General features: G+C 41.0%; 7 protein-coding genes and 1 long non-coding RNA gene across 10 annotated transcripts in view; 5 read left to right on the top strand and 3 right to left on the bottom strand.

Moving 5' to 3' along the window:
• Nucleotides 1-6,157: 6,157 nt before the first annotated feature.
• Nucleotides 6,158-7,437, top strand: LOC125352312 (forkhead box protein D4-like 1). Its single transcript, XM_048347414.1, is given in 2 exon segments — nucleotides 6,158-6,221; nucleotides 6,224-7,437. Coding segments are annotated over 2 exon segments (1,278 nt in total).
• A 28,388-nt stretch (nucleotides 7,438-35,825) lies between these two features.
• Nucleotides 35,826-208,319, top strand: Pgm5 (phosphoglucomutase 5). Its single transcript, XM_048332933.1, has 11 exons — nucleotides 35,826-36,197; nucleotides 53,238-53,400; nucleotides 56,600-56,746; nucleotides 61,835-61,960; nucleotides 63,119-63,309; nucleotides 63,898-64,052; nucleotides 148,169-148,284; nucleotides 163,179-163,314; nucleotides 167,374-167,557; nucleotides 184,813-184,947; nucleotides 206,499-208,319. The coding sequence occupies exons 1-11, from the start codon at nucleotides 35,937-35,939 to the stop codon at nucleotides 206,586-206,588; spliced, it is 1,704 nt and encodes a 567-aa protein (XP_048188890.1). The 5' UTR covers nucleotides 35,826-35,936; the 3' UTR covers nucleotides 206,589-208,319.
• Nucleotides 208,320-209,305: 986 nt separating this feature from the next.
• LOC125340987 (PCNA-associated factor-like) lies at nucleotides 209,306-209,793 on the bottom strand. 2 transcript variants are annotated; one of them, XM_048332965.1, is made up of 2 exons: nucleotides 209,615-209,793; nucleotides 209,306-209,466 (listed from the first exon to the last, which is right to left on the bottom strand). In XM_048332965.1, the coding sequence occupies exons 1-2, from the start codon at nucleotides 209,749-209,751 to the stop codon at nucleotides 209,391-209,393; spliced, it is 213 nt and encodes a 70-aa protein (XP_048188922.1). In that variant the 5' UTR covers nucleotides 209,752-209,793; the 3' UTR covers nucleotides 209,306-209,390. The 2 variants fall into 2 exon arrangements, with proteins under 2 accessions (XP_048188922.1, XP_048188913.1); XM_048332956.1 differs by having other exon boundaries at nucleotides 209,306-209,793.
• A 4,608-nt stretch (nucleotides 209,794-214,401) lies between these two features.
• Nucleotides 214,402-218,473, bottom strand: Tmem252 (transmembrane protein 252). The gene is made up of 2 exons (XM_048332942.1): nucleotides 218,095-218,473; nucleotides 214,402-215,497 (listed from the first exon to the last, which is right to left on the bottom strand). The coding sequence occupies exons 1-2, from the start codon at nucleotides 218,370-218,372 to the stop codon at nucleotides 215,302-215,304; spliced, it is 474 nt and encodes a 157-aa protein (XP_048188899.1). The 5' UTR covers nucleotides 218,373-218,473; the 3' UTR covers nucleotides 214,402-215,301.
• Nucleotides 218,474-317,898: 99,425 nt separating this feature from the next.
• Nucleotides 317,899-568,098, top strand: Pip5k1b (phosphatidylinositol-4-phosphate 5-kinase type 1 beta). Of its 2 annotated transcripts, XM_048332901.1 has the most exons (16): nucleotides 317,899-318,490; nucleotides 395,872-395,944; nucleotides 423,571-423,655; nucleotides 426,394-426,462; nucleotides 464,455-464,585; nucleotides 468,943-469,060; nucleotides 475,351-475,503; nucleotides 476,280-476,579; nucleotides 498,134-498,345; nucleotides 500,965-501,048; nucleotides 501,173-501,221; nucleotides 505,371-505,455; nucleotides 511,931-512,086; nucleotides 515,658-515,802; nucleotides 555,980-556,097; nucleotides 567,368-568,098. In XM_048332901.1, exons 4-16 carry the CDS (start codon nucleotides 426,394-426,396, stop codon nucleotides 567,368-567,370), a joined length of 1,623 nt encoding a protein of 540 aa, XP_048188858.1. In that variant the 5' UTR covers nucleotides 317,899-318,490; nucleotides 395,872-395,944; nucleotides 423,571-423,655; the 3' UTR covers nucleotides 567,371-568,098. The 2 variants fall into 2 exon arrangements, with proteins under 2 accessions (XP_048188858.1, XP_048188848.1); XM_048332891.1 differs by lacking the exon at nucleotides 395,872-395,944.
• Pabir1 (PP2A Aalpha (PPP2R1A) and B55A (PPP2R2A) interacting phosphatase regulator 1) lies at nucleotides 392,219-397,806 on the top strand. The gene has a single exon (XM_048332913.1). The coding sequence runs from the start codon at nucleotides 393,322-393,324 to the stop codon at nucleotides 394,336-394,338; it is 1,017 nt and encodes a 338-aa protein (XP_048188870.1). The 5' UTR covers nucleotides 392,219-393,321; the 3' UTR covers nucleotides 394,339-397,806.
• On the bottom strand, nucleotides 441,913-444,238 carry LOC125340966. The gene is made up of 2 exons (XR_007208846.1): nucleotides 442,950-444,238; nucleotides 441,913-442,450 (listed from the first exon to the last, which is right to left on the bottom strand). It is a non-coding gene; the product is annotated as an uncharacterized LOC125340966 (long non-coding RNA).
• Nucleotides 568,099-575,374: 7,276 nt separating the features above from the next.
• Fxn (frataxin) overlaps nucleotides 575,375-576,716 on the top strand; it is an 11,651-nt gene continuing 10,309 nt past the window's right edge. The window contains exon 1 of the mRNA XM_048332878.1: nucleotides 575,375-575,574. Coding sequence (XP_048188835.1) covers nucleotides 575,407-575,574 — 168 coding nt within the window. The 5' untranslated portion in view covers nucleotides 575,375-575,406. The remainder of the gene's footprint in view (nucleotides 575,575-576,716) is intronic.

Raw genomic sequence — 576,716 nt, 5'->3', positions numbered from 1 at the left:
TCAAATTTAGAAAAAGTTAGGGAGAATTTGATGAAGAGCTTTCACAACCTAATAGTTGATGTCAGAGAAGGTTAGTAAAGGAGCCACATCTATGTGTTTTGAGTGATTGTCCTGTTGGAAGTGGAGGACTCATTGATTAAATTATCTTGTTTTTCACCATTGTATTCTTTGGCATCTACCAGCATGCTTGCTGTTCCTGAACTTCTTTCACTTTTGTAATTAAAAATAACTTCTCTATACTCACCCAATTGCTTCTGAATCCATTCTTCTTTTGCTTATGTTTGAGAAACTGCCCTTAATTGTGTGGCAATGGATTGTTCAATGGAAAGCTAATTTTTTAAAGCCAAATCTAGGCTTTACTTCTAGCTTTGCTGCTTTGAGTATTTACTTTGTCTAAAATTGGATCATTGATAATATCAACCATTGAAGCATTAAATGCACCCCCACCCCCACCCCTGTCATACCTGGTCTTGAACTCAGGGCCTCAAACTCTCAGCTTTCTTGCTCACAGCATTTTTCCACATGATATATGCCTCCCGCCCAGCTTTTTGCTGTCTATTGTGGAGATTAACTCTCTTCAGCTTTTCTGCTGGGGCTGGCTTTGAGCTAAGATCCTCCAGTATCGTCTGCTGAGTAGCTAGGATTCCAGGTGTAAGGCACCCATGCCTGGCTTTCATTCAGTAGGTTTTTAATGCGCCCAGGTACTGGAACGTAGCAGAGCCTACATAAGAGTCTTATTCCTGAAATTTTATAGTTTTTATAATGACACAATAACGTGCTTTGGCAAATAAGTGCCTAGATCGATTTGTTTCTCGTTTGGCCATGAAAAACATACAATGAATTGTCCTGTTGTTGGGGAAGGCATTTGGAATAAAAATCTAAACTCTTTGTATTTGTAATATTCATGAATATTTTTTTTCCTCTTGAATGTAGTAAATCATCTTCAAGTGGTTTTCATTACACATGTTGTATGCATGTGTTTTGATAATGTTGCATATGAGGTCAGCCTTCCCAGAGCCTTTTCCTCCATCCCTGTTTTTTCCTAGGACTCAGCCTGTGTTCTATCCTTTCAATTCTTTCACTCACACTAGGTTTCCCAAAGAGAATGATTTGCCAGGGATCAGAGGCATAGTCTAAGCTCCTTCAGGAAACACAGAAACTTGTCATTGATACCTTCAAAGTCTCATGTGTGTATATGTTAAGTAACCATCATTTCTTACAGAATGCAGTTTCCTTGTAAAAAAAAAATTAAAGTAAACTCTTTGGTCGGAGGGACCTACCTAAATGAGAAATAGGTAGAGTCTCTAAGCAGGCTGATCACAGTAAAGATCAGCTCTAGACTGAATGATGGAAGATAGGAAGTAGATCTTCATCTGAGGGAAATGCAGTCGTTCACACACAGTAGGTCGGGACTGATAATGGGGAGGGTCACTGAAACATTTAGGTGGCACCAGCCTAGTGTGCTGGCAAATGAACTGGGCGCAAGGCAAGGTGACAGAAAGCCAAGCTGGTTGCTTGTAGGGCAGAGTAAGCATCTGAATTATTTTCTTTCTTTCTTTCTTTCTTTTCTTTCTTTCTTTCCTTCTTTCTTTCTTTCTTTCTTTTTCTTTCTTTCTTTCTTTGCCAGTCCTGGGGCTTGGACTTAGGGCCTGAGCACTGTTCCTAGCTTCTTTTTGCTCAAGGCTAGCACTCTACCTCTTGAGCAACAGCACCGCTTCCAGCTTTTCCTGTTTATGTGGTGCTGAGGAATTGAACCTAGGGCTTCCTGCATGCTAGGCAAGCACTCTACTACTAAGCCACATTCCCAGTCCCTTCTCTCTTCTTCCTCTTTAATTTTAAATGTGCCAGTCCTGGGGCTTGAACTCAGGGCCTGGGTGCTGTTTTTACCCTAAAGGCTAGCATTCTACCACTAGAGCCACAGGCTTTTTGGAGTGGTTAATTATAGATAAGACTTTCCTGCCCTAGCTGGGACAGTCCTCTGATGAGATCTGCCTTCTGAGGAACTAGGGTTATGGGTGTGAGCCATTGTTGTCTAGCTAAATTACTCTAATTCACCAGGGAGTGCTGAGGGTTTAAGCTGAGAATTGATTGATGCAAGGGGGATCACTGGTGAGTGAACCAGTTGTTTGTCTCGAAATGGCTAACTGCCATGGGGAGAATATCACTGTGCACACTTCTCATGGGTGTTTCTCTAGTATCTCACTAGCTTCTAGGATTTGCACATTTAAGTTTTTTTTTTTTTTTTGCCAGTCCTGGGGCTTGAATTCAGGGCCTGAGCACTGTCTCTGGCTTCCTTTTTGCTCAAGGCTAGCACTCTCTCACTTGAGCCACAGTGCCACTTCTGGCCATTTCTATATATGTGGTGCTGGGGAATTGAACCCAGGGCTTCATGTATACAAGGCAAATGCTCTTGCCACTAGGCCATATTCCCAGCCCACGTTTAAATTTTTTTTTTTTTTGGCCAGTCCTGGGCCTTGGACTCAGGGCCTGAGCACTGTCCCTGGCTTCTTCCCGCTCAAGGCTAGCACTCTGCCACTTGAGCCACAGCGCCACTTCTGGCCGTTTTTCTGTATATGTGGTGCTGGGGAATCGAACCTAGGGCCTCGTGTATCCGAGGCAGGCACTCTTGCCACTAGGCTATCTCCCCAGCCCCATCACATTTAAATTTTTAATGGGTACTAATGAACTTCCCTTCTAAAGATGGGACCTTTAGCTTCTTTTTCTTTAACCTATTTTTAACTTTTGTGAATCTGCATATCTCTCATTTTGCTGTATGCCATATCACTTTTATTTCTTGAAAAGTACAGTGATCTAGTCATCATTACTTTTCCAAAATGAAGTATTTTCAAGAGATTAGAGCCATAGTTTAACCTGTAATTCCAGGGTAGTTGGGAACTTGTCCTTGAGTTCTTTTTCTCAAAGGGTACTTTGAGCCACAGCTTCTTGCTGTACTTGAGCCACATCCCCACTTCTGGCTATTTGGTGGTTAATTGGCAGTGAGAGGCTCCCTGAACTTTCCTGCCTGGGCTAACTTCAAACTGTGATCCTCAGCATCTTGAGTACCTAGGACTATAGATGTGAGCCAAGTAAATGGTTCTTCCAGAGGCTTTTTCCAGCTGTAAGTGAAAGGAGAAAGATTGGCATGGGTTTGAAGACAGCTGTGTGAAATGTCAGAGTATGAGAAGGAAGGCCTAGTGATGGACTGGCTCAACTTGGTAAAAACGTACAATGCAGGCCTTTGAGGTTTTCTCTCTAATGGCCATCCATACACGAGTTAGCAAAAGTCTTGCAATCGCTCATTTCCTAAACAGACAGGACTTTGCATTATCTCCCCATGCTTGTTGGCTCAGTTTCTTAGACTTCTTCCCTTGTTTTGATGACTCAGTTTGGGGATCTGGCCAGGTACACAAATATTCATCTATTGGAGTTTTTCTGTTGTCACGATTAGGGATGTAGGGAAAAAGTGAAAGTGCCATTTTCATCACATCATATTAAAGGTATATACTTGCCAGCAAGATTTGTGACTCTTGAAGGTGGCCTTAATTATTGGGTGGAGGTTTCTCCATGGGAAGAAAGGATTACTCTTTTCCCACCACAGCTGTTTGGATGAATCCAACCTCTTCAGCCCAAACTTCATCTCCTTGGGGGTGGATTGTCTACCTTATTTGGGATGTTTTTTTTTTTTTTCTGTAAGAGGTTTGATTTTCGCACTGGTTTAAAAAAAATCATTGAGTAGTAAGTAAGGAGAGACAAATTTCATGGGTATTTTGTTCTTTTGAGTTATAATTTAATGCTGCTTTATGTCCTTGCTCACATCATCACAGCTTTGGTCTGTGGGAGCTCTTGTGCTACTATTGACTACATCAGTGTAGAGTTTTTTGTTGTTGTTTTATCCATTTTTGAACATATCCTTACATCCTTTCATTTGTAAATAACCCAAATTCCCATAGACGTTGACTTTAGGAAAACTTTAACAGTTCTGCCTACATCAGATAATGAGCTCCCTGTCTTCTTGAGAAAATATACCTCTCCAACAGAGGTGAAGGTGGAAGGGATGGGAGATAGGGGGTGCCTAAAAGGCTATTGAGGGTTGAGAGAGTTCTCTGGGGAGTACCAGCCTGACTAAGACACTTGTCTCAGCTCTCCTGGAGCTTGGTTTGGAAGATCATACAAATTATCACTGGTAAATTTGGGATTCAAGCACAAATCCATTGGACTGAGCTGCATACAACAAGAGAGACCAAGTGGGTAAAACCTCAGGAGAGAGATCTTAACAAAAAGACTTGCAGGAAGCTGTCTCCAAATTTGATCCTGAAGGTGCTAGCTACATTCAGCTACCTTAAATTCCACAAATATGTGCCCTGGTGGTTGGCTTCTGATGCCTCAGAAAATTGTCATTTTACAAGCACAAGCAGAATGCTCACTGTGTAGCTGAGTGGCGCTACACAACCATCTTTTATGTCACATTTTGCTAGATGTCACCCAAGTAGGTGGGTTTTAAGCTATGACTACATATTATGCCTTCATAATTTACCTTACAATCCCCATTTATATAACAGCTATTGAATTACATTCCACTAAACTGCTCCTTTAGTCCCTGAGATAAGTCTGAAGAAGCCAATAAAAAAAAAAAAAAACTTCAAGGATTTCCACCAAGTCAGTGTTAACTGGGCTGGTATCACTTGCAGTGCAGCAGTGTGGGTTCTGAATGATGACATGTGATTAGCCAATGACAGCAACAGTGCAGCCCTCCCTCTCCATTAAGATTCAAGTTTTATTCTTATCATACAGGTGTTCTATCACAGGTTTCTTTCTGTCAAGGGAAGAGAAGAAAGGGGGAATGCAGTCAAAATACAATGTATATCATACAAAATTAAGAAAAGTGAGGGAAGGGGATTTGGAAGAGAGTCGTGAGAATGTTCAAAGGAGTGACATTGATCAAAACACATTGTACTCATAAACTGCTTTGTTGAATGGCAACCTCTGTACAATATTTAAAGATTGTTCTAAAAACAGGAGTGTTCTTTTTGAAAATATAGACTGAATGACAGAGGAAAAGAATGAGAGAGAAGAGAAAGGGTAGGCATGAACTCAAAAGAGTTCATCCCTTTGTGCTGTATGAGTTTTACGGTGAAACCAAATTAGTTAAGACCATTAAGAAAATGAGAGGATCAGTTATTGCAGTGTGAACACATTAGCTTGTAGCATCTATTGTAGGCATATGTATATGTATATATGCTATATGTGCAGGATAATCGAAGATGTAATTTTTATTAATCACTGCTGAAAGGGACTGGGGAATCCTTTTAGTTCCCTTGACTGACTTCATGCTGAACTTCTACAACTTAGGATGTTTCTATCTTTCCTGAAACCTCGAGGGGCACAGGACTTGAGAGAGTTTGTGGGTGTGGTGTAGGGGCCACAAGCCACATTCCTCTTGGACTGGGATATGTTGTCAGAACAATCCTAGCTATTTGGAGGCTGAGGTAGGAGGATCACAAGTTCCAGGCCAGCCTAGGCAAAGTTAAGAGATGTCTCAAAAATCCCTAAAGCCAAAGTTGAGGTGTGACTCAAGTGGTAGAACACTTGCCTAGTGTGCCCAAAGCAAAGGGTGGATGAGTTCAGGGCACCATTTTGGGAGGCAAGCACTCTTGCCACTAGGCCATATTCCCAGCCCTAGCACCATTTTGGAAGAGAACAACATACCAAAGGAAATGAGTGATCAGCCACCTATGAAACAGGAGACCATGCTTTCACTGTTGCACATTCTTCTGAGAACACCTTCGCCCTTTCCTCCCTAGCCAAGTTCGGACCACGAAGGTGCCCGTTGTCTGTTCCTACCTAGCTTGGGGGCAAGGCGGACCTTCATCATTGGACTGCGTCAGCAGAAGTGGCACCGCTCGGAGGCGGGGGCGGGGGCGGGGGGGGGGAGCAGCGTATAAAGGGGCCGTCCACCCGACAGGGGCTCCTGGAACAGGCTAAGTGCCCTTGCGGGGCGGTGTGGGCAAGGCGGAGAAACAATCGCAAGGGAGGAAACCCCCACGAAGTGTAAAAGGGTAACCAGGACGAACGACCGGGCATCTCGGGGCTTATGTGGAGCAGTCCAGCCCAGCCCAGGTGAGCCAGGTGAGCGGCCGCCGCACCTCCCCTGCCCGGCATGAATTTACCAACGGCCGAGCGCCTTCGCTTCCTGCAGCAACTCAGTCTCCGAAGTTCCGACGGGAGGACGGGGAGATCGACGTCCTGGGAGACGAGGAAGATGCTGAGGACGAAGGGGATGAGTATGATGACGACGACGAAGAGGAAGCGGGGAGCCCCAAGTGCCCAAGGGTAAGAAGGGCACAGCGGGGCGCGGTTTCCCAGGAGCGCACGGATGGAGGCAGCGGCCCAAACGACCCCTCCGAGTTTGGCAGCGAGTTCCGGTCACCGGTCGGGTCTCCCGCGGGCTCGGGGGCCGCCCCGCCGGCGACGAAGCCCCCTTATTCGTACATCGCGCTCATCACCATGGCCATCCTGCAGAGCCCGCACAAGCGCCTGACGCTCAGCGGCATCTGCGCCTTCATCAGCGGCCGCTTCCCCTACTATCGCCACAAGTTCCCCGCCTGGCAGAACAGCATCCGCCACAACCTCTCCCTTAACGACTGCTTCGTCAAGATCCCCCGCGAGCCCGGCCACCCCGGCAAGGGCAACTACTGGAGCCTGGACCCGGCCTCCCAGGACATGTTCGCCAACGGCAGCTTCCTCCGGCGCAGGAAACGCTTCAAGCGCCACCCTCCCGCCCCGGGAGGACACCTGCCCCAGCCCTTCCCTCCGCCCGCCGCCCTGCCTGGCCTCCACCCTGGCCTCATACTTCCATCCCTGGCCTCTGCACAGCCCGCCCCGGGGTCCTACCCCTCCGCCATCCCCGGCGGCCGCCCCGGCGCGCTGCTCCCCCCGCAGCCCCTGCGCTACCTGCTGCTCTCCGGGGCGCCCCAGAAGGCGGAAGGCGCGCATCTGGGGACCCCGGGCGCCCTCCCGGCGGCTTGGCAGTCCTCGCTGGGATCCCTGCCTTGGGAAAAGAGCAAAAGCCGGGCGTCTGGGCCGGGAGGTGGAGCCCCCTCCTTCAGCATCGAGAGCATCCTGCGAGGAGTCCACGGCGGCGGCGGCGGCGGAGGAGGAGGAACCCGGGCCGCGCAGACTCTATCCCTACCTCCCTGGGGCTACTGCCACCTGCTTCCGCGGCCGCCCTGTCCACTGCACCCCCAGGCTGCCGCCCCTTTACTGCACCTGTCCGCCACCGCGGCTCAGACCATTCTGCAGCCGCAGCAGCGCCAAGGCGACGGCTGCGCTCCCGGCAAAGGCTCGCCTCTGGGTGGGCCCCGGGCGACCGTCGCGGCGCTGCTGGGGTGTCCACCTGCAGCCTCTGCCGGCGGACACGGGACCTCGCCCGCCCTTTGAAAACCCCTCCACGCCCGCCCCAGAGCGGACTGGCCCGCACATCTGGAGGTAACCAGGTGGCCACAGAGCCCAGCTCTCCACTAAACTTGGCTATCGACCGCCCGCCGCGGAGCAGCCCCTGGAGTTGTTTGCATTGGAGGCACAAGGGTTAGGAACGATTGCGCTCGGGCTCCCTAAAACGCGAGCCCCACGCAGAGACTAAAACATGGGTGGAGGGGCGGGCATCAAATCTCAACGTCCTCACCTTCCGAGGTGCCCCCCTCCCTTGCATTTTGCCAAGGAATTTCATGAACACGAGTGGGATGGTTTTGCTTTGGCATTAAACTCAAAAGCAAAAGTGTTTCCTCTTTGTCACTTTCCAGGAAATGCGACGATTCCCAAATTGCTTACAACCCTGGACTCCTGACGTCAGTATGTAATAGAAGCTGAATTTTAATTTGAAACATTTATTTCTTATCTGCGTGTCTGACTTGCCCTGTGTCACGAATGTTAAAATCAATCATAGCTGTATAGATTAAATAAAACGCTGAACCATGACACAAACTTAAAAAAGCTCCCATTCACTTTCTAGGAGGAATGCGTTTTAAATCTTACTCTTTCCTGGCATGTAAACATTTCATTTATGTTTCCTGTTCGTTATAAATATTGGGAACAATTATTTCCAGCATGACTTTTAAACAATTGCGAATATTTGAGGTGGAAAATTGCCTTTCAACCCGGAGATCTTATATTTACAAAACATCCGAAAGAAAAGGAACAGGAGGAATTTAATAGAATCCTTTTTTTTTTTCATTTTTAATAAGACATAGTCTCAGCATGTACCCTGGGCTGGCCCCCAAAGGGCGATCCTTTTGCTCCTGTCTCCCCCAGGACTGGGGTTACAGGCGTGCACGACCACACTTGGCTTATTTTTTACGTTTCTAAACTCTTGCTAGTTTTATTCTTAATACGCTAGAAAGATAATGATTGGGAATGCAGGAGAAATAAAAGTGTATGTATCGAAAGCACTATATATTTCAGAACCTTTTTTTTTTTTTTTTGCTTTAAAAATCGTTTCAGAAGGACTGTGCGCCTCAGGACTTTCTCTCCCTCCGCTAAAGGTGAGAGAGAAACAAGGGAAGGAAGGAGACACACAACGCATCATGAAATACTGACGGAAAAGAAAACTTTAAAAGAAAAAGTAGGGATGGGTGTCTTTGCACCAGCTCTGTGCAAAGTGCATTCGGTGATTGCGAGAAAACCAGCCCTCCTTTTATCTCCCCTCAGCTAGAAGTTTCTCATGTCAGAGGGAGAAGTGGAGAGAACTATTTTCACAGCCATTCAACTGGCCCATTTTTAAAGCTCTAACTTCTCTACCTGCTGCCATTACTTGCTACCTGACACCCTCATCCCCGCTTGGCTTCAGCGCTTTTCCGGACAGTCTGGAAAGTTCCACCTCCCCCCACCCCACGCTCGGGAAGGAGAGATGAGCATCCAGTCCCCCTCCCCCTTCTCTCTTGTTGCCTGCGCCCCTTTCTCCCGGTGGGGTTGAGCAAACTCTGCAGGTAGGGGGCAATCCGAGGGTTTTTGAAAGCAACCCCGGAAACCACAGGTCCTGTTTATTTCCCACTTCTCCCCGATCCATCGTGGATCCAACTCCTTCTTGCGCCCCGTGCGCAAACGTCCCCAGGTCGGCCGCTGTTTCGTGTATTCAGCTAACAAAAATCTTTTTCAGAGCCCCTCATGGCCGGCGTCCGAACCCCGAACCGCCACCCACCCGGCACGCCGGATCCGAGCGGCCACCGCCGCGGAGAAGCAGGCCGGCTCATCGCTCTTCATTTTCCCTAAGGAAAAGCACATCGAAGGACCGCTTTCCAAGAAAACCATCTAGTGGCGGGCAAGGGGGCAAGCATGTACATCTTGTTCTGCAGTTAAATGCAGAACAAGTGTATTCGACAGCGCGGACCGTGGGGCCGTCTGCGGTGCCCACTCTGCGCACCGCGGTCGGGTGCGGCCGCCCACGCGCGCCCGCGGCGCCGGGGATGCGCCCCCCGCCCCTCGCCCAGGGGCTCCGCGCGGTGCCAGGCCCGGGGCTGGACGACACCGCGCTGGGAGCCACAGCTCTGGATCCCTGGGACACACTTCCGGGAAGGAACCTGCAGCCCTGGCGCCGCCGCCGGGCTCGCGTGCTATCGACTTCTGCGGTGAAAAACCTCTTGTCGAAGATTCTCGAAAGAGCCAAGGTCGTTTTTCACCTGGAAAGGGAACGAAGCGGTCGACTCCATGCGTCCCGACTGGATCAGAAGGGCAGGAGCATAGGACAAGGAGTGTGTGTGTGTCTGGATGAAAACTGGCCGTGGGGATTCGCTGGTCCACTACTAATTAAGGATGCTGATGGTAATGAACTTAATTAGCACCCTTCATTAATGTGCCCCTGGAGTGCCAGGCCCGATGTTTGTAGTGCAGGGAAATTAAGAGCCAGGTGCCCATGGCTCACGCCTGTCATCCTGGCTACTCAGGAGGCTGACGTCTGAGGATCGCGGTTCAAAGCCCCCTCAGGAGGGAAGTCCGTGAGACTCTCAGACAAAGCTGGAAGTGGCACTGTGACTCAACTGGCAGAGTAAGAGTCTTGAACACAAAGGGGCTCAGGCACAGCGCCCAGGCCCTGAGTTCAAGTCCCCAGACGGGCATCACCCCTCCCCCCCCCCGGAAAAAATGTCGTGTGGGGACTCTCAGCCCCCAGGGGGCCGCACCAGGGGCCAGGTGATGTTTGTGAGTCACAAACTCATCTTGAATGCCCTTCACCTTCCGCTGTCTCGGGCTCCCATCTGGGCCAAGGCCCTATTTCCTACCTTCAGGCCTAGCTCCCCAGCACCCCCGAGCCAGACCCGCTTTTTTCTTCTGGATACCCCAGGTCACCAGGCACAGCATGCTGTCATTGCACCCTGGGAGAGGTGGGCAGGTCAAGGGGGAGGGGTAAAAGGGGGGGAGAGAGACAGAGACAGAGAGAGACAGAGAGTCAGAGAGACAGAGAGATGGAGAGAGAGAGAGAGGAGAGAGAGAGACACACACAGAACCTGTGAGTTCTTTTCAGGGGTGTCTTTTGTTCTTACCTCTCAAAATAGGGGCCCTCAATCCTGCAAATTCTTTCCCCATTGGCTGCTTATTGCACGACTGTGCCAACCAACTGCCCCCACCCCCACCCCCAGTATGCGTTTCTTGAAACTTTGGATTCCCCAAAGTATAAATGGTACTCAGGGAGTTAGGCGACCCCATTTAGGAAGATACCCTCCTTACTCAACAGTAAATTCTCAGCAGCAAAAGGCCCTTGTCCCCAATGTAGCATGGTTGGCCTTTATAAACACTTTTTTGGGGGTCGTGGGACTTAAACTCAAGGCCTGGGCGCTGAGCTCTGTCCCTGAGCTCTTCAGCTCAAGGCTAGCACTCTACCACTTGAGCCTCAGCACCACTTCCAGTTTTCTGGTGGTTAATTGAAGATAAGAGTCTCAGGGACTTTCCTGCCCAGGCTGGCTCAGGATTCTCAGACCTCAACCTCCTGAGTACCTAGGATTACAGGTGAGAAGCGGAGCCTGGCTGTAAATGGGCCTTTTGATCATGCTCAGCATTGCTTTGCAACAGAACTGAGAACATTTCCTTACCCCCCCTCCCCTGTTTTGGAAAATCGGTCGTCTGTCTGGTACTTCCCCTCTGCTTCCCCCCCCCCCCCCATCCCCATTCCCTGATAACCACCATTTTGCCCTCAAAGATCTTGTTTTATTTCCTGACAGTGACCAGAGGGGGAGAGTGGAGAGGGCCCAATGCCCTACTTCAGTTTCCCCAAGTGGAGGAATAAAGGGTCCAGAATATGAGTTGAAGGACAGGAGGAGATGGCAGAGCTGCCCACTGATCGTCCCAGCTGTCAGGCTTGTGTATCCAGTGGCTCAACTTTCTCTGGGTTGTGGCCTTTTGTCATGCTGGCTGTGTGGCATCCATGCCCAGCATTCATGTCGCCTTCCCCACCACAGTCAGTGCAGCCTCTGCTTTTGCTGTCTGTGTCTGCATTCTTCTGGTCAGTTCCCTGAGCCTATTGGAGCTCAGAACCAGAGGGGAATATGAATTGCCTGTTTGTTTGTTTGTTTTTTCCCTTAGGTGATTTTAAAAAAAGTATACAAAACATCCAGCCCACCTGCATTAAGCATGAATGAAATCAAACTATATATAATTATATATATAAAACTATATACATACATACATACATATATACATTCAGATTCCTGGATTTCCCCCAAACAACTAAATCAGCAGCTGCCCCAATCTCTTCTATAAAATGGCATTGTAATGCCATATAGTAGGCCTACCTTCCCAAATACTTTAAGTCACACCCAGGTTACTTTTAGGACTTACTACAATTGTAATGCTCTGTAAATATTTGCCATACTATATTTTCAGGGAATGATAACAAGAAAAATGTATGTACAGCATGTGCAACTGTTTTTCCATGCATGGTTGGTTATATCTGTAGACCTGCAAGCCGCAGATTGGGTGGGCACACTGCATTCATTTCTATCTTCCCTCATCAGGAAGCAGGCTTCTTACTCTGTCCTCTGTGTAGCATCACACACTGTTTTCATCTTCTAAAGTCCTCTCTCTCTCTCTCTCTCTCTCTCTCTCTCTCTCTCTCTCTCTCTCTCTCTCTCATTCTCTCTCTTTCTCCATGCTGCTCAGAAATTTTAGTGGCACCAAGTTTCTCTTGGGACACCTTTGCAAGTCTATGTCTTGCCCTGCTCCTCTGGGCAAGCAAGTCATCTCATTGCCCCAGCACAACCTCCAGTGCCCACTCGACTACATCTCTCTGGGAGAGAAGACCCTATAATTCTTTCCCAGCCCTTTTTCTTTTTTTCTCTTTCTTTGACCCCTTCCTCCCCCTTCTCTCCCCCTCCCTCCTTCCTTCCTTCCTTCTTCCTTCCTTCCTTCCTTTCTTTCTTTCTTTCTTTCTTTCTTTCTTTCTTTCTTTCTTTCTTTCTTTCTTTCTTTCTTTCCTTCTGCCTGCAAGTTAATACTCTCTTGTTCTTTTTTTATTTTAATTACTTTATTGTTGTTTTAGAGGTGATACACAGTGGGGTTACCTTTATATAGGTCAGGAAATAAGTACATTTCCTTCCTTTTGTGTAGTATCATCTGTTCCCTCATTCTTTCCCATTCCCTCCCTCTCATCTCGGCCCTCGAGTTGCGTGGTTCATGCTCATCAATGTCCAGTGGGCTTTGATGCTGCACTTTTCACCCATTTTCCACGGATTCTGTGCCCCCCCCCCACCTTCCCTCAGATGTGCACTTGTATGCACCATATATGAGTAAAGAATATAGAGTCAGGGGCTGGGTATATGGCCTAGTGGTAAAGTGCTTGCCTTGTATACATGAAACCCTGGGTTCAATTCCTCAGCACTACATATATAGAAAAAGCTGAAAGTGGTTCTGTGGCTCAAGTGGTAGAGTGCTAGCCTTGAGCAAAAAGAAGCTTGGGACAGTGCTCAGGCCCTGAGTTCAAGCCCCAAGACTGGGAATAAACAAAACAAAACAAAACAAAAGAGTACAGAGTCATCAGAAGATGAAAAGACCAATTAAGAAAAGCTCCTTTGGTTCCTTGTCTTTGGACCCTACCCTTTTCTTGAGCCATAGATAGCTTATTTACTCCTTCACATATAATCTTTCTACAAGGCACAAAAGCATGTAAAGCTACAATTCTCCCAATTGTGTTTATTTTGTATGATTTCCTGTTATGTCATGGTTGCTTTGCTCCCTATGATGGCTTTGTATTTTCTCATTGTAGTTAAGGGAGAATCTTTCTTCAGGGATGAATCTAGGAGAAGGTTGGCCACAGAGAAATTTGTGCAATAATTGGAAGGTAGAAACAAAGCAGCTGAGATGTCAGCAAGGTTCATACAGATGTCTCTGCCTGTCCACATCATGGACCTAGATCACAGCTGAGACCATTGCACCCTGGGCTCTAGCAGATCTCAGCTCTTCAAGTTTGAGGCTGGCCATGTACAGGTGCAGGTTTGTGGCAGAGGGCATCTTCTTCTAGTGGCTTCCTTTGTCAATGTAAATAACCAGGGAGAGTCTCTAGAATATAGTGGCATTAGCTGGGCATGGTGGCACATATCTGTAATCTTAGCACTTGGAGGTGGAGACAGGAGGACCATGAATTTGAGGCCCAGCTAGGCTACATAGTGAATTCCAGGCCAGCTTGAGCTAAATTGTGAGAGCCTGTCTCTAAACAACCACATAGAATATTGCTGTTTCTTTGGCTTCTAGATGGTGACTTCCACTTAAGCTATGCAGTATTTGAGGTACTTGTACAGGTTCAAGGCACAAACATCCAGGAGGCAGTAGGAGATTTCAAAAGAAGGACTCATGAGAGAGCATCAGACTGAAGTGAGAAGAGGCAGCAATGGTCCCAGGACCCTGAAGTTCATCTAGGAGCTGTGAGCTGTGAAATCATAACTGAAGGAGCATCAACAAAGAATAAATAAGTGGCAAGTGCCTAGATGGCACTAGTGGCTCATACCTTAAAGCCTAGCTACTCAGCAGACTCAGATCTGAGGATCAAAGTTCAAAGCCAGGCTGGGCAGAAAAGTTTGTAAGACTCTTATCTCCAATTAACTACCCAAAAAGCCAGAAGTGGAGGGAGGTGTGGCTTAACTTGTAGAGCTAGCCTTGAGTGGAAAAAAACTAAGGGACAGCACCCTAAGTTCAGGCCTCAGTATTGTCACACAAAATAGACTGCATATAGCTCTAGCAGCTTAAATGGAAGAATCTTAGAACTAGATGGGAAATGGTAGTCACCAAGTCTCACGATTCTGCAGGTTAGAAGCTCAAAACCAGATGTTGGCAGTGCCATGCTCCATCTGGGGAAGACTCTGTTCTCTACCCATTTCTTAGCTTCTGGTGTTAGCTGCAAGCCTTGGCATGCCTTGACTTGGAGACACATCACCCTCAACCCTGCCTCTATTATCATGTAGAATCCTCCCTATGTGCATGTCTGCAGTTCTTCTCTTCTTACTAGAACACCAGTCATAGCAGATTAGGGGAGCATTTAAAATTGTATCTCCATTAACTCTATTTCCTAATATAGTTACATCCTGAGGTTGCTAGGAAGGATATACACAGGGGCAGTATGTGCATGGATGTGAGTGTCACCAATCAATCTCATTCATAAAGGAAATAGCTGCAAGGAAGATCACAGACCATTTTGATTTATGAAGCTGGAGAGGGAGATAGGGTTAAAGGCAGGATTTTTTCCCTCTTATGGGAGAAGCTTAAACATGATACTATGTTGAATAAATGCAAGAGCCCTAGGGATGGAGAAATTAAAGAATCCAGACTGAGATTAAGTTATGGATGGCCTTGGCTCCCAGGAGTCTTGGGCCGGGAGTGCAGGTGGACAGATCAACCATGGATAGAAGTAGAGGGCAGAAGAGATGTGTGCAGCTACAGATGGGGGCAAGGGGCCAAGAAGCTGAGCAGGGTGAAGCGTGACTACACAGCTTTGTGCACATTGAAGGTGTTCCCTGAGTAAATCAAGAGCAGATGTTGGCATCAGCAGCTGGAATAACAGCTTGTGAAATCAGCCGTATACTGTGGGTAGAGGATTAGTCAAGGATTCTGTTCATGGGAACCAAGTAGAGGAGGACAATCTGTTCATGTCAATAGACTGGGCCATGAAGGTACAGTTTCATCCTTATCCTGGAAACTGCCTGAAGGCCTGAAGGAAAGCTTGCATTTCAGTATGCTGGCTCCTGGCTTGGAGGTGGGGGTCTCACACACACAGTCATTTTTCCCTTTATGGGATGGTTCTGGATGGCGGCTGTCTAGAGGACTTATGAAGAAGGGCCCAAATTCAGAAAATTCTCTGGCAGAGTGGTGGAGATGGATGTAGATGCTGTTTCAACGCCAGCATGGAATTGAATTCATGAAGCACAGAGCCCATCATGACTGTTTGGGACCCCTGTGTTCGCCTTCACTTACTCAGGATCATGCACCAGGCATGGCATTAGGTTAGCAACAGTGGTCTCATACGGTTATGTCACCTGGGGACACCTGTTTGGTTTTGTCTCCAATATATTCAAAAGTGGCATCTGTGTTTAGGGAACATGGCTTTACTTTATCCTCTTTTTGTGTCTTTGGTGCTAGCTAAGAAAGCACAAGGGTCCTGAGTTCAAATCCCAGTATTGCCAAATAACAACAATAACCAGCTAAGAAGGCTGGTGGTTTTCCATCATGGCTGCACATGAGAGCCATGGAGAGCTGTAAAGAATATTCTGGTGCTGAGCTCTAATTCAGCCAATTCGAACTTGTTTTCTATGTACTGGGAGTTGCCAGTTTGTCCCTCCAGTTAGAGCATATGTTGCATGGAATTCTTCCTAGTAGGTCCCATGAAGATCTTAATCTCCTTTAGAAATCAAAGAAAAGGAAATTAATTGATAAATTCTGCCTCTATAAGTTCTTTGCCTTTTCTTTATCATGGAACCAGAAATATGGGGCTTTAAGGAAAGTAAAATAATTTAAATATATAAGGTTATTTTAAGATTTTTTTTCTAGGAAAATCTTGACTTTAGTCTTATGACTAATTTCACATGAAAGTGAAATGTACCTTTGCCCAAGTAATAATAATAATAGTAACAATAATAATGATCATTTCTCAAGTAGCTGCTCAATGTAGTTAGTATTGTGGTGGAGATTTTTACCTATATTGCTTAAAATTTTAGACATATCCATATAAAATTGCTATTACCACCTCTGTTTCACACTTGAGGAATGTGAGATCCAGGAGGATTAAGCAAGTTCATGCAAGTATTCATGTTCATATTTGGGCTTTAATACCAAGTGGATGAATTTGAAATTCCTGGTCCTTTTCACTACTTTTTGCAACACAAACCAAAGGCAACTAAGTAAAAATGCCAAGTTGTGCCTCTGCCCTCTGTGTAAAGCAATGCTCATGGCTTCCTACTCACTCACCTGCATCCTCAGGAGCAGCTTAGGCCTCTGACAGGCAACCTAGTGCCAGCGATACCTTTTCTTGGGGCTTTGGGTGTTTGAGGAGACTATCTAGTGGGTGCATTGAGTTTTCAGGCCTCTGGCTTCCTTAGACCCTGTCTAGGCTGAATTCTCTCCTTGCTGGCATACCACAGCCATATTATCTCAGAAAGCAAACATTGTCCTCCACTCGTGTCTTGAGTCTGACCTGACTGGTACTGCCAGGCCCTTTTCATGCAGTAACCAAAAGAACCCAGGGAGACAATCTGAGAGAACAAGCTTCAGGAAAGAGCTTTTAAATGAGGTCTAGGGAAAAACAAACAACAACAAAGGGATGTTTCCTCAGAGTGGATGTGAGGATGCTTTTAAAGGGATGGGGTTGGCCCTGGCACCAGTAGCTGATGTCTGTAATTCCAGCTAGTTAAGAGGCTGAGATCTAAGAATCCTGGTTCGAAGCCAGCCCAGGCAGAAAAGTCCCTATGTGACTTATATCTCCAATTAACCAACCAAAACCTGGAAGTAGGTCTGTGGCTCAAAGTGCTAGCGCACTAGCCTTGAGTAAAAACTTAGGAATAGCACCCAAACCCTGAGTTCAAGTCCTACATAATAAATAGATAGATAAACAAACAAACAAATGGACAGGGTTGTTCACTTGAGGCAAATTCAAAGAAAGTGTGGTTGCACCCTAAAAGCTCATTTTTGAATTTATACAGGACCCAGGGGGACTTAGGGCACAGAGATCATTAGTAGGAAATTGAGAGCAAGCCTTCCAAGCCCCATATATATATATGCTGAGGTCACTAGAATTTAAAGGGCTTAAAGCTGCTATGTTACCCAAAGGCACATATATTTAGAGTTAGAAGATTGTAGAGTCAGTGACAAAACATCATCAAGATGTTTGGGTTGAGTAGGTGAAAGGGAAATTTTGCAATCAGCTACCATCTGAACAAGGTTTCTGATGTTGTGGTATATAGTTGAAAAGCATAGTGTTTATAAAATCCATTTCTAGTCATGTTCTCTGGCTGACTAGGATTGCTACTGCTCATTCGTTTTCAGCTTTTAATATTTTGTGCACTTCTCTGTGGATAATTCTTCTCCAATTTTATTTGTCTTTCTGGGGTTTGGTGTTTGGAAAAAAAGATCAATAATCCAGGTGTGGTAGTACATGCCTATAATTCCAGCACTCAGGAAGCTGAGACAGAGAAATCAAATGTTGGAGGCCAGTTATAGAGTAAGAACGTATGGGCTGTGGGAGTAAGTTGAGTTCCAAACATGGAAGCTGAGTTCTAGATTTCTCCTAGGATTTGGGGTGTCTTTGTGGTTCTGCTCTTCATTCTGGATATGCATGTTTCTCTCCATAAGGTAGTATTCCTGACAGGATACATTGGTGGGGACTTATTACTAAGAGTCGCTGAAAGATGATGTATTCTGAGGGGTGAGTGGACATTGCAAGAAGGAGAAACATCTAAATCAGGCTGGAGATCAGCACAAGGAGGCTTAGATGAGCAACACAGAAAGGGGCCTGGGGCAGGACAGAAACATTAGATGGTTGCAGCTAAGAAGCTCAGCTCAGGATCCTGAAGACCATAGCCAAATTTCAGGATTTCCCTGTTACTATTCAGAAGACAGACAGCCCTCAACTTCTGACGGTTTCACTTAGGACACCCCCTAACTCCCAGCTCTGGGCTTTGAACTCAGGGTCTTAGTACTGTCCCTGATCTTCTTTTGCTCAAAGCTAGCACTCTGTGACTTGAGCCACAGTGGCCACTTCTCGATTTTTTTGAGTGGTTTTTTTTAGATAAGAGTTTCATGGATTTTCCTGTCCAGGCTGACTTTGAACCACAATCCTCAGATTTCAGTCTCCTGAGTAGCTAGAATTTCAGGCATGGGTCACCAGTGCCTGGCTCCACTTAGGATTTTTTGATAGTGTGCAAGTATATCCATTTAACACCTGGTTTGAATACAGTCTTCAATTTACAGTTCATTATAAAACACTTCATTGTAAAATAGGCTTTGGTTAGTTGATTTGGAGGCTATTGTGAATTCTCTAAGACCACAGGCAGAACCTTCCAGATGTACACTGAAGACCAACAGGGAAGGAAAGAAGTGAGAGGATTGATTCTTGAGAGGAAAGCAAGTTAAAGGGGATTTCTTTAGAGGAAGAGAGATACAAGAATCTTTTTTTGCTTGTGGGAAAGAGCTAATCTTGCAATGAAGGCATTATACTTAGAAAAGTATCTCTGAGGGGGATTTGAAATATCTATTTTATAGTTGTCTGAAAGTTAAATGGGAAAACATTTGATAATAGGTGATGTGTAATCCAGTGCCTGGTTTGACATAAACACTTATTGTATGTTCATTTTTTCTAATATTTTACTACTAAAGATTTATGAAGTAGTCATCTCAGAATCTTGGAGCCAACGAACACAGCATTTACATGTAAAATTTTATCTTGGTATCTTATATATCATATATATAAATTTATCATTTTATGGGGGTATAGATTTCTAAGAAATACTGGTTCACATATTTTGAAAGGCTGTTCTGGTCACATGCCCAATGAAGCCTCTTTTTTATCTCCTGTACATGTGGACATTATATGTGTTAATTTAGAGTTATTCCACGAGCCAAAGCCTGTCCTCACCGGGGTTGCTTTTGGATTTATGACTCACATCTGTAAAACAAGTAAGGAGTAAGAACAGGAAATTCTGAGAAGCAGTTTTACTTTTTTAAAATTTTAATTTGAAACCTTCAATCCAAGACTGAGGTAACTTTTCTTGCTTTTTACTAATACTTTCCCAGAGGCTGGATATTCTTAAGCAAGAATACATCACAGATCAAAGAGACACCTTTTCTGGAGTAGTCTATCTTTGTGATTTTTTGGTGAGTACTGCAGGATAAAAGGAAGAGAGAAAGAGAAGCAGAGAAGAGAGAGAACAAGGAGGAGGAAGAGGAAAGAGGAGGAGGAGGAAAAGAGTAGAGGAGAAGGAAGAAGAAGAAGAAGAAGAAGAAGAAGAAGAAGAAGAAGAAGAAGAAGAAGAAGAAGAAGAAGAAGAAGAAGAAGAAGGGGAGACATACAGAAAGACTGTGAGGAAATCAAAGGACAAGTTCTCTTTCTAAAGACACCTGTAATGCAGGGTGCTGGTGGGTCATGCCTGTAATCTTAGCTACTCAGGAGGCTGAGATCTGAGGATCACGGTTCAAAGCCAGCCCAGGCAATAAAGTCTATGAAACTCTTATCTCCAATAAACTACTCAGAAAAAGCTGGAAGTGGTGCTGTGGCTCAAGTGGCAGAGTCCTAGCCTTGGTCACCAAGAGGCTGAGGCCCTGAGTTGAAGCCACAGTACCAGCAAAAATCAAAAACAAAACAACACCTGTGATGTCTGCCACACACACACACACACAAATGGAGCCAAAAGGAATTAGTCACAGTCCTAAAGGAAGAATCTGCACACTGGGTGTCTGATTAACTCCAATGCAGAGTCACAGTTCTAAATGAGCATACTGATTTCATTGTGAAGGCCAGATGTGTGGGGACATCTTCTGAGTAAGTTGAATGCAGTGAGTGCATGTTATGTGGGTGTGTGGTGTCATGCTAGGTCTTAAAAATGATAAGATCAAGTGAAAGGATAAAAATGAATTTATAATATACTGTCATTACATAACTCAGCCACATAAGCACAGAAAACTACCTCTTTATTTATATAGAGATACATACTTATTAAGGGCATTTATCAAGTACATAAAAATGTTACTTATGGAGAAGGGAGGATGATTAGAGGTAAGAGGGAGAAATCAAAACAAAATCAGAGAAGGCCTTTGGACAGATGGATAATGGTATCTCAGGTCTGAGGTATTTTTCTTCTCTTCTTTTCTTTTTTTTTTTTTGTGTGTGCTGAAATTGGGGCTTGAGATCAGGGTCTAGGCACTGTCCCTTAGCTTTTTTGCTCAACGCTGGAGCTCTACCACATGAGCTACTATCCCACTTCTGACTTTTTGGTGGTTCATTGGAGAAAAGAGGCTTTGAACCACGATCCTCAGATCTCAACCTCCCGAAGAGCTAGGATTACAGTCCAGGAGATTTTTATCTCCAATTAACCACCCAAAAGCCAGAAATGAAGCTATAGCTTAAGTGGTAGAGCTCAAGCCTTGAACATAAGAGTTCAGGGACAATGGCTGGGCCCTGGGTTCAAACCTCAGGACTAGCACAAAAATAAATAAATAGATAGACGGATTAAAAAATTAACACTAGCTGTATGGGGTGTGTGTGTTCCGCTTCTAAACATGCATACAATATACCATTTTAACCTGACCCTGTCCATCATATTTCCTTACCCCTCCCATCTCTTTCATAGAGAAATTTCCATAGGTTTCACTGTTCTATATTCTTATGTGTGTATGACATACATCAATCATATTCACCCTCCCTTCTCTCCACTTTCCCTCACCTCACACTGGTACTCACCTCTGTAATGGAGCTTGTTTTCCTTGCCTGTCAATATTTTTTCAAAAGTGTATTGTACCAAGAGTTTTCACCATGGGATTTCATATTGGCATTCATTATGTGTTAATTAGAATAACTTATTGTTCTCTCTTTCCTCATCCTCCTATTGTTCAATAACTTCCAGTGAGATTCTTTCTGATGTTTTCATACATAGACATAAGGTATTTCAATATTCATCCTATGTCATTCTCTCTCTCTTCCAGCCTGTTCTCTCTGTTCCCTATACCCCCCAACCATCCCATATTTACAATTATGCCATATATATATAAACCACACACATATGCATACATAACATATGTATGTATACACTTATGCATATATCTATGCATAGATGCATAGGTCTAGATTCCACAAATGAGCAAAAATGTATTATATTTGGTTTTCTGCACTTAGCTTGTTTCATCTATTTCCATTCATTTTTCTATATTGATTTTATAATCTGCTACATTCCTCCATTCCATTCACTTCTGCTCTAACATTTATTATTTATTTCCATCTGCTTGATTTTGTGGTTGGCTTATTCTTGCTTTTCTGGAAGCTTGAAGTACATTTCTAGGGTATTTATTTGAGAACTCAGTATGTTTAAAAAATTTTTATTTTATTTTTCTAGTCCTGGGGTTTGAACTGAAGGCCTGGGCATTGTCCCTGAGTGTTTCTGCTCAAGGGTAGTGCTTTACCACTTTGAGCAACAGTTACACTTTCAGCTTTTTGATTGCTAATAGGAGCTAAGAGTCTCATAGACTTTTCTGCCCAGACTGGCTTTGAACCCCATCCTCAGATCTCAGCCTCCTGAGGAGCAGCTAGGATTCTAGGCATGAATCACTGTTGCATACCAGTGTGATAGCTATGCTTACAATTTAAAAAATTAGGTAGGCACCCATAGCTATGCATTTTTCTTTTTATCACTACCTTTGCTCTATCACAAAGGTGCTGGTAAGTTGTCCTTTCATTTTCATTAGGCTTTAGGACTTTTGTTTTTTATTTCCTCTCTAATTTCTTCAGTGACCTATTGGTAGTTCAACAATGTGCTTGCTGTTTAGTCTTCATGTGTTTGAATACTTTATTATAGTTCCTTTTTGGTTGGATAGTTTGGTCTCCTATGATTTTTCAGTTGCAGGTTTTCAAATGTTTAGGTATGACTATATTTGTAGTGGCAGGGTTGTGATGAATTTCTTTGTCACTGTCCTTTAAGGTGTGTGTGTAAGTGTGACCCTGCCATCAAAGATTTTGACACTGTGATCAAGACCCTGCATCCCATCCACTGTCCCTGGATTCATCCACTCCAGAAGTGGAAGCATAATGTCTGTTATGATTACTGGTTCATTTTGGCTTCTACACCTTGCCATTGCAATTTCCTTCGTGGAGCTGAGACTGGAAAGGTTGTGCAACCACGCTTGAATGCTCTATCTTTTGTCTCCCTGGGGTTCTGTAAGGTGATTGTTGTGTGCATCCTTTGCAGCTTGCAAAATCTCCCATAGTCTCTTTCTCTATTACCTTTAGAGTAGCTCAGAGGATGAGCTGGTAGAATAGGGCTGGTGTATGAAGTAAGCCTCCTTGCTGCTTCTGGCAAGCTTGTGGGCCATTGGTGGGATTTAGATCCTTGTGTTATCCACAGCAGCTAAGAAGTCATCATTACAATTTTGACACTTCTACATGGCTGGGTGACTGGGAAGTTCTGCCTTCTTCTAAATATCTGTCAGCTAAGAGATGCTAGTGCCTTTGCACTGCCAACTGGACTTGGAGACACAGGATCTGGAGAGCTGAGGGTCACAGTTTTGCTCTGCTAGCCAACATTTATCTTGCTGCAATCCTACTTAGGCTTCCATCTTCAGTCTCTGGACCTAAGTTTTTTTTTTTTTTTTTGCCAGTCCTAGGGCTTGAACTCAGGGCCTGAGTACTGTCCCTGGCTTCTTTTTGCTCAAGGCTAGCACTATGCCACTTGAGCCACAGCGCCACGTCTGGCCATTTTGTATATATGTGGTGCTGGGGAATCGAACCTAGGGCTTCGTGCATACGAAGCAGGCACTCTTGCCACTAGGCCATATCCCCAGCCCCTGGACCTAAGTTTTGTTCTGCCTCATTAACTTATAGAGATAGCAAGAAGACAGTGAGCCACATCAGGTTGTTTCCTGAAGTGTGTGCATATGCCCCACAGACTATGTAGACAACATTTAAAATTTTTTCATTTTATTTATTTATTTTTTTTGCCAGTCCTGGGGCTTGAACTCAGGGCCTGAGCACTGTCCCTGGCTTCTTTTTGCTCAAGGCTAGAACTCTGCCACTTGAGCTACAGCACCACTTATGGCCATTTTCTATATATGTGGTGCTGGGGAATCAAACTCAGGGCTTCATGTATACAAGGCAAGCACTCTTGCCACTAGGCCACATTCCTAGCCCTGTAGACAACATTTGAGAATTTTAATTGTCATAGATTTATTGTTATTATTGCTTAGAACAAGCAACACTGGCTTTCAATATACAGTACTGTAGTGATAAAACTTCCTTTTAAAAGGCATGGTTTTAAGGCTGGGCGCCAGTGGTGTGTGCCTATAATTCCAGCTATTCAGGAGGATTGCAGTTCAAGGCCAGCCCATTCAAGCAAAAAGCTAGGAATCAACCATGATTGCTTGAGCCTCTCCCCTTAGGTTTTACTCAGCCCAGAGGGTGGGTCAGGATTCTCAAAGCAAGCATCCATGGTGAAGTGTGTTTGTACTGAGGACCAAGATTTCCCTTAGATTAACCACGTGGAAGTCAAAAGGATGCTGGGAAGCCTGATGGATTTGCTGCTCTATTGGAGAAACAGTTTGAATTTGTGGATGATCCTTGAGGAGAAAGTGTGTCAGAGGTGTAGGTCTTTTTGACATGAAAATCCTGAAAGCAAGTTAGTTAGGGTTAGGAGAAGCCATTCCTGAAGCCTGGATTTCCTTTGAGTTTTGGGGGGGGTTGGGGAGAAATGCTTTATTTACATACACTGGGTGTAAGGCAGGTTGTTCATTATTAGGAGAAGTCTCAGATAAGTCACTTGGCTCAGATGAGATTCATTTCCTGTTGTTCAGTAGGGCCTGAGATGAACATTCCTTTCTTAGTATAAATTGGAATATGTGTATTTCCTTCCAGTGAGGACAAGTTAATTGCACTGGCTTCCTGTCAGGATCACAGCAGAAAAGAGGGAAGTGTGACAAAGCCAGTCAGTCTCCAGTCTGCTTTTTTGCTGACAAATGTATGGCTCTGGTGCACTTACCAGATCTGGGCTGTAAGTGGTGCTGTTCGACCACTTTTTTTTAATATGACCCTCCATTAGTAATGTGCGTGCATTCAGAGAGAGTAATGGTAGTAGAGTAAAAAATATTTGTTTTTCTCTTTTGATTCATAGAATCACCGTTGTTCTTTACATAAGATTCTCTTCCAACAGAATACATACAGGCAGCATATCTCATTCTGGTTTACAAACCGGAGATTCTGCTCAGATGCAACAAAAGTTAAAATGTTTTTGGATGCTGCGATGGTGCCTGCAGCATGGGGATTGGTCTGTTTGAGCCTGCAAAGGAGTCTGGAGGGTCTGGGCATGCCTAGCAGTGTGGCAGTTGGTGATGTATATGAGTAATGAAGGGAGATGCGAGAGAGGACTCCAAATTTCATATTGTGAGATGATCATTTATATTTCAAAGAAGTAAAGAAAAGGGGGGGGGGCGGGAGCCTGGAATGGTGTAGGTAAAGGAGAAAGTGATTGCCATAAGGGCTAACTAGGAGAGGCCATCATTGGCTGATTGCATGTGTAACTACCATAATTTTTTTGCTTGTTTGAATTCAGGGGCTCATGTTTCCTTGGCTGGTACTCTATGTTTTGAACTGTGCCTCCAACCCATTTTGTTTTTGTTACATTTTGAATAGGGTCCACTTTTCCCGCCCCATGTTGGCCTGGACAACCATCCTCTTGTCTACATTTCATGTGGAGCTAGGATGACAGACACACATCACTCTATCCAGATTTTTATTGGCTGAGAAGGGTTCTCAAGAACTTTTTGTCTAGGCTGACCTCAAACCATAATCCTCCCAAGTTCTGCCTCCCAAGTAGCCAGAATTAAAAGACTGAGCCACTATGAACAGAAGTTGTTTTTAATCTGTGTGTATTTCTTTTATTTTCAGCAGACAGACTTATTTTCTTTTCTCTCATGGCCTCCTTCCTTAAATCACTGGCCCCTGGAGGCCTTTTTATTTTTAACCTTCATTTTTATCCCAGAACACTAAACAACAGCTGAGTTCAGGACTGGCTCCAGCAGTCCAGAAGGGGTAGGCAATAGAAACATTGTTTCTAGAAGGAACTCACTGCTTAGAGATGGTGGGTCACATTTAGTGATGAATCTTGCTACACTGGGTGGCACACACCTGTAATCTCAGCACTCAGGAGGCTGATGCAAGAGGATTGCAAACTGGAAGCCAGTCTGGTTTACATAGCAAAACCCTGCCTCAAGAATAAAACAAAATAAAAATTGCCACCCCTGTGAGTTTTGCAGGGCTTATTTCATAAGGGCCAGAAGCATAGGGCTGATGGTTTTTGACTCTCAAGGAGTATTGAGCTTAGTTAGCAGTTGGTATAATTAATAATCCTCTTTTTCCTACAGTACCATCAACCAAGATTCTGTGGCACTCCTAAGAGATGACACTATCTAACACCCCCTACCAGCATATCTGGGCCATTTTTTTCCTGCTCCAAATGAATGCACAGTAGCTTTGGTCTGGAGTAACCTAGAAGAAAGTTGGTGGACTTATTTTCCTTCTGTCACATATTTGGTGCTATCAATTAGACTTTTATTTATTTTATTTTGTTTTCACCCACTCAACATAAACAGTTTATTTACTTAAGTAAAAAACATTGGGGGGGGGGGCTGGGAATATGGCTTAGTGGTAGAGTACTCGCCTTGTATGCCTGAAACCTGGATTTGATTCCTCAGTACCACATAAACAGAAAATGCTGGAAGTGGCATTGTGGCTCAAGTGGTAGAGTGCTAGCCTCGAGCAAAAAGGAAGCCAGAGACAGTGCTCAGGCCCTGAGTCCAAACTCCAGGACTGGCAAAAACAAACAAACAAACAAACAAAAAACCCAAAACATTTTAGGGCTGGAATATAGCTTGGCATTAGAATGCCTAGCATGCAAGAAGCCTTGAGTTTGATTCTTCAGCACCACATAAACAGAAAAAGCCAGAAGTGGTGCTGTGGCTCAAGGGGTAGAGTGCTAGCCTTGAGCAAAAAGAAGACAGGGACAGTGCTCAGGCCCTGAATCCAAGCCCCAGGACTGGCAAAAAAAAAAAATTATTGGTACTGTAAAGGTGATGCCCAGAGGTGTTGCAGTTATATAAGTCAGATAAAGAGCACGTTTCTTTTTGGACAATGTCTCCCCTTCCCTTGCTCCCTCCCAGTTTCTCCCACTGGTCCCCACCCAGAAGTTGTAAAGTTCATTTTCAACATAGTGCCTAGTGAGTATCACTGCTGTGTTGTTCACCCTTTGTCCCACCATTTCTGTGCCCTCCTTTATCCTCTCCCACACAGATAAACCCACACACAAAAGGTTCAGAAGACAAAAACAGCAACAGAGGGGGAAAATGCTCCTATTTCTTCATTTTGATAAATATCATTTTATATGATCATATGCGGATAGCTAGATGACCCTCAATGGATGAATGCATGAAGAAAATGTGGTATATGCACACAATGGAATTCTATGCTTCCATCATAAAGAATGGTACTGTGCCATTCATAAGGAAGTAGAAAGACTTGGAAAAATTATATTAAGCAAAGTAAGCCACACCCAAAGAAACATGGATTGCATGGTTTCCTTATTTGTCATAACTAGAAAGTGCCTATAAATCTATAAGTAAACACTCTGGATGATAAAAGACAAAAAATGCACTTGGACATGGTAAACTATACAGGTTTCTAGACTTCCACTCAATGAGACCAAAGGAAGATATTCTTAGGAGAGGATCACAAAGGCTCAATGAGACTTTTAAATCAGGAAACTCAGCAAGAGAAATCAGATTTTTATAGAAGAGTGATGGAGGATATCAAGCTGGTTAGGGGAATGATATGGAAATGTCTTGCTAAATTAGGAGCTAATGGAATGTGGCTCTCTCTCCTGGCTGGCCCCATTCCTTAGCAAGCAAGCTATATATTGCATATAGAAACTGAGCAATAGGGTTCAGATGGTTGTGATTAAGAACCAGGTGTAGGCTTTTTCCAGTTAAACTGAAGGAGAAGTTCTAATAGGAAAAGTCTTCTACATCTGTGTCTTCTGTTTCTGGAAACTCTTCCTTAAAAACTGAAATTTCAGCAGAAAGAGTTGCTTGTAAAGGGCATTGTGCAACAGAAAGTCCTTCAGGAGGAATGGGAATGACAGAGAATGAGGTGGTTAGCTCAAGTATGTCAACACTTTATTTAAGGTCTGTTGACTTTAGACTCACAAGCCAAGACAAACAAATATACTTATTTTGGATGAAAATGTTGACATCCTTTGTTATGGTAAATAGCCGAGCCCTAAGTCTTAGGAAGCCCATTGATGACTGATTTTTTTTTTTAACTGGTTGTGTAATTCATAGATCCAACTTATTAGGCCAATATTTGTCTCAGGAACAAATGTTGCGTACCACATTGAGCCAATCACCAGGCAGCACCTCAGCGAGGCCTGACCTCTGTTCTTCCTCCATTATGCCAGTGTTGATGGTTGAGTGTAAACTTTTGTAGAATCTCCTAATGAGATCTGATAAAATATGCAGGCAGCTCTTTACAGCCATTAAACAAATATATTTAGCTTATTGTTTCTGAGTTCACATGAAGGTTTATTTATTGCCTCTGGTACTTCTATGTCAGAGAGCCAGATGTTCTATTTAGGCTTTGTATATTGATTTTGGATCTGGTAATTTTACTGAATTAGTCCATCAGTGCTAATAAAATGTTTGATAAAGTCTTTCTTGACTTTCTTTTCTTGTACTTAGTAAGGCTCTGTCACAGCAGGGACTAATTTTGCTTTTTCCTTTCTCATATGCATGCCTATTGTGTCTTTATTTGCCTAATTGCTCTGATGTCTGGTACAATGCTGGGTAGCAATCTCAAGTACCAGAATTCTTGTCTTATTCCAGTATTAGAGGAAAAACTCAACTTTTTACCACCGAATATCATGTGAGATACAAGTTTTTCATACATGCTCTTTATTTTGTTGAGGTACATTCCCTTAATACCTAATGTGTTGAAAGTTTATTTTTTAATCACAGAGGGATGTTGAATTTTGCCAAATGCTTTTTATATACATGTCAAGGTGATTGTATTGTTTTTATTTTTCATTTTGTTAATGTGATGTATCAAATTGATTCCTATGTGTTGCATTGATTTCTATATGTTATATTCTTATATGAATGCAATCTGTGTGTTTCAGGGATAAATCCTATTGATCATGGTAAATGGTGCTTTTATTGTTCTTGTTGAATCTTGTGTTGAGAAGTTTTACCTTTATGGATTTCTTTTTCTAGTCCTGGGGCCCGAACTCTGGGCCTACACACTGTCCCTGAGCTCTTTTTGCTCAAGGCTAGCACTCTACCACTTAAAACACAGCACCACTTCCTGCTTTTTTCAGTAGTTTATTAGATATATGAATCTCATGGATTTTCCTGCCTGGGCTGGCTTCAAACCATGATCCTCAGATCTCAGCTTCTTGAGTAGCTAGGATTACAGGCACGAGCCACCACTGGCCCATAATTTTCATTTCTCCTGGTGTTCTTGTTTGCCTTTTGTGTCAGGGTATGCTGATTTTACAAGATACCTTCCTTTCCTCTTCAGTTTTTAGAAGTTTGAGAATGATCTGCATTGCATCTTTAAATATTTGGTAGAATTTAGGCATGAAACTATTAGGTCCTTGCTTTTTTATGGCTCATTAGAGAGATGAGTGTCTTGAGGTTTGGATTTCTTTGGCCGGCTTTGCCGGCTTTGAACTTTGTCAGATCTCAGCCTCCTCAGTAGAATTAGAGGTGTGAAACACTGGTGCCTCGTCTTTAGACTGGGATACTCTGACTGACAAAAGGCATGCTACTGGTAAATATGATGATATAACACATTAAAACTGAACATCTTATAAAAAAACGTGTGCCTGCACACCTCAATAGTAAGTATTATTATAACTGTGGCAGCCCCCTTGTGCCTCTTCCTGGGCCGTATTTCTTCTACCCCTTTAAGAACAACACGATCTGAATACTGAATGTTCTTTGTATCCATGCAACCATGACAACCATGATCTTGATACACTGCTCCTGATTTATGCCCATACCACATATGTGTGCATGAGAATCTGCACGGACTATTCCCTTGTGTGTGTTTCTAAATTTTACATAAGTGCTATCATCTGTTGTCACTTTAAAATCAGTAAGGCATTTTCCTTTCTTTTCCAGGAAAAAAAAAGAAAGGAAATAGGGCCAAAGAATAATGATGATGTATTAGCTAAGGTTCTTTTGATGGAAAACAAACAAAGTCATTCTGGCTAGCTTAAACCAAGGAAGGATTTAATAAGGAATACTGAAGTATCTTCAGTTATCACATAATGGGGAGAGGAAGTCCAGCGGCATCTCCAGGGATATGAGAAACAGGTAGTTGGAGATTCAACCCTTTCTGCCAGTATCATGAATATGACTGGCCCCCAGTGGCCCCCAGCCTCTACATGTCTGAGTTCCAATGTTCAAATTCCAGAGATGGTGAGAAAATCCAATTGAGCCAGGCATTCTTCTCTAGGTCACTGTCTCTGTATATGGTCAGGAATGTAGGATTATGTATTAAGAGCTCTTCAGAGCCTATCCTGGTGAACTGAGGGCATTTGGAGAGGAGAGAAAATTGTAAACTGAGCACCTAAAGATGTGACCACTATATGGGAAGGCAGAAAAATTCAAGGCAAGAAGGAAAACATTGTGTTTACGATTTCTTCTAAGAAAGGACCGTGGGAATAAAGCAGTGTCTATTTGGGAATTTCTTATCAACATTTCCATTTTTTGGGCTTTAGAATTCTGAATTCTGAGAAAACTCTGGAGACATCAGGAGAAAGATTCCTTGTTTACTGTTATGATTTCTACTTTTTGAGAATCAGAGCTTAATAAACATAGTACAGCCCTTACTGGTTTGAAGAAAACCCGTATTGAATGACAAGGATTTAAGATTTTCCAAGAATTCTCAGAAATTCAATGTCCACAGTCCCAAATCTCAAGGTTAATATCTGTCAGAAATCAAAGGGAGCTGGGCACTGGTGGCTCATACCTGTAATCCTACCTACTCAGGAAGCTGAGATCTGAGTATTATAGTTCAAAGACAGCCTGGCCAGGAAAGTACATAAGACTCTTACCTCCAATTAACCACCTGAAAACTGGAAATGGCATTGTGGTGCAAACTGAGAGCAATAGCCTTGAGCAAAAGAGCTCAAGGACATCATCCAGGCCCTGAGTTCAAGCCCCATGATTGAAATAACATATATATAAGATGTGTATACAATATTATAATATAATACATTAATATTATACAATATGTATAACATGTATATAATATTATATTATACTAATATCATATACTATGGATAATATAACATATAATTATAATATAATAATGTATATACTGTTATGTTATATATAATAGAATTATATATACTTTATATAACATCATATATTGTTAATATATGTATTCTAATATGTGTATTATATAATATAGTTCATATATTTATTATATGTAAAATATAATACTTATGTGTATTATTCTATAATACAAACATTAAGCATATATTACAAATATACATTATATAATGTATTTATGCATTATAATAGTATGAACATATATTGTATATTATAATATATAATATATGACATATATTATATATGGTTAATATGTATTATATGGTTTATATAATTTATATGTGGTTAATATATGTATTATATGGCTTATATAATACATATATAATATGTGCATTGTTATCTATAATATGTAATATATAATATAAAAGTATATGTGTGATACATGATATATGTTATATACATACGATGTATATGCATATATGAGACATATCATATGTGATATGTATCACATTCATATATATATAAATATATATCTGTCACCAGAAGGTGTCTGGACAAATTAAAAAAACAACAAACCAGAGCTTCCTTGGAAGCTGGCCCTGATGTATTTTTCCACTTGCCTTTCTGCCTCCTGCCCTGCACTTTTGGCATTTCTTCTGCTCTTAAAGTCAGTGAGTCAACAGCATGTTTTTGACATTGCCGGTGTGCCCAGAAGTAGACTGTGACTCAACGGGCCATAGCTACTGTAGTCCAAACAGATGTGATTTCCCTGCTAGTACGGGAGAGGGTAGGAAGTACAGAATACAATGCATGATATTGGTGTAGTCCTAAAATCACTGAAGGGATGTTTTGTTGTGGTCATTGCTGATGGTGGTGATGGTCTTTTCTGGTGCTACATACAAGTTCTTACAGTCATGATACAAATTAATCTTTTGATGTCTCACAACTGAAAAAAACAGAAATCATAGAAGGAGATACTTTATCACACTTCCATGCTTATGGACTTGGGGGGAGAGATAGACAGCAGTCAAATGTTTCTGCATTACTTTCCGTGATTTTCTTTTGGGAAATGCTGGCCTCACTGAGCTAGCTCATATATTCTCTGTATCAAGATAGTTGCCAACAGTTTGTGGAGAAGTGAGGTGGTCCCCAGGGCAAGGAAGGATATGTCAGTTACTCCTGTTTCTTGTCAAGAACTCTTAGAGTAGTACCTTTCCCTAGAGGCCCCTAGGAGGCCAACAGGCACATATGGGGCAGCAATATAACTCTCCTTCCTTCATTGTGACCTGTGGCTGCAGAGATGCTCAGAGCTGGGCATACAGGAGCGAGTAACCCCTGAGAACTAGAGTCACAGATTTATTGTGGCGCTAGCCTACTGAGGGCTTAGAGGTGATGTCAACAACCACAGTGCTAGTCTGGTCGTCTTTCCTTAAGCAATGCAGACAGGTAAGCTTAGGTTGAGAAATACTAAGTTTAGAGGTGTGATGCTGGTGTTGTCTCTTTACAGCCTCTCAGAAGGAGTCCCATGACAATGTGCATTGACGGGTTCTAAGAGTGGACAGGGTATCTGGAGGTAAAAAGCTATTCGGCATTGATGCTCTGGCCTTGAATAATTTTAGAAGACACCACTGTTCTAGAGAAAGGCCTTTGGGAACCCTGATGAAATCCAGCCTTCTCATTTTACCAGCTACTGTCTCTGAGGAAGGCCTTTCTTATCTGAGTCCTTCTCAGCTTTCTTTCTCCATCACTGTGACAAATTCATTAGAATCAACCCATTAAAATTTGGATGCAGAGCTGGGAGCCAGTGACTCACACCTGTCATCCTAGCTACTTAGGAGGTTGAGATCTGTGGATCTCAGTTTGAAGCCAGGCTGGGCAGGAAAATCGATGAGATTCTTATTTCCAATTAACCGCAAAAACAAAAACAAAAACAAAAACAGAAGTAGAGCTGTGCCTCAAATGTAGAGCACTAGCCTTGAGCACAAAAGTTCAAGGACAGTGACCAGACCCATAGTTCAAGTCCTAAGCCTGGCAAAAAAAAAAAAAAAAAAAATGGAGGAAGCTTTGAAGAGATATTTTTAGCTGACAACCCTTTTTGTTTTGTACCTTTTGAGCTTCCATACTAAAAACAAAACAAAACTCTGGTAGAGAAACTCACCTAACTTTTGTAGAATATCCCAACTAGGGATATTCTACTGCAGTGGTCTACAAAGATATAAACTTAACTTTTGCCTTATGGTAGGCAATATTGATAATAATGATATATATACATATATGTATATATATATATGTATATAAAGTAGAAGGCTACAAATGGAGAGCTAACATTATTGCCCTGTCTCCAATGGAAGGGGAGAATGGAGGGGATGGTGAGAGAGGGAGGCACAGGAAGTTGAGAGAGATGGGCCTAGAGCAAAGCTCTGAGGGAGAAGGTTGCATCTCTGGTCTTCCTGGGGTAGAGAACTCACCACATCCATTCTTCTCATGAGATGCACACTGTCACTCTTTCTAAATGAAATGACATTAGAAAGTGATTTACAAAACCCTGCACTATAGAGATGTGCTTATGTTCCCTGAAGAACCAAGATCCTATTTGGAGCTAAACAAAGATGCTGATAGAGCAGTATAAAGTTAGAAACTTTCAAGGGGTAGACTCTAGGAGACTGGCTTGAGGGGAGAGGAAAACAAATCCCCCCCAAAGTATTCTTTATAAACATTATGAATTAATAAATTATGATGGAATATATTTTCAGTGTAGCAGTACAATGTTATGATATATACATGCAATGTGGAATGATTAACTCAAGCTAACCTATCTATTATCTGAAACAGTCCCCCCTCTCTGTAGCAAGGACATTTAGATTCATTATCATAGCAATTTTGAAAGGTTATTCTTAACTATAGTTTGTAAATGTTGTGCAATATATCTCAGAAAATGTAACAGAAATACTGTACTCTTTATCTCATGTCTCTTTACTACTCCATCATACTCCTCCCCAAAGGAAAACACCCCCACTTTACTGTTTAAGACCACAGCTAAGATGTCCTGGTCGATCTCAGTTTCTTGTTTCAAGGTTCTCCCCCTCCTCCCCAGACTTCAGTGCTATTAATAAAAAGAGAGGTGGCTGATTGTAAATGTCCTGCTTGCTGGCTCTAAGTCCTTGGCCTTACAACCAAAGGAGGATACTCTTAGCAGAGGAACACAAAGGCTCAATAGCTATGTGCATATAATTATATAAAATGATATTTATTGAAATGAACTCCAAGAAATAGAAACAAGCTTTTTGTGATTTTTTATTTGATTGTTTTTCCCTTATGTCACTGTTTTCGTTTTTTAAAAAAATTTATTTATTAATTGAACACAAATTTTTTGACAAGGTGTTGTGCAAAAAGGATACAGTTACATAGTAGGTCACTGTTTTCGTTTTTGATATCTCTCATCTTGCATGTAAATTTTTCTGTTTGGAGGAGGATAATAGAGGGAGCACAGGAATAGAGGGAAAAAGGGTGAACAAATGCAGCAGTGATACTAGATACTACATTGAAAATGAACTATACAACTTGTGGGTGGGAATGGGAGGGAAAAAAACTGAGAGAGAGCAAGGGAAGAGGTGACATTGTCCAAAAAGAAATGCACTCATTACCTGACTTATGTAACTCTAACCCTTCTGTACATCACCTTCACAATAACAATAAAAAAATCTGTGAAATGAGACTAGTATGCATGTCATTCCTATTTCTTCCCATGGTTTTAACCTCTAAAGAAAATCCAGATGCAAAATCTGTACCATGAGTGTGAGTTACTGCTCATAGTCATCTTACTATGAAAAAATGCTTTATAACCCTGAAGCAAGCCCTCTGTGTTTCCAGGAAATAGATATTTGGAGAGGAGAAGAGAGAGGAAAGCAGCAAATTTTTGAACAATAGCTTTCATGGACACAAAGCTGTCTTAGAACTAATAGGAGATAGAGGCAAAAAAAAAAAAAAGTGATTTCTTAACCAGGAGCTGATGACTCATGCCAATCTATAATCCTGGCCATTCCGGAAGCTGAGATCTGAGGATCAGTTTGAAGCCAGAAATGGAGCTATGGTTTAAGTGGTAGAGTGCTAGCCTTGAGCTAAAAAGCTCAAGGACAGCACCTAGGCCCTGAGTTCATGCCCCAGGACAAGTATACACACACACACACACACACACACACACACACACGAAAATGGTTTCTTGTATCTATGAAGTTCTATGGAGACTTTCTTGGAGTTAGACTTCAAGTGGGTATTATGGAGAGAAAATTCCCAGTTTCCTGAGAAATGATACAATGTTCACAGAAGGATCTAGCACAGTGTCAGCCTAGTTAGTACCTGGTACCTAGTTTTTGTTTTACCATAGCTTTGTTCACTCCTTGTAAGCTACTAAAGGGCTTTTGGCCACGTCTTATTTATTGAAAGTGATTGATCGGGGGTAGAATTTAACTAGGAGGACAGAAGACTGCTTCTTAAGCAGGGCTGGATGAGGAGGGTGAGCAGGGCTGGAATGAGAAAAACTGGGTCTGCTGCAACCACTCAACAAATAAGAAAAAAAATTGTATTTTTTTACCCTTGCTAATGAAGGGTGCTTCTATGAAAGAGGCTGGGCTGCCTGATTAGGTTCCAGGATGGAAGGGCCTGACAGTGTGTGATTCCCTGCAACAAATGGCAGTGGTGGGTGTGCATATACACTCTCATGACACACACACACATACACACACACACACACACACACACACACACAGAGCTTCCAATTTCACCTCTGGCAGAAGATAACAATTCTCCGCTCGCCTTTCCAGGGTTATTTTTGGCTAGGGCTGTTAGCTGGTGGCAACAGGATTCAACTCCCTCCCAACCTCCCTGTCCTTGTGTCCAGAGAGAAACTTGTGTGTGTCCACTGCTTGCTGGCAGGGCTGTGGCTGGGCTGTGGGAGAGATCCCCCGGACTCTGCTCAAACCAAGCTGTTTTCTTGCCAAGGGAGTGCCTAGGGGTGAGAAGCTATCAGGGGAAGGCAGGGGGTCTGGTGCAGGAGAGGTGTGGCAGGGTCATGGTAGGCTGGCCCTCGAACCAGACGTTAGGGACAGCCCAAAAGTAAGAGCAGCCAGAAGGAAAGAAACGAAAGCCAGCTCGGGCAGGCGATCGGGCTGAAGGGGAGAAGGTGGGACCCAGCTGCTGGGCGGCCCGGCCTAGGGACGCGCTAGGAGAGGAGGGGGTGGGTGGGTGGGGTGGGAGGGCGGCTGGGGAGGGGGCGGGCGCGAGGCGGAGTCCGGAGCTCCTGGCCAGGCCGGTAGGGGCCCGGGACGCGCTGCAGATTGCTTGCCAGTGGCTCTGGGAGCCGACGGCAGGACCCGATCCCGTGGCTGGGAAGCGCTATGGAGGGGAGCCCCATTCCAGTGCTGACCGTGCCCACTGCGCCCTACGAGGACCAGCGGCCGGCGGGCGGCGGGGGGCTGCGGCGGCCCACGGGCCTCTTCGAGGGCCAGCGAAACTACCTGCCCAACTTCATCCAGAGCGTGCTGTCGTCCATCGACCTGCGCGACCGCCAAGGCTGCACCATGGTGGTGGGCAGCGACGGCAGGTACTTCAGCAGGACGGCCACCGAGATCGTGGTGCAGATGGCTGCGGCCAACGGGGTGAGTGACTCGGACGCCCCTCGATGGATGGCACGGGGGTAGTCTCACTGCTTTCGGGGTCCCTTTTGGGAGTCCCCACTAGCCCCGGATGCTCCCTCATGCTTTTCCCCCAGCCCGGATCACGCAACCACTTGCATCCCGCCCAGTGCCCTGGGACATCAGCTATGTCACTACCCCCCCCCCCCCCACCCAAGCTTGAAAAGTCCCATCCCGCTCTGAGCCCCCAAGGCTCCCTGAACTCTTCCTCTCTCCGCACCTGCTCACTTTTCCTTCCCATGGTCTCTTCTTGCTCCCTTTTTATTCCTTGTAGGGCTGGGTTTTAAACATGGTCCCAGTCCTGTTCAATACCCATCCACCCTACCTACACTTATTTGGAATTTCCCAACATAGCTTCTCATGTGCCTTGCCTCTTTTCCAATTATCCAATCGTAGCTCTGTCAATTTTAACAGAATTGCACACACACACACACACACACACACACACACACACACGCCCGTCTGCCCGCCCGCACGCACGCGAGTGCCCAATCATGAGCTATTTGGCAAGAACAGAGCCTGGAGGATTTTTGATTCTTTAGCCCAGAGGTCTTTTAATGGTGACTTTGGGGCAGGGATGGAGAGGATCAATTTGATAGGTCACAGCCCAGGGAGGGAGGTATGTCTCTAAATGGCATGAAATGAAGTTTGCTGTGGCTTGCTCAAAGCAATTACCAACTTCCCATCTGGCATGTGGCAAGTAAGTCATGCCTCTGCCTCTTTCCAGTTTGCATCCTCTTTCTTCTTTCTCCCACGACCTTTGCCACCGGAAGACTCCAATGTTGTTTTTCTCCTTCTGCACCGTCCACCTTTTGGCAGATATCCCCCCACCCACTACCATTTCCTTCTACTTTAAATCTCACATAGCAAGGACCCCTTTCAAGCTAGAGGAGCCTCTGACTTATATAGGGGAAATACTGTACTAAAATGGAACTGTTGGTGGAATTAGGATTTTTGACTTCAGCCAAGAATGATGCTACTGACTCGAACTTGTGTCTTATCTCTTGCTCTTTACCTGGGGTTGGTCAATGTTTAGCTAGTCAAGAGGTTGATAAATTTCTCCAAGCTATTTCTGTGGAATGATGGAGAATAATGAATCTTGGGAGAACTATGATGCTGTTCAGATTCACTTCTGGGCTAGTTTCCTCTCAGCCCCCTCCCTCCCAGAGAGCTAGAGAAACATAGCCTGAGAAGTATTTGTTATAGATCAGGAGAATTTCTTTTCTTTCTTTCTTTTTTTTTTTGGAGGCATAGTTATTTATTTGCATAGCCAAATTATTATTGCACCTTTTTTACTTTTCGGTCTATTTTACCAGTAAGATTCTTTTAACTTCTTACTCTAATAGATCTCAGATAATCCTCCCTTCCCTCCCCTCTTGTGTGTGCCACGACAGAGGCTTGAACTCGGAACCTCTTATTTTCATGTGGCTTTTTTGCTCAGGGCTGGTGTCCTAACACTTGAGCCACATTTCCAGTTCTGACTATTTGCTGGTTATTTGGAGATGAGTCTAAAGGATTTGTCTCCCTGGCTGGCTTAGAGCCTCAATTCTCTGATCTCAGTCTTCTGGGAATCTAGAATCAAAGATGTGATCCACCACTGCCTTGGCTGAATTTGTTTCTTAATTTGAAAGGTGGAGTTTATTTTAGGAGTTAGTTAGCATGTATCAATTAATAATGCTTAAAATACTCAAATTTAACGTTGTAATTCTAATAAAAGACAGAATTCCAAAATTAAAATTGACATGTCAGGATTTGTGATGCTGAATTGATTGCAGAGTTAGAGTGGTTACTATATTCTCCATTACTTTCTCCCTTGGGTTCAGCCTCTAGCACATGTGTTTTCAGAATCAAACTCAGTGCCTTGCTACTTGCTAGGAAAATATTCTCCCACTGAGCTAAATCCTCAACCCTTGTGTGTTCAACTTTTTATCATGTGCACATTCGGTTCTTGACTAACCTTTAACTCACTGTTTTAAACATTCCCTAAAGATCATTTATTGAGTAGATTATTTTAGTAGAAGATTCAGAATGATGACTTTCCAATTCTCTTATTCCATCTCCTGGACTTTTCTTATAAGCCAGCTATTTTCATATAACCCAGGTATTTTCCTTTTCTTATAGAAAGGCAGAATGTTTATTTTTCTCTCTCTCTCTGTTTTTTTTTTGGGGGGGGGGACTTGCTCAAGGATAGCGCTCTACCAATTTGAGCCACACCTCCACGTCTGGTTTTGTGGTGGTTAATTGGAGATAAGAGTCTCTTGAACTTTCCTGCTTGGGGTGGCTTTGAACTGAAGTACTCAGATCTCAGCCTCCTGAGTAGTTAGGATATAGCTGTGAGCCACTAGTGCCTGGCTTGCTTTCTCTTTTTAAATTATCATTTTTTTGAAGTAAGGATTTGGTAGAATTTTTGTTTCACTTTTTGGACTGCCACTATGGTTTTTATATGTTCAATTTCAGTGCATTCATGAATGAATGAGGATATATTATTTACCTTCTTTTTTAAAATGCCATCTAGGATCACACTTAACCCTTTATGAATGTTGATCAAGCGCTCCACCACTGAGCTACCCTCAATCCTGATTTTTATAGTTCCTATGTTGATACATGAACTTATCTAAAAACAATCCCCCCAAATATTTTAACTTTTCTTTAGAGGTACAAAATTTACACCATATTATATAGAATGAACAAAACATGGCTGTTAGGTATAAAATGTAAATTGTATTTAAATAAATTAGAAGCTAGTCAAGTGTGTAACTAATTGCAATTTGAACCCAATTATATTTCAGTCTGCTTCAGATCCTCTACAGTGGTTTGGCTCCTCTATGTACCAATTCATTCTAATTTCTAAGAGTGTAAGAACCAAATGTAATCTATTTGCTATAAAATTAGCTTTGCCTTTTTTCTAGGCAATATACAGCTTAAGGAGCAATCTCTTGGTTTCTCTTCTATTCCAGTCTTCTATGTCAGTCATAGACTACCTTTAATATCAGCAGATGACAGTGTTCTGTTTTGTCTTGGGGTTTCTGGCTTTTTCTACAGTCTTCTTTCTCTTGACATGACACTATAATGTTATTGTCCAGTAGCATCTTCACTGTACAAGGCTCTAGCCAAATGTGGGTTTTGAATAGCTGAAATTTTGGTAGTGTGATTGAAGAACTAGATTTTGCATTTTGTTTAATTTTAGCTATGTAAAATAAAAATCAAAGTCACGAATGGTTAGTAGCTATTCTATTGGAATGTACATCTCTATAACTTAATGTTTCAAATCGCACACAAATCTGTTTGTGTGCTTTAATAAATGGAGGTGGACAGTTATACCCCCAAACAATAATATGTTAAATAAATGTAAATCAACAAGTACTTCAAATAAATTTTTGGCAAATCCAGCCCAGATTTCTTTCTTTCTTTTTCTTTTTTGGTCTGCCAAAGGACTTTAACTCAGGGCCTGTGCACTGTCTCTGAGCTCTTTGTGCTCAAGAATAGTGCTTTGATACTTTGAGCCACAGTTCTACATCCATGTTTTTAATTGGAGATTAGAATCAGAATCTCTTGGGAACTCTTCTGCCTAGGCTGGCTTCGAACTGGATCCTCAGCCTCCTATAGCTTGGATTACATGTGTGAGCCACTAGCACTTGACTAAATCAGATTTCTTTCTTTAAAATACATATTTTATTTATTTTTTGCTTATGTGGTACTAAGGAATCGAACCCAGGACCTCATGCATGGTAGGCAAGCACTCTACTACTAAGCCATATTCCCATCCCCAAATCAGATTTCTTTAAGTAACACCTTTGGAGGTATTAGGATCGGTGGAAAGAGCTTTTTATCGGCTTGGTAGTCTGTATTTGTTGCTCTGTGATACAATTTGAGGGCAGATGCCTTAGCCTCTTGACATACATTTGATTCTCTATCAGTTGGATATGAAAGCATCACTGAGTTTTTCTTGATTCAAATAAAGCACTGTATGTGAAGCATATTGTAAATGTGTGTAGTAGAAAGGACACAATACTTGACATAAGCTTATCATTGGGGGAAGGATTTAATTTAGTTTACAGTCTCAGAGGTTTCAGATCATGGTTGGTTGATGCAATTGCTGTGGGCCTGCCATGAGGCAGAGCATCATGGCATCAGGAGTGTGTGCCTATCAAAGTTCCTCACCTCGTGGTTACCAGAAAAGAAAAAAGAGGAGAGAAGGAGGAGAAGAGAGCGAGTGAGAGAGAGAGAGAGACAGCCAGCAAAAGAGAGAGAGAGAGAGAGAGAGAGAGAGAGAAAGGGAGTGCACTCAGGGGCAAGGTATATATTTCCAGAACATTCTCACAAATAGGGTCTACTTTCCCATAATACCAGGATGTTATGAACCCATCAAGGGATTAATCTTTGATCAAGTCAGAGATCTCAGGATCCAATTACTTCCCCAAAGTCTGTCAGCTGACAATCAAACCTCTACACCTGAGCCCTGGGGGGAATATCTCATATTCAAACCTTGATAAGCATCCTCAAATATAAAGGAATGTTGTTATAATCAACTAGTATGTCTCAGATAATTATAATTTGATTGTCTGTATTGAACATAAGTTGTAGAGGGACCCTTGGCAAACAACTGATAGTTCTATTCCAAGTTTTAGCCAAGAGAAAATCCATTTGCTAGTGAGCTGTGCATTGAACTGCCCACATCATGATCAACATAGTTAACCATAGCAGTAACTTGTCTTCATCAGTAAAGCCTTTTAAAGGTAAAAGCTGAGGAGGGCTGGGTTAGCTGGGAATTGGGGTGTTTGGTTTGTCATACAGACAGATAGATGCTTGCCCAGGTTGTATTTGATTTCAAATGGCCATGAATATACTCAGTTTGGCATTTGCTAGAACTATCTGGGGGGAAAATCTTGCTGTGGCTCCAAAGACAAAGAACTCAAGCTTGGAAGTTGAAACAAAGTAGGCTCTGGTGGTGGATGGTAGGATGGGCTGAGGGCAAGGATGCAGCAAGAGAGGGACACAGATGCGTTAACATCCATTGGATGCATCTGGAAACCTGGGATTATGTGGTTCAAGAGTCTGTCTTTATTTTATTTTTTACTTTTGGGCTGAATTTTATGTAATCACTTAGCAGTGAAAAAGTATTTTTGAATTAGATGGTGGTAACAACATTCATTTAGATTTTGTACTGGTCCTAAACAATAACTAAATTAAAACTAGCATCTATGTAAATGAGAACATCGGAAAAAATTAGCTTATACTACTGATTCATTTTTCTATGGGCAATATGCAATACTTTGTTCAAAATATTTTGTAATTTAGTTACAGTACTTCTAGACTATTGCTGCAAATTGCTGTGTTGAGCTTGACAAATATATTGCTTAGCAATTTACAGCTTAGTTTCACAAAGAAGGCAGAATTATGATGAAATGTCTAACTTTGGAGCTTGCTTGACCTTAAAAACTAAAACTATTAATTTGCATACTTTTCATTCTAGGGACAATGTTTTTTTAAAACAGAAAAGTAGTTTTTCATTACATTATTATAATTTTTTGAATATTTTTGTTTTCTTTATGTAGTTGTACAAAGGAATTTCCATTCAACAGAGCAGTTTATGAAAATAGTGCCTCTTGATCAATGTCACCTCTTTTAAGATTCTCACCCATCCTCCCATCTCATCCCTTCCCTCACTTTTCTTAATTTTTAGGTTGTTTATTGATTTTTTTGTCATTTAACAAAGCAATTTATGTATACAGTGAATCTTGATCTGTGTCATCCCTTCAAGAGTTTGTCTTTAGAAAGAGAATAGAACGGAGTGGTGGTTACTCTGTATTTTTACTGTTATTTACTACATAGGAAGTGACAGAATGCCATCTTACAATCCAGACATTAGGGAGAGTAGGTTTAATAATACAGAAGAAAAATCTAAGGAGTCTTCCATACTTTACTTGGCTTCTTTTTCTGAATCCGCAACCTTGAGTTGTGGAACTAGGAAATCTATTATGTAAGCATAGCAAATTTTAGGGAGCCCTGGGCTCCATCCATCTTCCTGTTTGTGTCAGTACATTCTTGACACTTTTAATCTCATCTTCATTCACTCATTTTACGGGGAAGTAGAAGAAGTGGGAGAGGTTTTCTGAACAGCTGGGCCCTCCCAGTTGCTAGGATGGTTATTTTAAGCTTTGGTTAATGTGTCCAGAGACCCAGATGGCATTTTAAACTAAGCTGCTTTATTAAATCTTGTGATAAAACATAATGATGTTTATTGAAAAGGCAGACACACATCAGCAACATTATGTGTGAAATTTGCCATAAGATTTTTTTTCCCTATAAAACATCTGTTCTCTTTGGGGCCCTTTGTGAACTCTGGGAGTTTGCTAGTTTCTGTACTCATTGCACAGAAACTGTGCTTTGAGCAATGGGAGTAAGAACACACTTTACTAGAATATGTATTGGAACCACCAATCTCAACTCTCATTTTTGGGTCCTGAATACACTTTTTTTTTAAAGGCAACAGTAATGTGAAGATATGCATTGTAATAAAATTTCAACAAGGTTACAAGGTGGGTGGGAAAATGGGTCTAATTTGCCCTAGGATTTTAAAATTGAAAGTGGAAAGCTAAAGCTTCAATTTCACTCCTTAGCCCACAGTCTTGAGAGCTAATTTGAAAACCTGTTTACTGCTTATGCTTATACAGACAAAGAAGAATTTTAGATCCTTTGGCCTGATTTGACTCTTAGTTATGAATAAGAGGTAGCAATATCTTTCATCCTTTACATTTTTAGTGGCATCAACTATTAAAAAAGAAAAAGAAAGAAAAGAAGGAAAAGAAAGAAAATTTCGTGAACATTCAACTCTCAAGTAGTTTTTTCTTTCCTTCATGGACATTTTAGGCAAATGCAACATTAAATGATTGCCTTTTATTCTTTCTCTGTAACAGGAACCTGTTTTTTAGCTAGGAGTATGTAGGGTATTTGCATTTAACGCTCTCCAAAGGGAAATCAGAGTTGATTCTATTAGATGAAAGATCTCAGAAAATACAGGGAGGTAAGTTTTACAAATGGCTTGTATCTACAACAAAAAGCTCTTCTGATTCAAGATGAAAACCAGTTTATACAAATGTTAGCAACAAACACATGAAAATGTGATCAGACACATCAATAATCAGATACATATAAGAAGTGAATTGATTTATACTTTTACTTTTTGAAAAGTTAGTACACTTTTGGAAAACAATCACGTTTGTTTTACATTGTTGGTTAAATAGACACAGATTTTACTTTTTTGGTTAGACAGGTTGACAGCATATATCCAAATTAATAGAGGAACAACCCAGAAATTCTTTAATCTTACAAACTATCCTGTCTGTTGTCTTGCATAAACATATAAAACTGTATATAATAACAATATTCATTGAAGCATTTTGCTAAGGGAAAACCCATAAGCAATTTATAATGTTCAGTAATGAAGAATAATGAAGAACAGGTATGTCATTTATGACACAACCACAATGGACACCATTAAAATTACAAACAAAGGAGATACATCCATACGTGGTTTGAAAATGATGTGAATGATCACTTCTAGCTGGAGAAAGCCCTTAGGGGAAGATGGCATGTAGCATCATCTCACGTTTGTTTATAAAAGGCAGAACCAGAACACAGGGATGAAAGAACATGCTCCAGTCCACAGTGTATGTATCTATATGTGCATGCGTGCATGCATGTGCGTGTGCATGTATGTGTGTGTGTATATGTGTGTGTGTGGTGTGGTGTGGTGGGAGGTGAATCCTTATTCTTTCTACTTTATATACTTGTCGTCATTAACACAGTCACACATGTGTATATATCACGTCCAAAACTAAATACATGAATTAAAAAATAATGAATGTAGTCTGGTATAGTAATGCACACCTGTGGTCCCTCCTACCTACTCAGGGAGTTGAGGCAGGAGGATCACTTGAGCCCATATGTTCTTTCTGTCTCTGTCTCTGTCTCTGTCTCTCTCTTTCTCTTGTTTTACTATACTAGAGCTTGTGCTTGCAAGGTATGTACTCTACCACTTGAGCCACACCTCCAGCCCCTCTTTTGCATTACTGGTTTTAGAAGCAGTGAGTTGCTTTATGCCTAGGCAGACTTGGGCTGACATCCTTTTATCTGTGCTTTGTCATGTTACTAGCATGGTAGGCATGTGCCACTGCACCTCAAAAGTGGTTGAGATGGAATCTCATGAACTACTTATTTCCCTGGGATGGCATTAAGCTGCATCCCATCTGTATTTCCCAAGTAACTCTGATTACAGGCTCAAGTCACTTTGTCCAACCAGGCCATGGGTTCTTGAGCCTAGCCTGAGCATCACAGGACTCCTGACTTGAAAAAGGAAAAGGAACAAGAGATGTCCTGCACTTGAATCCCAGTACTGCTTCTTGCATAAGATTTAATTATTTATAAAAATAGGGAAAATATGGAACTGGCTCAAGTGGTAGAGAATCAGCCTTGAACTAGAAAACTAAGCAAGTGCATAGGGCCCTGAGTTCATGTCCCTTTGATGGCACACACACACACACACACACACACACACACACTCAAAATGAAAACAAGTAGGGGAATATAGTAATCCCTTCCCCACACCTTCCAGGATTTGGGGAAGGATTAAACACAGTGGTGAATGATTAAGAACTACTTTTATTCATATGACACAATTGTTGCACAGATAATTTGCTTTTGCTAGAATAAAGTCATGTGTATTATTATTTTAGACTTTGTAGTTTTTCTCCCCAGAAGGCGCCTGCTGACATAGTGATCCCAGTTGCTTGGGTATAGTTCCCTCTTGACTCCTGGCTTTTCTCCGTGCTGCTGGGGAGGCTGAGTGGCGGCTGCTGGAGGCACTATTGTCCTCATGCACACATGCACATCCACTCTGCTAGGGTCCTTGAGGTGCCAGCAGCTGCACCCATTAACTCTATCCAAAGGATGTTTCTGGTCTGGTCTGGGCATGGTATTCATTAACGGAGAAGCTGAGTCCATGTCATGCTTTTCTGTCTTCAGCTTTTCTGAGGCTCCCCCCACACCACTGCTTGTCACACTGCCCCCTTTCCTGAATCCAAATAGTTCTTAATCTGCTCATTTCATAAGGATTTTCAAACCTAATGGACTGGGCCATGTGAGGGAACAGACCCCGCGGAGGCTGCAAGAATCCAGGCTAATCTGCTAAGCAGGCCGAAAATGCACAGCTGCAGGAGCTCCCTGCTCCTAAGTATCTTCCCAGTGTTTGTCAGGGGCCTGCTCCTGCAGCCTGGCCCAGATGAATGGTTAGGAGGCATAGTGTGTGTGTGTGTGTGTGTGTGTGTGTGTGTGTGTGTGTGTGTGTGTGCAGTCTCTCAAATGTGAAGTGACAGATGTAAATGTGGAAGACCCAGCTTGGCTGTCATAAATAACTGTAAACTGTTTAATCTTGCTGAGTTGTAAATCTAGGCTTGCTAGAGGTCTTCAGTTGACTAGAACCTTAAAATAAGAGGTGGGGGCACTGGACACGAGGAGTGCTTTTATTTCTCAGCCACACTGAAGCTTGTCTCAATGGATCCATTTAGAAATCCATGCATTTTAATTCACTATGACAATTATTCAGAGAAAAAATAGAGCTGTGAAAGATTGAAAGCATTTTATATGCCTATATATATATAAACTTATCTATTTGTATTATATTTATTTATGATTTATAAAGCTATGTATGTGTGTATGTACACACATTCTACATATGGACACATTAAAGATACTGAATATGTTTTGAAGGATATATATATATGTCCCCTAAATGTATATGATATTTATAAAATAGATGTTTCATATATATATATATATATATATATTTTTTTTTTTGGCCAGTCCTGGGCCTTGGACTCAGGGCCTGAGCACTGTCCCTGGCTTCTTTTTGCTCAAGACTAGCACTCTGCCTCTTGAGCCCCAGTGCCACTTCTGGCCATTTTCTGTATATGTGGTGTTGGGGAATTGAACCCAGGGCTCCAAAATCTTTTGTGTGTGTGTACATTATATATATATATATATGTGTGTATATATATAGGTATATATATGTATAATTTCCATCTACTTATGAAAGTGGCATAGAATCCAACTCTCCTCCCTTATGCCATACCAAGCTCTATCTTCTTTCCTGGGTATATTTAAGAAGAGAATAGAACAGTCCAAATATCAGAAATGTTAGAAATCTGCATATAACAGAGTGCCTAAATGCTACCTAGTGATCTATGTTTCTATGATGAAAAGTAGAATTTGTCCCAAGTTGGATACGGCAAGACAAGAATATAGTATATGTAAGTCAGAATATTCTAGCTCAGTGACACTGATAAATTAGTAGCCCAGCCTGGTATATGTAAGTGAACGGATCAAGTCTGAGACATAGATGACAATAAACGAAGATTCAGGACATGACAAGGATGCAAACACAAGCCTGTCTCTTCCTTCAATGGACAGGTTTGGTGGCTAAAGAAGAAAGACACTATTCTGTTGAATAGCACCTCCTTTGTATAAAAAGTATTCAAAAAAAGAGGAAAAGACACTGTAATTTACACAAGCATGTCACAGCTTATTTGCTATTTCATCACTGGCAAATTATATCCAGTTTAATATATACCACAGTGTGGATTTCATTCACATACACTTGTCAGTTTTGCATATAAATACTGGAAACAAAGTAACATTTTTTTGAGAAGCTCAAGTATACATTTAATATGAGTTCCAGAAGAACTTCAAAGAGCGAGCAGAGGAAAAAAAATAAAACGATAGTGTCAGAAAATTATTAATGAAGCAATATCCATATTCTTAGATGAAAGGTACATTCTGATTATTTTTCATGTACAAATAAATTCATTGCTAAATACGTGGGAGCAAAAGTTTTGAATATTTAGTATCAAGGAGAAATTTTAGATGTTAACAGAAAAATGAAGGCAGATCTGTGTGGAAAGGATAAAAATATCAAACTTCTTGGACAGCAATAGAAACTAGAAGGCAAGGTAGTGATATTTTCAAGATGCTAACTTACAATTAACTAAGTTGTACCATTCAAAGGTAAGCATACACTAAGGGCATTTGTCAGGCTATATGTATAGACTACAACATGGTGGAAACATAAGCCCAGAGTTGATGACATAAGCTATAAGAAGCAAAAGTGAGCAAAGAAAGTAATACAGTCTGATAAATTTAATTAACTTGGAAAATAGTATGAGTTTACCAAAGTAACATTTTTATGATGGTCAGTGATAGTACATTCAAAAAATGGAAGATTACACAATCATTAAAACTATGTTATAGAAGAATATTTAGTGACATAGAATGTAATTAATAAAGGAGCTAGACATATTAAGTGAACAATGTAGGCTATACAACAGTCCCTTTAGTAAAAAATACGAGTATATAAATTAAATAGATATAGAGACCAAGACACAGAAGCAGGGACTTCATATAGAAATGTTAATGGCAGTCACTTGGTGATAGGATTGCAGATTGTACTTTCTTCTTGCTTCTGTGTCCTTCACAAATGTTCCAAAGAGAACATATCTATGTGTAGGTCCAAAAAGAAAAATATATGTGTGTATGTATATGTGTATGTGTTTGATTAAAAAGTTTCAAGTTAGTCAAGTAGTGACAACAAATTCATTGAGATGATTGGGCACTGAACCTTGGAACCTGGAGCTTGACTATGTTACTTTCCCCATATGTAGTCTTTGACATTACTAAGACAACAAAACCAAGATGCAGGGGGATTTGAGATGGCTCCCAGAATCACATAGTCAGGAGGTAATGAAGTTAGTTGTTTTTTTTTTTTTGCCATTCCTGGGGCTTGAACTCGGGGCCTGAGCACTGTCCCTGGCTTCCTTTTGCTGAAGGCTAGCACTCTACCACATGAGCCAAAGCGCCATTTCCAGCTTTTTTCTGTTTATGTGGTACTGAAGAATCAAACCCAGGGCTTCATGCATGCTAGGCAAGCACTTTACCACGAGGCCACATTCCCAGCCCGGTGAAGTTAGTTTTTATATCCTTCTCCACTGGATACCACCAGCTTGGCTCATGGACTTGAACTCAATCTTCTTTTCTTCTGAGTTTGGGTTTGGGTTTTGTGTATCGTTCTAAGGATGGAAGCCAGAGCCTCAAGCATGCTAGGCAAGCATCATACCATTGAGCTATGCCACCAGCTCAGCTCTACCTTCTTGACCTAAGTGGATGCAATGGACACTGCAATTCTTCTCTTGTGTATAATGGGGGAAATAATCTCATAAAACAAATGGAGTCCTTCCTTGTTTTCTCAGTCAGGCCATGCACCTTGAGATAAAGATCCCAGAGTATTTTCCAAGCACTGAATGATCTAATTCCAATTATCACCCCATTTTGCAGCTAATGAAAATTAGATTTCTTGATCTCAGTGAAATCGTCAAGAGTTGGATGGATTGAGAAAGAGAACTTGGGCCAGATTTGCAAGTGCCTGTGTGTTCTCTGCCCTTGTGCGGATATTAGAACTGGCATGTGCAATCCATGTTGGTTTGGTTCAAATGTATTCTCATCCCTCCTTCCAGGCCCCAAGAGTGGGTAAAGACTTCCAGGGGTCCAGGAAGCTGAGGATGAATGCTGTTGTTTCCATCTGGTCTCCATGTAAGAGCTGCACATAGCCGCACAATTATCCATGTGCAAATGGAGAAGTCCCTTGATGTTTGGATAACCACATCCATGCCTTGCCTTGGGTCTGTTATTTCTCCAAATTCCATGGAGCCATCTTCTGTTTACTGGCGGCGCTTCTCCTCTGACAGTTGGGGCTGACAAAGTGAAGCCTTGAAATTCGTAGCAGCTTGGCCTTGTGGTGCCTCTGTGTGTGTGTGTGTGTGTGTGTGTGTGTGTGTGTGTGTGTGTGTGTGTTACAGAGTACAGGAAACAGGCCTCTTTGTGTATCTTACTCTCCTGCACTTCATAGATGGATGTGGTGGTATCTGTGTGGTCCTGTAGAACTCTCTCTGTGAACCATCAAGGAAGTTTCTGTGTATTGCTCTCTCCACTTTCCCCCATTCACTTTTGGATGGGATCCCATTACAGGGCCTCCATTCCATTAAGGAGATAGGGCCCAGTGAAAAGAGGCATTGAGAACTGTCATGTTTACTTTTCCTTTCTTTTAAAAAAATGACTGATTTGAAGCTAAATGGGACTGGTGAATGGGGAGTCTTATTTAAGAGTGTTTGCACAGGAAGCCAATCCAGCTTTCATTAGCTTTTCCTTCCTTAGCATGGAAATTCTGTATCTACTGTGAGATCCTAGCCTGAGGGTTTAAAGCTGCATCTTTGCCCTCTAGGACTTTAATCTGGGTGAATTAGAAAATGAGCCCATCCCCAATTTAGAAGAATAGTTGTTAACATTTTAGAAAAAAAAAAGAAAGAAAAGGAGCCATTAGAAATCAATCTGTTTAAAAATTAGCTCTCTGTGGTACTGGGTAGAAAGGAACAGGAGTGCTGGAAGTCTAGGTCTTCCCAGGACACTGGTCCTTCACTGTGGGAATGACTTGCTAGTGCCCCCAGCATCTGCCATGTCCCCTTGTGGGTAGAGGAAACAATCATGGAAGCAGGGGAGGTTAAAGAGCTGACATGTATATGTGTGTGCATGTGCATGTATGCGTGTGTGTGTGTGTGTGTGTGTGTGTGCTTGGCTTCAGGTAAGAACATGCAAGGATTGTGACTACTTGCAGCAGATGGCACTTGCACCCTGCTCCCTACTTCTTTGTCCCTTTTTCCAAACTTTTTTTTTGGCCAGTCCTGGGCCTTGGACTCAGGGCCTGAGCACTGTCCCTGGCTTCTTCCCGCTCAAGGCTAGCACTCTGCCACTTGAGCCACAGCGCCGCTTCTGGCCGTTTTCTGTATATGTGGTGCTGGGGAATCGAACCTAGGGCCTCGTGTATCCGAGGCAGGCACTCTTGCCACTAGGCTATATCCCCAGCCCCCCTTTTTCCAAACTTTTATATCGCCATTGAGTAGGAGGGGCGATTTCATGCTGTGTCTACCTGTCTGTGGTCTAGGCAACCACGGGCCTCACCTCCCTTGTGTGACAGGGTCTGCGTGTAGATCCTGGCATCTGCTATGTGGGTAGGAGACAATGAACTAGGGTTCATTTTTCCTCCTTTTCCATGTGGGAACAGAAGGAAATATCCTTTAGTGGCAACCGAGTTTCCCCAGGTAATAGAGTCTCTTCTGCAGGGCAAGGTGATTAAACCCAGGGCCTCATGAATGCTGGGCGAATGCTCTACCAGTCCCTTTCCCCTTAAATTTAAGTTCTTAAAGATAGTTTCTTTAAGAATCCTTATGAAAAATGGAGATGGAAAATTATTAATACTTTTCAGATTCTTGACTTTACCAACATTATCTGAGGATGATTGTTATGTAGCATACACGGCTATGTTATCAGGGTTCCCTCTGTTGCCTGTTTCATGGTAGACACTCAATAGATGAGTTCAGTGGCAGCATACATTAAAAATGTTATTGCTATTATAAAGGTGATGTACAGAGGGGTTACGATTTCATAAGTCAGATTTCTTTTTGGACGATGTCACCTTCACTCGCTCTCTCCCAGTTTTTCCCTCCAGTCCCCACTCACAAGTTGTAGAGTTCATTTTCAATGTAGTGTCTAGTGAGTACCACTACTGACTTTGTTTACCCTTTGTCCCTCCAGGCAGCATACATTTTAACAAGACTGTATGAGAGAGCATGTAGTATGGCCCTGTATAACGGTCCAAGTGTAGCCATTGTCCTTTGTTTCTCCCTTTTTGGTAAGTGGCACTGTGGTTATCAAGTTATTAGAGGTGGAAAGCTGAGAGTCACTTGACTCCTTTCCTCACTGCTCCTGTCCTTGTTATTGAGTGCTGTGTAAGAGGTTGCCACAAAGCATAGTGACTTAAAACAGCAACATCCTTTTATTATCTCTCACAGAGAATAATAATAAGGAAGTCAGGGACTTGCAGATGTTATATTTTAATAGGGATGTCAAGGGGGTTATTGAAGCAGAAACCAAAGGACCACAGGATCAGGTATGTGACTACTTGGATAAAAGGACAGAAAATGCAAAGGCCCTGAGGCATGGCCATGTTTGGTGTGTTTGTGGAACAGAAAGCCAGCCTGTTTTAGGGCAGAGAGCAGATCAGGTGAATAGGAATGGGGTCTTGTAGACCATGATGATAACTTTGGTTTTATTCTGTGTTGGTAAGGGACAAAGAAAGCCACTAGAATGTGTTGGTAATATTACATGATTTACTTTTCTTTTTTTTTTTGGCCAGTCCTGGGCCTTGGACTCAGGGCCTGAGCGCTGTCCCTGGCTTCTTCCCGCTCAAGGCTAGCACTCTGTCACTTGAGCCACAGCGCCGCTTCTGGCCGTTTTCTGTATATGTGGTGCTGGGGAATCGAACCTAGGGCCTCGTGTATCCGAGGCAGGCACTCTTGCCACTAGGCTATATCCCCAGCCCCCATGATTTACTTTTCAATAGGATCATTTGGGCAGCTTGCCCTATGATTTTATTTTATTTTTGCCTGTTCTTGGGGCTTGAACTCTGGGTCTGGGTGCTGCCCCCGAGCTTCTTCTGCTCAAGGCTAGTCCTCTACCATTTGAGCCATGTCTAGCTTTTTTGATTAGTTTATTGGAGATAAGAGTTTCATGGACTTTGCTGCATAGGTTGGTTTTAAACTCTGACCTTCAGATTTCTTCTTCCTGAGTAGCTGGGATTACAGGTGTTAGGCACTGGTACCCAGTGATTTTTTAAAAAATGTAAATGATACTAAGTTACTTTTACTACTAAAAACTCTTGAATAGATTCCCATTGTACTTAGAATACAATGCAAGCTTCTTAGCTACTATTATTATTAAATGAATTCTATTCTCGATTACAGTGTAATTTCTCCAATGTCCTCAACACCTGCTATGGCATAGTGACACAAAAATAGAGAACTCCTGCCCAGGAAAGTGGTTTTCTGAGGAGCATTGTTCAAATATGCCTGCTGCTGATGCTGACGATGCTGCTTCAATCAGGCAACATCAGTTGAGAGTTAAATCTGAGGCAGAGGAAGTGGAAGAGTCCTGGAAGTGCTCCTTTCCCTTTTCCTTGTGATTTCCAAACAAAAATCTTAGATCATTAAAAGTGGATTTTCATCCCATTGAAGATCAATGAGCCATATCCTATTTGTAGGTTAATAAGGGATTCTTAGAGTTTACAATAACTAGCTATATTATTGTTATTATTATTTTTTTGTGCCAGTCCTGGGTCTTGAAATCAGGGTGTGGGCACTGCTCAAAGCTAGTGCTCTACCTCTTACACCATAGCTCCACTTTGGGCTTGTTGGTGGTTAATAGAAGATAACAGTTTCACAGACTTTTCTGCAGTGCTAACTTTGAACCATGATCCTCAGATTTTAGCCTCTTGAGTAGCTACGATTCTAGTTGTGAGCCATTGCCAGTCTGCTTATTGGTAATTAGTTGGAGGTAAGAGTCAATGGCAATTCTTAGATGTCAGCCTCTTGAATACCTAGGATTACAAGCATGAGCTACCAGTGCCTGGCACTGTATTATTATTAAGTGGATGTGGGTGACCTAAAAGTCTTGGAGATTTTGGATAGAACAGAAAATGCCAGAGCTCCCTCTTCACCTGACTTTTCCAACCTTTCCCATTCCTTTGCTCCAGTGATTGCATGTTAACAGAGCCGGAGGTACTTTTCTATTGACATGTCTTCAGTTCCATGCAATGTGGATTGACCATTCTTCCTTTTTTTTTTTTTGCCAGTCCTGGGGCTTGAACTCAGGGCCTGAGCACTGTCCCTAGCTTCTTTTTGCTCAAGGCTAGCACTCTGCCACTTGAGCCACAGTGCCACTTCTGGTTGTTTTCTATATATGTGGTGCTGGGGAATCGAACCCAGGGCTTCCTGTATATGAGGTGAGCACTCTTGCCACTAGGCCATATTCCCAGCCCTTGACCATTATTCTTTCTGGATGGTTCAGATTGGACGACTGATAATTGGACAGAATGGCATCTTATCCACACCTGCGGTTTCCTGTATTATTAGGAAGATCAAGGCGGCTGGTGGAATCATCCTGACTGCCAGCCATTGTCCTGGAGGACCAGGGGGAGAGTTTGGAGTGAAGTTCAATGTTGCCAATGGAGGTATGTGGCTCAGAAGAATATTCCTTAATCCTTAATTCTATTTTATATTATCATAATTTACATAATGATCCTCTGATGATAGACCAATAAGGTGGAGAGGAAGTGGCTAACACACAATCTAGTGAGGGATCCAAGGTAAGGCAATAAGGATGCAATAAGGCAATAAGGGCCCTTTTGTTGACCTCTGATCTCCTGCACTTCAGAGTTCAGTGAAATGATTGAATAGTTGGTGTTTGTCTAATGGAAGGACTGTACATTTAAATGTGGAATATATCCTGAAGGTCATTTAGACCTTTCACTCATTCTACAGATGAACAATTTGCAGCCTTAGTAGGCTGAGTTATTGCTAAAAGTCATATAGTTGCTCAGAGAGAGACAAATGATTTGTGTGCCTGTGTGCATGCCAGTTCTGGGATTTGAACTCAGGAACTAGGCAATGTCCCGAGTTTTTGTGCTCAAGGCTAGTGCTTTACCACGTGAGCCACAGCTCCACTTCTAGCATTTTTTGCTGGTTAATTGGAGATAAGATTTTCATGATCTTTTCTGCCTGGACTGGCTTTGAATTGTGATCCTTAAATCTCAGCTTCCTCAGTAGCTAGGATTATGGATGTGAGTCACCAGCACCTAGCCTAGGTAAATGATTGTTAGCCTGTATCATTGAGTTTTGCTTCCTTATAATGCAGACTTTCTCTCGCTGAAATTCATAAGTATTTTAGTGATAGAATATTTTCCATCCTTTAAAAAGAAGATCTTGCCATTTTTCAATTTGCCACAGCATGGTTGAAAGTATGCTAAGGTGAAGCAAGTCAGAAACCAAGAAAAATCCAACATCATTTCATTTGTATATGGAGACTAAAATGTCAGATATATAAAGATAGAGAATGAAACAATGGTTATAAGAAATGGGAAGAAAGTAGACTATGTTTACAAAGTAACAGATGTATGAGATGAACCGGATAGAAACTTAATGTATATGTATCTGATATGGTACTATTAATATGAGAACTATAGTTAATAAAATTGCATTGTACTTGGGATTTTTTGATAAAGAAATAGATTTTAGCTGCTTGTGACAAAATAGGTGATTGTAGATAAATTCATCTGTGTCATTATATCTATGTGTATCACATACAATCATGTTGGAAACCTCAAATGTACTTTATTTATAAAACAATAACACACAAAAAAAGACACCATGCAAGTGCCCCATCTTTGAGGGCTGGCTAAAAACAGTGTTGCTTCACAAATCAAACTCACCTGGGACCTGTATCTAGCCTTGCTAGACATTGAGGATTTCAGAAAAACAACAACAACAATAACAGCAAAAGCAACAACAACAACACAATTTTCAGGTATTGCATACACTGAAAGCAGTAGAAATTGAAAAGGATCCCCAAATGGAAATTTGTAGAGGAGTATATAAGTTGTATAAATTGTCTACCTTAAAGGACACATTTCAAGTATGCATTTGAAATTAAAACCAGATTTCTCATCTTAAAAATATATGTATATATCAGGCTGGGCATCAATGGCTTATGCCTATAATCCTGGTTACCAAGAAGGCTGAGATCTGAGGATCTAATTTGAAGCCAACCTGGACAGGAAAGTCCGAGACTCTTTATCTCCAATTAACTACCAAAAAAGTTGTGGTTCAAGTGGTGGAGCACTATCCTTGAGCAAAAAAGCTTAGGGATAGCACTCAGGTCCTGAGTTCAAGCCCCAGTATTAGTGCATGTGTGCATGTGTGTATGTGAGCACGCATGTGTGCTCACATACACAGAGTCATCTTTGTGATATTGGGTGAGGCATAAAGGGAGAAAAGTGTTATTTGTGTTAGACCATTGTTGAGGTTTTCACTTTTCACACGTAAAGATCAACCAGTTGGATTATTGGCTATCTTCTCTCCCATCTACTGGAATGGGGCCATCGCCATTCCTTTTTATGAGCAGTTAATGGTGCTGCCCTCCAAGGCTCCATTGTCTGAGAGAAATACAATGTGAATCACATATATAATTAAACCACATTAAGAATGTAAAAAGGAGACAAGTAAGATTAATAATATATTTTACTTAATGTTCCATGTCAGCGTATTATTTCAATGTTATTACAATAAATATTATTCACATAATCTCTTCAAAATTTGCTGTTCATTGTACTATTGCAGCACATTGCATTTTGACTAGCTCAAATCAAGTGCTTAACAGCTAAATGGGGCTGGTGGTTATTGTATTGGATGAGAATTATGTAGTTCCAAGGATGGGGATATAAAATGAATCAATAGTGGGCAAATACAGCCATAATAACCAATATGCATATATGAAAATGGAACCAGGTAACTTGAGGGGATGGGTGGGGTTGGGACAGTTGGGGGAGGAGAATGATGGAGTAACATTGATCAAGATTCAGTGTACTCAAATGAACATGTCTAATTGAAATCCCTTTCTACAACTACCTAAAGACAATAAGCAAAAAGAAACAATTTCTGTTTAGTAGGAAGTTTCAATATCATTGGTAAGGAAGATATAAATCACCTCTCTCTGTCTGCCTTTTATTCTTGATCTTTTAGTTTGCCTGATTTCTACCCTTCTTGCAAAAAATATCCGAATTGGCTTACACGAAGATGTACACATTAAAAAGAGGAAAAAACCAAGAACCACATTGGATTTTACAATGAAATTATCAAGTGATAATGGATCCATTATATTTAGTTAAATTGCATTGAAAATCTTTGACAGTAACTAAAGATTGCCTACAAATTGGGGGAAAATCATTAATTTACCTACATTCTAGGCAGCAGAGTCAGGAGTAGAAATCCTATTTTCTTTCTCTAGGTACATTTGGGAAGCTGTGGTTTAAATCTGGAATCCCTCACTTCTGCCAACTGCATATCCTGAATAAAGCTAATTACGTAACTGGGTTCCCTAGCAGGTGTGAAACTATTTTTACAGCAGATGTATGATTGCTTAAAACAAACAAGCATGTGGGTTACGAGTTTACCCAGAACAGGTGAGGCTGACCAAACTTCCTCCATAGTTGAAATGAATGTAGAAATACTCAGGCTAATTGAGTTGTCAGTCATTGTTCATTGTTGGGAGAACAAATGAATCTTTCTCCTTCCTGGTGGAGGAAGAAAGTAATCTTTCTCTCAGTGAAATTCTTGAGATTTAAAAGAAATGTATTTGGGATGTTCACACTGTAGGCCCTGCCCCAGATGTTGTTTCGGATAAAATCTACCAGATCAGCAAAACCATTGAAGAATACGCTATATGTCCTGATCTTCGGATTGACCTTTCTCGACTAGGAAGACAAGAATTTGACTTGGAGAACAAGTTCAAGCCATTCAGAGGTAATCAATGACATACATTTTGCAGAAGTCAGAAAAAGCTTCACGGATGGGGCTGCCTCCCAAGGGGGTCTGCATACGTGGAGTCCAAGTATGCACAGGGGCTGGGGTGGTGGTGGTGGAAGTTCTCCTGGTGGGAGATCAGTGATCCCAGCAGGGAAGTGAACTCATGAAAGACAGTTACCAATATGAAGGGTGACGCTGGATAAATAGGTAGAAATCATATATGGTTAAGAGAGCAATGAGAGCAGCAAGGAATCAGAATTGAACATTCCAAGCTGGGAGCCAGTAGCACATGCATGTGTAATTCTAGCTACTCAGGAGGCTGATAGCTTAGGATTGTGGTTCAAAGCCAACCTGGTCAGGAAAGTCTGTGAGACTCTTATTCAATGAACCACCAGAAAACCGGAAGTGGCGCTGTGGTTCAAAGTGATAGAGTGCTGATCTTGAGCAAAAGAGCTCAGGAATAGCACCCAGGCCCCAAGTTCAAGCCCCACGACTGACAAAATAAATAAATAAAAAATAACAACATTTCAAGAAACACTTAATAAATTCTGCATCATTTTCAACATAGGAAATGTTCCATGATTGACTCCATTACAGCATTCTTGGGACAGACTGAATTCCCAAAATTTGTTTTTGAATGTCTAAGTAATCAAGCTAGAATGATTTAGTGAATAGGTAAACTGACCGGCCAGGGTGGTTATTAACTTTCTCTTAGGAGGTAGATGTTTCTTTTCCGAGGTTAGAATCACACATTTTGGTTTCATTTTATGCAAGTGCCATGTTAGGAGATTTTACAAAGGAATTTAGTTACTAACAAATGTATTTAGGCAAGTTGTTCAAGAACTAAAGAAACAACCTAGGATGGTGGTACCCATATACAATCTCAACAGTCAAGAAGCTGAGGCAAGAGAATCCTGAATTCCAGGTCAGCCTGGGCTTCGTAGTAAGAACCTGTCTCCAGCAAGCAAATAAGTAAGCAAGCATACAAACAAACAAGCACAAATGAATTAGACAAGTATGATCTGGTAACCTAACAGAGTGACTAAAACTTCTGAAACCTTAAGAATGTAGTCAAGAATTCAGCGTTAGGCTGGGAATACGGCCTAGTGGTAGAGTGCTTGCCTCGCATACATGAAACCTTGGGTTGGATTCCTCAGCACCACATATATAGAAAAAGGCAGAAGTAGCGCTGTGGCTCAAGTGGTAGAGTGCTAGCCTTGAGCAAAAAGAAGCCAAGGACAGTGCTCAGGCTCTGAGTCCAAGCCCCAGCACTGGCAAAAAAAAAAAAAAAAAAAAAAAAAGAATTCAATGTCTATCCTACCAAATTAAGGAAAAGTGAAGACAGGGGTAGGTTGGGAGGGATGGATGAGAAGGTTGATCAAGACACATTATATTTATAAACTGTTTTGTTGATGGCAGCTCTTTTGTGCAACAACTCTAATAAAATAAATTATAATAATAAAATAAAAATGCAAACATTAAAAAAGAATATTAATTCTGAACCATGTAAGATCAATACCATGTATGCACATCATTTCCTTCCCCTCTAGTTTTACCTGTTGCTATTCCTATAAGACATGTAGGAAGTCATAGAACTCAAATGTTCCATTTTGTTACTGTCTCTAAAAGACTGATTACTCTTTGTATTAAGAGGGTAACATTATTTATGAGTAATTTAACTTTTCTAAAAAATATATAAAAAATGTCTGGTTTATGCTGGATGCTGGTGGCTCACACCTCTAATTCTAGCTATTAAGGAGGCTGAGATTTGGGGATCACAGTTTGAAGCCAGCCCTGGCAGAAAAGTCCATGAGACTTATTTCTAATTAACCTGTAAAAAGCCAGAACTGTAGGCATGCCTTAAGTGGTAGAACACCAGCCTTGAGCACACCTAGACCATAATATATTTTAGAGAGTGAGAAATATCTTAAAATGGACCATGTGTGGGCCATAATGCTAGGCAATGCATACAAAAATCTTAGTCAAATGTTTGCTCAGCTAGTAAAGAGACATTTATCAAAAGCCATGTGATACTCAGGAAAGTAACCGCACCCAGTTTTATTAACTAGTTGGGAACATGCACATACATATATGTACATTTACACAGACTGGTTAGACAACAGAAGGCAAGGGATATGTTATATTAGACCAAATAACTTCAATATGCTTGACTACATATGTTTGGAAGGCCTGGGCTATAAGATGACTGGGGAAACATAGCACATTACCATCAGGAAGATGTTATCTTTATTCCTTTTCGATATCATTGGAATTTGTATAGTTGTCCAAGAGTCCTAAATCTTTGGTGAGATCAGGTTCCAGCTGTTTGCTTTAGTCACATGGCAAAGTTGGATGACTTCTCCTAAAAAGCTGTTGATAACCAGGAGGTGGGTGGAAGGGTTCTCTGGCTCTCAAGAAGAATTTGGAGATAATCGCTCGAGATAATTTATGTGCTGTGTTCTCCCTGGTTTGAGTGTTGAGCAAGGCTTGAGTTAATTAGAAACAAAGCAGCCCTTGGCACTTCACCTTACAGTGTCAACAGCATGAACTGTCAGATATAAACATTTAATTTCCTTGGACTGCTGTCTTCGACATTTTTGTTTGGCATCGTGCGCTATCTGTTGTAAATGCCACGTGTTTTTGTATGCAAGTAATTCAAGAATTAAAGATATTGAATTGAAATTGCCATCAATATTATCCCATGGTAGAAAAAATTGGGGCTAAAAATACTTATTTTATAGATTAGCTTTTATGCACAACATAAACTTCACCTAGTACAAAATTGACCATTTTAGGCATATAGCTCATGAAGATACATTTTAACTTATTTTCTGGATTAATAGCTTCGTCATTTCAAGATAATGAATGATAATTAAAAACAGACTATGCTTCTTATAAAGGAATGACATTACCTTTGAGTGGCCATATATGCATTGAATTATGGGTAAGGACAAAGATTTTGATGTGTGTATTTGACCAAATAAAGGGAAAATTTGACATCACATCTTAAAATGCCATTAATTATATATTATATGTGGATTTCCTGAAAATATTAAGATTATGTTGTGTGTATACCCTTTCAGGGCTGTAAACAAACCCAGGACCTTGTACATGGTTAAAGAGGTGATTAGAAATATCTCCAGTATAAGTTTAAGTACTTGAGGACTCCACAGTAATATTTACTTGATAAATTTGAAAAGCAGTATATATAAATTTTAAAACTTTACTGTGAACTTCAAAAGCAAAGCTCCTGGACAAACTTTTACTACCTTAAAGAGTGTTGTCTTTTTTTTAATTATATAAGGAGGGTTTGTAGTGACATTTCATTCATGTATACAATATATTCCAATCAATCTCCAATTTCCCTTCCCCTCCCACTTCCTAAAACAATTTCAACAGGTTGTTTTTTTTTTAAATAATTACTTATTTATTGTCAAAGTGATGTACAGAGGGGTTACATATGTAAGGCAGTGGGTACATTTCTTGTACAATTTGTTACCTCCTCCCTCATTCCCTCCCTTCCCCACGAGCTGTTCAGTTGGTTTACACCAAATGGTTTTGTAAGTATTGCTTTTGGAGTCATTTGTCTTTTTATCCTTTATCTCTCGATTTTGATGTTCTCTTTCCCTTCCCTAGTTCTAATACCAGTATATACAGTATCCAGGGTACTCAGATGAGATACAGTGATAGCATGGGTACAACCACAGGAAGGGGATACAAGAGGTTCATCAACAAAAAAAACTTACTGTTTCACATGGCATGTTGAAAGTAATCACAAAAGTGATATAACACTTGTTTCCATAACATGGAGTTCATTTCACTTAGCATCATCTTATGCATTCATAAGGGTATAGCCATTGGGCTCTTGTGATCCTCTGCTGTGACAACCTAAACCTGTGCTAATTATTCCCTATGAGGGAAACCATGGAGTCCATGTTTCTTTGGGTCTGGCTCACTTCACTTAGTATAATTTTTTCAAAGTCCTTCCATTTCCTTGAGAATAGGGCAATGTCATTCTTTCTGGTAGAGGCATAACATTCCATTATTTTCAATAGGTTTTATTGTTCTATTTTCATATATGAAATAAACTTTACTTTGACCATATTTATCCTCATATACCTTCCTGGAGAAAATATTTTCTAACATTAATTATGTACTCATTGACAAGTTGGAATAATGTGATCTATTCTGGGTCTTTCATACATCAAATAATGGGACAGACTTTTTATTTTTGGTCATTGAGTATTGACAGACACTAGTAAGTGTTTGCATTTAATGAGGATTTTCAGGTATTTGGCGAATACCTGGAACTTGGTTATTAGATTAGTTACCAAAGAGATTTCAGACATGTTTCAGGAAAATAACCTTAATCTCGAATTCTGCACTTGGATTTGATGGGCACATGGCATTTGGAAAAGTAAGTCATTACTGTGGTCACACTTTTTTTCCTTTTGGGTGTTGGTTGAGGGGCTTGAATTCAGGGCTTGGATGCTGTCTGTGACCTCTTTTGCTCAAGGCTAGAGCTCTACCACTTTAAGCCACAGTTTCATTTCCAGTTTCTTGGTGGAACTGGAGATAGGAATCTCAAAGACTTTCCTGCCTGTGCTGGCTTTGAACTGCAATCCTCAGATTTCAGCCTCCTGAGTACCTAGGATGATAGGTGTGAGCCACGGGTTCTGGGCTTGAAGTCACACTTTTATTTTATACCAGCCAAGTCATTCTTTGCCCGACTCCTACAGGAAAGGCTACACCACGATGATGGTTAGCTGATATGAAAGAGGTGGCAAAAAGAAGTTGGGGCAGGGTTGACATTGAACATTTTTCTATTAAATTATTCTTAAGGTTAATGTTTTCTTTTGCAAATAATTTATAATGATATTAGTGGTAACCACTGATCATGTGAAAAGCACATCATGTGTCCATCGTGCTTTGATTTGTGTCTACAAATAGACATTTAACTTCCCAGGTGAGGTGTGGGATTGTGATGGCATTGTGGTTGAATTAAGTGCTATTAGGCTATCTTACACATTCAAGTCTCTTTCCTGGGTGGGGTCATTGATGTCTCGCTTGTTTTCCTGTTGTCAGTGGAGATTGTGGACCCTGTGGATATATATCTCAATCTGCTTCGGACCATTTTTGACTTTAATGCCATTAAGAGTTTGTTGACTGGGCCCAGCCAGCTGAAGATCCGCATTGATGCGATGCATGGAGGTAAGCTCACGGTTTTCACAGATGGGGTGGTAGAAAAGGGAAGGAGACTTGCATGTGCAGTTCGTGAACTTAGGAGGAAGGTGGGATTCAGAGATGTGCACACAACTTACATATGCTCAGCTACTTGGAAGGCTCTGAAAACTTCAGGGTTCTTAATGTCTTTGTTTTTGGTGTAAATGAAAAAAGTTGATCAAATGAATTTGAGGCTCTGTGAGAGTACAGAGTGGATTACGACAGTAGTTAATTAGTTATTAATTAATTAATTCAGTGCCACTCCTGGGACTTGAACTCAGTGACTGAGCACTGTCCCTGAGTGTATTCCACCACTCAAGCCACAGTTCCACTTCTAGCTTGTTGGTATTTAGTTGGAGATAGGAATCTCATGGACTTTCCTGCTGAAGCTGGCTTTGAACCTTGATCCTCAAATATAATCCTCCTGAGTTTCTAGGCTTACAGATGTGAGCCACAGGCATTTGGTTTAAAACTGTATTTATTTTTAACCTCAGTACATGTCATAATTTAAATAGTCAAATAGTTCAAGGCTAGCACTCTACCACGGGAGCCACAGCACCACTTCTGGCATTTTGATGGTTAGTTGGAGATAGACTCTCACTGGCTTTCCTGTTTGGGCTGGCTTTGAACTGCAATCCTCAGATCTCAGCCTCTTGAGTAGCTACACTATGCTTAATTTTTTGTTTTTTTCAATGAGGGTGTTCTTTATTCAGTTTTCACAGTATTCAGCTTTTATCCAGCAGTTTGCAGTACTTAGCAGTGTTCAAATCATCACATAAAGAATATTGCTAGAGCCCTTCAGAAATGTATATATTCTGCTAAAGCACTTAATATGTGAAAAGCAGCAGATTATAATTAATTGTCTTAGAATTGATCTTTTTGAGGCTACATTTTAGAAAACTTTGCAGAGGAAATTTTCATCTAATGAAATTGATCGATATAGCTTTATATGCCTAATGTAGTGGCACAAAGTAGATGATCAGAAAACTGATGTTCTTTTCTGTCTCTTAAAAAAAACACCTTACAGTTTTTGTTTAAAATCTAGGCTATTAAATCACTTTTATTGTTTTAATCAGAATGAAAGACTCAATAAAAGGATTCTGTAAATATTACATATCATTGTGCATCTTTTTTTTTTTTTTAAAGTTATGGGCCCTTATGTGAGAAAAGTTCTTTGTGATGAGCTGGGAGCCCCAGCCAATTCTGCAATAAACTGTGTCCCTCTAGAAGATTTTGGGGGGCAGCATCCTGACCCAAATCTGACATATGCAACCACTCTGCTGGAAGCCATGAAAGGAGGAGAATATGGGTTTGGAGCTGCATTTGATGCTGATGGGGTAAGTAGGAAAGTGGCAAAGTTTTCTGCATGCTGATCCTTTTACCATGGAAGGATCTGATCACTGGAACTCAGAGAATTAATGAACACATCTGGAGCTGATGGACACAGGGTCAGGTAGGCCCTGAAGGCCTCTGCATCTGCTTTCCTATTGAATGAGTAAATAATGCAATCGAATAGCCACTTCTTTCATTGTTTCAGACTAACATATGTTATAAAGAAGTGATTTATTTTTTTAAAAAAAAAACAATGTCCATGCAATAAATCCTTATTAATGGCTGGTTTTGTTGAAAGTGCCATGTGCTGTTTCACCAGGCACTGCTGAGCTCCACTCCATGGAGAAAGCATTATGTGTTTAGGCTATGAAATAGGCATCCACATTTTCACTGGTGGAACCCATTCCCAGTAGTGCTGAGAGTCTAACCCTGTGATATTCAGGGGTTTATAAGGTTTCTCATGCTTTCTTTGACCCCGTTCACATAATTTCAAATTATTTACATGGCAATAAAATGGCTTGTGATGGAGATGGGAATGGGCTGCTAGAAGCAGATGCTTCTGGCTGATCATTTTTATACATTCCTTCCTACAGGACCGCTACATGATCCTAGGCCAAAATGGCTTCTTTGTGAGTCCTTCTGACTCCCTGGCCATCATTGCTGCCAATCTCTCTTGCATTCCGTATTTCCGCCAGATGGGGGTTCGAGGGTTTGGGAGAAGTATGCCCACCAGCACAGCCCTGGACAGGTAAGCAAGAATGTGACTGTAAATACTTTATGGTAGACCTCTGGTGCCCATGAACCCTTTGCTGGGAATGTGTTGAAAGTGTGGGGACTTAGACACATGCTATGGCCAAGTGGGTATTCATGCAAGAGTCAGGTGGAAAAAGATGGATTTTTGTGCTTTGATTTCAGTGCTTTGCTTTTCTTACCTGTAAAATGGGAATACTGACAGTGTCAACCTATGTGGATCCTTATGAAGAAGTGTAGTTATAGCGACTCATGTAAAACTTGTATCAGGATTCCTGGTCCATAGTAAATACTTCATAAATGCTTAGACATAGAATTTACCAAACCCAAAAGTATGTACAGTATGAGTGAGTAGAGTTGGAGGTCAGATTATTACATTGTGCACAAAAGCTTCTATCCTTATTAGCTGATTGCTTTATAGATTTGTTGTGAGCATGAAATAAGATTTCATGGAAAGCTGTCAACAGGAGTTCATGATGTAGAAGTTCAGGGTTAGCTTTCTTTCTTCTTATCCAAGCCATCCCTGCCATTATTTACTTCATCCTATGAAATAGTGAAAATAGTACATATATTCTAAAACAATAGGTATTACTAATAAATATCATTAAAAGAGTATAGGTATGTATAGGAAGTTAGCAAACCTAGACAAATGAGAACCTGTAAATATCCTGTCCTCCAAATAACCTATGTTAATAGGCAAATTCAATTGTATTATTGGATCTTTCAATATGTATATAATATACTTATATGTTCCAACATATTATAAACATAATATACTTTATAATCCCCAAGAGATCATATTGTTTATAAGCTGCTTGATGAGTAAATCTTTATGTCATGCCATATGCAAATTTTATGAGTAACCTGAAAATGCCTTTCATGGTTGGCTTTCCGATCCAAGGCCACACATGGCATCTGGCATTGTCATTTCAGCCTCTCTTTGTCTAGCACATCTTTCCATTTTACCTCCTGACAATGATTTTTGAAGAGACCTGCCCTGAAGAATCTCACTTTCATGTTTGTGTGGTAATTTTCTTCTAGTGTTATTCATTTGACCATTCCTTGAAGTAAAATTTATAGACAGCGAAATCCATGAACTTGAGCATTCAACTCAATGTAAACTATTATATTGTTAAGGTCATTTATATGTTATATAAATACACATATTATATAAGTAACATTATTTATATATTATATAAATTGCTATCTAGGCACTGCAGGGTGGGCCTCCCGTTCCAAAATCTCTCCCCCAGCTCTACACATAAGTGGGAGGTGGCTTCCAGCCAGGCTCCTGTGGGTCACTGCCCACCTCAGCCTCCCTTTCCCAAGCTCTAGGCCTCTGCCGGTCATGGCGTGCCCATCACAAAGACAGAGCGGCCCTCTTCCCGCCACCAGGTGATAGTCCCTGTGGCAACCCTGAATCCTAAGGGCTGTAGCAGTCCTGCTTTCCCCCAACTAGACTGTGAAGTTCCTCAAGTGAATCTGCTAAAGCTCTCTTAGAAGGACCATATGTGTTAAACGACTAACCTTCCAAAAGCCTGGAAATAAGCCAACTCTTGGAATTTATTTCTGTGGCCTTGGTGTTAGGGTGGCCTGTTGCTTCTTGTTCCCTTGTCGACTTTTTCCAGTTCTCCACTTCCAGCCCCACCTTGTGGCTGTGGTGATAGGCTAGCTGGAATAAATAGGATGATTGAAACTAGTGACAATGACTGCTTTGGTGTCTTGCCAATTTTATTTATTTATTTTATGAACAATTACTTATTTATTGTTTAAGTGATGTACAGAGGGGTTACAGTATCATAAGTAAGGCAGTGAATTTGTTATCTTCTCCCTCATTTCCCCCTTCCCCTCCCCCTTTCCCTCTCCCCCCATGAGTTGTTCAGTTGGTTTACACCAAGTGGTTTTGTAAGTATTGCTTTTGAAGCTATTTGTCTTTTTATCCTTTGTCTCTTGATTTTGATATTCCTTTTCCCTTCCCTAGTTCTAATACCAGTATATACAGTATCCAGGGTACTCAGATGAGATACAGTGATAACTCGGAGACAGTTGTAATTATTTTCAACATGTCATGTGAAACCATAGCTTTTTACTTTGGTTGATGATCCTCTTGTATCCCCTTCTTTCTTTCTCATTTTAAATGGAGCAATGATTGCTGAACTTCTCAACTCACTGGGTTCTATGAATCCTGTAACATGATCTTTGTTGACTGTGAACATTCGTTTGAACTTTTTTTATTTTTGTCAAACATGGTCTTAAATTCGGGGCCTAGACCCAGAGCTTTTCTGCTCAGGGCTAGTGCTCTACCACTTTGAGCTGCAGCTCGGTTTTCTGTGATTAATTGGAGATGGGAGTCACATGGACTTTCCTGCTCGGGTTGGCGACCATCACCTCTCAGCCACCTGAGTAGCTAGGATTACAGCTGTGAGCCACCAGCACCAGGCTGAACTATGGGGTTTTTTGTTGTTGTTGTTTATTTCCCTTCCTCCTCCCCAGTTCTCCCCCTCCTGCCCGAGTTGTACAGTTGGTTTACAGCACATTGTCTTGTAAGTATTACTGTTGCATTGGTTCATCCTTTACCCTTTGTCTCTCCATTTTGTTGTTCTTCCTTTCCCAAGTTCTAGTATATATGTACACAATACTCAGGGTATCAAAATTAGTTACAATGACATCAGGGTAAAACCATAGGGAATAAAGACAAAAGAAAAAGGCATAATTTCTCATAGTATGTTGAAAATAACAACACTGATAAATCACTTTTTTGTATAGCTTGGAGTTCATATTGCTTAGCATCATCTTATGTGTTTATATGTACATAGCTATTGAGCTATTATGATCTTCTGCTAGGACTATCCTAGATATGTACGAATTATTACCAATGAGGGAAACCATATAGTTTATGTTTCTTTGGGTCTGGCCCACTTCACTGAGTATGATTTTGAACTATGGTTTTTGTTGCACACTACACTGTTCATCCTAGTTCTTTCCAATTTCATGAACTCTCTGTCCTTACTACATACCTTGGAAGTTTTGTTTAAAACCTTCCATTCCTGCCAGGCACTTGTGGCCTATACCTTTAATCCTAGCTGCTCTGGAGGCTAAGGTCTGAGGATCATGGTTAGGAACCAGCTTGGGCAGAAAAGTCCATGCATGAGAGCTTATCTCTAGGCAACCAACAAAAATCTACAAGAGGAGTTGTGGCTCTGTTGCAAGCAAAAAAGTCAAGGGAGACGACAAGGTCCTGAGTTCAAGCCCAGTTTAAACAACAACAACAAAAAAAAGAGAGCGGAGACTGGAGCACTTGCCTCACAAGCATAAAGGCCCTGGGTTCAATCCCTATCATTGAAAAAAATTAGGATAGGTAAATACATAGAGTTAGTTCTGGCCTAAGATAATGAAAGCTTTAGGGAGATAGGAAGTGAATATTAATGGGTACAAGGAAGAGTGAAAGGTGGGGGAGTCTTTCTAAGGTAATGAAAATGTCTTAAAATCAAAGTAATGGTTGCACAACCCTTCTGTAAAAAAATATTAACTTGTATTTTAAATAAATAAATTGTATGTGTAGTATGTATTGTGCTTGATGTGACAGTATTAATTTATTCTGTTTTTGAGACATTGACATAGTGTCTTGTCTGAGCTAAGGATCTAAGGCACAAGTGACCACAGGCTCCCCCCCAAATTGTTATCTATATATTATAATATAAATGTAAATTATATAATATATAATATATATCCATGTAACCACTGCCCAGATAAAGGTATAGAAAGTGCTATCCCCAATTTCCTGTGCCTCTTCTAGTCTTCATCAGTAACCACTGTCATAATTTCTGTCAGCATATGTTCACCTGTCTAAAGATCAGATAAACAGCATCATGTACTGTTACTTCTTTTATTTCTGCCTTTTTCATTTAATACTTTATGTTTTTAATACTCTGTACTACTGGGGTTTGAAGTCAGAGCCTTTATCTTCCCAGGCAAGTGCTCTTGAACTATGACTCCAGCTGTTTTTGCTTTGGTTCAGTTCTTTTTTGAATAGGGTCTTGCATTTATACCCTGTCTTATCTCAGTTGTAATCCTCTTATTCATATTTTGTACGTAGGTGGGATGACATCACGTTCCCAGCCTTTTATTGTTTGGAATGGGATCTTGCAAACTTTTTGTCAGAGTTGGTCTCAATCTGCAATCCTCTCAGTCTCTGTTTCCCAAGTAGGTAGAAGTATGAGCGTGAGCCACCATGCCTACCAAGTACATACTTTTGATTTATCAATACCCATTGCACGTCAGTAGTTTATATCTTCTTGTATATAAGATATTAACATATGAGTACATCACCATTTAGTTTTCCAATCTCCTATTGATGGACATTTGGGCTCTTTCCAGCTATTAAGTATCATGAACAATGCTGTATTAGTATCATTATGCAAGTTATTTGTTGAACACCTTTTTAGAAACTCATTCCAGGGTAAATATTGAGGGAGTAAAATGCTAGTCATATGACATCTATATGTTCTGTTTTACAACAAACTGCACAACTACTTTCCATTTTACACCTTAGTTTGCAATGTGTGTGAGTTCCAGTTGCTTCACATTTTCAGCAGCATTTGGTGGGGCTAAATTCGTACATTAAACCATCCCAGAGAGTGAAAAGTTTGACTGTCATGGCTTAAGTTTGCATTAGCTCAATAACTATGACTTTGAGGTCTTTTTATATTGACCTTTGTATAATTTTTATCATATATCTGTGTGAAATTTATTTGCCCGTTTTTAAATTTGTCCCTTTGCTTTTTGTTATGGATTTGTAAAGATTTTTATGGGTTTTTTTGGATTTCATATTTTGTTATAGATGTAGTATCACAAAAATTTCCCCTGCCTGTTTCCTTGCCTTTTATTTTTCTTATTAGCATATTTTGGTGGCTCTATGTTTTAAGTCCCCAGGAAGTGAGCCAGATAGAATGCTGAATAGTTTGCAGGTTATTTAATATCATAGAATTGTGTCTAATTATAATACTTTCCAGGAAGTACAATTGGATGCAGAGGGTCCCTGAGAAAACAGATGAGATGATTTCCCAACTCTCCTTTGGGGCAGCCAGCAACTTTCCAAACTATCACCAGGAGAGGCTGGTTTCATTCTGACAACAAAAACCATTTGTTCTCTTTTCTTGTGGAAATCTCCCAGTAGTTCTGGATTTCACTTCATTCCCACCCCCCAACTCCACCCCTTTCCTTTCCCATTAAATCTCTGTTTCTCCCTCAGAAACCAGAGGCCTTGCTTAGAAATTTCACAAAGGCCCTGTTCTGATATGTAAGTGACCATTTAAAAGGATTATTCATGCTTGCTGGTTGAGATTCAGAATTCCGTGGGGCTCTGACGTGGGGATTTGTTTGGGGTATTTGATCTGCATTGTGGCTCCCAAGTGGATTCTCATGATGGACATTTCTTTCATACTCCAGTTTCAAAATGAAGATCTTCTCGGTGTTTTCCCAAATACCTTATATTTAAAAAAATAATTCAATGAAATCATAGGATTGTGTTCATAAATGCCAGGCTCAGAAGAATAACAATGGAGTAGTTGAAGCACCTTGATGAACCCACTTACCTAAACTCCTGGGATTCCAGAATGAAGAGGGGAGGTTCTCCTTTGAGACTTATGAAGTACTTAGACAAAAGTTTATTGTTCCCAGATCATTGTTATTCCTTGCGGGAAGACTTTCAGTGTTTTTCATTTCTATGCTCACAGTGCCACTAAAACAAGGATTCTATTTACCCTGGAATAATAAAGATTTAGCCTTGAAACCATTCTTTTGGGGGCTCTGTCATTCTGAGTATGTCTGATTTATGGTTGCAGATGAGTTGGGCTGCTGAAAACATTTTGATCCAGATGATTTGAAAGAAGTAATGCACATTCAAAGCATATTTGGAGCCCAAGGCCCATCCCCACCTCACTTGGAGGTATCACATGACACTGTGTCATCATTCTTCAGTAATATTTATGAAGCTCCCATTTGTGCTTGGGTCTATGCCAAGGCTGTGTAGAACAAGGCCAACATCCACAGGTAGCCTGGCTCACTTAGAATATTCATTTTTTTCAAGCAAGGCCAGATTCCTAGGAGCCAACTCTGAGGAAGATGTTTTGACTATAAAGAAGATCCTGGGAGGGATGGGAATGTGGCTTAGTGGTAGAGTGCTTGCCTTGCATGCATGAAGCCCTGGGTTCGATTCCTCAGTACAACATAAACAGAAAAAGCCAGAAGTAGCACTGTGGCTCAAGTGGTAGAGTGCTAGCCTTGAACAAAAGCAGCTCAGGGACAATGCTCAGGCCCTGAGTCCTGGAAGGCTCTCACCCATAAACATGCTGATGAAGGAATGAATGTCACTCCACCCTCTCTTTTCTCTTGGTGCTACCCCAAAGTTCACCATTTATTCCCCCCCCAAATTTTTATTAAGCACTTCCTGTGTTCTAGACATAGTCCCCTACCCTGGTAGAACTTACACTTCAGTAGGAAAAGACAAAGAATAACAAGAATGCAGGGTTGGAGGCATGGCTCAGGTGGTAGAACACTAGCCAATGAGTGGGAGCAAGCATCACACAGGAAGTTTGAGTACTAGTCTTGGACAAAAATAAAAAGAAACAACAAGTATATAAGCTAAATCTAGTTTCCACATACAAGAGAAAATATACGTCTGGTGGTATGCAAGTGTATATATATGTTATAACTGAAATATGGTAGTTTCAAGGGAGATCTCAAAGAGTGTAATTCCTTAGAAGGCCAAGACAGAGTTCAAGAAAATAAACACCAGGAAGTGGGTACTTGAAAGGGGTAAGGTGCGTCAAGGGGAAAAGGACAGATGAATGAAGAGGAGAAGAGAGGAGAATTATAGTCAAGAATTCAATGTATATCCTACAAAATTAAGGAGAGTGAGGGAAGTGGGCTGACTAGGGGAGGGATGGGTGAGAATGTTGGAAGGACTGACATCAATCAAGATGTATTGTATTCATAAACTGCTTTGTTAAATAGCAACAGCTTTGTACAATGACTTAAAGATAATTTTTTTATTTTTATTGTCAAACTGATGTACAGAGAGGTTACAGTTTCATACGTTAGGCATTAGATACATTTCTTGTACTGTTTGTTACCTCCTCCCTCATTCCCCCCTCCACCCTCCCCCTTTCCCTTTCCCCCCATGAGTTGTTCAGTTCATTTACACCAAACAGTTTTGCAAGTATTGCTTTTGTAGTCATTTGTCTTTTTTACCCTGTGTCTTTCGATTTTGGTATTCCCTTTCAGTTTCCTAGTTCTAATACCAGTATACACGGTTTCCAATGTACTCAGATAAGATACAGAGATAGTGTAGGTACACCACAGGAAGGGGATACAAGAAGATCATCAATAATAGAAGCTATGGTTACACATAGCACGTTGAAAGTAGTTACAACAGGGATATAACAATTATTTCCATAACATGGAGTTCATTTCACTTAGTATCATCTTATGTGTTCATAAGGGTATAGTTATTGGGCTCTTGTGATCCTCTGCTGTGACTTGCCTAAACCTGTGCTAATTATTCCCTATGAGGAAGACCATAGAGTCTATGTTTCTTTAGGTCTGGCTCACTTCACTTAGTATAATTTTTTCCAAGTCCTTCCATTTCCTTACGAATGGGGCAATGTCATTCTTTCTGATAGAGGCATAAAATTCCATTGTGTATATGTACCACATTTTCCTGATCCATTCCTCTACTGAGGGACATCTGGGTTGGTTCCATATTTTAGCTATGACAAATTGTACTGCGATGAACATTGTTGTGCTGGTGGCTTTAGTGTGTTCTTATTTGTAGTCTTTTGGGTAGATGCCCAAAAGTGGGGATGCTGGGAACCCTACTTCATTGTTGGTGGTAATGTAAACTGGTTCAGCCACTCTGGCAAGTGGTATAGAGATTCCCCAGAAGGCTAAACATAGAGCTCCCCTATGACTTAAAGATAATTTAAAAAATAAGAAAAAACATAGTAAAAGAGTGAAGAAAGAATAACTAATATAGGAAAAACATAGAGCAATGCCCATTGTAATACTGACAAGGAAGAGAAGAACTTAGCGTAGCCATAAATGGCAGGGCTGGAGCATGTTGCTTGGATAAGGCTGCCAGGGAAGGACTCTCTCAGGAGGTCAGGGGTCATCAGAATCATGCAGCTGGACTGGCCCTGATGCTGGGGATGGAAATGACCCATAGAACACATGTGAAAATACTTATCCCTGCTCCTGTAGTCTATAGCTCTTGGTTGCCAATCCCCAATTGAAAATATGTAGTCTATAGCTTTTTCTTGAATGTTCTCAGTTGGTTGTTGGGATTCAAACAATGTGAAGCTAGCAAGCATGCAAGTATCTACCTGATGGATGATGACCAAGGTTGCTACCACATTCTTTGCATCCATGCTGTTGCATCTCCTGTCAGCATGGTACATGTGGTAATTGGAGACATAGTGATGGGAGTTAGTCTCTACTCCCTCAGCTTGCATACTTGTTTCTGCAGCAAAATGATGAAACTATTTTGAAGGATTAGGGAACCTCAGCCCTATGAAGTCTGGAGTTGTGGCAGACAGGTTATCAGAGGGGAATTGAACTTGTTAGGGAGGGAGAAATACTTCAGCATCTTGTGTTTCCCACACATCAATGTTTGCTGATGTCGCCTGTTGACCAAACCCATTGCAAATCAGAAGGCAACTTGTGGAATTCCATTCTGTGGAGGAACCCTGGGCATTGAGTGAAATGTGGAGCCCCTCAGGGCAACCAGCACAATAGCTAGTCCTTTAGGATCTTCCCAGTTGTTCATCTGCTTATCTCGGCCTGTCCGCTTTCTCTAGACAGTTGAATTGATACTATTTATGAGTCTTATCATAATTGGTCCAATCATTACTTAAAAAGCCCATAAAAATAAGTGTATTTGTCTTTCCCTTGATTGACTTATCTAATATAGACCACTACAAATATATATTTCTTGAGTACCTTTTCTTTGTGTACATTGTTATTTTGTGTATACTTTCTTTGGTACTGGTACTGAGGCTTGAACTCTGTTGGGGATTCATCTTGGCCTTAAGGGGGGAAGGGCGAGGAGAGCACTCCCGAGACACCGCCCTTCCCCCAGCCCTGGGGCAGTGTGGAAGTGAGCCACACCTATCTCCTTCTGGGTCCGGAACCAGAAGGGGTAGCTTTGAGACCATCCCCCACCTTGCGCCAGCGAGCACACAGGGCGGTACTATGGGAAGTGACGTTAGCCCATGAGGGAGGTCCTTGGGAGCTGCTCTTGGATGGACAAGCTCGCCAGCCTATCGCCAGCTCATGCTCAATCCTCCTCATCACTACTATATTACTGTGAGCCCCTCCCAAATAAACCGGATTGCTCTCCGAAGCGTCTCCGAGATCTGTCTGCGCCTGGCTTCCTTGGTGGGTAAGGAGGGAGGAATAGGGGATCTAGTTCGGCCATGTGCACCTTAGGCTAGCCCGTGTCCCTCACTCCACCTTGGCCACCTGCTGGTCAGGTGCCCAGGAGAGAGGGTGAAAAGGGGAGCACTGATAAGAGAGTAAGCTTAGCATCCCGGCACCAGGGGAGGTAAATCTAGCCCAGCAGAACTCAAGGTGTCCTCACTTGTTTTGCTTCTTTGCTCAAGGCTGGCATTCTACTTCTTGAATCATGTCTTCATTCTGTTCATTGGAGTTAAGAGTCTCATGGAATTTTCTACACAGGTGGCCTTCAAATGTCTTTCCTCAGATCTTAGCCTATTGAGTAGTTAGGATCATAAGCATGAGCCACAAGTGTCTATTTTGCATATATTTTTAACTATTGTGATGAGTGCTGTCTAATTTGTGTTTGATTTCTTACTTTTTCCTCATTAAAGTCTGTGCTTTAGGATGCTCTCAGTTTTTCCTCATCCATGGACAACCAGATGGCTTCCCATTTTCCTTAACAATTCCAATTGCATAGGCTAGGCTCTCTGTGGATTGGTGGAGAATTGCTTTAAGATGTGTATCAGGAGCTGAATGGCTTGGAGGTGCTGATAGTGGTATTCCAACTGTTATGGGGTTCAAGGGAGGGGATTCTCCGTCCAACCAGGAGTCCACCACTCAGAGACAGTCTCAAGCAAAAAGATGAAAAAAGATGGATTTATTGGGGAAGTCAGGAAACAAGCCAGAGAGGGAAGAAAGAACAAAAACGATACCAACAAACCAATTCAGCTCCAATGGAGAGCTGACTTGGGATGCCATGGGGATGAGAGATGAGCCAGGGGATGAGAGATGAGCTAGGAGACAGGACACAGGACATGAACATGGAGACATGTGGCATGGTGTAATGGTACCTGAGTTGGCCTGACCCTAAATGGGGTCAGGTCAGGGGGCTGGGTCACAGGAAACTCCCAGTCCCAAGCACTTGACTGACAGGTTCAGTAACCTATAGGTCATGTGCCCACCCCTGTCTCTTGGGATTCAGGAACACCCATTACCTGGGGATGGGACTTTTCTTCCTGCCAGGCACATCCATCAAGACAAGATGCTAGATAGTACAACTTGCCATGTGGCCAATGATGGCACTGGCCAGATCTAACTTTCATATTACACTGACTTTCATCAGTTTCAATAAAATATAGGTAGCATGCTTTCCCCAGTGTCCTTTCCAATTGCTTCTGAGTTTCTACATCTTCAAATCTAAGCCAACATTTTATAATGTCTAGTTTTCCAATATTTCCAGTGTAAAATAGAGTAATATGCCATTGTTATTTTAAATTTTCATTTTTCATGCTAATGGGCTTAAGATATATATTCTAGATAAAAGACCCTTGTCACATCTAGGCACTTTTAATTTTCATCTTTTTTATTTAGGTAAAAATTTGCCTCTTGGTTCCATGTCCAAATTGGTGTCACCAGATAGACACACTTTAGACAGTCCAAATTCAAATGTGTGAATAGCAATGTTTCTAATTTTCCCTCTTCTTCTTGAGTTTACTAACACAATGAGTCATTTATCACTGTTATTATAATCCTTTGAATCATCCTAGATCTACTTCTCCTCCTCTTTAATGTCCCATGAGTCACTGAATTTTATTAGAAAAACCCTTTTATTATTTCTGAATTATTCTTTCCATTCCTGTGTTGACTTTGCCGTTTCTGGGATTCATACTCTGTTGCTTGGATGATGGCCATAGTCAGTGAATTGGTCTTCCTCTCTTCTTCATACTATAGCCTGGATTCTCTCAAGACAGTTGTTCAAAATTAGAAAGACATATTCTCTACCATTTGCTTAAAGTGGGTCAAGGGCCTTGAATGCCTGCAGAAGGAAAAGTCATCTCCTGGTTGTAGGAGCAACTTCTCCTGCTTATACTGTCTCCCTGCTCTCCAGGCATGTGCTGCTTGTTTCTCAATTTCCATGGCCCCTCACACTTCCCGGCCTCACACATGATTCTCTCATTGAAATGTGCTCCCTTTGCCCCACCCCCAACCCACCCTACTCTTCCTTCTCTTTTAAGGCTTGAGTTAAGCTTTGCTTTCTTGGTGAGTCCTTTGTCTTGGTCTTCACTCCACCATAAAGCAGCACATGGAACTCACTCTTCATGAATTCCCTTGGCATGGCATAAAAATACTGGGCATTAAAACACTTCCTTGTCCATTCCACATATCTTGATTTTAGCCAGTACTTGGCCCTGGCATGGTCTTCATAAACACTTACTAAATGAAGGAATGAAATTTCTTCCCTTGTGGATTTCTTTTTAATTTTGGAAAAATAATACGTAGTGCCCCACAGATTTAGTCACGTGATTCTGAAAGTGAACTACTATGAGAGAGCAACTTTTTTTGTTTTTTACTTTTCTGTGCAAAGATAAATTGGGTGATGTTACCCTTTGACCATGAAGAAAAGAAAGAAAGAAAGAAGGCAAGGGGAGAGGGAGGGTGGGAGTAAAGGAAGAAAGTGAGAAAGGGAGAAAACAAAAAGAAAATTGAGTCATGTACTTTTCCATCTAAGATTAAAAACATGATGAATATTTAGTTATTTATTTAGCCAGTCCTGGGGTTTGAACCCAGGGCTTGGGCACTGTTCCTGAGCTTCTTTTGCTCAAGGCTAGCACTTTAACACTTGAGCCACAGCACTACTGCTGCCCTTTACTACTTATATGGCACTGAGGAATTTGACCCAGTGCAGGCTAGGGAAGCACGCTACTCCTAAGCCACATTACCAACGCTGAATTTTTATTTTTGTACATTATAATTTGATGAAGATGATAAGAGTAATCTATTTAAAAATAAAGCGAAGCCTCTCTTTTGAGTTTCCCTTTGTGACTGGGGTCAGGAATTGCCTCTCACTCTGAAGGGCTAGTCCTCTGTGTGGAAGCTTGCACACACTAGATCAGCAATAAACGTTGGTCAAGGTCAGAAGAAAGGAATGGCCTCTAGAACCACCATCCAGTTTCTGTTTTATTCTTTATAAGCAAAATATAAATATTCAGACTATAAACATTACCGTTTCAACTCAAATTGTCTTCTCATTTTGACCCTGAATGTATCACTACTGTCTTCCTAAAGCTCTGGGAGAAACAGTTCCTGGCTTTAACCTAAGACTTTCAGGAAAAATGTTGACTGGAGTTCATGGTAAACCTTGAATCCTACACTCTTGATTCTGGATCTGCTGGAAGTTATGAGCTCAGCAGCAGCAGTTGACCCAAAAAGCATTGATCAGGTTTCAACAGCATTGCTCAGCTACATTCTCAAAAAGTAGGTTAAGCAGATTCCCATCTCTTCTCTCCAAGAGTTTTAAATCAGAGACAGACAACACCAATGAAACATAAAAGATAGGGCTGCAGCACAATGGATTCCCTTAGGAGCTAACATGTCAGCAGTTGGGTGTAAGATGTCTGTGCCTAGAAAAAGAAAGATACACCTTGTCGGCCCATCTATTGCTGTATACAGGTAAGGATGGGTTCCAGGCCTGGAGATTCTTCATCTCATTTCTGATCAGGTTTCTGCCTGAGGATGAAGTTTGTCAGTTGGAATTCAGGCACGTTTAGACTCTGAGAGTGTAACAGAGGCTTGTATTCCAGCACAGAGCTGCTGGATTCAGGGCTGTGTTTGAGAATTTAATGATCTTTACCAACACTCAGATTGCATCAGTCAGTTGATTGTATCACTTACTGTTTTGTGCAGCACAGGAGAAAACTAGCTGAAATGGGGCCTCGATAATGAAGCAATATGGTGGCCCACATAGTAAAGTAGAGATAGCTCTGGGTGAATGTTGATCTAGCAGCTTAAATTGTACTAACATTTGACTGGGATTTTTCCTTCACCTGCTCAGCTTTAGAAGGAGTCTCCTCTTCAGGGTCCTTGCTGTGGCCCTCTAGGCTGGAATTGAACACCTGCAGGACTTCTAATCCTTATCACCTGCATCACTCTATGAGGGCGGGAGATAATTCCCCCCCAAACAATTAAAAACATCACATGGACTCTTGATATTTGTATGGTCTCTATGGTGAAAGCACATATGACCTCTTGCTGGGACCATAGGGGAGGATTAGGCAGATGGTCTTAAGTGGCCCCTCTTTCTCATCAGGCAGAGCCAGAAGGAAGTCATGCCTCCTCAAAGTGAATAGTGGATAATGGGTGCATTTGTTTCCCAAAGCAAGATCTTTCTCTTTTTCCAGTGGAAACCATAACAGCATGATGGGATGTGATGAAAAAGAGGTGTAAGTACCTGAGGGCACTGGGAAACTGAGGACACATTTCTTACATCTTCATTCTGATACTCAGATCACAGTGGCACTGCTTGTCTATGACTTTACATACACAAACACCAAGACCATGGAGTTCTCTTTCTTCCTCTCCTTTTTTTGGTTGGTCTTGGGGCTTGAACTTAGGGCCTAGGTGCTGTCCCTACTAAGTTCTTTCACTCAAGACTAGTGCTTTATCATTTTGAGACACAGAGCTACTTCTGCTTTTCTGGTGCTTAATTGGAGCTGAGTCTCATGTGTTTTCTTGTCTGGGCTGGCTTTGAAGTGTGATCCTCAGATCTCAGCTTCCTGAGTAGTTAGAATTACAGGCATGAGCCACTGGCACCTCGCTCCTTCTCCTTTTACATCTCTCTCCCTCTCAGTCTCCCTCTTTTATTCCTTCTCTTATCCTCCTCCTTTTCTCCTCCCTGCCCCCACCCTGCTTCCTCTGATCTCTGCTTCTTTCTAGCTACTTCCCATGCTTTCAAAATTTCATCCCCTTCTGTGTGCCAGGCACATTGCTTAGCTCTATATATTCCTACAGGAGCTCATCTTCCCTTTTTTTGTCCCTTCTTCCTCTAGTACACATCACCACCAACAAAACATGTTGGTATTCTTTGTGAAAAGTTCAGAGAGGTCTATCAGTCTGAACCCCAAGGGCTGGCATGGGGGGTGCTTACACTCTATAGATCAGAAACAAAGCTCTGCCATTGACTTATTCTTTGGGTGTGGGAGAAAGAAAGACAGGGAGAACATGGGAGAAAGGAAGACAGAGAGAGAGAGAGAGACAGAGAGAGAACACAGTTTGAGAGAGGCAAGCTATTCCATTAGCTTGTGCACCAAATGCAATGTGGCCTTGCGGGCCTTACCTTGGCCTCTGCCTTCAGACTATTCACAGTGCTGCATGGCTCCCTAGGCTAATTTCTCAGGGTCATCTCTCCTAAATGAGGGTAATGATATCCCTCCTTTTAATTAATAAGGATTAGATGGGGATATATGCAGTCAGTGATTAATGTTGACAATACATGCTCAGTGAAGTTCAGTGGCGACTACCTGATAAAATTGTAGGAAAGACAGACTGATGCACTTGCAGGCGAGTCTCCAGTTCTCTCACCTTAAGGAGTAGACTTAGGCAGTGTCTGGTCTTAGATCTGGAATCCTCCCTGGAGAAAACAGTGGTGGGGTGGTGATACTCTGCTTGTGCTCACTCACACCTTCCGGCATGCAAAGCATTTGAAGGTGAAACTTGATGGAGAATCTCGCAGTGTTTCCGATTCCCTTGTAAGTAGTAATGACTGTAAGTTTTATGTAGCTCTTCTTTGTATGAACTTTGGTTCAGGAACAGATCTAGCCTTTTGATCTGTGCCTTTTAGGTAACAGCCTATAAAGTTGCTACCAAGGACAAAATTTTGTGAGCTCTATTTCTTCAGAAAAATAATCTAGTTTCTTTTTTTTTTCTTTGAAAACATGTATATGTCTAAATGTATACTGACCAAGAGCCATTAAACCTTCACTAAGGAACATGTCCTACCTTCTACTCATTGCAACGATAGGGTTTTGAATTTGCACTGCATACATATTTCCATGAAAACATATTATGTGATTCATGTGAATAGCGTAAGCATGTGTCCAGTTGCTAATCTAGTTTAGTAGTCCGGCCAAAAGCTACAAAAGTAAAATAAGAGGAACTTCATAATGATTGAGTTGCTTTGTGATAAACTTGTTGCTGAGGAGATTTGTGAAAATGGCTTTCTTTGTTAATCTTTCTTTGTTAATCATAGCTCAGATTTCTCCTTCCCTGGGCAGTGGCCTTTGTGCTTAGGGTTTAGCAGGAACAACACACACATCATCTGTTTTTCAGGCAAGGATGAAAAAGAAGGGCAAAGGAATACACTGTCTTATGTAGGTTTACAGGCATGGACTGTCGGCACAGGCACATTTGCTTATGTCCTAGTGGCCAGAACTTCTTAATATGGCTGTAGCAAGCTGCAAGGGAAGCTGAGGGGTAGAAATCTTTGTTCTGAATGGCCACAGGCATGGCTAAGGCTCTGGAAATGTCTCACAAAGGAAGTTGGGGAGAGTGGCAATTGAAGAACAAAATTCAATGTCTGCCATAGCTGTAGATAATGTCCTTAACATTCTGTGTATAGTAGTATAGACATGTCCATATCAAATGTCTGAATTTTGATAAAATTATATTTCTTTATATAAAAGACATTAAAGCCAGGTACCCTTGGCTCATACCTGTAATTCTAGTTACTCAGGAGGCTGAGGATAGCAATCTGAGGATAGCAATTTGAAGCCAGCCCGGGCAAAAATTTGAGAGACTTTGTCTGCAATGAACCAACATAAAACTGGAAGCAAAGGTGTGGTACAAGTGGTAGAATGCCAGCTTTGAGTGAAAAAGCCACATAAAAGCTTAAGACCCTGAGATCAAGCCTCATTACTAACACACACACACACACACACACACACACACATATATATATATACACACACACACACACATTTTACCCTTGAGAACAGAGACAGCATCTTCTTTTTTTTATATATTTTTGTCTGAGTATAGTGCTTAAGCCATCACAGTTGAGCAGTGGGATAAGCCAGGGGTGTGTTAGGTTAGGGAGACAGAAAATATTCCGGAGCAAATAATCATATAAATGACAAAGTACTGCAGTATGGTGGTAAAGAACCTGGACTTTTGGTTCACTGGCCTAAGTTCAAGTTCAGGACTCGCCCTTTCCAGCTGTAAGGTATAAGAGAGCCACCGTTACCAGCCATGATGCAGAGCCACCATCATCTTGTTTTTCTTTGACTATCTTCTCATTTGTCAAATATTAAATCAAGGACTTAATCTCATACAAGATGGATGAATTTGTAAACGTAAAGTGAAGGCTGAGGGTATAGCTCAGAGATAGAGAGCTTACCTACCAGGTACAGGGCCTTGGGTTTGATCCCAAATACCACAACAAAACCAACAAAACCAAAGAAATGGAAAATGATCTACAAAGAATAAACACTCAGTGAGGACTACTGTTTTTGTTGCCTGTTTTCAGCCTCCTTTAGGAATATAGTCTTACTGGGTTGTTTATGGAAGAAAATCCCATCTCTAAATTATGACATTGCCGACAAACAGAAGTGAACCTTATGCATGTTACACTTCATGATGTCTGCATGGAGTGACATGGAATTTGACTTCTAGTCTAGTTGTCATGCATATTATCTGCTAATATTTCCCAACTTCTTCCTACTGTGTGTTTCCTCCTTCCTAAAAGAGGAATGGTGGAAGGGTTGAGCAATGTGCCTGGTTTCTCTAATTGATGAAATCACCACACTGACTGGAATTTCTAGCTCTTCTGAGGGTTTATCCCGTGCACTTCTTGCCTCCCCTAATGAAGGTGCTAAGTATCTTTAAGCCATTCGTGCACAGCTGGTTCTGGCAGCCACATTTCCAGGACTATATTTCTCCTAATTGGCTGCAGGGACTATTAAAACATTTTTTAATTTTTTTCCTTTTATTGAACTATGTGCCATATTCCATTTTAAAAAGAACTCAGTATTCCAGTGCACACTGATCCGCTTGGGGACAGCTTGCCTTACAAATAGAATAGGGAGGTTTCCCTTAACCTATCCAGTTGCACAGTGGCCCTGCTCTTATGTGTGGCTTGAAGAGATTGAAGCAGCCAATGTATTCTTTGGGGAGTGATTCAAATTTTGACAGGAAACATCTGCTTTAATCTGCTCCAACATCAACAAGATGGATGTGGTAGGAAATCTGTTGTGACTGTGTGGGTTCCATTTCTCAAGCCAGGGCTTGGCCTAAGATTGGAGCTGTTTGGACAGGCAGCACAATGTGGTCCCATTTGTCAAAATGTGGACAGAGCGAGCTTCACTATTTGAGAATATCCTGTGGTGAATTTTCTACTTAAAGGGAACTGTTTGCTTTCTGAATCTGTCTAGAGGTCTTCATTTCTTTCTCCTTCCCTGACTTTCTATTATGAGCATACACTTTTAAACTTTAATTTTATTATCCTCTGTCAAGAGTAAGAAAGGCTTCCTCTGGTGGTGACTTTCAATGGAGAAAGATTTTCCCAAATGTAAACACACAGGGACATACTCTCAAACACAGGCACATAACTTTAGAGACTGGCAGGTGTTATCTACCTGATCTTATCCTGTTAAGAATCACGGATCTGGGAGTAGTTAAAGATGTCCCTTTAGGGAAATCTACCTCATGTTTCATTATGTAAAAAAGTAAAGTTGATGTCAAAGACTTAAATTTTGTTCCAGAGGAGTTCAAAGAATTCTAAATATCCTTATATCAGTGCATGGGTGATACCAATCATTTAAAGAAGTAATTGTTTTGCTTATCAAATAAGAAATGTAGATTCACAGTTAGCACTCAAATCACCTTCTGACCTTTCCTCTCATTTTTGAAATGTTGGTACCCATCATAAACCCATTATGAACAACTAATAAAGTGACATGGGAGATAGTGTTCTAAACAAAAATCACAGCCATCGATAAACTAAAGGTCTCTTTTCGTTCATTCTGCTCTGTGTCAGACTTTTGTTTAACCAAAAGAATTTGGGAAGACTATGTATTATGTTACTAGCCCCACTAGTTGGGAAAAATTCAGTTCTTTGTCCTTGACCCTGGCCACTGAGTTCAAATGAATGGCAATGAAGGGATCTGCTACTAGTTACTTTCTCTCTTTTTCCTGCTTCCCACCTAGTGACTGGGATGCACATGTGTGCCAGATGTTGGCTTCATTGTGTGGACAAGCTCATTTCCTTTCTCTTTGCCAACATCCTCTTTCCTGGTCACGTGGTCATCTGTCCCCACTGTTCTGGGTCAGACACTGTGCATAGTGTGAAGGGAAGATCCATAAGGAAGTGATAGCATGCTCTGCCTAGCAAATTTTATCAAGCAGGAAGAGACAGAGACACATAAGCCAAGTCATGGCTAAGTTAACACTGATGACACAAAGTGTTGAGGAGTCATCTTTTCTGAGATCAGAGGATGCTGGGAGGAGAAGGCCTCAGAGAGGAGAAGATATTTGAAGAGTATGTCAGTAAACTACATGGTTTGTAGAATAGGACTTTGGTGAACTCAAGAGATAGTCTAGGAGTAGACCTTAGATGGCAGCATAAGTGGTTGAGATTCATCAGGAAACTGATGAGCACAATCATGGAGGAGTCATGAGTGAATGAACGGTGGGTAATAGTGCTCAAAGAGTAGCCAGGCACTGGATAAAGGAGAGCCATTATTTTCTGTTTGGGGGCCTCTCTGGATTTTCGGCATTCCCTGCAATGTCTGTCTGGTTTGTCTGCTTACTCGATGATCATTCAAAGTCTACTTTTTTCAAGATCCAGTTACTCTTGATCCAGTTAAAGATGGAAGACCTGAGCCAGATCCGGGTTTGAAGTTTTAGAGCCAAGGGCTGAGTGCTTGCCCATCACCCTCAGGGAGAGGAATGAGGGACAGTGTGCTGGGAAAGCCAGAAACCAAAGGCTGGCAGGCCCTCCAACACAGCCCACAGGAAATGGCTATAAAGGGGGGTTGGAGGCTTGACTCAGTTGGTAAAGCGTTAGCCAATGAGTGAAAGCAGCAGATACCAAGTGTAAGTCCCAGTCTTGAACAAAGAAAGAAAGAAAGAAAGAAAGAAAGAAAGAAAGAAAGAAAGAAAGAAAGAAAGAAAGAAAGAAAGAAAGAAAGAAAGAAAGAAAGAAAGGAAATGGCTAGCAAGGAAATTCAAATAATAGGGGCAGGGAGCTTAGGGCCTGAGGGCCATAGAAAGCCATTTGGTATATGACTAGACATGCTTTTCATTGGTTGTCTGAGGCTGGCTATCTGCCTGTATTGATAATTTTGTATAGCCTGAGGATGATGTTATAAGTATTCATATGGACTTTGGCAGAAAATACCTCTGATGGATTAGGGACTAGGGGTACCTGACCACAGCAAGGGGATTCAGAACACAGCCTGGAAGCAAAAGGAATGCTCTGAGCCATAGGAGTCCAGACAGCCAAAATTGTGGTCTTGATCATGGGTAAGGCATTTGTGGTTCAGGACGCAATCCCAGACAATTCTCTTCATTTCTGCTGGTTTGGGATTTATTGCTTCATGCTAACTGCTGTAGAGTATTGTTTATACTTGTAGTAATTGTAACATGCCTTTATACTATTTTATATATTTGTATAGTATATAATATGTATATATATTTGTATAATATTTATCATACTTTTTGCCTTCTTTTTTATTTTATTATTGTGCTTGAACTCATGGATAGGGCTTTGTCCTTGAGCTTTTTTGCTCAAGGTTATGGCTCTACCACTTGAATCACAGCTCCACCTCTGGCTTTTTGGTGGTTAATCAGAGATAGGAGTCTCATGGATTTTCTTGCTTAGACTGGCTTCAAACTGCAATCTTCAGATCTCAGCCTCCTGAGTAGCTAGGATTATAGGTGTGAGCCATTAGTGCCTGACTTCCTGACATCTTGATAAGTTTGTTAAGGCAGGGAAGTCATAATATATTGTGGCTTAACGTTATATATTGCTTTAAATGGTATCTAGACAGAAAATCCATAAATATATAGATACCTTGTCTTCTTGAGTTAAACTAAATTGATGGAACCCATTTTGTTTCAGAATAGAAATTGTGTTTCCTAGAGCCTGGAAACGGTTGCACAAGAAATCAATGTTGTTGTTAAAACTTTAAAATATCTGCTCAGTTCCAACATGGACTTGTGAATATTGAAAAATATCCAAATTCTAAATGAGTATAACTGCTATCAGAGCTGAAATAAATTAGCAATGTAGGGGAATTTTTAAGATCCAAGGCATTTCTTCCCCAAATTTTCTATCTGATTATTGGTTAGTAAATGACTTCCTGCCATCCACAAAAAAGTGATATTATGGAAGAAAATTTATTATTAGTGAAGTACTCTGAGTACAAGAGCGTTCATCTTAATAATATGGGTGGTTCTGTTGGGATTCCTTCCTCACTACTTGACAAGAGCTGGAGTTTCCATACCCACGCTCCTTTACCCCTTAGGAATCCTGAGGCATGTGCCTTGCCTGGATCTCAGGGGGCTTATATGGGACGAAGTTTCAATCACTCATGGTGGTAACTCACTTGAGAGCCCAACCTTTATTAGTTTTCTTCCCTTCTTCGTTTTTCTTCTGTGCTCTCCTGTGTTCTCTTCACTGATTTCCTTTCTGAAAAATAAATAAACAAATAAAAAAGCTATGTGCAGTTGAGTCTCTGAAAGTGTGTTTATTTTCTTTCTTCCCATTTGGTTTTGACATATTTTAAAGCCCCAACAATGTTCTCTCGATGTGCAGTTCCAATTACTTGTGCCTTATTTATCCAAATTAAGTAATGAGAAAATGAAGGCCTATAGACCAGCTTTGCAACAATCACAATAATAGAATTTAGGATGTACCCAGCTCTGGGGCTTTATCTTGGGCTCCTTTGAGCATGCAATCCCAAAGGAGTGTTTCTACCTTTGATGATTATGTATAATTTTATGAACGTAAAGTCTATGGGATTCTCTTGAAGAATAACATTTGATAAAGCTAATAAAATGTACATCTGTAGCTGGGTGCTGGTGGCTCACACCTGTAATACTAGCTACTTAGGAGGCTGAGATCTGAGGATCGTGGATCGAAGCCAGCATAGGCAGAAAAGTCTGTGAGATTCTTATCTCTGATTACCTCTCAAAAAACTGGAAGTGGGGGGCGGGGTTGGGAATATAGCCTAGTGGCAAGAGAGCTTGCCTTGTATACATGAAGCTCTGGGTTTGATTCCCCAGAACCACATATACAGAAAATGGCCAGAAGTGGCGCTGTGGCTTAAGTGGCAGAGTGCTAGCCTTGAACAAAGAGAAGCCAGGGACAGTGCCCAGGCCCTGAGTTCAAGCCCCACAGTTGACAAAAAAAACCCAACAGTACATCTGTCCCCAAGGGAATTTTATCTTAAAAATGCTATTTCCAGCCAGCCACTGGTGGTTCATGTCTATAATCCTAGCTCCTCAGGAGGCTGAGATCTGAGGATTGTGGTTCAAAGCTAGCCTAGGCAGAAAAGTCTGTGAGACTCTCATCTCCAACCAGTTACCAAAAAAAAAAAAAAAAAGCTGGAAATAGAGCTGTGGCTCAAGTAGTAGAGTGCCAACCTTGAGTGAAAGAGCTAAAGGACAGCACCCAGGCCCTGAGTTCAAGTTCCTGTGCCAGCACAAATTAGAAAAAACAAAAAGGAAAAAAAGATTTAAAAAGACTATTTTTTTTCTTCAGCACTTAATGCTGACTGATGGCTCTTTTTCTTCTCTACTGGTGTTTACCAGGTTGGCTGGAAAGTCAGGATTAAATAGAGGTGTGAAGATGGGCAAGCCCAGTTCCTATGAGTGGCCATCCTACCACTCAGCCATACTCCACATAAAAGCACAGCAACCCGCCTCCCCTGGCATCAGACACAGGCCTGCTCATCTCTAGCCCTGTCATCAGATCAGCACAGCTGCATGCGATCGTCACAGCTTTTCAGTTTTGCTCAGCAGCATAATGACTCACAAAGCAGGTATACTCATCAGAATCCAGTGATACCTGCTGATAGGCCTCTACCAGAGGCTCCTTCCTCCATAGTGGATTATTCTTTCAGCTTTTGTGTTAATCCTGCTGAAAAGCACATATGATAAGACTCAAGGAAGCTCTTCACTTCTCTCTAGATCTCTACCAAACTCTGAGACTTAGGGAAAGAAGCAGAGAATCAGAAAGGGAAAAGGGGACTGTGATCCTGTGGGCTCAGGTAGATTTGTGAAGTACATGTGCCATTTTTCCAGTAGGGGAAAATGTTAGCCCATTATCCTGGATGATCCATTTCACGCAAAACTGAGTTACACAGGCTCTCATTTCTATCATTTGGGGACAATCACCCAAATATGGGATTTGTAGCTACAAAATTATATAGAGAAGTGAAATGGATGTTGGAAAATAGAACGTTGCATGCTAACAAAGCAGGAAGACTCTAGAAAGCATGTTCATGCTCCTAAATTTGGAGCCAAGCCCTGCTTTCCAAACCTATTTACTATTCCTTAGGCCTTACCCCTTTTCCTGACTGTTATGAAAGGTCATTCTTTGGTGTGGCCAGCCAAATCTCCTGGGATGCCTTGGTGTATGCCTGACCTTCAAGAGAGCATTCTTAGCTACTGCCTCAGTTGAACCATGTCTTTCTCCTGCCACTGGTTTCTCAAATGACTGTAATTTAACTTTCTGTGTTAAAGAAATCTCCGATGTAACTGTTCGTTCTTGCCTAATTTTATTTGAGACACACAATTGCCAGAGAAGAGGGAACTTAATTCTCCCTTTAATCTCTCCTTTTCATGCTGTTTTTGTCCTGACAAGAGCCAGAGTTGTTATCTTCCTTCCTTCCTTCCTTCCTTCCTTCCTTCCTTCCTTCCTTCCTTCCTTCCTTCCTTCCTTCCTTCCTTCCTTCCCCTCCCTCCCTCCCTCCCTCCCTCCCTCTCTCCCTCCTCTCTCTCTCTCTCTCTCTCTCTCTCTCTCTCTCTCTCTCTCTCTCTCTCTCTCTCTCGTTGCTCATGAAGCTTGAATTCAAGGCCTGGGTGCTGTCTGTGAGTTTTTGCTTAAGACTAGTACTCTACCACTTTGAGCCATAATTCCACTTCTGATTTTCTAGTGGTTACTTGGAGATGAGTCTCATAGACTCTTTACATAGGATGGCTTTAAACCTTGGTCCTCAGATCTCAGCCTCCTGAGTAGGTAGGATTACAGGTGTGAGCCACCAGTGCCCAGCCAGAGTTGTTTTTCAAGTAGTCACCTGGGGCTTTTCTCAATTTTCTTGCTCCCACCTGGGTGTGTGATGCCATCTTGAGTTTGCTAAGTTGGACCATAGGCTCGAAACCTTCTTTGAACTGCCAAGCCCACACGTCCCATGTCACTGGGAAGATGAACTGCAATGCACTTTGATTTGTCACTGTGGATGAGAAGAGAGTCCCCTGGGGTCCCTGTGGCCTCCCACCCTACTTCAACTTAGACAAAGGTACCTTTAGACTCAGATCCTGACTCTGCCCTGTGCTCAGCATTACAGACAAGTGGTATTATTTATAGCTCACAGACCTTTCAGCTCACATCCTGCAGAGCCGAGGGTGTGAGAGAGAAGAGCTTTGGAAATCAGACCCTGTCACAGATCACCTGTCCCAAACTGAAAAGGGGATGGAAGAAAGGGCTCTTTGTGTTCAAAAGAGAAGACAACTCAGGCTCTATAGCATCCAGGGAAACCTTCTAATTCTCACCTAGCTCTGCAAACTGTTTAGATGTTTTCCTGCTTTTAGCTGGCCTGAACTGTGAGGCAGTGTAGGGGAGAACCATGTTGCCTGCCACAGTGGCCATTAGGGGCACTTCACTTAATCCTGTCTGAGCCCAAAGGAGCCAGTTATCGGTGTCTGTACTGGATTGTGAGACAATCAGCAGCTCTTGTTGGGGCTCTCTCCTTATTAATTTCCCTCAGGTTCCTTCTAGCCTGGCTGCTAGTCCCTTCTGACTCTGTCTGGCCTGTATTCTGCCCTGCCACCAGCCTCTTGCTTTGAGAGTCAGAGGAGAGAAGAAGGAGGTGTTGGGAGATAAAATGATACCATGAGGTATCATTTGATAGCTTATGTGACCTTGTAGTAGATTGAAAGGGGAGAATTTAGTAAGGGTTAGATGGCCTGCTTTATGATTGTAACTTATACTCAATACTTTACCAAGGTCTCCTCCCCTGCCCCTGTCTATATATTGAAATAAAGCAATGCCTTAGGATTTTGACACATTCATTTGGTTAAATCTAACATGCAATTGTAGCTTCCTATTGCTGGTTAATTTGGGAATGAGATATAGTCACTGACATATCTATTTGATTACATCAACAAAAGATAGCCAGATGTCAGTGGCTCATGCCTGTAATCCTAGTTGCCCAGGAGGCTGAGATCTGAGGATCAAGATTCAAAGCCAGCCCTGGCAGAAAAGTCCTGGTGAGACTCTCATATGCAATTAACCACTAGAAAATGGGAAGTGGTGCTGTTGCTGAAAGTGATACAGTGATAGCCTTGAGCAGAAGAGCACAGGGATAGTGTCCAGGTCCAGCCCCATGACTGAAAAAAGAAAAGAAGAAAAAAGAGGAAGCGGAGGAGAAGGAGGAGGAGGAGAAGGAAGAGGAGGAGGAGGAGGAGGAAGAAAAAGGGGGGAAGGAGGGGGAGGGGGAGGAGGAGGAGAAGAAGGAAAGTAGTTGGTAAGGTGTCTTAAGGGGTGGCTGTTTTTTAGTTTGGAATCTCCAAGATTGATGGCACTAGTCAAAGGAATATATATCACAGGACATTTAAACAAAGGTAGTTATTTTTAAATAAATTTTATTGACAAGGTGATGTACAGAGGGGGTACAGTTACATAAAAAGGTAGTGAGTACATTTCTTGTCATATTTGTTACACCCTTCCTCATTTTTCTTTCCCTTCCCTAGTTCAGGTAAGCATATATACAATATCCAGTGTACCAAAATCATATACAGTAACTACGTGGGGCATGCCAAAGGAAATTCACCTACTACATTAAATGTAACGACAACAATAAAATTCTCCTGTTTCTCTCTCTTGGAGTTCATTTTGCTTAGCCTCACCTTATACAATCATATGCACATAGCTATTGAGCTACTGCGATCTTCTGTTAGTTCTATCCTAGACCTTTTTATGTTTGTTTGGCAATTGTTTGGTTTTAGATACACAATGCAAACTCGCTGACCCAAACATGTGGAAATACCATCTGAAAAGAAGTTTGCCACCCTGCAGACCTGGTCTCCTCTGTTTCTACACCGAACCCCCCCAGCAATCATATATCAAGGAGACCATGTGCCTCTGTTCTCTGTGTTCCAGGCTTGTCTCGCTCAACATTATTTGTTCAAGATCTGACCATTTCCCTGTGAATACCATTATTTTATCATTTCTAATAATGTTATCGTTTCTACCACATTTTTTGGATCCATACATCTGTAGTGGGGCATCTGGATTATTTCCATATTTTTGCTATTGTGAATTGTGCAGTGATAAACATGGATGTGCAGATGTCTTTATGGTATCCTGGGACCTGTTGTTAAACAAAAGTAGTTTTAAGGACTAGGAACCAGTCTCTGCTCTCCCTCCTCCAACTATCTAGAAGAGAAGGGGCTTCCTACATGGGAAGAGCTGGTGGAGAGGGAGGTTTGATTTCCTGGGTTCAGAGTGGGTGTTGCTTCAGATGAAGCTAAGGCATTTTGCAGCTGTGGAAGAAGCCGTACTTGAGGGAAGCAAGGGAAACGAGGAGGACTGGGGAGGACCTCCTAGCATCTCAATCATCCCAAAGACTTGGCACTGCTTAAAAGCAGTTCACAAAGCTGGTATCTATTGCAGATGATTCTCTCAGTCTGACAGCTCAGTCAGACCCTGCCTTACCCTCTACATATTCTCAGAGCTCAATAGAACATTTTCATGGTAGAAATGAGAGAATTTTCTTATCCAAGGGAGGATTCATGTCTCTTTAGTAATGAATGCACTTTTTCCCTCTTGTAAGAAATTGACCAGGGTTTAGCACTGCTGGGAAGTTCATCTCCCCTCCTTTTTACAGAGAATTATTAGCTGCAAGACTGTAACCTGAAATCAGATTCCAATCAGACTTACAGGTTCCATACTGAATGGTTATAGCTGCTTTTGATCTATAGACACTCACTTCAGGTTGCTTGCAAAGCATATGGAAAGTGCCTTGACTTCAGTGTTTGGAGCTGTCATTGTTTGTAGACCAAATCTAAGCCACACTTCCAGCCCCATTCTGGGGCTCTTAAAGCTTTTAGAATTGGTACTCACCATGCCAAACCTCTGAGGTATGGTAGATCCCAAATACAGAGTCAGAGCAGCCTTGTAGTCTGTGATGATGTGGGCTAGAGAAATAGAATTAAGTCATAGTTGAATTTTTTTTTTCTAAGAACCAATGAACAAAGCTGACCCCTGTAACTTCATGCAGCAGGCCACATGGTTCACATTATCTGGAGGAATAAAAACATTGTTCCACTAACCTTGAGCCCGTTGATTCCCAGTGCTCACCAGATCCATGTGGACACTTAAGATGTGTGGTGGTGACTTTGGGCCAAATGAGGAAGTAGAAAGGTATTTTGTAAGTTGTCATGTACTGTTCACATTGTTGCTGTAATAACTTTGTTGAAAATTGGAAGCATAAAGTAATTGAGAAAAGCTTATTACTATCTATTAATTTGGTATACGTTTCTGTGGTCAAATATAGGGCTTTAGAGACTAGAATGATCTCAAGGCTTATGCTAGAAACCATAATTCTCAGGCAGTCAGAAAAAGACAGAACACAGAAACTCTAGACTTGAAGAATCAAAGCCTTTGGCTCTAATGCTTTCATATATCAGTTGGAGACTTCATCACTCTATTCCTTGCTCATAAAATAAAGATGTTAGCACAGGAGTAGTTTCATATGGTGATTGTGAAAAGTAAAATAAAAGTGCATGCACAGTGAACTGTTATGGAAGTATATGGCATGACGATGATTATAGAAATTTTGAAAGGTAATGCTGACTTGGGATTCATGCTCCCCCCACAGATGGTTCCTTGTGGAAGGCAAAGCTGATCAAAGACTGGTAAATGAATAATGCGATGAATGTGTGTGCACATGTGTCCTTGTTGACATATATAGTGTGATGAACAGGAAATTATCTGTTGCTTCCACTTCGGATTGCTTCATTCTTTAATATACCGAGCCATTTCCTGCCTTACTCTGCTCTGCTCTGTTTCTTTCAGAGTTCCAGTCCCTTGTCCCTGCCTATGGTCAGCTTCCTTCCCACTCTAAAGGGTATTTCTCTAGTCCTGGATATCATGACTGGGTTTTGATACTTTGATCTCACTTTCTTCTGCTTGATTTCTTTACTCTTCCATATGGTGGGCAAATTAATTTCTGTTTGTAATGCTTAGAGTTGACTCCATTTTCCTACCTGGACTCTGACTGATAGGAGATGTGCACTTCATAGATGGATATGAGATTAGGACATGATACCATCAATTTATAGTGTAGAAAGTATAGAATCTGAATTCATACCAGTAATAAAGACACATCTAAAACAAAGTAAGATTCAAAATGTTTTTTAAGGAAAAAAATATAACTCAATATAAGAGAAACTATTAATTCTGAGTACAAGAGAAATAAAAGATATTCTTGAAAAGGAAGCTCTGATACTTTGTAGAAGTTAGTAATTCCATAGTCATGGGTTTTATAAGATGGCTTGAACTATTTGATTTAAAGAATTCTGGCAAAATCTGAAATTATGATTTTTAGATGGCCCTTCCTACGCAAACCTGACTTTTTTCTTTCTTTCTTTTTCTCTCTCTCTCTTTCTTTCTGTCCATCCTTCCTTCTTTTCCTTCTTTCCTTACTTTGTTCTTTCCTCATTCCTTCCTTCCTTCCCTTCTTTCTTTCTTTCTTTCTTTCTTTCTTCTCTTTCTTTCTTTCTTTCTTTCTTTCTTTCTTTCTTTCTTTCTTTCTTTCTTTCTCTTTCCTTCCTTCTTTCCTTCCTTCCTTTCTTCCCTCCCTCCCTCCCTTCCTCCCTCCCTTCCTCCCTTCCTTCCTCTCCTTCCCTCCTCCCCTCCCCTCCCCTCCCCTCCCCTCCCCTCCCCTCCCCTCCCCTCCCTTCCCCTCTCCTCCCCTCCCCTCCCCTCCCCTCCTCTCCTCTCCTCTCCTCTCTCTCTCCCTTCCTTTCTTCTTTTTTTGGCGCCAGTCCTGGGGCTTGAACTCAGGACTTGGGCCTTATCTCTGAGCTTCTTTTGCTCAAGGCTAGCACTCTCCCACGTGGAGCCACAGCACTAGTTCTTGCTTTTTTGGTACTTTAGTGGAGACAAGAGTATCACAGACTTTCCTGACTGGGGTGGGTTTGAACTATGATCTTCAGTTCTTATCCTCCTTAGGATTATAACCATGAGTCACCAATGCCTGCCTCAAACCTGTTGTTTTTTTTTAAACCTGTGTTTTAAAGTTGAAAATTGATCTCTCTCTTTTCTCTGAGATTAATATAATCATAAGATTAAATCAATTCCTACTAAAGTAACTTTGGTATAATCCTCTAGCTATGAATTTACCACTCATTAAAAAGAAGAAGAGGTCTGGGAATGTGGCTTAGTGGTAGAGTACTTGCCTAGCATGCATGAAGTCCTGGGTTGGATTCCTCAGCACTACATAAACAGAAAAAGCTGGAAGTGGGCACTGTGGCTCAAGAGGTAGAGTGCTAGCCTTGAGTAAAAAGAAGCCAGAACAATGCTCAGGCCCTGAGTTCAAGCCCCAGGACTGGCAAAAAAATAAAATAAAATAAAATAAAATAAAAACAAGAAGGTTCTTATTCAAAATAAGTAATTAAATAATGACTTCTAATCGGAAATCCTTTTGAGAATTTGTCTAAAAACCTTTATATGGTTTCATCTCCTATACAAACAATAAGACAAGTTAAGGAACAAGGTAGAACTAAGAAAAACAGAGGTAAGAAAAACAGTTTGAGTAAGGCAGGACAGAAAACTCTTGGTGACGTGGTGACGGGGTAGAAGCATGTAAGCAGCTGGACTGTTTTCAAAAGAAGGAAAGCCAGGTGTTACATGGTTGGTGCTGTGGGAATGGAATAACCCACTAAGTAACAGGGAGGTCCTGGAACGGAGATTCCAAGGGGCTATCCCGGTAATGGAGAGATGGGTAGAACTGGGCTTTCTCTCTCTCTCTCTCTCTCTCTCTCTCTCTCTCTCTCTCTCTCTCTCTCTCTCTCTCTCACACACACACACACACACACACACACACACACACACACACACACACACACATTCTCCTTAGTGTTCATAGGAGAAAAGAATCAAGAAAGCATCTGGAAGATTCTTGCTGAATTTGGATTAAACCATGTCCTAAATGTTGTGCTATTTTGGAGTTAAGATGTTAAATGGCAGAAATACCTTTAAATGATCATTAGCTAGGACTTGGATATTTTGAGTAAATGATTCTCTTTTTCTCCTCCTTTTCCTCCTCTTTCTCCTCCTTCTCCTTCTCCTCTTCTCCTCTTCCTCCATCTCTTCTTTCTTTTTTTTGTCTCACTTGCATGAGGAAAATCATCTTGAAGCAATCATGTTCATTGGCTAAACAAATATGATAATGCAACATTAATTCTTATTAATTAATAACAACAAAAAGTTTTGACTTTCACAGTAAATAAATCCAGGACAAAAAAATGACAAGCAATGAACAAATGGCTTTTAATAACTGAGATCATAGTGAATTTGTATTGAAAATAAACTAGGTTTCAATGTTGTTTTGATTTTCAGTTTTAGATAGAAATGACTTCTAGCTTTTGGATATGTTTATTGTGATTTTTGTGGTGGTTATTATTAAGTATATTTTAAACCTCTGTAATGCTACTCTAGCTCTGTATTTTTAAATTAAATTTACCATTAAAACAAATACAAGTGTTTAATTCAATTTAAATAACTGTTCAGCAACTATTTTTATTCTCTGGAGTATAAGTAAAGAAAAAAATTGAGGTATGATATCTTTCTTGGATTTAAGGTTTTTGGATTTTGGACAAGTCAGATCCTCCTGAATCCTAATTCCTCATGTATTGAAAAAGACATGATCATTGTACCTACTTCCTAGGATGGTTGTAAAAATCTAATAAGAAAATACATTAAAGAAAAGTCATCATAACCTTCAACCTCCTTACATACATATGTAATTGTGTTTAGCTCTAAATGATCTTCCTTTATATGTAAGGAAGGATCATAGGAACTAAATGCATTTGTTTCCTATTTTACACATATAATTTTAAGGTTATGCTGTAATTTATTAGCTCTTCTTTTAATGATGGACATTTAAATGGCTTGCAGTTGTTTCCTATTATAATACTACAAGGATAAACATCTTGGTTGGCTCATTCTCTCTCTTTCTCTCCCTCTTTCTCTTCTATGAGACTAATTTCACAAGTGAGATAAAATGAATGAACATATTTTTGGTGTAAAGTGTCTTTTAAGTTTGCCACTTCATTCAAATGCCCCTCTCTTTAGTAATGTGTCTGAAATATTGTTGAATGTCCTAGAATATCAGTGTCCTTCTGAAGGCAGCCAGAAAGATTTGGAATTGATGCTTGGTAGCCACATTTCCTTCTTTAGGCTAGATCAGAACCACACAGCTGTGAAGCTTTGATCAGGATTACAAGTTTCCCAAGGCAAGAATGCTCCCTAATTCTCCTTGCACCCTAGGGTGGCCTGGCTGGTCACAAGAGCTCTAGGAGGCATGGCTCAATGGCAATCTATTGAGTAGACAGCTCATTGGTGATAGGCTTCTTACAGTCACCTGACTTGTCAAGTCATTTGTTCAGTGAAGTTATTAAAGATGCCATGCACTGGTGCTGGAAACTGGAGACAGAGGCAAATGTGACCCAGGTGGCTTTAAGGATAAACCTTAGTTGTAATGTGATTGCAGGAAGGCCCTGCTCTACTCAGATATTCTTATCATCCACCCACTAATAACTGTCATTCTGAAATACAGATCTTATTACAGAGATGGAGAGGACAGAAGGAGCCACTGTTGTGTTGTTTGATAATCGTATCCTGTGTCAAAGGACCCCAAGTTCTGTGTGAGAGTTGGGTGTGTGTGTGTGTGTGTGTGTGTGTGTGTGTGTGTGTGTGTGTGTGAGACAACGGAGATCCTTGACTGGTGGAGTGAGCGAAGATTTCCAAATCTCTGGAGCAGAAAATCCCTGTTTGACCCATTGAGCATCATAAGGCCACCTGCTGTGGGCATGGAGGCTGAAGAGGGAGGCAGGAAGGGAGGAGAGTCTAGCCAATTCAAGAATGCTCTGAGTTCTGAACTTTTGACTTATGTCTGAACAAAGATTTCTAAACATTATGTTTCCTTACTTGCTGATTGTTGGAAAATTCGATAAAGGGAGCAGAAATTGGACGAATAATTCTGAAAAAGGGTGTGGAAAGTTTTCCAGAACCTCACATTTTGGATTGTTTTACAACCAGCTCCTTGGTAATCTGTGGTGTCATTTACTAAAGGCTGGCTGAAAACCCATCTCAGTTCTACCATAAAGCCGCCTGCCTGTAGCGCTGGCTTAGTCTGAACTCTGAGGACAGAGATTGTCAAGAAGGGCAACTCTAGACTTTTAATAAATATTTTCCTGTGGAAACTCTCAACTTTGCCAAGTTTCTCAGGCTCTGCTTTCTTTCATGATGAACACTGAACTGTGACTCACGGTTCTTTTTGTGAGTTAAGATGCTGTGGCTTTCCTTTTAATTGATTAATTAATTAAATTAATTAATTACTGAGACTAGGGCTTGAACTCAGGGCCTTGCATTCGCAGCCTTTTCATTCAAGGCTGGCACTCTACCACTTGAGCCACAGCTCCACTTCCATCTTTTTTGGTGTTTAATTAGAGAGTAGAGTCTCATGGACTTTTCTTGCCTGGGCTGGCTTCAAACCCTAATCCTTATATCTCAGCCTCCTGAGTAGCTAGAATTACAGATGTGATCCACCAGTAATCCAGCTACGTGCCTAGCTGGCTTTCTTTTTAAAATTTCCCTTCTAGACCTCTCCAAATTTGCTGAAAAAATATGTGTTGAGCTACAGTCATCTATCAGGATTAAGAAAAATGTGCTTGAATTTTCAAACAGATGGAATTCAGTGTGGAAATATTTATTATAGTATTTGAATTTGATTAGGAAAACATAATCGTCCCAAGACTGTCACTTAATCACCCCTGGGACTTTTTCTGTTTAGATGAATATTAATGATCATAACATCTTAAATGTCAACTGGGAAATAGATCTATGATAGTAGCATTGCATGCAATGTTCATAACAATTTTAGATGTGCATATGTGGATAGTAGTTTGGGAGGTAGTTTTGTTATCTCTACTTTTTTATGGATAAGCAAAATGTTTCCAACTTTTTTATTTTAGCTTCCCTTTCAAAAGCACCTGTGTATCTTTGTTTCTTTGCCTCTGTTGACTGGCTTTCAAGCAGACAAATAATGTCTGTTTTCCCTGAGCCAAGAACACATATTGAGTTTCATCTGTGAGCTAATAGCCTGTCAGGAATATGAAAATATAGATCTGGGGTTTGTGATTCTGTACGGAATCAGGATTTCTACAAGTGCCTGTTGGAGGGAACTTTGCCTCTCATGTCTTCATGTAAGTTCTTGGTGCTAATTCAGAGCAGCTGCAGTAGTCCGAGTTGTCCTGGAAACTACAATCTCTGTCTTCACATTTGGCAATTTCCTATGTACCTACAGAGAACTATTGTTTTGTGCAGATCTGGGGTGTTTCTTTAAATCCTGTCGCCCACACACATCCTTTGCACAATAGCCTTACATAGACTTGAAGCTAGGAGATGACGTGGACAGTGAAGTCCTGGCATGTCAGCTCTAGGCCTCACTAGCTGGCTGAGCTTGGGCAAATCGCTTAACCTTTCAGTCTTAGTTTTCTTCACTTGTAAAGTGAAGATGTAAACAGGCTTGCTTTCCATTCTCTCAGTGGTCCAAATTAGGGAGGTGGAATGCTACTCAGATTTTCTCTAGGAAAAGTACCAAATGATAAAGGATTATATACCAATCTTGTTGTAAATATTATATATGAAGTAATGCCCCCAAAACATTTAGAACAGTCCTTAGCACATGATAAGCTTTTATTTATTTACAACTGTATTTATATTTATTTATTATTGGATGTACTCATGCTTTCTAGGTATTCATTCACACTGCAGAGTTATACATGAACCTACAATAAGCCTTTAGTAGGCTTCAAAGCTATTATTACTGCAGAGATCTCGAGAAAATATTGATCCTATGTCTTTGACATGAGGACAGAACTCAAATTTTGCCGAAGAAGTGTCTACTGTGAAACTGTTACATTTTCGTCTGCTTTTCCAGAGCAGTAAATGTTATCAAATGTTTTAAACAATCAAGCAACTAATCAACCACCACCAACAATAAGATTTTTTCAAAAATAGGAGAGTGGTAATTTTATTCATTATGAATGCACAGTTCATCAAACACAAACTTATATCAAAGAGTCCATCCAAATTTTACATGCATATTGAGAAGCGTTTATCACTCATATTCTTCAAAAGGTAAAACCTCATCACCTGACAATGATTTTGATACAGTGTTCTTGGAATATAAATGAAGCAAGTATATTTTGGAATGAGACATACTATCTGTGGTAAAAATTTTCCTCCTGTGCAGGTTTCTATTAGTTCCTACCAACTGTACTATCTTGGACTGAAGCATGCATTCCCTTTGTCTCAATAGGTCTTCATCCTGGAGTTGAACAGCTATCATTGTAGGGAAAGCATTCTTAGTGATAATAGAATATAATTTTCTTTTCTTTTTTGTCAGTTCTGGGGCTTGAACTCAGGGTCTTGGAGCTATCTCTGAGCCTCCTTTTGCGCAAGGCTAGCACTCTACCACTTGAGCCACAGCACCATTCAGGATTTTGAGTGGTTTATTGACGGTAAGAGTCTCACAGGGGCTTTCCTGCCCAGGCTGGCTCCAAACTACGATCTCAGCCTTTTGAGAAGCTAGATTTACAGGCATGAGCCACTGGCACCTGTCAACAATTTTTTTTTTTAATCCTTTCTTCCACACTCATCCTTTGAAAAGCCATATATGGATGGGAAGCTCACATTCTCTGTTCACAGGGAAGAATGCCTGAGACCTCTAGCAAGACTCAATGTTTATGTTGCTAGAAAGGAGGATGAATAGTGTCTGGCTGTTTGAGATTGGCAATTGTTTGCTCTATTTTCTTAGCACCTTAGGGCTTAACCTGATTTTAAAACATTAGGGCTCAAAAAAGAAATTATATTGAGAAAATTAAGCCAGACTCAGAAAGATAAAGGGCATGTGTTTTCTCTCATAGGTGGACCTTAGGTCTAAAAGGAAGGAAGGTGTAGGTGGGTGGCAGGGAGAATGGTAGAAAGATGATTCTGGCCAAGATGCCCTGCACACACAAAGGGAAATGTTAAACTGTAATCCCCTAGGGCAACTGTTTAAAGAAACCAATACATAAAAAGAAAAAGTTTCTGGGTGTCTTCTGATATGCCATTGAAACTTAGAAACAGTCTGAAAATAAACATATATTGTTGAAAGATCTCTCAAAAAGTAATGCTTTGAGCAAGGCATAGCTTCTTTGTCTTCTCTGTAGTTTTGAACTTTAACCATGGGATATTTGTCACCCTACTGAGGGGTGAGTTTTTCAGCTCAGCTAGAGTAGCTGTTTTATTTTGTTTCTCAGGTTTTGTTTTGTTTTATTCTCTGTCCTGGGGCTTGAACTCTGGACCTGAGCACTGCCCCTGAGCTCTTTTTGCTCAAGGCTAGTATTCTACTACTTGAACCACAGTGCCACTTCTGCCGTTTTCTGTGATTGGTTGGAGATAAGAGTCTCATGGACTTTCCTGCCCAGGCTGGCTTTGAATGGTGATCCTCAGCAGATCTCAGCCTCCTGAGTAGCTAGGATTACAAGTGTGAGCCACCAGTGCCTGTCTCATTTTTACACTTACAATGGATGAACAGCAGCTATGGCCTTGGGGCCTAAACATCTCTGTGTCTTCTGAGATATTACAGGAATGCCATTCCATACTTTCCCTTTCCAGAATACTCATTCTATTAAAATGGAGTTAAAGTTAGATTTATCATCACTTATCTATTAACATACAATATATAATGCACATAAATAACTCAGAGAAAAATTGGATGAGCATTTATTTAAACACTTGTACTTTGCTTCATTGACCTTTAAATTTTCTTTTTTTTTCTTCTTCATTTAATCCTGATTTTTTTTTTTCCAGGCTCATGACTGTTAAATTGGTTCACCAAATTTTCTGGAACCAAATTTCCTTGTGTATTGTTTCTAATGTGGAATCTTGCAGTCATTTTTCCCTAGATATAAAAATGACTTGAACATTCCCATTTGAGGGGAAATGTCAGATTTCTTTTCTTGGTAACGGTCTCTTTGTGTATGTTAGTTCTCCTTGGCTTATCTTTCATAATCAGAAGCAAAGTCCAACAGTAAATCTGAAAACCTTTAGATAATTTTTTTCTAATTAAAGATCCTTTTTCCTACTTAATTCTTTCTTTGGACCTATGTTGTCCTTTGAAATGAGAACAATCATCATAGAATGTATCGATTATTTAAATTTTCTCAGTAATGAGTCTTCAACATCCAGGTTGCTCACACTTGTAATCTTAGGTTTGGGGGAGGCAGAGAGGATCATTGTTCTAGGCCAGCCTAGGCAAAAAGTTAGCAAGACTCAATCTTAACCAGTAAAAAAAAGTTGGATGTGGTTGTACACACCTATCATCTCACCAGCTATGAGAGAGGGGTAATAGGAAGGGCACAGTCCATCCAGGTCAGCCAAAGTGTAAATGTGAGACTCTATTCTAAAAGTAAGGAAAGCAGCAAGAGCTAAGTGTGTGACTCAAGTGGGAAAGGACCTGTCTAGCAACCACAGGGCCCTGAGTTCAAACCCTAGTACCGCCACCACCATTATCACCACCAACAACAAAGTTCTTTTTTCTTTTCTTTCAAATTTTTATTATCAAACTGATGTGCAGAGAGGTTACAGTTTCATACGTTAGGCATTGGATACATTACTTGTACTGTTTGTTACCTTGTCCCTCATACCCCCATCCCCCCTCCCCCTTTCCCTTTCCCCCCCTGAGGTGTTCAGTTCACTTACACCAAACAGTTTTGCAAGTATTGCTTTTGTAGTTGTTTATCTTTTTTTACCCTGTGTCTCTCAATTTTGGTATTCCCTTTCAATTTCCTAGTTCTAATACCAGTATACACGGTTTCCAATATACTCAGATAAGATTACAGAGATAGTGTAGGTACAACCACAGAAGGTGATACAAGAACATCATCAATAGTAGAAGCTACAGATACACATGGGATGTTGAAAGTAGTTACAACTGTGATATAACAATTGTCTCCATAACATGGAGTTCATTTCACTTAGCATCATCTTATGTGTTCATAAGGGTATAGCTATTGGGCTCCTGTGATCCTCTGCTGTGACTTGCCTAAACCTGTGCTAATTATTCCCAATAAGGGAGACCATAGAGTCCATGTTTCTTTGGGTCTGGCTCACTTCACTTAGTATAATTTTTTCTAAGCAACAGAAAATTGAGCCTCTCATCTTCCCTCCTTCTAGATGTGGACTAATTGTCCCAAAAAAAAAAAAAAAGGTGAGCCCCAAACCCAGGGATCTTTGCTGTTTACCTAGATTCTTCCACATGTTCATGTTAGGCAGGTGCCATGGGAGACAATAGAGGTGCCTTTCCAATTAGATTTAAATTTTTCCCTGGCAACATAAGGCAAGCAGATTTCTGAAGATCCTGACTTCACTTGAAAGGAAAAAGAGCTAAGTGTGTGACTCAAGTGGGAGAGGACCTGTCTAGCAACCACAGGGCCCTGAGTTCAAACCCTAGTACCGCCACCACCATTATCACCACCACCAACAAAGTTCTTATCAATCAATCAGTTTAGCATATCACTTTCTTTCAAAGATAGTTTTTTTTTCTTCTTATTGGTACTAGGGTTTGAACCCAGGGACTTGTGCTTACCAGCACAAGCACTCTACTGCTGAACCAGGCCTCTAGGCCTCCCCCTTTGAGATCAGGTCTTTCTTCCCAGGGATGACAGGTGTGAACAGCTACACATAGCATCTTTGATTGAGATCATGTCTGGCCCAGCAGAAAAGTCTGTGAGACTCCCACCTCTAATTACCTACCAAAAATCTCGAAGTGGAACTTTAGCTAAAGTGGTAGAGTACTAGCCTTGAGCAGAAAAAGCTCAGGGAAAGTGCGAACAGAGCTGCTAAATTTTACATCCAGTTCTCCAAACATACTAAAGAGGACCCAATTCACCATGGCATTGCTTAAAGCTCCTTGCTACTCTCCTCTTCAGTTTCATTGCTATTAGTACCCACCCAGCCCTGGTTCTCCATTTCCTCCCCTTTTTATTTTTGCTTCTCAGATACAGTTTTTCAAGTCTTATTTCTGTGTTCCCATTCTTCTGGTTCTGTATCCCAGAAACCTAGGACTTAGGGCTTTGTCTTGATTCCTTAGAGGATAAGAGAAGGGGAGAAGCTGAGCAAAGAAAATACCATCTGTTCTGGAGAGCTTCAGGGCTGTAGCGTGAGGCTTGGATACTCAAATAATAATACATTTTGTTTCTGTCACACAAGTATTTTTTTTTACAAAGAACACAAGGATTTAATATAGCTATTAAAGTTCTTGCTTAGCTTACATTAAACTTTCCAAGAGGCCACCTGCCTACAGTTGTCAAATCTACTGAAGAGAGAGAGAGAGAGAGAGAGAGAGAGAGAGAGAGAGAGAGAGAGAGTGTGTGTGTTCAGAGCAACCTCACATAATAAATTTAGAGCCTTCTAGAATGATAACAACTAGAGAAGTAAAATACTTAAGAATCTGAGTATGAGAATCAAGGGTGGTGGCTCATATCTGTAATCCCAGCTACATGGCAAATAGAGGCAGTAGGATTGTGGTCTGAGGCTGGCCAGGGAAAAAAGCATGAGACTCTGCTGTGCACTGATGGCTCCACCTGTAATCAAATCCTAGCAACTCAGGAGGCTGTGATCTGAGGATCATGATTTGAAGCCAGCTTAAGGAAGGAAAGCCCACAACACTTTCATCTCCAATTAACTATGCCCCCCCCGCCAAAAAACAAACAAACCACCTCATCTAACAAAACAAAACCTGAGAGTGGAGCTTTGGATCAAGTGGCAGAGCAATAGACTTGAGGAAAAAAAAAAAAAAGCTAAGGGATAGCACATATGTAGGCCCTGAATTCAAGCCCTAGTCCCAGTGCGCGCGCGCGCACACACACACACACACACACACACACACACGTACACACACACACACTATGAGATTCTATCTGAAAACCAAACCAAAAAGGGCTGGTGTGTGTCGCTCATGTGATAATTTAAGTACGAATCTTGCTGGCTAATGCTGATAATTCTAGCTATTCAGGAGGCAGAGATCTGAGGATCACAGTTCAAAGCCAGCCTGGGCAGGAAAGTCTGTGATACTCATCTCCAATTAACCACCAGAAAACCAGAAGTGGAGCTGATAGCTCCAGCTCTAGTGGTAGAGCACTAGACTTGAGCTGAAGAGCTCAGGGACAGCACCCAGGCCCAGAGTTCAAGCCCCACGGCAGACCAAAATAAAATAAAATAAAGTATGAGTCTTAGTTTGAATTCCAATACTTCCCACTCCCAAGTTTGAGTCTTTTACTCCCAAGAGAGATGGTGGATTTACCTGGACCTTATGCTTTGATTGGTCAGAATTTCTATGTAGGAGCAACTAAAGAGGACAGCTAACTAGAAGGGGATTGCAAGGGTGGGATGGGGGATGGAAGTGAGTTTGATAGAGAGAATGTACTTTTACACATCAGAGAACAAGCTCTGTGGGGATCATTGTGGTGCCAGAGCCTTCCCTGATCCATACTCCCACTTTCATGTGTGAGACCTTTCTTGCATGCACTTTGCCTCAGGGAACTTGGGTTGTCTTCTTGTCTTGGGAAGTTCTTCTAATGGTATTACTTCTTGTACCTAAGTCCCTCTTTTTATACATAACCACTATAGTGGCTTCCAGACATTGTAACTGCATGCACATGTGCACGTGCACTCAGGCACACGGGGAGTTTTTGTTTGTTCTCAAAATACAAAAAGTGAGGTCATTCTCACTCTTTGATCTGCGATTTGTTTTTTCCCTCACTTTATAGTTTATTGCAAAGACCCATGTCAGAACACTTAAGTGTATAGTCTCCTTTGCACAAGGTGCAGCTTGTACTAATAATAACTCCTTCGTTGTCACACAAGCAAGTTCCTTCCAGTTTTTTTTTTTCCTTCTGCAATCAATATTGCAGTGCTGGGTGCTGGTGGCTCATATGTGTAATCTGAGCTACTCAGAAGGCTGAGATCCAAGGATGGCAGTTCGAAGCCAGCCTAGGCAGGAAAGCCTGTGAGACTCTGATCTCCAATTAACCAGCAAAAAATCTAGAAATGGAGCTGTGGACTCAAGTGGTAGTATACCAGCCTTGAGAGAAAAAGATAAGGGAAAGTGCATGGGCCATGAGTTAAAGCCCCAGAACCAGTACAACAAAACAATATTGTAGTGAATACTGGGCTATGTTTCATTTTTACATACTGCTGATGTGATTTCTATATTATTGGTTTCTAAAATTGTAAATTATAAATCAGAAATTGTGCTTTTGACATTTTCATTGCGCAGACACATTCCTGGGGGAGAGGGAGACCACCTTAGTCCCACTGGTAAGGGTTCTATTGTGATGCCGCTGTTGCCACACTGTGCTTAGGGCAAATTTCTTTTTGCCTCTCTGGAATATAAAGAAATTGGAACTAGATGTGAATTCTGAGCTCCAGGGTTCTTGTAGATTTTATGTGTACAAATGTTGCCCCATTTCAGAGAATTATTTAGGCCTGTACCAAGTTAACACTAAAATCTCTTTGAAAGATTGCTGGGAGCAAAGCTAATTTAAGCTCTTTCTGATTTAACTTTGATTAGTAAACAAATCCATTAACCATCCCAGAAGGCTCTTTTGAGACATTCAAGCTGTGAATTTTTCTTCTTTCAGAGTTTTTTTTTTTAAGCTGAGAGCCACTGTGGAGCAAAATTCCATGTTTAGGGCAGATTGTGTTTATTTTGTCCAATTCAAATCAGTTTGATGGCTGTGTGTTTATACGTGTGCTTAAATGTTCCCCAGAACTTGGGCAGGACACATTTGACCAGTTGGCCAATGAATAGACTTGGTTTTTTTAATCAAGTTCCAAGTCAGATATAGACCTCATATGATAGCAATCTTTTCATTTACGGGCCATGCTTTGCTCACTGAACCTTGTAAAAAATCAAGTACATAAATAAAACAAAGAGCTTGGGAAAGACATTCGTTTGGTTTATTTCAACGTTTTTTTTTTTTCACTTATGGAGGAAATAAGACAAGGGGAATTTATGCTGACTGTATCTGACAGGGCAAGCTGCACTCAGCTGGGAGTGTTCTCTGTAAGATATAGTAGTCCTTCCTCATCCATGGGGCATACTATCCAAAACCGTGAGTGCAGTTTGATACCATGGATAGCACTGAACCCTGTATACTGCGATATACATTGTGATATATAGAGGTAGATACAAAAATCTATACATGAATATATAGAGATGCATATAGAGAGATCTATAGATCTATATAGTAGACAGATACATGACCTATAGCTATATCAATATAGATATAGATCTATGTAAGTAGACAGATATATTTCTCTATATAGAATAAATATGGATACTTATATATAGAATATAGAATAAATATATAGAGATCTATATAGGTCAATCTTTATATAGATATCTATAGATCTTTCTATATAGACATAGATCTATAAATCTATGTAAATATAGAGATTTATAGATCTATATTTATATAGAGATCTATCTTCCTATATACCTAGATCTCTCTATATTTATATATCTGTCAGTATATTTATATAGAGATCTATATACCTATGTAGGTAGATACATAGATATAGATCTAGGTATGTATATATGATGAAGTTTAATTTGTAAAATAGGCACAGTGAAAGATTAATAACAATACCCAAGAAATAGAGTAATTATAATTATAACCACTGAATATGACTACTCTTTGGGGACATTAGTAAATAAACAAGGGTAACTGCACTGAGATACTGCAGTAGTCAGTCAGATGATGGAATGACTAAGTGGTCAGCCAGAGACTGACAGGCAGGTGTGCAAGCAGCATGGATATCAGTGGGATGCAGAGGAACATCGTGAGGCTCCATGCCACTACTCAGAATGCCAAGCAGTTTAAAAGTAATGAGGTATGTCCTGAGCTTTCTGCCCAATATTTTTGGACTGTGAAATTGTGGATTATGAAACTGTGGTAAAGAGGACACTATTCTTCTGCAGCTCTTAAGTGATCCCCAAGGAAACAATGGTTGGTGGAACAAGACAAATATCAAAGCACAGGTCTGAAATCGGTTCAAACCCATATTAGTATGCTGTGGACTTTTGTGCAGATGAGGCACATGTTTTTACCTATTACATAAAATAATACTCATAAGTATTTTTAGTGTATCTTGTTAGATAAAGGTTGTGACATCTGGTGTGAGAATTTTGATCTTTTTGGCATGGGGGATCCTAACTAGGATGAGTGAACCTCATAAGTAAATTATTATTATTACTTATCATTAAGATACCAAAGAGTGATAGTAATATAATTATTCAATTGGAATGAATTGAAAATAATCTTTGCTAGGTGTGGCAACACATGCCTATTATTTCAGAACTTGGAAGGTAAAGGCAGAATGGATTATGAGTTCAAGGCCAATCTAAGCTATGAGCTAGACCTCATCTCAAGAAACAAAGAAAGAAAAAGTGTCTCTAGCCCAACATCATTCTTAATCATTTGCGTCCTCTGGATGGGGCAGGTGGTGGGTGGTGGAGAAAGTGGTAGCTATTCTGCTATTGAGTTCTCTCTGCCTCTGGACCATTGCCCATTGTTTCCTCTCTTTGCTCTGCTCTTCTCATGGCTGGCTCCATGTTGGCTTTCAGGTCAGCTTCTTAGTCCTTAACCACCCTACTAAAGAGAGAGCCTTGTTTGTTCTGTTGTTTAAACATTTTAAATGACATGTAATCAAGGCTGATGGTCAAGTTTATTAAGTGCTAGAATTCAGGGCTAGAATTCAGGTCCAGGTTTATCTTACTCCAAGGCAGAGTTTTTTGCACTTACCATGCACTTGGCTCTAGTTCCATGCCAGTTCAGATGGGAAGCTTTACTAGTGGGGGCAATAGCTTTCATGGGCTAAGTGCAAGAGCTAAGTATAAACTTGTCCATAGTAGTAGTGAATGTCTTCACTAAAAGCCAAAAATCTCCCTATTTTGCAAAGCTAACTTATGATTTCCCGTGACTGATAGTGATGAAGCACCAGTTTGTATAGGCAAGTGTTTGTAGAGTATGCCTTGCCTTGAAATTAAAATCAGATGACACATGACACAAACCCATCGGTGACTTGCAAATTAAAAATTCGTGGCAATGCAGGTTATGTGGAATTTGCCACTCTTGCACTGATTTTTCTTTTCTTTATTTCTCTTGCATTCTTCTTAAAGGAAGAGGTTCTATTGAAAGACTTGGTAGTAGAGAAAAGGAATGTTGGTCATTTCCATGAAATGGAAGTTAAAAAGAAAGAAATTCAGGTTGGGGTATGAGGCTTAAGTGGTAGAGCACTTGCCTAGCAATCCAAGGGCATTGAGCACAATACCCAGTATGAAAGAGGGAGGGACAGAGGAAGAGAGGGAAGGAGAAAGAGAGAAAGAGAGAGAGAGAATTTATAGCAATGCCACTGATGAGAAATGGTATGCAAGTTGATGAGGATCTCTTTCTGAATGGTGTTGCTATATTTTACATGTGCAACTTCACCATGGAGTTTCTAAAAATCAGTGGGTTTGTTACATATAAGGGGTCTCAGGTTTCCCAGATACCTCAAGGATAAGGTTCAAATTTTTCAGATATATATATGCACACATATACACACACATACCACATACACAACACACACAATATGTACATTGAAACTATTATATAAAAATACTAAGTATGTCACTGTACAGTAAAGATAGCAAGCTGATGATGCTCTGAAATTTTACTTTTGAATTGTTTGGATAACATTGAAAAATTAGGAAATTTTATCTAAAAATTGGCATGATATTGAAAAATTGCAATTCTGACACTACTGATAGTTTTGTCACAATTTAGCAATAATTGCCCAAATCCTTGAATCATACTGAAGTGTAGACAGGGATCATTATTAAAAAAACTCTTCATAAGTAAATTTAATGACATAGATGAAATGTGTCAATTCCTTGAGAAATACAAATGTAACACTCATCCAAGATGAGACTGGTAATTTCAATGGTTGATACAAATTGACTCCATGGATTTACGTTTTCCCCAAACAGAAAATTATAAGTACAGATACATATTCTAATAAGTTATACTTAAATATACACATTCTCTTCCAGAAAATGAAACAGAACACTTCCCAAGACATTTTTATGAGGTCAACATTACTTAACACTAAGCCAGACACAGGTAGTACAAAAAGAGAAATATAGTCCAGTATCCTCGATAAACACAGATTTAAAAGTGCTCCAGGCTACATCTTAAGATCCTGACCTGCAGTCCTGGCATGCCAGTATTTCTTACTCAATAAAATATTTTTTTTAAATTTTTCTTAAATAAGTGCTCCACAGAATATTAACATAATGAATTCAGCAATACATACAAATAAATATCAATGTGTTTATCCTGGGCATGTGAGGTTGTTTTAATATTTAAAAAAATTTAGTCCATGTGGTCAACTTTATTAGCAGCTTGAAAAGAAAAGTCACCTGATTGTATCAATGGAGACCCAAAGTCACTTCATGAGAATTCAACATCTGGTTAAAATAGGAGTAGAAGATAACTTCTTTAACCTATAAAATTGGGACACTTACTAAAAGACCTTTAAGCTCAAATCATAATCTTGTAAGACTCACTTTCCCTTTAAGATCAGTCATAAGACACAGCTGTCCATGCTACCACTACTCTTATCCATTGTGTTGGAAGTGATTTCCAGTGCAATAAAGCAAGGGGAAAAAAACCTGAAAGACATACAAAGTAGGAATAGAAATAAAGTGTTTGTCCTAAGCACAGGTGACATGCTTGTCTACCTGGAAAACCTCAAGTGACCTAACAAAATCCCCAGGGATTAATAAAGGAAGGTCAAAGTCTGTATGCAACAACAAAATGGTTCTTATGTACTATTGATAGTCAGCTGGAACCTGAAATCAAAAGAGCAATTTTACTTATAATTCCTCAAAAAAATAAATATTTGGCTGTAAATTTAATAAACTACACACAGAGTTCTGAAAACTACAAAATATTGGTGAAAAAAAATCAAAGAATACTTAGATGTAAAGACATATAATGTCCATGGATTAGGAGACTCAAAATAATGATATTCTTATTCATCTTCAAAGTAACAATTATAATTTCCAATCAAAATCTCCAGAACATTTTGGTAAATATAGAAAAGTGATTATAAAAATTATATTGAATAGCAAAGGAATTAGAGTGGACAAAAACATTTTGAGAAACTAGAGGGCTTAGGTGTAGCTAGTGGAGCTCAGCACCACTAAAAGATCTTAAAAAAACACTCTTAACAAAGCTAGAGGAATAATATTTTCTGATTAGCAAAAAGCAATGTGGTATTAGTAAAGGGATAGACACATAAATAAATGAGACTGAACAGAGAGTACAGAAATAGACTTAAAAGATAGGGTCAATTGAATTTTGACAACCGTGCTGAAGCAATTCTTAGGAGAAAGTCAACATAGTAAGAGATGGAACAGTTAATCAGATTAACAATGCAGAAGATTCAAACAGATACCTCACCAAAGAGGCCCTCAGGATGCCAAATAAGCACATGAGAATATGTGCAACATTATTACCTGAGAGATAAAAATGAAAATGTCTACATGACAATTAGAATGGCTAACATAAAAGTTGTTAGTACCAAGTACTGATGAGTATACACACCATCCTGGGCCCTCACCCAGTATTGATGGGATGGCAGATGGGATGTAAGATTACTATGGAAAAGTTTGTCGATTGCTCATCAAGTCGAGCAGATGCTTACCATATGACCCCATAATCCCTTTCCTATGTGTATACCCTAGGGACTTAAAAATCTTACATTTACACAAAGCTTTGCACAAGTATTTATAATGGCCCTATTCATAAGAGCCCCCCAAACCAGAAACAGCTCCAAGCTATTTAACAGGTGAATGAGTCAGTGAACTGCTATAAATCCATATAATGGAATACCCTGCCACAAAAACCCTGACCTGTTTATATATGTATATATAAATTAGATGTATCTCAGGGGATTTTGCTCAGTGAAAAGAAGCTGATTCAAATGATGTATGTATCTACACATGTGCCAAACATTTATAAAGCAGAACATAGCTAAAAGTCTATTGCACTGTTGGTTCACTCAGAAACTTCAAATGCATTGAAAGGCTTTCTTCCTAAACAATTACATACTGTCTGGGTTGTGCACAACTAACCTGGGACACTATCAGCAATGGACCACGTTGACACCAGAATTCTTTTTAAAATTTCCTAACATTTTGGAGAATCAAAATAAGTAAACAACAAGTAACCTACAGCAAGAGACAAGCAGCTATCTCAAAGCAAGAGCAGTAGAGAGTCTGAAAGTTTGCTATGTTGCCAAGTCAAACAGAAAACACAAATATTTGTATAGCTTTGTAACAAAAGAGCAATATGGGTTTTGGCAGAAAGACCTCTTAATGGCACTTGTGGCTTTAAAATAACTGAGGCTTGCTCCCATTATGTGGAAATTGCATACAGATGTATTGTGTGTCAGAGGCCTTGTGCTGTCCCAGGAAGACAAAACTAAAGATAAAATTCATACTGACAAAAGGACGATCTGTCTACTTGTGCAGATGTGGCAGAGCCCAATGGCTTCTTGGCATTGGATCTTGAGAGGATGGCGTACTCCACTTAGAAGTCATTTGAATCACTTTGCAGTTGTGGACTTGTGACTATTCTTATTTCTAGCTGCGCAGATAGTATCTTAGTTTTGGGGATGATGTGTTTGGGAATCAAAAAAAGAAATGCTGGGTCATTTGGGATGACTCGCATGGTGACACTGTGAGGACTAGAGGTTCCAATATTGCCTCAATTCCACTGATCCAAATCCAAGGTCATCCATCTTCTCTACTTCTGAAAAGAGAGGTATTTTAACCTCAACATCCCTTGTCATTTGATTGGATCAAGGGCTTGTACATTTATGGTTCTTGGGTAAGGAAGCAGGGATCAAGTTGGGTTCTTGAGGTGCAAGTAACAAGACCAATTTTAGGTTATTTAAAGGGAATACAATGGCAAGAAAAGGAGTAACTCTCACCATCAGTGGGAAAGCTAGTTAAAAAAATACTAGATACCAAAATGGTGGGAATCATGTCTAGGCAATATCTTAGAAAGCTGCCATCCAGCCCAAGGAGGAAGCTTCATACATTGCCCCATTTTAATGTCACTGGATGGAGCGGGTCACATGTACACACAGGAGGGGCCACTTGTGTGCCATGTAGTGGGCAAGGGAGAGGTTCTACAAAAGGCAACCAAATGTCTATTTCCTTAGGCTGAAGCTATAGAAACTACAATTCCCAGATCACTATGTTGATTGATATTTTACATTAACAGTCCTGTGGGAGTATCAGGATAGGTGTGTGGGGAGGCATTGGGGGCTAGTTCTAGGCGTTCTGGGGAGAGTGTTGGTGTTTTGCCAGAAAGAGAAATGCCCTCAGATCTAGACCTGAACCTGGACTCTGCAGGGCTTTGTGGTTAGCTGGCATGAGGACCATAGGGGAAGTCAATTACATTGCCTGGTCTGCTGAGATTAGACAGGCTAGATCAGCTGTCCCTCAAGACTGGATCCTTATGGTTTAGATACATGGGGAGTGGCTCCCCCAAGGGTGCATGTGCTAGAAACTTGGTCCACAATATGTGGGTGTTGAGCTGGTAGAAACCTGAAGAGGTCTGTGTGTGTGTGTGGGGGGGTGTTGTCTCAGGGAAGTTGATTAAGTCATGAGCTCATTATCTTCAAAATAGAGTAAGATAGGTCTTGTGGGAATGGAAGAATTACTCTAAGACAGGGTGTCATTATAGAGAGACTGACACTTGCAAATATTTCTTCTCCATCTTGTGCCTGCGCCCCACAATCATGATGCCATCTATCATCAGCCTTCACCAGAGCCAAACAGAGCTGGCGCCATGCCTCGAACCTTCCAGACTCTCAGTTAAATAAACCTATTCCCTCCCTCCCTCCCTCCCTCCTTCCCTCCCTCTCTCCTTTCCTCCCTTCCTCCCTCCTTCCCTCCCTCCCTCCCTGTTCTTTCCTTTTCTTTTGTTGCTTGTGAGGCTTAAACTCAGGGTCTGGGCCCTGTCCCCAAGTTCCTTTTATTTTTGCCATTCCAGAGGCTTGAACTGAGGGCCTGGGCCTCTTGGTGCTCAAGGCACTACCACTTGAACCACAGAGCCATTTCTGGCTTTTTTTGAGTTTACTGGAGATAAGAGTCCCATGTGGACTTTTCTTCCCAGGCTGGCTTTGAACCACAATTCTTAGGTCTGAGTCTCCTGAGTAGCTAGGATTATAGCACCTGGCCCTATCTTCTTTATAATGTACTCAGCCTCAGACATTTTGTTATAGCAACAGAAAATGGATGAAGACAATGTATTTTTTAATTTAATTTTATTGTTAAGGTGATGTAAAGAGGGGTTACAGTTACATACATAAGGTAGCGAGTATGTTTCTTGTCAAACATGTTACCTCCCCCCTCATTTTTCTCCAACCTTACCTCCTCCCCAATCCTCCGACAATCTATTATTTTGTTATCAATTTTAAGAGAAATATATTTTGATGCCAAAGCCATGACTGCATTTCTTAACTTGATGTAGATCATCATTAAACTATTTTCTTTTTCATTGTCAGTGCTTTTTGACAATGGGTTCAGTAGGTGGAGAAGTCTTTGTAAAAAATGATGATGTTAGAGCCCTACACCAGAGATATTGCTCCTATCATTCTGAATAGAACCCAAGAATCAGCATTTTAAGCAAGATCATCAGCTATTTCTTATGTGGGGGATAAAGACTGAAGACTTACACACCATCTTTTTGCTTCCCAGTTTCTGAAAGGGAAGCCTCTAAGGTGGAAAAAGTGTTTAAAAATTGAACAACTGGATACACATTTCCAGCTTTCCTCTCGCTCCCTAGAGCATGTCAGCGCACTAGAAATTTGGTGACACCTCAATAGTGGGAGGCTCCACTGCACTCTTGTTGGGACAACAAGCCAATGGCCCTGCATTCTCTCCTAACACCTGCTTGCTCTTTCTGCTCGCAACACAGCCATATAGTAGAGGTAAGGGTAGAGTCTGTCATGAGTAAAAGAGAACTTCCCTTATCGTTCCAAGTGCTCAAGGATCTGAAATGGAGCAATCGAGGGCGAAGACCTGTGTTTGACTCAGAGGTGCCTGATTTAGTAAATGTTTGCTTTTAGTAAACATCATGCCTGAAATTGCAGATAGTTGGGAGACAAACGTTAGAGCATCATATAGTTGAGGGCAGTCTGAGCATATGAGACTCCATCTCAAAACAGCTGAGCATGGTGGCATGCACCTGTGATCTGAGCTGGTTCCAGACCAGATCTGGCAGTAAAATCCTTGAGACTCTATCTCAATGGATGAAGCTGGGTATAGTGGCCCACGCCAGTCATTCTAGTTAGAATGGAAGCCTAAAATAGTATTGCCATATAGGCTTGGGCAGGAAATGAGCCCCTATCTCTGAGTGCAAACTGAGTGCAAAAGAGAGCTGGGGGGCATGATTAAGTAGTAGAGCACCTGCCTAGCAAGCAAGCATAGGATCCTGAGTTCAAATCCAAGTACTTTTAAAAAAACAACACAAAGTGAACCTCCAAGTTGAACTTTCACATTAAACACATGCCATCTGAAGAATTCCATGGGAGGAAGTGTTGTATATTATTTTTTTGAGCACTGTTATTCATCATATCTGGTTTGTCTTGGGACAAGAAGTGATTTTTGTTTGTTTGCTTTCATGCCAGCCCTGGAGCTTGAACTCAGGGACTGGCCATTGTTGTCCCTGGGCTTTTTATTTTTAATGTTTTTTATTGCTATTATAAAAGTGATGAGTTACAATTACATAAGTCAAATAGTTGTACAAAGGAGGTGCCATTTAACAAAGTAGTTTATGAATATACAATGAATCTCAAACAATGTCATCCCTTCAACATCCTCACTTGAGCCACTTAAGCCACACTTCATTTCTGGCTTTTTTTGCTGGTTAATTTGAGATACTTTTATACTCCAAATTTTACCGACTTTTTTGCCCCAAGTAGCTTCAAACTATGATCCTCAGATCTCAGCCTCCTGGGTAGCTAGGCTTAGAAGCATGAGTCACTTGCACCCAACTCGGAAGTGCTCGGAAGAACTATCCAGCTGCATATTGACTTGGTTCTTGCATACACAGTCCAGGGATGAAGGAACCTGTGTACTATGCAAAAAGTACCCTGGTCATTTTCTGTCCACTAGCTTGTGAATGCCTCATTAAAATGCAGAATGGAGACTCAATTGTTGCTTGGCTTCTGGAGGCAGGATAGAAAATTTCCTTGGTCCAGTATGCACTTTAAATAAACTCAGGTCCCTGACCAAATGAAACTCAGTTATCACCAGGGTAAAGATCATTCAAATAACAACATAACTTATACTTACTTTCATCCAAGAAACCCATTTGTGTATTAAATAAAAAATAAAGAATAATTAAAATAACATTTCTAGAAGGACATCACAATGTTTTGAAATAATTATGGTGATTATATGATTTACAATAGTATGTACAAAACATTCTCCTATTCATTCTCATTAATAGATTCCTTCTCCTTATGGATTCCAACCATAAGACAGAGATTGGACAGAGATTGGGTCACAGTTAAGGTCCTTTAGAGGTCAGAGTACTTCATAATGGGCTTGTCCTCTATTCCATTACAGTGTCCATGCCTTGGCGCTGAGTGTGCTACTTTTGTCTGTGTATATCGAGCTGTTTCTGTGTGTTTGTGAGTCTGTAAATCTTTTTCTATTAATGTATATGTGTTTATGTGTCTGTATGTATCTTTGTGTTTGTATGTGTATTTGTGTATCTATATGTATATCTGTGTTTGTGTGTTCTCTGTATGTGTATATGTATAGTATATATGTGTACATCTATATATGTGTATGCCTCTCTGTGTATATGTGTCTTTTTATGTATATATGTGTGTCTGGTGTATTTATGTCTCTATGCATATTTGTACCTATGCCTTTGTGCCTTCATGTGTGTCTGGTGTAACTGGGTATATGTTTGTGTCTGTGTGTATCTCTCTGGGTATGTGTCTGTGTGTATGTATATGTATGTATGTGCATGTATTTGTGTCTTTGTTTTGTGTCTATATTTATATATGTATATGTGTGTCTTTGCCTATGTGTGTGTGTCTCTGTGTGAGTATATGTGTGGTATTATGTGTGTCATATATATGCATGTGTCTATATGCCTCTATGTGTAAATGTATCATTGTGTCTCTCTATGTATGTGTCTATGTGTGTCTGTGTTTATTTGTATGTATATATTTGTGCATTTGTATGTGTCTGTGTACTTCTGTGTATATGTGTGTGTATGTGTGTGCATCTCGTTGTGTGTGGGTGTGGGGTTAACTGAGTGTATATACGAGTGTGTGTGTATCTCTTTGTGTGTGTATCTCTGTCTGTGTGTGTGTGTGTTCAATGAAGAAATAGGCAAGGATGGGAGGGGTGATTTTATGAAGGATTAAGCCTAAAAATGTTTATTCTTGCTTTATTTTCCCTATTCCAACCCATGGGGAGCTGTGTATATTTTCTGGCTTCATGAAATGTTGATGTTGGAGGGAGGCACCAGTGTTTACTGTGCAGTGTTAGGAGGGAACGACCAGTCAGCATGCACTCTGTTCCACTTGGGCCTGCAGCTTGCTTGCCAGTGCACTGAGTTTTCTGTCTTCTCTGTGGAGCCATCTCTGCCTCTCCTGATCAACATTCTTCCCTTCCTTTGCTCATAAATTAGAAGGGAGGATGCCATTGTAATCCTTGCCCAAATAAGGGGGAGAACAGCCCAGCTGTGAGCGAGCTCTGCCCTCTTGTCAGGACTGTATATATACAGTGGAGGCCTTTTAAGGAAACGTGGTGTGTGCAGGGAAATCATCCCTGGCCAGTCTGTCCATTAACTTTGCTACTGCAGACTTGGTGGCTGCAAGCTCTGTGTGACTCTGCAGCATAAATCACAGGGCTCTCTGGCACCAGCCTCAGGGAGGACAATCCCAGAGCCAGCCTTGTGGCCGAATGCAGTGGGCATCTTAATTCCCACTCAGAGCCCATGGCACAACTCAGATTTCCAATTTTCAGTGTGACTGTCACAAGTGTCACATCCCAACTGGCCTTCACACTCCCCTCTCTGTTGAGATATTCCAGTGGCTTCATTGAAAGGACCCCAGCCTCCTTAATGGCTTCCTTCATTCTTCAGACCAGTCATGCCATTCATTTGTCCCTGCCCAGTGAGCTCTCCCCAGTCAGAGAGAAAGCTTGCCTGCCTACCTGCTTGCTTTCTTGTTTTGTCTTGTCTTTTCTTTCCTCTCCCTCCCTCCCTCCCTCTCTCCCTCCCTGCCTTCCCTCCCTCCCTCCCTTCCTCCCTCCCTCCCTCCCTCCCTTCCCTCCCTTTTTCTTTCCTTTTTTCTCTGGCTTCCAGATCTTGTATGACTTTTTTTTTAACCTCTTGTAAACATTGTGAGATTTAATATACTCTACTAAAAACAGGGAGCTAGCCAGGTGCTAGTGCTAGCCTTGAGTGAAAGAGCTCAGAGACAGCACCCAGGCCCTGAATTCAAGTCCCAGGACTGACAAAATAACACCTCCGCCCCCCCCCCTACCCCACAAAAGAAAACCCAGGAAGACAATGTAACCTTCAAAATGTACCAGGCACATAGCAAGCATATAACAAGTGTTAGCAGTTGATATTATTATTATTGTTACAATGAGAAAAAAAAACTGTAGTTTTCAGTGTTTGGAAGGAACGTTTGCAGCAACTGTGTAGTTCTCATGCACACGTTTTAGAAACAGATTTTATTTAAAGGCAGAACACATCTAGAAATAGCCTTAGAGTCCCCGAAGAATGTCTTGGCATGATTCAGTGTTCAGAAAGTAGAATCAGGCAGGACAAGGCCCAAATCTCCACCCGGCCACTTAGCAGTTTATGAAATTGAACAAACGACTTAATCTCCTGGTACCTTTCGTACATAATCTGTCCTCTGGTGATAATACTCATTTAAATTAAGGCATTTGGGTTGCCAGGGGTAGACAAATCAAATTACAGCAAGGACAAAGAAATATTTTATTGCAAACCTATAGGGATTTCCCTGCAATAAACCATGGGTGATTTCACAGGATGGGGAAGATGGAAGAGAAAGAGTGGCTTGGGGAAGGGGTGTTTCTGCTCAGAGGCAGCTAGCTTGTCTTCCCTGGCTGCTTCTAATCCTAGACATATATGCCATCATAAACAAAAGTCCTACGGGCCAAGCCCCAAGTGGCAGAAATCTGACAGTGTGTCCTTGCATGTGTACCCAGTCTAGCCAGGAAGAGGTACTATGGTCATGATGCTATCCCAGAGAAACCAGGTAGCAAAACCATCTGGGCCCAGGGATTGTTTTCAAAGGCACTTAGGGAAGTCTCAGTGTGGCTTCCTTTAAGACCTCTGTACTTTGCATGACAAGCACTATTCCCACACAGAAGCCTCCATACAGCACCCAAGACCTCCACCCCCTCCCCCACCCCCATTAACACCATTAACTATAAGGTCTCAGAGGACACCTTGTCTTTTCTTCCCAGTTAAGTCAAGGCTTCTCATGTGCTTCCTGCTCTAGGTATAGTCCATTTCCATCATTAGCACCCCTTGCTACCTGCTGTGATTCTCAAAACAAGTGGGGCACTGTAGCTAGGAATCTGCCCATCAACAGTGTTCTCATTCTCTTCCTCTTGGCCCACTGGAATTCAGTCAAGAGACTGTATTGAATATTGTAAAGTAGATAGACCTCAAGAATGACTATGGAGCTGGGTACCAGTGTCTCATACCTCTAATCCTAGTTACTCAGGAGGCTGAGATCCAAGGATCTAGTTTAAAGCCAGCCCAGGGAGAGGAGTTCATGAAACTCTTAGCTCCAATTAACCACCAAAAAACTGGATATGGAGCTGTGGCTCACATGATAGCCAGCTTTGAGAAAAAAAGCCAAGTAAACATGCACAACTCTGTGAATTCAAGCCCCACTACCAGCACACACACACACACACACACACACACACACACACACACACACACACACACTGTCTTTGAGGTCAGACTGTGTGCTAGGAGTGGACATTGAAAGGAGGACATGGTCCTATTTCAGAAGCTGCTGGGGATGCCCAGGATCAGATCATGTGGAAGAAGCCAGGGCAGGGACGCTCTATGGTGCTGTGCTGTGGGAAAGCCAGAGGGGCCATCTCTACTGACCATGCTACCCTGGGGAACCATATGAGAGACTTGCCCATTCTGGGTGTCTTGGTTCAGTGAAACTACTAGAACTCAGTACAGGGCTATAGACAACACAAATGTCTTCCTTACCCTCAAAACTGGGACTCCAAGATGAAGGTGCTGCCAGATTGAGTTGTGTGGTGAAGCCCTGCTTCCTGGCCCACAGGTTGCTTCTTTCCTTTGTCCTCACATGACAGAGGAGATGGGGCACCTTTCAGCCCCTGCTATAAGGACACTGCTCCCATCTATGGGGGTTCAGCTCATGACCTAATCACCTCCCCCATCACCTAATCCTTCATCATACTGGGGATTAGGATTTAACAAAATGGACACTAGGAAGACACAGACCTTTGGTCTCTAGTCCTGGGTGCTGCGGGAGCCTCCTAGAAGCTGAGTGTTTATGGGACAATGAAGGGAGGGGGATCACCATACGTGGAAGGAAGCATGATTGCCTTGAAGTGACAGCCACCAAGTATGGATGTCCAGAATATGGCCCACCTTGGAGTGGAGAACCTTTGGAATCAATGAAACGGAAAGTTGGGGAGTGATTTTCTGAAGAGCTTAAGGCCCTTTCCTTCTATGCTAAACTCTGCAGTATCTGTCTTTTGTTGAGGTTCCCAAGGTGAGACTCTTTTCAGCTTCCCAGTGGCCCCTTCCCAGGAAGTCAAGATGTCCAGTCAACATGGCTGGGAAGGAGTGGGGGTGGGGAGGTCAGGGTTTGAGCTACATAGTCACTTCTCAAATATAGCCAACTCATCAGCCTCATTTCCTTGAAGACTGCCACTCCATTTTCCCATTAATTTGAGAGAATTAATATTGTTAAAATGGCCATACTGTGGAAAGAAATACATAGAAATACATAGAAATAGCAATGACATTATTCACAGAGCTAAAAAAGAAAATAATTCTGAAATTTGTGTGAAAGCACAAATGATGGCAACTAGATGAGGAAATCCCAAGCAAAAAAGGCAAAGCTTGGAAGCATCACAATACTTTATTACAATACATTATTTAAAGAAATACTACAAAGCTATAGTAACAAAAACAATATGGCATTGACATCAAAATAGAAACATAGATGGAATAGAGAATCAAGGCTGTGTGGCGAAGGGTTTGCCAGCTAAGAAATACTAACTCTTTCTTCTATGCTGCACAATTTCCTTCAAGTATTCTGAGAGAAGTCAACCAAGGGGCAAAACGAGTTCTTCTCACAACATTGGGCTCTTGAGACCCATTTCTTAGATACAGAAACTGAGGCTAGGAGAGGGTAAATGGCTGGCCTGGGAGGGTCACAGGATTCATAGTCACAAGCTGAATTTGGAACCCAGTCTGTCAGATTTCAAAGCCAGTGGAGTGTTTAAGGTATTGGTGTGGAAGGTAAGGTAGGGGAGGACAATTACTTGACTCACATTTATGGAAGGTGCCAAGGTGAGGAGTCCAGCTTGCAAGAGTTTTATAAGCACAGTCCATATTCTCATAGTGATAGACTCTCATAGTAGCATCAAGGTCAATGTTATTGACCTTGAAATAACAACTAGTGGTTTTCTTTCTTCTTAATGATTATTATTTTCAAGTCATTGTACAAAGGAGTTGTTATTTGACAAAGCAGTTTGTGGATACAAATGCATCTTGATCAATACAGGATTATAAATTAAGCTTTAGCACAAATATGTTTTTATAGGGCAGAGTAGAACACTATCTACTGAGGATTCATTACTCTCTGTGGGCTCAGGCAGCCTTTGAGAGTTTTGGAACATATTTTCTGGATAAGAGCAGTTTGTATAGAGTTCCCTAACTTGGGGTTTTATAACTTTCCTAGAAGTGACTATGCAGAAATAAAAAAAATTGAAATGCTACCTTTGTAAGTATAACTATCTGGGCTTTAACAAGGCTCTTCTATCTCATGATCTTCCTATAGGGAGGACTAGGAAGTTTTATTTTATTTACTTATTTTTCTAAATTTTTTTTGCCAGTCTTGAGGCTTGAACTCAGGGCTTGGGCACTGTCCCTGGCTTCTTTTGCTCAAGGCTAGCACTCTACCACTTGAGCCACAGCACCACTTCTGGCTTTTTCTATGTATGTGGTGCTGAGGAAGTAAACCCAGGGCTTCATGTATATGAGTCAAGCACTCTACCACTAGGCCATATTTCTAGCCCACTTTTTTAGGTCAAAATCATCAGTTGGGCTGTAGCTTCTATGATGGTTGTGGGGTTGTTGGGAGCTAGCCCTCAGGAGGTGAGGCTTAAGGAGAGGAAGTTAGGTCATTGGAGGGGCTGTGGCCTTGAAAGGAATATTGGGACACCAGCCTGCTCTCTTCCTCTCTCCCTCTCTCTCTTTTCCTCCTCCTTCCTCCCCCCTCTCTCCTCCTGACTTCCAGAGATAAACAGGCCCCCTGCTTTGCATGCTCCCACCAGGAGGTACTGACTTTCCAGCTGCCCAACCAACCACCAGCCACAGCCTGAAACTAGGGACTAAAGTTTACTTTATAGGTTGACTTCTACTAAATGATTCCAGTCTCCATATCTTGTGGTGTCTCGTTTCAAACATAGTGGACTCTAGAGTCAGAAAACTTTGGGTGAAAATCCAGCTTTGATGTTACCCACCAACCCTTGGGCACCCTTACTTGCCTTTCTGGTGTCTCATTCTCCTTGTGTGTGAAATAGACTTCTCTCAAAGCTATGAGAAATGAGAGCTAATAAAGCACCTACCATCATGCCTTGCACATAGTAGATGCTCAGTTAATGGCAGCTTGTGAGGTTTCCACTTGGGGTGATGAAAAGTTCTAGAATTTGCTGGGTGCCAGTGGCTTGTGCTTATCATCCTAGCTCTTCAGGAGGCTAAGATCTGAGGACCACAGTTCAAAGCCAGCCCAAGCAGGATAGTCTATGACACTCATATCCAATCAACTACCAAAAGCTGGAAGTGGAGCTGTGGCTCAAATGGTAGAGTATTAGCTTTTAAACAAATGCTCAGGGACAGAGCCCAAGCCTTGAGTTCAAGCCTGAAGAGCAAAATAAAAACAGGTTGAAAGGAAAAAATTTCTATAAAATCAATTCTATTTTCCCCTTTCCTACATGCCCTTTTTATATTTTTTTTTATATTGTTATTATAAAGATGACATACAGAGGGGTTACAGTAATGTAAGTCAGATAATGAGTACATTTCTTTTTGGACAGTGTCATTCCTTCCTTCTCTCTTCCCAGTTTTTCCCTCCCATCCCCACCACAATTTATATAGTTCATTTTCAACATTGTATCTAGTGAGTATCACTGCTGCATTTGTTCACCCAGAAATTTAATTTTTAATTGGCTCCTTGGGTGATAATTATTGCCTAGGAAGGGTAGGAAGAATCAAATCCTTCTGAGAAATCTGATGATTAAGCCCTACCAGCTCCCCCCATTTGAGAACATTTTCCAGCTTAATGAAGGACAAGCAAAACCATGATCAATCTTGCATCTGAGCTAGGCTTTCCAGGCCACCATCTGGGACACCTTGCATGCGATCTTACTGTACATTCAACAAACATTTGCATCATATGAAGTCAATTTGCCACTTTTATTTGGATTTAATATGCACGTTTGGTTTCACAGGGAAAAGAAACCCAGCTGTCATATTTCATCCCACTAGAAAGTCTGTTACAAAGGATTGCTCATTTCTTGGAGTTTTATTTTGAGCTTTTGGAAAAACCCGATCGATACATCAATGTAGGGTTGGTGCACCAGGAATGCACACATCTGGATGTGGTACTGCAGTTGGGCATTATTGATTACATTGGGCATTGGCAGAAGAAATTGGAGCTAGGATTCTGGGAAGCAGTGTTTAGAAATTAGTTTGTAGGCTCTTCTGAAAATAAGTGTATGCTATGCAGAATGGTGTGGGGACAGTAGAGAACAGGAAGTGGCATTGACCAAGAGAATCTGACGAGCTGACAAGCCTTTAAGCCCTGCTGCCCTCCTTGCTCTAACACATGCACCTAGCCCCTGCACCCAAGCCCACAAACCCCACAACCTTTAGACCTTTCTCCATGACACTTTCAGTCCCTTGCCTTGAGCCTTTGAAATTCATGAACCTACAAATACAAAGTGACCCAAAACAAACATAAGTGCTAAGATAAAGAAAACTGCAACTCCTACATGATTAATTGCCTAATTGAACAAGTGTAAAACGCAATGTATAAATTTAGGAGTTAAACAACTATTGTAACACATGAGAGTACTTTGCAGGCTATATCTTCTCACTTTGAAAGGATTCTCAAGTGTGCATGAGTGAAGAGAGATCCTTGCCAATCATTAATTCAATAAGTGATGTGGAGTCTTCTCATTTCAAAAGTAAAATTATAAAAATACTTTCAAGATGCTTTTGGAATGAAAAGTGGAGAAATTTTTAATGTGAATGTATTTTAATCTGTTTGGCATGACATGGGTCAGGAAAACGTCACACCCACATTTGCACACACACACACCAACACATATATGGTTCACCAATATCCAGTACTATTGTGAAAGGCTTGGAGAAAGATGAACTGTTCCATTCAAAGTTGTGTCTTCAACAATTTCAAAGGGAGCAAAGGCTTTTAGATGTAACCTCTGGTCATGTATCCACCTTGGGAGGGTGGAGTCTACTTTCTGCTGCACCAACTATGTCCTGAAGAGACTTGATAGCACTTAATTTCTTCTCTCCCCAAATAAAGGTGAGGCCAATGGAAAGCTACTCTATGTAGTTGCACTGATGGGCACTGTGTAAGGGCACTACATGCCCAGAAATCCACAGTCATATTGAGCACACCCCATGGTTGAAGAGTATTGACTGTGATACTGTTTTAGAGGACAGCACTAATGTGTTCCATTCTGAGGAACTCAGCCTGCTCCAACACATTGAGATAGGTAGAAATTACATGGTCTTACAAAAAGACCATGTTAGTTCATTTTCCATCACTGTTACAAACACCAGAGATGATTTGAAAGGAGAGAAAGACTTCTTTTGACTCACAGTTTGGGTGGTTTCAGCTCGTGGTCTCTTGGCTCTGTTGCTGTGGGCCTGTGGCAGCACAGTACATCATGGTGACAGTGCCTAGTAGAGGAATCCTATTTACCTCATTGTGGTCTAGAAGCAAAACAGAAAGGAAGGACCCAAGTTGGAATATCCTCTTCAATAACATATTCTCATGATCCAACATCCTTCTGCTAGATCTCACCTCCTAAAGACTTTACCACTTCTCAATGGGTCCATGAGCTGGAGACCAAACCATAGTAAAAGAATCCTTCAGCATAAAAGCCCTGATTGGGCTATAGCCACAGAGAGTTGTCCTCTTCTCCCCTCCCCACCTCCCCTCACCCTGTTCAGTTCCATTCTCTGTAAGGGATGGGTATGCTGTAAATGTAAAGGGATCTGTCCACTCACCTACATAGCTCTGCCCTGCAACTGTTCACAAAGCCAAACACCACTATATCCTTTCATTTGCTTTATTACTACCTTTTGCCCTACTCCCATCAGTGAACAGCCAGTTCTTCAAAGGAATGCTCCCTGCCCTTGCCTTGCTCTGGTTTCTCCTAAGCCCTCAACTTCTACATGGAATGAACCCATCCAATTAAAAACTATCCCGCTCAGAGAAGCAGGGTGGACAGTGGAGTAGCCTTCTTAGTTCATCGAGAGCATCTGATTTTTCAATTAGACTCAGGAACTGTATGTTCTCAACAACCTGTTTTGGTCTCTGTTCCTCAGAGATGACTAGGCCCCCTGAGAGAGGAAGATCTGTCTCAGCCGCAGCCAGCATGGTCACCCTGAGTACAAACAGCTGTTTCCCCCATCTTCTTCCTCTCCCCTTGCCTCCTGAAGGCTTTAGCCCAAAGGCCAGGCTGCTAAGGGGAAGAAAGTACAGATCACTCAGACAAAGAACCTTGCTGTCAGCCACATGCACTGGTCCTGCTCTGGATAGCTTGGCCAGGTTAAGCTCAGGGTGGCTCCTAAGGCTGCCATGCTCTGCTAAGGTCATAGTGCTTTGTAAATCAGCCTTCTGAAAAGGGGCATCTCTGGTTTCTGGAATTCTCTTCCAAATTTGTTCTAAAGCCTCTTTAGAAAGGCTCTTGCCTATAGGATTTCTGATGTGAATCCAAAGCATTTAACATGCTTCTTTTCTCTTGTGCCTCAAATATATTCAGTAGAAGTAAGTTTCTTTGAACTATATCCTTGCTAAAGTCACATAGAAGTTATATTGCTCTATTGGCTTTAACCAATATTTTCTAGTATGTGCCAAATGAAACTGTCTCCCCTCAAGATGTTTCATTGTAATGTGAGAAATGTGCGTTATACCTTCTGAGAAGTTTTACACTACAGTGAACACTTGGTTCTAAGAAGTCTTGCATATCACCATGCACTCCTGCCTTTCACATTAAACTGTAATCAATTTACATATCTGGCAAATTAATAGATATGTACTATAATACTTACCAACTTTTTGGTATTAATTCCATTTGGAAAGTCATCTACCATCACTTAATTTTACCATATGTTTGCAATTGTGCCATGCACTTCTTGGTATTTTAAAGACCTAGTTTAGGAGTTTTAAGTAATTTTGACACCCATATAGGAGTAGTTCATGTACCCCATGATCTTTACATGAAGTGACAGTTGTAATGACATCTGTCATTACATCTATATATGTAATATAATTACATATTATGTATATGTAATGTATGTATACTATATACATATTATGCACATGTATATAATATAATATGTATATAATATATGAATATATGCTATGTATACAATACTTGTAATATATGTGTATATAATAGATACATCTTACATATGTAATATATGTGTATATTACATATTTTCACATACTCTATGACAGGCAGAACCCTTGCCCTGAAGGGCTTCCTAGATTGAAGAGGTAGTCAGCTTTCCTGGTATCTAATGGTTTTGCTCTATTTGGATATGTAAAATGAATAGCATCATTAATTCTGAGCTTTACATGCCAGTGGCCCACCACCTAGCACCTACAGCTCTGTTAGCTGCCCTTGGTGTCTGCTCAACTGTAAGTGACTCTTGGAGCTCTTCCAACAGCAGAATCAGTTACTCCACAAATCTTCCAAGGTCCATCTGTCTTTACTGCTCTTTGCCTTTCTGTAATCACTTAGCTCTTTGCAGCCTCTGGCTTTCTCAGACTTCCATAGTCCTTAGTTCCCCACAATCTCTGCTCTATACTCTGGAATTCTTCAGCTACCCTCAAGCTACTGGCTAGTTAGGCTGGGACTAGCATCCACAGAGGTTGTTGTTTACTTGTTCTACCAGCTCTTCCTGTTGTACCTGTGGTAAAAGACTCCAAGTAAGACAATTAAACCACACAGAGGAAGCTTTATCCAGACCCAGGCCTTATGCCAGGGGACAATACACAGGAGATCTCCCAGACTATCCGAGGTGATTGAAAGGAGGGCTTCTTTTAGAGCCAATCACATATGCACGCCTTTTCTGTGCACCTCAAACTTTCTGCTTAGTCCTACAGTCTGCACAGGTGTACTGGCTTGCTTGTTCTGATAGTTACGGATGGGGAAGGAGATCTTTCTAAGACATGATTGAGGACATGGCAGGATGGGTAGAGGGCATTCAGGGTGGCAGTGGGTGGGGTCATTTGAGAATTACCTGCGATGGTGGCTGAAGTAACATCCTCCCAGAATCTCACAGGGCTTCTGGAGTAGTCATAACTGAAACAGAGCTTCCCTACCCAGAGGCTGTTTAACTGAAGTTCCCAGTAGCAGCTTCTATGCAGGCAATGACAGCTGTGACTGTTTCTGTACTGGAACAAAGTCTCTCTTTTTGGGGTGTTAGTGGCTGGAGCAAATCTCCCTGACAGCTGTGAGGCATTTAAAGCAGCTGTGGCTTAACTGATAAGACTTCCCTGAATCCCAGAAAAAGTGGCTAGTCAATTGATAGCTCCATAGCATGAAAGTGGCTAGACCAAAATGATTACCACTCTAAGAGAAGAGACTATGTTTCTTATAGTTGCATTGGACTCAGGCACCTCAAAGGCAATAGGTTGTTGATCAGACCTCTGTCCTAGGCTGACTTGATGGTTTGCCAGATATTGATCCTAACCCAGTTACTCCTGAAGTCTGAAGGGGGGAAGGTCTGATAGTTGTCAATCAGGTAGCCCAATTCCTGGCTCCTGACAGCTACAGTCATTTAAAGGGGAAAAAAGCCTAAAGAGTATTGCCCCAATAATCTAACATAAAATTAAGATTCCATCCCCCTTCAAAACATTATCTTAAGTTCTTTGGTATGTGTGTGGTGGTGGAGGGCTGGCTATGGGGCTTGAACTCCACCAGGGCAGTATTCCTGAGCTTTTATGCTCAAGACTAGCACTCCACCACATGAGCCACAGCTATGCTTCTGGATTTTGTGGTAGCTAGTTAGAGGCTTTGTCACCCTGGCTGCCTTCGAACTACAATCCTCAGATCCCAGCCTCCTGAGTAGCTAGGATTGTAGTCATGAGCCACCAGCACCTGGCTGTCATAAGTTCTTAAGCCAAATACCTTTAGGAAGGGTTAGGGTTAGGAAGGGGGAGGAGGACAGAGCAAATCAGAGAGGGAGGCGGGAGGCAAGGAGGAGTGACAGAGATGGAGGTAGAGATTCAGAGAGAGGCAGGCTGTAGTTCTTTCATTATACATATTTTTCTCTTGGATTTTTTTTTGTCTCTCTCCTAAAGCCAAGTATTTTTTTTCCTTTCAAGTGAAGTCAGGATCTTCAGAAATCTGCTTGCCTTATGTTGCCAGGGAAAAATTTAAATCTAATTGGAAAGGCACCTCTATTGTCTCCCATGGCACCTGCCTAACATGAACATGTGGAAGAATCTAGGTAAACAGCAAAGATCCCTGGGTTTGGGGCTCACCTTTTTTTTTTTTTTTTTTTGACAATTAGTCCACATCTAGAAGGAGGGAAGATGAGAGGCTCAATTTTCTGTTGCTTAGAAAAAATTATACTAAGTGAAGTGAGCCATACCCAAAGAAACATGGACTCTATGGTCTCCCTCATAGGGAATAATTAGTACAGGTTTAGGCAAGTCACAGCAGAGGATCACAAGAGCCTAATAGCTATACCCTTATGATCACATAAGATGGTGCTAAGTGAAATGAACTCCATGTTATGGAAACGAGTGATATATCACTGTTGTAATTACTTTCAACATGCCATGTGAAGCCGTAGCTTCTATTGTTGATGATCCTCTTGTATCCCCTCCCTGTGGTTGTACTTGCACTATCACTGTATCTTATCTGAATACATTGGAAATTGTATATACTGGTATTAGAACTAGGAAAGTGAAAGGGAATACCAAAATCAAGAGACACAGGATAAAAATACAAACGAGGGGACTTCTGGGAAGACATGGAGGAGCAGCAAAGCCCTAGCTGAGCTCCCTCCGACATCGCAGTTTTCTCAAGTCATAGAAACTTTTACTCCTAGAAAGACAGCCAGAGTAACTTCTAACAGTACAGGGATTCTGGCCAGGAAGGAAAAATCGACTTTGCTCATCTGAAAACACAGATTTGAGCTCCGGGCGGCATCCCGCCTCCACGCCAGTGCCGGCACTGGCATAGGGCCCGGCACAGCGACCTGTACTCCGTGCGGCTAAAACACACAGCATAGACCAGGGAGAAATCCTCCAGACGGTGGCTGAGCATGGATGGGCTGAAATTGCAGAGAAAGCGTGAGTACACCCACGAAAGATATTCTCGCTCGTGCCCACAGAGCAGCTTCTGGAAGGTAGCCCTTCCCCTACCGCCAGAGCAAAGCACCATCTTTGCCACTGGCATAGGGTCAGACCAGACTGGAACTAAAGCGGGCCTGGGGAAAGCGAGGACAAAGGAGCCATCTTTGAAAAGGGCAAGAGGGACCGACCAGTGAGAGCCAGCCCCGCCCAGGAGAACGCCCCCTGCCCAAGTGGGAGGCTCGTCCTGGGCTGCGGCTTAGCCAGAGGTGCCCCGCCCTGCCCCCCGGAATTTCTAAATTTAAAGCGAAAGCAGCGAGCAGCTCCCGGCGGCACAGAAACACCAGACTGGGGAATAAATAGCTCCTGAGACAGATAAACGGTCCCATCACAGAGGAAGCCCAATTCCCAGCCCGAAACGGAGCTGCTTTCTATAGCCACCTCCACCAAGGAGGCCGGGCCGCCCAGGAGGCAGAAGCCTCACCCAGGCAAGCAACTCTCAGCCGGGTAAAACAGGCCAGAGGCGCCCCGCCCTGCTGAGTCCACAGCCTATTCAAAGCCAGGCTTTAAAGGCCGCGGCCCCACAGCAGAGGGGCCACGGTTCCCGAAACTGCTCATGTCCCCATCTACAGAGGACGCCCAAGGCCTACCTGCAAGCTGTGCGAACCACAGAGACCCAGGATTGGACCAACAGGGGAGAAGGGTCAGAACAGATCCACCCCCTGCGCACTGAAAGCAAGTCAAACCAGCCAAGCAGCAAAATAGACTGCAGACCATTGCAAGGAAACCAGAGACTGGGGAAAGACCACCCAAACAAGGAGGGCTCCATTTTTTTTCTTTTCAAACATTTTTAAACTTAAAAAATATATATTTTTTAATTTTTTCACTTCTGAAACGTCGTTGGTTTTTTTGTTTTCCATTTTTATCTGTTTGTTTTATCAAGTTTTTTTTTTGGTTGTTTGTTTTTCTGTTTTTTTTTTTTTCCTTTTTATTTTTTATTTTATTTTTTAAAATAATTTTTCTCTGTTTTGTGCATCTGTCTTCCAGTATTTTTTCTTTCTCTCATTGCGTTCTTTCTTTAAAAATTACTTTCCTATGAATAACACCTCCACTCTTTTCTGCTAACTCTCCATTGTCTATCATTCTAACCTTGTTCTTTCTACTGATTCTACTCTTCTCCACATTTCCACGTCACTGAAACTAAACCAAAATCATCCCCCCCCCCAGTACATATTACTCTATTCTCTTTACTACATCTAACTTTCCCTCCTGACTTACTGCCAGGACCTCCAGGTTCCATTGACTCCTGGTTATTGGATAGAGGGTATCCCTGCTTAATCCGAGTGAATCAAAGGGGTTCATAGAGAAAGCCAGTCCTAAAAGAACTTAATATAAGAACAAGAATTTCTCATAGGGTTGTAACAGTAAATAAGTAACTAATGAATACAGGGTCCAGGATCGGTTGTTATATTGAAATTGTATTCTTTAGGAACACCAAATCTAATTTTATAGACAGGTATACAAGGTATCTGTATATAATTGTGAACTTATAAGATTTACACAACAGTGCTTGGTAAGGTCTGCTTTGGGTCTTAAACGGTGCTCACAGGTGCTTGCAGACTGGCATTCCCAATCCAAATGGGCAGAAGAAACACAAGAAAGATGGCAAACAATGGAGTCTTTTCTCCCACTCGAAACAAGCAGGGAACAGAGCAGTCAATCAAAGACATAGAAGAGAACCCTCAAAATGCTCTACAAAGTCTACTGATAAACATGTTAAATGAAAAGTTTGAATCAATACAGCAATCCTTTCATAAAGAAATAGATGATTTCATGGCCTCAACAAATAGAAAGATAAATGAAATTCAAGAGTCAAATGAAAAGATAGCTACCCAGGTAAAAGATTTGAGAGACAGCACCCAAAACCAAATTAATGAAGTAAAGAAATCCATGCAAGACCTAAGAGATGACATGGAAATCATCAGAAAGACCAGTCAGAAGGAAAAGAGATTCGAAATCAAGTAGCTAGCCTACAGTCCCGACTAACTGAAGCAGAGGATTGAACATCAGGAGCTGAAGATTCCCTAGAATCTATGGAGAAAGATAAAAAATCAATACAAATCCAGTCCAATCAACAAAACACATCATTACAGTAGATTCAAGACACGATCAGGAAGTCCAATTTAAGGATAATAGGTATTGAGGAAAACTTGGAGAAAGAAGTTAATGGGATAGGCAACCTATTTAACAGAATATTAGCTGAGAACTTCCCAAATATCCAGAAGGATAGGCCTATACAGATACAAGAATCATTTAGAACCCCAAACCGACCAGACCAGAATAGGACACCCCATCAACACATTGTGATCAAAACAGGATCAGTAGAGCAAAGGAAAGAATCCTTAAAGCTGTTAGGGAGAAGAAAACAATCACATATAAAGGAAAAGCAATCAGAATTACCCCAGACTTCTCAGCAGAGACCATGAAAGCCTGGAATGAGGCATACCAAACACTAAATAAAAATAACTACCAACCAAGAATACTGTACCCAGCCAAACTCTCATTCATAGCCAAAGGTCAAATAAAAGTCTTCCACAATAAGGAAAAACTGAATCAATGTATCTCCACCAAACGAGCTTTACAGAAAATCCTCAAAGATGTACTATACAGGGAAAATAATCAAAATCCCAATATGCCAGGCTTCACTCTACTCCTCCCCATCCACGTGGGGAGGGGTCCTGGGCTTATCTATCTCTTCCGTGTGGGATCCATACTCACTCTCTCACGTCCCCCGGGCCGGTAGGGTTTAGACGTGGGAGCGGGGCCCCGGGTGAGCCTTGTTCGCGTGTGGTCATGAGAACCCCTTGCCCGCCAGCCCAAGGAAGACACGGGCGCGTGGGGTCTCAGAGACGGTCTCTGGGATGATTCTAATTTTATTCAAATGAGGAGGCATAGATATACCCTGAAGGCGGGCACAGGAGAGGGACAACAGATTGGCCATGAGTCTGTCCATCAAGAGATGTCAGGGGACTTCCCTTGTGGGTGGAGGCCCAACCCCCCAAGGATTGGGTTTCTGGGGTTCCCCCTGGCATTGCACACGTGCTTACCCCAGGGGCTGGGGGCTTCTCTTCCTGTTAAAGGTGGAAGGGGAGGGGACAGGCCAAGCCAGCTGTGGCCTCTTAAGGGCACAGCTGACCCCAATACCAATACAGACAGAGAAATGAACCCTAAATAGTAAACATCAGATCAAGAAATGGGAAGACACAGCTTTTAACAAGATAGTGATAATGAAAGGAACAAACGATCATCTCTCAATCCTAACTCTCAACATTAATGGACTTAATTCTCCAATCAAACGACATAGGCTCATAAGTTGGATCAAAAATCAAGATCCATCTTTCTGCTGCCTCTAAGAGACACATCTATCCAGCAAAAGTAAACATCTTCTGAAAGTGAAAGGCTGGAATCAAATCTATCAAGCAAATGGCCCCCATAAGCAGGCTGGAGTTGCAATCCTAGTATCAGACAAAATTGACTTCAAATTAAAAAAGGTAAGAAGAGACAAAGAAGGTTACTACATACTAGTAAAGGGATCTCTCCTACAGGAAGATATAACCGTTCTAAATACACACCAAATGCAGGAGCACCCAACTTAATCAAACAAACACTACTGACTCTAATAACACTCATAGACCCAAACACATTGATAGTTGGGGACTTTAACACTCCACTATCACCTCTGGACAGATCAACATGCCAAAAGCTGAACAAAGAAACCACAGATCTTAATAATTGCATAGACCAACTAGACTTAACTGACATCTACAGAATATTCCACCCAGCAACAACAGAATACACATTCTTCTCTGCAGCACATGGAACATTCTCCAAAATAGATCACATCTTAGGGCACAAAGAAAATCTGTACAAATTCAGAAGTATCAAAACCATTCCCTACATTCTCTCAGACCACAATGGAATAAAATTAGAACTCAACTCAAACAGCCACCACAGAAAATCCTACAATTCATGGAGGCTAAACAACACACTGCTGACCCATCAGAGGGTGATTGAAGAAATTAAAACGGAAATTCAAGTGTTTATGGAATTCAACCAAGATGAGGACACAAAGTACCAGCTCCTTTGGGACACAGCAAAGGCAGTACTCAGAGGAAAATTTATATCTCTGAGTGCATACACCAACAAACTGGAGAAACAGCAACTCAATAATTTAAGGAAGCACCTTAATTTCCTTGAAAGAGAACAACAAGCCAAACCCTAAGTCAATAGACGGAAGCAAATAATTAAAATCAAATCAGAATTAAATCAATTAGAGATGAAAAAAACCATCGAAAGAATCAACAAAACAAAGAGTTGGTTCTTTGAAAAAAATCAACAAGTTAGACAGACCGCTGGCAAACCTGACTAAAAAACGAAGGTAACACACGCAAATAAACAAGATAATAGATGAAACAGGAAATATCACCACAGAAATAACCGAAATTCAGAAAATAATAAGGGACTATTTTGCAAACCTTTATGCCAACAAATTCGAGAACTTGGAAGAAATGGATGATTTCCTAGAAAAAATTCATATCCCCAAACTCAACCATGAAGATTTAAACCTTCTAAACAGACCCATATCCAGTATTGAAATAGAAATGGCAATAAATGATCTCCCATCCAAGAAAAGCCCAGGTCCAGACAGATTCACTGCAGAATTCTACAAGGCCTTCAAAATAGAACTCACACCAATATTTCTCAAACTCTTCAATGAAATTGAAAGAGAACGTTCACTACCAGACTCATTCTATGAAGCCAGTATAACCCTCATCCCAAAATCAGGCAGGGGCTCATCGTGGAAAGAGAAATATAGACTGATTTCCCTGATGAACATAGACACAAAAATTCTCAACAAAATTCTGGCCAATTGACTTCAACAGGTCATCAAAAAAATCATACACCACAATCAAACTGGATTCATCTCAGGGATGCAAAGTTGGTTTAATATATGCAAGTCAATTAATGTAATCCACCACATCAACCGGAGCAAGGTAAAGAACCACATGGTTTTATCTCTGGATGCAGAAAAAGCATTCTATAAAATCCAGAACCTATTTATGCTAAAAGCCCTGGAGAAACTGGGATTCCAGGGAACATTCCTGAATATAATCAAGGCAGTTTATAACAAACCAACAGCATGCATAACTCTAAATGGTGAAAAACTAAAGCCATTCCATTTAAAATCAGGAACAATGCAGGGATGTCCACTCTCTCCCCTGCTCTTCAACATAGTACTAGAATTCCTAGCCAGAGCAATTAGGCAAGAAGAAAATATAAAGGGGATCCAAATAGGAAAAGATGAAGTTAAACTTTCTCTCTTTGCAGATGACATGATCCTATACCTAAAGAACCCCATAGACTCTACTCCCAAGCTACTAGAGCTGATCCAAAACTTTGGCAAAGTTGCAGGGTATAAAATAAACCCTCAAAAATCAATGGCCTTTCTCTATGCTAACGACCCGAAGACCGAGGCTGAAATCAGGAAAGCAACTCCTTTTGCAATAGCCCCCAAAAACATAAAATACCTAGGAATAACCTTAACCAAAGAAATGAAAGACCTCTTTTATGAGAACTTTAAAAGCTTGAAAAACGAAATTAAGTCAGAACTAAGGAAATGGAAAAACCTCCCATGATCCTGGATTGGGAGGATTAATATAATCAAAATGGCAATATTGCCAAAGGCTATTTACAAATTCAATGAAATACCCATTAATATCCCAACACTATTTTTTAATGAAATAAAGGAAGCAATCCAGAAATTCATATGGAACAATAAAAGACCTAGAATAGCAAAAACAATCCTAAGCAGAAAGAATAGTGCTGGAGGAATTACAATACCCAACTTCAAGCTGTATTATAAAGCTATAGTCATAAAAACAGCTTGGTATTGGCACCGGAACAGGCCTGAAGACCAATGGAACAGAATTGAAGACCCAGAAATGAACCCACAGAACTACGCCTACTTAATCTCTGATAAAGGAGCTAAAACAATAGTTTGGAAGAAAGATAGCCTCTTTAACAAATGGTGCTGGCAAAACTGGTTCAACACATGCAACAAACTAAAACTAGATCCTTATCTATCACCCTGGACCAAAATCAACTCCAAATGGGTCAGAGACCTCAAAATCAAATCAGACACCCTGAAAACACTAAAGGAAGGAGTAGGAGAAACACTTGGGCTCCTTGGCGCAGGATGGAACTTCCTTAACAAAGACCCAGAAAGGCTACAAATCAAAGAAAGGTTGGACAAATGAGACTGCATCAAACTGCAGAGCTTCTGCATGGCAAAGGACATAGCTCGCAAGATAAAAAACAGAAAGCCCACAGGCTGTGAGGAGATCTTTACCAGCCATTCAACTGACAAAGGTCTCATATCTAAAATATATGCAGAACTAAAAAACATTACCTTTCTCCAAAACAAAACCGCAAAGAACCAATAGCCCCCTCATCAAGTGGGCTAAAGACTTACAAAGAGTCTTCTCTGATGAGGAAATGAGAATGGCCAAGAGACATATGAAAAAGTGCTGTACATCACTGGCCATAAAAGAATTGCAAATCAAAACAACATTGAGATTCCACCTCACCCCAGTAAGAAGGTCATATATCAAGAAAACTAACAATAACAATTGTTGGAGGGGATGTGGCCAAAAGGGAACCCTACTTCATTGTTGGTGGGAATGTAAACTGGTTCAGCCACTCTGGCAAGCAGTATGGAGATTCCTCAGAAGGCTAAATATAGAGCTCCCCTATGACCCAGCAACTCCACTTTTGGGTATCTATCCAAAAAAACCACAAACAAAATCACAGTAAAGTCACCAGCACAACAATGTTCATTGCAGCGCAATTTGTCATAGCTAGAATCTGGAACCAACCCAGATGCCCCTCAGTAGACGAATGGATCAGGAAAATGTGGTACATATACACAATGGAATTTTATGCCTCTATCAGAAAGAATGACATTGCCCCATTTGTAAGGAAATGGAAGGACTTGGAAAAAATTATACTAAGTGAAGTGAGCCAGACCCAAAGAAATATGGACTCTATGGTCTCCCTTATTGGGAATAATTAGCACAGGTTTAGGCAAGTCACAGCAGAGGATCACAGGAGCCCAATAGCTATACCCTTATGATCACATAAGATGATGTTAAGTGAAATGAACTCCATGTTATGGAAACGATTGTTATATCACTGTAGTAACTACTTTCAACATCCCATGTGTATCTGTAGCTTCTACTATTGATGATGTTCTTGTATCACCTTCCTGTGGTTGTATCTACACTATCTCTGTCTCTTATCTGAGTATATTGGAAACCGTGTATACTGGTATTAGAACTAGGAAATTGAAAGGGAATACCAAAATCGAGAGACACAGGGTAAAAAAAGACAAACAACTACAATTGCAATACTTGCAAAACTGTTGGGTGTAAATGAACTGAACAACTCATGGGGGGGGGGAAGGGGAAGGGGGGAGGGGGTAAAGAGGGACGATGTAACAAACAGTACAAGAAATGTATCCAATGCCTAATGTATGAAACTGTAACCTCTCTGTACATCAGTTTGATAATAAAAATTTGAAAAAAGAATACAAATGAATACAAAAGCAAAAAAACAAAACAACAACAAAAACAATTAGTCCACATCTAGAAGGAGGGAAAATGAGAGGTTCAATTTTCTGTTGCTTATTTTTAAATATTCTTCAGGTGGGAAATTCCATTCCCTCTTGGCTAAATGAAAGATCTAAAAGAATGTTTTCATTTTCATTATGTACTATTCCATTTGATCCTTACAGCCTTCCAAGCAAAGAAATTGTTTTTTTAATATGTGATGATAGAAGGTTAGCCCAAGCTGAGATGACTCAGGCCCCGTGACCAGGCAACACTCCGCTAAAGTTTATATGTGATTGAATAACTTCTCTGGTCATCTTATTATGATAGTCTTATGATTTATGCTTATTTTACTCTAAAGTGTAAGTTGTTCCATCAACAAACTTGTTTTAAACATAAACTTTAGGACTTCTATTAAAGGAGATAGGAGTGTAGCTTAGTGGTAGAGCTCTTGCTTAGCATAAGTGAGGCTTTGCATTCATATCCCAGCTCTGAAAAAGAAAGAAAAGATACAATTGCTATTACAAAATCAGGTTTAAAATGAGGGAGGAGGTTAACAAGTTTGATAAGAAATGTATGCCCTGCCTTACAAATGAAACTATAACCCCTCTGTACATCACTTTGACAATAAAGAAACAAAGAAATAAATTTAAGTTAAAAAAATCAGGTTTAGCCCGACTCTGTCTCATTCATATTTATGAGCTGGGCAGATGTTCTATAAAAGGCTTTTCAAGTTCAAGTTTATGTAAGCCTTCTACCAGAACACAGCCTAGCCAACAATGCAGACATCAAAGAAGGGATCTGGGAGTGAACTCATCAGTGTGAAAATATTGAAGAACAAATTTGAAGGTTGTTTTGCTAAATCAATGTCTGTGAGACATTATCCAGAGTATCAGGATGCTTTTAAGGTCCATTTTAGTCGTTTGTGTCCTAAGACTATGTAAACATACTAATTCAAATATGTATTCAGTCATAAATACTACGCAGGACCTTTTCTTTTTTCTTTTAATTAAACATGTGTGTGTGTGCATGCATGTGAGCGTGTGCACTTGCACCAGTACTGGGACTCGAACTCAGGGCCTGGGGGCTCTAACTTAATTCTTTTTGTTCATGGCTGCCACAGCTTCACTTCTGGCTTTTTGCTGGTTAATAAGAGTCTCATGGACTTTCCTGCCCAGGCTGGCTTCAAAACACAATCCTCAAATCTCTGCCTCCTGAGTAGCTAGGATTACAAGTGTGAGCCATGGATGTCTAGATTAAATAAACTTTAAAAAAATGGCTTAAGGCAAGGGTTGGCTGTGTAGCTCAGGGTGGCCTCAAATGTTCAATCCTCCTGTATCAGCCTCCCGAGTCCTAGAAATTCAGGTATGCACCACAATGCCCAGCTTTTAATACACTCTAAAGAGTGTGGACAAATGGGACTGCATCAAACTGCAGAGCTTCTGCACGGCAAAGGACATAGCTCGCAAGATAGACAGAAAGCCCACAGATTGGGAGAAGATCTTTACTGGCCATTCAATGGACAAAGGCCTCCTATCTAAAATATATGCAGAACTAAAAAAATTAAATGCCTCCAAAACAAAACTGCAAAGAACCAACAGCCTCCTCAACAAGTAGGCTAAAGACTTAAAAAGAGACTTCTCTGATGAGGAAATGAGAATGGCCAAGAGACATATGAAAAAGTGTTCTACATCACTGGCCATAAAAGAAATGCAAATCAAAACAACATTGAGATTCCACCTCACCCCAGTAAGAATGTCCTTTATCAAGAAAACTAACAATAATAAATGTTGGAGGGGATGTGGCCAAAAGGGAACCCTACTTCATTGTTGGTGGGAATGTAAATTGGTTCAGCCACTCTGGCAAGCGGTATGGAGATTCCTCAGAAGGCTAAATATAGAACTCCCCTATGACCCAGTAGCCCCACTTTTGGGCATCTACCCAAAAGACCACAAACGAGAACACACTAAAGCCACCAGCACAACAATGTTCATCGCAGCGCAATTTGTCATAGCTAGAATCTGGAACTAACCCAGATGCCCCTCAGTAGACGAATGGATCAGGAAAATGTGGTACATATACACAATGGAATTTTATGCCTCTATCAGAAAGAATGACATTGTCCCATTTGTAAGGAAATGGAAGGGCTTGGAAAAAATTATACTAAGTGAAGTGAGCCAGACCCAAAGAAACATAGTTTCCGTCATAGGGAATAATTAGCACAGGTTTAGGCTAGTCACAGCAGATGATCACAAGAGCCTAATAGCTATGCTCCTATGAATGCATAAGATAATGCTAAAGTGAAATGAACTCCATGTTATGGAAACGAGTGATATATCACTGTTGCAATTATTTTCAACATGCCATGTGAAACCGTAACTTCTGTTGTTGATGATCCTCTTGTATCTCCTTCCTGTGGTTGTACCTGCACTAACACTGTATCTTATCTGAGTACCCTGGATACTGTATATACTGGTATTAGAACTAAGAAAGTGAAAGGGAATACCAAAGTCGAGAGACAAAGGATAAAAAGACAAACGACCACAAAAGCAATACTTGCAAAATTTTTTGGTGTAAACCAACTGAACAACTCATTGTGGGAGTGGGAAAGGGGGAGGGAGAGGGGGGAGGGAGGGAGGAGGTAACAGTACAAGAAATGTACTCAATGCCTAACATATGAAACTGTAACCTCTCTGTACATCACTTTGACAATAAATTTTAAAAAAAGAAAAAATCATTGCAACCTGTTTGCAGAGGCAAAAACTAAAAACAAAAGAAATAGTCCTCAGTGGGAAAGTTAATGAATACATTAAGTAAATAGCTTTCTAATAAAAAAGTGTGTCTGTGTATATATATGTATGTATACATGTGCAAGATGTATATGTATATTTATATGTTATGCAAGAAAGGCTCAGCTCATAAACTGAAGGAATTTTCACTAAATGTATGCAACCATAAACTGCCACTAGGATCACTGAACAGAAACCCTCAAACTCCCTTGGTCTCGATTCTGATCACTGCTCCTTCTCCTACCACCCCAGGATTAACCAACATCTGCACTTCTACCCACAATGACTTGTTTGTCCATTTAGAACTGTATCAAAATGGACTCATATAGAATCTACTTCTCTCTGTCTGGTTTCTTTCACTCATTGTATGTTCATGACACTCACTACCATTCTTCCATTCAGTGGAAGTGTGTTCATTTATGTTGTTTTATGGTAAGCCATTGTGGGAGTTTTTCACATCGAGTATTACAGTGGGTATCTATATACATCCCTTTAATTGTCCCTAAGCATTTTATATCTGCACAAGCATGTGTACACCACTATTTTCTGCCAGGATTGTAGCTAGGTGTCAGTATCTTATTGTGAGTTGAGTATGCAGTTGCCTCATCTTTAGTAATGCTGAGCATCTTTTCATATGCTAATTGTCATTTGGATTTCACTTTTATGAAGTGCCTATGGTTTTAAATTATCTGCCTTTTACAGGTTTAGGCAAGTCACAGCAGAGGATCACAAGAGCCCAATAGCTATACCCTTATGATCACATAAGATGATGCTAAGTGAAATGAACTCCATGTTATGGAAATGATTGTTACATCACTGTGGTAACTACTTTCAACGTGTTATGTGTAACTGTAGCTTCTATTATTGATGATCTTCTTGTATCCCCTTCCTGTGGTTGTACCTACACTATCTCTGTCTCTTATCTGAGTATATTGGAAACCGTGTATACTGGTATTAGAACTAGGAAATTGAAAGGGAATACCAAAATCGAGAGACACAGGGTAAAAAAAGACAAACAACTACAATTGCAATACTTGCAAAACTGTTGGGTGTAAATGAACTGAACAACTCATGGGGGGGGAAGGGGAAGGGGGGAGGGGGTAAAGAGGGACGATGTAACAAACAGTACAAGAAATGTATCCAATGCCTAACGTATGAAACTGTAACCTCTCTGTACATCAGTTTGATAATAAAAATTTTAAAAAAAGAAATAATAAAGGATGTACATGACTGATAATTAATTTATTGCCAAGGTGATGTACAGAGGGGTTACAGTTTCATACATAGGGCAGTGAGTACATTTCTTATCAAACTTGGAACCTCCTCCCTCATTTTTCTCCCTCCTTCCTTTTTAAAAACAATTGATACATAAAATGCCTAAGACCTTTGTAGGATATATGGGTTAGGAATATACTTCTGTCTGTGAAGATGAGGACTTTTAAAAAAGGCACTGAGAATTCAGTGCATAGAAAATGGCCCTATGGCCCTTCTTGGCTTTTAAGAAACAGGGATTTTGAAGACAGAGTGAAGGAAGAAGAACTTGGATCTTGTCCTAGTCAAATTCTCCACCACTTTATGATTTAGAACTGTAGGCTTTATGAACTTGATGTGATCAGTCAATGTATATTCGTTTATTTACTTTCAAGTTAAACAAGTTATTAATATGAATATGATTTTATTTGAATGATATGTTGCTCTGTACTATTAAGTATTTAGATAACAACCACAGGAATATACTGCAAGATGGGGGTACAGAGATGGATAAACCAGGAGGCTTCAGGAGGCTGAGGTCTGAGGATCATGGTTTGAAGCCAGCATGGGCAGGAAAGAGACTCTTTAACCATCAGAAAACTGAAAGTGGAGTTGTGACTCAAAGTGGTAGAATAATAGTGTTGAGTGAAAATCTCACTGAGTGAGATTTCAGGGTACTATTAGAGTGCTTTTGTATCTGCCATTCTGTTTGATGACAAAGTTAGCGAAACCATGAGACTGGTAATGAAAATGGAAGTATCCTTTCTTCTGTTCCAGTATTTGACCCTCATTTAGTCATTGCCCTAATACTTTTTTTCTGGCACCAGTACTAATCTTGAATTCAGGGAGTGGGCTTATTCTCCCTTAGCTTTTAATCGCATGGCTAACACTCTACCACTTGAGCCACAGTGTCACTTCTGACTTTCTGGTTGTCAATTGGAGATATGTCTCACAGACTTTCTTGATTGGGCTGGCTTTGAATATCCTTCAGCCTCCTGAATAGCTAGGATCACAGGTATGAGCCACCAGTACCCAGCTTGTCATATTTCTCTAAGATCTCACCCTAGTAACTCCACCAATTAATACCTGGATTCATTTTCTTTTCAAAACTGACAGATATAAGTAGCTGTGGAGAAATAGCTCAATTATATTGTTATGGTAGCCACCTGGAAAAACAACCAAGGAGTAGATGTGCTTTGTCCCCAACTACCCAACAGCACTCATTAAAAAAAAAAAATCCGTTGAAATCATGCAGCATGTCCTGAGAGCAGGTCTGACTAGGTCTGTAGTAGAGAAATAGCACACAGTTAATAATAGGAAGCTTACAGTGGCAGAGAGGACTGAGTGCAGCAATGAGACAGAGTTGTATTCATGAAGATAGTATAGCTGCCAGATGCAGGTGGCTCATGCTTGTAATCCTAGCTATTCAGGAGGCTGAGGTCTGAGGATCATGGTTTGAAGCCAGCGTGGGCAGGAAAGAGACTCTTATCTTTAACCATCAGAAAACTGAAAGTGGAGTTGTGATTCAAAGTGGTAGAATAATAGTGTTGAGTAAAAAAAAAAAAAAAAAAACCTCTGGGATAGTGCCCAGGCCCTGAGTTCAAGCCCCATAGCCAACAAGAAAATGAAAGATAGTATAGCTGTTACTAGAGAGACAGCCTTCAAATGGATCACCACTCAAACACTACAAAGGTTCTTTCTCAGTCACCAAAACTTCAGAGCAGGTTCTTCTGATTGTCAGTTAACTCTGCTCCAAATAATGGTTCCAAAGTCTAGTTCTTTCCATCTTGTTGGTCAGCCATCTTGAACACTGGCTTCTAAGACCATCAGGCATATACATACATACATACATACATACATACATACATACATACACACACATACACACACATACATACACACACATACACATATTAGAAAGGAGGGAACATGGAGGAAATGAAGTTATAATAGTCAGATGTGAACAAAGAGTTTGACTGGTTAAAACTCAGTCACATGGCCACAGCTGAGGACTCTAGTTGTGTCTAAGCAGGTAAGATTGAGTGCTGACCATCCACAAGTCTTTGCCACAAATATTTCTGTCATTTGAATGCTTTTTTTTTTGTTCCTTCCAAAGGCCACAGCAGAAACTCAAATTCTCTACAGTGTGATAGAATGATAAGGTGGGACCTTTAAATATGACTAGCCATAAGAGTACTTTCTTGGTTAGAGGAAATATTAAAGATGTTTCATGGAGAGAGATATTAAAGCAAGCATTCATTAACAATCAAGTCATGTAAAAGTAATCCATGTTGGGCACACAGTTCTTCAAATCAGCTTCTTGGGTTCTAGATCTATGGAGCTCATAGATACTACATTTATAAATTGTTCATGGTTATTCTACATTTTTAAATTTTATTGTAAAGGTGATGTACAAAGAGGTTACAGTTACATAAGTCAGGTAATGAACACATTTCTTTTGAACAGTGCTACCCCTCCCTCATTTTCTCCCACTTTTTCCTCTCCCAACTTCCCTCCCCACTAAGTTGTAAAGGTCATTTCCAACACAGTGTTTAGTGAGTATCACTGTTGAATTGTTTCACCCTCTGTACCACTATTTCTGTGACTCCCCTTCGTATCCCCAAATCAGATAAACTTATATACAAGTCAAAGGGTACAGAAACCAGAAATAGTGACAACAGGGAATAAACCAAAGGGAAAAGAAGAGAGAAAAAAAGGAATAACTGCAAGCTGTACAATATAAAAACCTCTTGTTTCCATTTCTTGGAGTTCATTTTGTAGTAACTTTTTTTTTTTTTTTTTTGCCAGTCCTAGGCCTTGGACTCAGGGTCTGAGCACTGTCCCTAGCTTCTTTTTTTGCTCAAGGCTAGCACTCTGCCACTTGAGCCATAGTGCCACTCTGGCTGTTTTTTATATATGTGGTGCTGGGGAATCAAACCCAGGGCTTCATGTATACAAGGCAAGCACTCTACCACTGGGCCATATTCCCAGCCCCTTGGAGTTCATTTTGATAGTCATGTGCACATAGCTATTGAGCCATTATGATCCTCTCCTAAGAATATCCTCCTTTGTTCTAACTGTGCAAATGCTTAGAGTATTGTTTAATCAATCGTTTCCAAGTGTGATTATCTGCCTTTTACTGTCCACTGGATTAACTTACAGATTTATAGACATACTCTAATTATTAAAAATGAGGGAAACCATGCAGCTTAAGTTTTTTTTAGGGTCTGGCTTACTTTGCTTAATATATTTTTCCAGGTTTTTCCATTTCCTTATGAATGGTACAATATCATTATCTCAGATGGATAAGTAGAATTCCATTGTATGTATGTATGTATGTATGTATGTATGTATGTATGTATGTATGTATACATACATACATACATATATATCACATTTTCTTGATCCGTTTGTACACTGAAGGGCATCTGAGTTGACTCCATATCTTAGTTATGGTAAATAATGCTGCAATGAACATGGTTGTGCTGGTGTCTATAGTGTGAGTTGGTTTGTGATTATTTGGGAAAATACCCAGAAGTAGGATTGCTGGGTTATAGGGGAGCTCTGTGTTATCTTTTGAGGAACCTCCATCCTGATTTCCAGAGTGGTAGGACAAGTTTACATTCCCAACAGCAGTGTAGTAGTGGTCCCTTTTGGCCACATCCCCTCCAGCATCTGTTATTGTTTTCTTAATTATGGCCATTTTATCTGGGGTGAGGTAGAATATCAATGTTGCTTTGATTTGCATTTCTTTTATGGCCAGAGATGTTGAACATTTCTTCATGTGTCTATTGGCCATTCTTATATTTTCTTCAGAGAAGTCACTCTTTTTAGGTTTTTAGCCCACTTATTAATTGGGTTGTTGTCTCTTTGAGCATTTGTTTTGTGGAGGTATAATTTTTTGAGCTATAAGTATATTTTAGATATGAGGCCCTTGTCTGATGAACAGCTCGTAAAGATCTTCTCTCATTCTGTGGGCTTTCTGTTTATCTTGTTAGCTATGTTATTTGCCATGCAGAAACTCTTTAGTTTGATGCAATCCCATTTTATCCAACCTTTATTTGATCTGTTTTGTTTCTAGATCTTTACTTAGGAAGTTTCAGTCAAGGAGTCCTAGTGTTTCTGCTATCCCTTCCTGTAATATTGTCAGGGTATCTGGTCTTATATTAAGGTCTTTGATCCATTTGGAATTGATTCTGGTGCAGGGTGATATATAAAAATCTAACTTCAGTTTTCTGCAGGAGTATTCTACATTTCTAGAAGGTTCTTATCATCAAGGTGGGATGATGGTCCCATAAACAAGTTTATTGTGGTTTGTACAGATTAGTTAAAATATGAACATTTTCTAATTACTTTGTATACTAGAGACCAATATTTTTCAGGATGCTGTTATTTTACTATTGTAAAGACTTTCCTTTATTATTACAGCTATAATGCTAATACTTACCTGTGTAAGTTGTCCATGTTGCAGAAAACAGAGGCTCTACCTACCACAGATTGCCTTATATTATACAGTTAAACTGTGTCTTTTGTTTCTTATATTGCAAGCCATTTTGTTTTTCATTGTACAGAGACATATTGTCTCTTTAAGATGCTGCTGAAATTGTAGAGAATGTAGCCAAAACATAATAAACAATGACAGTTAAAAAAAAAAAAAAAGATGTTTCCTGGACCCTATGGTTGGTTTGCGTTTTCATCTTCCAGTTCTCTTCTAGACTCCAGAACTGAAGAAACAACTTCCTGTTTTTATAAATTACCCATTCTCTGGGATTCTATTATAGCCTGAGGAAATGGATGAAGACAGACTTTAGGATGGCAAGTAATTGAGGACAGATTTGATGGAGATTGGGAAGAGTGGGTTAGTTGGGGTTAGGGAATAGCACAAAGAACAACTGAGCCTTATAGAACATGAACAAAAAGTGCGAGTATATTGGAAAACAGAGACTTAGGATCTCTGAGCACTAGGAGGAATGAGGGAGAAATTGTTGCACATTTTCTTCCTTGGCCTTCATCCTCTGTCCTTTGCTAGGAAGTGAGTCCTCCTGTTTGTCTGGCACAGAATGCCAGTCATCAGGGAGGCTGGTTCTAACCCTCAGCAGGAGAAGCTTTGTATAGAACTCTGCTGTTAGAAGATTTTAGAGAGTTTAGCAGCTTCCTGCCAAAGGCTCGTCCAACTCCTCTGGTATCTGCTAAATGCTATGTTTGGAAGGAATCCCAAATGGAGAAGAAGGAGGCAGGAGGGGAATTCCTCTCTGACCCTAGGACACCATCTACTCTTACTAAGGATCCTGCAATTTAATTATCCACATTGTTAACTCGCCTAGTTGCAACTGTGGCTCATACTTGTCCAAGTATCCGGTCCTTTAATACACAAGTCCAGCCACAGCCTGGCGACCTCCTGCTGGTAATTAACTGGGAAGGGTGGGAACTGGGGAAATCCTTTCCCCTCCCTTCAGTGCTGCCAACTTGGCTTTGAACCTCTGAGTATCTTGGCCAGAGAATGTGTGTTCCCCAGTACCTCAGTCTCCCTCTGCCCCTCCCTCTGCTCCCTCCTCACGTTGTGTTCTCTTTGATAATCACATACATTCACTTTGTGAAATGAATTTTGACCTAAACTGATTTTTTAATATGTGCTGTACTTCAAAGGCTTCCAGCTGATTTATTCCTCTTTCCTTAAGCTCTGGCCATAAAATAAATGGCTCTGAAAATTCATCTCTGTACTAAAATCTTGAAGAGGGTTTCTTTTCTTATTCCTACCAGGATGTAAATGATTGTTTATCTTTCTTATACCATTGAAAAGGGGAGAGAATGGAACTTTTGAGGTAACTCCAATAATTTAAAAAGTGCTTTTTTCCTCAAAGCAATCTTGAAAGAGACTCGTTGCACAGATTTTTTTTTTTTCAGTCCTGGGCACATTCATGATAATTTGGGGTATATAGGAAGGGAAACATTCAGTTTCCTGGGGCAAAGGTATTTCCAGATTTTTCTTTACCTTCTAGCAAGCCAGAAGCTACTTAAATGAACCATTTATTCTATCATGTCCTTTACTCTGAATTTGTCTTTCTTCTTCTACGCCAAAATCATCACTGATTGTCTTTCTGACTACCCTCTGTCCTCATGATTTTATTTAGTTGCTCATACCTGGGAAGATAGCACTCTTGAGGCAGAAAGGTAAATGGGACATGAGCAAGAAATTAAGCAGGTTGGGTCCCAATTCTACCTTTGCCTCTTGTTTCTGTAGGCCCTTGAACAAATACATGACAGCTTTGATCCTCTGAGCCTGATTTCTGACAACATTGTTTGGTTTGGGTTGCTTGTGAATTTTATCTAAATGGAGCAATACAGCTTACATACCTTTATTTTTATGGCTTTTTGTTTTTGTCTGAGACTGGGACTCAAACTCAGTACCTGATGCTTTCACTCATTAACTAGCACTTTACCAACTGAGCCATGCCTCCAACTCCTATTATTGACTTCTTTAACTCAATACATTTGTGAGATTCATTCCTGTTCTTGCTTGAAAGAGTTTATTCAGTCAAGTTAATAAGTCCCAAATCATTTGTCTGTTCTGGTTTTGGACATTTATTTGTGTTGTTTCCATGATAAGAAATGGAGATGATCATTCTTTTTTTTTTCAAATTTTTATTATCAAACTGATGTACAGAGAGGTTACAGTTTCATAAGTTAGGCATTGGATACATTTCTTGTACTGTTTGTTACCTTGTCCCTCATGCCCCCCTCCCGAGATGATCATTCTTATAAAATCTCATATTCAGATTGTTCAGCAGCATCACATGCTGGGGTTCTCAGAAAATGTGGAGAGGCATTTGCTTAATTTCTTTCCACCTTCAAGGTCAAAGTTGTATTGAAGATCAACCCTGTGCTAGCCAGCTTTCTATTACTGTCACAAAATACTTGAGATAAAGCAACTTTTTAAAAGAGGAAAGTTTTATATTGGTTCTAGAAGTTTCATTTTATGTTAAGTTGGCCATATTGCCTCTGGGCTTCTCATAGTATGGCCCACTGGTAGACACCCCTGGTGAAGAAAGCTGCCCACATTGGGGCAGACAGAAAGGAGAGAGAGAGAGAGAGAGAGAGACAGACAGACAGACAGACAGACAGACAGAGAGACTATAATCCCTTTGAGGGCATGATCCCCAATGACATAAAACCTCCCACCAGGCTCCACCATTTAAAGATGGCCATCATCTTTTAGTAGCCCCAAGCATGTTTTTTTTTTTTAAACATTAAAAGTTTAATGTGTGTTCTCAATGAAAGCAGAAGACTGAAAACTTCTCCTTGGATGTTGTAAGATATTAGAAGTCATTTCAGAGTTTGGACATTATCCAATATAGAGTAAGGAATAAGCCAGATGCCAGCTTTGTGGTATACAGATCTAATACAAAGAAACTAAGAATTGGGCCAAGAAAGATTTTGTATCTGGTCCTCTGGGTAACATTTCAGATCCAAACTACAGCAGAGAACAAGAGGAAGATCAGAGAGAAGAGAAGTTGAACTGTAGTGCATCTGTAACAGTGCCTCAGCTCATGTGGAGCTAGGGCTGAACTTGCCCTATGGAGCTGTGCAAAGCAAGGAAGGAGCTCTTTGAACATGCACACTGATAAGTCACTGGATATATATTGACAGAGATGGAAACACGACTTTAAGGGAGACATCTCATGTTGGCAGAGTAGAGGCTATATCTAAGAACTGTCAATCATTCACATTTTTTGGTGCTGGTAGAATAGGTATTGCAGCCTCAGACTCTCTAAAGTATGTATTTCTGAGGTAGGAGGATGAATATGAATACTAAACTATAGTGTCTACTGCATGTAATTTCTAAGAATTGAATTACTGCTTCATTAGTGATAGGCATGTTCATTTTTTGTAGATTTTTTTTTTTTTTTTTTGTCCAGTCCTGGGCCTTGGACTCAGGGCCTGAGCACTGTTCCTGGCTTCTTTTTGTTCAAGGCCAGCACTCTGCCACTTGAGCCACAGCGCCACTTCTGGCCATTTTCTGTATATGTAGTGCTGGGGAATTGAACCGAGGGCTTCATGTATATGAGTCGAGCACTCGTGCCACAAGGCCATATCCCCAGCCCCTGTAGATATTTTTAAGCACTGTTCTAAAATGTTGTTACCCAAATACCACTTCAATTTAGATTCTTATATCCCAAACTGAGCTCTTATTAAAAAGATAAAGAAGACTTTATAGGAGAAGAACACTTGTGAGAATATTTTATATATCTTTATATATATGTAAGAATATATATGTATAAATATATATGTATATGTATACATAAGTATATGAACATATATGCATAAATTATATAAAATTATATATAAAATTATATTTATGTTTATAAATTTGCGTATAAATATATACTTATATGTATTAATTATATATCTAATTTTTCTGAATACTGGAGAAACGCCAACTTGGCTATTTGTCGTTCTCTAACTTATAGTTGGACTTCTTGAAAATACTGCTCAAATTTTTCTGAGATCTAGTTATGGAATTAGCAGATGCTAATGTGCTGAGAGAAGAACAGAAATGAGGTATGTGAGTTGACTGTTGCTTCAAATTTTATTTTTTCAGAGTGGCCAAATCCATGAAGGTCCCTGTGTATGAGACCCCAGCTGGATGGAGATTCTTCTCAAATCTGATGGACTCGGGGCGATGCTCTCTGTGCGGAGAGGAGAGTTTTGGCACTGGTAGGTTTTGTTGGATTGTTGCTATTAGCAAAAGTGAGTGCAGCAATGTGAGCCCCAGTCTGGAGATGTGTGAACCTTCTGTGAATCAAGGGCCAGAGGAAGAGACAGAAGCAAGTACTAAAACCAAACTAAAACAAAACCACCTCAGATCCCTCTGACACATTCATCTCTTTGGACAATCTTTTACATTTTTTCTTTCTTAAAATTTTTTTCTATTATGGAAAATTTTTGAAGTACATACAAAATCAGGTGCTGGTGGCTCATGCTTGTAATCCTAGCTACTCAGGAGGCTGAGATCTGAGGATTGTTATTGAAACCCAGCATGGGCAGGAAAATTTGTCAGACTCAAAGGACTCTGATTGTGTTCATCCTCATTAAACCCCTTTCTTAGCTGTCTTCTACACTCTCACCCACTTCTGAGTCTGTTTTACTCTATTGTTGTTCATTTTAATATACATACTAATTGTACCAACTAGATAGTTCACCAATAATTCTTACCTTTCTTCTTCTGTTTAAAGTACCTTCATCTATGCCCTGTCCTCTGGCTGCCTTCACTGTTTTCTTTTTCTTTTGGTTTATCAAATGTAACACTTTTTTATGTGTGTGTAAGAATTTTTTTTAAAGCTCTTAAATGTGATTTCATATCTACTTGTACAGTAGTCTCCTCTTTCTCTGGTGTTCTGCCAAAGATGAGACTGTTTTATGGTATCCTGCTTCTTTGTGGAGCAGCAGATTGTCACTTTTATCACCTTCTGATGTCAGACTTCTGAGGAGTAGAAGAAAACATTGTAGACTTCCTTTTCTCATCTCTCCAATGGCAAACTTCCTCTGGCAGATTTCTATTCTAAACAGAGAACAGAAATGGGGAATTGCAAAGGTAATTCTTAACAGTTTTCCTATTCTCACTCTTTTACTCCATCTACCCAAACAGTGTTTTCCTTATAGTGTAATTGGTCAGTGTGTCCCTCAAATCTCTTCTACAGTTTTTCTTATTTATTTATTTATTTATTTATTTAGCTAGTCCCAGGGCTTGAACTCAGGGCCTGGGCACTGTCTCTGAGCTTCTTTGTGCTCAAGGCTAGCATTGTACCATTTGAGCCACAGCATCACTTCTGGCTTTTTTTCTGAGTAGTTTATTGGAGATAAGAGGCTTACAGACTTTCTTGCCCAAGGTGGCTTCAAATTGCAGTCCTCAGATCTCAGCCTCCTGACTAGCTATGATTAGGGTTGTGAGCCACTTGTGCCTGACTAATTTTTTATTTTTATGTTTGCACTGTTATAGATGGGACCAGGGCCTTGCATATACTCAGCAAGTGCTCCACCTCATACTTTCAGCCCCAGTCTTTGACTCTCTTTCAATCTCATTTATCCACTGTGTTATACTTCCCCAGAGCATTGAATAGCTTTGAGTTTTTTAAAAAAATATTTTATTTTATGATTTATTTAATGACTTTTTTTTTTTTTTTTTGGCCAGTCCTGGGGCTTGGACTCAGGGCCTGAGCACTGTCCCTGGCTTCTTTTTGCTCAAGGCTAGCACTCTGCCACTTGAGCCACAGCGCCACTTCTGGCCATTTTCTGTATATGTGGTGCTGGGGAATCGAACCCAGGGCCTCATGTATATGAGGCAGGCACTCTTGCCACTAGGCCATATCCCCAGCCCTGTTTGTTTGTTTTTAATGTGGTGCCAAAGAATTGAACCCAGGGCATCATACATACTAGGGAAAGCACTCTACCACTAAGCCACAATACTAGTCCTCTAGTTTTGAGTTTTAACTTCGCTGCTCTCCTTTATAATTTGATTATCATTTGCATAGAAACTATTAGTAGGTTTTAAAGTTAGCTTGCAACTCCCTTAGCTCATTCTGTTACTAAGTATATTTTATAGTTTGTAAAAGTATACAGTTGTATATGGCTAGAAGATAAAATCTTTGACTATATTTCTGCATAAATAGAGAGACTTGGATGTACATGTAGACATAGAAAATATGTGGAATCTATGACTAAAATAAACGTGTTTTTTCTACTACTGAATATCTTTTATTTTGTATTATCTTATTAATACTTGTGAGTATTCAAATTTTAATGGAAATTAGTATTTTACTTTATTTGCTTTTTAATATTCACAAAATATCATATTTATGTAGATTTTTTTCTATTCATGTTTAACTTTGAGTCTTATTAGAAATGACTTCAGGATTTCTTAGGCATCCTGTGGAATTCAGCAACATATTTTTCTCTTTTGTTTTATAAATATATTTCAAATATTTTGTTATACTTATATAACAAAAGAGGAATATACTTCTCTTTTGTTATATAAATACACACATATATTTTTCTCTTTCCGTATATAAATTTAATGAAGTGTTACTGATTTTCAATGTTGAGTCATTCCAGATTTCCTAAGAATAAATTCTGTCTGGTCATACCAAAATGATTGTTGTAAATCCATTTTGAATGAGATAGACAGAATGACAGTGTTCGAGGCCAGATTGAAGTTTATGAAGGAATTTCTTTCTGAGATATTTCCTTCTCTCACCCAAATTACTGTGAGGAGCCCGGGAGGTTTAGCATGCTTCTTAGTTTCCATGGACAGAAAGAGACCAGAGCAAGCTCTCTTAAGGACTACTGCCTGAACTCAGAATGTGTTGAGAGCAGCTCTGAGTGTGACATCATGGAGACAAGAGAGAGGTAGGCCCTGCAGATGGCAGTGAATGAGCAGGACATTTGGTGTAAGTAACCATTTGTTCAGGTCTTCTTGAGTCATGGTTTGCCAAATATGGATTGCAACTCATCTCTTGAGAGATCAGAGCATACTGAGCTTAGCAAAGATATTATTTGGAGTGTGTGTGTGTGTGTGTGTGTGTGTGTGTGTGTGTGTGTGTGTGTGCAGTCATTCTCTTGGCAAAATGTATTTATTGTAGATCATGGTCAGAAATTCTGAAAAACATGTCTATAGCAAGATTCATCAAATTGTTCCCATAAAAAGCAAGATGGCCAGATGCTGGTGACTCATGCCTGTAATCCTAGCTATTCAGGAGGATTTAAGATCTGAGAATTGTGATTTGAAGGCAGCCTGGACAAGAAAGTCCCTGATACTCTGATCTCCAATTAACTGCCCAAAAATCTAGAAATGGAGTTGTAGCTCAAGTGGTAGAACACCAGACTTGAGCAAGAAAACTAAAAGACAACACCCAGGCCCTGAGTTCAAGCCCTGGACCAACACCATAATTAAATAAACATATAAGTGAGTAAATGCCAAGATGGTGAATATTTTCCTTTTTTTTTTGGCCAGTCCTGGGGTTTGGACTCAGGGCCTGAGCACTGTCCCTGGCTTCTTTTTTTGCTCAAGGCTAGCACTCTGCCACTTGAGCCTTTTTTTTCTGTATATGTGGTGCTTGGGGAGTTGAACCCAGGGCTTCATGTATGGGAGGCAAGCACTCTTGCCACTAGGCCATATCCCCAACCCCAAGATGGTGAATATTTTAAGATTGATTAGCTGCAGGATCACATAGAATCTGTTAAAATGGGATTGTGAATATGATTGTAGAATGCAGTTCATTATATTCATGTGTAAAATTAGAATAACACCACCTATTAAAACTATAAAAAGAAAAGGAGGAAGGAAAAAAGAGGTAAGAAAGAGCAATAAAAGGATGAATATGATCAGAGTACATTGTGTATGGATGGGTAGATATATCACAATGAAGGCCTTTTGTAGTATACCCTCATAACAATGTGTAAAAAATTATTCAGCACTAGCACTGTAGAACAAAAGCAGCCAGAGATGATACACAAACATGGAGCCTGGCTGTGTTCCAAGAAAATGTTCATCACAAAATCGGCACCAGTCCAGATGGGGCCCAAGGGCTGCATTTGCTCCTGTATGGACAGGGTGGGATGAGGGAGAAGGTCTCAGGAAAGCCACGCTGGTGGGGAGGCCAGCTTGCAGGCCCTTTTCAACAGCTCTGTTTTCAGACAGTGATATTGACTGCATGAAGGCTGGACTGTCAAGGATTTTTTAAGTTTTTCACATTTGTAGTTGCTTATCATTTTTCTTTCAAGGAGCACTAGAGGTTTTTCAATGTAGAGGGCTTAAAAAGTATTGCCTTCTCTGCCAATTGGCATGTGCCTTAAGCCTAGTTTGATGGATGAGTGCTCAGAGCCCAAGGAATCGTTGAAGGAATCTCCCAGGGTGTCTGAGTCTGGAACATGACTCATGTGCAGTCAATCACAGCAGAACTGAAAGGCAAGTCTGCACTATAGTATATGCTGCTTTCCATTGCGGGTCAGCCTTTCTGATTCTCTCCATCTCAAGTTCTCTGCAGTAACTGACCAAGAGTCTGTAGGAATTGGCTCACTCAGTCTCTAAGACAGAAATGGCTTCTTCTATTCTTATGTCTGATCGTGGAGAGGCACTGAGCTAGCTGTCAGAAACTTGTTGACAGTACAGATCTCTGCCAGGCGTGGTAACACTAACTACTTAGGAGGTGGAGATCATGAGATTGGTGGTTGAGGCCAGCCCAGGCATAAAATGAATTCATGAGTTGTCATCTTAACTCAATGGCTGGGTACAGTGGTACACATCTCTTATCCCCAACCACACAGGGAAACATAAGAGGAGGAATGCAGCTCAGGTTTCTTGGCGAATAAAGTAAGACTCTACTTGAAAATAACCAGTGTGGAAAAGGGGCTGAAGTTGTGGATCAAGTGGTAGAACTCCTGCCTAGCAGGCATGAGGCCCTGAGTTCAGGCTCCAGTACCACAAAATAAATTAATAGAAAGAAGTAAAAGTTCATAGGGTTGGAAATGTGGCTTAGCAGTAGGATGCTTGCCTAGCATTTATAAGGCCCTGGGTTTGATTCCTCAGCACCACAAATACAGAAAAACTTGGAAGTGGCGCTGTGGCTCAAGTGGTAGAGGGCTAGCCTTGTGCAGAAAGAAGCTAGGGACAGTGCTCAGGTCCTGAGTCCAAGCCTCAGGACTGGCAAAAAAAAAAAAAAAGAAAAAAAAATTTAAGTACCTATTTTCTGTCCCAATCCAACTTTGAATCTCTGTCTGCATGGAACCTAAGCATCTGCATCTTAAATGTGTTGCCTCAACTAATTCTAATGTGCAGCCAGGAGCAAAAAGAGAAAAAATCATTGCTCAAGTCATCAGGATTGGTAGCACGTGTGTGCCTGATATACCCCATTCAGTTTTCCCCAGGCAATGCAGAGGCACAGGAATGTTGGGGGGCTGGGACTTGATGATCCACATCAAGGCCCATGCCTACAAGTCAGGAACCAGCCATCTAGCCTCGCTGACAGTTCTAACTTGTGAAAGTCAGATGATCCTAGGACCTGCATATCTTAAGGATGTGCTTTTTCAGAATCCGATGAGCTAGTTACAGGAGAAGAAATGGATAGAAAGATCCTAGTAAGAAGCGTCTAAAATGCATGCGCATATCTCCATTGGGGCTTTTTCTGGTGTCCTCAAGGCGTGGCAATTGTGTACTAATTAGGAATTCATACAGTAGTGCCAAGAAAATTTGGAAGTGTAGATCTGCTTTAGGCTCAAGGATGTCAAGATATCACCCAGAGCAAGGCCTTGAACCACCAAGACATGCCCTAAGTGGAAATCGTCCCTGCTGACATCTTGAGCTTTGAGAATCTGCCAAGATAACTGGCTGCTGGTAGCATCCACATTCTGGAATGCTCTAGGCCCTGGACAGCAGGAAACCAGTATTTATTTCTCTATCAAGGAATTAAGATCATTTAAATAGCCAAAGAATCTTTTGTGCTCATAGCAGGTATTCATGCTATTCCTGGGAGGGGCCTTGGAGAACAGCTTTATAGGGAGAAAGCAGAACATTTTGTAAATACTCAAGAGTTAAATGCTGGCATGCTGGCTTCCTGAGAGTTGTAATTTTAAAGGAATCTTGGCTGGTCCCCATACACAGAGGATCTACTAAAATATTCAAATTAAGATTAAAACCAAAATACAGTCTTTTATTTCTTTTGCATTTGTTGAAAATGTTCCCTTATTTTCCATCCCTGACATCAGTTTTCTAAGAAGTCATGCCAGCTTTGCAGTATATGATTTGTCCTAGTCCCTTTACTGAGAACATGGAAGAATTGTTCTTTTTGTGAATGCCTGGAAGATTTCCAAGCTTGATCATCATCTTCATTTAGCACCCATTGCATTTATATATTTTATATGATAATATCAACACTCATAATTATGTTAAGTAAACATTTTTTTATTCTTCCCAAAGAAGTACTCTGTTGAGTTTCACATTTAAATGAGCATCTAGTATACAACAGTGCATTCCCAAGCCTTATATGCATCCATCTCTTTCTGAAGACTCTGAATTATACCCAGTTCTTAGCACAAACTATTTGTATTTGCCACACCAAATTTTTCCATTGTGAAATCTTGACTATAGTCAGTGGCAGTTTTTACACCTTAGTTGTTTTTTGTTTGTTTGGTTGGTTGGTTTTAGCACAACAGAAAGAAGAATAGAGTATGTGTGTTTCATGTCATAGGAAGCCCTGAGTTCTCTGCATGTTTTTTAGGTCTGCTTGTTGTGCAGGTATTGTAAATGCTCTGAGGACAGGAGCCATGCCAACCTCATTCAGATTTATTTATTTAACATATAGTAGGCTCTGAGAAAATGTTTATACATGGATAGGAATAAAAGGAAGGGTGATGATTTGAATAGAAATGTGGAAAGATAGGAAAGAAGGAAGGGAGGGAGGGAGGGAGGGAGGGAGGGAGGGAGGGAGAGAGGAAGGACAAAGAAGGTAGGAAGGAAAAGAGAGGAGGGGAGGGGAGGAGAGGAATGATTTCCATTTTTGTGTTTTTCCCTTGAATTTTTATAAGTTAAATTTTTATTTTCCTTTGTTGGAGTTGTTTCTGAAGATCTGATCATTGAAGAACCTTAATAGAAGCTAAATTAAATAAATGTGTAGACCTTGCAAAAGGGTGTGAAGGGACATTATGAATGATGATAAAATCAAAAGTATGAAAACTTTTAAATGCGTATGAAACTGTAACCCATCTGTACATCACTTTAACAATAAAGAAATGAAAATAACTTAAAAATAAAGTTGTATTTTCAATCATCCCATAATTATCAGCACAGATTAAGAGCCGATGATGTGTTTCTAGGAAGCTCTTCGCTCCTGAATCCAATGTCATAAAGAGGTTTTAAAGCATGTATAATATGTGACATTAACTTGGTCATTTCCCATGTCTGGAGCTGTTGACATTAACTTGGAAATATCGGTGTCTGACAATGGCTAGAGTCCAGATTTAGCATTTTTTTTAATATGTACTAAATCCTTATGTCTTTAGGACAGTCATTGTGGGTTCTGTTATCTTATGGCTGATGGTACTGATTTCGCCAGTTACTTTGTGAAGGATTTTTTATTTCCCTAAGGAGAAATAGTTCTTCATTTGTGGTTTACATGTGAGCTATGTGCACCTTAACTCAAGATGAGGTTCCTAGCAGTAATATGGTACAAAGACTGAATGGTTTAATTGTGTCTTCTGTGTTTTGAATTTTTTATGAGCATATGTTAATTGTACAGAGAGTTTAGACACAGATTCTATGTTTCTCAAAGCCAATTAAAGGAAGACTTGAGTCTATTCCCTGTCTAGCTGGTCATTAGCTTGCTACTTGGGTGTTTTCACTTCTGCCCAGGCTGTAGGAAGGAGCAAGAGTCTGACATAGCTGTCAGTTTCTGATGATGGATGTCTTTCCACCATTTCTTTCCTTCTTTGTGGTCTTTGCCTGTGAATTTGGCTGGGTTGCAGAAGTGGGGTGAGGCGGCTGTGGTGAGAGCATTATCAGACTATTCAGTTTGTGCAGCTGTTGGAAGCAGGCTGTGTGCATGCATGCAGTTCAGTCTAAGGTGGGAAAAGCACAGAGGTTTTATGCCGCCCTCCCCCCGCCCCCAAGAGCCTCCTGGTAATGTTAGAAAGCTGAAACTCCCTTCTGGAGCTTCTGCAAGAAGCTAGACTAGCAAGAGTATCCCCATCACACAGACTCCTTTTCTTGTGTTTTTCATGGCCCTGGTTCCATTGGCCTTTCTGTTAGGTAATCTCCCAAGTCAATCAAAAGTGGCAAGAAGGCCAGGTATGGGTGGCTCATGTCTGTAATACCAGCTACTCAGAAAGCTGAAATCAGAGGGTCACAGCTCAAAGCCAGCTTGGGCAGGGAAGTCCATGAGATTCTTATCTCCAATTAACCATCAGAAAAATGGGTCTGTGGCGTAAAGTGGTAGAGTGCTGGCCTTGACCAAAAATGCTCAGGAATAGCACCCAGACCCTGAGTTTGAGCCCTACAACCAACAAAGAAAAAGTGGCAAGAGGTGGCAGAGTTTCATGAGCAAAAGCAAAAGAATGGGGCTTCCAGCACTGTGTCCACAACTAACCAGAGCTTTCTAGAAGCCCTGGAGGTTTGTGGCCATTGACCGCAGATCGAAGACTTCCAAAGAGGCAAGCACATTCTCCTAAGGAACCTGGAAAAAGAAGCCTTGTCTTTGGAATTTAGATGTCCATAAAATTATCCATCCTTTGAAGATGACTTGCCTTCAATGAGGACAGGGTATAATGACTATAGCCCCAAACCCACTGAAGAGATTTCTGGTTTGCCACATGATAGAGCACACTTCTTAGTGAATTCTGGCACTCCTTTCTCATGAGAAAAAAACATATATACATGCATGCACGTGTATAAAGGAAAAGGGTAGGATGCATGAGTCTGAGGTCCCACTTCCTGTGCAGTTGTGAATCTGGAGGGAAGTGGTCTATTGGCTGGCCTTGAACTTGCTCAAGCGTTCCCTCCTCTTACATGGGTGATTGACTGCTGAGGGTGTGTGTTAATAAAATAGTGCTGTTTTGAACTAATAAATCCATCTCTTGAGCAGATGAAAAGTGGACAGGGAGAATTTCACTGTAGTTTAATGAAAATCATTTATAAGGCTGACATGAGAGGAAAAATAAAGGGGACTTTTGCAGATCCACAGCAATGTCAAGGGTGAACAGGAAGAATGCGAATTCATCCCCTAGCCTTCCCCCCTTTGATCTTCGGAAGCATAGTCCCAGCTCTCATGAGGTGGGACACTGGGTCTGCCTCCCTCCTGAGATCTCTGCCATTACTGGACTTCTCCAGGAGCAGTGAAGACCACAAGTTTTTGGAGCCAGTCTTCCAAGGTTCAAATCCTCTTTTTATTACTCAGCAGCCATGTGACTTCTTACAAATGGCTGACTTTGCTCTCTTATCTGTAAAAAGGGACTTCAGAATTGTAGATGTTGGATAACAGGTGTCTGAAGTAATCGAGCCCCATGCCAGGGGCTTCACTGCTGATCTTCTTAGAAGGAACTTAGCTTGCCTGTAATTCCTCTCTAGGAATAAGCATAGAGATGCATATGCCACCTGTCATTTCTGGATCCAAGAAGTCCATGTGCTAAGGCAGGTGCCAAATGGGCATGCCTCTTAAAAATGAGCAGGAACCTCATTGAGCAGGTGGCCTTTCCTATTGGATGGCCGATGTCTTTCTTCATCTGGAATTTAGAGGATTCTTGGGTTGTGAAGCTTTTTCTGCTAAAATAGGGAAAGTCACAGCCTAACTAGGATGAGTTGATCACTGCACAAGGACATGGGGGTGGGTCTAGGGGGCACAGAGGAGGGGGTAGGGGACAGAGAGAGAGAGAGAGGAGAGAGAGAGAGAAAAACGAAAGAGACACTGAAGCGGAACCTAGGGAGGATTACCTACAGGAGCAAAGAAAGTGGCATCTGTTTAACTGGAGACTAGGGGCCACTATCTGATAACCTCAAATTAGAGCAACATAAAGAAGAAAGTTAATTCACTCCCAATAATATGAGGCTATTTGAAGTACTTTCTTCTCAAGCAGCAGCCCTCAGCCCTGGCTGCTCCCTGAAAAATCACCCAAAGAGCTTTTAGGAAAAGATTGCCTGTCTTGGTTTTATTGGACAGGGTATTGATGTGTGTGTGTATGTGTGTGTGTGTGTGTGTGTGTGTGTGCGCGCGTGTGCGCGCCTGCGTGTATGTGTTGGAGGTGAGTATTAAAGTTCTGTGAGCGATCCTGTAGTGCCAGCCAGGTTTGGGAATTGCTAGCCATGTTACAGTGTAGAGTCGACAACAGGTGCAAGATGACTTAGGCCTTCTTAATTTGCACCTTGAGAGTTCCCTGACCTGAGTTTCCGCTGTGATGACTTGATTAGGCAGCAGCATGTGTGATGTCTGGTTGACTCATCCACACTGGAATTTCTATTTGAAGAAACAAATTCCTTTGAGATGATTGGGTGTTCTCTTTATTTTTCCCTTCAATTACCCTCTTCGGTGAGGCAATATACTTACTGATGGTATACCTACCTCAAGGACCACGATTTTCAAGCTTAAGAAAATTTAATTGGAGTAGCGAGGGAATCTTTTGATATTTGTGATAGATCCCACTTGCTGTGTCAGTTCTTGTTGGAGTGATGGCAGGGGATAGCTAAGGGTCTCCCTGCTTTCTGACTTAAGTAAATAGCTGAGTGTCCCAGTGAAGATGGCTGCTGCTCACCACTGCTCCATGGGGTGGGCTTTGTGCTGTGCTGGCCTGGATGGTGAAAGGTGTGTGGTACTTAGAGGCTTTAGGAATGAAGGATCTATGTTCCTTGCCACAGCCTGAATGAGTAGTCGGGGAAAGCAAGCGTCCCAAAGTCATGGCGGTGTTAATTCCGATTACGTGCATGTCATTAACTCTGACAAGGTTAGACGCTGCTGGGGTCCAGCACTAGAGCATTCTGAAAGGTAACTTTTTAAATGTGAGAATTTTAATGGCACACGACTGATAAGTTTAAAAACTTTTTTCCTCACATAAAAATAATAACCTGTTTATTGTAGAAATACTGTAAAGCAAAAAGAATGAAAGTGCCTGCAATTCTACCACTTCTGAGATGACTACCTACTGCTGATGGCTTGCTCTATGCCTTTATGCCACACATATGCACACACTTCCTACAAAAGCACACTGGACTTTTTTTTTTTGCATTTATCTCTTTTTGACTTTTTTATTGTTATTATAGAGGTGATGTACAGAGGGGTTGCAGTTCTATAGGTCAGGTAATGAGTACATTCCTTTTTGGACCAGGTAATGATATTCTCTTTTGATATACTGATTTTTCCCAATTATTAAAATGGGATGACCATGATAATTTATTGCAAAAGATTCTCTATTCAGTACTTTGTCTATGGAAGAACTGATACTTTTCTTTTCTTCAGTGTTTCCTTCTTAAGTACATCTATTAGTGTCCTTATGAATATAGATTAAGAAATAGAATTGCTGGATTCAAAGATGAGGATTTTTAAAAGGCTATTGATCATTATTGTCAAATTTCAGTAGCCAAATATATTCTTTTACACTGGTACTTTATCAGTACTAGATAGTCTCCTTTCTCCAACCCAACCTTGCTCATTTGACTGTCCCTAAATGGTGCCCCACTTTATGGGCTTTTCTTTTGACCACAATGAGACTAAATGATTGTTCGAATGTTTGCTGACCATTGATATTTTCTCCTGAAAAGTGCTTTTTTTGAGATGGAGAGGTAATTCAGTGGTAGAGTTCTTGCCTAGCATGTGTAAGATGCTGGGCTTGTTACCCAGCAAGGCGGGGGGGCGGGGGGGCTTGTTTGTGCCCAGTTGTCTTTTGGTGGTTCCTCTTTTTGCTTATTGACTTACAAAAACATAGGCTATTTGCTATATATATTATATATGCATACATATATATGATAGCTACATGTATACATGTATGTATGTATGTATGTATTTAGACAGTGTAAACATCGCCTACCCATTTTGACTCTGTTTATAGAGGACATCATTTGGTATCTTTGAGTTTTCTTCATTCCTTATTTAGTGTACTGACATGGATATGTCAAGTTTATGTCCCTTAAGGATATGAAAAGGACCTCCCAATACCCCTCCTGCACACACTGTGGTCTTCACATGGAAACATCTGTGTAATTGTAGTCTCATTAATTAATGTCTATCTCTGCCCCCAACAATGATAAAGAACACAGTTAATTTTTACTTGATTATTGGCCTCTTATGAATCTTGGCAAACGTTTAGCTTGCAGGCAAAGATATCCAGGCCAGCTCACAAGTTACTATGCAGTTGGCTACGATTGATTGAGGTGTTTTATTTTCTTTTAATCCACCTAAAAGAACTCTGTGTCTCTCTACCAGTAAATTATGACATCTTATCTTACAAACTTAATAGCATCTAATGGTTCTCTCTCTAGGTAATGTGATCCAGCTGGAGATGTTTTTGAACAAAAGGGTATTTTTCTCTGGCCAGTAAGTAAAAGTGATTTTTCTCAGCTATAAAAGGACAAAAGGTTTTGAAACGATCACACTGGGCAGGGTTTCCTAGACTTGTTGTTTTGGCAGTTGGCCATATTTCTAAGACTGAGTCTTCCAAATTTCTTCCTTTTTTGTATCAGTGTGAAGAATTCACTGGCTGAGAGCAGAGTCACTTTGGGGTGTGATGATTAGTGTCCAGTGTCGTCTTAGCCTAGATATAAGCATAATGTGACAATGCCATCAGCAGACCACAGGTCACTGTGTTAAGAACTAACAATGAGATTCTTTATCTTTCTGACTTAAGTAACTTCACTGTTCTCCCAGGGTTGTATATTTTCTCTTTTAAGAACAAAAAACATGTAAGCATTTAAAACCATAACTATAAGAATGGTGCATGGGCTATGGCTCCAGGGAGAAGCCATCAAAGATGTTCAAAGGTTTTCAAGGTAAACCGTTTAGCAGCTCTGTGACATGGGTCTCTTTTGCTGATTTTCTATATATGTTCACAGTCCTGGAAGCCAAGAGTATTTTTGTCTATTTTCCTTGCTCATATCCCAGTCCTATTTCTTAAGACATTACTATTGCTAGGGTCATACTGTGTGTGTGTGTGTGTGTGTGTGTGTGTGTGTACGTGTGTGTTACAGAATACTTTGTATTGAGGGATCAACATGAAAATTGACTCAAGAGCCTGCCTTGCGGGGGGGGGGGGGGGGGCAGAGAAACAGGGTATCACTGGCCTTCAACTAAAGGTCTTCTTGCCTCAGCTTCCTGAGTAGCTGGGATTACAGGTGTAGGTCGCCAGGCCCTTTTACAAAGAAGCTGAGGCACAGAGAAGTTAAGAACATTGGAGTAGCAGAAGATGATTGAAATCCTAATTCTTAAGCCTTCTTTAAGCTTTTCTCATACAAGAAATGATCCTTTGCATACAAGGCTTTATCCATTTCAGAGGAAGCGTGCAACTGGCCACAAAAAAGAGATGCTTAAGTGGTCCTACATCGTGTTTCTAGATTCACTTCCCACTGGAAGCTTCTTGTTTAGACTTTACTCTTGAATTGTGTATAGGACACAATAAGACATACCCCTCTTTCACATGTGGCTTTCAGGCTCCTTCCTGCCTCAGGGACTTTGCATTTGCTGACTCCGGGCTTGGAACTCTCCATTCCCAGACCTTGGAATGGCCAACTCCTCCTCAAGTGTCATCTTAGATGTCTTTATCTCAATGGGCCTGACCCTAATGACCTGAGTTCATCTCCTAGGGCTACCTCAACACAAGCTGAGGGCCTTAATACAAGAGAAATGTATTCTCTCATAGTTCTAAAGGCTAGAAATTCAAAGCCAAGATGTTAGTAGGGCTGTATTTCCTCAGAAGGCTCCAGGGAAAGTCCTTACTTAGCACTTCAGTGTCTGGTGGCTCTGTGCATTCCTTGGCTGATTGCAATAGAGCTCCCATCTCTGCCTCTCTACCTGTGAAGCATGTACTCCCATTTCTCAGTGTTTTCCTGAGAAGAACCTTTATTTTCTGGGCACTGGTTGCTCATGCCTGTAGTTTTAGCTACTCAGGAGGCTGAGATCTGAGGATCAGAGTTTGGAGTCAGCCCAGGCAAGGAAGTTCTTGAGACTCTTTTCTCCAATTAATCACAAAAAGCTGGAAGTAGAGCTGTGACTCAAGAGGTAGAGTGCTAGCTCTGAGTACAGAAAGCTCAAGGACAATGACCAGGCCCAGAGTTCAAGCCTCAGAACTGAAAAATATTGAAAATTAAAATAAATAAATAAATAAATAAATAAATAAATAAATAAATAAATAAAAGAACTCTTGTTATTGGGTTTAGGGTTCACCAAGATAATCTAGGATGATTTCATTTCATGGATTTCTAATCTAGTTATACCTACAAAAACAAAGACTTTCTCCCCAAAAGAATGCATCTTTTGGGGGGTCACCATTCAACTTTAGACAAAGCAGTATTTGTTGCTCTTCCCCCTCCCCCCATCAGCATCCATTTCAATTTCTTTAAAGTACTGTCCCCTAATTACTGCATCTTTAGTCATTTGTCTACTTTTCTTTTGCTTATTTCTCTCTAGTTAAGTTCAGATTATTGAATAAGGAGCATCTTATTACTACTATATTACTAGGATATAGAGCAATGCTCAGTACATTGATGGGGTCACCAAGTATTTATTGAATAAACGGATGAATGAATGATACCATTGTGCTGATGTGATGCCAACTTGGTTCTTCAATGCCTTCAACAATCTCTAGCATTTTATTATACTTTTGTTAACATTTTATGTTATTTGGATTTCACTTGCCTAGTTTTGAAAAAAAAAAAACAAATATATATGGGGCATGTATTTTACACAGCCACAGATGTATCCAATCATTTTGATGTAACCTTCAGTGATTAACTGGCCTTACTAGTTTATTTGCTTTTGCTTTATCCTCTCACTATTCTTACCTCCTCCACATCTCCTTCCCCTTCTAAGTCCCTTCAAGGTACTCCCCAGAAAAAAAACCTACAACAGAATCTTTCTTTCTCCCCATAGGCTCTGATCACCTCCGAGAGAAAGATGGCCTCTGGGCCGTTTTGGTTTGGCTATCCATTATTGCTGCCCGGAAGCAGAGTGTGGAGGAAATTGTCCGAGATCACTGGGCCAAATATGGCCGTCACTATTACTGCAGGTGAGAAGGGGAAGGGCCTTTCCGTATGTACCCTGGGCAACTATGTTTTCTATAACTGATGCTTCCTATAGCTGTTTGGCTACAACTTTAAGAAAGAGGCATCTCTCCAAAATATCTGAGGAACCAAAAGACTAGAACTGGGTCGCCTCAACAGGTGGGTCAATGGCTACAAAACCAGAAAACACCTTGTGCCTCCCCTGATTACCTCTCTGTGATCTTTCCCCCATTGCTGATAAGGTGGGTGGCCCTAGCAAGAGAGTATTTGAACCACAGAGCTTTGAGAATCCTTTGGTAGCCATATTGTCTCTGAGAGTCATGCAGTCAAAGAAGAGACATTTCTCCTGTGTGTATCAAGGAAGGGGACCTGACCCAGAAGCTGCACAAGGTTGTGGTGCTCTTTGTAATTCTCTCCTTACCCTTGACTTCCCTTCACAATGATGGTCAGAATGATGTCCATCTTAAGATGCCTAAGTTGGCACCCCTGAAAGGGACTACATGTCTGAAGTGCGCCATAAAAACAAAAACAGAAAAGGGAAAAATTGGCTAGGAAGAAGGCAGATGAAAAGACAGTGGGTGGAGGCTTAAGATAGGTAGGTGGTCTCATGTCTTTTCTGTTGTTAAAGTAAAAGGACATAAGAATGTTCTAGAGGCATGGTTGCTTGCTAGGTTTGGGACCCCACATTTAACAGGTATGTGTACCTACTATTAAGCCATAGTTTCAGAAAATATGTGAACTGTGGAGAAAGAGGGTTTGAGGGTAGTCTCAGACACTATATGTATTTTAAACAAGGATGTTGTTTTGCATTGCCTATGAATCATTAAATGTTTTGGGTGCTCAGTTGTATTTCTGGAGCTTAAGGGGCAGAAAGAGAGCTTTAGACTTTTCCCTTATAAGGTGATTGTTTCTTCTCTTAGGAAGCCATTTACTTAGATAAATATCAGAGGATGAAGACTGTGATAGTGCTTATTAAACTCAAAGAGATTGTAATGTTCTGGGAAATGACAACACCATAATATTCTTGGTCCCTGTTTGGTTGAGAAGGCTGAGAATGTGGCTTTCAAGCTACCCCAAATTATTCACTGAATCATGAAATAGGGATTCTCAAAGCAGGTATAAACTTGTCTTACTCATCAGTACTTCTATCAAGTGCCCTAACCCCTTAATTCTTGTGTTTTGTTTATTTGCATAGCAAGGGTAAATCAGTACCTGGAATTTTTCTTTTCTTTTCTTTTTTTTTTTTTTTTTTTTTTTTGGCCAGTCCTGGGCCTTAGACTCAGGGCCTGAGCACTGTCCCTGGCTTCTTTTTGCTCAAGGCTAGCACTCTGCCACTTGAGCCACAGTGCCACTTCTGGCCGTTTTCTGTATATGTGGTGCTGGGGAATCGAACCCAGGGCCTCATGTATACAAGGCAAGCACTCTTGCCACTAGGCCATATCCCCAGCCCCCAGTACATGGAATTTTTCTATTAAGCCTTTCCAAAATAATTCAACCTAATAAAACATATTGTTATTGCCAACCTCTGGCTAAATGTGATGGCTTTGAGTCAGAGATGCCTTCTGCATAATTTGTGGAATAATTATCTAGATTCCTGCCAGTGTTTTGAAGAAATGGTGTTATGAGAGGCATATTTATAATATAGTTTTTTTGTGGCCAAGAGCTTATGGTGTTAATCACCTTTCTCATAACAAATACCATATTAGAGAATAGTATGCAGAGCAGGTTTAATTTCGTGTAGGACCTTAAATTATGTCCAAAAAGATCACTGAGATAAAGAAAAAGGGAGGATGGAATAGGTAGAATGAAAGATAAACACTTCCTTCAATCTCAGCAGATGGCAAGTGGGAGGTGTTTTTGAAATAAATGATGACCAGCCTGACAAATTTCTTTGCAGGGAGGAAATCATAAAACAATTTCAGTTTAACTAATACACTCTCTAAAGTTGTATCTGAGAAAATTACCAGATAGTTTTCCTTGTCTGAAGAGGCCCCAGAAGCAATTTTCCACTTGAAATGGTGTTGTTGTTGGTGGTGGTGGTGGTTGTGGTGGCAGCTAGAGGGGGACATGTTAGGGTGAGGAAGAAGGTGGCTCTGGAACCTGCTTGTATATGAATGTGACATTGAAATAGCTGGTCTGAGCATGATCTCAGCCAGAGACAGAATGTGATCTATTATCCATTAATGGATTTTCTCAGTTTTGAATCTCTTTCAGTGCCTTGCTCTCTCCTGATTATCCTATCCCATCCTCTTGCTCCTGTTTTGGTTTTTGTAATTTTTTTGAGTCAGGTTCTTGTTAGATGGCCCAGGCTAGATTTGAACTCATAAGCCTCCTGCTCCAGCCTCCCAAGGGCCAGCATTCTAAGTCTATATCACTAGGCCAAGCTCTTGGTTGGGTTTTAACTTCCTCAGGAGAATATAGTGTTAGAGCACATGCACTGACAGTGTTCTAAGGTATCTCCACTTGTTTCTGGAGCTGGAGAAGAAACACTTTACATAGAAGGAAGAGAATAAAAAGGGATATAGACACAGACTCACCACTAGACAGACATAAGGGCATTCTCAGTCCTACATTTTGGCCCTGATATTTACTGGATATATTAAAAGCTCTTGGGTAAAGTATGGTAACAACAACTATTGGGATCTTCCTTCTTTTTCTTTTCTCTGAGAATTTATGTCTTTTCTCTGTACTACAAGAATCCCAAATGTGAGATTCCTCCACAGCCCCTGGCCACAGATGCCCCTAATTGAGCTTCTTTTGTAGATTGGACCTCCTGCATTATAGTGAAGACTATCTGATGTTAGGAGAGACTGTCCAGTTTCCAGAATAGAAGTAACTAATAGATTTTAACCTCCGATGCCTTGAACTGAGCCAACTGCTTGGTCTTATCGTATTTTAAATCCCACAACAACAAATGAGGAAGGAAGGAATGATATTTAGTCTTTATCTCCCTTCTAGTCATTGCCCAGCCCCACTGTTCTGTTTGATGCCAATGATGACGTTTCTTCCAACTTCTCAAGATAATTTGCAGCTCATTTTTCTCCTTCTCTCTTTGCCTCCCTGTCTCCTTACCTCTCATGCACCCTCTATTCTAGTCTACTAACCTAGATAGCCCTTACCATATTCCAGAAGTAGCAAGAATAAGAGCTGAGATCTGTGTCCTCCTGGCTCACATTCTGATGGGTAGAAGCAGATAATTAAACAAGTAAAACAAGACAAATATTAACAGGAATAGATAAACCCCATATTTATGCATATATATACATATATGTGTGTATATACACATACCTACCTACCTACCTACATATATACATACATACATATATACATATGGGATGAGTGATGGATAGGAATGGATACTAGGGGCCTGAGAATATGGCCTAGTGGCAAGAGTGCTTGCCTCGTATACATGAAGCCCTGGGTTTGATTCCTCAGCACCACATACATAGAAAAGGCCAGAAGTGACGCTGTGGCTCAAGTGGCAGAGTGCTAGCCTTGAGCAAAAAGAAGCCAGGGACAGTGCTCAGGCCCAGAGTCTAAGCTCCAGGACTGGCAAAAAAAAAAAAAAAAGAAAGAAAAGAAAAAGGAATGGATACTCAGGAAGATACTTCCTCGAGGTAATGTAGGTTTGAAGATTGGAAGATGATCCTTCTCAGGGAATGTTCCAGATATAGAGGAGTAGAGGGACAGCTGAGGTACAGGGAACCAAGTGCAAGGAGCAAAGCCAGGGACAGGAAAGGGCGAAGTGGCACTAAGAATTGAAGAGAAGGCATGGTGGCTGGAGCAAATGAATAAGGATGAGAACTAGAACAATGATAGGTCAAGTGGGGTGGACTGTGGTAAGAAAAGGAGTTGACATGATTTGGTTTTTCAAGATTACTTTGTCAGGTAGGGACTGGATTGTAAGGATATTTTGGAAGAGAGAAAACTAGGTAGGGCTCCATTTCTGTGCCTTCATTTCTTGAAATCAGAACTAATGTCTAGATGACCTTGAGGGGCCCATTTAGTTTCTGGTTCTCTGATTGGATTTTTGTTCTTCCTGTGTCCTGCCTTCCTTTATCTAGGTTTGACTATGAGGGACTGGAGCCCAAGGCGACGTATTACATTATGAGGGACCTGGAGGCTCTGGTCACAGACAAGTCCTTCGTAGGCCAGCAGTTTGCAGTGGGGAGCCACATCTACAGTGTGGCAAAGACAGACAGCTTTGAATACGTGGACCCTGTGGATGGCACCGTGACCAAGAAACAGGTACTTGCAACAGGTTACCTGGAAGAGCTGGTGGTTAAAATATCCCTCCCCCCACTGGAGATCTTTTGGGATTCAGAGTCCTTCATTTTGCACAGGATAATTTTGCAGCTGGGAAAGAGGAAGTCCTGGATGATGTCACCTCCATAGTTAGTGCCAGGCTAGATTAGAACCTAAGACACTTTGTCTGGTATTGTTTCTCCTGAGTAATTGATAGACAGATACCTCAAAGGCATAGGCCCAACATTTCCTTCTCAAATATCTGCAGCCTTCAGGTGCAAAGTTGGTGGCCATTTGGGGTGACAGATTCAGAGAGAAAAAGATTCCTGTCCTTGGGGCCCTCAGGTACAAGTGGAGTATCATTGTCACTGAGATTCGCAGGAATTTGGACAGGTGGCTTTGCTACTGGAGAGAAAAAACAGCTGGGTAATTTGTCCAGAAAACCCAAATGGAAAATGTGTGATTAAGAATAATTTTCGTAGGTTAAGAAACAAAATATCCATGATTTTTATTATGTTCTCATTTTTGTGAATGGTGGAATATGATCCCTTGCCCTTTCAGCTTTGTTTATTATTGATTATGGCAATACTGGACCCATCCAGGAGCACAATGTAGATGTAAATTATTTACAGTTTAAATCATGCAATCCGAGTTAGTTTCAGTGATGTTCACTTCCTAAATTGTTATGTTTTTATATATTCTTTAGAAGTAAAGACAGTAAAATTTGTTTGGAAACTTCAGGTCTGGGAAGGAGAAGTCATATAACCACTACTGACTCTTTTTGTTTGTTTGTTGCCAGTCCTGGGGCTTGAACTCAGGGCCTGGATGCTGTCCCTGAGCCTCTTTGTGGTTAGAGCTCTACCACTTGAACCACAATGCCACTTCCTGATTTTTCTGAGTGGTTTATTGGAGATAAGAGTCTCACAGACTTCTCTGCCTGGGCTGGCTTTTAACTGTGATCCTCAGATCTCAGCCTCCTGATTAGCTAGGTAGGATTACAGGTGGGAGCCACTGGCATCTAGCTGGCCATTGCTATTTGTTGTTGTTGTTGTTGTTGTTGTTGTTTGTCAGTCCTGGGGCTTGGGACTCAGAGCACTGAGCACTGTCCCTGAGCTTCTCTTTGCTCAAGGCTAGCACTCTACTACTTGAGCTACAGCGCCACGTCTAGCTTTTTCTGCTTATGTGGTGCTGAGAAATCGAACCCAGGGCTTCATGCATGATAGGCAAGCACTCTACCACTAAGCCACATTTCCAGCCCTATTTTTTTGTTTTTTTAATCTGCCTCACATTGCCTGCATCTTCTTTGTCTTAGGAACCCCTATCATGCAGATACCCCAATTTCCAATGCCTCTTGATACCCTATCTGGTCTACTTATGGATCATGCATCTCCATCATAATATCAGTGTTTTATTCTAGAAGCCCTTGTATGGCCCAATGAGCTGATTATAGATCCAGTGTGGAAAGGAAAGGGGAACAGAGAAAGCAATGTTCACAAGACTCAGAAGCAAAGCATACCACTTTCTAGCTGTGACTTGAGGAAATCTGCCTCAATTCCTCCTCTTCTCTTCTTTTGTCTGAGACTTGAACTTGGTATCTCATATTTTTGCTCATTGGCTGGCACTCTACCACCTAAGCCATGCCTCCAACCCTTGCTTCATTTCTTAGAGCCTTAGTTTCTTCCTCACCTGTGGAATTCCCATCCCACGGAACATTCTTGGAAATGGATAGGAATAATCTATACAAAACCCTCATCTCTCCTTTTCATTTTTTTTAAAAAATGGGCTGAACATAATTCATTTTTGTAGTTGTAGTTTGTTTCTTATTTTTCACTCCAGAATAGCTGCTTATAGACAGGACTGAACGTTCCCTGCAATAGCAGCAATGAATCAGTCTTGGGAGATGGGAAGTCAGGAGCTTAGCTGGCCTCGCCAAACCCTTTTGCCTTGGAAAAGTATTTTCCAGTTTTGTACCACATTCCCATTTCCATTTTATACAGGGATCACTTTTCCTAGATCCAAGGCTCACTTTGTTTTTTGTTACCTTAGAATCCAAGAGACATGAAATGTGTGTTTTCTAAAGAATCCTTAGGAGAGCTTTGTTTGCAGAGGAGGAAAGGTTTGGAAACCATCCTGGAGAGATTGGTTTAGTCAGGGGTAAGTTCTGGACTTTATCTGGTTATCAGAAGCTTGTCTGTTGAGCTAATTTGCTTTGCCATTTAAGGCAGTATTTCTCTGCATCTAGATACTTTTTTTCTTGGATACTCTCCAGCCATTCATATCGGCTTAATTCCTCAGCTGAATCTCAAGTTATGACATCAGTTTATCCCATTTCCCTCTCTACTCTGTAATCACAGATATTGGTTTCCATTTTAACTCCAGAATTTATTGATTCCCTTCTCCTTTCTATAATGTTCTATTTGATCTCAAATGTAGCTATAAATAGATAAGCATTACCAGGATCTGCTGGCTGTTAGCTCTGAATTATACTGGAACATCTTTGCTGGGCTGGATTTGGGGGAGTGAGGGTGATAAGGGAGTAGTTAACACTCATGGCATATCCACTGTCAACAATCACAGATTATTCTTTTGCTGCCATTGGTCCTGTTGGGCCCTCTGCAGGGGGAGGGGGATGGCTGCATAACTGCACTGTGCATGTCAGTACGTGACAGCATTTGATCCCCAGAGCAGTTGAGCTTAGGGCTTACTTTGGGCAGTATTGTGCAAAAGAAGCACATGTTTCCAACAATAGACCCTGAGAAGACATACTTGCATTTCAACCAACTATTATTATTTCCTAAAGTGATCATAAAATACCTTGATGTAGCCAGGTACCAATGGTTTATGCCGATAATCCAAGTTACTCAAAAGGCTGAGATCTGAGGAGCACAGTTTGAAGCTAGCCATGGCAGGAAAGTCTGTGAGATACTTATCTCCAGTTAAGCAGCAAAAATAAGCTGGAAGTAGATCTGTGGCTCTAGTGCTAGAGTGCTAGCCTTGAGCTTAAAAGCTAGAAGGGATAATACCCAGGTCTTGAGTTCAAGCCCCAGTACTGGCATAAACACAAAAGAAAGTTGGTGTACTCACTGCATACTTATTGAGAGCCTACCAAATGTGTGATTTTTGTTTGTTTCATCTTGTAGATTTTCAGCATGAACATATAACAAACAGCTTTATTTATTGTTTGTATGCATATACTGTACAGTCTATGCATTTGATTTCTTTGTTTATAAAGCAATATAAACAGAATGACTGAAAGGGTAACTCTGTCATGCATTGAACTTAACAGTGGACATGTTAAATTGAAATTCCTTCGTATAACTATTTGAAGGTTATTTTTTTTTGTCAGTCCTGGGGCTTGTACTCAGGGCCTGGGCACTCCCTGAGCTTTTGTATTCAAGGCTAGTTCTACCACTTTGAGTCCCAATTCCATCGAGTTTTGGGGTGGTTAATTGGAGATAAGAGTCTTACAGACTTAACTGCTCAGGTTAGCTTTGAACTACAAGCCTCAGATCTCAAACTCCTGAGTAGCTAAGATTACAAACTTAAGCCACCAGAGCCCAGCCAAAGGTAATTTTTTAAAAAGTAGTGGGTAAAAAAAATGCAGCAGTGATACTCACTAGACACTATGTTGAAAATGAACTATATAACCTGTGTGGTGTTGGGAGGGAAAAACTGAGAGAAAATGAGTTGACACTGTTCAAAAAGAAATGTATGCATTACCTGGCTTATGTAACTGCAACCCCTCTATATATCACCTTTACAGTAACAATTTCTTAAAGACCAAAAAAAATGAAATTAGTATAATCGTTTCAAAACCAATGTTTGGTCATATTTATTACCTCCAAATGGGGTCTTGTATCTGCCTCCCACCCACCCTTCTACTTCTTAGACCCTACAAACCATGGAAGCAGTTTTCTTTTCTCTGTCTGTTGATTTGCCTATTCTGGACATTTTACATAAATGAAAGCCCTCGGTGTCTGACTTCTCTTAGTGTAATGCCCACAGGGATGTCCACATTGTACTGAATGTCAGCATTGCACTCCTTTTATTGCTGAGTCATATTCCATGCATGTACAAGACTCCAGCTTGTTTATCCTTTTATCAGTTGATGGGCATTTGCATTACTCCCACTTCTGATTGTGATGACCAGTGCTGCCTGTGGAATTTGTGGCATAGGTTTTCAGGTCTCTTGGGAGTGAAATTGCTCAGCCCAAACCCAGCTACATATTTAAACCTTAGAGTCACTGCCATAGAGCTTGTCAAGGCAGTTGTATCACTGGACCTTTCTCCCAATAATGTATGGTGGTTCTAATTTCTCTAAACCTTTACTAACTCTTGTGATTCAATCTTTAAAAAAAAACACCTTAGAGTACTATTACTTTAATATTACTTTCTGGGTGCTGGTGGCTCATGCCTGTAATCTTAGCTACTCAGGAGACTGAGAGCTGAAGATCATGAGTCAAAGCTAGCCCAGGTAGGAAAGTCTGTATCTCCAGTTAACCATGCAAAGCCAGAAATGGAGCTGTAGTTCAAAATGGTAGAGTGATAGCCTTGAGCACAAAAGCTCAGGGACAGTGTCCAGGCCCTGAGTTCAAAAACACTTGTTTTATCTGAAATGTGTTTATTTATAAATACTTTGTTTTATTTTTAATTAAAATAGAATGAGATGTGATCTTCATAGGGAAGAATAGAAGTATGCATCTTTGCTAGCAAAACCCAAAGAAAGCACAATGCAAAGTCTATATTTGCTGGGGGACATAGATCATTATGGTACTCCCCACTATCCTACTGCCTTAGAATGAGACACATATAGATATGAAGGTTAGCTTTGTCACTGTCTGGATTTGTGACTTTGTACATGTCACTTAATGTCTCTGAGCCTCAACCAGAGGGGTGCGGGTGTTGGTGGAAATTACCAAGTTGGGTAATAGAGAAGCTTTGAGGAGAAAGCTCTATAAAACCCAGGTACAGTGGCTGATATTAATCTATATTGAAGACATGTTAGCTCTTTGCTCTATCTGCATCCTTGACCTGTTAGGATAAGAGAAGGGCAAGTCTCTCCTCTCCTCTTCACCACTCTCTTTCCCTCCCCTTCTAATCCTCCCCTTCTCTGTCTCCTCCCCCCCCTTTTTCTCCCCTTTCTCCTCTTCCCTCTCTCCTTTCTCCTTTTTCCTTTCTCTTTTCTCCTGTCCAGTCTGCTCCCCAACACATTATCAGGTAAACGTTCTTGAAAATAATCTTTGGTATGTCCTAGCATTAAAAAATTCCCCATTTCTTCTGTTTATTCCATTCTTAAAATATTTTGTAATGATATTTGAGGTTCTGACAGATGATCCTAAGGTTGTGTGAGATTCTGAGTTATCTCTCGTTTGGTTTAAACTTACTATGGGAAGAAGTAAATAATAAGCCTGATTTTCAAAAGTTTATAAACAAATGTTTGCTATTCCTATTTTATATAGAAATTATCTCTAAGCATAGTGTTCTATTCCAGAACACCTAAGCACAGTTTTGAAGTCAGACATCTTGGATGTATCCCAGGTGTCAGTTATTCACACCTATAATCCTAGCTACTCAGGAGGCTGAGACCTGGAGGATGAGGACTCCAAGCTCACCTAGTAGAAAAGTTCAAAAGACTTTCATCCCCAAAATAAAAATAACCAGCAAAAAGTAGGGCTTGAAGCATGGCTCAAGTAAGTAGTAGCAGAGTACCAGCATAGCAAGTGTTAAGTCCCTCAGTTTAAATCCTAGCACTGCTTTCTCTCCTCCTTTGAGGGTTATCTTAAGGCAAGTTATTGTATCTTCCTGTGATGCCCTAATTTGAGGCAATAAACATAATAAATGGCTACCTCAGCTGGGCACTTGGTGGCTCTTGCCTATAATCCTAGCTAGTCAGGGGGCTGTGATCTGAGGATTTTGGTTCTAAGCTAGCCCAAGCAGGAAAATTCACAAGACTCATCTCCAGTTAAACAGAAAACCATAAGTTGCACTAAAGCTCAAAGTGATTGCTAGCCTTGAGCAAAAAGAGCTCCAGGACAATGCCCGGACCCTGAGTTCAAGTGCCATGACAGACAAAAAAAAAAAAAAAAGGCCTCATGTAGCCATTTGGGGAAATTAAATTATACATGCAAATTCCTGGCAAGTAATAATAAACAGTTAACTGAAATTGGTTATGTTGAAAGAACATCCTTGGAAGGGCTGGGAATAAAGCTGAGTGGCAGACTGCTTAGCCTTGCAATTTGCCAGGCTTTGAGTTTGTTCCTCAGTCCTGCAAGCAAACCAAACCAAAACAGAAAAGAGCATCTTAGGGAAATAAAACTATTGGCATTTGGATGAGTCACAGGTGATAAGAAAAGCAAGGGGAAAAATTCATACAACTTTGTAGAGTGTCATGAAAAGACAGGAGAAAGCCTCTGTCTTCTGACTCATCTGTAGCTCAAGTCAAACTCCAATTTCTCTGTCTCCACTGAGCCATCTCTCCCCCCACACGCACTGACACATACATTCTGAAACAGAAGGAGAAATATCTTATAAGGCAGTGGAGTCTCCCTTTTGTCCTTAATTTGAGGTCAGAACGAGGAAACAGGTCATGGAAACAAAGTTGTTTCTCCATGTATCTCTGGATATAAAGTAGAAATGCTTCTCTAATGAAAATGAAGTGAAAATTCAGTTCTGTGGTAAGTCCCTGTACAGCCCCACTGCTGTGGACAGGTCCAGCAAGGTCTGTCCTGCCTGAGAGATCCTGTGAGGGTTATTCAGGGTACAAGAAGGAACCCTAGTGGAACCTACCCTGGACACAAATTTCCAGGGCCCTCTTCTGTCACTCTGTGGCTGGCCAGGGTTTATGGTGACCCTCTCCAAGTGTCTGGCACTTCTGTGATCTTAAGTGTTAAGAGAAGCACTGAGATGTGCTTCTGTTAAATGGTCCAGGGAGATTGTCAGATTTAGAAAGAGCACTTTAATGATGTTTGTTCTACTGCAAGTTCTTCTGGGTCCCTTTGAAGCCATAGAACTGTTATTCTTAGGTAAGATCTAACCACATGGCTGATAGATGCTGGTTTCTTTAGATATGAGTGACACAAATAAACCAATAGCTAATTGAAAGTCAGGGAGCAGTGACTTGCTTACTGCTGTAACTGCTGGCCGGGTAAAATCATTCCAGAGTTTTCCTTGTAACAGGAGGGAAAAGATAAGGGCAAATGCAGCCCTTCCCTGGGATCTGAGGGTAACCCACTCTTTCTTCAAAGGTGAATTTGTTGTCTTGTGTTTCCTTTGTACCAGGCGTCCTCTCTTTCCTCCTCCGTTAATTTCCCAAGGAACACTATCTATAGCAAGGTAGTCTTTTCATATAATCACTTCCCATCTCCTACTTATAGCCTAAGTCCTGGAGTCTCCACTCAATGTCTACACTAATGAGATTCCCCCAGCTCTAACAGAAGTAATTATCCAATCCTGCTACTGTGACAGAAATGAAGTAACCCTGAGAGATGGCATACTGGCAAGTGGCAGTATGCCATGTACAAATTTGCTTTGAAAATGAGAAGCTTTGATCCTGCAGGGATGAACATTTAGGCAACCAAGTCTTTTATGAAATTTTGAACTTCCTTATTTCTATAGCATACTCAAAAGTTATGTAACCCTACCCATGTTGAAGTTTTGCAAGATAAGAGTTCTATGATGGAGCTGTCTTTCTGGTTAACTTAGAAATCCTCATTCTCTTGCTTCTAGTTCATTGGTTTTCTGTTATCACATATTGCTTGCTCCTGGAAAATGTTGATTGCCTTAAAAAATGTCTATGGGAAAATCCTAAAATGTACAGTAAGATTTTTGAGCCTTCTCTTGTCCCAGCTATGGTCTGTGACATAGTCAGGGCATGCTATGGATGTGTTAATGTCTCTGCATGATTAGGAGGGTGACCAACTAGTCAACACAATAGAGGAGGAAACTCAGCTGCCTCTGGTCAAGTGTGCCTGCACCCACAGTATGCAGCATGAACAGGGATCCACCATCATTGTGGCCAACCCAATGGGGGAATGAGAACATACACAACCCACTTCCATGAGTCTACAGTTGATAGTGGAAATCTGTATGAGGACTAGCTTGAAAGCTCTTTCCTTTGCAAGCAACCTTCTCATCATGTAAAGTGGAGTTTGCTAAGGTGTGTGTTTTAAAGAGCTTGTAAAGGAGCCATTTCATCTCAGTTTCTCCAGAGTTTTATATATATTTTTTTATCTCAAAAGAGCTGGTTGGCTGTGTTTGTTTGTTTGGGTTGAATTCTCAACTGAGATGAGAATTCTTCCCAAGAGCAGGGCAGCTCATTATGGTTGAGTCATCACTGTACGGCACTGGGATATATGTAGTTCAAGTCCAAGCTAGTGTGGATTCTGTTCTTCCTGAGCAGCACTGCTTCATCGTTCTTGTAAAGATACCACCATATGGACTAGCCACTGCCTTGTTCCACTGCTTTTGAACTTATGCTCACAGTTAATTCTATGACTTAAACCAAGAAAAATGGGCAATCCGACATAATTTTTGGTGTGTGGAGAGATAGGTCTATTCCATCCAAATCCCTTGCTTTATGGGCTACATGCCTTCATCTACAAAATATGGTTCAGATGTTGTAGGGCAATATTTTCACCTTGACACTTTCCAGATAAATCGTTCGGATTTCCTGTGGGAGATAATATCCGAGTCAGGTTCATGGCATCTCTCTTTTCCAAGGCTATCCTGTCTCCAGGCTCACATGCTTGGTGTGGCCCAACAGAGTGGATATCTAGCATGTTGTACCAGATTTCAGGGCCATATGCTGTTTGTTCCTCTGGAATTCATCGTGCCTCGGTATTTGCCTCGGACAGATGTTGCCAAATAGCTGTTGGTAATGTATAGTTCCTCTTTCCTGCCTGGCTGCAACATGTCCTAGTGTCTCCAAAGTAACATCTGGCAGCTCTGCATGTATTTAGCAACTTGCACATTTCTCTGCATTGATTTATATAAGGGCTTAAAAAAAAACCCGAAACAACAAAAATCCCAACATTCATTTATCAAACATTTATCAGATACTTACTCTCTGTGAGGCACAGAGCCAGTGTGGGAGACCCTGCAAAACATATGCAGTATTGTTCAAACATCCCACACGAGAAACAGTATGTGCACGCTGGCAGAACCACATGCATTGACAGCCGATCCCAAAACTGGAGTCAGGAGACCTAGACTGAAGTCTTAAAAGGCCTGTGTTCAAGAACTCTTTTACATTGAGCAAGTTTTTAAAACTTGCTTTCTTTTCCACAAAATGAGAAGATGGCACCTGGGTACTGTGGCTCACACCTTTCATCCTAGATACTTCAGGATGGAGGATTGTAGTTACAGGCTAGGCTAGCCCAGGCCAAAAGTTAGTAGGACCTTCAACTGAACAAAATACTTGGTTATGATATGCCATGCCTGTCCCCCTGGCAACATGGAAAACATAACTAGGAAGATCATAGCTCAGTTCAGCCTGCAAATAAATTTAAGACTTTTATTTGAAAAGTAACTCAAAAGCAAAAAGGGCTAGGGAATGGCTCACATAGTAAAGTGCCTGCCTAGCAAAGAGGAGGCTCTACATCCACACCCCATGGATGGCACTCGAAGGGTCTTCTTTTAGAATGCCAAGGGTGTCATTGCTAACTTGGAAGATTTTCTTTACAAAACAAAGCAGTTATTGGCGGATACAGAACATATAAATGGCAAGAGAGTTCTGCAGCCATCAGGGATTTTTAGGATGGTGTGACCACATTCTTGAAGTTCATCTTAATTCTGCCTAACTTAAAAAATGTATGTACAGTTGCATCACAGATTATCAGTATGGAGATTTTACTTGTGCAAAATCTGAGAGTTTGGAAAATAGAGTGAATATCACTCTCATGAAAAGTCCAGCACCAGAAGAACTATGTGGTACTTTTTGTTGTTATGGTTTTGTGTTTTTGCCAGTCCTGGGGTGTCAACTCAGGGCCTGAGCACTGTCCTTGGCTTCTTTTTGCTCAAGACTAACACTCTACCTCTTAAGCCACAGAACCACTTCCAGCTTTTTTTTTCGGTTTATGTGGTGCTGAGGAATCGAGCCCAGGGCTTCATGCATGCAAGGCAAGCACTCTGTCGCTAAGCCACATTCCCAGCCCCACCACAGTGTTTTGTTTTGTTTTGTTTTGTTTTAATAGAAATAGATCTTCTTTCCAATACTCTGTACATGTATGTAAGCCAGGCTGCATTTGTCTTTTATCTGGATTTTAGCAAACTAAAGCTCTGAAAGTGAGTTAGTGACTCTTAAATGACTGGGCATATCTCAACTGCCCTTAGATGAAGAAAGCTTGCCATATCCTCTATCTGACCTCAAAGTTAACTTTATCTTCTAATGGCAAACCTTGAACTTGTAATTGTTGAGTCTGTGTGGACATTCCAACTACTGTAGCTGCCACAGCTACAGAGGTATCGTGAATTCCTTCATGGTTGTGCTGAGAATTCTGTGTGACATGCACAAAAGATTCAGCTAATAATCATTAGTGTCAGGTGTTATGGTCAATTCTGCTGCTGGCCAGGCCCCGGGCAGAAGTTCTCAGGACTCAGTAGCTGGCTCTTATAGCTCTTCTAACATCCTGGCAGATAATCAAGTTTGCATGAAAATTTAGCAGGTCTTACCTTCTTTAAGGTGGGCATAGTATAGTGCAGGTTCTTGAAAAATAAGGCAGATGACCCAGATAAGAGAGGTGGCCACAGTGGTTCCTAGGTTGACTTCAGTCTTAGAATCACCTGTTGCGCTTGGAGGATTTCCAATGCCCTAACGACTTTCAAGAAAGATGTTGAGGGAAGGGAAAGGGAATATAAAAATCAAGAGAAAACAGATAGAAAGACAAACAACTCCAAAAGCAATACTTACAAAACCATTTTGTGTAAACCAACTGCACAACTCATGGAGGGAGAGGGAAAGGGGGAGGGAGAGGGGGGAAATGAGGAAGGAGGTAACAAATTGTACAGGAAATGTACCCACTGCCATACATATGAAACTGTAACCCCGCTATACATCACTTTGACAATAAATAAATAATTACTCAGAAAAAAAGGAAGATGTTGATCAGTAGAGGGTGCAGTCAGGGAAAGAGAAAGCAAGAGAGACAATTGTTCTGAGCAAAACTATATGCACATCTGAAAGACCATGGGGAAACTTGTTGGTGTAATTAACACACACACACACACACACACACACACAAACACATACAAATTGCTGGGCTCTGGTGGCTCATACCTGTAATCCTAGCTACTTGGGAGGCTGAGATCTGAGGACCATGGTTCAAAGCCAGCCTGAGCAGGAAAGTCCATGAGACTCTTATCTCCAATTAACCACCAGAAAACCAGAAGTAGAGCCATGACTCAAAGTGCTGTAGCACTAGCCTGGACCAAAAGAGCTCAGATACAGCACCCAGGCCATGAGTTCAAGTACCACTACTGACACAATAAAAAAGTAAATAAATAAAAGGATGAATGACAAGAAAGCAATACAGGCTTTGTTGGGGGTGGACATAGACACAAACAGGAGCCAGGAGAGGTAAAGAAGACTATAGATGAGGTAGTCTGTGGTAGTTTGTTTGCAATTCGAACAGTGAAATCTATTGAAATTATCTTGAGAAGGTGGGAAGGTATAAGGGAAAGTGATAGAGGAGGTGAGGGGATCAGGTTATACATGGACAGAAATGTTGCAATGAACATCCCTAGTAAAAATCATGTAAACTGATAATAATAATTCTAATGCTCAAATGATTTCCCATTAAAAGTGTATCTCAATATCTGAGTGAGAGCCTACCATCCCCATTGTTTAAAGCCAGCTAATTTTCTTTGTTTTTCTTCTTTACTTCTCCTTCCTTCCTCCCTTCTTTCTGGTTTGAACTCAGGGCCGGTGCTGTCTTATATCTTTTTCGCTCAAGGCTGGTGCTTTAACCACTTGAGCCACAGTTCCTCTTCCCACTATTTGCTGGTTTATTGAAAATAAGAATCTCACAGACTTTCCTGCTCAGACTAATTTCAAATCACAATCCTCAGGTCCTGGGTATCTAGGATTACAGGCATGAGCCATTGGCATCCAGCTGTCCTCCAGCTAATTTTCAAAGTGAAGCAAAGTTTGCCATTTGTCCAAGATCATGCAGCTGAAAGTAAGAAGTCACACTGGTTTGACTATCATTGCTTTTAGTGCAAACTGATTTGTTTGAGGACATTTTGAGAAAAGAAGGATGAGTAGATCCAGTGATGATACCATAATGCCAGATTATTTCTATATTTATTTTAATTTTTGGCAATACTAGGGTTGAACTTCAAGTTTCTTTACCTTTTGGGCAGGCTCTTCTCCTCTCATGCCCTGTTTGTTTGTTGTTGTTGTTGTTTTGTTTGTTTTGCTGTTCCTGGGGCTTGAACTCTGGGCCTGGGCACTATCCCTGAGCCTCTTTTGCTCACTGCTGGTGCTCTACCACTTGAGCCACAGAGCTACTTCTGCCTTTTTTGAGTAGTTCATTGGAGATAAGAGTCTCACAGACTTTCCTTCTTGGGCTAGCTTCAAACCACGATCCTTAGCTCTCAGCCTCCCAAGTAGTTAGGAAAACAGGCTTGAGCAATGGCGCCCAGTAAGCCTTTCTATTTTTAAATAGGGTCTTCTGTTTATGTCTGGGCTGGTTTGGTCACAATCCTTCTAGTTAGGCTTCCAGCATAGCTGATACAACAGGCATGTGTCATTGTGCCCCAGCCTTTTATTGGTTGAGATATGGTCTTGCATGTTTTTTTTTGGCCAGGACTGGCCTTCCAACTGTGATTCTTCTGATATATGCCTCTGAAGTAGTTAAGATTGTAGACACAATTCAGTAGATTCTGTCATGTTTATTACTTGGATCTTCCATAAATACTCTTCAAGGTTTGAACATGAACCCCAGTTTACCATGAATAATGTGAATGTGTTCTCATTTGGCCTGCGGGTGCTCACTAAAGGCTCAGGGAGGCCTTTGGGGACTCTTTTCTGGGGCCTCCAGTGCTGCTCATTCTGATATGGAAGAAGCTAGACATTCATTCATTCATGTTTATGTTGGGTCTCCTGGGTCCAACATTGACCTGTGCTAAACTGGAGATGAACAAGTTAGGTAAGGCTCTTCCCAACCATAACTTACCAGCTAAAGAAGGCTGAAAAACACACCCAGCAACTTAAGGTTAAGATTGTGATGGAAACTTGTTTTATTGATTTACTCTGGGTCTTGTCTTTTCAAGGGATTTGAGGCAGAAAAGAAACCAAACATAATGAAGTTGTTAGAATATAAATAAGACACAGAAATCAAGACTAGGGAAATACATAAATTAGAAAGAGTCAAGAACAGAAGAAGAAAGATCCATAGTTATGCAAGTCATAAGGATCCACTTGAACTGAATCTCAAGTTTGGCATTGAGTATCCTGGCAGCCCATATTGAAAAGGGAAATATGGTTAGTTATAAAGTACTTATTGTCAGAAAGGAAAAAAAGACCAGTTCCCCAGGGAAACAAAGGCTTTCCTAATATTTGGCTCTTGACAAATGTCTCATGTGGAGCTTCCTTCCTATGGTCTCTCACAGTATTCCTATACTGGTTACACAAGTAGATTATAGAAGACAGGGCTATAAAAAGTACTCAATAAAAGTGAGAACATAAAACCAAAAAAGCAGAGGCTGGGAATGTGGCTTAGTGGTAGAGTGCTTACCTAGTGTGCACGAGGCCAGGGGTTTGATTCCTCAGTACCACATAAACAGAAAAACATAGAAGTGGTCAAGTGGTGGAGTGCTAGCCTTGAGCAAAAGAAGCCCAGGGACAGGGCCCAGCCCTTGAGTTCAAGCCCCAGGACTGGCAAAAAAAAAAAAAAAAAAAAAAAAAACAACAACCATAAGGCAACCATAAGGCAATTTACTAAGTCCATGTCTCTCAGGGGAAGATGGTCCACTTGATTGTTAATCCAGTATAATCCAGTTGAATCTATGGCTAGGAGATGGAACCCCTGGAAAACTGAGGGATAGGACTTCCTGATAACATGCTTCATGAACTTATTTCTCTCTGAGTTTTTTGATGTGTTGACAATCATGTCTGGCATAGGGGTGAAAAGTAAACAGTTTGTGGTATAGATAATTAGTGGTTTCCATCAGAGGTCATCTGGGTAGTGAATATTTTAGGTCTGTGGACCAGATTATCTACCATAACTAACTGTTGTAGTGCAAAGGCAGTTGTGGCCAATGCATATGGGAAGAGGCATGATTGTGTCCCAGTAAGACTTGATTTATGAAAGATTTATAGGTTAGATTTCACCTTCAGGTATTACATTGCCCACTCCTGGTATAACCTAAGAAAGAAAAAGAAAGTGTATTTCTAGTTTGTTTTTTTTTAGCTTACAATATTTTATTTTCAGTATTTTATGTAAGCTATTTTTTAAGAACATTGCATTTATTCTTCCCTTTTGTATCTTTATATGAACAGTAAAACAGCAAATTCTTTGAAGAATAACAAAAATTCTAATTTGGTTTTTGTTGGAGTTAAGGAATGGTTAGAATTTGGCAGTGCATTGCAAACCCCTGTACTAACCTAAGAAATAAAAAACAAAGTATATTTCTGGTTTGTTTTTTGTTGGAAAGGAGTGGTGACTTCGGCCTCGTTGTTTAATGGATAATAGATGATGATTCACACTAGAAAGAGCAAGGCTTGTTCTTGTATTGCAAATTCATCAGGCTCTGTGAAGGAGTATGCAGATCTCAAAGCAGTCCAATGCAATTATTCATCAATGGAGCACTGAGTTGCAATGGGTCTGAAAAGCCTTGCATTCCAGGTGGAGAATGGCACTTGTGATGTTCCTTACCTGGGTCCATCTCCCAAACAACATGGAACTCCACTGAGATCTTGTGGTTGGTGTCCTGGGAAAGAGAGAAGAGGTAGAATGATCTCCAGTGGTCTGGAGTGTCTGGTCCACCCTGCTGTCATCTTGTCAAGTGTAAAATCGATCCTACCTACCAGATGTTGATTGCAACCATCTTCTATGAGTGTAGGAAGTAATATAACTAAAAAGATGAGATCTCCATGGGATCTCACTGTAAAAAGGCTTAGTTATGAGCAGATGACTCCTGGTGATGGTTTGTTACAACCTAAATTCTTAAGTACCTCCCATTGGGCATAAACAAGTCTAAGAGGTCAATTGTGGAATAGAAACTGAGTGTGGAATATTATCAGAAGAGGTGACCTCAAGTTATTTGTCATATGCAACAGCAGGTGTGTAAGACATCAGTCTTAGGATTGCTTTAACCAATGATTATGACAGAAGAAATGTAGGCTTAACTAAATGCACCTTCCAAAGAGTTTGTGAAACAAACAAACAACTACCACCACCACCAACAACAACAAAAACATTGCTGTAGTTGGGCTCCAGTGGCTCACACCTGTAATTCTAGCTACTCTGGAGGCTGAGATCTGAGGATATCAGGCAGGTAAATCCTAGGAATGCTGATCTCCAATTAACCAATAAAAAAGCCAGAAGTGGAGAGGTGGCTTTGAGTGAGAGGGTGAGGCCCTGAATTCAAGCCACAGTTCTAGTACCTAACCCACCTCCCCAAAAGTAAAACCATTACTGAGAATTTTTGAGGCTATTGTCAGTGTGAACATAATTTGGTACATGTTACTCTTTGAATCCTAGATAAGTCATTCGTTTTCTCCATTTCGGGATTTTGTTGACTATTCTTCTCTCCAGCAGCAAAAGATAGTTAAGAAATTGGCTTCTGATTATCATAAACTGCTCTAGGCTTATGGAGGACAAATTCTGTATCTTCATATACTTAGGACTTAGCCCAATTCCTAACCCATAGGGGCCACTTATAGTGGTCAATGAATCCCAAATTCTCTTATCCTCTTCACAAAGCATTAGAATAACTGGCTGCCAGTTAAGGAAATGGCTTTTATTTGTTTTGGTTGAACCACTCTAAAAGAAACTATAGCATTTAGTTTGGGAATTGGGACAGAAGACTATTCACAGAGAATCACAGTGCTCCCCCCCCCCGTACCCCCAGGGATCACCAGGTGGGGTGGGGGTAAGCAACTGGTAGTCTGACTTATGCAGTAGATATGATACAGTTGTAATAATGGATTATTAACAAGCAAGATTTGAAGCCAGAGGGGGCTCAAGGACAGATTGCTTAGGGAAAAGATCTGATATCAATGCCACCTGAGACTTGTACCAGACATCTACCTGGTGTTTTATTCTTTACTCTTCCTTCCCCTGGTCCCTGATAGCATTCTTATGGACAAGAATTACTTTATTACTCAGGAGACAAGATTTTCTTCACCAGAAGTCTCAATATGATCTTATGGTAATGAATTTTAAATACCTCTTGTCACGGAGGAGAACAAATATAGATAGGATAGACATTTGGAGTCAACAACAAATGAATCTTGGGCAGCAGTAGTAGTTGTGGCCCTAGCTCTGCTCCTATCCCACCCTGTAGCAAGGACTGGCAGGTGAGAAGGAAGGAGAGCTCGATGGGCTGTTATTAGTGACCCCCAGAGCCCAGCTGAGGATCCAGCCTTAAGCATTTTGTTACGGAGCTCTACTGTTACCAGAAGAGTATGGGAATGGGATGGGGGTGGGCAAAAAATGAGCTTCAAGTAAAATCTAGCATTATGTCAAAGCATCCTTAACCTTAAAGTGGGTAAGTTTTTGGCATAGTGGTGCATATCACCCAAGCATGCCGATCTCAGCATTTGAAGGCAGAAGCAGGAAGAGTGTGAGTTCAAGGTCAGCTTGGGGTTAAGATCCCATCTCAAGAATCAAAGAAAAATAAAACAGAGCAATTTTTATCTACTACTCCATAAATTGCTTATTCCCATTGCATCCAGCAAACTTATACATGATGAACTTTGGCTCTGGGAATACTTGCTAAATGTCTTCCTATTCTTGTTGCATCTACTTCTTTCTGATGCTCATGGTACCAAGACCAAGAAAATCTGAGCATCTGTTCCTTGTTTTGCTCCTGACCTCCCACCAACAGCCACAGAGCAGCCAAAATGGAATAAAGACACATAACATATCCAAGGAGCTTTTAGGTTTACCACACTGCCTGACTTAGGTGAGCAACTAGGTCTGATTAGAAACTGTCATCACCTTGTTGAGTTTTAGATCATGCAACAATTCTGATGTCCACTGAAGGTATTATTCATTTGTTATTCATTATGATTCATTTGTTCATTTTGGACTCAGGGTTTAAGGATCATTTTCTCTGATGCATCAAGACTCATCTTTCGGCTCAGTTCCTCCAGCGGTGTGCGGGCCACCATCAGACTCTATGCAGAGAGCTACGAAAGGGACCCGAGTGGCCATGACCAGGAACCTCAGGTATAGAAGTAATGGGTGTCTTACTGTCCCTAGAAAATGGACACCACTCTCCATTTTCTTATATCTGGAAAGATAATATTGAGAGTGCTGACTGAAGGCAAATTGAGTGTGACTGAACAAAGTTAAGTCTCTCTTTGTGGTATTTAAAACAGAAACCTACCGTTCCCTTATCCTCTCTAGTGACATCACACTTCCCAAACCACTTGCGCTGTCCTACAGTGTAACCAGGGTGATGTTACAAAAAGGCATTGTGCACAGATGGATTAAGAAAGTTCCAGGTTAAAGCAGAAATGGGCAGAGCATGTAGTACCTTTCCATCCTTGGCCCTTCCTCTAACCATCACAGGCTTTGTATATTGAGGATGAGGGATAATCGGCCAGAATAATTTGCTAGTGAGTGCATTTTGCCCAAGATAGTACTAAATCCTGCCATAACGAGAATGGGGCTTACTCTCTCTTTCTGAATAAAAGTCTGTTCTATGTCTCGTGTTGGGAAAGGAGAAGCCCAGGGGTGCAAGTGAGTTGGAATATTTCTGGCCTTTCTAGCTCTGACTCACTCTGACTTGAGTCTATTTTTTCCTCAGCATTCTTTTCCCTATTTGCCCAGGGTAACCAGTTATGATACTTGCCTTTAACAAAAAATTACCATTCTCCTTGGACTAAGCCTAGAACCATTAGACCTGGGTAAAAACAATTCTACACATAAATGTGACTGTCTCTAAGGTGGTCCATAAAGCAAAGTAGTAGTTTTTATAAAGCTTACTTTGAAGCCAAAAATCTCCCTGGGCCTGCGTTTAGAAGGCTATGTGGATAAAGAAAGCACAAACACTGCTCTTCTAGTCCCCACTACAGCATATTTTCCACCCCATTAATTGAGTTTGCCAGTTTGAATGGCTTAGGGAATCCCTTTCTTAAAGTTGTTCTTCTGTCTACTGATATTCTCCCTCTCTAACCATGAGGAAAAGTGTTTTATTTTGTCTCAGACCTAATTAGGTAGGCCTGAGTTTTTAGCACATGATCTAGCTTTAAAAATTATATTAAAATAGAACTCCTTACTAAAATAGCATATATCATTGACTCACTAACTTAGGCCCTCTTGCACCAATATACTGAGGTTAGGATACAGAGTAAAAATTATAAAAGAAATCTAAACCCCCAAAGGAAGAGAAGAAGGCTCAGCAGGCCACCTGTGCTCATCACTGCCTAGCCTACCTAGGCCCTTACAGCCAGGCATTTTGAGGCATTTCTTTTTTTGGTCTGTCATGGGGCTTTAACTCAGAACCTGGGCACTGTCCCTGAGCACTTTCACTCAAGGTTAGTGCTCTACCACTTTGAGCCACAGCTCCACTTCTAGTTTTCTGGTGGTTAATTGGAGATAACAGTCTCTCAGACTTTCCTACCTGGGCTGGTTTCAAATTGTTATCTTCAGATCTCAGCCTCCTGAGTAACTTGTATTACAGGCATCAGCCTCCTGCACCCGGCTCATTTTGAGGCTTTTTATTTTGAGGAAGGTGTTTGTTTCCAGTGCCACTTGCCTATCTTCTTAGGGTTGCAGGAGGAAAGGGTATTGGTTAATTGTTAATAAAGATCAAAGATAAGACACACTCCAAAAGTAGTGTATGTGGTACCTGCTACTGTTGATTCAGTGCCTAGCAAGCCAAGACTTGCTTGTGCTGCTTTCACAGCTGCAGAGAGAACCCTGTCTACCTTTTCAGCTTGTTCTTATTTGCATCCTGGAAAGCCATGTACACTCAGTTATCCATTAAAGTAAGTTATCTGCAGAGATTCCATCGGTAATCTTCATCTACTTCAGTAGGTTATTCTTAATGTTTTACCCACCTTAATCCAGTAGTCATCAGCATCCAATTTCCCAAGAGGACAGAAAGTTTCCCAGCTGGCTTATTGATATGGAGCTATTTCCCTTAACACATTGATCATTTCTTTTTGAGACATTTAAAACAAATATGAATAGTATGTTTTCAATATTTACACTGACAGTCTCCTGGAAATATTCATTACTATCCCAGTGGTTCATCTAGGGATATAGTAAATACATATGTGAATCTCTACCCCCTACATTACATAGGTGAATCTCTACCCCCTACATGTAGTTTTTCAGTGATTCGGCCATTTGTTATAAGGTGATGTCAAGTTCATTTCTTTCTACCCCTACATTGTGGATTTCCTGTGATTAAGCTACTTGTTTTAAGATGTCAAGTTCATTTCTTACCTACATAAACCTTTTTTAAAACTTTGTGCTGGTACGGGGGCTTGAACCCAAAACCTTGTGCTCACACGTGGGTTGCTTGCTCACAGGTGGTATTCTACCACTTGAACCATGCTTCCAGCCCAGCTTTTTTGCTAGTTAAAGGTGGAGTCTCACGGAATTTTCTGCCCCAGACTTTGATCCCCAAGGAGGATCAAGCCTTTTGTGAATAGCTGGATTATAGGTATGATCCACCAGTGCCCAGCTTATATTAAAAACCTTTTTCAAATTCATATTTACTTATGAGTTGGTGATAAGTAGAGGAAGGACATGGGAAGGCCTAGAGGAGATAACGGGTTTGTGTTGCCTACTGTCTGTGTGCCTGATCTATCAGTAAGGAAAGCAACTAAAGGTTGATGGCTGGAAAGTTACACAGTTTTTAAAATGTGAGATTAATATTACTGACAGCCAGTAGGCCTTCAATTAGCTCTCAAATCAGCTGGTAATAATTTGAAAAAAAGGTTGAGCCAAAATGGCTTTAATTCACAGGTAACCAAAATGATCCAATTGTTTCCCTCTTCTAGTCTTTCCCAACTTATTAGCAAGGCTGCTAAATTAACCTTGAATTTGCCTTCTTCCCTTGTTCTTCACAACTCATGGGTGGAGTAGCTAATGAACAATAGAAGATCCAAAAGGAAAAGTTTGGTTAAGGGCTAGGATAATTACAGCCTGATAATCAGCTTGGGACTAATCAACTGTTGGCTTGGGTACTCCTGTCATAGGATATAACTACACCCAATCTGCCCCAGTCCTTGGGAGAGACTCATTTCCTTCAACATTCCTCAAAGCGAATGAATTTCTGTTTTTCTGATAAACTGCTCCTAGAAGACTTTGAGGACATACCTAAGTCCTTCTGGATTTGATTCACCTATCAAATCAAAGGCCATCTTGTCATTTTGTCACTACCTGCTCTTAGGAATTTATAATGCAGAAATAGAGAGTACTGAGCTATTTTTGGTTTATGTAGAGATAACATAAATCCAGATACTTTGGAAAGTGAAGAAGGGCACCATGAATATTTATGTTGAGACTGTCCCCAATAAGTCAGGACATATGGCTTCTGTAGAACTGTAGGTCTCTTTAAAGACAGGATTCTGAGAGAGACCCACCCAGGTGTTCAACGCTCTTTAGATGAAAGGCTCTCCACCAGGCTGCACATCCAAACTACCTAAAAAGTTGGGTAGAAATATCAAGGCTTGGGATCACTACCTGCGATTCTAGTTATATTTTTCTGAGATGGAATAGTTCCCATTGCATGAAACTGTCTCACACTTCGTAGTAATTACCTACTTCTAAGCAGTGAATAAATGAACATTGGCAATACCATCAGGAGTCCTCCTGTCAGGGAGGTGTTGAGTAAAATAGGTTGCCATTTTTAAAATAGCTATAATTGTAAAACTCTATTCTAGTGACTTTACAAGTATCTGTTACATGCATCATCCCATTGCCTCTGGAGCAGGATTAGAAACCTACAGTCCTGACTCAGTGGAACTATTGAGACCCATGGAAAAGATCATTTCTAGATTGGAGAGTCAAACTATGCCTTTCTGTTATCCATACTAATGGTCAAGGTCCACAGGAGAGAATTTTCTTCTTCCCTACACCTGAGTGCATGGTATATTGGCAGACTAGTTTTTTGTTTTTTTTATTAGATTTGTCTTGTCATACAAGCCAATTCTTTTGATTCTTTGGGAGTCAACAATTCAGTTCAATTCCATTCAGTCTAGTTCAGTTCAGTTCTGATTATAAAGGACGCAGCTTGGAAACGGCCAAATGGAAAAGATGCACAGGCCAAGATATAGGGAAGGAGTGTGATGGAGTGTGGCACTCAGTGCCCCTCCAGACTAAATGTTCTCTTAGCACTATGACATGTTCCACATCAGTGGATCACAGAAGCAAGTTCTCCAAACCCTATTGTTTAGGAAGTTATGGAGCCAGGGATGATGAATGAAATCATGGTTCTTGGTTGTCAAACTCACCCTTCTCCAGTCCCTTCTCTCCTCCCCTGAAGCCAGGACTTGGGGCTCAATGTTCCAACTCTCTACCTGGGTAGTACCTCTAGCAACCAGCCTCTAGCCTGAAGCCTCCACCAAGAGTCACTTATTTATTATTACATCAGCTATGTTTGGAATGTGAATGGCAAAGACAAGCAAACAAACAAAAAAAAACAGCACTCTGGACCAGGAACTTGGAACAAAGCCCAAATATATTTTTAAATCATTCTCTGCCTGTAAAAGTGGGCAAATGATGAGTTTTCTGTCCCCAATTTGAGCTAGCAATCAATAGCTTTTATGGAACTTTTTTGTTTTTAGTGGTACAGGGGCTTGAGCACAGAGTCTTGTGCTTGCTAGGCAAGCTTTCTACTGCTTGAGCCACTCCTCTAGTTCTGTCAATAAATAGATTTTTAAAACATTTAAAAAATAATGTTCTAAATCCATATTGGTTATTTTTTCAGAGTTTGATAAAAAAAACTGATTCAGATAAAAAAACACGAGAGAATAGAATTAGAACTTGAAATAATGTATGTGATATGAAAGAGTTGTAAGTATAATAGAGTTCATAAATGAAACATAGGTGAACATTCACTTAGCCCCTTCCATTTTCGTGGCAAGATGAAAATGCATACATGTTATTACTTATGCATTTATAAACTTATAAATGTATACATATAAGTATGTCTTTGTATGAGAAATAGAGCTTGATTTTGTAGTCATACTAGTTTGACACACACACACACACACACACACACACACACACACACACACACGTTATTTTGGTATATAGAAAGAAACCCTGCACAGAGTTTTCATATCAGTCATACATGCAAGGAAAACCAGGAGGAAATACTTCACTTTCTTTTTCTCCCTAGAAATGCACATGGATTGTTGCAATATGAAACTGTGAGGGCAGGAGGGAGTGATAGGGAGAGAGTTTAGAAAAGAAACACTTGGTGAAAGACTTAGCTGTAAACTATATGGCCAAGTTAAAGAGCTGGCTCATTCTGTTTGGAAGAGAGGCATGACCTGGTGGTCTTCAGGAATTCAAAAATAATAAGAGGCAGAGAAAGATTACCAGCTGTTCTCCATAGCTAATGAATATGTAATTTGAGGAAATAAGCTCAAGCTGAACTGGAAAGGATTCAGATTGACTGTGAGGACAGTCTCTCAATTGGTGACTGTTCCTGCCCTGGTAAGGAGAGTTGGCTTGTGTTTTTCTAGAAGTTTCTATGATCACATATAAATTAAAATAATTTTTGGGGCTGGGGATATAGCCTAGTGGCAAGAGTGCCTGCCTCGGATACACGAGGCCCTAGGTTCGATTCCCCAGAACCACATATACAGAAAACGGCCAGAAGCGGCGCTGTGGCTCAAGTGGCAGAGTGCTAGCCTTGAGCGGGAAGAAGCCAGGGACAGTGCTCAGGCCCTGAGTCCAAGGCCCAGGACTGGCCAAAAAAAAAAAAAAAAAAAAAATTTTAAATATGGGAAGAAGAAGAAAGGACTGGACAGAGTAATATCTCAAAATACCTCTCAGCCTTAAAATATTGGTTCTTGATTATAATTTTTAAAAAAGAAGAAAAGAAGAAACAAGTTCCAGTCAGGTGGGTTAGATTTCCCTCTAGCGGTATAAAAAGGAATTTAAGACAGCTGTGTTTTTTCAAAGCAGTCACTGGGAACAGAATTCAACTTGGGAAAGAAGCAAACATATACATGTTTTCTATATTTCTACTTATTTAGGTGAAGAATCAGTGGAAAGGAAAAATACCCAGAGCCACAGTCCTTCTTTTCCCCACTTAGATATTGGGGTATGGATCCCCTCTCCCCATCAGTCATCCTGCCAGTAGCATGCTTTGCTTTCCCTGGAGCAGAGAACACTTGCTGAGATGGTGGTCCACTAATGACATGTGAAAAGCTCCCCAGTGTTGGTAACTTGACAGAAGTTTCCTGGGACTGGTGTCAGTGGCAGACCAGGGCTGTTTAGGATTTTGAAGGTAACTAGCCTTTTCCCCTGTCAGACACTGGGGTCAGACCCACTTCAAGAGCCCAAGTATGTGGCAGCCCTGTCCACCCACATTGCGCACTGTCTAGGGTATATAGGAAAATGGACAACAGCTACTACAAACCACCCATGTTGATCCCCACAATGCAGCCATCCCAAATGTCCCTTTATGGCCCTACATGTGAAAGGATCTCTTATTTTAAATCCTATAGCAATATTCTGGCAGTGCCAACTTATCCTACAAACCTATTGGCGTTAAGAACAGAGCCCTGGCTGGGAATATGGCCTAGTGGTAAAGTGTTCGCCTTGTATACATGAAGCCCTGGGTTCGATTCCCCAGCACCACATATATAGAAAAAGCTGGAAATGGCGCTGTGGCTCAAGTGGCAGAGTGCTAGCCTTGAGCAAAAAGAAGCCAGGGACAGTGCTCAGGCCCTGAGTCCCAAGCCCCAGGACTGGCAAAAACAAAATAAACAAACAAAACAGAACAGAGCCCTGAAGAGCTAACAGTTGTATCTCAATTCTGGCTTTAGGTTATGGTTTATAAATCCTGAATCTGGAAAAGACATTCTATTCCCTCTTCCTACTTCTCCATATGTAATTCAAATTAAAAACAAAACAAAAGTAGCTTTAAAGTAAATATGAGGGGAGGCAAATGGAAGGATGACACTCATCCAAGATGCATTATATTCTTGTTGAATTGAAACCCCTTTGGACAACCCCTAAAAATTAAATTAAAAAAAGGAAATCCAATAAAACCTGGATTGTTTTCCATATAATGCAATTCCTATTGTCTAAAATATTAAGTAACAAGTTCTTACCAAAAATAATACTTTTTTTCTGGAGGCTTGGCTTTGCTGTCTGAAACATATGCTTATCTAGCTATTGGTTAACCCAGGGCTGTTCATGTCTGCACATTCCTGAGTCTTGCTGGGTCTTGTTTACTCAGCCTGAAAAGAGAGCATGAATGAATTTGCATTGGTCACACAAGGACTGATCATAACTCCTCTTGCCAGATGAATGGGTTTGACAAGCTGTGCCCAGCACAGTCCAGCTCTTCCAACATCCTCTTTGTTCCAGCCCAGATACCACAGCACAATCAAGTTTCCGTGCCTTTCAGCAGAAAGCTGCTCCCATCTCATGAACTAATGGTGATTCAGGCTTTCTTTAAAGCAGTGCCTTTCTTTGGTGGATAGTAAATCATTGATGGTGCTCATAAACAAGAGGGTGTCTTAGCCAATGAATACTGACAGTGAACCTGGCCACTGGCTGTGACCCTCAGAAGAAAATCTAGGACTAGCCTCGGCCATCAAGGAGCATCTGGAGGAGGCTTTTGCCTGGGTTCCTACCACAGTCGAGCTTAATCCCCGTGGGAAATGCAGCCTCTGGCTGTCAAGGGGAGAAACTTGGCCATCTGGGCTCTCCTGTCAACTTAGGCTGATTTCCAAGTTTGGTGCCTTAGTCCCAGACTGAGAACATGTGTGAGATGCAGGTTGAGGAGTTCTTCCTCCCTTGTTTTTGCCTCCCAGGAATGCTTGGAGGGGCAACGAACTCTGAGAGGACAGCATTTCAATATCAGAATGCTTAGGGCTTGGCTGGGGGGTGGGGAATGTGGCTCAAGTGGTAGAGTGCCAGCTTTGAGCAAAAGATAAGAGACAGTGAGAAGGAGGAAAAGGAGGAGGAAAAGGAAGAGAAGGAGAAGAGGAGTAGTAGAAGAAAAAAGATGTGTAGGCCTTGAGCAAGAGGAAAAGCAAAAGCAATTTGAGACTTATGAAACTCTGGTTTTATGTTCTTTTAGAAGGGGTCTCATTTCTGAGCATGTCTGTTGGTGCCAATCATCCTGTGAGGCATTGTTTGGTTGGCTGACTAGTCAGGAGACCACTGCCATTGAAAAGATAGCTTGTTACAGTTCCCAAGAGAAGGGGATACAACACACCCCCAATAGACCGTATAAGGAGGCATTGGGGCAGCCAGAAGATACAGGAGAAAGGGGGAAGGTTGGGCCTTTATTGTGGTTCCAAGGCAGGACAAACAGGTGTAGGATTCAGTACTTTGAATCATTTCAGCAGGCTCCGAAGCACAGGGACTGTCCTAATTGTCTGGTACCAGGCCTTAGGAAAAGGAGGACAGAAAGTTGTGGTTCAAAGAGTAGAAACAGGTGGAGGTTGGTTTGCACACACATAGCACACTGCTGTGAGATGGTTGCTGACAATCAGCTAACCTTATAGGCCCCAAGTGTCAGCAAGGCCTCAAGATATAACAGCATCAAAATAAACACACATGCCTAATGCAGAGAGGAAAATCGAAAATGACTCATTATGAAGTTTCAAGAGGAAAATATTTGGGGGCACTTGTCGGGGTCTCTAGCCCCCCACGCTCCCCCGACCCACGGGAGAGACGGGAAGGCACACACCAGCCGGACGAGCCAAGAAAGGAAAGGGTTGGCAGGCCGCCCACACCCATCCCTCCCTCACCGGAAGACAATCAGACGGCCTGGGAGACAAGTCAGCACAAGATCTCGTTTATTGGGGAAGTACGTGCCACTAATATAAGGCACAGGAGCCAATCAGGTCTAAGATTGGCAGGAAGGGGAGAGATGAGCTGTCCATCAAAGGTGGAAGAGCTGGGGCATCACAGCCCACAGAACCGCCTCCGGATTATAACCAAAGACACTTGTAGCAGCTGCGCGTTGTTGTTAGGTGCCGCCATCTTAGCCACACGTGGCCCCAAGACTGAGAAACAGGCGGGGCCAGCTAGTTGACTTCCAGGTGTGCCCCACATCTCCCCCTTTTTGTTTTACTGGGGGGAGAGATTGACACTCAAGAGGAAGTCCTATTACTGCGCAGGACAGCTGTCCTTGATGGAGCTCCTCAGCACCCACCAGCAGGTCGTGTCCTCGGCATTCTCGGGGCCTCCATTTCTGCGCCACGCGCTCCCGTTGGGGCCCCACAGCCGGTTGACAAGCAGCTGCGCATTGTCCTCCGCCAACACCTGCAGCGCCATTCTGCGCCATGCGCTCCCTTGCAGGTGCGCCGGTCCCCAGTGGCGCCACCACTCGCCGCTTGCCTGCTGCCAGCGCATGGGAGGCCGCGTCCCACACTAGGCTGCTCTTGTTTCAGGGGCGGATATCCTTGAGGCGCGTGAACTCCCTTGCGCTTGCTCCCGGGCCCGGCCGGCCCCCTTTCCTCTTGCCCTTCTGGCTGCTGCTTTTCCTCTTGGTGGCCTCCTCCTGATTCTTCTCCCGCATCTCGTTCCTCCGGCCAGCTCCGGTGGGCTCTGCACCACTCCTCCAGGCAGCCAGTTCAGCTTTCCACTCTGCTCCTCTAGTCCATCTGGTTCCACTCCACTCCGCTTCACACCTCTGCTCTCTCCTCCTCCTGCTCTTCTCTTCTTCCTTAAATAGCCTTCTTTGTTCATTTTCCTGTCGTCTAAAGCTTAGTGTGAGATTGTCCCATCTTTTCGGGGATACCCTTACCTCAGAAATCGCTTGGCTTGGCTCGATGAATTTTACTTTTAGTGTGAGATTGACCCATCTTTTTGGGGATACCCTTACCTCGGGTCGTCTAAAGCTTAAACCTACACTTCCTCATGCCCCACGTTGGGTGCCTGTTGTCGGGGTCTCTAGCCCCCCCGCACTGCCCCGACCCACGGAAGAGACGGGGAGAGGCACACCCCAGCCGGACGAGCCAAGCAAGGAAAGGGGAAGGGTCGGCAGGCCGCCCGCACCCAGCCCTCCCTCACTGGAGGACAATCAGACGGCCTGAGAGACAAGTCAACACAAGATCTCGTTTATTGGAGAAGTATGTGCCACTAATATAAGGCACAGGAGCCAATCAGGTCTAAGATCGGCAGGAAGGGGAGGGATGAGCTGTCCATCAAGGGAGGAAGAGCCAGGGCATCACAACCCACAGAACTGCCTCCGGGTTATAACCAAAGACACTTGTAGCAGCTGCGTGTTGTTGTTAGGCACCGCTATCTTAGCCACACGTGGCCCCAAGACTGAGAAACAGGAGGGACCAGCTAGTTGACTTCCAGGTGTGCCCCACAGGCACTCTAATAAAATAATTCTTTTTTTCCTCATGTACTGCCAATGTGTTTTTGGCTTCTGAGCTAAAGTTGGACTCTGAAATCAGATACCTTTTGTTTTGTGCCCTATTTCTGCTATTTTTCAGTTCTGTGAAACTGGAAATTTTAGGTTGTCTAAATTTCCATTATTCTATCAATATGGGGATAAAATACCTTTTGTTTTATACAGTTATTGTAATGATTAAGTCAGATTATTGATTAGTCACATAGTTTTATCCAATGCCCGACTCACAATAAGACTCAATAAATGTTAGTTGTCATTAATATTATTATTTCTGCCGTGTGTTTGTGTGTGCCTTTTGTGAGTGTGTCTGTGTGTGTATAGAAGCGCCAGTCCTGGGGCTTGAACTCAGGACCTGGCACTGTCCAGCTTTTGTGCTCAAGACTGTTTTACCACTTGAGTCATAGCTCCACTTTCAGTTTCTTGGTGCTTAATTGGAGATAAAAGCCTCACGGACTTTTCTGGCCTGTGCTGGCTTCGATCCTCAGATGTTAGCCTCCTAAGTAGCTAGGACTACAAGTGTGAGCCACCAGCTCCAGGCTGTCTTTTTTTTTTTTTTAAGATCCAACATTGAGATCTTATTTTTTATTAATAACAATATTGACCAGTTTCCATTCCAATGAGGATAAACAAATATCAGACTATTCAGCAACTTGTTTTGGGGTGGAGTTAACCAGGCTTACACATGCACACACACACACACACACACACACACACACACACACACACACACCCCTGTTCCATTAACATCACAGTGGAAGTATGGAGAGACTTCTCAACAGGACTGACAATGGAGAAAAGTGTCTTCCAAGAGAGCTGCCCGGATGCATTCTTGATATACCATATGGTCCAGAGGTTCAAAATGAACTTGAGATCCTCTACCTGTCTCTGTCTTCTGCCTTTCTCTGCTCATCCTCCCACTCTTCTGGACCTTTCCATCCCTATGATGCATGGAACAAATTCATTCTTTTAAAAACTTTTATTGTTATTATAAAGGTGTTATTATAAAGATTACAGTGACTTTAAATCAGATAAAGACTACCTTTCTCTTTGGACAAATGTCACCCCTTCCTCACTCTCACACAGTTTTTCCTTTCCATCCCCACCCACAAGTTGTGTATTCATATTCAACATAGTGTCCAATATCATTGCTGCATTTGTTCACCCTTTGTTCTCTGTCTTCTTGACTTGGAGGAGGATGTACCAAGTTGAACTCATTTAATGATCCCATTGTATCTAGGACCAAGTGCTATTTGTAGACTGTTCGAAGCTCATTTGCCAAAGAATAATCATTTAAACACTAGAGTTGGTATGAGACAAAGGATAGGTTGGTTGAACAAAAGTTTCTAAAGTTTCCATTGGGGTGGCCACAAAGTACATGTTTATTGGCTTTCAAGTATTGAAAATGAAAACTTGGTTCTTGGAGAAATCAGCAAACTTTTTTTTTTCTGAGCTCCAGTCAGTAGCTTTGATAGCTGTATTAGCTAGCTAGAGTTGCTGTAAAAAAAAAAAACATGTAGGTTAAACAACTAAAACGTATTTCATGGTTCTAGATAGAAGTCAGAGATCAAGTTATCAAAAGGCTAGTTTCGTTCTAAAGAGCCATGAGGACTTTGTTACATATTTTTGAACATGACAATTTTTATTATCTTCAGAGACATACATAAAAGTGAGTTTAGCCACACAGTAGGTTTTGTAAAATGACATGTGCATCAGTGTGTGCTCATGTATACTTATTTATGTGTGAATTTCCAAAAGTCTCTGGAAACCTCCAAGTTGGTCTTCTGAGATTGACTTTCCTAGCTTCTGATTACAACCAAGCATGAGAGGAAAATGTCTGTCAATATGTTCGCACTCATAAAGTTATATTCTTTATCATATATTCAGATCCATCCATCCTTCCTTCCTTCTCTCCTTCCTTCCTTCCTTCCTTCCTTCCTTCCTTTATTCCTTCCTTTCATTCATTCTTTCTTTCTGTTTTTGGTCACCAGACTTGAACTCTGGGCCTAGGTGTTGTCCCTGAGCTCTTCAGCTCAAGACTAGTAGCACTTTACCCCTTGAGCCACAGAACCACCTCTGGTTTTCTGGTAGTTAATTATCTGGAGATAAGTGTTTCTTGCCTGGGCTGGCTTTGAACCGCAATCCTCAGATCTCGGCGTTCTGAGTAGCTAGGTGTGAGCCACCGGCACCCGGCCAGGTATTCAACTTATTATTGGAGAGTTTCTTCTTTTTCCTACTTAAGTTTCCTGCTTACGTTTCCTACTTAGGTTTCTGTAAAAATGGAGCCGGGTGCTCACACCTCTAATCCTAGCTACTCAGGAGTCTGAGATCTAAGGTCATGGTTCAAAGCCAGCCCAGGCAAGAAAATCCATAAGATTCGTTCCTCCAATTACTCTTATCCATGAGTCTTTTATCTCTAATGAAAAGCCAGAAGTGGCACTGTGACTCAGGTGGTAGAGTGCTAGCCTTGAACAAAAGGAGCTCAGAGACATCGTCCAGGCCCTGAGTTCAAGCCACAGGACTGCAGAGAGAGAAAGAGAGAGACAGAGACAGAGACAGACAGAGAGACAGAGACAGAGACAGAGAGACAGAGAGAGAATGCCAGAAGGAAAGGTATAGAGTAAAAAGAGAGAGAGAGAGAGAGAAGTAGGGGAGCATCCTGGTAAACATGGCAGCATATGGGCAGCAACCATGAGTCATGTCAGCAGGTACCCACACCAGTGTATGTGCATTTGTGAACCAGGCTTCCAGAGGTGGGTAAGAGGGCACTGTTACATTTCAGATGCTTTAACAGTGACCCTTGGATTCACATACTAAGGAAGCTCCATATCCCTTAGGACTAAACAAGTCTATTTTTGCTATGTATCCCTTATTTGCTTTTAATTACATCATAAGGAATGACATGTGACAACATAGTGTTCCCAAAATGCTGAGCTGATGATGTAGGATGTTTCATACTGTCATTGACTATGGGGCACTTCTCTCTTTGTGGATCATTCTGCTGATTCCAACTGTTGTTGGCATGGTACATCTCATACTAACATCATTCAGAATTTATAGTTATGGTGAGTTCACCTTCCTCTTTTTTGTTGTTGTTTTTATTTTGTGCTGGTCCTGGGGTTTGAACTCAGTGCCTGGGTACTCTTCCTGAGCCTTTCTGCTCAAATCTGGTGCTCTACCACTTGAAGCACACTTCCATGTCTGGCTTTTTGCTGGTTAATTGGTGAAAAGAGTCTCACAGACTTTCCTGCCTGAAGTGGCTTTGAACCACAATCTTAGCCTCCCGAATATCTAGGTTTGCAGGCATGAGCCACAGGCATCCAGCTCTCATTTTCCTCTTACTGGATAGAATTACTAAAAAGTTATCAAGCAGGAATGTTTTACACTGTCTGTGGCCCTACTTGGAGCTCTGGCTGTGCAAAATGCAGTTCTTAGATGGGAGCATGGGCGTCAGCTGCTTCTTTGAAATGGATAAGCTCATCCTGGATCAACTGAATCAGGTTTTGCACTTTAACACACTCTGCAGGTGCCTGGTGTGCACATTAAAGTTACAGAAGTCTTTCATAAATGAACTCTGGGGTCCTTACTTCCGCCTCTGCTTAGCAGGATTGACTCTCTTTTCAGACCAGGCAAACCCTTTAAGGTGAAACCAACTAGGAAGCAGGTATAGGGGAGGTATAGGGGTATCTGACCTCAGTTATTCCCTTTCAGGCCTGAAAAATTGTTAAGAAATTTACAAATATATATGTCTCTCTCTCCCTCTCTTTCTTTCTCTCTTTTTTTCTCTCTCTCTCTCTACACACACACACACACACACACACACACACACACACACACACACGGAAAATAGAGAGAAAGAATAGAGGAAAAATACAGAAAAATATATAGAAAAATACCTAGAAAATCACAAAAAATGTTTCGACGAGCCTTTGAAGATCTATCTCAGCTTCTCAGGTCAGTTAGCAAAAAGGGAAACAAGAAAATCATTTTTATTTGGGGTGGGGGCAGTGGGGGAGGGTTTGTCTCCATGGAAACCCATCTTAGTATTCAATTCTTCAATCCTAGACTGTTTTCTTCACAGTTATTTCAGTTGCCCCGAGAGCTTCAAAATAAGCCCTGGATGACATAAAGGAAGTCACTAACTTGATTTCTTCCAAGACATGAAACCTTGCTAAATTTGTGGATAGACTAGTCTGGCACAATTTTAATTATACTAGGTTACATCAGTTGTTCACCCCCATTTAAAGGTGATATGGCAACTGTCTTAAAGGGAAAGAAAAAGTTCCTGTGACAAAATAGCCTTCATAAAATGTAATTGTCATTAAAGCTTGCTGATGTCTTTATATGGCAAAGAGTAAACTCTGTTAGAGGCTCATGTCTACATCCATCAGTACCTGCTATGAATGCCTGTCCCATTGAACTGCCTCTTTTCTGAGGCTCAGGTGGCTCTCAGCACCAGTTCTTCTTTATATGATGCTTCTATGGTTCAACTCTGCTCCGTGGGAAAGTCCCTTGTTACTGCTTGAGAACCAGATCTAAGTGCCAACTGCTATGCCATTGGTTCACTTGGTGCCAGCATTTTCTTTTCAACTGAAGGTGTTTTCTTTGGCTGGGTATAGGGACCCAGCCACACAAATAGAAACAAGGCTGGTTTTTATAAGACTGGGAGTGTTTTATTGATACAAAGAGATGTTGCCTTTGACTTAAGTGGTCTGAGGTGGGTTTCATTCAAACTACCAAGGTCACACTGACATTCTTAACCTCTCTTTTATCTTATCTTCTGTCAGAAAAGAAAATACAAATTTCCTTTTATGGGCAAAGGAGCTGAGGCCACAGGGGTTGTTGTCTATCTACCAAAGGCCAACCTGTGGCAGTAGAATGCCAGTCCTCCCCCACTTCCACTGCTGAGATAGCAAACTGTGTTCCCCATACAAGAGTGCTCATCAGTATATGTCATTGCTTGCTTATTATATATGGGACAAGGTGACTCCTAAGGGGCTTGGGGGCCGTCAAACTGAAATTGGAGTTTTTAGACCCCCAAACCAAACCCCAGGAGTTGTATATATCAAGTCTGGCCATACAACCCTATAAAGAGACATAGCGAAAGGCACGAGGAAGGAGATTTATTATGTGGCAGCCATAGGAAGGTAACGCTAAAATACATTTTCTTGGTATGGTCATGGAGTTACATGCTTAAATAGTCCGAACACGGGGGCGGGGGGGAGGGGGCAAAACATATGCATAAAGAGGTTCACCCACTGGTTGGGCTTGGTTAATCATTAATTTAGATCTTCCCATTGGGAAGGTTTCCAGAGAAGTTGTTATCCCTGCCATGACTGGTGGGGGGGTGGGGGAGGTCTGGGTGTGAGAACCTCTTTTCTGTCCAAGTAGTTTGCTTACTCTCTGTTAATCATCAGAGTTGTTTTTCTGAGAAGTTCCTGCTTTGGCCAGGTGGCTTGGCCCTTGTTAAGTACATTTTAGGTACATCCCTTTTCTGCTGTGTTTTATTGAAGGCAACCTATTAGAAGCTTCTTGAACTTTTGTTATAGCCTGTTTATTAAGCCATATCCTTTTGCGGATTGTGAATCTGAGTTCAGCCGATGGGAACAAAGGGGTGGGGCCTGCTGGGTCAGGGGTAAAAAGGGGGTAGCCTGCCTATTCTGTGTGTTTGCTTGCCAGATTTTTGGATCATGGCACATCCTTCTGCAGAACTAAATTTTGCCTTGTGGAGTTCCTTTCAAGTCGCTAACCTTATTCCTAGTGTGACACCCCAACATCCTATTTTAACAATGTCCTGAGGAGGCTCTATTATTCCTTAGGGGTCATTTCAACCCCCATAAAGATGTTATTGATCAATGATAAGTCCTGCTGTCCTTTCCAGATTCCAGCAAAATGGCTACAGAGAGAATGACTTAGAACAGAGACACTTACAAAATGGAGCTTTTCTCTTGCTTTCAGTTAATTCATGGGCCCAGCCAAAAAAAAACCCAACTAACCAAACAAACAAAACACCTCTCTTTAAATATCTTATTCTTGTATACAAGGCGAGCACTCTTGCCACTAGGCCATATTCCCAGCCCCCTTATTCTTAATATCGTTCAGTCCTGTAGGTACTCATGCAATTCACTGATATATTACATATGAGAAAACTTTGGTCCTGAGAATTTCACTTATTATTTCCAAATAGTGTATTGCAGCCTAGAATCCAGAGCACCTGGTCTTAATTAGGATACTATGCTATGTGCCATGGAAATACTACAGAGATGCTCTCTTAACTATGAAAAATAAATTGAAGCTACTCACAGTATCTATCTTCAGCTTGGTATTAAATAAAACCCAACCCATCCTCCAAAAATATTCTTAGATGTAATCCTGATGCCTTGCAGGAAGTCAGATCTCCTATTCAAACCACCTGCTCTCTTTTGTTTTCAAATCCTTCCTGCTTAGGAAACCAAATCCTCTGAAAGTCAAGAAATAACACAATATGACTTGTAACTGGTTACAGCAAGGAGGTTGGGGGAAAAGGGGAAAGTTGTACAAGGGACTGCCAATTCCAGAGCAATATCACCCTGCTCAGGTTGGAATGAAAGAACAAAGAGTACTTGGCTTCCATCATCTGTCCAGGGAAGGTCCCTGCCTTAGTAATTCTCAAGGTGGACGGAGAAAAGAACTCAGACCCTTAAGATTCCATCCAGTAGTTTTCCCTGCTGACATGGGCCTGGAGCCTAGGTATCTCTGCTCTAAAGCTTCCCTCTTTGAGTGGCTTTGCAGATTATTGTTGGGTTCAGCAGGGAGAGACAGTCTGGCTTACAGAGTTGTTCCTGAGTCATTTCCGTATAGACAGTGTATTTGCCTGACATGGAACAGAGTTTGGTAGGGTCTCAGTTTCTTTCCTCCTCAAAAGAGAAGGTCCTCATCCAGCATGCCAGCTCTACCCAGTGGTCCTGAAACTGCTCATAGGAAAGATTTCTGTATTAGAAAAAGAGAAAAATTAAAATAGAATACCCTAGAGTTTTTGGATATGTAATTAGGTAAAAAGTCCATACTCCTTATTATTAAAATCACTTCATGTCTTCTGCCACCCTGTACCACTAACATACACATCATCTACCACATTGCTCCAAGGGACAGCTGTTCATGGAGATGCCAGGCAGACTGCAAAGCATGGTCCCCATGGAAAACTCTAGGGTTCAGAAGTCCAAAAGACAGACTGATAACTCACTAACCTGAATAAGGCAGTAGAGTGTAGGACAATTGAATATTGTGGGTTTGAACTGGAGTGTTTTCTAATGCATTAATGTGATATAGATACTTTTAATTTTATTAAAAATAGAAAATCATAATGTATCCTCAATAGCTATTAGACTGCCCGTTTGGCTGCTAGGAGTTATCCTTGTAGGTTGCAATAGAGATGTTCAAGTATTAGCTCAGTTTGGCCAGTAGTTTGTACAAGAATAGCGAATGCTTGTGCCTGTGTGCCATGGACAGTTCTGTTTCCTATTCATTTGCTCATTTAGTCCTCACCTGCTGTAGTAAGTGCCCTTTATTCCATGTAAGGAAAATGAATGTATAAAGAGGTTTATGTGACTTTACCCAGATTGCATGGCTCACCAGGGACAGAGCCAGGCTTTCATCCAGGGTGTTGAGCATTCAAGTCCACACAGTCTGGTCTATTCTGCCTGTCTTCAGCTAAGGACCACAGGTTTACAGGACTGGCTCCCAGACCTGGGTATGCAACAGGATCATGACGGTGAAAGGCAGTTCCTTGCTGGGTTTGCAGGAATATGGATTTTTCATCGCCATGGCTACAGACCACACTAGGATCATCAGCTGATTCTAAGCTGGTCCTCAGGTAGCAGAAATAATTGATCAATTTATGGGAAACCTGTGGGTGCTTTTACTTCACCTGGAAGAGCAAGACTTCCTGGATCAATAAGCAGCAAGCCTAGCTGATCACATTATTGTTCTAACCATAGCCACCCAGATTTTCAAAAGAGACAGGACTACTAATCTACATTTTGGCTTCAGAAATCTTTTAGGGAGCAAAGAGAGAAAGTGGAGGCAGAGTCCAGAGTCCTCAGAATAACAGATTGGAGAGACAGTCATCCCAACTGGCTTTTTCCCCCTTCCTTCTGGTTTCAATTCTGCAGTGGTTTCTGCTAACCAGTTTGTAAGGGTGGGGGGATAGATTCATTTTTCATTCAACTAGGGAGCATATTCTGCATGAAGGAATCCTTTGAAGTGATAATACTTGATGGAGAAAAAAATGTGAAGACATGATAAAGATGTTTAGGAAACATGTTGATCTGAAACAATTAGGGTTCCTCATCCTTGTGCAGTGTTCTTAGCTGCAGAAGGATGAGGTGGAAGACCCAGAAAGAAGAGAGGAAAAAGGAGCTGGCGATCGAGGAAACATTTCTGTGAGATTTAAGGTGGGAATTCTCACCAATTAGTTTGTATTTACTCACTAGAATGCTGAAAGAGCACAGAGGTTTTGTCCAATGACTCTCCACTGGGCCCACATAGGCTAGCCAGTGAGCATGGATGTGCCCTCATGACACTTCTCCATGATACTTCCATGCTCAGTGATTTCCTAGTACTTCCATGTGTGGAGCCAAATGAAGTTCACATTTGAACAAGTAGGAAAATGGCCTTCTGACCTCTATATTTTAACTTTGGATTTATAGTCTCAATGCCCTCCCTCACCTCCTAAAACCCAAAACCAGAGAGGGCAGTGAAAAGGAGCCAATGTTGTTTCTATCAGGTGAGACACAGAAGTCCCAAAATGCTGCCTTATTTTCCTTCCATTCACCTCTTTGGGTGAAACACAAGTGTTTCCCCCTCACAAGAGAGTATGAAGGTCTACTTTCTATGTTGGCAAGATAGATTGATTTTTCTAAGTTTCTTTGTTTTGCGTTGTGGTCAGTTGTAGGGCTTGAACTCTGGGCCTGGGAGCTATCCTTGAACTCTTCAGCTCAAGGCTAGCACTCTACCACTTGAGCCACAGCACTACTTGTGATGTTTCAAAGTTTTGTATTCTAATTCTCATTTATTTAGAGGCACTTTTCACTGTTAGTTTTGGTCCATTTTGGATCAAGACAGACTGATAACATGAAAAGGGGGATTAAAATAGGCTGGGTATGGTGACAGATGCCTGTAAACTCAGCTACTCAGAAGAGAGATGTAAGAGGATCAAGGTCTGGAGGCTGGCCTGAGCAAAAACATGAGACTCTGGAAAACAAATTAAAATTAAAAGGACTAGGGTATGATTCAAGTTATTTTATTTTTTTTTATTTATTTATTTATTTTTTTTTGGCCAGTCCTGGGCCTTGGACTCAGGGCCTGAGCACTGTCCCTGGCTTCTTCCCGCTCAAGGCTAGCACTCTGCCACTTGAGCCACAGCGCCGCTTCTGGCCGTTTTCTGTATATGTGGTGCTGGGGAACCGAACCTAGGGCCTCATGTATCCGAGGCAGGCACTCTTGCCACTAGGCTATATCCCCAGCCTGATTCAAGTTATTTTAATAAAGAGAAGTTACTTCATAGCTATTTGTTATTGAGACTACATAGTTGAAGTATATGAAATAGCCACAAATATATTAAGTTACTAGTCTTACTTCTAGGTTAGTCTTTGTAAAGTACAGCTCTAATGGTATTGTTAGCTTTCAGCTTGATGAACTTTAATAACTGCCCTTTCTTAATGAATTAAATCTGGGCACCTTATTCTACCATTTAGAACCTTAAAAATCAGTCTGTCTTGCATATCTTTGAGGATTTATGTCCATACACCTCATTCAGGGCATCCTGAACCCTGACTGTCTTGTATCCTATACATTACCTTGTGCTTTTGCTGTCTAACTTAGAACACAGTCACTCTCATCATGCTTGCTCCTGTTGAGAATATTTTAAGCCTAACCTTCCGAAAGTACAAGCTTTATTTTTCTAAATATGGGATTTTTGTTTGCTCCTTTGCTCCTGTATTGCCAGCCATCTTCCCTATCAGGCTCTCTGTGTTAGCATCTTCTTGAAATGGACTGACTTCATTTTCATGTCAATCTACTTATTTGTTATAGAGTTTACCTCAGTGATCTAATATGGTGAATGATGCCATCTGGAAAATATAAATACACCATAAAAACAAATTCAATAAAAACATAAGGTGACATTTTCTAGTTGGGTACTTCTTCCTAAGGCCTGAAGTATCTTGGTTAAAGTATTAAAGATTGTCAGCAAATTAAGTGTCTGTTGACATCAGAAGGATTGAAGGAGAAGGGGGAGTAGACCGACTTCCTCACTCTTTTATGAAGTGATACTAAATCCGTGCACCAATTAAATCATCCTTAGTGATATGTGCTCCACATGAGCACACTTGACCTAGGATTCACAGCTACAAGGCAACAAATGATTCTCATTCACGTCACATCTCTAGCCCATGTAAGGATCTATTCTTTGGGCCTTTAAACCACCATCCTTGCATAGGAACACTGAGGGCCCTCCACAGCCATAGTATTGTAAGACAGGAAGAAATATCAGTGATTTGTACAGCACTAACAGTGGCGCCACTTTCTCCAAACATCAGGATGATTGGTTCTTCAGATCCAGATTTTTAGGATGAAGAATGAGCAGTTTCCCTCAAATTGCATGTAGGACTGGAGTTTTGCTGATCATCTTTATTCACATTCATGAAATGCTTTCATGTCCTAGTAGGCCTAGTCACTGTGTGTGTGTGTGTGTGTCTGTCTGTGTCTGTGTGTGTCTGTGTGTGTATTTGCAATACTGAAGATTGAATCTAGGGCTTTCTGCATGAAAGTTAAGCACTCTACCACATGGGACATGCCTTCAGTCCTTTCATATTTTTAAATTGTTTTTGAGATAGGGGCTCTCTAACTTGGTTCAAGCTGTCCACAAATTTATAGTCCTCTTGTCTCAGACTCTGGAGTAGCTGAGATTACAAGCATACCCACCATACCCACTTCGGTTCCCTATCTTGGTAAAGTTCTTTTGAAAATCAATTAGTAAAACTTCATTGAGCACCATCTGACCTACTTCTTTGCCCTGCCCACTCTACTCTCCTTTGAAGGAGTGAGAAAGGGTAAACTGTCCTATTCTCCTGGCTGCCTATAAACTCTGCAAACTGGAATTTGAATCTAGCCCTCTTCTGCCTGTGATTCAAGTTGTTCATAAATGTTCTTCTTCCTTTCTTAGGCAGTGCTGAGCCCTCTCATAGCCATTGCACTGAAAATATCCCAAATTCATGAGAGAACCGGTCGCAGGGGACCCACTGTCATCACCTGAACTGAGAAGAAAAGATCTCCCACCAGCCACCAGCGCCTGAGAGTGCTCAGCAGGAGATGCCTCCCCAGGCCTTCTTGCTACCTGTTGTGCCTCTTATGCCTTGGAAAAACAAAAGTTCTTTTGCTGTTGGGGGTAAAGGGTGGGTGGAAAAACAGAAAAAAAAAAAAAAAGGTCTGTTTTATTTTTGTTTGTTCAGTTCCTCTAAATGCCTCCTCCTTTAGTTTTCTTTGAATCTACACTCTCATTGGATATCTATGTGTATTTTATCACACTGAGGGGGTCTTCCTTTTGGAGAAAAAAAAGTAAACGAGCTAGGCAGCTGTCAATCACAGTCTTTGTGTGACAATGCATTGTGAGCACAGGTTCCACATGAAACACACACACACACACACACACACACACACACACACACACACACACACACACACATGGAAGAGGGCCAGCTTTCTGTTCTAAGTCAAGTCTAATATTGGACAAGGTTTTAGATCTCATGGCCTGCCTCATTGCCAGCAGCCACCCATGACCAACATCCCCCAATCTACCTTCACTCTCATCTTCTAAAGGTTTCTACTAATCACAATGGCATACTTCCAATGAGACATATCAAAGGATGTTTCTCTCTCATACAGTATAGGTGGTATTACTTTACCTCCTAAAGCTACCTTTGTCCCTTCAAATATAGCCATTTACTGTGTAGCTAGGGAGGAGACTGTGGAAGAGACTAAATGAATGCTTACATAGGTAGCAGTGGGGAGGGGGGGGGGTTCCATGATTACATCTCACACAGGTTTGTATAAATTCTTCTTGAGAAGACAAAAACACATGTGTGCACTAGTTCTGACATCTCCACTGAGGCCTATTTGCATGCTCTTGTTTGGATATAGTTCTCATCTTACTTGCAATGCCTAAAGAGGAAGAGTTGAAATGCTGTGAAAGTAGGAAGTCAAGTGGTGCCAGAAGGAATTATAAGAGAGAATAGATGGATTGAGTGGGAAGGAAATATTATGGAAGAGTATGGCCTGATGAGAAGAGGCAGAGGGCTATATTGGCTTTCTTTGCCTAGGGAAAAAAAAGGATCTTTCAGCTCCAGTAAGCTCCTCTGTGCTCCTCTGTACTGGGGCAAAAACTAGATCATGTGATGTGTTTGCATATGTTTTGCTTCCTTGGGAACAGCACGCTCACCATGTCATCTGTGGAGATGACCTACTGCACTTTGACTGTTAAGCAATGCCTTATTGCTGTAGTCAAGGTGAACACAAGCAAGGCAACATTCCCAGCAAGGTATTTGTTTCTATTTTCTGTCTGTGCTCTGTCAAGAACGTGTTAGGACATTTTAGCAGCAATAAAAAAAAGAAACTCTTGTTTTTGCCTTATTCAAGAATTGTGGGTTTCAGCTCATTTCATTTTGTTTCACCACTTGATTGACTTTCATTAGTGGCCAATTGTACTGAAAAATCTGCCTTTCAGAATACTTTCAAGGACTGTTATTCATTATGATGACCTGGGAAATGTATCGAATACATGGAAACAAGAAAGGTGAATTGCTCAGAATTGCCTTTGGGGGTCAGCAAAATTTAAAGTGGCATCTAGTCTTTATTGTAAAACAGTCTTTATTTCATAATAATAGGAAGCTGGCCTTGAATTGAGATTATAAAGGGGATGTATTCAGTGAAATAAAATTTGCTTTATAGCTTGCTTCTGGTGATCTCTCAAGTAAAAGATGCTGATATTCATCCATCCATTCATTAATGGTGGAGTGTGATGGCTAAAATAATCTGACACTTTTTTTGTGAAGTAGTCATTTATTTCAAACAAATTTCACAAAACCTTTCTTGCTAAAACATGGATAGTTTACAGTCTATCAGTAAACAAAAAGTATGATGAGGAAGCAAGAATTTATTAGCAATATTATACCCACTTCTCTTCAGTTATATCCTCAGTACCACATAAACAAATTTTTTAAATAAAAAATCTACTCTTAATGTAGTCTATATAATCTCTTTTGTGGACTCTATGCTAGTTTTTTGTTGTTGTTGTTGTTTTGTTTTGTTTTGTTTTTTGGCCAGTCCTGGGGCTTGGACTCAGGGACTGAGCACTGTCCCTGGCTTCTTTTTTTTGCTCAAGGCTAGCACTCTGCCACTTGAGCCACAGCACCACTTCGGGCCATTTTCTGTATATGTGGTGCTGGGGAATCGAACCCAGGGCCTCATGTATATGAGGCAGGCACTCTTGCCACTAGGCCATATCCCCAGCCCCTCTATGCTAGTTTTTTTAAATCTTTTCACTGACATTTTAGAAGTGTTCATTATCATTCATTTAAACTTAAGACCAAAATGTCTTGAACATTTTTTAAAGAGATACCCATCATTTTTTCAACATTATGTCTTTAGCCTCTTTCTGAAAAATGATTTCATCTAAATTTAAATAGTACTGAATTCTTTGATGTGTAAAAGTCTGTTTTCTTTTAAAGCAAATACAATGAATAGAAATATGGCCCAATTCCAATAACTAATTGTTCACAAAAATGGCATCAGTACAAAGATTTAAACCTCAAAATAGCAAATTAGTAATTAGATGATAAAATCTGATTTTTGATGAAAACAGAAGCTTAATACTAGTCAAAGAAAACATATTGCATTAAATTGAATACTGAGCTGAAATTATTTTACTAATTCTTCAATTCACAAATACTTACTTTTGAACAATTGTTAGCCTCACTTTTTAAATTAAATGCCTATATAAGAAAGCCATTTGGACAAACATCTTCACAAACTTCTAGGATACCAGATTAAACACCAGACATTATTCAAAGATGAATAATACAGTTCTATTCGTTTTCATCATCTGAGTGATCAGGTTGCAAAGGACATGTTCTTTTCTTTGTTTTTCCTAAGCCACTGGGTCCTGCTTCTTCAGGAATCTGATTTTCTTTTTCAGAACCTTTAGGAGACAGCCTGAAGAACTCTCCAATTCCTTTTTGCCACTTGGGAGTTGGGCGTACACAAACTGGATTCCCTCCTGCATACTTGTTTTCAGCTTTCCTGGATGAAGGAGATGGATTGTTGATGGCAGAGGTGGAGGAGCCAAGCACCTTCCTGGGGGCGCAGGAAGTCACCACTTTTCTGTAGGTGCTTGGGGCACTGTCTGCTTTAGTCCGCACCATGTCCTAACAAAAGGAGACAAAGCCCTAGTTCCGGGTGATTGAGTGGCCATGGATCCCCTGACACATTTTTAGGCTTATCAGCTCTACATAGGTATTTTTTTTCTCAAGTTGCTGAATATTTAACCACCTGTAACTTTTAAGTCCAAATGTAAATTAGTTCAAACCTGATTTCTTTTTTAAAATCTGGAGTCATGTGCATCAGTAGCTCAAATATATATATATATATATATATATATTCAGCTACTCGTTCATTCATGCATTCATTCATTCACCAAACATAAGTTGAGAAACTAATTCAGGAAGACTTCTGTTTTAAGGACAGAAGGAAGATGGATAAAATCTTATTTCATGCTTTTTTGAACTTAAAATCTTAGAACAAGAATCTGTGAGAAGCATTCAAAATAATCATGGAGACACAATGCACAGGCATTGAGTTGCTTTGAAAATACAGACAAGGAAAATCAACTCAGAGGTTATGGAACACTAGGAGTGAGAGTTTTTCTGAAGAGTAAGGTTTTGGAGGCTTAAAAAAAAAACAATTTATATAATTCTGGTAGAGGTGAATGGAGCAAAAACCAGCAAGACTAGTCACTGGCAGCAAAGACCTGTGGAGAGGAGGCTGGCTTCGTGTCTCCTGAGAGGTTGGCTTAGATGGTTGGAATTGAAGTGGACTGGGTTATGAACTCATGTGGAGACAATATGCACAGCCACTTGCTTACAGAAGTTTTTCTCAGCTATGTTGTCAAAGAGAAGGCCCTCCTGTGCTTCTAGGATCCCATTGCTGAGGTATTGCTGCTTGCTACCAGTAAAATCCAAGCTTCTTTTGCTGAATTCAGCATGGATATCTTTATTCTCAGAAGAGGTAAAAGCTTGGAAGTCACTCTCCCCCATAGAAAATTCCTTATGTTCTTAAAGGGGGAGCCCCAACCACCAGCTGTTAAGAATAAATGGCTTGGACCTGATGGCTCATGACTGTAATCCTAGCTACTCAGGAGGCTGAGCGCTAGAGGAGGATAGTTTGAAGACCAGGCAGAAATGTGTGTGAGATTCAAGTCTCCAAAATAATCAGTAAATAAAGCTGAGCTGGAGGTGTGGATTAAGTGGGAGAGTACTGGTAGAGCAAAATGTGAGGCCTCGAATTCAAACCTCAGCACTGGTGGGGTAGGAGGAATTAAATGGTTTCAAAGGTCCAAGAATAGTGTAAGGAGAGAGTGTTCATTGTCAGGGGAACTTGTGATCTTCGAACACTGAGAAGCTACCTCACTATATGTGCCTCCAGAAAATGGCAAACTACAATATGTATAATCAAGTACCTCTCCACCAGAGTAGAACCCAGCACTCACCCAGGGTGTTTGGGAATTGGGTGTATATGTTGCCAGGGAGTCATTAGGACAAAGGGAACAAGGATTCATTTAGGTGGCAGTCAATCCCCTCAAACAAAACATTGTTTTTGCCTTACCCAGAATTCTTGAGTTTATTGGCTTCTCCCCTAAAATGGGCTGTCATTAAAGTGTGGTCATTTCTCAAATTCCTCTGATCCAAAGTGCAGCATACATCCATGATAGCTGTAGGACAAAGAGTGTTGCATGGGGGCTAGGAATATGGCCTAGTGGCAAGAGTGCTTGCCTCCTACACATGAAGCTCTCGGTTCGATTCCCCAGCACCACATATAAGGAAAACGGCCAGAAGGGGCGCTGTGACTCAGGTGGCAGAGTGCTAGCCTTGAGCGGGAAGAAGCCAGGGATGGTGCTCAGGCCCTGAGTCCAAGGCCCAGTACTGGCCAAAAAAAAAAAAAAGAGTGTTGCATGGAATTTCAGGATCACAGACTTGGATATGACATGAATGCTTCCTGAACAGGAAATCTCAGATTGAGGCACAGTCCCAGGTTGGCACCTTGGGCTAAGAGAGGATGCTCTGTGTCACGACAAGGACAATGGTATGGTGATGTCTAATTGGCCACCTATGGGAACTGTGAGATTTTTGACAGCCAGAGCCAGTAATTATAAGGCATGTTAGGGGAGAGATTTAAAATGCTGTTATAGGAGCTGGTAAGGACATAGCAGGATGCCTCCATCCCACTCCTGAATCTTGTCCTGGGTACTCTCAGGTCAGGTGGACAGTGAAAGATCAAGTACATGCATTGAGTAACTTCCATTCCTGGCAAACTATGCATGCACCTTGAGAAATGATGTAACTACTGGTAGATTAGAGTTTAGGCCTTCAACAGCTACACACAGTAATGAGATTATCCAAGGCAGCAAAGCTTAGCAGAATGTCTGTTCCACTCCAACCAGCTGGAATCCTTACCCATAGAAATAACTCAGGCAGTTGACAACTCACTGGTATGTGAGTCAGCCTGGATGGTCATGGAACTTTCTAGAATATAATGAAGATATGGATTGCAAAGTTGTGATTTTATCATCGTTCTCTATCCTTTAGCATGTGCCCTGCAATGTAGGTGAGCTGAAGCAATGTCTCATCAAAAGAAATATACTTAAGTGAAATTTTCAAAGATACATAGGGATGTCAGAGAAATCACTCATGAGTTCTTGCATGGAGAAGGGAAAAAAAGAACTCAACATACATTTGCAAAAGAGGCTGCGTAGTCTGTTCTATTTCTGACCTTGACATTCTCGTCCTCTTGGTGCCATGGTGACTATTTAAAGTAGCTGCTGAAAGGGACATTATGAGATTATAATACTGGAGAGCCATTGACTCTGAAAACTTCCTTACCCCAGTGCATCAGAGCCTGCCATTCTTAAGTGAGAGGAATAATGAGCAATCTCAGTAATAGAGACTTCTCTCTTTCCGTTATCTCAGCATCAATGGAATTATGTTTTCCAATTCGTCACCATGTGTTGACAAGGCAGGTGAGGTGCTATATATGCCTCCTCTAAGTGAATTTTCCAAGGGACGACCAATGGACTACTATCCAACATATGACTATATTGTCTGACTTGTCCAGTGGGTTTTAATAAATGGACCTATCAAATGTAGGATTTGTTTAGGGTCATACCCAAAGTATAAATGACTCCATTCATGGCATATGTTAGACAAAATTATCAAGTGCCTATTAGCATTTTTTCGAACAAGAAGCACCTAGGGTTGTTTACTTTCTCCCCTGAATTGTTCAATGGTGTTTGATGATGTTTGGATATGCAGAAAGATTAACACTGTTAGTGTCATATGATGATAACTTAACTTATGGTCTAATGTGGATTCTTTTCAGTGCAAAAATGTAATGACAAAAGGAAAGTTTGAATACAAAATTTATTGCCATGAAGAGATTTAACAGTTTCTCATGCGAGCCCAAATGAACATTTATTTTTCCTGACTCCCAGTAGCTAAAAACATTATCTATTATACATGCATACTGTGTGAGAGCACAGTAATATTGCTATTAAATGCTTATACTCATGGGAAAGCCCTCAGAGGAGAGAAAGAGATGACAAGATAATAAATGATCACCTTCCTATTGGACAACTATGCCCTCATGGTTGAAGATTAAAAAACCACAGATTCCCAAATCTATGCTTTATGGACCCATGTATTTGTCAGGATACATTTAATCTGTGCACACAGCAATGGTGGGAAGGAGAAGGCCATAGAGATCTGATTCCCATCTTGACAACCCTTTGAGTTGCAACGTTGCACCCTTCCCTCCCGGTCTAAAGCCTCACTATGGCTGTCACCAATCAGGGCACACCCTTCATCCTCCAGTAATGACCAAATGCAGGAAAGCTACATTAGGACGTGAGGTGGAACACTTTTCAGGTTCACTTGCGGTTTAAACATAAGGCTCAGTAACCCTAACATTTCTTCGGCCGCCTCTCCAAGGGCTTAAAGTTACTGCAGCAATCCAGATTGCCATGTTGGGGCAGGGCCCATTTCCTGAAAGAGGAGGGAAATCCAGACTGCTTTCTAGAAGGAAAGAAGGAAGACAGAACTGGGAATATGGCCTAGTCGTAGAGTGCTTGCCTTGCATACATGAAGCCCTGGGTTCAATTCCTCAGCACCTCATATATAGAAAAAGCCAGAAGTGGCGCTGTGGCTCAAGTGGCAGAGTGCTAGCCTTGAGCAGAAAGAAGCCAGGGACAGTGCTCTGGCCCTGAGTCCAAGCCCCAGGACTAGCAAAAAAAAAAAAAAAAAAAAAAAAGGAAGACAGGAATGAAAATAATAATAATATTAGAATTAAAAGAGGCTATCCTAGCACCAAAATTTGAAGTAAGTCCTCTCATGTTCATTGATACACCTTTCTTTGTTTTCCTAGATGTCACTGTGGATTATTGGGAAGGCTTCTTAAAGTCCCAAAGCCTCATTTTCCTGAATCTATAAAATGGAAGAGTCAGAGCACTTATTTTTTTAAGGATAGAACAAGGGCTCAGGAACAGACATGAGAAGGCAACACCACTGAGTCTGTAAGAGGGATGGCATGGCTGTCAAGTCACTAACCTAATATGAACACCTCACTGATGGGGTGGAGGGGGTAAGGGAAGTTTGAAGAGAAGACTGTCCTCATCCAAGTTCAAAAGCATCAGTCTTTCTAACACACTCCATCTGACTTGTCCTGTTATATTTAAAATACCATAAATCTGACGAGGGGGCATTGGGTTTTAAAACAATGATTCCATGTCTAGAAGTAAATTTTGTATCTTGAGATCTAAGGAATATGCCTAATGATAAAGGTCATTAAAGTTTTCATTTTCCAAAATCCTGAAGATTTACAAGCGAATTAAGAGAAATATATATAAGCATTTTTAGAATACATATGTGTGTATATATGTACATATATATATATATATATATACAGATTGCATCATGGATACCATCTGTGGCTTGTAAAATTCTCCCCCACCTCCTGAGTTCTGTGCATTATGAATTAAGTACTCATTCAGTTTGGGTTTATAAGGATTTTTTTTATCATATCTGCTTGCATGAGACCTTCCTTCTGAAATGACTCATGTACTATTGTGTATTCAAATCATTCTGAAAACAAATGCTTCAGTCACTTGCATAAAACAAAAAGCACACATCATTAAAATAAAAGGCGACAAAAATAACATTCATGGGTTCCAAGTCACAATGGGAATCACTGTGTCATTCTGGTGATGTCATCCACTTGGATAATGGAGTTGCCAGTCTCTGAGCACACCTCCCTTCAGATTCCTAGGTAATGTGCATAAGGGCGGTGGCTGTTCCAGCAAGCAGCAAGTGTTCCTCCTGGTTGGAGCTGAGGTAATGAGAAACAGACATCCAGTCTCTTGGTGAGCAGGTTCATACTTACACCAATGTGGTCCCCAGGCTTTCCTAGGGTGACTCCTCTGAAATATCTGTTTGGGGCTAACCACACTTTAGCAGGGCCCCACAACTGTCCTTGCATAGCTAAGCACATCCTTAAAATCCCATGGTACAGAGTATGAGGAGCTTTCATGCAGGATCCCCTAGCACTGCTTTCCTTCCCAGTCCCTGGGCAGCTTTCCTTTCACAGGGTGTGTCCTGAGCTCTGGTAAGCAGTGAGCAGTGCCTGCCTTCAACACCAGGCTGGGCCTCTCAGCATCTTCTGATGTCTGCTATAGATTCATGGTAGGGTGGTGGGGCCTCAGGGTGAGCATTATTTTCGGCCCCAAGTTCGAGTCCTGTCTCTGTGTACAGTGGTGGAGGAACATCCAAGGCCTGTCCCTCTGCAACATGAATCTGTTTCTCAGCATCCAAGCTCTCGTCATAAGCTGGAGGGTAAAAGTCTGGCCTGTGGGACAAAAACACCAAATGCATACATGTGTTATTTAGGCATTTATGCCAGAGAGGCATATGTCTGCTTCTCAGCTCACACTGCGTGAAGTTAAACTGCTAGGAAACATTGATCTTTGAAACAGATGTACTTCTTCCCTGGCATGATCAGTTTCTTAGAAAAAAAAAAAAAAGCAAGCGTACTCCTCCTAAAGAATCCTCTATCTACCACAGCATGTATTCCTCTCATCCTAGTCCCCCAGTCCCACCCCCCAAGCTGGTGCTCCAGGCTGTATCTTCCCTTCCTCCACTCCTGGAAATGGCCATTCTTTAGGAAATCTGTATTTGCCATGAAGTCATTAAGGAACTTGGGGGCTTTGACTGTGTTTGACAATGGAACCTCTGCCTGGTACTCAGTCCATTCTCATCCTTGTTTCCCCTTCACAGACATCATCTTCTACTCCACTGCACTCGGCATTGCAGATCTTCACAGCCAGTACAATCACGAATGGAACCCAGCTACTTGCAGGTCTCTGAACCACATCAAGATAACACCATTTTTTTCCTGACTTGGCTACTACTTTTTTTTATCCCACCAGCCAGTTTCCAAGACAGCACCCAAATGCATTTCCTGTCTCAAAAGTGTTTGACTTGGTGCACATTTCAGCTGCAGCCTCACTGGGCTGAAGGCCTGTGATTAAAGGAACCATTCGTGACGAGGGCTGGTGGATTTGTTGATCATCTTACCCAGTGTTGCTAATTGCTAAATCCTCTGGCTTCTTCATCATGAATGGGGTTAGGGGTGAGGAAGAGGTGAGAAAGACAGACAGGGTGAACTTAATTAAGATATGTATTTATAGAGTGAGTCCATCTAGTGCCTACAGGGAGTGTTTATGGTGTGTAACCACAACAAAATAGAGACTGCCACTTGTAGCCACAGCTCCATTCCAAATGTTACCAGCCTCAGAGCCAAATAGCTGAAGGTGCTGTCTACTGTACAGCATAAATCTCAGCTTTCACCTGGAATAGCCAAGGCTGAGTCATGGGAAATATATGGCACTGAGAATGGAAAGGTGAGCTGTTGGAGCCACTTGAGAGACTCTAGAATGACTGATGCCGTCAGCCCAAATTCCATGTACTGCTCCCAATCCTTCATACTGCTGTTCATGTTCCCTGGGGAATCCTATCCTGAATTCCACCACAGGAGAAACATTTGCTTTGAACTCTCTACCTAGATCCCCATTTCCACTGCACAGACTTTGAGAAATGTAACTTCCTTGTTTGACTGGCTGGCCATTATACATAGACTGAGCATCTCAGAATATAGCAGGAAGAAGTAGTAAAATAACACTGGTATGATATCTCCAATTTCCCTCCCAATCTTCCAGCAAAGAGTGTGTGATATTATGCACATGTTACTCTAATCAGAAATTCTAACTCACATGCACATACACACATAAATACATACCACCACCACCATTATCATTGTTATCGACTCTCTGGTAGCATCTTCTACATTCACTCCAGGTATTTTAATTTCTAGTCAAACCCAAAGGCCTTGTTAGTTTTGTTAGACTGGTTGTTGTAATTAGTATCTTAGTAATTAGCATAGTAAATGTCACCAATGTACCACCATGAGTAAGATTACTTATATTCAGACACAATAGCTAAAACATCTTAGGTACTCTCTACTCTTTCATGAAGAGGGCAATGAATTTATGGATTCACAACTTGTATTTTGAGAATGCTGTCTGGGATTTTAATTCATAAATTGTCCTGAACCTGGACATGAACTAGGAAGTTTATTTTTAGTTATTGATAATTACCTTACCTAAGCTTCCTTTTTTTCTTGTGAGATATGTGTACATATATATGACATAAAATTCACTATTATAAGTATATAGTTCAAGTTCAACCATCACAAGAAGTTATCCATCTTCCAAAATGAATACTCTGTACTCACTAAACAATAACTCTTTATTTTCTCCTCCCAGGCCTCTATCTTCTTCTCTCTATGAATTTGACTACTTTAGCTAGACCAGAATCATACAATTGTCCTTTGTGACTGGCTAGTCTCGCTTAGCAAAGTGTTTCCAAGGTTCATTCATATTCTACTATGTGCCAAGATTTCATTCCTTTCTAACACTGGAGAATATTCTAGTACATACGGCATTTTGTTTATCCATCATCAGTGGACCTCTTATTGTCTTGCTTTGAATGAATCTCTCATGCAGGGTGATATCAAAACACTTTAAAGGTAGGCTTCTTAGTCATACGGTTTGTAGGACTGGTATAATATCTGCTTGTTCATTTGTTGTGGGCTGACTTTAGTCTGGGACTTCACTTTCCCACAAGTTTTAAACATCACCTGTCTATAACAGCTCCACCCCTCCATGACACAACTAAAGAACTTAGACACTGACCTCTTGAGTTGGCTTACGCAGGTTTTTACTAGGCACTGTGGTCGTGGCAGTGTTTCTAGAAGAAAAATCCCCTTATCCCATAATTTCACACAAAGATAGCACTGTTCTTCCTAATGACCAACTCCAGAGTGATGGTCCTTTCCATGCCTTCCCATCTCAGCCTCTCACATTACTGCTGGCTCTCTGCACTTACCTGTCCACTGTGTCCACGGGCAGGTCTCTCTGAGCAAGGTACTGTCTGAGCACGTGGCTGAACATCCCTTTGTTGTTACTTGCTTGGCGGTAGGTGCTCCAGAAAAGCCCACTCAGAAGGATCACAAACCCTAGAGGCAGAAGCAAGTAGGCCATGATCAGGTTCCGCTGACAGTCAAGTATGGAGTCTGCCGAGATGAAAATAGCCCCCAGGCAGATCATCAGGAACCCTGAAGACAAGGCCAGCACACCGAGAATTAGGCCAGCTCTGTTCTGCATCCCTGCTCCTCAAAACCTTGCACCCTGACCCTGCCACTCCTCTGCTTCCAGGCTTGTTTAAGCAGAGTGTGCTCATTAGCCGGCTTGCACAGCCTTATAAGCCTGCCTGGGGACCAAATGGCCTTTGGACAGTTAAATGAAGCAGGCACAGGGAAGCTATTCATTAACCATTGGAAGTTACTGTAACATCATTTCAGGGGGAGCCTAGAAATCATAACATTGCATCTTGCAAGAAGTGGGGAGTGCAAGTAGCTGCTTTGTTCCTTGCCAATGGGTGGGATCCTCAGCTTCCCCCAAGCACAGGAGCAGAGGAGTCTCTAGAGGTCTTGTCTCATAGCCTTCACCTTGGGCAATTCTCCACTGAAAGCTAGAAAACTTAGCAAGCCTCTGTGAACTAGCTCCATTGTGGCTTGGCAAGGAATGTTTTCCTGATTTCCTTCTCTCTCTCTTTATTAAATTGTGTGTGTGTGTGTGTGTGTGTGTGTGAGAGAGAGAGAGAGAGAGAGAGAGAGAGAGAGAGAGAGAGAGAGAGAGAGAGAGAGAGAGAGAGAGAGATATTCCAGTTTGGGGGCTTGAATTCAGGCCTTAGTCACTGAGCCTTAGCTTTTTTTCACTCAAGGTTGAGTCTCTACCACTTGAATCCCAGCTCTACTTTCAGTTTTTTAGGAGTTAATTGGAGATAAGAGTGTCATGGACTTTCCTGCCTTGAGCTAGTTTCAAACTGTGATCCTCAGATCTAAGCCTCCTGAGTAGCTAGGATCACAGGCATAATCTACCAGTGCCCAGCTGAAATAGTCATTTCTTGAAGGCTCCCAGAATCTTTGTCTTGCCTTCTGAAGAATCACTAATACTCTGATAACAGAAAAAGTCCAAGAGAAAAATCCATGGTGAAAACCCCTTCATTCCTCCTGTTGAAAAGATGAGTTTCACAGGAAGAGGGAGCTGGGAAAAGTACTAGGAGGAGAGGGGAGCAAACAGTGGGAATTGGAAAGGGGATTCTTGGAGATGGGTATAAAAGAGAAGGTATGATGGCTTCTGCTCTGATTCTGGTTTTGAATCTTGCAAACCCATAGTCATTTCTGGCTAACCCTTAGATGTTTTTAGAATACTGTTTTCTGTGACTTTCAGTTCTGTACATACGTTAGTCTCTTTCGATGCTTCAAAAATGTTCAAGAATTAGCCAGTGAATGTTGCATATATGCTTGTATTCCTAGCTACTCAGGAAGATTGTAGTTCAAAGCCAGCCCCAGCAGAAAAGTCTGGAAGATTTTATTTCCAAAATCACCTGCAAAAATCTGAACTGGAAGCATGGTTCAAGTGGGAGAGCATCATCTAAGCAAGCAAATGTAATCAAGTAAGAGGTTTTAAGCTCTAATTCTAATATTCCCCCCCCCAAAAAAAATCAAGAATCACTAAAACAATGACTTCTAGTTTAAAAAAATTGTTACTTGGAATTTTCTTATTATTTATGGTATGCGTTCTCTTTTCTTAACAGTCATTAACAGTTTAAAAAAAAGGGAAAAAATTAAAATGAGGTGTGAAATATCACACATTGAGAGGAAACCCCTGCACTTAGACATTTGGAAAAGGTAGGAGAAACCCAAAAGAAAAAAATAATTTTAATGACAGAAGAAAACAGCCAGATCTCTGTAGCTAGGGAAAATTTTGAAAAATCCAGTAGAACAAACATCAAAAAGATGCCTTGAGGGTCGGTTTCAGAAACCTTTAGTCCTTCAACCTAGCTTTCTGTCTTTACACTCTCTTCTGATCTGACTTCTGTCCCAGGCTGGCTCTTCTGCTCTTCCCTTTCTTGCTTCTATTCAGCACTGATCATGGATCAGGTACAAGTGGGAAATGGCAGAGAGAGCAGATGGCTCTTTAAGTTCACACGAACAGCATGGCACGGATAGGAGGTGCCCTGGGAGGTATGCAACCACCCTCTAGGGAGAGCTGTTCTGAGAGCCAATGGAAGCCAAGCCTACCCCCTACCCCACCCTATTCCTATCCCTTCCACTGAAGAAACAATGCCTTACATTTTGGGGGGCAAAGGTTCGTAGTCAGGCTTGAACTTGGGGCCTGGGCACTGTCCCTGAGCTCTTTTGCTCAAGGCTAGCACTAACTCTACCACTTTGAGCCACAGAGCCACTTCCAGTTTTCTCATGGTTAATTAGAAATAAGAGTCTCAGATTTTCCTGCCAGGGCTGACTTTGAATCTCAATCCTCAGATCTGTCTCCTGAGTAGCTATGATTACAGGCATGAGCCACTGGCGCCAGGCCACTACCTTACTTTTAATTCAGTCTATTACTTCTTAGAAATTCACAAATTAACAAAAAATAATGCTTGACTCAGTAACAGGAAGTAACGTGTTATTTGTCAGCCAAATGTCTGAGCACATGACTCTTTCAACACTTCTTTGAGTAGGACAGATTCACAAACGCTGTTTTGAACATTATGTGCAGCCAAGTTCCAGGCACTATTGGCCTTCCTGTTCATGCCAGAGCCCCCTGAAACTCACCTACCCCCCCCCAAACTCTTCAGTTCTAGGGTCTTGGAACTTACCACAGCCCTCCACCCTCCACTGGGTGGGAGGGCCTGTGCCTTTCTCTTGGAAACAAGACAAGTCAATTTCTCTGTATAGAGAAGTCCATGAGGACTTTGGTAGGCAGCTAATGGGGTGGGGTGAGGGGAAGGGGACATGAGGCCAAGCGCTGTGGCAGAACTGCTCGGTTCCAGAGCTGAGCTGAGGCTTTGTGGAAGGTGAGAGAGGTGAACATGTGCGTAACAGAAGGTGCCACGAGGTTTGATCTCATGGTGGTGATTACTGAGTGATTTCTGGATTAGCCTTTCACACTTGAGGGTTCATTGAACACTGGTCACTTCCTCCTCCTCCTCTTCTTTTTTTTTTTTTCCTTTGGTTTTGTTTTTGAATCTTTTCTTTTACCTTCTCCTTCCCTTTCTCTATCAAGAATACTGAAATTAAGGGATTTTTTTAAAGTTGATCAAGGACAAACAGATCCTCAGAAAAGGTACAGCATGGTAAGGTTAAGCCCATGCTGGGTGACATGAAGACAGAATGATGTTTATTAGCCATGGCAGTTCCTTCCTCAATCTAAGAGATTGTCACAGAAGGTCTTCTGGAATGATCCTGGCCGTTTCTCTTGCCTAGCCTCCTGGCCTCCCATCTGGGTTGTTTGTGGCATTTCACAAATACCTCAACTTGCTCATGATGGGGCACTTGGAGATATTTACTTTATGGGAACTCTTGTCTCCTTCATCTTTCTCTGTACCAATTTTCTCTTAGACAGTGAAGTCATGGGAGCCTTCCTTGACTTGAATAAAGCTTGTAATACACATCATAGATGCAATCATTTGGTTTTTGTTTCTTTCTTGTCTGTTGTGAGGCTTGAACCTGGGGCTTGGGCACTGTCCCTGAGCAATTTTGTTCAAGGCTAGTGCTCTACCACTTGGAGCTACCACTCCTTCTGGTTTTTGAGATCAGACTCTCATGGGGACTTTTCTGCCCAGGCTGGCTTTGAACCACAATCTTCAAACAGCCTCTAGAGATAGGATTAGAGGCATGAGCCATCGATGCCTAGCTAGCTGCAATTTTATTTCTTTAAAATTATACTTGATTGTTTGAAAGATGACTGCTGCCATTTGAAATATTCCAGGATGTTTGGATCTGTTTTGCAATCTAAATAAGGACTCTGAATTTCAGAAGAGGTCTGCATGTGTAGTGGAAGCTTGTGTCTTTACTAGGGATCTAACTTTGCCATTCATTTCTCAGGATGATCCTAGCAAATCAGATCTCATAGTGAATCAGATCCCAATAATGGATGTACTTTATGATGACTTATTGTCTCTCTAACAGTCAGAACACACACTCATAGATGTGACTTAGTAACATGTGAAATATTACAATCTTCTGATACACCTCTACTGCCATTCAGTATTTATTTATCTTTTCTGTCCCAGGCCCAATGCCATGTCTATAGATGGAATCAGCAAAACCACTGTCACTGAGTAATAGAGCTCTTGCTTACTTTAATGTTTCATGCCTCTAACAGGTTATTCCCCAACAAACCCACAGGGGCTGTCAATAATCCCCTTGGTCTTGGTCTCCTTTGAAGTTGAACATTTAAAGGAGGTTTCTCCAGTTACTGCTTTAATTAATATGGTTAAATATTATAGTGTGGTTGACCCCTGCCTCCCTAGCTTTACTTTTATGACGTACTTCTGTCTTGTGCCAACCATCCTGCTGATCAAGGCAAGCTAGAGAGGTAGAGAGCAGAGAAAATGATGTGTTACACTTTAATAAAAAGCTATCACACATTCTCCCAGAGAACTAGCTTGAGACAGACTATGGAGATTCATATACTAAATTTCCATCAAATCCTCGAAGACCAAATCATATCTATATTCTCTCTTCTATACCAAGCAGTACAGTAAACCAGAAAGACAGACTCCTGCTTGTGTGGCCCTTCCACTTTGGCCTTCATTCCTTGTGTTAGACTTTGCCAGAAAACCACTCAAATATCCAGGCACAAAGAACAAAGGTTTATTGCCAGCAAAGCGACTGACAAGACCCTTTCTCATAAGAGAGAAGAAGTCCTGGTTGTTGTCTTAGGTGACTTATATAACATTCTGGTGGGTAGGAGGGGCTAGGAGGTGGAGACCCTGGTGTGGATGTGTGGACCAGGGGCTTCATCATGGTGTGCTAGAATTTATGGCTGCTGCCCAAGTGGCAGATTAGGGGTCTTGTAGCTGCATAGACTTGAAGGGCACTAAGGGGATCTTGTTGCCTTGTATGGTTTTGTTTTTTTTTTTTGGATTCAGGGCCTGAGCACTGTCCCTGGCTTCTTCCCGCTCAAGGCTAGCACTCTGCCACTTGAGCCACAGCGCCGCTTCTGGCCGTTTTCTGTATATGTGGTGCTGGGGAATCGAACCTAGGGCCTCGTGTATCCGAGGCAGGCACTCTTGCCACTAGGCTATATCCCCAGCCCCGCCTTGTATGGTTTTTAACTGCCCCCAAAGGAGTGCCATCTCAAGGTGAAGGGGCGTGGAGACGGATTAGTTACTGCCTTTACCAAATGGGCCTAGTGTTGCTTAGGAGAAGAGCATGCTAAGCCATCTGAGAGGAGGCTATTGGGCTAACACCTTGCCTCCCTCTTTCCAGTTGAATATTTTTTAGTGTTCCTATTTCTTGACATGCATCATTCATAAAAGCAATATCCTACCCATCCCATCAAAGTTTAGTTTGAACTCTTGCCCACACTTTGCCCGGGCAGGGGCGGGGGGCGGAGGGCACACAGCAGGTTTGCTGAGGAGTGTGAGTTTTACAAATGTGATAAAGATGGAAGAACTGGGCATGAGGGAAGCTAACCCATAATGGGGCTGAGGGGCTCTAGAGCTGGAGGTGTTAGCAGTAGTCCTTTGTGCCCTTATATCAGCCAGTCCAGGCAGTACAATCCATGAGACTCTTATCTCCAGTCAAACCACCAAAAAGCAGGAAACAGAGGTGTGGCTCAAGTGGTAGAGTGCCAGCCTTGAGAGATAAAGCTAAGAGACAGGGACCAGGCCATGAGTTTGAGCCTCTGTACTAGCCCAAAAAACAAAACAAACAAACAAAAACCTCACCCCCAAAACAAATAAACAAAAGAAAAAAGGCAAAGCTTCCTATGCTTCCTGATCAGCCCGGTTAGGCCTTTGGTAGAGGAGCAAGTTCCTTTCATCAGCAGACATCCAGACATCCTTACATCATCATTCTTGTCACTACTGAGTGTGAATCGTCAGGTACCACACACCACTGCTGTGGTTGATTTTGCAGAACTAAACAAGAATATTCAAGATCTCAGATAGGAAGCCTGGGCTAAGGTATCTATATCAGGAATCTATATGTTCTCCCTGGCCCCCTATGAAGTGACCATTAGCCATAAGGATTTATTGAATGCCAGTTAGTACCAGGTTCTAATGGTGTTCTGTTTAAACCTCAAAGACTGATCTCACTTGTAGCTAAGAATTGAGGCTCAAGGTATAGTTAGCTGACAAAACATGGGAGAGACAATCAGATTTGTAAAGCCAATCACGTAAGAAAATTCTCTGCTTATACTTGCAAAACTGTTTGGTGTAAGTGAACTGAACACCTCATGGGGGGAAAGGGAAAGGGGGAGGGTATGAGGGACAAGGTAACAAACAGTACAAGAAATGTATCAAATTCCTAACATATAAAACTGTAACCTCTCTGTAAATCAGTTTGATAATAAAAATTTGAAAAAAAAAAAGAAAATTCTCTGCTTGAAAATCTTTCATCGTTCTAGTGATGTGAAAAGTCTCAATACATATTCTTATTTTATTTCACTTCTTTGTTTAATTTCCATTCCATTTTTTATAGTGTCTGTACATTCTGGATGTGTGAACTTATGGCCTCACACTCTCTCTTAGCTTTCTTATTCAAAGCTGGCATGCTATCACTTGAGTCACACCTCCATTTTCAGCTTTTTGCTGGTTAATTAAAGATAAGAGTCACATAGAGTTTCCTGCCTAGGCTGGCTTCAAACTTTTATCCTTAGATCTCAGCAACCTGAATAGCTAGGATTACACACCTGAGCCACCAGCACTTGACTATATTTTGGCTTTAATGTATTTTCTACACTTGTGAAACATTTATTTTTTTTTTATCTTTCTTTCTCTCCACGAAGAATGCCATTCTCAGACTTTGGAAGGCAAGAGAACCAAGCTAGAATTTCATAACATTGTTTTGGCACTTGTATATATTTTTGTAGTTATTTCCTACTTATGGAAAGTGATAATGATTTTCCATTTATAGTAGGGACAAGAAGTTGCCTTTGAAAATAAACTTAAGTTTTTTTAAAAAGGAACACTAAAATAAGTTCGAAAGAAATAAATTGTACCTAATAAGAAAGGTGGTATTGGGCTGTGACAAATCTACAAACTTGTATAACATGGCCAACCAGGGCCTTAGTTCTCTGGGATAGGACAGAACCTACCTCACAAGGTGGCTGTGTCATTTAAAGTGTCCATCTGTGTTTGGGTGGAAGGCAGTATTCAATAGACCTTTGACTACTAGATGGTGACATTGTGCAAATGCATGAATTTCAGAAGATTTCTTAATTCTTGGGAGCTTCCTGTGGAAAGGTAGGCTGGGAAAGCAAAGACAATCAAGACAGCTAACTTTTGAACATAAATTTACTGGTGAAAGCTATACCTACTCTCATACAGGGCTATAAAATTCCAGCACTTGGGGAATTTTTTTTTTACTGTGATCTATGGTTATTAACATGCACTTCTTATTTTTAATATTGAAACTGTGTTTATTTCCCTTACAAAGAACATAAGGACTTTGAAGTGCCTTAATTTTTTTGTTTATTGTCAAAGTTTGATACAGAGGGGTTACAGATTCATATGAAAGGCAGTGAGTACATTTCTCATTCTACTTGTTACCTCCTCCCTTATTCCCCCATCCCCTTCTCTCTTCCCCTTGCCCCCCAAGAATTGTGCAGTTGGTTTACACCAAATGGTTTCTAAGTGTTGCTTTTTGAATAGTTTGTCTTTTTGTTCTTTATCTCTCGATTTTGATATTCCCTCTCCCTTCCCCAGTTCTATTACCTGTATCAGACAATATCCAGGGTACTCAGATGTAGTTCAGTGGTAGCGAGGGTGCAGCCACAAGAAGAGACTACAAGAGAAACAAAACTAGACAAACCACTCAGTCAAACAAACAGACAAGGAAAAAGAGAAAAAAAGTAGTACAAGTTCACATAGCATGTTGAGAATAATTGTTTCCGTAACGTGGAGTTCATTTCACTTGGCCTCTTCTTATGTTGTCATATGGGTGTAGTTATTGGGGTATTTTGCTCTTCTATCATGACTAGCCTATTCCTGTACTAGCTATTCCTTATGAGGGACACCATAGGGTTTATGTTTCTTTGGGTCTGGGTCACTTCATTTAGTATGATTTTTTCCAAGTGCTTCCATTTCCTTATGAATGGGGCAGTGTAATTCCTTTTGATGGAGGCATAGAATTCCACTGTGTATATGTACCACATTTTCCTGATCCACTCGTCTACTGAGGACATCTAGGTTAGTTCCATGTTTTAGCAATGACAAGTTGTGCTGCGATGAACATAGTTGTGCTGGTGTCTTTAGTGTGGTCTTGCTTGTAGTCTTTTGGGTAGATGGCCAAAAGTGGGCTGCTGGGTCATAGGGGAGCTCTATGTTTAGCCTTTTTAGGAACCTCCACACTGCTTTCCAGAGGGGTTGAACAAGTTTGCATTCCCACCGACAATGTAGCAGAGTTCCCTTTTGGCCACATCCTCTCCATTAGATTTCCTGATAATATTAGATTTCCTGATAATAGACATTCTTACTGGGGTGAGGTGGGATCTCAATGTTGTTTTGATTTGCATTTCTTTTATGGCCAGTGATATAGAGCACTTTTTCATGTGACTCTTGGCCATTCTCATTTCCTCTTTAGAGAAGTCTCTTTTTAGGTCTTTAGCCCATTTGTTGAGAGGGCTGTTGGTTCTTTGATTGTTTTGGAGGAATTTAACTTTTTGAGTTCTGTCTATATTTTAGATATCAGGCCTTTGTCCATTGTATGGCTGGTGAAGATCTTTTCCCAATCTTGGGCTTTCTATTTATCTTGGAAGTTATATCCTTTGCCCTGCAGAAGATCTGCAGTTTGATGCAGTCCCACTTGTCCAGCCTTTCTTTGATTTGTTGGATTTCTGGGCCTTTGAGAGGAAGTTTCTTCTAATGCCAAAGAGTCCTAGAGTTTCTCCTATTTCTTCTTGCAGAGTTTTCAGGGTGTCTGATTTTATTTCCAGGTCTTTGATCCATTTGGAGTTGATTTTGGTGCAGGGTGATAGATAGGAGTCTAGTTTTAGTTTGTTACAGGTGTTGACTCAGTTTTGCCAGCACCATTTGTTGAAGAGGCTGTCTTTGTTCCAAACTATATTTTAGCTTCTTTGTCAAAGATTAGGTAGCCGTAGGTCTGTGGGTTCATTTCTGGGTCTTCAGTTCTGTTCCAGTGGTCCTCAAGCCTTCTGTTCTTGTGCCATTACCAAGCTGTTTTTTATTACTATAGCTTTGTAGTACAATTTAAAGTTTTGCATTGATATTCCTCCTGCACTGGTCTTTCTACTTAGGATTGTTTTTGCTATTCAGGGTTTTTATTGTTCCATATGAATTTCTGAATTGCTTCCTCTATTTAATTGAAGAATGATGTTGGGATATTGATAGGTATTGCATTGAATTTGTAGATAGCTTTTGGTAATATTGCCATTTTCATGATGTTAATCCCAATCCGGGAGCATGGGAGATTTATCCATTTCCTTAGTTCTGCCTTAATTTCCTTTTTTAGGTTTTTAAAGTTCTTATCATAGAGTTCTTTCACTTCTTTGGTTAAGGTTATTCCTAGGTATTTTATGTTATTTGAGGCTATTGCAAAAGGTATTGCTTTTCTGATTTCAGCCTTGCTCTTCAGGTTGTTAGCCTATATAAAAGCCACTGATTTTTGAGGATTTATTTTATATCCTGCTACTTTGCCAAAGTTTTGAATCAGCTCTAGTAGCTTGGGAGTAGAGTCTATGGGGTTATTTAGGTATAGGGTCATGTAATCTGTGAAGAGAGAAAGTTTAACTTCATCTTTTCCTATTTGGATCCCTTTTATGTTTTCTTTTGCCTAATTGCTTTGGATAGGAATTCTAGTACTATGTTGAAGAGGAGAGGAGAGAGTGAACATACCTGTCTTGCTCCTGATTTTAAAGGGAATGGCTTTAGCGTTTCACCATTTAGAATTATGCTTGCTGTTGGTTTGTCATAGACTGCCTTTATTATATTCAGGAATGTTCCCTGGAATCCCAGTTTTTCCAGGGCTTTTTTTTTTATCATAATTGGGTGCTGGATTTTATCAAATGCCTTTTCTACACCTTGTGACATAACCATGTGATTCTTTATCTTGCTCTGGTTGATGTGGTGGATTACATTAATTGACTTACGTATATTGAACCAACTTTGCATCCCTGGGATGAATCCAGTTTGATCATGGTGTATGATTTTTTTTGATGACTTGTTGACGTCGGTTGGCCAGAATTTTGTTGAACTTTGCATCGATGTTCATCAAGGAGAAGGATCTATAGTTCTCTTTCCTTGAGGTGTCCCTATCTGCTTTTGGGATTAGCGTTATGCTAGCATCGTAGAATATGTTTGGTAGTGATCTTTTACTCTCTGTTTCATTGAAGAGCTTGAGGAGTGTTGGTGTAAGATCTATTTTGAGAGCCTTGTAGAATTCCGCTGTGAATCCATCTGGACCTGGGCTTTTCTTAGAAGGTAAATCACTTATTGCAGTTTCAATTTCATTGCTGGATATGGATCTGTTCAGTAGATTTACATCCTCTTGGTTAAGTTTGGGCATATCAATTTTTGTTAATAATTTGTCCATTTCTTCCAGGTTCTCAAATTTGTTGGCATATAGGTTTGCAAAATAGTCCCTTATTATATTCTGGATCTTTGTTGTTTCTGTGGTGATGTTACCTGTTTCGTCTCTGATCTTATTTACTTGGGTGTGCTGTCTATGAAGTGCCTTAATGTTTAATACACTTCCCCAGCCATCCTCTCTGGCTAGCACCTCCAGGAAATGGAGAGCAGTAGTTGAATTGTGGAGATTACATTTATATAACCAAACACAACACTGAATTTTAAAAAGCCCAGGAACTATTAAATCATAAATTTTACTCACAGGCGTATAATTACTGTGAGGTATAACTTTGATGGCATCTTCCCATTTACCCAAAATATCTAGAAATACAAGGTAAAACCAATGTATGGAGGTGACCCATAAAAGTGCATGCAAAGCACATTATGGTGTTGTATGGAGTTTCAACAGGTAGTGTCTTTAAACAACCCACCTTTTAATTTCAGAGGGAAGTATCTAACAATGAGGGGTCAACTCACCTGTTCTCCCAAGTAGTAGCTATTTGGCTATCAGAGCATCAATTAAGGGCTGGAAGTGTAGCTCAGTGGTAGAGAATGTGCTTAGCATACAAGAGGCCCTGAGTCCAATGGCCATCACTGTGTGAATGTGCTTGTGAACACAAGTGCATGCACATGTGTGTGTAAAACTTAAGGATAGAAAATAAAGGAATATAATCGTTCATATTTCACAAAGTATAAGAACTCCAGCTGGGTGCTGGTGCCTCATGCTTGTAATACTCCTCACTACTCAAGAGGCTGAAATCTGAGGATCGAGGTTCAAAGCCAGCCGAGGCAGGAAAGTCTGTGAAACTCTTATCTCCAATTAATCACCAAAAAAACCTGGAAGTGGTGCTGTAGCTCAAGTGGTAGAGTGCAAAAAGAGCTCAGGTCCTGAATTCAATTCCCAGAACCACCATCACCACCACCACCACCAACAACAACAAAGAACTCCAAAAAAAGTACTAAAACCAATATAAAAAGACAAGTCAATATTTTGTTTGTTTTTTTTTTATATTAGACAACAACAGGAAATAGTAGAACACTGATTCTCTAGCAGCCAAGATGTAGGATGTGACAATAAAGAGAATTCCTCCTGGAAAGTTAGGTAACTCCTTTGTGGTCCAGGAAGATATCCTAGATGGTTACAGGATAGGAAGGGTAAGGCACAGCTGCGATTGGCATTGGCAAGGCTGTCGGAAAGGTTCCAATGCTGGGTGCTCCTTGGCCATAGTGATGGTTCTTACCCCTTGTTGGTCTCCCACCTTCTCTTGGATGAGCCTGCCTTTGTCTTGTGACACCTCCAGGCCTCAATAAATTCAGAGTTCTACATACGCAAGGAATCCTGCCTTCTCCACGGCCCAGCATTCCACTGTGACATGGTCAATGAGGATGGTGACAGTTTTCTCATGGTGACAGTTCGGGCAAGGTTTCCACCCTTAGGCACCTAGGCAAGAATCAGAGGCCAATACTGCCTAGAGAGTACCTTGATCAATCCAGGACTAAGGTGTAGCTAAGTGCCTGGTTTAATCCTCAGCATGTGAAGTCCAAAAGAAAAGAACTGGCATAGAAATTAGAGATAGTCAAGTATCAGGACTTGGGGAACACAGAACTCACAAGGATCAGGAAAGGAAATGAGATTAGGCTAGTTCTGATGGCCACCAATTGCCAAGTGCATGAGTATATGAGGTTCTCTTTCAGGTAATGTTCAACTGTATTTAATAGCATTTTGTGTGTGTATGTGTGTGTGTGGGAACTTGTGTGTGTGGGAACTTGTGTGTGTATATACTAGTATTGGGGCTTGAACTCAAGACATTTTGCTCTCACTTGGTTTATTTGGTCATTGCTAATGCTCTACTACTTGAGCCACACCTCCACTTCCTGCTCTTTGCTGGCTAATTAAAGATAAGTCTCTAAGCCTCTCATATATCTTCTTTTCACTCAGGCCCACTAGAGGGCTCACTTCCTCCCCCTGAATTGACTGCCTCTTAGGACGACTGAAAATAGTTTCGGGACAAGCTAGATAGAGGGACATTTTGCTGGACATTCTCTCCAGATTCCCTGGGAGGAGCTGATGAAGATTAAACAGGAGGAAAGGCCTGTGAATTTATTAAGGTGCAAAAGGGGAAAGCCACAGCCTGGAGTGGGTGTGTGGGAGGCACAAGAGTGCAATTAACCACTGAACCTAATTGGAAAATACACACAGATACACACACACACACACACACACACACACACACACTTTTTCTACAGGGGAAAGGAGAGTGGAAAATGTGACCAGAACACAGACCCTTTGGAATTTGATTGAGTTCAAGAGAAATACCTCATTTTGTTAAAAACAAAACAAAAACAAAACAGAAAACACCCCAACCCATCCGGGTATGATTATCTTGCTGAGGATGGAAAGGAATCATGATCCTTTGCAGGCTGGGCTTGTTGCAGATAAGGATAATTCTACAGAGAGCATTTCTACTGGCCTGTGGTGAGAGGAACAATGGCTCTTTTAGTTTCCTAGATCAGACTGCTCTGCATGCTAACAGCAGGACATACCTGAGGGTATCATTCTCTAGGCCCCCACTTCCCACATTACCCTCAGGGATTTGGGACGATCTCATTAGGGTCTGACTATGGGCTGTCAGGAAGTGCAGCCAGCACTTACTTGTACTGGGGTTCAGCAGCCCACAAACATGGGTTCACCCCACCAGCACTTCCTGGTCCAGGTGTTCAAAAACTGAGGGTGTAATCTCACTCAGGGTCACCTTGAGCCAGGGGAACTGAGAATGCTAAAAGGGCTAGGTGGTGCTGCTGGATGCAGTGTCTCCTGCTTCACTGAGGACTAGTTACACTGACAGTTCTGGAAGAATGTGACAGTCCCTGCGGGAATTGACTCTATTTATAACAGTTTCTCTGGGAAAGTGTTCTGAGTGACAATCAATTCGAGATAGATTGCAGAAGGAGTCCTAGTAATTGTTTCTTCACATGTAGGAATTATACTGAGGCTTAAGGAAGATACATCTAGTATAAATAGCATAGAACAAGGAAAAAGCAGGTGTCCCCTCTTGCATTTTTAGGAGGAGTTTTGAAAGTGAAGTTTTTCTACAAGAAATAAAGTTTATTTCAACAAGCCTTTTTTCTTTTTACTGAGAATTTGCTGTGTAGTGTAGACATGTCAGCTAGGCCCCACATCCTCCTGAGTTGATGTAAGAAAAAAAAATCTAACCTCATTTTTAGTTTTCTTTCTGACAACTACAAGTGCCACGGGACCCTCCCCTTCTGCCCACATCCGGCAAGCTTATGAGCCCAGCTGCCCTTTTTCTCTTTCATACTGGCTGGAAGTTCAAACCAGCCACAAAGGGGAACCTTCATCTCAGCCCCTACCCACTCACCACCATGAAACCCCAGAGCCGTGAGTTAGTCACTGTTAGTCTCTGTGACATAAGACCTAAGGAATAACAACCTAAAAAGAGAAAAGTCTCATTTTGGTTCATTGTTTTAGAAGTTGCAGTCCTTACACTCTTGGCCCCTTCAGGCCTGTGGCAAGAATGAACAACAGAGTGGGATCCTGTGGTAGAACAAAGCTGCTTGTGCCATGACAGTAGTAAGTGAAAAGAAGGAAAGAGAGGAAAAGAGGGGGAGAAGGACAAGAAGACATAAAGGAGGGTAGGGGTCCCAATAGCCCCCTCAATGACCTATTCCCCCTACCCTCACCCCAATGACATCAAGTGTTTCACCAGATTCAACCTCCTAAAGGTTCCACCATCTCCTAATAGTACTACCAAGTTCTTAGCATATTGCTTTTGGGGGTGACATTTCACACCAAACCATAACTGCTTCTCTCTTTCCTTCATAGCCTTAAATCATTCTTGGGCCTTCTTGGGAGTCCATCATCCATGTGATGTCAGTGTGACATCATGAGGCTTAACCTCCAAACCAAATTTTGGGTGTGAGTCGGTTTCCGCTCCATGGGTCTATAGGTAAAAGATTCCCTATTTTGCAAATGAAGAGACCAAGGTTCAGTAAAAGCAAGTTGCCTGCCGAAGGTCACAGAGCCCGCTAGCACCTTAACCACACAGTACTCCTCTAACTCAGATTAAATGCATACTGTCCTTTGGAAATCAATGAAGGCAGCTACATTGAGATTTATGCCTTCTGCTAATAGGTACCATGCATTGCATTCCTACCCTGTCCAGGTCCTTCTGTAACATTAACTTGTTAACTTCTTACCAACTCTATCATTTAGATGCCTTTATTATTCCATTTATATGAATGAGGCAACTGAGAAGAAAACAAAAAGAAAAGTCAAATTACTTATTCAGGATTGTCCTCCTGATAAATTGACAATTCTGGGATCTAAACAGAGGCACAAGACTGTGATGCCTCTTATGTGGTATACAAAACAAGAAGCTGAGCCTTGTGTTGGTGGTTTATGCCTGTAATCCTAGCTACTCAGGAGGCTGGTATCTGAGACTTGCAGTTGGAAGCCAGGCTGGGCAGGAAGTTCCATGACACTCTTATCTCCAGTTAGCCACCAAAAAGCCAAAAGTAGAGCTGTGGGTCAGTGGTAGAGGGTTAGCCTTGAGCAAAAATGTTCAGGGTCAGTGACCAAGACCTGACCCAGACTCTGAATTCATGCCCTAGGAGATACACACACACACACACACACACACACACACACACACAGAGAGAGAGAGATAATTAACTGAGCATATAAGGGTTGCATTCTTACAGCTGTCTAATTGGACAGCTGTTGTTGTTTAAACCCCTATACTAAAGACATATCCACCTTAATTTTCTCATTTTAGTCATATATATTCCCTTAGAATTTTTCAGGAAGAAAGTGTGATGTTTTGTTATCTTTGACATCTCTTTCCCTCTCTCAACAATATTGCTTTTTAGACAGCAGGTGTCACTGAGTTAAAATAAGTCTTAACAATTTCACCTTCAACCTAGATACTGCACTACTCATCATTACAAATAGGCCAAGGCTCTCCAGCAATTGCCATGGAAACCCTCTGGATTCCTTGTTCCCTATCTTGTGCCATCTGTCTTGCCTAAAGGTACAACGAGGAAAATAACGATCTGTAATTTCTTATAGGAAAACATCTCAAGTTGGCAAAAACAGAACATGATTTTTAACCATCTACTTTCCCGTCTAGGCTTTCCACAAACTTCTAGGCAGTTAATAAATAAAATTGAGCAAAATTTTTCGTAGCTCTTTTACCATACATGGTCTCTGGCTCCAGAAACACAATTCTATAAATAGAAAGTTCAGATTAAAGAACAGCAATCAAAATTATGAAATCAGCACAAGTATTTTTCTAACAGTTGGAAGAAAAGTTAAAAGTAGTCTCTAATTGACATTTATATGCCAGAGGAAAAAGCCTTGCTACTTTCAAATTTGATCCTGACTTTGTTTCTCTCAAAAAGCTTTGAACAAATAGTTAGAATTTGCCCATGCACGAAGTTAGCTTAATAATGGCTTCCATGCAGAGCTGTCAAAAGTGAAAAGAGCCCAAGAAGAATTTAGAGTAAAGCTCTATGGTCATTCCTTTGAGGAAATAGATCAAAGCCAGAGGGAAAGCATTGAGCTGGAAGGCACTCCATCTGGCACTGTGGTTTTTGGTCTGTACGCTGTGGAGCCCTAGGTTGTCTCTGATTTCCCTGTGGTAAGGTGTAAGGAAGATTGAACTCCTGCACACACTAACCCAGCTCCCACAGAGCACCCCTGAATTAATTTGATTTTCAGCTGGAGATGCTCGTAAAATTGATTGTAACAAAGGAATCCACGATTTAAAACTCATTTGAGAGGACTCTGATTTAATTCAGACCCCTGACTTTATAAATAGAGCCACAGAACACCAGAAGCTAAGTGGTTCACTGTGGTCTGAGACACTTGGGTGTAGCCTGGACTAGAAAGTTCCCAGCTGCCCAGATTGTCACTCTCTCAGCAGGTTCTGTATACTAGCAGAAAGCAAATGTGCACACACAAAGGCTACTTGGAGACAGGATTCTGAACAACTTCTTCCCTCTCCAAAAGAAACTGCATTCTCCTATCCTTCCTTCTTTCCCTTTATTTTCAATAGTGTTTTTATTTGTTTGCTTCCTTTTCCTTTTTCCTTCTCCCTCTCATCTATCTACCATTTAGCATCTACCTATTTAGCAACACTGAGGGTTGGGCCTTGCACTTTCTAGGCAGGTGCTGTACCACTTGAGCCATGCCCCACCCCCAGTCTGCTGGTTTTATTTTCATCTGGCCAATGAGATTTGCTGTCTAGCATGGCTTTCCAACAACTATCCATTTGCTCCAGTGTAGATAACTAGATCAATATTTATTTCCTAAAGCCCATGATGCATTGTCTTGGGAAGAATAAAGCAAGCAGAAGGTTACCAGGGAGGTTCTGGGTTTTTCTATCTCTAAATAACTGTGGAACATGTGACTGACTTCAAAGGAAACATGGAAATATCATGAGCATATCTCTTTGACAGGAGTTAAATAACTAACATGACTCAAGTATTTGTAAGAATTTTCTCTCAAGGTCTTCTGGGAAACAATAGGGGTAGTGATAGTTGCGGTAGTAACATGAAAATGAAGAAGAAAAACCTGTGCTTGAATGACAGTCAGTGGCTCACAGCACTGAACTGGAAAGGACTACGGTGACCATTCCTCTATCAAGAAAATCCATGGTTTCCAGAGCATTTACCAAGTACTGGCAAATGGTGTTAAATTCTTCCAGCAATGTCTTTCAATCTCCATAAAAATTCTAGCTATGGTTACAATCCCCACTATACAGACTCAGAAACAGAGGTTCAGGAAGGTTAAATCAAGGCCTAACTCTAGTATAACTACCCAAAGTATCGCTTACTTTATTTGCTTTGAAAAATTGCTGCATGCTGCAGCAGCTCTAGGTTAAATAAATCCCAGTCTCCTAGAGCTGATAAATAAGAAAACAAGGGATCACATCCAGGATTGTTTTTGCCCAAAGCCCATGCTCTAATCACTGTATGACACATGCCTCAGAAATCATATGTATGCCCAGACACTGGGAGCCTTGTATTAATAATCATGAGGTAACAAGGGGGCAAGCTGTTAAGTATTGCACATGACTAAACCCAAGGTAAGTACCCATTTAAAGAGACTTTTCGTGCCTACCTGCCTGCCTGCCTGCCTCCCTTCCTCCCTCCCTCCCTCCCTCCCTCCCTTCCTCCCTTCCTCCCTCCCTTCCTTCCTTCCTTCCTTCCTTCCTTCCTTCCTTCCTTCCTTCCTTCCTTCCTTTCTTCTTCCTTCCTTCCTTTCCTCTCTCTCTTCCTTCCTACCTAATATTCAGGGTACAATTTTAACTTTAGAAAAGTTGCACCAAGACAAATGACTTCCCAATATATATGGTTTGGGCTTACTACATTTGCTGTCCCTTCCTACCTGGTTCCTTCTGTTTCTTCCTCTTTCCTTCAGGCCCCACTCGAGACTGTCTGGATTCTTGGCATGGCACCAGTGCTCTGTGTTTTAACCATGCCATTCTGATGCTCACTCAAGTCTGAGAAGCCCTGCTCCATGGAAGACCACTGCGGGGAAACTCCTTTAAGCACCAGCTATTTTTCTCAGAAAGGAGAGGAGCTGAGCAAAGGTGGGAAGTGTAACTTGTTTTTTCAAGGGTAGTGCATGATAGGAAAGAAGCACTGTTGGATTTTGCAACATCCCTGATTCACAATGAGTGCTGTAAGCTAAGGTAAATTGTAGGACTAAGTGTTCCAATTAAAGATTCAAATGCAGCTTCCCAAAAGACTGCCAACTTCATTTCTGGAACTGCTGAAGTCTACTGCTCGTGGTCCTGCCAGAAAAGTTACAGAAATACAAATACATCATGATGAAAAAGCTTGGTGATTGTGTAAGTGAGTGTGTTCACTGAAGTGGCTGGTGATCCTTTCCAGAGCTGAGGACTTGAACTGAATCTCCCCTTCTCTAGAAAGCAGTTTAACAAGGTTGTCAAACACTGAGGTAAATGATGAAGTCATCGACTATTATCATCTGCCTTCACAATTACAAAATCACATATTCTGCCTTAAATAAATGATTCAGGGTTTTATAACTTGTGAAGTGAATAATCCCTGTGTGTGTGTGTGTTATCCCAAGTCTCATCATAGGTTGCCATAGTTACCAATGATTATTTATTTCTGTACCTCCTCAATTTGAGCCATCATAAAAGAGTCTGAGGGTGGTTGTGTATATAAAGCAGGAATCGTTTTCTGAAGAAAGGATCTGGAAGATATTTTAAGTGTGGATTAACCTCCTTGGAGTAACCCTTGCAGGGAGGTTATTTTTTCCCATCAACATGACAATCAAGTCACATGATAATGAACAGGTTCCCAAAGCCTAGATGATACTACATTTACTTCAGGCTCATGTCAATTTAAAGAAACAGGAAGAATAGGACAGAAGGAGTCATCTGGAGATTTTAGAAATCAAATTCAACCTATATTGAGGATTTGCATATGTGGAGGAAGGGAAAATGTTAAAATACTAATTTATGATACTTAAAGATTTAAATATTTGACCCTATTGTGTTTGTCCTAAACCATCAAAGAGTTCCTTCTCACAACCTTTCAGACAGCAAATGAAGGGCAAGTGAAGGACGGGGCCTTGCCTTATCTGCTCTGAGATTTTTACTCCCTCTAGATAGGGTTTTTTAAACTATCCATACTCAGTAATAGCCTTGTAGTTGTTTTTAACACTATTTCTTACTTCCAGTAGTCCTGATCATCATGTATTTGTAAATCCTCCAACTTCTTTCTCACACTACTACCCTATATGACTCTCCTGGGTTGTATGTTCGTGTCTGTCAACTGTGTTCTCCACTCCTGTCATCTAAGATCTAGCATACAAAGCAAGACCTGCTGATAGATGATCAAGGAGAATTTAGCAGTGTAGGTCTTGTTCTTTTTTAAAAATATATAATTTTATTGTCATTATTAAGGAGTTGTACAGAGGGGTTACCATTTCATAAGTCAAGCAATGAGTGTATTTCTTTTTTTGGACAATACCACCCCTTCACTTTCCCCCAGTTAGTATAAATTTTATTTAAACAACAAAACAACAACTAATGGCCTGGGATTTGAACGTGGAGTCCCCAAAACCTCAATTTAGGTTGGGTATGTCTACTTATTTGACCTTGAGTTTGTTGTCTTTAGCTGTAAGATAAATTAGAAATACCCCCGACCACCCAATTAATTTTTTCATACTATATCCAAAGCTGCAAATCAAGTTGGAGAAAATTTAATGAGTAGGAGTTCACAAGGGAAACCAGTAGTTTTGAAACACTGTGTACTAGAAATTTTGCTGAGTATATCTCTATGAACGGTCTTATATGATATTTATAATAATTTCTCCATTTATTTCCAAGCTATCTAGTATCAGAGGAGGTATATAATTTCCCAGGATTACAGTTGAAAAATGTCAAGTCTGTCATTTGAACTACTTGGGATTTGGGTCAAAGAATCTGATTCTGTGTTTTTATCTGCTAACAGATTAGGATTTCTACAAGTCACCACCAGCTATGCTTTGGGTATGGCTCATCCTCTGAAAGTTTATGTATCAGAAGCTTGGGCCCCATGGTGCTGGGAAGCAGTGAATCTTTAAGAGGTGAGGCCTAATGGGAGTTGAGTAGGTCAATGGGTCTGGGAAGCCATTGATACTGGCCTCAAGAAGTGATTCTGGTCCCTCTCCTTTCTCTTGATTTCTCCCTTGCTCTGTGATACCACCAGTCACTTTGTGATGAAACCAGAGGATCTTTCCAGGTGCCAGTATCATGTCATTTGGAACTCCCAGCCACTAGAATCATATGCTTATTTTCTTTATAAGGCACTCAGCACCAGGTATCATGTTACAGCTATGCTAAATGGATAAAGCAACCATCTGGGGTTGCTTGTGAATTTACACCTAGCCACACTGAGGAAATCAGACCAAGCATTTTCAGTGACAAAGTTAACACCAAAGAGACAAGTAATATGTTTCAGGACTCATTTTCTGGTAGTCAAACTAGGAAGGAAATGATTTTTTTTAAGTAAAGCTATTCTAGGATTTCACAAAAAATTCAAGAATTCACAGTGGGTAGTAAAGAAGCTATGTAGCCAGAAGCTATGTCCTCTGAGGAAAAGGCAATGTGTTTAAATGCTGCTTTTTTTTTTTATAGCTGCAAGTCGCTGTTTAATGTGCTACAAATACTTGATGTTGTGTGATTCCTGTTGAGTCATATGCAGAGCCATTTGTGGCCTGAAAGCCTTAACAGCTTCTTCGTCTTCTTTCTTCTTCTCTTGAGATCTGCAGAAGAATGTATCAAGTTCCTACATTTACCAGCAGAAGGCTCCATCAAGGAACAACAGGGGCTAATGCCTTCCTTGATGGAGGAAGGCCAGACAGAGGGCAGAGCCTAATGGAGGAAGGCCAGCCAATCAAATTCACCAACCCTTTCCTTGTACCCACCCTCTGCCAGGAGGCAGTGGTGGAAATGTGCAGTTGATTAACCAAGAGAAGTGTCCTATGCTACTAAGTCAACCAGTCAGTGATCAATACCCACAGGACAGAAATTTCATGGGTAAAATGCCTGTGTCTAGTGACTCCTAGGCATTCCATATCTATGAAATTATTGCTGTTTGAGGAAATTTGAAGGATGATAGCCATTTCTCCTGACAGCAGTTGGGCTCTGTAGCAAACAGAGGAAGGAGACTTGGGGTCATTTTCCATCGCTGTCATTGGGATGGATTCCCTGTCCCATCTCCCATCAATTTACTAGAGGCCCTCTGAATTAAGCTGCCACAAAGCACCAAGTAAACACATTGAATGAATCAGTGTTAATTTTTTATTCTTCGAGCTCTTGCATTTGACACACGCAGGAGGAAGAAGCCATGGGCTTGGAAATGTTCTCTTCCCATTGCACCTCTACAGACACAATCCACCTGTCTGGTTCTCTCATAAACAAAAATGGTGAAATGGCTTTCTTTTGTTTTTGTCCTGTTTCTGTCATTCATTTATTCCCTGACATGGTGGCCGCTTGGATATAGGAGAGTACAAAATGACAAGGGCAGACTTAGTTCACAGGAAGTACAAAACTGGCTGGGAAAAAATATAGATAAGTAAATAATTAATAGTATTGCTGAGTTTATGTGGTAGGGAAGATTATCTGGGAGAAAAATAGTTCTGAGAAAATTAAAGAAGTGGCCCTCCTAGGAACCCAGTTTGCTCACATCTAGAAAGGAGAAGTCATATTCTGTCACGGAGGATTCAGACAGTGAGAGGACTTTATCCATTACAGATTCCTTAGCAAATTGCTTTTGGAAAGTCTAGCCACAAAGAATTCTGGATACACTACAGTTTAAGAAGAAGTTACTCACCTTAAATCTTAAACTGATCACATATTTTATTTCATTTAAGTGACGTTAATAGTTTGATACCAATATGCAATGCTCTGTAGCTATGTTTGGATATAACCAAGCTGATACTTTTATAGTCTGAGTTAAAACTATGGTTGGGCTAGAGCATTAGCTGCTATGTAGCCAAGTTTCTTGCCCTTCTATTCTTTCCTTATACGTCCTTTCTTCTAGCGAGAGTGTCTATTTGCCCTTCTCAACTCACTTGTAAATCATGTCCTCTGGAGTCATGAGGGAGCTGGATTCCTGCCTCACTGGAGGCCAGGGTCTAATTCTTATCAACTGCATTGAATACTAGAATTGTTGTAGGGATGGTGGTTAGAAAAGGCAAAAAAAAAAAGTTATAGGAAAGGAAATGTATAGGTAAGTGTTCTCAAGGCTGTCTTGAAAATTGGAAACAGCCAAGTCTAAAGAAGTAAGCTAGAATTGTAAGGGTCTCAAGAAGCCGCAAAAGCCACCAGCAACCACTCTGAAAGTCCTGCCTTGAAATCTGTCCTTGTCCAAAGGCAACTGAAGCTCTTCCTCCTGCCTCATCTCTCAGAACTTCCTTTGCTTCAATGGACTCAGAGAATAGCAGGCAGGCATTCTGGAGACTGTGGTGATACATGTTGGCTACGTGGTAGATTCATCCGGAAACTTTTGCAAGGTATTGATGCACAGCCCTATTACCAGATGTTCTTTACTATCTGGTCTGGAGAATATTTATATATTTCTAATATGCTTCCTGTATGACTCAAGTACACAGCTAAGCTTGAGAATCCTTCTTCTAGGCCATCAACACTATTAATTTACTTCTCAAACTGTTCTTTAGAAGGAAGAGATGGTCATAGAAGAGGTAATATAAAGGTGACTTGATAGAATTTAGACTTTAGAATCGATTTTCTTTGACCAGCATGTTAAAACAGACTATGAAAGAAATAAGCAAACAGAAAAAAGCAAAGAAAATCTAATTTCTTTGACCAGTATGTTGAAACAAACTATAAAAGAAATAGCAAACAAAAAAACCCAAAATTTTAAAACACCAACCAACCACCCAGCCAATCTTTCAACCAGCCAGCCAGCCCTGATGTTGAATGCCTTTTCAGGAGACATGCTATTCAGAAAACTTTTGTAGCTGTTGTTTATTAGCAATAGTTCAGGATGTCTGGATGTTGCATAGGAATAAGGATACCAACTTGAAAAGAACTCAGCAAGGCAAAGTTTACTTTTGCAGAAGGGTCTACCATCATCCAAAAATCTGGCAAGCAATCACACAGAGCAGGCAGATTGCTCCCTTTTTATCCCTAACCCAGCAGGCCCCTCCCCTCTGCTGCCACTGGCTGAGCTCAGGTTCACAGTCTGCAAAAAGATGTGGCTTAAGAGGATGTAACAAAAATTCCAGGAGCTTCTAATAGGATGTCTTAGTACAGCTGGAAAAGGATGTTCCAAAAATGCAATGAACAAGGGCCAAACTGCTTGGCTAAAGCAGGAAGTTTTCAGAAAAAAAAATTCTCACAAGATTAACAGAAAGGAAGCAAACTATTTTGACAGAAAAGAGTGGCTAAGGGGATAATCAGAAATCTACCAGCAATTATGACACCCTCCGTCTCTGAATTCCCAAACTTCAGTCACAAAGTCAGAGACTTTGTCTACATTGAGCCTCCATCTCCTGTTTCTAACAGCTACTCAGGAAGAGGAATTCTCACAGGATGGGACAGTTTCAAGTGTGATAGCTGTACTATGGTGCCAGGGAATGACAGATAAGGAGAAGCGAAGCTTGGAGCCCACTCCTAGGAAGTGTCCCATTGGACAATTGAGTTAGTGCCTTGAATAAGGTCTGGCAAAGACTCTAAAAGCATCTCTGTTGCTGTAGCCCTCACCTAGCAGGTTGTCCACAATGAGAAAATGTTCCTCAAGGTTAGGGGCCTTCACCCTGGTGACTTCACCACCTGCAGAAATAGAAAGTGAAGATGAACTCAAATGCTTGCTGTTTCTGAACATGTAGATGTTTTCTTTCTAGAAAGCTACCAATATCTTCTTATCAAACTTTCCACATGAAGAATAGTCAATTCCCTATGAGACCATTGCCCAGAATAAATGCTGTATCCCCCAAATTCATATGTTGAAGTGCCATTTGCAAGTGTGGTGGCATTTGGAGGAGATGAGATCAGCAGGGCAGAACCACTATGCATGGGATTCATGTCTTACTAAAGATGGCAGCAGCATTACCTTCTCCCATCTAGTGAAGAAGGACACAGCTGGAAGACCTTGTCTGAGAACCAGAAAGCTGGCCCTCCTCAGACACCAGGTCTGTTACTATCTTGAACTTGGACTTCCCAGATTTCACAACTAGGAAAATTAGATTTCTGTTGTTTATAAGCTACCTGATATTTTGCTATATAGCCAAAGGGACTAAGACACCTGTTGTTTTCTACCACAGATGTTTATTCTCATATTTCTTAGGAACAAGACATTTCCTTATACATTGAAGTTATTCTCACTGTATAGCCACACTGCTCGTTTCCCAAAGACAGGGCAAAACTCACCACAGAGCTCACTGGATGGACAGTGGATGGGGTTCAGTTTTTTTTTTAAACATTTACACTATAAAATTTGAAATGTTCTTAGTGATAGCACATTACCACTAGTGGTTAGAGTTCAGAAGTAATAATAGTGTGGATTAGCTGTAAATTCCCAAACCGTCCAAGCCAGTCCAAGTTTGTGGTCAAGACTTCTATTTCTGCTTCCTTCACAGGCTGTGAGAAGGGTCAGATCAGTTTTGCTCTTAATCCTTTAAATAAATGTGCACCTGTCCACAAAGGAAAAGACATAGGAAACATACAGGCCTTCCAGAGTCAAACAGGGTAGAGAGAATGTTCTGGAACATCAGGTATTGTAGCATCTCACCCTGCCAAAGCCCATTTAATCTGTGCCTTCAACAAGTGAAAACAGCTGAGCATCAGGAAATACTATTCTTGTTTCCTTCTGTGTTTCCATGGTTCTAAAACACCAAGGATTTGGTGCCAAAGTCTGTATACCAGGATCCTATTGATTTCTATACAATGTCTATGCAATCTTCTAGATGACACGACAATGGATCATCACCCACCATCCCTCAGAATCTCTTATCATCCCTCAGATCCATATTCCTATTGTGATACCATCTACATTGGAGATACTTTAGCAGGGAATGAAGAAATGAAAGTAGTGCCTGACATCAGTGATTCCTCAGGATCAAGCTGAGACTACAGATGTCTCCTGACATGGCTCCCTTGTTTGGTCTTTCCCCTTCTCCATCTGCCTCCCACCTACTCGGCAGTGCCTCCTGGAAGATTTCCTTAGTAGCTCATGTGCACTGAATGCTCTTTCAAAGTCTGCTTCTGAGAAGACCCATCAAAGGATGACTACTGTCTCTGAGCGAGATATGATTAGTCATGCACCCATGTAAGAAGCCACATGTACAAGTTAATCAATAAAATACAATAGGTCCTAAAATGCTGATACACTTTATAAATCCCTAGTTAAATACATGATATAGCTATCAGGGATGGTCTACTTAATATGAGTCATTTAATAATAAGATTTTATTTGTTATGTTCTTTGGTTGGGTTTTTTTTCATTTTTGCTGTGCTCAGGATGAAACATGGAGCTTCCTACATACCAGGCAAGTGTTCTGCCACTGAGCTACATCCCCATCCCTGAGACCAGTTTGATAAATGATTGTAAAGGTTTGAGCAGGATACAGAGCAATCAAGAGAAATTATGCACTATTCTAAAGCTAGTAAGTGTATACTAAGGCCCACTGAACATGTAATAGGTTTATATGAACACTCAAGGATTTATGAATCAGGCATCTCCAGATCACAGATGTTCTAAGCTCGACTTTGGGGACAAGAGAGAAAACTTTAATAAGCAAGACAAGGAAAATATGTATATGGGAAAACCATTAGTTAAAAGTGAGTTGAAAAACAAAGTGAGTTGAGTTGGGCACTGGTGGCTTATATCTATAATCCTAACTACTCAGAAGCTGAGACCTGAGGATCGAGGCTCAAAGCCAGCCCAGGCAGGAGAGTTCATGAGACTCTTATCTCCAATTAATCACCAAAAATCTGGAAGTGGCATTGTGGATCAAAATGGTAGAGCACTAGCCTTGAGCAAAAGAGCCCAGAGACAATGCCCAGGCCCCTAGTTCAAGCCCCATGACTGACAATAATAATAATAATAATAATAATATAAAAAGTGAGTTGATAGATTCTGGTTATTTAAGCATTGAGTTTTAAAATTTTTATTCTTTATTTTTTATCTTTAAGTAGTTGTACAAAGGAGTTACTATTTAACAAAGTTATTTGTAAATTCAATATATCTTGATTAATACCACCCATTTCAACAGTCTCACCTATCCCTCTCACCTCTTCCTCCACTTTTTAATTTTGTAAGATTATATGTTGGATTCTTGACTGCATCCTCTCCCTTGTCTTCTCTTCATTTGTCCACTCCCTTCCCCTTGCTGATTACATTGTTTGATTTCAATCTGCTTATGTTGGAATCCAAGGCACCAGAGTCATTTCAGTCTAATGGCTTCCCAGCAAATGATTTTAGCAGTGCTCTTTCCTGTAAACTGCACATGGAATACACAGGCACGGAAGGGCATGTATGAGTTGGGAAAGGAGATTATGTACTCCGCAAAGAGAAGAGCTGTGATGTTCAGCTGGAGTCTATTTAATTGTTGCATAAGGCAGAATGCTAATGAGCTATGGCGCCTTCATTACTGATTCCTTGGCGGGTTGGAAAGCAGGCTGGGCTCTGGAGTGGTGTGAGGCAGGCAGCAAGCTATTGAAGGAGAGGGTGAAAGCAAATAGAAATGGGAACCCAGAAAGCCTTGCAGGCTGCAGGCAATTTGCATCCAGTCTTTCAGCTGTGTAGGAAAAAGCAGAACCACACTGATATCTCTGCAGCTTCTCAGCGCTTTATGGCTCTTACTTAAAGATGGAAGTGGAGCCAGATTTTTAGAAGGAAAAATCTAGGTTTTTGTGAAAGTAGCTACTGTCAGTCATTGTACTCTAAGAAGGCAGGGAAGCCAGGGGTACACTGGTCATACAAGGTATGTAGAAGGCTGAAAATGAGAGAACTGTGGTCCAAAAGCAGCCTCAGGCAGAAAAGTCTGTAACTCCAGCTCAGTAAAGGGAAGCTGAATGATGTGGCATGCACCTGTAATCCCAGAAACGATGGGAAATTTAAAGTAGGTGAATCACAGTCCAGATGTGCACTGAAGGATGGAAAGTGAGGCCCAACTTTAAAAGGTAACAAGCAAACAGCAGAGATGGGGGTGTGGTTCCAGCAGCAGAGCATCAGCCCAGCAGTTACAAGTTCAAATCTCAGTACTGCCTAAAAGTAAAAGAAAGCAGGAAGAACATAATGCCGTTTTAAAAAGTTTACCTTGCCAGATATGGTGATACATGCCTATAATCCTATTCAGGAAGCTGAGGCAGAAGGATCATAATTTTGAATCTTAGGTTACATTAGAAAACAGTTTCTCAAAAAATAAACTTATTTTAAACTTCCTACTTAAATAGTGACAGTTAATGTTTGCAGAACACTAGGAGCTAACTGTTGTGAAAACAACCTCACATGGCCTTGTTTGTTCCTGCCCATGACCCTGCAACGTCAGAACTGTGACCATTCTCCTTTCTCAGGCAGGAGAATGAGTATGGGGAAGTTGATCGAGGTGTCTGCCTGGCTGTGAGGCTGTGAACTGGAGCCAGGTCAAGCCAGACTTTGATACCTGTCTTCTCTCTAGAGAAACCTAAGAAGCATTTCCCTGTGTTTCAGAAGAGCCCCATCCCAACCCTAAATCATTATGAGGCCAGAGGAAGAGAGACAGAACTGGGGTTTCACAGTGTGCAATGCATTGAAAGATGTACTGACAGAAACATGGCCCTGCACAGCAGCAAGACCAAGTGGATCCTATCATTTGGCTTAGAAGGAGGGATGCATACTGTTTAGACAAAAATGACTTAACCCTGGCTAAAATGTACCTAGTTTATTTGAACTTAATACCAGAGAGTTAGGCACTAGGGATCAGTTATGAAGATCCACATACCACTCTAACGGTTTTGTCTACTTATAATTTACTGGGGAACCACACAGGCAAAAACAGCTAGAGTTACCCAGGGGCTGTAACAACTCAAGATGGCTGTGGTCATGTCAAGCTAAATCAGCTGACTTTGTCACAGCCAATTTGCAATCTCAGAATGGTATAGGCCTCCTGCTCTCCACAAGAGGGCAAATTCACAGGTCAACATCCAGCCCACTGTGAGAGACTGGATGGAACACATCATGGTCACTAGAGGGAGGCAGTGAGGCGCTTATGCTTCATTCTGTGAAATTCAAATTTGTATTTGTTTATAATGTCATCATTTCAAAGATGCTTCCACGTAAAAGCCAGGCTTTAGACTGTGCCTCTTCAAACCCAAGAGGCACACGCCAGCTCAGCATTTCCACATCATCAGGGCCCCTCTGACATCCACTCACTTCCTAGGAAAAGCATTTTCTTTTGCTGAATCTGTTCATAAATCTTTTCCAGGATGTATTAAATCTATGGAAGTTTGCCATGTTTCAAAAATGTAGGCTGCTCACAAACAATGCTAGGTATTGAATTCTCATCATTTTTTTTTTTTTTTTTAAGGAGCTGCAATGTAGGCAGAATGCACAAAGGTCACAGGAGGGGTCAAGTTTGGCTGCAAGTAGCCTATGCATTCCCAGGATGAGTCATCTCTGGTCTGCAAATGTTGTATCATCTAGTAGCACCACCTAATGACAGCTTGGAAGACTGCAGTGTGCTTCAGCTAAGTTCACTGCAAAGAACTGATAGTGTTTACAACGGGGGAATAAATAGCAGCCCTTTAGAATAATAATGAGAACTGTATTTATTGATGTAGATGTATAGTCACAGTTTATTGTTAAGATAGGTTGAAAACAGAATTAGCCCATTTCTGGCATACATACTTATATACATATAACATAATATTTACATATATATTTATTTATACACACATATCCTATGTGTATATCAAAAAGATTATCTCTAAAGGTGGTCATTCTTTTTTTTTGGGGGGGGGGCAGTCCTGGGCCTTGGACTCCGGGCCTGAGCACTGTCCCTGGCTTCTTCCCGCTCAAGGCTAGCACTCCGCCACTTGAGCCACAGCGCCGCTTCTGGCCGTTTTCTGTATATGTGGTGCTGGGGAATCGAACCTAGGGCCTCGTGTATCTGAGGCAGGCACTCTTGCCACTAGGCTATATCCCCAGCCCCCAAGGTGGTCATTCTTTCACATTTCTTCCTTTTCTATACATCGGTATCTCACATTTTCCACCTAAACATGGATTACATATGTCACATTTTTAAAGTTTACTGAAAGTTGAACCTTCGAATTTCAAGGTATGTTTAGGAGGAAGAGGAAGAGGAGGAGGAGGAGGAGGAAGAAGAAGAAGAGGAAGAAGAAGAAGAAGAAGAAGAAGAAGAAGAAGAAGAAGAAGAAGAAGAAGAAGAAGAAGAAGAAGAAGAAGAAGAAGAAGAAAGACTGCATAGTAAGAAGTTCAGAAACGTTGGCTTCCCTCTACATAATATATGCAGTCGTTCTTGGGCTTTGCGGGGGTTCTGTTCTAAGACGATCGCCCCCATAACAAAACTGTGAATGTCCAAGTTCCTTATATAAAATGGCATGATATTTGTGATAACCTACACACATCCTCTTGTATAATATAAGTCATCTGTAGGGTTTTTTTTTTCTGTCCTGGGTTTGAACTTGGGGCTTGTTAGGCTGGTGCTCTGCTCTGAGCCATGCTTCTAGCCCTACTTTCAATGCTATTTTTACACTAAGCTCTTGCTTCTCATTAAGGCTTGCATCTGCACTGTGATCCACCTATTTTGGGACTTTCTATCATGGCAAGAATCATAGATACACACCCTTCTAGGCAGATGGAATCTCTGGGACTCTTCTGCCTGGGATGGCCTCAAACCACAATCTTCTTATTCTCCACCTCTCAAGTAGCTAAGATTATGGGTGTGATCCACTGGTGCCCAGTTTGGCATATCCATTGCTGTATCATAAACCTCTCTATGACCTGACTTTGGAGTCTCTATCATCCTATCTACAACAGTCAGCTGGAAGATCCACAGGGCTGGGAGACCTAAGAGGACCTCATTCATACCTGACACCTCTGGTGGCAGCTGGGCTTCTTCTGCTTCTTTGAGTGACTGAGCTTTTTCACAGCCTGATGGGTGGTCTTAGGTGGTTTATGTATCCATTTTTCTCATCCTCCATGGACAGCCACTAAGATCACTTCGAATGGCCTATTACAACGAATCCAGTCCTGTATACCCTCTACATAGCTCCTTGTGAAGAGAATTTCTGGATCACACAACATACACATCTTTGACTAAAGACAGAGCATTACAGGCAAAGACTAGGCCCTGGAATTTATACATTGTCACTTTGCAATATTCTATTTTTAACATACTTTATTGTTATAGATGTGATATACAGAGAGATTACAACTGCATGAGTAAGGTAATGAGCACATTTCCTTTTGTATAGTGTCTTCCCTTCCCTCCCTCTCTCTTTGTCCCTCCCTCCCATCTACATCCACAAATTGTATAGTTTGCTTTCATCAGTGTCCTGTAATCAATATTCTATTGATCACAGCACATCGCAGGCCCAGATTCAAAGATGGAGAAATAGATGTCACCTCTTGGTATCAGGGGTGGCAGAGTCCCATGGCAAGTGGAATGTGGACATGAAGAGCCTTGATGTACCAGCCATCATTACTGCCATCTGCCACACAACCACAGAATTAACTAGCTTGTGAGATAATGCTCTGAATGGCCTTTCTGTATCATGGTTTACAGTTTGACAAAGGAATAAATTCCTCTGAGGCAAACATTGCGACCTTTAGAATGTAGAAGTCTGGTGCCGGTGGCTCACACCTATAATCCTAACTGCTCAGGAGGCTGATAGCTGAGGATCAAGGTTCAAAGCCAGCTCAGGAAGGAAAGTCCATGAGACTCTTATCTCCAATTAATCACAGAAAAAGCCAGAAGCAGCACTGTGGCTCAAGGGGTAGACTGCTCCGTTTGATCAAAAGGAGCTCAGAGACAGAACCCTGGCCCTGAGTTCAAGTCCCAGGACTGGCACACATATACCAACATAATTTATCAATAAAGTTAAGGGAAAATGTGTCTATTTTTACCTATATTTTTGAAAACTATACTTGTGTGTTCAACATTGTGCTTATGAGAATTTTTCATTTGAAATCCCACTATATAAGTATTTCCCTAGTTTGTGTACTCACATGGGTAGGCATTATCCAATCCACAGTGGGCCTCAATAGATGGGAAAATGCCAGGGAAAGGCTCTGTGCCTGTGCTGAGATTGCCTAGGGTATCAAGGCTGGATCTCCAGCCTTCAGACCCACACTGCAACTTAAATCAAGAGCCACTTCCAATTCCATTCTTAAGTCTTCAGCTTCAAACCCAATTTACATTCTAGCACATATAATTCTTGGCTTCATGAATCCATTCTTCTTAATATATAGAAAAGCTGTATAGACACACAAAGGAGAGAAATTACGCACACATTTACTATTGATAGTTTCTTTCCCTGAAGAATCCTGACTACAAGACCTTTGAAGAATTAATCATAATCATCCCTTCAAGCAGGAAAATCAATTTTCTGTTGGACCCTGTCATCTTAGGAATCCAAGAGCAATTTTATGAGAGACTGGGTATAAAAGGTATAGATTTTGGTAAATGCATACAAATATGCAATGGGTGACTGATGTGTGAGACCAACATAAGAGAATTCTAGAAAAGTAGGCTATTAAAAGGAGAGCAGGTGTTCACTAAGGAACCATGAGTTATAGGCTATGGTAGACAGGTTTCTGATATGAGAGAACAGAATTTGAATGGGGAGATAGGCCACAAAGGGAGATACTTAATGATTTTTTTTCTTTTCTTTCTTCTTTCTCTTTCTTCTCTCTCTCTCTCTCTCTCTCTCTCTCTCTCTCTCTCTCTCTCTCTCTCTCTCTCTCTCTCTCTCTTTGTAGTATCCAAGTTTAGTCACAGGACATTACACAGTACCTGTTTAGCTTGCTTGGCTGGTGCTCTACCAAAGCCAAGCTTCTAGTTTGGCTTTTTTGCTGATTATTTTGGGGGACTAGATGCACTTTCTTTTAACCCAAGCTGGCTTTAAACCTTGATCCTCAAGATTTCAACCTCCTGAGTAGCTGGGATTACAGACGTCAAACACTTGGGAGCTTTGAACACATGCCTTTCACCTAGGGACTACAGAAACGGACTGTGGTATTCATTCACTGGAAGAGCATTGAGCAAACACACCCACACTGGCTTTTTGCTAGTCAAATGGAGGTAAGTGTCACATGTACCTTCCTGCCAGGAGTGGCTTTGAACTGTGATCCTCAGTTCTCTGACCTCCTGAGTTGCTAGGCACTAGCCATAATCACTTAGCTCCCAAATGAGTTGTTCTATGGAAAATGTAACCAATTTGAAAGAAGAAGCTGGAAGAGCAGTTATGGCCTGCAAATGTACCTGAAACCACTACCCAGGAAACATCTCCCTCCTCCTCACATTTGAACTCTGAGTACAGAAATTAATCAACAGTTCCATGGCCTGGAGTCTGAAGCTGTCAGATTCTCTTAGCTGTATTGAGGTTCTAATAAAAGTAGACCACCGAGGCTTTCTATGGCCAGAAAAAAAAAGAAAGAACGGAAAGGAAAGAAAGAAAAGAAAAGAGTCCTTTGAAAATGAGACCCAGCCAACTTCACCTGCTCACAGCTGGATATCAGGAGTAGCTCTGACTGGGGAGAGGAGCAAATCATGTTGGAGAAAGTAAAGTCAAATCAATTATCAGAACCCCACAATGATATGTAATAGACAGTGTGGGGGGTGAGCGCTGAGACAAAGTAGAAGGAAGAAACAAAATGCCACAGGAGGCAGAACTGGGGCTGATTCTCTCCTTTCTTGAAAAGACTCTGCTGCTCCTTGTTAGGGGTCAGCGCACAGCAGTCGCGCCTCTGTGAAGCTGGAGGTGAGGAAAGAAGGAATTCTCTCTGATGATCATTTCTGACTCATCCAAAGGGCTGCATGTGTCCACGAAGACAAGAAACACACAGACAAGAGACACACAGACAAGACTTTCTGCCTACTTTCCCTGCTGTTGAATTCTGATTTAATAACTACTGAAAATGTCCAGACATAGAAAATGGAACAGGGGAACATGAGCACAGTCAAGGTCATCTTATTCTAGCCACATGACCTAGAAGGAGAAGTGGGTCTCTTTCAAAGTATACAAGATCCATGAAAATTCTCTATGACAACATATCCCCATTTCATTCAAGCCTTTGTGATCCACTTTTTAAAATATTATAAAATGTTTTTGTCTATTTGAGCATATTATCTAGGGAAAGAATGTGCTTGGAACACTAAGGATTGGTCTTTTGCAAGGTATTTCATGAGTTTGCATTTTGATAATTGTGCATGGGTGCAATCATGTGTATGATACAAATCATGTACCTGATCAGTGACAGAAATACAAACACCTACAGAGGTAGAAGGACTTCCTTATGGCCACAAAACCTGCTTCAGGCTGATGTGAGAATGCTTGGCTTTGTGTCTTTATGGACTTAGATATTTATTAATGTATTAACTTTCTTTTTGTTGATGGTGGTCATAGGGCTTGAACTTGTGGCCTGGGCACTGTCTCTGAGCTCTTTTGCTCAAAGGTAGCACTCACCTACTTTGAACCATAGAGCCACTTCTGGTTTTCTGGTAGTTATTGGAGATAAGGCTCTCATGGACTTTCTTTTCTGGGCTGACTTTGAACCTTGATTCTCAAATCTTAGCCTCTTAGGTAGCTAATATTACAAGCATGAGCCACCAGTGCCTGGGTTTTGCTAACTTTCAAATAGTAACAACTATTTACCTAAGAAATGAGACATGTGCATATATTAAACAGTCAAATATTACTACATGGCTTATTGCAGAAAAAATGAACCCACAGATCTATAGCCACCTAATCTTTGATAAGGGAGCCAAAAACACAGGATGGAAGAAAGATAGCCTTTTCAACAAATGATGCTGGCAAAATTGGCTATACACATGCAGAAAACTGAAGTTATATCTTTTTATATAACCCTTCACCCAAATTAGTTCCAAATGAATCAAAGACCTCAAATAAGACCAGATAACCCTGAAAATATTACAGGAAGGGATAGGGGAAACACTTAGGGCTCCTTGGCACAGGTCAAAACTTCCTAAGAAAAGATCCAGAAACAAAACAACTCAGAGAAAGGCTGGATAAATGGGATTGCATGGCAAAGCACATAGCTAGCAAGATAAATAGAAACCTCCCAAAACAAATTCTTCAAGCAACAACTCGAGTAAGTGAGCTAAAGATTTAAATAGAGACTTCTCCAAAGAAGAAATAAGAATGACCAATAAATTCAAGAAGAAATGTTCAACATCTCTGGTCATAAAAGAAATGCAAATCAAAGCAACACTGAGATTCCACCTTACACCAGTTAGAATGACCATTATCAAGAAAACTAATAATAACAGATGCTGGTAGGATATGATGAAAAAGGAACACTACTACACTGTTGTGGGTACGTAAACTTGTTCAACCACTCTGGAAAGTAGTATGGAAGTTCCTTGAAAGACTAAACATAGAGCTTCCCTATGACTGACCCATAAATCTGGACATTTGCCTATATGACCACAAACAATGCCACAGTAAAATTACCAGCCCAACCATGTTCAATGCAGCATTATTTACCATAGCTAAGATATGGAATCAACCCAGAAGCCCCTTGGTAAATGAATGGACCAAGAAAATGTAGTATATATACACAACTGAATTCTATGCTTCCTTCAGAAGTAATGACATTGCCCCATTCATAAGGAAATGGAAAGACTTGGAAAAAATTATATTAAGCAAAATAAGCCAGACACAAAGAAACATAGGCTGCATGTTTTCCCTCATTTGTACTAACTAGAATATGTATGGGATATTCTTAGTAGAAGATCACAATGGCTCATAAGTGATGTACATACGATCATATAAAATGATGCTTGTAGAAATGAACTCCAAGTAATGGAAGCAAGAGGGTTTAAAAAAATTGTACTGGGCTGGGAATATGGCCTAGTGGCAAGAGTGCTTGCCTACTACACATGAAGCTCCCGGTTCGATTCCCTAGCACAGCACCACATATATGGAAAACGGCCAGAAGGGGTGCTGTGGCTCAGGTGGCAGAGTGCTAGCCTTGAGCGGGAAGAACCAGGGACAGTGCTTAGGCCCTGAGTCCAAGGCCCAGGACTGGCCAAAAAAATAAAAGAAAAGAAAAGGAAAAAAAAGTTTAAAAAAATTGTACTGTTTTCAGTTATTTATTTTCTCTTTCTTTCTTTTCCTCCTTTGGTTTATTCCCTATTGTCACTGTTTTTTTTATTTATGTACCCTTTGTCACACACACACACACACACACACACACACACACACACACACACGTCTGATTTGGGGAAGGGAAAGGGAATCCCAGAAATTGTGGGACAAAAGGTGAACTAATCCAACAGTGATACTCACTAGACACTATGTTGGAAATGAATTTTAGAACTTGATGGGGAAGAGTCGGGGAGAGGGAAAGTAGGAGGAAATGAGGGAGGGGGATAACACTGTTCAAAAAGAAATATACTCATTACCTTACTTATGTAACTGTAACCCTTTGTAAGAACCTTTACAATAACTTTTTTAACCCAGTGGTCTCAAGTCCTGAATTCAGCCCTAGGAGCACTCACTTCCTTCAGTTCAAATGATAACTTGTGTCCTCTGACATGAGTCTCTACCATTTAAAATAATCTTTATACTAGAATTCTGGTTTTTTCAATTTTAGGCATAATACATAAGTTTTTCTAATTTTTAAAATGAAGATTTAGCGCTCCCCAGACCTTGGTCTTTCTTGTCCTTTTCATTTGACAATTAAAATTTTTTTCTGATTAATCAAATAACCAGCAAATAGATGGTTATATTACAAATATTTTTTCTGCTAAGTTAAGCAACACATTAGATAGGAGTTAGTAATTGCCATGTATATGTGAATACACACACACACACACACACACATTCGTGTCCACAAAGTACCATTACTTCTCCAATTCCTCTAATAGAACAAGTCACCCTTCTATACAATATTCTCTACACACATTAGGTTTCCTGTATGCTTAATAGTCTTTCTGATTGAATCTCCCAGGAGCACCATGCTCCTGCTGCCCCAACCTGTCCAGCTGTTCACCTGGCTCTGGCCAGGCATCACACTGGGTGAATCTTTCATAAAAGTCTTCTCGTAGGATGATTCTCCTGCTTGCTAAACCCTAAGTTTTTGTCTTGGAATTACTTAATTTGTTTCAGTGGAATACTGCCTGAAAAGGGGTGCATAAGATGGAAACTTTTGTTAAAATGGTTACATTTTTACTCTCATAATCAACAGGTTTTTTTTGGGGGGGGGAAGAATAATATATCTGATGCATGTAGGCCTGTCCTTTTGAGTTACATTATAGTGACAACCCTAAAACCTCTTGAATGCTTCCCATTTGTCCATGAGTTATTGGCTCTTCTTGTCATCATCATTCAGTGACCCTGGTTCTGGAGATCCTAAGTCGATACGGGCTTCTTGCTCAGTGCAACAGGAGAAAGGAACATAGGAGGTGACATGGAACAGGCCACTGTTGATTGGAAACAGGAAGTAAAATCTAGAAAGCAGGAGGACAATTTGAATCTAGAGTATGGTAGATGGCTTTGCCTCACATGTTGCTACAATCACGGAAGGAAGGGAAAGAGAGCTCTGACTTGGACTTGGACTTCATTTAGAAAGACATGCAATTACCAAGACGCAGAGTGACAAGCAGGGACAGAGACAGCGAGGTTGGGTAGTCCTCATGCAAATTTCAATTGGTGAGCTTAGTCAAGTTGCAAAGTATTCTGTGCCGTGGTTTCCTCATTTGCAAAACAGGGACACTAAAATTTAGCCTTCAAGATTATTATGTGAGTTAAATGCATTTAATTTACCTACAAGTACAAATAAAACTCTATTTATAATACACATACAACAGTTAATACAGTTAATGTCATGTAAGAGAAAGCTGTTAATCACAATTTATTATTTTTGGCTAGCTCTCAAGGACTTTCTAATATTTATGACCAATATGCCATTTTAGAAGTTCTGTTAGTGAATCAAAAGTTCTATTTTATAGAGAGATGATTTTAAATGTAGCCTGACTTTTTAGAAGATAAAAATAGACAAACTTCCATATTTGTTTCTTCACTCAGTGTTGTGCAAGTTTTCTTAGCATATATGTCCTGAAACTACTGCTATGGTATAAAAGTAAGGTATGTATGTATGTGTATGTACTGATATACTATCAATAGAGAATATACATATATACACATACATAAATACATGTATATTCACATACATTCATACATATAATATATACACGCTTTTGGGGGGGGGGGGTGTCTGTCTGTCTGTTTTGAGCCATAAGAGATGTGAACCCCATTCCTCAAGCCGTTTATGGCATCATGGTGCTCCCCCTGGTGGCTCATTTTTTAATGGCTTCTCTGGGCCTGGAGAGCAAACTGTTCAAGGAACTACCTTCTACTAGGTATTATATAAATACATATTAGTAGGTAGCATTATATATATATATACATATATGTATATATACACACATACATATACATATATACATATACATGTATACACATATACATATGCATTACATAATTCCAACATGTATATGCATGCATTCTATATATAATACACATGTGTATGTTATATATGTATATACATATAGACGTGTATATACAATACTAATAAACATGTATTATATAATATATAAAAATGCAAAGCAGACATGAAAAATGTTAATAATTGATGAATGTAGGTAAAAGTACATGCAATTTTCTGGGATATAGATATTACATTAAGTACATTTAGGGGAATTGTATATAATACAAGTTATATATTCAAAATGAAAAGAAAAAAAGCACATCTCTGTAATCCATGCATAAACAGAGGAGATTCTGAACACTGAAGAGCTACCCAGTACTTATTTTTTAAGGTCAAATATTTTAATATTCTCTTTCTTAGCCACCAAATCCCATCTTGATGAAATGTCAAACTAGGAAGCGAGGGAAACGTATCATTTCCTGCCCTGTCAGGCTCTTAGGAATGTACAGTAGTCTTTGCTGTAAATTGAAAACATGTAATGCTTAGAGAGAAATTCCCTTTCTTCTAAATCCAGGTACCAAAATTGAAAGCTCCCATTGCCCAAAGAGCAGCTGGGCCAAGAATTGCTGCCTGCAGATGCCCTGGTCACATGGCAGTGGGCAACCTTGGTGTCCAACCAGGCCACAAGCACAACAGCTGCTCCTGCTGGAGGACCAGGAGCTCTATAGATGCTCCTTTCCATCAGCACCAACCAGATAAGGTCAAGGTATCAGACCCACTCCCAGTGGCCTTAATCTTCTTTACAACTTCCTAAATAACTAGTCACCGAAACAGTCAACCAACCTCTTGCTTCAACATTAGTGGCTAAAGATAGTCAGTGAGCAAGTCCTTTTTGGAAAGTTTAAACAATTTGAACATCTAGAACAAATACTAGAACAAATTGTACATACTATTTCTAGAGGCATCTAGTCCATTTTTTATGTTAAATCAAGCCAGGTCCAGTGGTACATACCTGTAGTTCCAAATACTAGGGGAAGCTGATGAAGGGAAGATCACTTGGTCATCAGATTTTGCCCGCTTGGTCATCAGATTTTTCCCGTTTGGAGCTACATGTTTGAAAATGACAACAGAGCAAATATATGGGGGCCACAGAGTAAGAATACTCATAATTCAGATGGTGTGCTTATGTGCACATAGATGATATGGATAGAAAATATCAGGGATATCCTGGAGTAGGACCTTTATGCATTTTGTTAATGCTTGTTTGTCTGCTTCTCATTTGAGCACTGGCGTTTGAACTCAAGACTTTGTGCTCACTAGGAGGTGCTCTACCACTCAGGTTCCTTCTTATTCAAGGATTCTCCTTCCTTCCTTCTCTTTCATTGACTTCCTTCCTTGCCTGTCTGCCTGACTGCCTTTCTTTCTTCCTTCCTTCTTTCCTCTCTCCCTCCCTCCTTCCCCTCTCTTTCTCTTCCTTCCTTCCTCCCTCCCTTCCTTCCTTCCTTCCTTTCTTTTTCTCTTTCTTTCTTTCTTCTTCTTTGAGCACTGTCCCTGGCTTTTTTTATTTTTTGCTCAAGGCCAGAACTCTGCCACTTGAGCCACAGTGCCACTTCTGGCTTTTTCTATATATGTGGTGCTGAGGAATCGAACCCAGGGCTTCATGTATATAAGGCGAGCACTTTACCACTAGGCCATATTCCCAGCCCATTTCTTATTTCTTTCTCCTTTCTTCTTTCATTCCTTTTCTCTCTCTTTCTGACCTCCAAGGGCATGTTCTGTTTTTAATATTTAAAACATTTCTTTCCGAATTATTGTTTGTTTTTTTTTTCAAAAGAGAGAGAGAAGTCACAGACATTGGAATTAAACCCAATTGTCTGAACACTGGACGGCTCAGATCAACCCACTCCTTCCTGTCCACAACAGCAGTCAACTACTTAGTGCCAGTCTGTGTTTTTCTTCTCCGGGCTAAATGTCCCCATTTCCCCTTGCCGCTTCTCTGCTGGCAGGGCTCCAGGCCTCCATGACATCCTGCTGCTCTGCACTGAACTTGAGCTCATCAGAGTTCTGAGAAGAACTGGTTGGGAAGCCCAGGTGGCAGCTGGTCATCTGGTGAGCATTAGCATGTCCATGGATCATGGTGTTCAGACAGCGATGAGGCCAACCTATTTGCACTATCAGGTGCTCTATTGTAGAGCTGCAGCTGGGCTGGACAAAAGCAGGCCTGCAGGAGATCCATTCTCTTCTCATCAGAATCCCACTGCCAGCCCTCACTGCACCTGGCAGCCACAGATGACTTCTCCATGCATGCCCTGGACCAAGGCAGCATGAGTGTCATGTGATTTCCTAGTCAGATGTCTTTGGAATAAAACCAGCTATGTCATAGCTGGAAGCCCCTAGCTCTCATTTATCACTAGTCTTGATTGTTGTGCCTTAATGTGGCATCATTTGCTCTTACGCAGTTATTAATAATCTCCCTCTTTACTCTTAAAAATGTTTCATTTAGATGATAGGAGATACAGTGACCTGATTGTACCCAATAATACCCAATAATAGTATCTCCTTCACATCAAGTGTCCTTAACATTAAAAAAAAAAAAAAGGAATTTACCCCTAGCTTTGGCAAATTCAAAAGCACTTCCAATCATAACATCATGATAGTTGGCCCTACATACACCTAACAGGAGGTTGAAACCAGGTCTAATTTTAACACACTGCTATTTGATAAACAAACAATAAATGATGGAATTTGATCTTGATTCCATGACTTGATGGGCAGAGAAAAGTAGATCTGCCTAGCAAATGTGCTAACTCAGTGGGGCTCTGATTAGGAAACAACCAACGAATAGAGTTCCATCAGCTAAGGCATCCCACAATTACAATAAATTGCTCTTTCCTAGGTTAGAACTCTGGACCCTGCCTGCCTTGCATTGCTTCCTTGTCAATCAAGGCTAAAACCGACCAACCTCATCAGCCCCTGCAGCTCAGGAGAAAACTAAACTTTGCTCTGAATCTGAGAGGGAACAAATGCCCTTCCTATTGCTATCCTTCATTTCATGGAGTCCCAGGGCATTTGTTTGGGCAGCAAAATCAGAGTACATTTTTGTATGATTCCCTTTTGATATGCATATCACCACACTCCTTCCTGCGTGAGGTGGACTGAATGTTCCAGGGGCCGTTACTATGCTGGCATAGCAACAAATACACATTATCTGTGAGCAGAGGCCTTTCTGACTCAAAGCTCTTCCCTCATTTTATTTAGCTTTCCCTTTGGTCTCACTCAAACCCCTAGGAATGGACTGACCTTCACCTCGAACTGTGCTGGGTCACTCGGCATGATCTGGGCAGGACACTGATCTTGATAAAGTGAAAAGGACCCTGGCTCTGCAAATGAGGGGTAGGGGCAGGGACTCCAAGAAAAATAGCTTTCCATTCTGATCATATTTCTTAATCGTCTCAGCACGGATTGAAATCTACCATATCTGTTATTCACAGTCATTAGGAGTATCTAATGATACTGGTTAAAGGTCTTTTCAGAAAGGAAACCAAGAGTTACACACTGGGATGCTTGTGGGGGCCATGCAGGAGACATTCCTGTGTGATTTGTGACAGGTGTGACACATCGGAGAGTGGTAGTGACTGTGACATGGGAAGTGTTTGTCTATCTGAAGACATTCAACTCACAGAAAGTGATGGAGGTGGTGAGACAACATTGCCAAATGTCAGACAAATCTGTGGGCTGATTTGACCCACAAAATAGATTCTTTTTTTTTTTTTTTTGGCCAGTCCTGGGCCTTGGACTCAGGGCCTGAGCACTGTCCCTGGCTTCTTCCCGCTCAAGGCTAGCACTCTGCCACTTGAGCCACAGCGCCGCTTCTGGCCGTTTTCTGTATATGTGGTGCTGGGGAATCGAACCTAGGGCCTCGTGTATCCGAGGCAGGCACTCTTGCCACTAGGCTATATCCCCAGCCCACAAAATAGATTCTTAAACCTCTTAGAAATAAAGGTAGTATGACACAGCAGAACAAAAGAAAACAGACTTTGTGGTCAAATTGGCCTGTGTTTAAGTGACTATGTGATCTCAAAGAAGGTATTGAATCTCTTTAAAGCTTTTCTTTTCCATCTATAATAAAGAGTATAATAAGCTGGGCACTAGTGCCTGTAATCCTAGCTACTCAGGAAGATGAGGTCTGAGGATCATGGTTCAAAGCAAGCAAAGTCCATGAGACTCTTATCTCCAATTAACCACCAGAAAACTGGAGGTGATATGTGGCTCAAAGTGATAGAGTGCTAGTCTTGAGCAAAAAAAAACAACAAAAAAAACAGGTTATAATTCTTACCTCCATGTTGATACAATGAGACTCTATCATCAATCATATTAATTAGGCAGTGGCAAGTCCTTTACATAAATAGCTTACTTACGTTATCCTGGAGTCCACAGCAGCATTTTTCTCCCAGCTTATTCTATACCAAGGTATTGAGGTATGTAAGTGTATGCCAAAATTAGAAAGGAATGTTAGGACACATAAAACTACGGTTGTCGGGGAAGTATGCCAAGATTCTTCACCACACTGGCTTTGTATCTATGTGAAGCTACCCTGAGATCTAACCCAGCCCCACACCCACCAAGCCCAGCAGTGGATAGTCATTACAATATCTAGAAACAAGGAGATCCACAGTCAAGAGCTTTCCTGAAGTTCACAGGCAACTGGTGCATGAAGCAGGATGTCTTATCTCTTCCTTCAAGATGGCGGCCACTTCTAGATGCAGCCAGGTCCATCCTAAAGCAAGGCAGCCCACTCCCAAAACCAGGATGGCCACCAAAGATTTGCTTTAAAAATTAAAGCAAAACTCTTATGTTTTAGTGAAAGAAACAACAGCAAGAAAAAAATACCTTTTTTTTTCTGAGTTTGGACCATCCTCCCATAAAATGTTTCCCTTTATGGTTTCTTTCATGTGGTTCAAAATATCAGGCAGTTTTACATCTTGCTTTGGGCTCAGTCTGGTTCTGGTTGTATATTTTCTCTGTGCCTGATGCTGAGATGTCATAAAAGAAACAAATAACACACAGCAGGAATCTGTATCAACTTGGGTTATCAGACTCAGCAAGTGAAATCTGAATTGTAAATTTAAAAAAATGAGTGTGTCTTTCAGTATAAGTAATTCCCCGTTTAAATGGACAGTGTCTGAAATTTATGGGACGTATTTCTACTGACAAATTATCTGTTGTCTATCTGAATAGCTTGTGTATTTGACAACACTAATTCCAACTCACGAGGTCAAAGCCATTCACTTGTTAGTGGACTTACAAGAGAATGTGGAGAGAGCACAGTCACGTATCTGGGTGCTGTGAAGTGGAGTGGAGATGTGCTCATGGCATCTGATTTCTGATCTGTCAGTGCTATGCCTTGAGCACTCCCCAGGGATGCAGGAACAGCTGTCAGATCTCCGTGGTCAGATCAGCAGCTGCTGAGGGCCACTGCCGAGGAGAAGGCAGAAGAAAAGCTTTACCTCCCTGTGCTTCCAGAGGCCTCTGAAGCCCTTAGTGTGAAACACAGTACAGTGGTATCATCAAAGAGGATCATCAAACAAGGCATAGGAATCATTTATCTAGAACATCAGAATTGTGTATGTAAATATTATTCACAAAGGGAAGTTATATGGGAAACAATTTCCTGTTACTTTACACATGAGAAGACCGAAACTCAAAAGAGTTTGCTTTTTTTAATGAGATGGAAAGAGTGTGTCTATGTAGTGTGTCCTTGTGTGTGCGATGTGCTTACACATGTGCATATCTGTGTACTTGTGTGTTGTTATATACATGTGTGAGCTTGTGTGTACATATGTGTGAGGCAAAAATACATAAAATACTAATACATTTCCACTACACCTATCCCATCCCCAAATGAGTTCCCTTTTTAATTTTTTGAGTTACATACATTTGTAATATGAAGGGGTCTCATTGTGATATTTCCATGTACAGACACAAGGTAAGAGTATTTTGAATAAATTCAACCCCTTCACCATATTTCTATTCCCACACCCTCTTTCCTCCCTCTTTTTCAGACAGTATATGATGAGCTTCATTATTCCATACTCATATATAAGTATAACATTCTTTGCTCTACCTCAGCCCTCAGTATCCCTCCTTTTTCCTCCACCCTCCTGCTGAGACCCTACTTTTAGGATCATATTCCATTATCACTGCTTTGATCATCTTAATTTTAGCTCTATATGCCATAGAAGAGTGAGAACATGTAATATTTTACTGTTTAAGTTGATCTTATCTCACTCAGCATGATAATGTCCAGATCCATCCATTAAACAAATAACATAATTTCATTCTTATTTATGGCTGAGTAATATTCCATGGGGCATGTGTGTCTGTGTGTATGTTGGTGTGCCACCATGCCAGCTCAGAAGAGCCTCAACTTCAGAAGGCCAAGTGTGCTCTCATTTTCTCTCTTGGAACCTCAAGACCACCATAAGAACTAGACTGACCTAGATTGCTGAAGGATGAAAATGCTTGAGGGGAATTTAGGGAGCATAGCCATTATCAGAGGCAGAACCACCTAGTGGATGCACAGCTGTGCTCAGATACCTGGGAAAGTCGGGCTACATTATTGAGCTAAATGAACTAGGTTTTATAGGCCACTAATTTTGGCGTTATTTGTTAGGTAGCAATAACTAACTGATATGTCTGTCAACTTCCACATCCTTCTATTAGATCCCTTTCTTGTCAGTTCTTAGGACTAAAAACAAAAGAAAACTCTAACCAACACTTTCCAAGTACTCTCCTATTCTTTTAACAGATGCAATCACACCATACATCTTTTGAAATTCACTCTATTTTGCTTTGTGACTGACTTTGAGCATCTTTCTTAAATAGTTAATTTGGCACAATAAGGAAGAACGATTTCCCAAATGCCACTTGTGAGCCTCTGCCCTAAACAGGCTCCATCACATTACAGCTCTTGGCCAAAAGCCATTCTCAGGTTGTCCTCCAATCTGCTCACCAGAAGTACCTGAACCTCTGTCTAGTGGGTGGCTGGACAGCACAGTGGTTTTCCACACTTGGATGATCATGAGAGGGACAGAGCTATGCCTCACAGGTGTTTGAGAACAATAACCTTCCCAGACACTGTCTACCTTACTGAAGAAAGAAGACAACACTTACATCAGAATGTTCTTTTGCCAAATGATTAAGACATGTGAGTAGAAAAGACAAAAAAATAGATATTTCCCATAATAATCTTACTCTCTAACCTTAAATAGAGTAATTGAAGCTCTAAGTCTTCCTTTTCCTGGTTATTTTATTTCCACATCAAACAACTTTAACAGAGACAGGATTTCCTTGACAAATGGGCAAGAGGAGAGTACAAAGCTTGCTTAATAATCCCAGTCTTTGTAATAATGGAAACATATTAAATTTAACCTCCAATGAATCAATAACCCATTCAATAAATGAGCAAGGGCACCAAGTAAATATTTCTTAGAAGATGTTCAATAGCCAATAAATTCATGAAGAAATGTTGAACATCCCTGGCCAAAAGGAAATGCAGATCTAAGCAACATTAAGATTCCCTCTAACTCCAGTTGAAATGGTCCTTACCAAAAATACTTCCGTTATTACAAAGATGAGATATAAACAACAAGTACTGGGAAGAATGCAGGAAAAGGTAATTCTACTATGCTATTGATGGGAATGTAGATTACAGCAACCACTACAAAGATTCCTAAAACAATAAAAAAAATAGAATTACTCGATGGTCAGTGATACCACTCCTGGGAATTTATCTGAAAGATTGGAAAAGAGGGGATAAACCTTTGTTCATTCAGCACTGTTCATAAAAGTGAAGTTATGGAAACATCCCAGATGCCCAACAACAAATGAATGGATCAAATAATGTGATAGCTAGATCTAAATATAGAATTATGTGTGTGTTTGTGCATGTATATATACATACATGCATACAATAGAGTTGTAATCAGCCATCAGAAAAAAAATGAAATTATGTCATTTTCAGGGAAATAGATGGATTTGGGGGAAAAAATCACATCAAGTAAAGGAAGCCAGGCTCAGAAAGATAATGGGTGCATGTTTTCTTTCATATGTGGATCTCAAATCCAAAATACAATCTCCCAGGTAAACAGACACACAGGCTTATATATGCACACATATGCAATTGATTGCATATACATATGCAATCAAACTGACTATAAAGTAGAGCGTGTATAGGAGTGAAACACCATAGTGTAAACTCTTTGAACAACTAATAAACAGTTTTAGGAATATATTGGGAAGCTGAAGTGTGTTTTGAATGGAGGAGGGGTTAGTCAGAGAAGGATGGATGAATGGAAAAGGGAACTGTGAACAAACACAGTCACAAATCTGGATATATCTATATAAACAAGGAGTGGGGGAACTTCATGTAACTGATGGGAAAGAGGTGGGTTACAGGGTGCGAAAGAATGATGAACAGGCTGACTCTCATCATAAATCATACATCAAACATAAATGACATGTGAACCTATAACTCCTTTGTACAACCATTTGAAGATTAAAAAATAAATAAACATTTTTAAAAGAAGCTTATTCATACCTGAAACAAAGAGTTCAATAAATATCTCTTATCCAGGAAATGGAAGCAAGATTTTTTCTTTATTGTTTTTGTTTTCTTTTCCTTTTGTTTGTTCATTTACCAGTCTGGGAGGTTAAGGGAAGGCACAGAAATGGTGGAACAAGGGGTGAACAAATGCAGCAGTGGTACTTACTAGATACTATGTTGAAAATGAACTATACAATTTGTAAGTAGAAATGGAGGGAAAGCCTGAGAGAGTAAGGAATGGGGTGCCATTGTCCAAAAAGAAATGTACTCACTCTGACCTATGAAACTGTAAGCCCTCAGTCCATTACCTTTATAATTTAAATTTAAAATATCTCTCAAATGCAGATCTGTAATGATATATGGGTCAAAGTGTAGGTGCTTACTTCTTTTCCTTTCCAAGCCCAAAGGCCTATGTGGACATAAAGAAAGGGTGAACATAAAGGATTGTGGAGTTTCCTGTCAATCACTTTGCTTTTCATGCCTGTGCTACGTTTTATTTTCAAGTGTTCTAGAATGGTCCGAGGGGGCATAACATAGAGATTCAGAGCTGGCCAAGCCACTGCTTTCAGGTCCAGAACTGGCCAATTGTGATGCTAAGTAGTTCTCAACTTTGATCCTCATCTGTGAAGAACAGATGTACCTCCTCGATAAGGGAGCTATGCTCAGAGTGAGAGCATCCAACATGTGCTTTTTTTTTTTTTAAGAGAAGGAAAACTTACCCTGAATTCAAATAGACTCTGGTTATAGATTTAGCTTCTTCTGCTCTCTGGATCACCCATACAATTTAAACAGATCAAACAAAGGTGAAGTAGATTATAGGATCCATTGTGCTTGGTGTGGACCGTCCACAGGTCAGGCTAAGTGATAAGGGATCTGCAGGTGCCGTGTGTACCTGAGATCCTGTCACTCCAGCTTGCCAGATGCAAAATGAGGCTATGTGTGTGAGAAACAGTCATTTGTTTACTGAGAAACACTGGTCTGGTTTTGGTTTTTGTTCTGGAGGGATTTGCTGCCAGCTGGTGGGCTTTGAAAATGTTTTCCCTATAGGAGGCAGATTCAGAAGTCTGGCCTTCTAAGATTCTTTTGGAAGCTGAAACTAATTAAAGGATTTATTTACCACCACCACCACCCTTAGCTAAGACACAGCAAGTGAAAGGGTCTGGTATTCATTTATGAAGGTGTAATTACATCAGGAAACTTCTTGTGTGCTAGGTTCTGTATCCTTCTCGAGACAACCACACCTGCCCGGTAGGTATTTGAAAGAACAGTATTAATGCCTTACCTAAGGGTGACCAGGTTCACCCACCTCTACCTGAGGACAGCAGAGCTTTGCTCCACCATTGCCTATGGACTCACCTCAGAGGAGACACTTGATTTGTTCCTGTTTCGATGAGATGTGTAAAGATGTGAGAAAGAGAAGAAAGAAAACAAGAAACTAACGATTTGAGTGTAAGGCAAACTTTTGCGGATTTGGGGTAGCGCAGAAGTTGAGAAAGATGCACTAGGTAAGAGCACTTCCTGAATGCTTGCAAAATACTTGAAGATGTGCAATGTTGCAACATGGGACAAAGCCAAGATAAACACTCACTGGTTTTTGAATGGTGAAATCCAGCATTTGTCTTCCCTCTGAGCTCAGTACACCCATGGGTGGGCTGGATGTTTTATTTACAATATTACATTACTCCTCACTACCCTTTCTTAGGTGAAGGGTGTGGACATTTGGGAGATTTTATTTATTGAATATTTACTACAGATTTACAAGTGAGGAAGCTGGCACTGCAAGAAGCCCAATGATTTGGGAAGCAAATGCAAGTACAGCTCACACCTGCAGGTTACGGAGGCAGAGGGACGCAGGTCTACTGTGACATTGACCAATGGTGTGACTTAAGTGAACTAGTTTATTTTTCTAGGATACCATGTTGTCATCTTTAAAGGAAGGTGGAAATAGTTAATAAACTACCCTCCTTGTGGAGACCCAGTAAAAATTTTGGCACATCCCCTAGCATGCAAGACATTCTGAACCAAGCTTTGCTATCTTCACCCTCAAAGGCTATACAGAGCTAGGGGGTGACAGAGTCATGACGCTAATCGTAGTTGTTTCATTTCACTCCATTTTCAACATCTATATACAGTGAAAATAAGTGGAAATGAAAAGGGTGGACAAACAGAACATGAGACCTGAAAGAGGACAGACCAAGGCCCCTGTCCCTGGAACTTAAGTCATGTAAGGCTTCTGCCTCCATCCCCAGGGCTACAAGGAAATCTGTTTATTTAGCTGGAAAGTATTTTTTAGTCAAGAGAAGGGACTGTAAGGCTTCCAGAATTCCTAGCTGTAATGGTGAGGAGAAAGCACAGTGTACATACTACCTTGTTATACACCCACTCCCATGCTCTGTCCCCAAAGACTATCTTTCCTCACTTCCTGTCCCTGCTTACTGCCTATCCCTCATCCTCTCCCCTTCTACTTCCTGACATTGGCCTGTTCTTCAGGATCAATTCAAACCCTACCACCTGCCTGTGAATTCTGGTCTGTCTTTTCTCTGGATACTAAATTATTTCTTAGTTTAAACATCTAACCAGTCTTTTCAATTCATATGGACTCATCTCCCCCCAAACAGATATATTGCCTTTGTCTACTCAGCCCTAGGCTTGATAATGTTATCAACACAGAGGGCTCTAAATAGATAAGGGGTCTGTAGGCATTTTGTCTGAGAATTTGATTTTGTAAAATTTCTACCTAGTTATGAAGACCAAACTGAGAACTTGGCACAAAATAAGACTTGGTCTCTACTCTTTCATCTTGAAAGAGAACAAATATTACCATATTTTCAGCCAGGAGGCAGAATGGCTGAAGTTAACAACAGGGTCTAGATTTGCTTCCTCCCTTGCTTTTCGTCACAGTAAAATAGCAGGGTGTGCTTCATGAAGTTCTTGTCAGCTTTAAATGAAGTCATATGAGTAAGCCTCACTGCAGAGCCTGGCATATACTAAGAGCTCAAAGCTATCCATAGGCAAGTTAAGAAGTGAGAAAAGTGGTGTTCAGATGCAAAGAGGGGCCACAAACATGTCAGACATAAGAGGCTCATCTGGATGTTCGTGTTCCAGCTACCGCTGAGCTGCTGTGAAATCATTTGAAGATATTTTATGTGGACTAACTACATGGTTCTCAGTAGAACTAGGTTTTTCTGTCCTGTCTCTTTCTATGCAGTTGGGAAGGGGAAAGAATAAGGACTGGTGAGATGAAAAGAAGCCTGGTTCTAGGCCTGAAGTTACCAAGATAACCAGAAGTCCAGGCCCTCAACTTACACTGTCCTACCTGAATCACAGAGAAAAGTAAATTAGAGACACATGAAGTGACAGAGCTCTGGGCAGAGAGCCTGGAGGAGTTTTACTGTTGCAGATTCTGTTATGAGAGTGGATAGTCAGGACACTGAGTTATGGTGGGACTGTGTTTCAATCTTTCTAACATAGGCCCCAGGGCAACACAGATGTAGTTTGCTATGATTGAAGAAAACAAGCAGCAGATTTGGTGTCAGAACTGTTTGCCTGAAAGCACCTTATAAGACTGTAGATAGGCTCAGGGGGCCATTGAGGCCTATTGTGGCATGGGGATAGGGAGAGCCAGGGTTCAGGAAGAGACTTGGGTCCACATTAATGGATTCTGTCCAAAGAGCACCAGGAGTCCTTTGGACAGGAATTAACTTGATTTCCAGAAGTTGCTGCTGTTATGCCTAGATTTCCAGTTCCCCAAAGACCACCAAGGAGCTGATTCCATGCAAACACATGAGAGTCTTTATTGCAAGCTTGAGCCTGGACTCTCAATCGTCACCAACGCAGCAGATCTGGATTGAGAGCCCCGACCCTCAGATAGGCAGGGTTTTTATTGTGATTACAACAGGGCAGGGTATTTCCAACTTGGCAGATACTTGACTGGATGGCATTTAGCAAGCAAGTCTTGTCTTGTTTCTATTGGCTATCTACCCTTTCAGTTATCTATTTTGGCTTTGATAATGGGAACTGGCCTTGGTATCAGGAACTGACAGCAGGTAGTCTTGTAGTACTGATGCAGGGTTTAATGCAGGGGGGAGAGCAAGTCACAAATGGGTTTACAGAAGCAGAATTCTGCAGTCAGGCTGACCTAGTACCAACTTTATTTTAACAATTGCCACCATGTTTTCCCATTACCACTAAGCAAGCTTGAGCAGGCTAAAACAATCCAGTACTCAATCATAAGTAAACCAACCCAACAGTTACCATGGCATTTCTACTACTATTATGGTTATTTCTATATTCTATGACTATGATCAATTTTTACTGTCGGTTACCATGGTTGCTACCTAGGTACAGAGGGGAACAAGGGCTCCCTATATTTGTAAATGTCAGACTACAAAAAACTACTCTTATGGGTGGGGGTGCAGCCCTCTAGCATGGAGTCATCACCAGGGTTTAGAAGCTGTTATAATTTTAACACTAAAACTTATATTCAGTCACTGAAGTTCTCAGGTTAGCCCTTACACTGCTCCTACCAGAGCTAGTCAGAACACTAGGATTCAACTCCATTGGACCTTGCATTTAAAAGACGAATATAACAAATGAGAGTCCCCTTCAAAAACTTCAACAAAATCTTCACTGGGCACCAGTGGCTCCTGCCTGTAATCCTAACTACTCAGGAGGCTAAGATCTGATGGTTTGAATCCAGCCCTGGAAGAAAAAAAATCTGTGAGATTCATATCTCCAATTAACCAGCAGAATGCAGGTAGTGGAGGTGTGACTCAAGTGGCAGAACACTAACCTTGAGTGAAAAAGCTAAGGGACAGAACCCAGTCCCTGAGTTCAAGCCCTTTACCAGTGGGCGCACACACACAAATCTTCAAAAGCTTTAAAACTTCAATAACAAACAATTAACTTGTGGCTAATGGGGCTGAAGGGAGGGGTTGGTTGGTCCTATAAGTATGTACCATGGCACCCGAGAAGTTACAGCACAAAGTTGCACTTGGATGAATGATGGATGCCTTTGAATGGGATCATTCTCCTGGCCTGAGGATAAATGAGAACCACCTGCCATTACAGAAGCAGCAGAGCTGCATGTTGTAATACATAGAGGAAGCTTTGCTGGCTGAAGAGATTGAGCTGAACCCCTCTTAGGAAGAGGATAAAGCAGGTGTTCTAATAACAATTAGGAGTCTGTGAACATCTGCAGTACATGTCTCCTGTACCAGGAACCATAGTGAAGGCCCCAATGTTGTAGAATCTCAGTATCTTTGTCTCATTCCCAGAAGTAGGTACCGTGACCTTTCTTTCACAGTGGAAGTGCTTAAGGCATTGAAAGGTCCAGTGGCTGCCTGGAGTCACATGACCAGCAAGTTTTGCTCAGGGCCTGGAGGCAGGGTGGCCTGATTCCAATTTCTCCATTCTTTCAACTGAGCTGTCACTATGCCACAGCCTAGCATGGACTCCAACACTCACACAGCACCTGCTGAGAGCAGGGCAATGTATAAATCTCCTGAGATGCCCTCAGATGCCCAAAGCCAACTGTGTTTGCAGTATAGTTCCAGAAAAAGCGATGAACTAATTTATGTGGTTACTAATTGGGTTAGAATAAGGGCCATCTCCCAAAGAAAATAATAATCCTACCGAGGGTAGCTACCACATTTACTTTCCTGGCCAGAGTACTCTATTCAAAGGCCTACACTGAGCCAGCCCTAGGCAAACTTGAAGACTAAAGGAATAATTTGTTGTCAGGAAACAAATAGGATCTGAATGCTGAAGGTCCCAAGGAATGATTCTAGTCCCACCCCAGACTAGCTCAGTGCCCTTGGCAATTTAACTTACCTTGTTTGGTGACTGGAATCCATCAGTTTCCTCATCTGCAGAAAATGAATGTTTTTACATTTGATATATTTTCTTGTCTACTTTATGAGGCTCAGTGGAGATTAAATGAAGTAATTTCATAAATATGCTGTAAAACAACATAGGGAATTTCTTTGAAGGATCTTTATCCCTTTTTAGGGATAGAGGAAATTGGGGGTAGAGGCAGACAACCTTGAAGGATGAGTACGTGGTGGTGATAAAGGAAGCTCTGGAGTCATCTGGGTTCTTGGAGGCTACAACTTGTCAATCCTTACTTCATAATAGATCATAATCAGAAAGCCTAAGGGTGGGGGTGGCACTGAAAGGTAAGAGACTTATTCTCCTCAGCTCTGACTCTAAAGGTTTCCTTATTCAATGAAAAACAGCCTTGCCAGTGACCTACCAGGGAGACCTCATCTTCCTTCTCTTTTTGGCATGCCTAAGCAGTGCCATTTCTTGAGGAAAAGGCCATGGCATGCTATTCAAGATCTAGCATATGGGTTGGAGGGTTCTATAATTGTGACAAAATTTTTAAATTTATCTTCAGCAGAAAACAGAGACATGATAATGATAAGGTCAGTACCAGATGACTTTACACAGTATGCCAGCCTTTTGTCCCTGTGATAAATACCTGAGAGAAACAGTTTTTAAAGGAAGGAAGGAGGTACTGTGGTTCCTGGTTTCAGAGGTTTCAGTCCACATTTGGGGCCCATGCATAATGAAGTACGTCTCATGGTAGTCAGAAGACAAAGCAAGAGATAGAAAGGAGCCAGGGACAAGATGTAGCCCCAGGATACCCTCTTAATAACCTACACTTTCCAGGTAAGCTCCACCTCCTACAGTTTTCAGTGCTTCTCCAAATGGCACTACCAGCTAGGGACCTAGCCTTCAGCTCATAAACCTACAGAGGACATTTCACATTCAAACAATAGTATAGGGTTATTGTAATTTTTAAAATAAGGGATTCCTTTAGGGAACTTATGCCAATATCTGGAAAATAAGTAGAGGGCACTGTTAATATTATTAATATACACGATTACTAATAGTGATAGAGTTCCTGGGGTTTTCTTCTACACTCTCATCCCCCAAATGTACTTGCTTTTTGTTTCATAGAAAGGGATCTGAAAACTTTGGGAAAGGTTTGGGAAATCAATGAACCAAAATTATATATATATATATATACATATATATATATATATATGTATATATGTACATATTCTCTCTGGACCCAGGTTCTCCACTAATAATTTCCACTACAGAAAAAATTAGGGTTGAGGTAATCTGCTTCATGGATTTGATTCCTCAGCACCACATATGTAGAAAATGCCAGAAGTGGTGCTGTGGCTCCAGTGGTAGAGTACTAGCCTTGAGCAAAAAGAAGCCAGGGACAGTACTCAGGCCCTGAGTTCAAGCCCCAGGACTGACAAAAAAAGCAAAAAAAATGTTTTTTAAGTCCCCTGAAGTTCCTTCAGACAGCCCCTAACAGACAGACAGATGTCAATGTTTCAGTCCCCTCTGATGGTAGAGTCGCTGGAGTGTACAAAAAGGGAAGCATGCTCACCTAGGCACACTTCCTGACAGCCTGTACTCCCATGCCAAATTTCCCTAAGGGTCATTAAAAATAATCAATGCTCACTACTTTTAAAATGTGTTGGGCAGACAATTTTGTCTCCAGGAAGCTGGCCCAGTCCAAAGGAAAGCAGTTCTGGTTACCTTCGTGTTGTGTGTGGTAGTTCTATGAAATAAGCAAACTTCTCAGAAAAAGGCCTTTGGGGTAAAATTGAAATCAGATATTGCCTTTCTTTCTTTTTTTTTTTTAATCAGTCATGGAGATTAAACTCCATGCAGTCTCAGGGCACGGGCCTGGGCACGGTCCTGGAGCTTTTTCACTTAAGGCTAGTGCTGTACCACTTTGAGCACAGCTCCACTTCTGGTTTTCTGGTGGTTAACTGGAGATTAAGAGTCTCTCAGGCTTTCCTGCCTGGGCTGGCTTTAAATCATGATTCTCTGATCTCAGCCTCCTGAGTAGCTAGTATTACAGGCATGAGCCACCCACACCTGGCTCCAGTTTTTGTTTTTCTGCCCCATAAGAGAGTTGTTTTCAGGCATCCAATATAAGTTTGGGAAAAATCTACATTTGTGCCTGAGCATTGTGGAAAGATACCTGTCCTGTTTATATAGATGAACCTTAAATAAATGTGTCCTTTTCTGAGAGATATTTCTTATTTCATTTCTCTTAGTGTTCTTCCTTTTCCATTTCAAGATTATTTCCATTTGTTTCAGTGATAATTCAAGAGGAGGAAACCTCTAACTTAACGAACAGACCATGTTGTAAGCTTCAAGCCATAAAACAAAGATTTTTTTTTATCTTATGTGGCAGGACACCTGCCTCCCTTTTCAGACTGGTTATATCTGAATTAATTTGTCTGGCAGTATCTTTTCTTATAGGCACGTAGACCTGCAGGGCAGGAAAGAAAATCATAGCAGGCGGATAATCAAGCTAATAACATACCCTTCATTCCACATACTTAGCATTTGTTTATGGTAAGAACAATTAAAATCTGCTTTCAGTAGTTTTGAAATGTACATTATTGCATGTCATAATCACCATGGTATGCAACTGATGACCAGATAAAATCTTCAGTCCTGTAATTACCAGGATAGTGAGTACCACACACAGACCAACTAAATTCCTCTAACCTCAGTTTCCTTCTTTCTACTGTTCATTCCTGATTGAAAAGATTAAAAATATATATATACAATATAACCAGAAGGTTGCAAACAAATGATAGTAAGATTTAACTTTGGTGAAATTTGAGAGAGGCAAATGAATGACTTCCCTGTTCTCCCTCAAACTCTAAATCTGTTGAAAGTTCAACAGAGCCACAGATATGAAAAATCAAGTTATCATCTTCATTAAGGATAAGTTATCTTGGAGAGTGTGACTAAACGTAATAATCAAATAGTTATAGTAATTATCCGCTATCCACCCTCCACTTGTGGGACTTAGAACTACCTAGAAATAATAAGCAGACACAGGTGCACAGAATGGTTACCTTGCTCTGATCTGGAGGATGAGCGAAGATCCAATTCCCTGTGCTTAGAAGTGTGGGTGTGGGTGTGGGTGAGCGATTTGAGTCAGGAACATTTGCTTGCTAGGCTGGTGTGATACCCACAAGCTATGTCTTTAGCCCTACTTTTAATGGTTACTTTTGGAGTAGGGTCTTCCTTCCTTCTCAGACATATGCCTGAATGGTGACATGCTTACTTTCAGCTTCCTGTTGTTGGTGGGATCACAGGCACACACCATTGGATCTGGCTTCCCTTTGTGGAGATGGAGTTCCACAAACATTTGTGCCTTTGAACCTTGATCCTCCCAGTCTCAACCTCACATGAAACCTGGGATGACAGTTGTACATCACCGAGGCCAGCTGTATGTTGAGAAAGGGCTCACCTAAATGTTTCTGCCTAGGCAGGCCCCAAGTCAGGATGCTCTCATTCTTAGCCAGCAGCCCCGGCCCACCTCCATTCCATTTTCTTGGAGATGACCCATCTCTCCATCAATGGCTTCCCAAGCTTCCTTTACCATGTGTGGCACCTGCCAGTCCTATCTAACAGCTACTCAGAGATCCTCTAGGGCCCCCCTCCCCAACACAAACAGGACCTAATTTAGGCTCAATATCAGCCAACAGATTAATGGATATTCAAACTGAGAGATGGAAGTGCAAAGGCAGATAGCCCTAAAGCACAAACAAGGGTGTCAGGTTAACTGAGCTGGAGAGGAGGAGGGGTGCACAAGCAGACTAAGTGATAAGTCAGGATTTCAAGAGCATCTCCTTTCCTCACAATGAAAGAACATGTCTTCCTCTCCTTCATTTTGTCTTCTAAAGACATATGAGGACAGTTCAAGTAAGTAAAAAAAATGACTCTGAGCTCCATAAGACACCCACCAGGTATTTTAAGACTATCATCTTTTCATTTCAGAAAGAAAAGAAAAACAAATATCTCCTTAAAGTAGTTGTCTTCAGAACATGGTGTAAATGTCTCCCTGCAACATAGCTGGCATCACAGGAGAGAACCAGAATAGCAAGCAATGTTCTAACAGCTCTTCCCAGTGGTGAGATTCAATACACACAAACGGGTCTAAATTTATATCTGCTGTGAAATGAACCATGACATAGTGGCATACTGCCATGAGGTACATCTGAGCCAATTAGAGAGAAGAAAGGACATACTGTCACTCTCTTGACTTTTCTCACTTCAACATCAACATCATGCCTTTACCCCTCCCCCCCCCAAATCTCTCTGGATTCACTTTTATTTTCTATTTTGGAATTCTACCGTGAAGAAGATTGTGAAACCAGATGGAGAACAACATAGAGAATTTAGAAAAAAAAAAAACAACAACACCACAACACAGTATAATGCAGGTTTTCCCAGTGATCTTGCCTCTATATCTTTAAATTAGTTCTGTTTATCTCAGTTAAAGAGATTTGTTGAAGGTTATACAGGGAAATCAAATGAAATTTTTTTTTCAAAAGTTGTGAAACCAGAGAAGTTCATAAAAGACCAACAAAATATAGAGTACCAACAGCAGCTTTCAGCCTCTATCCAAAATTCTAAGGATCTAAGTGACAGTAGGCCTGGCTGCTAGTTGATTTCCTTCTTCCATATCATTCTTTTCTCTGTTTGTTTTGCCAGGTGGCTTTGTCTTGATGTTCCTTGGTGCCTTTTGGCTTCTACCTCCTCTGTCAACTTCTAATTCTTCCTTTGAAGACTCTCACTCAGATTCTGAATGAGAAAGAACATGACCAGCATAATAAGTCTCACTAGCAGTAGAACACACTCAAGGGAAGAATAATCAGGATAGTCGATGGCCTAGTGACAGCTTAGTCCATCAGCTGAGGTGTGTTGGGATGGAGAGGTGTTAGAAGGACAATGCCTGAAACTCACATAGCCCACAGACTTATCAGATATTCCAGTTCATAACACAGGTCATTTATATAGGCCCAAGTCCAGTGTCAAGCCATGATGCCAAAAGGCAGTCCCTACTCTTCTACCGCTTTCCAGAATCTACGTCTTTACATCATATGTTTATTCCTGGGTACCGGTTGCAAGTAAACACCTACAGGGTCTGCAGAAAGTAGAGACAGGAGTTATCAAAAGATCAAGGCCAGTTTAAGCTACACAGAGAATTGAGGCCAGCCTGGGCTATATGGTGAGGCTGTCCCAGGGGGAAAAAGAAGTCTTCAATTCAAAGTTACTTAGCTACCCCCTTTCCATTGCATACTCCCTCTGAAGTAAATCCATTCCAGTGGGTCCACTGGGAAGAAAAGGACACAAGCTGAACTTCTTTAATAAAAAGACCACTATCCTTATGCCGAGGTATAGAGGTAGCAATAGATATGAGCTGTTGCTTCTTTTCCTCCGCCCCTCCTCTTTCTTTTTCTTCTTTCTCCTCCTCTTCCTTCTCCTTCTCCTCCTCCTTCCTGCCTCAACAGCCCAGAGGTTAAGTTGCTTATAAATAATTGATACCATTAGCACATGGCTCCTCTCTCTGAGCCCTGGGTAGATGCCACCAATTGATACTGCTCATTAAAAGTAAAAGGGGAAACCCAGTGATTGTCCACATTACTTTTGTGCACATCCTGTCTAAAAGTCACCATCACACCACTTTGTTTCTAGTAAAACCTCAAGCTAGGTAAACATTCCTGTGTGAAACGTGAAACAGGGGCCAGTGGTCAGACCAGTGGCCATTAGCAAAGGGAATGGATCCTATGACACCCTTAGTGGGCTCTGTCACAGGAAAACATCTAGCCGAAGCCCAGGTTTGATGGCTCCTAACATTAACACAACTCTTGCAGTTCTCTTCAAGATGAAGGATACAAGTTAATAAGCACAAAAGACTGGCTACAAGGCCACGGAAAGGAAGTATGGTAATGAGTGGCTAGAATGCTTATGTCTCTATCTCTGTTTGGATTCACTACTCAATGTTCCAATCTCACGTTCTCTCTTCCCTGAAGGGCAGAGTTTAGATTATATCTACAGGATGGATTTTGTAGCTTTTCAAGGCTAGTGACAAATGTGGTGGCAATTTATTTTTGGCTAAATGGTACTAAAACCTAATAGATAACATGTCTTAAAGTTTCCTCTTCCTGGTGTTATTGCTGTAATTCCTTACTAGGCAATGCAGCTTGCTGGTGGGCTTTTCCCAGCAAGGATGGAAAAGTGTTCTGTCACTGAGGGTGTAACTGATTGTGATCATAAAACCTACTGCTGTGATTTCTTCCTAGGAACAGCCTACTGCCCAGCCCTTTACTGGTGGAGAGATCTCCTTATTTATGGGCAATTGTTCTGCACAGATACCACTAGGAGTCTGTTTGGCAGCTGCTCCAGAAACTTGTGCTGCGTCTTCACTTTTATATCAGTGCACATGCTGTAGGAGAAAAGCAGACCAAAGGACTATGGCATATCCTGCATGCAGTCAATCAAGACCAGGCTAATTAGGTTTACCAGGTGCTTGGATACGAAAGAACTGCATATTCCATAAATACATGGATAAACATTCCTGTCCAGGAGAACCAAAGAATTGCTGTAGAAGGCTGCAAAAGAAGTCTTTAGAAAAGGCTTCAGTTCTCTGGCTTACACTGTTTCTCTTTTAGGAAACACAATGAAACTTCAATACAATTGAAATGCTTGGACCACGTGTATTATTAATGAGTTTCACAAAGTATAGTGGTGAAGTGCCAGACTTTGAAGTCAGGCCCCACTGTACCACGCGAACCCCACTTTACCACGTGAACCTGAGATAAGCAGGCCCTGTGAACAAACACAGGACAAGCTTATTAGGGCCCAGACAGTCGAGAACTCTAATGACTGGGAATGCTTAACTCTAACTGCCCCTAGAATGCCTCGAGCCCTGAGCCAATCAGATTTGTACCCGTAATCTTGCTTGCTTAAACACCTGATTGCTGTAACTTTGTCTTTTGCCTTTATAAGCTCTGTGTAATCGCAGCTGGGGGCTGCCTCCTAACCTCCGCTGTGTCGGTGGATAGGACAAGGCCCGGGCCGCGGCCCCGCTTGAATAAATCTTGCCTTGCTATTGCATTTCGGAATGTCTGAGTCTCGGTGGTCTTCTTGGTGGTGGTCTCGCGACTTGGCACAACAGTGGCATTCCTGGAAAAAAAAAAAGAAAATCTGAAAATACACATGCCCAACATTAGATAAAACCAAATATAGAAGCACTAGCACATTTGAGAAACTACTCAAGAAGCATTTGCTGTGAGGGATAAAATGATTGTTATTCATATTCTATGTTCAGGCCATCCCTCAACTATACTAACCTCCATGAGTATACATCAGAGATTTACAAATAAAATGTTCTTCATTTATTAAAGCTATCGTCTATGTTTGGCTATAAGAAGCCATTGGATTGGGCTGGGAATATGACCTAGTGGCAAGAGCGCTTGCCTCCTACACATGAAGCTCTCAGTTCGATTCCCCAGTACCACATATATGGAAAACAGCCAGAAGCGGCGCTGTGGCTCAAGTGGCAGAGTGCTAGCCTTGAGCGGGAAGAAGCCAGGGACAGTGCTCAGGCCCTGAGTTCAAGGCCCAGGACTGGCCAAAAAAAAAAAAAAAAAGAAGCCATTGGATTAATGGTGGCTATGAATGTGGCTCACATGTAGGCATTCCTGCTCTTCAGCAGTTTTTTTTTTTACAGCTCCTAAAGGTAACCAGTGTCTGTGCCTCAATGCTATGACTTCACAACTCCTTTGTCTTTGAAGACAATTACCCAGCCTATCCTCTATGTCTTGCATGGACATTCCTCAAGATCCACCCTTAGTCCTGCCCACCTCCTCTTTTTTTTTTAAACCTTTATGTGTCAATGATTTTTCACATTCAGTGTCCAAATCAGAATTCTTTTTTCCTCTTGGCATTTGAACTGATTCTATGGAGTACCATCTTAGCACACTAGCACTGCCACCTCAATTGTGTCCAAACAGGAAGCAATTTCCCAACCTCTCTGACTTGGTCTCAGCTTCCCACACCTCTGTGGATGTCTGTCACCTGCCAATCAGGAGCCATACTTGACTCCTCCCCCCTCATTAATCCCACTTCCTGTCATGACAGCAGTTACTAAATCATGTTGGTGCTACTAACGTATCTTACATTATCTGTTACTCACTTGCCAATGTGAGAATCTCATTACTACTTATCTAGTTTAATTAACAACTTCCTCTTCTTCTTGCTTCTCATTGAGGGCCAATTTTTAAAAGACAAGTCAATTATGTCACTGCCATGTCCAAAACAGCTCCTTACAACATGTAGGGTAGAGCCAAAGGCACTCAGCATGGCCTACAAAGGCTTTTATCTCCTCTCTCTTATGTACCTAGTTGGCAAAATCAAGTCCTACCAGAACTTTGAAAAGAACCTAATTCCTTCATCTTCTGGAATGATAGGTGCCTAGCCTGGAGGCGTCATCATCCCTGAGATGTTTTTTCTCATCCTCCCATATCGGCTGTGGTGCCTTTTCTGTGTCCTTTTGTTCCTGCCAAAATATATGGTACTTCTTGTTACAGGGTAAGAAGACAGAGAAGACAGATTTTGAGAGGCCAAATCAGGAATCTTTATTAGAAGGCCAGCTACCACAGCCAGACTCGTCACAAAGACCTGCAGCACTGCAAATACACTTAACACTGTCAGAAAACTGATCCATGAGAACAGGAGGGGAAAAAAGAGCAGAAAAACAGTACCAACTGTTATGCCAAGTCGCAAGGAGACCACCATGAAGACCACCGAGACTCAGACGTTCCAAAATGCAAAAGCAAGGCAAGGCTTTATTCAAGAGGACCGCAGCCCGGGCCTCGTCCTACCCACCGACACAGTGGAGGTTAGGCGGAAGCCCCGAGCTGCGGTTGCACAGGGCTTATAAAGGCAAAAAACAAAGTTACAGCAATCAGGTGTTTAAGCAAGCAAGATTAGGATACGGGTACAAATCTGATTGGCTCAGGGCTCGAGGCACTAGGCTCTCGGCATTCTGGGGGCAGTTAAGAGTTAAGCATTCCCAGGCGGTTAGAATTCTTCACCAGCTGGGCCCTAATAAGCTTGCCCTGGGTTTGCTCATAGTTTAAACAGACAACAAAACGGGGGCTACCTGAAAATGGGTTTACTTTAACTCTTCATTCCCCCCTTCACCAACAAACCAGATCAGCTCCAATGGAGAGCTGAAGTGGGATGCCATGTTAATTAGGAGGAGCACCAGGAGACAAGACACAAGCAGACAAGAGACAGGTGGCATGGAAAACCTGAACCAGATCTGGTTCAGGCCTAAATAGGGTCAGGTCAGGGGGCAGAATCACAGGGAGCTTGAGACTTCACAACCCAAGGCTGGCAGGTCTAGTAGTCTGTTGTCCAAGTCCCTAGCCCTGACACTAGGAATTCAGGCATGCCCACCACCTGTAAGGTGTGACTTCCCTACCTCCACCATGAAGACAAGATGACACAGGTTAAACCCCATATCCTATCATTTACTACATGGCCAAGATGATGCAGGTTAGATTCAGCATCCCTACTTCAATCTATGTTCCCCACAGTTAATACTAAACCCTTCAATGGACTTTTCTCTCATCAGAAGTAGACACTATGCTTCATTCTTCTTTGTTTTCCCTGTATCTTGCCATTCATTGTCTATTGGATAGGTAAATTTTGTAGAAAAAAAATCATGTAGTAAATGGATGATTAGATTTAGTGACTATACATTTCTAGAAACTATGCTATACAAGTGACTGGGCAGATTTCTCTTTTGCATAATTCAGGCTATTACTTTCCATTCCTTCAAGACCAAGTTTCTTACCGCTGGCTGCGGCTTTAGGAGGCGGTGCTAATAGGCTCGCCTCTTCTCCAGCCCTAGGACCAAGTGGCTGTTAAGCCACGTCTACCCTCTCCGGGTCCAGAACCGGGAAGGCTGGCTCTAACCAGCCCCGCCTCCCGCCTCGGACTGCCTGCGCACCAAGATGACGGCGGGTGAGGAACCCAGGGGCGGTCCTATAGGAAGTGATGACCACCCATAGAGGAAGTCCCGTGACGTCACTGTGAAAGACAGCCTTATCAGCCTATCGCCATGTCTAGCTAGCCACTCCAAATCCCTCCCCTTCCTTTGCCATTACTGCTATATAAACCCCACCCTGAAAATACAGCCTTTGGATTTCGCGCGATGATTCCCCGAAGTGCCTGGGGCAGAGCCAAAGTCAAGGGAGCAACCCACTTTTTAAGATTTTGAGGTCCAAGCTCCAAAAATACCGGATTGGACTTTTCGGACACTCAGGCCAAAAGGGCCTGGAAGACTTTAAAACATGCTGCACCCTCGGTGGAGACTGCTGGCCTTTTTAGCCTGGCTGCTAGGGAGAGGGGCAGATTTCCCGCTGCCCAGGGGGAGAGCCTTGGATGGGCTCGCACGTGGGTCCGGGACAGGACCGCCCTCCCCCCACCCCCCGGGTTCCACGCTGGAAGCTGTGGTCCTGAGACACGCAGCAGACAGCAGCAGCAGCAGCAGCAGCAGTAGCAGCGCGTGGAGTGCATCACATCCAAGCCGCTGGCACAGAGCAGGTGCTCCAGGGTCCGTGTGTCCAAGCCACGGGCGGGAGGCCTGGCAAAGGGGCCCCAGCGGTACACGGGCTGGCTGTGGGCCAGCGGCGCTTGCCACTTTTGGGCTGGCTTGCCTTTGCTCCCCCCTCCCCCCACTTCTGAGGCCTGGGAAATTTGCTGGACTTGCCTACCTAATATCTGTTGTTGGCTAATCTGCTTTAAAGGAGACAAAAAAGCCTTTAGGTTTTTGTTGTTGATGTTTGATAAGTTTGGGGATTCACTTAAATTCGGATTGTTGTTGGCTAAGTTTTTGGTGGACAAAGGAAAGGTTTTGGCTGGTGGGCACCTCCCGCCCTTGCCCCAGGTGGTGGGCGTGCCACATTCCTGGAGGCTGGGCAGGGCTGTGAGACTCCAGCCCCCTGTCTGCAGTCTGCAACTGTGACCTTGATTGCTTAAATCTTGTTTGCTAAAGAAGTTCTTTTGTTTTTTAACTGACCACGTGGTTCTAAAATATGGGCAAAATAATATCATTTTGCCACTGGAATTCCAGTAGACTTACATGGCCAATTCAGAAAGAGAAAATTTTTTCTAAGCGCGCCCAAAGCTTGTGCACAACTGTGTCTGTATGTGTCTGTCTGTCTGTCTATCTGTAAAATATATAAAAAACTAGCATCATGGTTTAAAAATCACTTGCCTTTTTAACCATTTTAACTTGCTTAAGCTTTATGTTAAACGGGTCTTTGTGAACAGCCTGGAGGCAATCCTGACAATTCTTTGGTATAGACTAAGATTTTGCTTTTCCATTTTTCTCTCCTGTGTTCTCATAAACTCTTTAAGATCAAGGTATCAGAGTCATTTTATACAAATGTGACTATTAACCTAAATTTTCCTGACCCAAAATTAACATTTTGCTTCATGGGATACAGGTCAACATGTGTGCTAGCTGCATGTACTGTGGCAGCCTGTGACTACAGGAAGCTTCCACAGTCTGCTCCCAAACTGCCTGGTTTCACTACTAATGATTCCTTATTCTCTCTCTTGCATCAGAAACTGCTCGGGGAATCTAGGAGTCACTGGTGGTGTTCCTGTGAAGACTTTGACAGACCCAGAGTGCTCCTGCCCTGGATTAGAGTTGGGCTTATAACAGTCCTATCATAACAGAGTTACTCCAGGTTAAAAACATCAGAGTTATGTTTGGTGGCCACAGGGTTGCCTTGTGGTAGCATTGGTCTTCCCTCTCCATGTCTCAGAAACTGTCGTGGCTGCCGCAGGGAGCAGACTTGGTTGGCCTTTTGTCTGTGTGGATTTTGTGACTAGAAAAATCCTTTTAAAGTTGTCACCCTGCTTAAACCAGTAGGGCATCAGCCTACAAAAGCCAGAGGACTCAGAGTAAGCAACCAGGAAATACTGGGAGATTTCAAATGTCTTTAACCAGTCTGTGTAGAATTTTTCAGGCAACCCAGCAGGAGGTGTGACAATATATCCAGAGGATTCTGAGAGATGCCACTACAGCCTTGCCCAAATCCAACCCATCTCTCCTGCCTGCCTCCATCACACATGGTTAATGAAGCCTGCTGACCCAGGATGAAAGACACAGCCACTGCTAAGGCTGAGACCTTTACATTGTCCTGACCCTTTGCCCTCTTGATTATTATTCATTTGTGCTCTCTTCCACCTGCCGGTAAAGTTCAATAATACAATTTGATTTGATGGCACATGGATCGCATTAAGTCTGCTGTTCTCTAAGTGTTATGACAGAACTCTGACAAGTAGTTGTTGGTCAATTCTCGACAAGTTGCAGGTAAAGCTCTATTCCTATTGCTCTCCTTGTTGCTTTAATTGGAAACAAAAAGGGCTTTTATGGCTAGAACTCCTCGGATTGCAGTTCCAAGCCAGCCCGGGCAGAAAATCTCTCTAAAACTCCATCTGGAAGCTTGGCTCAAGAGAACCAGCCAAATGCTGAAAGCAACACCATGGCTCAGGTGGTAGAGCACTAGCCTCGAGCAGAAGTGCTCAGGGACAGTGCCCTGGCCCTGAGCTCAAACCCCGTGAATGCCAATGGGGGCATGCCATCCCAACAACAAGCACCTGGACCCCTGGGACTCAGCCAGTCCAGGGAACAGGGATCATGGAGAGAAGTAAGAGGAGAATGATGTCACATCCTAAACCGAGTCACCTTGTCTCGCCCTTTCAAAATTAATCAGAGCTGGGAGATCAGGAGGAATAGTTGTTTACCCACCCAATGCCCATACCTGTCCATTTTCCTTTTCCTGTCATTTGTATATATGTACATATATTTATTTTAGCCTCTGAACAGCTAATCCAAACTGGTCCACTATCCCTAAACACTTCCTTCAGCTATCCCTCCTTCCTTGTAATTGGCCACAATTGGGTTTATGTTCCAAATGGAGCTTTTCTGGCTTATGCCCAGGGTATGTTCTCCTATGTCATTCATGTTAACTAGCCCTGTGAACTTGTCAGCCTTTTGCCTGACCTCTTCAAAAGTCTCTTTTAACAGGATAACATCCCTCACTGAGGTTGCCACCTGGGAACTTGCAGTTCAAGGCCATCATCTTTCTACACTGCTGTGCCCAGCATAGATCTGGACCCTAAAGACCCCAGCCGCAGGGACTCCTTGACGTGCCCAAGCTGCAGGAGGTAGCCAGAGGAGACCATGACACCCTCTGGCCCTGATAACCATTCTCGTGGAAATGATGAGGTCTTTTACCAACCAAACTGGACAGTACCAGGCCAAATGACGAATCAGGGACCCCTGACTACTTTGCCCCCTTTCAGCAGGAAGTAGTTCCAGAAGACACAACCTCTGCCCATATTCCCAGCCTGGTGCCCTCCTCTGTTATTAATTAAAACAAAAGGGGGGGAGCAGCTCCCATGACTAGTTAAGGACAGTTATATTTACATAAATTTACACTAAATATTTTAAATCTCCCCAAAGCAACGTGGGAAGGGGCTTTGCATGTGCCCTCACGATTGGGGAACCACGCCCAATTTGGATACGAGCATTCGCTCTGGAGAAATGTCTTCTCCTTGTTCTCTCTAGGAAAAAACAAAGACCATGGTAGATTTCTTCCTGCTCTTCCATGGAAATATGGGAGGCCTGCCTGCATGCATCAGCGGTGGACCAGTGCCAGCCCTGCTTGCTTCCTGGACTCTGCCTTGGCGTCTCCCGTGACACAATGTTTTGCTGTGGCGATATTGCCTGCAGCTTTGCAGAAGAACTGGAATGGAGTATTACACTGTCATTTCCCTTTTATCTCTCCTTTGCTGCTAAACTTAGGGGTTCCCATTGGAGGGAAATAGGAGTTGAGGATTTTGACACCTTGCCTCAATGTTTATGATAAAATGTTTACAAAATAGGAGTTGAGGGTTTTGACACCTTACTTCAATGTTTATGATAAAATGTTACTAACCACATGCGTTAAGTTACCTGCACCTTGGCTGCTGTGGACCTCCAGAGTTGCCAGAGCCTGAACCTGCTTCTACCTCACCGCCAGAGAAGGGGAATGCTGCCTATGTTACCTTGAGTGGCGCAGAAAAGAACTAAGAACTCCAATTTTCTCCGGACTGAGCCAAATGGGTGGCCCCTTCACTTACTCCCCCTTGTGGGATGGCCCCACATTTGCCTTATGTCTACATATGCCTTATGTTTACATTGCCTCCTGCTATTTAAAAAACAGAAGGGGGAGATGTGGGGCACTGGCTGCGGCTTTAGGAGGTGGTCCTAATAGGCTCGCCTCTTCTCCAGCCCTGGGACCGCGTGGCTGTTAGCCACGCCTACCCTCTCTGGGTCCAGAACCTGGAAGGCTGGCTCTAACCAGCCCCGCCTCCCGCCTCAGACCACGTGTGTGCCAAGATGATGGCGGGGAGGAACCCAGGGGCAGTCCTATGGGAAGTGATGACTGCCCATAGAGGAAGTCCCATGACGTCACAGTGAAGGACAGCCTTATCAGCCTATTGCCATGTCTAGCTAGCCACTCCAAATCCCTCCCCTTCCTGCCACCAATACTGCTATATAAACCCCACCCTGAAAATACAGCCTTTGGATTTTGCGCAATGATTCCCCAAAGCGCCTGTGTCCTGAGTCCTGATTTGAATGTAAGGGGGCTGGGTTGGCGTTTTTCGCGACTTACACACGTCCCCGGTTTTTCTCACCCACTGGGGCATGCTCCCACCCTTCCCCCGCAGGTCGGGAGACGCGTGCGGGCCGAGAGCCCTACAAAAGATTTTAAAGTGCAATGTGTATGTCTAGGATATGAAATTGCTTATAGCACTTCTTATATACTCTTCATAACTACAGTCCAGTTTAGAGACATAAGTACCAAGTAATTACACTGAGATAATTGTTATGACTATAAAATGGGGAATATGGAAAGTCAGAGGAAAGAACATCTTACTTCCAAAAGAAGGAAATAAGAAAATGGTATATTTGTGTTAAAAGATTTGATTGGTTTTTGTGAGCAGGACAAATGAAGAGTCCATTAAAGAGCAATGAGCAGTCCCCAGAGTTGGATTATATCCCACGATCAGAATGAGGGAGAAAGAAAGCTCAGCTAAGACAAATTCCTGAAGGATAAGATGAATCATATCAATAAATTTGAACTTTACCTTGTAGCAGATAAGAAATTGGGAATCCTGAATGATTGTGAACAGGTGTAATCCAACCAGCGCTATTAAGAAAACTTTTGGGTGACTGCATGAAAGATTTTAGGGAGGAAAAGACATAAGCAAAAGGATGCAGGAAGAACTGTAAGGAAACTATCAGAGATCCCAGACAGAGGCTATGGAGGCAGTTTATTCTAGTGGTTATGACGTAGACTGCATTCAAATTCTAGCCATGGTGGCTTCTAACCTAGACAAGTGCCCTCATCTGAAAATAGGATTTATAATAAAATGACTGAGATAAACTAGGCCAAATTAAAGGAAAATTTAAACAGAGTATCATGTATAAAAGTAAAAATGTTCAGGGGCTGGGAATGTGGCTTAGCGGTAGAGTGCTTGCCTAGAATGCATGAAGCCCTGGGTTCAATTCCTCAGTACCACATATATAGAAAAAGCCAGAAATGGCATTGTGGCTCAAGTGGTAGAGTGCTAGCCTTGAACAAAAAGAAGCCAGGGACAGTGCTCAAGCCCTGAGTTCAAGCCCAGGACTGGAAAAAAAAAAAAAGAAAAGTCTTCATTCTGTGAGGGCTTGAACTCACTATGAGAATGCTTGATGGAGGAGGCATATCCAAAAGATACTTGCTAAGTGCCATTGAAAGAATTTCAGAAGGAGCAGGATAGCCTGTGGGTATAAAGATGATGGGAAGTCAAGCATGGTCTCCAGCTTTCGAGCTAGATCAAGTGAGTGAGTATAGCACTTTTCATAGATGAAAGGGCAGACATCATTTTTTGGAAGATCAAAGGCAGTTAGTTTGATTTCTAGAGGTTCAGTCTGAATTGCTTTCAGTACCTGCAAGCGGACTTATTCAGTTGCCTGAGGATACAGATCTATGATGCCAGGAAGAGATTTTCAGGCTAAAGATGGAGAATTGGGTCCCATCTGCACCCAGGTAGGGATGGAAGCTGAGAAAGGAGACAGCACAGCCTGAGAAGATAGCTGAGGACACAACTCTCAGGAACATTGGCAATAAGGTAATAACAAGAGAGAAAGGCCCTGGAGAAGGAGGCAGAGCAAGACAAAATAGAGGAATAAGAAGAAAGTCACAGTACAATAAATTAAGGGATGGATAAGAACACCTGTTGCTTAGCAATGGCACAAACAATAGGTATCTGATAATGTACTGTACAGACCACTGTCCCCAGATTTCAAATTTTATGAAAATACTGACCTGTCTCTAGCCTGTTTTGTTAAGTCCAGTCCAAATCATTCAGGCTACAAATGTGTTCTAATTTACATGGATAGTTTCTCTCCCAAAGCCAAAGCAAATCTATGCTATTGTAAGTACAATACTTTAATTTTCCATTTCAGCAATCAGGCTGTTGGTAATTCAATTCTTTAACAAACATTCATTACTTGTTAAACTATTGTTGGTTAAGTCACCTTTACAAAGTTTTCAGCAAAGCAATTATACAAGTGCTGGGGAAAGAGCTGTGAGGTTTTTCAGGTTGCTTTTTGAGTAGTTTGGGAATTTAGAACCAAGTATCCTGTATAATTAATGTGATCCAAGATATAGAGTGTTGTACATGAAAAAATTGTTAGTAGGTGGCCATTGCTCACATACACACAAACACACACACACCACACACACACGCACACACATGCACACACACACATACAAATCAATGAGGTCATAGAATTCTCCTAATTGGACATTGCTAGCAAACAGTAGGCAGAATTGGAAATTCTCTCTACACAGAAAGCTGCCTCGGTAGAATTTCAAGAAATCCAATTTCTTGCAATCTAAATTTTTAAAAAGAAATTTCAGTTCAATGCTGAACACACAGAGTGAACCTGTGTGTGTGCTTTTGACTGTCATATATTTATCCTGTATGTATTGAACCATTACCTTCATGAAGCACTGTGCTGATTACAGGGCAAGCAATGGCATTGAAGAAAAATACCCTAGGTCTTCATGGAACTCACAAGGATGCAGGGACAACTCTGAAAATGAAAGGGGGAAAATTAACAAAAGAATCACAAGGACTCAATAGCTATGTGCATTTGATCTTATAAAATGATGCTTACCTTTATGAATTCCAAGAAATGGAAACAAAGTTTTCTTATTTACTTTTTGTAGTTGTTTTTCACCTTTTGTCACTGTTTTTTGCTTTCTGTACATTTTGTCTTGTATGTAACTTTATCTGATTTGGGGAGGGGGAAGAAGATGCACACAAAGAGTGGGACAACGGGTGAATTAGTTCAGCAATGATGTTCACTAGACACTATGTTGGAAATGAACTATACAACTTGTGGGGGGAGGGGCTCCAGAAGGGAAAAACCTGGGAGGAAATGAGGGAAGGGGTGACACTTCAAAAAGAAATGTACTGGGGCTGGGGGTATAGCCTAGCGGCAAGAGTGCCTGCCTCGGATACACGAGGCCCTAGGTTCGATTCCCCAGCACCACATATACAGAAAACGGCCAGAAGCGGCGCTGTGGCTCAAGTGGCAGAGTGCTAGCCTTGAGCGGGAAGAAGCCAGGGACAGTGCTCAGGCCCTGAGTCCAAGGCCCAGGACTGGCCAAAAAAAGAAAAAAGAAATGTACTCATTACTGTAAGGATCACCAAAATGGAAACCTGCCACATAGTTCAGGCAGAGTAGAGTTTATTGGAGGGAGAGCAAACTGCCAACCCCCACAAGATAGAGGTCGGGGAGACAGAGGGGAAGGAAGAAGAGGGAAAGAGGGAAAGGAAAGAGGAAGAAAAGGGATTAAGAGAGAAAAGGAAAGAGCAAGAGAGAGTAAGAGAGAAAAGGAAAGAGGGCAAAACGGAAAAAGTATGGGGACTTGCGTTGGGCCGGATTATTTAGGGAAAGGTGGGAAGTATGGCCAGGTGGATTAGATGTGACCTCAGAGAAGGGGAGGTAAATGCCTCCAGGTGTGCCAGTTACCTAGGTAACACAGGTACTGGGCACAGACTTAAACAGAGGCATCTGCGTAGAGCCCTTCCAGGGTGGATCTTACAATTACCTGACTTATGTAACTGTAACCCCTCTGTATATCACCTTTACAATAAAAAAAATGAACAAAAATGGTTCGGTTTATAATAGGTGCTGTGATGGGAACTAGGATTATTGCAGGAGGTTAAGGCAAAATCTTTCCTAGGAGGTGATAATTGACCTGAGCTATAAAGAGAAGGAGGATTTAGCCAAGAGTCAGTGGAGGGAAGGATTCCAGAAAACTTTAATGTTTTACAGCAGAGGGTTTCCAGTGAGGGTAAAGGCGATGTGACCTAATGTTTCGGCTTTTCCAATGGATTGGATTGAGATGGGAATAGAAGTCTACTACTAGGGGACGTTTATAGGAGTCCAGGCCAAAGCCAAGGCGGAGTAGGTGACTATGGGGATAAAGGGAAAGTAGTCATCAAAGTCCATACCTGGAGATCGAATTGACAGGACTTGTTGGTAGAATTGGTGTGGAAGCCTATGGGAAAGGGAGAATCAAAAGGTGGAGAGTGACTCCAAGATTCTCTTTTGATTAATTAGCTGGCTGGTGATGCCACTTATAGGAATGCAATGTGTCAGGCTGGTTTGGGGAGGTGGGGAGAGCACTGTGCTCATACTGTGTGCAACATGTTGTGAGACCTCCAATGGTGGAAGTTGAAAAGGGAGCTGGAATGAGCTTGGAGTTCTAAGGGCAAGTAAATCTCGAAATGAATGTTATGACCTGTGCTTTCTAGGGGAAAAATGTTTCCCTAAAGAACTTTTTATTTTCAAATATTTTCTTATGTGTGCCATTTATGGAAGCACTTTGCCTTTAAAAATGAACATTTCCCCTCAAGGTGTTACAGCCACAGGTTACCGCTTGGTTATGCTGGCAATAGCTATAAGAAGAAGATGAGGGCTGGGAATGTGGCCTAGTGGTAGAGTGCTTGCCTAGCATGCATGAAGCCCTGGGTTCAATTCCTCAGCACCACATGAACAGAAAAAGCCAGAAGTGGAACTGTGGCTCAAGAGGTAGAGTGCTAGCATTGAGAAAAAGAAGCTAGGGACAGTGCTCAGGCCCTGAGTTTAAGCCCCAGGACTGGAAAAAAAAAAAGAATAAGATGAACAAGTCCACTGCCAGAAAGAAAATGAGAACAATATGGAATGTTCACAGGAGAACAAGACATTTATGTTTTCCAACACATCATCTTAAGTCAACTTTCCCAGTGTGCACCTAGAATGGGGAAAGGGAAAAGGACAGCTTCCTCCTTATTTCCTTCCTTCTATCTTTCCTTCCTCCCCTTCCCCCTCTTCCTTCTCTCCTCCCTTCCTTCCTTCCTTCCTTCCTTCCTTCCTTCCTTCCTTCCTTCCTTCCTTCCTTCCTTCCTTCCTTCCTTCCTTCCTTCCCTGTTTTGGCAGTTATGAGGTTTGTACTCAGGGTTTGGCACTTGCTAGTCAAGCAAGCCATGGCCCAGCCCTTTTGATATATCTGTCTGTCTGTCTGTCTGTCCATCCATCCATCCATCCATCCATCTATCTAGAGTTATATATAACTCTCTATATAGCTATATATAGTTTTATATATGACTCTGTATACAGAGATGATAGATAGAAATAGATACAAATGTAGATATAGATATATTGTGCCAGATCTGGAGCTTGAACTCAAGCCAGGCCATGAACACTGTCCCTGAGCTTTTCTCTCTCCCTCCCTCCCTCCCTCCCTCTCTCTCTCTCTCTCTCTCTCTCTCTCTCTCTCTCTCTCTCTCTCTGCCTCAGGATTAGCATTCTGCTACTTGAGCCACAGCTCCACTTCCAGCTTTTTGGTAGCTGATTGGAGGTGAGTCTTGCAGATTTTCCTTTCTGAGATGGCTTCAAACCATGATCCTCATATCTCAACTTTCTGAATATCTAGAACTACAGTAGTGAGCCACAGTCTCCCCTTATGCCTCCAGCCAGCCTGGATGACCATGTTCCTGTTTACACTTCCCACGAAACTGGGATGACAGGCTCATCCTATCTTTTGTTGGTTGAGGTATAGTTTTGTGAACTTTTTGCTCAGGCTGGCCTTGAGCCTCTCATCATCCTGATCTCTACTTCCTGAGTAGCTGGGATTCCAGTTGTGAGCCACTAGGCCTGGTCCCTAGAGTCAATATTTCTAATAAACTCTCAGGTGATACTGAAGCTACTGATAAAAAGACCAATTCTCCTGTGAGCTATGGCCACTCAGAGCATAATTCTCATTCTCTATGCTAATACAGTGCTTGTACCTCACCTTCTGGGGCAGTGGGTGGATTGGCTAGGAAAGAAGGAATTCAGAGGAAGGAAGAAAACCTCACCCTGATATCTGTATTTGAGCTCTTTTCTTCATATCCAGCCCTCAAACAGGCAAAAGAACTGGACACTGGTGGCTCATGCCTATAATCCTAGCTACTAAGGAGGGTGTGATCTGAGGATCACAGTTCAAAGCCAGCCAAATCAGGAAAGTCCATGAGAATCTTATCTCATTAAGCATCAAAAAAGACAGAAGTAGAGTTGTGGCTCAAGTGGCAGGATGCTACCTTTGATTACAAAAGGAAGGGAGGGAGAGAGGGAGGGAGAGACAGAGAGAGACAGAGAGATAGGAAGGAAGGAAGGAAGGAAGGAAGGAAGGAAGGAAGGAAGGAAGGAAGGAAGGAAGGAAGGAAGGAAGGAAGGAAGAAAGAGAGAAAAGAAAAAGGGAGGAAAGAATGAAGAAAGAAAGAAAGACAGACAGACAGAAAGAAAGAAAGAAAGAAAGAAAGAAAGAAAGAAAGAAAGAAAGAAAGGGAGAAAGACAGACAGAAAGAAAGAAAGAAAGAAAGAGAAAGACAGAAAGAAAGACAGAAAGAAAGACAGAAAGAAAGAAAGAAAGAAAGAAAGAAAGAAAGAAAGAAAGAAGAAGAAAGAAAGGGAAGAAAGAGAAAGAGAAGAGTGAGAGAAAAGAAGGAATGAAGAAAGAAAGGAAGAAAGGGAAAGAAAGGAAGGAAAAGGAAGGAAGGAAGGAAGGGAAAGAAAGAGAGAGAAGAGTGAGAGAAAGGAAGGAAGGAAGGAAAGAATGAAGAAAGGAAGGAAGGAAGGGAAGAAAGAAAGGAAAAGAAAGGAAGGGAAAGAAAGAGAGAGAGAAGAGTAAGAGAGAGAAGGAAGGAGGGGAGGAAAGAAGGAAGAAAGAAAGGAAGGAAGGGAAAGAAAGGAAGGAAAAGGAAGGAAGGAAGGAAGGAGAGAAATAGAGAAAGGAATGAAGGAAGGAAAGAATGAAGAAAGAAAGGAAGGAAGGGAAGGAAGGAAGGAAGAAAGAAAGGAGAGAAGAAAGAGAGAAAGGAAGGAAGGAAGGAAGGAAGAAAGAAAGAAGAAGAAAGAAAGAAAGAAAGAAAGAGAAAAAGAAAGAAGAAGAAGAAGAAGAAGAAGGAAGAAGAAAGAAGGAAGGAAGGAAGAAGAAAAAGAGAGGAAGGAAGAAGGAAGAATGGAAGGGAGGAGAGAGGGAGGGAAGAAGGAAGGAAAAATGATCTTTGAAACTGAACTCAAAAAAAAATTAAACAAAACTCCGGTATCTGCAAATCAAATGCCTTCTGTAACTTTAAATGTTTGTTTGAATGTTTCCACATGGGCCAGGGCCTGGTGAATGCCACCACCCACACCCTACACTGCCCCATTGAGCCACAGAAGCATCCCTGGCATGAGAAAGAGCAGGGATTTTTCCTGTATATTCTGCTATTGGTGAGCAGGTGCTTATCCAGCCTAAAGAGCACTGAGGGCATAGAGTCGTCCTTTGTACTCTGAGAACATTTTGTACTTTATAATGGGGAGATTCTTACTGCTGTTGCTGGTTTTAATGGCATATGGGAGAGGTTCAGAAGAAAGCTTACGAATTCTCCCTGGGGAACTGATGTTTGGATCATGAAGGCAGAGCCTCCATCAACCAAAGAAGAGAAACTCATTCAAAAGTAATGTTGATGGACCATATAGGTCCTAGCAGTCTCAACAAGAGATTGATAAAAATCACTGGATTTTTAACGAATGTAATTATGGCTTTCTGCTACTTAGTGACAAATACTGTAGTCTTCAGCATATAGCCTAACAGTAGGTGGTAGCTGGCTGGCAGAATGAACAAACTTGGCATTAATTGAAGGCAAGATGGTGTAGCAGAAGGCAGCTGGAGTTGAAAGACAGGTCTGGCCACATTGCATTCCGGGACCCTCTGCTTTTGCATCTGTAATGCAGGAGCAAGGATGCTTCTCTGGGAACTTGAAGCCTCTCTGGAAGGTTGGAATGAAGATTAGAGATAATGCATCGAAGCATCTGCATACTAATTAGCATTGATAACTTGCTTGCTATTTTTATCATCATCATTTCAGGCTCCTTACTTGGTTCCTTTGGCTCTTATCCACCCCCCAAATCACCCAATTGGGGTTTCAGCAATAACCCCTCAGGTTGTCAGCTGGCTGGGTGAGTTTATTCACCTCTACCCATATCTGCCCTCTCTTCAGCTCATCCTAAAAAACCTGTCCTCATCCCTCAGAACCTTCACTTCTCTGCCACTTAGCTAAATGAGCCAGGACTAGTCTTTCCTTCTGGAACCCTTTTTTCTTAGTTCCTTCTTTCTGTGTCTTCTCAGATCTCCAGTGCGGGAAGTATTTGTGAGGCAATAGGAAATCAGAGCTGAGTATTTGAATCTTGAATGAGAAACAAGGAAGTGAACCCACTGCAGCCTCACTCTCGCCCATTTTCTCAGGATGCTGCTGGTGACCTTTGTTTACCTACGATTTTAGGGTTAAGTGACTCTGCCTGGAGAGTAGTGTGCCTTGGTACTTTTCCAGAACCTTCCTGGTAATGCCATGTGTCAGAGCCCAGAATGACAGGGACTTCTGGGAAGGACAATTATTCCCTGGTTCTTAAGACAGGGAAAGGAGTATAAAATTCTGTAAGCATATACTTGGTTAATCTGGGATATATCACTTGTTTTTGGTTTTGGCCACCTCACTGGCTCATTGTAAACAATGAGTATGAAGCTTTAAGAACCCAAGAAATGCATGTGTAGTTTCTTTTTTTAGAAAAGGAAATATGAGAAATCTCTTACATTGGACCATGAACCTTATGAAAGGCACCAAAAGCAAGCAATCCAGGAAAGGGTCTATGAGATTGCCATGTAAGCAGAGAGCCAACTTCCTTCTCTAAGCCTCCCTGGAGATCTACAAAAGTGGCTCTATTTTTGTTATCCTTGCGGAGAAGGATTTGCAATTCATCCAGTAAACAATTATTTTAAGTAGGAAGTATCCAATGCAGGCAAAGTATGTGGCTGTAAGTGTTCTGATTATTTAACAGAGATCTCAAGCCCTTTCCATCACTGGATAAAAAACATTAGTGATCAGACATTTCTCCTATAGACAAGAGACTAAACCCTTTTCTGAGGAATGGTCCAACTAGTTGAGTCCAGGATGAATGGCCCTAGCCATGAGAGTCCCTCTGGGTTTACCCAGGTGATCCCAGACCCACACTTGACAAGTGCTACCCTTTTCCTCAGAGACTACTTAATATTCCAGCTATCTAATTCACCCACAAGCACACAACCAAAATTTTCAGACAATCTAAGACAGTCTCCAGTGATCAACACAAACAAATAAAAACAGAACCAGAAATGAAACAGACCATATAGGGAAAAGAAAACATCAGTATCTTCCAAATGAACCCTGATTAATTTCCAGAGACGGGGCTGAGGATATGGCCTAGTGGCAAGAGTGCTTGCCTCCTACACATGAAGCCCTGGGTTCGATTCCCCAGCACCATGTATACAGAAAATGGCCAGAAGTGGCGCTGTGCTAGCCTTGAGCAAAAAGAAGCCAGGAACAGTGCTCAGGCCCTGAGTCCAACGCCCAGGACTGGCCAAAAAAAAAAAAAAAAAAAAATTCCAGAGAGATATAACCTCTATGATAGGTCAGACTATGATACTGTAACTGAAGGAAATGGCAAGAACAAAAACAACAGAAAATCTCTGTATGAAAGCAAAAATGAAACATATTTCAAAAGATAAGGAAAAAGATAAAGCTGAGAAAAAAAAAACTCTTCCAGTTAGGTGGAATGAATGGACAAAGAGAAAAAGATAGGAAGTAGAGAAGCCATCTAGAAAATTTAATACTCAATAAAAATTTGCAAATGAGAAGTGAGAAAAAAATGGGGAGAGGATAAAGTGATTGCTGAACTAATTCAGTAAAAATGTTCACAACTGAAAGAAATGAGCTGCCAGATTCAAAAGACTCACAGCATAACAAGAGAACAAGATAGACTCACATTAATGCACATATTTGTGCATATGTCCATTTACATATAGAAACAGAAAGTTTATGTATAACGAAACATGCCTGTGCATGTACACAATGGATTAATAGACAGAGCTCAAAGAAGCTGCCACCTGGATAAGGTGCAGACACCATGTTGCTCCCTCTCCCGTGGGAAATATGGCCCCACTAATAAACCTCCTTATGAACATTAAAAAAATAGATAAAGCTCAGGAAGAGAGATAGAAAGGAAGAAAGAGTGATTTTAAAGGCACAGAGAAGATAGGTTAGTCAGAGAATAGATTAAGATTTCTCAACAGTAGTGCAGGGATGTAAAAATGCTTTGAAGCTGTATATCCAAAACTCTGAAGAGGGGCTGGGGATATAGCCTAGTGGCAAGAGTGCCTGCCTCGGATACACGAGGCCCTAGGTTCGATTCCCCAGCACCACATATACAGAAAACGGCCAGAAGCGGCGCTGTGGCTCAAGTGGCAGAGTGCTAGCCTTGAGCAAAAAGAAGCCAGGGACAGTGCTCAGGCCCTGAGTCCAAGGCCCAGGACTGGCCAAAAAAAAAAAAAAAAAAACCAAAAAAAAACAAAACTCTGAAGAGAAGAAAAAAAAAAGAGTCCTGTCTAGAATTCTATACTTAGTTAAACTACCACTTGTGAATGAGAGTAGAATAAAAATGTTTTCTGGAATGTATATTCTCAATAAATGAATTTCCCATGTGTACCCCACCAGAAGAGGGAGCATACCAAGAACATAGATGCAAGAGGTCTATGAGAACAAATAGAGGAAAACATGTCCCAGGGGTATGGCAAAGGACAGCTCAAGGGGTCAGAGCCAAGATCATATCAGAAGAGCTATCATTGTGATATTTAATTCTCTTCAGTTAGCTACCTTATCCCTACAGACAAAGCACACACATGAAATGATGCTTTCCATCATTATCACTAGGTAAAATGTATGAGATACAAATCTGCATCCAGCAGATGATGACAACGCTACATGTTATAGGGGACACAGAGAAGCTAGAAGTCTCAAGCACTACTGAGAGGAGGCTAAATTGGCACAATTGCTTCAGCATGTCATTAGGTACTATGTAGGTTACTTGAATCACATGCACTGTGACCAGCAAATTCACTCCTAGCTAGACTGGGGAGAGCTCTTACACATGTGCATAAATAAATATACACATGAGTGGTAGAGAGGAACATTAGCCACCAGCTACAGTTAGGTATTATTTGGTGAAGAAGAAAGGGGGGGGTGGGAGAATCACCAACAAGAGAAGGGATAAGTTGTAGTTTATTCATACACTGGCATACTGTCTAGCATGTATGAACAAACTACAATCCAAGGTCAAATCCAGCCCAATGCCTATTGTATAAATAAAGATTTATTGAAACCCAGCTGCCTTATTAATTATCCTATGTTTTAGAATTCTAGACAGGAATCCTTTTAGCCACTTTCATGTTGAAATGGTATGGTTGAATAGTTGCAGCAGAGATTCTATGATCCCAAAAGCCTAAAATAATTATTATTGGCTCTTTATAAGAAAAGCTTGCTGACTCCTACTACACATACACACACTAACAATTTAAAAACAAAAAGAACCATAGACATATATATTGTATCAGTCATGCTTCCACCAGAGAAAGAGCCAGGTGGAGATATATATTAAGTGGTTTAATGCAAAGAATTGGCTTATGTGGTCTGGGGAAAGGGCTGACAAGGCATGTCTCAAATCCACAAGTCAGATTGTAGGGAAGAGCTAGGCAGTCGCTCAATGTACTGTTTGCAGGTAGAATTTCTTTTCCAGGGAAGCTTTGACTCGGCCTTTCAACAACTTTCCTGATGCCTTTCACATGATTGGATCCTCTCTGTAGTTTATGTAGGACAATCTCTCTTACTTAAAACCAATTGATTATGGACTGTAATCACATCTGCAGAAGATCTTCATAACAACCCTGAGATTAGTACGCTTTTTTTCCCCGCCAGTCCTGGGCCTTGAACTCAGGTCCTGAGCACTGTCCCTGGCTTCTTTTTTGCTCAAGGCTAGCACTCTACTACTTGAGCCACAGTGCCACTTTTGGCCACTTTCTATATATGTGGTGCTGAGGAATTGAACCCAAGGCTTCATGCATAGGAGGCAAGCACTCTTGCCTCTAGGCTATATTCCCAGCCCCCAGAGATTAATGCTTCACTGAATAACATAGCCATAGCCTAGCCAACTTTACACATCAGCCATTGTATAAAGATAAATATCATAAATATAGTACTGAATGATACAAAATTGCAAAAATATACATGAGCTATGGTTACTGTGCATATGCCTCTATGTGGGTCTGTGTGTGTGTGTGTGTGTGTGTATGTGTGTGTGTATTCAAAACCAGCAATTCAAAGTGTCATCATATTAAAGAATACAGAGATATATCAACCCATCTAGAGGAATGATGACATTACTTTGTTACTGATAGCCACTGGGAATGAAGGAAGGGAACAAAATTGGCAGCAGCATAATGTAACTGTATTTATTAGTTTGTTTTTTTCTTTGTAAAAAGGCAAGAGATTCTGAAGCAAGTGAAGTGTTCATTTTAAAGAGAATCTTAGCATTCTCAGCATGGAAAACAATTCAGATTTGGTTTGGTTTAGTATCTATTGCATTATTGTTAACACTTTTGTGTATTTTATCATAATAATTCCCACATTGCATAAAGCCTAAAAAGAAGTGTTTAAGTTTGGACAGTCAACTTTGCATCAGAACCACACTGGACAGGTGCAGACAATAGAACTCTCCCTTTTGTTCTAAATGCTAAACATCCCTTTGGTGGCTGCTTTGGAGTTTCTCTCATGGATCAGTGTTTTGGAAAAGGAGCTGCAGGTCATGGATGCTGAGCCTGGAAAATCACTGCATTCATCAAGCTCCAGCCTATGCTCAGGAGAGAGCTAGAAGTGGGTGTGGATGTGAGTCATTCTTACTCTAGCTCTGACCTTGGCTGACCTCCACAGGCTCCAGGTCTGGAGCTGAACTGAGCTGCTGACTGAAGGAGCTAGAGATAAAGAGGCAGGTGGCTGGTCACATGGCCTGTGGCCAGTGATGGAATGAGACTTGTCAGACCCCCGAGAGCTCTCTCTAGCTAGGTCCTGCATTTATGGTTGGCTGTGCCATGGGACTCGATGCCAAGAGTTCTCCCTGAAGAATGTCAAATCACTTCTGATTTAAAAAGTGGGCACATACAGATCCAGAGATGGCGATCTGCCTGCAGAAATAGAGCAGTTGGCATTTTGTATGGCATGTCAATGTATGGTTTTGTGACAACTTTAAGCCCTTTTACTATTTAAACTGTACCTTATCTTTAGAAAAGATAAAACCTATGCAAAAGTAGGTTAAGAAAACAAAAATTACCCAAGAAGCCCATTGCTGACAGTAATTGGTGATTGTTTTCTAAGATTTTCTTTCCTATGTCATACTATTTACTCTAGTTAGTTCATCTCTTCAGCAATGGTTGGCCAAGTGCCCGACTTTACTATAGCTGCTAGAGATATAAAAACATATGAAACTGTTAAAGGTCTCTGCCCTAAAAGAGCTAACAAGGGAAGGGGGAGAGGAAAGCCAGGTGAGTAGCAGAAGTGGTAGTTTTGATCAAGAGGTATTCTATACCTAAATAGGTATGTTAAAATGAAACCCCCTGGTACAATTAATTGATGCTAATAAGAAAATTTTAAAGAGCTAACAAGGAGAAAAGATAAGTCAGTCATTGGAAAGGAAACATACATGTACAAGGTGAAGTTAAATAATGAATAGTGCAATGGAGAATATAACACCTAACACTAATAAATAAAGACATAACGTCCTATTCTAAACTCTTTATCGTACATGTGTGAAGACATGTGTGTGTTAGGGGAAGCTTATTTCTGTATGCCTTTCTCGTAGCCATGGTCAAGGAAGACTTCTGGTATGAGTCAATGTAGGAGTCAAGGTTTCTATAAAGCAATGAAGACAGCCATGGAAAGGCTAGTTAAGAGCCTTCCCAGCACAGTTAGCAGCAAGTTTAAATGTCCCCGGCATTAAACAGGTCAACATGTTAATGAATCAAAAAGAAAAACCACAAGTTGTTGGAATTTTATGGTGCAAATGCTGGAGTAGTCCACAATGAAACTGAAGAGATATGGTTCATGGTCTGTCCATGTAGAGCCTTAAAGGCCACAGTACAGAGTTTAACTTTTATTCTAAGACAGTTAAAAGCCTTTAGAAGATTTTTTTGAGCTAAGTTTAACTAAGTAGCCTACACTGGCCTTGAACTTGTGATCTTCTTGGCCTTTGCCTCCCAAGGGCTGGAGTGCAGATATACCTCATGCCCTGGCATCTACCTTTGGGAGACAAGATCTGATATCTGTTACTTTAAGTATTCTGATAGAAAATGTTTAGCAGAAGGATTTTAAGAAGGGAAGAACTCAAGCCAGGAGAAATAAAGCCATCTATAGAAGAAGTCAGAGACCTTTGGGCCAGAGGAAAGGCAAAGCAGGTGAAGAGAGCAGAAAGCTCTGCTTTCATTGAAGTAAACATTGCATACACACACACACACACACACACACACACACACACACACACACACACACATTGCTTAATCTTATAAACTAAATAGGAGTTCAAAATTCTAACACTGACTTTAAACATACATCATCCATAGCTGAGCACTGGTGGCTCATGCCAATAATCCAAGCTACTCAGGAAGCTGAGCTCTGGGGATCATGGTTCGAAGCCAGGCTGGAAAGTCTATGAGACTCTTTTCCCCAGTTAACCACCATAAAGCCTAAAGTGGAGCTGTGGCTCAAGTAATAGAGTGCCATCCTTGAGGAAAATATTAAGGGACAGAGCCCAAGCGAGTTCAAGCCCTAGTACTGGCACAACAACACAGACATGCGTGTGAACACGCGCGCACACACACAAAAATACATCATCCATAATTCAGGATACTATCTTGGAACTGAAGTAGAGAACACCCTGGAAAGATAGAAGACTGGCCCAAGACAGACATCTTTGGGGCCTCTCAGGAACATCAGAAAGCAGCAGAACCTGACAGATTCTCCAGCTGTTTCAGTCTCTCCCTTTCCCACCCCTTCCTTCACAGTTGTGTTGCTATATGAGCAAAGGGCTGAAGCTGCCATTAACAGATATCCTTGTGCTTAACATGCCAATGTCTTACACTCAGAATCTGTGCTTTGTAGGTCTTCCTTACTAAAATTCTGCACACCATGCAAAACTGAAAGGAGCTGTGCATGAGTTTCTACCAGCAGCAGCTCCATTTCTCACTGCCCAGCAGCCACTGGCCAGCGCTCTTCCTCGCCAAAGAACTGGCTCTCTGAACTCTAAAGGGTGATGAGACCAAATATGGCTCTCTTCCGTTCTGGCCAGATCACCCATCTCTGGTTGGCAACTACATTTACCCCTTAGCGCACACAGAAAAGCTGCCCCACTTTCCTAATCGGAAACACTTTAGATTTTGCTGGTGTCATTTAACATTTATGCCTGACTCTATCATGTAACATATTTCCCATAGAACAGTACTTATAAGATTCAACACATATGAACTTAAAACAGCTCAGTAAAGCAGGATCATTGATATCCCTGCTTCACAAAGTAATAAACTGAGGCACACAAATATTGTTTACTGAAAGTCATAAAGCTAGAGTAGAAGCAGGGTTTGAATCCAGACAGATGCGTCTAACCATTATGCTATTAGTAACGGACAGTGGTAGTTTATGCCTGAAATCCTGGCAACTCAGGAGGCTGAGGTCTGAAAATCTTGATTCATAGCCAGCTTAGGCAGGCAAGTTGGTGACTCTTATCTCCAAATTAACCCCCTGCCACCCCAATCCAGAAGTGGAGCAGTGGCTCAAGCAGTAGAGGACCATCCTTGAGTAAAAAAGCTAAGGGACAGCATCCAGGCCCTGAGTTCAAGCCTCAATACTGGCACACAGAAACAAAATGCATTAGAAAGACATTTGTAGTTGCACTTTCTCTAAGAGTTGTTAATTGGTTGGTTTTAAGACTAAAATTTATTTATCACACTGTTAGTGAGCTCAGTACGCAATGTCGAAGACGAGGGGAGTCACCATGCTAAGCCCTTACTAGACACACTTCTTTCTGCCAGATGTTAAGGATTTGAAAAATGTTTATCCCAACCCAGGTGAATTTCATCCAGAAGCTCCATCTGGTAAGAGGTACACAACCATGTGCTAAGAGCTTCAGTACTGATCCTTTAGAGATGTTGCAGAACAATTAGGTAGTCACTAACCACCATTTCAATTAAAATTAATCAAATTTAATAAAATTAACAGCTCAACCTCTCAGTAGCATTAGCCACAATTTAGGTGCAAACTACCAGATTGCATGAATGACAGAATAGTGTCTTCACAAGTTCTGTTGGTCAATGGTTTAAAGGGTTTAGATATACAAAGAAGAGACATTCCTTCATCTAGCCATGAAGGTGAGGAGGAATGTTAGGAAAGTTTTCTTACACTAAGTAATATTTAAGCTAGGAGCTAATAAAAAACAAAAAGAGTGTCTTAATTCTTGCTCCTCTCCTGTGAAGTGGTCTATATCTCTGATTAGTGAATGATGAAATGGACTCATAGGAGTCAAGCTGCCTGAAGAAAGATGGGAGAGGGGCCTATTTGATCCTAAATCTGTCTGCTGAGCTGTGCTGGAAATACTCACACTGGAATTATGGGAGACTCAAATAAAGATATCTCTTTTGGAAGAAATAGGTGCAACTTCCAAAATATGGATTGGACACAACTTCCAAAATATGGATTGGACACTCTGTGTTGTATTTCCAAGCACAGTTAATCACTAATATAATATGGACAATTTACCCCAAAAAGTGTATGGGGGAGGAAGGGTTCTTAACACATGGACACAAGGACATAGGCCTGAGAAAGGCACAAGTGAATGGATTATTTTTTGTTGTTACTGATTTTAAAATTTATTTTTTAAATTATCTTTAAGTAGTAGTACAAAGGAGTTTCCATATTAATAAAGCAGTTTATGAATACAATGAATCTTGATCAATGCCACCCTTCAATATTCTCACCCTCCCCTCCATGACCCACCCCTTCCCTTACTTTTCTTAGTGTTGTGGTATATACAAGGAACTCCACTACATCCTCCCTCCTATTCCCCATCCCCACCAACACATCTTCCTCTCTACCCTTGGCCCCCTCCCCCACTTGGAAGTACCCATTTCTTGGTGTTGATTTTGTTGTTGTTGTTGTTGTTTTTATTGTCAAAGTGATGTACAGAGGGGTTACAGTTTCCTACGTAAGGCAGTGAATACATTTCTTATCAAATTAATTACCTCCTCCTTCATTTTTCTCCTTCCTTCCCCTCTCCACAATTCCCTCCCCCCCATGAGTTGTACAGTTAGATTACAGCATATAGTTTTGTAAGTATTGCTGTTGCATTGGTCCACCTTTTACCTTTTGTTTCTGTGTTGTCTTTCTAAAAGATTATACTGTTTGAGCTCTCCAAAGGGTCTCTTATACTTTAGATAATTCATTTGTAACCACTTGCATTGTGACCACTGCAAACCAATGCCTTTACTTTTAGATTTGTAGGCACCTTCTACATACCACAAATGAGAGAAAGCATGCAGCCTTTGTTTCTCTGGATCTGGCTTGCTTCACTTAATATAACTTTTTCCTAGTCTTTATATTTCCTTATGATCGGTACAATATCATTCGTTCTAATAGTTACGTGGAATTCCATTCCAATGTGTGTGCATGTGTATGTGTGTGACATTTTATTGATCCATTCATCAGTTGAGGGGCACATCTGGATTAATTCCATTTCTTGACTATGATAAATAGTGCTGTAACGAACACAATTAGGTTGATGGCTTTACTGTAACCTTCTTTGTGCTCTATTGGATAAATGTCCAGGAGTGGGATTGCTGGGTCATAGGGTAGTTGTGTTTAGGAACCTCCATACTGCTTTCCAGAGTGTTTGAACAATCTTATACTTCTACCAACAGTGTATTAGAGTTCCCTTTTTGCTGCACCTTCCCAGCATTTGTTGTTTGTTTTCTTGATGATGGCCATTCTAGCTGGAGTAAAGTGAAATCACAGTGTTGTTTCAATATGAATTTCCTTTATGGCCCAAGATGTTGAGTGTTTTTGGCCATTTTTACTTGTTCTTCTGAGAAGTCTCTCTTTAAGTGATTAGCCTCTTTATTAATTGGGTTGTTGCTTCTTTAAGAGTTTATTTGAATGGATTCTAAGTGCTATCCCAATCCTAAAAGTTGGCAGTGGTGTAATCCCATGATGACTCTTTGGATGGCTAAGAATTAAAGGTTTATGCTTGTGGAGGAGAGAGTGGTCTCGGAAGATTTTCAAGTTGTATGGATAGAAGCTTTTGCATTACTGGCAGAAGGAAAAATTTTTATGAAGAATTTAGGTAGGGAGGTTCAAGATCAATGCTAAAATGACCAGGAATTCCTAAGTTAGGGGGGAGTATTAAGGTAAAATGACTCTAGCCCAAGGCTGGTGGCTTATGTCTATAATCCTAGCTACTCAGGAGGCTGAGATCTGAAAACTGTAGTTTGAAAGCCAGCCTGGGCAGGAAAATTTGTAAGATTCTCATCTCCAGTTAACCACCAGAAGCCAGAAGAGGGGCTGTGGCTCACGTGGTAGAACATTATCCTTAAGCAAAAATCTTCAGGGACAGTACACAGGCCCTGAGTTCAAACCCCAGGACTGGCAAAAAAAAAAAAAAAAAAAAGATTCAGTCTCCTCTGCAGGCATGGATTTTGAATGTAAATGTTGAACAATATGTGTGAATGTATCCATAAGCAGATATGTCTATAAGAATTTGGTGGCAGGACAAAGACCACACTGAGTCCCTTCCTCTCCAGGAGTATCAGATGTCATAGGAAAGTTTCTCTCTTTCTAGCAGGAAACATTCTTCAGGAACACACAAGAGATTTCCAGAATTAGGCTTTATTTTCAGAGTACATGCCAGTTTTTCACCTTTCTCTCGCACTTCTCTCTAAGTCCTCAAGTGGATCCTAGTGCTAACCAATGCAGAATTAGCTGCTAGAACTTTAAATCAATGTGTTACTGGGTATCTCGCCGCAATGGGAAAATAATCAAACTAATATAGAAGTCTGCACGGATGTGTAAACAGGTGGCTATGACCACCAGTACTAGCTGTGCATTTGCATAGTTTGGTTCACTGTTCACATACTATTTTGCCTACTCTTGTCTTACACGTGATGTTACATACATTTTTATATAAGAAGAGTTTAAAAAGGGTTCCTTTCTTCAGTGATAGTTAATAGCATCGTTTCCAACTGTGGCTAGTGGACTTATTTCCTCTAAGTATTAAAAAGTATGAATGCAATAACTAGTTGTGTATAATTTTTGCTACATTTTAGAGCATATTCCCCTAAATGGGATGACTAAAGCTTGTTTTGATAATTGTATACTTCTTATTGCTTGTTCTATAGAAAAAATTACACCAATATTCATCTAGTGGATATGTTTCCCAAAGCTCCATCAACAATGAGTTTTAAATTATTACTTTGCTTTTAGTAATTAAAGACATTTGAAGCCAAGAAGAATCTCAGTGCTGTTAGCTTTGGGACCTTACTTAGCCTAACTGCCTCAGTTAATTCATCATAAAGGGTATAATAGGCTCACTTATCAAGGTTGAGGACCAAATGAGATCATAAAGGCAAATCGCATAGCACAGGGCATGGAATATAGTACACAGGAAGTTCAAGTCTTACTCTTTCACTCTTAAAAACTATGCTGAAGTACATTAGTTATTTCATTTTGTGACTTTTTTCCCCCTCTATTGCTGCTTTTTTCAGGTGATTGTAACTAAAATACCTCAGTATGTTTTAAAGTCTCTGCCCTTTCTACTCTCTTCATCTCTCAGAGAATGGCTCAGTCTCAAACTAGACTTTACCATCTTCTCATCATCACCTGATCCAAGAATGTTGTCATGACAACCAGACTTCAAGTACCATGCTAAGTGGACACAGCAGAGCAGCTCCATAAGCAGATTTCTAGAATCACCATCTCTCTAAGTAGAAAGGAAACCCTAGACTGTCTGGCCAAGTTTTTAGTGGGCATTTAATAGTTCTTGATTAGCAGAAGTGGTCTCTTCTTAAAACATATTAAATTGACACCTATTGAGTAAATACTATAAAGAATTTAGGGTGAGGTAAGAATCTGGTCTTTTATTTTTGGCACCTGGGAAACATAATCAGCACTCTCCCATTACAATCATTTCTAAGAAAAATTTGAAAGCATTTTGTGAAACATTTCATGAAGTTCTTAACCTCATAATTTAAAAAGAGTGGGCAGCAGTTTTCTGGGGGCACTCAGTATTTTACTTAGTTCGGCTTCCTCAATGTAGTTTATCGCTGTGAAACAGCTAAAGTCTATATTCCTCTTAGGAATCGATAATATCTAAAACTCATACACTAAGAAGCATTAAAGTTATGAAAGTAAAAAAATTCAAAAAATTAAAACCAAGGGTTAGGAAGCAAAAAGAGGGCAAAGATAAGAAAAACAATAAAACTGCTAAATATTTCTCTTTTAGAAAGAAATTTTTTTTGGGGGGGGGGGCCAGTCCTGGGCCTTGGACTCAGGGCCTAAGCACTGTCCCTGGCTTCTTCCCGCTCAAGGCTAGCACTCTGCCACTTGAGCCACAGCGCCGCTTCTGGCCGTTTTCTGTATATGTGGTGCTGGGGAATCGAACCTAGGGCCTCGGGTATACCGAGGCAGGCACTCTTGCCACTAGGCTATATCCCCAGCCCCTAGAAAGATATTTTTTAAATGATAGTGAAGTTAAGGAAGGTGTAGCTAGATTGTTCAGTGTAAGACAGGAACCACCAGCAGAAGAGAAAAGGCACAGAAGCTCCTAAAAATTGCCCTCTCTGACGGTGAGAGCTAGGGCTAGACTGTGGGTAGAAAGGAAAGTCTTGCTTTCAATTTTAGGATAGTTTTGACATATGTATCTTGCTTTTTTTTTGCTCAAAAAGTACTTTCTTTGTTTTTTTTAAAATTTTTATTTTTAGGGACTGGGGATATAGCCTAGTGGCAAGAGTGCCTGCCTCGGATACACGAGGCCCTAGGTTCGATTCCCCAGCACCACATATACAGAAAACGGCCAGAAGCAGCGCTATGGCTCAAGAGGCAGAGTGCTAGCCTTGAGCAGGAAGAAGCCAGGGACAGTGCTCAGGCCCTGAGTCCAAGGCCCAGGACTGGCCAAAAAAAAAAAAAATTATTTTCAAACTGATGTACAGAGAGGTTACAGTTTCATACATTAGGCATTGGATACATTTCTTGTACTGTTTGTTACCTCCTCCCTCATTCCCCCCTCCCCCCTCCCCCTTTCCTTTTCCCCCCATGAGTTGTTCAGTTCATTTACACCAAACAGTTTTTGTAAGTATTGCTTTTGTAGTCGTTTGTCTTTTTACCCTGTCTCTCTCGATTTTGGTACTCCCTTTCAGTTTCCTAGTTCTAATACCAGTATACACGGTTTCCAATGTACTCAGATAAGGTACAGAGATAGTGCAGGTACAATCACAGGAAGGGGAAACAAGAAGATCATCAATAATAGAAGCTACGGTTACACATAGCACATTGAAAGTAGTTATAACAGTGATATAACAATTGTTTCCATAACATGGAGTTCTTTTCACCTAGCATCATCTTATGTGTTCATAAGGGTATAAGGAGAGCCTGGAATGAGGTATACCAAACCCTAAATAAAAATAACTACCAACCAAGAATACTGTACCCAGCTAAACTCTCATTCATAGCCGAAGGTCAAATAAAAGTCTTCCACAGTAAGGAAAAACTGAATCAATATATCTCCACCAAACCAGCTTTACAGAAAATCCTCAAAGATGTACCATACAGGGAAAATAATCAAGATCACAATACAGACCGAGAAATGAGCCCTAAATAGAAAACCAAAATATTAGATCAAGAATTGGGAAGACACAGGTTTTAACAAAATAGCTATAATGAAAGGAACAAATGATCATCTCTCAATCTTAATTCTCAACATTAATGGACTTAATTCTCCAATCAAATGACATAGGCTCATAAGTTGGATCAAAAATCAAGATCCATCTTTCTGCTGCCTCCAAGAGACTCATCTATCCAGCAAAAGTAAACATCTTCTAAAAGTGAAAGGCAGAATCAAATCTACCAAGCAAATGGCCCCCATAAGCAGGCTGGAGTTGCAATCCTAGTATCAGACAAAATTGACTTCAAATTAAAAAAGGTAAGAAGAGACAAAGAAGGTTACTACATACTAATAAAGGGATCTCTCCTACAGGAAGATATAACCATCCTAAATATCTACACACCAAATACAGGAGCACCCAACTTAATCAAACAAACACTACTGACTCTAAAAACACTCATAGGCCCAAACACATTGATAGTTGGGGACTTTAACACTCCACTGTCACCTCTGGACAGATCAACATGCCAAAAACTGAACAAAGAAATCTCAAAAAGTACTTTCTTAGGTGGGCACTGGTGGCTCACACCACCCTAGATACTTAGGAGATTGAGATCTGAGGATCCCAGTTCCAAGCCAGCCTGGTCAAGGAAGTCCGTGAAACTCTCATCTCCAATTAACTACCCCCAAAAAATCCATAAGTGGAGCTGTGGCTTGAGAGGTACAGAGCTAGTGTTGACCATAAGAGCTCAGGAACAGTGCCCAGGCCCTGAGTTCAAGCCCAGGGACTGGCACACAAAAAAGTGCTTTCTTGGCTATAATTTACATACTATTCAAGTCATCCATTTAAAGTAGACAACTCAATGATCTGTAGAACAATCACAAAGTTTCACAATCCATCAGTCATAGCCGCTCTTCTTTCAATCCCACAGGCCTCAGCAGTTATTCCCAGTGTCTCCCCAAACTTCCTGTCCCCAGATCTCCATAGCAACATTCTGTCACTGTAGATTTGCTTACTGTAGTCATTTCATGAAACATAGACTAAAACAAGATGTGGCTTTTGTGTCCGAATTCTCAGTTATCATGTCTCTAAGATTCTTCTTTATTGAGGCACTAATCAATATTTCATTTCTTTTTATTGCCAATAAAATTCCACTGTGTGGAGATATATTTTGTTTATTCACTTGTCAGTTAATGGATATGTGGCTTGTTTTTACTTTTTAGCAGTTACAAACAATATGCTATGAACATACACTTTTCCTGTGGATGTATGTTCTCATTTCTCTTGGAAAGAATAGAGACAGACAGATAGATATAGATGATATGGATATATGTGTGTGTGCGCGCGTGCGTGCATACACACACACACACACACACACACACACACACCACAGGCAGCATTGCTTCATCATGTACTAACTCTGCATTTATCTTTTATATTTGCACTAACAGTGGATCATGATTCCAATTTCTCTCCCTCCTCAACCAGCAATTGTTAGGACCTATCTTTCTGGTTGTGCCATTCTAGAAGGTGTAAAGTTAGGTGTCAGCATGGGTTTGATTTACATTTCCTTAATGACCAGTAATATTCAACCAATATCTTTTCATGAACTTATTTGACCATTTGTGTGTCTTCTTGGAAAAAATGTCTATTTAGATTCTTTGCCCTATGCACATCATTTTGGTCTTAAAACTTGAGTGAAATGTTCTAAAGTGCAGAAAGCAAAGGCCAAGGGTTAGACAGGGTCACATCTCTGGGTTAAAAAAAAACAAAACACATTTCTTGTTAGTATTTATGGTTTTTTCTAAGATTAAAAAAATATACAGAACTTATCCAGACACTGGTGGCTCATGCCTGTAATCCTAGCTACTCAGGAGGCTGAGATCTGAGGATACTGATTCAAAGCCAGCAGCCTAGGCAGGGAAGCCGTGAGATTCTTATCTCCAATTAACCACCAGAAAACTGGAAGTGGCACAGTGGCTCATGTGATAGAGCACTAGCTTTGAGCTGAAGAGCTCAGGGACAGCACCCAGGCCTAGAGTTCAACCACCGCAATCAAAATAAACAAACAAACAAATAAATAAAACAAAAACATACAGAACTTAGTGTCATTTTCAGATGTAAAATTCCCATTTCTTTACTTTTTTATTGATTTGGCAAATGAGTCTACTTTTGCTTTTGGGGTGTGTGTGTGTGTGTGTGTGTGTGTGTGTGTGTGTGTGTGTGTGTGTGTGTGTTCCTGAGTGGTTGAACTTATGACCTGGGCACTGTTTCTGAGCTTTTGTGTTCAAAGCTATGTTCTACCACCTGAGCCAGCTCTATTTCTGGCTTTTTTGGTAGTTAATTGGTGATGAGTCTCATGGGCTTTGTTGCCTGGGCTGGCTTTAAACCAGGATCATTTTATCTCAGCCTCCTGAGTAGTTAGGATTATCGTCAGTCCTCTGATCTCAGCCTCCTTAGTAACTAAATTTACAGTTGTGAGCCACTGGCACCCAGCTCTTTGTTATTTTTTAAAGTAACTGCTCTAGTATACGCCCAGGCTAGGCCAGACCATGATCTGCCTACTTATACTTCCCACATAGCTAGGATGACAGTTGCATGCCACTGCATCCAGCTATTGATTGAGATGGGGCACTGCATTTATGCCCAGCCTAGACTGGAAGCCCAAACCACATATATACTGTGCTAAATCCAACATAAAAATCTAACCTACAAGCATAGACTATCCCTAATATCAAAGACTCCTTCACATGCCTTCAAGCATAGCTATGCAAGAAGAAGCCTAAGATGAGTTGTTCCATCTTTAATTCAGTTCTAGGACAGATAGAGCCCTCATAATGCCCAGCTTCTCCTCTCCTCTGCAGGCACAGTGCTGAGACCTGGCTTTCCAGATTTCTTGCAGGTACATGAGGTTTTAAGACTAAGTTCTGGCCAGTGGCGTGTAGGTAGGTAGATATGATACCTGTCATTTCCACACCTGACATCTTAATTCTTCCACTCTTACAGTTCAGCAGAGATTTGGGAGGCCACTTACTGCAGATAATGATGCCACAGATGGAAGGAACAGGATTCTTGAATGATTCATGAACTCAATCCCACCAGTGTGTCTTTGCATGGTGACATATCCAAAAACTAAGCCTTTATTATACCAATGCACTGAGATTCCTCTGCTTTATTAGCGATTTTTTTCTATCTTTCACCCCAGCCAAATATTTCCGATTGCTGTGGCAGCTTGATGATAAAGTCTTTCAAGGGATGTCAGAACAAGAAGCTCCATTTTGCTAGAAAAGCATTAAAATTCAAACATTACCAAGAGGAGAGGCTTGCTAGAGGCTTGCTAGATCTCTTTCTCTATAATTCTAAGGCAGAACAATTCTTCTTTTTCCTTTTTTTTAAAGAAATAAAAGCTAATAACAATATCCTCTTTCAGTGCCTCCCCAGTGGCTTGGGAAATCCTAGCAGACTAAAGCTAATAGTCACTTCTGTTCCACAAATACCTGTTGGGTTATCAACACCACAGGTACCAACTCCCTTCTGCAAGCAAAGGTGAGGAAGTGAAGTTTGGGTCCTGGATGCTACCCCCTCCAAATGGTGTAGGATGGAGAGTAGCTCACTGGACCCACCTGGACACTTCCTGAAATGGCAACAAGATGGCAGCCCTGTGCCTTGGGTGGACAACAACTGCTCCACTTAGAAAGCTCCAGTGTCTTCCTTTTCTATTTCCCATTACACTCCATATATTCTAGACCATGCAGCTATGTCATTTCCTAACCAATACTATGTAACAATTGTAAATAGCACTTACACTATATTCATTATTACAAGTGATCTGGAGACTATTTTAAATATATGGAAGGGATTTGATCCTCAGCACTGAAAAAACAGAAGAAAAAAAAGTATATGGGAGAATTGCCTAAGTTATATGCAAATATCATACCATTTCTATAAGGGACTTGAATATCTGCAGATTTTTGGTGTTAGTAGGAGGCCCCAGAATCTGTTTCCACAGATACAAAGGAACAAATGTATTTCCTGGTATATTTATTCCCAACCTGTTATCTTTTTATTTTGATCAGTTTGATGGAAAATGTGTTGACCATTGTTGAGAATTTAAAAAGTATATTTCAGCGAAGCAGAAAAGGTATAATTTCATATTTCAGAATAAAGAAGATTCTGGCATGAGAAACCAAAGCTTAATTGTAACTAGCTTGGTGCACATTCTGTTGGTCCTCTCTTGCTCCAGGGATAAAATGACAGCCTTAGATCTATATCCTGGCTCCACAGCTGACTTTTGTGACTTGAGGAAAATTGTTTGACCGTGCTGCTCCTCAGGGTATAAGAGCTGTAATAGATTTTTCAAGGTGTCTAGAGGAACACAGCAGACACCATTCTGACTCTTTCCATTTTAAGCTTTCAAATCAGTGTTTCCAACCAAAGGTGGCTGCTTTCTCCCTTATCAAGACCTTAAAACTCAAGTTCAGTCTGAGTATAGAAAGTTTTAAAAGTGTCATGTGTTTTTAGAATGCCTTTTGAAATGCAACTTGTTTCTCTGTCCTAGCCTAGAAAGCCTGGATTTTCCCCCTTATTGCTCTCCTCCATTTGGATATTCTTTCATTTCTTGTTCCTTCTCAGATTTAACCATTCATAATTTGATTCATGTTGTTTTGGGTAACTTTTGGTAAAGTGAAAATTCATCCAGAAAAGATATATGCACGAGTTCATTTGTAGCAAAGGAAAATGTTGAAAGAAAAAAGAAGTCATTGAACTTAATAGAATATAGATGGTATAGGCAAGTAAAAATTATTCAGAACATACTCTTTCTGTAAGAATAGCAAGTTTAAAACATAAATTTTACTTCTCCTACCCTAACATGAGCAATTTTAATTTTAAATATTCTCTTTCAGCAATTATTCATGCAGAGATTTTTCCACAATTGTAATCTTAGTGCATATAAATTTTGTATTTTTAAGAAATGTTTTTTATCTTTATTGATTATTTGATCTGTGAAAGGGAAAGGGAATCATGGAAAATGCAGGACAAAGGATAAACTAATGCAACATTGATGCTTGGCACTATGTGGGATAAAATTTGTATTTTGATATCAGTTTGCTAGTTCTTCCCCAAATTTCTTTAGTGAGCTATTAGGTATTTGGGAGAACCATTTGGATTAAACTTGTGAGCTTGCTGACACTGACCTCTAGCTTTGTATTGTTCCTGGCTGAAGAATTACACATCCATGAATTTTGAAGGTCAGGATAACACTGGCCTCTGGACAAGGAAGCATGAGTTAAACAGAGCTTGCAGCTTGGGGGGAGTGGTAAGAAAAAACTACTGAGGTATTGTGAATTATAGAGACATGCCATTTTTAGAGGGGTTTGAATCTTTAATGTTCAACCCCTTCAAGCTTCACCATTGAGTGTATTAGTAGAAGAGTGTTAAGAATCTTAAAAAGCTCCTGAGGGACCTTTCAGATTGTGCTTCCCACCCTCATGATGCATATCCAGACCAAGAAGGACTCCAGATTTCACTGTTACAGGGACAGTGCTAAAGTGAGTAGACAATTCTTATTATTCCTCATTCAAAGCTCTTTCCAATTCTGAGAGAAAGGAGAAACTAGGGGATGAATATGATTAAGAAAGGGAAAGGGCAGCAAATAAAGAAGGAAAGAAAAGAAAGATAGCAAAGAAAGGAAGGAAGTAGGGAGAGGAGACAGAGAGGGAGAGGGAGAGAAGGAGGAAGAAAAGAAGGAAGGAAGGACAAGTAGTAAAGGGAGGGAAGAGAAGGAAGAGAAATGGGCATGAAGTTTCAAGATTTTACTAACTTTAAAAGCAAATTTGAGATTAAATGACACCAGGTCCCTAGGGTAAGCTAGCTCTCCGAAATTAAAGAATCAACCTATGTAAGGGGCAAACATTTAAGGTGTGCATGTGAGAGAGAGAGAGAGAGAGAGAGAGAGAGACAGACAGACAGACAGACAGACAGACAGACACACAGAGAGTATATGTGTGTTCTGGTTGCTAGTCATGGGCCTTGAACTCAGGGCCTGAGTGCTGTCCCTGAGGCTTCCTTTGGGGGATGGGTATCAAGACTAATGTTCTACCACTTGAGCCACAGCTCCATTTCTGACTTTTTGGGTGGTTAACTGCAGGTAAGAGTTTCACATACTTTCTGTTTGGGCTGACTTCAAACCTCAATCCTCAGATCTCAGCTTCCTGAGTAGTAAGATTACGGGCATGAGTCACCAGCATCTGGCTACACTTAAGCTTTTCTATCTGCTTAAAATGGCCATTTCTAGAAGGTGATGTGCCAGAGAAGAATGTAGGCTTTCCTTTCTACTGTTTGATGTAAATGGATACAATGTGAGCCTTTGATCTGGATTCTTAGTTTAGTTGGAGAATACATGACAGATGAACAGGTGGGATGAAATTGTCAAAGCTTACTATCATTCCTCAAATTCCCTCTGGTAACCCTGTTCTGAATACTTATTGCATTTGTTAGTCCCTTGAACCAGCTCTAGGGAAAATGAAAAACGTGCAACTTAGAGAAATTCAACCTCCCTTATTTCATAGAAATGAGGTCCAGAGATTTGTAACCAAACTAAAGTCCCATAGTGAAGAAGAGCATATCTGTTTTGAAGTAACCAAGTCCTCACGTTTGAGAATCTGTCATAACATGCCATGAGACTGGAGAAAGAGGTGGGCAGACTCAAGATTGCACAATGTGCCAATTGTTGGATGAAAGTATTTCAGCCAGGCTGATTTATCTCAAGCAAATCTCAAAGATATTGGGCATATTTCTGGGACCAATAGAAACAGGTCTGGTTGAAAACTCCCTATAACATGGATTTTTTTTTTTTGGTTTGTTTATTTGTTTGCGGGCCCTGGGGCTTGAAATCAGGGCCTAGGTGCTGTCCCTGAGCTTCTTTTGCTCAATGCTAGCACTCTTAACACTTGAGCCACATCTCTACTTGCAGAGTTTTTGGTAATTTATTGGAGAGTTTCACAGACTTTCCTGCCTGGGCTGGCTTTGAACCTCAATTCTCAGATCTCAGCCTCCTGAGTAATTAGAATTACAGATGTGTGCCACCAGTGCCCAGCTACAGTAATGGTTTCGATTGCAGTATTGGAGGAAGTTATATGGGAGGAAACTGATCAGGATTAGTCAAGGACAACCACGGCAGTTTCAAAGCAAAATGGCAAGGTGGCAGGTAGGTCAAGATGTATTCCTATAGTATTGGTTAACGAATGTAGTGCAATAAAGCACATTAAAAACTAGTGAATGATACAGTCTCCATAAAGGCCTGTTTCCATCCAGGCCTTCTATTCTTGTTACATACATACTGCCCCTCAAAAGAAAAAAAACAAGTCTATTTCCCCTCCTCTTTCCATCCTTTCCACCAATCTTTCCCAATCCTATCCATACCTTGATGCTCCATAGTTCCATTTTCACATATGGAAATTAAATACAATGACAGTACTTGCCTACTTCCCCACCTCCTTTCCCCGCTAGTCTTGAATTGAGTAGGCCTCATGACTTGCCTTGACCCATAGAAAAAATACAACTTTCTCCAGCTCCCAAACTCGGCCCTTAAGAGAAATGGCCGTTTGCCATCCCTTTCTCTTAGAAGCTAGATGTCTCAGATAGACACCTACCTTGCTATTAAGATGCACAATCTAGGTACATAGAAAGGCTATTGTGTGAGTGATGCCTTCTAGCATCTTCCAGCTCTGCCTAGCTGCCAGCTGCATGCAACTCACTTGGTGCTTATCTGAGCTTAGTTGACCCACAAAGCTAGAAGAAATAGTAATGTCTGGTGTTTAAGGACTACTAAGTTTGGGAGTGGTTTGTTACACAGATGTCAATAATTGAAGCAATGACTTATAACAGCAAGCATTTTTCTTTTTCCTTCCTTCCTTCCTTCCTTCCTTCCTTCCTTCCTTCCTTCCTTCCTTCCTTTCTTTTTTGTCTGTCATGAGGTTTGAACTCAGGGCCTGTGCTAAGCTGTTTCACTTAAGAAAAATGTACTACCACTTTGAGCCACAGCTCTACTTCTTGTTTTCTGGTGTTTAGTTGAAGATAGGAGTCTCACAGACTTTCCTGCCCCTGCTGGCTTTGAACCTTAATTCTCAGATCTCAGCCTCCTGAGTAATTCAGATTATAGGCATGAGCCACCAGTGCCTGGCTAACAGTGAGCATGTATGATTTGTCATGAGCCTATGGGTCAGGTGCATTGTCTATTGATCTGGACCAAGCCTGCCTGGATTGTTTTACTGGAACTATAGAGTTTCTACATGCAATTGAGGGCCAAGGAGGGCCTCAGCTGTGGCGCCTTACCTTCGTTCCATTGGGCCTTTTACCCTGCAGCAAGCTTGATGTCCTGGTGAAATGGAATTATAAGAGTAGGTGTATAAATGCGCAACATTTTTTTCTTCAAGATTTCAATCATGTCAAGTCTGTTATTATTCCATTGGCCAGACTAAATTACATGATTGAACCTAGAGTGAGAAGCCTACAAAGCTAGAGGGGAGAGTGGTGGATAAAGAGGAGTTAATAATTGTAGATCATCAGAATGATCAAATCTGCTACAAGCAACCCATTCAGGTCTCTTATATTAAGAATAGAATTAAATACCAACATTAAGATCAGCAGAAAAAATTACATTTGAAATGAAGATAGGTGAATATTCTCTAATTTTTAAATGGATTTCTTGATTTTTCTGGCTAAGTCACTATTACTAATGCCATTAATGCTGTTGTTTTATTTCCAGTAGAGGATGACTTTCCCAAATTCCCACTTATAGAGTCAGGGGAAAAAATTAGTAGGAAATTTGGGTGTCAAACTACATGATTCCTCATTCTCCTATGCAATGCACACTGATGAGGCAATCTCAAAGTTTTGTAGAGTTTCTTCGAACCCTGTTTCATAGAGTTTGCTCTCTAAATAAACAGTGGATAGTCAGCTTTGTGACTTCCCTCTGTAAAGCTGTTGCTTGCTTCCATGTCAAACCCAACTTCTGAGGAGAAAAGAGGGCTGTGTGGAGGTTCACATGTATATGGCATTCACAGGTAACTTGTGCAAACACTTCTGATCCACTGTGATTTCATTTAGGATGGACTTTGCCTATTTTTCTGGAACTGACTTTGCACTTTTACTTATAATGCCTCTCTGGGAAGCAAATTCATGTTCAATTCCTTGGATTTCAGAGCAGAAATCTGAGGAACAAGGGAAGGGAGACTGGAATTGCCCCTTCCCAGATCCCAGCTAGGCTGTTAAAATGGTGAAATGCTGCCCCCTATACAGTGATTCATACCAGTCAGCCTGATGGTTCTCTGATCTCTTCTTGTCTGCTACCACCCCCTCTATCGGCCCCATCTTGAACTTTGATAACCCAGTGTTTCTGTATTTTTTCTTGTTGATCAGGAACTGTGTTCTGGTCTTCAGTTCATGGAATGTCTCTAAGCCTTAGTTTTCTTATCTGTAAAGTCAGCAAGCTGGAGCTGATGTAAGATCCTACCTACTCTGAGGTCTGAAGAGCCTAGGATGCAAGGATAAAATCACATTCCAGAGGGTTCTAAGAAAATGATCCCCTAAATCCCAGCTTCACCTGGAAAACTAATCAAAGAATAATAGCTACTTGTTTTGTTAATTTTACTTCAATAAAGCTTCATATCAAAAAAAGGATATTTTCTTTATTAGGAAACTACTGTAATACATTCCAGGTAGATTATTAAACCAGTAAACACTCACTGGGGATGGAGGGGGCAGGAGAGATGGACATGGGAGTTACCAAGAGATTTCAAATCTTTGAAAAGGAAACTCAAGGGAGAGCATCTTAATTCATTTTGCTCCAACCAGTCAGGGTTATGTGACAAGGATCAAGAAATGCTGATCTTCCCGGGGCAGAATGTAGCACAGTTTTAACATCTGTCTTGATATGTTGTTGTGTTAAAGAAGGAAAAGGTGGAAGGAAATAATGGGGCTGAAAATACGACTGGTTTCGATGGGGCTGGGAGGCATCTGTCACTTTTCAGTTCCTATTAAGTGAATTTAGCTTTAAGATCCCAGGCTGAATCCCCCCACTCCAGCCTCAAGAACCCCTTAGATCTGGCCCCTACCCTCTTTGCAGGTGGACTGAGCCTAGGTGGGATTACAAGAGTCCCCAGCCCACTCAGCACTAACAATGGAATATTCATTCCCCCATTAGAACACTTTTTTCTCCTAATTTTTAAAGTTGTTATAATAAAGATGATGCGCAGTTACCTAAGTCAAGTAAAGAGTATATTTCCTTCTGAACACTGTGGCCCCTTAGACGCCGGGACCCCCCCTCCTCAGCGTCTTCCTACCTGTTCAATGGTTCTTTAGTTTCTGGGCATAACTGGTGCTCTTAAGAGAGCTGCCCATCGCCCCACAATTCTAATCAATCCCTTCCTGGGGGAGGGGGGGACCCACGCAGGTGTTTAAGTGCTGACTTTGCGTGGCCAAGAAGCGTTTGGTGGGCAGACCATCCGGCGCAGCCAGGTTCAGTGGCCTGGGGAAGAAGGGACACCCTGTCCCAAACACAAACCTGTTTAGCCGGGCTTCACGACTCTTAAGAATCGCCCAAGAAGCATCGCCCTTGGCGAGTCCTGTGAATCCCAGGAGGAATCGGCCGGATCTAGGGGTTCCTCTGGCCCAGGATCTCCATCCTGGGCACACCGTAGCGGGACTGGGCGCCCGGTCCCCACGCACCGCCTCAGACCAGCCAGCCCCGACTGCGGCGGACACTCGTGCCGCCACCGCTGCTGCAAACCGGTCTGGTTTCCCTGCAGGGCGAGCGGGGATGGAGCGAAGGGGTGGAGAGAAGCGGGGGGGGGGGGGGGGGCGGGGGGGTGCCTGGGCGGCCGGCGGGCGGGGCCTGCAGCCTCCCTGAGCCGCGGCGGCCGCTGTGCAGCCGCCTCGCTCGCTGGCTCGCTGGCTCATTCCCTCCGGGAGCCAGGCTCTGAGTCCGAGCGCACACTGTGCTGGGAGAGGGAAGGAGAAGACCCGCGCCCCGAGCTCGGGGAAGGCGGAGCCAGGGGCCGCGCCGACCGCCAAGTCTGCATCTGGAGGAGGAAGCAGCGTCTCGTAGCTGCTGGGCTTCGGTGGCCGGAGGACTGGCAGGGAAAGGAAGGGGAAAGCGGGGACACAGACACACAGACACACACACGCACGCACACACACACTCACACACACCCCGCGGCCGCGGCGCGCGCGCATTGCACACTCGCAGCCGCGCGCCCCCGCCGAGGCGCGTCCAGGGTGAGTTTGGCCGAGCCAGGGCTCGGCTCTCCCACCCCCGGCTCCGCTTCTCCTCCCCACCCCACCACTCCCCTCCCCCGACACCTGCCCGCCGCCTCCCGGCGCGGCCCCCGGCCCCGCCCCTCGCGGCCGAAGCTCGCCCCGTGTCCCGGAGAAGCCACAACATCCCGACAACTTACAGGCTGTGGCGCAACTGGTCTCGACCGCCGAGGCTCCTGGAGGCTGCCTGGGTGAGGTAAGTTTCCTGAGCGCCTCTGGTCCCCCACCTCCCACCACCACCCCTAGACCCTTTAAGACGCTAGCGCTGGGGAGGAGGGCTGGGTCTTTCCGTAAGACCTGACCTGCCTCTCTCTCGGTCTCTCTCTGCGTCTCTCTGTCTGTCTCTGTCTCTGTCTCTCTGTCATTGTCTCTCTGTCTCTCTCTGTCTCTCTCTGTCTCTGTCTCTGTCTCTCTCTGTCTCTCTCTGTCTCTCTGTCTCTCTCTGTCTCTGTCTCTCTCTGTCCCTGTCTCTCTCTCTCTCTCTCTCTCTCTCTCTCTCTCTCTCTCTCTCTCTCTCTCTCTCTCTCTCTCTCTCTCTCTCTCTCTCTCTGCCACTTTGCCAGTCCGCGTTGTGCTGGGGGTGACATGGAGGGGGCGCCCGTGGCCGCCACCGAAGCGGGATCTTCGTTCCTTGGGGCCACAGCTGCGCGCACCTCGCGGTCACCCCACTGGCTCTCCGCTCCGATCCCTCGGGCCGCAGCGATCACTCCGGGTCACTTAACTAGGACCCCCCCCCCCCCTTCAAGGGAAACCCACAGAGTTTCGCACGGAAAGAGATTCTCCATCCCCACCCCCACTCCGCCCCCCTATTCCCCAATCTCGCCTGGCCATTAAATAGCGGCGAACTTGGTAGGTGCCTCTGGCATCTCCGTGGGGGCTTGCAAATCGGGGTTCTGGTCCTTTCTGGAACTGGTGCCGGATAGAACAGGTGCGGTGTGGTTCCTGCCTAAATGCAGGGGTGGAGCTGTGCAGGTCCCTGCTCTTTCCTAGCGGGTCAGCGTGATGATTTAACAACTGGGGCTGAGTGGGGGTGGGGGTGCGGGCAATCGGAAGGAAGAAAGGCCGGGTTTGGTTTGGTGCTGGTGCCTGGAGATTCCAGAATGGAAGGCAACAAATGTCTGCTTATCTCTCATCTATGCAGATGAGCGTGTTGTCATTTCTTATCCTTTCCACCACCACCCCCCCCCCCCCCCCAGTTTGCTTGTCTCTGGTGCTCAGCGTGGTTGGATGGAAACCTGATCCAGAGAAGTTGTTTGGGTAGGCTGATGAATATTTTTTTTCCATCTAATCTATTGAAATCGGGGCTGCGATCAAGGAAATGCTAGAGACACGGATGCTTTTTCAAGGGAGCATGTGGCAAACCCCAACTAACTCCCCTCTAGCCATTAAAGATTAAAACATCAAAGTCCTGATGACTTTGTCAGCCCCGTAGATCTAAAACAAATGACCCTTTAAGGGACAAGGCAATTAAGAATGTGTTCCCTTCCTGAAAGGAAGTGGTCCCCCACATCAGTACTCCTGAGCTTCCGCTCGGAGAACCCCTTCAGTCCCTCTGAAGAAGCCTATTCATCCCGAGACTTCGCTCTTGTTCAGTGGAGAGGCTGAAGTGGATTGCAGTTGTCTGAGTGAAGAAAAAGTCAAAGCATTGGTTTCATTAGGACTCCAGTGTGATGGAGTAAATAGTGTTCAAGGAAGCTTTTGTTAGAGCCTCCCCAGCTGAAAGGAGACCCTGAGAAAACAAACACACACAAACCATTCCCAGCCAAGTCCGCCTAGGCGGGAGGTTGAGTCACAAGTGTCATGCATGATCTCGGAGCTAAGGGCAATGGCGGGTTTTGTTCAGCAGTGGAGACTGTGTGCACTGATGAGAAAGGTGATGAGTCTGGGCATGATGAGGGATGATGCCTTACTTGGGGTGGAAAATTGAAGAGAGCTGAACGATGAAAACCACACTCCATTTTTGCCCCAAAATTAAGACTAGGAGGATTTGGTAATAACACCTTACATTTGCATCCATGCCTTGCAGTATTTAAATGCTTTGCAGTATTCTCCTTGAATTCCAGCCATTTTTTTTTGAGAGAGGCAGGATGGAGATGATGAGCATATATTTAAAGAAGGGATGGGAGGCTCACAAATTCAGAGGTTTATTTATTAAAGTAGCAAGTGGTTGGTATGAAGAGTTACCGAAGGTTTGTTGTCACAATGTTAGTCCTGTGCTTGCATTAATCCCCACCCCCTCTGGTTACAGTGTTCCTACATTCATTGTGTTCTGTATAGTCCCATTATGAATTAATGGTCACATTTGACAGATGAGGAAACTGAGACTTAGACAAATGATAGGCGATTTCCATGTTGGCACATGTAATTTGCTGGAGTTTCCAACAGTAAACTTATTTGCTGATGGCCAGTTCATTGCTTTGTATTTGCTGCCCATGTCCTACTTCTAGCAATGAGGACAGATGAATCCTGTTGTGTACCAGAGATGGCTCAGCATATTGTTTGGTGACCCAAGTTCGAGTTCTAGCACACATGTGACAGATTACATCACCTCCGGGTCCAAAGTTGCTCTCATATAAAACAAACAGTCCATATGAAATTATGTTTTGGTTCCAGCTTTCACCTCTATAAATCCTTACCAATGCGTTTCTAATATAATGGTACCATTTCCATTAGGGAAAGGAAAACTTTCTACGCACTATCGACTAAAGGATTTAACTGATTATCCAGTCTACCCTGTATTTGCTTTATTTACCATTTCACCTCATACCAGGGAAAGAAAATTGCAAATGTACTTTAGGTTAGCACCCATATTACTTAGTGTTTCTATTTTACTTGAAAATAATCTGCAAGGCTGAAGTATTCTCAGACTCATGTTCATTGACTAACAGTAAACTCACACCTTATTTTTTCTTTAGTTTTGTAGTCTGCATATAGTAAACATTCTCCGAATAGCTATTGAATTCATGAAGAATGAAATCACTCATAAGCAGAACATATGCTGCAAAACGTAGACAAGCATTTCACCATGTAAATTCCCAGCACATGAGAATTTGCCTATAAGAGGTATGCCCTGTAAAGCCAGTAGGTACAGGAGGCTGTCATTCCCGTTCAGGAGTCCACCTTACAAAAAAAAAAAAAGAGTTTTTCTGTCTGTAGACAATAGACTCATGTCATCCAAGTGGTGTGCTCCTTTTTGCTTCTCTTACTTGCTAGTAACACATATGTTCCCCCAAAGGGATCACATCCTAGCTAGAGCATGATCCTAGAAATTGATTTATCTACTTGATGGAATCGTGTATCTTGAGAAAGAGAAAACAGCCCACTTCTTTTTAAACAGATATGGAGTAAAAATTTCAGTAGATGCTAATACAGGCTCTTGCTTTGCAGAGAGGGGATTCAATACATAAGTCAACCAAGTTTCTAGTTCCTTTAAGAACACTCTTTTTCTTTCTACCTCTGCTTCCTAGTTACAAAAAGGTAGTATGTTTTAATGTTGGAAGCGTAATGACAGGGATATAATAGATCTTAAATATTGCTAACTAGTCCCGCCATTTGTATTAGGGGTTGGTTGACATATGTTTCCTTCTGATAAAGAATTCAAAAGTGCATATTAACTTATTTAGAGATATATTTCTTTATAGGGCAGAAAACGAAGATTTAGGGAGGTGAACTACCTGCTTATAGTCATGAGGATGATGTAATGAGCCAGAACTAATGTGGCTAATTAAGGAGATTAATATTTAAGGTTTTACCAGGGTTTATGATAAAGGTGAGTTTTTCATTTTAAAAAATCATAGTGGTTACATAAAACTTTGTTTCCTAGTAATTCTTTGAGTACAAGTACCTTCTTTTAAAGAATATAGTACTTAGATTTTCCTTTCCAAGTAAATACCATTATGGAGAAAATGTTTCTCCATTCTTACCTATTCACTATGATTCTATTAGCTTATATACATCAACTAATTCATCATTAATACTTTTTTACAAGTAGAGCTTGGAGACAGAGACTTGTTTCAATAGAAACACAAAGCATTCTGGTTTCTAAGTTTCTCTTCCTGGTAAATAAAGCCAGAAACTAAAGGTGGTCTTGTCATCCAGCCAGTAGCGTCATTCATATGTATACATTTAAATTTATATTTGCATTTTGCTTGTAGTTCTGTGAAGTAGTGATTCAGAACAACATTTAATATCCTTGGAAAATGTGTGTGTGTGTGTGTGTGTGTGTGTGTTTAAATATGGCTATAGCCTTCATTAGAGTTACTCTGCAAAACATCTAGTTCTAAATGTATTTGTGTCCAAAACATTTTTTCTTTGTATCAAATACATTGACTGGAGTTGGAAAGAGTCCTTTATTTCTTTAGAGGCTGCCCAGTTAGAACTGTACATTATGTAACTCAGATGTTCGTTTGTGATCTTATCTATGGAGCAGGAGATATTTCTTCTAAATGGCAGAGAAAATGGTAGGAAAAAAATATGTAGCATTGTTTTATTTAGTTTAATAAATCAACTTTAATCTTACTTTATTGATGAAATTTGGGGAACACTATTATAAATAATTGGCTGACATTGATGAAGAGGTTAGTCAACAAAATCCTTTCAAAAGTTAAAAAAAAATAGGCCAGGAAAAATAGCCTTGATTTTTTTTTTATTTGGTGTGATTTATTCTCTGTTTTATCTTCTTGGGCATAACTTCATGAAAACTGTAAAAAAAAAAAAAAAAAGGTGATGATCTTCATAAAAGCACACAGATTCTACCCAAATTAGATTATCAGTTGAGACATGGTTGCTTCTTCATCAGGCTGGCAGGGGCTTGATATTGTCACTAAGTTAAACTCACTATGGAATGCAAAGCTGCATGAACTGTACATTGTCTCCGAAGCAAGAATTGTTTAGGGGACCCATTCACGATGCACATGCAGTATGTTTGGGTAGCTTACATAATGGGTGAACAGCATGTTCTTGAGACTCATTTTCTTTAATATTTTTAGGAAATCAATTGTGATTAAAAAGAAATATAAAACACTAAGTGTTTAGTATTGCTCCTACTCTAAAAATGGATGTGCTTGTGTTTCTGAAGAGGGTCAGGTAGAGATTCTGATTGCAGGTGCTGGGAGCCCATAGAATATAATTACCTTGACTTGGAACTAAAGCTGAGAGACAAAACCGTCAAAAGTTCATCCATTTTGTAAGGGGGAAAGGTAATAGTTAAGCTTTCTGCATTTAGTAATGCTGAGAAAGGTATTTGGGGAGGAGGATAAAGTTATAACTAGACATAAAAATTGTTCCTTGGATGGGCGCTAGTGGCTCATGCCTATAATCTCAGCTACCCAAGAGGCTGAGATCTAAGGATCGTGGTTCAAAGCCAGGCCAAGCAGGACAGTCCAAAAGACTCATATCTCTAATTAACCACCAGAAAACCAGAAGTGGTGCTATGGCTCAAAGTGGTAGAGCATTAGACTTGAAAAGCTCAAGGATAGCACTCAGGCCTTGAGTTCAAACCCCATGACTCACAGGAAAAAGAAATGTTGTTTGGCTTCTTAGACAGATAGAAGAAAGGCAGTGGGTCAAACATGTCACACATGATTTCTAAACATTAACTCATACCTTTATTCTTTCTTTTTAAAATTAAGACCATTATTATGATGGCCACATACTTGGTCCTAATATTTGGTAATAAAGCAGGGAAGCAAAACTAGTGGCAACAATGGAAAAGGAACACCATGACTTCTTTGAGGTAGAAACATATCACAGGTGTTTAGCAAATGTATGTGAGGTGAAAAGATTAGGTATTATATTTTATTTGTACTTTTATCCTTGGCACTTCGCATTCTACCTGGTAAATAGTGAGGACTTCTTAAATGTGTACAGTGCAGTTTATGCATTCAGGTAGATGCTACTCTTCAAACTCGTGGGATATTTCCTAATTATTTTATTGATTCTAGAATTTTCTGAATCATTTTAGAAATGTTATGCAGTATGATAGAACTCTAAATTCAGAAGTTTACAGTGATTCTTTTTTATTACTATAAGCAAATTTATTCAATAAATTCTAACCTTAATGACTGATTGATTGGTTGGTTGGTTAATTGATATAGGATCTTGTCTAAGGGCTTGATGGCCTGGAACTCGGTGGAGCCCAGGCTGAGTTCAAACTCTCAATCCTACCTTAGGCTCTGACCTACAGAGATTGTAGGTGTGCACCAGAGGGCCCAGTTCTAACTTTTCTAAAAAAGAACGTGCTTAGAATATTTAATTACGTCTCTTCTTTAGCAGAAAGAGTAGTCTAAATGCAAATTTGTGTTCTATTTTTTAATGGTACTGGCTTGAACTCAGGGCCTCAGGTTTTCTCTTGGCTTGCTTAACTTTTTCACTCATGGCTAGTGTTCTACTACTTAAGTCATGCCTCCACTTGCAGCTTTTTGCTGCTTACTTGGAGATCAGAGTCTTGTGAATTTGTTTACACTGGCTTGTTCCAAATCTCAACCTCCTATCAGCTAGGATTATAGGCATGAGCCACCAGCACCTGGTGAGAGGTCTTGGTCATGGTCATTTCTAATGCTGATTTTCTAGTGCTCCATAGTTGGTGCTTAATAAATGTTTAAGTAAATGAGTGAGTAAGTCCTATCAAGATGAAATGGGTTACTACTGAGATGGCTTACTTCATTCAGCTATGAGGACCATTAAATCTTAGCAATGGAAGCTACCTTAGAATGATGTAGTAAACATTTCTTTAGGTGAACACATTCTGACATGATTATGAATGAAGTCCTATCTCTATTTAAAGAGAAATTTCTTCCATTAACTTAAAACAAAAAAAGCAGAGGGGCTGAAGATAGAGCTCTTTAGTAAAGAACTTACCTAGCGTTTGTGAGGCCCTAGATTTGCTCCCATGTGCCATGCACATACATGTGTGCACACACATGCACACACACAGAGTGAAAGAAATAGAAAGGAACAGATGAGTAGAACTTGTTTAGAATACACTAAAACATTACAAAATTGTTAAAAATGGGCTCCAAAAGTGCCTATCTTATTATAAACAAATATAATTTTGAATTAAGATTTTTGTTCCTGGCACTGGTGGCTCACACCTATATTCCAAGTGACTCAGTAGTTTGAGTTCTGAGAAGTATTGAAGTTAGCCCCATCAGAAAGGTGCATGAGTTCATATCTCCAGTTAACTAGTAAAAAGCCAGAAATGGAGGTGTGGCTCAAGTGGTAGTATGCCAACCTTGAGTGAAAAGCTAAGGGAGAACACCCTGACCCTGAGTTCAAGGCCAGTATTGGTACAAATAAAAGATACTTTATGGTGAAATATAAGGTAAATCCTCTGATACTTCATATAAAGGATCTCAATCTCAGCTGGGTTTTCTTAAGCATTAGATACGTCAATACTTCAGTACCACAAAAGAAGTCTGGGCACTTATTCACATCTCAGAGCAGCAGAATCAGAGACAGTGAGATAAGTAACAGCACTCTGAGTGGGGACAGGCCTCTAGATGTTCTGATGTACATTCAGTATTAGCTATCAGTAAACCTGTGTCTTGAAATAAAAACCTTCAGGAATGTTGGAAAGTCATCTGTCTGTCCCATCACAACTACCAAGGGAAAAAGTAAAGAACAAAACAAAACACATCCTCCCTCAGCTTGTAAATCAGAAAAGAACAAATTCTTGAAAATAGATCAGGTGTCTAGTACTTCAGGTAGTGGACAAAAAAAATTTTGGTCGTCACTGACCCTGCAGAGTGATTGACAGTCCTTGGGATGGTACATAGTTAGCTCATGGTATGTGGGCAATGGGGGTTAAGGCACCAGCCTATGACTTAAATCAATAGATAACGGTGGAGGCAAGACTCTGAGAGCAAGCAGTTGTGTCTAGGGAAGAAAACAATGCTTTGACGATGTCTCAGAATATTTTAAGTCATCTCAGTTCTCTAGATATTGCTGAATGTTTAACTCAGAAAGTGACAGGTGCTGCAGGGTATTCGCAAATAAAAAGTAAGTATAAGGTGGTCCTGGCTATCCAAGAGGCTGACTTTACTGAGAACCTGCTCTCTTTCCAGGCTCTTCCCCACATGCCTAAAAGATGGTCCACAGCATCCTTGCTGATAGAGCAGGACATAGAAACCTCATCAGTTAGCCCCTTGCTTGTGAGCACAACCAATAAGAGATGAAGGCTAAGTTAACTTCCCTTGCTTTTCTGACTTTAAAATCGTCATTCTTTCTCCATGCTTCATATTATAGCCCCTCAAAGTGGAGCTTGGAATATGAGTTTTCAGAAGGAGAATCATAAGTGAATCTAAAAATTATATATCCAACCTGCATCTCCCTTTGAATTCTAGATTGCATTGGTGTTGCACTTAGATTTCTCCAAAGGCTCCTCCAATTCCCACATGTCTAGCCTTAGGATCCTGACCTCTTTTATCCATGCTTGATGCCATTTAGGATTCTAGCTTTGTGGACTAGTCACCAACTAGCAGAGCTTGGAAGTCTTCCTTTCCTTCATCCTTTCTGCCTACCACATTTAATCCATCACCAATTTCTATTGGTATTACTCCCTGAATATTTCACCCATTCAGTGGTTTTATTCTATCTGTAGATTCCTAGCCCAGTTTCAGTAACCAGAGTCTCATTGGTCTCTGTGGCCTTTCTCTAATCATTGGGCATGCCACAACTCTTTTCTTTTGTCAGTTGTGGGACTTGAACTCAGGGCCTGGGTGCTGTCTATGAGCCTCTCTGTGCTCAGGGCTAGTGCTCTACGACTTGAGCGGCAGCGCTACTTCTGGTTTTTGAGTGGTTAATTGGAGATAAGAGTTTCATGGGGACTTTTCTGCCCAGGCTGGCTTTGAACTGCGATCTTCACATCTCAGCCTCTTCTTATCTCCTTTACTACTAAAAAAAAAAAAAAAAGCTAGAAGTAGAGCTGTGGCTCAAGTGTTAGAGTTCTAGCCTTGAGGAAAGGAGCTCAGGGACAGTGCTCGGGCTCAGAACTCAGTACCCTGAGTTCAAGCCCAGGATCATCAAAAACAACAACAACAACAAAGTACAGCTAGTTTCTTCTGACAGACACATGCATGGACATTTATGTGGCCTCAAATATAACATTCATACATATATATGTAATATTAGCCTTTGTTCAAAATATTAAGGCTAATAAGATTTATATCCTTGAGAAAAAGTAGTTGTAGAAGGATTTAGCTGGAGCTTAAAGCATTCTCTTCCATGATCTAGCTATCTTTAAGATTGAGATAGGATTGTAGCATCTTGTATAACTGGTGAATATAAACTAGTGTGAGCTAAGCTTGCTTTTTTATTATCTTTTCAAATGACTTTGTCAGTCAATCATACTTAAATAGTAAATAAAAGAAATACCACTCTGTCTTAGCTTAGGCTGCTGTAGCAAAGTACTATAGGCTGGGAAGTTTATTAACAAGAGAAATTCATCTCTCAGTCTGGGGGCCAGAAGGCTCACACCAGGGTGGCAGCATAGTTAGGTTCTGTGAGGGCCCTCTTCTGAGTGACAGACTTCTAGCTTTTTATTATATCCTCATATGACAGAAAGAGGGAGAGAGAACCTTCTAGTCCTGTTTCCTCAGGTCCCCATTTCCACTCACGGAAACTCCAGGCTCAGGACTTAATCACCTCTGAAAGGCCTCATCACCTAATACCATCACATTGAGGGTTAGGATTGCAATAGATGTTTACGGGGACATGAAGAAATGTGTTCTGTGTTGAAACCCAGAACATATAGAGATGTAGAGGTATCTCTCTCTCTCTCTCTCTCTCTCTCTATATATATATATATATATATATATGTATACATATGTATGTGATCAGTGTTTTCATGACACCTTAACTAAGCTACACAGTACTTAATTAAGCTACATGAAAAGTACACTGCTATTTGTTGTTATGTTCCCTGTCACCTGCAACCTCTACCAAACTCTAGCCACCATCTCCCTGACGGATTTGACTCCCTGTTAGAGGGCTCTGAGACCTACAGTTTTCAGAGCATGAGTCTAATTCATGGTTCTCACTGCTGCTGCCTGTGGCCCTCACTCTCCATCTAGTGCTTGATTGCCACATCCAGTGTCTTTGCATTCCTGTGGATTGGTTGAGATGATTGACTCACTCCCAAAGGAGCTGCCAGGTTTAAGTTCTGTCAAGAAGGCATAGTGATCATGACATGGAAAGTAGGCACCCAATTGAACTTTGATTGAACTTGGACTTGAAAGAGAGTGGCTTGGGAGCCCACCTTATCTGTCACAGAGGATTGACACGCTTCCATAAAGAACCATAGTGTGCAGCTAAATTTCCTATTCATTTGTTTAAGTAAGAACCTAAGTACCCTAAGAAGAAGAAACAAAAGCCTTCCTTAAGAATACATCAAGAACAACCTGGAGGGCTGGGGATATAGCCTAGCGGCAAGAGTGCCTGCCTCGGATACACGAGGCCCTAGGTTCGATTCCCCAGCACCACATATACAGAAAACGGCCAGAAGCGGCGCTGTGGCTCAAGTGGCAGAGTGCTAGCCTTGAGCGGGAAGAAGCCAGGGACAGTGCTCAGGCCCTGAGTCCAAGGCCCAGGACTGGCCAAAAAAAAAAAAAGAACAACCTGGAAATATATGTATATCTATACCTATATGTGTATCTCTCTATCTATATATTCTTTTTATTTTTGCTTGAACTTCAGTGGCCAGATAATGAGAAATGGAAATGGATCAATAATCATGGAACTCTTGGATACCTCAGACAGGCTTTTTATTTCTGGAATAAATTTCCTACTTGTAGAGAATCTGTTAGTCTCTCTAAGAGATAACACTAGGACCAATTTTTTAATTAACTAATTCACTGTCAACGTAATGTACAGAAGGGTTACAGTTTCATACGTAAGGCAGTGAGTACATTTCTTATCAAATGTGTTACCTCCTTCTTGGTTTTTCTCCCACTTCCCCCATCCCCAGTTCCCTCCCTACCCTCTCCTGAGTTGTACAGTTGGTTTACAACATGTTGTCTTATAAGTATAGCTGTTGCATTGTAGGACCAATTTTTTAATAGAAAATGTTTTCTCAATGTTGTCCTGGCCTTTTACATTGTTCCTTTCTCTTTTCTGGTTTTTAGAGGGAGTGATGGTGCCGGGATTTAGACTCAGGGCCCCACACTTGCTAGGCAGACACTCTACCACTTGAGCTTCTGTTTCCTAAAGGGGGTTGGTCATTAAGAGAAGACCTTTGCAAAGCTGAAAAAAAAAAAAAAACACACACTTCTTTCTCCTTTACTTAGTTGATGGGTCAGTAAATACTGTCTTTTTTACATTCTCTTTTTAGGCTGCTGAGATTCCTAAAGTGTTACCTTTTATGAAATGTAATATGTTTATTAATCTTATCATCTAAAGCAAGATGTCATGGGTATTTTCATTTCACTTAATTGCTGTGGTTAAAAGTGATAGGTATTTTGGTGACAGTTTTCAGTTACAATGTTTTAAATATTTAGAGATATAGATTACCAAATGCTTTTTAAACTCTTGCCCTTGGAGAAATTGCATAGAAAATTTCCCCAATTGTCCTAATTTCCATCTTCCTTTGGCATACTTGCAATAAAACAAATAAGATGAATAATGAAAAATTAACCTGTTTGAAAGAAGTGAGGCGAACAAAATTATTCCTGGGCTTCTGATTCATTATATTGAAGTGGGGGGAACAATCAAGTCATTGCTTTGGCGAGCTATTTGTAAATGCTACCCTTTGGTTGTTATGCCCAAGATGCATAGGTATGACAGAGTAGTGAAGATGGATGAAGAGGAGAGCTAGAGGGAGGTCCTTTGAGAGAGAAAAATGATTACTTTTGTTTGTGCTTATTTACAGAAAGCAAAATGGAAAGGCAAGTTGCAAGATCGCATAGAGTTGGGCTTCACTATTTAGTTTAGCAGTTCCTCAGAAACTCCCTCTCCTATGTGGCGGTTTGTAGTGTAAACATGATGCATCATTTCCTTTTGTGCAGACTTGACTAGACGGGGAATAGTCATTTCCACATATGTCAAGGGACTTCTGGAAGCATTTAGAACTGAGTGTTAAGTAGCTTGCACATGTGCCTTTCATCAACACTCCCGCCCATTGCATCTGTATTTATTTCTTCATTTGTCTGCCTCCTTCACCGAAACATAAACTTCTACTGGGCCTTGTGCACTAGCAGATTCCCTGTGCTTCAGTGTCCAGCACAAATGCTGTTTACAATGAACATGTACTGAGTGGGTGAGATCATTTCATTCTTAAGCTATAACTTTTCTGTAATTTTCTAGCCCCTAAATTTTTCTACCTTTAAAACTGTCAATAAGCAGGATGCCAGTGGCTCATGCCTATAATTCGAGCTTCTCAGGAGGCTCAAATCTGAGGATAATGGTTCAAGTCCCCAGCAGGAAAGTTCATGAGACCCTCATCCCCAATTAACCACCAAAAAGCCAGATGTGAAGCTATGGTATAAATGTATAGTGCTAGCCTTGGGCAAAAAAAAAAAAAAAAAAAAAACTCAGGGACAGCGTCCCTGCCTTGAGTTCAAGCCCCAGTATGGCACCAAAAATAAATAAAAATAATCTGTCAACAGTCTATAGTCTATCACCTAGTCTGCTTAAAGTCCCTGTTCCAATAAATAGCCTTATTTGTTACCAAATCTTCACTTTTATTCCATTTCATGCTTTTTTTTTTTGGCCTGCAGCATTTGCAACACTTTCATAACATTGGGTCTCACTCTTCCTTAGGGGTCCATCTGCTGTTGGGTCCCATCTCTTAGCTCTGTTAAAAAAAATCTACCCTCATTGCTGCTTAGTTATCATTAAAAAAAAAAAAACAGTCTATTGCCCCTCCCAAATTCAAACTTTTTTTTTTTTTTTTGGCCAGTCCTGGGCCTTGTACTCAGGGCCTGAGCACTGTCCCTGGCTTCTACCCGCTCAAGGCTAGCACTCCGCCACTTGAGCCACAGCGCCGCTTCTGGCCGTTTTCTGTATATGTGGTGCTGGGGAACCGAACCTAGGGCCTCGTGTATCCGAGGCAGGCACTCTTGCCACTAGGCTATATCCCCAGCCCCCAAATTCAAACTTTTAATCAAAGTTACACTCACTGAAACTTTGGAAGTTTTAGAAATGTCTTCACTTTGCTCATCCTCATGACTAGGCAGCTATCAATTTCAAAAAAAGACTTATCTTCTCCTCTGTTTTCACCTCTCATTTCTACAGTAATTCCTATTACTCAGATTATTATAGCAGCTTTCCAAATGGTTTCTATACCTTCTCTGTACCCCTTTGGTAACTATAATTCCTGTCCTTAGAGATTTAATTTTGTCATTACCATCTCCCAGATTTTTAGATGATTGGCTATGCATCTCTTCGGTCCACCAGACTATCCATAGTCTGACCTTGGGTAAGTCTGGCCCTGGGTGGCTCATTGTTCATCATCATGGTTATCATTGCTGTAAATATTATACTATATCTACCATTTTTGAACTCATACTCTGTACCATGCACAACATATACTTCATGGAATTATAAATTTTAGTGTTTTGTGATCTTGCAGAAGGAAGGAGATAGGTCTGGAGAAATGTGGGGAGGCCCACAATAAATATCTTGTCAGCTGAGTGAAATCTTCAGACTTTCATTCTGTAACTAATGAGGCAGAAACTAGGAAAGTCACAGACAAGTGATGCATTTCAGATTTTATTTTAGCTCAGCTACATGAGGTAAGGTTTGGGAGGTGAATTAGAATAGAAGAGGAAGGAAACAGACAGGGCAGTCAATTACAGGATGAAGACATAAAAGGAAGTAGTAAGAACAGGCAGATGAGCAGATTTTAGAGTTTGGAATGGGGGTGTTAGATGTGAATATTGAGGAAAACATAGGAGTAGGAGAAGATAATTATCTGGCTTCTGGCTTGAGGTTGGAGAGTGATTCTCAAGTGATAGAGAGGTGGTGATAGCAGAGGCAGGAGTTCTGATTATGAGTCCTATTTTGGATATGGATTTGAGATGCCTGTGAGATATCTAGGTAGTAGGATGTGGCTGCAAAGAGAGTGGTTCATACAGGTGCTGATGGCTCATGCCTGTAATCCTAGCTAGTCAAGAGGCTGAGATCTGAGGATCACGGTTCATAGTCAGCCTGGGCAGGAAAGTCTGTGAGACTCTTATTTCCAGTAAACCATCAGAAAAGTCAGAAGTGGAGCTGTGGTAGAGTGCCAGCCTTAAGCAAAATTAAGCTCAAGGACATCACCCAGGCCCTGAGTTCAAGCCCCAGGACCAACACATAAAATAATAGAGAGAGAGGAGGATGTCGAGGAGGATGTTACGCTCATATACTTCCAGTCCTGGAAATGGATGGAGTTGAGAAATCTACAGGACCTCTAGGTAGATTCTACAAGGAAATTCTTGCCAGTGAAAGCCATACAATTAAACAAGAGAGGAACTTTGCCTGATCTCAATTGCACTTTAGTTTCCCCATACATTGGCCCAGTCTCTTTTTTTCCTTACCAAATCTTCTTCTGTGATCTTCCCAGTCAGAGAAATGCTACCAGATATTCCATTGTCCTATAGAGCTTTTCTGTCCTCTGACCCCCCACACCTACTTGTCCACAGCTACTTTTCTCAAGTACACATTTTCTCTCACATTCTTGGGATGGTTAAAGCTTTCGCATGAGGCTTCCTTGTCATTTGTTCCCGGCTTATCTCTGCAAGCAGACTCCAGTTCTGACGGCAGGACCTACTTCTTTCCCGCTCTATGGTCCCACCCAATTTAATAGCTGTGTTGCTGCTGTGGCTGCTGCTACATTTTATTTTTATTTTTCTACCCCTTTAAGAAAATGAAGAAGAAAGTGAATAATTCATAGTTCTATCCTGTTTATATCAGTTGATGGACCTTGAAGTAAATTGAAACCATCCACATCAAATATGTTTGTAGCTAAAAGTTGTATTTTTCACTTAAAAAGAAGGAAGAAAGAAAGAAAAAAAAAAAAGGGAGAAAGGGAGAGAGGGAGGGAGGGAGGGAGGGAGGGAGGGAGGGAAAAAGGAAGGAAGGAAGGGAAGAAGGAAGGAAGGAGGAGGAGAAAAGAAATGGAAGAGGTCCAAAACAAATGTAGAATCTGTGTCAGTTGTTATCCTTGTTATTTGAAACTCCAGAGGAGAATGTCCTTTGTCAGTGCCCTCCCCCCCCTCCCCCCACCCCCCCCCCGCCATAGCTCCTTACAAGTAGTTTTTCTCCTGGCTTCATTGGGTGAAACTTGCTGTGTTTTTAAGCAACATTTTGCATACATTTGCTTGTATGAGTTGGATTTGGATGCTGTCAGCAGTCTGGCTGCAGGAGCAGAGATGGTGACTCTCACTGCCCCTCTACTGACACTCTGGTCACCTCTGCTCAAGTGACTTGACCCTTTTGTGTCTTTCACTTCATCTGTACAATGATGAACTCTACACTGGCTCCTGGCCTAGATCAAAGACATGTTGTGAGGCCAAATGGAATGATGGCCTTTGAGGTCCTTAGAACAAAAGTATCACACACATTAGAGAATGGATTTTATAGGAATTACAAAAAAGAGGTCATGCTCAGGGCAACCATCATTATAAAGCCCATGGGTCAGCAGATCTGAACCAAAGGGACCCCATAAAAAAGAAAATGTTCTTCTTTCCATCACCAGAGGCTAAAGGTAACAATACGATATTTGACTAAAGTCTAATGAGAGTTTCAGGATTTAAATACACTTTTGACATGGATGACAAAATCAGTATGCTTTTATCTTTTAAAAAAACAAAATGAGATGAATTGTAGATGTAGAAGTTTACTGAAGAAAGCAAAACTCCTATTTATTTGTTAAAGAATGTTAGAAGAAAGTAAATAATTAGTATTATAGGGTCCAAAGCAGTAAGAGATGCTCCAAATAAATGAAATAAGTTAGGGTCCAAAGCAGGAAGGGATGCTCCAAATAAATGAAATAAGTTAATTGCTTATCCTATTTGGGTTTTCTGATCTGTGGCTATCAGTTTATCAAATCTTGAAGAATACTTAATGCCAGGCCTTGTCTACAAAGACAATCCCCATTCCATTCTAGTGCTAGAATATGCAAATCTAGAAGTCATCTAGAAAGTCTTTTTAACACCTGTGGAATTAAGGTTGTTTGGGTTTAATTGAACATTCCTTGAATGCCAATGAACTAATTCCAGTTCATAGAAGATACATTTGTAGTCCTTTAAGAGAAGGTAAATGGCAGGAGAATATGCTAAGTTACTGACATAAATAGGTCATACCTAATAAAAAACAAGGGAAACTAGTAGAGTACAACAATATTGGATAGGGATCATTGGATCTGCAGGCATGCTATTGAATGTATTTAAAAACCAAAATCTCAGTTATTTACTTGGCTTGTCAATGAGCATCCCAGCATGATCACAACCCTATTCGGCTGTTTCTTGGTTATCTGCCCTTAGAGTCAGTGTGGAATAAGCATGGTATACCTTCAAGCTATACTGGAAATTTACTCAAACAAGTGAAAGTGTACCTGATAGAAGGTGGCATGTGGAAGCAGAGGTGAGAGGGTGATGTAACTGTTAAAAAGCCAATGGAATTCCAGAGTTGTGCTGTCTTCCTTTCCTGCTGGCGGAACTGAGGAGTTCCAGTTGCTCCACTTCTTCATTTATACTTGATATGGTCAGTCTTTTTCATGTTACACATTCTAATAGGTCTACCTTGGTAGTTTGTGTGGTTTTAAATTGCATTTCTTGAGAGGATAGTCATGTTCAGCACTTTCATTTTTTTTCTAATCCTTGTATATTCTTTGGTGAAGTATTCCACTCCTATATTAATTCTGTAGTAAGTTTAAGGTTTGTTTTTTTTAGGATGCACTGAACTTTATTACATAAACAATCCTCTGTAAAGAAAGACAATTTTACTGCAAAACAAAATTGGGAAAATACAAATGAAAACACGAGTACTTAAAATTAAAAAATTGATTTGAACAGAAGACTTAAGACAATAATATGTTCCACTTTGGGAGGAAGTCAGGGCACTATAAGGAAGGTCCCGAATGCAAGCCCTAGAGATATAAGCATATTTTCAAGAGATATGAAGGTTACCACCAAGAGACCCAAAGCAGAAAATCTAAAGAATGGTTGCCTTGTAAGAATGAAATTGGCAGGAATAAAGTATGAAAAAGATGATTTGTGTGTTCTCATGAAGTCTTCTATGGGACTGAATTGCATTCTACTAGATTTCCTTGGTGAAAATATATAATGGCGATTGGCTACTAGAACATAAAGATAAAATTAACATGAGATAACAAAAATAGAAGGCAGAAACTGAAAATCATGAAATAAATACTAGAGACCTATTATATGATTAAGGAGCTATGTGAAGGAAGGAAGGAAGGAAGGAAGGAAGGAAGGAAGGAAGGAAGGAAGGAAGGAAGGAAGGAAGGAAGGAAGAAAGGAAGGAAGGAAGGAAGGAAGGAAGGAAGGAAGGAAGGAAGGAAGGAAGGAAGGAAAGAAGGAAGGGAGGAACGAAGGAAGGAAAGAAGGGAGGGAGGGAGGTCCAGAAATGACAGTGCTGATTAGTACCCAACATTTATTTGTTTACTATAATCCCAGTGCTTTCTGTTTTACCATATTCACAGGAGCTCCTGAAATAAATACTATTATCACTAGCTTATAGATGAGGAAAACAAGAGCCAGGGATATGTATGTTATTCAAGGCTTTCAAGTAACATTTCAAATCCAGGTGTTCTAGCTCTGGAGCCATCTCTCTAAAGGAGACCACTTTATATGTCTCATGGCAAGAAGATAACTATAACATTCTAAGTGGATATTCCTTGATCCTAGGATTTCTTGATTTGTTCTCTGAAGCCATCACCTAAAGAAGTACTTAGACTTGATTCATTTGTTGTTTGAATACTAGGATTATTCCTTTCTGGTTTGAAAAGACAGACAAACTAAGGGTGTCATTTAATGTAAGATTCTAAGGAGCTTGGTACAGTGGTGAGGACAAATGAAGGTCACGATGGTGGTATAAGGGTTGTGTTAGAGAGGAAGCCAGGGAAGTTCCTTCTGAAAAGATGCCACAGAAAAATTGTCATAGTCCTTTAGATTGCTGATAGAAAATTGACTGGCTTTAACAGCAATCATTTGTTTTTCATCATCTGAATGCTAGGAAATCCAAGATTAAGATGCTGATAGATCCAGTGTCTGGTGAAGGCCCACTTCCTGTTTTACAGATGGCCAGTTCTCATTGTGTCCTTGCATGGCAGAGTGGAGAGAGAGAGAGGAAGCAAGCTCTCCCTCGTGTTTCTTTTATATAATGGCAATAATCTTGTCTAACAGAACCCTATCTTTATGGCCTAATTACCCTCCAAAGATTCTTCCTCCTAATCATTTTTACACCTAGGGGTAAGGATTCCAACATAAATGTCGGTGTATAACATAGACCTAAACAGGGTGCAGTGAAAAGTGCAGATACAGAGAAAAGCATTGCAGGCAGAAAGAAGAGTAAATGTAATGTCTTCAGGCACAGAGGACTTTTGTATACCTATTAAAGAGGACAGAGGACTGTTTGCCCATTTGAGACATTACAGAGAAACTATTAGGTCCAAAGTTGAGAGAGGAGAAATGAGGACCAGTGCAAGAAAAGCTTGATAAACCAGACTTTGGATTTTATTTTTGATGTGGTGAGAAGCTATTAAAGGGTCTAGTAAAGAGGAAAGATATCCATAAAAAACCTTCACTCCTAGATCTCATAAAGAGGAAGTATGTTGAGAAGAGTCTTGAGCATTTTGCTAATCAGTGAAGATTTGAATGAATGAACAAATCTCTAGGGAAGTCTGGTCTTTTGTGAGCAAGTGGAAATGTCTACATTTATTGTTCAAATATACACCTTCCCTGAGGGTGGCTTATTAGGTGAAATTGTAGTTAGATTGTAGCTAATAGAGATGGCAATACATGGCACCATTACTGTTTCCTACATTTAATGATGTTAATCTATTCAATCTCCATTAAAAATTGTATTTCTTACCTACACAGTAATGATTGCAAGGATATGTTAGGATGCTGGTGTGTGGGGAAGTGCATAAGAGAGTTAAGGAATTTTGAAGAGAGGTTTAACTTAAATTAAAATATTGGGGTAAATAGAAATACTAGATATCTAAACATGTCCATGTTATTATAACAATTTCCTTATAAGAGCTTCTTTGATTCATATATTGGAAGTATACATTTAAAAGCTAATTAAAGTCAGTTGAAGAAGAGTAAATCCTAAATTTCTGTTAACTAAGACAAAATATACCTAGTTGATTTCCAGGATATAGTATATATTAAAAATCTCATCTAATCTACTTATCCAAATATAAAAGGATCATAATTTCCTTGTTCAGATATATTAAAACTTATATTAGAAGGAATGACACTAAGGTTTCTAAAAAAGTGCAGCAGGGAAAATATCATCCATACACACATGTGAAGGTTGATATTCAGATTACATAAGTACATATAACTATGTAATAACTAATCTTTATTTGAATACATGGCCCAAGGTTAAGAACAGTCAATTTTATACATAAAAATAACCAAAGTAAGCACATGATTAAGGAATGCAACTGAAGTAACAGAGATTAAAAAATTAATTAAAGTGATAAGTTGCGAGGATGGCACGGCTTTAGAGAGTTGCCTATCTGAACATAATAGTTGACTTTCAAATTAGTATAGTTCTGGGTCTAATGATACAAAGCTACAAATAACTCTACTACTTAACATTTGGAGAAATGATCATACTATCTAATATGCTCAGAGCGACAGTATATTATTTGCAGACAAAATACTTTTTAGAAAAACTACATAAGTGAAGAAATTATAAAACATTTGGAAAAAGATATAATTTAGTACAATTAGAGAAATAAGAAAGCAGGGGATATTTACATAAATTTGAATTGATTGGGTTTACCGTCCTATTGTGCATTGGGTTGCATGTGACTGAAATGTGAAGGTAAGAAGATATAATTCATATAAAGGAAGAATTTTATAAGCTGCAGAAAATAATACACAAGTCAACAGCTAGAAACTGGCTTACCACACAGGAGAGGATAGGTCCATAGAGAAAATGCCCTTCAAGACTTATTGGAAGTAACATTGATTCCTCAAAAGTGAGTTGTGTCAGCAGATGAAATTTATTTTGGGATTCAAAAACTACTTAAAGAAAATTTCAGATCTATTATCACAGCCCCATATTCGATGACAACATTTTCCTACACACACAAAGAGAAATATCTCTCAGTTCTTAATAGAGAAAGTACTTCAGTATTATATACAACTTAATTCCACAAAAGCAGAATTTTTTTTCAGTAAGCCACAATAATGGAGTTTGATTGTGGTCTATGTTGGGAAATCAAACCTTTGAGTTTGTCACAGCAGGTTGTATTGGAATGGGACAATAAATTCCAAAGAATCTCTTAGGTCCCGAAATGGGTGGGGTAGCCTTTACTGTGTATGCTAAGTATAGATATACATCCACTGAGAAGGAAATAAGAAAAGGATTCCTAGATTTCAAGGCTGTTTTACATTTAGAAATTTGAACATGATGGTCCTATCTCTCCTCTTTTCACAAGAAAAGATTACCCCAAGATGGAGCCTGACAGGATACTTGAAGTCACAGTTGAATATGCCCAGCCTTACTGATCCTTAAATCATTAACAAGCAAACAAATATCACTTCCTTAGTTACCCCAGTCAAAGAAAGCCACCTTTAGCACAAGACTGTGTATCTCTTTCAACGTATGTGATAATTTGGTTTCAAGGGTCGTATGCCTTGGTTGAGTACTATTTTAAGATCTTACAGGCTATTTTGCAACACATGTGGTCTAAAATATGTCCTATTTCAACTGAACATTCATTTATGAATCTCTGTGGTATCAATACAATTTATGATATTGCTGATGTCTAGATAAGATATAGATGTTTTGTGGGGAAACTGGGAAGAATCAAAGTTGATATTGTGTTGTTACAACTGGGCAGGTCTAAGATGATCAATTTCATTGTCTTCCTAGCAAAGAATAAGGTTAATATTGCCCACTTGATTGAATTACTGAGAGGATTAATAATGATAAATAGGGCTGGATGTGGTGATACATGTCTATAACCCCAGCTGCTGAGGAGGTAGACGCAGAAGAACTTGGCCAAAAAAGTGGGGAGACTCTCTCTCTCTCTCTCTCTCTCTCTCTCTCTCTCTCTCTCTCTCAAAAGCAAAATAAAAAACAAAAAGGTTGAGGACATAGCTCAAGGGATACCCTGTTTGTACAATGTACTACTGGAGGCCCAAGATCTGATCCTTCACATTGTGGGGAAAAAACAAAAAAACACAAGCAAACAAAAAAGTAGTAAGTAAATGCTATTTCCTTGCCCTTTTGCTATGCAATGTTTCTTGTTGGGTGTCTGCAGCAGAGGGAAGGGCAGGGACAAAAAGCAATGGCAAAAACAAACTGGAGGTCTTTGCCCTCAAGAAGTTTACAGTGTTAATCGAAATGAACTCCAAGATATGGAAACAAGGGGTTTGGGGGGTTGTTTGATCTTCTTTTTGTTTTTAATATACTGTGTGAAGTTATTTCTTCTTACTTTCTTCTTTTTCCCTTTGGTTTATCCTCTGTTGTCACTGTTTTTTATTTTGGTACCTGTGTCTTGTATATGTGTTTATCTGATCTGGGGAAGGGAAGGGAAATAACAAAATAGTGAGACAAAGGACAGAGAGCAAACAAATGCAACAGTGATACTCACAAGATACTATGTTGGAAATGAATTTTACAACTTGTTGGGGGGGAGCTGGCAGGGGGAGGGAAAGTGAGAGAGAAAGAGGGAGGGGTTAACAATTTCGACAAGAAATATACTCATCACCTTACTTATGTAACTGTAATCTCTCTGTACATCACCCTTATAATAAAGTTTTAAAAAAATATCTACTGGACTTCCTGGGGCTTTGAATAACCTTCTATCAATTAACTGAAGTGGGATTTTGAAATATTTTATGTAAGGCCATTATTATCTTGCAAATATTGTCATAGAACACTGACTGTGCAACTTAAAACAAAAAATAAAACAAAGAAAAAAGAGGCTTACAGTGAGGGTCTCGTAAGCACAAATAATTAGGGAAAGCTAATACAATGAAAAGAAAGGTGGCTAAAGCACTCTGTATAGCTGGAGTTCAGGTCAAAAGCCATAATGTGTGATTTTTCTGTCTACTTTTGTACAGGACAATCACATGACATGAAATTACCCACAAGAGAGACTCAGGATTTAGAAAGCAATGAAATGTTAGAATTGCACCCTAAAAATAGTTTGTTTTTTTTTTCAACTGTACTTCAGGAAGTATGGTATAGTGAGCAATATGCAGCCTCTTTATTTCCTTTGTTTTTTTGGTCATGGAGCTTGAATTCAGGGCCTGGGCATGGTCCCTAAGCTCTTTTTACTCAAGGCTAACATGCTATCACATTGAGGTACAGTGCTACTGCTGGCATTTTGAATGGTTAGTTGGAGATAAAAGTCTCATTGGGACTTTTCTGAGTGGGCTGGCTTTGAACCAAAATCCTCAGATCTCAGTCTCCTGAGTAGCTAGAATTGCAGGCATAGGCCATGGGCACCCAGTTGTTACAACCCTTTTTTATAATCTGGAAGGCATAGGACTCCTGGAAAGAAATTTCAGCTTTCAGTTACTTCCTGCTTCCTTGAAATCCTGTACTGCCACCTTCACACCCTCCCCGGGGCTCCTGTGGGTCACTCTCCAGGTAATCTTGCCAGAAATCCTTCCCATGCCACTGAATAGTAGCTAGAGATCGTGTTTTCCTTGTATGTTTCTAATGGAACTTGCATTTGTAGTTATTTGTAGGCATATCATACCCACCATTGGATCAGAAATTCCTTAAAGAAGCCAGGTGCTGGTGGTTCAAGCCTAACTGGGAAAGGAAGGAAGGAAGGAAGGAAGGAAGGAAGGAAGGAAGGAAGGAAGGAAGGAAGGAAGGAAGGAAGGAAGGAAGGAAGGAAGGAAGGAAGGAAGGAAGGAAGGAAGGAGAAGATAGAAAGGAAGGAAAGAGGAAAGAAGGGAAAAAGAGAGGGCGGACAGAAAGAAGGTAGAAAGAAAGGAAGGAAGAAATGAGGAAAGGAAGGAAGCAGAGAGAAAGAAAGAAAGAGATGGACAGAGGGAGGAGAGAGAAAGAAGAGAAAAGGAAGGAAGGAAGGAAGGAAGGAGGAAGGAAGGAAGGAAGAAATATAGAGGGAGGGAAGGGAAGGGAGGGAAGGAGGGAGGGAGGAAGTTAAGGAAGGAAGGAAGGAAGGAAGGAAGGAAGGAAGGAAGGAAGGAAGGGAGGGAGGAAGAGAAAAGGAGAGAGGGAAGCAGGGAGGGAGGGAAAGAGAAAGAAAGAAGAAAAAAAGAAAGAAATTCCTCCAAGGAAGAAGTTCTTGTTGGATTAGTAATCAAATGTCAAAAAGAATTCCCCCTGAAAAGAAGTCTCCCAAGTCTGGCTGATTGTCACTCTAGTTATGTTGTTCAGATTACCTGAAGCTATTATGTAGATGGTCTCTGATTTACAAGTAGTTCACTTTACATTTTTCTACTAATTTACTGTGGTTTTAAAGCATGCTAATACAGCCTTTCTGTTCTACACTTTCAGTACCTTATCTAGCATACTGTTCAAAGTACTCAATCTTTTGTTATAAATAAGCTTTATGTTAGACAATTTATAGGACAATGTAAATGTTCCAAGCACCTGCTAGGCTAAGCAAGAAGTTTGGTAGGTTAGGTATATTTATTAAATGTGTATAAAATCTCAGGCTATAGCCCCACTGTAAGTTGAGTAACATCTCTATTTAGGATTTGGCATATTTAGAATTCTAAGTAAATTCATTCTCTTACTCTCTCTCTCTCTCTCTCTCTCTCTCTCTCTCTCTCTCTCTCACTGTCCGTGTGTGTGTGTGTGTGTGTGTGTGTGTGTGTGTGTGTGTGTGCACGAGTGTCTGTACTGGGACTTGAACTCAGGGCATGGGTGCTGTCCGTTAGTTCTTTTACTCAACACTCACTCTACCCTTTAAGTCATAGCTCCACTTCTGGCTTTTTGGTAGTTCATTAGAGATAAGAGTCTCACAGACTTTCCTGCCTGCCCTATCTTTGAACTCTGACCCTCAGATATCAGCTTCTTGAGCAGGTAGGACTGCAAACATGAGCCACTGCCACCCAACCTTACTGTTTCTAATTTATGCTCTGCTAGGATCTGGTATTAACCATGGCTCCCATATTTCTTTGAAGATTCAAAACTGACCTCATTTGGCACTTAAGAAAGGAGATCAAAAGAAAAGGCTATTGGTCTCAATTCTGGTAGCTAAGCCAGACAGAGTCCAGCATACAGAAGCTGGTGGGACCTACAAGAAAATCAATTAACATGTCTAACAGATGTAGGGGGGTGCACTGTTTTTTCTGGACAAGGCTCTTGAGGAGAGCTCAGAACTGAGTAGCACCTGGCATGAGATAGCTGGCAAGAACACAGTGAAGTAGAAAGTTCTGCCTGCCCCCTAGGCAATGCTGAGTAATTTTTGTTTGAGTTAAATGGGCACTAAAACTGATTACTGGCTTTGTAAAAAAAAAAAAAAAAGGGGGGGGGGGACAGGCTTTTTAAAAAGTTCTTTCATCTTGATGGTGTGGTGATGATGATGATGATGATGATGATGATGATGATGATGATGATGACTATGACAACTACGAAGATCAAAAGGCCTTGTGCCTCTTTTTACTCTTGGCACTTGAGAGAAACATGGCACCTTTGCCTCACCATAGAAGAGAAGGTTCTTTAACTTATGCATGGGCTGCAAGCATTGTAAATGCTCATGCAGTTGTATAACTGAGTTGGTGGTAACCTATTTTTAGAAATCCTCTAGGGAGCAGACCATCTAGCCACAAAATTGCTGGTGGGAAATGAGAAGCAGATTGCTGGAGGACCAAGCTGCATGTGGGATGTGGGCATGCGTGTAGCCCCGGGCACTGGCCACTCCTTCTGCATGTTGCAGTTACCCCAGGACATGGCACAGAGCCTGGATCTGTGTTCCAAATGATACAGATCCACGTGTTTCATTTTGCTCTATTCATTTTGTGTCGGTCTGGGTATTCTAATTTTTTACTGGTTATTTAGATAAAATTTGTCTTTTCAAAAAACTAATGCTTTGTTTCATCGATTGTGTGTGTGTGTGTGTGTGTGTGTGTGTGTGTGTGTGTGAATTTCTTTAGTCTCTGTTTCATTTATTTGTGCTCTGATCTGTACTTGTATGAATTAGGGGTTTGGTTTATTCTTACATTTTCTTTTAATTTTGAGACATAGTCATACTATTTTACTTAGACTTCCTGGAAGTCCTGTCTTGACCTCCTTTGTGCTGAGGTCACAGGTGTATGCTACTACACCTGGTTTATTAGTGTTTTTCTAGTTCCTTGAGATGCATTGTTAGGTTTGTTTATTTGAAATGTCTCTAATTGTTTGTTGTTGTTGTAGAAACATATTGCTAAGTTCTTAACAGAAACTTTATACTGCTTTTGTGGTATCCCTTGCATTTTTCTCTGTACACTTACATGTGCATTGAGTACTGTGCTTTCTAATAATATGTATGTATGTGTGTGTGTGTGAGAGAGAGAGGGGGGGGGTGGGGCATTGGGCTTGAACTCAGGGCCTGGATATTTCCCCTGAGCTTTTGTGCTCAAAGCTAGTGCTTTACTGCTTGAACAACAGCTCCACTTTGGGCTTTTTTTTTTGTAGCTTATTGGAGACAAGAGTCTCAAGGACTTTCTTTCTGGGCTGGCTACAAACTATGATTCTCAGTTCTCAGCCTTCTAAGTAGCTAGGATTATAGGCATAAACCATTTGTGCTGTCAACCTAAAGAAAAATTTAAAGTGCTGCCCTGAGTCTTTTTGTCTATACTATATCCATATGGTGTCGTTTAGACTTTTGCTGGAATGATTGAGTAAAAATATTCTCAGGTTGTACACAGACCAAGAGTTTTTATTTTAATTTCCCTCTGAAATAGTCACTTAAAAACCCTAGACTTTGTAAGGGGTAACTATTGTTAATTTTATATTTTTCTGAATTTCAAAAGGTATACCGAGGGGTTACAACTTAGCATGCCCATTTAAGTGTAAGAGATAATATTTAACTAGTAAGTACTTATTGGGAGGTAGTGGAATAGGTAGAGGTAATTATGAATTTGAATTTGGGGCTCAAATTCTGGCTCTGCAACTTCCAGTTGACCACAGGAAAGTCACTCAACTGTCCTATTTATCCCTTAATGTTTTCAGCTACAAAATAGGATTGTATGTACTTACCTCACCCAATTAAACCTTGAATGACAAGTTCAAATATTTGCTCAGCTTTGTTAGAAAACGTGGTGGATCAAAGCACAAGGTATATGGAGGTCCACTCAATTAAAGACACTTCCAGTGTAGGTGCAAAGAAGTGCTCAGGTGACCCACTCACAGGGCAAGAGACAAAGTACGTAAGACAGTTCTTTGTAGTTAATTGTTTGTTTTTTAGTTCAAAGAAGGGAAAGCCCACTTCCCTATGTGGGAGATACACAGAGTTTGTGAAGCAAGAGAAAACAACAGGAAAGAAAAGATGTCTTAGCTGGGAGGGAAGGACAAGAACAAAGGCTCAAAGCTACATCCAGCATATCTCTGCAACAAGTGGTAGCAGGTGGATGAGTCTAGAATATATAAAATCTTCCTGCTTTTTCACTACACCTTTTCTGTTCATTAATGTAATGATCAATTCTTGCTCCTTTGGCTTCACATGGCCCTCATACTCTCATGGATGAAGATAGCTATGAGAAAAAAAGAGAGGTAATAGGATCAATAAAAAAGGATGAACTATCTATAAATCCACTGTTAGGGCCAGGCACTGGTGGCTCATGCCTACAAATCCAAACTACTCAGGATGCTGAGATCTAAAGATCCTGGCTTGAAGCCAGCGCAGTTAGAAAAGTTCATGAAACTCTTATCTCTAACAAACTACTCAGAAAAAGCCAGAAGTGGCACTGTGGCAAGTGATACTGCACTAGCCTTGAGCAAAAGAAGCTCAGGAACAGAAACTAGACTCTAAGTTCAAGCCCGAGGACCATCACAAAAAAGAGAAACAAAACTCCACTGATGGTTGGAAGGGCCATTCTGCAGAGCATTTGGTGAGGTTAAAAGAAAAAAAATCAGCCCATCTGTTTGATTGTTGTGGGAATCTTCTGCCAACCAGACAGATGGAGGTGGAGGCTGATACCTTGTTAATACAAACTGCAAAACTGGAAAAGGCAATAGGAGGTGACCGTCTTGGTTTTTGCTGGCTAGGGAGAAAAATCCCTCTAATACCACTTGGTCTATTTTTGTCAACTGGAACACAACACAGGAAGTTATATCAGAGTTAACACCAGCCATTAAGGAAGAATTACTTTTAGTGTGGGAAATGGAAGACAGTGATCATGATCTCTTGGAAATTTTTAGCAACATTTTTCACGTTTAGAAGATGTGTTAGCCAGCTTTCTGTTGCTGTGACAAAATGCTTGAGTAAATCTGGTTTGAACAAGGAAAGACTTATTAGGGCTTACAGTTTTAGAAGAGTTTGCCATGGTCAGTTGTCCTGTTGTCTTTGGACTTGTGCTGATAAGTTAGTACATTGTGATGGTAGTGCATGGTGGAGGAGGCTGCATTTCTCATGGTAGCTAGGAAGCTAATGAGGGAATGAGGAAGATGTTGGAATCCCTTTAGGGGTACTTTTCCAGTGACCTAACTTCCTTCTGTGAGGTCCAGTCTCCTAATAACCTTACTTCCTCTTGTGAGGCCCCTCCTGTAAGATCTGTACCACTATAGATTTTAACACAGGGCCTTTGGAAGACACTCCCATTCCAAACTACAGAGAACTGTTGGACGTAGCAATATAGAGAATTGTTTTGTAATACAGTTTCTTTACATTTTTATTGTAATGGTGATGTACAGAGAGGTTATGGTTACTTACATAAGTCAGGTATTGAGTATATTTCTTTTTGAACAGTGTTATCCCCTCCCTCATTATCTCACAGTTTTTAACCTCCCAACCCCCTTTGCTCCCAAGTTGTATAGTTCATTTCCAACACAGTATCACTGCTGAATGAGTTCATCCTTTGTCCCAACATTTGTGTGTTTCTCCTTCCCCTCCCTAAATCAGATAAACTTACAAGACAAAAGATACAGAAATCAAATATAATTTTATTATTATTAAGTTATGTACACAGGGGTTACCACTTCATAATTCAGGTAATGACTACATTTCTTCTTTGTCACCCCTTCCTTGGCTTTCCTCCTGTTCTCCCTCCCTCTCATTCCTGTCCACAAGTTGCAGAGCTCATTTTCCACACAGTGTTTCCATTCAGTATATACTGAATACAATGAAGAATAGTTGATATTTCATATCCAGTGGCACAGATGTTTCAATTATTGAGCTGATTTGATTATTGGCTAAAGTCTACACTTGATTCAGGTTTACTGTTGTTTCCAAGACCCACCACACATTTTCTTTGTCCCCTTGTGTGACAAATGTCCCTTGATTTTGATGACTTAGGTAGTTTTGAGAAATACTCCTGGCTGTTTTGTAGAAATCCAGTCTGGTTTTTTTTTTCCCCCCTCATCATTAGAGTAGAATAATATGCTTCTGGGAGGTCAAATATCCTGATCACGTCATGTCATGTGCAAAACCATCATTAGGACTTAACCTATCCATGCTGAGCTAGATTGTCTGGCTGAAGTGATGTTCATCTGGCTTCTCCACCATAGAGTTACATTTCTTCTTTCCTTCCCTTTCACACTGCAGGTTTTGGAGGGAAGTCACTGTGCAGCATGCACCTGCACACACAGGAAAGAAGTGGGAAGTTATATCCTTTCTCACTCAGGGTAGAGTATCTGTAAATATGTGGGGTTCTGCATAGGAGGTTTTCTCTCTTTCCCCAGTTACTTCCCTCTTTCCCCAGTATGTCATTACAAATTTACTTTACACTGGATTATGATCTAATGTTCCTTCATTTTTTCTTACTAAAAGTATTCCCGTGTTGGGAAATTATTCTGCTTCCTTTCTGAGTTGGTTTCCACATTCCTTGACAAGCCCTGTGGTTAAGGGAGTTTGTTCTGTACCTTATTACTTTCTACTACTATAGAGGATCTTGGCTCCTTTAGTGTATTTCCTCTCTCTCAGATCCCTTGGGATTTGTCATTATCGAGAAAATCCTCTGGTCCCAAAATACGTTACTAGAGCTTTGAGAGAGAATGTTTTAAAAAGAGTGGATGAAAATCCAGAGATCCTAGAGCTTTAAAGGAATATGTGACCCAGAAGAGTTTCTGAAAAAGGAAATTTGATTATACAAATATAATGAAACTTCCTAAGAGATGGGGAGATAAAACCTAAAAGAGTTTGTGTGGCTTCAGAGGACACAAGATGATTAATTCGGATGTTTAAAAGTCATGTGCAGAAAATGAAGAAAGGACTTAATATCAGACTGAGTATTTCTAAAAATACCATCATCAGAAGTTGCTAAAGCGGTTTCATAACTCTTCTAAATGAAATCATATGGTTTGTCCATATAGCAGTTAACTTAGAATGGAAGCTCTTTCCATTTCTCTGCCATCAATTTTTTAATTATTCAGATTTTAATTTCATTTAATTTTTATTATCTTTAAGTAGTTGTACAAAGAAGTTGCCATTCACCAAAGCACTTTATGAATATGACGCATCTTGATCGGTCACCCCTTTCAACATGCTCACCCATCCCTTCCAGCCCTTGTTTTTCTTAATTTTCTAGGATATGCATTGAATTCTTGACTGCATACTCCCCATATCTTCTCTTCATTCATCTACCAAATTCCCCCATCACCCAACCCCACCCCCTTCAACTACCCATTACCTAGTATTTATTTTGTTGAACTATTGTTTTGCCTTTCTAAGCAATTACACTGTTTGAGTTCTCCCCTAAATCTACCATATTTCAAGGAATACATCTGGCATACCCCCCAAGGTATTTACTTATATGATTATGAACCAATTCTAGCTTCCACTTATGAGAGAAAACATGCAACATTTGACTCTCTAGGCCTAAAGTTCTATTTAACTCTCCTTTTGTAAACTTGTTTAGGCCCTGGGAGTACATTGACTGACAGAGCTGCTGACTTTTGTGTTTTCATGAAGTGTATAGCTACATCCATTCAGGAAAATGGGTGAGAACTAAATATCTTTTTTTTTTCTTATTTATTGTCAAAGTGATGTACAGAGAAGTTACAGTTTCATACGTTAGGCCTTGGGTACATTTCTTGTACTGTTTGTTACCTCCTCCCTCATTCTCCTCTCCCACCTCCCCCTTTCCCTCTCCCCGCCATGAGTTGTTCAGTTGGTTTACACCAAATGGTTTTGCAAGTATTGCTTTTGGAGTCATTTATCTTTTTATCCTTTGTCTCTCGATTTTGATATTCCCTTTCACTTCCTTAGTTCTAATACCAGTATATACAGTATTCAGTGTACTCAGATAAGATACAGTGATAGTGCAGGTACAACCATAAGAAGGGGATACAAGAGGATCATCAACAATAGAAGCTATGGTTTCACATGGCATGTTGAAAGTAATTGCAACAGTGATATAACAGTCGTTTCCATAACATGGAGTTCATTTCACTTAGCATCATCTTATGCATTCAGCTAATGCATAGCTATTAGGCTGTTGTGATCTTCTGCTGTGACTAGCTTAAATCTGTGCTAATTATTCCATATGAGGGAGACCATAGAGTCCATGTTATTTTGGGTCTGGCTCATTTCACTTAGTATAATTTTTTCCAAGTCCTTCCATTTCCTTCTGAATGGGGCAATGTCATTCTTTCTGATAGAGGCATAAAATTCCATTGTGTATATGCACCACATTTTCCTGATCCATTCATCTACTGAGGGGCATCTGGGTTGGTTCCATATTTTAGCTATGACATACTGTGCTGCGATGAACATTGTTGTGCTGGTGGCTTTAGTGTGTTCTCGTTTGTGGTCTTTTGGGTAGATGCCCAAAAGTGGGGCTGCTGGATCATAGGTGAGCTCTATGTTTAGCCTTCTGAGGAATCTCCATACCGTTTTCCAGAGTGGCTGAACCAGTTTACATTCCCACCAACAATGAAGTAGGGTTCCCTTTTGGCCTCTTCCCCTCCAACATTTATTATTTTTGGGAGGGGGGCAGTCCTGGGGCTTGAACTCAGGGCCTGAGCACTGTCCCTGGCTTCTTTTTGCTCAAAGCTAGCACTCTGCCACTTGAGCCACAGCGCCACTTCTGGCCGTTTTCTGTATATGTGGTGCTGGGGAATCGAACCCAGGGCCTCATGTATACGAGGCAAGCACTCTTGCCACTAGGCCATATCCCCAGCCCCCCAACATTTATTATTGATAGTTTTCTTGATAAAGGACATTCTTACTGGAGTGAGGTGGAATCTCAATGTTGTTTTGATTTGCATTTCTTTTATGGACAGTGATGGTAGAGCACTTTTTCATATATCTCTTGGCCATTCTCATTTCCTCATCAGAGAAGTCTCTTTTTAAGTCTTTAGCCCACTTGTTTAGGGGACTATTGGTTCTTTGCAGTTTTGTTTTGGAGGAATTTAATTTTTTTAGAAAACTAAATATCTTTTTCCCCTTGTATATCTGGTGGTAATTCATACAATAGAGAAAAGCAAAGCAGGAGCATGAAGAGTTCTGAGGTTGGTCAATAGATAGTTATTTCTAGAAGGTGGTGAGGAAAGCCACAGGGATAAAGTGATATTTGAAAAGAGACCAGATGGCAACCAGCAAGAGACCTTGAGGAAAAACTTTTTGGGAAAGGGGGAACAGAAAAGGCAAAGGTCTGAACTGGAAGTGAGTTTGGTATATGTCAGAAAGCAAGTTAATCAGTGAGACTGGATTAAAGTCATCAGGACAAAGAGATTGGGCAGATGGGGCAACCAGATGACTGGGCAGGGAGCTACTCAATGAAAGAGCATATGAAAAGTATCCTTAGACCTTTGTACTGTCTTGAGTCGGTGGAGCCTTGGGCTTTTTTGATGAATATATAGGAGCTATTGAAGACTTCTGAGCAGAGGAATAAGAGAGCTTGATTTTACATCTGAGCTGGACTACTTTGGACATTATGGATGGTAAACTAAAGGTAGAAGCAAGGAGCCCAGTAATCAGGTCTTTGAATGTATTCATGTACTTTAGCCTTACTCTGTTAGTTTAAATCTGTTTGCTTGTATATTTCCCATAGTAATAATTAGGTGGATACCACTTGCTATCAGCATATTTTGGTAATTTTATTTTACAGTTTGTTATAATGTTTAGTCACTGAAAAATGTTTGTGTGTTCATTTCCTCCTGCTTCTGTAAAAAAAATAACTGTTTAAAACAAAGTTGGTACCTTCAAAGGGCACAGATTTATTATCTTATACTTCTGGAAGTCAGAAGTTCTAACACAGTGGAGTCGGCTGGGATGTGTTCCTTCCTGAGGTGGAGGATCTGTTTCCTTGCTTTGCCCACCAACTGGAAGTCTCCCTCATTCCTTGACTCATGGCCCCTCCCCTGATTTAAAGCCTAGAGCATTTTCATGTCTACACCCCCACCTCCATTTCAGCCCTTCTCAACCTTAGACTCTCCTTGTTTTCATTTAAGGCAGACTCTAGATCACAGGCTAGCCTGAGAATCCAGGATACTCTCCCTTCTCAAGAGTCTTCATCTCATCACATCCTACATTCAAAGGAGCCATTTAAAGATGTATTTGTGGGACTAGGATGTGGATATCTATTGGAGATCATTTTTTGGTTTACCACAGTTAGTAGTTTGTAGTTCATTTAATGGTTCCCAGTGGTGCATACTTACATTGCCTCTAGTTTGGGTGGGGGATGATATTACACCTCCTATATTTGTATACTTTGATTTTCTTCTTTAGACATATTCCTTAAGATAAGTGTTCAGCTATGGGGTTCCTGGGAAAAAAAAAGGTTATGAACATTTGCTCTCCAAATATATAGCTAGGCTATCAATAGACATGTGAGTGTGTCCTTTTCCCTATATCCTTACCAGCCTGGGTTTTTGTTACTTAAAGTTGTCTGTTTCCACAATATGGTAGAAAGTGATATTTCAAATTTAATTCCCTTGTTGTCTAGGTTGAGCTTTGTGCATTGAGGTGTATGTGTTTGGGGATCTCTTGTAGTTTGAGAGTAGTGTTTTTGTTTTGCTTGTTGCTTGTAGCTGTAACTAGAGGTATGGAAGCAGAAGTAGACTACTGCTAATGTAGGAGAAGAGTAAGGCTGGTGGTGTTAATAGACAATCTATGCAGAACAAAACTAATTATTTTCAGTCCTCCATCCACGAGATGATCTTGAAAATGGAAAAGGAGTTATTAAGAAGGATTATTAATCTTCTAAATGGAAAAGGCATTATTAAGAAGATAGCAAAAGAGTATCTATGGGGCCTACAAGATAAAATCTTGTGGTGTTTAACAGTCAGTTAGAAGATACTATCTCTGAGTGGCAACCATGATTACAGAGTAAATCTTGGAGAGTGGATGAAATTCCAGAAGACCTTAGACATGTGGATATTGTTGTGTCTGGTTCTTGAAGAGGCCCATTTCTAAAAGTAGGAATGCACAAAAATGCTCCCATGAGAAAATTCTGAGAATGCTATCACATAAATGAGTTGTGAGACTGTGGGAGAGACTGCCTTCATTGTAAGGTTGCAGGATACATTTAACAAGAGCTATGACCAGTTCATCATATTCTGATTGTTTTCTGATTGGGGTTTTTTGATTGGGAAAACATTATAGATATTGGAGAATGTGGCAAAAAAAATCTTGCAGGCTGCTATACAAGCATGAGGAGAAATGTCGGTTAGTAACAGAATAATTAAATGAAATCACCTCTAGTTGTATTCATATGCCATAGCACAGGTAATGACTGAGTGCCAATTGGCCTGCAAAGAAGTCCCAGTGGCAGGTAATCAGGCTTTTCCTTGGCCCTAACTTAAGCAAGAACCCTAAGGACTTGGCTAAACCAAACAAACCAAACAAAACCATATGTATTGGTTCAATGAGTTAGCTAAAGTCCATTATAAAATATCTACCAGCTATGAAAATAAGCTAAACCAAATAGACATAATGAAAATTTTTAAAGTGATATCATTGTATTTAAATTTAAACAGCAGTTGATGGTCCTCCTTTTTTGGTATTCTTCAACTTCTCCATCTAAAATTAAATGTAGCAGTAGATAGAATAGAAAAAGCTGTTATTTTAAGGTTAATTTAGGTATGGTGAGAGAGTGCTGGGTCTACTATATATGGTTGATGTGAAAGTGTGCCATTATATAAAAGTGCTGGACTGGAAGGGAAAGAACAGGGTGCCATTCTTGGGACTGCCATGAGCCAGTTGCAATCTTGGGAAAGCAGTTGGTGCCACATTTGTGAAGGGTGTACCAGTCCTGGGGCTTGAACTCCAGGCCCGGGGCTGTCCCTGTTCTTCTTTTGCTGAAGGCTAGTGCTCTACCACTTGAGACACAGCTCTGATTTGACTTTTTTTGGTGGTTAATTGGAGATAAGAGTTTCATGGACTTTCTTACCTGGGCTGACTTTGAACTGCAATCATCAGATCTCAACCTCCTGAATAGCTAGGAGTACAGGTGTGAGACACCAGAGTCCAGCTTTGGTGCCACCTTTCTAGATCTGAGTTTTCTCATCTAAAAGTCGGGGGTGATAAAGGGTGTGGTGCAATTAATCGATGTGCTCCATTGTTGCTCTCCTGTCAAGGAACATAAATTCATTTTCATGTTCTTTAGGGATTCTGGTCAAATTTTTTGAACTAAATAGACCCTTATAAATATTTACAAATTACAAAGGTTCTTTCAGGATTTCACTAAGAAGAGATTATGTTTTTTGTGTTTTTGGTTTTCCTTTCTGTCTGCAAATCCCCTTAGATTTCTCTCTTTTAGGATTTTATCAGGCCATCCTTATTTTCAGCCTTCCTAAGGGTTAATAAGTACTGCAGTTAAGCCTTTTATGACTGAAGGAAGATCAGCATCTTTTTATGTTTAGGGAACTTGTCTGTCCCATTAGGGTTTCTGGATAAAACTTTCCTGTACCAAGCCAGAGACTCTCCTTTAGCTTGTCCACTCTCTATCTGGATGAATCCAGCGCAATTCTGAATCACTAACTATGCTGATTATAATTGTCCCCACCGTGAACATTCACTTTTGACATTTTCAATTATTTATTTATTTACTATTTATGCCAGTCCTGGGGCTTGAACTCAGGGCCTGGTTGCTGTCTCTATGTTTTTTTTTGGTGGTGGTGGTGGGGGTGGTGGAGTTTGCTCAAAGCTAGCACTCTACCACTTGGGCCACAGTTCTACTTCTGGCTTTTTGATGGTTGGAATACGAGTCTCTGGTGGTAGCTAAAGTCATATTTTACTTTTCTCATTGTATCTTCATGCTATCATTTCTAAAGGAGATAAAATAATATGCCAATGGTCCTATTTTACTCTTAGCCTAGCCTTTCCTTACTTGAAGCAGTCATCACACATGGGCAAGTGTTATTATTTTTGCTGTCATGAAACACAATGCTTACATATCTTCAAACAATCTAGCATTTTATTGTGGTGGTGGTAGGATTTTTTGGTTTTACTTTCTTCTTATTTGTTTAGGTTCAGTTCTAGGAGTTGACTATCTCAGATTATGGAGTACATAGTTTTGATTCTTGATTCATTTAGGGTATCTTTGTTTTGATTGACAGAGTAAACATGAGAGATTGCTACAGCATGCCATGTGCTTTCTTTAAAAGCTTAACATACTTAAGAATTCAGCCTATGTATTTAAACATCTATATCTCAGCCTCCTTCTCCAGGAAGGAAATATTCTGGCAGGGGAATATTTCTCCACCTGGGTTACTGCAGTGCTTTCCAGTCCAATTCTCCTCCTACATGTCTGCTCTGGCTTCTTCTATCAGGAATTCTTCCCAGCATCAGCATTTGCACCCTTGCCAGGCACATTCTGAGGCTCCCTGCCACGGTGCCTCTGCATGCTCTAGGCTTTGCCCTAAATCCACATGACAATGTGCAACTACCTTCAGGTTCTCACTGTAAGTTTATTATTGTTCTTGCCACTTAATCCTGAGATTGACGCGGAGAGTGACGTTAGCCTGAGCGGTCTCTACCACCCACAATGCTACCTTGGAGTCAAGTATTGTGCTTCTGGTTAGCACCTTGGGCTAGCAGTGAGCTACCCCTTTCTGGCTGTGGGGGTGGAGCCTTTGCTCATCTGAAAAGTGGTTCTTTCTTTTTTTAAGTTTTTATTATCTTTAAGTAATAAAGAGATACCATATAACAAAGCAGTTTATGAATACAGTGCATCTTGATCAGTATCACCTCTTCAACATTCTCACTCCCCTTCCCTCCACCCCTTCTCTTACTCTTCTTAATTTTGTGTCATATACAATGAATTCTTGACTGTACTCTCCCCCACCCCCCGCCCCGCCCTATCTATCCTCTCCTCTTGCCCTGTCCTTACTTTAGAAAATTAAGGTCAAAGCCCAACAAAATCAACACCTAAAAAAGGTTCCTTGATATCACCACCTATGGCCACTTCTTTACTGCCTTGTTCTTAGGAGTCTTTCCTAACCTCTACCAACAAAACAAAAGGCTGCTCTTTCTGTCAGGTTCAATGTTGGATTGCTTGTAACCAATCCTTGTAAGCAGTAAAAATATAATAATAATAATAATAATAATAATAATAAGCCTTTTGCTATGACAACTTTTAGAAAGAGTTTTCCCTGTGAAAAAAACATGAACTGACTAAATGTTAGGTCGTTCTAATGCAGGTGACATGGTGGAGTGAAAATTCAGTGCCACTAACATTGTAGTTACCCACACATACAAAAGATAAATGGCTTCTGCACTGTGTAAAGACAGAGATGCTCCTCACTGAGGGCTCTGGACGCAGGCTGGTCTCCAGTACAGGAGAGGAAACTTTGTACCCAGGTCTTCCATCCAGTATCTCTGGTGGGTGAAGTCACCAGAGCTCCTTTAGCAACCAAGTTGTTTGCACGTCATAAAGCTCTGATAGGGCTTGAGGCAAATATTTACTCAGTGAGAAGTACAGGTGTGCAGTGTGAAGCTCATTTCTTCCTTATGGAGTATTTCCTCATGAAGCTCCTTAGGCCCTGACTTCAGGACACCCTGAAAGCCGGTGAGCAGAGGATACCAGAAACATCAGAGGTGCTGAGCTTACCATGGGGTAGCTACTTGTCCAGGAGTTGCAAGATTACAGGATGACAACTGAGCCAGAAACAACATTTTGCCTATGAAATTTATGTACGTCAGTGGAAGTTGTTACCTAAGGCCATTTCTAAGGGCTCTGTTAGCTTTTAAAATCACACACACACACACACACACACACACGCACTTTTCTTCTCCTTTGTTTTGCCTTGGCAGTACTGAAGTTTGAATTTAGGACTCCCACTTCATAGGCAGCCACTTTACATTTACCCATGGTCCCCCAGCTCTTTTATGCTTTGGTTATTTTTTAGGTAGGCTTTTGTGTTTTTGACTGGGGAAATCTCAGACTGCCATCTTTCTATCTTCTCTGGATTCCTAAGTAGCTAGGATCACAGATCATGAGTCTGTGCCACTACACTCAGCTTATTGATTGAGATTGGCTGTCACTAACTTTTTGCCCAGACTGGGCTTGAATCACAGTCCTCTTCATCCCAACCTCTCAAATAGCTGGGATTATGGGCATGAGCCACTGTGCCCCATTTTATTTGGTATTACTAAATGTCATTTTACCTGCATTTACTTGTATTTACTCAGGAAGTACTGATTTGTAAAGAAACAAATATATTCTGTTTTATTCTATAACACAGATAAAATAATTGTTCATGTTTTGGAGAATTTCCTTTTCTTTTTTTTTCTGTGCAGATATGCTGGGAGTGAGCAAAATGGCTTGTTTATACATTTCAAATTCTACATTATATATGCATTTCCATTAAATGATTTTCTTGCTTAACTTAACATTGAATATTGCTGTTGTCTGAATGATACTTGGAGTTTCTAATCACAAATCAGATTCCTATGATTATTTCTGTAATTTCTCTGATTCCCCACTTTGGGGACAGCATTTGTAGCCCCTATAGTGTGACTACTGTTGACTCATGAAAATGCTGTAAGTACAACCAGCCAGCATAAGCCCTTCTAGAGGATATCCACAGGGAGCACACTGGACCATCTTGTTGTTTACTGCACAGATGGAGGCTGCCCCCTCACCCAAAGGTCAAGACAAAGGATAATGGATGACCCTAGAAAATGGCATTGGAATGGGACCTGGTACTGTCTTAGATGCCCTCCTGAAAAACGTTCATTTCTTTATGCACAACCAAATGAGGTAGGGAATACTTCAGGCAAAGGGAGGCAGGAAGGAGACCAAGTACCGCGGCTTTTCTCTCTGTGTTCTGTTCCTACCTCCATCTCACCTCTTACTACTCTTGACATTGCTCTTTTCCTCTGCCTTATACCACCCTCCTCCTTAGATTTCTCTTTTCTCCTGTGCATCTGCTGCACTGTGGTCATGCTGTTCAGAGAGCTCTTCTTTCATGTATTATCTGGAAGATTTGGGTGGTGATTGTTGGTACAGGGAGTAGCAGAGTCAGTAATGATTGCCCAGCTCATGTGGGATTTATGTCTTCCAACTTAATTTATCTATGAGTTTTAAGGTTGGGAGATGATCTGAACTGAGGCTAGAAGAGCAAGTAAGGTATATTGGTAAATATTTAAAAAGCAGGTCCCATTATTTTCTGTTTACTTGCATGTGGTTTAACTACTTTTAGGGATAGGGGAGGGTGGGCATGGTTGGTCTTTAAACACCAGGACTTTAAGCACCCATAATAAGGGAAATTACATTTAATGGGAAGTTTTACTACATGACTAGGTTCACATAAAGTCACTTGCAGGTCTGAAATTCTGTGGTTTATGGCATTGCTTCTATGGAAATGCACTCCAAGACCCAGACATCTGAGTTCTAGATCTCAACTCCTTTAGGAATTGGGATCATTTGTATAACCATCTTGAAATATGCAGATAAGTATATGTAATTGGCTTTGTGTATAGATGGTGGTGATATAAAGAGGTTATTGTATGCTGGATACTATCTGTCCTTAGGGTCTTCTCATATTCACTTGTTCTCTGCCTCACAGTGGTTCTTTGAGGTAGGCCTTATTATCTCTGATTTACAGATGAGAATGCCAAGTCATCATTGGCACAAGACTCAGACCCAACCAGTCCCCAGTCTTGCGACCTTTTGTCTTTGTTGTTCTCTGATACCTTCCAGCCCCACACTAGTGAGCATTTTCTCTTTTGTTCCTGTCCTTCAGTGTTCTTCCACAAGAGAGGTAAAATTGGCATCTTTTAAAAATATCTGTTTTAAAGCAACATTGTGTCCTTCAAAAGACTCAGAACATTGATTCCCTTTGATGGCATCAAATCCCACTAAGCATCTTTGCTGCTTCTCAGTGGTGGGGGTGTGGCAGTGGGTGTGGTCTCAGTGGCTTCTGGGAAAGTCTTGTAAACAAAGTAATCTTATAGTTCACAATTTCAGGATTCAAATAAGCATACTAAAAATGGTCTGTGGAGAAGAGTCAGTGGTAATAGATAACTGGTCTCTCTTTATTAGCATAATTAATGACAGTATTCACACAAATCTAACTTCAGACATGAGCCAAAGTGTTCATTTGCTCATCCAGCTCATTGTCCATTGGACTTTTAATGCACCTTCCTAGGTACTAGTTTCTAGGCTGAACCCAGAGGTCATAAAAGTCAATGAAACACAGTCTTTGATTCCACAGAGCTCAGAACCTAGTGACAATAGGCCCAGAAACCTGGGGATATTCTGCTTTGCATTTTTTAAAATAACTCAAATGTCAAAATGGCTTTTAAAAAATGCTTCAGTTTAGAGCATACATGTGGGGAGAGATACCTTTCTCAGCATGTAGGGTTGGTAAGCCATGTTTCCAGTAGCCTAAACATTCATCCAATGGATATTAAGTGACTGAAACTAACTGGCCTATGATGTCATGGAAATGCTTGACCTTTGCACCTTTAATTTGAGTGAAGTGGCAGTTTATGGAAGGCGAGTTCCATTTTATATTTTATAGCCCAGCACTTTAAGATTTCCTTTCATGATATAAGACAAAGGAGGAATGAGTGGATGGAATGAAAGGACTCCCCTCCCCCTAAAAGCCTGTGATGAATCTTTCTTGGATTTCCTGCTGGAAGCTTTGGCTTTCTGAGCTAGGCCTCAGAAGGTAGTACCAGAACTGTTTTCTAACAGGGTGGTATCTAAGGGGAAGATTTGTAAGGCTGAGCGTTGAGAACTCTGCCAGAGGCTGTTCCAAGAGCAATAATACTTTACTTTGTATGTTTCTGGTGGTGGGGATCCCTTCCTGAACTTTTATCTTCCTGGAATAGGAGGACTATGAACCACTGGTCTGGGCAGGAAGTCAATTGTCACAGTTGCCGACAAGTCTGCCTGGTGTGGCAAAGACAAGATGATGGGGGCTTGGCATATGGCTTAGTGGTAGAGTGCTTGCCTAGCATGTATGAAGCCCTGAGTTTGATTCCTCAGCACCACATAAACAGAAAAAAGCCAAAAGTGGCGCCATGGCTCAAGTGGTAGAGTGCTAGCCTTGAGCAAAAAGAAGCCAGGGACAGTGCTCAGGTCCTGAGTTCAAGCTCTGGGACTGGCAAAAAAAGAAAGATGAGTTGATGGGGCTAGGTGAACCCAGAGACTGTGATAATCTTAGTGTTCAGACTAGTTGTGATGGATCTCAGCTTCAGAAAGTTCATTTTCCATGAGATGTGCTACCACAAAAGTTCTAAGGCTAATCTGCCTTAAACAGAGAGATAGTTCATGAGATGACAAAGAAAAACAAAAAAAAAATTGTAAAGTATGCAATCTCTTTCATTAAAATTTATTCAATGGGAAATATTTCCTGTTTCTGGATACAAACGTATCACATAGTTTGCATTCCTCTTTCATAATAATAAGAGGTTTTTTAAATTATGAAACAAAGTCCTGTTTCAATTTATTAGACTCTATATCTTATAGTAAAGCTTTCACCTTTACTGGTGTTTGTAGCTTCCCCCGCTCCTTCTTGGAGGATCTGTTGCAACAAGGGGCTGTGGCCAGATGTTTTGTCTCTTGATTGCCCCATGTTTTGTTTTGTTGTTTTTGTTTTTGGCCAGTCCCCAGGACTGAATTCTGGGGCTGGATGCTGACACGGAACTTTTGTGTTCAAGGCTAGCACTCTACCACTTTGAGCCACAGCTTTACTTCCAGCATTTTGTAGTTAATTAGAGATAATAGTCACAGACTTTCCTATCTGAGCTGGCTTTGAACCATGATCCTCAGATCTCAGCCTTCTGAGTAGCCAGGATTACAGGTATGATCCTGGCTTGCTCCATGGTTTTTACTTCAAAGGAAAACAAAAAAAATGACCATATAGATAACTTTGACATGACATGCAGTGTGATAGGGGACATAATGTCTACAGTGGAGTCTTTCTTTCTGGAACTCTTTCTCTTATGGAGACAGGGTCTTGCTAGCCTCGACTAGACTTGAACTTGCAATCCTACCTTCACCTCCCAAGTGCTGGGATGACAGGTGTGCATCACTGTACCTAGCTTGCATGAAATCTGTAGGTGTTTCAGAGATGGATAGCCCTTCACCTTGACTCTGGAGACTTCTTACCCTGGTTTCCCTGATGTGGCTGTGTATTCTCTTCAGCCTCAATTCATACTCTTCGGTCAGTCTGTAAAAACCCTTTGATCTAACTTTACCCTTATCTGGCATCCATCATTCTCCAGGTGGCCATTTTGCTGGGTTGAGTCTCATACAGCCCATGCATAACACTCAAGGTGCACAGCCATGGGAAGCACGTACTCTGCACCCCTACTCTGCAGGGGCACAAGCTGAGACGAGCATACCCGTGGTTCCCATGGCTTGTCCATCAGCATCCAGCCAGCTGCTTCGTGTGTCTCAGGCAGAAGCCATAAGCATGGCCATTGCACTGCCTGTACTGGAAGTCTCTTGCTTTCAGGTGGTCCTTTGGAAGGCCCTCATTAGGACACATGTTGGAGACAGAAACTCCCACCTGTTTCCTTAGCCCTTTAGTCAAGGACCAGTCTGAAGACTTGCTTAGAACTCTCTCCCTCCCTTTACCCACAACAGCCTGACCCACTGGCACCTTTACTGACTGAGGGGCTATGACCAGTATAATGATTTGGAGCCAGGACCTTTGAAGTACTGCATGGAGGCTGACACTTGCTTCTTAAAGCTTCACAAAACCCACCGCATACAGCAGACTCCCAGGCCTCTTGCCCATTTTTTCCCAACCTCTTCCTGTCCTGACCTCCTTCTGACTCCACTGCCTGGGCTGTGGATGCATCTTTCACCTTAGCCACCCCGCTTCCCACCCTCATCTTATCTTTGCATCCCTTTTCCTTCTATCCCTTCAAGATTCTCAACTGTAGCCTCCTAGGAAAGATGACTTTCAATGCCTCAATAATCTCCCACTTATATTATTCTGTGAATGTATTCTCTTTATTTCCTCTACAGACCACCAATTTTCCAATAAACCTAACAGACAGTTGAGTATCTTGCTCTTTCACCAGATCTCAAGAATGAAAATTCCATGTCTGTCTTATTCATTATATACCTAATCAGCAGTCAATAAACATTTGGATAAAATATGCATCTAAGTTCACCATATTTAAGCCACGCTTTCCCAAACACACTTCTTCTTTTATATACATTCTTGGCATCTGGAGTCTTGGCTTCCAAGATACACAGATAGTCTAGAAGTGCTGATAGAATACAAGGCTGAATTTTTGTCATCGTTGTAGTTGTTGATGTTGAATATTGTCTTCTCCCTCCTCTCCTGCTCTCTCTGTCTTTCCTACACATCAATCTCATTCTCTACTATCAAGAACTTTGTTAATGTTCAGTTACTTAACAATAGTAATGATCATAATAATAATAGAAGAAGAAGGAGGAGGAGGAAGAGGAGGAGGAGGAGGAGAAGGAGAAGGAGAAGGAGAAGGAGAAGAAGGAGAAGGAGAAGAAGAAGGAGGAGGAGGAGGAGGAAGGAGGAGGAGGAAGAGGAGGAGGAGGAGGAGGAGGAGGTGGAGGAGGAGGAGGAGGAGGAGGAGGAGGAGGAGGAGGAGGAGAAGAAGAAGAAGAAGAAACAACAACAACATGGTTGCAAAGCAGGGCAGAACTCTTTACACACAAAAGAGACTTGTCAGGCATCTACTTGGTGGACTCAAAGCTCAGCCACTCTGTGTCTCTCCCTGACTCTCCCCTGCCATGCTTATGTCTGCCTCTCCTCTGGCCTTGCAGCAAAGCTGGGATCTGGCTCTCAATTCCACATCGTCCTGGAGTGACATCACTCAGCCTGATGGTGGGATAAAGAATTCATTTTCAGGCCAGCATCAACCTGGTATGGTCAATGTAAGAGAGTTTCCTTTTAAGATTTGACTTGATGAAAATGTGCTAGCTGGGGACTAAGTTCACCATCTGTCAGGCCTCTGCTTCTCTAACCCTTTCCTGCCCTAGGCCATTGTAGTTAAGGGTTCATGGACACTTGTGTATAGGGAAATATTTCTCTTCAGGGAGAAGTAGAGGCTAGATTCTGAAGAAAAGTGCTGTACTTGAATTTGGTTCGGCTACATCTCATTATTTCCAGGCCTCCTCCAACAGACTGCCCTAAATGACTGCAGTCAGACTTCTATTCAATCTACCTTTCCCTCCTTGGAGGCCCCTAAGACAGTCCAGACTCCCTGAGACTACACTGTGGGTGGACTTAACTCCCAAAGGGCAGCTTATCTCTTCTGCACACATTCTTCTGGGGTGTCCTATCTTGCTGTTATCACGTCAAAACGGAAACTGCAGCTGTTGAACATTTGTGGCTTAACTGCTATCTATTGATTATCAAATAAAGTACCACCCATTTCTCAGGTTAGTTCTACTAGCATGTTATTTTGTGGTAGGTGACATTATTTACACAGATAGTAATGCCTTGCATTTGAAATGTGCCTCCGAACCACACAAAGCCTACATTTTATTATGCTGTAAGGAAGCAACTCATTTTGAGAGAGTGTGAGGCAAAATGTTTATCCTCTGTATTGTTTTACTGTAAATTTTGGCATAATGTGTTTGAAGGCTTTGTTGTTTTGTTCTGTTTCTGTTTTACATCCAGGATTCATTTCTTTAGTTACAAAACTTAAAGTGACCAGACACTGATGGCTCATGCCTATAATCTTAGCTACTCAGGAGGCTGAGCCAGTCTGGACAGGAAAGTCCATGAGACTCTTTTAACCACCAAAAAGCTGGAAGTGGAGTTGTGGCTCATGTGGTATAGTGCCAACCTTTCAAGGAAAAAAGCCAAGAGATAGCACCTAGATCCTGAATTCAACCCCTAGTATTCACACACACACACACACACACACACACACACACACACACACACACACACACACAGATGCATGCACAGAATAAAGGTGAATTTTAAAACTATGCAGTCTATTCTTCTATAAGCTTTCTTGTGAAGATCCAAAAATAGAATTGTAGAGAACAGATTCTATCTGTTCCAGATTACATAAGATAAATCGTGATATCTGGATTTGGGTTAGGAATCATGAATTTGAACCAGAATATAGTTTAACATTTAACGTTGGGAAAAGGAATTATTTGTCTAGCCCAGAGTTTCCTTAGCAGAGAGAGTTTTTTTCATTCATGAATGAAAAATATGTCATTCAGTCAATCATTCCTAGAGGAAATCCACAGAACATAAAATTAACTGTTTACACTGTAAACAGAAGCAAGCATCACCTCTGTTTAGTGCTAGAAGCCATGCTTTAATGGCTGAAATGTAACCCTATAGTCATTTAGCAGTGTCTCCTCCCACAGCCCTGAAGAACCACTCATTGTTTAACCATTGAACTATTCTGCATTGAACTCTACTGGACTTTGCACACACAGGGGACCACACAATTCTTATCTAGTAATGTTCTCCAGGTTTCCCCACACTGCAGCACATATTAGCACTTCATTTCCCTTTTATGGCTGAAACCCCAGTATTTTTAGTGTTAAAACATTTGGGGAGGGTTATGGTGACTCTACTGTCCACTCACTCCTTGCTATACTAAACCCAGTCCTCTCACAGCCCGTGTGGATTTTAGTCCATAACCAAATACAAATGCTAAAGGAACATGTGCAATTAGTGCTGTAATTTGTCGCAAATTACTTAAAAGTCAGGAGGAAAAAAGCCTGCAAGCAGTTCTGCACAAAGGTTTACAGCTCTTGCTTTGTATAATAGGCACCTCCTAGGGAACAAGAAATGTCCACTGAATAACGTAAAGAAAACGATGGCTTAACAAAATTATTCTCAAGACCTTTATGAGTTCATGCAGATGCGAATTTCCCCAGCAGTCCTTGAAACACATGTAGACTTGCGGTCTCCTACAGCAATCCCCAGGCAGAGGTTGGGATCCACTGGTTAAAGATCTTTTCTCTGGCCTTTTTGTGGCATAGTATAATGAAAAGTTTCAGAGATGGCAGAACTAACTTCAAATCCTACATCCACCACTTGTTAGCCCTTTGTCCTGGGTACTTATTTTCCCTGTAAGTCTCCTTAGTAATGTCTATTTGTGATCCCCCAGACATTTCCATAGACTAATTTCTGGAATCTGTAAATGGTACCTTGATTAGAAAAAGGGTCTCCTTCCATGTGCTTTGAGATGAGAAGATTATCCTGGATTCACCAGGTGGGCCCTCGATGTCGTTATAAATATCTAGGGAAGAGAGAGACAGGGTGATTCCAGAGACACATGAGGTGCTGTGAAGACAGAGACTATGACCTCCAGCCAGGGAGCTCTCAGGCTGGCAGCAATCAGAAACTAGAAGGGGCAAGGGAAAAAGTTCTCCCTTAGTGCCTACATCAAGAAAATTAGACCGGGGGCTGGGGATATAGCCTAGTGGCAAGAGTGCCTGCCTCGGATACACGAGGCCCTAGGTTCGATTCCCCAGCACCACATATACAGAAAACGGCCAGAAGCGGCGCTGTGGCTCAAGTGGCAGAGTATGCTAGCCTTGAGCAAAAAGAAGCCAGGGACAGTGCTCAGGCCCTGAGTCCAAGGCCCAGGACTGGCCAAAAAAAAAGAAAGAAAATTAGACCGTTACACAACTTTTGGGCTTCAAGCCTCCAGGACTATATACTTTTGTAGGATTTGTTTGTTTTGTTTTGTTTTGTGTCCTGGGGCTTGAACTCCAGGCCTGAACATTGTCTCTAAGTTTTTGTGCTCAAGGTTAACACTCTCCCACTTTAAGTCACAGCACCATTTCCAGCTTTTTGGTGCTTAATTGGTGCTAAGAGTCTTTCCTGCCCTGGCTGTTTTTGAACTACAATCCTTAGATCTCAGCTTCCTGATTAGCTAGGATTACGGGCATGAGCCACTGGTGCCCAGCCACTTTTGTAGTGTAAACCTACCAAATGTGTTGTGATTTGTTACAGAAGTCTCAAGAAATGAATCTGGACATGTTAAAAGTTATTTTCCTCTCCCATACCCCATTTTAAAAATTCAAATGTGATGTTTCTCAAGCTTTGAGAATGATGATTTAAGGATATCACCTCCATACCAAGCTTTCTAGATCTTGGCACCAAACAGTGATGTTTGGATCAGAGAATTCTTTGTTCTGGAGTTATTCTTATGAGATTTTTGTGTTATTTCTATCCACTAGAGTCAGTAACACCTTCCCCCCAATTGTAAGGGGATGATTCCTCCAAATGTCAGATATCATCAGTGTTGGGGTTGGGGGGGGGACTTTCTATTGAGAATCAGTGACCTAGAGTACCATTCCTGGATTTGATCCTAGCTCCATCATTAAGTAGCTATGTGGGCCTGGTGGGTTAGGCAACCTCTCAGTCTCAGTTATATTGCTTATAAACTGGTAATAAATGCTGCATGATAAGTATGTAAACAGTTTCAAATGAAGTCACGTGGCAAGGCCTCACTTACAGCAGTGCCTGATGCCTGGTGTTTAATAAATGGAAATAATTAGTTCATGATCTGCTACACTAATTTGTCACACTGGGTTGTTGTTTTTTTTGTAGTATCTGATATAGAATTAATGGGCCTTTAAAATCTTTCCCAAAAGTAATTTCTGGTATGAAGATCAACACATGTTTTGAAATTAAATATATCTCCTCCACTGTGCCTTGCCCTGCATTCCCACCCTGTAGTTTCTTGTTGCTTGGCCTACTGCTTGAGGAATCACAACCTGAGCTGTATGTCCAGACTGCCTGTCAGTCATGTGACTCACTGAAGTCTTTATATAATGCCTTGGATAAACTGTAATAACAAGAAAAACCCCTTCCATCTGCCAGTGATATTTCTATTATTCCATAATTACAGCTTTCTCCTCAGTGATGGGAGCTGTTGAATTTACTAAGGAATGTGTCAGTGTCTCCATTCAAATTTGTGAAATATTTAGCAGCATTTAGCACTTTCTGGTGAAATGTTAGGAAGTGTTATGAATAGATACCATCATCTACTTTTATAAGGAGGAGGGTTGCACACCAACTGTGATGCAGGCATGTGTCTCTAATCATTAGAGACATAGTCAGTGAAAAAAAAAATTCCGAGGCCCAGTGACCTTGCACTTTAGCACACAATAATAAGAACATGCACAATAAATTTGTACATGGTATATTACATTGTATTGGGATAAAACTATAGAGAAACAATCTAGACTAAGGGAGGGCACTGGGAATGCTAGAGGGGTGGTATTAAATAGAAGGGGAAACTTGACATGGGTGGAACCCCGTCTGCTATCCATGGTGCCTCTGCTTATGACTTCAGGTTGGAATGGGTGAGTCTTTTAAAGGTGGTAAGCCTTCTGTCTTCTCCACACCATTCTGCCTGGCAGTGTCTTTCAGAGTTAAGCCATGTAGCTTTGGTTTATGCTAGCTGCCATGGAAATTCTTCAGAGCAGTGGTTTAGGGATCATTGTGGGCAATCTTCAGTCAGGGAAGGAATATGCCTAGCACGTAAATATGAAGTTTTGCGTCAGACCTCATTATTTTTTACCTGGATGTCCACTTACAAAGTGAATGATGTTGGAGAAGTCTTTAGCCTCTCTAAGCCCTAAGATCCTTACAAACATTGTGTAAGGATTAGAGGAAATAGCACATTGAAAGCAAGTAGACGAGTCAAAGGCATTGTAAACCCTCAGAACATGGCAGGTTTTTTTTTATTTTTTTAGTAACATAAAAGAATATTTCTTAGGTAGCATTTGATTATGCATAGGAATTATAATCCCTTTGGGGTTTTTTCTTCTTCTTTATTGTCAAAGTGAAGTACAGAGGGGTTACAGTTTCATATGTAAGGCAAGTACATTTCTTATCCAATTTATTACCTCCTCCCTCATCCCCCTCCTCCCTGGCTCTCCCCTCCCCCTCTACTCCCGCCCCATCAGTTGTACAGTTGGTTTACACCAATTGGTTGTGTAAGTATCGCTATTGCAATGGTTTGTCTTTTTATCCTTTGTCTCTCGAATTGTAATCCCTTTTTGAAGAATTCCTGTAGTTTTAAGTTTCAAATATACAGATGTTTCTTACATAAACTTTCCCTATCAAAGAGAGCCTATGAACTAACTACTTATAGGCTTGTGCCTCAGACACACTTTGAGTATCCCAAGTACTCTGAAATGATAGAATATAAGCAGTGAATAATCTGGGTAACAAAAACCCAGCACTCGACAGGTGCTAGTATCTTATGTCAATCCTAGCTACTGAGGAAGCTGTGATCTGAGGATCACTGTTCAAAGCCAGCCCAGGCAGAAATGTCTTTGAGACTGTTCTATCCATTTATCCAGCAAAAAGCTAGAAGTGAAGGAGTAGCTCAGGTGGGAGAGTACCAGCCTTGAGTGAAAAACAAAACAAGTGAGAGTGAATAGGCCCTGAATTCAAGCCCCAGTACTGTTGCAACAACAACAAAAAGTCTGCTATTTAAAATTGTAATCAGTTCTAGTGAATGCTTCCATAGACTGACTTTTCCAGGTGTCATATAGCTCTTCATTTTGCAGCTAAAAACTTATGTGGCCACTTTTCTAGTGATTCTGGACTACAGTGAGTTTCCCAGTTATATTGAATTAATTAATTAACTAGTTAATTAATGCATTAATTAATTTATTAAACTAGTTAATTAATTAATGCGTTCCTCAGTGACCCATAGGCTTCACTGGCAATGATGAAAGCTGAACTCCCCTACTTGGAATGTATTGCTGTATTACAAGAAAAGGTTGGAAGCTCAGAGAAGTGTGAACTACGTGACATTGTGACTATACAAAAGGTTCTTCTTACAATGTTTGCTTTTAGGGCTGGTGACGTAGTTTAATGCTACAATGCTTGCTTTCATGTATGAGACCCTGCCTTGATCACCTTGCATAAATAAATGAAAATAAATATTTAAGTTTATGTTATGTGAGTTTCTAGCAGTACCAGGGCTCAATCCTACTAAAAATAACCACTGATTGCATGGACAGATGTCTTTCCTGCATTTGTGTAGTTGTTATCACATTCAGATATGTTCAGATATGTATACTGATAAGCACCCATGTCTTTCCTAAACATGGAGCATTAAATGAGGCAGCTAGACTCGGTGTGGGAGCCTGGGGTAAAGGTGGTATGTGCAGGCTTCAAGGTGGCTGGAGCCACCTGAGGATGAGTTTCAGGATGACCGCCATAGGATCCACAGGTCCTTAATGGAACAACTGATCTTTGTGTCCTGAGTCTTAAAAAGCAAAGCTGATGTTATCCTGCTTGACCTCAGGGAGGCTTAAGGTCACCTGAAAAAAAAAAATACTCTTTTTCTGTGAACTACTGGGTGGCCTCTAAAGACTAGGCTGGCTGCATGAGCTGCAGTATAGACATTGCTTTGACAGCTTTGATCGGTCATGTGACACTGATTCTAGGGATATTAGCCTTATGGACTCACTTCTGTTATGCCCAAAGAATGACATGGATACATTGTCTTCCTGAAAAGACCAAATTCCACAGATTGTTAAAGGGCCTTTGGCCATGTAATAGTTGACAAAAATACTTTTGAAGAGTCCTAACAGACCAGCATGTCTCCTTTCATTGTGTAATATTAGTTCCAGAAACTGGCTGTTGATGCATGTCATTACCAGTGCCAAAGAAAGGGACAGCTAGAATTAGAAATACAACATTTAAAAAAAAATTTGTATTCTCATTTTGTCAGCTTGACACATCGGTTGATGGGGAAAAAATAGACATCTAAAAATGTATAGTGGCTGCTCTGCAGCCTGTATACTCACTCTGTTTACAGTCTTGCGTTCACAACGCCATCTGTGAATTAAAAGTCATATGATAAACCAGGAAAATACTGAGAGCAGTCATTTTAATATCTTTTTGCCCAACTCATCTCTGCACTACAACAGATTCAAAATAAGCAGAAAATTTACAGCCCTTCTTTTTTGAACTTGATCAGAATCTGTCCACCTGTTCTGCCCATAATTTGTTCTTCACACCAAACAAATACCTTATGTTTGTGCTTATGTGTTCATTTTCCAGAATATCAGCTTAAAATACAGGTATACACCTGTTTAGTACTTTAGAACAATACTATCTAATAAAAAAATGAAATCACATATTTAATTTTAAATTTCACTTTTTTATATTTAGAAGCTAATAGTAATGAAATGTTTTAACATACTAAAATATTGTAATTCACCAGTTAATATAAGATAACCAATGAGATTCTTAAATAACTTTATTGAGGCCAAATTTCCCCAATCCACTGTCTTTCAGCACATGTCAATTTAGATACTGTTTTTTCATCAGATATTCTTGATCTGTATTTACAGTTTAAAAATTTTACAGTTGAAAGTCAGATTCATATTCCCAGATAGTGACCATGTACTTAAAATTTTTTCAGGAAGAGGAAAAAGAATTATCATTTAAATTTTTTAAATCAGGGTATGATATATAGAGTGGTTACAGTTTCATACATAAGGCAGTGAGTACATTTCTTATCAAACTTCTTACCTCCTCCATCATTTTTCCTCCACTTTCCCCCCTCGCCAGCCCCCTCCCCTCAAGTTGTACAGTTGGTTTACAGAATAAAGAGTTTTGTAAGTATTGCTGTTGCATTGGTTTGCCTTTTGCCCCTTGTCGCTCAATTTTGATGTTCCTCTTCCCTTCTCTACTTCCCATAAACGTATACACAATACCCAGGATACCAAAATCAGTTACAGTGACATCAGGGGTAAAACCATGGGAAGAAACACAAAAGAAAATGGCATAATTTCACATGGTATGTTGAACATAACAACAATGATAAACTACTTATTTCCATAACTTGAGTTCATTTTGCTTAACATCATCTTATGTGTTCATATGTACATAGCTATTGAGATATTGTGATCTTCTGCTAGGACTATCCTAGATGTGTACTAATTATTACCAATGAGGGAAACAATAGAGTCAATGTTTCCTTGGGTCTGGCTCATTTCACTTCCATCAGAAATAATGACATTGCAAATGGAAAGGCTTGGAAAATATCATTTAACTTTTAAAAATAAAATTAATTAAAAAATTTCCCATGTCATTTGCACATGCCAGTTGCCTGATAGCTACACACAGCTAGTAGTTGTCGTATTCAAAAATACATCTGTAGAATTTTTTACTTGCTCTATATTATTCTAACACTATATTAGATTTTTAGGTTATTCTAAGATTATGCTAGTGTTCTAATGCTAGAATATTGCTCTGTATTATTCACATATTTGACACTGAAAGGGGCTTAAGAGGAAGAGCTTGGTACTACTAGCCAACATAACAATTCAAAGACAAGAAACTTGAAAGACATAGCTTTGCTAAGTCCAGATCAAATTTTTCCTGATTAAAGATAGCTTGGGGTTCCTTTATTAAGACAAACTTTGAATATGTGAACTTGATCCTCCTTTCTGAAAGAGTGGGTGGTTGCAGGGTGGCTATTCTAGAACCATGTTATATTCCTCCCCTCCTTTGTGAATTCTTCAAGATGATGTTCTGTCCATTTGGGTAACCTATGGAAATGTGTGAATACCAAAGTCTGAGAATGACTGTGTGACTTAGTATTTAGCTGAAATTTAAAGATTGATGTTCAGCTTAGTTACTAGAAAGCACTTAAGTATGTTTGGAGCAACTAGGTATGTGAATTTACCATCCAACTACAAACTTTATGAACTCCAGATATAGTTACAGAATTCCAGTTTCAGATAAGATGAGATACACATACTTCACCCCAACCCTACTCCTGAATGCAGCTATGAAACCTAGTTGGAGTACATGCGACAGCTCTTCAAGGACTGCAAAAGCAAATAAAGGCAGGGAAACTCAGAAAGAAATTCACTGTTTGAATTGCCACAGAGCTAGCAAAAGAGATGGTTACTTCATTGTGACCTGAAGTAGAAGGCTCTAAGACTGAACTGACATCGGAACAACCAACAGGAAAAAGGGTTCAGATATTGTCTGAATCTAACACCTGTGAAACAAAAATAGCAGCATTTTCAATAATGCTAAAAGTAGATTCCAAGACTCATAATGTTGTATCCCAAATGTCTTGCATACCACTCAGAATTACTCAGCATGTGAAGAACCAGGAAGATTTCTAGTATGCATGGGGAAAAAGGAAGCCAACAGAAGCAACACTGAGGTGGCACAGATGTTGAGATTGTCAACAGACTTTAAAGCAGGTATTATAACAATGCTTAATGAGTAAAGGCAAATACTTTTGAAACAGATGGAAAATAGAAATCTTCAGCAAATGAATAGGAGAGATAGAAAGAAACCAAATTAAAGTCTTTGAATTAAAACAGTGAATAAATAACTCCAAATTTTAAACTCACTAAATAGACTCAATTCCAGAAGTGGATGACCAAAGAGATCAGCAAATGTGAAGATAAGATGAACAGGAATTGTACAATCCAAACAATAAAGGGAATAAAGATTGGGGGGGGGAGGAAATTTAAAAAACCAGTGGAATTATAGCAAGAGGTCTCATGATCCTGGCATCAGAATTCCAGAAGGAGAAGGAGTAACACTGCAACAATACTTGAATAAGTAATAATATAAAATCAACATAGAAAAAATGATAGAATAATATTATGCTTTATATTTATTATAAATGAATATTCAGTAACAAATATTTAAGTAAATGAATATTTCTTAATAAATAATTGGTACTAAATACCATTTAATTTTGTTATTTTAATATTTCAATGATACAAAATAAATAATATAAATCAATTGCCTAAAGCCCCTAACAGAAGAAATCTGCACACAAATATGACATCACATTGTTAAACATAAAGAAAAAAGTAAATTTTTGAAACCAGAGGAAAATAAAAAAATAAAGTCTTGTGGAGGAACCATGGCTTGATAGCTGGGGATAGATTATTCATTGTGGAGACTAGAAGTAATAGCACAGAGTTTTAAAGAGAAAGTTATTATCAATCCAGCAAAAAATATTCCTCAAGAATTCTCAGATTTTCTCAGATGAGGAAAATAAGGAAATTCATTCCAGTAGACTTGACCTTAGAAACTTGCTGGAGATAATGCCAGAGGGACATTAGAGCCCCTGAAGTGAGAATGGAAAAGTAGAACCTGTGGCTATCTGCTGAGTACTACACGCTTCAGTTCTTTCAATTACATGTAACAGAAAACAATAAAATACTGTCTGATGAGGCTTTCATTGTAAATATAATGTGTGGTAGCTGGAATGGGAGCATATCTGTTATGTTTCATTCCAAATTGCAATGGTAGTAGGTAAAAAGGAAGTACAATATGAGTATTATAATCTCTAGAGAAACTACTAGAAAAACTATTGAAAGAACATGTATTAAAACGCAATAGGTAACATGCAATACTGAAAATTCATAAGCAACTCAAAACATGGCAAATCAATATCAAAAGCTACTGGTTCATCAGGACTAAAAAGGCTATTGCTAACCATACATTCCCAGCCTAGAGCAGATGAACAGACATTCTCAGTGTAAAAACCAAAGCAAACAGCAACAACAAAGACAAAAAAATGATTAGCTCAATAAAAAGCCAAGAAGGTGGACAGTAAAAAGTGGGATCTACATAATCTCAGCACCCCGTGGCATTTTTTTTCTTAGTGGCTGAGCTTTGTAGGAAGGAGAATTCATACTCACCATTCTAGAGTTGTTGACCTATCTGTTAATATCTATAAACCATCCTTGAGCCATCAGAAAACTGAAGAGCTCAGCTCACTCTATTGGGCTCTCCTTGTTAACTGCAGCTTAACATTAGTGAAGAGACCTGTAGAATGTCATCTGAGTACAAAAAGCCATGTATGTCTATTTTACTTAAATCTTTGCCCTTAAGATTATATTAGCATAATGCCTAGTTTATAGGCGGATCTTAGCCAGGCTCTACTGGCAGGAGGTTTAAAGACATCTTGACATTCCTTCAGGGAATATTCACATGTTTTGAAACTTACAGAAATAATGTTTCTCCTCTCAGGTAAAGTATGCCTGTATTTCTTTGTTATTCCTGCTATGCAGTGGCTTACTTAACACAATACAAACTGATTGCCTTAGCTAGCACTTGTAGTTCACGCTTGTAATCCTAGCAACTCAGAGTCTAGGATCTGAGGATCACATATGAAGCCAGCCCTGGTAGGAAAGGCTGTGAGACTCCCATCTCCAGTTAACCAGCAAAAGACCAGAAGTGTGGGGCTGGGAATATGGCCTAGTGGCAAGAGTGCTTGCCTCGTATACATGAAGCCCTGGGTTCCATTCCCCAGCACCACATATATAGAAAATGGCCAGAAGTGGTGCTATAGCTCAAGTAGCACAGTGCTAACCTTGTGCAAAAAAAGCCAGGAACAGTGCTCAGGCCGAGTCCAAGCTCCAAGACTGGCCAAAAATAAATAAATAAACAAACAAACAAATAAATACATACATACATACCAGAAGTGAAGATGCGGCTCAAAGTGGTAGAGCACTAGCCTTAAGCAAAAAAGCTCAAAGACAGTATCCAAGCCCTGAGTTCAAGTCCTAGGACCAGCCCCCTAAAATAGATTGCCTTGTAGTTTGGAGGAGAGCAGTCCTAAATTGGTCCCAGTGGTGTAAAATTAAGATAGCCATAAGGTTGCCTTCCTTTTAGGAGGCTCTAGGGAAAAATTTGTCATCTTGCCTTTTCTATATTCTATAGTCACCTAGAGTCCTTGGCTCCTGGCCCCCTTCAATCTTCAAAGCCAGCAGTAGGTAGGTGAATCTTACCAGCCTGCATCACTTGGACATGGGCTCTCTTATCTCCCTTTGCCATTTAAAGGATCTGTGTAATTACATTGAGCTTACTGGATAATATATAATAATTATCTTAAGATCTATTGAATAGCAATATTAATATGACCTACAATCTTAATTCTATCACTGCTTTGAAATATAGCACCATAGGTTCAAATGATAAGGATGTGGGCATCTTTGGGGGACTGTTGTTCTGTCTTATTGCCATGCCACTGAGTTTTCAAAGGTTTAACTCATTTCAGAACCAGTCATTTTTATTGTCCCTCTGTTCTCTTTTACCACTCTCAGTTAATACAGAGCAAGAATCAGCTAAAGAAATCAGTTCTAGAATAATTATTTTTTGATGTGTGGTTTGGGGTGTGTGTGCATGTGTATGTTTGACAAAGAAAGAGAGAGAGACAGAGAGACAGAGAGAGACCAGAGAGAGACAGAGAGAGTAGTGTCCTGGAGCTTGAGGGCCTGGGCACTGTTCCTGGGGTTTATTTTACTCAAGGCTAGTGCTCTACCACTTGAGCCACGGCTCCACTTCTGTCTTTCTGGCTGGCTTTGAACTGAAATCCTCAGATCTCAGCTTCCTGAATAGCTAGGATTAAAGGTGTGAGCCACCGGTGCCCAGCTACAAATTCTTTTTAAAGAACACTGACTAATCTCTACATTTTTTTTAAAGTTGATGACATATAGAAGATCCTTTTATCCAGGACCATGTTCCTATCCACAGAAAGAAACAGAAATGAATTGCTTCAGCTCATTTTTTCAACTTCTAATCAAAAATATTTTAAATGTTTGCCAAAGTTCAGTGTACAATTTTTTTTCTTCCTGTGGAGCAGGTGGCTGAAAGTTGTGGAATGTTGTTTTTCTGAATATAGAATCATGACGTTCTCGTGAACATGCTCATTAAAATAGGGGGGGAAAGGACCATATTCATTTGCATTTCAGTCCACTCCTTTTAGTAGATTTTTTTTATATCTAGTTTTCACTATACTTATTTACATTTCTGGTGGAAATGTCACATCCATTTGCAGATTAATTATGCCATTATCAGGGTATAAAGGGAAATATTCAAACTGCACAGGAAGACGGTGTTAAAGAGATGAAGCAGATACTTTCTGCATGTGCTTATGCCGGTGACAAAACTTGTATCGATTCGGCTTTCTCTTATGAGGTGGTTTGGAAAGTAATAGATGGACAAAGAGTGCTCAGTGTTGAAGCTCTATTTCATATTTCTTTTCATCCCTGTCTAAACCATTGTGTGTCTAAACACCTATAATCCTAGAAACTCAGAGTGTGAATATGTACTTGGTGCCATGTCCTTTGAAAGGCAATGAGGAAAATTCCTTAGTGTCATATCCATCATTTACAGTACGAATGGGACCTCTGGAGTCAAAATTGTAAATCCTTGCATAGTGACACTTGCCAATACCATGACAGTTCTGCAGCCAGTAAGGAATGAGTAACAGAGACTCACAATTCTCATGCTAGGTGTGAGTGAGTACATGGGACAATAGGAACACAGAAGAAAAGTGAAATATTGGGGCATCTGAAGAGGTTCATTAATGGAAACCCTACCAAAACTCACTCTTGAAGGCTGAAGAGCCGATAGGAAAAGGTCACCAGGAGAAGCACTGCCCAGGCTGCTCTTGAATTTGAATTTTTTTCTTGGCCGAATCAATAGACTGTGCAAAGAAACAGAGGTGTGCACAGGCAGGATCTGCAACTATAGTCATCCCTTGTTATCCACAGGGTAGATTCCAGTCTGTGAAAATCTATTACATAAAAAGATACAGTATTTCATATAAATTATTTGTGTTCTCATGTTTATTTTAATTATCTCTAGATTATTCTAATACAATATAAATTCTTGTGAATAGTTCTTATGCACCAATGTTTAAGAAGTAATAACAAGGTCTGGGCCCTGGTAGCTCACACCTGTAATCCTAACTACTCAGGAGACTGAGATATGAGGATCATGGCTCAAAGCCAGCCCAGGCAGGAAGGTCCATAAGACTCTTATCTCCAATCAACCAATAGAAAATCAGAAGTGGCGCTGTGGTTCAAAGTGGTAGAGTACTAGCCTTGAGCAAACAAGCTCAGGGGCAGCTCCCAGACCCTGAGTTCAAGCCTTATGACCAACCAAAGAGATGGGTGGGGGGGGGGGGAGGGAGGGAGGGAGAGAGAGAGAGAGAGAGAGAGAGAGAGAGAGAGAGAGAGAGAGAGAGATAAGTGAAAAATTTTGTACATATTGAGTATAAGTACATTTTTTTCTGATTTGTTTTTCGGGAGTAAAGTCTTTCTGTGTAGTAAGGCTTGCCTCAAAATTTACTATGTAGTTAGTCCAGGTTGGCCTTGAACTCCTATCTTTCTGCCTCAGTTTCTAAGTATTGGGATTATAGCACACCCCAAGTTTCTGTATTTCTGGACCATGGTTGGTTGAATACATGGCATGTGTGAGTCATACAGCAATGTGATAAGGTAAGTCATTTAACTTTTCTGTGCCTTGATTTCTCATTTAATAAAACAAAGAAAACAACACTAGCTACCTCTTGGAGTCTTAAACAAACTATCATCAGTATAATGAATATAAAAGCACTTAACAGTACTTGATATTCATAATAAATCATAAGATTACATGAGGTCAAAAACTAGACAAAATTTCTATAAATCATGCTAGAGAGAGTTGATGTAATACTATTAGCTGAGAAAATCCCATATATTTAAAGATACACACATATATCCTTTACATATATATATTCACACACATATTTAAAATATATCTTTATATATCCTTAAAATGCATACATATATACTTTAATTATATATGTATATATAATTTGTAGCTTATAAACTTTTCTTTTGGTCGTGGGGCTTGAACTCTGAGCCTGGGCACTGTCCCTGAGTTCCTCAGCTCAAGGCTAGCACTCTTACCACTTGAGCCACAGTGCCATTTCCTGTTTTAGGGTGGTTAATTGGAGATAAGAGTCTCGTGGACTTTTCTGCCCAGACTGACTCTGAACCTTGATCCTTAGATCTCAGTCTCCTGAGGAGCTAATCACTTGCTTGATTCTATGACTATCTTCTTGGTTAAGCTTATCTACTTGATTCTGTCTTCCTAATAACTCTTTGTGGATGAATTCACACTAGAGTTACATAAGAAATTGCATTTGGAATTACACTGGAAATTATGTTTCTAAGTTTCTCTCCTATTGTTTGAATTAACACTTAAACTGGATTTGGACTGTTTAATGAATGAGTTAGGACTCTTAAGATTTAGAAACTGATATGTTCATATAATCATAAGTATTCTGTCATCAAGGTCCTGTACTAATATGGGTCTTTACAATTTGGTTATCTTTCTTTTGGCTTTAGGAATATCAACACTTACATTTCCACAGATTTTAGAGTACTGTTTAAGGCTATGTTACCTTATACATTTATCAGGTATCATACATTAGATACATTTGGCAATAATTTGTCAAAACATAAAGTACTAGTGGTAGAATAAATAAAGAATTTAGTTCATAATTGATAAAGGAAATATTTTCAGGTCCTCATCTTTATTCTATGATCTCTTAGTTGGGTCTCTCTGAGCCATCAATAGCAATATAGTGAGAAGAAAAATTTATCATATGCTTGAAATTGTAACTACTTTGAATTTTTTTTTTTTTTTTTTTTGCCAGTCCTGGGCCTTGGACTCAGGGCCTGAGCACTGTCCCTGGCTTCTTTTTGCTCAAGGCTAGCATACTCTGCCACTTGAGTCACAGCGCCACTTCTGGCCATTTTCTGTATATGTGGTGCTGGGGAATCGAACTGAGAGCTTCATGTGTAGGAGGCAAGCACTCTTGCCACTAGGCTATATCCCCAGCCCACTACTTTGAATTTTTAATGATGGTTATTTTTTTTAATTCTGAAGCATTTTAAACATTTGATGTGTTCACTTTTTGATGTGTGAAGTTGGAATTTCAATAACTGGAGAAGGCTATGTTAATTCACTGCCATTTGGAACATGTATTCTGAATATTTGTTTTTAAGCTTTCCAACAAGCAAGCTTTGATGGCATGTTACAATCAATGCTCATTATCTTGAATTCACACGCAGGTCATTTGTTCTTGAATGTGTGAGTGAGTGTGTGTGTGTGTGTGTGTGTTTTAAAGTGAGCATTTGCCATGGTTTTTATCCAAAGGAAATCAGTCACAATTGTTTGTAATGGACTGAAAAAGGAAAGCTCTGAGAAAAAAACTGCACTCTATTTTTTAATACTTGTGCCATTACAGCTGTTGGCATTGTGATGAAACATAGCTCATCCCTAGCACCGTTGTGATATTCTTTTCCATGGAGCAGTTGAAGATAAGAGTCTTTTATAATAACATATTTTTAAAATGCTGACACTGTACTTATTTAGTATACTCTGTGCTCTAGAAAACCATTATATAATGATGCCTGATACATATTTTTATTAGCACCACATGAAGAAATGGTTGTCTTCCCTTGTCTGGGTTAGAATAAATTTAAAGCAAAACTCCAAGCAGGAAAACCAGAGCTATTTAAAAGTACAAGGGATGTTATTGCTTTTTGTTTTTAAATTATCCATCAAAATAAGACTTGAGTTTTAAGGAAAAATATAATTTATTCTGGCTGTTCTATATACAGATATAATATCACATAAAATGATTTACTAACATTGGAGAAGACTGAAACACCTAATCAGTGATTATTGAAAAGCACAAATTGCCAGGTTCTGGTAGCTCATGCCTGTAATCCTTGCTACTCAGCAGGCTAAAATTTGAGGATGACAGTTCAAAGCCAGCCTGGGCAAGGAAAGCCAATGAAACAATTATCTCCAATTAACTACCAAAAGAAGCTGAAAGTAGCGGTGTGGGTCAAAATGATAAGAACACTAGACTTGAAAACTTCAGGGACAGTACCCAGGCCCTGAGTTCAAGCCCCATGACCACCACCACCAACAACAAAATACTGAGACTACTTTGAATGGCCATCAATAGATAATCAGAGTATGAAGCTCTTTCCTCTAATAAATACCTCATAGATACATAGAATGATGTTATACAGAAAAAGATGGTAGAATGTGGTAGGTGATAAATGTGTATACTGTCGCCTCATTTATAGATAAAAAGAGTATATACCTAGACTTGTGGGTAACTAACATTAACAGGGGTATCGCTGGGAAATTAACTGCAAGACATCTTATATAGATATGTGAGGTGGTTAGTCTTGGTTGTCCTCTTGATTGGATTGAGAAGCACCTAGGAGATTAATAAAGAACATCTCTAAGTATATGTGTAAGACTGTTTGCAAAGATGATTAACAAAGGAAAGGATACTTGTCCTGAATGGGGATAGCCACCCCATAGGATGGGGGTCCTCGTAGAATAAAAATGGAAAAAGGGAAAAGCTTATAGCTTCTTTTCTATCTCTGCTTCCTGACCACCATGATATGAGTTCCTTTACATCTACCCCAGTATGATGGACTGAAATTGCTAAAGCCATGAGCCAAAATCTTTTTTAAGTTGTTCTGTTCCAGTATTTTGTCAAAGTAATAAAACATTTGACTAATATAGCACACAAACAAAAAGTTCACTTAAATGTATCTGTCAAGGACTTAACACTTAATAATCTGTCCTATAATTAGAGGAACATACTGAGATATTAAATAATATTCAGTGTAGCATTGTTGAGATCTCTGGGACCATTTTTCCCCCTATCTCCCAGGGAAAATGCCTGAACCCCAAATTATGAAAGACCACTTGGCTTTGTCTCCTGCCTGCAGAAGGCAAAACGTGCTCTTGTGGATCGCGTTTAGCCGAGAAGAGAGTTGCCGAAAACCTCCCCCCCCATCATCCCCTCTCACGTGTCAGAGGTTGGCGCAGAAAGGAAGGCTCCGGGGAGACAGTCTGAGGATTGAACGAGTCTCACGCGCCCAGGGGGCGGGCAGAAGAATTTATTACGGTGACAAAGGCGGAAGGGGAGGGACTTGGGGTGACTAGCTAATTGGCTGAACTGGGCTGCCCATCAGGTGATGTCATGGAACTTCCTCTATGGGCGGAGACTATAGCCCCCCCAAGAGCTGGGTCTCTGTAAAAGTCTCCGCCATGATGGCACACACGTGTTTGCCCCCCAGGGGCGGGGACTTCTCTTCCGGTTGAAACCGGAAGATGGGAGTGGCTGGCTTTTTACACTGCCCCAGAGCTGGGAGAAGGGCAGCATGAATCCCCAACATAGCATTGTTCAAATACTTTAAAAATTAACCTGTCTGCTTTTTCCCCTGTTGTTGGTGAATACAAGTTAAGAAATACATAGCATAATCATACATAACATCCCTCTTCACATTGAGGATATAGTTCTTTCCCATGTATTAATATGGAAAAGGTATTCAAAACAGATAATATGGAAAGGGTAAGGTAATAAACATTATATGTACATAGGTTGCATTATGAGAAAATAACTTCAAAGGAGATTTCAGTCTGTGGTCAGCTTGCTCCATTGCTGTAGGCCTATGTTGAGGCAGAACATTGTTAGGGTAGCAAAGAAGCTTGCTTTGTGGCAGCCAGGAAGTAGAGAGAGAGAGGAAGTAGCCAGGGGCAAGAGCATGGTGACTGGGATCCACTTCCTCTGAGTCCCTCCCAAAATTCCACCACTAGCTGGGTCCATGATTTTAACAGATGAACGTGTGGAGACATATCATATTCCAACTGTAACATACATAGATAGGCGTATGAAGAGATAAAAATTCCAAAATGTTTACATGACAGTATTAAAGATAATTATTTCTAGGAGGTGAGATTATAAGTCATTCTTACCATTTCCTTTTACACATCTATATGTTTAAATTTTGTACAATTAACAAATAGTTCTTTTATTTTAAAAAAGAAAAATTAAGCACATTAGGTATCAAAAAAGGAGAAATGGCAGAAATATATTGCGAGCTAGTTATATGAAAGCTTATGGAGATAGATGGCATATGTAGCATTTCCAGGAAGATTTACTTTATCAAAGTGATCCACAGGAGAGAGTGCCTAAACCAGTAATCATGGAAGAAATGATAACTGGGCAAAAAGTTCTCTCTGAATTAAAGTGTAAGCCCCAGAGGGCCTCAGTAGATTCTTCCAACATCCAAGAATATGGGTATTAGTAAGACAGACCTTGTAATTTATTGAATGGAGCAATAAGGAAGTATTATAAACTAGAACCATCCCTCATAAGCCTGATAAATGATGATATTACTATTTCACCTTTTCTAAATATCGAACAGAAGACAGACTTCCTACATCGTTTTTTCATTTCTTTATTGTCAAAGTGACGTACAGAGGGGTTACAGTTTCATATCTAAGGCAGTGAGTATATTTCTTATCCAATTTGTTACCTCCTCCCTCATTTTTCATCCATCTCTCCCTCCCTATTCCCCCGCCATGAATTGTACAGTTGGTTTACACCATATAGTGTTGTAAGTATTGCTGTTGCATTGGTTTGTCTTTTTATCCTTTGTCTCTTGATTTTGGTATTCCCGTTCCCTTCTCTAGTTCCAATACATGTATATATAGTATCCAGGGTACTAAAATCAGTTACAGTGATATCAGGGGTAAAACCACAGGAATTTTTAAGATCCTAATATGATCTTCATATCAATATTTCATAAAGACAGTATGTTTGGATATGCACCTATGTATGTATAAATATTGAATTATGAACATTTCAATAACATGCAATCAAATAGAATTTAGCAGTGCATTAAGTAAATACTAGGGTCAAGTTCATGACAGGAATGTAAGCTCGGTTCATAGTGAAGAAGCTTGTCTGAATGTTAGATGAAAAAAAAAGAAGAGAAAAATCTACATAGTCACTTTCAAAGGTATCCCAGAATGCTTTGCTGAAACTCAGCACCCATAGGACATCAATCATAGTGTGTTTACCTGTGTATACTATTCAAAACACAGTGGATTGTATTTTTAAAGGTGAATATTATTGCATATAAATATGTCAATAAAATCAACTTTAAATCATATAAATAAGATCACTTTATGGTAACAGAAAAAAATCTATACACATTGCTAATTTTAAAAATATGTGTTGAAGTTAGGCACTGGTGGGCTCATGCCTATAATCTGCCCAGGAGGAGATCTGAGAATCACAATTTGAAGCTAACTCAGGCACCAAAGTCCATGAGATTCTATCGCCAATTAACCACCAAAGAAAAGATAATCATTCTTTCACAGTTGAGCTTTGACTCAAATTGTAGAGCACTAGCCTTGAGCAAAAACTCAAGGACATCACTCAGACCCTCAGTTCAAACCTCAGGATTGGTGCACATGTGCATGCATGCACGTAGGCATACATGCACACACATGCACACATACAAATATATATATATGTTGAAACTTGGCAAAATAAAGATAAATAGGTTACTTTTGCTATTTAAGTTTTAAATATATAGTATTGCATCACTAAATGTACAACTTGTTCATGTTCATCCCTATTTCCCCATGTTTTGAAATTGAAATTTTCTTTTAAAAATTAAAATAAGCCAGGTATGTTGGCTAATGCCTAGAGTCCTAACTTTCAAGAAGCTGAGTCAGGACGATCAAGAATCAGAGTCCAATCTGAACTAACTATATAGTTAGACTCTGTCTCAAGCAACAGCAACAACAACAGACACCAGATGCCAGTGGCTCATGCCTGTAATCCTAGCTACTCAGGAGACTGAGATCTGAGGATCTCAGTTCAAAGCCAGCCCAGGCAGAAAACTGTAAGACTTTATCTCCAATAAACTACTCAGAAAATGCTAGAAGTGATGCAGCAACTCAAGTGATAGAGCATTAACCTCGAGCACAAAGAGGCTCAGGGACAGCACCCAGGTCCTGAGGTCAAGCCCCAGGACCAGCAAAAACAAAAACAGACCAAAAAAATAGGGGGGAAAAACCTGATTATAGAGCTTATTTTTTTCAGGAACTAAACATGGTCCTCATCTTTCTCAATACATTCTTGCTCTGGATTCTTCATGTGCAATAAGCCTTTTAGGCCTGGAAAATATTTCTGATCTTTGATATATCATTAAGATGAATTGAATCTTTAGAGTTTACATTTTCCAAAAGCAAATTATATGTGAAAAAATGAAACAGATTTTCAAAGCTACTGAGCTGTGTTTTTTTCTAGGCTATATATTTTATGTCTAGTGATCAGGTCTGCTAAAAACAATGGTATTCATTGTGTTTTCCTTTCCCTTTCACTAAACTCCAGTGGAAATTTCTACAATTACTTGACCTTCAATCAATCATGGCATTCTCTCTCTCTCCTTCCCTCTCCCTGCCCCCCCCCCATATTTTTTCTGATAAAGGTTAATGCAGTGACTTTGAAGCCCCTTGAAGACAGACTTTGGTTCTATCTGCATTAGTTCTTGGCTTTCTTCTTTTGCGCTAATTTTCATGACTGCTTTGGGACATACAGTAGTAATTACTTAAGTTTTTGCCCTCATTAGTATCTGTAAGTTCATAAAAGGATGTCGACCTCTTAGCCTTCATTCTGATAAGAGGAATAATTGTCTTTGTTGCATCAACTTCACCAACATTTTAGTAAGGTAATCTGGAGCACCAAGGGAATGGCAGGTATGAGGAATCCAGGCGTGTTTGAGAGAGTCAGTAGCAAGTGGGGACTAAGTCAGACTCTCATCTCAGATTCCTCTACCATTTAACTACTTATGTCACCTCTGGCGACTGAATTAACTCCTCTGCCACCCATTCTCCTCATCTTCAAAGTGAAGACAAGAATTGTAGCAATAGGGTAGACATTAAAGTAAGTGTTCACAAAATATTTAGGATACCAAGCATATAAGCTTTCATTTAAAACCCTGTTTTGAATTATTGCTGTCCTTCTGGGCATAACAGTACAATGAATGGGGCATACAGCTTTGACTATGCCTGACAAGCTCAACTATGTCTTTCTAATTAAAAAAGGAAGAGTGGGAAATGATTTGTCTCAATGTTAGGTATAAACATATCATTGTATAGTTATATTAAGCATGGCTTCATTGTTTAGGAGAAGTATTTTAACTGTAAGGACTGAAGAGTTCTACTGTCTTGGCCATTTAGTTTTCAAAAGGAAAGTGAATAAAAAAATCTGTAGCACTTTCTAATAAGTGGAAAATTCAGATGCCTCAATTCTACAGGCAAGAAAAATTGGTTTCTTGCTATCAAATTGAGCAACACAGAAAAAGTCATGTAGGTAGTTATACTCAGTTTATATAAATTAGTAGGAGACAGGAGGACCCGGAGCATGCACACACACACACACACACACACACACACACACACACACTTTTCTTTTTGTTGCATTTTCTTGTCATGTTGAGCACAAAAGTATAGCCAGGGGGGGAAAGGAACGTAATCCATGAGGTGCCCTCTTTATAATCAGCCTCACTGTTTTAAAGCATGTCAGAAATTAAGTAACTCCTGACTATACAGTGTCATCCTCTAAAGCCAAAATACTCTGCCTAAAGCATATTGAAGCTTCAAACTTATTTGAAACATAGAGCCTGTCCCTCAAACCATACCTTTAGGTGTCTGATACCTGGAGACAAAGACATGCCTTGAGGAATAGTAGCTACTGAGATTGAGTCATTTTCCAGTTTCTTCCTTTTTACTCTTTTTAGCAGAGAGAGAAAGAGACTGAGCTAAACTTGTCCAGTCACAGTCAAATGTGTGTCCCTGTACAGTATATTGCATGCCCCAGAAAGCCATTGACATGACAGCAGTAATTCAAAGCAGGGTCTCAAATGAATAAATAAGAATAAGCCTGTGGGATTAGTCCCAATTGAAAAGTTCAGCACTACCAGAGAAGATGGCTGCTGCTGCTGGGGCTTACCAAATGTCTGGCTGCAGGGACTGTACCCACTGACCCAGCTGCATTCTTAGTGATCCATGGCCTCTCCGCCCCATGGCATCCAACTCTTCCCAGACACACAGACTAGGAGAACAGAGAGTTTAGAAATGTGATCTCAATCCCTGATTTTCCATTTCAGAAACTCTCTACCTGATTGTTATATATGAGATTTTCAATTCATACTGTATAGGCCACAGAAAATGGATGGCCCTAAAATTACTAGGTGAAGACAAAGAATCAAACCGAAATTCAGAATGCAAAGGAAACTCCTTGGGTAATACATATTAAATAAATAAAAAGGAGGGTAGGATCATGGCATCTGATGCGCCAGTAGAGACAGACCTGTGTGTAGGCCTATTATTGTCTGCAAGCCTATAATGAACACCCTATTATTTGAACCTTACAACAAAGAGGCTGTATCCTTATTTCATAAATGAGAAGAATGAAGCCTAAAGAGGTTGACAGCCTTGCCCAAGGTCACAGCACTGGGATTGGTTACTATTTTCGTTGATATAGTCCTGCTATGCACTAATTTGTTAAGAACGTGTGTGTTCCAAATACTATGGCTTAGTAAGCTTTCTATTCATGTAATATAATACTGGAATGGTTTTATTCAGGCTCACAATTTTGGAGGTTTTAGTCTGTGGTCAGTTGGGCCTGTGGCTTTGGAGCCTGAGACAAGGCAGCACACCATGGTGTGTGTAGAAGAAGCACACCCACTTTCGGAAATGAAAGGGAGACAAGAAGAAATTGGTGTCCCACAGCCTCCATCTTCTAAGGATTCATCACCTCCCTGTAGTAACACTGGCTGGGAGCCAAACCCATGGGCTTGGGAAACCTCTCAGATCAAAACTCTTAACACCCACCCTGCTGGAAGGGCAAAATAGTTATATACCTAACTAGATTTTCAGCCTTTGTATGTTTTAGAGTGAACTTTATATATATCTTTTTTCTTTTTTAACTGAAGGGCTAGTCTTATAAGAGAAAGATCTCAGATACAGGCAGAGAGAAGCAAACAGCTACAGAGAGTGCCACCCACTGTAATCTTAGATCATGGCCTAAGAGGAGGAGCTCAATGCCAAAGAGAAGGCACTGATACTTTATGTTTGAAATCAGGGAGGAGCAAGGACAGATACTCTGTTTTCCATTCAAAAGATTTAAAAGAACAGAGACAGGGGATTGGATGGCTGATTTAATATGCTAATATCCCCTGATACTCTCCCTAAATAACTGAGCAGAGTAACCACAATGTCCATTTCTTTGTTCATGCAAACCTTGCCAATAGTCTGTCTTCCCTTCTACCTTCTTATGACTTCCATGTGAAGGACACAGTTCTATACAACTAGGAGATGGCTTTTAGTGGTTGTCAAAAACTCATGTTGAGAAGTGTCATTAGCTTGGAAAACTTCTATCTTGTTTTTGTAATTCTTGGAGTTGCTTTAATATTTGAAGGATTGAGTCACATGAAAGCAGAAACCATGTGGAAGCACATGTAATGGCATACAGCAGGCAGAAACCATGTGGAAGCACATGTAATGGTATACAGCAGGTAGAAACCACGTGGAAGCACATGTAATGGCATACAGCAGGCAGAAACCATGTGGAAGCACATATAATGGTATACAGCAGGTAGAAACCACGTGGAAGCACATGTAATGGTATACAGCAGGCAGAAACCATGTGGAAGCACATGTACACAGCAAATGATAACTTTCTGAGATCATCTACCCACTCCTTCCAGAATCATGTCCTTACACACAACTCTCACTTATCATATATATATATATATATAACTATATATATAGTCTGACTATGCACACACATATATAGTCTTAACATATATATATCGTCTGAACAAACAGCCCTTGCTGAGTTCTTTAGATATTAGCTTAATTTTGTTCCATGTAACGAATCGTGTTGGGAGGATATCATGAGAAGGAAACTGGAGCCAACTTTGGTTGAACAGAATACAGGAAGATTGCAATTGTGCAGTTAAAAGGCAGTGAGAACTGGGTTTGGAGGTTCCTGTCTGTAATTCCAACACTGAAGCTGAGGCAGGAGTATGGGAAGTTCAAAGCTGATTTAGGATACATGTCTAGACCTTGTCTTAAAAAAAAAAAACTCAGGGGAAAAAGGAAAAGGGAAGATAATGAAATGGGCTTCTTTCCTCCTCATCCCTTGTTAGAGATAGTGAGCTTTGAGGCACTGTGGGTACAGGGCCAAGGCTAGCTAGTGGCTCTCTTGGTGTCTGCAGAGTGGAAATTTGTAATCTGCAAGTCTTCACCATTACCTGACCCTTCCTTCACCCTCACTTCATCCCACTCTCTACCCATGCTTAGGACCCCAGGAAGAGGCATAGCTTCCCTGTTTATCTTCTTTTCTCCTTCCTGCTTGTCAAAAGACAGCGTGTTCCTCTTGTTCTTCCACTGTAACCACTGTGTCAGAGAGATGTTGGTGGCACAGCATCAGTTTTGAGTTAGGCTGGTGGTTAGTGTTGCACAAAAAATGTCTTCCTCGCAATTGAGGTACATCTTATCCTATTAGGTCCTCTACTTATATTCCCAATTCTCTGCTACTTTTTATTACATTGGTAACATTTTCAGGTTTAACTTGAGGTGCATAGTATATATAAACTTCGTCTTTAACTGGATATGTTGTTACAGATGTGTACACTTTGTAACTGGCATACATAGGATACTGAAGGTGTTTCTGTGCCTCAGTAACACTAAGCAACCACTGTTTTGACTTCTCTTTTTTTTTTTTTTTTTTTTTGGCCAGTCCTGGGCCTTGAACTCAGGGCCTGAGCACTGTCCCTGGCTTCTTTTTGCTCAAGGCTAGCACTCTGCCACTTGAGCCACAGCGCCACCTCTGGCCATTTTCTATATATGTGGTGCTGGGGAATCGAACCCAGGGCTTCACGTATATGAGTCAAGCACTCTTGCCACTAGACCATATTCCCAGTCCCTTGACTTCTATCTCTATAGACATTTTGTTACTCTTGAACATCATTAAAATAGTCAGAGAGTAAGTACTCCTTAGTGTTTGATTTCTTCCATCCATTATTATATTGTAACTAAAATACATAGTTAAGAACTTCATCATATAATTTGCTTCTCCATTTAGTTGTTCATGAGAATTTGTTTTCTATTTGCAGCTGTCCACATAGTAATGTGGGAACATTCTTGTATGTGTCTTTGAGTAGATATAAATCCTTTTTTCTATTGCACATCCGGGGATTGGGCTGCTTATTTGTAAGCTATGTACATATCTTCTTTTATTAGCTATTGCTAAATATTTTTTCTTGTACCAGTTAACACTCCTAAGTTTCTTTACTTTCAGAGTAGTTTTCTTTTGCAATATTTTCATTCTATTTTAGTGATGCCAGTTAATGTGAGATGCTGAGCTACTTACCACCCATTTCAGTAAACACACACACACACACACACACACACACACACACACACACACACACACGCTTGTTCTACACAGTAACTTAGTATAGATCCAGAGGTGGAAACTGGTATCCTGTGCTTGGAGGATTAATAGTGAAAAATCACTCATAGAAATAAAAAAGAAACAAGAAGTTTACTGACTAGATGCCTGGTTTAATAGTAGAGGAGTGAGCATTGATCTCTACTGAGTACATGTGGTATTTAATTCATAGCGTGGAGTCAGAGGGTGACTTGACTGAAGGAAGGTCCCTTGGCTTCTACCTCTAGCATAATTCATTTGCAACAGGCTGAACTGCATTTCATGGGCACTATTTTCTCTAATTTCTCCTGGATTCCTTTGAGAGGTAGCAGTAACTCAGTATGTTAAACACTGATTAGAATACCTAGCCCTGGCCCATTTTAATTCTAGCAAGTGTATTTTGGCATATGTCTGAAAGAGTGGAAACTTAGGGCTTCAGTTTCTTTGTTCACATAATAATTTATTCAAGTAATCTATCTATGTGGGTTGAAGAGGGCTATATAACTAATAGTTTTCCTGATGTAAGAAATGTAAAAGAATTGTCAAAGTAAAGAGTGTGTGATGCCTACCTAAAAAAAACTTGTTAGGCTGTATTTTCAAATAATAGGGTTTTGTTCTCTTTTAGATAAAGCTACATTAGTTAGTTGGATAGTTCATTCATTCACACAATGATCCAACAAACACTAATACTAAGTAGCAGGCTTAGCCAGTAGGCCTAAACTAGACATACAGCCCAAAATAAAGTGAAGATTTTGCTATTAGGTAACATGCCTTCCATAAAGGGGTTAAGAGGCAAGAAGAGATAATGGTTGATTGATTAACTAATTGACAAATGAAAAGACTGTCTTTCGGTGTAAGAAAATAGAAACAACGAAAAGACAATAAGAATGTAGGTTTGGCGTTGGGAATTGCCTAGCTTGTTATAAGGGAAGGCCAGAGAGAGCTTTGGTCAATGACACTTGTGCAAGAACTGGAAAGGACTGAGCAGTGTGAAAATCCACAGAACACAGTAATACACTGGACAGTGTCTGGTGGGCTGAAGGACAGTAAAGAGGCCTCTGAATTTGGAAGGGAGGTCGTTAAGGGGATACAGCTGAAGGTAGGTGACAGAGAGGGCAGGAACTCACAGAGAGAACTGTGCGGGCTCTAGACCATTGTAATGATGACCATAATTATTTCTCTGAGTGGGAATCTACCAAAAGATTTTGAACAGACAAGTGATTATTCTTTTTGTTAAAGGACTGTCTTAATTATTAGGTGTCAAATTGATTTTAGGAACAAGGGTACAAAGGAGAAACTCCCAGAGATCTCTAAGTGATGCTTTCAGGCAAAATTGAATGGTACAAATGTCTTGGACTTAATCACCAACACTGTGTTTTATTAGTAACTAATAACTGTGTTTGTCAGACAAGAATGAACAATTGTTAGCATATTTGAGCCATGTAATGATTTAATAATATGAAAAACAATATGCTATGGATACTACAAGTTCTATATTTAATACTCTGATATTTTTTCTGGACACTTTTCTATTTGCTGCTTTTATTTAATAATGAGCCATTCTTTGAGGACACATTTGAACTTTAGCTGTTTGCACCTCTTCTCTCTTTATCCTTGGCACATGAAGGTTCTGCTGTTGCCTTGCTATCTCCTAAATGCACCTCCCTTTTCTGCTTCTTTCAACTTTGGCTTTAGACCCTCCCTTGAACTCAAAGAGTTCGATGTCAAATTCTGCAGTAAGCCCTGAGAGAATGCAGCCAACAGCATGTATGTTTTTGAAGTGAGACCTTGATTTAGGTTGGTTTTAAATTCTTGTTGTCCCACATTCTGGCAGTAGAGCCTTTTGCAACTTTGGACCTCAGTTGTTCTTCTTTAGCAATATTAATATGTAAATATTTTGTTATTATAACATAATTTATAAAATAAGCATCTAGTTTATAAGATTGCAATGAATGATAAATGAGACTGCTATGTTTAAAAAGCATGGTAGTAAGTAGGCACTTAAAAAGGTGTGTTGTTTGCACCTCCTGTTATCTCACTCCATCATTGGTATATCTGGCCTATCCTATAGCATAGTCCTCATTGTCATTCCCTTTGTCGAAACCTCCAATAGCTCCCAATCTCCTCACACATTAAATATAACTACTTCTTCCTGGCACTTGGATCTCTGTTCTTCGACTCTAGCTTTCCCCCCTTTACTTATTCTTCCCCATGTACTTCATGTTTTAGCCAAATTTCCTCTTTTATAATCATCTGCCACTTTTATATAAAATGTCATCTCTATTAAAATCCTATCTTTCCTTCCAATCCTGTGTCAAATGCCTTCACAAAGCCACTAGAAATCTGGGAAGTTTCTCCCAGTCCTGAAATGTCTATGTACTTAGAGGAGGTAGCATCCACTGACAGGCTCTGGAGGGAAATGACTCGTCTTGTCATTTTCTGTCATCCTGTGGATGTTATTTAATCTCTGTACCTGTTTCTCCTGCTATATTGGACAATAACACTACTCATCTCATAGGGATGCTTGTGCCCTGAGATGTTGCATATGAAACAATTTCAATATTATCTGGCACTTAGAGATCAGTGAAATCAGTTTTTGTAATTGTAGGCATGAATGTTTAACATGTTATCATCAGTGCTCAAATTTTATAAAGACTTCAAATAAAAGCTGTTTGAGATATGGTATAAAGATATGTGAACTAGACAACAAAAGACTTGGGTTCTCCTATTCTCATTATTAACCAAGTGATATGATACTGAACATGTCACTTATCTTTTCTGGATCTTTCTTCAGCTACAAAATGGTGGCAGGGGTTGAAGAGTAACCACTTCGGACTCTGTTCAAGTAGCCACGTGGCTATCTAATAGCCATGTCTAGCTCAGCCATATCAAAATAGAACTTAATTTCTACTTTTCTATATATGCTCCTTTCCCCTCTGAGTATCATCTACCCAGTTTCAAGAAAACATTGAGTCCTCTTTGAATCACCTATTTTTTCACCATTACAATTTGATCTATCTGCAAATCCTATTGATTCTACCTCCAAAATATGTCCTGTACCCACCCAATTCTCCCCAAACCACTGCCACAACCCTAACCTAATACTCTTTTGTTTGTACTATACAGTAGGCTCCTGATCTGTTTATCGGCCTCCTTTGCCCTCTTTTACAAAGCCAAAGTCATACTTAAAACATAGACCAAGCTGGCATGGTGTTGTTTATCATTAGTACTAGCTACTTAAGAATCTAAGAGAAAACAATCACTTGAGCCATGGAGTTTCAGACAAGATGGAACAACATATTTAGGTGCTATCTCAAAAAAATGATAATAGGGGCTGGGGATATGGCCTAGTGGAAAGAGCGCTTGCCTCTTATACATGAGGCCCTGGGTTCGATTCCCCAGCACCACATATACAGAAGATGGCCAGAAGTGGCACTGTGGCTCAAGTGGCAGGGTGCTAGCCTTGAGCAAAAAGAAGCCAGGGACAGTGCTCAGGCCCTGAGTCCAAGGCCCAGGACTGGCCAAAAAAAAAAAAAAATGATAATAATATAAAGGACAAACCAGATAATATCATCCCTCTGCTTAGAATTGCTCTGTGGCTTTTTATCATAGTAAGACCTAGACTCCTTAACCTTCTCCCCTGTTCCTGTTGCCTACCTTCCCCCCCCCCCCCGCCTTTTCTTTTCTTTCCCTGCTCATTCCTCAAACTCAAAGCTGCCTTGGATCTTAACAGTACTATTCTCTCAGCTTGGAATATTCAGTTATTCAGTCTTCAGGGGTCCATATGATTTGCTATTTTTTTTTTTTTTTTTGCCAGTCCTGGGCCTTGGACTCAGGGCCTGAGCATTGTCCCTGGCTTCCTTTGGCTCAAGGCTAGCACTCTGTCACTTGAGCCACAGCACCTCTTCTGGCCTTTTGTATATATGTGATGCTGAGGAATTGAACCCAGTGCTTCATGTATACAAGGCAAGCATTCTTGCCACTAGGCCATATTCCCAACCCATGACTTGCTTTTAAACATTTGCACCTCAATTCTAATTGGTCTTTGAGCACCTCAATTCTAATTGGTCTTTGATTTGGTGCTCTATCACATCATACTATTTTATTTTTTCCTAAGGCCTGTCACTATTAGGAAATGGCCTACTGGCTTGTCAAGTCCCTTTCTGGTCTCCCCCACCGCCCCCCCACCCCAGCAGCCAGTAGAAATTAAATGTCCTCATAATAGGACCCATTTCCTAGCAAAGTGCCTGGCATACCGTAGGTACTGGGGGAAGGGGAGAATCCACCATGACTGGCAGAAATGAATATAAGCTCTAGTTAATCATGTCCATTTTAATTACACGAATCCAGAACAGTATGTTGCTTTTTTTTAAAATATGAAGACCTATTGGTTTTCCTTTTATGTAATCATTCCTACTGAATGAATACTATTATTCACATATGCTTGTACTAGAAATATAAACTGTTAAAAATAGTAATACAATCACAAGGGTTTTTTTTTTCTCCTGTAACTTCCTAAATAGTTCCCCGATATACTGTTTTATCTCTTCTTTCTACCTCAGTGTAAATAACATCCACGCTAGCCTTTTCGCAGTGGTTTCTCATCTCCCAGTGGGTTCTCATCTCCAAATAGCCTAATTCTCCAGATTGCAGCCAGTAAGCATTCCAGTTGCTACCATCCCCACGCTTTCAAATCTTTGACTTTTATTGTTCTCCAACACCAGAACCCACTGTGGTCCATCACCTCCCAGGGCCCTCCCTCCTCCCCCAGCCCTCACTCCCCACCGGGCCACACCTCCTCTCCTGGTGCCCTGGCTTCCCGCGCTCCGTGAGGCTCAACGGAGCCACAGGTTGTCACTTTGGATCTCGGGAGCTGGTCCCTTCCTCCAGGAGGCCCTCTCTGGCCTGGCCACGCCCCACTCCCCGTCACACGTCCCACATCACCCAGAACCTCTCCTTCCGGGCTCATGTTTGTTGTGTAAATATAAATTCCTAAACGGAAGAACCTTATTGACGCGCGTCCACGCAGGCTCACGCTCCATAGCCACTAGCGGAAGGAACGCTCCAACCAGCGGCCCAACTACTGCTCTCAGCCCTTCCATCACCACCACCAGAAGCAGTAGCAGCAACAGCACCATCACCTACGGCGGCGGCGCCGCTGTGACGTATTAAGTCGGCGCCTCGAGGGCGAGCGTCTCAGGACGCCTGCGCGTATGTGGTGCGCATGCGCAGGTTGGGGGGGGGTGGTGAGCCCCGCTGACAGATTCTCGAAGGCGGTGGCGGCGGTGGCTTCGCTGTACTGCGGGGTATGGGAGTCCCCGAGGCCTGACCGAGCACCGCCCCCCGCCCCCCTGCCCCCCGACATGGCTCAGGAGAAGATGGAGTTGGACCTGGAGCTGCCTCCGGGTCCAGGCGGGAGTCCGGCGGAGGGCGGCGGCGGCGGCGGCGGCGGAGGGGGCCTCCGGAGGTCTAACAGCGCCCCCCTCATCCACGGCCTCAGTGACACCTCGCCGGTGTTCCAGGCCGAGGCGCCCAGCGCCAGGCGGAACAGCACCACGTTCCCGGGCCGCCACGGCCTGCTGCTCCCGGCCTCCCCTGTCCGCATGCACAGCAGCCGCCTGCACCAGATCAAACAGGAGGAGGGCATGGACCTGATCAACCGGGAGACTGTCCATGAACGCGAGGTCCAGACCGCAATGCAGATAAGCCACTCCTGGGAGGAAAGTTTCAGCCTGAGTGACAACGACGTGGAGAAATCCGCCTCTCCCAAGCGCATCGATTTCATTCCGGTATCACCAGCACCGTCACCCACCCGGGGTATCGGGAAGCAGTGTTTTTCACCATCCTTGCAAAGTTTTGTGAGTAGCAACGGATTGCCTCCAAGCCCCATTCCGAGCCCTACAACCCGATTTACCACCCGGAGAAGCCAGAGTCCCATCAATTGTATCAGACCAAGTGTTCTTGGACCATTGAAAAGAAAATGTGAAATGGAAACTGAGTATCAGCCAAAGAGATTTTTCCAGGGCATCACCAACATGCTTTCTTCTGACGTTGCACAGCTGTCAGATCCTGGTGTGTGTGTGTCTTCGGATACCCTGGATGGAAACAGCAGCAGTGCGGGATCTTCTTGTAACTCACCAGCGAAAGTCAGCACTACCACCGACTCTCCTGTGTCACCTGCCCAAGCCGTCTCTCCCTTTATTCCAGTAGATGAACTTTCGTCTAAGTGATGTACCCATCTGGAAACCTTTGGGGGACGGGGCAGGGGAGAGACAGAAATCAAGTCGGAGCAAGCACTGAACTTTGTCAATTAAACTGAGAATATTTCCTATTTGACCCTTTCCCTCCCCACCCCATCTCCTTTTTTAATTTCTTGAAATGTTATTCTAGAGAACTTCTCTGTCAGGTTTCCTGCCAATACCCTTGAATTCAGTGTAGTAATATTTTCAGACTTTTTCCCAATAAGTGTGTTGAAGCATACATTTTTCGCTGCTAATATGTCTAAATACATATGTTATCCCCTGATTTTTTTAAATAATTGAGAGCTCTATTTATTTATGGGATTATTAAGTTCTGATGAAAATATAAATGTTGAATTAATCAGCATAGTAAACCGATGTCTTAAAATTCCATACTTCATGGCCATACTAATTTTTAAAATGTTTTCAGTGATTGCTAATTTCCATTTGATGAAGCACAGTAACTTACCTACTTAACTTTTTAAAAAGTTGTTAGTCATACCAGTATGACTATGGTTGTTTAGTTTACTCAAGAGTCTTTGGAAATTAAGTTCCCAGATACCAGAGTGGATGGGAAGAGGAATGATAAAAGAACAAATTATGAAAGTTTGCAGCATGTCTTAAAATTATATAAACATGAAAAAATGTTTTAAGAAAAACATTTTCTAATGAAATTTTAGCAACAATTTTAAGTTATATAAATAGTATACAGAAAGTGAAATGTTTCTTTTTAAATATGTTAACCAAAAAGTGCATTCTCTTGGGCATAATCCTACCGGTATTGGGACAGTTCCTTGCAGTCTTAGTTTACTGCATATAAGCTAAGACAAGACTCTTTGTACCAATTTAAATTTTAAAAGGTTTTAAAATGCAGATACATTGGGAAGCCCTGTTGAAGTTCAGTGCAGAACCACTTTCTCAATTATTGATATACTTTATAATATCCATTCATGTCTCAGTTCTGAAAAATGTTGCCTGTGGGGAGCCAGAGCAGTTTTTGATTGAGTTTGCTCTGCCCATCTGCCACCTTCCTGGTTTTCCTTTGCTCAGGAAGGAAGCAGCTGTCTCCTTGCCAACAGTTCCTTCCCATCTCTCACCAAACTAGGGTATCATCAATTAGACAAAGGTACAGTGTGGTTTGGTACAATGAGATGGCTCAGAACAGGACTGTGAATAGTTAAACTTCTGGTTAAAGCTACAGTATAGCAGGAGTTGACCATATTGGAACCAGTGATTTGCAAGAGAATATCGGGAGAATCACATAGGTAAATAATTATTTAAGTTGGGTTTTTGTTAAAGGTAGAATTGTGGAATGCTACTTGCCTTTTGCAGTTAAGACTAAGCATGGCAAATGGTTTTTATATTATACTTATACCTCATCCATCTTCCTTAACTAGATAGAAAATGGCAAACAAATGGGATAGGATAACTAGAAAGACTTTAAAGAGCAAGACAAAGAAAATCCTTACTTCCTTTTTTGAAGTTATTGTCTACAGACTTAACAGTTATGTGGAACTTTTACAGCTATGAGAATAAATGGAACCGGTTAACCCTTGACAGTACGGTTGCCTCAAAGTTCAGTGACATGACATAAAGGGTAAGATTTAACATTTTCTCTTCTGGGCAGTAGTGTTCATGTGCTTCAGTCCTGACCATGCTCCTCAACTCATGTATTTCCTGTTGGGTACTTTGACCTGATTCCAGAACTTTTACATCAACATCTTCAAAACAAAATTCATTATCTCTGCACTTGAACTTGTTCTTGCCATACCTAAGTTAATGTTGTTATTATTGTCTAATTTCCTGAAATAGATACCAGGGATGCATCGTTCCCTTTCCCTTTCCCTATCTGTCACGTCCTAACCACCTGCCAACTACTTTTGAAATGAGTTTCAGATCTCCCACTTTTTATGTTTCTAGTCACCAATTTAGCTTAGGTTCTTGATTAAGTGATCTCCCTGCCTGGCTTTTGCCTACCTTTTGATCTAGTCTTTACACTGGCTCTAGAGTGTGAATAAACACAAATTTGATTTCTTTAGTCACTTTCATAGGTGATAATTTTCATATGATTTCTATTTCCCACAGTTTAGGGAATCATTTCCTTAGCCTAGTCTCTGAAGTCCTTTAAGATCTGGCTGTAGCTAAAAAGGCTTTAGTCCTCTTTTCATCTATGTTCTGATATCTATATTTCCTTCTTGCTTATCAAACAAAAGAATTGAAATTCTTTAAATATGCCATGTACTTTTATTTGGCTATGGTTTTGATAAGTTGTTCCCTTTCCCTTAAAAAATGACATTCCTATATCCTTTTCAATCAGGCAAATGCTTTTTTTGTGTGGATACTGGGGCTTGAACTCAGGGCTTTGAGCTCTCGCTTGGCTTTTTCATTCCAAAGCAAATTTTTTTCTTTTTAATCTTTTAATACATGTGGATTTAACTACAAAAGCAATGTATATTAACTGAATATGAAATATTTTAAAATGTACAAAGTTTTTTAAAGTTTGCCTTTTACTGTGTAAAACTCATGTTCCCTTCGGTAACTTCTGTTAACAGTTTAACATATGTTACACAAGATATGTTAGCTCTACATTCCATGTACATGTATATATAAATGCAGTAAAACAACTGACAGTCTTATCTTTCTCCCCGTATCTAGTCACTCACCAAGTCTTATTTATTTGTCTTCCAGAATCTATCTGCTTGCTTTCATCCTTGCCACCTCTTCTCCCTGACTATAATTTCCTTCTCAGACTTCCGACTCCCATTTGTGTTCATTATACTCTAGTCTAAGATCACTAGAGTTGTTTTTTTGCTTTTGTTTTTTTAAGTAAGTTTGCTTTTTTTCTGAGCATACCAAAAATGTCTTCATTCTGGCCTAGGAGGCTTTGAGGACTATGGCACTCTGCCACTTCCTCCACCCTCACTGTTAGCTTTTTTCCTCTTTAAATGCATCATGTTTCTTCCTTTAGGTCTTCTTTTCCTTGAAGGTATGAAACCTGTATCTCTGTAAGCTTATTCTTTTATATACATGATAAGTTTTAAATTAGCTATGTCTGTAAGAGTTTATTCTGTGGTATTATAATTTCAATCTTTACCTCTTAGCTCATGTAAAAATTATCTTTTAAAAAGCATTTTAAGGTGTAAATTTTGCTAATTTATAAAATGTGCAAAAGCCTAAGGTAATTAACAACATTTAGTTAAAGTGCAGTTTGTCATATATAATAAAGTTTTGTGGTATAATTTCTTCTATTATGTTTGTTTAAAAACAGTGAAATGGAAGAAGTAATTAATGATTACCAGAGGTTACAGATACCAAAACCATTAAGAATACTTTAAAGATTGATTGTAATGAAGAATACCCTGTATTAGGTTACTTTCCAGTGATCTGCAAGAGAACACTTGAAATACTTGGTAGAAAAAGCCAAGAATTAGGAAGAAAAATAAAACTAAGATTTATTTTTTTGTGGTTGTGTTCCTAGATTGATAAAAAAAAAAAAACAAAACAGTTTAAAGAGTGAAGAGATGGAAGCAGACAATGAGGCAAGGAAAATGATATCATCTAATATATATATATATATATATATATATATATATATATATATATGAGTTGGCTTTGGGAAAAAACATTAGAAAAGTATTTTTGTTGTTGTTTCTTTTGTTTCCTTCTAAAACCAAGAGAATGAAAGGGTTGAGCAAAGACATGTGCAAATGTTGAATTGATTTTGTTTTGCAGGAGTTTAAGGGCATAGAGGAAGATACCCAGAAGTGGAACTTATATCTGAAGGGTTCTGTTTTCCAGCTATTGAGGAATCTAAGATATTTGAGGGTAGAGATGGAATGAATATAAAAGCTTGAATGAAATAATGATTTTGTGTTGCTATGAAAATCTAAGGATTGATAAATAGAAGATTTACCAGGCTACATTGAACGGTGCCTTATATTTGGATATAAGCACAAAGGTAATCAGCTCACTAGGTTTGGGAACTAGTTAAATGAGTAAAGTCTGAAGGGTTGTGCTGAAATAGCATGAATGATTGTCCAAGGCAGTGAGGATGGTCAGAGAGGTGAGCAGAGGGTGGTAGACTAGCCCCATTCTTCAAGGTCTAAATGCACACCGAAGTACTGAAAGAATCTAATCTCACTAGTATTTTGCTCATATTTTTCATGGCTTGATTTTGTTTAGCTAGAAAAGTGGTAAAGTCTCAAGTTTCACTTAATTCATAGGAATTTGTGTCTTGTTACTCACAACAAGCAAATACCTTTATGTAAATAGTCAAGTACTTGCTGTGCATCAGGCAAGGATCTAGGCTAACCAGACATGTTTATTTATTTTTGTCACTATCATCTGAGGTAACATGGAAACTGGAAAAGTAAGTTTGCCCAGGATTCCAGAACTGGGAGATAAGCAGCAAATTGTAGTGGTTAAGACCACAGACTGCAGAACCAGGTGCTTGTGGTGACGAAATGGGTCACACTGTACATCGTACACTTAAAGCAGCACTGGACAGTTTCTTTCATCAGCTGTCACTGTGGTGATGGTGGTAATTGTCATTTAGATTGCACTTGTTAATTTTTTTTTATTTTTGTGGATAATGAAACTCATACTTTCACATTCAATAACAGGAAATACTCTGTCCTTCTAAACATATATTCTTTCATCAGGTGCGTGGGGTACTTTGTATTTGTTTCATTAGCTGATTGGTTTTGTGGGGTTTTGTTAATTATCTTTTTTTTTCTTTTTTGAGATACCCACGCTGACCTAGAACTCCCTTTGAAGCCCAGGCTGGACTTGAATTCATAATTCTGCCTTGGGTACCAGTTTTAGAATTATAGGCATTTATCTGTTCTCACCTAGGGTGTTCTTTATTTTTTAAACAATTTTGTTCTTTTAAAAATGGTACTTTTATTATCTTTAAATCATTGTACAAAGGACTTACCATTCAACAAATCCATTTATAAGTATCATGCATCTTGATTGATGTCACCCCTTTCATCATTTGGTGTGTGATTTTTTGATCCATTGCTGACTGCTTCTTGCTTCGAGATTTTAGAAACATGAACAATTTCTTCATCCTACTTCCTTGTGAAATAAGGCTTTGCCTACTTGTCAGCCTAGATATACAGAGAATTACAACTCCATCAAAATCATGTTTGCCCTCATGGGAAGAGAGAAATGGTCATGAGCTTTTGCCAATAGCAATCAGCAATTATTGTCAAAGCGTTAGGGAGGCTGAGGCAGGAGAATTTGAGTTTGAATCTAGCCTGAGCTATAGAGAGTTCCAGGCCAATCTTAGTGTCTCAAAAAAGAAAAAAGAAGGGCTGGGGATATAGCCTAGTGGCAATAGTGCCTGCCTCGGATACATGAGGCCCTAGGTTCGATTCCCCAGCACCACATATACAGAAAACGGCCAGAAGCGGCGCTGTGGCTCAAGTGGCAGAGTGCTAGCCTTGAGCGGAAAGAAGCCAGGGACAGTGCTCAGGCCCTGAGTCCAAGGCCCAGGACTGGCCAAAAAAAAAAAAAAAAAAAAAAAGAAAAAAGTCACCAAAAAAGTCCCACAAACCATACACAAAAAGAAAATACCAATACTACCTAACTATAATTTAATTGAAAAATCTCTCCCTCTCTGTCTCTCTGTTTCTGTCACTGTCTCTGTCTGTCTCTCTCTCACACATACACACACACATACACATACACATACACATACACATACACATGTATGTATACATTCATTTGATATTCATGACTACCCGAAGAGGTAGATGCTATGTATTTATTTAACAGATGAGAAAACAAGTGTACTTTTTCAAGCCCCTACTACCTTTTTTCAGTCTCTTGAATTTGGGACCTTTTATTTTTTCTTGACAATTATTTTTCCTTATTTGAGATAATACCTGTTTTCCAGCTACTTTCTTGTAAATTTTGTTAGTGCTACCATTTCTATATTTTATACTTTTCCTACCTTTAAGTAGCTGCACAAATGATACACCATTCAACAAATCAGTATTTGTATGCTATGTTAGGCAAATAACATCAAATATTTTGGTACTGTACTTGAATATGCACCCAAATGCATAAGTCACCCATACACACACGGATACAAACTTACCTCTTTGACCTTTTTCCATGAACTTAGGATCTTATATTGCTTTCTTTCCCTTTGCGATCACACACACACACACATACACACACACACACACACACACACACACACACATCTACCTGCCTTGTATGTGTATGGCAGTACTTGGGCTTCAACTCAGAACCTTACACACACACCCAGCTTTTTTTGCCCACAGCTGGCACTCAACCACTGTATCCATGCTGTTAGAGGTTTTCTCCATTTATCTCTCAGTTTTCTTAAATAGGTTGGTTGAGTTTTGCAAACATATGAGATATATGTATACATACGCACACACAAGTAACAGATACTATTGACCTTTATATAAAGTGCTTTGATTTTGCACTAACTTCAAATTTCAAGTGGAAAGTGATATGTGCTGCTTCTCCTCAGGATCACTTTGTGCCTGATTTTTCATTTCTCCTTTTGGAATTTCCAGAATACATACTGGAGGAGATGTGGAAATCACTCATTAACACATTGTAAGGCAGCACTACTAAAACTAAAAAAGAGAACCTACTGCTTTCCCTTATCTGAAAAATTCAGTTCTGTGGCAAGCCAGGATTATTTTGATTCTTTTCCAACTGCCTACAATGATCCCCAAGCCAACCTAACCTCTAAGGCTTGGCTAGCAAGACACTTCTCAAAGAAGACAATTGAGAAAGATCTTTTGTGCCTAGTAAGGCAAAGTGGTTGTTTGAAAGTGGTTGTTTGAGGTAATCATGCCGGCAATCCTTTCCTTTTACTTTGAGGACAAAGAAAGATTTCACTGTTTCCAGGCCAGGAGGATTACCGGAACTCTTATGTGACAAGTTGCTATTCAGTGCTGGTATCTTTTGGAAAAAAAAAATATGAGCTGTTAGAGAGGGAGTGGGAGTAAGAGGATGATGAAAAGATTGGGTATTTATTTTGGCATTTTGACTGTCCTCAGACTAACATTGTGAGCTTCCTGATGAGCAGTGGCCCTGCAGGTACTGTCTTGGACCTTCATTTGCTCTCTGCCTCACTTCACTTTGGATTGAGAGTTGAAGCAGGACATGTCTAAGAACTATGTGCATCTTAATGTTCTCTTCATTGAATCTTCTGGGGAAAAAAATCTAATAATGAAGGTGATAATAATTGTCAGGATACTTTGAGTCAAAAACTCCAGTTCTAAGAATTCTATCTTACCAGTTTGTACCGTATTGTTGCATTAAAATTCCATACCTATTTATATAGATTTTCTCACAGCCTCATTTACTACATTACTTACTACAGATATTTCTGAAGTACAAATCTGAATGTGGAACTTTAATGACTACCACTTAACTAAGATTAAATCAAATTATGCATTTTGAGTGAAAAAGATCTCCACACCTCTACAGATCCCCTTAATTCCAGGACTATAGCCACATTAAATTTCTATGATTCATGTTCCATGATGTCCATGGTTTCAGACAGATTTATATCTTTACAATACTTACAAGCATGCTTCCTCCCTTTTCCTTCTACCTTCCCTACTAACCTCTTTACTAATCTAACCCTGTTAAAACTTAGCTCAAAGGTACACTATGCTGCTGGTCCTCTGCTTTCTCCAAATATTTTCTCTTGTATCCTTTTGTACCCAGGGCTTCCCTCTGTTAAAAACCATTAATAAGCTGGCTTTTATTTGTATAATTTCTTGTCTCTGCTTCATGTAAGAATAAGGATTTTTACTTCTGCCTTTAGCTTATTATACTGATCCAAATTTATATTAAGTAGATGAACTAAAGGATGGATGGCACACACTGTTTTCATTTTGTTTTGGGCTTTTGATTTTGAAATATTCATGATGAGATTTTATTTCTTCCAATGACAGTGAGAGTAAATTGATTTAACAAACATTTATTGAGCATTTACTCTGGTGCACACTGTTTTGTTTTGTTTGTGAGAAAGGAATGCAGTAAGATTCTTAGTGGAACAAGTCCAGTCACCTGGCTGAGCTCATTAGGAGTTTGCTAAGAGACTAGAAATTCATTCATTAGGCAATTTTGATTTGAAAATCTATTATTTGTCTCCTGCTGGCTAGTCTATTAGGATACATTAGTATACAAAACAAAGACTCCTGGACTGTAACAAAAAAATTGTCTATATTCTAACAGGGTGGATGATGTGTGTGTGTGTGTGTGTGTGTACATGTGCATGCCCGTGGTGAGAAAGAAAGGATCCCAAATCAGAGGGGTTTTAGGGAAATAATCAGATGGGAAGTGTGGCAAACACATCTTAGGACTCTGTGTGCCATTGAAAGACATTGGCTTTGATTATGAGTTGGAAAGCCATTTCAAAGCCTGACTACATGAGTGACATGATTTGTCTTAAGTTTTAAAAGGAACACCCTTGCTGGCTTGGTAGAGACCGGAAAAACAGGAGGCTCTTCAACAATCCAGGTAGGTGGTAACAGTCATTTGAACTAGAATGGTTACAGTGGGGGTGGGAGAAATGGTCAAATTCTAGTTGAATTCTGAAGGGACAGTTGTCCATTTTTCCTGGCAGATTTAAGGTGAACATGAGAAACAAGTTAAAGAGAATTCCAAGGTTTTGTGTCTGAGCAACAGGAAGGATTGGAGGTGACCTTAACTGAGAAATAGTATTCTATGGATAAGGTAGGATTTGGGGTGGGGGGGGGGAGTGCTGGAAGGCCCTAGTAGCCAAGTTTTAAGAATATTAAGTAAGCAACCTTACTAGATGTTCAAAGTGGCTATCAAATAAGCAGATACCTAAGTTCATGAAAGCACTGCAAGGCCAATACACGGTTGTAGATTGTGGATCTACACCTACTTGTAGGGGCTGAGATCCCTAAGAGGTTAGTATCCACAGAGAAGAGAATACTAAGCATTGGGAGCACTCTGACATTAAAAAGTCAGAAAAAGAGGCAGAAGAAGCTACCAGAAATGTAGGAAATCAAAGAAAAGTATGGAGTAGCAATGAGAGGATGAAATGATCTAGTGGGTCAGATGAGTCTGATCTGACAAATGAGAGACAGACTGGTCACAGAACATGGCAATTGGTAGCATGGGAGTTTCCCTTTATGGGAGTCATGGCAATGGGGTGGAGGAATGGGGTGTGGGGGAGCGGTATTCCAAGAAGATAGAATGAACAGAATCGAAGACAGCCAAATGGAATGAGACATGGACATCTTCCAGATTGGGGAGGTTAAAGAGCAGCTAAAGGAAAAAAGCACTTCATGCCTCTTTTTGCTGGGCTGGGAAATTGGTATTAAGCGTTTCACAATGCATATTCCTTTATATATGATTATTGTTTGGGAAGAAAGTCAAACATCAATGATAGTTCTCCCTTTTGGCATTTTGTAAGGAACAACAACAAAAATCTTGTAAGTAAATATTTTTACTTGAAATGTGAGTAAGCTGTTCAATATAATGACTTATTGATTGGCTTTCTTCATACATTTGTCTAGTTCTTTTAATTCCCTTGTCACCTATTTTTCTTCATGAGTTTTTCCCCCCACTTATAAATTGAAAACTTTGTTCCACACCCATGACACAATTATTTCTGTAAATTTGGCCCAGTTTCTTTACCTAGAGACATTTTCTTCTTTAGGAAATGCTGTGAATTTTTTAAAAAAAAGTTGTTCATTGTGCTCTCAGATCTTATTTGGAGGGATTTTTTTCCTTACTCCTTTTCAAAATAATTGCTGAAAAGGGAAAAGAGAGAACCAGTAATGACAGGAAGGAAAGGTTTTTTTTTTCCTTTTTTTAATTACTAGGAATTTAATCATAAGATATTATCAGATTCCTTCTTTGGGGGTTGGTCCATCTTTTCTGATCCTTTACAGAAGAGGATTCAGGGACATCCAAACCACTTTGATACCCAGAGGGAGGCCAGATGTTTTGAAATCACTGATCTCTCCTGAAGCTTTATTTCTGTCTTGCAGACTTCAATCAAATACTGCCCACTCTTTAAAGCATTCACTGATTCTTCTGGCTCTAGGTATTATTAGTGGTTTTCCTCAGAATCACTGTACTGCCTATCACCTGTACCCTTTACTATGTGTATAAGTGACTCTGTGTGTATGTGTGTGTGTGTGTGTGTGTGTGTGTGTGTGTGTGTGTGTGTGTGTTTATTCGTTAAAGGAGCTCAGCCTCTACAGACTGGTAGAACTGCATTCCACACCTACCCCTTTCCTACTTCCCAGCTTTGTGATTTTAGGCAAATTAATCTTTATGTGCCTCTTATTGCTCACCTCTTATAAGAGTAAAAGGAGTAAGAATTAGAAGGGAGAATAAAAAATTGAAAGAATCAAATTTAGAAAAGTAGAAGCTTAAGTGAATGGACTCGAAGAATATAAGATTATGTATCTGTGTGTACGTGTGTGTTGTGTATGTAGGTATATATATCCCCTATCTTTACAACCAACTTCCTAAAGGACAAGGACTGGTTTATTCTGCATTTTCTTCTACCAATTCTTATCCATAGAAATAACTTGGTACATATTTATGAATGATGATCAATGGTGCTGATTCTTATGGCTCTGTTAATACTGGATTCCTGTGTGTCAGTGCATTGCTTCTACCCCATTGTTGTCTGTAAGTGTGGGATGTTTGCTTATGGCTCTGCCATGTGTATATCTTGGTGTTTTGTGTGTTGGAAGTGTATTCGCTTTAGGAAACCTTCCAGATTAAAACCCATTATTCAAGTCTAGGGAAATGATATTTCTGATAGTATATTCTTCCTTTTAATTTTCCTATCATGAAAATTATCAGGTTTCCCCTTCAATCATATTTTCATAGATCATAATTTAGAGGTGTGCTTTCATTTTAAAATAGCTTGTAACATTCATATACTTAGAAAAAAATTAAATGACATTTACTTTTAAGGAAACTTTCATAAATTTTGTGTTTTAGTACTGTGAACAAACTAGGAGGATGAACTAAATAGGCTGAAAAAATTATACTTCCTGAAGATTAGATTAAAAAGATAAAGGTTCCTTTTAAAATCTTTAGTAAATTCTGAAAAGCAAACTGAATTACACTTCATTGATTATACTTTAATTATATATTATTTTAGGCTTTTTCTATGATTTAATATGCTTATGTTGTATGCCAGTGGTTCAGGCCTGTAATCCTAGATATTTGAGAGACTGGGATTGTGGTTCAAGGCTGGCCTGGCCAGGAAAAAGTTCCTGAGACTCCTTCTCAATGGATGATCCATGTCTATTACTTTACCTGCCAGAAAGCCTAACAAATATGGATTCTACCCATATGTGTAGCTAGGCAGGAAGTGAGACCTTTTCTCAAAAATAATAAGCAAACTGGGTACTGGTGGTTCACATCTGTAATCCTAGCTACTCAGGAGGCTGAGATCTGAGGATCGCAATTTGAAGCCATTATTGGCAGGTAAGTCAGTAGGACTCTTACCTCCAGTTAACCAGCAAAAAGCAAGAAGTAGAGCTATGATTCAAGTGGTAAAGCACTAGCCTTGAGCAAAAACTCTGACCATAGTGCACTTTCTCTCTCTCATACACAAACATGTAATAAGAAGAAGAAGAAGAAATCAGGCTGGAGGCATGGCTCAGTGGTAAGACTTCCTGTCAAACAAGTGTGAGGTCCAGGATTTAAATCCTAGTACCTCAAAAAAAAATGCTCATGTGACTTTTTTAAAATATAAAAATAGCATCATGTTAGTGGTCAGCTGATTAGGTAGGGTCTTTTTGTTCTCCCTAGATAGAAATGAAAGAGGTCTTGTATTGTTGCCAGTCATGGGCTCTATAATACCTGAGGCCTTGGGGCTGGATGGATAGGGTTATGATTTAAGACCTAAGCAACTTGACAAAAAGCTAGATCATATTGCTTAAGGATTTCAAAGCCAGAGACTTATGGCTATGGGTACTCCTACTGGAAGCTTATTGCTCTGGGCTTTAATCACTAGGGACCCTGGCACTTAGCAGCTTCCAGCAGCAGTGAGCCTAAGCAGCAGTTGTTAGTCTTACAGCTCCTCAGCAGGCCTCAGATGTTGGGACTCTGACCCTTATGGCTTGACAGCTCCCTGGAACTCCTCCAGCAATCAGGGTCTGATGTTTCTTGCCTCTGCCCTATCACTTCTAGCTGTAGAGAGCAGTAGTGGCTGCTACCTTCTCTTACTGCTAATGTTCCACTGTGTTCCCTCTATCTCCTCTTCATGTTACCAGCTCAGCCTACACTCCTAATGATAAAGACCAACCGTAGGTAAGAAAAGGTTGCTCAAGAGAAGGCCTGATATTGCCACACCTGGGGCAGCAGGGAAGGGTGTCCACAAGTTGATTTGAAAAGCTGGTTTATATATTCAGGAAAGGATAGGGCAGAAGGGGTTGTGGCCAGGGTCTTTGTACCAGCTGTAACACAGCCCTTTATGCAAATGAAGGATTGTGTTTGCAGCAATCACAGCCCTTTTCTGGGCCACCAAGGGAGGTGCTCCCCACTGAAAATGGCTGCTAGAGTTCGCCAAGACTTGTGATGGCAAAATATGCATGCAAATTGTTTGAAACAGTAGTTGAAAGAGTGCCTTAGAGAACTGGAGGAGCTGTGCTTCCGTGGCAAGCAGCTGTGGCTGCTGTATAGCTTCTTCAGGGTGTCCACGGAATGTTCAAACACATGCTGCTGACCCTGGCTGGCTGACATACCAAGACAGCTGCCAGACAACCGGGAGCATCTACCAACTGTCAGTTGATCCTGGCTTGCAGTATCTTTCTTTATTTAAAGGAAATATAAACATTGCCATAAAGGCCTATTATTAACATTAATATTGCTCGAACAGTATTTTAACAGGGGTATTGTTGTTTTTCCAATTATGATGTTCTAATGTACATCCAAACTAACTTTTAAAGGCCACAAACTTTTTTTTTTTTTTTGGCCAGTCCTGGGCCTTGGACTCAGGGCCTGAGCACTGTCCCTGGCTTCTTCCCGCTCAAGGCTAGCACTCTGCCACTTGAGCCACAGCGCCGCTTCTGGTTAAAGGCCACAAACTTTTTTTTGGATTTGCCAGTGTGGAAAAAGTGACATGTTAATTTTGATTCAATTTAATTTGCTCCTAAAATATTCCTTTCCATTTCAGTTTTGAGTGATTTATTTCATAGTAGTGTTTGGAGATCTTGCTGACTAAAGACATATGTCATTCTCTCTGACAATAATGTGTATTTTAGTTTCTTGAGTCTAAGACAGGCTTTTCTGAAGTTTATACAATCTAGAGAGTTTTGACGATGGGATCAGGAAAATGACATTCTTCAATCAGAATGATCTGGGGTAAGTGAGGCTACCAGGAAGTCGACTGTTACTACTTTGTGCCATTTCAATAGAGAAAGCTGGAACATAGGGGACAGGAGCCTAGGATGAGAAGTGAGAGGCCAGGATTATATCTCTATACCACAGGCTTTAGGTCACTACCATTTCCATACTTCATAGCTATGGCAAGCTTCTAGATAATATTGAAGATATCAAATATTGCCTTCAGTTTTCTCTTGAGATATTGAAAGAAAAATATGTTGACATTAAAACTAGTATGTTTTTTCATACACTAAAAAAATGACATTATAAGCCTCTTTCTGACATCATGGTGGTTAGTTTTAAGGTTGTAGATAGGTCACCATATTCAAAAGGCTTAGTTGAAGGAGTAAAGAATGACATCATCATTCACTTTTTGAAACAAATGCTCAGTGTTTGTGTTCTGCATACCTGGTACTGTACTTGGGCTGGGGTTTTGAAGAATGAGCAAGTTTTTCATTTGTCTTGGTGGAACACCCACATATACATTAAAAACAACTCATGCAATGTATAATACATGTATTTCCACAGGAACCCATAGGAAGAAAATACAAAGATATTTATAGAGGAAGAAACTCAGGTTTTAAGTGAACTCCAGTTTTCAAGGAGAATAAAGGAGACACAAGTTTCATGTACTGTGTGTGAAGAACAAAGTTTGTTTTAGGAGACTCTAGAAAACAAAAGTCTTTATTCTAAAAGTAAGAATTACTTAGGTTACATTTTTGTGGGGTTTTTTCAATTTTCAAAAGAACTCGATTGTGTATTCTTTGTTAGGAAATTATTAAAGCATTTGGTCCTGAAGATTAGATGAGATGGATGTGACTTAATAGGATGTTCTTGTCATTACTGCATCAATGGCATAGTGTTTTCCAAATCAGACTTAATTGCTTAGACATATGACTGCAGATTCACAAATAAATCATAAAACAATTGACAAAGAATATGTAGTTCTAGTAACCTGCTAAAATTTTGTGCTCTTATTAAGACTTCAAACTCTGGCTTTAAAAAAGAAGCATTGTGGGGCTGGGGATATGGCCTAGTGGCAAGAGTGCTTGCCTCATATACATGAGGCCCTGGGTTCAATTCCCTAGTACCACATATACAGAAAATGGCCAGAAGTGTCGCTGTGGCTCAAGTGGCAGAGTGCTAGCCTTGAGCAAAAAGAAGCCAGGGACAGTTCTCAGGCCCTGAGTCCAAGCCCAGGACTGGCCAAAAAAAAAAAGAAGCATTGTGGCTGGAAATGTGGCCTAGTGGTAGAGTGCTTGCCTAGCATGTATGAAGCCCTAGGTTCAATTCCTCAGCACCACATACACAGAAACAGCTGGAAGTGGCACTGCGGCTCAAGTGGTAGAGTGCTAGCTAGCCTTGAACAAAAAGAAGCCAGGGGGGCTGGGGATATAGCCTAGGGGCAAGAGTGCCTGCCTCGGATACACAAGGCCCTAGGTTCGATTCCCCAGCACCACATATACAGAAAATGGCCAGAAGCGGCGCTGTGGCTCAAGTGGCAGAGTGCTAGCCTTGAGCGGGAAGAAGCCAGGGACAGTGCTCAGGCCCTGAGTCCAAGGCCCAGGACTGGCCAAAAAAAAAAAAAAAAGAAGAAGCCAGGGACAGTGCTCAGCCCCTGAGTCCAAGCCCCAGGACTGGAAAAAAAAAAAAAGCATTGTGCCCATCTGTGCACAAATTGGAAAAGCCCAGGTCCACACATCTTGAGATTTCAAACAAAGTAGATTTAGTGTAGAAAAGACACAGAAGTTTAGATTACTAAATAGATGTATTTGTTATGAGAGCCATAGAAATCTTATTTCAATATTTGTTTTAAAATAAATGAATTTTCATCCATGATAGTTTTATTTTTAATTCCCTGTGGAATTCCACATCATAATTTATTAGAGACCATATTTGAATTAACCTTCTTTTAAGTATAATAATTCCTTTATTAGTTTTGAGCTTATTTTGCTAGAAAGAATTTGTTTTTAAAGTTTAGAAGGCCTATAACTAAGGAGGTTTGGAGATTGATAATTAAGGTGAATGTCCAATATGGTTATAAAAATTGTTTATTAGGTAAACCTTTCCTGAGCAGCTACAATGAGCCAGACATAGAGCTTAACAGCCTTTGTCTAATAGACATGTTAAGCCCTTTACTTTGTAGAATTTAAATTATAGCAAATGGAAATAGCACCAAGAAATGAAAATAATTAAACCTGCCAATTATAATAAATGTTAGGAAGGAAATAAAGAAGGGGGTGAGAACTTGGACATGGAGAAGCACCTGAATTGGTACCTGATTTGGTAAGGTTGGCAAGGCTGAAGCAGAAGGAGAGGAAGAACAGCATTAGGTGCAGTTGCAGAAGAAGGCAAGCCATCACCATAGAAGTCCTGATGGTAAGGAGTTTGGATTTGATTCTAAACCAGCAGGAAGGCATTCAAGGTTCCACATAATATACTAACCTGAATGGATTCCTTCCTAGAATTACATACCTGAACAGATTCTCTTCTTCAGATTGCCATATGGGGAATGGAAGCAGGAGCAATATCCAATTGAGAAGTTTGGGCACAACAAAGGAAACAATCAACAAAGTGAGAGGGCAGAATGAGAAAACACTATTGATCCATCATATATCTTATAAAGGATTCATGTGAAAATATATAAGGAAATCCTCCAACTCTATATCAAAAGAAAAAAATAGCACAAATATTTCTCCAAAGAAATGTACAAAAGCTAGCCTTTCTCACATCTATTCCTCAGAGGAACTTCATGAAAATAGTGATGTTGAAACAGGTGGAAATAGAGACTTGAGGGCAGCAACTGCTCAATTTGGGCTAACAAGGGAAGAAAAGCCTCACACATATGAGGTGGGAGCCTACATGTATTTTCTTACATGGGCCCTTAAACCACTAGTGTTTGAAGTTAGTTCACTAGCATCTAGCACAGGGCCCATACATGCTCAATGTTTGTTAACTGAATGAATTATGTAGTATCCCACTGTCTGGCTATAGGAACAAATGAGGGTCAACCTGGACTATAGTTTCTCTAGATCCCACCAGCTAGTCCCTTCTTACTAATTTAACAGTAGAGCCATTCCACACAACAACACAGAAGGTATCTGTGACAACAGGGCTATATTATGGCATTAGTTTGTACAGTGCCCGAAGTGTCTCACTGAAGGATGGGGGAGGGGCTAGAGCTGATTCCAAATAACTACAGCTTCTGAGTTCTGCACTGCTGGTGGCAAAAGGAGACTTTTTTCTTTGTAATATGAAATCTGCCCAGAGGAGATAACTCTTATTTTTTTCTACAGAGATATGTACTTTGCCAACTCAGAGAAGGTGCTTGAAAAACTTACTTAAAGATGTCTTAGGCTTCTTGAGGTTATATATGAAAATGATATAGATGGGTTCTCCCCACATACCAATTCCAAATTCTCCATGACTATTGTAAGTTCTTGGGAGCTAAAGGAGTAACTTTTCTAAGTGGTAGGTCCATTGCTGCCTTGTACTTGGAATTTCTTACAGGTCATGTATGACCTAGTTATCCCAGGCCTCTTTCCACCAGCCCCTGCTCCTGCCATAGGTATTATAAAGTGTTGCTTTGTCATCAGACCCCTCTGCCTGCCTTCTAACAAAAAGATACTGCACAGGGTGACAAGGCTGTAGTCCTAGAAGGTCTGGTGAAAAGTCCCAGGAAGATCTCCACAAGGAAACAAGCCTGGGCATGAGAGTACTTGGAATTCCAGGGGGACTTAAGCAGTATTAACACTTGGAAAAGTGCACATATATTTTTTGTTTTGGAATAATAATCTCATAGATACCCCCACCACCACCCCTTGCAGGGTTTCATGATGGAAAGCAGCATGTTCCCAAGTCAAGCTGGATCACAGGGTGAAAAGTCTTCACCAGTTAGAATGGCTGCTACCCAGGGTCTGATTTTGCTCTGTGACTAATGCTGTGTTGAATGTGGATGGAATGAATGACGTAGGTTCACCCCCAGGGCATACTCAGCCAGTTTCAGCTTCATGTGCCAGTCTGAAGTCAGTATGTAAGCATAGCACAGAACATTAGACTAAGAAGCCCCAGCCAGTGAGCTAGTGATGGGCATCTCTGGATGAGGAGCTTGTGGCTAGCCCCTAGATCCTTGATAACATTCTGGGCTTATCCAGTGTTTCTAGAATAGACATGAGTTGCCCTTATAATCAGAGTTTATTATTGTTGTTGTTTTGTGTGTGTGTATGTGTGTGTGCACATGCGCACTGAGGCTTGAAGGGTTTTCGCTAATTGGAGATGAAAGTCTCTTGGATTTGTCTCTCCAGGCTGGCTTTGAGCCTCAATCCTCAGATCTCAGCCTCCTGAGAATGTAGGGTTAGTGGTGGGAGCCACTGGCACCAGGCTATAACCATATTTTAAAACTGTTCTTCCAAAAGAATTCATGTGAAGAAATTGGGAACTTAACACAAAAAAGACAAAAAAAAGGGGGGTGGGAGGAAGGGAAGAGAAAAAGAGGAAAGGGATGGAGGGAGTCTTGTGGAAGTATTTGGGATATTAAATTGATATCTTAGTTTTTCATCTCATTATATCACTTTGCAAGTAAAATATTCATCCATTTACCATTATAGGATAGAAAAGGAAGGAAAAGACAATGTCTATTTATTTCTAAGCATCTCTTTTCAGTTCTTAAACATTAAGAACTAAAAATATAACCTGCTTCCTGTATTTGCAGATAGCTTTTCTAACAGGAACAACAACAGAAATACACCTGCTCAAATACTCATTCATTAAATATTTGACGTTGGTTGACTTTGGTGCCAGGCATTATGATAAATAAACAAATCAACAAGCACCTAAAGATAGTAATTGCTGTCTTGTGGGTGACAGAGTAGTAGAAAAGAAAGAATTTTAATGATTATAGCATCATCAGTAAACTCCTGATAGAAATAGGTAGGCCCAGAGCAGCTCAGGAGCACAGAAGAGACAACTTAGGCCTCTTAGGGGCAGGAATGGCTTCATCAAAGGAAGTAATGACTGAGCTCAATCTTGAACAACAAGGAACCATTAGCCTGAGAAAGAAAATGTAGTATTGTTAAGACTGGAGGGTTCACAAAGGCAGAGATGGAGAGCCTGATGCATTCTGGGAACTGCAAGTCATTCCATATAGTAGCAACTATGCTAGGGCTGGGCAGCAAGGAGTGAGTTTAAAAAGCTGGGTCATTAGAGGTCATCTAAAGATTCTGAGATCTGCACTGAAGCAGTGAGAAGCCATTCTAGGATTTCAAAGGAGAATGGAATGGACAGATTTGCATTACAGAGAAATTCTCTTAGCAATGTCTGCCCCAGTGAGGCAGACTAATTAGGAAGCTGAGTCAATAATCTATGCAAGGGATGATGAGCTCTCAATTAGGATAGTGGCAGGAAAAATGAAGGGAGGAAAAAAATAGAGTTAAAGAACATTAAAAAGATTGATTGGGAAGAATTTGAAGGACGAGCACCCCTATCCAGAGGTGTTAAGAGGGAGCTTGGCTGGCCTCTGGTTTGGGCAACTGGGTGGTTAATGGTAATTTTCTCTGAATGGTGTGACATATGCCAAGCTGTCCTTGGAGAACATTGAATTTATCTTGCCTGTAAGACATATAAGATCCTTGAAAGCTACTAGGAATATAAATCTTATGCTCAGGAAAAAGATCCAACTTTATGGGTTATTTGGAGTCATCCTAAGTAGATTGTAGTTGAACCATTGGTCATAAGAAACATTTTCAGAGGAAGTGAGAAGAAAATGAATGCAGGTACCCTGAAAATCATGAATATTTCAGAGGCAGCCAAAGAAGAGAGAGGCTGCCATAGAGATGAGAAAAAGCAGCCTGAGGGATAGAGGGAAAGCCAAGCATAAGGAAGGGTCTTCTGCTGGGAACAGGTGGCTCACTCCTGTAATCCTTGGCTACTCAGGACCCTGAGATCTGAGGATCGTGGTTTGAAACCAGCCTGGAACTCCGTGAGACTCTTATCTCCTAATAATTACAAAAAACAAAACAAAAAAAAACAAAAAAAAAAACCACCCAACGGGAAATAGAGCTGTAGCTTAAAGTGGTAGAGCTCTAATTATGACCCAGAAAAGCTCACAAACAGTGCCTACACCCTGAGTTCAAGCCCCAAGACTGACAGACAAAATGGGGTGGGTGGAGAGGGGCTTCCTCATACCCTTTCAAGTTCACCCTCTGTGGAAGAAAGAGCGTGTGACAAGTGACAGAAATGCCCTAGCCAAATGAGCTGGCCTCTTCAACACATCTCCCTGGACTTATACATTATTGCTATAATGTTTGAGGATACCAGTTTGTTGTTTAAGTTGGTGCCTCCCCCTCAAAAAAATGAGGAAGGAGGATTTTAGGGATAGTCAGATGACAGTGTTGGTCATGACAAGTATCCCCTGGAAAAGGAAACTGGGTGGAGAAAGTCTGCTCATTCATCAGCTCCACAGAGATCTGAGAGTTGATTGGGCACAGGTTTTTGTCTGTGACAACACACAACACTTGGGTAATGAGTGCATATAAATTTGTGGGCGGACATGGCAGGGAAACAAAGGAACCATCATCCCTCGGGACAGGAAACAGAGGTTACATAGAGGATACTTAGAGAAATAAGTGAAATCTTAAAATAGGCAGAGCTAGCAGAATGGTCAAGATCACCACTCTGAAACTGGATACTGCCTTTCTATCTAGACTCTTCATGTGTCTCCTATGGGCACAATGTTGACCACTCTGTTCCCTCTTTGGGCTCTGCAACTAAGTAATGAAGCTAATAACCGGGGGCGGGGGAGGGGGTTTGAAGAATTCAGTGAGTTAATCCATGTTTAACTTACAAGAGGGTGGGGTGCATGCGTGTTCTTAGCTGTTGTTGTTATTAATAGGACTGAGAGCAACCAGAGTCTGGAATCACCTGAAAACCTAATTCTTAGTGTTGTGTTAACTGAGGGCCGGAAAGCTTGGCATGAAGCCTCGCATTCCTTCAGGAAGTGCTCAGAAGAGAGAGGCTTTGGCGATTGGCAAATTGGGTCATGGAGAGGCTGTTGCAAGGACAGCAAACATTGAGAGCATGGGCAAGAGGCCATCTGGAACCTGTGTGGTGTATGCAGGAGGGAGTCCTCTTGAGACTTGAGGGGAAGCATGTGAATCCGGGGAGCCATGGGCACAAAGGCTCTTTGCCTCAAGTGAGGTTAAGAGTGGCAGAGGGAACAACTAGGCAGAAAGCAAGCACCAGGGACTTTGAGTGCTGGCATCAGTTCTGAAAGCAGAGCAGTATCAGGATACATCTCCTTCTCTGTGCTTCTCCAAGTGAGAATGTCTGAAAATAATAAAGCTGAATGTCTGAAGTGCGTGCTACATGCTGGGACACAGAAGTGCTATGACTTCCCTGGAAGAGGCACTGTTCTGTCCCCTGCTATCAGATGACAATGTGGAGGTGCAGAGACGGAGAAGGCCATCCTGCTGATGGATGGCGGCCTCCACATAAAAGCTGGCATTGTAGCTCCAGAGCTTGATTCCATCCACCATGCTGTTATTACCAGTCCTGCTAGGACATGGTTGGCAGGGGCATGGGGGTGTGGGGAGGAGATGACAGTGGAGGTTGGGACCATGCCTTTGCTGGTGGATTTACGATTGCTCATAATGTGTTCCTTTTTGTTTTGTTTTGGGTGGGTTTTTTTGTTGTTGTTGTTTTGTTTTTGTTTTTGCCAATCCTGGGGCTTGGACTCAGGGCCTGAGCACTGTGCCTGGCTTCTTTTTGCTCAAGGCTAGCACTCTGCCACTTGAGCCACAGCGCCACTTCTGGCCTTTTTGTATGTATGTGGTGTTGAGGAATCGAACCCAGGGCTTCATGTATATGAGTCAAGCACTCTTGCCACTAGGCCATATTCCCAGCCCAAGAGTGTGTTCCTGTTTTAATAACACTGTAAGAATTAGACTCCTTGTAAAGTGCTCCTATGAATGGTAGATGTATTGTGAAGGCACAGGGCTCTCTCCCAATTTCTAGTCAGAGGAACATTATCAAGCTGTAGAATTATATGCCCATCTGTCTGTCTATCAACACAGGGCTTTCTCTTGGTATCTTATCTGAGTATATACTATCAACGCTTTTCTTTGCGCGGGGGTGGGGGGTTGAGGAGGGCTGGGGACAGGGATGCTGGGGAGAATAGGGGTTGCTTATGGGGCTTGAACTCAGGGCTTGGGTGCTGGACACTGTTCCTGAGGTCCTTTGCTCAAGGCCAGCACTCTACCACTTTGACACACAATGCCACTTGTGTTTTTCTGGTGGTTAATTAGAGATAAGAGTCTCACAGACTTTCCTGCCCAGGCTGGTGTTGAACCTTGATTCTCAGATCTCAACCTCCTGAGGAGCTAGGAGTACAGGCGTGAGCCATCAGTGCCTGGCAGTACTTTTATTTTTTTAAGTGACTTTAGCCCGCTGTACCTCGACCTGACCTGATAGACGCAACACCAATACCACTTGACATACACGTTCCTCAGTTTCTTTGTGATGAACGCTCTGCAAAAATACAAGTAAGTCCAGTGCCCCTCCCCACCCTTATCCTTTGGGGTGGATGACGAAGGTTGCCACTAGGTAGAGAGATTACTTCTCTCAGACATCTCATGAACTTCAGTAGTTAGTATGCTTGAAACTCTAGTATTGACCTAACCCTATACTTCTCGCACCCAGTCTGTGTCCAGATTCTGTGTCTCCATTGTTACCACTGCTTCTTTCCCATCATCAGACTGACTTTGGGCTTTTAGGTTTGACCCCATACCACTACTGCAGGGTCTTCTAGATGCATTCTGTAATCCAGTTTTCCATTGCATCTTGCCTACCCTGTAGCAATCCTATGTTTTTAAATTGGACTGGCTTCAGCCTGGCACTGGAGGCTCATACCTATAATCCTAGCTCCTCAGGAGGCTGAGATTTGAGGATTACAGTTTGAAGCCAACCCTAAGCAAGAAAGTCCATGAAACTCTTATCTCCAATTAACCACCAAAAAAAGCCAGAAGTGGTGCTGTGGCTCAAGTGGTAGAATGCTAACCTTGAGCTAAATAGCTTAGAGACTGTTTCCAAGCCCTGAGTTCAAGCCCCAGGATGCATGCGTGTGTGTGTGCATGCACACACACACACACACACACACACACACAATTAGGCTGGCTTTATGCTCAAAGGCTTTCTTTTTTCTCTATGTATATCTCTTTTTACTTTGTTTTAAAACTATGAACATAAATTGGTAATTTTTAATAAAGAAAAATATTGACAAAAAAAACTAACTCTGAGATGTCTCTGTGCTGCATGATTTGATAAGCCTATGTGCCTGTACAGTTGCCAGCCTTTGCATTAAGTCATCCCAGCTACTCAGGAGGCTGAGATCTGAGGATCACATTTCGAAGCCAGCCTGAGCAGAAAAGTCTGTGTGAGACTCTTTTCTCCAAATAACCACTCAAAAACCAGAAGAAGAGCTGTGGCTCAAAGTGGTAGAGTGCTAGCCTTGAGCAATAGAGCTCATGGTGTATGCTCAAAGGCTTTTTACAGGTGTTCTGTAACTTGTATCTGTGGCTGTCTCCCAAGGCTGTCCCGCCTGATTATTACTTTTCCACTTGATTGACCACCCCATTAGGTCAGGATAATCTTCTCCTCTAACTGGACATTCTCCTGCCCCTTCCCTTCTTCTGACAACCCCTGTCTTCAGAACTCTGACATCTCAACCACCCTCAAGATCATTCACCTCCCTTGTCACCTCCCTTGATTCCCTTCTTTTCAGTCTGTATTTTCCAGTTCTATCCTTGGCTCATTGAAAGCAGCTCCCTTCCCAACACATCTTAAACATGCACACAGCCAAGCACATGTCAAATGCTTGAGGAATTTAATATGGGGCGATTAATAGCTGATGGATGATCTCTTGGCCTTGGATATTTTTTTTTGCTTTTGAATTTTTATTGCAGTTTTTAGAATAGTTCATATAACCCGTCTGACTGTGATGACTGAATACTTGTTAGAAGCAAAGCCAAGTAAAAGCATTAACTACTAATCCTATTAAAGGCCTTCCCATTATTGCTTGTGCTTGTGTTTTAGCTTCTAATTTGTGTGCCTTGACAACAGGGCGTATGTTATTTATTGTTGTAGATCCCAAAGCACCTCATATAAAAGAGTTCTGTACTATAGGAGCTAATGAATACCCTTCTGCTTGAGGTATATGTCTTATGTGATCATTTTAATATGATTTTCCCTCTAGTTTTATATTTTTATTCATGCCTTATTTGAAATCACTCTTATTGCTGTTGCTAATTAATCTTAAATTTTTGCCCAGGAAGGCATTTAACTGTGCAGGAAGCTATTTAATTTTTTTTTCTTGATTGAACAACATTTTTCTTTTGTCCCTAGCAGAATCTTCCATCCGCTCTAACAGACTCTTCTACATTCTTTCAGACTTCCACACAGCAAAGCAGCCCCCGACCCCTGGTTCATTTAGAGTTCTTTAGGGGTAATCTGCCAGCTGTCCTTTGAGGCCTCTGGGAGGTTTATGTTGCTTTGGTTTTCTCAGCAAGAGATGAAACGGTCCCACACAAACTGCAGAGTGCTGCAGGAGCAAAGCCCAGTAGGTTTGATCGGTTATTGCTGAAATGATTTTTCTACCAGTTATACTGGCTTAATTGCATGTAGCTTATAAAATTACGATAATAATTGAATGTTTCCTGAGGCAAATACTCCTGAGGGGTGGGAAGGAGGAATGTAGCTTGGAAATAAAATGTGACATAAGGAATAAAACATGAGAAGGTAAGCCAGGCAGGAAAAATACAGTATGTGAAATCTACCTGAATCCAGATGTCCAGTTGCACTGGGGAAGAGAAAGTAATTTAACAGTTATGTGTAGGGGAGACATCTGATAACTGAGAATCTTTGTGACTAGCCCAGTGGTGTCTGGGAAGATGCTTTTCCTTAAATGTTAGACCTTCTTGAGTCCCTTTCCTACATGCCAGCATCCGTTGAAGTTATATTTACCATCCTGACCTTTCCCCTACAATCTCTGACACTGCTACCAAACATACACAAACACCTCAGGTTTTTGCATATTCAGGAGGAAAATTAAGTCAAGAGAAAATCAGGCAATAATGGTACTTTCAGGAAAGGCTGAGCAGCCGGCCCTCATGGCTGTTTTCATCAGCATCTTTCTTCTGTCCAATGTTTGCCAAGGAAGCTGGGTTTGAAAAGGCTTATGAATTCTTTTAGCATAACCTTTGTTGGGAAAATGAACGACAAGTGGTTCATTTATGCTGAGCCTTTTGTCATCAGCATTTATAGCTATTCTGTTCATTCCCTTTGTGAAAAGCCATTCTGAGGGCTGATGAATGTACTTTATGAGAGAATATAAGAGCTCTGCATTTGTTTTGATTGGGCTCCACTTGGATTCATAGCGAGCAGGTGCCATCATTTGGAATTGGTTTTGGCAGTGGTTTGGTTACATAAATACTAGATGAATGGACAGAAACTTTATTTAAATTGTTTTAATCAGTACAAATAGGAGAGCTTTACATGGCATATAAGACTTTCCATAGTTTTATTTTTATAGCTTCTAAACATACAAATGTGTAACACACCATATGTCTGAACATATGTATGTATAAATGGCCTCCACTATGCAAATACATAATATGCAGATTATCTGTATTTCTTTGAGAGTTTAGGCAGATATTTTTTGTAAAAGAAAATCTGAGACTATGGTTTCCTAATGTACCTGAATTATTTCCTAGTCGGAAAAAAAATCTTAATACTGGAAACTATGTCAAGGGTTATTTTCAGTTTGATGTAATTTTTGTGGTTTATACTTAAAACAGAAAATGACCTAACACATGTTAAAATCTCAGGGTTTTTTTTCTTCTTTTGTTACTGTTATTGGTTGTCAGAGCTCATTGAAGAATACTGTCCTTCCTTTTTTTGTTGTTTGAAGTACTAGGATTTGAACTCAAAGCCTCATGCTTGCTAGGCAAGCACTCTACTACTTGAACCAAGCATTCAGTCTTTTTTGCTGTTATTTTTCAAACAATGTCCCACGAGTTTGCCTAGGCCAGCCTGGACTATAATACTTGTACTTATGCTTTCTGTGATGACAGGCATATACCACCACACCTTACCATACCACTGATGGAGACAGGTTTTGCCAACTTTTTGCCTAAGCTGGCCTTGAACCACAGTCCTTCTGAGTTATATACTGTCTGAGTAGCTGAGATTACAGGCATGAATGACCACACCCCACTCCATACCTCTGCTTAAGCACACTCAGAGGAAAATGCTAATACTTCCTACCTTCCCAGTAAGACTGTAGAAATCTATAGAATGCTGTTAAGGGTATATTCTTCAAGGTAACAGAATTGGAATACTAAATGACACAAAGAGTCAAAAAATTGATTGTCTGGCATGTATTATTGTTAGCTGAGCTGCTGTCTCAACACTCAGCATATGACACCAGAAGTTGGCTCTGTTTGGTGTCATCTAAAAAATAGGTTCTAACAAGGAATCTTGTGTGAGATTACTTATCAACATACTCCTAAGGAGACCTGAGCCATATGCTTATGCCCTTACATGGCCATTGGAATGTCTGCATTCCACATTCTTACCAGAGACTGTAACTGTCAGCGCTCCCTTGTGCAATCCTTATCAAAAGACTGGTGAGGAGAAATGGCATTCCGAGGACTGCCTGAAAGATAATGCAGTCAGTGCCTCATTGAGAGACTTGAAATTTTATTCGTGGTTTATGTCAGGTCATCAGATAACTGCCAAATGGGGTCTCCAGACACTAGCTTCATCTCAGTTTCATTGCTGGGGAAGACAAATGAAAATGACACCTCTATCATGGCATTTTCAAATTGCATGTTAAAAGACTCACAGCGTTTCCATATTAAGAAAACCAAGTCAGGCACCCATGTGGCTCCACACCTGTTATCCTGTTGTCTCAGCAGGCCAAGAGCTGAGGATCACAATTCCAAGCTATCCCATCCCAGGAAAAGAAGACCATGATCTTCTTATCTCCAATTAACTACCAAAAAGTCTGAAATGGAGCTTTAGCTCAAGTGTTAGTGCTCTAACCTTGAGCAAAAATGTTCAGAGACAGCACTCAGGCCCTGAGTTCAAACTCTAGAATAGTGGAGATGAAAAAGATAGGTTGAAACCCTAACTTGTAGTTCCAGCACATGCGCTTTTATATGGCAATGTTTTTTGCAGATGTAATCAAGTTAACATGAGGTCATAAGGGTGGGCTCAAACCCACTATAAGTAGTATCTTTGAAATAAGAAGAAGATGGCATGTGTAGACAGACACACACACGGGAATGCAATGACGGAGGCCAAGATGGAAATGATAGAGTCCTAAGCTAAGGAAAGCTAAGGATGAATGGCCACCACTAGAAGCCACTAGAGAGAGGAAGAAAGGATCCTACCCAGACCTCAGAGGGAACATGGCACTGCTGACACCTTAATTTGGGACTTGTTGCTTCCAGAACTGTGAGAAAATACTGTGTTGTTTTAAGCCATGTACTTCGTGCTACTTTGTAAGAGCAATCAGAGGAAACTAATAAAAGCTGCAGAGGAACAGAAAGAAGTGCAAGGTCAAACTCCTGTGCAGGAAGGAGTCACATAGTCTGGGCTGCCTCTGTGGGGGAAGAACACTGCTCTGTCATTTGGCCATTGGAAGTGATTGCCTCAAGGAGTCTATGGCTTCCTGCGGAGGCAGACCCAGAAGTAACAGTCAACCGGAATTCTGTGATAGCCACACAGCCCCGTGCGAGGCAGTTTTCTCTCCCAGGACAATCTGAATGGTGTATGAGTGTGTGGCTGCTCCAGTAGGCCAAAAGAGATCTCTGAATAGTGGAGGTTGTGTATAATCATTCTATTTATTAACTCGTTTTTATAGCAGACAGAGCAAATTTAGTCATTGTATTTTTTAAATACAAAGGAATATTGCTGGGGTATATAGCTCCGTTGTAGATGTGTTTTGTTAGTATTAACATATTCGTACTAGAATGAATGGGCTTGATTGCTGTCACAAAACATATGCAATGATTTTAGAATAGAAAGATAACAAGAAAAACATAATATCTTAGTCATAAAGATATGAACTTTTTACTCCATTATCAAATGACATAGTTGTAGATAATGGGGAAAAATTAACACTATTTTATAATATAAGAAACACAAGTAGAATAAAATAATAATCTTAAGATGGTAATGTAACTTAATGGTAGAATACTGGGCTGGCATGTCACAGGTCCTGGGTTCCATCTCCAGTACCAAGGAAAGAAAGAAGCTGACACTTGAAGCTGGACTTTTGTGGTGCCTGTCTATAATCCCACCACTTGGGAAGCTTAGGCAGGAGAATCACATGTTGAAGACCTATCTGGGCTATGGGGGAAAAAAAAAGTGTCTCAAAACAAAACAGTGTGCATAAGCAAGCACACAGGAGAGTTTCAAAAACTATACAACAAACTGTAGACACTGATTCTCTCTGGGAGGAACTAGGGTAGGAGCTGGCCCATTTTACTTTATACCTCTCTAGGTTTTTAAAAAGTTCATTACAGGCATGATGGCTCACGCCTGCAATACTAGCTATTCAGGAAGGAGCCAGCCTGGGTAGGAAAGACTTTTTTCCTAATTAACTACCAAAAAGTCAGAAGTGCTGCTGTGGCTCAAGTGGTAAAACACCACCTTTGAGCAGAAAAGGCTAAGGTACAGTGCCAGGCCCTGAGTTCAAGCACCAGTACCAACACACACACACACACACACACACACACACACACACACACACACACTGATTACTAGCAGGACATTGTAATACATGCCGATAATCATAACTACTGCGGAGACTGAGGCAGGAGGATTTGGAGTTTGGGATCAGCCTAGGCAACGTTGTGGGTCCTTGCCACAAAATAAAATAAAAAGATTTCAAGATGTAGGTTAGTAGAACACCAGCCTGATGTGTGTGAAACCCTGGCTTCAGTCTCCAATGCCACCAAAAAAAAATGTGAAAAGCTGATTACAACAGATTCTTTTCTATATAAAACATAGCCAAAGAGATTTATCGCACAATTCTCTTAAGTTGTGTCATTTAAGCAACTGAAGAAAAACATAGTCAACAGGGACAATACTGAAAATCTGTCTACATTTGAAGAAAGGTCTCTTCTCTGAAAACACACAGAAACAGTGTGCCTCCAGACTTTCAGTCCAACAATACCTGTGGTTCATTTGAGCAACTATTTTGCTCGTATCTTCTGGACACTGAGCATCTAGCAGCTGATGTATCTTTCTTTGCTATGGAAACTGGGGATGTCAGAGTCAAACTAGAGATGCAGTTTATTCTGCATCACATCAGATCATATGGCTTTCATTTGACGCATGGTCTACACTGCTGGAATCATCTCATTGCTTATCTTTTGCTTCCCCTTACACACATCTCTTTATTTAAATTTTAACTGCTTACTGGGCACTGGTGGCTCACACCTATAATCCTAGGTACTCCAGGAGGCTGAGATCTGAAGATCATGGTTTGAAGCCAGCCTGGGCAGGAAAGTCCATGAAACTCTTATCTCCAACTAAGCACCAAGAAACTAGAAGTAGCTCTGTGGCTCACAGTGGTAGAGCACTAGCTTTGAGCAAAAGAGCTTAAGGACAGTGCCCAGGCCTGAGTTCAAGCCCTGTGACTGACAAAAACAAAAATAAAAAAATGTTAACTGCTGGTATTGTATGTTTCTCTATAGCAATCTCAGATTCTTTTGGGATTATGAAGCAGGGATATGAATAAATATTTACCAGTGATTTCTATATTAACAGGAACCTGGGAAAGAAAACAGTTTCCATAATGAATAGGCTACATGCAAGTACCAACAACAGATGACTTACCATTTCCTAGACAAAGGTAAGGAAATAAAGCCTATATTTTTAATTGATTCTGGCTGACACAGCATAAGCCTTTGCTTTTTATTGTATGTTTATTTACAAATGTGCTAAATAAAATATACATCTAGTTTATGACCTTTAACTTTGACATTACCAAATTTAAAGCAAACCTCAAGCAATAAAAATGAACATTTAGTGAATGTCAGCATAATTAAAGGAATAAAATCCAAGAGATGTGGTCTCTGCCATTAATTACTATCTATGGATACATTTTTTAATAGCAAGAATGTTTTCCTTTTTTGAATGCATACTTAGAGAATATAGCAAAATAGTAACACTGAAAACAATGCATATATAATCTTATCATCTGTATATTTGAGAATGTCTTGCCTCTTTCCCATCTCTTGTGTTATATGCATGGAGAAATGTGGGGTTTTAATGTTCTAAGAAACAATGTTCTTGGTCTATAGTTACCTTGGTTTCCACAGCAAATCACTAGTTTATTGCAAATGATGCAGCCACCATGACCATGTGACCAGTTTCCTAGCTTCTCCCGAGGAGATCATTTGTCTCTCCTACCCGATGTGCCTGGGTCGAAAAACAACAACTTGGAATCTTGGTGACAATCACAGCACTCTTTATCATCATCTGTTTTGTGCTCCTTAAAAAAGATTGCTTTTTCTGAAATAAAAGGTTGCCCATTTTTCTTCTGCTTTTCCACACTATAAAGTCAGGTATGATTTAAAAGTCATAATAGATAGCTTAAGACTTATCTCATCACCTGCCCTTCCTTCATGCCACTTTATCAATTTCTCACTGGGGTCCTTTCCAATAATACTTTCAGAGATCCTCTAGAAGTGCTTCCATTTTAAAAAGCTGCAGTACATTAGAGGTGATGAATGAGGTAGCATTTTTCAGGGAGACCTTCGTGCACGTAGCTCTATTGAACAGAAGGGTAAGCTTTTTACCCTCGGATGAAATTATAAAACCTTTTCATTTTCTTAGGATTTTATTCAGAACACACCAAATGTTATTCCAAAGAGACTAGAAAAAAATCAATTCGTCTTTAAACAAATTAAGCAGATACACTGGGAAGCATTAGTGTATGGGCCAGCTATCCTTTAGGACTTCCCATTCTAATATGGACAGGATAAATGGACAGAAATGAAGAGGGGATAAGAGTGGTTTAATTGGCAGCTAGTAATAGACATTGCAAGGTGGGTTTGCATGATCCATGCTTTCATTCTCCTGAATGGCTTAGGTCACGTCAGGCTCATGACATTGGAGGCAAACCCAATTATTCAGCTCCAATGAGAGAAATGACTGGTGAATTCTGAGGTTTAGCAAATATTGCATTTAGTGAAAGCCTAGGATTTACAGATGTGCTTCAAAGACTTGTAAGAAAGTCTGAATTTTTATCTCTCTTGGTATGTAAAACAAGACCTTTCAGTAAGGTGATTTCCTGATTATACAGTTATCCTTTTCTTAATCACAGACTTAATTAGCTTTGAAATTTCAGCTGAAATTAAATATGAATGTCTTAGTGAAAAGTGATAGAAACACTCTTGTCTGTCAATGAGAATAGTATTTTATCCTAAAAGCATTGTAAAAAAAAATACAAAATACTCAATAGTTTTAGTATATAAAAGTATTAAACTTCTCTGGGCCATAACTATAAAACAAAAGACATACAACATGGGGAAATAGTAATAATATACTTAGCAATTGATGAATAACCTTAAAATTTAAAAACATTCAGGAAAGCACTAATAATAATAATAACCATTATTGATTAAAAACAGTAACTAAAGCTCTAAGACCCAAATAGATGGTGGAAAAAAACAGTGAAACTCAAAATAAGAGATACAAAGACACAAAATGATGCAGAAACAATATAGCCCTTCACTAGTCATTTTTCAAAAATGCAGATTTAAATCAGAGGGGCTTCTTTTCACCTGTCAAATGAATAGATATCTAAAATGATAACAGTCATTGCAAAGCGTGTGATAAAACAAGGTTATAGCTATAAATGTGTATAGTCTTATGAAGAAATATAGCAGTGAACAATATTACTTAGTAATTCCAAGAATCTAGTAAAAAAAAAACACCTCAAACTGGACAAAGATGCAAGCTCACAGACTATATTTGTATTATTTGCAGAAACCAAACCATTGAACTGCCTCAACTATCCTTCAATATCAGCATTATTATTTATGATATTGAACACAAGGTGGGGGTTCAGGTGCTGCCATATTTAGCAATAAAACAATTCTTACCATGAGATTTTTGTCATCAAATGTGAACATGTTTATGACATCCATGTTCATTGAAAAATACTGAAGTAAAATTAAGAGTACTTTTTTTCTGATTCATATTTTTGGTACTTTCCAGATGGTTTTATAGTAAGCGTTTATATCCAGCAAATATTTCTTAAATGGCTTTGTTGGAAGAAACCGCTATACACGGTTTGAGTTTGAGATCTTCCATAACATCTTGCTTCAAGCTTTACAGAGTTAGGTATTCTACCAAAGCAATTTAGAAGCATTATTCTAGAAAGATAGAGGAGTACTGATTTCATTTTTAATATCCTGCAATTTTATTCCCTTTTTTTTTTTTTTTTTTTTTTTTAGAAAAAAGCAGCAGTAACTACAAGTAAAACAAAGCTTGAAAAATGCACTCTGGAGTTAGCAATAGTCTTAATATGTTGTATTTCCGAGTTAGAGTTTACACTCAGATGGGACTATTTTTCTCTCCTAGATGTCGTCAGCTGCTGAAAATGGGGATGCAGCACCTGCCAGACAAAATGAAGAGAAAACCTACAAAAAGGTGAGTGGCCTATTTTCTTTCTTCACCTCAGGAAGAGGAGCTCTTTTCTACCATTGGACATGTTGCTAGCGTTAAATGGCTTATCTCCCTCCAGAGAAGCATACCTTCTTGTTACCACTATACCTAGTTGGTATAGACATGATGACTTGAATAACACAAATCATCATCTATTATTCTGAAGGCCAGGAATCTGACAGGGCTCTGACTAGTGTTTCTTCCGGAAGAATCAGAGAATCCAGCTGCTAGAGGTGACCCACATTCTCCCTATCATGGCTCCCTCTCAATTCAAAGCCTGCTATGACCAGGGAGCTCTTTCTTGGACTGTATTCTTTTGATATTCCAAAGAGCCTGTGAGATGACATTAGGCCCCCTAGATGATCGAGGATTATTTCTTTTTCTTACAGTCAGGAGGTCAGCAATGCCCCCTGCAACCTTCACTGCTCTTTAGCATATCATCTAACATCTTCAGGGGTCTTAGGGATTCAGAGTAAGAGAGCTGAGTGTTGAAGGTTTATTATATCTAAAAATTTATTTTTCCCTTTTATTCTGGGTGGGTGGCTAGTCAGATATTTGTTCTTTTTTCATAAAACACATGAATCATATGATATGCCACATATTCATGTCACGGGAATCACATGAGGCATTTCCTGTTCTGTCTTTATGTGAGAGAATATGTCCTCTTTAGGGAGGCCATTTTTCTGCCTGCCACAATGATCAGGGTATACATTATTGAAAGGATATGGTTATTTGAAGACCCTTCCTTTCCTAAGAAGGAGGCTCTTAAAGTGGTACAGTGGTTTGTGTCCAGTACATGAATCCTTAGACTACTTTATATCAAAATTTTAAGCATTTTCTACCTTTGAATTTTAAATGAACTTGAAGTATGAAATACTCCTTCTCCTTTTTCTGAAGCTTCCCTGATTTTATGTCTCACTAATTTCACACAGATCTCTTTTTCCAGGCTCCCCAGTATATCTTCCCTTTGATTTTGATAAATTCTTGACTCCTAGAAAACAAGCTAATGTTCCAAAACAATATTATAGTTAGATTATGTCCCCAAATATCACTATTCCTGATTACATGTTGACTGTACATGATAGGTTTTAAAAGTACTTGCCCCCTGCCTTCCTAGGAGTAAGAGATTGAGTGTTGAAGGTTTATTTTATCTTTAATTTCCTTTTTCCCTTTTATTCTTGATGGATGACTAGTCAGATGTTCATTCTTTTTATTTTTTTCATAAATCACTTAAATCATATGACCTGACCACATATTCAAGTCACAGGAATCACATGAGGCATTTCCTGTTCAGTCTTTATGCAAGAGAATATGTCCCTTTTTTTTTCTGGCATGTCTCTGATGTTTTCACTTAACCAAAAAAATATATATATGTATATTATATATGTAATATATATATGATGTTGTTGTCCAAAATGATGACGATGATGATGTGATTAGGGAAAAGAACTCAAAATGTTACATTATTGCTTATAAAACTTGTGTATCTGAAGCCAGTTACTGTTGGCTCGCGTAGCTGTCATCCTAGCTGATCCTGAGAATCTGAGATCTGAGGATCATAGTTTGAAGCCAGCCTAGGCAGATAAATCTAAGAAATACTTGTTTGCAATTAACCAGCAAAAAGCAGGAAGTGCAGCTATGGTTCAAATGGTAGATAGCCAAACTTAAGCAAAAAAGCTAAGGGACAGTACCCAGGCCCCAAATTCAAGGCCAAGTACACACACACACACACACACACACACACACACACACACACACACACACACAGTGTGTGCCTGGCAAAAGGAAATAATGCATTGATATTTTTAGTCACAAATGAAACTAACTAAATTTTATCTCATTTGCCCAAGACTGTATAAATTTGGTCAAGCATGAGACCAATGTGGAAGAACCTTTTACATCGCCAGCCTATCACAACTTCAGGTCAGGTTCAGATCAGCATCCAGGTCTACTGAACTCTTGACTCATTCTGACTTACAAGAGCTTCTTCATTATAGGTATATAATAGGAAGAATGTGATGAGGACATCTTGGTATTTTCTGCCATTCATAATCTATAAGTAATGCAATGATTCATAATAGGAAATGTGATTAATGTGACATAGATATCTTGATAAACTTACCCCGTAACTTATAGGATTCTACCATTTGCTGAGTCTCTCACAGATATTTGACTCAGCAAATATTGAGAAACTTATAAAAGCTAAAACTCAGATGCTATGAAAACAAACATGTTCAATAGATAACAAGAAACATAGATTTTCATGCACGCACACACACACACTCAAATGCAAATTATTTTAAATGTGGAATATCATTGAGAAGATTTTTATAATTCTGATTTTAAAAGGAATATAGTCCTGGGGGCTGGGAATGTGGCTTAGTGGTAGAGTTCTTGCCTTGCATGCATGAAGCCCTGGGTTCAATTCCTCAGCACCATATAAACAGAAAAATCCAGAAGTGGCTCTGTGGCTCAAGTGGTAGAATGCTAACCTTGAGCAAAATGAAGCCAGGAACAGTGCTCTGGCCCTGAGTCCAAGCCCCAGAACTGGCAAAAAGAAAAAAAAAAGAATATATTCCCTCTAAGAAAAGCATCCTAAGAAAGCTGGTTTATCACCTGGAAACTTAGCCCTCAGTAAAACAAGAAAGAGTAACTTAGAAAGTGTTGCTTCACTGGCAGATCAAAGTCCTGTTTAAATTTTTCAATTTAATTCTTTCCCATTAAGCAGAACAATCTTCAAACTAGAAGAGGTGTTAATGATGGTGTTAAAAGAGATGGTAATAGATGCTCTTGAAAATGTGTTTATCTCTAAGCCCAGATAAATCATTTCCCAGATGAAAGACTTTGAGGTTAGAAGAGGGCAATGACTGGGTGTGAGCTTTGAAACAAGTCCAAAAAGGAGAGAATTGTCATAATCAGGAGATAAGCAAATCATATCCTTACTTTTAAGAATGAGAAAAATATACGTTCTGGAAACTACAAAATAAATGAGACATCATTTCCCAGCATAATTTGAGTGTTATTACTAAACATATGGTTTATATACATTTAGAGGAGAAATTTGTCTTTTATAAACCTGGGGAAGCTCATCAAGCTATTTTTATGTCACATTAACCACATTTCCTATTAGGAAAGAGTCCCTGCATTAGCTATAGGTAAGGAGAATGTTCAGACTCAATGAATCTTGATTGAAGATCTTCAAGGAGAATTGTCCTTTCGAGAAATATGGATTCAATTCTATAGAAGTGTGACTGGGCCTCATTGGATCAGTGGTCCCTAAGAAAGGCTGTTTGATTCCCTATTTACTCTCTGTCACTATCAGCACCATGCAGGATTCACCCTGTAGCTGTATCATTTTTTTACCATAACTTTAATGAGAGCATCAAAACTTTCATTTAAAAATGGACAAAGGACAGCGACACTGGAAATGACAGCCCACAGACAAGATAAATGTCACCAACCCACAAGGCATTTCATCAACTATGTCTTTGTAGCCAGGGGCTTATGGTAATCCTGGTATGCCTATAATCCTAGCTGGGAGATTGTGTTCTGAGAACTGAAGTCTAAAGCCAGCCTGGGATGGAAGAAAAGTCCATCAGACTCTGTCTCAAATTAATCAGCAAAAAGCCAGAAGTAAAGGTGTGGCTTAAGTGGAAGAGCACCAGCCTTGAGTGAAAAGCCAAGCATGAGCCCAAGGCCTTAACCCTGAATTCAAGCCCCGTTACACACACACACACACACACACACACACACACACACACACACACACACACACACACACACCCCTATGTCTTTTTACAATTGCTTAAAGTTAAGTTCCTTTTCCAGTCCTAAAGCGCTGACCATGTGTTATGAAGCTGTTGTTGCCAGTTCATATCTGTAATCCTAGCTTCTCAGGAAGCTGAGATCTGGAGGATTGAGGTTTGAAGTGGACAAACCCCCAAGACTTTTATCTCCAATTAACCATTGAAAAGCCAAAAATAAGGTTTGGCTCAAGTGAGAGATTACCAATTATGAGCAAAAAAGACAAGCAATAGTGCAATGGCCCAGAACCAGCCAGAAAGAGAGAGAAAGAGAAAGACAGAGAGAGACAGAGAGAGAGAGAGACAGACAGACAGACAGACAGACAGACAGACAGACAGACAGACAGAGAAAGAGATAGAGCACCCTAGTGTTTTTCTTTTTTTTGTTGTTGGTGGTGGTGGTGGTCATGGGGCTTGAACTCGGGGCCTAGGTGCTGTCCCTAAGCTTTCATGCTCACAGCGCCAATTTTTATTTTCTAGTGGTTCGTTGGAGAAGAGAATCTTACAGACTTCCCTTCCCAGGCTGGCTTTGAACTGTAATCCTCAGATCTCAGCCTCCTAAGTAGCTAGGATTATAGGTGTGAGCCACCAGTACCCCACCCCTTTATGTTTTTCTGACTGAAGCCAAATTATGTATCCCAGATTAAGGACCCCACACCCCATCTACTGCTAAGAACAAGAAAGATGCCGCAGGAGTCTATGAAAACTTACAATTGACTGGGGGAGACCAGACATGAAAACAATTGTAGGATACACAAGTCTATGATGGGATGATCAAAGACATAATGACCTCTGACCCAGGCTAGACTGGCTTTGGGTTTCTGTTGAAGCTCCAGAGTTACTGGATAGTTGTCAGCAGCACTCAGCATCACGAGTGTCCTGATTCCCTCCTGTATTTAAGAAACAGTGACCATGAGATCATCCTGTACTCTGTGTCTTGACTATTTGCATATGATTGTTTAGGCCACCTGCTTTTTGCTCTTCTAGTTGACCATTTTCCTAATCCATTATCAGTTCTTGGCAAGCCCAGGAAGAAGGGTTAGATTCAACCCATGAGGTTAATGTAGTTCAGCTACAGACTGAAATAAGAAGCTAGATTTTAACTGCTTAACACAAACATGGTAACCATTAGACAGACCCCACTATTTCCATTTTGTTAATTTGGCTGAATGTTTTTCCACAAGAGTTGTAAACACAAAAGCCTACAGGGGTCAAACAGGAAGGAAGGGGGTGATATAACTCAGGAAATCATTATGAGACTGTGCACCACTCTTTAAAGGACAGGTAGCATTCTGCTCTGGCCATGAATGTACACAAGCCCAGGGCTGCTATATACTCTGATTGTTTTCACAAAGACAGAAATAAGGATTTTGATGTGAAGTATCCCTTTTTTTATTCAGTCATGGGGCTTGAACTTGGGGTATGGATACTGTCCCTGAGCCCCTTTGTTCAAGGCTAACACTCTACCACTTTGAGCCACAGCACCATCTCTAGTTTTCTGGTCATTGGACACTGGTCATTGGTAATTGGAGATAGGAGTCTCACAGAATTTCCTTCCCCAGGCTGGCTTTGAACTGTGACCCTCAGATCTGAGCCTCCTGAGGAGCTAGTATTACAGGTGTGATCTACCAGTGCCTGGCCCCATTTTTTAAATCAGCAATGGAACTAAAAGCTTTATATCTATATTTATATATATACTGCGTGGAACCACAGTCTTGTGGGGCCTGGGTGCATAAGGTGCAGTCAGTTTGACACCTCCATCTTATCATGAGCAGAGGAAAGAGAGGCAGGAAAGAAAACAACGCAAAAGAAGTGCTTGTAAGATTTGCTCTCTGCTTCCCATAACTTTACAGTTTGTTTGGAAGGAAAATAACAACAACACACATGGTCCATGTAGGAAAAAAAACTAACACAATAACTTAACTGAATGGATATTAAGTGCTAAGATATGTGACATTTCATTTGATCATCTTGTGAGTCCTCATGAGCTCCCAGCTCATTATGGCTATCTGGGGCTTTCTCCAGGCTTCTTGGTTTTCAGAGCATTTTGCTGGGATACAAATTTCCTAACGTCTCATTGCCTTGGGTCACTCCTTGGCCACTGCACCTTCTGATTTACTGACTTGTGCACATGACAGGGAGTTGGATGTACCCAGGCACATCAGGGGTAAGCGTGGCTTGTTGGAGGAACAGGAGAGGCTGGTCTGGACACATCCTCTATCAGTGATTAGGAAGCATAGCATGCAGTTTTGGAGGGGCGGGGGGGGGGGGGGGGCGGGGGGGCTGGCTCTGAGGGACAGTTAGCCTTAGGTACTGCTGGTTTGAGGAGTTTGAATGCTGTGTCCAAGGCCAGTATCATCCAACAGAACTTTCTATGATAATAGAAATGTTCTGTAATCTACTCTCATACATGGCCACAAGCTCCACTGGCTGTTGGGCATTGGAAATGTGGCTGAGGAACTGAGTTGTTCTGTCTTAATTTTTGTTTTGTTTTGTTTTTGTTGCCAGTCCTGGGGCATGAACTCAGGGCCTGAGCACTGTCCCTGCCTTCTTTTTGCTCAAGGCTAGCACTCTACCACTTGAGCCACAGCGCTACTTCTGGCTTTTTTCTATGTATGTGGTGCTGAGGAATAGAACCCAGGGCTTCATGTATATGAGGCAAGCACTTTACCACTAGGCCATATTCCCAGCCCTGTTCCGTCTTAATTTTAGTAAAATTTCAGTTTAGTTATTTGAATGTGCACATGCTTAGCATTTGGGCAGTGAGTTGTGGGCACTAAAGTACCCTGACCTTCTTTTGAAGGACTTAACGTGATGCAATGACTGCATAAACCCAATGGCAGTGTGCGAACTCATGAGATCGGGGCCAGTAGCACAGGAGGGATTTTCTGTTGCTTGCACAAGAGTCAGGTATAAAATTAGGGCAGGAAAAGTTGCTTTTAACTTTCTCTCCCTAAGACAGTATCTTGCCATGTAGCCTTAACCTCTCAAGTGCTGGAATGATAGGGAAAATATATGGAATATTAAAATATTTAAAAACACAAAGCAATATTTCAATATTGAAAAATCACAATAAAGACTGACACACAGGAAAGAGCAAATGTTGTCCATCACAGTGACTACCAGAATCTTCTTGCCATTAATGGAACCAAATAGGTTTGAGAAAGAATATTGCCTTGTTCTTGTGTTTTGTGTTTTACTACAAAGTGAGAGACTTGTAAAGAAACAGGAGATAGAGCATAAGTTTGCTTTAAGGCTGGTAATAAACTGAGATACAATATACTTATGCCAGAGATCCGAGCTTCTCTGTCTTAAATAGGAAGAAATTCCCCCAGCCCAGTCTACTCCCGCTCTTCCAAAAACAACAGATGGCTGGGCAGTTCGGTGATAGATGTCAGGTCACTTCCCAGTTCTTTTTTTTTTTTTTTTCTCAAATTTTTATTATCAAACTGACGTACAGAGAGGTTACAATATCATACGTTGGGCAATGGATACATTTCTTATACTGTTTGTTGCCTTGTCCCTCATGCCCCCCTCCCTCCCCCCCTTTCCACTTCCCAGTTCTTGGTCACGGAGATGATTCAAATCCCCAGCCACAAGATGTCCTAAGTTTGAAATCCATCCATTGAAATAGACAGCATTTCCTAGCCACCTGGGCATGGGTTGGCATTGGAAGTGTGTGCTGCCACCACTTGTTTCCCCTCCTTTTTAACCTTGGCCCCCCTTACCCTTCCTTGTACTGCTTCTCATTCCTTCCTGGGCCTGCCCTTGACAGGACTCTCGTGGGAGACTGTGGTTCTGGTAACACAGGGTGCTGTTGGGCCTAGTGTAGGGGCTGACTCATTGGTACTAATGAGTCTCTACCCATTTTCCATCATGTCTCATAGGAAATCACCTAGACCAGGACACACGGAGCCTGGAGTCCTCGACCCCAGTGATCTGATTTCTTTCATCTTCTCTTATTGTATATTTGGAGACCTAGTTTGGGTTTCATTCCAGGGTCTTGGGCCTTTTTCCTGTCTCTGGCAGCAGGCAGCAATGAGGTGGGAGGGGTTAACACTTGGCCCTGACCACATTTACAAGGACAGATGTCTTTTATTGTGTTTTTTAAAAAAAAATATAATAAGGCAATGGCCCAGAGTCACTTTGATGTAAGAAGAAGCATTTGTTTAAATATAACTCTTTTATATAACTTCCCTGGGAAGACCCACAGCTGAAACATCAATTGCCACTACAAAGAATTAGTGTGAGCCCCAAGTTGGGGGACAATATCCTTATATGTAGCTGATTGTGCATATTTAACGTGGAACCATGTGAATGAATTCCCTACTCAAATGTTGGATAAATGCCATGCCAAAACATGGGAGGAGAAGAAAGCTGGTATGTGTCTGTGCTGTGTTAATTCTTTAAAAACTTTTTCTAGGTGACCAAACATACTCCTTGTCCTGAAAGAACCACATTCTGGAACTTAGAGGGCACATCTTTGTGTGTTCATTGGACAGTGATTGTCATGAGCCACAGCCACACTAGTTTCTAGGCAGAGGCAGAGAGCAGTCATGCTTGAACATTCTAAGCATTATGTGAATAATTCTCTTTGTTGCCCAAACCTCCATCCTTATGGCTCTCAACCAGCAGTCTTCTCTCAACTCTCCCCCAAAGGAACATTTAGCAAGGTCTGGAGATATTGTTGTCTGCAAGTTGTCATGAGGTGATGGGAAATAAATAGGAATACTGTCTCTTACAATGCACAGAACAAACCCTCAAGAGGAAGACTCCTTTAAGTGTTGCAATTTCCAAGACTGAAAAAAGGGCTTGAAAAAAAATTAACATAGGAAGAGGATACATGCGAATCCAGCTCTACAAGATATTTTTGATCTTGGGCATTTTTTTTTCTCATTGACCTGAATCTCAATTTTTTCCTGTTAATAAAATATCATGAATACCTATCCTGATTTGCTCAGAATGCACTATGAGGATTAAATGTTTAGTGGACATGAACACACCCATGCCAAAGTGTAGCTCTAATGAAGTCACTTTTTTTTTCCAGTCCTGGGGCTTGAACTCAAGCCTGAGCACTGTCCCTGGCTTCTTTTTGCTCAAGGCTAGCACTCTACTCCATGAGCCACAGTGCCACTTCTGGCGTTTTCTATATATGTAGTGCTGAGGAATTGAACCCAGGGCTTCATGAATACGAGGCAAGCACTCTACCAGTAGGCCATATTCCCAGCCCCACAATTATTTTTAAGGAAAGTGAGATTATTCTATCCAGAACCTCCAGTTTTGTTTGGAACAGAGTGACTGCCTCTCACAGGACTGGACTTGGCGGAGAGTGGTTATTTAGCATCCTAGTGCTGGCTGTAATCAGACCTGGGACACTCAATCGACAGTGCTGGAGTAGAACACTGTGTCCTTCTCCAAAATGATGTCTTCTGATAAGATGGACAAAAATATGCTCCTACTAATGGACTATCATTTACTTTGGGGTGTGTGTGTGTGTGTGTGTGTGTGTGTGTGTGTGTGTGTGTGTGTATGTGTGTGTGTGTGCCAGTACTGGGGCTTGAATTCAAGAGCTGGATATTATCCCTTAGTTTTTGGTTTGGTTTTGTTTTTTGTTTTTTTACTCAATGCTGGTGCTCTCCCATGTGAGGCAAACCTCCATTTTTTTGGTCGTTAATTAGAGATAATAGTCCCACGGACTTTTCTTGCCTGGGCTGGCTTCAAATCAACATCTTCATATCTCAGACTTGTGAGTAGCTAGGATTACAGGTGTGACCAACTAGTGCCTGGCTACCATAAAGGTTTTTGGTTTTGTTTTTCTTTTAATACTGGTCATGGGCCTTAAACTCAGGGCCTGGGCATTGCCCATGAGTTTTTTTCCTTAAGGATGGAGCTCTATAATTTCTAGCTTCTGGGTGGTTAATTGGAATAAGAGTCTCATGGTCTTTCCTGCCCACGTTGGCTTTGAGCTGTGATCCTCCAATCTGTCTCCTGAATAGCTAGGGTTGTAGGCATGAGGCATCAACTCCTAGATACCATCAGCTTCTTAAAGTTGAGCAGTAAGGAAGTGAGCCTCATCATGTATTGGAAGTTATTAAATCATCCCACTTGATTTAGAGACCAGTATAATCATAAGCCATTAGCTTTCTAATCCCTAACTCCATGCAGATTCCCCACTGCAAATGCCTCAGTTCCTATCTTCCTTCTTATTAAGTTTGAAGGCACAAAATTACAAATCTGCCTGTTTTTTTACCTCTAGGCAGTAAATGTTACATATCATTGAGCAAAAACAATCAGCAGCTTCAGATGGAAACCAGTGAGGAAGCCGGCCCTCACGTCCATCTGTTTCTCTGAATGGTTCATTGTTAAGTGACCTCCTTTTGCGTTCACTTGAAGAAACATCCTTATGGTCAGCCACATAGGTTTGCTGCCACCTGACATTCTGCCTTGAGGTCCCTAATTCTAACAAATATCACATTAGGCATCCTAGATTACTCACTGCAGGAAATAATATTTTATGCTCCAAACCTGATAGATGGCTTCCTTCAGGGGCAAGAACAGCGCCTGAGGTTGTGTTTGCATGAATGACAGCCTAAGAGGCTGGAGCATTCAGTGATTCTGCAGCCAGTTGGGCTATCCAAGCTGTCCTTCTGTTTTTAGGGCACAACACTGCTTTTGTTTTCCCATGAAAAGGCTGAGAGTATCAGCAGGCCATGTGCCCGCTTCCCTACACAGCGAGGCCAGCAAGACACTGGTCTAGCCGGCAGGCCTCCGGTCTCTACAGCCTGCCCATCTCTACACAGCCTCCCCCTCCTTTGCTTGGACTGATAACAGAAACTTTTAAGGTGAAGCTCTTTAAAAATCATAGCATACAGGGACACAGAGGATTAGAAATCTAGTAACATTATTCTGGGTTCTGAAAAATAAAAGACTGGTTCATATAAGTCTTAGTCTTCATCTACTTAACAAATACTCTTAAGGCATTTTCTATGCACTTATTTGAAACCTTTGCAGTTGTATGGAGTTAAGATCATTGGCTACTTAAATAATTCTCTTGATAAAATTTTAGTGTATTTATTCTGATCCTAAAGCCTACTTCTTCAGTGAATCGCAACATCATTATTACCATTCAAAAAGCCTCTGTTAATAAGAAATAACCATATACCTGCTAAAATTCTAAGCGCTTAAGAGTGATTATATTTCATCTTCATAAGAAACCAATGAAATTCTGTGTTTATGGATTTGGAATTCATGGGTTCAACCAATCATATATTTGGGGGGTGGGGGGAAATTCATCTGTATTGAAAAGAGATTTGTCATTATTCTCTAAATAATTGCAACTACTCATATAACATTACAGGGTAAATTACATGTAATATATGATATATTAGGTGATGTATAATGTACATATGTATATAGATGCATGTGATATGTAATATACTATAAGTGTATACTATGTAATACAAAATATAGAGAGGTGATTTAGAATATATGGAAGAATGTGTGTAGGTTATATGCAATTACTGCATCATTTTATATAAAGTTCTTGAGAAGATTTGCAGATTTTGGTTTTCCTAAGAGTCCTGGAATCAATTCCTGAGGTACAATTATACTATGCTTTCCATTTTACAGATGAAACAACTGAGGTACAGAGAGTCTGGGTAACCTATTTCAGGGCATAGAGCAAATAAGGGGCAGGATAAAACTGGGATTCTAACCCTTCCTGTGTCTCCTTGGGGTTTCTAAGAATAAGACTGGGGTTTTAATCCTTCCTGTGTCTCCTACCAAACCAGGTCTAAAAACTGGGGTCCAAAGAGAACTGATCCCCGCACATCAAAGGGTTAGTTCTCAGTTATCTGCTGTAGGAGCCTATCACACAGACAAAGCCAGTCGTTTTGGGACTGGAAAGAAAAGACAAATAAAATTGAACAAACACTGTTCTCCCAGATTCAGCCAATTTTCCTCATCTAATGTGTATCTTCAGCTCTGAATACAGAATATGAACTGCTGCTTAAAGAATACCTTTTTCTAGAAAGTTACATTGCAGTTTCGAAATGAGAACGAGCTAGATATTTTTGAGCACTGTGAAAAACATTGGAAATAAGATTTTTTAAAGTGGTAATTTCAGTTTTCATTTTTGCTCTTGCGTGAAGGACTCAAAATTGACAGGAAGGGATGTGAGCCCGCTTGGCAGGTGTGACATCATTTGAAGTATCAAATTAGGCTGTGAACACATTTTAAAACCTTGCTGTCTGACACTTCTGTGGACTGTCACAAAAGATAATGACTTGTGATTAATATGCTTAGTAGCACACAAACATCTGATAAAGCATTGGGAAAGAGAGTAGCTCTTTGAAGATTACTTCTTTTGTGGGAATCAAGATCCCCCAACTATCCACCTACATTTTATAGTAAATTCTGTTCACTATCTCCTAGCCCTGAATTCACGACTCTTAGGCTACCAAAGAAAGGGAATGAGTCAGCCAGGGCCATAGAAGTCATGACTTTTGACACATTCAGCATATTCAGCTGAAGAGAAAGAAATGTTCAGTAGTCTGAGGTCTCTATGGGGACTAGAAAATTCAGATTCCTGGTCCTCCTGTACCTTTTCTGCCCAACTCCAACATGTAAGTACTCTCAGTCATCCCCAGATATGGCAGGCACCATTGCAAGGAAATGGTCATCCTATCCAGAGGTTTCTTCTGTATACTGCCCTCATATCTATAATTTCTCCTCAGCCACAATGAGCTGCTCTAAGGCTCAAGGAAAGCTTGGTGATTGAATGTACAGCTGAAATACTGCTTTGGGGGCTAACTTTCTCATATTCCTGAGCAAAGATACCTTTATTTATGTCCATGTACTTTTTTATTCAGTTGTCATATATTTATTTAGCTTGGTACTATTCTAGAACCTAGGGGAAGAACAGAGGCCAAGACACAGAAAGTCCTAATAATGTTTTCTTTGTCATAGTGTACACACACACACACACACACACACACACACACACATACATACAACACACACTTTAATCAGATAATAACATGTTTTAGTAATTATCAAGTGTTAGGGTACGGGTGATGCTTTTAAGTATTCAAGTCCCCCTCTAAGGAGGTGACCTGGGGGCTGAAGTCATGAGTATGAGAAGCAGACAGCTCAGGGCTGGGAATATGGCCTAGTGGCAAGAGTGCTTGCCTTGTATACATGAAGCCCTGGGTTTGATTCCTCAGCACCACATATATAGAAAATGTCCAGAAGTGGCACTGTGGCTCGAGTGGCAGAGTGCTAGAGTCAGGGACAGTGCTCAGGCCATAAGTTCAAGCTCCAGGACTGGCAAAAGAGAGAGAGAGAGAGAGAGAGAGAGAGAGAGAGAGAGAGAGAGAGAGAGAGAGAGCTTAGAAATAAAAGAATAACAGAAAGAGTTTTTAAGACAAAGAGGACATATGCTAAGCTCTAGGGGCAGGAAGAAACTGAGGGGATTCCAAGAACTAAGGAGAGAAGCAGATGATGGAGGGGACTGAGCCAAGGAGGAGGAATGAGGCAAGTGAGGTGAGAGCAGTGATTCTGAGCTGGAGTCAATGTTGTCCCTTTGAGGACACCAGACAATAACTGGAGAGAGGAAGTGGCTACTGGCATCTGGTAAGTTCCAGTCAGAGATGCTACACTATATCTCAAAATACATGGGACAGCCCCTTACCACAAAGAACCATTGGCCCCAAATATTAATAGTACTACATTGAGAACTAAGAAAAGACCTGGACTCAGTTGAGAAAGAGGCCTAAAGTTTTTTATTTGTTTTTTTTTTTTGCCAGTCCTGGGGCTTGAACTCAAGGTTTGAGCACTGTCCCTGGCTTCTTTTTGCTCAAGGCTAGTACTCTACTACTTGAGCCACAGTTCCACTTCCGGCTTTTACTATATATATATATATGGTGCTGAGAAATCAAACCCAGGGCTTCATGTATATGAGGTGAGCACTTTACCACTAGGCCATATTCCCAGCCCAAGTGGCCTAAAGTTTGAGAACAAGCTTGAGATGCTGACTGTGTGATGGTTGGATACAGACTGAGGGAATGTCAGGAATATGTATGATCCCAGGACTGGAGCTTGGACTCCTGGGTGCATGTTGTGGCCATTGATGGAGATGGAGACACATGGTGAGGAAAAACCAAGTCTTCCAATGTGGACATATTGGTGCAGGAGTGTCAGTGAGCTTTGGAGGGGAAAAAGCAATAGGTGATTGGAAATGTAGATGGGGAACTCCAAGGAGAGGAATGGATTTCAGCTTTCTCAAACAGATCACAAGACTGATGAAATAGAGAAGAGAGTACCCAGTATGGCAACATATTTTGATAAGACTTCTAAGACCCTCCTTCACACAGGAGAGTCTCAACTTGTATGAGTTGAACATTCCTAGTTGAAAAAACCAAAATCTAACAAAACCCAAAATCCAAAGCTTGAGTATCAACAAGAGAGCACAACTAGAATATTCCATAGCTAATCTTATGTGATAGGTTGCAAATACACAAAGGTAAAAGTACAAAGGTTATATGTAAGTCACATAGGAAATGTAAATGAATTTGGTGTTTTTTGTTTTTGTGCTGGTCCTGGAGCTTGAACGTGGGGCCTGATCATTGTCCCTGAGATTCTTTTTCTCAAGGCTATCACCCTTCTGGCTTTTTGTGAGTTGTTTATTGGAGATAGGCGTCTCACAAACTTTTCTGTCTGCACTGGGTTGAACTGCAATCCTCAGATCTCAGCTTCCTGGATAGCTAGGATTACAGGCTTAAACCACCAGCACCCAGCTGAATTTGGTGTTCAGGTTTGAGGACCATTCTCATGATACTTCATGATATGATTACAAGTATTCGAAATTCTGAACAAATCCAAAAATCTGAAACATTTCTTCTATCAATCATAATCAACCCATAGTCCTAAAATGAGCAAATCCAGCCAAAACATTGCCTTATATTGTTGCATTTTTTTCTATTACCTACAGAAAAAGAAAAAAATTCCCACTTCACAGAATAACATATGAGTCCTTTACAATCCATCCCCAGTGGAACTGTTTCCTGCCATCGTTTTAGGCACAAACAACTCTAGGCACATGGAATGTTTCATTTTTATCTTTTCCATCCCTCTTCCTTTTACACATGCTGGTCACTCTATGATCTCTTTGTTCCAGAAACAGCTCTCTCATTGTCCCTGCCCACCCTCCCTGTAGGTAGGTGGGTGGGTGAGTGGTTGTCGGTCACTCCTCCTTATACCTCACTCAGCTCCTTGCATTTACCTCTGTTATATCATGGAGAGATAGTGTGTTTTGTAATAATTGTGTGCATTTAAGTCCTACCAACTGTGCCAGGAGAATGGAGAGCAAGAATTTTCCCCAATTATTTTGACATCAGTATGGTCCGACAGCTGTTGGTGGCACTCAGCACTCAAGACATGTACCGCCTCTTCCTTCTTAATTCTAAAATTCTCATAAACTATCCAGAGAGATGGGTCCTTGGGCCTGGAGTTCCAGATCTGCAATTAGAGGTGAGGTATGTTGAGATATATTGGAGGTGGTATTTGAACTTGGGATATTCGAATCATGGGAAGCACACTTGAAAAGGACTCCGCTTAATTCCCTTCGTTTTTGTGATGTGACAATTATTATGATTGGCTGTGGCATGAGTCCTGCATGGGTATTTGGAAATCAGGTATTCATAATGTGGCATTGTTTCATCCACTTGACTACAAACTCTCGCTGATCAGCTCATAGAAGAGCTCTGGGAATCAGTTTTGTAAGGTGGCCTTCTTGCAACTCTGTCACATTAAAAGGTTCTCTCCTTTCCAGCTGTTGGCCCAGTGAAAGGCTGCCCCTAGACAGGTACCAGTAATGTTAGGAGGTTACGATTGGGGATTGGCTAGCAGCCCATTTCCCACCCTTTTCTTTGTGCCATGAAAGGAACAGAGTCCATAGTGGCCGGTGAGTGCTATGTCAGAGAAAGTGAGAAGGGGGCGGGGGGGGGGGGGGGGAAGGCGGGAGGAGGAAGGAGGCTGTAACACTGCACTTAGGACCCAGGGCTGGCAACAGTGACAAGAGTCAGAGCACCTGCCCTTTTGCCAGCTCTTCTCTCCTCACCCTGATTGGCCCCTGCAGCCAGGAGGCTGGAGGTGCCATGGGCAAACCTGACCTTGCGCAGGACACGTATCATCTGAGCAAAATAGTGCTATTAGCATGGCTTGACTATTTGGATGGATCTGGAAAAACTATGTTAAGTGAAGTAAATCAGGCTCAGAGAGACAAAGGGTACATATTTCCTCTCATATGTAGAAGCTAAACTTGAAATATAAGTGTATATGAAACCTACAGGGTCCTGTGAATATAAACACAAACAAATGGACTAAAGTATGGAATATGCAGGGGAGAATTCTGACTCCTTTGAACAACCAACTTCAGTTTTACAAAATAAATAGCAGGAAACTGAAGCATATGTATTTTTAGGTGGTGGCGGGAGGGAGAGTGGAGAAATGGAGAGAGAAAGGGTGGGAGAACACAGTCATTATATTCAATCATGCACATAAGTGAAGATGGAAGCAGGTAGTTTGAGTGGATGGGTGGAGTTGGGAGAGATGGAGGAGAATGATGGAAGAGGTGACACTGATCAAGATGCATTATACTCATAGATTGACATGCATGTTGACTTGAAACTTCTTTGTACAACTATTTAATAATAATTTAAAATTTTTTGAAGAAGAAAAACTTACATAAGACATAAAGAAAAATAAATGTAATATGGTAGGACAATGCACCAGGAGGATATATTTGACTGTGCAAATATTCACTTGCTATTATTGTGCTGTCCAAGCCCCCCCCCCCCGTCTCCACCACCCCCCCCCCCCCGCCGCCCGTCAACAGAATCAAAGCCCCAGGGGAACCAGGGACTTGGCAGACCAGATAGAATTAATACTCATGAAGAAGGCAGAAATGTCTGGCATTCTACTCAAAGATTGGTATTGTGAATGGTCAGCCTGGACCTCTGTTCTCCATGGCAGTTCTTACTATTGAATATGAAGGGCATGGTTATTCGGAGTGCATTGGAATTCTATGGTGAAAGGAAATCTAGTTTTCATGTATTAAAGACAACTTATGTCTAGAAAGGGGAAATGTTTTGCTTACTCTTTGTCATATGAAATTTCAAGTTCTCTCTTGTATTTTTCCATCATTCAGTATCTGAAAGGGCTTCAGGAGTCCCTCCTCCTCCTCCATTTTGGCCTTTGCACAGTCTAGCTGCTTGTCCTGGAATTCTCCTGAGAAAAATGAAGGTCATTCTGTGTAAGAGAATGGGGTGAGGGTGTACGGTGAGAAGCAAGATGGAAGGAGAGGACAAGATGAGGGCAGCAAGAGAGGAAAAGAAGACAATGGCCAGCTTTCCCTTGCATGCATTTTAAAGAAAACAATGGAAAAATGAAGCTCCTCCTCCTGGATTATTATTAATATATTCATTATTCTAATCTTGGAGCCAAATCAGTTCCACTCCCCCCACGATACACACACTTCCTATGTTTATTTTGAATATGACATTAAGTTTTAGGGGTATCTTAAAGTTATAAATGCAAAAAGTTGCATTGAAGAACAAAATCATAGGATGCAGTCCTCTGAGATTATGGCTTATAAAAAGAAACTTTGCTTTTCAAGGAAGTATTCAGTGTAAGAAAAATGTCAAATATTTCTATATCTTTCTTTTCTTTTTTTGGAAATTTGAATATACTCACTGTGCTGCATTGATATTTATTTCCACACTACTTTTCATTCATTTATTTACTTCTGAGTACATTTCTTCTTAATCTACTAGATACATTGTGGATATATACTGCTAATTATTTGTTTTTTAATATTATGTCATTTCTCCATTACTTTGAGAGAGCATATAGAGATGGGTGGGAAGAAACTACATAGCCATGATAAAGCTCGTGATTTATCTGGATGGAAAACAAGGTGACGCCAGGTGCTGGTGGCTCACACCTGTAATCCCAGCTCCTCAGGAGGTTGAGCTGTTGAAAGCCATTCTGAGAAGAAAAGTCTATGAGATTCTTATCTCCAATTAACCAACAGAAAACCAAGAGGTGGTACAGCCATAAGCCTGGAGCAGAAACAGTTCAGGGATAATGTTTTAGGCCCTGAGTTTGAGTCCCACAACAGGTGGCGGGGGCGGGAGGGGGGGGAAGCCAGGTGACCACATAGAGCAGGTGTAGTATGTCTCCAATTGGCATCCCTTGGCCCTCATAATTCCTAATGGAGACACATGCTGATAGCTTCCCAAGGCCTGGAATACCAGGCCCTAATTCTCTATCCATAGGTCTTGGTTTATATGGAGGAAGAATGTCAACCAACAGCTTCTCCTGAAATAGGAAACAGTACAAATATCCCTGAGTACTCAAGATTAATATTTTTTCCTATTTTTTCAACCTGACTCTAGTAATGCCTTGTTTTATTTATAATTTAAGTGCACGATTTCTCATAGTATTAGTTAACTTTTAGATTGTTTCCCCAGTGATTCTTTTTTTACATTTATTCCTCTAACTCGCCTTTACAATGATAAGGTCATTACCTCTAAAAGGGTTTCTGCTGTGATTCTTGTTGAAATTGTAGTACATGTATTAATGAATTTAGGTAGAAATAGCACCTTTCAGCTACCACATCTTTCCACCCACAAATGAAAGGTCTATGTATTTGTTGTCTTTTATGAATGCCAGTGTTTTTCTTCATAAATTGTGTGCCTATTTTTAGTTAAATATATTCCTGTGTAACTTATGTGGGGCTTTTTTGTTGATATTTGAGGATTTTTTCCCCTATTATGAAGAGAATTTTTTCCATTATGCTTTCCTGGCTAGGGAAGAGCTTGATTGCTGGGAGTTTATTTTGTCAACTGCCAACTTGATGTTTTTAGTTATTCCATTAGACTCATGACTGATTCTCCAGTTTTTGTGTTCAACACTAGTGTTGTAGTGCGTGAGCCACAATTTCCCTCTGGTTTTTTTGTTGGCTAATTGGAGGGTAGAGACTCATTTACTTTCCTGCCTGGTCTGGCTTCCAACCATGCTCCTCAAATCTCAGCCTTCTGAGCAGCTATGATTACAGGCATGAGCCACCAGCCCCTGGCACCTCACTCCCTTCTTTTCCTTTTCTTTTTTCACTTCTAAGGAAACATGATATTACACAGGACCCACTTAAATAATCCAGGGCAATCTCAAAACCAGCAGATTATCTTGCATTTTATATGGGAACACATTTGTCATCTAAGATAACACAGTCAATGGTTGTTAAGATCAGGACATAAACCCTTTTAGGGTCTAATATTCTATACATGCAATATAATTTAACACCATCCTCCACTGTGCACCTACAGTTCTTTGTCATTTCTTGGTCATATTATTGTCATTCTGCCCTAAACTCTCTAAACATTGACTGAATCCTAAAGTATGGACTGTCTCGTATCTATATTTCCTATCTTTCCTCCCTTTCTCGCCGCTCTACTTTAACACTCGCTCTCTATAAAAACAGCTCAATAAAGATACCTCAACTACTTCACTATCCTTATAATAAACTTATGTGATATGATACCATTTTACAAGAGTATAAGCAATGAAAGTGGGCGTCTATTACCTTCCCCGTGACGGAACCACAAATACGGCTCATGTGGCTACTGTTAGCAGGCAGCAAATAATCTTTGAACAGCACTTTTAAAGTCAATTTTTTTAGCTCACTGCTGGAGATAGTGTGATTCTCCTTCACTTCCTGGATTAGCATGTGTCTCCATTTGCTGTATCATTTTTCTGTGTTTACCGAAGCAGATCATGTTTATGAAGCATATCCGGAAGAAGGAAGTGATATATGGAAAATATCTACATGGGGTATCAAGTCAAGTCCTCCCTCAGTTGGAATCAGGGCTATAAATATGCCAGTGATTTCATATGTGCTGTGGGACTGGGATTTTCCATCTTTCAGCACATAGTTTGGACAAACTAAGATGGGTTTATTTTTTCAGAGTTCTTTGAAAATGTAACATTAGCTATCCACAGAGATTTAATCTTATACCAAAAGGAAAAAAATGGAATGAGGCCATCACTGCTGATGACAGGATTAGTACTTTTTTCTTGAAAATAATTGGATATTAAGTGGGCTTTTTTTCCCCCATTTGTTTTTGAATTGAGAAGTCACTGTCATTTGAGTAGAAATAGAGGAAATGATTACTTTAGAAAGAAGGATTGTTGGGTAGGTGGAAGTGACATTTTCTGCATTGTATTCTTAGAAACTTAGAGCTTCAGAGTTGGAAGTACCTCTGATAAAACTGCTCATTAACATAAGGGGAAACAGAAGGTAAAACTCTGTGTGTGTGTGTGTGTGTGTGTGTGTGTGTGTGTGTGTGTGTGTGTTTTCCTGGGGCTTGAACTCAGGGCCTGGGTTCTGTCTCTGAGCTTTCTTGCTCAAGGATAGCATTCTACCATTTGAGCTACAGCTACACTGTGTGTGTGTGTGTGTGTGTGTGTGTGTGTGTGTGTGTGTGTGTGTGTGTGTTTAATTGGAGATGAGAGTCTTACAGACTTTCTTGCCTGGGCTGGCTTTGAACCATGATCTTCAGATCTCAGCCTCCTGAGTAGCTAGAACTGTGACCCATTAGTGCATGGCCAAAATCTTTTAAGTTCCCAGGATGAGCATTTGCTCCCACAAAGTTGCCTCTGTATTTGTCTCTGCACTTCTGAAGGCATCAGGTACTGTGTGACACCCCTGCACCTCCATTTCACCGTAAGGTGCCTCTCATGCTCATGTGGGACCTCAATACTCTGCAGAATGTTAGGCTTCATCTGTTGTCCAGCCCAGTAGCTTCTGTATGTGCCTGCAAGTGTGTCTGTGCCCACATGAGTGGGTGTAGGGTAGGCACAGCTGCATGCACACACATTATTCCAGGGCATTTTTAATAACCAGAATTAGGCCAAAAGTGACCAGACATGTACTTTAGGATTTGTCATTGCTTCTGTACTCCTGTTTTGCACTTTGCTTTATGCACCAAAATGTGAATTCAAAGCAACCATGCCATTTTAAAACACTGTTCTTGACAAACCTACACTAGAAGGCATCTCAGTGTTGGGGACAACATGAATGCAGAACATGGCATAAGCATCATCATGACAGAACATGTACATAGTAGTCTTGCTTTTCCCTGGGTCCAGCATGAGAGATTTGCTCTTAGATGAAGTCATGGTTCTCAATGGGACTGAGTTTGTGCCCTGCAGGGGAAATTTAGCAGTGTCTAAAGATAGGTCTTCATGGTCACATCTGAAAAAATGGTGCTCTGTCATCTAGTGGCTGTGGTGATGCTTCTGGTATCAGAAGCCAGGGACACTGCTGAACATGCTCTGGGCTGTAAGGCCTCCTAACTCCCCCTGGCCTATGGCAATTAATGGCTGATCTGATTCTTGGCTATATAGAGAATTTACTCACTTAGAAACAGGTTGGCTTGGCTTGTGTTATAATATATGGTTTGAGGAGGTTTCTGTAACACAGGAGAGTGACAAAGTAAGTTCACCCCAGAGGAGCAGAAAGACTCACTGGTGAATAGAAGTGAATGACAGCAGGCTCTGTGTCACCTGTGTTCTCTTTCTAGCCTCTGCAATCAGGAACTACGGTGTTAAATCTGGCCCCCTTGTTCTTCCATCTGTGGTTTCCATGCTTGAAGAATTATATGCTTTACCTTGGTTCGGGAATCATAATATAGTTTGGATAGTTAAATACGGAATTTTAAAAGATGACTAAGACTATGAACTAAGGAATGCCTTTCCCAGGCCTAGGCACTGATTCTGAGCTTTTTTTTGTTCAAGGCTAGTATTGTACCACTTGAGCCACAGCTCCACTTCTGGCTTTTGGGTAGAAAATTGAGGGGGAAAAAGTCTCATGGACTTTTCTGTCCAGGCTGACTTCAAACCTTGATCCTTAGATTGCAGCCTCCTGAGTAGCTAGGATGACAGGGGTGAGCCATCAGCACCCAGTTCCTTATCTATTCTTTACCCAAACTATGCCAGGTGCAGAATGGGGCCTCAGCTTAGTCTCAGCAAATCCACTAGGACAGCAGCTGTTGGTAGGGGAGAAAGTCAAGGAGGCAGGAAACTGTTGGAAGGCTGCTACAGCCCTTCTCCTGTTCTATGCGCTACTCAGGGACAGGTGTATAGTGAAAATGATTTGTATTTCCTTGTTCCTTTTTGACTCTTTGAAAGAAAATTTCCATATTGTTTGGGTGGTTTTCCCCATTGCCAGGTGGTTACATTCCAAACAAATTGAATCATGGAGGGAGAGACATAAGTCTTTCCAATCATGCTCATTCTGTAGGACTGATGGCAAATACTCCTCACCCACACAAATCCAACAGCTGTGTGCCTGAAGGCAGGCCTGGCTGGCCTTTGTCTGGCAGCCCCTGGGTGGTCAGTGGAAAAGACCAAGACTGTTTGGGCTCACCTCAGCTTACAAACTCTGCTGCTCTTGGGAAAATCCATTCACTTACCCAGTTGGGCTGTAGAAATTTTTCCCAAGCCGTATACCTTGCTAGGTATGTTTATTTCACATGCCTTCCTGTTTCTAAGCTACGGTCCTTGTAGCCTTCTAAAGCTAACTATTAAATACTGATGTGAGAAGGAATATTAAAGGATTCTGCTCAGGTCCTGTCAAATTGGGCCTGGAAGAGGAAAAACAGCCAATGTGGCTTCAGAGGCCAGAAGATGCTATTAACTGAGGCAACGAATATCAGAATGAAGACAGGATTAGCAGCAAGCAGGCCATTTGCTGACACAGGAATGTGTATAAGAACATAACACAGAGATCTCCAGAATGATAACTCGTGCACCATGAAAACGGGCTGATGGCTTACACAAAGAAGGCCCCAACTGTAGGATTTTGCATCCACAACATTAAGAGATGTTCTTAATCTGTCTACCATCATCTCTCACCTTGCAGTTATTTAGCTAACATTGAGTTGAACCAGTGCAAACTATGATTAGATGACAGATAGGTCAGTGTAGTTGGAGCATAGTTGGGTCAGAAGTCTTGGCTACAGCAGTGCACCACCATTTCCTCTGTTCCTAGGGAAGGGGAAGGAAGCCACTGTCTTTTGAGCAATCAACTTAGACCAGGCTCTGCTAATCATGCTGTAGCCACAACTCATGCATCGGCCAGGACACTAAGGGTCCCTTTCAGACTAGGCCACTGCATGACTGGTTTGTTGGATTTGAGTTAAGAGTTTATAGAAACCTGTTGAGAAGAGTCACATCATCTGACAGTCCAGAAAGATGTCCAAGTGGTGGTCAGCTCCAGTGGGAAAGAACCCTCAAGTAGGTATTGAGTGATCACTCAGACACCAACCTGCATGAGCTTAGGCAACACCAAAACAATTTAACAATGCTTTTCCAGAGTTGGAAGGAAAAGGGCTCCACAGAAACCAACAGCTCCACAGTGTTGCCCCAGCTCGCACTGCTGAATGAAGCAAGGCCGTTGTCTTCCTGCTCCACTTGTGAGAAGTGATTACCAGCTTCCTTTTCTCAGTATCACTTCTACTTTAAAAGTTGTCATCCACCAGGTGCCGGTGGCTGAGGATTGCAGTTTGAAGCCAGCCTAGGCAGCAAAGTCTGTGACACTCTTATCTCCAATTAGCCACCAGAAAACCAGAAGTGGAGCTGTGTGTGGCTCAAAGTACTAGAGTGCTAGCCTTGAGCAAAAAAGCTCAGGCACAGCTTCCAGGCCCTGAGTTCAAACCCTGTGACCAATTTTTTTTTTTAAGTTGTCATCCAAGCTAGGTACTAATGGCTCATGCATGCCATCATAGAAATTTGGGAGATTATGATTAGGAGAATCATAGGCTTGAGGCCAGCCAGCTCAGACATATGTGTATGACCTCTTCTCAACATATAGTTTGAGTATAGTAGTAGTGTGCACTATCCTGGCTGCTTAGGAGGATGAGCTCAAGAGGAGAGTGGCTCTATGCCAGCGTGGGCAGAAAGGTTTGTGAGATTCCATCTCAACTGAAAAGTCTGTGCATGGTGGTATATACCTGTCATCTCAGAGTTATAGCAGAAAGTAAAATATAGGACAGCAGTTGAGGTATGTGCCTAGACAGGAATGAGACCCTATCTTAAAAATAACCAGGGCAGGGCTGGGAATATGGCCTACTGGTAGAGTGCTTGCCTCACATACATGAAGCCCTGGGTTTGATTCTTCAGCACCACATATATAGAAAACGCCAGAAGTGGTGCTGTGGCTAAAGTGGTAGAGTGCTAGCCTTGAGCAAAAAGAAGCCAGGGACAGTGCTCAGGGCCTGAATTCAAGCCCCAGGACTGGCAAAAAAAAAAAAAATTAAAAAAAAACAATGAAAAAAAAGGGAGTAGAGGCATCTGCTCACCAAGCATGAGATTCTGAGTTTAAACCCCAAGAACACACAAAAAAAAATAGAAATAAATGTTTTAAAATTTGAAGCTGTCATCCAAAGATGGCAAAATTGAGCCGCTTTCTTTTGTGGTTTTGGTAGAACAACTATAACGGGAAGGAAAAAATAAATTTAGAACAAGCATAGAGCCAGGTGCCAGTGGCTTATACCTACAATTGTAGCCCCTCAAGAGACTGAGACTCTGAGGATTGTGGTTTGAGACCAGCTGATACAGTAAAGTTCACTAGACTTGGTCTCCCAAAGAACCAACAAAAAGCAAGGCTGGAGGCATGGAATGGAAAAGTATCATCCAAGCAAGCATAAATTCAAACTCCAGTACCAGTGCTCCCCTACATACAGAAAATGGTAGAATGAAATTATGTTAAACCTAACAAAACAAATATCTTCCAGTAGGTGACTGCAAACACTGAAAAATAAATCAGAAAGTAGACATAATAGTATTTACTATGTGGAAGAAATGTCCATTTTAGAGAAGGAAACCGAAACCTCTATGTGACAGCCCCTTTTTCAGCACCACACAGCCACTGGTGAAAGAAAATGCCTGAAGCTCAGATTATTCTGCCAGTTGTGGTGGGTCCACCATATTAATTTGTCCAGATTTGCCAAATCATATGGTGGGGCTCATTCAATGAGGACAGCAGTCACTGGGGAAACTTCCTGGTCTCTTTTTCTATGTTTTGGTCACAAAGCTGGTTGGTAGAAGGGATCAAGGCCTGGGGCAGAACCTTGGGCTCTTCTCCCTATGTAACCTGGGTGTCCAGCTGGGGTCGGGTTGTGCTCTTCTTCCAAGGTCCCAAGGTGCTTTCCTTACAATAGGGCTGATCATCACCTTTAGAAATTAAACATACTCATCTGAAAAGCCATGAAGGAGGGAGGTTGGACAGTATCCTCAAGGCCAGGGAGGAAATGGCAGCCAGCTGGGAGATAAGGGAGGTGCTACAGATGGAGAGGCCTAAAGGCCTACCTAACCTGAATGTTTGTCTAAATGTCCAAGTTCAAGAAACATTGTTTGAAAAACTGTAATCCCAAGTTTTAAGGGAGAATGTATAATGGGAGTTCTGGAACATCTTTTTCTTGAGCCACAGTGCCACTTCCGGCTTTTTCTGTATATGGTACTGAGGAATTGAACCCAGGGCTTCATCCATGCAAGGCAAGCACTCTACCGCTAAGCCACATTCCCAGCCGGGAACATCTTATCTTGACCATATTATAGCCTGTAATTGTAACACATAGAGGGTACGTAGGCAAAGAATGCTTGATTCAGACTTGAAAGTGTGCAAAATACTTGAAATTATCCCCCCAGTTTTGACACCATGTACCAGTTATGGAGAGTCTTGAGAACATATGTAAATGGATCTGTTATATCAATCTGTATACTTTTAGGAAATGTTCCATGCATTTGCTACTCTTTTTGTGAAAAGTGATCCCAAATTTATCTTTCGCAAGTACAATCTCACCTGTGGAGGTAATAGGTAAACTAACAAACCTTGCCAACTCAATCCTACATGACCCTATACATGCAATTACTCTAAGAAGTACTTAAATTCCAAGTTTTAAACCCACTTCAGACAAAAAATAATGCAAGTATTAAAGACCCAAGTATCTTGGGTCTTTTTGTTGTGCTTTGGTGCAAGTACTGGGTCTTGAATTCAGAGCCTGGGTCCTGCCCCTTAGCTTTTTCTCTAAAAGCTGGTGCTTTGACACTTGAGCCACACCTCCACTTATGTCTTTTTAGTGGTAAACTAGAAATTAGAACCTCATAGACTTTTCTGCATGGGTTGGCTTTGAATCATGACCCTCAGATCTCAGTCTTCCGTGTAACTAGAAGAACAGAAGTGAGCCACTTGCACCCCAGCCTTGGGTCTTTTTTTGTTTGACATTCTCCTGGCACTGTTTTTCTATGGCTTTTCCTAGGTATAGCCAAAGCTACCAGAGTGGTTTCATAATGCTGTTAAATAGTGGCTACCACAACCATTTAAATACTTTGACTTTAAGAAAAGGTTATTCTCCCTTCCCATTCTTTCAGAAAAGAAATGTTAGCCATAGGCATTTAGAAAGAAGTCATTATTCTCACCTTTGATCCCCTTCCTTGGTTCCTTAATCCTTACATCTTCTGGTTATGTGTCCAAACAGATAGTTAGGGGCAGTACATGGAAAAGAGATTCAAGATATAAAAAGGAATGTCGCCAGCAGTGATAGCTCTCATTGTCAGTCTATGTGTCACTGTTTTTTTCCATTTACAATTATTTTTGTCTTGTATGTGATTCTAATTTAGCAGTCACAACCTACCCTTTCCTCAAAATCTTATATCCCTGAGTTTTGCCTTCCTACTCCATAAATACTACTTATCCCATGTCCTAGAATGTAAATTATGTACACGATATGATACATATGTTATGTATGTCTGAAATGTGTTATTTTTCATCTATTATCGAGAGAATTTAAAATATAAAAAGGAAGAAAATAAATAAGTAGAGATTTGAAAGCAGGGCAAAGCTAGTTTTATTACTTTTAGGCCGGCTTCTATTCCATTTATTAAATTCCTCATTATATCTGTTGTTTTTTTTGATAGATCAAGCTTAGTTGTAAACAATTTGAGTGACTAATTCAAATTTAATCACAAATGAAAAAAAAATTCCAGTCATCCTGGCTCTCCAAGTAAGAAGCTTCACTTCTGTTTTCATTGAATTTTGATAAATGGATAGCAGTTGAGCTCTCGGCTTTTATAGTTTACCACTTGAATTAAGTAACTGTACTGAAGGGTGACCAGTGGCTCTGCGAACCTCTGTCAGAGCACTGAGAGACGCTGGGTTATTTCCTGTGCTGGATATTTAGGGTTGTTTACACTACTTCCTCTCCTTTTTAAAACTGAAAAGTCAGTAGCTGGAATGAGAAAGGTCTGAGATTTCTCAGGGTAGCAATAAAAGATGTCACAAGATCTTGTATACTACTGATGTTCCCATGCACTATGTTTCTCCACAGGTCCTATGCTATCTGTCTGTTTGTCTGTCTGTCTGTCTTTATATGCAGCAAGAGTTTGAGCAGGAAGACAGGGCAGATGGTGCTTGGGGTGCAGATTCGACCTTCATTGAGAACAGATGCTAAATAAGGAAGAATAAACGTTGGGAGTAGCTAGCTACATCTGCTATAAATGTTTGCATTATTTCAACAAAAACTAAGCTTAGCATACTGATAAACATGTTTTACCTTTAAAATTGACAATTCTTTTACCAGGAAATCAAACATTCTAAGATTAAGTGGAATTTGATTTGGGTAGATTCTAGAAGAGTAGAAAAAAATCAATCTTTTCTTCTTTTGCCCATTGAATCTAAATTTGTATTTGTATCAAATAAATGCTGTTTTTATTTGAATACACAAACAAGTGAAATTTGCTTTCCTAGTGTGTGGGAATGGATTAAGGATATTATACTGTGCCACCTTTGTGATGAATGTTGTTAGTTTAAATTGTAATATTTCTAAAAGAGCTAATGTAGTAGCATTCATAATGCTGCACTCTTCTAAATCAAGAATTTTGCTTGCAATTGATGGCATGTCTCTCTTAAGGGCAATTAAGTGTGCATAATTTACCACTGCCTTATTACAAATACCTTAAGAGTAAAGTACTTGTGCTGATGAGAAGTGTTTGCTTAATGTGCTTTTCATTTCCAATGAAGGAATGTTATTTCCCTGGCAGTCATATAAATACAGTGGAGATGATTTAAAAGAAACTACAAGACACCTTTTCTTTGTTCTGCATTTTCTATCAAACATTGAGAAGCACATCTTTCATTAACATTAGGTGCATTGGAATCTTCTTTAAAAGTTTCCCAGTAAAAAAGAGAAAACGAGAAAGTAGATTTGTCTTAGGCATCTTCCAAGCTTGTTTTGTGCCCAATGACCCCATCACAATGGCAATTGTACAACATTTAGTATCTGTGCCCACACATGAGAGGACATCATTATAGTGGTGTTCCAATATTCTTATTTTGGAAAATGTAGGTGGCGACAAAAACGGTATTAAAAAAGTCATTTCCAGACATGAAAAGAACAGGAAACCCATAATGTCTACTCATACTAGGAGCGATTAGCCGCTATAACAAGCAAATGCCATGTTTGGAAGGACTAAGGTAGAAGAGAATCTAGTAGAATAGGTAGGCGTCCCAAGAGGAGAATGAGGAATAACACCATTAAGCCCAAGAATCACAAGGCAGATTTAAATAGGATCATTGTGGATTTATGAAGAAGCAAGATCTCTGGCTTGCAATGAATACAGCAAACTATCCACTAGAATTTGTGCTCTTTCTTATGAAGCAGAGCAGGAAGCAACTGCAAAACCAGCCCCTCCCTGCATCTGTGTGAGGCCATATAACCTGTCATTGCTTTTGTGCTGGGAGTGGATCTTTGCCTGGAAAAGGCTGGCTTTGTAGCATCCAGTAGGCAAGACATGATACCACTTCATTTCGGAAGGCAATAGGCTTTCATCCCAGTCCCCTCATTCAACAACCAGTTTTATGCAACGGAACCTTCTTTTTTTTCCTTGGTTTTCTCATAGGAACAAACAAGAAGTTCCTTGAGTATAGCTCAGGGACAGGAACGGGAACCTGAAGCTGGACTTTAACTGTAGAAACAGGGATGGGATATGATCTCCTTGGCCAAACATGGATTGCTTTCAAGCTACTGAACCATTTTGTTGTTGTTGATGTTGTTGCCAGTTCTGGGGCTTGGACTCAGGGCCTGTACACTGTCCCTGAGCTTCTTTTTGCTCAAGGCTAGCACTCTACCACTTGAGCCACAGCACCACTTCTGGCTTTTTCTGTTTATGTGGTGCTTATGTGTTTATGTGGTGCTTATGAGGAAGCGAACCCAGGGCTCCATGCATGCAAGGTGAGCACTCTACCGCTAAGCCACATTACCAATCCCCTGAACCATTTTTTTATTAAGTGATATAAGATCCCTTGTCCATTAAGATGTCTAATTTAAAACTAGACACTAGGTCAGTAGTTTGGGGAAATTGGTCCTTCTGAGAAAAAGAGAAAGCAATGGACCCCCATCCCTGAAGAAGTATGTATACTAACAAAAACTTTGTTAAGAGATTAAAGGACTTGTAAGACCAGCTTGTTCAATGTCAGAGTATTTTGCTTGTTGTGGTGTGATTTTTTTTTTTAGTATCATGTGTACACCTCAAGAGGCAGAAGGGATGGGGGTATAAGATGAGCTTCCAGTATCAAGTTCTGTGAGGTTGTGTATAGCTCTGTAGCAAGAGTGCTGAGTATTCATTAAAAGTTACAAGCAATGTAGTGACATGATCAGATTAATACTTTTGAAAGATTCACCCTTAGATGGGTATACTCCCATAATCTGTTTGGATAAGGAGGGGGAAGGGAGCTGGTGTTTCAATACTTAACTTGAATATTTCAATACTCTCTTTAAAAGCTAGTAATATCAGATAGCATATTAAGTGATCTAATTTTATAAACAATGCACTGGAGCAAGCAGTTTCCTGTATCCATTGTAAGGTCATTAACAGCTCGCTGTGGTCAGGATCATTGCTTCCTTAATAGTGAGTTTCCAGTGGCTTTTAGTCATGCAGTTACAATCCTCACAGTTATCTATGATTCAATTGCTCCCTGGCTTGTATCAGACCCCTCCTCAGCAGAGAAAACTCAGTTAAGCTAATCAGATGGTGAGAATACTTAACTAAGAGCCTTCTAGATGAGCAGAGTATCCTTGCTGGCTGTAGCAGACACTAGCCAAGGTATTTTGATCAGTTTAGTCTCCCAGAGCCACAGTTTGTTTAATCTATACAATGGGCATGTCTTAATGTAGGCATGTAACAACTGTTATGACTATATAGAGGTGTTCAAAGATAATGCATGCTGGGCACCAGTAACTCACATCTGTAATCCTAGCTACTCAGGAGGCTGAGATCTAAGGTTTGTGATCCAGAACCAACCCAGGCAGAAAAGTCTGTGAGACTCTTATCTCTAACCACAAAAAAAAAGTGGAGCCATGGCTCAAGTGGTAGAGTGCTAGGCTGAAACACAAAAGCTAAGGTACAGCACCTAGGCCCTGAGTTCAAGGCCTAAGACTGGCAAAATAAAATAAAGATAAAGCATGGTTCAAGTGGTAGGGCAGTTGTGAGCAGAAAAACCTGAATGAGAGCTCAAAGTCCAAAGTTCAAGTGCTGGTACCAACAACGAGATAGATAGATAGACAGACAGACAGATAGATATAGATGTGTGAGTGTGTGTTTTCACAGCTTGGATTTAGTTCAGTGATAAAATACTTGCCTAGCATGCATTAAGACCTAACCTGTTGGAAACCATGTTAAAAAATGAAAAGGCGAGTTCTTTGAAAACTATACCATGTTACACAAATGCAAGTTGATGTTCTTAGCATCTACCTAAACAAGTTAGGGTTGATGAAGAGGAGCTTGTAAGGTTATGGTCTTTGGTTTGCCTTGTGATGTTGTATTGTCCTGCCTTTTACTGTGGCATGCTCCAGGGGTGTTTGTGGTATCCAAGCAACAGAGCCTCCACTTAGCCCTGGTGAGGTCCTGAATTAAAAATAGATTGTTTTGCCATGTTCTGCAATCTTAGCCCATATAAAACTTCTGTTGAAGAAGTCCATGGGTCCATGTGGAATTAGAGGGGGGATGGGCACATCACAACACTTTTAGGGCACATGCAAAGCCAGGCAGAGAAAATTAGAGGAGATCAGAGTACATAGGCGGGCGGGGGGGGGGGGGGGGGGGGAGGGGGCCGGGCAGGGAGGAGAGGCTCACTGCAGCCTTGCTGGTGTATGGATGGAATCCCGGCAAAGGAAGGGAGCCCCTGATCGCTCAGATCTCACAGGAATAGAACAGCTGTTCTAAAAGAGCTGCCACCAGCACTTGGCTCAGAATGTCCTGTGTCATCATCATGACTTACTGGTCTGCTGATGACACTTGCTCTAGGCAAGATTGCAAAGTGCTTTGTTCAGTTTTACCACATCTTGTGCAACATGAAGCTGGGCCTCATGTCCAGTGGGAAAACCTTACATGAGGGGGGCCAACTGGACCAGTTCCAGTTGGTGGCTTAGGAAAACACATGCCACAGTAAACAGAAGCAAGAATTCCAAGAAGCAAACAGCCTGCTCTGTAATGACACCCCGAAGTACCCATGTTAAAGTGGCTTGTGTGTTCACAGGGAGGGGGAAGGGAAGCCTTTGAGGAATCAGCCCTGCTGGACCAGCAAAACATCACCTTCCATGAATAACACCCCATGCTACCAATCATCATGCTAACAATGGGGTTTCTTCTGGTTTACTAAGAGGTTTATAAGCTTTTCTTTGGTTTATTCATGGTTGAGTATATGATTAGAAGCCTGTAAAATATTTTGTCTCATTTTATCAAAAGGAATGTCTCTCAGGGCCTCATCTTCTGTGGAGACCAAACATTCAAGACTTCAAAGACAACTTCTGCCAGCACCCATGGGTGGCTCTGGCCTGTAATCCTAGCTACTCAAGGAGGCTGAGATCTGAGGATCATGGTTCAAAGCCAGCCCAGGCAAGAAAGTGTGTGAAGACTCTTATCTCCAAGTAATCAGCAAAAAGCTAGAAGGAGAGCTGTGGTTCAATGGTAGAGTGCCAGCCTTGAACAAAAGAACTTAGGGATAATGTCAAGGCCCTGAGTTCAAGCCCCAGGATGCAGGTGGGGGGAAGACAACTTCTACCAAAAACAGACATGGAAGCAGCCTGTGGCTGGCTATCAAACTCTAGCCCAAACCCACAGACAGGCTTGGGAAGGTCACCTAGTCTTGCTGAGATGGAAGTCCCCACCTGTAAAATGGTTGACACTATTCTTCAGGAACCTTGAGAGGGTCGCCTAAGAAAAGAGCTTCTGATGTTAGAGGCAGCAGTGTGTACCTTTTTTATCACACCATCCTCCCCAGGTGTGATGCTAGTCCCACCCCTTCACAGAGGTGTGTGTGACCTTGGGGAAGTAGCTAAACCTTTCTGAGGCAGGAGACTGGAAATGATAAGGAGGCAGGATGAATAACCCTTAGCCAAACTAATAGAAATCAAATGGATTTTTTGCAGATTTTGGAATATGTGCATGTACATAATGCATTATCTTGGGAGCAGGACCCAAGTTTAAACACAAAATTCAGTTAAGTTTTACCAATAACTTATATTCATAAAATGAAGGTCATTTGATATTAAAGTGAAACGTACAAAGTCTGTGTGTTGCAGCCAATGGAATTGAGGACACTGAGTAAACTGCTATGCACCTGTGTTTTGTGTTGGTTGGGACCCATCACAAAACATCAGGTGTGGGATTTTCCATTTGTGGCCTCATACCAGTTCTCATAAAGTTCCAGCCCGAGCTGAATGCTGGTAGTCATGCCTGCAATTCCATCTACTCAAGAGTCTGAGGTTTGAGGATCATGGTTGGAAACCAGCCTGGGCAGCAAAGTCTGGGAGACTCTTATCTCCAATTAACGACCAAAAAGCTAGAAGTAGAGCTGCTGCTCAAGAGGTAGAGCTCTAGGGGATGTGACAAATTATACAGGACTTCAAGTAGTCATACACAATGAAGGTAGTCTTAGGGGAGGAACACAAAGGTGCAATGCCTTTGTGCCTCTGATTATTTAAAACAATATTTATCAAAGTAAACTCCAGGAAATGGAAATGAGGGGTTTTTCTTTTTTTTTCTTTTCTTTTTGTCTTGTTTGTCCATTTATCAGTCTTTGAAAGACCAAGAAATGGAGGGACAAAGGGCAAACAAATGCAGCTAATAGTTCTCACTAGAAACTATGTTGAAAATGAACTATCCAACTTTTGGGTAGGGACAGAAGGGAAAAACTATAAGAGAGCAAGGAAAGGGGTAACATTGTCCAAAAAGAGATCTACCCTTTACCTAACTTATGTAACTGTTACCCCGTGTGTATCACCTTTATAATAACAATAGAAAATTTCATACACATACACACAGAAGCTCAGGGACAGTGCTCAGGCTCTGAGTTCAAGCACCAGGATGAGAGCAACAACAAAATCCAGCCACTGAGGCACTATAGATGTTGGTTTTTCAAATGACAGATCAGCCAGTAATACTGCTTCCCAGGTTTGTTGTGAGTGTGTATCAGCACCAATACAGTCAGCAAGCACTGAGAACAGTGTGTACCCTTCAGTGAGTGCCACGTTTACATGCTGTAATTACCACAGAGGATAATTCTAATTGTGCCTGGCTCAGATTAGCTCATGAAAAATGATTAACTTCTGGGCTGAGGGCATGGCTCAAATGATAGAGCCACTTGCCTAGCAAGTGTGTGAAGAGACTCTTAGTTCAAGTACAAAAATAAAAGAATGATTAACTTATTTCTTCTTCTATTATTTCTCCCATCCAAGCACTTGAACTACAGAGTCTGAAAGAAAAGCAATGTTATTATGTCTGCTTTTTTGTTTTAACTAAGTGAATGTCAATAGGATCCTCTTTTCTTTTCTCCCTCCCCCCCCAAACCCCAACTGGGGATTGTACTCAGAGCCCCACACTTGCTAGACAAAGTCTTTATCACTAGACCTATGCTTCATCCCTTTTGCTACTAATTGTATTTTCCATAGAGTCATGTCCTAACTTTACCCTTACTGTCCTCAAATCTTGATCCTCCCACCTCTGACTCCTGACAAACAAGGATTACCAGCATGTACAACCATGCTTACTTGTTGTTGCTTTCCAAAATCTTATTCCTTCAGGATCCCCAAACTTTATCTCATCTCAGAGGACAAAGATTTTTTTTTTCAGAATACCTTAGAACAGAATGAATTATTGGGCCTCACTACAGACTGTCTGAGTCAGACATTTGGGAATGTGATCCCTCTTTCCTCTATGTTACCAACATCTCCAGCAATTCTCCAGCTCCCTAAAGTCTAATAACTACAGGGACACCAAGGCACAACAGAACACTCTCTCTGCCTGACAAGTTGTTCTAGCACAAGAAGTGCTAGATGACGGTTATTTTGGTGATCCCGTGAACTAAGCTGGAATACAAGTAGTTCTAGAAAGCAGAAAGAAGCACAGGGCACAAGGGGGGCAAAACCCTTCAAGAGCCCACCCTCAGTCTGTTGACAGGACTGGCAGAGAACATTTCAGGATGCCAGGTCCTCTGGAAAGCGCAGCTGTCACAGCTCATGCCATACCAGTCAGGTGATATATGAGAAAAGTGATGCCTTTGGGATTTTTATGCAAGGCTACAATGAGGAACACCTATTTCTGCCTTTAGAATTCAGAGCTACTGGTACAAAAGGTTGCTGATGCTCATTGGTGGCATTGCAGGGCTCAAGAGAGAGGTGAATTAAGGGCTGGGGATATAGCCTAGTGGCAAGAGTGCCTGCCTCATATACATGAGGCCCTAGGTTTGATTCCCCAGCACCACATATACAGAAAATGGCCAGAAGTGGCGCTGTGGCTCAAGTGGCAGAGTGCTAGCCTTGAGCAAAAGGAAGCCAGGGACAGTGCTCAGGCCCTGAGTCCAAGGTCCAGGACTGGCCAAAAAAAAAAAAAGAGAGAGGTGAATTAAAAGAGCAGACTTTTTTTTTTAAGTGGTAAATACATCATGGCTTAAATCTCAATCTTTTGCATCTTCCTGCCCTAGGATTTTACATCAGAGGTGTGTGAGAGAAGAAAGCCACCAAGACATGTTTCTAACTGTCTGCATGGCCAAAGATGAGGGTACTTGCCCTTAGACTTGTCCTTAGCATAATGTATGCTTAAATGATGACATGTTGTTATTGGTTATATGGTGGTAGGGGAACAGTGCTGATTCAGTGTGGCCACTTCAAGGGAGTCAGGACCTAACCCTGTACTAAATATGGTTTCTTTGGAGTTCAAGCTCTTGTCATTGAGGATGGCAGAGCCTTGGGAAAGGATGACAGTCCTGGAAGTGGGGTGGTGACATGTAAGATATTACTCTAAATGTTCTCTGTGTGGTGGCAGAATACATCCAAATAGAGTGCAAAAATCTGAGTCATGTGCTAAATCACTATGGGAAGCTATTGACTACTAACTCCTTAAGTACCAGGATAGGTATTTAAGGAGTCCAAGGATCAAGAATCAAACTTTTAGCAACTTTGAAATAATGGAATAGCAATCTTTGTGGAAATGACAGAAGACATCATCAGAAAAACTGGGAATGGTCCCAAGATCAGGTCTTATCATAGAAATCAAAAGAATTTTGTTGTTGCTGTTGGTGGTGGTGGTGGTCATGGGGCTTGAATTTGGGGCCTGTGTGCTGTCCCCAAGCTTTTGTCAAGGCTAGTGCTTTACCACTTTGGGCCATAGCTCCACTTGCAGTTTTCTGGTGCTTTAATTGGAGATAAGAGTATCATGGACTTTCTTGCCTGGGCTGCCTTTGAACCGCAATCCTCAGATCTCAGCCTCCTGAATAGATAGCACTACAGGAGTAAGCAACCAGCACCCAGCTCATGAGAAATGTTTTTCAAGAAAGAAAACATTGTTCTTTGGTGTTAAAACCATGATGATTAGATGTGTTGGCATGCCTATGATGCCAGCTACTCATGAAGTGAAGATCAGAAGGATCACTGGTGATAGCCTGGGCAAAAATGAGTGAGATCTCATCTTAAGAGATAAGCCAGACCTAGTAGGGTGGCCCTGTCATCCCCGCTACTCAGGAAATGTAAGTTGGAGGGTCATGATCTGAGACCAACCTCAGACCCCTCCCCCACCAAAAAAGTGAGATGCCCTATCTGAAAAATAACTGAAGCAAATAAAGGGAGCTAGCAGTATGGTTCAAGTAGTGGGGTGCCTTTCTAGCAAGTGAAAGGCCCTAAATCCAAACCCAGTACCACCAAATAAATAAATAAAGGTGTGAAGAAATAAAAAAGCAATGGAGCATGGAAGGAATGGAGGATGAATCTTGGATATGAAAAACAAGCATATTGAATGAAAAAATAAGGTCTTTTTTAATTTAAAAATGGGTTATCTTTATTATATTCATTTAAATCAGGTTTCCTCAACCTTGGAAGTACTGATATTTGGGGCTGGGTAATTCTTTGTGGAGTGGGCGGTCTTGTGCATTGTAGAGCAGTTAGCAGCATCCTTGGCCTCTGAATGCCATTTATAGCACTACCACCACTGGTGTGGGACCCAAAAGAGTCTACAGACAGCACAAATGTCCCAAGTGAAAAACTGCTGATTCAAGCACTGATTTGTTTCTACTGTTTGTGGTACTGCATTTGCATTGCAAGATGATACCCTTCACCACCAAGAAGAATTTGTTTTAAATTTCTTTTATGTGTATGTATGTGGAGTGGGGGGGTGTACAGTCTTCAGGCTTGAACTCAGGCCTGGGTACTGTCCTAAGCTTCTTTTTCTCAATACTATTGCTTGCTCTACCACTTGATCCACAGCTCCACTTCTGACTTTTTTGGACTAGTTTATTGGAGATGAGTCTCATGGACTTTTCTGCCATGTGGCTTCCAACCACGATCTCTCAATCTCCTATATAGTTAGGATTACAGGCATGAGCCACCAGTGCCCAGGTACTCTAATTTTCTTTCTTTTTTTTTCTATATATGTGGTGCTAAGGAATCAAACCCAGGGCTTCATGTATATGAGGCGAGTACTTTACCACTAGGCCATATTCCCAGCCTCCTCTAATTTTCTTAAGTTGAATTATTCTATAATTTGTCCTGTTATTTGGTTGAAACTATACACACACACACATACACAAATATATATGTATATTTTACAAGGCCTTTTGTTCAATCACCAGACTCACCAAAAAGAACATAGTTTTATATGTATATATATAGTTATATATATATGTAGTTATATATAGTTTTTATGTATAGTTATATATATGTGTGTGTATTTATATGTGTATGTATATTCACGTGCTTATATACACACGTACCCATGTATGTTTACATATACACATGACAGTTATTCTCTAAGTTAACCCTGCATCCGTTCAATTATAGAGATATTAGAAAAGTAGTAATTGAAAATAACTATGTTTCAAGGCTATTTGTTTTGTCACAAGTCAATGTAGGAAATTTTTTATTGCGAATCCTTAGAAAAACTAGTAAGAAATTTCTTAATTAAATTTTGGTTAAACACCGAAGACACCAATAATTATTTTTTACTCTTTTATTTCTTATAGAGATAAAATAATCTTGCTGATCCATAAACAGGTTACACAAAGTCTGACTTTTTAGAAAAAAATATAGTCTATGTCATTTCTCTTTGGATAAGAATAATTATCCTATGTATTAAAAGTATTCCACCAAATTTCTGAGTTCTTAAAGAAAGGTGACTATTTTGCATTTGGCCTTAAAAATAAAACAAACAACAACAACAAAAAACCTCTGTAGGAGAGATTCTCTCCCCCCCCCCCCGTCTCTCTCTCTCTTTCTCCCTCTCAATTCTCTCCCCATCTCTCTCTTTCTCTCTGATGTGCTCTCTCTCTCTCTCTCTCTCACACACACACACACACTCACACACACACACACACAATTTCATGAGAAGGATCCATAATATTTCAGAGCAGATTTTCCACCAAAAGGAGCAACTTGCCAGCTTTCCAAGCCCAGTGTCATTACTGTCTAGGAACAAGGCAGAAAATGAAACTATACCCTCATGAGGTACTGCTGGTGACCTTGACTGATGCCTGGCCATAGAGGCTAATGTGGAGCCCTTTGTTTCTTTGCAGACTGCATCATCTGCTATTAAAGGCGCTATCCAGCTGGGAATTGGCTACACAGTGGGGAACCTCACATCCAAGCCAGAACGAGATGTTCTTATGCAAGATTTCTACGTAGTAGAAAGTGTATTCCTACCCAGGTAAGAACTTTGTTATTTGTGGCCATTCCCATGCTAACAAATCTTCACTGTGACATCCTCACATTAAAGGACTCTCCTATCATGGGCTTCCTTACAAGTCCTGGAGTTCATGTTGGCCCTTTGGCTGCCATACCATGTACTTGGTTTCCATTGTAAGGGGATGGCTTGCTTGTTTTTTTGGTGGTCCTGAGGCTTTAACTCAGGGCCTGGGCACTGTCCCAAATTCGTGCTCAAGGCTAGCATTCTACCACTTGAGCCACAGCACCACTTCTGGCTTTTTCTGTGTAGTTTATTGGAGATAAGAGCCTTCCCAGACTGGCTTTGAACTGTGATCCTCGAATATCAGCCTCCAGAGTAGTGATGATTACAGGTGTGAGCCACCAGTACCTGATTTTTGCATCTTTTTTAAATGTGGAGGTGATGCGTGTGTTTCCACTATGAGTCACTTGTACTTCGTTGTGATAAATGCCTGAAAGACCATGGAGATGGATTTTGAAATTCAGTGAGGAAAGGGTGCAATAATCACAGAGTAATGTCTGCCACAGGCTTAGAAGAGTGCTTCCATGAAACAGTACCCAAGCAAGCTTTTTACTATTCCTAATTTAAAATTGTGGACTGGTGGACCAAGAATTTCATCCTTATATCCATGTTCAGTCCTTTGTTTTTTTCTTTTAGCTTACATTTTCTTCAGGAAACTATACAGAAATACTGTGTTCTGATGCTATCTTTGCAAAAATCACCCAATTACCCATATATGTTATCAGTCTGCGGAGGAATAAAAAAAATTATAAAAACAAATATATCTGGAGATGTATAGGGCTGATGATTGTACAATAGTATGAATGAATGCCACAAAGCCATAAACTTAAAGAACATTGGAGCTAGGCACTGCTGGCTCACGTCTGTAATCCAACTACTCAGGCTAAAATCAAAGGATTGAGGCTTGAAGCCAACACAAGCAAGAAAGTCCCTGAGATTCTCTTTCCAATTAACCAGCAAACAACTGATCTGGGGGTATGGCTCAAGTGACAGAATGCCAGCCATGCGCAAGCAAGCCAAGCAAGCAAGAGACCCTGAGTTGAAGCCCCAGTCCTGATAAATTAAGAAAAGAAAAAGAAAAGACAAGTACCATTTAAAAACCATTACCATCTTCATATAGGAAGATAAGAAGTAGCATAAAGATTATCTCTTTAAACTGTATTAATTTAGAAATATCACCATAACTGACAGTATTTTCCCAAGAAGATGAATTACAAAATAAAAAAGATAATGCACTTGAAGAACATGAGAGAAATTGCTTTGTGGCTCTGATGATAAATTTTTTAGGAACACATTCATACTTAAAATCAGTATTTGTCTTCAAAAAAGGACTTTTTTTGCTTATTACTGGAGTTGAGTGACAATGACTGGACTTGGGGCAATATTTTTATCTCCAGGGTTCTTAATGCATTTCTATGAAGTGCTTGATAATACTGGCTATTTTTAAGTGAAATTTTTGGTTGTTTTTTTTTTGCAGTTTACTATCACTTTGGGGGTCTGGGAGCTGGTCCTGGGGCTTGAACTCAGGGCCTGGGTGCTATCCTTGAGCTTCTTTTTCACTCAAGGCTAGGGCTCTACCACTTGATCCACAGCTCCACTTCTAGCTTTTCTGGTAGTTTGGCGGAGAAGAGTGTCGCAAACTTCGTTGCTCAGGCTGGCTTCAAACCTGTATCCTCAATTTTTAATCTCCTTGGATAGTTCGGATTATAGGCATGAGCCACTGGTGCCCAGCTAGTAGAACTTTTTATACTAAGAGATTCAATTTTTTTCCTTCCTAGTTTGTCTTTTTCTTTATCCTTTCCTTTAACTACACAGTAAAGTCTTTCTTCACATGCAGAGTTGAACTCTGGCCTGTTTACCATTGCCAGATCTCCCAGCACATCCAATGGTATTGAGGGAATGAATGTATGGAGTCTAGGCATGCTCCATTCATGCCTCTAGTCATTTGTCACTTCATTTGTTGAGGGTTAGTCTGGAACCTAAGAACACATCTGGCAGGTGACCCAGAAGGAGATTGAACTCAGGTCTCTCCAAACTGTAAAATCCATGTTCTTAATCACCATGCGTGATACCCAGGATTCCAGGATGACTCTAAATGGTCCAAATGGGTCTAAACATGGGTCAGAGGAAGATATTCTTGATAAGGCCAAATACCCTCAGGGAAAAATACCCACCAGTAGTGGGGCCCTAACTTACAAGAGCCACTAGGAATGTTGCTTTCCCTACATAGAGAGAAGTTAGAGGTTGTGTAAACTGAGCATGTCATTATTCATCCATATATGTTACATATTCACCATGTAATTCCTCTGTGAAGTATTACAGGCAGGCCCTTAGTCTCAAAGATAGCAGGCACCATTATCCCTGTCTTCATGTGACCCAAAGCTTGCTAAATGTGTTGATTTATTTTTTTTTAATTTTATGATGTGGCGACTTTTGAACCCAGCTGTTATAGTGTATAATGAAAGAAAGCAATGTTCCTTTTTTCTATCTGGAGCTATTCTTCTCTGTGGACAGATGCATCTATATGTGTTTATGGGTCTTACTGTCAGCCTGTCTCAGGAAACCTAACACTCTCCTGCTTCTACCATGACTGAATTAAACACAGAAGCCAGGAGCTGTGAATCCTAGGGGAATTATTATAATGAAAGCCAAAGATCAACCCAAGAATTAACCAAATATAAAAATACAAATTAATGCTGTGTCTGAACTCAAGGCCAACTAAGAACAAGAATAACACCATGTGGGTGAATCTTGTGCTACTTCTTGGTCTGCTGAAGAAAATCTAAAGACAGTGAGGTTCTTAGCTTGTATGAAACAGACAAAAGGATTTTAAAAAGAGCAGAAGCAATAAGACAGTGCTTAGCCCAGTGAAAGCCACCTCCTTCAAAGCTAGGCAGTGGGATTATTTTCACTTGCTTGCAAAGGAGAAGGATGACAGAGGTCACTTTGAGCCTCTTTGTTTTCTTTCACTTCTTATTTCTACATAGCGCACATTTATATATTATTACATGTAATATATAAGTTCTAGAAACATCCCTTGGACAATCCCAAGGGACCTACAGCTGAGTGTATTTCTCTTCCTCAATTCCAATATGAGAAGTGAGGAAATGTCCGGATATATTCCTTGACCATCACATATACAATCAGAATATCTGGCAACACTTGCTTGGACAAACTGGTAATGTGAGCAGACAGCTTGGGAGGCATTCTGTACAAAGATGGAGATAGGTGCCTGCTGGCCTCAAAGTCAGCCTGAGCTCCTGCCTCACTCTCCCAATGAGTACATCTTGTGCTCTGCCTGGGTGTGCTCTAGCCTTAAAGTAATCACTTAAGCTCAGCACTGGTCATGCCTGTAATCCTAGCAAGACAGAAATTTGAGGATCTGAAGCCAGCCTGGGCAAGAAAATCCCTGAGATCCTTATCTCTAATTAACCACGACCAAAAAGTCAGGAGTGTAACTGTGACTCAGATGGTAGTGCCCTAGCCTTCAGCAAAAAAGCTTAAGGACATTACCCAGGTCCTGAGTTCAAGCCCTGGGCCTGAAACACACACACACACACACACACACACACACACACACACACACACACACACACACGCACACACACACTCAGGCCATTGGATGCCCTGGGGATATGATCGGTATGGAAGAGAATTCACCTGGGTCGATGATGTTTGACTTCTTAATCTGGATTCTAGGGTTGTGGATATTCATGGATTGTTTTATATCATTTATTTATCATGAATAGTATGCAAAAAATTAGGAAAGGAAAAACAAAGCTGGTAATATATTTAGGAATATAAGTCAAATATTTAAAGTCCAAAAAACTTAGCTATAAGAAAGGATTCAGACTAAAGTCCCATCTGTTTCAGAGGTGATGTGTCTCTGGTTGGTGGGATTGTTTGAGAATGATTTCCCTTATTGCAAGCATCTATCTAGTTTTCAGATTTCATGGCCAAAGAATATATTTTTGAAATCTTTCTGCACAATAAACCCCTGGATCTTATTAAAGCATTACAGTATGATTTCTCCAGAGAAGACAAGATGGTTTTTCCAAGAATGAGAAAGGTGTGGGCGAACCATAGAGAATGACCAGACTAGGCATACTGTGATTGGGCAACAAAACCTGTACGAGTAAGCCTATCCCCAAGTTAGTATCTATTTTGCCTGATTGGCCCTTGAATTTTTGAATTTTAGGCCAGGACCAGTTCTAGGATCAAATTCTAGATCTAGTTAGAATTTGAAGTCAAAATTGTCTTTGCTAATATTCTTTCTCTCTCTACCTCCTTTATATATATATATATATATAAACTACAGTGAAGGGAGCAATCTGACCCCAGCACATCACTACCCAGACTTTAGATTCAAGACATATGCTCCACTAGCATTCCGGTACTTCAGAGAACTTTTTGGTATCAAGCCTGACGATTACTTGGTAAGAGATCTGTAATTTTCCTTCCTCCTACAGAAATGTGTGATGTAAACATTTGTCTCCTAGCGACAGTGGCAAATGCCTTGTGTCTCTTATAAAGCGTAGGAGCACAGCAATAGTTCCAAGTTTGATAACGATTATAAATTTAGCTTCAGGAAATGTGATTTGACTCGGCAGCTTTCTACTGATAGTTACAAAATCTGCTCTGGTGATTGATATTTAAATAACTGATATCAGTTGCTACTTCAGATAATTATTCTAACAGATACATTATAATTAGTTTTCACTCCTGTGAATTTTACTGATTAGATTCTCTTTGAAAGCCTGCCTATTTTCGTTGTCTTATTTATACCATTTGTCTTTGGCCTACAACCATTTTCCCCTTGACCTATAAATCTTCATAACTTTTTTAGAAAAGCTTTCATGCAGGTTCTCTGTCTCTCTATGTGTCCCTCAGTCTCTGTCTGTCTGTCTGTCTCTCCCTCTCCCTCGCTTGCTCTGTGGGCGGGGGGGGGGGGGGCGGTAGGGGCTGTGTGTATGGTACTGAAGATCAGCTATTTTCAATGTATTTTTATGTATACATGGCAAGGAAAGTTTTGTGGTACTAATGTTTGAACTCGGGGTTCATGCTTGCTAGGCAGGCACTCTACCACTTGAATCGAGCTTGTAATCCTTATTGTTCTAGTTATTTTTTCAGTTAGGGTATTAATTTTAGCCCAGACCGGCACAGACCATGATCTTCCTCTTATGCTTCCTGTCACAGCTGGGCTAAGATGCATGTACCACTGTGCACAGATTTTCCTGTTGAGATTAGATTAGATTCAAAGAATTTTTTTTCCTATACTGGCCCTCTAGCTACCATCTTCCCAGTCTCTGCCTACTGTTTCTTGAATTACAAGGTCATATTTTATTCTCAAATTTTTATTTTCAAATTTTATTCTTAAATTCTCTGTCTTCATTCCAGCTCAGGAGGTACAAACACAATAGCCTGTACGTAATGCCTGATGTGACATTAGCCTTGTAATCCTATTCCTGGTCAAGGAACCAGGGACTTCCTGGGAAATGTTTATTTCATAGTTTGGTCCCTGTTGTCACCCTAGAGCTCATCAAAATTGCTTTTAGAGAAATGGTAGTAAGAATGCCATCAAATACTTATTGTTCATCCACTTTTGAACGTTTTTAGTCATATGTCAGCGAGATCAGAAATAATGCTTCCCAGAGGAAATATAGCAACATATGTCACACACACATGTAAAACACATCTTACCATATGGGTAAGCTGTATGTAATGAGATTCAAAATTGATTTCCATTCTGTACTGCTGAAAATCTATGAATGACTCTCTTGTTTAGTTGGTCTCTAAGAAAAATCATACAATTTCTGTGCAATGAGATACTACTAGCTCTTCAATGCATACGAGTAAGTCTCCACACAGTAGCAGGGTCTGCGTCTCAAGACACTGGGCATCTGTTGCCGTAGATGCACCTGCCTATATGGCTGTCTGCCTCACCAACAACTTCAGCTTGACCCCACTGCCCATCACTCCCAACTCAAACACATATATCTGTACTGAAGACATGTGCTGAAGCAAATCCTTTGATTCTGGTCTTCGTAATTCTTGAGACATGCTATCACTCAGAGTGAGGAACTCTGGGGTTTTAGTATTATGGGAAACAAGCCCCATTGTTTATTTTGTGATACCTACTAGAAATTAATGGTGTCTCCTTCTGAATGTCTCCCCAGTCAGAGAGAGTCCATAATACTGGCCACAGAGTGGCAAGGTGACTGTTCCCAGCCCTACCTGATCTATTGCCCCACAGCCTGGGAAGTTTATTCTCTCATTCCTTCTGATGTTACAAAATTTCTTTCCTTGTATAAGGCCCTTCTCTGAATAACTTTTCACATAACTTACCTAGGTTTCCTGGGAAGTCTTTTATTTAAAAAAAACTAGTTTCAGAGTAGAGTTTTGGTAGAGCCAGAGTGTTTAGAAAGAAGCCCAGAAAATTGATACAATGGTTTCACATAGAATTCTTCATCCATAGGCCAGGTAGAAAACTATATTTTTAAATGTGAGAGTACTGTGAATATCTTTTGTACCTAAAATAGAGACTTTGGTTAAAGTTACATGGAGATGTTAGAAATCTTAAGTTATAACACTCAGAGAACTTAGAATCCCCCTACAACAATCGGTAATGGGAATACTGCTAACTTAGGCAGGAAATAAACGATCTGAAGCCAAATGTTAAACAGTTCAGAACTTTAGAGAAGAGAGAGGCCTATCTCTGGTGTGTGTGTGTGTGTGTGTGTGTGTGTGTGTGTGTGTGTCTGTCTGTCTGTCTGTCTGTGTCTGGGTATGCCTGTGTGTGTTATGCTGGTGCTAGAGCTTGAACTCAGGGCCTCACACTCTGACTTGACTTTTTGCTCCCCTCTGGCACTCTACCACTTCAGTTATGTCCCCATCCTTGCCTTTTTTCTGGTTAATGGAAGATAAGGGTCTCACAAACTTCTCTTCTTTGGCTGGCTTCAGACCTCAAATCCTTACATCTCAGCCTGCTAAGTTAGCCAAGATTACATGCATGAGCCACCAGTGCCTGGCTTCCTCTTGGCTTTTATGGTGTCCTGTCCACAGTCTCATAGCTACATTTGTTGTCTTCCACTCATCTCTCTAAGGCCTTGGGCTCTAAGCCTGCATAGCAAGAGAGTGTCAAGAAGCAAGATAAGGGGCTGGGGATATGGCCTAGTGGCAAGAGTGCCTGCCTCTTATACATGAGGCCCTGGCTTCAATTCCCCAGCACCACATATACAGAAAATGGCCAGAAGTGGCGCTGTGGCAGAGTGCTAGCCTTGAGCAAAAAGAAGCCAGGGACAGTGCTCAGGCCCAGAGTCCAAGCCCCAGGACTAGCCAAAAAAAAAAAAAAAAAAAAGAAGAAGAAGCAAGATAAGGTAGAAGGAGGCAGTTGGAAGTGACCAGGCAGCCACAAACACCTGCTTCCTTCTCTTCTTGAAGAATGCAATAGCTGACATCTGCAAACTGTGTTTGTCATTCTCCTAGTCCTTCTCTTTCTCCTATTCTCACCCCTCTCACTCTTCCTCCTTTTAAGTTTTCCTGAAGAAGGGACTTAAATATGAACCAGTACAGAACAAAAGCCCTGGGAGATTTTCAGATGTCTATATTGTCAAGATGTGACAATATTGCAAAGTTGTAATTTGATCATTATCAAAACAGTGTGGTACTGGCACAAAAATCAAATAAAAATAAGTAGATTCGTCAGCCAATGCATTAACTAGAGATGCAATAGGCCAGAGATAAATAAGCTTACAAATCAATCAATAGATGGTCAACACAGGTGCCAAGAGACACATTGGGAAAAAGGTACTCTCTTCTCTTCTTTATGTCAGAGAAACTGGCTATCCACATGCAGGAAAATGAAACTGACCTTTAAATCAAACCAAACACAGAATCATCTTGGAAATGGACAAAAGATTTAAATGTAAATCTAAAGGCTATAAAATAACTAGAAGAAAACATGGGAAAGTCACACAACAGTAGCCCTTGACTATGACCTCCAAAACACAGGCAACCAAAAGCGAAACTGGACAAAGTGGATAGCATCAATCCAAAAAGCCTCCAGATACCAAAAGAAGCAACACAATGAAGAGGAAAGAAAAACTCTACAGATTGGGAGAAAATATTTACAAATCATATACTAGATAAGAGGCCTATCTTTTTCAGGTTGAACCAATGATACAAGATCCAATATGTAAGAAATTCAAATTATACAATAACAAGAAAAGAAATAACCCTATGGAAAAATGGGTGAAGGATCTTCATAGACATCCCTCAAAGGAAGATACATGAATTACCCATAGATGTATTAAAAAAAATTCTCAATCATCTGGTAGAGTACATTGAAACAAGAATAAGACCACATCCTATCTGTTAGAGTGGCTGGCATCACTAAGATGAAAGATAACAGGGGAGGACAATGAGGGAGGAGGTAACAAGTTGGATAAGAAATATACTCACTGCCTTACATATTAAACTGTAACCCCTCTGTACTTCACTTTGACAATAAAGAGGGGGGGGGAAAAGAAAGAAAGATAACAAGCATTGTTGTACATCAGGAGAAAAGTAAAGTTTGGTATTCTGGTGGTGGGATATAGCTTGTGATAGTCACTATAGAAAATGGCATGGAGATGCCTTAAAACAAGAAGAGGAGCTGGAGGCTCAGCTCAGGTGGTGGAGTGCCCGCCAGTGAGTGAAAGCATCAGATCAAGAGTCTAAATCCTGGGCTGGGGATATGGCCTAGTGGCAAGAGTGCCTGCCTCATATACATGAGGCCCTGGGTTCGATTCCCCAGCACCACATATACGGAAAATGGCCAGAAGTGGCGCTGTGGCTTAAGTGGCAGAGTGCTAGCCTTGAGCAAAACAAAGCCAGGGACAGTGCTCAGGCCCTGAGTCTAAGCCCCAGGACTGGCAAAAAAAAAAAAAAAAAAAAAAGAGTCTAAATCCTGATCTTGGACAAAACAAGTGAACAAACAAATAAGGATTACCATATGATTCAGCAATTTTACTACTGGGAGTATATCTGGAGAAAGAAATCAGAACATCAGAGAAAACACCTGCATTCCTTTGTTCATTGCAGCACTGTTCACTCTCATCAAGATATGGAATCCACTTGGATGTCTATCAGGGGATGAAAGGGAAAAGAAAGAAAACATGCTGTAAATACACAGTGAAATATGACTCAGCCTTTTCAAATAATGAAATTCTGTCATTCACAACTACATGGTGAATTTAGAGGAAGTTATGCTAAGTGAAGTAGGGTTACACACAGAAAGACAAATATTATATGACTTTACTTAGATAGATTCTACAAAATGGCAAAATTAAAGAAGCAGAGAGGGCTGGGGATGTGGCTTAGTGGTAGAGTGCTTGCCTAGCATGCATGAAGCTCTGGGTTCACTTCCTCAGCACCACATAAACAGAAAATGCTGGAAGAGGCCCTGGGGCTCAAGTGGTAGAGGGCTAGCCTTGAGCAAAAAGAAGAAGCCAGGCACAGTGCCCAGGCCCTGAGTTCAAGCCCCAGGACAAGAAGAAGGAGAAGAAGGAGAAGGAGAAGGAGAGGAAGGAGAGGAAGGAGAAGGAAGGAGGAGGAAGGAGGAAGAAGGAGGAGGAAGGAGGAGGAGGAGAAGGAGGAGAATAAGGAGAGGGAGAGGGAGAAGGAGAAGGAGAATGAGAAGGAGAAGGAGAAAAAGAGGAGGAGGAGGAGGCAGAGGAGGCGGAGGAGGAGGAGGAGGAGGAGGAAGAAGAAGAAGAAGAAGAAGAAGAAGAAGAAGAAGAAGAAGAAGAAGAAGAAGAAGAAGAAGAAGAAGAAGAAGAAGAAGAAAAGGAAGAAGAAGAAGAAGAAGAAGAAGAAGAAGAAAGAAGAAGAAGAAGAAGAAGAAGAAGAAGAAGAAGAAGAAGAAGAAGAGAAGAAGAAGGAGGAGGAGGAGGAGAAGAAGAAGGAGGAGAAGAAGAAGAGAGTAGAGTCATGGCTACTAGAGGCTGAGGAAGGCGAAGAGTGGGAGGAAAAGGAATAATCTTAGTCAAAGGGTGCAAAGTTTCTACTTGAGAGGCTGAATTCTAAAAGATCATGGCTCCAATCCAACTCTAGGAAAAAAGTGCACAAGGCCCCCATCTCAACTAGTTTCTGGGTGTGGTGGCATGAACCTGTCATCCAGCTGTTTTGGAGGCCGATGTTGGGAGGACCACAATTCTGGTTCTGCCCAGGCAAAAAGTTTGAAACATATCTTTTCATAGAGTCGGGTGTGGTCACTACAGCAAGAAGTATAAATAGGAGAATTGTGATCCAGGCCACCCTGGGCATAAAGCAAAACCCTCTCTGAATCCTGGATTTTACCAGGGCTGTATCTTACACATATGTGAGCCTCCCTTTTCTCTGTCCTCAACTCTAGTGTTTCATGGTCAATAATATAAATTATTAATCAGCATTGAGCTCAGTGACTGAAAGTTACTTTCTTTCATGAGTTTTAGCATTTAGGTGAGATTTACTGTACTTCGGATGTGAAATTTAGTCATTTGTCTGACAGAAATGTAGTGAATGTTCCATACGCAAATATGCCAAAAAGAAAAAAACAACAGTGTATTTAAAAATATGTACTTAGGACCAGGAGTGTAGCTCAGTGGCTAAATATTTACCTGGTCTATTCAAAGCCTGGAGTTTAATCCTCAGCTTCTCAAATCATCATTATCATTATCATCAAATATGTCTTCCTTTGTTCTTTCAGTACTCCATCTGCAGTGAACCTCTCATAGAGCTCTCCAACCCTGGAGCCAGTGGCTCATTGTTTTTTGTAACTAGTGATGATGAATTTATCATCAAGACTGTTCAGCATAAAGAAGCAGAGTTCCTTCAGAAGCTACTACCGGGCTACTATATGGTGAGGAGCTGCACATAATTAATGCATCTGCCTAAAGTTCTAGTACTGCCACACAGGTGGGGGAGGGAGAAAAGGAAGGAAGGAAGGAAGGAAGGAAGGAAGGAAGGAAGGAAGGAAGGAAGGAAGGAAGGAAGGAAGGAAGGGAAGGAAGGAAGGAAGGAGAGGGGGAGGAGGATGGAGGGAAGAAGGAAGGAGGGAGGAAAAGAAGGAGGAAAAGAAATTATAAACCAATATTTTAGCAGTGGATATCAATAAGAAAACCACATCTCATTTTAGTTACTCATTTTTAGATAAACCAATTTTCATTACTATATTAGTAGGAAAGCACATCTTTGAAGAAGCATTGTTTTGTAAAAATGGGAGATTGTACATGTTCTTTCTTTCTTTTTTTTTTTGCTGGTCCTATTCTTAGCTTGGGCACTGTCCCTGAGCCTCTTTGTGCTCAAGGTTAGCTCTCTACCACTTGAGCCACAGCACCACTTCCAACTTTTTCTGATTAGTTTATTGGAGATGAGTCTCACAGACTTTCCTGTCCAGACTAGTTTCGAACCACGATCCTTAGATCTCAGCCTCCTTAGTAGCTAGGATTACAAGCATGAACCACTGGTGCCTGCCTGGCTCAAGTTTGTTTGTCTCTTTCTTTCTTTCTTTCTTTCTTTCTTTCTTTCTTTCTTTCTTTCTTTCTTTCTTTCTTTCCTTCTTCCTTCCTTCCTTCCTTCTTTCCTTCTTTCTTTCTTTCTTCCTCTCTCTCTCTCTCTTTGTTCTTTTGCTTCTAGAATTTAAACCAGAATCCAAGGACTCTTTTGCCTAAGTTCTACGGCCTGTACTGCATGCAGTCCGGAGGCATCAACATCCGGATTGTGGTGATGAACAACGTCCTGCCGCGGGCCATGAGGATGCACTTTACATATGACTTGAAAGGTTCAACCTATAAGCGAAGGGCATCCCGAAAAGAGAGAGAGAAATCTAACCCCACATTTAAGGACCTGGATTTCCTGCAAGATATGCACGAAGGGTTGTACTTTGATACAGAGACGTACAATGCACTCATGAAAACACTTCAGAGAGACTGTCGGGTAAGGAAGTGATGTGGCTGTAATTTCTCCAGAAATGCCATTTGTGATCCTATAACCTTTCGCTGCCATTTATCAAAAGCATAAAAATAAGGAATGTCCAGGATGGATATGTGAACTATCATCTTTCCCAAGCCCAGTGCTGGCATTCTTCCCTATTTTAAAAGAAAAAGTAGATAAAGGGAACATCATAAGTTAAATCTCTGTTGGTTTCTATAACAAGCCAAATCACCTTTTTTGGAAGAAATAAAACAAGAAAGCTCTGACCTTTTCAAAAAGAAAGAAAGGAGGGTGGGAGAAGGAAGGGAGGGAGAGAGGGAGGGGAAGGAAGGGAGGAAGGAAGGAAGGGAGGGAGGGAGGGAGGGAGGGAGGGAGGGAGGGGGGGAAGAAAGAGAGAAAGAGGAAAAGAAGTTGAGTTTTAATGAAGTAACTAGTAAGGACAGTCATAGACAAATGGTGGAGTAAGTATGATTCTAATTGAGGAGACAAGTTTAGAAGGTACTTAGTGGGATTAATTGATGAGGCCCAGGAGGCTCCATGTAGATTCGGAGCTATAACGTGAGCAGCACATTTGCTGCAACTGTTCTGTGTGGGTCTGAATAAGAGGTGATTAGTTAAAGCAAAGATCATATTCTGTGCAGACTTAGTATCAAAGTAAAGAGGAATTATACCAGCATTTAACACTGTGTGTATGCATGTGTGTGTGGTAGAGATCAAACCTGATGTAGTAAAAGTAGGTAAGAATTCTTTTGAAGAAACAGAAATACAGTCTTGATAACTTCCTAAGGAGGATGTTCATTTTAAGAAATGCCACGGAATAGCATTTCTTGGCCCTCGTGAACTTGAGAGGGGCCATCCAGGCCACTCAGCTAACTTGGGCACAGTAGGGTGGGTAGAAGTCACGATGGTTCAGATGCCATGATGGGCCTAGGCTTAGCCAAGCTTTCAGGGAAAGGAAGTGGACCCACTAGGCCCAGCCTCATATTCCCACTTGAACTGCTGAAGAACTAGCTTCAGAAATGAGGTTAGGAAACTTGCCCAGCATTGCTTAGCAAATCAGTGACAAAGCCTTTATCTGTTTAGGTATGAAGCATATGCTCTAAACAATTGAAATTAAAAGATTCACTCCAAGGATTTTTTTTTCTTTTCTCTTAAGAAATTACAAGGAGCCAGGTGCGGGTGGCTCACTCCTGTAATCCTTGCTACTCAGGAGGCTGAGATCTGAGGATCCCTAAGGAAGGAAAGTCTGTGAGACCCTTATCTCCAACCACCAGAAAACCAGAAGGTGGAGCTATGGCTCAAAGTGGTAGAACACTAGCTAGCCTTGAATGAAAAGGCTCAGGGACAGGGCCTAGGCCCTGAGTTCAAGCCCCACAACTGGCGCGCGCACACACACACACACACACACACACACACACACACACACAAAGAAAAAAGAAAAGAAAGATGGAGATAGAGGAAATTAAGAGGAGCAGTGAGAACCAAGCAAATAAAAAGGGGAAAAGTAGCAATATTCAGACCTATAAAGGTTGCTCATTTATTTGAGTGGCTCATTTTTCAAAGAAGAGAGGAAGGGGGAGATGAGAAGGTAGAGGGGAGAGAGGAGAGACAGAGGAGGGAGGAGGAGGAGGGAGAGAGAGGAGGTTAGACAGACAGGAAAAAAGAAAGAGAAAGAAAAGAAAGAAGGAAGAGAGAAAAAAAGAGAGAGGGGAAGGAAGGCTCTCATTTTAATAGAAACCTTCTTCCTGTTGTTTTTTTCCTACCCTTACCAGAAGTAGGTGAAAAGTAACTCTCAATTCTCTAGAGTATAATCTGGGCCACTCCAGTTTTAGACTTGCTCTGTGTGTGTGCCTGTATGTGTGTGTATGTTTCTTGCCAATTTAATATTGAAAGACTTTTTCTGCTGCTTTTTTATGCTGCATGCTTCTATCCAGAAATAATATTTCTTTTAAAGTCAGATTGTGAAAGCCCCTTTGCCATTGCACAGGATTTGTCTATGTGATAGTGTCTCCTGAGCCCCATACTGAGAGGTTGAGGTCAAAATGACTTTTCATCAAGAAGGAGAACCTGGACATTTGCCTATGTATATTATTCTATCCCTTGACAGGTTGGTTTTTCTATGGAACATAAAGTTCAGTGTCAAAGTATCCAAGGCAAACCTCCCCCTCCGGTGTTTGTGTTTGAGCTATTAAATACAAATCATGGAACTTTTCAAAAGTTTCACACATTCTTTTCTTGCAAAACAGCGTTTTTTCCCTGTGGTGTGTGAGGATATGGAAAGGCTGAGCTATGGGAGAACCGGCTCCCACTCTGATCTGCTGTGACCATAAGCAAATTCTCTGTGATCTGGAGACCTCAGCTGCTGCTGCTGTGTGTGTGTGTGTGTGTGTGTGTGTGTGTGTGTGTGTGTGTGTGTGTGTGCGCTGATAGGATAGTGGGGCTTAAACTCAGGGCCTGGTGGTGCTATTCCTTATCTTTTTTGCTCAAGGCTAACAGCCACACCTCCAACTCTGGCTCGTTGGTGGTTAATTGAACATAAGTGTCTCAGAGTTTCTTGCCCAGGCTGGCTTCAAAGGGCAATCCTCCGATCTAGCCTCCTAAGTGGCTAGGATTCTAGATGTAAGTCACCAATTGCCCCGGTTGGATGGAAGGTCTTAAAGATCATCATGGATTGCTTTATAAATCCAATGGATTGTGTGGGTGGATCATTCTTCCAGAAAAGCCTATCCACCATGGTTCATGGGTCCCTCAGAGCCCACTGTCCCTCTCCATGTCCCTCTCCCCAAGCTGAAACTCTACATCCAAAGCAACGGTTACGTACTCTTTTCTCAGGTCATCTTCCATATGGCCGGCTCATTGAATGGCTGGAGAAGGATGTGTGATCCTCATTGTGAAAAGCATCTCTTTGCTTGATCTTACCCTCTCATTTTCAGAGCTGAGCTTATTGTGGCTGCTGAGCTATAGGGATTCAGAGAGGCTGTGAGGTCACCCCTGGCTGGGACTGGCATGAAGCAGTTGTGAATCTCTGCTGTTAAAATCCTGCTACATGAGGCAGTTAGCATAAGGCTCCAAGATAACCATCTGGGGAGCACATCATCGTTGCTGTGCCCTAGCCAGAGAAAGATGGACCAGGCTCGCAGTAGGGTATGGCCTTCCATTCACATCTCAGATATGTGCTCCAAGCAGAGTATAGAAGCCAAGCAGACTATAGAAACCAAGCATGAGGTGCGTGACCTGAATGTATGTTCAATCAGCAGACACTGTGTTTCATGCAATCTTGATATTTAGATTGTGAGCAAGCATTGGTGATATCAGAGCTTGGTTTTAAAAGATGAAAGGAATTCTCTACTGAGACAAAGCAGTTAAAGCATGATTTCTTTAAAATAATTTTAAATAGAACAACATAAATTGGGTATGAAATAGCATGAGGTATTCTAGGAACTGTATTTTATTGCTTGGTGTTGTCGCTATTCATTGTAATAGAAGGCAAATAAGGCCAGAAGACCCTCTCTGGTGGTACCAGCATTCTCTTGAGCGACAAATCCAAGAATCTCAGCTTCTCTGTTGTACACTAAAACCATGTGATGAGCCTCCTAACCTTTGCCTGCCTTCCCCTACTTTCTTTTTTTTTTTTTTTTTGTCAGTCCTGGGACTTGGACTCAGGGTCTGAGCACTGTGCCTGGCTTCTTTTTGCTCAACACTAGCACTCTGCCACTTGAGCCACAGTGCCATTTCTGGCTTTTTCTATATATGTGGTGCTGAGGAATAGAACCCAGGGCTTCGTGTGTATGAGGCAAGCACTCTACCACTAGGCCATATTCCCAGACCTCTCCTTACCTCCTGACTGTTCATATTCTGCCCTGATATGTCAGATGCTAGCATTTCATCTCCCTTAACTCCTTGGCTTGGAAATCTCAAGGGGCTGTAGGTCTTCCAATGAGAGGATTGCTCTGGCATCAACAGTGAGGATGAGATGGAAGTCAGTGGTACATAAAACTAGTGAAGAGATTGCTCAAAACTCCAGGAGATAAATAGCCAGAGTCTCCCGAAAGGCAGTGATTGTGAATACAGGTCAGGACAGATCTCTAAGTAATTTAGGAAACAGACTGGAATCGCACAACATGATTTACTGGGTGTGGAAAGAGAAGGAGAGGAAGGAAGAAAAAGTAGCTTCAGGGCATTGCTGTGGGCAACCAGCTACAAAGTGGCCATGTTTCCTGGAAGAGAAACAACAGAAAGAGGTGCAGGCTTTGGGGAAAGAGTGGCTAACAAATAGGATGTGCATCTCAACCTAGTTGTTGTGTGGGAAGTCTAGGGGTTAATTTGCATTAATCTTACTTTCTGTTTGTGGGATTAAGTGATCTGCGCTATTGCAATAGTACAGGCAGTTGTCATCATTTATCTGGGCCAACATTACTTATAGATATGGATGGCCATCGTGATGAAAAAAAACACACGGTGAGCCCAACAGGTAGGAATTTCTTCATGAAAGAAGACCTAAGCTGGGTATGGTGGCACGTGCATGTAAAATTAGCATGAATTTCTATCTGAAAACCAAACAAAGCAAAAAGGAGGGGGGATAAGGGCTGGAAGTATAGCTCAAGTGGTAGAGTATTTGCCTGGCAAGCCAGAGGCTCTGAGTTCAATCTTTAGTACAGCCAAATACGGAAGGGGGGAATTACTTATGTATCCATTTTTCCTCCACAGCTACTGGGAGTAGTAACTGGGGATGGAGGAAGATGACATGGTCTGGACTTCAGTCTTTCGAAAGAGCCCTTTGTTCCAAACCTGTTAGGGGGCAATCAGAGTTGAGGCATAAAGCAAGCTCAGATTTCTGGTTTTCTTCTGTTGAATTTTGTCTTTGCACTTGAGTCTTGCTCCTGTAGTTCATGCTGGCCTCAAACTTACCATTCTTCTGCCTCTGCTTAACGTCAATTTTCTAGAGGAGTTTTGAATGGCCCATGTAGGACATGAAGGAGTTGATGGGGAATAAGCCACATCTAAGAGCAGGCTGACTCAGGACCTAAGTCTCAGGCTGTGGGGCTTGGAGGCTGCCACAGGGACTGCATGGCCAGCAAGTACGAACACAGTAGAACACAGCGTAGGCTGCCTCCATGAGTCACAGCTGAGAATCTAATGAAGCAAATGATCTCTATGTTGAAACACTTGGCCTTAATTGAAAAACTCTACTTGTTGTCTTCATAACTGAATGACTCGTTTAGCAGTGGTATTTTGGTGATTTTTTTCTCCCAGAAAAGCGATGTTGTAAATAGACCTTAGACCATTGGTTAATATTTACTCCTGCATCCATTAGGTATAGGTCCTGTCTCTCCAGCCAGACCATAATGTCTCAAAGGCAGAAGTTCATTGCTCAGCCCTCTCTGCAGCTATGGAACCTACCTGACTGCATGTGCTCAACCCGTATTATAAGTTTGTGTTGGCTATTCTTTTGAGTTGAAAATGTATGTATTCACTTTGAAAGAACAATTAGGAACTATTTTTGTAGTCATTCTTAATGTGCTAGGATTATTTCTTCTCTGATAGAACTGATCCATGAAAAATCTGAGAGAAGCTCATATCATTCCATTAATTTGATAAATTATCATGTCCTGCAATATTTTTAGATAACCCTGGGGAAATGATACAGAGACAAAGTATATTAGTGATAACTTGTGTTTACAATCAAATATTGCTTAATCTTTCAAGTGAAGTCATATCAGAGACAGGCTGGATAATTAATTGCCTAAATGACTTATTTTACATTTTTTTCATTGAGCAGCAAAGCTATTAAATTTTCAATTGGGTGAAACCAATTTCTTTTTTTTCACAGAAATCACTGTTACCATAAATATTAATGAGTTCTCAGAATTTAATGAAACAAGACTTAAGAATACTGGAACTTTTTGATGTACAAAATGATATGTTTCTAATTATATATGGCATGTTCTTGATTTATAGACCAGATTCTTATTAACTGTGGGCATGTTTGCATGAGTTATAATATGGGTAATTTTATGTGGTACTTAATTTAATATCATACTAGTACTTACCCTTCAACTCTCCTTATGTTTGCTTTTTTTCCTTTTTGCCTTTAAGGTAGACTGTGTGTGTCTGTGTGTCTGTGTGTGTCTGTGTACCTGTACTGGGACTTGAACTCAGGGCCTCACATTCTTGCTTGGCTTTTTTGCTCAACAGTAGCACTCTACCCCTTCAGCCATACCTCCACTCTGGCTCTGGTACTAATTAACTGAAGATAAAAATTTCTCAGGTTTGTCTTCCCAGGCTAGTTTGAAACCCATATGTCAACTTCCTGAGTAGCTAGGATTCTAGGTGTGAGCAACCAAGGCCCAGCTATTTTTTTTTCTTTCAATAATGGTTTCCTGCCCAATTAACTATGGAGAGGAAAACACGCTTCATATATAATAGGAAATAGATGTACACCTATTAGTGATAGTAGTACTTAAGTTCAACCTATTTCTATTCATCAATAAGGAATTGTTTTGTTTTTAGACCTCAGTGAAAAACATGAAAGAGTTCGGGGATATCATTGGCTCTGAGTTCTAATACAACTTACAAAAGATGCAACAGGAAAACTCAATGTGTTTTAAAGTAGGTTTTACATATAGTACTGTATTTATTTACTTCATTATTTTAACTTACATTGTGAGTTTTATTTTCTGTGATATTAGTTATTTGGATACCATAACAATATAAGCATAGAGCATATCTTAAGGTAATTAGCGAATAAATCAATGAACCCCACTCATAGAATGGCAGATTTCTGAGCTAGAGGAAACCTACAAGTTCCTTTTACTACCTGGCCACACCTTGTTACCTATCGAGGACAGAAATAAAGACATGCCATATTTGGAAGAATTTTTCTGTCTGTAAGTGTGTGTGTGTGTGTGTGTGTGTATGCATTTGTGTATGCTGGTCCTGAGGCTTAAACTCTGGGCCTGAACACTGTCCCTGAGCTTTTATCCTCAAGGTTGGCACTCTCCCACTTGACTTTCTTCATGATTAATTGAAGATACAAGTCTCAGGGACTTTTCTTTCCAAGCTGGCTTCAAACCTCGATCCTTAGATCTCAGCCTTCTAAGCACTAAGATTATAGGTGTGAGCCATCAATACTGTTTGTAAGTCCTTTTTGTAACCCTTTATTTTGATGAAATTGTAGCATCACCTGCAAGTGGAAGCAATAATACAGAGAGATTGTATGTACCTTTCACCCAGTTTCCCTCACTTGAGACATTTTACATGGTCTTAGTGCAAAAGCATAACAATTTACTTTGATATGACCTAGAAATGATACTTAGCTTTCTCAAATTTTACTAGCTTTGTGTATGTGTTGGGAGAGGACCTGTGTAAGTATATGTAGAGGCAGATTTATAAAATCACTAAGACCAGAGTCAAATAAATACACAGCAGTTCTCAAAGTTCCTTCAGGTTATCTTTTAGAGCCACAGACACCCCCCTCTTCTACAATGCCTCTCTAATTTTCTTACAACTGGATCTTTAATTTGGCATTTTAAGAGTACTAGAAAAGTGCTTGAGATTTAGCTTAGTGGTAGAGCCATTGCCTAGCAAGCATAAGGTCCTAGGTTTAATACCTAGCACCGTAAAATAAAAATAAAATAAAGGAATCATACAGTATATGACCATTAAGATGAGTTTTTGTCTTTGTTGGCATAATGCCCTTGAGACCCATCTACACATTGCCAAGTGCTAATTTCACCATATAAATATGCCACAATTTAATATTCACCAGCTAAAGAACCTTGGTGGGGGATGAGGTCTAGCTTTTGAGTCTCATATAAGTTGCTATGAAAATTTGTGCCCTGATGTTTGTTGCCTGAGTCTAATTATTTTCACTTCTATGAGTGCAATTACCACAGTATGTGGGAAGTGCATGTTTACTTTTAGTAGAAACTGGCATACTCTTTGCCAGAGTGTCTGCAGCATTTTACATTCCCACCAGCACTGTATGTGATCCATATCTCCTCTTGTCAGCATTTGCTGAGGTCACTATTTTTATTTTGGCCATTGTGATCGGTATTCAAGTCTCTTGTTAAAAAGTTACCTGAGGGCTGGGGATATAGCCTAGTGGCAAGAGTGCCTGCCTTGGTATACCCGAGGCCCTAGGTTCGATTCTCCAGCACCACATATACAGAAAACGGCCAGAAGCGGCGCTGTGGCTCAAGTGGCAGAGTGCTAGCCTTGAGCGGGAAGAAGCCAGGGACAGTGCTCAGGCCCTGAGTCCAAGGCCCAGGACTGGCCAAAAAAAAAAAAAAAAAAGTTACCTGAAAGACAGGTGCTGCTAGTGGCTCATGCCAAAAATCCTAGCTACTCAGGAGGCTGAGATCTGAAGATTGCAATTTGAAGCCAGCCTGTGCAGAAAAGTACGTGAAACTCTTATTTCCAATAAACTACTCTAAAAGGCTGGAAGGGGTGCTGTGGCTCAAGTGGTAAAGCACTAATCTTGAGCAAAAGAAGCTTAGGGACTGCGCCCAGGCCCTGACTTCCATCCAGGACTGGCACCAAAAAATAAAAAGTTACTTGATGATGTCCTCCAGAAATACAAAAGATAAAAAGCATGGAGAAGCAGTTTGGAGGTTCTGGAAGGAGAGATAAAAAGTGAAATAGAAAAACTTACAGTTAAGACTTGTGCCTGCTAGGATGTCCATGGAACTTAATCCAATTGGCAGGGAGTATGAGGCCTAAGGCTCCAGAGTTTAGGATGTATGTTTCTAACAATGAGTATGTCAATGAGGCTACATTTCCTTTTTTTTTCTTTTCCTGCCAGGCCTGGGGCTTAGACTTAGGGCCTGAGCACTGTACCTGGTCTTTTTGCTCAAGGCTAACACTCTACCTCTTGAGCCACAGCACCACATCTGGCTTTTCCTGTTTATGTGGTACTGAGGAATTGAACCCAGGGCTTCATGCATGCTAGGCCAGCACTCTACCCCTAAGCCTCATTCCCAGCCTTGAGGCTACATTTTCAAATCACTTCATCTACATCTATTCTGTAGCCTTCCCTATTTTCTTTTTCCTCGTTCTGGGGCTTGAAATCTGGGCCGGGGCTCTGTCTCTGAGCTTCTTTTGCTCAAGGCTAGTGCTCTACCATTTGAGCCACAGCACCACTTCCAGCTTTTTCTGAGTAGTCTAGAGGAGACAAGAGTCTCTCAGACTTTTCTGCCCAGGCTGGCCTCAAACTTCAATCTTTAGATCTCAGCCTTCTGAGTAGCTGGAATTACAAGGATGAGCCACCAGCCCTGGGCTAGCCCTTAGTATTTTAACATAGTATTATGATTACTTAGTTCATGTCCAATGTTTGCTACTAAAAATCTGCTTTTCACGAGAACAGGAGCTGTATAGCTTCATCTCCCCACCATGGGCCAGCTTTCCAGTTCTCATTCAGTAGTCACATGGAGTTGATTGAGGTTCAATGCCAGCCTGGGCAGGAAAGTCTGTGAGACTCTTATCCACCAAAAAAACTGGAAGTAGAACTGTGGCTCAAAGTGGTAGAGCACTAGCCTTGAACAGAAAATGTCAGGGATAGTGCTGAGTTCAAACCTAACACCCTCAAAAAAAAAAATTGAAAAGTGGCCACATTACTCTGTGCATCAATTTAATGTGGATTAGTCAAAGAATTTACCTGTCAGTTGAGCACTGCCTGATTCAAAGTGAATCTGCAGTACACATTAATGAGGCCAATCTACAGATTAGCTGAATCCAGAACTCACCTCTAGATCTTGCTCACCCCAAACCCAAGTTCCTTTATCATCTCATGCTCCTTAAGGAGCTTTTAGGCATGATGGGAGAAAGCAACTGAAATGAAAACTTTAATGATATTCGGACCTCAAAGACCAGAAAGGCCTGTTGATTGTCTCCTGCATCTGACAGGAGACTCTGGAGTAGATTCTGTAGCAGTTAAGAGTGGGCTCTGTCAGATTCAACAAATTGATTGAGACAGCACAATTGCTTACTGAAATTTTCCAACATACTTCAAGGATGGAGGAAAACTGTGTTAAGGAAAATAGATGATCCAAACACTGACTTTTAAAGCATAATCATACTCATTGATGCCTACAACATGTGAGCACAGAAAGTCCCACTACCTTAAAAGCAAGACTTTTTTCTGGAAACTGGTGGAATTGACTGTTTTTAAAATCTACAGTGTATCTACCCAGCTCTGGAGGTGGCTAGTGAAAATTCTCATTTTATGTGAAACACAGAGGGGTGGTCATTGATTTTTTTTAGGAGTAGTCATTGATTTTTTTTTTTTTATTGACTCTCCCTTCAAATCAAATGGAGTATTTCCCAGCTGCTTGGGAGGGGGAAATAGATGAGGATAGCAAGATCAAGGCCCGTCCCTGCAAAGGTAAGCATGGAGACCCTTTCCTAAAACCAAAATAAAACAAAAGAGCTGGTGGCAAAGCTCAAGGGGTAATGCTTGCCTAGGTGCTGGGCTCATCTTCAGTACATGTGTGCGCACGCATGCACACACACACACACACACACACACAATGTCAAATACTGAATTATAAGATTTCCTACACAAAGAATGAAAATGGGCAACTGAAAAACAACTTCCTCCACTTCCTTATTCTCCTGAAAGAAATATTACCTAAAATTTAAAGTTAAAGTGCTTCATGAGTTTACTGTAGTTATGGTATTTGTTGCTAGTTTTGATTTTTTGAGTAACTTTAAATATGTGATACCTCAAGTTAATAAAAGCTGAAAAGTCTTATGGCCTATACATAGGATGCACCTTATATAATAAAAATTACTACTTTTTTTGGGGGGGGGGGGTGGCGGGGAGGAGAAGAAAACTACCTGCCTGAGTTTGTAGCTGACCATAAGTGTTGAAGGTAAGGTCAGTGGAGGTCCCATTGTCACAGTGTCTGAGGGGAGGAAACTAAGGGAAGGAAATTTCTATCCTCCTCACTGCAGGGAATCCTGGGAACACTGAGGAGAGCTACAGCAGGAAGGAAGTGGCCACAGGAACATGGTGGAGCAGCTCTGGCTTTGAAATTGTGTAGGGAAAGGTTTTGAGGTTGGCACTGGTGCTAGGTGCTGGTTATAAGCCAGACAGCCACATAGATCCTAAAGGGAAACAACCCAGTGAGTAGGTGCTATGCACAAGAGATGGAGCGAGCAACAGCCTTACCGCTTGGAAAATGGAGGTGAGGCCTGGGAATGTGGCTTAGCAGTAGAGTGCTTGCCTTGCATGCATGAAGCCCTGGGTTCAATTCCTCAGTACCACATAAACAGAAAAAGCTGGAAGTGACACTGTGACTCAAGTGGTAGAGTGCTATCCTTGAGCAAAAAGAAGGAAGAAGCTCAGGGACCATGCTCAGGCCCTGAGTCCAAGCCCCAGGACAAGAAGAAGAAGAAGAGGAGGAGGAGGAGGAGGAGGAGGAGGGGGAGGGGGAGGGGAGGGGGAAGGGGGAGGGGAGGGGAAGGGGAGGGGGAGGGGGAGGAGGGGGAGGGGGAGGGGGAGGGGGAGGGGAGGGGAGGGGAGGGGGGAGGGGGGAGGGGGAGGGGAGGGGGGAGGGGGAGGAGGGGAGGGAGAGGGGGAGGGGGAGGGGGGAGGGGGAGGAGGAGGAGGAGGAGGAGGAGGAGGAGGAGGAGGAGGAGGAGGAGGAGGAGGAGGAGGAGGAGGAGGAGGAATGGAGGTGAGGTGCCATGTGGATAGTTGGACACAAACTCATGACCTAGCTGAGAACTTTTAGGATGGGGAAGAATATCACAGAATGGTCCAGAAATATGCCTTGTGGTACATTATGTTATGGTATGCTAAATCAACACCTTCTTGGTTCTTCACTATCGCTCTCCACGAAGGCCATTGAGAACATTACAAAGAGGGCCATCAACTAAATTGTGCAGGACTCTCTTTATTCACTCAGTACCCAGTGTAGGTTAGACACACAGGGTTCTCATCCTAAAAAAAAAAAAGAGTCACATACTGGCTCCTGAAAGGACCTGGCCCCTATTGTGGCTTGTCATCTCTGTCTGTATAGTCTAGTAATATTTATATGATCTTTCCTCCTACAAAAGAGTATATCTTCCATCTCACCTAACAGTCTTCCTTTTAAAAAATTAGTATTTTGATAAAGCAAGTGTTACTCTTCTCTCTAGCTTTTTTTCTTTGTTTCATTGTTATGAACCCTTCTGTGATACACAGAAGGGTTACAGTTACATAAGTTAGGTAATGAGTACATTTCTTTTTGGATAGTGTCATCCCTTCCCACACCCTCTTCAAGTATTTCACTCCCATCCCTACCCACAGGTTGTATCGTTCATTTTCAACGTAGTATCTAGTGAGTACCACTGCTGCCTTTGTTCACCCTATGTCCCTTCATTTCTGTGCACCCCTTTACCATCCCAAAGACAAATAAATGAACAAACAAGACAAAATAAATAAAACAAAAGTAGCAACAAAAATTCTCATTTCCATTTCCTGGAGTTGATTTCGATAAGTATGATTTTATATGATCAAATTCTCTAGATTTTTGTCCCTCAAAATATTACTCTTGAAGTCAGTCATGGTGACACAGACTTATAATCTCAGGATTTGGGGGGCTGAGACAGGAAGGGCATGAGTTCAAGGTCAGTCTGAGCTATATAGCAATGTCCTGTTTTACAAAAAAAAAGCTAAGTATATATGCATGCATGTATGTATGTATATATGTGTTTATAAAATCCTTTATGTTGGATGATCATTTCTAATGTATATGAATATATTTCAACCACTTCAGGTTTTTAAATAAAAAAGGACAGAAGGAAGGAAGGAAAGAAGAAAGGAAGGGAGAGAGGGAGGGAAGGAAGGAAGGAGGGAGGGAGGGAGGGAGGGAGGGAGGGAGGGAGGGAGGGAGGGAGGGAGGGAGGGAGGGAGGGAGGGATGTTCAGGTTAATACAGAGCAGTCCAGAGTTTTAAATCATTGTATAAGGCATAGTACAAAGCATATTATTGTGATAACTAGGCTAAGGATTTAATATTTGTTATTTATTCATTCTGCTTTACAAGCCAAAATAATGTCTTGTCACAGCCTGTGTTTTCTCTTTATTACATTAGCAAAGAACACTCTGATTCTTATTGAGGAAATTAAATTCAAAAGACAGCATTCAGTTCTAACTTGCATGTACAAGTCATTCTGGTGTTATACTCTGAGGGACCTACTTATGTATAGAAAACATTTCAATTCATTTGTCCCTAAATTGGTATTTCTATTTGCATAAAATGGAATGTCCATTTGCATAAAATCTCCTAGATACTATTCCAAACTTGTTTATATCATTAGATTACCACAAACACTTCATGCCAATCATCAACTCCTTATCTAGCAACTAGATTAGATGATAGACTAGCTAGAAGAATTACTCAGGGCCCTGGGTACATCTTTCAATCAGCTCCATACTTCTAATTGTTTACTCTTTAGAGTCTTCATCAAAGAATAAGATTAGTCTTGAACACAGCCAGTTTTTTGCTTTCACCACTTTTGTTAGTATCCCAGATTACTAATATTGAATTGTATCCATGGCACCATTAGCCCACTAGCATTTGAGAGAGTATAAGGTAACTCCAAATAAAGAAATCTCAAAGCAGTATGTGAAAATTTCATTTTGAAAAGTTCAAATACATATAAAAGTTGGCACAAAAATACAGATATACTCTACAGCCATTTTTTATTAATTAAATTTTGCTGACAAGATGTTGTACAAAAAGGGTACAGTTACATAATAGGGCAGTGATATCTTACACCCTTGTTTTTCTTTCCCTTCCCTAGATCAGGTAGGCATATATACAATACCCAGTGTACCAAATTCATATACAGTAGCCATGGGGCGTATGCCAAAGGAAATTCACCTAGAACTTTAAATATAACATCAACAATAGAGTTTGCTTATCCTTGTCTTATATGATCATATGTACATAGCTCTACAGCCATTTTTAAACTCACAGGAAATCATGTCATGTTTTACTATCTCCTGTCCCCTGTCATTTGAATCATATCCCAGCCATCATGTGAGTTTACTCAGACCTATTTTAGTAAGAATCTCTTAAAGATAGGAACCCCCTGAAAGATATTAAGATATCATTATTATACATCTGAAAACATCAAATTCTAACTGATCAAATATTGATTTCTAATTTTTTCAGAAGCAGAGGTTTTTTGTTGTTTTTTTTTAAATTTGGATCTGAGTTTAAATGAAGTATTCAAGTCCCACTTTTCCACTTTTTTTTTTTGTCTTACATTTTGAAAGTAATGGTTGAAGAAATTGAGCTGTTTACCCTTACCAAGTCTTCATTTTGCTGGTTGTATCCCTTGGTTTCACAAGTGTCTCTGTTTATCCTGTAGCATGGTTGTTGCTCCTGGGGGTTTTGGTCTGTGTAATTCCCTATATGATGTCTTTTGCCATTCATGATGCACATGCTAGAATGAATGCCTTTCTCTCTGTGATGACCACTTGGTTTGTAAGCACAGTTCATTAGGAGCTGTAAAGTTGGAAATTGTTATCTGATCACATATTAGCTAGAATGCTCAAATAAATAAGGAAATACCCGGCACATTACACATTTAAGTATTTAACTAAGTGGATTAATTTTTGTAAGAACCCCTGGATATGGAAGTTACTAGAAATGGTGCTTGGTTAGGATCTTGTTAACAAAGCATCTCTTTTCCTTGCATTAGGCATCTTTACCTTGCATTAGGCATCACTGGCAGATAACTTGAGCTGCATTGTCTTTACAGTTCCTAATGTCTTCTGGTGCTGGGTACCAATTGAAGTACAATTGTTTCCAAAGGTATTTTGGATTTATACAGAGATTGTCATATTTAGTGATTATCTTATGCTAATTTAATTTTGCCTTCCTAAGGGTTTAGAAAAGCAGAGGGAAAGAGAACATGAAGCTGAAAGAAGGCCAGAGATGTGTTATAGAGTAGTCTGTGACTTAGGGCCAGCACCAAGAATTCTGGAGTAACTACAACAATTTGCACTTGACCCAGCCTGCGACATTTGTCTTAGCAAAGCCTCCTTACTAAATGTGATGGTCTCTCCAGACTTAAAGTTCAGCCTAGTTTATAAGTAAAACAACCTCCTTTTTATCTGCCACCTACTTGTATGTCTACTAAGCAGTAAATTAAAGCAATGTCTATAAATATCCTCTTGATTTTTGCCCTTGACATAATGTTTATAAAATCCTTATAATGGAAGCAGGCTTGAAAACACAGTGGTCTTTTATCTTTATTTTTCTGACAACATAGCACATAATGATAATAAATGCTTTCAGTGCTGAAAAGTTTCCAGGCACTGTAATCATGCCCAAGTATTGAGTTATTATACTTAGGACATAAGAATGTAGTGTTAGGGCTGGGAAGGTGGCCTAGTGGCAAGAGTGCTTACCTCGTATACATGAAGCCCTGGATTCAATTCCCCAGCACCACATATACAGAAAATGGCCGGAAGGGGCGCTGTGGCTCAAGTGGCAGAGTGCTAGCCTTGAGCAAGAAGAAGCCAGGGACAGTGCTCAGGCCCTGAGTTCAAGGCCCAGGATTGGCAAAAAAAAAAAAAAGAAGAGAATGTAGTGTTAGACACTCTTCACTGCTGACTGTTTTGACTGCTGTTTGTTTTGCTTGCTTATAGACATAGAAAGTAGTGTGACAAATATGTTCAGAGCACATAGCAAGAAGCACAAAGCAAAACAAACCTTTGTTGAGCCTCAACATTTTATTTGTATGATAAAAGTGCAGATAGCCCCTGAGTTCTGATACTGTGATGTGTTTTCAGAGGGGAGAATGCCCATAAGTTCATCAAACTCATTAATGCAGTTTTCATGGAGGTAGAAGTTGAGTTAGGTGCTAAGACCCATAAAGAGTTGAAAAGATGCTAAGAATGTTCCAGAAGAAACAACATGAACAACAAAAACATTAGGGCTTACACCTTCCTAGCATATTTAGGCATAACTAAGGAATTCTCATTTGAGTCTGGGAGGTAACTGTAGACTGATGTTAAGTTATAAAGAGACATGAGTGGAGTCATAACACAGAGGACCTGTGCTGTCAGATTCGGGCATTAGCACCATACAATAGCAAGAGCCTGAAGGCCTTAGGGATGTGATGTGGCCTAAACAAACAAGGGAGTTAGGAATGGATCCTGAAAAGAAGTTGAAATCAAATCATTAGAAAGAAGGAATGTTAGCCAGGCACTGATAGCTCATACCTGTAATGCTAACTACTTAGGAGGCTAAGATCTGAGGATCACAGTTTGCAGCCTGTGTAGGAAAGTCTGTGAGACTTTTCTCTCCAATTAATTACCAAAAAGAGGGAAGTAGAGGTGTGGCTTAGTGGTAGAACATTAGCCTTGAGGGAAAAAAAAATCGCAGAATTCTGACTAACTTCCAGTTTTATATAGCTCAGGTAATGACTGCTGTTGCTTTGCTCTGTAAGCAAGGACATAAAGTACTGCTCAAGCTAGATGGATTTGTGCTGTAACTGTTTTGAATAGTGAATTCACAGGTACAGAATCCACCAGAACCGTAAGGTCAGGCCAACATTCTGGAAATAAATGTGCATAGGAGTGATATGCTGGACCAACCATCATGTTACAAATACTGCTCAGTGTTAAATCTCACACATAGGAAGTTAGAAGATTTATCAAGTCCTTTAATTAAAGGACTGAGAGGATATGAATAACACCACAATTTTGTTCCCAGTTGATGGGAATCTTAAAAACATGATTAAACCCTCTTCCCCTAAGTTTTCACTACAGAACTTTTTAAAATTTGATTTAAAATATATACATATTATTTCTCTTTCTGATTCTTAACTTTTTTTGAGGATTGTGTTTTTTGCCAAACTAAAAATCTAATTATAATGGTCAATTTTTCACACAGTGGGAATAGAATTTCTCTTACCTCTCATTTTGAAAAAAGAAGACAAGGCCTTCTAAAGGAAAATTCAGCATCGTTCAGAGAAGAATTTAAGGAATATAATCACTTGATATATTTTAAGTACTTTTCCTTAGTTAATTTTGTCTTAAGGGTTTTTTGTTTGTTTGTTTTGTTTTGCCAGGCCTGGGGCTTAAATTCAGGGCCTGAGCACTGTCCCTGGCTTCTTTGTGCTCAAGGCTAGCACTCTACCACTTGAGCCACAGCGCCACTTCTGGCTTTTTCTATATATGTGGTGCTGAAGAATCGAACCCAGGACTTCATGAATATGAGGCAAGCACTCTACCACTAAGCCATATTCCCAGCCCCTGTCTTAAGGTTTTTTAACATATTTTATTTTTAATTAGCACATCATAATTTATGAATTTATGAGTCCAATGTTTTGTTGTTACTGGATGTTTGGGTCTATGTTTATTTGTTTGTTTTGAGATTGGGTCTCATATTGCTCAACCTGTCATTGAACTCATGATCCTCCTGCCTCTGCTTCCCAACTGCTAGGATTACAGTTCTGTGTCACCACAGCTGGCTCAGTTTTTTATTATGGCATATGTAAACAGTGGGTAATGATCAGATCAGGGTTGTTGGACCACAGCCTGACTGCCTATTAACTGTTGAATGTCCAGGTGACTATGGGCAGTAGGAGAGATTTCAAATACAGACCAGGGTTCAGGTTGAGTAGTGCATGAAAAATATGAGAAAAAAATGTTTCATCTGGGTGCTGGTGGCTCACACCTTTAATCCTAGCTACTCAGGAGACTGAGATCTGAGAATTGTGGTTGAAAGCCAGCCTGGGCAGGAAAGTCCATGAGACTCTTCTCTCCAATTAAGCACCAAAGTGGAGCCAGAAATGGAGCTGTGACTCAAGTGATAAGGCACTAGCCTATTGAGCAAAAAGCTCAAGGATATCACCTAAGCCCTGAGTTCAAATCCTAGAACTGGTATGCACACATACACAAAAACCATAAAGAGAACTTTTTAATAAACCAAAGTAATCTGTGAGTATTTTGCAGAGCAAAATGAAACAGAGAAGATGGTGTCAGTCTTGGCCACTCTGAGAGCTGTGGATGATTGTGGGCATGCTGAGAGGATCCATCATCTTCTTACAAGAGGCTGGGGATAATTTGCTTTTGAAGCCAGGTCACTGCTTTGGAGAAAACATTACAAATGGGTGGTGTGTGCTGTGCAAAGCACAGGGCTGTGCTTTAGGCCATTTGAAAATGGGACCGTTGCCCTTACAGGTTTTAAGGCCGTTGTTCTAGAGGCATCGACTGTGGTTATACCATTGGCCACTTTTTCTTGTTGCCCATCAAGGCCACACTGTTGGATACCCACAAACCTAGAGCATTTAAAGAAATCACCATAAGGACTCTGATAAACAGGCTAGACATGCAACTACATTCTTTTAGTTGTTTTTCTTTCATTTTTATTTTCAGGTAGGCAACTCCAAAGGTGTTATATTCAAGTTAACTCCTTTCTCAGGTTAGTGTGAGGAATGAGTCACATGAGTATTATAATGGCATTAGGTAGCAAGTAAGGACCCGCTTTGTTATAGTCTTCACAAGCACTGTGTGCAACAGGCAATGTTGCTACTATTTATGTGTGAGGAAACTGAGGCACAGGGAGATGCCTCAGTTCAGTCATTTTCCTCATTATTCATGCCCTTTCCAACAGTGTCTGTAAGACGGGACAGTCTAGTTCTTGGAAGTATGAGTACGAAACTCAGCATCTGCATGCAGTGAGAGGCTCTGAGACTATATGGGTGGGAGATACCACAAGCCATCATTTCACTATGGCTGAGAGGAACTAAATGCTTCTACTCCTTGTTTCTGTCTAAAGAAAGCATGTAGTGTTAGTGCTTTCCTTTTTAGGCTGGGCCCTTGGGGCTCCTGTCATAAAACAATCTTGTCTTCCATGCTGTCTGCTGCTTCGGGCAAGTCTGCACCTCCATTTAGAACCAACAGGAGGGTGTGCTGCTCGAGTGCTAAGCCAGCAATCAAGAGTGTTATCTCTCTCGGACTTCTCTAATTTTCTTTTTATCAGTCCTAAGACTTGAAGGCAGCACCTGAGTGTTGTCCCTGAGCTTTTTTTTTCCCTCAAGGCTAGCACTCTACCACTTGAGCCACAGCTCCACTTCCCCTTTTTTGTTTTTTGTTTGTTTGTTTGTTTTTTGTTTTGGTAATTTATTGAAAATAAGCGGCTCACAGACTTACCTAATGTGACCAGCTTTCAACTGTGATCCTCAGATCTCAGAATCCTGAGTAGCTAGGATTACAGGTATGCCACCAGCATCCAACTCCTTCTCTCATCTTGATGTCACTTCTTTGATTAGAGAGGCTAGTTTGGCCGGACTATCAGGCCACTCATAATCTCTTGAGCTAGAAAATGCCATGTCCTAAGTTCCTTAAGTAATATGCCTTTACTCTTTTTTTTATCTTTTTTTAAATTTTTTTTATTGTCAAGGTGATGTACAGAGGGATTATAGTTACATACATAAGTCAGTGAGTACATTTCCTATCAAACTTGTTACCTCTTCCCTCATTTTCCTCCCATCTTCCCTCCTCCTCATCCTCTCCCCCCTCCCTTGAGTTGTACAATTGGTTTACAGCATATTGTCTTGTAGGTATTGCTGTTGCATTTGCCTTTACTCTTAGCTCTTGTTTATGTCCTTTCTGGAAATACGAACCGAAGAATGAAGAACATTCTGGAATAATTGACATTCACTTGTAAATCACTTGGTTTTCCTCACTGATGGTCAAGATACCCAAGACCTAAAGACAAACAGGTTGAAGGCCATATATACCACAGAAACAAGACCTTTGTTGTATCCATAAAGTGGCAGCCACAGGTATTGGAGTTTCTGCCCTGACCCCCATAAACATCTGATCGACAGACAGGCTGAAGGAATGTTCAATGTATAGGAAGTTCTGGGTATTTTATCTCTAGTTAAACATACCCATATAGGCTGTACTAGATGCCATGGTATGTTCTAACTGCGGTCTAAGTAGACATTATCAGAGATGGCTGTCCTTACTTCCTTGGCTGTTCTGATTTCCTGAGAAGTTAGTATGAAATATGCGAGATATTTTTTTAATCCTGTTGTAAGGGAAAATACATAAAATGTAGTAGAATAACATTTGCATACAGGAAACCCCCGATCTTCAGGCTCTTCCTCAACATTCTTTCTCTAGGTAGGGTTCAGAGCACCTAAGTCCCCCTGCCTTATGGTGCCATCTTGAAGGGACTCTTAGCTTACCTTCTTCTCCTGTCATCATTCCTTTTTCATCTGACTGACTGCATCTATATTTTCTAATTCCTCCCCCTCCCCACCAGCTGCTGAGTGGATAATTATACATTAAGTCCTGCTCTTTGTGGAGATCATATATTTGGAGAAAAAAAAAAAAAAGTAAAACTTGCTACCAGGATTTGAATGGCAACTTTGAAAGTCAGGCTTTGAATAGAGAATCCAGGCAAAAAGCACATTCCAGCTGTGTCTTCCCCCTGGGGCAGAAACAGATTATAGGACTTGGTGTGGCTGCCAGATTGACCTCTTGAATCCCTGTCACTTCCATGCTGTGTGTGGTTGAGCAAATTACTCCAGCTCTTTCCATCTGTAAACCAGAGACCTGCAATAGTACCTTAGCTCCAAGAGTTATTTCAGGACTGAATTCAAAAGGGAAACACTTTGTACCCCTTGCATGACAATGTTCAACAAATGCTATTAGTAAAGCATTCATGGAGTGAGAAGAAAAAACATTCTTATTTTGTTTTTATAATGCCAGTCCTGGGGCTTGAACTCAGTGCCAGAGTGCTATCTCTTGAGCTTTTTTGCTCAAGGCTAGCTCTCTACCACTCCAGGTTTGCTTTTGGCTTTTGTTTTATTTTGTCTTGCTAATTAATTTGAGATAAGGTCTAACAGTCTTTCCTGTCCTGTCTGGCTTAGAAATGTGATCCTCAGATCTCAGCCTCCTGAGGAGCTAGGATTATTGGTGCCATTATTACTGGAGATAGACGTTGCTAGGGGTTTGTGTTGTTTTTTTGTTTGTTTTAATCTTTAAGTAGTTGTACAAAGTCATCCCACCTGCTCTTTCCCTCTCTCTCCTCAAATTTGTAGGATATACATTGAATTCTTGACTGTATTCTCCCCCCCCCCTTCTATTTGTCTACCCTACCCCTTTCCCCCTGGACCCCACCCTCCCCCTTCAAGTACAGGCTACTTGGTGTTGATTTTTAATTTGACTAGTCAGCCTCTATGCTGGTGCTTCTCGAATAGGACCTAATCATAGCTTTGAGTCTTTTGTTTTTAAAGTGTCTTTAAGTACTTGTAAAAGGGCATTTTCTACTTCAACATGTCAGTTTATGAATACGTGAGTCTTGGTCCCTTTCACTCTTTCCATCTTTCTTTCCCAACTCTCCCAGCCTGCCCATCCCCTCAAATTACCTGGCTCCATTTTCACATACTTATATTGAGTAATATAACTGTATTCTCCCAATCCATTTCCTCTATCCACTGCTCCCTAGGAAGGATGCAATCTAGAGCTTTCTCTGATTCTATGCAGGCCATTTGCACTGACCAACCTCTTGGTTCCATTTATTTTTTTTTCCCCAGGTGCTAGAAAGCTTCAAGATCATGGACTACAGCCTTTTGCTAGGTATCCATGTTTTGGACCATTCTCTTAAAGACAAAGAAGAGGAACCTACCCAAAACATGCCGGATGCAAAGCGACCTGGGATGCAGAAAGTGCTGTACTCAACAGCCATGGAATCTATCCAGGGTCCAGGGAAATCTGGAGATGGGATCATAGCAGAGAACCCAGACACGTAAGTGCAGCCTCTGAATACAAACCAACAACACCCCCCCCCCCGCCTCCCTGCCCCAGCCCACCCCCACCACCCAGTAATTCCAGGCAATCACTTCCTCTCCTGGTAGCACTCCAGGAAGAGATTCTTGCTAGGCGAGGATGTGGATTAAGACAGCCTTCATCTTTAGTCATCTGGATTAGTGAGCAGCAGCTTCTGAGGCATTCTTTCACATACATGGTATATTCCTTCCAAACAGTTTATTCCTTTCTACATCATGGCTGAAAACTATCTCCCCACTGCTTATTACCATAAGGGAGAAGACACTTTGAATAAACATGTCTTCCAGTTTCTTTTCCGGTGATCTCCTCCTGTACCCTAGCAGATGTGGATGGACCACCTTAGCCAGATGTTGTAATAACTGCAGGATTCATCTGTGATAAGTGTGCAATGCCAGCAGAAACAATGACAACCTGGAAGATTGGAGGAATGGTTGGCTGCTTCACTGAGCAGGGAGACTAAAAGGAAGAAATGACTTCCTATAGCTGGAAAGTGCTTGCCTTCTAGGAATTCCCCGGCAGTGACTAAGCCATAGACACATTTCTCTTTTATAAAGGAAGTTAGCACGCTTTAAATTTTTTTTAATCCTTCCTTCAACTCCAACAGCATATTCAATCACCACTTGGAAAACTATTCTGAGAAACATTACACAACTATTTTTTAATATACTTTATGGTTATTGTAGAGGTGATGTGCAGGGGGTTACAGTTACGTAAGTCAGGCAAAAAGTACATTTCTTTTTGGACAATGTCACCTCTTCCCTTGCTCTCCCAGTTTTTCCCTCCCATCCTCACCCACAAGTTGTGTAGTTCATTTTCCACATAGTGTCTAGTGCATTCCACTGCTGTATTTGTTCACACTCTGTCCCACCTTTCTGTGCCCACTTATCCTTGTGCTGGCACAACTATTTTTTTAGTCACATTACCATCAGGTATGGTGCTGCCTGCCTGTAATACCAGCTACCAGAAAGGGGAAGCAGTAGGATCTTGAATTTGAAGCCAGTTCAGGCAAAGGTAGTGATGAAATCCTATCTCAAGAACAAAAGGGTTGGGAGTATAACTTAAGAGGCAAAGTGCTTTTAGTAAGGCTGGGTGTATTATTAGTTTAGCAAGCCCTGAAGTCTGTTCCCTGGCCATGCACATGCATTTGTACACATGTGTACTCACACACACACATCACATTACCACTGGCAATAAGGAAATGTTTATTATTTAACAAGTACACAATTCATATTATAAAATATAAGATTAATAATTCTCTGTGTGGATTAATAAGTGCATGCACATATATACTGGAAAGGTAGGCCAGATGTTAAATTTCTGTATCTTAGAAATGGAGTTTGTTTTATTTTTATGTGTTTTCTGTATTTTATTTTTTTTTAATCTCACAGAAGAGACATCTTATTCTTTAGATCAGAAAAGAAGTATTACATTTTTAAAAGAAATAATTGTTCTAAAAATTATTGTTCAGTTTTCAAATAAGATTTTTTTGTCTTTTTGTTGTTGTTGTTTTGGTAGGACTGGGGTTTGCACTCAGGCCTTTGCTCTTGCTAGGCAGGTGCTTTACCGCTTGAGCCACACCTCCAGTCCTTTTCTCTTTGTTTTTCTTGTTTATTTGTTTCAGTACTGGGTTTTGAATTCAGAGCCTCCCATGTGCTAGGCTCTCATGATTTCACTAAACCAAACTTCCAGCTCTATTTCTTACTGATTATTTTTAGGATCGAGTCCTGTTCACCCCTTGCATGAGCTGTGATCCACCGCCTTCAAGCTTCCCATTGTCACTGAGGTCACAGGTGTGCACCACCATGTCCAGCTTCCCTCTTGGGGAGATGGAGTCTCTCAGACTTTTCTGTTTGGGCTGGCCTGGTACCCCAGTCCTCTCCATCTCAGCCTCCTATGTACCTTGGGGATGATAGACATGTGCCACTATGCCCAGCCACGTGTTAAGGAGTGTCTCATTAACTTTTCTGCTTGAGCTAACCTCCAACATCAATCCTTCCACTCTCAGTTTCTTCAGTAGCTAGGATTACAAATGTGAGCCACTGGCACATGGCTGTTCTTGTTGTTTTTGAGATAGGGTCTCACTTTTTGCCTATACTTATCTGGGCTGCAAGCTTCCTAGTTGTACATCTTGCTGTACACAAGATTACAAGCTTTTTCTTTTTAAAAGAGAGTCCTGAAACTGTTTTGCCCACGCAGGCCTAGAACTATGATCCTCCCAACGTCTGCCTCCTGAGTAGCTGAAGGGACAGGCATGCACCATCATGCCAAGCGATTAGTTGAGATGGGGCCTAGAGAACTTTTACCTTGACTGGCCTCAAACAATGATCCTCTCAATCTCAGCCTCCCAAGTAAACTAGGATTATAGATGTGAATCACCAAACTGACTTAGATAGGAATAATTTTGAAGTCATGTTCTTCCCCTTCCACCTCCTCAGATTTGACAACTGTGAGGTTCTACTCCTTGTAGAGATTCCAATTCTGGGAACATTTAAAATGATGGGAAAAATAGATGATTATGGAGAGAATCTTAACTTTCTATTTGTAGGTGACAAAATATTTTCTATGTCTCTGCCAACAGAATGGGAGGCATTCCAGCTAAAAGCCATAAGGGAGAAAAACTACTTTTATTTATGGGCATTATTGACATTCTACAATCATATAGGTAAGAAATTTTTACAAAGTGCTCTTTTACTATTTCAACATGAATTTTTAAGAATGTTTCTGAAAATTCACCAAGTAGAAGTGGTTTCACATCCTCTGTTACTTTTGTGTGTGTTTGCATTTAGGTTAATGAAGAAGCTGGAACATTCCTGGAAAGCTCTTGTTTATGATGGGGTAAGTGACCAAATCTTTGTTCAGATGCACATGTTTCTGACTTCTCATGATTGCCCAATGTGCCAAAGAGGAGATCTGTATAAACTTAGAATCATAGGCTGGAAGATTGGTTCAGAGCTAAGAACCAGAGTACCCAGGAATTTTAATAGTGATTTGAGCAAATGACATCTAGGCTCCAGACCAAAGAGAGACAAAGAATAGAGAATACTGACTGACTCTGCAAAGGTGTTCCTTATAAGAAAGTGAGGAGAGAAGAAATGAATACTTTTTCAAGAGTGGTAGGAAAATTAGGGCCATTGAAATTAGGCCAGCCACTGGTGACTCATGCCTCTATTCCAAGCTACTCAGGAGGCTGAGATCTGGAGATCACAGTTCAAAGCCAGCCTGGGCAGAAAAGTCTGTGAGAGGGGCAGGGGATATGGCCTCGTGGTAGAGTACTTGTCTCGCATACATAAAGCCCTGGATTCGATTCCTGGGCACCACATATAAAGAAAAAGCCAGAAGTGACGCTGTGGCTCAAGAGGCAGAGTGCTAGTGTTGAGCAAAAAGAAGCCGGGGACAGTGCTCAGGCCCTGAGTCTAAGCCCCAGGACTGGCAAAAAAAAAAAAAAAGAAAGAAGGAAGGAAGGAAGGGAAGAAAGAAAGAAAGAAAGAAAGAAAGAAAGAAAGAAAGAAAGAAAGAAAGAGAGAGAGAGAGAAAGAAAGAAAGAAAGAAAGAAAGAAAGAAAGAAAGAAAGAAAGAAAGAAAGAAAGAAAGAAAGAAAGAAAGAAAGAAAGAAAGAAAGAAAGAGAGAAAAAAGTCTGTGAGACTCTTACATCCAATTAACCACCAGAAAGCCAGAAGTGGAGTTGTGGCTCAAAGTGGTAAAGCTCTAGCCTTGAGTAAAAGAGCCCAGAGACTAATAGTGCCCAGGCTCTGGGCTGGGGATATAGCCTAGTGGCAAGAGTGCCTGCCTCGGATACACGAGGCCCTAGGTTCGATTCCCCAGCACCACATATACAGAAAATGGCCAGAAGCGGCGCTGTGGCTCTAGTGGCAGAGTGCTAGCCTTGAGCGGGAAGAAGCCAGGGACAGTGCTCAGGCCCTGAGTCCAAGGCCCAGGACTGGCCAAAAAAAAAAAAAAAAACAAAAACAAATAGTGCCCAGGCTCTTAGTTCAAGCCCCATAACTAACAAAGAAAAAAAAAATTACGTTCTCAGAAGCCTGAGCTACAGAGAAAGGAATTTGAGGCCTACTTTGAGGGAAAGCAGTCCAGGATTTGAACTTGTTTTCCCCCATTTGACTAGACTGTTATGTGCTTGGCTTGTGATTTGGCTTCCCTTTGTTTGGTCTCTCCTTAGTAACAGGGGCCTGGCAATAGTACCCGTCCTTCTTTGTGAGGGTGATAGACAATGTGGTCAGAGATCAGTTGCAATGCCTCACACACAATAAAAGCATAGAAAGTGAAAATGTCTGAGTGTGGATTTATCTACTTTATTTACTTACACATTCATATATGCGGGCTGATAGGAAAATGTCATGAGCTCTGTCTTAATGTAACTGAAGAAAACAATGAGAACAAGCCCTTGTCATACACACACACACACACACACACACACACACACACGCACGCACGCACGCACCTGCATCCATGTACACACCCATACACACATGCACGGTTGCATCTTGATGATGTATTGTAACTTCCTGCTACTGACAAATCATTTATTGGCCTCAGCCTCCCTCATTTAATGACTGAATGTGACATTTGCAAAGAATGTATTGTTCAGTGATTTGGCCACAGTCCCCTGTAAGATATGTGCTGACACTTCCCTTTGAAAGAGGATATATTACAGATGCCATTCTTCTCCTTTCTGGAAAAGAAAACACATTTCTCAGTTCTGTGGAAAATCCTGAATAACCTTTCAGCACAAAAGAGCTGTATTTTGTCCATGGGCTGACAACTGACTTTTAAAATGAACGTACTTGTAAACAGCCTTACAAACTTGCAGCTCAGACTTAACCCTGGGCTTATTCAGATCAAAGATTCTGCCTATTAAAAGGTCAAGGTAGCCAGTTAATTTTAGTTATCTTTCCAACTGAGAAAGGTAGAGATTACATAGCACCTTGAACTTGGAAGGGAGGGGCAGCAAACATCCTCCTCAGTCCTTCCCCTGATGTTTTTTCCGATGACGTAAATTTCACATGACTTAAAAATCACAGGTGAGATTTCTGACAGTAATGGCTGAATCCTACTCTGGCCTGACCTGGTTCTTCCGTGTGTGTGTGTGTGTGTGTGTGTGTGTGTGTGTGTGTGGTTTGGTTTTAGAAAATCTCTGTTGGTAATGTATTTGTGAGATTGTAAGCAATCATCAGGGTTTATTTAGGCTTATTTACAAATGTGGCTCTTATTTAGAAGTATTTCTTCATGACAAAGAGAAATATTCATGGGATTTCTTTGAAGGCAGCACTGTGTACTCCTCCCATAGCAACCTGCTGATATTGCTAAAGCCCGGTAGTCCTGAGACAGGATTCCCTTCAGGCAGAAGCTACCAAGATTCTGGGAAGTATATGTGACACCAGGGTAAATGTCCTGCCACATCTGCAGTCCCCAGAGAGCCTGCAGGCATTATATTGTGGCTGAAGGGTCCTGTGCACTACACCCTTTCTAACATGGTGGCTACAGAATATCAGACTACCCCCAACTAGGAGCACATGGTGTCTTGTATAACAGCCCATTTCACAGATGAGAAAACTGAGGCCCTGTGACTCTGTGCCCAGAATCCCACAGCCTGTTTCAAATTAGAACTCACACCAGAACCAGGTCCCTTGATGCCAGTTCTCTGCAGCAGATACTAGGGTAATGAATGAAGCAGTGCACATACAGTGTCATTTCATAATCTTTTAATAACACCATAGGGCAAGGAATGAGTCTGAGAGACTTGGTTAAAGTAAAGATGGCTTTCCCATCCTCTACTTTTATAGGATCAGATTGTCCTGGGACTAGCTTAAGGGAATTATAAGAAAGGGAACAGAAAGGCATATTCCAAGAGGTAGATAAAAAGAAATCAGTAAGTTCTAAGTGAGTACATACAAGGAATCCCTTGGTCTTTTGACAAGATTACTGCAGAAGGTCAGACACCCATACACCTGTGTCTTTCCTCAGACATATTATAAGGACCCTTACAACCAGCAGTCTCTGCTGCTTTCAGCCATTCTCCATGCATCCATGCTTCCTGCAGCCAGACCTAGGATCTAGGGTTCCCATATCTTGATTTCTGGGCCAATGTCTGTTGCTGCTTTTGCTTTTTTTCCTTCCAGCCTTACTACTTGGTACAATCTACACTTAAACTTTAAATTTTTCCCTATTAAAATCCATAAATCTGGATTCAAGAGGACATGAGATATACCAGCAAATTTACTACTTCTAGAAACATACATCTTAGGGAAAGATTACCAAATAAAATACAAACAGCCGGATACTGCATCCAATCATCTCCTGGATTTATAGTAAAATGATACTTCAGTCCTAACATCTGCCAAGAACAGAGAAGAAATCAGTTAAACAGTCAACTCAGTTCAGTCCTGTGTGATCCAGGGATAATACAGTGTAACATAAGTAGCCTTATCTCCTAGGAATCTTCCAGTATCTGCCTACCTTCTTTATGTGTAGATAAAGCCAGAATGTGTGTGTGTGTGTGTGTGTGTGTGTGTGTGTACATGCATACATCTGTGTTATCTGTGTGCCAGTACTTGGTCTTGAACTCAGGGCCTGGTGCTCTTCCTTAGCTTTTTTGCTCAAGGATGATGCTCTACCACTTGAACCACCCACCCCCACACACACTTCTGGCTTTTTACTAGTTAATTGGAGATAAGGATCTCTCACATTTGTCTGCCCAGGCTAGCTTTGAATTGTGACTTCAGAGCTCACCCTCTTGAGTAACTAGGAACAAGGCATGATCTAAAAGCACTTGACAAAACTAGAACATTTTTTTAAACTCACATTTTCCTCTTAGATTTGGGTTGTTTCCAATTTTCTTTGATGGCTAGCTCTGGCTAGCTCCTGGCCACTTTCAGGTAAAGATATTGGCTGAGAATGCCTAGCAAAGATCTGTCTTCTAACTTGAGGTGAGCTTGAGGTGACCTGTGATCCTTGATCTGTCTTTTCAGGACACTGTTTCGGTTCATAGACCAAGTTTCTATGCAGACCGATTTCTAAAGTTTATGAATTCCAGAGTTTTCAAGAAAATTCAAGGTAAGATACTTAAGAGAATTTCTTAACTGTAGCATTTACTTGCTGACTTTGCCATGTCTCAGTGCAAGACTTTTATTAGAAGAGTTAGAATCTTTTTCTCCACAGTGGTTACTCAGTAATTACAGTGAAGTATCCCAAACAGATATTTACTGATGTTAACATTCGTCCTGTTCAATGATGGGGAAAAAATAGAATCATTGTAGTATTTTCTTATGTCCAACTATATAATATATTGGTTAAATATACTATTCAGTCAACTAGTAGAATATTGTACAAGCAGTAAAAGTGATATATTATTGGTCTTTCACATACAGATTTATGTAGTTATTGGTCTGTATAACTTAAATACATAGCAGAATTAAAGCAATATAAAATAATTTACATTGGTTATTTTCATGACACATTCTCTAAGATACACCACATTTTAGACTACAAAATAAATCTTTTTTTTTTTTTTTTTTTTGGCCAGTCCTGGGCCTTGGACTCAGGGCCTGAGCACTGTCCCTGGCTTCTTCCCGCTCAAGGCTAGCACTCTGCCACGTGAGCCACAGCGCCGCTTCTGGCCGTTTTTTCTGTATATGTGGTGCTGGGGAATCGAACCTAGGGCCTCGTGTATCCGAGGCAGGCACTCTTGCCACTAGGCTATATCCCCAGCCCCTACAAAATAAATCTTAATCATTAAAAAAAAGATTATATCAAGTATCTTTTCTGAAGAAAAACTGGAAAATGTACAAATGAGTGAAAAAAAATTTTTTTAAACACTCTTAAAGTAATAACAGTTAAGAAATAAATCAGGGCTTGGGATATGGCCTAGTGGCTAGAGTGCTTGCCTCCTATACATGAAGCCCTGGGTTCAATTCCCCAGCACCACATATACAGAAAACGGCCAGAAGGGGTGCTGTGGCTCAAGTGGTAGAGTGCTAGCCTTGAGCAAAAAGAAGCCAGGGACAGTGCTCAGGCCCTGCGTCCAAGCCCCAGGACTGGCAGAAGAAAGAAAGAAAGAAAGAAAGAAAGAAAGAAAGAAAGAAAGAAAGAAAGAAAGAAAGAAAGAAAGAAAGAAAGAAAGAAAGAAAGAAAGAAAGAAAGAGAAGAAAGAAGAAGAAAGAGAGAAAGAGAGAAAGAGAGAGAAAGAGAGAAAGAGAGAGAGAGAAAGAGAGAAAGAGAGAAAGAGAAAGAAAGAAAGAGAGAGAGAGAGAAATCAAAGGCGAAACAGAAAAAAACTCAATGATAAATGAAGTGAAACATAGTCGCCTGTACCTATAATCCCAACACTTGCAGGCTGAAAGAGGTGGGCCATGAGTTTGAGAACAGCCTGGGCTACATAGTGAGACCTTGTCTCACCATACAAACCAAGAATGTATAAGGTACTGCAAAGGCTGAGTCCACAGGGAAGTTTATAGATAGATGTAATAGATGTACATTTAAAAAAGGAAATCTCAAATTGATGTTCTAGCTTTAAGCCTTCAGTAACTAAAAAAAAAACACAAATGAAGCCCAAAGCTAATAATGGCTATTGCATATTAAGGGATTGCATGGGATCTTATTTTCATTTATTCTAGTGTTTATTACATTTTCTACAATTTATATGTTGTATTATGTAGTAAGTTAAACTGTGAAAGGATTCTTTCAAGAGCTGGGAATGTGGCTTAGCAATAGGGTTGGTGCTTGCCTATCATGCATGAAGCCCTGGGTTCAACTCCTCAGCACCACATAAACAGAAAAGGCCAGAAGTAGTGCTGTGCTCAAGTGGCAGAGTGCTAGTGTTGAGCAAAAAAGAAGCTCAGGGACAGTGATCAGGCCCTGAGTCCCAGCCCCAGGACTGGCCAAAAAAAAAAAATCCTAAATTGAAAGGATTGTTCCTTTATACATATATTATGTTATCATTTAGTTGTTCTGTAACTCACTATTATAACCCAAACACCCTACAAAGAACTAGAGACAAATTCCTTCCTGTGGTCCTTGGAGGCTGAGATTGGGAGAACCATGATTTAAGGCCAGCTGGTTCTGCAGAAAAGTTTGTGAGACCCCCTTCCTAACCCATAGCTGAGCACAGTGACACATACCTGTCATCTCAAGATCTGTGAGAGGCTGAGATTGGATCGCATCCAAGATAGCCCAGGCAGAGAAACCTGAGAGACTGTATCTTCATGGAGGGAAGCCAGACAGGTCAGGCATGCCTGTGATCCCAGCAAGGATGGGAAGCCTGAAGGAAGCAGTTCACGACTCAGTTTTAGATGGGTGGGAAATGAAAGTCTAACCTAAAAATAAACAATGAGTGGCTCACACCTGTAATCCTTGCAACTAGCAGGCTGAGATCTGAAGATCCCAGTTTGAAGCCAGCCCGGACTAGAAAGTCCATGAGACTCTTATCTCCAATTAACCACCAGAAAACCGGAATTGGAGATGTGGCTCAAAGTGGTAGAATGCTAGCCTTGAGCAGAAGAGCTCAGGGTCAGTGCCCAGGGCCTGAGTTCAAGCCCTATGATCAACAAATAATAATAATAATAACCCATGAAAAACAGGGCTGCTATTAAGCTAGTCTAGCAAGTGTAAACCCTGAATTCAAACTAGTCTCACACACACACACACACACACACACACACACACACACACACACACACGAAAAATGGCCACATATTTATATAACATTATAACATTAATGGTTTCCCATATTCTTAAATATTCTAAAAAACATCATTTAGAATTGCAGTCCAACATTAAAATTGACTGCTGGACTTCCTTGAGTGGTATAGTCCCTGCTTACCAAACACAAGGCCCTGAGTTCATATCCTAGGAGGAGGGGAGGCATGAAAATTATACAAGGTGCTATAATGATTTAACCATTCTGTTAGTACTGCGAATTTATCCCTTTTTCTAACTGATGTTTTTATGAACACAAATGTTTCAGATAAATATTTCTAAATTAGGAATTACTTACTTGGGATAGACTCCAAGAATGGATATTAGGATATTAAAATGTCCAAAACAACACAGAGAGACTGTATCCCTGAAGTTTCCCACAATTCTGTATTCTCCTGGAACCTCTGCCACCATTAAATTATGCTACCCTGATAAGTTAAAACGAAAAACTTCTCTGTTACTTCTTGAGTACTGGGAAAGTTTGGCCATTACTCGTGTTTATCAGCCATTCATGATTCCTTTGAGAATTGAGCTTTGTCACATTTGTCCATTTTATGTTGGGTCTTTGTTATTTTTCCAGATGATTTATATGAGGCCTATGTATTAAAGAACATCAACTCCTTTTTGCCTTATTATTCTAAGAAAAAGTTCTTTTCGTATTTGACCATCTCTATGGCACCAGAAAATTACTGTCAAATGAAGGGTACTGTCAATTAAATTCTCTGCTGAAGGTGTTTGTGACCTAAGATGGACCATTAAAGTGGTGTTTGTGATAACCACCAGCCTGAGTGAGTGCCCAGTGTTGGTTCACTTTCTAGAGAGATTTCCCAGTTCCCTTAACCCTGGGCCAAGGCTGGAGATCCTAAATTTCTCTGCAGGGTTGCAAAGGATGTTACCTTTAACCTTTTTCCTCAGGAAAATCATCCCTCCAATTCTTTTTAACTTAATTTTTTGCCATGAGGCTTGAACTCAGGGCCTGGGCACTGTCCCTGAGCTTTTGTGCTCAATGCTAGCACTCTACCACTTTGAGGCACAGCTCTACTTCTAGTTGTTAGGTGGTTAATTGGAGATAAGAGTCTCACAGCCTTTCCTGCATGGGCTGGCTTCAAACCTCAATCCTCAGATCTCAGCCTCCTGAGTAGCTAGGATTGCAGGTGTGAGACACCAGCCCCTGGCTCATCTCGCACCCTCCCCACCCCCCACCACCGAATCTTAAGAGATGCTTTTTCTTAGTAGCATATCAGTCAATGCTAAAAGCTGGCTTCTTTACTTCCCCAAACCATAGAGTGTATTACAATTTTCCCAATTTGCATGGCTTATCATGCTTTCTTTGGGGTGGGGGAGGGGGGAGTGACTGACTCAGGGACTCATGGTTGCTCTACTACCTCTGTCTCTTTTTAATTTGGTTATTTTTGAGATAGGGGCTCACTTTTTGCCTGGACTAGCTTGCCTGATTCTCCTGCTTGTGCTTCCCATCATAGCTAGAATGACAGCTGCACACCACCATACCCAGCCTTTCCTAGATTGAGATGAGGTCTTAGGAGCTTTTTGCCTGGGCTAACCTCAAAGCACAATCCTCCAAATCTGATCCTCCAGAATACTTAAGATTACAGGGATGAGCTCACCACACCTGACTCTTATCATGTGTTTAATTAACAAGTCTTTTGCTTCTTAATAAATATGTTGCCTTTTTCTAATGTTGATTTCATGGTCTATTTTTATAAGCTTTTTTAGAATATAATTCACATACTGCAAAATTCACCTTTTTTATGTATTTAAATTTTTGTTGGTCATGGGGCTTGAACTCCAGGCCTGCGCACTGGCTTTTTTGCTCAAGGCTAACATTCTACCACTTTGAGCTAGAGCTTCACTTCTGGTTTTCTGGTGGTGAACTGAAAATAAGAATCTCAAGGACTTTCCTGCTTGGTCTGGCTTCAAACCAGGATCCTCAGATTCTTAGCCTCCTGAGTAGCTAGGATAACAGGCATGAGTCGCTGGCACCCAGTAAAATTTGCCTTTTTTATATATGCAGTTCTGTGGTATTTAATGTGTTCACTAAGTTGTGTAAAGAAAGACTGTCTACCCATGTGACCCAGAGAAACACAGGCTTTCTCCTCATTGTTTCTAGGCCTATAAGTAAGCTTCATCTCCCTCAATGCTGGTGGATCATTTGCTCACAGACTTCCAGCTCTAAAGCCCTAGTTTACAGACATTATTTATAATGATGAAAGATTGCTCAAGGGACAAATAAACCTACCCTTTGCTATAAGCAGAGATTGCCCTTTCTTCACCCATCTGTGTCCCCCAGGGTCCTTCTCCAATTAAGTTCTTGCAATCTGCCTACCGGAAGGCCCCTGATGAGCAGGGTAGTCTATGCGCTGAGTATCCCAAAACTAAACTCTAATACCTTTACTAGCAGTTCACCTCCTTCATGCAAACCTCAGAGGAGGAGAGACACTTCCAAAAACAAGTACAGGGAAGTATAAAAAAGCTTCTGCATGTCTCTCCCTCTCCAATTTCCTCCAAGGAAATGCTCTAGCAATATTCAGCCAAGAAGATTTAGTTCAGTGGAAGGTGATATAAGAAAGGTTGATGGGGCTGGGATATAGCTCAGTGGCAAAATACTTGCCTAGCAAGCGCAACGTCCTGGGTTCAATACCCAGTACCAAAAATAAAATCACAAATGAGATTAGTAAGACAAGAAAGGTTGATAGGTGGCCCATGCCTAAAATCCTAGCTACTCACGAGGCTGAGATCTAAGGGTCTCTATTTCAAAGCCAGCCCAGGGAAAAAATGTCTATGAGACTCTTATCTCCATTAAACTACCAAAAAGGCATAAGTGGGGCAGAAGATCACAAGAATAGGACATAGGCCCTGAGTTCAAGTCCCATGACTGACAAAAACAAGAAAAAAAAGAAAGGAAGGAAGGAAGGAAGGAAGGGACAGAGAAAGAGAGAAAGAAAAAGAAAAGAAGGGTTGCTCCACTTATAAAAAAAAAAGCTTCCAGAAAAAGCCTTCTGTGAAGTCTCAGTCTAGCACAGATCAGGACTTTGGTTCTTAGTGGCTCAAGTCCCCAACTCAGTTCTGAGAAAGACAAAGAAAGGGAGTGAATTATACATCTGACATGACCATGACCTAGAAAAGATCCAAAGGGTAGGAAATTTCAGGGGAAAGTCACAGAAAGTAAAAGAGCAACCAGAAGTAAGTTGGTTATCTTGGTTAACCTTGTTAAGATTAATAATAAATTAAATAATAAGATTAAATACTGGCATGATTTGAAAGTCCCAATCCCTAGTTCCTAGGGCTGGGGTCGTGAGAACCTGCCATATTCTGCCTTCTATGTTTATCAGCTTACCCAGCCTCCTCCCAGCAGGAGCCAAACAATGTTTGCAGAAGGAAAAATAACTCTCTAGTAAGAAAAGTTCACCTTCCATAAGGCTTTCTTTCAAATTTCAGAGAGAAATTCCAACTTGAATTTATTCTAGGATATTTAAGTCAATTTTGGACAAGTGGTTTGGTCAAAATGCAGACATTTTCTCGTGTGTGTGTGTGTGTGTGTGTGTGTGTGTGTGTGTGTGTGTGTGTGTGTGAAATGAGACTTTTGCCTTAGGCTCAAATGGTGACTAAAATGGTAGTAATCATGATTAAAATGCTAATGCAAGATATGAATCTGGGTTTACAGTTTGGGGTTTGAGATAGGGTCCTGTTGTATATTCCAGGCTTGTCTCAAACTCAACTGACCTCAGCCTCCGAAATGCTGAGATTACAGGTGTGATCATCAGGCCTGGCTTTTACATGTATTTTAATTTCTCTCCTCTTGTTCCTTTCTGTATAGCTTTGAAGGCTTCCCCTTCTAAGAAACGATGCAATTCTATCGCTGCCTTAAAGGCGACCTCTCAGGAGATTGTGTCGTCCCTCAGCCAAGAATGGAAGGATGAGAAGCGCGATTTGCTGACCGAAGGACAAAGTTTTAGCAGCCTCGATGAAGAAGGTAGAGACACATAACTTCTTAAACCAGAAAAATTCTAAAGGCTGAGGCTCACACAATAGAGTACCAGCTTAGCAAGCACAAGACCTTGAGTTCAACTCCTAGTATCTTAAAAGAAAAGAAAAATTCTAGTCATTTACTTATGCAATAATGTCAATTCACAGTAGAAAAACTACGAAGTACCTGCTATAAGCTATAGTCTATTAGCTAAATATTAGTGTTTATGTACAGTATGATACAATTCTGTACATTTTAAATTACATATAAACAGTATAACTTATAGCTTATGGTAAAAAATATTAGAAGGTAGTAAAGTATTCAAAAAGAAAAAAATCTATATTCCCACTACCTGATAGTAACAAATACTAATATTTTGTTATTTGTACTCCTGGACTTTAATATCTGTCTGTCTGTCTATCCCTAAGTATATATACCTATACACATGAATCTGCATATACAAACAATGTAATAACTGCTTCTTCATTTACTGAGGGCTTCTTTGTTTTTTTGGGGTTTTTTTGGCCAGTCCTGGGGCTTGGACTCAGGGCCTGAGCACTGTCCCTGGCTTCCTTTTGCTCAAGGCTAGCACTCTGCCACTTGAGCCACAGCGCCACCTCTGGCCGATTTCTGTATATGTGGTGCTGGGGAATCGAACCCAGGGCCTCATGTATACGAGGCAGGCTCTCTTGCCACTAGGCCATATCCCCAGCCCTACTGAGGTCTTCTTTCATGAAATGAAATAGAACTTTTATAATATTCTCTTTGTACACCATGAATTTAGATATATCCCTGGAATAAATATAGAGGCATTGACGTAGACATATTTTTTCTTTTAAAATAGTATCTTTTTTAAGAACTGGGTGTTCTGAGTCTGTCGCTACTCTACTGACCTCACATATTGGGTTTGTTTGTTTTTTTCTGTCTTACTTGTTGGCTAAGACTAATGGCAAAATGATGACTAGAAAATTATGAGTGCTAGTTTTTTTTAATTATTATTATCTTCAAATAATTGTTCAAAGGAGTTTCAGCTAAACATGTCCATTTATGTGGACAATGCATCTTAACCAGTCACCTCTTCCATCATTCTCCCATCTACCCCATTCCCCATTCCTCTCCTCAAGCTTCCTTGTTCCTTTTTCACAGATGTCCATTGAGCAAGATGACTCCATTCACCCACCATTCCTCTTTCTATTGGTCTACCCTCTCCACTGGCCTCCAGCCCTCCCATCTCAAGACATGCTTCAGCTTCCTGATACACATTTTGTTAACCTTTCTGCTACCTGTTAAAAGACCTTGCTCTGATTTTAAAAGGGAGATGTTCTAATGTTTCACTCTTGACAAAAAAAAAAAAGTTTTCTTTTACTTGTTCCCCAAAGTTGGGTCAAGGAAGTTCCTTCCTTTTTCTTAATTTTCTAAATTAAAAGGTTTGGTTTCTTTTCTATCAAGAAGGAGTACTGGGTTTTATTAAAGAGTTTCCTCGTGTACTTAGTTGGTTGTTTCATTTTTTTTCTCTTCTAAGCCACTTAGAGGATTTGATTTGTGGACTTGTCTCTCTTTTTAAAATTATCTTTAAGTAGTTGTACAAGTAGCTACCAGTTAACATAGCAGTTGATGGATACAATATATCTTGATCAGTGTCACCCCCTTCCAGCATGCTCACTCATCCCTCCCCTCCCCACTTCTTCCCTCATTCTTCTTAATTTTATAGGATATACATTGAATTCCTGCCTTCATTGTCCTTTTCTTCTCCTTTTTATTTGTCTACCACTTTCACCTTGACCCCACCCACATCCTGGTGTTTTATTTTGATGAATTTGACTTCATCTTTCTGAGGAATTACATTATTTGAGTTCTCCCTTGAATCTACCGTATTTCTGTTAATACATTTGTATATACTTGCATACCACCCAAAGTATTTACTTATAGGTTTATAAACTAAATCTGTCTTCCACATATAAGGGAAAACATGCATCCTTTGTCTCTCTTGTAGACTTTTCTATCTGTATATTCCTTTGAGAATCCCAACATTTCCTAAAACTGTCTTCTATTTCCTACAGAAGTGAGAATTCTGGCCGAGTCTGTTTTGTCTGTTCCTCTGTCTTTAGAGTGTGTTGTACCTGCTTTCTTCCTTCTCATCTTCTCATGGAACATGTTTCTGAGCAAATGATTTCACAAGAAGATTTCTCTCTGAATGGATGACTCCAGTTCCTGGAGGATCATCCTCTTCCTCTGAACTACCCAGCCTTGTGTCTCCCTGCATGCCCCTGTTTTTTTGAGCACACAGAGAAGACTGCAGGTATCTGCAGTCTGGGAAATTGGACAAACTTTGTTTTTCTTAGATAATTCTTGTCGCTAAAACCATGGAGATTTTTTTCTGCTTGTTTGCTTTGTTTTCTTTGTTTGCTTGGAAAAGGAAGAGAAGGAAAGAAAGAAGGATAAATGGAAAGAAGAAAGGAGGGGGAAAGGTAGGAAAGGAGAAAAAGAAACAAATAGAGGAAGAAAGGAAAGGAGGAGGGAGGAAGGATTGGAGGGGGAAAGAAAAATGAAAGAAAATAAAAGAGAGAAAGAAAAGGAAGGAAGGAAGGAAGGAAGGAAGGAAGGAAGGAAGGAAGGAAGGAAGGAAGGAAGGAAGGAAGGAAAGAAGGAAGGAAGGAAGGAAGGGAAAGGAGAAAATAATTCAAAAGCTAATATTTACATGATAGTTCCTATTAGAGCCATTTTCCATTCACACATTGCAAGTACATAATTTTGAATTTGTTGTGCCTAGCAGGGAAGGCTAGAAACATCTTAAGATTTTTACTACCATCTAGTTTAGTTCTGTTGAGGAAACTATAAAGGATTCGCTTAGGTTCAAGCAGCATGAGAATGAGTCACTGCTGAGCCTGGAAGAGTTCTCTTTTTTCTGACTCTTCTGTGACTATTTTCTTGTCCTTCTTAAATTTTAATAAAGAAATGAGTTATCTCAATTTTATGACATCTCTATCTTGCTACTAAAATATATGATCAAGCAGAGCCCTAGATCATGTTCAGAGGTGTGGGAGGAGGGGTTCAAACTAGTTTGAAGTATGATGTATGATGCCCAGAAGAAGTGGATTGTTGATTTGTTGAAGTGTTGCATGTTGGCCCCAGAAAAGTCTGCCTAGATCTAAAGTCAAGGAAGCATGCATGTCGTGAGAGAGCAAAGCAGGTTCACTCTCTCTTAATGCATCTGCCATTCATTTTTCTTAATCTCTCAAATTATCTCCTTTAGCTCCTCAGAGTTTTTATGCTATCTTTTTGAATAGTAAGTCACTTTATTGGGTTTTTAAAAAGAACATTCTTAATATCATTTCCATAAGCCATTTGGTAAATTAATGCAATTTCCTTCCTGCTTAACCTGTTTGCAAGAAGCTCTTTTGCATTTCTGCCCTATTTCAAAAAAACAGTTAATTCATAATTGTATTTGCAGGGTGGTATGTAAAATGAATGTTTTTGTCTCATTTAAATCACTATAGATAGCAAAGCAGTGTGCTTTATTGAGATTCATGAGTGTATCTGCATTGTTTTCTCTCTCTCTCTCTCTCTCTCTCTGCAGCTCTAGGATCCCGACATAGACCAGACCTGGTACCTAGCACTCCATCACTGTTTGAAGCTGCTTCCTTAGCAACCACAATTTCATCTTCTTCTTTATATGTCAGCGAGCACTGTCCACACGACAGGTCTACGCTTTATTCCAACAGGTAACATTTAGTGTGATCTGATGGCAATCAGGCTGCTGCCATGTCAACCTTAGGCCTGAAGCAGTGTCTGCAAATGACAGCCTGTCTTCACTAGCAACCATCCCCTGTCTTGTCACCTCTGGCAAAGATACATTTGAGGGGAAACCATCCTGTTGTTCCTTTATTATTAATCATTATGTCATGTAGAAACTATATCTTGCCTCTATTGAAGGAGACACAGCTTTCATCATTGATATTGTAGTGATTCCTTGTGAATAAATCCTTTAAGCAAGTGCTCATAGAGAATGATACATAGATAATTGCAAACATGTTTTCCTTCTCTCTTTTGTACCTGTGACCTGCCGTCATGACAGTGGTTAATAGAATAATGGCTTCCAGAGTTGTCCATACATAGTTCCTGAAACAATTCCTGTGAGTATGGAACCATACATAGCAAAAAGGACACTGGAAATATGGTTAAGACCCTGGGACTGAGGGTGTCACTCTATGTGAGACTGTGTGCTTAGCTTGTATGAGGCAAACAAGAATATCTGAAAATAAGGCTTAGTGGCATGAGCTTGTGATCATAGCTACTTGGAAGGCTGAGGTGGCCTCAAGATCTCTTGAGCCTAGGAGTTCAAGGCCAGCCTGAACACCTTAATGAAACCTCTTGTCAAGAAAGAAAAAATAAATAATTCTAAAGTGTGCCCTGGATTACCCAGATAGAGCCAGCATAATCAAGATCTTTATAAGAAGAAGACCGGGGAATCTGAATTATAGAAAGCAGAGGTCAGAGAAAGAGAGATTGAACTTAAGATGCTAGGCTATGAGGGGAAGGAAAGAAGGGGTGACATTGCCTAAGAAGGAATGTACTTGTTACCTCATTTATGGAATTGTAACCCCTGTGTACAACACCCTAGTAATAGTAATAGTAATAATATATCTATATATTAAAAAGATGCTAGGCCACTACCCCGATGATAGAGGAAGGAGTCAGAAACCAAGGAATGCAAGAATCTGGAGGCAGTTCTAGAGAAGGGCATCTGCAAAGAAATGCAAACCTTTCCAATTGCTTGAATTTTAGGACTTTTTATCTCTAGATGAAAATCTGTGTTAGTTGAAGCCATAAAGTTTGCTATTCATTACAAAAACCATGGGAAACTAATCTAGTGACTCCAAAATATTTCATGTCAAAATGGTTACTAAAATTTCTTAAGTAAAAATGTAATTTTTATTTGGTCTTTGGGTTTAATCATAGAAAATGGCATCTTTCCTTGAGCTCTTACATGCTGGACTCATCCTTTGAACATCCTTTGAAGCATCTTTACCAGTTGTCCCTCTATGTTCAAATGACCAGTGGGTTTGCTTCTGAAAGATTTGCCTTTCTCACAAAAGTATGCATGTCTCTAGGGTGAGCCAGCTATTTAGAAATACCCACTAGCAAAATGTGATGTTGGCCTTCATAGTGATATTGTGAGGCCATCTTTGGTAGGGAGGGTACATATGTATTGGGATCAAGTGGGCTCCCCCCCACACACACACACACAGTTGTAAAGAGTATATTTAACAAGGAAAAAGTAAAGGCCACGCAAAAGTCAACCGTGGACCTGGAAACCAGTTGCTCTTCCTATGATTAAGGACCAGCTGATCTGTATTGTCCCTCCCACCTTTTTTTTTTCTCCCTTTTCGCAATTGGTCAGATGGTGGTTGATTTGTTTGAAACAGATAAGGCCCTCCCCTGGGTAGTAGCCACAGGATGATGATTTCATAGGAGGGTTGACCTGAGTCCTCCCATGGCCGGTAGCCACTGTTTGGGGGAGAAAGGGGAGAATAAGCAAGCAAGCTGGCCTGAACCAGAGGCGGATATTCTCCTTCACCACCCTGCCCCACCTCCCCTGAGTGCTGTGGAAACCTGGGGGTAGAGCTCTGCACTGGCTACTTCCTGCTGAATGAGGGTGATGAAGGAGGCCGATGACAGTGGCTAGAAGAGTCTCATGGGAACTAAGGGATTTTTTTTTTAAAGCAGTTGTAGTGATGCTGGTCCTCAGGTCCATGGTGGTTAGTTTTTGTGTTCATGATCATTTGTAGTTTGAATTGATCTTTTGTGGTCTTTATTCTCACTCCACAGTTAGACAGCAAGATGATGCACAGATATGGTAGGTTCTTATTCTCTGTTCGCGTAAAAATAAAACCAGGGATGATGAGCACAGTTGTAAAGAGTTTATTTAACAAGGAGAAAGTAAAGGCCACTCAAAAGAGTGAGCAGCAGGACCCAGAAACCACCAAGGGGACTTTTGATCCTCGCGCCTACCAAGGCCTTCAACTTTACTACCAACTATGCAGGAAATGGTGAAGAGGATGAATATCATGTGGAACTTATTCCTACAATCCTAAATTGAATTGCTGTTTTGAGATAAAACACATTTACAACAGGCACCAGTGGCTCACACCTGTAATCCTAGCTACCCAGGAAGCTGAGATCTGAGGATTGAGGTTCAAGGCCAGACTAGGCAGGAAATTCTGTGAGACTATTATCTGTAATTAACTAGCCAAAAGCCTAAAGTGGAGCTGTGGCTCAAGTAGTACAGTGCCAGCCTTGAGTGAAAAAAGTTAAGGGTTGTGCCCAAGCCATGAGGTTAAGCCCTAGTGCCAATACAAAAAAAATTGAAATAAATAAAAACTTCTCTATTTTGTAATACACAATATGAAGCTCTTTAAAGAACAGACTTTTTAAGTCTCAAAAATATAAGGCTAGGAATGTAGCTTAGCAGGAGAGTGCATGCCTAGCAGGAGAGTGCATGCCTAGCATGCATGAAGCCCTGGGTTCGATTCCTCATCACCCCATAAACAGAAAAATCCAGAAGTGGTGCTGTGGCTCAAGAGGTAGATTGCTAGCCTTGAACAAAAAGAAGCCAGGGATAGTACTCAGGCCCTGAGTTCAAACCCCAGGATTGGCAAAAAAAAAAAAAAAAGAGAGAGAGAGAGAGAGCTTAGGTACACTGTTTGCCTGAAAAGAATGTGCCTAAAACAGCTTTTTAATTCTTCCAGTTTGCATGTTGTAACTCAGGACTGCATAGTGGAACTTAAAGTATGTATTTTGGTAGGCACCAGTGGATCAGACCCATAATCCTAGCAATTCAAGAGGCTGAGATCTGAAGACCACAGTTGAGACCAGCCAAAGCAGAAAAGTCCATAAGACTCTCATCTCCAATTGACCAGCAAAAAGCCAGAAGTGAGAGAGTGCCCACCTGGAGCAAAAAAGCTATGGAACAGCACCCAGGCCCTAGGTTCAAACCCCAGTACTTGCGCGCGCACATACACACACACACACACGCACACACACACACACATGCGCTCACACACACACACACACAAATGTGCTCCCCCGTTACCATGTTAAATATATACTTTTAAAATGATACTTTTTTTGCTCTCTAGTTCATTTCTGGAATACATTTTTGAAAGAATGCATTCAAAGAGACGTAGGGTTTTTTGAAGTTATAAAGACAGTCCTTGAGTGAAATAAAAGAGGAAGATTTCTAACAGACAGCAGTTTCTCCTTGCAGTATATAATTTAGATATAGAGCTAGCTAGGTGCTAATTAGGACTTTGCAAAGGAATCTAAAGAGACTAAGCGCATAACAACTGCTAGTTGAGGTATTTACAGCTTATCTTAACATGAATATGTATAGCACCATCTAAAAGTGTGAAAACAGATCACTAAACAGAAAAAATGATTCATAAAGAGTAAGGTCACATGTGAACTATCACATCCAAATTCAACACATTTCCTTTTTTTTCTCTCTCTCTCTTTTTTCTTCCCAGGCTGTTGGGTAGGTCTTAAAATGTAGTAGGCCAGATGAGACTTAGACTAAAGTTTAGTAATATTCTCCATAAGGGCCATGTATAGAACAAAAGGGAATAACATGATGGAAACACAATAATGACCATTTCTTTATTGTTTGCTATAAAGAAATTTATCATCATCAAGCTTCTTTTCTTACCTCCTGTCACATAGCTCTCTCATAGCATTTATTAAAACAAATTACCATAAACACCTAACAGCTACCTCCTAAGTCCTGCTATAAGAAGGAAATGTAATTACTTTTGGCAAAAAGCCACTAGTGGGCATTTGACTAGTCAGACACCAAAGAAACAGAAAACATGTAAAATATCAAAGGTGACAGGCCGAGCATCAGTGGCTCACACTTGTAATCCTAAATACTCAGGAAGCTGAGATCTGAGGATTATGGTTCAAAGAAAACTGGGGCAGGAAAGTCCATGAGACTGATCTCCAATTAACCACCAAAAAACCGGAAGTGGCACTGTTGCTCAAAGTGATAGAGTGCTTGCTAGCCTTGAGTGAAAAAGCTCAGAGACAGGGCCCAGGTCCTAAATTCAAGCCCCATGACCAAAAAAAAAAAAAAAAAATAGAGGTGGGAACACAGGTAAATGCCCACAGAAAGCACCTGCCTCATTTTCCTTGCCACAGCACAAGAACATAGACTTGAAAAGCAGAGCTCCCACTGGTGCCAGTAGCTCATGTCTGTAATCCTAGCTATGCAGAAGGCTGAGATGTGAGGATTATGGTTCAAAGCCAGATCAGGTAGAAAAGTCCATGAGACTCTTATCTCCACTAAAACTACCAAAAAAAAAAAAAAAAAACACCCAAAAATGAAGTAGAACTGTAGCTCAAGTGATAAAGCCCTAGCCTTGAACAAAAAGAAGCTCAGGGGCTATGCCCAGACCCTGAGTTCAAGCCCCAGAATGGATGTGCATGTGTTTGCATACACACACACACACACACACACACACACACACACACACACACACAGAAGGAGAAGAAAGAAAAGAGAAGAATGCTTACCTGGCACCTGCTGCTCGCGTACAGGTAGAGCCAGACAGTGGAAGAGACACTGCCAGCTATAGAGCTGAGGAAGTGTCAGGAAAACAGCCACCTCCAGACACACTGCCCAAAGAAAGAAGAAAGAAAATTAAGGAGAAGAATCATCCATCTCCTGCAACAGCTTGGTTGGGGGAACCTGGGAAAGGAGCCTGTAGAATACAGTAGGCCCACTGTTGGCCCTAGTGGTACAAGGATAAGACAAAACAGTTTATAAATAACAGCCACAAGTGCAGAGCAAAAATCTAGGTAGATGTAACAAACAACTTTAAAAATGACAGAGAGCAAAGCTTTATAAAGGGAGAGTGTGTGCAAAAGTAGTAATCAGTTTAGCTCTTATGAAAGGAGTCATGGAACTGATTGATTAACATGCCAATGTAATAGTAGTGTGTAGAGTAGTTGAAGTTTTTCTTTAATGATCTGTGCAATTAGATGCTGCGATATTTACCAATAAGCCTGACAGTAACACTTTCCTTGGAACTGTGCTAGAGTAGTTGCTGGTTGTAGTCTCAAAATATCCTTGCTAAGGTCAGACACAATAGGATACTGAAGAAGGTTGTGCTCACACCAGTTATCCTGGCTCCTAAGGAGGCAGAGATTGGCATGATCACAGTTTGAGATTAGCACATGCAAAAAGTTATTATGACCTCATCCCAACCAACAAAATGTTAGGTGCAAATGAACATGACTTTTATCTCAGCTACTCAGGCAGCATAAAGAGGAGCATTCCAATCTAAGCGGGCATAGCCATCAATATAAGACCCTATTCCAGAAAAGAACAAACACAGAAAGTTCCAGTGCTGTGAATCAAGTGGTAGAGCACTTGCCTTAGCAAACACCTGAACTCATACCCCAGTACTGATGAAGGAAAGGAATAAAGAAAGGAGTGAGATGAAGAAGGGGAAGAGGGGAAGGAAGACTGGGGAGGTTCCTTTTTTTTTTTTTCATTTCTTCATTGTCAAAGTGATGTACAGAGGGGTTACAGTTTCATATGTAAGGCAGTGTGTACGTTTCTTATCAAACTTGTTACCTCCTCCCTCATTTCCCCCCTCCCGCCTGACCTCTCCCCATTTCCCTCCTCCTCCATGAGTTGTACAGTTGGTTTATGCCATATAGTTTTATAAGTATTGCTGTTGCATTGGTTTGTTTTTTGTCCTTTTTCTCTCCATTTTGATACTCCCCTTCCCTTCCCTAGTTCCAATACCCATATATACAGTATCCAGCAAGGTTCTTTAGCTCCATTCACACAAGTAGGGAAATACAGTGACCTTTTCATCTTTTTACACTTGAGACAGTCTAGTCAACTTTTCTTCAACATCAGGAACATGGGTATCAGGCAAATGATGACATACGTTTAGAAGAAAAGAACATTCCCAGAAATCCTGTAGCAGAGGGCTGCTTGATTCCTCAGCTTGACAAGAGAATATCTCCTATGAGGAGCTAGGACTGTGGGGAGTCCGCTGGGATAACCTGGGAGCCTACAGGAGCTGGTACATCTCTCCACTTGTGGCTGGAGTGCAGGCAGAGCACACAAGGGAGCCTGACAGAGCATCACAATAGTCCTGTTATTTTAATTTCCTGCCCCACTACCAGAAGAAAAACAAAAAAGAGGAAGAAGAAGCATGGATTTACATGGTATTAGTCTGCACCTGGAGTTTACCAGATGTCTGACTTTTTTTCAACTATGGAACTGCTTTTTTTTAAGAAAGAGAAAAAGAGAGAAAGAAAATGAGAGAGCAAGAGAGAGTAAGAGAGGAAAGGAAAGAGCTAGAACTGCTTTTGAAGTGATTAGCTTTTCAGACGATCCTCCATATATTTTGGTATGAACAGGAAATTGAAGTACAGTTTTTTAAAAATGATTGAAGATTCAGCATTAAGTCAAAGAATTGATCTTGATCCTTTTTAAAGGAATTGATCTTGGTAATGTTTGTAGGTGCTTTTCATGTATTAGAAATACTTTGTTTTAAAGGCCTCCAATTTGTGCGTAAACTATACTGAAAGCTAGGACTACTGGCAAGACTTTGGGTATCCTAGCTCACAACAACAACAATAATAATAATAACAACAACCTCTTTCTGGGTGCCAGTGGCTCACACCTGTAATTGTAGCTACTTAGAAGACCCAAGATTGTTCATAGCCTAATAATAATTTCTCAAGACCCCATCTCAACCAATAAAACCTGAATGTAGTGGTGAGCACCTGCCCTCCTCTTCACCTCCTAGTACCGTCTCCTTCCCCCCTCTTTCCCCTATGATAGTCATGCTACGACCTGTGTCTTCTTCGTAAAACTTCTAATCTCCATGATTCTCTCCCAGCACTTTCAGTATCCTGTGGTCTCATGCCTGGTGCAGGCCTATTTTTACCTGGCATGCAAAGTGCTCACAGGACCTTTTCAATCTGCAAGCCCTTGCATTTCGAGTTTGGGGGATTTTCTTTTTTCCCTTGTTACTATCTTTAATTATTATTATTATAAAGGTGATATGTCAGGGATTATAGTTATGTAAGTCCAATAAATAGTACATTTGTTTTTGGACAATGTCACTCTTTCCTTCACTGTCTCCACAAGTTTTATGGTTCATTTTTAACATAATGAGTACTATTGCTGCATCTATTCGCTCTTTGTTTCTCCATTTTTGTGCCCATTTACTCTCCCCAAAGACAGATAAATGAACAAAATAAGACAAAGAGAAAACAAAAATAACAACAAAGAAAAAAACCTCTTGTTTCCATTTCCTGGAGTTCATGTCGATAAATATTTTATATGATCAAATGCATATAGGCATTGCGCCCTTAGGTTCCACCCCTGAGAGTATCCTCTTTTGTGGGGAATTTTCTTCACAGTATTTCTTCCTCTGTGTTTCCTTTCTTCTTTTGGCAGTTCCTTTTGTGCCTGAATGATTATCCAGTTGGATTTGCTTTCTTTCTACATTTCCATCTATTTATTTTTTCTTCACTGTTTCTGAGAGATTTCCTAGACTTTACCCCTTAACTCCATCCACTGAGCTATTCATTTCCTAAGATTTTTGTTATTGTTGTTCACTGAGAGAGGTTATTATTTTTTTAGCATCCTCTCCCTACTATGCAAATGCAGTTTCTTCTCTTTTCTCTCTGAAGATAGTAGGATTGTGGTTTGGATTCTACCTTGCTCTCTCTTGTTGGTCTCTGATTCCTGTGGGTTGCCTTTCTCTCTTTGCTTTAAAGGGCACTAAAAGGTGACCTGGATGGACCCTAGTTGTGGGCCCAATGTTTGGACCTTAGTCTTTACTGTCAAACTGATCAGAGCCTTCCATGTCAGGTGATCCCAGTTTCTTGCCTGATGGAGAAAGGCCTCCTGGGGCCTATGACAAGAAAGAGCCCTGCTTGTCTTCATATCTAATATATACACAAGTCTTTTCATCTTTCTCTTTTCCTTCAACTGCTTCTGATGTCTCATCTCCAGCTCCACAGATCTAGTTTTATATCTTCATCAGAATATCTCCTAGTCTTCTGGAAGAAAGACAGAGAGGGAGGGGGGAGAAAGAAAAGGTGAAGAGAGGAAAAGGAAAAGGAGAGGGAAAGGGTGGAAAGAAACCACCAGCAGGCTCTTTTCAGATATAGTACCTTATGTAACTGTAAAATCATAATGTAAATGTCATTTCATATTATGCCATACATCTCTGTGCCACTAAATATATGCTTCATACATTTCTTCATAGTTTTCTGGGTTTTATTTTTATCAATGATGTAAAAAAAAAGTTTTTTAAAAAAGATGTATTTAATGACAGTTCTTCAAGGACTAGTATGAAAACCACCAACCTTTCCATTCCTTACCTCATGTCCTCTCCCAAAGGCAATCATCTTTTTTATCTGAATATTTTCTTTTTGCTTTACCTTTCTAACTCTCTAGACAGTATGCTCCTCCTACTATTGCCATTTTGTTTTGTTTCATTCTCACTTTTGAAGAGGATGGCATAGCTTCCGCTTTCAACCCCTACTCCACACCAGCCCTTCCTACCCCCTCTAGCCTGTTGCTAGTTGAGTAGCATGACAGTGTTGGAGCACATCCTTCAGTATCTTTGGGGGGAAAGTTTTCATGAGAAGGCTTTTGAGATCTTATTTTTGTAAAAATGTCTTTGTGCTAAGTTTATTCACAAGTAATGGTTTAGCAAGGTATAAACCTCTCATTTTGGAAATCCTTTTCCTTCAAGTTTTGAAAGGCACTATTCCATTGTCTTCTGGCTCCTCCATTTACTATTGAGAAGTGCCAAGTTATTCTGGTTCCTGATTATTTGCATGGAATCATTTCTGGAAAGTTAAAGGTTTTTTGTCTTTCATATTGAAGTACCTTAGAGTGAGGTTTATTTCTATGAGTCAGAAAATATGCCCAGGGTACTTTCTTGTTCTACACACTCAAATCATTCAGGTTTGAGAACCTTTCTTTCTCTCTCTTTTTTCCTTCTCCTCTTTGGTTGGCTGTTTAATCATCAGCTTTCTTAATGATTTCCTTCTTTCTTTTCATTTTCTCTCTCATTCTGATCTCATTTGCAAATTGCAGCCCATAGGAACTTGTCTGTGTTTCTGTTGGTTTGTTTTTTATTCTTCTCTCCCATCTTTTGGTCTAGTTTCTTTATTTTTATGCTTTATCCTCAGATACTGAATCAGTTCTGTTGTTCTGTTTTTTGCTGACTGAGACCTCTTTCTTACCCAATTTCTTTTAGTACTTTTCTTTCATTTCACATTTCAGTAACTTAGCTGAGGATGATAGAAAGGGTTGGGGAATATTCTTCTCCCTTATAGTCTCAACTTTCCTCCTATTAGCTGTCTTCTATATTCCCTATATTCCTTCTCTTTTACAATTGTGGCTTTTCTTGGATTTCTGATAAGTCTTAGTTAATTGCTCAGACTTAAAGTGTGCCACTACAAACCCACAGCAACAAAGTAACCTAGCACTGGGAAGAGGGAGGAAAGTGAGCAACTCTCGTCTTTCTTGGGTCATGTAAACACTTGTTAAGTTAGTTATGTGACTTCTATACACCTCTGAATATTGAGTTATATGCTTCGAGTGGACTAGTTGTACTGATCCTATGGAATGTGTATAATATTTCGGTGAAATTATTTCAAATGAAAAGTGGGTCATGAACAAAATGAAAAGCTCAAAGTGCATGGCTTGCCTCAGCATCTGTGGGTCACAGCGCAGGGTGACTTGAGCTCTCTAGTCAAGGAACCTCTGATAGCAAATCAGGATTTTTGTCTTTCTTCATGAACTACTCAGACTCCCCAAAAGAGACTAAGGGGTCTCTCTAGCCCAGAAGTTTATAAAGACTGGCTGCCAGCAGTATGGAGGGTAGGGAGAAAAAGCTGTGCTGGCTCAGAGTCCACCAGGCTCTCCCCACCCAGTCTCCCCATTTGATAGATGGTCCTTGGTGTTTCAGGTGATCTCCATTCCAGAGACTCTCTATCCTACATGTTCCTGAAAATAAAGCTCCCAGACCCACTTTATAAAAAAAAATTAATAGAGTAGAAGCTGGTGCTATACCAGTTGAGCCATACTTCTACTCCCATCTTTGGGGTGATTAATTGGAAATAAGAGTCTCAAGGACTTTCCTGCTCAGGCAAGCTTCAAAGTGAGATCCTCAGAGCTCAGCCTCCTGAGTAGCTAGAATTACAGGCATGAGCCACTGCTTCTTAACTAGGTTTCATCTAAAATAATTTCCCTTAGCTACCTCCTCCTTCCCCATCATACATGCTTTCAGATATTTCCAGTGCCTCAAATTTCTGAGCTTTGTAAGGATTCTATGAATTAAAATTGCCCTAGGCTTTTTCCTCATTCTTGCGAATTGAGGGGAAGGAGTTAAAAGGGAAAGTATATTTCTGGCATCTTTACTTGAATTAAAAAAAACATTTTGCCAATTATTCAAGGCTAGTACAATATGGACTGGTATTCATTTTTCGTTTTCAATTCTGATTTGAAAAAAACACAGAATAAGCATTTGTTTCTGGACAGAATGCTCCTGTTTTATGCAGAATCCAAAAATTTAAACCGTTTTCTCCCCTCCTAAAAAAAGAACTGTTTTTTCATATGCAAATAGAAAAAAAATAGTCCTCTGAATTCAGAGAGCAAGTTAACTGCATTTAAAATCATAAGCTTATGATTAGCTACTTGAGATAAATAGAAGAAACCTTCTGGCCAAGTCATGAAGCATTTCTTTCCATTTGCAAGTAATTCATTCAGATGCTCAGATTGTAAAGAAGAGACTGGTTTTACTATTACTGGTTGCTATAGAAAAATTCAAGGCTTACCTGCTCTACTTAGTCTGCTCATGTGGTTCATTGATTTTAAGGGAGGTATTCCATCCATCTAGACAGAATCTAGAATTTCGGGTCTTAAAATTATCTAGGGAACAGTGACCAAACTTATTCTCATTTGTGATACTTGAGCTGGTGGCTGGCTTCATTGCTGTTAGCACTTATGGCACCCAGAATTGTACCTGACAACCAGGTACTATTACTTAAGTACTTGTCAGATGCATAACTGAGAGAGAGAGAACCTTTCATCATCAACAGCACAATTCTGGCATATATATTGACAATGTCAAAGCAATTCTACATTGCTTCCTCCTCCTCAGTGGCTCATTCCTGTAATTATCTTCTCCAGAGGCTGAGATCTGAAGATTATGATTCAAAGCCAGCCTAGACAGGAAAATTCCTGAGACTCTTATCTCCAGTTAAGGACCAAAGCCAAAAGGGATGGTGTGGCTCAAGTGGTAGAGCCACCAGCCTTGAGTACAAAATCTAAGAAACAGCACTCAGACCATGAGTTCAAGCCCCAGCCCTGGAACACACTACTCTGTGTGTGTGTGTGTGTGTGTGTGTGTGTGTGTGTGTGTGTGTATAGTTTCAAGGTGGCAATGTATAGATATAGTGTCAAGATGGCAATATATATACACATACATATATACATAGTCACACACATGTGTATTATATAATATATACATATATTTTTTTTCAAGATGGCAATAGGATAGCATTAAACCAGGGACTCTTCCTAACACTGGAACCCATTCAGTTGCACAATTCAGAGGCACTTAAAGTCAGCCTGGAGATATTTCTGGAAGATACTTTCAGAGTTCCTGCCATAATTGTGTTCATCATTGGGCTATTTCAATGACTAACATTTTCCCCACTCTGGAGCCTTTACTGTAGGAGCAGCTGGGGACAATTCATTATAAACTGGATGCCTAATATTCTGCATGTCAGGTACACCCCGGCGTTAAATCACACAGCTGCCATACTCCAGACAATAGCTCCTTCCCTGCCTGAGTTCCATTGTGGGCGTTCTGTATTTGCTGGTGGTAATTTCAGGTGCTTTCTTCCTGCTCTGACAGTAGCTTTCAGTGGGTCAATTCTTCAAGCAAATTAAATTAAAACTTGAGATATCATCCCCTAGAGAAAAAGAATAACATATATATATATGTATATATATATATACATATATATATATATATATATATATATATATATATCTTGTTTCTCAACTCCTGGCCGTTTGGAGAGCTACTTTGGTTCCCCCATCTTCCTTGTGTTCAGCTCAGTACATCTGTGCAGCTGCTATTCACATCAGAAGGAAATGAAATCAATAGCATTTCTCCTCCCTAGTGACAAACTTTAAACTTCCTTGTCTTTTTGCAAGTAAGTCATCATTCTTCAACACTGCTTTTATATTCAGGCATGTCCAAGATTTCCTTCACTTGTTTGTTTTTTGAATTTTGAATGTGATAGACACTTTGAAATGCATCCTCACCCACAGAGACCCTGTGCTGTAACACAATGCACTCAACTGTCTCTTAAGGGTTTACAAGAAGATCAGGATGCCATTAAGAGATGTTAAGGCCCACCCCAAAGGAAGTAAAGAGCTGATATTTATTCATCATAAGTAAACATCCGATCTTTGCTATCTCAGCACAGGGCATGTATGAAAACCTTGAACTTGGAAGAAATTGACATGAGGTTTGTCACAAAATAAGCAGTACGTGACTGCCAGCTAACTGGACACCCTGTGTAGTCCAGGAAGCTGAGGAGGTGCTCATGTGGACACAGGCACAAAGCTTTTCTTCTCAAGGGTTGAAGAGTCACAACCCCAGCCTAGAAGTTACAATGGAAGGATTGTTTTGTGTAAGACAGAGTGTAATGGAGTGTGGTTAAAGAAAATGCTGTGCTTCTTACTAGAGCAGAACAGTCATCTGAGAAGACTATGGCAGCGGGAGGAGAAACAGCACATGGCTTTAAGTGTCTTTGTCAATCTGCTATTCTAGAATTCTATGGAAGTAACACACCCCTCCCATGCCCCAGCTAGGGGAAAAGGCTCAATCATAATAAATATTAGAGCCTGTTGGAGGGAAAGGGAGTCTATATAATATAATCTATAATCCTATTATTTTCCTTATGGAGAGAAACCAAGCCAGCAAAGCTTTCTCCCACTTGGTCCATGGTACTTCTTTTAAGAAAATGGTTAGGTTACATAACCATGCTTTTCAGTGTGATGAGGTAACCTATCATAGAGGTTTTACCTAGAATGCCACTCTACCATTGACCAGCTATGTTACTTAACTCAGTGAGACTTTGTTTCTTCTACAAGAGAATAATGATATCTACTTCAAAAGACTCGGCATGGTGGTATATACCTGTACTGCATTTTCACGGGGAGCTGAGACAGGAGGATCATTTCAGCTTGAGTTCAGAGCCAGCCTGGCAATGCAGTGAAACCTCATCTCCCTGCCTCCCTCTCTGTGCCAGTACTGGGGCTTGAACTCAAGGCTCGAGGGTTATCCCTTAGCTCGATGCTCTACCACTTGAACCACATCTCCACATCCAGCTTTTGGGTGGTTAACTGGAGTATTAGCATAAAGAAAAAAACTGGAGTAGTTAATGTATTCAGATCCTTTCTTCTTTCTTTTCAATGTGGGTTGCTATAAAGCTTTGTATAGTGGATTACTGCATTAACCTCTTCCAAAAGGGCTTCTGATCACAGCTCCGAGTTGTTCACCATGAGAAACTAGAGTAGTGGCATCTGCAACCATTGAGTCTCTCCAAGCTGTTTCTCTACTTTTCCCCATTTAAAACCAAGATAGAGGTTGGCAGGGAATCAGTGTCTCTTAGGTTGTGGTGCAGGGGGCAGAGGGGGGTGGTGGAAATGTAATATATGAGAAGGTAAAAAGGGAGGTTATCTACTCACCAGCCAGTCAAATCAGGGCTTTGAACACAGTACTTAGCTTCTGGGGCCTTGTGTACTTCTTGTGTGAAACTGCTATGATGATGTGTACCCTGACTTGATAAAATTACAAATGGAACAGTGTGTGTAATGAACTGGGCTTAGTGCCTCAGTGAAAGGAAGCTGTTCCTCTTTGGTGATGATAATTATTGTTCTTTGATCGTAGCCACAATATGCTTTAAACTGTAGGGTTTGTTTTAATTGAACAATGCTAACAATTGGAACAGAAAAGATCATAGACTCAGAATATAAAATCCAGACAACATGGCCATGTATAAGAAATTGCCAGAGCCAACAGGGTGCTGTGGCTCACACTTGTAATCCTAGCTACTCAGGAATCTGAGAACTGAAGATCATGGTTCCAAGCCAGCCTGGGCAGGAAAGTCCATGAAACTCTTATCTCCAGTGAACCACAAAAAGCCAGAAGTAGAGCTGTGGCTCAAGTGGTAGAGTATTAGCCTTGAGCACAATAGCTTAGAGACAGTGCCCAATCCAGAGTTCAACCCCTACGATGGACAAAAAACAAGAAAACAGAAATTACCAGAAAGTAAGAGTGCTCACCAGCCTAGGACCTGAGACCATCATACCTTGTTTTCATAACTGATGAAACTATAAGATATTTAATTATAAGCATATCCTATACCTTGCACTCAGCCTCTTCCAGGAATTGCTTTATGATTACGGGAAAGAGAGCCTTGCCCTCACAAGTAAACAGACTTCAATAAGAAAGACTGATAATACACATCTGAAAGGAGGTCATACACACATTTAGAAACAAGAGCAATCAATGTTTGTTCAGAAGAACAAAGGGAAGTATGACATTGAAATTCTGTGAAAGGGTCTGAGCCAACTTGCAAGGGTAGGACATTCAGCACATATTGGTAAATTTCTGAAGCACAAAAGATCTGAAATTTATTTGGTTGTAAGGGTGGATTTCATCAATTTATTTATTTATGTATGTATGTATTTATTTATTTTTGCTGGTCCTGGGGCTTGAACTCTAGGCCTGGGCGCTGTCCCTGAGCTTATGTTGCTCAGCGCTAGTGTTCTACCACTTGAATCACAATGCCATTTCTGGAATTTTCTGTGAATTGGAGATAAGAGTTTCATGAACTTTTCTGCTAGGGCTGGCTTCAAACCGTGATTCTCATGAGCCTACTGAGTAGCTAGAATGATAGGCATGAGCCACTGGTGCGTGGCAATTTCTCATTTCTTCATTTCAAAGAAACAGTAAAAAATATTTAACCCAATGTCTTTACTTTAAAAATTAGGACACAGGGGGCTGGGAATATGGCCTAGTGGCAAGAGTGCTTGCCTTGTATACATGAAGCCCTGGGTTCAATTCCTCAGCACCACATATATAGAAAAGGCCAGAAGTGGCACTGTGGCTCAAGTAGCAGAGTGCTAACCTTGAGCAAAAAGAAGCCAGGGACAGTGCTCAGGCCCTGAGTCCAAGCCCCAGGACTGGCAAAAAAAAAAAAAAAAAAAATTAGGACACAAACCAGGTATTGCCTGTAATCCCAGCAATTGAGAGCCTAAGACATAAGGATCACAAGAGTTATAGGCAAGGCTGGGTTCCATAATGACTATGAGGCCAGCCTTAACAATAACAGGACCCTACCTCACCAAAAATAAGAGAAAAAAGTAAAAAAAGATAAAAAGAAGAAGAAACTAAAGCACAGAGAGGTGATATCATTTATCCAACATTATACAGCAAGTAATGGCAGAATGGAGGCCAGAAAATAGTCCTTCGACTCTAAATCTAGTGACCTCTCCACTGATGTGGTATATTACAAGCAAACGATGCCAACTTTCTACCCTCATTGACTGCTGAGGTCTAATACTGCTTGATGGAACCACTTGTTTTCCCTTGAATTGTTTTTTTCACTGGAACTCTGTGCCATCTAGAATTATAGCTGGGGTTAATTATATGCTGTCAAGACCAGGCACTGAGCCAAGTCTTTTAGATGCGTATTCATTATGTACTTGTAACGAGAGTGGTCTGGGTTTGGTGATTACCACCGTGTTGAGTTGTTCCTGGCAATTAGCAGGAAATTGTCCTGGACCAGCAATATTGCATAGGAGTGCAGTCATATGAGATCATGTTTCCCACAATGACAGGAAAAGTGTTGTTGGTAAGGCAAAAAGTAGGTCATTAACTCTGAGATAGATGAGTTTAGCTCATCAAACTGTCAGTTTTACCCCTTAAATGTGTTCTATTTTGTACATGAATGTGCACATTTCTTGGAAACTTTCAATTTCCAGTTATTCAAACTGAAACATTTTTTTAATCTTTTTAAAATCAAAAGGTTTACATTTAATTCTGTTCATTGGATTTTGGGAGGTTGTTTTCAGTTTGGGAGAGTTGGAATCTTTTTGGTGTGTGAGAGAGAGAGAGAGAGAGAGAGTGTGTGTGTGTGTGTGTGTGTGTGTGTGTGTGTGTGTGTGTGTGTGTGTATACTGGGTCTCAGACCTAGGTACTGACCTTTAGCTTTTGCCTTCAAGGCTGACATTCTACTACTTGAGCTATAGCTCCACTTCTGGCTTTTTGGTGATTTATTGGAGATAGGAGTCTCAAAGACTTTCTTACCAGGGCTGGCTTTGAACCACAATACTCAGATCTCAGCCTCCTAAGTAGCAAGAATGACAAGGCAAGCTCTTGGCTTAAATTGCATTTTCAGTATCAGTTGATTCAGAGGTCACTTGTGAACACACAAATCTGAGGGCCCTTGGCATTATTATTCTGGAGTCCCACTAGCCTTGCTGCTCCATCATTTTGCCAATAACCATAGTGATGCCAATGGCAGCAGCAAGTTCCACAGAGTGCCTTCAGTTGGCTCTTAATGTTTTCATTTTGCTTTCCTTTTGTAGGCTAAAGTTTATTCCTGCTTTGTCATGTTAAACCACCACCATTATTAACAATTAAATAGCATAGACTTTTTGGAAAACAATACTCAAAACCAACCTCTTCCTTACAATTCTATACATGTTACCTTGCTTTTAAGATGACATGGATACATTTATCTGCATAGTACAAAGATTATAGAACCATGGTTACTATGCATTTCTTCCAACTATTCAAGAATACAAAATTGGTATGTTAAACTACTCAGCACTTGAGAAACACTGCAAGTCAGGGTTAGATTTATTGTTGTGATGATTATCTGTTGTTGTTGTTTTTTAACTTAAACATGCATTATAGCTGTAGCTCTTATTTTGTCAACAGCATCCACAAATTGAAGTAATAATCTTCTAGTAACTTGAAAATGATGCTTCCATTCAGCTACAGAGTCACTAACCAAGAAGTGAGTTATATTTGAGTCCCAACGTGAAGTTCTAACAGGTGTCTATTTTTATCTTATTAAAAGCAAAGCATCAATCAATATCAATGTGGATAGAAGTACACATGCAAACGTGATTTGGCTACAAGGCAAAACAGTTCTGCAAAAACCTACAAAAATTCTGTGACAATTGACTGATTACATGGAATTTATAGTAAAAACCTGTATATTGTTATTATTTATAAGTAATTTGTTATGCTTTCTGGGTTAGAAAATTTTATTTTTCAAAAATCTTATATAAGTGGGAGGGGAATGAAGAAGAGTGACAGAAGGGGTAAATCTGATCAAAGTACATTGTATGCATGTATGGACATGTACAACTAATTGATGCTAATAAAAAATGTGGGGAATTTTTAAATAAAGATAGCAGTCTTACGTACAGGAGTGCAGGGCTGAGAATATACTTCAGCAAGGAGCAGGTCGCTACCTAGCACTAAGTTGATCCCTAGCATTGCAAAAGAAAAATTTCAAACAAAATAAAACTATGTACAAAAATATAAGCTTATGGATTTTCCCCAGAATGATGGCTACTAAACATTTAACAATAGGCTGATTTTTGAGCCACTCAAATCAATGAAATGTCCTTTTCTCTATTGAACACAAGTGACAAGCATGATAAGAGTCAACTTCACTGGGCCTTCAGAAATGCCTCAGACAAGGAGATCATGAGCGCAGTAAATTTGGGTATCTCTAATGTGAAGTAGAAGAGAATATGTGTAATGAGTACCCCTCAAGAGCAAAGAGCACAGCAGACAATTGGTCTTGTAACATAATCCGCATTGTGAATTAGGCAGCTTTCCATTACTATAGTGAAATACCTGAGCTGATTAACGTATAAAGAAAAAAGTGTTGTTTTGTCTCACAGCTTAGAGGTCCAGAGCCAGGCTTTAAGTGGACCTCCCAGAAGGCAGTGACAGAGAGGGTATGGTAAAGCAAAACAACTTAGGTGATCAGCCAAGAAGCAAAAAGGGAAGGGGAAGTGGGTGTGGATAAGATTCCCCAGTCCCCTTCAAGGACACACACACACACACACACACACACACACACACACACACGGATCTAAGGACCTTCCAATAGGCTCTATCTCACCAACAGTCCCCCACCTCCCAATTAGCACCATCCTGGGACCAACTCCTTAACATACTGGCCCATGTGAACACTCATCCAAACCACAGCAAGGGGTGATTTGTGATCCCATTAATTACAAAGCTATATGGATAATGAAAAAGTTACAAGATGAAATAATTTCCTCTGTCCCAGCTGAATGACCCTGGTTTGAAGGGACACACAGGAAGTAAAAACCAAAGCTTTCAAGTGCATATGCCTAAACCAACTCAAAAGTGATAGAAAACCACCACCCAAGGCAATGCTGTGGAGAAACATGCATTACAAATACTCCTGGGATATTTTTAATAATGGTCACTAAGTCATTTCATATAAACAGAAAGCCTCTGAAATATGAGCATGATCCAAAGCAAGAAGAGTTTAAACCAGACTCAGAAAATACGTGCTTATTATTTCCCAGGAGTAGGGAGACTACATGAGGAAAGGGTATAATTTCAGTGACAGCTTTCAAACTTTTAATACTTTCATTTACAAATTATTATAGAACAAGCAATCAAATGCATGATGGTGTTAAATAACAAGCATCTTGCTTACAGTATTTAGTAAACTGCCACATCATTTATTATTCTGCTGTTGAGTGCTTTCTGGGAGGGAGAATTTGAGTGTGACATGGTAAATGGCTACATATCTGACCTAAGTAGCATCAGTGGTATTCAGAGTTCCCAAATATTAACCAAGTCCCAGCCTACTGAGTAGAATGCCAACTCTGCTGGCACTCTAAATGCCAGTTCTAGAGCAGAGGCAAGACAGACCTTACAAATTGAGATAAGGCTTTCATCTTCCTTTGTAACCTTCAAGGATCAACATCTTCCTTTGCATTTTTGCTCCATTCCCTAAAATGGCTCATTCACAAAGTTATTCACTAAGACATGTTACAGTATCTCACTGCCTTACCTTGTCTCTAAGCCAGTATTTCTTACAGGTTCTAAGTAGGACTACCTGCTTCTGAAACAAGTTGTTAAAGTACAGCTTCCTGGACCTATTGACGATTCAAATCCACATTAAAGTTTGAGAACATACTGGCCTTTGATTCTGACTTGCTGAGTTATGATCTATGACTTACAGAAAGGGTTTTGGTATTTTAAGAACCAGTACAGAGATTATTAAAGCTGAAACATGATTTAGAGTCCAGAATAAGACTCGGTTCTTCTCCCTAGAGGCCCCAATTCTGCCTACATCCCAAAACATTTCAGCTGTGAAAGTAACAGCAGAAGCCTCTCTCTCTCTGTGTTCATCAGGGCTTTGTTTGACTTATTTATCCCTAAACTGCATATGTTCCTAATGATTCAAGACAGAGTTTTGACCTGACTAGTATGGCAGAGACTAGTAATTACTGTGACATTTTCTGATTACTCTAGTTGGAACTCATAATAAGTTTGTTGTTAACCTAGCCATGTATGAAAAACTTTCCTGTCATGCTGAACTTTTTCAAAGCTAGCAGACACACTAGAAATTAATTCTGCTTATGGTTTTCCAATACCTCTGGACAGGTATAATTACAATATATGCCTAGAAAGGCCAAGCTGCTCTTCTAATTTGTTCTCTATGATTTTTCCAGGATTTTATCTAAATGTTGCATATATGCCAAGGGTAATGATTTCAACCCCATGAGTTTCTAGTCCATTGATATAGTGAGCAAAGTTTGAAATCTAAGGCACAAACACAAAAAGATAAAAATTTTTGTCAGCTAATCCTGAATAAATAGTTTACTTTTTATTTGGTCAATCATGGGGCTTAAACTCAGAGCCTGGGTGCTATCCCTGAGGTTTTTTGCTCAAGGATGGTTATCTACCACCATGAGCCACAACTCTACTGCCAATTATCAGGTGGTTAACTGGAGATAAGACTTTCAAGGACTTTTCTGCCAGAGCTGGCTTCAAGCCGAGATCCTCAGATCTCAGCCTCCTGAGTAGTTCGGATTACAGGTGTGAGCCACCAGTGCCCACCAAGACTTTTTTTTTAAGGACAGAAAATGTAGTGCTTGGGGATGGGGATATGGCCTAGTGGCAAGAGTGCCTGCCTCATATACATGAGGCCCTGGGTTCGATTCCCCAGCACCACATATACAGAAAATGGCCAGAAGTGGCACTGTGGCTCAAGTGGCAGAGTGCTAGCCTTGAGCAAAAAGAAGCCAGGGACAGTGCTCAGGCCCAGAGTCCAAGCCCCAGGCAACAAACAGTACAAGAAATGTATCCAATGCCCAACGTATGATACTGTAACCTCTCTGTACATCAGTTTGATAATAAAAATTTGAGAAAAAAAAAAGAAAATGTAGTGCTTAGTAAAAATATGAAACTGTACTTTTCTTGGTACTTAATATCAATTTCTTAAATGATAATGCTCTCCTTAGTGAGTTCATGTCAATAAGATATTCTTTTCCCCTAAAATAGTGTTATGAACTAAGGAAAGGGAAGGAATGTTCTCTAGTCTTTCTATTGGCCATAGCCAGGTTTTTTCTTTAACAATTGAGGTCGTATGAGGTCATTTGCTAGGCTGCTATTATAAAGTATTATAGTCTGAGTGGCTTAAATGACAGAAATTTATTATTCTATAGTCCTAGGGCCAAAAGGCCCAGATCAAGGTATCAGAAAGTTGATCCCTTCTGGAGACTAAGAGGAAGGATTTTCCACACCTCTCGAAGCTTCTTATGGTTTGTTGGCAATCTTTAGCATCCTTTGGCATATAATTCTGCTTTTATCTTCACATGGAATTCTCCTTCTGCAATTTATAAATTTCTCTCTTTTATAAGGTTGCCAGTCATCTAGAAGTAAGATATACTTACTTCTGCATAACCCTCATTTTTTGTTTTCTTTTTTGCCAGTCATGGAGCTTGAACTCAGAGCCTGGATGCTGTCACTTAGCTTTTCCTCTCAAGGCTGGCATTCTACCACTTTGAGCCACAGTACCACTTCCATTTTTCTGGTAGTTAATTGGAGATTAGAGTCTCACAGACTTTCCAGCCCCAGCTGGCTTTGAACCATGATCCTCAGATCTCAGCCTCCTGAGTAACTAGGATTATAGGTTTGAGCCACCGGCACTCAGCTATAACCCCCATCTTAATGTATCCTTAATAACCTTATTCCTGAATGAAGTCACATATGAGCTACTCAGGCTAGATTTTCAATGTACACACTTTAGGGAACACAATTTAGTCTATAACACCATCTCTCTGAATAAAGCCTTATTTTTCCAACTTGTTTTTGTTTGTTTTCAACCCTAAGAATAGTAAATGTGAAGAGATGGCAGGGTCTGGCTATCAGCGGCCATCAGTGGGACTCTTGAGGACTGTACTTTATGCTATTGAGGTAAAGTATGAAGGGATGATGGTACTCAGGTTGGGAATTACTCCCTGCTCACTTTATCTTTTTTTTTTTTGCCAGTCCTGGGCCTTGGACTCAGGGCCTGAGCACTGTCCCTGGCTTCTCTTTGCTCAAGGCTAGCACTCTGCCACTTGAGCCACAGCGCCACTTCTGGCCATTTTCTATATATGTGGTGCTGGGGAATCAAACCCAGGGCTTCATGTATACGAGTCAAGCACTCTTGCCATTAGGCTATATTCCCAGCCCTGCTCACTCTATCTTAAACCCTTATTGCTGCCATTGCCTTATGCGGCAAAAGGCATTTCTAATTCAGCATATTGTCTTTTCTGAGCTCAGGCTTTGGTCGGATAGAGGATTAACTAGGGCTAAGAATCAAAGCTATTGGAAGCCAAAAAGACTTTATCAAACCTGTAGTCTTGAATTTTAGAGGAGGAAACTCTATGACTCAGGAAGGTTCAGTGTTTCTTCAGATACAGAACACTTGGTCACTTCATGCCATTTTGGCACCAGAGCTCAGCCACACTGCCTCTTCTGGTAACTATTTCTTCCACATATCATGTGCTCCTATGAGCCCAGGACCCCTACGGGCCCTTTGTGATTTAAAATTCCCAGTACTTATTGCCCTTTTGCTGCTTGTACATACTGCAGAGCACATTGAGGTCTGCTTTTAGTGTGCGTTGTCTATCCAAGAGTGTTGTGAACCACCTATACTGCAATTTTTCCAGATCACCTTGAGTCTCACCTCTAGGATCTACCTAAATATATTATCTCTCAAAACCATGGATAGCGGGGCTGGGAATATGGCCTAGTGGCAAGAGTGCTTGCCTCGTATACATGAGGCCCTGGGTTCTATTCCTCAGCACCACATATACAGAAAATGGCCAGAAGTGGTGCTAGCCTTGAGCAAAAAAGAAGCCAGGGACAGTGCTCAGGCCCTGAGTTCACGGCCCAGGACTGGCCAAAAAAAAAAAAAAAAAAAAAAAAAAAACATTAATAGCACTCTAGGAAAGAAACCAATTCTGGTGTTAGGCTCTACCAAATATGACTAGACAAACACCTTTTCTTTATTTTCCTCCATTTTTTGCCATGCAACCTGAACTCAGAGCCTGGCTGCTGTCCTTTAGCTCTTCATTTCAAGGCTAGCACTCTAATACTTTTAGCCACAGCTCCACTTGTGGTTTTCTGGTGGGTAACTAGAGATAAGAGTCTCACGAACTTTTCTGCTCAGGCTAGCTTTCAACCATGATCTTCAGATCTCAGCCTCCTGAATAGCTAAGATTACCGGTGTGAGCCACTAGCTCCTGGCTCAAACATCTTTTCTTGAAAGCAGAAGCTATTCAGTAGTGTGATACCCAATAGAAATTTATTTAATCAAGATTTTTCTTTTGGTTTATTGTTTACTAGGGAATTGTTTGGGTGGATGTCATCAGTTCATTTCTTCATTTTACAGTAATCAAGTATAGAGTTATTGTTTTCTTTTAATATTTATTTGTTTGTAAATATTTAATATTTATTTGTTGAGGCACTCTATTCCATCTCATACTTGCTGACCACTCTATTCCATCTCATACTTGTTTTGTTGTATAGCAGATGATTTAACATCAATTCCCTTAGCAAATTTCAAGTATGCAACTGGCCACCATTGGCTTATGCTTTTAATTCTAACTACTCAGGAAGTTGAGATCTAATGATCACTGTCCAAAGCCAGTCTGGACAAAAAAAGTCTGTGAGACTCTAATCAACCAATTAACCACCAAAAAGCTGAAAGTGAAGCTGTGGCCCAAGTGGTAGAGCATTAACCTTAAGCAGAAAAGCTCAGGGACAGTGCCCAGTCCCTAAGTTCAAGCCCCAGGACTGGCACACGTGTGCATACATACACAAACACACACACACACACACACACACGTACACATCCATGAACACAAACACAATTCAAGTATATATGCAATTCAAAATTGTTAACTATGCAGTGTAGTAGGTCTCTAGGACTTACTCATTCATCTTTTATAATGAAACCTTTGTGATCTTTCACCAACATCTCCCGGTCTCCTTCCCTGCCCCCACCCCTTCACACCCAATAACCACCTTTGATAACCACCTTTCTAGTATTGATTTTCATGCTTTTATGAACTTGACCTTTAGATTTCACATCTTAGTGAGCTCCTGCAGTATTGTTCCTTCTATGTCTGGCTTATTTCTCTAGGCATAATATTCTCTATGTTAATTTATGTTGTCTTAAATGGAAGGATTTCCTTCTTTTTAAGGCTTAATAATGCTCTATAGTGTGTATTTACATGTATCTGTGTGTGTGTTTTCTTTAACAATTCATTTGTCAATGGATACTTGGGTTGTTGCTTCTGTTTTTTGACTGCTTCCTAAGTTAGCAGCCCAGCCATGTACAAACTACTTATTAAGTTCCTTAGTACAGTGCCCGGAATAAAGTAGTCATATTTGAATGGATGATTTATGGGGTTTTTTTAAATAGAAAACCAGATACTGGTTCTTATGCTGACAGTTTGCTGTGGAAGTATAATTTGTGTATAACAAAATGCAGAAATCTTAAATGAATGATTCTGTGAACTTAGACAAATGTAGCTACAAGAAATTATCACCAGATCTAAGTAAAGAAATTCTTTTATTCCACCATGAAGTTCCTTTCTTCTCCTTCTTTAGCATGACCCCAAGGACAAAAGGATTTTAATTTTCTCTGAAAACTTAGTAGTTTTTAACTTTCACTTTTTATCTATAAACTATCACAAATTAGGTTCTGTATATGGCATGAGGTTAGGGTTTTAAAGGCTTCTTTTCTATTACTATTATCTTTAAGTAAGTATTTACAGGTTTATATTTTTAAGCATTATTTCTGCACCTCTATTTTTGGTAGTATTAGAATTTGAATCAAGTCTTCTTGCTAGCTCCACCTGGCTTGCTCAGCTAGTTCTCTAACACTTTGTCTTTGTGTGTATGTGTGTGTGTGTGCACACGTACGTGTACACGTGTGCTGGTACTGGGGCTTGAACTCAGGGCCTGAATGCTGTCCTTGAGCTTTTTTGCTCTAGGCTAGTGCTCTGCCACTTAAATCATAGCTCCATTTCTGGCTTTATGGTGGTTAATTGGAGATAAGAGTCTCACAGACTTTCCTGCCTAGACTGGATTTGAACCACTATCCTTGGATCTTAACCTCTTGAGTAGCCAGCAGGTGTGAGCCACTGACAGCTGTGAGACACATTTTTAGCCCAGCTTTTTGTTGGCTATTTTGGAGATGGACTGTCACAGACTTTTCTCTTTGGGCTGGCTTCAAGCTGTGATCCTCCAGATCTCAGCCTCCTCAGTAGGTACAATTCAGGTGTGAGCCACCAGCACTCAGCTAGTTCTGATCCTTTTTATACAGACCCCCCCCCCAAAAAAAAATCAAGGTTGTCTCTACTAATAGATTTACCATTTGGAAATAGGTGTATGTCATGTATCTTTTTTTTCTGGTCATGGGTCTTAAACTCTGGGCCTTAGCGCTGTCCCTGAGCTTTTGTGCTCAAGGTTAGTGCTCTACCACTTGAGCCACAGCTCCACTTCCAGATATTTGGTGGTTAATTGGAGGTAAGAATCTCAAAGACTTTCCTGCCCAAGCTGACCTCAAACTACTGTCCTCAGATCTTAGCCTCCTGAGGAGCGAGAGTTCCAGGTGTGAGTCACAACTGCCCAGCCTCTTTATCTCTTCTTTTAAAAGAAATGAACTATTATTGATGGAATCATCTTAGAACCACAGGAAAAAGTTAACTCTCAGCAGTGACTGGACTGCTTAAAACAAGTCCATGCAGGACAGATATTGCTCTAGGGTCAATCCTGTGTTCAGATCCAGGTGCCACCTGTGTTGAGACCAATTGGCCATAATATTCAAATACAGAAGACACATAGGAAGAGAAGTAGTATAAAAGGGCGATTGTCAATGGTGACATGAAATAGTATATGTAATATAAGCATCATAACATGAACATAGGCAGCCAGTGATAGCTGCCTGCTTTCATTGTGTGTGTGTGTGTGTGTGTGTGCACCCATGCACGCATGAGACAGAGAGAGAGAAGAGAGAAGATACCTGTGTATATTCTGGAAAGAAAAGTAAGATCTAGAGAAAAGGTCCTTGAACAAAGATTTTTTTTTCCTCCAGCCATGACCCACATGTGTACACACGCTCCTCTTAGCAGGTACATGGCCCTGTCCTTGCTTCAATGGCTGCTGCTGGTAGAGCTCAGTGGCTGCCAGATCTTTGAACAACTGTGGCTTCCTGTCCCCAGAACTAATAGTGCTGGGAACACACTGGCTTCCTTTTTTGCCTGTCAGTTCTAAAATGTGTTCTTTATGCTATGTCTGCAGCAGGCTTTGTGCCTGGAGTGTTCACTTACAAGGGGGCAATAAGGAAAGTTATGCTAAAGCTGTTGACCCACATGGCAGCCATCGGTCAGTATGTAGAAGGGAGTGCCCATGGCTGTGTAGGCTTTCCTGGTCAGCCAGGTGCTGATGTCTCACACCTGTAATCCTAGCCACTCAGGAGGTTGAGATCTGAGGATCCCAATTTGAAGCCAGCCAGGACAGGAGAATCTGTGAGACTCTTCTCTCCAGTTCACCACCAAAACACTGGAAGTGGAGCTGTGGCTCAAAGTGGTAGAGCACTAGCCTTGAGCAAAAAAGCTCAGGGACAGCACCCAGCCCTCAGGTCAAGCCCCACCACCACCACTACCAACACAACAAAAACAAAACAAAACAAAAACAGATGGTCAAGATATCAAAAGTGGGAGTATGAACAAGAACAGCAGCCATGTTCGTGTTCAGAAAGAAGAAAGGACTGACAAATCAAGCTTTCTGAAAGACTTTTTATTTCAAAGGGAAGGTTAGGAAGGTAGGCAGGTAAGGGGGTCTGGACACTGCAGTCTTGTTCAAGGCCTTTCCGCTTCTGGATCCATTTTTAGGTCATCTTGTAGACTCACCTAGCCGCTCAGCCAGAGCCCACGTTGCCAGAGATGCACTATCCTGCCAGGGCATGAGGCTTCCTGTACTCTGACACCATGCAGGCTTCACATGCAAAGTTCAGTGCCAGCCCTCGTGGATTCCCACATTCTGGGAGCAGCTTCTCCTCATCCCCACCCCACACCAAAGTGAACTTTCGGAGCTAGCCACAAGGCGTGCCTGGGGCCTGCAGGATCCATTTTGCTCAGAGGCAGTGTGTGCCTCTAGCAGTGAGAAGGGATTCACAGCCATTAAATGGGACAGGGGTGTATTTGTGGACTTTCTCTGCAAGGAAACATTTCTTATCGGTTAATGTTCCGGTAGCAAAGCTTAGAATAGCAGGAAAGGAATTCTTTCCAAGGACTTATAAAAAGTGTGTCTATGCAAGCAGCACTCATCAAAGGCCCCTGGGCCCTGGCAGCCTCCCAGAGGTAAAAGCCATGCTGCTCATTTCCTCCGTTGGTACTGAAGAGCATGACCATCTGCTGGCCTTTCTCCCTTGCACTTATGTTATCCAGCTGGGCCCTCTGGATGGCCATGTGAGATGAGTTGGGCAGAAGTTGTCCTTTGTGTCTAAGTGATGACTTGCCCAGTGTTCTACCTGATGAGCAGAGAAGCAGGACCTATAGCTCAGCCTCAGCTAACCTCCAATATGGGGCTTATCCTTTATAGCAGCACGCATACGAAAGGCAGAATGTTCTAGCTTGGGGTGGTACATTGTGGTGTAAATTTAAGTAAAAAGATAAATGGGCTGGGGTGGGGTGTAGGGAAGGAGGAAAGAGAGAGGGAGGGAAGAGACAGAAGGAGGGAGGGAGGAGAAAGAGAAAAAAAGGAAAGGAAGAAGGAGGGAGGGAGGGAGGAAGGGAGGGAAAGAAAACCAGAAATTCCATTTAACCTTGATATTGGAAACACTTTTCTTGGCACAGTTTAGGGATCATGACTTTGATCCCAGAGAGGAAGATGTAACTTTAACACACCATTGGCCAAGCAGTCAACAATTTACTTAGCTAATTTACTAAGTCAATTTACTTAGTCATAATAATATAAACTCTGTCTATTCATTTTCTAATTTTAAAGCCAAAGCAAAGAAGGAAAATTTTAGTTTGTAATATGTGTGTTATTAGCTATGAAAAAATAAGACAAAGGTTGTTGTTTTTAATTTGTCTAATATAAAGTAAGAGGAGAAAGGCAAGACAAAGATGAAAAAGGATAAGTGGGATATCGTTGACAGACTGAAAAAAGTGGTTAAATAGCTTATTGATGGTTAAAGAATGAATAAAAATTTTAAAAATGCAGAGCAAATGTTGGAAGGAAATACATTATAATAGGAGTAAATGTCCTTTCTCATAAATCTATCCATGCTGTCTTGGGTTCGAATTGTCTTTCATTCCTCCATTCATTACAAGATAGCTTTTAGCTGTGCCCTCACTGTCACACCTAGAATCCACTAGCTACTTAGGAGGCTGATCTGACAATCTCTTCATTCAAAAAGGCAGACAAATCCTCAAGAGTCATCTCCAAATTACCCAACAAAAAGCCAGAACTGGAAGCCTGGTTCATGACACCAGTCATGAGCAGAAATTGCCAAGTGAGAATAAGGCCCAGAGCCCACCCTTAAATGGGGGATTGGAAGGAAGGACAGGAAAATTTTGCTTTTCATTCCCAGTCATCTATACTGTGTGATATATAATGATGTTATTTCTTTGATATTAAAAAATAATTGAGGCAATGAGAGAATGACTTTTAAAAGACAAAAATGGACTGGTACCATATGTTCCTCTGAAAATGTCCCCAGGAGAATGAGCTATAAAACCCTTATTAGTTCTACAAACCAGAAATCAATGTTCCAGGCTGTGAAATTAGCCAGGATTATTGCAGCCAGGAGGTGAAATTCTCCTGTGCTGCACAACTCTCGCATATGAGAAGTTTGCAGAGCCAGGAGCTCAGAGCGGGGGAGTGCTGGCAGCCCCTGGGCCCTAGGAACAGAGAACAGAACCAAGTAGATTAACAGTTTCCTGGGACGCTTGTTGCAAATTAGACACGATTAGCCCAAGGACAATCTGAATCGTGGGAATTGTAGCCAAACCTGATGGTGCAGAACCCAGGCAGGTTGCCAAGCCCTTAACACAGTCACCTAATATGGCTTCTAAAATCAGATCTTTCCAGGCCTAGCTTGAGGAAAGGTGAGGAACTCAGCACCCCTGTTACACTCCAAGGGAGATTACACATCATCTCCACTCCTGCTAAGTGTCCCCCTGGGAAACTCACCAGTAGAAAAATTAGAAATCTATTCTAATAGCCCCGTGGCACTAACAAGAATATTGCCCAAAAGCAGAAATGACTATTCAATTAATCAATACCAAAAGCATTTAAATGAGAACCCTTTTTAGGGTATCTTTCACTTTCTATATAGTATATCGTCAAGGGCACAGAAATTTGCTACAGAGAGAACAGGAATAGATGGAACATTCCTCTACAACAGACCAACTGCTAATATCGTATTAAATGGGGAGAAACTAAAATCATTCCCCCTAAACTCAGGAAGGATGCCCACTCTCCCCACTTCTTTTCAACATAGTGCTGGAATCCCTAGCCATAGCAATAAGGCAAGAGGAAGACATCAAAGGGATCCACATCGGCAAGGAAGAAATCAAGCTATCCCTATTTGCAGATGACATGATCTTATATCTGAAGGACCCAAAAAACTCAGTCCCCAAACTCCTACACCTAATAAACCGTTTTGGCAAAGTAGCAGGATACAAAATCAGTCCACAAAAGTCAGCGGCCTTTCTGTACACCAGCAATGTACAAGCAGAAAAGGAAATTATGGAAACAATTCCATTTACAGTCGCCAAAAAAAGAATAAAGTACCTAGAGATCAACCTAACCAAGGACGTGATGGACCTATTTAATGAGAACTATAAAAATCTAATAAGGGAAATCAAAGAAGACACAAGGAGATGGAAAGACCTCCCATGCTCATGGGTAGGCAGAATCAATATAGTGAAAATGGCCATATTGCCCAAAATGTTATACAAATTCAATGCAATCCCCATCAAAATCCCAGCTACATTCTTCACTGAAATAGAGAAAGCAACCCATAAATTCATATGGAACAGCAAAAGACCTAGAATAGCCAAAGCAATTCTAGGTAAAAAAAAAAAAAAAAAAAAGCAGTGCAGGAGGTATCACAATACCAGACTTCAAGCTCTATTATAGAGCTATCATAACAAAAACAGCCTGGTATTGGCATAAAAACAGACCTGAAGACCAATGGATTAGAATTGAAGATCCAGAAATAAAGCCGCACTTTTACAGTTAGCTGATATTCAACAAAGGAGCCAAAGACATACAATGAAATAAACATAGCCTCTTCAACTACTGGTGCTAAGAAAACTGGGCAGCCATATGCAGAAAACTCAAAGTAAACCCAAGCCTATCACCATGCACCAAGATCAACTCAAAATGGATCAAGGACCTCAATATCAGACCTGAATCCTTGAAACTACTGAAACTACTGAAGGACAGAGTAGGAAAGACGTTAGAACTTATAGGCACAGGAAGGAACTTCCTGAATAGAGTCGCAGGGGCACAACAGATAGGGGAGAGACTCGACAAATGGGACTACTACAAATTATAAAGTTTCTGCACAGCTAAGGACATAGCCACCGAACTAGAAAGACAGCCAACCATATGGGAAAGGATCTTTACCAGCACAGCAACAGACAAAGGCCTAATATCAGTCATCTACAGAGAACTCAAAAAACTAAGCCCCTCCAAGCCCAGTAAACCAATTAGGAAATGGGCAAAGGAGCTAAAGAGAGACTTCACAAGAGAAGAGATAAAAATGGCAAAGAAACATATGAGGAAATGTTCAACATCCCTGGCAGTAAAGGAAATGCAAATAAAAACAACCCTGAGATACCACCTCACTCCAGTTAGAATGGTCTATACTCTGAACTCAGGCAACAACAAATGCTGGAGGGGGTGCGGGGAAAGAGGAACCCTTCTCCATTGTTGGTGGGAGTGCAAATTAGTACAACCACTTTGGAGAACAGTATGGAGGTTCCTCAAAAAGCTCAACATAGACCTTCCCTATGACCCAGCCATACCACTCCTAGGCATCTATCCTGAACAACAGGTCCCAAGATATCAAAAAGACATCTGCATTTCCATGTTTATCGCTGCACAATTCACAATAGCCAAAATATGGAAACAACCCAGATGCCCCTCCACAGACGAATGGATCCAAAAAATATGGCACCTATACACAATGGAATACTACATAGCAATTAGAAATGGTGAAATATTAGTATTCGCAGGGAAATGGTCAGAACTTGAGCAAATAATGTGGAGTGAGACAAGCTTAGAACACAGAAAACAAAAGAGCATGATCTCCCTGATATATGACTGTTAAGGTGGGGGGAGGGGGAGACAGTAGAGACCAGGTCTGTGAAACCAAAAGCTTCCTGTCAAATGGTATTTCCCACAGGTTTAGGTCAGCGACCCTACATTATGTAACTAAAACCAAAGAACTACTCAACATATGAAGGTCAAAAATTGACCTCTCTCTTGGGGCTGGGGATATAGCCTAGTGGCAAGAGTGCCTGCCTCGGATACACGAGGCCCTAGGTTCGATTCCCCAGCACCACATATACAGAAAACGGCCAGAAGCGGCGCTGTGGCTCAAGTGGCAGAGTGCTAGCCTTGAGCGGGAAGAAGCCAGGGACAGTGCTCAGGCCCTGAGTCCAAGGCCCAGGACTGGCCAAAAAAAAAAAAAAAAAAATTGACCTCTCAGTGGATCACATAGTTCAAAAGCTATGTATGGGTGTTCATATAAGACTATTGTCGACATATTGTCTATTGTCGACATTACATTTAAAGCCCTAGGCGAATTTCCTTTGGCGTAGGCCACGTGGCTACTGTATATGTTCTTGGTACATTGTGTATTGTATATATGTCTATCTGACCTAGGGAAGGGAAAGAAAAACAGGGTGTGAGATATCACAAGAAATGTACACACATAGGGGCTGGGGATATAGCCTAGTGGCAAGAGTGCCTGCCTCGGATACACGAGGCCCTAGGTTCGATTCCCCAGCACCACATATGCAGAAAACGGCCAAAAGCGGCGCTGTGGCTCAAGTGGCAGAGTGCTAGCCTTGAGCGGGAAGAAGCCAGGGACAGTGCTTAGGCCCTGAGTCCAAGGCCCAGGACTGGCCAAAAAAAAAAAAAAAGAAATGTACACACTGCCCTACTATGTAACTTTACCCCTTTTGCACAACACCTTGTCAAAAAAATTTGTTTAATTAATAAATAAATTTAAAAAAAGAAATTTGCTACAGATTATGAATGCATTTCTTTTGATAAAATAGTTTACTTCTGTCTTATTTCCTTACTGTTTTGGGGATCAGCTGTGGGCATTGAATTTGGGGCCTGGTGCTATCCCTGACCTTTTCTGCTCAAGACTAGTGTTCTACCACTTTGAGCCACAGCTCCACTTCTGGTTTACTGGTAGATAATTGGAGATAAGACTCCATAGACTTAATAGCCCAGGCTGACTTCAAACTGCAGTCCTGAGATCTAAGCCTTCTGAGTAGCTAGGATTACAAGTGTGAGCCACTAGCTCCTGGCTTTACTTTTTTTGTTGTCGGTGATGGTGGTTGTAGAGCTTGAACTCTAGGTCTGGGCACTGCCCCTAAGCTCTTCAGCTCAAGGCAAGTGCTCTACCACTTTGAGCCACAGCACCACTTCCAGTTTTCTGGTGGCTAATTGGAGATAAGAGTGTCACAGAATTTCCTGCCAGGCTGGCTTTGAACCATGAACCAGTATCCTCGGATCTAAGCCTCCTGAGTTGCTAGGATTACAGGCATGAGCCACTGGCACCCAGCATCCTTACTTTTTTTAATAATTATATTTCTTTTTTCTTCTTTTTCCCCCACCCCCGCATTATTAGGGTTGAACTCAGGACCTCATGCTTGCTAGGCAGGCACTCTACCACTTGAGCCACAGCCCAACCCTTTATGCTTTAGTTATTTTTCAGACTGAATCTTGAATTTTTCCTGGGGACAGCTTCAAAGTAAAATCCTCCTGCCTAGGGCTTCACCTGTAGCTGTGATAACAAGTGTGAACCACCATGTTTAGCTTTGAGATAGGGTCTCACTTTTTCCCTGTGTTGGATTTTTACCACAATCCTCACTTGATTACAAGTGTCAGCTACTGCACTCAGCCCCCAGTAATTTCATATATGTACATATGTACATATACATACATATTTGTTCATCAGTCAACGTAATACTTCATGTCCTATGAAAAACCTTCCTTAATTAGAAAGATTCGCCTTATCTCCAGTAGTGTTCATAACCTTTGCTAAGCTGTCTTTTGCTAAAAATACCATACTGATATCAGAATGAAGTATTTTTAGTATCACTTTTGACTGAGGCCCAATACAAAAGCAAGTATGAACTTGTCATCCTTGTAAAGGAAGTGGTCAGAAGCCAGTTTTGCTACCCTTAGCCAACCGCCCACCTCCAGCCTTTAGAAGAGGTTAGTTAGCAACTAGGTTATGCTCATTAGAGGGAAGTATGGATGAGCAGGGCATCTGCCCCAGTCCATCAAAAGGAACTTCCCTTTTTTCTTTTTTCTGTTGGGTCCTGTGGCTTGAATTCTGGGCCTGGGCGCTGTCCCTGAGCTTTTGTGCTCCCTGCTAACACTCCACCATTTTGAGTCACAGAGCCGCTTCCAGTTTTCTGGTGTTTAATTGGAGATAAGAGTCTCACAGACTTTCTTTCCCCAAGCTAGTTTCAGCTCTCAGCCTCCTGAGTAGCTAAGATTACGTGAGCCACCAGTGCCTAGCGAAACTTTACTTTTAAGGGCTCGAAATTTGTTCTGTGGAGTGTCTGATTCACACCTAAGTTCCCAAGGACTCCAATGACAAAGCAAGGAGAGCTTGCTATTTTGGAATTGACCTCTGGCCTATCACTCACTCACTTTCTATTCCTATCTTTCTTTTTCCTTCCCAGTTTTGACCAACACGATCAGTTTTCTCCTATGGTGATGTGGTTCAAACCCAAGGCCTTACTCATGCTGGCTTTGCCACTGAGCTTCATCCCCAGACCATTATCATCTCATTGTCCATCTTCCTTGATCCTGGGTGAATTCTAGGAGCAGAGACTTTATTTTGATCACTGATAAATCCTGGCACTAGAGCAGGCACAGATGCTCACTGGGTGTTTGCCTTGTACATTCATTATCACTAATCCCTCTACCAACCCTACCTATTCAGGATTTCTATCCTGATTTTTGGGATATAGGAAACGGAGCTCACAGAGGTTAAGAAACTTAACCTGTATCACACACAGCTAAGTGGAGGAGCCGGACACTGCTCCCCACCCCCTACCCGCCAAATGCCAAATCTATCTGTTCCCAAAACTTCTACTCAGCTTGTGAAGGTTGCATCAGCTTAGGTTTCAAGTTTCTTTAAAATGCAGTCATCATTTCCTGGCTGATAGGTTGTATAATTTCTAATCTAAAATTATGGAAGGAACCTTTGATCTCACTCTGTGTATATGGCTAGTGAGGATAATAAATAGTAGCTTTCATTCACTGCCAGACAGTAAGTCAGATCACTCAAAATACATTTAATGACAATTTAACTATGAAATGCCTTGGTGTGGTGGCACATGTTTATAATCCCATCTGAAACAGGAGGTGGAAGCAGGAAGATCTCAAGTTCAAGTCCAATCTGGACTACATAGTGAGATTCTTGTTCAAAAAACACAAAAACACTTGATAAATTACAAAGGGCTCTAAATTTGACCATGTTCTTTTATTTCAATATTTTCAATTTTTCCATTTTTCTGTTAACTAAAAAGCTGTTGGAAGCCTAAATAGCTTTGTTATGTTTACTAAATATGCTTGTTATTTTTTAGATAGGTTGCTTTGTAAGGCTTGTTATGCCCAAGTCGCGAGAAGACCACCAAGAAGACCGCCAGATGTTCTGAAATGCAAAAGCAAGGTTTTATTCAGGCGAGCTGCAGATCGGGCCTCATCCTACCCACCGACATAGCGGAGGTTAGGAGGAAGCCCCGAGCTGAGATTTCACAGAGCTTATAAAGGCAAAAAGCCAAAGTTACAACTATCAGGTGTTCAAGCAAGATTAGGATACGGGTACAAATCTGATTGGCTCAGGGCTTGAGGCATTCGGGGCAGTTAGAGTTAAGCATTTCCAGGCAGTTAGAGTTAAGCAGGGAGTTTCCTGACCGGCTGGGCCCTAATAAGCTTGTCCTGCTACCTGGGATAATTGGTGGCCTGGGTTACTCAAAGTTTAAACAGACAACAAAACGGGGGCTGCCTGAAAATGGGGTTTACTTTAACTCTTCAGGCTTTTTCTTGCCTTCTTTCTTTTCCTCAAACATTTCTGTTTATTGTTACTCACCCCAAGAGAGCAAAGACTGACACAGCTCACATGGTACATTCTGCACCCTGCTGGTTTCTCCTCATAGGATGTGGTTATTTTGCATGCTTCCAGCCATATCTGCCTGAGCCCTCTTATTCTCCGCAATGACACATTTCTCAAATCTCAATAAAGATAACCATGGAAAAGGCAATCGGCAGAAAACTAGTCCAGATTCAAACTCTTTTAACTTCTGAGCAACCCTGAACATATTGCTGCATTTCATCATTTCCAGCCCTTATCTTCCAATAGAACTGTTGGGCCAACAAAGAAGGGATGATATCACATGCCAAAGGGAGTGGCCAGGACCTGGAGTCAGGCAGAGGACATGCCCAGTTTAGTGTGTGTGTGTGTGTGTGTGTGTGTGTGTGTGTGTGTGTGTGTGTGTGTGTGTGTGTGTGTGTGTATGCTGGCCCTGGGGCTGGAACTCAGGGCCTGGGCACTGTCCTGTGTTCAAGGCTAGTACTCTACCACTTGAGCCACAGCTCTACTTATGACTGTTTGGTGATTAATTGGAGCTAAGTCTCACAGATCCTACCCAGGCTGGATTTGAACCTTGATCATAGGATTACAAGCTTGAGCCACCAGCGCCTAGCAACATGCCCAGTTTTAAAGAAACCTCCAAATATGATGATGATGATGATGATGATGATGATGATGATGATGATGATGATGATAGGAGGACGAAGAGAAGGAGCAAGCGAAGGAAGAATAGGCAGAGGATAAATAATTTTTTAAACAAAATGATATAAAATTAAAAAAAAGGAGAAAACCACAATCTTGCTGCTACTCATAAACGTGGGTCAAAGTTCACATCTTCCTTGGTTTCTCAGAGAAGCCACAGAAAATTGGAGTTTTGTGGGAATTTCCCATTTCTTATTTTAGCAATCATTCAGATTTTTAAAACTCTCTTCTTCAAAATACACTTCTTCCAACCAGACCAGGTATTCGGCAGACATCTTCCCAGAGCTGGTCCTCTTGTTCATGCTCCTTGCCCACCAGCTCTGGTCCTAGGACATTAGAGATGGTTCCCCCAGGGACTCTAAGAGCTGCCATCTTCGTCTCCTCATCTTAAGATTCCAATTTCAGAACCAACTCTTTGATCTTGCCAGCTCAATTATGCATTAGTTTTCTCTGGAATAAAAAAAAGAATACATTTTTGAATGACTGGTGAAAAAAAACAGATATTAATTCAAAGCAGTCTTAACATGCATCAGACCTGAAAAATATAGCATGTGACATTTCTTGGTAATTCCCATACTGTTTGTTGAAAGATCAAGTTCGGAATTATGACTGTAAGGTGCCTCTTAAACCTCTTTTGTTGTTTTATAGCCATACCTTAAAATTCATCCACTTCGTTACCATTCAGCAGGTTTTCGTAGATGCGCGGAGTTGTGGACCAATCACCAGAATCTGATTTTAAAACATTTTCAATGCCTTAGAGAAAAACTCCTGACCCATTAGCAGTTTTCTCTATTCCTTTCCTGTCCCCTGTAGCTGACAACTATGAATCTGCTTTCTGTCTGTATAGATTAGCCTATTGAGGACATTCTGCATCAATGAGGTCATATCATATGTACTCTTCATCTTTAGGGAAATATTTGTTCAAATCCTTTTCTAATTTTGCATTTGGATATTTGCTTTTTAATGTTGAGTTATAAATTTCTTAAGCAGTCAAGGTTTAAAACCATTAGATCCGGGCTGGGGATATGGCCTAGTGGCAAGAGTGCTTGCCTCGTATACATGAAGCCCTCGGTTCGATTCCCCAGCACCACATACATATACAGAAAATGGCCAGAAGTGGCGCTGCGGCTCAAGTGGCAGAGTGCTAGCCTTGAGCAAAGAGAAGCCAGGGACAGTGTTCAGGCCCTGAGTCCAAGCCCCAGGACTGGCAAAAAAAAAAAAAAAACAACAACAACAAAAATTAGATCCTTAGTTTGGGGGAGGTTTTTGGTTTGTTTTTTTTTTTGTCAATCATGGGGCTTGAACTCAGGACCTGAGTGCTGCCCCTGAACTATTTTGCTCAAGGCTAGTGCTCTACTACTTTGAGCCACAGCTCCACTTCCGGTTTTCTGGTCGTTAATTGGAGATAAGAATCTCATGGACTTTCCTGTGTGAGCTGGCTTTGAAGTGCAGTCCTCAGATCTCAACCTCCTCAGTAGCTAGAATTACAGGTGTGACCCACCAGTGCCTGGCTTAGATTCTCAGTTTTGTCCCACAAATTTAATAATGCTCAGGATAATCCACTTTCTAAGATAGAAAACTATTACATATATATGTGTGTATGTATACATATGTATGGTTTTTATACTTTAATTTTGTCTTAACCATGCCAGTGGTTTTTCTCACAGTAGCCAAAAAATACATGATAAGTATTAAATTGAAAACAAGTTCTACAATGGGTTTGCCTTGGCAAGAACTCTGAATCATAAGAAGACAGAATTACTTCACTATATTTCACACTGTATGAATGGAAGACTATTTTTTAAAATAAAATGTTGGCAGAATTTGAATATGGATTGTAGATGAGGTCACAGTATTGTGTCAGTCCGAGTTTCCTGAGTTTGATAATTACATTGTATTATGTGACAGAATGTTCTTGTTTTTAGAAAATTCACATGATTGGGTTCAGTGGTGAAGGGAGGGATGTTTTGTGTCCAAATTACTCTCCTTAAATGGTTCTTAAAAATGCTAATGTTGATTTACAGAAAAATAGTGATAAAATATATATGGTTGAATGGTAGCAAATGAGTGAGACTATGGTGAAATTCTTTCAAATATACTTACCATTTTTCCTTCAGTTTCAATCAGTCATATTTTTTAAAGGCCAGGGATGTAGCACAGTTACACAGCACATACTTAAGGCTCACAAGTCCCTGGATTCAATCTCCAGCACCACCACCTCTCCCCCAGGAAAAGTTACATAAGTAAAAACTCAGAAAGAAAGAGGAAACTTCCATTTTGAACCTCCTCAAGTAAATTATGTTTACAAAATAACCCAGAAGTCATTAGCGAATTTCTTTAGTTATATGATCTATGAATCCCTTCCCCCCAAAAATAGAGTACAATTGTCTTACCACAACTTCACACTTTCTGAATCCATTGATTCTTGCTTTGGTGCTTAAATAGATAAAGCATTTTCTCTCACATAAGGCTTAACCAGGTAAGATCCTTTTAAAGCCACAAGAGGTGGGAATCACATCTTCATGGTTGGAAGGCAGAGCCAATCAACAACCATTACTTCACCTTTGTCCTTAATCCACAAGAATAACCTAAGCACTGTTCATTACCACTTGTGGCTCTTAATGTGGCAGCTCTTGAAAAGTGAAAGCTGGCGGTTGATATTAAGGTAACAGCTTGAAGAAAAGAAATCACATGCATGCTGCCCTGGAAAATCCATTGGTACAGACATCATAACACATTTTAGCATTTTGAAAACAAAGGAGAATTTTGTTTAACACGTGCAGAATTTGAGAGAAAAAAATGTATCAACCATTTTTTTTTATTGGTAGGAACAGAACTTGGGCCCCCACACATGCTGGGAAAACACTCTACCACTAATCTATAATTCCAGCCCCCTGTAACTTCTTTTATTATGTTTTTTTTTAATTATCAGTGAAAATACGGATCACTTTATTGGAGTTCACAGAATTCTCTTTTTAAATATTTAATTGAATCCTTTTTTAAATTTTGTGTTATTATCTCTAAGTAGTTGTACAAAGGAGTTGCCACTTAACAAAGCAATTTATGAATACCATATATCTTGCTCAATGTCACCCCTCACAGAATCCTTTTGAAAAATTGTTTTCATTGTTCAGATTTCTTAGTTCCTAAATATTTTACATATCTTCAACGTTTAGGTTCATTTCCATTCCTGGAAAACCTTCCCGTGGTAAATTTCCACAAATGAAAACCATAATTAACTTGTATCTCAATGGGGGGGAGGGGAATTGTACATACTACTGATATGAACTTAAATACTAATAAAATTGACTAGTTCATTAATACTCAAACAATTAATAATGGTTATTTCACAACAAAATATGGTAGTCTCTCTTCATATGCCTTATCAATATGCTGTCTACCTGCATTGCTTTGGCAATTACTGTTATTCCTAAAGGTCTATGTAGGCTCTGTGCTTATGTCACTTGTCACTGGTCCTTGGTCCAGTGCCATTGTCACCTGAGAGCTTGTCACAAATGCATATTCACCAGCCAAACCCTCAGAATCAGAGACACTAGTGGACAAGCTCAAGAAATTGCATTATAACCAGTAATACACATCAGAACTAATCTGATATATATTGAAGCTTGAGAACCATGTCATGACTCTTTAGTGCCAAAGAGGAGAAAAGAGAAAACAAAAGACACAGTAAAAGAAAAGACAGACAAGAAGAAAGGAAAAAGAAAGAAAGCGGGGAAGAAAGGGAAAAGGATAAACAGATACGTAAGCTATTCTGCAAACTGCCAAAGTATGAATACGTGAGAAGGGACAGTGTGAACCAGTGAAAAGCAACTACTGAAAGTCAAAGACAGTCCAGGCTCCTGTAATTCACAGCATACCCCTCTCCCAATACATGGGACCACACCAATCACATCTCACAAATGCCATGAAATGTCTCATGCTTACAGGATATAAAAACAAAATGCACTACAGGCAAAACCACATGTTTAAAACCCAAATGTGCTTATCTCCAAGGCATAGCTCTCAGAGAAAGGTTTCATTGCCAGAGCCACCACCTCAGCCACTCACCTCAGGTGTCTTTAAACTTTCTGGCAGCCATGTGCTCATTGTTTGTCTTTGTTTTTTCAGTAAAGGACTACCTTCCAGTTCAACCTTTACCCTGGAGGAGGGGACCATCTACTTGACTGCTGAGCCACATGCTCTCGAAATGCAGGATGATAATGTCTCTGTGCTAGATGTCTATTTAGTAAGTCATGTTTCCTTTCTCTCTCTTCCTCTTCTGGATAACAAATGGATCAAGCAAAAAAAGTTTTATAAAACCTGGTAGGGCCAGGCTCTGGTGGTTCACACCTGTAATCCTAACTACTCAGGGAAGGCTGAGTTCTGAGGATCACAGTTCAAAGGCAGCCCAGACAATTCACAATAGCCAAAATATGGAAACAACCCAGATGCCCCTCTACAGATGAATGGATCCAAAAAATATGGTACTTATACACAATGGAATACTACATAGCAATTAGGAATGGTGAAATATTGTTATTCGCAGGGAAATGGTCAGAACTCGAACAAATAATGTTGAGCGAGACAAGCCTAGAACACAGAAAACAAAGGGGCATGATCTCCCTGATATATAACTGTTAACAAAGGGAGACGGAGAGACAGTAGAGACCAAGTCTGTGAAACCAAAAACTGCTTGTCAAATAGTATTCCCCACAGGATTGGGGCAGCGACCCAACAGTATGTAACTAAAACCAAACAATTACTCAACATATAAAGGTCAAAAATTGACCTGTCAGGGGAATATAATAGCTCAAAAGCTATGTATGTACATTCATATAAGACTACTGTCGACATATGGTCTAATATCGACATTACATTTAAAGCCCTAGGCGAACTTTCTTGGGCGTGGCCATGTGGCTACTGTATATGTTCTTGATACATTGTATATTGTATATTGTCTACCTGACCTAGAGAAGGGATAGAAAAACAGGGAGTAAGATATCACAAGAAATGTACACACTGCCCTACTATGTAACTGTACCCTTTTTGCACAACACCTTGTCAAAAAATTTGTGTTCAATTAATAAAAAAATTAAAAATAAATAAAAAATAAAAAAAACAAAGGCAGCCCAGGCAGGGAAGTCCATAGAGTATTACCTCCAATTAAGTGTGTAGGTGTACGCACAAACACACAGACACGGAAGCGCCACTAGCCTTGAGCAAAAGAAGGTTGGGAACAGCACCAGGCCCTAATTCAAGCCCCAGGATGGGCACACAAAAAGAAAAAAAAATCTAAGATTCCAACAAGCTTTGGTGTATGGGGGTTATGTCCTCAAAACTAAAGCTGAGAAAATGTGTAAGCATTTATTTATTTAGAGTAGTTAACATAGCCAGGTGCTGGTGGCTCATGCTTGTAATCCTAGCTACTCAGGAAGTTGAGATCTGTGGATTGTGGTTCAAAGCCAGCCTGGGCAGGAAAGTTCATGAGACTCTTATCTCCAATAAACTACTCAGAAAAGGCTGGAAGTGGTGCTGTTGCTCAAGCAGTAGAGCATTAGCCTTGAGCAGATGAAACTCTGTGCCAAGTGCCAAGGCCCTTAATTTAAGCCTCAAGACCAGCAAAAAAAAGTGGTAGTGTGCCTGTGTTTGACAAAAAAAGCCAAGAAAGAGTGCAAGGCCCTGAGTTCAGGTCCCAATATAGGCACAATTTTGTTTTTAAAGTCAAAAAACGAAGAAAAAAGATGCAGACATAGATATGGCCATCCAACTTCTTGTATTAATCTAGACATTAAGGATTAAAAAACTAACAAGCATAAAATAATACTTCTCTTGCCAGGCACCAGTGGCACATACCTATAATCCTAGCTACTCAGGAGACAGGGAAGGAAAGTCTGCGAGACTCTTATCTTCAATTAACTACCAGAAAACTGGAACTGGTACTGTGTCTCAGAGTGGTAGAGTGCTATCTTTGAGCAAAAGAGATCAGGGAGAGTGCCCAGACCCTGAGTTTAAGCCCTATGACTGACAAAAAAAAAGTTCTCTTACTCACTAAATTTATTTTTGTTTTGGAAAATAGTTATATCCTTAAGATATTTTTCAAATTACTATTTACTATTTTATTTTGTTGGTCTTGGGGCTTGAGCTCAGGGCATGGATACTGTCCCTGAGCTTTTCTGCTCACAGCTAGTGTTCCACCACTTTGAGCTTTCTGGTGGTTCATTGAATATAAGGGTCTCACGGACTTTCCTCCCTGGGCTGGATTTGAACTGAAGTCCTCAATCTCAGCCTCCTGAGTAGCTAGAATTATAGGCATATCACTCCTTTTGCTAGTTGTTATTGTTATTGTTATTGTTGTCTTCAAATAGTTGTACAAAGGAGTTTCAATTTAACATATCTATTGATCTATTGATCCTTTCCATCCTTCACACTCAGATCTCAGCCTCCTGAGTAGGGAGGATTACAGGTGTGAGCCACCAATGCTAGTCCAACTGGCTGCGATTTGACATGAAATTCAAAAAGCTAGACAACCCTAGGCAACATTAATGCTTCCATCAATCTGATTAAGGCTTTTAGTTCAGGCCTCAGAGAACACAGTCCTCCCACAGTTCTTTCAAATGGCCATCCACTTTGGCAGTGTAGATGTCCAGGCTTTCTGTTTCACTCTCAAATACTTAATCAAGGAAAAGCTTGTAAAAGATGTGTTTAACCAGTAATCAAAGGGTATGTCTGCCATTGCATGCTGGGGTGGGGCCACAGAGGAGGGTATATAAAGGAATGCAATAGATTAAGCAGACTGCTTTGATGTAAAGTAGCAATCCCATGGTCCTTATAACCAATTTCCCCTTTGTGAACAGTCTCAGGTAGTCCCAAGCACTGAGGCTGGCCATCACCCATCACTGTTATGAAGGCAGCTTTTCTTTGCCTAATATAGAATGCAATTTGGTGTTCAGGGGAAAATGGAGTGAGTAAGAGTGGTCCCATAAAATGGGTGGGTAAGTGGGCACTGATGGCCTGCATTTTTTATAATGGAGGAGTTTGACAGATGGCTGGCACAGGACAGTGATTTTCTTGCCTCTGTTCTTCTACCCCTAAATTATGTCCTGTTCCTTCTATAAGTCTCACATTCACATCCTCCCAATAGCATGGCTTTTCATCCACAAAAGTGTGATAAAAATGAATTCGTTGTGCATGAAGGAAAAAGAGAGGGTTAAACCTTTAGAGATCCGTGCTCTGATGAGCAGCTCTGGGCTATCCTAATTATTGAATGTGATTTTAGGGTGGTTAATGATACTCTTTGATCAAGGGGAAAAGAGTGAGGAAGAAATGAAAATGATTGAATTAACAGCTTAGCATACTATTATGTATAGGGAGAACCCAGGAGGAAAAAAATAAAGAAGAAAAGTACTTTCATTGAGATCATGGGAGCCTTAGACAACTTCTTGGCAAGGGAGTCTGTTTGGGATTCGAACCCTTGGCATTGATGTTAGTAGCTTATTCATGCAGTGTAGGTCTCTTCTGCAATTTCCTGGGGAGCCACTATTGGCTGCTATGGAAAGATGTTTTTTTGAGGTAATGGCCATTTCATGGCTTCACATGAGAAAGCTGGCTTCCTCACTAGCAAAGGTACTGCTGTTTGGTGAGTCTGGCAACAATAAACAAACAAGCAACAAGAAAAAACAGAACACCATTGGCTCCTAAGCCTCTGAACCAGCATGCCTTTCCTTCACCAAAGGACCATAATGTTGGGCGCTAGAGATTTCAGAAAAGCTGAACTAGGGCCCTTTATCTCTAGAAATGCTCCACTCCTTAAGTTATTAACTAAACAATATTCCTAAGATGCATGAAAAGGCATAATAATAGTAATAATAAATCAGTGTCACTCCTGAGCCTCTTAGCATTCCCAAGCTATTCCTAGTTTTGAACTAAAGGTGACCTATGCTTCCGTTTAATAAGGTGGCTGTCAGTCTGATTATGAAGTCTCTTGTAGGAACTTTTTTTTAACATTAATTGCTTGTTTACGGATTAGCTTAAGGGTTGGGGATTTCACTCAGTGAAGAGCACTTGTCTGGTAAGTGCAAGGCCTGTGTTCAGTCCTCAGCTTGAGTGGAGGTGGGAGGGTGCTAAAAAGACCTACCTGGGTGGTGATAGCTCATACCTGTAATCCTAGTTATTGAGGAAGCTGAGATCTGGGGATTGTGGTTCGAAGCCAGCCCAGGCAGAAAAATCCCCATGAGACTCTTATCTCCAATTAAGCACTCAAAAACCGGAAGTAGTGCTGTGGCTCAAAGTGGTAGTGGATAGCCTTGAGCAAAAGAGTTCAGGGGACAGCATCTAGGCCCCAAGTTCAAGCCTCATGACTGACGAAAAAAAGGGTGAGGGGACTAGCTTAGAGATTGAGAACTAGAGTTATAGAGGCTTTTCGGTTCCATGCAGCCCTGAGTTCACTGGCATGAAGTTTGTAGGGCCGTGGTAGCTGGCTGCATAGCTTGGCTGGCATCTTCTTCAAAATGGCTGTATCTCCTATTTCCCCCCAGGCTGTCCATGGGATGTTCTGCCCTTTGCCTTCCGTTGCCTCCTAAAACTAGTCTCTCTCTCCTCTCCAGTCCCTCTGGGCTCTCACTCTGGCTTCCCTTTCTGGATTCCTCTTCACTGTCATAAAAGGCCAGCGTTTACTGAGCTCCTGACATTTTCCAACTCTCAGAGAAAAAGTATCTGTGACAAAGTAGTTTCCACTAGTGTGAACTTAAGCACTACAGGCTCTGAGCCTGCAGGAAACAAACAGCAGGCTTAAACAGGACAGACAAATGAGAGTTTTAGAGAGAATGAATTTCCATGATATCCAGGGACCTGGTAAGCAGATAAACAGGACTGTCCTCTCTCACACCCTTCCCTCCCCTCCCAGTTACAATGGGAAAAATACATAACAAAAAAAATATAAGCCTGGTCAGGAGGCTACTCAAGAGGCTGAGGATTATGGTTCAGAGCCAGCCGAGGCAAGAAAGTCCATGAGACTCTTATCTCCAAGTAAGCACCAGAAAGCCAGAAGTGAAGCTGTGGCTCAAGTGATAGAGCACTTGCCTTGAAGAAAACAAAACAAAACTTTACAACAGCACCCAGGCCCTGAGTTCAAGCCCCAGGGCCAGCACAAAAATAAATAAACAAGTAAATAAAGCCTACTGAGGATGACAGATGTGTAGGGAGTGCTCTGAAGCTGGGAGATGAGGTCCTTGGCTTCCCCTGTGCTCATCTCCTCTGGGTACTGTAGACAGTTACCTCAAACTGGATGGCTTAAACAATAAAGACTTATTGTCTTCCAGTTCTAGAGGCCTGAAGTGAAGGTGTTAGAAGTACCTTGCTCTCTGTGACAGCTGTAGGTGAGGGTTCCTACCTACCATTTCCAGCCTCTACTGGCAGCACGCATTCCTTGGTGTTCTTTACCCACGTTGTCCTCTGCTTGCTGGTTCACATGGACTTCTTCTTGTGGTTCCCAAGCTGTCTGCCTTCTTCTTCTTCGGACATCAGTCATGGCTTCAGGGCATACCCTAATGCATGTGACCCCATCTGAACTGATTGCACTTGTAGGTACCCTATTTCAATTGAAATCACATTCATACATCCCAGGTGGATAGTGCATGGTCTTAAAGGAGGTGTTGTGCCTCCCTAACGTTGCATAGACCCATTTTTTTCTCATCCATTCCCCCCCTCACTGGCTAAGTTGTTGTGGGACTGGGTAGGTAGTTCCAAATTAGTTTAAACTGCTCATCAAAAGTTGTCAGGTACCCTGTTGCACTATTGGTGGGAATGTAAACTGTTAGAACCACTCTGGACAGCAGTGGAGATTACTCAAAAACTAAACATATGGGCTAGGAATGTGGCTTAGCAGTAGAGTGCTTGCCTAGCATGCATGAAGCCCTGGGTTCGATTCCTCAGCATCACATAAACAGAAAAGGCCAGAAGTAGCGCTGTGGCTCAAGAGTTAGAATGCTAACCTTGACCAAAAAGAAGCCTGGGGCAGTGTGCAGGCCCTGAGTCCAAGCCCCAGGACTGGCAAAAAAAAAAACAAAACTATATATAGACCTTCCCTACAACCAATTCTGGGCATCTACTCAGAACGTCACAAGCCAGGATACCATAAAGACGCTTGCACATCCATGTTCGTTGCTGCACTATTCACAATAGCCAAGCTATGGAAACAGCCCAGGTGCCCCATAATAAATGAGTGGATAAAAAAAATGTGGTACCTATACACAATGGAGTATTTCACAGCCACTAGAAAGAATAATATTACATCATTTGCAGGGAAGTGAATAGAACTAGAGCAAATCATGTTGAGATACAAAGAGGTACAAAGGTACAAAGAGATACAGAGGTACAAATGGTGCATATAATCTCTCGTGTGAGTAAGATAGATCTAAAATACTGGAACATGCTCAATTATGCAGGACTCTAGGCATTCACACACAGTAAGACCAAAGGAGGATACTCTTTGGAGAGGAACTCAAAGTTGCAGTGCCTATGTGCCTCTGATTATGTAAAATAATGTTTGCCAAAATGAACTCCAGGAAATGGAAACAAGATTTCTCTTTGATAAAAAAAAAAAAAGTTGAGGGGTTGGGAATATGGCCTAGTGGTAAAGTGCTCACCTCGTATACATGAAGCCCTGGGTTCAATTCCTCAGCACCACATATATAGAAAAAAGCGGGAAGTGGCGCTGTGGTTCAAGAAGTAGAGTGCTAGCCTTGAGCAAAAAGAAGCCAGGGACAGTGCTCAGGCCCTGAGTCCATGCCCCAGGACTGGCAACAAAAACAAAACAAATAAAAAAAATTTTAAGTTGTAGGTAAATGTATTAACAGAAAATCAAGTGCTGGGGTGTGGGCGTGGGGGGGAGTGGGGGCATCTTGGGAAGCTTTAGAAGTTTCCTCTGAGCTTATTCACAGGGTCCTTCCCGTCACCTCTGAGTATCTTGTAAGTCTTCTACACTAATGTAGGAGCGACTTGTGCCACTCTCCCAGGGTCCCCCTCCTAAGGGGGTTGGCAGTTAGAATCAAGTACACTTTTCCTCTGATGTAGAAACAACAACAACAACAGAAAGTGAACCCCTATGATGATCTTAAGGGTGCCGCCCAGAGCTTGCAATCAAGTGCCTTCTTTCTGCAATTCCTCTGCTGCCATCTATTGGTAGGAAGGCAGCACTGCCCATCGGGGAGGAGGCGTGACTAGAGGGCCTTGAATTGGAACCTAATTAAAAGTGAGTTCAGGGCTTAATGGACTATTTCCACTTCGTGCACTTTATTGTAGCCTCCCAGCACTGTGCTTGCAAGTTCAGCAGGGGGCATGTTCTTTAGTTGTCAAAAGACAAATCACCTTGACAGGCCCAGTATCCACTACCTTTCAAGTTGGCCTGGAGACTACAATTATAATGATGCACTGTGTGAAGGTGCCAATTTGTTCTCAGACCCGAGCACGCCCCTCCTTATCTATCAAGGCCAGTTCCATTTGAGTTTCCTAGAAAGGAGCCCCTTGGTAGTTTGTAGATTACACACAGAAAATGCTTCTGCTGCTTAAGCGGCAACTTCAACGGTCTCAGCAAATACATGATGGATAAAGGCTCTCTGTCTTGGCTTGCAATCTGTGACAGGTCCCCATTTATAGTCCCCAAACTCTGAGCTGGTTGTGGCTTCTGAAGGAATTATCAAAAGGGAATAGATTAAATATAATAAAAAGCAAAATTGCAGCTGGGAATGTGGCTTTGTGGTAGAGTGCTTGCCTAGCATGCATGAGGCCCTGGGTTCAATTCCTCAGTACTACATAAATAGAAAAGGCCAGAAGTCGCACTGTGGCTCAAGTGGTAGAGTGCTAGCCTTGAGCAAAAGAAGCTCAAGGACAGTGCCCAGGCCCTAAGTTCAAGCCCCGGGACTGGCAAAAAAAAAAATTAAAAATAAAATAAAATATCCCAGGTGCTGGTGGCTCACTCCTGTAATCCTAGATACTCAGGAGGCTGAGATCTGAGGATCAAAGTTCAAAGCCAGCCCAGGCAAGAAAGTTCATGAGACTCTTTAGCTCCAAATAACCACTAGAAAAGCAGAAGTGCAGCTTTGAGCTGTGGCTCAGAGTGGTAGAGCACTAGCCTTGAGCAAAAAAGCTCAAAGACAGTGCCCAGGTGCTGAGTTCAAGCTCCCTGACCAACAAAACAAAACAAAACCAAAAAAAGATGGAGTCTTTAAAACCAAACAGACTTTCTAAATCCGGAGTACTGTATTCATTTGCTAGGCCTGCTATGGACAGGAATCCTTTCCTCACAGTTGTGGAGGCTGGAAATTCAAGGTAATGGTGCCAGTAGGGTTGGTGCCTTCTGAGAGTGGTGAGAGAAGGAACTGTCTGGAACCTTTCTCCTTGGCTTAGAGACAGCCGTCTTCTCCTGTGTCTGTGCAAAGTATGTTGCCTCTGTGAGGACTGTGCCCATATTCCCCAAAGATATCAGAACACCAGTCAGAATGAATTAAAACCTAACCTACAATTCATATCCACCTGCTTACCTTTAGAAAGATGTCCATCTCCTACAATACTGGCAGGTAGAAAGTTAACATTTAGCAACCTAGTCTAGTCCAAAATTGTTATTATGGATATTTTATTTTATTTGCCATCCTGGGGCTTGAACTCAGGGCCTAGGCACTGTCCCTGAGCCTCTTTATACTAAAGGCTAGTGCTCTACCACTTAAACCACAGCACCACTTTCAGCTTTTTAGAGTAGTTTATTGGAGATATGAGCCTTATGGGGACTTTTCTGCCCAGACTGGATTCAAGCTGAGATCCTTAGATCTCAGCCTCCTGAGTAGCCAGGATTACAGGTGTGAGCCACCAGCACCTGGCCTGTTATGGACTTTTGAAAGGAACAGGGCTACCCAAGAAAGTGCTAGAAGTGAAGGCCTGGTTACAGATTCCAGTTCCTATTCTGGGATGAGTCTGGGACCTTGGGCATGTGGTACTCTTCCATACAGGTGAGAAAGAAGCCAGTGGACATATGGATCCTCTCCATTCTGATGAAGCATGCACCCCATTTGTATATCCCCCTCCCTACTGTCCAAGTGCAGCAGTAACATCAGGTGTCAAGGCACACTCTATTGTGGCTGCAGAGCAGGGTGACACACTCAGAATCAAGCAACCACCTCAGGAGTCACTCAAGTGCTGAAAACTCCCCTGGAGACTGTCAGGCTTCATCCATCACCCATGCCCTCAGGGTTCTCTTTGGGCTTCTGGAAAACAAATTAACCAGGCAGAGAACTATGTTAAAATATTGCTGGTGGTGGGGGAGGGGGACAGTGGTGGCTCACGCCTGTAATCCTAGCTACTCAAGAGGCTGAGATCGGAGGCTCACAGTTCAAAAAGAGCCAAGGCAGGAAAGTCTGTGAGACTCTTATTTTCAATAAACTATCAGAGTGCTAGCCTTGTGTGAAAGAGTTCAGGGATAGTGCCCCAGCCCTGAGTTCAAGCCCCATGACTGACAAAAAAAACAAACAAACCCAAAACCTCATATGATTTTCATATGAGAGCCCATAATTCTAAATCCATTCAGTGAGACATGAGAGAAGAGTTCAGCTTCTCTCAGTTGTCCACCTCCTGGTAGGAAAGAGGCCTTTTATAAACATTGAAGGTTAGCAAGAGGCCTGAGTCCCCATTGTGCCACCAACTCCTCAGCCTTCCACCAGTCAGGGCACACGTGACTATCTTCACCTGAGAGACAACAAAAGCCCCACCTTCCACACCAAGACTTCTTTGTGGAAGTCCTAAGTCTCTGGTCCCCAGAAAAGACTATACTTCCAATTCTGAGTCTGAGTGCTTTTTCCCTGATTCTGGATACTAACCTTAGTGCACAGGCAGGAAATCTAGGCTTGAATTCCTCTAAGGTTCTGTGCTTGTTAGCTTTCCATGGCTGTGATGAAATAACTGAGATAAACAACTTAAAAAGAAGAAAGACATAGTTGGGCCTACAGCTTCAGAGGTTTCAGTTCTTGGTCCCTTGGCCCTCACGCTCTAGGCCTGGGGCAAAGCAAAGCTTCTGGGGAAGCTCACCTCATACCAATAGAAATCAAAGAGAAGCTGGGGACAGTGACTCATGCCTGTAATCCTAGCTACTCAGAAAGCTAACATCTGAGGATTGAAGTTCAAAGTAGCCTACACAAAGAAATCTGTAAGACTCTTATCTCCAATGAACCAGCAAAAAGCCAGAAGTGGAGATGTAGCTCAAGTGAGAGAACACCAGTCATGATCAAGAGAGCAAAGTGGTAGAGCACACGCCTTGTGGCACTTGTGGCTCCAGAAAAGCTCAGTGACAGCACCCAGGACCTGAATTTAAGCCCCATGACCCACAAAACAGAAAAGTGGGGGAGGGGGGAGAAAGTAAGATAGGGTGTGTTACTTCCATTTCCCTGGTGATAAGAATCCAAAAAAAGCTGGGGATATGACTTAGTGGCAAGAGTGCTTGCCTCATATACATGAAGCCCTGGGTTCAATTCCCCAGCACATATACAGAAAACGGCCAGAAGTGGCGCTGTGGCTCAAGTGGTAGAGTGCTATCCTTGAGTAAAAGAAGACAGGGACAGTGCTCAGGCCCTGAGTCCAAGCCCCAGGACTGGCAAAAAAAAAAAAAAAGAAGAAGAATCCCAATAAAGGTTAAACAACATGCATACTATCATGTGATAGTAATAACTAGGACATTAATTGATCTGAGCCAACAGATCTCTCTACAGACAGACTTGCTTTGCTTTTAAACGATTTCCATTTTAGGTTAGCTATCTGCTAACTTTTTCTTCTGTCTAGCCACAGGTACACTTTTTAGAAATAACCATGGTATTTGGGAGCTAGTGACTGTGGTTTTGTTTTTTGTTTTGGGTTTGGGGTTTTGTTTGTTTGGTTGGTTGGTGGGTGGGTTTTGGGGGTCATGGAGCTTGAACTCAGGGCCTGGACATTGTCCCTGAGCTCTCAGCTCAAGGCTAGTGCTCTACCACTTTGAGCCACAGCACCACTTCTAGTTTTCTGGTGGTTAATTGGAGATAAAAACCTCATGGACTTTTCTGCCCAGGCTGACTTTGAACCACGATCTTCAGATCTCTGCCTCTTGAGTAGATAGGATTACAAACAGGCATGAGCCACCAGCGCCAAGCTTATGACTGTGTTTGAGTTGTTCTTTCAACACCAGGCCTAACATAGCTCAGTAGTCTCCTTAGCCCTACCCAGGAGGAGACGGGTATGTCTTATCAGGACTGCTTCCTTCATGCAGTACTGTGATGTAATTGGTACATGCTCGGGATAAATGTTGGGTCCTCCAGAGAAGCAGATGCTGTGCTAATCGTTGCAGAAGAATCTCAGGCATCATGCACCCCATTTCTACCTGCACCTCTTCCAGATGATACACCGGAAGAAATAATGAGTGTGGGTGCCCACTCCTGGGTTATAACTTGATGCCAGAACTTCATCTCACATCTCCTCTCTTTCTCTTCCCCACCCCCCTCCCTGCAGTAAGCACATCAATGAGACATGAATGCAGTTGTAAGAAGGAAGTCTGTCCATTCCAGAATTCTCCACAGGAACTTGGCTGAGTCCCAGTACACACAGAGTGAAAATCAACTAGACTTAAGAGTCTGTTCCATGTCAAGGGAGCCCTGGTCCGTAGGCTGAGTTGTGAATGGGATGTGAAAACACCACACTATTCTATCACTTGCTGTTGCTTGCTGACTTCGAAGAGCTGCATGAACTCTAATGACCTGCTTTCTAGACCATTGCCAATCACCTTCCGGAAGTGCTATTTTCCTATGGACACTTGCACATTTTCATTTCGCATGTATCCAGTGATTGCACATAAGCAACCTAAGTAACCTGCTTCGATATTTTTTAATCCATTCAGACAACATGATAAAGTATAAATTCTCTCTCTCTTTTTTTGCAAAATTAGAATCATAGCCCATATCATTGAAAGTTTAAATCGATTTCTTTGAAAGATCAGAGTCCTAGGTCAGTCTGCCTCTACTTTATAGGAAATGAGCTTCTTCTATAAAGGCTTTTCACCATTTACCAGTGAAATGAGAAGAGCTAAGCTATTTATAAAAGGCCTTACATCGTGTACATATGTTGACTTTGAAATATTTGTGATTTAGTTTATTGCTTGTAAAAGAGAAATTATATAATTTATTTAGTAAATATGACTGTAAACTATAGTTTTATTGAAGGAAATAAAATATTTTGTTCTCAATTGTGGTCATGCATTGGTTTCAGTGATTCAGTTTCTCCACGAGTGTGTGTGTGTGTGTGTGTGTGTGTGTGTGTGTGTGTGTTTTACTGGGGATCAAACCCAGGTCCTTATACATACCAAGGAAATGCCCTATCACTGAGTTATATTTTCAACTACTGTTAATTCTTATTAAAAGAAATAACAAATATGATCAGAGGACAAAATATGCATAAATGAAAAAGTCACAATGAAGCTCATAATTCTGTACAATAGAAAACTAATATGAAGGAAAACAAAAACAAACCATGAAATAGAATTTATTTCTCAAAAACAAGAGATTAAAGAAATATCCCAAACACACCCCATTTTGGAAATCCTAAATATACCAAGCTCTTGAACACAAATTGAAAGATGAGATCCTCAGTCCTGAGAAAAGACTCAATGGCAGATTCTGCCCAAATGATCCTAGTCAGACATTAATCAGCCTTCACTATGTTATAACAAGGCATCCCCACATTAAAATAGCCTTCACTACTACAGTTTTATTTCTCTCTCCTGTATGAGGCCACACATAGCTCTGTTCCAAGAACTCTGCTCTTTCTTTTAAAATCCTGAGCAGCTCCTTTTGGGGCCTAGCCACATTTATGGTAGGAAAAAAAAAAGCAGTGTTGTAACCAAGCAGTGGGAGCTCAAGAAGTTTACACTTCCGTGAAACATACGGTGCTATTCTACTGGTATTCCCTTGGCCAAATCAAGTGGCATTGAAAGTCCTACATCAGAGGGATAAGAATAGACTCAGCCAAAGAGAGTGGTGAAAACTTATTGATTGTGAATGTCCCCAGGAGCTAAGTCCTACAATGCTGGGGTTGGGGGAAATCACAAGAAAGCAAAATAACCAAGGTGGCTGCAGAAAAGCCTTCCTGATGAGTAAGATGCTCAGAATGAAATTCCTCAAGTTAAAGAATTGTGCTGGGGCTGGGAATATGGCCTAGTGGCAAGAGTGCTTGCCTCGTATACTTGAGGCCCTGGGTTCGATTCCCCAGCACCACATATACAGAAAATGGCCAGAAGTGGCGCTGTGGCTCAAGTGGCAGAGTACTCAGCCCTAGTAGCAATTTCACCGGCAGAGAGAGCGCTACGAATGCATCCTGGGTTAGGATGCTGTCTTAGGTCATTTTGTACTGTGGAAAGAGAACACTACAGGAGAGGTGATTATAAAGAACACATGCGTGTTCTCACAGTCTAGAGGCTGGGAAGTCCATGGTGAAGGCATGATCATGAGCAAGTCCCTCATCCATTGAGACAGAAGAGCAAGAAGAGAGCCAGCTCCCTCCTGCCTTTTTTCTGTAGCCATGATGCCGGCGTGAGGACAGAACCCTCATGATCTAACCCCGCCAAGAAGGCCCCACCCTTCCCACCTTGCTCTGGGATATCCATCACGTGAATGGTGGAGAATCCACTCAGACTACAAGGCACTTCAGCAGAGCATAGTAAGGTAAATGGCTGAACATTTTCTGCCTTTCTCTCCCTAGCATGCCTATTTACTAGCATTTTCTCTCACAGTCAGGGCTCAGCTTGCTGAGCTCCTACGCTTCCTTTCCTGTGGTAATGCTATGCATATCTCTCAGCTGGTGTTGTGCCAAGTCGCAAAGCCACCACCAAGAAGACCACCGAGACTCAGACATTCCGAAATGCAAAAGCAAAGCAAGGCTTTATTTAAGCGAGCTGCAACTTGGGCCTCGTCCTACCCACCGACACAGCAGAGGTTAGGAGGGAGCCTCGAGCTGCGATTACACAGGGCTTATAAAGGCAAAGAACAAGGTTACAAGAATCAGGTGTTCAAGCAAGCAAGATTAGGACACAGGTACAAATCTGATTGGCGCAGGGTTCGATTCTAAAATGGGGTTCACGTGGTAAAATGGGGTTCACGTGGTAAAATGGGGCCTGACTTCAAAGTCTGGCACTTCACTGGGATTCTGGTCTTCCATGCTGATTCCTAAGGGGATCACTAGTGGAGATTAAGAGGACTCTGAAACAATAGATCCAAGCTGGATATCCTTTGTCCTCCAGCCTGGGGTTTTCTTTCTTCTAAAGAAAAGGCTACAATTTTCATCAATTCACAGTAACTTTGAGCCAAGAAATGTAGAAGACTATTATTTTAAGGCCTAACTTAAATATCATTTCGTTGCCATCTTTTCTCTGGTCCCTAAGCCTCTGCTCCCACCTGGACAGCCTGTGGTTTCCTTTCCACTTTAGAAAACCTCAGTACTTGGCACTCTTTTTGAGTAATTAAGGTATAGCTTACATGGGCAAGAGTGCCCAACTTTTGTCTTTTTCTTTTTGGTTGGCCATGGGGCTTGGGCACTGTCCCTGAGCTTTTTCACTCAAGGCTGGTACTCTACCAGTTTGAGCCACAGCTCCACTTTCAGTTTTTGAGTAATTAACTGGAGATAAGAGTCTCCTGGGAGAAATGTACCCAATGCCTTATGTATGAAACTGTAACCCCTCTGTACATCACTTTGACAATAAGTAAGTAATTATTCAGAAAAAAAAAGTCTCCTGGGGACTTTTCTGCCTGGGCTGGCTTCGAAGCAAGAAACTCAGATCTCAGCCTCCTGAGTAACTAGGATTACAGGCATGAGCCAGCACTTGGTGTGTGCCTTAACTATTAACTGTGTATCTGAATGAGTTTTTTGTTGTTGATGTTGGTCTTGGGGCTTGAACTTGGGGCCTGCACACTGCCCTGGAGCTTCTTTGCTGAAGACTACCATTCTACCACTTTGCACCATAGCTCCACTTCTGGTTTTCTGGTGGTTAATTGGAGATCAAAGTCTCATGGATTTTCTTGCCTGTATTGGCTTTGAACCACAATCCTAAACTCTCATTGTCCTAAGTAGCTAGGATTACAGATGCGAGCCACCAGCACCAGGCAGGGGATTGCATTTTTAAAGTTCTCTGTAGGATTCTAATGAAGACATTGTTAGCCTCACCAAATCAGCCTGTGACAATCAATGTCTACTTTGACCTGCATTGTAATGGCCTATTTAAAATTTTAGAAATTATTTTGCAACTTTAAAATTCTATCCATTTTCATAGGCTCCAAATCCGGCACATCACAGTTTCTACAGAGTATCTGCACGCAGTGCACCTCCAGTCCCATACCATAGTCACCTGTGCTGAAGGGCAGCTGAACCTTACATCTGCATTTTCCTCTACAACCCTCAGGCTCCCTCTCTCTCACTCCAGCACAGAGAAGCTCAGAGAAGTGACAGTTGCTGCTTATCATCCTGTTTGCTCTGTGGGTTTTCTTACATTACACTAAGAGATACATAAAAATGTGCTTTATGAAACCACAAAGAGAAAGGCAGCCCCAAAAAGGCCAGGAGTTCTGAGCCTACCAACTCATTTCTACCTCCTGTTTGGCCTGGGCTGGGCTAGATGCTTACTCTTGACCTAAATCCATTCATGTTTTGCCACCCCAGCACCAAATGCCTGTGGCCCAGAGAGCAAAGAGTTAAAAAGTGAGAGGTCTCAACTCAATTATCTTAATAATTATCTCTCTATGACACACATATACAAAAAAAACTATAGAAATACAGTAAGAAAAAAAAGGAGTATGTGTTGGGTGCCAGTGGCTCATACCTACAATCTGCGCTACTCGGGACTAAGATCTGAGGATCACTGCTCAAAGCCAGCCTGGGCAAGAAAGTCCATGAGACTCTTATCTGCAATGAACTTCCATTAAAAAAAAAAAGTCAAAGTGGAACTGTAGCTTCAGTGGTAGAGCTTTGAGCAAAAAAGTGCAAGGACAGCCCCAGCACTAAGACTAGAACATACATACATACATACATACATACATACATACATACATACATACATACATATATACATACATATACAAGTAAATAAAGCATCCAAGGGCCAGTTCTAGAATTCAGAAAATGGAAAACTTTAGAGCAACTTGATCCTTTTATATAAGGGATTAAATGGGCCAGAATTAAACAGGACTTATGGGATATAGAAACATTTATCTTGGGGTTTAAAAGAAAAAAGGATGACTGAAATCATAGGGATAAATTGTAAGCCTTGCCATCCCAAAACTAGAGCTCACTACAGACAAGCTTGATTCTATCTGAGAGTTCCCCTTTCAGATCGCCTAAGCATTGCCTCATTTCTCACCCAGCCTGTCCCCTCTGCCTGCTTTCTCTTCCTCTGCCCAGACAACTCCTCATCTTTCAAAAGTCACAAAGAATATCCAAGTTAGGGAAATAGCCAGATGTCCTACAATGGATAAGTGGATCCAAAAAATGTGGTACTCGTGCCATTTACAGGGAAATGGATGGACCTAGAACAAATCATGTTAAGTAAGGTAAGCCAACCTCAGAGAGAAACATGGCACATGTTTTCTCTCATATGTGGAAGCTAGATCTAAAATACATGGGGACATGATAAATTATACAGGACTCCGGGTACTCACACACAGTGAGACCAAAAGAGGATACTCTTAGAAGAGGAACACAAAGGCCCAATGCTTATGTGCCTCTAATCGTATAAAGTACTAGTTATTGAAATGAACTTCAGGAAATGGAAACAGGTTTTTTTCTTTGTTGTTGTTTTTGTTTTCTTTTCCTTTTGTCTTGTTTATTCATTTCTGTCTTTGGGAGGGTAAGGGACGGGCACAGAAATGAAGGGACAACAGGTGAACAAATGCAGCAGTGGTATTCACTAGACAACCTATGGGTAGGGATGGGAGGGAAAAATGGGAAGAGAGCAAGGGAAAGGATGACAATGTCCAAAAACAAATGTACTCATTAACTGACTTATGCAATTGTAACCTCTCTATGTTTCACCTTTATAATAATGATATAAAAAAATTTTAAAAAGAAAGTCTCAAGGACTCATGTCCTCTCCACACCCCCATGTCAAGAAAATGCCACTCTTATGTGGTTCTAAAGCACTGTGTAATTACTCCCATCCTAGCACTTATGTGGCTTTGTGAATGCTTTTAAATTATCTTTCTCTTGCATAAAACTGTAGGCTTCAGGAGAGCATGCTGATTATCAACCTTGTTCACTAACCCATCATCAGTAAACACAGTGCATGCATCTGTAGAAGCTCACTAGATAATGCGGGCCAGCCCAGTGGATGGATGAGTGAGTGGATGGATAGATAGATAAGTAGATGAGTGGGTAGATGAGCAGATAGGTAAGTGGAGGTGGATGGCTGGGTGGTGAGTGGGTGGGTTGGTGGGTGGGTAAATAAATGGGTGTGGCTGCCTGGATGAGCAGATGGGTAGAAGGAAGGATGGTTCAGGCAAACATGAGCAAGAAAAAAAGGTGAGTGAGATGGAAGAATATAGATTAGAAACAGAAAGCGAAGATGTCTGAGAAAGAACAACTTAAGATGACAATAAATTCAGAAAACAGATATAGATATCATTGGGGGAGTCAGCCTGAAAAACAGACCTGAGGCCAGGTGATTCCCAGGGAAAACTTAATACAAGGAATTCATGGCCAAGATGGTAGATAAGCTGAGAGAAGGAGAAACTGAGTGTAATTCAAGTTAGCAAGCAGAGAGGAATATTGCCATAACTAGCATGAGAGGGACAAAGGGAGAAAGGGTGTGGGCAGACCTAAGGAATGGTGGCTGAAATCATGGCAGTCAGGCCTGTGACAAGTGGATCACAACAAAACCTAGTCACACCTAGAGACTCTGTCTGGGGGCGGGGGAGGGGGGTGGCAGACTGGGACATGGGAAAGAGGGTAAAGGAACCCTGTTTTCTCCCAACTTCTCTCCTTCTTCCAGTCTCCTGCAAATGTCTTCCTTGGCTGAACCTGTTTCCCAGCAAATTGGTAATGGAGGGAGAAAGAGAGAATGTAATTCACAGAGATCAGTTCTACTATAGACAGAGACACACAATCTAGGAGCTCTACTACAGACAGATATACAAAATCCAGGGGCAGAGAACTGATCCTGGAGCAGTGAATATATAAGAAAGGATTGCTGAAGTTTGTCTGAGTAAGGCAATGAAAGTGGGAGCCCAAAAACCAAGAAAGAGCATGAATAGACCAGCCACCATTTGAATAGTTAATGACCATTATCTAATACTTGGAAATAAGGCCAAAAGGGGGTGGTGGCTTGGGTCTATAATTCAGTTACACTAAAGCAGCAGTTCTCAAGGAAGGATGGTTCTGCTACCCCTACCATCCACCCCCAACTCCCACCCCTACCCTTTGCTGGGTAGAAGACCCTCTAGGCAGAAGGCTTAGCTAAGTGCTCAGGGCACACTGCAATGACAACCCAGACAGCCTCCCTACTTACACATAGGGGCTGCCAGAGAAAACTGAGTGCCTTGTGGCTCTCAGGCTTACAATCCTAATCAGAAGACTGAGACCTGAGGATTCAAGCTAGTCTTGACAGGAAATTCTATGAGACGTGCAACTCCAATTAATCAGCAAAAAGCTGGAAGTGGACGTGTGATTCAAGCGGTAGATTTCCAGAGTTAAGTAAATATGCTAAGGGACAGTACCCAGGCCCTGAGTTCAAGTCTCAGTAATGGTACCTCACATACATACCACCACCACCACCAGAGCTAAATAAATGAAGTTTACTAGATCCAATGCTCACTCAATGCAGCCCCTTCCTTCGTCGAATGAAAACACAGCAAGTTATTTCCGGTTCGTCAGTGACAAGCGGTTAATTAAAAGCATTCAGCTAAGCCAGGTGCTAGTGGCTCACAGCTGTAATCCTAGCCACTCAGGAGGATGAGATCTGAGAACTGCTGTGCAAAGCCAGCCTGAGTAAGAAAGTCCATGAGACTCTTATCTCCAATTAACCACCAGAAAACCAGAAGTCAAGCTGTGACTCAAAGTAGTAGAGCACTAGCAAAAAAAAAAAAAAAGCTCAGGGACAGTGCTCAGGCCTTGAGTTCAAGCCCCACGACTGACGAAAAACAACTATTCAGCTGGTGGAGAGGCTGAGTGTAAATTCCCCATAAGCAAGGATGTTTATGCTGCTCATAAGTCTATCTTCACTGCTAGAACTGTGCATTGCACTCGGTAAGTAAATGCTTGTTGAGTAAATAAAAGTCGTGTTTCGTCATGTTGTCCAACGGGTGAGCCCCGGGCCTTGTCCGAAGTAGGCTGCCCGTTTTTGCTAACTGCACAAACAGCGCGATGCGGGTACCTTTGCAGAGGGAGCAAAGAAGAGCAGGACCTGAGCGCTGGCCCGAGCGCCCTGCGGCCCACGGCCACCAGGGGTCGCTGCCGCATCGACGCGCGGGGAGGGGGAGGCAGGAAGGGAGGCCGAGCGGCCGCAGACCCGGAGCAGCATGTGGGCGCTCGGGAGCCGCACAGCCGCCAGCCTGCTTCCCCGGACGGCGATTACGAAGCCGGCCCAGGCCTACTCGGGGTCCCCGCGCCACAGGGAGTGCTGGCGAGCCGGCAGCCGCCGGGACCTACACGCTGGGCCCGCCGCGGCCCGCGCGCCCCGCCACAGCGTGAGTATCGGCGCCGGGCCGCACGCCGGCCGAGGTGTTGGGGGGGGCGGGGGGGAAGGGGGATGTCACGCGCACGCTGGACGCTTGGGGGCGCGCGGTGCGCGCTCGTCCTGCCCCCGGGGACGCGCGGCTGCTGGATGCTGGGCCGGAGGGCGGCGCCGCCGCGCGCTCTCCGGCGTCACTTCGGCGCTGGCTTCCGCCCAGCTGGGGCTGAAATGAGGAATATTTTTCTTCTTTGTGCGAAGATCCGCGAGGTCCCGGGCCGGGCCGGTGGAGGGGGATTGGGTGCGGAGGGAGGGGGGGGGGCGGTGTCTGCAGGCTGATAGCTTGCTTTGCAAGAACTCGTTTATGGTGATATTAAATGTGATGCGGTCTTAGATTATGTTCGTGATATTAATTTATTTGTGACGTTGGATACGACGGGTGCGTGCGTTCGATGCGAGTGAGTGTGCACAATGCATTTGTAAGGTGACACCCACTTTTCGAGCCCGAGCTTTCCCCCTGCGAGGGGAGGGGATGGGGGGCTGCAGGAGAGTGGAGACCAGCCTTGGGCAAAAACCACACCTTGATCCCTAATCCCCGCTGAGCTGTGTAATCTTAGGGATCCCCCAACCTCGCAGGCCTTGTTTTCTCTGCTGGGGAGATGAGGATCGCCTCGTCTTGGGGACCTGCGTTGAAGATTACATTGGGTTAACAGGAAGACTTTAAAACCTGAGCGGGGTTCATTGGCCCACACCTGTAATCCTAACAATTCAGGAGGCTGAGATCTGAAGATCGAGGTTCGAAGTTAGCCTGGGCAGGAAAGTCTGTGAGATTCTTATCTCCCCTTAACCACCAAGAAGCAGAAGTGGAACTGTGGCTCAAGTGGTAGAGCACTAGGCTTGAGCCCAGAAAAATGCTCAGAGACAGCGCCCAGACCTTGAGTTCAAGTCCCATTACAAGTACACATGCACTAAACACACACACACACATACACATACACACACACAACTCTAGCAGCTCAAATTTGTCCTTCAGTATGTCCTTGGGAATGCATAGAAATAACTGCCCCATTGGGTTTTCAATTCCAATCTTGAAGATACCAACGGAGCCGGGCGCTGGTAGTTCACACCTATAATCCTAGCTACTCAGGAGGCTGAGAT

Source organism: Perognathus longimembris, chromosome 1 (genome assembly GCF_023159225.1).
Source record: "Perognathus longimembris pacificus isolate PPM17 chromosome 1, ASM2315922v1, whole genome shotgun sequence".
Taxonomy (NCBI): Eukaryota; Metazoa; Chordata; class Mammalia; order Rodentia; family Heteromyidae; genus Perognathus; species Perognathus longimembris.
The sequence above is the reverse complement of the archived record's forward strand: the minus strand, read 5'-3'. Positions and strand labels throughout refer to the sequence as shown.

What these genes read in the sequence shown, in the direction of transcription:
- Pgm5 (XM_048332933.1), top strand. Translation starts at nt 35,937, where the DNA reads ATGGAGGGGAGCCCCATTCCAGTGCTGACCGTGCCCACTGCGCCCTAC. An exon ending in CATTGATGCGATGCATGGAG is followed by an intron (nt 61,961 to 63,118) that starts GTAAGCTCACGG and finishes TTTTTTTTAAAG; the next exon opens with TTATGGGCCCTTATGTGAGA. An exon ending in AGAGGAGAGTTTTGGCACTG is followed by an intron (nt 148,285 to 163,178) that starts GTAGGTTTTGTT and finishes TTCTCCCCATAG; the next exon opens with GCTCTGATCACCTCCGAGAG.
- LOC125340987 (XM_048332956.1), bottom strand. Translation starts at nt 209,751, where the DNA reads ATGGTGCGGACTAAAGCAGACAGTGCCCCAAGCACCTACAGAAAAGTG.
- Tmem252 (XM_048332942.1), bottom strand. Translation starts at nt 218,372, where the DNA reads ATGCAGAACAGAGCTGGCCTAATTCTCGGTGTGCTGGCCTTGTCTTCA. An exon ending in CCCGTGGACACAGTGGACAG is followed by an intron (nt 215,498 to 218,094) that starts GTAAGTGCAGAG and finishes TTTGTCCCACAG; the next exon opens with GCCAGACTTTTACCCTCCAG.
- Pabir1 (XM_048332913.1), top strand. Translation starts at nt 393,322, where the DNA reads ATGTGGTGCGCATGCGCAGGTTGGGGGGGGGTGGTGAGCCCCGCTGAC.
- Pip5k1b (XM_048332891.1), top strand. Translation starts at nt 426,394, where the DNA reads ATGTCGTCAGCTGCTGAAAATGGGGATGCAGCACCTGCCAGACAAAAT. An exon ending in CACTTCAGAGAGACTGTCGG is followed by an intron (nt 476,580 to 498,133) that starts GTAAGGAAGTGA and finishes TTTTTTCCCCAG; the next exon opens with GTGCTAGAAAGCTTCAAGAT. An exon ending in TAGCAGCCTCGATGAAGAAG is followed by an intron (nt 512,087 to 515,657) that starts GTAGAGACACAT and finishes CTCTCTCTGCAG; the next exon opens with CTCTAGGATCCCGACATAGA.